The 473,501-nt window shown below is 47.4% G+C and overlaps 16 protein-coding genes and 5 long non-coding RNA genes across 59 annotated transcripts; 11 read left to right on the forward strand and 10 right to left on the reverse strand.

Annotated features, from left to right (window-relative positions):
- Window positions 1-1,101: 1,101 nt before the first annotated feature.
- TFEB (transcription factor EB) lies at window positions 1,102-56,465 on the reverse strand. Of its 7 annotated transcripts, XM_038554022.1 has the most exons (12): window positions 56,317-56,408; window positions 53,577-53,745; window positions 52,957-53,085; window positions 20,473-20,526; window positions 7,647-7,872; window positions 7,307-7,561; window positions 6,662-6,739; window positions 4,781-4,901; window positions 4,627-4,683; window positions 3,975-4,050; window positions 3,177-3,324; window positions 1,102-2,202 (listed from the first exon to the last, which is right to left on the reverse strand). In XM_038554022.1, the coding sequence occupies exons 5-12, from the start codon at window positions 7,848-7,850 to the stop codon at window positions 1,714-1,716; spliced, it is 1,428 nt and encodes a 475-aa protein (XP_038409950.1). In that variant the 5' UTR covers window positions 7,851-7,872; window positions 20,473-20,526; window positions 52,957-53,085; window positions 53,577-53,745; window positions 56,317-56,408; the 3' UTR covers window positions 1,102-1,713. The 7 variants fall into 7 exon arrangements, with proteins under 7 accessions (XP_038409950.1, XP_038409953.1, XP_038409948.1 ...); XM_038554025.1 differs by lacking the exon at window positions 20,473-20,526; XM_038554020.1 differs by lacking the exons at window positions 52,957-53,085; window positions 53,577-53,745 and having other exon boundaries at window positions 56,317-56,425.
- On the forward strand, window positions 48,289-56,753 carry LOC119876860 (basic proline-rich protein-like). Its single transcript, XM_038553372.1, has 2 exons — window positions 48,289-48,313; window positions 55,054-56,753. The coding sequence occupies exons 1-2, from the start codon at window positions 48,289-48,291 to the stop codon at window positions 56,751-56,753; spliced, it is 1,725 nt and encodes a 574-aa protein (XP_038409300.1).
- A 1,575-nt stretch (window positions 56,754-58,328) lies between these two features.
- On the reverse strand, window positions 58,329-67,478 carry PGC (progastricsin). The gene is given in 14 exon segments (XM_038553373.1): window positions 58,329-58,481; window positions 59,162-59,206; window positions 59,208-59,264; window positions 59,647-59,700; window positions 59,702-59,795; window positions 60,401-60,456; window positions 60,458-60,503; window positions 61,860-62,077; window positions 62,272-62,303; window positions 62,580-62,696; window positions 63,776-63,893; window positions 64,196-64,280; window positions 64,282-64,344; window positions 67,112-67,478. Coding segments are annotated over 14 exon segments (1,197 nt in total). The 5' UTR covers window positions 67,171-67,478.
- Window positions 67,479-90,306: 22,828 nt separating this feature from the next.
- Window positions 90,307-100,030, reverse strand: FRS3 (fibroblast growth factor receptor substrate 3). Of its 2 annotated transcripts, none has more exons than XM_038554030.1 (7): window positions 99,948-100,030; window positions 98,169-98,312; window positions 96,532-96,620; window positions 95,450-95,636; window positions 92,882-93,043; window positions 91,882-92,039; window positions 90,307-91,606 (listed from the first exon to the last, which is right to left on the reverse strand). In XM_038554030.1, exons 3-7 carry the CDS (start codon window positions 96,595-96,597, stop codon window positions 90,689-90,691), a joined length of 1,491 nt encoding a protein of 496 aa, XP_038409958.1. In that variant the 5' UTR covers window positions 96,598-96,620; window positions 98,169-98,312; window positions 99,948-100,030; the 3' UTR covers window positions 90,307-90,688. The 2 variants fall into 2 exon arrangements, with proteins under 2 accessions (XP_038409958.1, XP_038409959.1); XM_038554031.1 differs by lacking the exon at window positions 99,948-100,030 and adding an exon at window positions 98,609-98,797.
- PRICKLE4 (prickle planar cell polarity protein 4) lies at window positions 99,548-106,709 on the forward strand. 10 transcript variants are annotated; one of them, XM_038554038.1, is made up of 8 exons: window positions 100,470-100,541; window positions 101,591-101,716; window positions 102,670-102,813; window positions 103,292-103,399; window positions 104,046-104,183; window positions 104,442-104,645; window positions 105,200-105,404; window positions 105,882-106,694. In XM_038554038.1, the coding sequence occupies exons 3-8, from the start codon at window positions 102,682-102,684 to the stop codon at window positions 106,238-106,240; spliced, it is 1,146 nt and encodes a 381-aa protein (XP_038409966.1). In that variant the 5' UTR covers window positions 100,470-100,541; window positions 101,591-101,716; window positions 102,670-102,681; the 3' UTR covers window positions 106,241-106,694. The 10 variants fall into 10 exon arrangements, with proteins under 10 accessions (XP_038409969.1, XP_038409963.1, XP_038409967.1 ...); XM_038554037.1 differs by lacking the exon at window positions 100,470-100,541 and adding an exon at window positions 100,997-101,488; XM_038554041.1 differs by lacking the exons at window positions 100,470-100,541; window positions 101,591-101,716 and adding an exon at window positions 99,548-99,686 and having other exon boundaries at window positions 105,882-106,696.
- On the forward strand, window positions 106,702-117,529 carry TOMM6 (translocase of outer mitochondrial membrane 6). Of its 2 annotated transcripts, none has more exons than XM_038554046.1 (3): window positions 106,702-106,902; window positions 107,376-107,480; window positions 115,927-117,529. In XM_038554046.1, the coding sequence occupies exons 1-2, from the start codon at window positions 106,775-106,777 to the stop codon at window positions 107,470-107,472; spliced, it is 225 nt and encodes a 74-aa protein (XP_038409974.1). In that variant the 5' UTR covers window positions 106,702-106,774; the 3' UTR covers window positions 107,473-107,480; window positions 115,927-117,529. The 2 variants fall into 2 exon arrangements, with proteins under 2 accessions (XP_038409974.1, XP_038409973.1); XM_038554045.1 differs by lacking the exon at window positions 115,927-117,529 and adding an exon at window positions 107,709-108,029 and having other exon boundaries at window positions 106,708-106,902.
- Window positions 108,030-193,800, reverse strand: USP49 (ubiquitin specific peptidase 49). Of its 4 annotated transcripts, none has more exons than XR_005367689.1 (8): window positions 190,012-190,068; window positions 168,546-168,619; window positions 121,203-122,565; window positions 119,678-119,882; window positions 116,237-116,345; window positions 115,473-115,678; window positions 114,166-114,497; window positions 108,030-113,058 (listed from the first exon to the last, which is right to left on the reverse strand). XR_005367689.1 is itself a non-coding variant. In XM_038554029.1 (7 exons), the coding sequence occupies exons 3-7, from the start codon at window positions 122,535-122,537 to the stop codon at window positions 114,307-114,309; spliced, it is 2,046 nt and encodes a 681-aa protein (XP_038409957.1). In that variant the 5' UTR covers window positions 122,538-122,565; window positions 168,546-168,619; window positions 193,681-193,800; the 3' UTR covers window positions 113,064-114,306. The 4 variants fall into 4 exon arrangements, 2 of the variants coding, with proteins under 2 accessions (XP_038409957.1, XP_038409956.1); XR_005367690.1 differs by lacking the exon at window positions 108,030-113,058 and adding an exon at window positions 113,064-113,925; XM_038554029.1 differs by lacking the exons at window positions 108,030-113,058; window positions 190,012-190,068 and adding an exon at window positions 193,681-193,800 and having other exon boundaries at window positions 113,064-114,497.
- A 5,283-nt stretch (window positions 193,801-199,083) lies between these two features.
- LOC119874162 lies at window positions 199,084-210,004 on the forward strand. Of its 3 annotated transcripts, XR_005367695.1 has the most exons (6): window positions 199,084-199,381; window positions 199,606-199,655; window positions 201,078-201,452; window positions 205,566-206,668; window positions 206,886-206,959; window positions 209,854-210,004. It is a non-coding gene; the product is annotated as an uncharacterized LOC119874162 (long non-coding RNA). The 3 variants fall into 3 exon arrangements; XR_005367696.1 differs by lacking the exon at window positions 205,566-206,668 and having other exon boundaries at window positions 199,241-199,381; window positions 209,854-209,994; XR_005367694.1 differs by lacking the exons at window positions 205,566-206,668; window positions 206,886-206,959; window positions 209,854-210,004 and having other exon boundaries at window positions 199,113-199,381; window positions 201,078-201,555.
- On the reverse strand, window positions 203,857-214,402 carry MED20 (mediator complex subunit 20). The gene is made up of 4 exons (XM_038554044.1): window positions 214,250-214,402; window positions 211,341-211,495; window positions 206,165-206,418; window positions 203,857-204,499 (listed from the first exon to the last, which is right to left on the reverse strand). The coding sequence occupies exons 1-4, from the start codon at window positions 214,261-214,263 to the stop codon at window positions 204,284-204,286; spliced, it is 639 nt and encodes a 212-aa protein (XP_038409972.1). The 5' UTR covers window positions 214,264-214,402; the 3' UTR covers window positions 203,857-204,283.
- A 39-nt stretch (window positions 214,403-214,441) lies between these two features.
- BYSL (bystin like) lies at window positions 214,442-225,932 on the forward strand. Of its 2 annotated transcripts, XM_038554033.1 has the most exons (8): window positions 214,442-214,598; window positions 214,806-215,087; window positions 219,854-220,016; window positions 222,560-222,698; window positions 223,035-223,168; window positions 223,938-224,098; window positions 224,250-224,352; window positions 224,866-225,932. In XM_038554033.1, the coding sequence occupies exons 2-8, from the start codon at window positions 214,820-214,822 to the stop codon at window positions 225,209-225,211; spliced, it is 1,314 nt and encodes a 437-aa protein (XP_038409961.1). In that variant the 5' UTR covers window positions 214,442-214,598; window positions 214,806-214,819; the 3' UTR covers window positions 225,212-225,932. The 2 variants fall into 2 exon arrangements, with proteins under 2 accessions (XP_038409961.1, XP_038409960.1); XM_038554032.1 differs by having other exon boundaries at window positions 214,444-215,087.
- Window positions 225,933-227,398: 1,466 nt separating this feature from the next.
- On the reverse strand, window positions 227,399-322,006 carry CCND3 (cyclin D3). Of its 4 annotated transcripts, XM_038554049.1 has the most exons (6): window positions 321,579-321,835; window positions 291,269-291,382; window positions 232,925-233,140; window positions 229,818-229,977; window positions 229,124-229,260; window positions 227,399-228,598 (listed from the first exon to the last, which is right to left on the reverse strand). In XM_038554049.1, the coding sequence occupies exons 3-6, from the start codon at window positions 233,093-233,095 to the stop codon at window positions 228,431-228,433; spliced, it is 636 nt and encodes a 211-aa protein (XP_038409977.1). In that variant the 5' UTR covers window positions 233,096-233,140; window positions 291,269-291,382; window positions 321,579-321,835; the 3' UTR covers window positions 227,399-228,430. The 4 variants fall into 4 exon arrangements, with proteins under 4 accessions (XP_038409977.1, XP_038409976.1, XP_038409975.1 ...); XM_038554048.1 differs by lacking the exon at window positions 291,269-291,382 and having other exon boundaries at window positions 321,579-322,006; XM_038554047.1 differs by lacking the exons at window positions 291,269-291,382; window positions 321,579-321,835 and adding an exon at window positions 234,001-234,224.
- On the forward strand, window positions 303,026-308,848 carry LOC111098259. The gene is made up of 4 exons (XR_005367699.1): window positions 303,026-303,495; window positions 304,657-304,794; window positions 305,947-305,988; window positions 308,797-308,848. It is a non-coding gene; the product is annotated as an uncharacterized LOC111098259 (long non-coding RNA).
- Window positions 308,882-321,660, forward strand: LOC111098258. Its single transcript, XR_005367697.1, has 5 exons — window positions 308,882-308,945; window positions 309,032-309,120; window positions 309,768-309,934; window positions 313,711-313,794; window positions 320,480-321,660. It is a non-coding gene; the product is annotated as an uncharacterized LOC111098258 (long non-coding RNA).
- Window positions 322,007-322,968: 962 nt separating the features above from the next.
- TAF8 (TATA-box binding protein associated factor 8) lies at window positions 322,969-354,512 on the forward strand. Of its 9 annotated transcripts, none has more exons than XR_005367701.1 (10): window positions 322,969-323,030; window positions 323,814-323,970; window positions 327,959-328,057; window positions 328,407-328,469; window positions 329,501-329,625; window positions 334,192-334,339; window positions 335,867-336,009; window positions 337,833-337,945; window positions 338,460-338,629; window positions 342,732-342,866. XR_005367701.1 is itself a non-coding variant. In XM_038554052.1 (9 exons), exons 1-9 carry the CDS (start codon window positions 322,986-322,988, stop codon window positions 343,179-343,181), a joined length of 933 nt encoding a protein of 310 aa, XP_038409980.1. In that variant the 5' UTR covers window positions 322,969-322,985; the 3' UTR covers window positions 343,182-344,917. The 9 variants fall into 9 exon arrangements, 5 of the variants coding, with proteins under 5 accessions (XP_038409980.1, XP_038409982.1, XP_038409981.1 ...); XR_005367702.1 differs by lacking the exon at window positions 342,732-342,866 and adding an exon at window positions 340,821-340,931; XR_005367700.1 differs by lacking the exon at window positions 342,732-342,866 and adding an exon at window positions 338,834-339,058.
- An 11,651-nt stretch (window positions 354,513-366,163) lies between these two features.
- Window positions 366,164-399,174, reverse strand: C12H6orf132 (chromosome 12 C6orf132 homolog). The gene is made up of 5 exons (XM_038554056.1): window positions 398,975-399,174; window positions 387,889-387,995; window positions 373,932-374,007; window positions 368,640-371,670; window positions 366,164-368,024 (listed from the first exon to the last, which is right to left on the reverse strand). The coding sequence occupies exons 1-5, from the start codon at window positions 399,117-399,119 to the stop codon at window positions 367,907-367,909; spliced, it is 3,477 nt and encodes a 1,158-aa protein (XP_038409984.1). The 5' UTR covers window positions 399,120-399,174; the 3' UTR covers window positions 366,164-367,906.
- LOC119874163 lies at window positions 372,471-391,863 on the forward strand. Its single transcript, XR_005367704.1, has 3 exons — window positions 372,471-372,737; window positions 376,113-376,208; window positions 391,390-391,863. It is a non-coding gene; the product is annotated as an uncharacterized LOC119874163 (long non-coding RNA).
- Window positions 399,175-401,053: 1,879 nt separating the features above from the next.
- LOC119874164 lies at window positions 401,054-409,816 on the reverse strand. 2 transcript variants are annotated; one of them, XR_005367706.1, is made up of 5 exons: window positions 409,596-409,816; window positions 408,071-408,198; window positions 407,437-407,511; window positions 403,409-403,487; window positions 401,054-401,248 (listed from the first exon to the last, which is right to left on the reverse strand). It is a non-coding gene; the product is annotated as an uncharacterized LOC119874164 (long non-coding RNA). The 2 variants fall into 2 exon arrangements; XR_005367705.1 differs by lacking the exon at window positions 409,596-409,816 and having other exon boundaries at window positions 408,071-408,800.
- Window positions 409,802-415,666, forward strand: GUCA1ANB (GUCA1A neighbor). 2 transcript variants are annotated; one of them, XM_038554059.1, is made up of 2 exons: window positions 409,802-409,938; window positions 415,132-415,666. In XM_038554059.1, exons 1-2 carry the CDS (start codon window positions 409,930-409,932, stop codon window positions 415,459-415,461), a joined length of 339 nt encoding a protein of 112 aa, XP_038409987.1. In that variant the 5' UTR covers window positions 409,802-409,929; the 3' UTR covers window positions 415,462-415,666. The 2 variants fall into 2 exon arrangements, with proteins under 2 accessions (XP_038409987.1, XP_038409986.1); XM_038554058.1 differs by lacking the exon at window positions 409,802-409,938 and adding an exon at window positions 414,292-414,447.
- A 4,528-nt stretch (window positions 415,667-420,194) lies between these two features.
- Window positions 420,195-429,885, forward strand: GUCA1A (guanylate cyclase activator 1A). Its single transcript, XM_038554060.1, has 4 exons — window positions 420,195-422,767; window positions 428,095-428,244; window positions 428,771-428,864; window positions 429,130-429,885. The coding sequence occupies exons 1-4, from the start codon at window positions 422,567-422,569 to the stop codon at window positions 429,300-429,302; spliced, it is 618 nt and encodes a 205-aa protein (XP_038409988.1). The 5' UTR covers window positions 420,195-422,566; the 3' UTR covers window positions 429,303-429,885.
- Window positions 429,886-430,871: 986 nt separating this feature from the next.
- On the reverse strand, window positions 430,872-440,686 carry GUCA1B (guanylate cyclase activator 1B). 2 transcript variants are annotated; one of them, XM_038554061.1, is made up of 4 exons: window positions 440,356-440,686; window positions 434,125-434,274; window positions 432,795-432,915; window positions 430,872-432,076 (listed from the first exon to the last, which is right to left on the reverse strand). In XM_038554061.1, the coding sequence occupies exons 1-4, from the start codon at window positions 440,560-440,562 to the stop codon at window positions 431,949-431,951; spliced, it is 606 nt and encodes a 201-aa protein (XP_038409989.1). In that variant the 5' UTR covers window positions 440,563-440,686; the 3' UTR covers window positions 430,872-431,948. The 2 variants fall into 2 exon arrangements, with proteins under 2 accessions (XP_038409989.1, XP_038409990.1); XM_038554062.1 differs by lacking the exon at window positions 440,356-440,686 and adding an exon at window positions 436,231-438,009.
- Window positions 440,687-447,892: 7,206 nt separating this feature from the next.
- On the reverse strand, window positions 447,893-467,299 carry MRPS10 (mitochondrial ribosomal protein S10). 2 transcript variants are annotated; one of them, XM_038554063.1, is made up of 7 exons: window positions 467,204-467,299; window positions 455,395-455,459; window positions 455,234-455,306; window positions 453,168-453,304; window positions 451,605-451,713; window positions 450,030-450,119; window positions 447,893-449,573 (listed from the first exon to the last, which is right to left on the reverse strand). In XM_038554063.1, exons 1-7 carry the CDS (start codon window positions 467,249-467,251, stop codon window positions 449,490-449,492), a joined length of 606 nt encoding a protein of 201 aa, XP_038409991.1. In that variant the 5' UTR covers window positions 467,252-467,299; the 3' UTR covers window positions 447,893-449,489. The 2 variants fall into 2 exon arrangements, with proteins under 2 accessions (XP_038409991.1, XP_038409992.1); XM_038554064.1 differs by having other exon boundaries at window positions 455,234-455,303; window positions 467,204-467,294.
- Window positions 467,300-473,501: the final 6,202 nt, after the last annotated feature.

Below are 473,501 nucleotides of genomic sequence, written 5' to 3' on the forward strand. Positions count from 1 at the left end.
CACACCCGGCTCCCTTCCCTTCTCTCCCCTCACACGTTAATTGCTCCAATGTTGATTTGATCTCCAGTTCTGCACAGAGGAAATTGCCCTCTTAGCCATTTTCATCCTGGGATTCTTAATTTTTTTTAAATTAGGCCCCTTCGGCCTCTTAGGGCCCCGTGAGGGAAAAACCATTTTGGTCTCTGCCTGAAGACTGTGGGAAGAGTTGGAAGAGAACCAGACCCTGTCCTCCCTCCCCCAAGACCCCTGGGACTCAAGAGGCTGCCACTCTGCCCCTCTCCGCCCCAAGCCTACCTCCCCATCCTGGGTGAGGTCATAAAATCCCAGGGTCTCAGAGCAGAGGCGCATGGGGATTAGAAGCCCAGAGAGAGGAAAGGATTTGCAGAGGCCTCACTGCCAGACAGTGCCAGAGCAGGGGAATGGGGCCCTCATCCTTGCATCTACCCAGAATCTGGTACTCCTGCCTCCCCCCAAATTAGTTCAGTTGAGGTCCTCTTTCTCCAAGCCCAGAGGACTCAGCTCCTCAGTGCCTAGAGGGCCTGTCCTGCTAGGGCCGTCAAAGAGCAGAGGCGGCCAGCCCTGCCTCCACAGAGCTGCCTGCCCCACCTTCTTTCTCAAGCAGCTGTCAGCCCACCCAGGGAGGGAGAAAATTCAGGAGAGGCCACCACTAAAACAGGCGTCCAGGACCAGGAGAAATATGCACCCCCCACCCCGAGCCAGGGGTGCCCCAAAGCAGCCTCTAAGAACGGAAGACTTGGCTTCTGAGCAGCGGGGTCCCCGCACCACCCAGCGCAGCTGTCTCAGACCACAGCTGGAGGTGTGGAACCGCGTGGCTGCAGCGCCATCTTGTGGCCAGGAGGAGGGACAGTGACCCCCCTCAAGTACCCAAGGCCCCCAAGTCAGGCCACATCCCCAGCTTGCCATGAGGCAAGTCTGGGAGGTGGGGGGACCCAGTGACGGGCTTGTTCCTTCCTCTCTGTATCCCCCTACCCAGAGCCCCATCAAGGGTTTTTGAATTCCAAATCCGTAACCGTGTGCACTGGGTCAAACCCTCCCCCGTGTGTCAGCCCCAGACCACACCAAGGAGACTGGACAAGCGGGTACAAAGCACAGTGTTTACTAAAGGCACAAAGTGGGGAGCCTGGAGGGAGCTGCTTTTCCAGCAGTGACCCCGTGCTCTAACAGGAACCCGGCGCCCCCTCTTCCGGCCGCCCCCGCCCTCATACCACCTGGTAGAGAGCTGTTAGCACCAAAGGGGGGTGGGGGTGCCAGGCTGGAGGACAGACTTGTTGCCATCTGAGTCCCAGAAAGGCAGGCCTGGGCACCCCCTGGACCAGTCGCTGCCTCGGAGAAGGAACTTCCTGAACCCCCTGCTCTGGCGTGTCCTCCTTCACCAGCAGGGGTGGGGATCAGACCCAGATGACAACCCTCCCAGGACCTCTTCTTACCTCTAGCACCCCTGTCCCCTCCCTTCCCCTCATGGCTTCACCTCCAGGAGCTGGGCCGAAGGGCTCTTCTCCCCCAGCCCCTTCGGGAGGACTATCCCCGGGGAGTCCCGATCCCCACAGGCTGCCAAGCAGGCACTAAGTCCAGACAGGGGGCCAACAGGGAGGAGTGAGGCAGGGCAGTTGGCTACTTCACACACAAGTGCAGCCCGAAGGTGGGGAGGGACGTGGCCCCAGCCCCGGCCCGGCAGGGCAGCGGCAGTCAGGGTCACAGCACGTCGCCTTCCTCCATGCTGAAGCTGCTCCGACGGCTACTGGCCTTGGAGGCCTCGGGGGACATGGTGGAGAAGAGAGGGTCGGAGGCCAGGGGTAGCAGGGAGTCGTCCAGAAGCATGAGGTCCAGATCCTTCTTGGACAAGTTAGGGAATGGGGAGCCATGCTCGGGCCCCAGAGGCTCGGGGTAGCCTGGGGGCCCTTCATCGCCCCCGCCCCCAAAGCTCAGGCTGTGGCTGAAGTCCAGGTGGTGGAATGGGGACGGCGGCTGAGGTGGCTGGGCTGGCAGGGGCAGCGGGGCCTGGGGAGGCACCACCGGCAGGGGCTCGGGATCCGGGACCTCGGGCTCCAACAGCAGGGCCTCCCCGGGGCCCTCGTCACTAGGCAGCTCCTGCTTCACCACCTGCTGGGCCAGCTCAGCCATATTCACGCCTGATGGGGAGGTGGTGGGGAGGCCATGCACTCGAGCCTGCATCTCCAACTCCTGCAAGGTGGGGCAGAGAGGGCTGGGGCGCACACCCACGGGCACCAGCTGCCCTTGCCCCTCCCCTTGTGGCACCCCCGGACCACAGACTGGCTCAGCTGGAAGCAAGTATAGGGTAGCTCCAGAGTCTAGACCGGTGTTTTTTCAAACTACAAGTCACAACTCATTAGTGGCTTGTGAAACCACTGTAGTGAGTCTTGACCAGCTCACTCTCTATTTTTTTCTTCTTAAATTGAAATAGACTTGCCTAGACCGGACCAGAATAGAAATGATCAGAATGCACTGCCTCTATTAAGAAGGAGGGTTCTTTCATGAAACTTTGATTTTTCACTTGGAGTGTGGCTATGTGTGCTGGATTGTAATGTCAATTGTACTATCTCCTCTGAGAAATGGACGAATCAGAAGGCTGCCACCCACCCGCCCTTCGCAGGGACAACCAGCCTCAGATCCAAAGAAGGCAGAGACCCCGAGCACAGCCAGGACTACAACCTTGGGCTCCAGGTGGTAGGCAGGAGTCTCCCAAGCCTTGCTTGTCTCCAGTGGTGAGACTGGGCACTCGGCCACTTTCCAGATCTCTGCCTCCCTCCCCACCTCCCACCCTCGCAGTAGGTTCACACTTTCCCATCCCCTGAGGTGAGGTGTAGGCCTGTACTTGCACTGATCAGGGAAATGTGAGCAGAAGCCACAGGTGTCACCTTAAGAGCTACGCATGGCTTTAAGAGCCCACTCTAGATGGGCCTGTCACTTGGCCTGGGTCCCAGAATGAGGGCCTCACAGAACCTAACTGCTAGCTGGTATCTGTTGCTTAAAGTTGCTGGGGTTTGCCTGTTAGCCAACCAACCCGTCCTCCCTCTTCGTGGGCAATCATCCCCGTTCCCCCAATGTCAGAGGTGTAAGCACTGCCCCTGAGGTCAAGAGCCAGGCTGGGGTCGGGAGGCAGAGCTACCCAACCGGTCCAAGTGTGGGGGCCAGACCTGGATGCGGAGCAGGAGCTGCTTGTTGGTCATCTCCAGGCGCCGAGAGTGGCTCTCAAGCTCCCGGGACTTCTGCAGATCCTTCTGCATCCTCCGGATGTAATCAACAGAGGCTTTGAGGATGGTGCCCTTGTTCCAGCGAACGTCCCTGCAGGCCAGACAGCGTCAGGAGCGGCCAGGTATTTGCCAAGTGCTCCGCAGGTGGAAGCAAAACCCTGCTTTCATTCCAGAAGTCTATGCTGCACATCCCAACTTTGCCCGCAAACCTTAGACACGAACAACTCCCATCTGTGGAGGAGGCCAGGCTCCATCTGCACAGAACGGACCCCCTACTATGCCAGGTGACTTTGCTGCCACTACCCACCTCACTAACCCCATGGAAGCAAATAATTCAGAGCAGCCTCCTTCCCTAGGCCTTCCATTTCTGCCACCAGAACCCATCATATGTGTCCCCCACTCTCACTCCTCATGGCCCTGAACATCCCTCTGTGGTAGTCCCAGGCCCTTGCCATAGGTTCCTAGCATGACTCCTCCTCCAGGAAGCCCCCGCCCCAACCTCACTTCCGGGATTTTGCTCATCTGTCTCAAGCTGTTCTGATTTGGGTGGAGGGATCTTCTTTCCCCTAATAGATGATAAGCTTTTAGAAGGTAGTACCCAACCATGGGATTGTCTCCTCAGCCCTCTGGCAACCAGCGCAGGCCCAGGTCCGGTGCAGGAAATACAGGTGAGTCACCTGCCAACACTCCCCACCCCCCACAGCCCCAACCCTTCCCCCTTCCCTCCCGGAAACCACTCACAGGTCATTGGCCTTGGGGATCAGCATGCCCAGCTCCTTGATGCGGTCATTGATGTTGAACCTCCGCCTCCTTTCAACTAGAGGTAACAAGTCCCAGAGGGAGCAATTAGAAGGATGAGGACCCCTGTGGGGGAGAAGGGGCCCAGCCCAGGGAGGGATGCCTCGGCCCTTCTGGGAAGTAATGGGGGACTCACGGAAGGGGACTGTTATGGGAATGCGGGGCCAGAACAACCAAGGGGCTCTTAGAGGCAGAGTCACCTGGTCAGCTGGTAGCACAGCAAAGCTGCCAGGGGTAGCCGCGCCCGGCCACAGGGCTAGGACTCCTTCCCTACAGGCAATGATCTGATCCGATATGATAAACCCATTCATTCTGAAGTGTTGGGGATTCTGTGAATATTGCTCCCCCATCCCCTCCTAAAGAGGGGCTGAGGGCAGAGGGCAGTGCTGAACCCCCCCAAGTCCCACCCATGGAGGATGTAAGATCTCGAGTAGGGAAGCCTTCCTAGAACCCATGCAGGTCAGAGTGGCTTTTTTTTTTTTTTTTAAGTAAACTCTCCCTGCCAACCTTGGGGCTCAGATCAGAGAGGCTTTCTAGGCAGCCCAGATGAGAGCAAGGACAAGGGAGGCAGGGAGAAGGCGCCAGCGGGACTCACTTAGGTTGTGATTGTCCTTCTTCTGCCGCTCCTTGGCCAGGGCCCGGCTCTCAGCGTCTGGAGGTTGGGGGAGAAGGAGAGAGGAGCTGGGAGGGAGGCAGGAGAAAAGGGAGGACTTGGGAGTGGGGAGCACCGTGAGACAGGGAGGTGGTACCTGTAAGCTCTCGCTTCTGGGTCAGGTCAGCAGGGCAGGAGCTGCTGGTGACGCCCACCAGGGAGGCTGTGACCTGAGGGTCACCACTGTACACGTTCAGGTGGCTGCTAGACAGGGGCAACTGTGGGGTGAGGTGGGGAGAGGGACGCGGTGAGCACCCCCTCTCCATGGGCCCATCATCCGGGGGAAAGCCACTCCCAGGGACACCAAGGGGAAGCTGCACTGATGTCCCCCGGGGTCCTGCTTTCAGTTCTAAGGGGTCCACAGCCAGCACGAGGATGTCAAAATCCACACTGGGCCTCTCCAACCAGCAGCTCCACAGGAAAGTCTGTAGGCTTGGGAGCTCAATAAGGTGTGGCTCCTGCCCTCTGGGAGCAACCAACCAGCCTAGTGGCTGGAAGCCCTGCGGAGTGATTGCACCAGGCCTCAGCCCTGAGGGTGACAGATGAGGGGATTAAGTCCCAGGCATTAGGAAGCCCAGGGGAGAAGCACGTAATCTTATTCTGGAGTTTCTGGAAGGTTTCTGGAGGGTGTGGTATTTGAATTGAGCTCTGAGCAGAGAGGTGAAAAAACTCGACAGGCAGAGGGACAGCTGAGCAAAGATGCAGGGCAGGACAGAGCTGGACAGAGCTGGCTGTCACTGGCAGAAGCTCAAGCCGCAGAAGCGGACAGTGTGATGTGAGCAGGCTGGGAGATGCCACCAGACCCTGGGCTTCCAGATTGAACTTGCAAAGAGCCTGGCATGTTGTAATGGGCTGCCGGTGGGGGGGTTAAGCAGAAGCCTGGCAGGGAGAGATTTGAGCTCAGGAATGGTCACCCCAGCTCCTGCCATAGGAACACGCCGAGCAATCACAGGGCCAGAAGCCTAGTGGTACACGGGCATCCTATCAGATACATGGAAAGTGCTAGAGGGACCAAATACTTGTGCCTTCTGGACGTCTGCTCCTCCCCAGCCTTTGGTGCTCTGCTGGCAGCAGGTTTCAGACCCAACTGGCCCTGACCAGTCCCAGCTGAGCCATGGGGCAACGTTGCCAGGGCAGTGGGGCTTCCTACTGCAAGATTTGGGGGCTTCCCCTCATGGGTAGGAGCTGGGGCCACAGTCAGGGTAGTAGGCTCAGTCTCAAGTGGCAGACGTGAGCAGCTGAGGTTTACGGCCTTCCAAAAAGGGGCAGGCACACCTGCTCCGTGTGAGTATCTATCAGCCTATGCAGGGCTCGTTCCCATTTCCTGTGGCTAGACGGCATCACCCCCATTTTGCTTCTGGGAACACTGGGGTTCAGAACAATTAAGGGACTCACCAAGGCCAGAAGCTAGGCCTCTCTAGTCTAAGGCTGGCTCCTTCCCATCGGCTATCTCACCTCTGCCTGGGAGGCCCAGAGAACATTCACACTGCCAGGAGGCTGCTGGAGGGAGGGGACAGAGCCAGCCCCCCAGCACTTGTCCCTTGCGGTGAGGGACACAGGCCTGTCCCCCCTGGGTCCTAGGCTTTTTAGAGGAGGGAAGCCCCAGATCCCAGAAGAACTCATCAGCTCAAGGCCACCTACTCCCCTCCAGGAATGCTTTCCCTGCCTCCCCTCTGCTGAGGCCCAGCACCACTACCTCCTGCCCTTCCCCTAGCCACCCCTCCCCCAGGAAGCCTTCCCCAACTGCCCAGCCACCACTCCACACTGAAGCCCCATCATGCACGCAGCCTGAGCACGCCTCTGTGGATTCATAATTCTGCTCGGCCTTGGGCTTTGTCACAGAGGTGACTCTTATCTCTTCAGCAACATGGCTCTGCCCAGGTGAGGCCCCTGTCTCTGGTACCTTCCAGGCTCAAAGCCACTATAGAACCTCTCCCTCCTCCCTCTGACATGCCCACCCCACCCTGGCCAGCAGTACCGTGTTGGGCATCTGAGTTTCAGGATTGATGAAGCCCAGGACATCATCCAGACACATAATGTTGTCAATGACGTCAAACTGAAAGAGAAAAGTCCATCTGGGGAGGGCCCGCTAGGAGAAAAGCACGGAGAAAGGGCCCTGGGACAGACACTGACCTGAAGGGACCTTGGAGCCCACGTCACCTAACCTGCTAATCTCCGGGGGAAAGGAAAAAGGTCCAGAGAGAGTACGAGTTGTCCAGGTCCCACAGGCCCAAGGCCAAGGCTCTTCCCCAGAAGCCAAGTTGCCCAAGAAGATTGCTTTATATACTTTATCTCTGGACATGGCTGTGCAGGTGTGCTGGGCTTTCCTCTAGGACTCTCTCGTTTCTCCTAGCAGAGCTTTCAAAAGTAGGGATGAGGCTTTTCCCATGAGACTGGGGCTCCCTGAGGGCAGGGCTGTGTCTCCCCTCAGACTGGGGCTCCCTGGGGGCAGGGCTGTGTCTCCCCTCAGACTGGGGCTCCCTGGGGGCAGAGCTGTGTCTCCCTCAGACTGGGAGGTACTGTACCAGCAGCACCTTGCCTCTGCCGTCAGACTAGGAACCGCAGGAGCACAGCACCCAGCAGCCACTCTGCTCACGGCCACCACCGGCCACCCCTCACTTACCTCCCTCTCGGGGTTGGAGCCAATGTGCAGCATGGCCATGGGGCTGTTGGGAGCACTGTTGCCGGCGGAGGAGGACATCACATGTCCAGCCCGCACCCCTGGGGAGGCAGCAGGCAGGGGCTTCGGGGAGCCCTGCGCAGGGCTGATGTGGGCGGCAAACTTGTTCCCGTAGGTCTCGGACAGGTACTCTCGCACCTTCTGGTCCCGGGACTGCTGCAGGTGGTAGGAGGTGGGGTTCTCCAGGTAGGACTGCACCTGGGGCGGGGGGAGAAGGCAAGGGTTCTAGGGCTCCTAGAAGCAGGGCAGGCAGGGACAGGCTTTGCTTTAGGACAGGCCCTACCTTCAGGACCTCCCCGGGCACCGGTGGCGGAGACTGGAAGTGGACGGGGGTGTTGATGGCCGGGGTGGGCGGCCCGCCCAGCTGCTGCTGCTGCTGCTGCTGCATGTAATGCATGACAGCCTGCTGCTGCATGCGCTCCCGCTGCTCCTCCTGCTGCGCCTGCTCCCGCATGAGCTGCATGCGCAGCCCGATGCGCGATGCCATGGCGGCCACTGGCACGGGCTCCCTGCGGGCGAGGGGGGCAGGTGTGTGAGGGGCCAGTCCCCCCTAAAGCACTCAGTCTCAGGGAGGGGGCCAGGACTAAGGGACTGCACCCATTGTACAGGAGGACACACTGAGGCCCAGAAGGGAGAAGGGACCAAGGTCACCCAACAAGAGGGTGACAGAGGTGAGACTTGAACCCAGGGTTTCTGGTTCCTGGGCCAGAAGCGGAGACCATCTCTTCTTCGTTAACTGCAGCAGATCGGTCCCAGATAGTTGGAGTCAATCTTGACTCCTTGCTTTCTGTCAGGCCACATGGTGATCCTGGCAGATCTGACCTCAGATACAGCCCTGCCACCACCACCTCCCTGCCATCCATGCCTCCCAACCTGTAGCTTGCCTTATCTTAAGGAGCCCCCTAATGTTCAGACTTCTCCTTTCTTGCCCTACAACATTCTACTCGCAACTCAGTAATCAGAGGGATCCTATTAAATCTAAGTCAGATCCTGTCCCTCCCCCTGCTCAGAACTGTCAATGGCTCCCGTTTCACTTGGAGTAAAAGCCAAAGTCCTTACCCTAAAAGCCCTCTGTGATCCATCCTCACTGCATGGTCCCCTCTTGACCCCATCTCCCCACACTTTCTCTGTTGTTCCAAATGTTCCAGCCACACCCTCCAGCCTCCTGACACTCCCTTAAACACCGCAGGCAAGCTCGCACCTCAGGGCCTTTGCACTTGCTCCTCCCTCAGTCTGGGATGCCCCTCCTACCTGCCTCCCCAACACTCCCTTCTGTGTGTTTCCCCATTACTCTTATCACCATCTTAACTATTATGCATTTTTGCTAAGTTATTTCATTCACGGTCTATCTCTTTCTCACTAGGAATGCAAACTCCCCTGAGGGTAGGCATTTTGTCTGCTGTGCCTTCAGCCTTCAGCCCAGGGCCTGGGACGTGGTGGATGTTCTAGGAATGTGTGCAGGGAATGATTACTATTTACACATCAGGTACTGGCGACACAGCAGCAAGCTACCTATATTCACTGAGCTTGGGGAGTTACATTCCAGTGAGTGAGAAAAGCAAGTGCACAGGCCATTACAACCCTGTGCAGAGATGGTCGCTTCAGGGTACCTGGGCCTGCAAGGGTCCATGGAGGGCTCCCGCCACTTAGGATGTCAGCCCTGATTGTGCATGGGTTTCAGTGGGATGGGGGCCTAAGGCCCCAGGCCTAGTCTAGAAACTGGAGGAAAAGACAGAATGGGGCACCCGGGTGGCTCAGCGGTTTAGCGCCATCTTCAGCCCCGGGCCTGATCCTGGAGGCCGGGGATTGTGTCCCAAGGTGGGCTCCCTGCATGGGGCCTGCTTCTCCCTCTACCTGTGTCTCTGCCTCTCTCTCTCTCTGTGTGTCTCTCATGAATAAATAAATAAAATCTTAAAAAAAAAGAAAAAGGAAAAGACAGAATGAGTCCCGTAGCTGGGCCCCTTCTGTCCCTAGCTCACTGAGGGACGATGGCACATCCCTTCTCTTTGAGCCTCTCTGTCTCCCTATGCACAAAATGAAAGGTGCCTAAGGCTCCTCCCAGCTAAGAGACTCCCCGAGAGGTACAGAGCCCCCAGGATTCTGGGAGAGGGTCCCATCCTGGCGATATTACAAGAGGCCATATGACTTCATGGTTGAGCAAGAATTATGAAACAGGGCAGACATGGGCTTAAATCCCAGCTCTGCCACTTGTTGACTGTGTGACCTATGGCAAGTCACTTAACCTCTCTGAGCTTCAGCTTCCTCACTTGTAAACAATTTCTACATCAGAAGCTTGGTGAGCAGGGCAGCTGGATGGCTCAGTGGCTGAAAGTCTGCTTTTGGCTTGGGTCATGATCCCGGGGTCCTGGGATCGAGTCCTGCATCAGGCTCCTGACAAGGAACCTGCTTCTCCCTCTGCCTATGTCTCTGCCCCTCTCTGTGTGTCTCTCATGAATAAATAAATAAAATCTTAAAACAAAAAAAAGCAGCTTGGTGAGCATGTTAAGTGAAAACAATGTGTCTTGAACAGAGCGTAGCACTTGGTAGGCTGAATGGGTAAGTAAAGGATAAACACAAGTTTGGCAGGGTCAGCTGCTGTACAGACTGAAGGCCAGAGCTGCACCCCGAGATCCTAAGGATGAAACCCAGACCTCTGGGGGGTAGCAAAGGAAAGCAGCATAGCCTAATGCCAGACAGACATCAGACTAAGTCAGCATTAGTGGAAGGTACTGGCAAATATTCAGTGAAAACCAATGGATCATGGAAATAATAATAGTTTGCATCTATTTGAGCATTTACTGTGTGCTGGGCGCTGTTCCAAGCACTTTAACCTCAAACAGCCCCACGAGGCAGTTTTGGTTATTATTCGCCTGTTACAGCTAAAGAGAAACAGAGGCACAGGGAAGTTAAGTACCTGGTGACAGAGACAGAGCTGGAACTCACACCAGAGTGGCTCCCCAGCCCATGGGGGCAGTGGATGGGGGACGTGGTGACTGCTCTGTCTCCACACAGACCTGGGAAGGGGCTTGTCCCGGTTGCATGTCTGGTGGGCTCAGGACCACCAATGGGGCCCAAGCCACCTGACCCCAACCAGGGCTCCCTCTACCACCGCAGCTGCTGCCTTGCAAAGCTGGTCTGCACCATCCACCTCAGAGCTTTGAGCACTCAATGACCCCTACTCACCTTCCTTCCTCCCTTCTCTGCCCCCCAGGTCAGGAATGAGCGAAGGGGCTGCCTCAGCCCCAAGGGTCTCTCTGCCCAGCTCCCAACAGGACGGTCCCCAGGGAGAAAAGAGCAGATGCCCCCACCGCCCCCCTTCTCTGTTTCACACAGCTGTGGACTCCACCCGGTTCCTCTGCTCCTACAGAGACGTAGCCTGTCTTCACCTCCCCGCCCCCCTCCCACTGCAGCCGTGCAGACCTCATGGGCTCCGACCCCAGCCCACTGCCCTGCAGCTGCGTGCCCTGCACCCCTGCATGCTCACACATGCAGTGCCGGGGAGCCCATCCTTCTGGGAACAATCTGACTTCAGTTGATCCCCGCTGGGGGGAGAAGCACCGGACCTGGCAGTGCCAGCCAGAACGAGGAGGACCGGGGGGAGAACGAGCCCCTTGTTTCTCTGACAAAGGGCTGGGTGCCCGTCCCAGGCTGAGCCGGAGCTGCCTCTGCCACGGGAGAACCTGGGCTAAGCCCTGCTCAGCCTCCCACTGGCTGTGCCAGCCTCAGTTTGCTCATTTGTAAAACGGAAGCGGGAATCCCTGCCCAGCCACCCCGACCAGGGCTGCGTGAGCCTCCTGGGAGAGGGTATCAGAGAACTGTGACCGGCGAGGTGTCTGTGCCTTGAGAGGCGTTGATAGCCCGAGCCTGTCCGCCGTCCTCTGACAGAGGGTGGCCAGGTGGCACAGCACAGTGAGGCTGCCCCACCCTCACCCCGCTTGTCAAAGCTGTCACCCCAGCCGCAGAGCTGTTGCTCCCTTCACGTCTCAGCCTCCTCCCCTGGCCCTGCCTGGGGGGCTCTGTGAGATGAGTACAGGGCTAAGGGGGGGGAATCTGAGGGCAGGTGGGGTGACCCAGGAGAGACCCTGGGTGTGGGGACATTCCCTGCCCAGCCCTCAAGTACACCTGCTCACTCTCAACACCTGAGGGCCATTCCCAGCCTCCCCCAGTGCTCAGTCTGGTCAGGAAGAACTGGAAGGAGGGCCGTCCAAGGACCAAAGTGACCCTTGAGCCCTCCCCACCATCTGACCTCCAGGCCAACTGGGCCTGGCAAGGGTCCACCATTCATGCATTCGGTAACACCAGGAACCTCGAGTGCCTACTACGTGCGGACAGCAGGGCTAGCTGTTTCCCTGAAGAACCTTCTCCCCTGCCTCCACCCCTAGGTAACACCCTCCTCCTGAGGGGACAAGGGGATCTAACGCCCCAAAAAATTCCTACCTCTCCCCAGTCCTATAGGAAATGTAGCAGGGACTGAAGTTTCAGCCAAGACCATGGAAACTGACACTATCTGCACCCTCAAAACCCACTACCATCCCCCCCACCCCGCTGTTCACACAGAACCTCCCACCTGACTACCCCCTGCCCTAAGCTGAAGCTGGGTTCCAGCTTAGCTGTGACCAAAACAAGCTTCCCAATCCAACAGGTGCAGTTGAAGCCCTTCCCCACCTCACCCCCCACCCTGCTGTGCCCAAACTGGCTGGGTGGCTTTGGGGAAGCCACTCAACCTCTCTGTGCCTTGGTCTCCCCTTTGGTCAGATGGAACCAATAAGGGCACCTGCCTCTTGGGTTGGTGTGTGGAACTCCCTAGTGTGCCCTCAGGCATCTGAAAACAGACAGATGTTGGGCTCACCTCCAAAGCTGGGCACATCTCTGGTCAGGGCCAGGGCTGGTTTCATGTCAGCCTGTGGGGAGGCCTCCCTCATCAGCCACTTACACCTCAGTATGAACAGGCCCAGAAACAACCTTTCCTGAGGGAAGTTGTGGACGGGGAGGGGAAAGGTAGGGAGAAATCACTGGCCTCCATGAGAGACAGGCAAGGAGAGAGGATCCTCTGAAAGCATCAGAGGAAAGAAGATCTCAAAGATTGAGCACTGAGTGGGAAAAAAAAAAACTACAGAATGAAATGTACAGCCTAAGCCCATTTAAGACAGGAAATGGGTAAACCTAAACCTGTAGAACAGACTAGAAGGATCAGAAGTTTTCTTGAAGGCTTGCCCTGGGTCAGGGCTGGTCTATGTGCTTTCACATATTAACTCATCCACTCTTCACAACGCTACGAGGTGACTACTGTTATTGCCCTCAGTTTCCAGGGGGAAACTGAGGCATAGAGAACTGAAATAACTTGCCCAAGGTTGCACAGTTGATGAGTAGCAGAATGGACTTAAACCAGGCTGCCCCTCAAACTTCTACTCTGGGCTCTCCCAATACCCCCAACTGTTCAGAGTGGTTACCTGTGGTTTTGGGGGGTGGTAAACAGGGGTTCTTATAGTTTCTCATTCTTATTCTTTTTTAAAAAAAGATTTATTTATTTGAGAGGAGAGCGTGCATGTATACATGGGGCGGGGGGGTGGGGGTGGGAGGGCGGGGGACAGAAGGTGAGAGAGTATCCCAAGCAGACTCCACAGCAAGCACTGAGCCCAAGACAGGGCTCGATCTCACAACCCTGAGATCATGACTTGAGCCAAAACCAAGAGTGGGATGCTCAACCCACTGTACCCTTCATTCTTACTTTTGAAGCACTTAACTCTTTCAATGTGGATGTGTGCTGCTTGTGTGATTTTTTTTAAGGGTGCGGAAGGGCAGAGGGAGAGAGAATCTCAAGCAGGCTCTGTGCTCAGCATAGATGATGTGGGGCTCAATCTCACACACCCTGAGATCATGACAGGAGGCTAAATCAAGAGTAGGCCGCTTAACCGACAGAGCCACCCAGGTGCCCAGCATGATTCCTTTAATACAAGGTGAAAAGAAAGGGAGACAGCTTGCAAGGGTTTGTGAGGGCCCAACCTGCTTTCTGTCATACCCAAAAGTGGGGTTCCCTCAGTTTCACCTGGAGTCTGGCCCAAGCTTGCCCTCCTCAGTGTGATGATGATTGTTAAGTCAGCTGAGGACTCTGGGTGGGGACACTGAGTGGCCACCAGGGGGTCAGAAGTCACATGCCCATTGGAGCTGGAGGGCCAGGACGCAGGTCTGACTCGGTTGCCACTACAGCCCCAGACATGAGCCTTCAGAGGGAGCACAATCAAGCAGCACTCTTCAAATTGCTCTTAGCTGAGCCAGGACCCCTCAATTAATTGTGGGGCCTGAACTTCTCTGGATATTTTTCTGTCTTCTAGGTGATTCTTTAAAACTTAGAGCTGGGGGATCCCTGGGTGGCTCAGCGGTTTAGCACCTGCCTTTGGCCCACATCAGGCATCCCACATCCTGGGAATCCCAGGATCGAGTCCCACATCAGGCTCCCTGCATGGAGCCTGCTTCTCCCTCTGCCTGTGTCTCTGCCTCTCTCTCTGTCTCTCATGAATAAATAAATAAAATCTTAAAAAAACAAAAAAAAAAAACAACTTGGAGCTGGAAGGGATACCTGCATGGCTCAGTCAGTTAAGTTTCTGCCTCTTGATTTTGGCTCAGGTCTGATGTCGGGAGAGGGGGGTTGGGAGGTCTTGGGATCGAGCCCCGCATCGGGCTCCATGCTCAGAGCAGAGTCTGCTTGAGATTCCCTCTCCCTCCCTTTCTGCCCCTCCCCCACTCACTCGTGCTGTCTCTCAAATAAATAAATAAAACCTTAAAAAATAAGTAAAAATAAAACCTGGAGCAGGAAAGCAAAAAACATATACCCCATGATTCAGCAACTCCATTCCTAAGCATATGCCCAACAGAAAAGCATCCGTGTGCTCCTCAGACGACACACACTAGAACATTCATAGCAGCACTATGGATAGTGCCCAAGCCAGAAAGCGCCAGATGTCCATCCACAGGGAAATGGATAAGAAAGTTGTGGTACATCCACACACTGGAATGCTACTCAGCAGTGACAGTGAACCCTCTATTGCTACCCACAACACAGATGCCTCTTGAAATGAAAGGAGCCACAAAAACGCACACAGCACCATTGATGTACAGAATGTTCAAACAGGCAAAACGAACCTTCTGTTAAAAGTCAGGATCCTGGCGACCCTTGGGGGCAGTGCCTGAGAAGTGGCACAGGACAGCTTGCAGTGGGGGCATTAGGAATGCTCTGTAATTTGACTCAGGGTGGGTGACACAGGAGTGTCAAGTCTGTGAAAATGCTGGCAGCTGCTCGAAAGGTGTACACTTTGCTGTACGTGTGTTATACAGTCGTTAAAATTTACATATGAATGAGGGCAGACCTGAAATAATTTAAAAGAAGAACTGAACAAATGGCCCTCACCCCTGCCCAAGTGCGGCTCCGACTTTAAAATGCCATTGGTACCAGGCAACATCAACACCCTGCCCCAGGGTAGGGACAGCCTCTTTGGAAAGGCAATCTGGCAATATGTATCGAAGCCTGCGGAAGTCTCCACCAGCCCGAGGAGGCAATCCCACATGCAGCAAAGGCTTTTCTGCAACAAGATGCCCAGCATATTATATAGAGAGAAAAATGAAAAATAATCTCAATGTCCAACAATAGAACGGTTAAATAAATCATGTTGTGTTCCTCCTGGTGAAATGTTATGTTTACAGTTGGCAACCCGGGGATAGATGTCAAGTGACAACACGTAGAATGCAAAATTGTATAGAAGATCTGATCATTATGTATAAATACATGTAGAAAAACCTTTTGGGAGGAAATAGACAAAAATGTCAGACTTTTGATGATGCAATCATGAGTGTAATTTTTCCTCATTCTTTGGAATGTCGTTCTTTTTCTATAATGAAAATGGACATGTTTCTAATCAGAAAAATAAGTATTTTATACTAATAATTAACACCGATGGTGTGCTTACTACATGTGAGGTACGCTTAAAGCACTTTATTTAAATACCACAATTACTTCATGACATGAGTACCAGTACTGCCCCCTCCTTTACACATGAGGAAACAGGCACAGAGAGGTGGTCACATGCCGAGGGTCACACAGCTAAGGAGTGGTGAGACTGGTCTCTGGGATTTAGAGTTAAGCCCCTCCCCATCCTGCGCTTGGGGCAGGAGTGGCCACATTTTGTATTAGGGATTCTCACTGAAGAAGCCCCCTACGAATCAAAGGGTTTCAGCAGCCGATCTCTTTCAGCCAGCCTGGGGCCCGGGGCGCCTGGGACGATGGAATGGTCTAGAATCCCCAAAAGCAAGCAGAAAAAAACTCTGCCCTTCCTCAAAGGGCAGAGATAATTTCCTGTATTCCCAGAAAAACACATGTCTCGTGGCTGAAACAACAAAGGGTACAAGCCCAGCAGCCGGGATGCCTGTTTAAGCCATTTACTACGTTCTGTGCTTCTGTGGTCGGAAGAAGTTTCCTTACTGATTGGGGCTGTTATAAACTACCAGTCGTGTGGCAGCTGCCCAGTGGTGTCAGAAGGGAAATTAAACCAACCACTAAAGGAGGCCTCCTGAACGGGTCCTGAGGCTCCCAGAGGCAGAGGGAAGGACCCCGTGACCTTCTGGGTAAACTTCCAGCCTTGGGAAGGGAAGAGAGGGGGAGATTCCAGGACCTGGGTTTGTTTTGTCTTCCCTGAGCTCCCTCTGGCAGAGGCAGTGGCAAAGGAAGGCCTGATGAACTGAGAAACAGAACAAAAATGTACACACAATCCCCATGCCTTAGGCAGTAGCCATTTGAAATTACCAAGCTGGTCACGGGTCCTGGCAGGGGCTGGGGTGGGGGTGGGGGGCATCCACTGGCCTAGACCCAAAGAGAGCTGGGGTGGGGGTAGGGGAGGAGGTGGCATAAGATTCCCGGGAGCGGCAGTCTTGCATATAAGTCTCTGTAAGAACCTGGCATCAGAATGCTTGGGTTGGAGTCTCAGCTTCAGGCCTGACTGTCTCAGACTAGCCTCAGCTTTTCCATCAGTCAAGTGGGGTTTACCAGCTGGAGCCACCTCTCCCAGAACAGTTATGACCTAAGTTGGGATGCTGGGTATGGGAACCTCTGCAAGAGTGAAAACGTGGAGGGGGGAGAGATGGCACCACTTTGTCACTGTTTACTGTCCCATTGTCCATGACCACCTAGGGTATCCCTGGATCAGTCTCCTCTTACTGTTTCTCTTAAGTTTCCTTTAAGAAAAGGCACACACATACACACATGTGCACACACATGCACACACACACACCCATATCAAGGCCCTGGGCTTGGGCGAGCAGCCGAGTAGGAGCCCCAGCTTGTCTCTCTTGATAGGACAGGGCAGGAAGGCCTTGAGCAAAGCTTTTCCTACTGGGCACCCCCTTTGTTTCCTCCCAAAAGCCTTGAGTTTTTAGAAGATTTTCTTTTCCAAAGCTTGTACATCAGATAATTCACTGCAGTGCAATGGAAGAGGCAGGTGGGTCGTCAGGATCCTACCTCAGGGGTCTCAAGAGACCACAAGCAGGCAGAGCACTTGGCACAATGTCTGGCACACTGGAAATACTCCATGATTCAGGGGGTTTGTTATGCGGCCCAGGGGTTCCCTAGAGGTCATGAAAGGCAGCAGCGGGGCCCTCTGGCTACCTCTAATACCAAAAAAGAGCAAATGGAAATCACACTCACTGCCCTTGGTAAGTGTGCACTTTTGATTGGAAGGTACTTGGTACCCGGAGCAGAAAGGTGGTCAGTGGTATGTGCTTTTAATATGCACAGATTTAAAGGGTGTGGCTCAATGCATTTTGCAGGCATGCCCCCTGGGTCATGACCATCTAGATCAAAACGGGGTCCCTACAGGACCCTCCCCTAGAGGGTAGGAATGTCCAGTCTCACCTCCACCCCTTGGCTGAGTGTCACCTGACCTGGGACACATATACAGACGATCACATAGGCTGTGGGCCTCTGTATCTCCCATGGAACACAATCACTCTGCCAAATGGGACCATTCTTGGCACAGGCTAAACAATCCCGTTTGTGATAAATAAAGATTAGGAGACAGGCAGTGACTTAGAGGAGGAAGCAAAAGCTCCAAGAGGGGTCTGCACAGAGCACATCAGTGGCAGCATAGGAGAACTCGAACTCAGGCTTCACCCCATTCCGGCATGCAGAGCACCTGCGTTTAGAGGACCCACCGCGGGAGGCCGCAGGGAGCTGCGGGGCCACAGCCAGGGGAAAAGTGGAGGGCGGACAGGTGCTTGTTTTTAAATCTCTGAACACAGGCAGGAGGAAGGGAGGAGAGGAAGGAGAGGGGAGGCAAAGGGCAGCCACGGGAGCTCCTGGCCTGCTTAGCAGCCTCCAGGGCCCACAGCTCAGGCCCATCAGCCCCACGTCCCAGCTCACATCCCACAGGAAAGGGTGGGAGCTGGCGCCTCCTGGCTGGCCCGCCTGTTGGCCCTGGGGCAAAGCACGGCAATTGTGCAGCACATGGAGAGGCTTCAAAGCCAAAGCCAGACCAGAGAGGCGCCCATCCTGCCCCGGAGGGACCAGCTGGACCCTGGCGTGAGGCCTGCCCCAGGAAGACTGCCACTAGGCTTCGGGGGCAAGGGGTCATGCAGCTGAAGGAAGCATGGAGAAAAGAAACTAGAAAGGTCCTCGTCTACCCTCGTGATGTGTACAGATAGAGCCCAGCCACACATGAAGCCCCTCTGCCTGCCTGTCTCTCCTACACACACACACACACACACACACACACGTTGGCATATCCCCCACCCTGCCCCTCAGTGGGCAGCTGCCTTTCTGCTCTTTCCCTCACCTGCTTGCCCCCACCTCCCTGACACTTGGTCCACTTTAACATCCTGCCTGTGGCTGCACTGCTTTGTTCTCTAGTCGTTTCCTGGCCACCTACCAGTCTCCCCAGGTACAAGGAAACTTCTGAAGAAATCAGCTTTCTTCTGAACCTCCACCCCATCCCACCCATCAGAATTCCCGGAATGAGACTCAGGGCCCCAGAATGCTGCTTGTCCACTGACCCAACACATGCCCAGTTATCACCTGTTCCCTCTCCCAGCAAATATTCCTGAGTCCCTACTCTGGACAGGGCACTGAGCTAAGTATGTGACCTACATCAGAGCATGTGTCCCCCACAAACACCTCAGGGGACAAATAGCACCTCTGGCAGATGAGAAAACCCAGACCCAGAAAGGTTAAGTGACTTGTCCAAGGTCACAGTGCAGGAACACAGTGAGGCAGGCTTGCAAGCCCAAGTCTGTCTGTTGCATAACCATCACCAGCTCCTGCACAGATGAGGAAACCAGGGTCCTATAGGGAAGACCCCTATAGATGGATTGTTGTCCCCCTAAACTCCCAGCCCCGCCTCACTCCCCCATCCAGTCACCCTCAGTGAATCCTACAAATGGCTCCCAGGGAGGCCCCCAAATGCAGGTCAGACTCCACCTGCCGGCAGACAGTTCTCTTCTGCTCAACCGCCAAGACTGATGCATTGCCAGGGGCTCAGGAGATGAGAGATCTGGATCTCACAGAGGCAGATGCCCTGGGTCATGAGAGACCCTTGCAGGGACGGGGAAATTATATCAAGCTCGCTAGAGAGAAAAGTGATTACAGAGGTCTGACCTGGACTCCAGCAGGGGTGGGGAGGGGGTTCCCCAGATATGAAAAGGGCCTAAAGCGCAGGGAAGGGACTCAAGATGGGACTCCAAGTGGCCCAAGCCCCCACAGACCTCCCCCAGCCCATCCCAGCCAGCCCACCTCCCTCTCCCAGCCAAGGGAAAAGCAGCTGAGTTTTGGGGGATGCTAGGTCAGCCTGTACAGTCACTGATGGCCCTCACCAAGGAGGATGAGACCTGATAGTTCTGACCCTTGGGAATGAGTCTGTTCCCAAAGGGTTCCCTCAGATGCCTCCCCAAGGGCACAGTGGCATTAGAAGACCTGCATTTGGCTGTCCCACTGCCCAGTCGTGATCTCAGGCAGGTCGTGCCCCTCTCTGGGCCCTGGAAGCTGGTTGATAACATGAGAGGGCAGGACAGGATCCCTGGCAGGCCCCTTCCTGCTCTGTCTGGGCATGCTGAGCCTCCGGACAGCATGGATGCAGCCAAGGCCACGTGCCCGTGGAGCCAGCCTATGGGGCTGGGAGCAGGAGAGCCAGCTACTGCGCCCCGCGGTCACTTCTCTGCGGCCGCCCAACATGTGGGGACTCCATCCTTGCCGCCCCAGCCCCACACTGGCCTCCCCAGCCCCCCATGGCTTGGCCTACACATCGTAAATGAACTCCTGTTTGGCTTCCTTTGCAAGAGCTTAATCTGCCTCTGAATACTTTGAAAACAATTTCTTTATAACTTAAGTAACTGGATTTTGCTAAATAAAAGAAGACATGGAGGAGGGGAGGGGAAGGAAGGAAGGAGAAGCCTATGAGCATGACACCTACATTGAGCCCACAGAGGGGGCCTCTAGTCGCTCAGGTACAAGCCAACAGGTGTTCATTGTTACCGGTACTGAGCACTTACCATGTACCTGGCACTGCTCTGAGCTGGTGTATGTTACTGACTTAATCCTCAATGCAAGCTTACCCACCCACCTGTGAGGAAGCTGTAATACATCCCCCATGTCAGAGAGGGAACAACTGAGGCACAGAAGAGGCTGACGATTTGCCCAAGGTCACACAGCTGGTAGGCATGAGACCTGGGGTGCCTGGTCAGGACTCTGCACACCCAACCTCCCCTGGCCCAGGCTCCTGAGTGCAGGGAGCATGGCAGTATGCTAGGTGCCTGGGTGGAGAGTCTGTCCGGAAAGGGCCCACAGAGACAGGTCACAGCAAGCCCATTCATGGAAGGGGTCCGGGTAGGCAGGCGGGGCAAGATGCCAGCCTTACTTAGCTCTTATCCCTCCAGAACTATTCCCCCTTTGGTACCTGCTTCCCTCGGCCCCTGGGGCTGCTCCCTACAGCTTCCTGACAACTTCGTGCCATCTCCTCACCCACTCCCCTTGGCTGCAGCTCTCAGAGCTCTCTGGAAGACACTTGGGCTTAGCAGAAGGCTCACATGTCCTGAACACAGACAGACCAGAGTTCAAGTCTGGCTTTGCCACTTACCAGCCGTGTGACCCGGGACAGGAACTTAGTCTCTCAGAGCCTCAGTTTCCCCATCTGTAAAACAGGATGGTGATGATGCCACCTCTCTCAGAGTAGGCAAAGAGACCCAGGAGCCGAAGTGTGTGATGCTCCTGGCACCTAGGGGGTGGCCATGAGTGTTAGCTCCCTGGCTGGGTGAGCAGCATCAGTCTGGCCAGAGTTTAGCTACATCAGGGCCTTTTAAGCCCTCACCACTCAAAGCAGGATTCCCAGGCATCACATCCCCTGGGAGCTGGTTAGAAATGCAAGTTCTCAGGACATCCCAGACCTACTGAGTCAGAATCTGCATCTTAACATACATCTTAGAATATCTGTGGGTGCATTGAAGTCACTTGTAGCCCTCTGGGGGCTTGGTCACTTGGTTCCAAGCATGACAGTGGGTGAAGGGTAGAAAAAGACGGTGGGGAGGTGCAGGCCCCTGGTGCAGAGAGAAACACTTGAAGGGATGCCGGGGCTCTTCTGTGCCCCCACAGTGAACCTGAACAAACAGACTTGATTCTCAGGCCCAGAAGCCAAGGTGGAGGCAAGAACACAGGGTTCCAGGCTGTCTCTGCACTCAGTACTCACCTAGTGCTGGGGCTCTGGCCTATGCAGGAGGGGGACTAATCCAGGTCTATGGGGAAGCAGCCTGGAGGCCCATATGGTTACCAGTGGAAAAGTAATCCAGACAGGCTGAGTGAGACAGACACACACACACACACACACACACACTCACAGCATCCCCTACACACAGCATCGCACACTCATGCACACTTACCATCACATTCACGTGGCCCCAGGACTTGCCTGTCCAAAGAACAGCTCCAGCAGAGACCAGACAACTTTGAGGAGAGCGTGCACCTGCGCCCATATGCTGCGTGGTCCACAGGAGGCAGGGGGCATGTGCTGAAGCCCCCTGCAGCAGGCCTAGGACACCAATTTCTTTCCTCCTTACTGCTTTACCCTTGCTTTCACCTGCCGAAACCCCAAATCCATCTGAGCAACGAGAAACCCAAGTCCTACTCACCTAAGGTTGACATTTTAATTGGTCACAACCAACGTGCCTGCTGACCACCCTCCCTGCATGAAACCTACCACCCCAAGTTCCTGAGGGAATAAATGGCAGGGTGAGCTCTGATCTCAGGGTCCCCCCAGAGGCAGCAAGACACAGTGAAGGCTGTGCCCATCTCCCATGCACACACTCACACAGGACAACAGCAAAGCCCACCCCTTCTCAGACCACGTAACTTCAGGAGGGGCAGGGACCCCTGCACACCCTACGCACGGAGGGGCACAGCTCTCACCTCTACACCTCCGTGTCCAGTTCAGAAACACACACCCTCCCGACCTCTTTCACACCCCCTATACAGGACCGTCTACAGGCTCCAAAGAAACCCTAAAATGTGAAGCCAGGACCTCAAGCAGGCCTAGGATGCCCAAGAAAGAACCATAGATTAGAGGATCGGTTGGGGCTCCCGAAAGTATGTGATGTCATGGGTTCTGGAAAGGCCCTCTACCCCAAAATATCTCCTCTCTGGGTCCGGAAATCCCTCCCAACCCTCTCCGAGTCACTGCCGGGTGAGGCTGCCCCATGTCGCTCCCAGCTCCCAGCTCCGGAGAGGAGGACAGTTGGCTTCAGGGTGGTGAAAGATAGGAGGGGGAGGGCGCAGGCGGAGAGCCCTGCTGAAAGCCGACCATCATCTCCCCAGGGTGCCCTGGCTGTTCCTCTGAGCTCCTGCCGGGAGGGGGCACTCTGTCCCCCAACACCAGAAGGCAGACTCCCTAGAAGCCAGCACCTCTCAGCCAGGGAGGGGGTCCTCCAAGGGGAAGGACACTAAGCACCCCGCCCCACACATGCCAGAGGAAATCAAGTGCCAACCCGACTGTCCCCTTGAGGAAGGCGGAGTGCTGGTGACTGACCAGGAGGCGGTGGGAGCCCTGAGAGAAGAGGTGGGGGACGGGAGGGGAATTAACCAGGTTCCAAAATAGCACAGTCGGTTCTGCCTCGCTTCACCCCGCGCAGTGTCTGGCAGGTTCTGCTTTCGCTCTGACTCACGCCTGGTGGGGGCAGGACAGGGCGGCCGGCAGCGCGGACAGAGGCCACAGGACAGCCACAGGCCGACCTCCGCTCACTATACGTTGGTCCTCGTCCCTGCCCAGCCCCCCGCCCCGGAGCTTCTGGGGACATCCGTAGTGGCACAAAATCAGGGGTGCCCTTGCCTGGGTCCTGTCCCAGCCCTCACCCACCCCAGGGCCTCCACAGGGCTGGCTGCTGACCCAGACCCCAAACAGGGCAGCTGCCCAGGTACACTCCAGTTGGCACCTCCACCCCTTCTCCACCTGGCAAGACGGGAGAACTGCCCTGACGGGCAACCTCGCCCCTGGCAAGAGCAGTGGCCTCCACAGCAACGTTTCCACCTCAGCCCACCTACAGAGTGAGTGAGCTGCGGCACCTGCCCATCCCCGCCGCACACACAGCTACGAGAGGAACACCACTCTTACTCTCCAAATTCGCACAGCAGCTGGCCCACCTTTTGTTCCTGTCCTTAAACACAAAAAGCACCCTTCCCTTAGCTGGGCAGAGAGAGGAACCAGGCACCCTAGATTTTGTGCATGGTGGGTTGGCAGAGGAGCCTGTTACTCTGTTCTCCCCATTTCATGATCTCCCACCCACCGTGTCCTGCGGCCCCCCCAGGTCCCCATTACCACCACCACCCTGCCAACTACCACAGAGGTGAGATATGGGCAGCCACCTGTATCTGCCTTATACCTCTTCCTGGAACCAAAGTCCCTTAAGCTCCAACCTGAGCCACCAACAGAAAGCCTCATCATAAAGCCCACCTCTTGGTTCTGTACAAACCGTGTCTGTCCTCCTCTCAGCCCTCACACCAGCATGCCAGCCAGCCCCAAGAGCACAATCACCTTTCTATCCAAGTGGGGGAGGTGCATGATAGACGGGGAATGTCAGAGGTCTCAAGGTTGGCCAGTGCGGTGGACAAACTCCTGCTGCCCACCCTGGCACACGCACCCTGACCAAACCTGGAGGAGAAAGGCTGAGGGCGGCAGCTGGAGAGAGAAGTCAAAGGGAAAAGGAGCTGGCTTGCCCACCTGTAGCCTGATGCCCCACCAGGCCTGGCACCGGCCCCACGTCCCCCTCCTGCCCTCCCCCCACTCCCACACCTAAGGCCTTACCTACACACCACTTCCCTCTCTTAACTCTTCCCATGCCCTCAGCCCCATAAGGCTTGAGACTGCAATGTGGGTCTGCGGGTAGGAGCAGGAGTCAGCAGGAGGGGGCCCCTCTCCAGGAAGCAGACACAGAGCAGAGCCTTCACCAGGGACACAGGAGGGTACCCTTGAATGAAGTGACCCCCCCACACACACTTCATTGCCCCCACGAATTGCATCCTGTTCCTCATAGAGACACAGAGGGAGGGCACTAGAAGAAACCACGTGGCAGCCATGGGGCTAGTGGCCCCCAGAGGGGAAGAGGCAGGAGCACTGAGAGAAAGGAAAAGGAAGTCAGAAAAACCGCTAAAATCACAGTCTCAGGATGCTCAGGCTGGGAGGGGACTCGAAGATGGCTCCGGGCAATGTGCTACCCAGCACAGCACATCCGTCCCTCCCTCTAGGAGAGGATGCAGGACAGAGAAGTCCACTTGCCTCAGACGGGCCTGGAAATGGCTGCCGGTGTCTGGCAGAGGGGAAGGACCTCGTGTCTTCCCTTTCCTCTGCTCTGAGGGCCTGGAGGGATCCTAACAGCTTCCTCTTTTTATCCATATTACCTGGGACATAGTAGGAGCTCCTTAAGTATCTGTTGAACACAATGAATATGCAGTGGTGACTGGCTCCAGGGGGAAGGGTTGGCCCAGGGCAGCTGGGAGTGGCTGCTCCCTGGCCATGGAGAGAAAGGGAGCCGAGGAAATAGGGCTTGACCAGAGGCATACTCCAAGGGACCAGGCTGGACTGCCAGGCCTGAGTTCAGGGAGTGCAACTGAAGCTGTTGGGGCACCAGCTGCCAGCACCTGCCTTTGTGTCAGAGCCAGCAGGGGCAGCAGCCCGCTGTCCCCCAGCAGCCCTGAGCCTAGGCTGAGGGGCACTAGCAAAGAGACCCCCACCCCGACACTGGGTAACCCTAAGGCAGGGTCCACACGGGTTCCCAGCAAGCCTGCACCTCAGGGTGCCACAGCAGTCATCTACCCCTGAACACGCATGTTCTTGGCTTCCCTCCTTTCCCTGGTTCATTTACCTGGCCCACTGCCGGTCACTCCCAAGTAAACTACCTGGACTCACACTCTCATCTTAGCCAATGGGCCCTGAGGAGGCAGTCAGGCCCAGACACTGAGCAGCTAACTCTAAAGCCTAGAAAGGAAGGGCCGGAGTTGGAAGAGGGCTGGAGAAGCTAAGAGGCAGGTGTTTACAAACCCAGTCCCTGGGGGACACTGGGTACAACGGCGAAGCATGTGTATACCTAGAAATTGTCCACCTGTTAGAGGTAAGAGTGTCCTCAGAAGCAGAGCTTGTAAGATGGACAGAAGAAGCAAGGACATGCCAGGATTGCACATTATGTGGTGAAGAAGCCTCCATTCCAGGGGTGGTGATGGCCTCATGAGGTTGCTGGTGGCAAATGCCAAGAGAATTAGAGGTCCTGCATTGCCTCCCACCCCTAGGCTGCAATGAGGATAGAACTATCAGTCCAGCATTCCAGAACCTCAGCATGCCCATTCATTCGATAACATGGCTGTCACACTCCACACTAAGAACTAGGTGCTGAGGACATCAAGGAAGGCCACTTCAGCCCACACTAAGGACACATGTTTCGAAGCAGGTAGAGCGGAACATTCCAGATGTGTTGCTTATTGTCTGTGTGACCTTCAGCAGAGTGGCCATCTTGGAGAATTTCTGTAATGATTAAATGTGAAATTCCTAATATAGGTGTTCAATAAACATCTGACGAATAGGTGGATGCCTGCATGCATGGATTGCATGGATGGATGCATGGATAAAATGCATGGATGGATATAAGGGATGGATACATCTATGAAATAGTAGATAGATGCCTGAAGGGAGACGGAAAAGACACAATAGTTGTCTGCAGGCTGATTCCCATCTGAGTCCATATCTTTCTGCTAAATTGAGTAACAACATGAAGGCCCATCACTCGCTAATTCATCTGTTAGAGAAATCTGTATCTCTATCTATCAGGTTGACAAATGAAACGTAAGATCCTCCTCATGAGCCTTAGCCATGCTATTGGGGGTGGGTCATTCTCTGAAGGGGACAGTAAACTGTGTCAGGACAGGGGGCATCCTGGGGCATCTGGGTGACTCAGTGCTTGAATGTCTGCCTTTGGCTCAGGTCATGATCCTGGGGTCCTGGGATTGAGTCCTGTCTCGGGCTCCCCACGGGGAGCCTGCTTCTCCCTCTGCCTATGTCTCTGCCTCTCTGTGCCCCTCATGAATAAATAAATAAAATCTTAAAAAAAAAAAAAAAACGAGGGGGCATCCTCCTGGCTGAGTCTTCATCATGCCAGGTCCCTGTGAGGTCCCCACCAGGCCCGCAGCCCACTCCTCAAAGGCCCAACTTCACCCAAGCCCTACCCTAGGGAAGGCAGGTCAGGGGCTTGGGAGAGGGAGGGAGAGCCACACAAAGCAGGGCATGGGGAGCAGGCCAGGAAGCCAAGAACAGAGACTGGACATGTGGGAGGGGGTGAGCAGGAATCAGACCGATGAAGCTGAATTGCAGAGAGAAGGGTTTATTGTCTTTGGAGAAACAGAGAAAGAAAACAGCCCTGAGAGAACAAGAGAAACAAAATGGACTGAGCAATAAGGAAAAGTCGTACCCTGCTCCATCACCCCCCATGGTGCCCCACTGTCCGCCAGACCGAGTCCGCCAAACTCTCTACCAGGCCTCAAGGCACCTAGGACGCCCTCCCTACACAGCCCTGGGCCAAGCTGCTCCTTCTCCCCAACACAGTCTGGGCCTCCAGCTGCTCCCCTGCACTGTCCCCCTTCCACAGAGTGTCCAACCCCTGCTCGCGTCCAGGAGCCCATGGATGCGTCCACTTGGTTGGAGATGTGTTGGCTTGTTGGTGGGAACAGCATATATGCACAAACGGGGAAAGATGAGCCCCAGCAGAGGGAGACAAGGCTCTGGGGTAGGGTGGGAAGGGAGCTGGCTTCCATGTCCCCTTCCAATCTCTCTCTCCCCTACCTGTCCCCATGGCCTAGCTCTGGCCTTGCACAATCTTGTGGGCACTGGCCATTTTTAAGAGGGCTGAGCCACCACCAAAGGAGGGGAGCAGACCCTGTGTCCAGGACAACAGGGTACAAGGAGGGTGGGCCGAGAAAAAGGAGGATTTTCAGCTCTGCCCAGTCCCAGGGGTCAGAGTTCAGGGTGTAAAGGTGAGCCCAGAAAGTAAGAAATGGGACAGACCCCATGAGAGTGGTGTCTGGGCACCTGCCATCTTGCCCTGAGGGGCACGGCCATGAGGCAGAAGCAGGACCCCCATCAGAGCCTAGCCAGGCTGCCCCTCTGTAGGCTGCCTGGCCTCAGAGGTCCCTTCGGGCTGGGAAACCTGAGGAGATGGGGCAGCTCAGGACGGACTCTCAGAATAGAAGTAACTGGAAGCCTTGGCGCCCCGCCTGCAGGGGCATCTAGACTGGGGAAGGGGGGCTTTCCCACCAGTCTGTGGAGCATAAGGAAAGAGTGTGAGGGTCCAGGCTCCCGCCCTCACCACATCTCACCTCTACATTCCCGTGCTCTCCCAAGAAGCACAGGAGAGAGACAATGCAGGTGGAGCAGGGAAACTGAGGCACAGAGCTGCTTGCCAGCTCTGGAGGCCTGCTCTGCCCACTTAGCCTCCTACAACATCCTTGAAATTTAACTACCACACTTTTCACGAGCACATAGAGATTCTAGGCTCTAATGTTCCTGGGCCCCCTTTCACCCTGGGAACATAAACTTTCCAGAAGTGGCCTGCCACAAGTCCCCAACATTGGGCAGTGAAAAGCAGGCCTGCCTTTTCCTGACTCCTGACGTGGAAGTAAGTGGTGCAGAGCCCAGGCTCTGGCGGTAAGGCTCCCTGGGCTCAAACGTGAGCTCCACCGCTTGCTGGTGGTGTGACCTTGGAGAAGTCACCGATGCCTCTCAATGCCATGGTAACTGACATTAATGGGGGATAATGCTCTCTGCTTGTACCTCACACGTGATGACAGAAACCAATGTATTCATTTAGTTCCTCGAGTGGCTTAATGATCCTGGCCCCTCTACTCAGGACACACTTACCACTCTGATCACCAGTCCTCCTTCCTCCCCACCAGGGGCCCAATGGCTTGGGCCCTGGCAGGGGGGCTGAGGAACTGAGGAGCCACTGCTGTTGATAGAACTGGTGCCAGGCCCATGGCGGGCACAGAGCCCAGGCGTACAATGGGGCTGTGTGTACACCCAGCGTTACCCTGGAGCAGAACTGGGCAGGCCGGCATCTGGGGTTAGGCCAGGAATTCATTTCTCTGGAGAGGGCCTTCGCACCCCTCCTGGGCTGCACGGACAGCCCTGTTGGGGGGTGGGTAGGGAGGCAGGCACCACCCATTCCCTCAATGAACCCAGGCAGAGGAATGGGGACATGCTAAGTGCTGGACCCTGGGGAATTAGGGAGTCCCGGGTCCAGCTGCTCCACTGGGCTTCTTGCTTGTGAGGCATTTCAGACCCATTATGTAATTTGGGGCTCTGACCTCTGCTATGAGCAAAGGGAAGGTAGTCTGTGGGACCAGGAGAAGGGGCAAGAAAAGTTTGCTGTGACCCTCTCCCCCAGAAAGAGAGCCTTGATCCCACTGCCCACCCCCCTTCCATCTTGCTGGGGCCCTGGGCTCTGTACCAAGGCCCTGAGTGACCCAGGGGAGAGAAGCTGGCTCACTCCCCAGGGGAATGAGTCACTAGCAGGCTGCAGCTGGGATGGTAGGGACGGTGGGCAGGTGGAGCCTCTCCTCTTCCTTCCCTGGCAGGTCCTCTCCAGCTGGGAAACCACTGGGCTGGTGCAGGGTAATGACCACAGCATCCCAGCCTGGGCCTCCGCAGGCTACTTCCTCTGGTTTAGGGGATTACATAGTGCCACGAATTGAGGCCTGGATGCCCTCCCAGTCCCCACACTGACTCCTATAGCTGCAGGTGCGGACCGGCTCCCGAAACCCCCCTGAGAAGGTGTCAGACTGCAGATCAGGGCAGTCTCCTCCCCCTGAGGCCTGTGGAGGGGGAGCTCAGGCCTCTGGCCCGTTGTTGGAGGAAGGAAGGAAGCCAGGCCAACCTATACCTCGGGTTGTGGCCAAAATGCAGAGACCAAAGAGATCCTTTGCATGAAATCACTTTCCATTCTGCTCAGAGCCCTGGCAGCTCCCGGCAACGGGAGATAACTGCCCGTGCTCCCTCACTGCCTCCATTCACACACCCCCTCACACCCTGGCATGAACGCACAAACATGTGCCCTATGGGCAGCCACCCACACTCCCAGAAGGTCATGCACGAAAGTCACAGTGGCAGCTGCAACCCAGGGGACACAGTCAGATGCCCACCCTTCCTCTCACACCCACCCACAGGCCCCCACGTCCCCAGCTGAGCCCTAACTCCAGCACATCAGAGCCTGAGGGCCCCATTCAGAGCACTGCAGCATCCCAACTTTCACCTCAGGAGAACTTGAGGGGGCTCCTGCCTGGCTGGGAAGAGGGACCTTCCACAGCCAGGCTCACTTCATGGAGCCATATGAGCATGTGCATGTGTGTGTGCACACACACATGTGCCTGACCTGCCCTGAGAACAGAGACTGGCCACCAGAAGGGACCTTCTTTTTTTATTTTTTATTTTTAAAGATTTTATTTATTTATTCATGAGAGACACACAGAGAGGCAGAGACACAGGCAGAGGGAGAGGCAGGCTTCCTGTGGGGAGCCCGATACGGAACTCAATCCCTGGACCCCGGGATCACGACCTGTGCCTAAGGCAGATGCTCAACCGCTGAGCCACCCCAGCGTCCCCAGAAAGGACCTTCTGAAACTGAGCCCATCACCTTCATTTTACCAATGGTCAAGCTGGGACTCCGACTGAGGGAGTGTCTTTGTTCAAGTTTATGAGCAGGGCTGAGCCTAGACCCCAGGGCTGGGGCAGCTTCAGGCTGGTCAAACAAAGCAGAGGACAGGGAAGATGGAGTGACGGCAAGAAGGAAGACAAAGGGGTAGGGGAAGACCCGCCACCATAGGAGAGGTACTGTTTTTCTGGGATACTGCACTGGTACCATTTCATTCATTCTGAACTATTTCGTGAGCACCTAGGATGAGCCAGTGCTGTGGCAGCTGCCCGTCCCAGCTCTCACTCCCTCCTGCGAGATTTTGCTTCTGGGCTTGAGTGTTGTCTTCAAGGTACCTGTGTCCTGCAGGCAGCAAGGCCAGGGCAGCACTCACACCTGGTCCAGAGAAGCAGCCTGGCAGCCCCCTCTGTACCCCTACACCCCAGGAGCATCAGTGCCCGTGGCACTCAGGAACCCCCACCCCTGCACAGGTCACCTCCAAGAATCAATGCCCATCAGAGGACAAGAAGCCTGGGAAGTCACCCACCAGAGATCCCTGGGCTGTTTCTAGCAGCAGAACCCTGTTTTCAGATAAAATTTACCTAGAACCTTGATATGTAAAACAGGATGGTAAAGTAGCTCTTCCGGGATGGGGGAGGGCCAGAGCACCTGGCCTCCAACTGGGGGCCTCCCCACCCTGTGAGTTCAAACAGTCCCCAAATCACTCCCTGGGGTTTGGAGGAAGAGTTTCAAAACCAGCTTTCTCTGGTCTCTTTGCGTTACAGAAGCCCAGGGGAAGCCAGTAATGTGCACAGATCACACAGCGTAGGGAGAGGGCCACAGCCCCCTATCGCAAGGCTCCTGCCACCGGCTCCTCCCTGACTCCCAAGGCAATGGCACTACATCCCTCTCACAGGAAAGGGACACAGTAGCACCACCCCCCAAAAGTCTTCCGGATTCAGCTCCCACCGTGTTCCTGGCAAGAATTCTATGGCCTACAGTCTCCTGGGTGGCTCAGATGTTGAGCATCTGCCTTCAGCTCAGGTCATGATCCCCAGGTCCCCGGGATGAGTTCCACATCTGGCTCTCCACAGGGAGCCTGCTTCTCCCTCTGCCTGTGTCTCTGCCTCTCTCTCTCTCTGTGTCTCTCATGAATAAATAAATAAATTAATTAATTAAATAAATAAATAAATAATAAAATCTTAAAAAAAATTCTACGGCCTACTATCATCTCTATCTTGCAGGTAAAGAAATGGATGTTCACAAAGGCTAAGTGACTCACTCAACCTGTGAAGGGTAAAGCCCGCATTCCAACCCACCTGTATGCCCTCCACCCCTTACTGCAGCCCTACAGAAATCACGGCCATCACAATGCCTGGGTATAACCACTCCTTCTGAGCCCCATCCCTAGCTTCATCTCACTCAGAAAACTGAGAAGACCCCTGTCCAACTCCAATACACAAAGAGGACACACACAGAGCTTCTCATTAGTAATAATAACAAAAGTAGTAAGAATGCCACTACCTCCTCATATAGCACTTATTATTCATCACTTCCAAAGTTCTTATCTTAGTCCTCAAAACACTATACTCCCATCCTTATCCCACAGATAAGGAAACCGAGTTACAAAGAAGCTGATGAGTTGCCCAAGGTCACACAGCCAGGAAGCAGCAAAGCCAGGAGTGGATCCCAGGCCATCTGGCTGCACCCCTAACTACTGAGTTATACTCCTCCCCTATAATGGGGGCTATGACAAGGGCCCTAGCTTGGGGCTTGCCTCCTTCCTCTGAGGTCCCTCACTGCAGGAGTCAGAAGCCAACTGGAACCTTGGAGCCAGGGGCATGGGAAAGCCTACCTGATGAACACCGTTAGCTCATGCTGGAGGGGGCGTGCAGGGGGGGTGCCTGGAACACTCACCCCCCTTCCCCACCCCCACAGGAGCTGGAGCTGGAAGGATGAGATAGTGGCAGAGCAATCAAGGCCCACACACAAATAGGACACCTACTGCGTGCCTGGCTTCAACTTGTGACAGGTGCGGGAAGGAGAAGACTCTGTCCGCGCTCTCCTGCTAGTGGCTCCAGTCCCCAGCAATGCCCAAAGGGGTCGCCCCTGCCACCCACACCCCTTCAGTCCTGGCTGCACCAGATGTTGGAAACACATAGAAACAGGGCTAAAATTAGACCCTATAATGAGTCAGTGCTAATAACTCAGGCAAACAGCCCTCCGGGAGAGGACAGTCTGCCAGGGAGGCACCACCTCTTCCCACCTCCCACTGGGCCTGGTAAACCTCTCAGACTCTCCTTCAGAGCCCACGCCAGTCCACAGAGGGCCTAGGGGATCGATACCCTAACTGCTGGGATGACGGAGACAGGGACCTGCTTGCACACCCTCCCAGCCCACAGGCCAGGTGACCAGCCACCCTTGGTGAAAGGTGGGAGGTATCAAGGAGTGAGCAGGGCTGGAGAAGGCCATCCCACTCAAGGCACAGCCGGGCTGAGGCCCTGAGATGCTTGACCTTCTTTCCCCAACCCGAACACCGACTACCCCACAGGAAAGTAGGAAACGGTGCCCTGGCTCCCTCCCCTCCTGGCTCACCTGCCAAATGGGACCAGCCTACCTCATAGGTAGTTGGGGACCTGGGACCTGAGGGGGACAGCAGCACAGTCAAGGGCAGACAGCACGCGTAGGGGCTGAGACGGGATTTAGGGGTACCAACGTGCTAGATCCCACGGTCCCAGGGTCTCCCTCATTTTTCCCATGTGCTTCCCTCACTGCCCCCCCCCCCGCCCAGAAATGATAAGAATAGACTTGTCAGCATCTGTACATGAACCATTCACATATGGTGTCAGAGCCGAACCTCTGTCACTCCAGGTGATAAGCCAGAGGATGCGTTTCATGACAGTTGAGAAGACTGGGACTCAGAAAACCCAATTAACTGGCTGGGGCCCCCAGAGTGGGATGCAGCCTTATTGCCATCCATTAGCCGGTCAAGGAGCCCCCTGGAGCCTGTGTGCTGGGCATAGCCCCATCTCCCATCAATGAATGCCCAAAGGGAATAGGACACCCTCTAGTGCTGCTGGGGCCACTAGAGGGCCAGCAAAATGTGAGGAGCCTTCCAGAAGGGAGCATCACTACATACAACATTTCTCTGAGAAGAAAGGAGGAAGGAGTAGAAGGAGGGGATGTCCTGGGCAGAGCACATGAAGTCAGGAGCCCTGGCATCTAGTCCCAGCTTGCATGATCTGGGGAATCATTTCCTAGGCTTCACTCCAGGTCTGTTTTTCCATCTGGAAATTGAGCTTTGAAACCCAGGCCTTTGAGATACCCTGCAGTATATCACAACCACATATTGGAGGTACACAATAACTATCAGCATGTCAAAGGCTCAGAGAAGTCCTGCAGCAAAGAAAACCATTTTGCTTTTTTTTTTTTTTTTTTTTACTCCTACTATCCCATACCTGCTTGACCACCAAACCCTTCCACAGACACATCTGGGGAAACCCTGAAATAGGACTGGGGTTCCCTGGAGTAGATTTGGTGTCACCAATTCAAATGCCTATAAAGGACAGCAGGAAACATGAAAGCTTGAAGAAGGCCCAAACAAAATGCATCGGGGCTTTGCAGTTAGTGGCAAGCCCCCCCACCCCCAAATTCCTGGCAGCCCTGGGGATTCAAGGAGTTTAGCACTTCTGTTCAGAACTGACTCAGTGTTTTCATCCCAATTGATCCTCAACAATTCTGTTGAGAGGGACAAGAAACGGAAAGCAAAACATGTCACTTTGGCATATTGATCGTTTTGAATCAAAGTTACTAAAAAGACAGCAGGTACAAGGACACTCTGACCCTCCTTTGTGCCCCTGAGAGCAGGAAATAAATCTCCCATGTGAAAGGTACCCTTCCTGTACCAAGAGGTAGAGAGGCATCCTCATTACCAGGAATAGGGAATTCTGGGCCTAGAAGGTGGTATTAACAACCTTGTTACTTCTTTGCTAATGAGCTATCCCAAGCCCAAACCCCTGTTTTCTCAATTCCTCACAAATTTATTGTTTCTTTGTCTAAATGGTATAAAAGCTGCCTGCTTGGCCACTTCGTTGAGCCTCATATTTTGGGGGCTCCTGTATATACAAAATTAAAGTCGTTTTTCTCCTGCAAATCTATCTTATGTCAAGTTAATTATTAGACCAGCCAAAGAACCTAGAAGAGAAGAAGGGAAAAGTTTTCCTCCTCTATACTTTTGGTGTTCGACATGGAGCTTCTTTTCCCTGGCTGGACAATGCTCACATTGGGAGCAGCTGAGAGATTCTGGGACTACTTGTAGGAGCCAGCAGACAGCAGAAGGTAAAAATTCTTAATCATGTTGGTCTCCCAGATCTCGGCCTGCTGGGTCTGGTGAAAGTAAGAGTGGTAAGTCCTTTTCTTTTCTAATTTAGATTGGGAAGAGAAAATATTTGTGTAAACTAGTTCCTTGGGTATGGGGACTCTAGTAAAAATGTGTTATAAATACTTTTGTTTTCTATTGATCCTCTGACAACCAGAGATTGTCACTGTTTTCTTTTGTCTCTTTTGTGTTGTTTGTCATATGGGAGAGAAGCAGACATCTCCTTTCCTTTCATCTTATTCTATATCCCGAGAGCTTGGCTTTGTGACCAGTGGGAATATTCTCTCTAGTGTCCATAAGCAGAAAAGGGCATGTCCCGGCCTATGTCTGATGGCCAGTTGAATAGACAGGAGTTCTAAGAGACAAAGCCACAAGCAGCATTCTCTTTGTCTGACAATGACGACTCTCAGGAGAATCTGTCATAAGAGGTCCCAATCCATCAAGGGCCTTTGTCATCTCAATGTATGTGGTCTTGGTAGTGCTAAAGTCTCATTCTAATAGCACCCACCCAGAGTCACAAATTAGCAGGTCTGTAACTGGAGACATTCAATGTTCCTGTGAAAGACAGAGATGCCATTTTTACTATACCATTACTATCACCTATGATGACACAGGTGTTTGCTTTCTTAGACTAATGCTAGGTGAACTTCCTGGATCTCGTAAGGGCTGCATCCTTTACGCCCTCTTTAGGAACACCCCCCCACACACACACCCATGTCCATGGTTAACCAATTAAAAGGCTCTTTGGGTTGAATTGCCATTAAGGTTAATGTAAGATCCTCCTTAAAGATGACCATGGATTCTTTGAGTTGGACAAACTTCTATATTCACACACACAACCAAATTGAGACCTCTCATTCTAAATAACTGCCTCCTAAATAACTAACATTTATCCTAAATACCTGTACCTATGGAAAGATCAAATTAAAAAGAACATACAAGGGAATAGGGTGGCTAGCCTTAAGGACTTTTTCAACAAGATGAAATTACAAAGCCCGTTTGTCTCCACTTTGAGAAGATCCTACAGATTTTTTGTTTACATTTTATTTAAGTTCGATTTGCCAGCATATAGTATAACACCCAGTGCTCATCCTATCAAGTGCCCTCCTCAGTGCCCATCACCCAGTTACCCCCATCCTGCCCCCTGACCTCCCCTTCCCAACCGTTTGTTTCCCAGAGTTGGGAGTTTCTCATGGTTTGTCTCCATCTCTAATTTTTCCTACAGTTCCCCTCTTTTCTCTTATAATCCCTTTCACTATTTCTTATATTCCACGTATGAGTGAAACCATATGATGATTGTCCTTCTCCGATTGACTTATTTCACTCAGCACAATACCCTTCAGTTCCATCCACCTCGAAGCAAATGGTGGATCCTACCAAATTTAAAGAAGAATGAGAACCATTAGTGGTCATTCACAACCCCACTCAGGGACCTTGACTAGCTGCTAAGGAGCATTCTTTCCATCCATGATTATACTATAGTTATCAGACAAGCCAGATGGCCTCCCAGGGAAAAGCACCCCTCCCCTCCTTCACAGAGAAAACAGATGACTAGAAGTTCTCCCAGGCCTTCCTACAAATGATCAGGAAATGAATCAGCTGGAGGCCGATGTTCAGTAATAGGAACAATAATAGAGGCTTTCCCCTCTAAGGTGAATTGGTCCAAGAAGGCCTTTGTTAAACACTTTAGATAGATTTTTAGACACACTGTTTTAAAGCTTGAATCTCGAGGACGTAGAAATTTTCCCATCTCAGTTGAAAATTTCCCTGATATAAAGAAGCAAATTTAGTTGGATGGACAGGTCAGCCCCTTGATATTCAGGCTGCAATCCAGTCCTTGGGGAGCTGGAAATGACTCTTTGTCTTGCAGGCCTCTACAAAGCCAGAAATGTGGCTCCAGACACACTTCAAATCCCACCTATCTTTACCAATCCCCAAACCTCACTTAATCATCTCAAAATGCTTGTAGATATTGTAAAAGATCAGGACATTGGAAACAATTATCCTGCACTTAAGAAAAAGTAGGTAAAATTTAAATGGCAATTAATCTTGACCTCTGATAAGAGGCAAATATACCCCAAAACTCCTTGGAATAGACTTAGATACTTTCTCTGTGCCTTTGTGGTATCACACAAACTTGTTCCAACTGCCAGAAATAAAATTTGGATCCAACTGTTCTATGAACTTGTGATTTTCCTATCATTGCACCTGACTCCTGGCTAAAATTTTAGAACAATGGCTATAAAGTCTCTGTTTGTGTCTCTCTATATATTTACATGTGTCTATATGAATGCTGTAGATATATGATAATTTTTTACCACCAGATGCTCTTGCCAAAATTAATCTCTAAAAGAGCTCTATTGAGTTGGTGAAGAACAAGCACTTAGAAGGACAAAGTATACTAAAACTCAGAAATATGAAAACTAAGCCGAAAAACTTTTTTTTTAGTTCCACACTGATCTGGGATAATCTTTGGGAAATAAAAGCTTGTTAAAGCTTGTTGGTTTAATTAAAACAGACATGCCTTCAGAATTATGAACATTAATTATGATGCAAAGATACAACATTTATTCTACTAGGGTTTACTGCCCAAGTAAGGTTATGTTTTATGTTACAAAGTTTGTCAGTGAGAAAAGTAGCTAGGGATGATGTCTGATTTTGTCTATCATCTCATGAAGTTTTTGTGGGTAATTTAAACATACTGCTTAAAACAGGTAATTTAGATAGATGAATGGGATAAGAGGGTTTACGTAAACTTTTCAATAATAATTGTGTTTTATAGTACGTCTACTTAAAAATAGTTTCCCAGGGCGCCTGGGTGGCTCAGTTAAGTGTCTGCCTTTAGCTCACGACATGATCTCAGGGTTCTGGGATGGAGCCCTGCATCAGGCTCCCTGCTTAGTGGGGAGTCTGCTTCTCCCTCTGCCCTTCCCCGCTTGTGCTCTCTCTCTCTCTCTCAAATAAAGTCTTAAAAATAAATAAAAATAAATTTAAAAATTTAAAATAGTTTCCCAAATCTCTTAATAACTTCCATTATTAGTTTTGCTAAGTTAAATGATAGAAATTCATTGAATATCAATATGATTTACAAATAAGATAGAACATTAAACATTAATTACCAAATTTAACTTTTTTTTTAAGATTTTATTTATTCATGAGAGACACAGAGAGAGAGAGGCAGAGACATAGGCAGAGGGAGAAGCAGGCTCCCTGCAGGGAGCATGATGCAGGACTCGATCCCAAGACCCCAGGACACCACCTGAGCCGAAGGCAGATACTCAAACACTGAGCCACCTAGGTGCCCCCAAACATAAATTTATCTAACGTTGTCTTCCTATTGCAGAGGAACTAAAGATATTTGGGTCTGTTAAACACATCTTGGCCACATTAAAATACTATTTAAAAAGGCACATGCTTCTAGAAATTATAAAATGTATTTATAAACTTGCCAATTTATAGACTGCTGGTACTACATACAGTTCACCTTTATTTACTTGTTTTCACTATAAGATAAATTTTTAAGGGTTAAAATTTTTAATTAAGTATGTAATTACTACTAGAAATAGTAAGGGAAACAAGTCTATGCAAAAAAAAGTAGGGTGTGGTTTTTTTGGTTAGAAAACGTATGAGGTTTGAGGATACATTTTTTAAAAAGTTAAAGAGGAGAGAGAGAATTTTACCTTGTGTGACCAATCTGGCTAAAATCAAATTGTTATTATAAGGGTTTTTAAAAATAAGCTTTAATATCAATAGTTTGCCTATTATAAAACTAAAACTGCTAAAAGGACAGAGTTTTCTTGGACTATTGGTCTGTTCCTGATAAGAGATTATAAAAGGTCTTTTTTTTTCTTCCTTTTTTTTTTAAGACTTTTATGTTTTTCCCCCCTCTTTGCCCCTCCTTTTTTTTTTAACCATTTAAGTCTATCTTTATTATCAGTCCTTTGATTACTTAAGAAAACTGTCTAACTCAATATTAAGCTAAGTTTTGCTTAGAACCTTCTGTATTTCCCTTTAAAATCTTTTATTGTCATTTTGGTTAAATGGATAATTAAGTACTGTTTCATTATGATCTATGATCTTTTTAACAAGCATTCAAGTCTTTTTTAATATCATTTGACAAACTTCCCCCAAATCAAATTCTAAAGTCCTTTGGACCTCAAACTAACTTTGGGATTTTCCAGAGGGCTTCTGGAATATCTAGAAAGATTTGTTCTTTCTCCTTTTTTAAAACAAAAAAATAACAACAAAACTTAAAAGGTATTAGGAGGGCATTTTAAACTAATTAGACCTACTATGTTAAATCACATGGGAAGCACTGTCAAAGAAAGTTAATATTAAGTCTTCTTTATATTGTATTAGTAGAGGTATATGTTTTAAGTGTTGCAGAAATTGTATAGAAGTCCTAGATATCTGATATGTCCTAATATAATCTTATCCTTTGTAATTCTAGTTATTATCATAAAATGTATGTCACAGAAATAACCAAATATCCTCATCAATAACATGGTAATGGCCTCTCATCAGATCTTTAACCATAGGCATTTTTAAGTCTTTTGTCAGTTATACAAGTTCTTGTTTTACTCTGACACTTTTACAAGAGTGTTTTATCTTCAGAAAGATTCATGGAAAGGACTCCAACAAGTACTCTAGAATATGGGTTTCTGATAACTTTCAGATCATACCACTGAACTGGGTAAAAACTAACAGACCTCTAAGGAAAAACTGGATTCATAAAACTGTTAAAAGGTCAACATCAGCACAAATTAATTACATGAAACTGAATTAACTAATAAAGATGATTATAATTTTTATGACTTTTTTTGTATATTTTTTTATTGGAATTCCATTTGCCATGACTTTTAATTTAAAACATTGTTGGAAAAAAAAAATAAAAAAAAAATAAAAATAAAACATTGTTGGACTTCTAATATTCAATTTTTTCCAGATTTAAAAAAAAACAAAACTTTTTTTCTTAGGAAAACCATGACTTACAGCAATTTGGTAAATTATACCCTTGTAAGTAGAATTGAAACATTTACCTTTTACTCCATGCCTGATGCCTCCAGAATTTGTCGACTCTTAGTGAGTATTCTTATTTTCATGACACTATAGTTATTTACACAAAAGGGATCCTGAATTCTAGTTTCCTCCAATACTTGCTGACAACTCTCCAAACGGATGCTCTCAAATGTCCTTCTCCTTTTTTTTAAGATTTTATTCGTTCATTCATTCATTCATTCATTTATGAGAGACACAGAGAGGCAGAGACACAGGCAGAGGGAGAAGCAGGCTTCCTGCAGGGAGCCCAATGTAAGAATCAATCCTTTTTTTTTTTTTTAACTTTCAAGTCGCATTTTTTTTTTTAAGATTTTATTTATTTATTCATGAGAATACACAGAGAGGAGAGAGAGAGAGGCAGAGACACAGGCAGAGGGAGAAGCAGGCTCCATGCAGGGAGCCTGACATGGGACTGGATCCTGGGTCTCCAGAATCAGGCCCCAGGCTGTAGGCAGCGCTAAACCGCTGAGCCACCAGGGCTGCCCAAGAATCAATCCTAAGACCCCAGGATCACTCCCTGAGCCAAAGGCAGACATTTCAACCACTGAGCCACCCAGGTGGCTGTCCTTCCACTTTTAACAAAGAATAACTAAGAACTAAAGCTTCCCTTTGCCCTAAAGCCCTATGTGGTGTGAACAACTTGATAGAAATTTCAGAGGAATTGCCACAACCGCCTCTGTACAGGCAACCTTCATGCCTATTGTTGTAGTGGCCCCACAGAAAAGATCCCCAGAGACACAAACTGCAAACCAGGAAAATCTAACAGATTTCCCGTCTACCCTCACTCCTTCTGAAGATGCTTCCAGCCTGACATCTAGAAACCTTCTCAACTGGCTGCCTTCAAAACCCAGAAACTGGGATCACAGATTGCTCTGATCACTAACCTTTGTCTTTTCTTTCCATAAAAATGCCTTACTAAATACCTGATTTGTCACACAATATAGGCCTAACCTTAGGAGCCCAGATGCATCACCAGCTCCTAAAATGAAACATAGCTGTTTAACTGGACTGACATATTTTCAAGATTAATTCAATTAAATAATGGAGCTCGGCTTCTAGACTGTGAAATTTCTGGAAGTTTCACGGGTGAAAACAAAGGGGAACAAAATATGCCATCCAAAAGACACCACTTTGGCATATTGGTTATTTTGAATTAAAGTTACTTTAAGAGACAGCAGGTATAAGAAGGATATCTGACCCTCCACTATGCCCTGAGAGCAGGAAATAAATCTCCCACATGCAAGGTACCTCCCGTATCAGGAGGCAGAGAGACATCCTTACCACCAGGAATAGGGAATTCTGGGCCTAGGAGGCGGTATAAACAAACCTTGTTACTTCTTTGCTAATGAGCCACCCCAAGCCCAAACTCCTTTGTTTTGTCAATTCTTCACAAATTTATTGTTTCTTTGTCTAAATGGTGTCAGAACTCCCTGCTTTGGTCATTTCTTGGGGCTTCATATCTTTGGGGATCTTGTACATACAAAATTAAATGTTCTTCTATTAATCTGTATTATGTCAATTTCATTAGTAGGCCAGCCAAAGAATCTAGAAGGGAAGAAAGGAGAAGTTTTCCTCTCCTACACAAGGAAGGGATCAGTACCCTGTGTCACACAACTGGCCCAGGTCACCCAGCAGGTTATTGCTGCAGGCAGGAGAGATGATGAAGCAGATCATACCTATTGGGCCCTTATTATGGGCCGCAGGTCACCTGCATTATCTCCTGTAATTCTTACAACCACCTTTGAGTAAAGCACTGATATGATCCCCATCTCTCAGAGCGAGAAACTAATGGTCAAAGAGATTCAGTCACTTGTGTCCAAGGTCATACAGCTAGTCAGTGATACCACCCACATTTCAACCCCAGCAATCTGAATCCAGAACTCATGGCCTCAGCCCAGCTCTGCCACTAACTAGGCTAGTGACAGACTTCAACATTCTGGGCCTCAGTTTCCTCACCTATAAAAAAGGATAATGGAAGAGCTGTGTATTTAGTTACTGTGAAGATTAAATTTGCAAATGTATAAAAGTGCTTAACACTGTGTCCAAGAGCAGGTGCTCAGTATATGTGACCTATCATTAGATACCACATTCTACAGTGGGAGCTCACACCTGGGCTCTGGGCTCTGGGCACAGAAGGCTAGAAGTCACCCATGGCTTCCTGGAAATTGGCCTCTGCCAATCAGTCCCAGGGCCCTGCCCCCTCTGTCTGGCAACACTTTCAAGCTGGGCTTCCTAGGATGCCCGGTGTAGAGGAGGACTCTGGAAACTGGGGTTCCCAGACCCAGGTTTGACCTGGGTGTCATCCTTTGAGGCCCTAAAAGGCCACCTTCCCCTCAGAGCCAAGGATAGTCCCAGCTCACCATGGGTCACAGGCCTCTCCCCACCACTGCCCTATAGCCCTAAGTCACGGGATGGGGTGGGGGTGGGGGGCTCTCCAGCCAGGCAGCTGATGAGTTCATGACCTTTCCCAGCTCTCTCAGCCTTAGAAATGACAATGACTACTCACCGAGAGCCCTCTGAACGTCCTACAACCGGCTTATCCATATTAGGTCACAAGATTAGCATTACCAACCAGAAGGCTGGCTGCTCAGGGGTTAGTATGCCCACTTAACAGATGAAGAAACTGATGCCCCAACTGGCTCTGGGCAGAGATTTAAGTAATGGAAAAGCTTCTGGCCTCTGGTCCAGGGCTCAGGGCTGATCCAGGCTCCAGGCCAGATTCGCTGAAGCCAGCTGGGGCAGTAGAGGGGAGAAGGCTCAGGAGGCTCCCAAGGCCCAGGGAAAGGGAGGAAATGGCTAAGCCCTGGGCCCTAGGTCTTACTGAGTCACTGTAGATCCTGCAGGTCGTGGGGATGGGAGGAACATCAGTAATCCTGAGTCTTCTTCTACCCCTCCCCACCTCAGCCAGGGAAGATGGGCACAGCCTTTGCCCAGTGCCCTGGGATGACTCCCACCCATCCTCTCCTCTAGCTAGCATGGGCACTTCTGGCTAGGCCTGGCCCTGTAGCACTCTACCGATAGGGAGCACTCACTTCCCAAGATGGCTCTCTAGCTCCAGACCCCAAGTCAACCATTCATCCCAGGCATTGTCACCCCACACTGTCCCTATCCAATGCATGTCATCACCCAGAAAGCCTTCCCTGACCACCTCACCCTCTGCCTCTGCTGACCTCCCACAGGGCCCACTCACCCATATATGCCATGCCAAGAACTGGGCCCAGAATCCCCAGTCTGGCCCCCAGCATGTGGTGCTGGTCTTGCACTCAGTAGGTGTTCCCATAAACATTGCACAAGAGGGAGATAATCTCTAAGGAAGTGACCCCAAATATTTTGACCATGATCTATGGAAAAATATATTTTATTTGGCCCAGTGTACACACACACATATACAAATAGCACACATACACACACACACGAACCTGAAACAAATAAGTTGCACAAAACACTTGACTAATATCATGCAGTACACTTGGATATTCTCTCTATATCTTTTTTCATTGAAAAAAAAGAAAAATATTCATTGAGACCCATTCAGCTGCTTTCATGGCCAGAAATTAAGGCCCAGTTAGTGGCCTTGATCCACAGTTCAAATTCTAGCCCTCTAGGGAGATCTGTGTGGCTCAAACTCCCTGCCCAGCACATGACCTTCTGTACAACAGGTGCCTAGTAAAGGCATCCATTCGTCAGACACTCACTCTGGGCCAGGCCTGTGCTAAGCTCCTTACTATGGCATCTCATCTGATCTTCACCATCACCCTAAGAGGTAGGGACTCTTACTACCCCCATTTTGCACGTGAGGAAACTGAGGCCCAAAGTCACACACTACATGGTTCAGAGAGCACTGAAAGCCAGATCTGTCTGAATCTGGAGCCACATTCCTAACTCCTGCCCACACCACCCCACACTGGAGGGTCTTCAGCCCCTCTCTTGAGTCCACATCTGGCAGGGAGCTCAGCCAAGGAAGTTCACTCTAACTCCAACCACTAAAAAGCCATTCCCTATGGTCACTTGACTCTGTTAGTTGGCTACTTGACTGGAGACTAGCCCGGGGCCAAAGGCCTGAAAGCTAGCCCTCTTGCCTCCCCAGCAGTCCCTGCTCCCTCCTACCAACCCACCTCCAGCTGAACCCAGAAGAGGGGCTGGGATGGGGCGGCGGGTCCATCTCAGGGCTCTAGCGGACCATTCTGCTTTCCCTCCTCACTGATATAACTGCTCTGCGGCAAGTCACTCACTTCCCCTATGCCTCCGTGTCCCTGGCGATAAAATGGGGTGATGATAACACCCAGCCCACAGGGGGACTCTGAGCATTCAAGGGGCTGATGCAGGTCACACACTTGGCACAGCAGCTTCAATGAAGTAAGGCTTGAGAATTATAAGCTCTTATTATTATCATCCCCAGTGCCAACCAAATCCTTGCCATCAAAAATAATCACACGAACACCAGGCGGTTTTCTGCTATTTGCAAACATGCTTATATATCAGGAAAATCTTCACGTTTACACAGCGCTTACTTACTGGGTGCCAAGTGCTGCTCTGAGCACTCTACATGAACGAAGTCTTTTAATCTCCAGAATGAACCCACACAGTAGGTGCTAGAATCATCATCTCCATTTCACAGATGAGGACACTGAGGCATCAAGAGGCTAAACTTACCAGGATCACACAGGGGCAGAGTGGCAGGGCCAGGATTTGAACGCAGGGGGACTGGAGAAGTATCTGCTCCCAATCCCTGGGGTAATGAGGTATGTACTGTGGCCTGGCCAGTGCCAGGCTATGCATGTCATTACCTCCTCACCAGAGCCTCCAAACAAGCCTGGAGGTGTGGAGGTCAGGCAGGGAGTGCTTAGGTCAACTGCCCAGGGCAGGAGTAGGGCAGGAACCAGCTCTTCTGACTCCTGGTTTCCCTCACTGTCCACTATCCCCATTACCCACCCCTGAGACTGGCCAGGGACCCCTCCTCTGTGCCACCTGCTTCCCCAACCCTGACCCTGCTCAGAATCTTCCCAGCCCTCTTCAAAAGATACCCCAATGCCAGTGCAGCCCTTGGGGCCTCATCCCACTCACCTGCCTGCCCGAAAACAGGAGATACACCCAAACACACACACACACACACACACACACACACTCATAGTACCTGGGAAGTGGCAGTCCCCTGGAAGGAGCTGCCTGGAAAGCTCAGCTCCTTTGGGGGGCCAGAGCCCAGGGCCAGGCCCCTGCCCCGGTTCTAGGCCCAGTTTCCTCATTCTCCCCAGCACTGTTTCTCACCCAGCCCCCTGCACCTCGGCTCAGAGGAAGTTGCACAATCCCCTGGGAGCTGCAAGTGTGGCCGAGGATTACTCACAGAGCAGAGGGAACTGTACAGTCTCCCGGAAGGCTCCACACACCCACAAGACTACCCAACACAGACAGGCTCCTGTTCCATCTCACCCCGTCTCACCCCATCTCACCCACTCTGAGCTCCAAGACACCTATCATGCCCTCCTTCTTCCCAGACAGAGCCCCTGACAGCCCCACTCCCCACCTCGCTACCTACCCAGCCTTAGGGCACAAGCCATCCTACCCCCTGCACCAAGATGGAGAGGCACAGAGGCAAGAGTTTTCAGGAACCCTACTAGGTCCAATGCAGGCCTAATCCTAACCTACACACCCTCCCAGCCCCTCCTGGAGACATGTGTCCTCTTAGCCTGAAGCCCCATGATCCACCACCTTCCTGACCAACCATATCATCTGCTACCTTGGCCTTGGGCCTTCCCAGGGCCTCCAGACACCCAGTGCACGGTCCTCCTATATGGCCCACTTTGAAGTGGACCCCACAACCAAGATTACTCTAGGAAGTTTTGGGAAGATCTGAGCCACCACACAATTTTCACTTGTGACAAAATGTTCTTGCTACACATGTGATTTCAGAGGTTCCTCAGCCCCCAGATACTTCTCTAACAGCCTGTCAAACAGTGTTTCTTTCTGGTGCCTAAGGGATTCCCACCTCTGATAGCTAGTATTCCTTGTCAAGGAAGGCTGGTGATTTTTTTTTTTTTTTTTAAGATTTTACTTATTTATTCATGAGAGACAGAGAGAGGCAGAGATACAGGCAGAGGGAGAAGCAGGGAGCCCAATACAGGACTCAATCCCAGGACCCCAGGATCACAACCTAAGCCGAAGGCAGATGCTCAACCACTGAGCCACCCAGGCATCCCAAAAGGCTGGTGATTATTAAGCCATGTCAGTCACCAAACCTCAGGGTAGATGAGTTTACTAGGCCCTTTCATGAGAGTATGTTTCAAGAAGGGAGAACAGAGTAGAAATTTCAGACAGGCCATGACTCCTGGAGAAGGCCGGAAATGCCACTGAGGTAAAGTGCACCCCAGAACAGGATGATCAGAGAGGCCCTGGGAGCTCTGACCCAGACTCTGACCCAACCTTGGGCCCTCCCTGGGATAGGAATTCTGGAAGGACACAGTGGGTGAGGAGGAGACTGGCCTGGGGGTACAGAGCCCCCAGGAATGACCTCTGGCTTCTACCCCACACGGCCCAACCTTGCAATGAGGCCTCAGATAAAGAGTATGATAGGCATCTCTTATCGCCCCACACAACCTTGGACTCCCACCCGGGTAAGGACAAAGTCAGAAATGGTTTTACCTGGGCCCCAGGGTTCCCCAGAGAGCCCCTCACTTCTGCTGCCCTCATCAAAAGGCTGGGGCCCTCAGGGCAGTTTTCCCCCAAGCCCTGAGGCCTAGAATAGCAGGAACCAGGGCTGAGCTCACAGCTGGTCACCTGACACCTCCAGTTCAGTGGACTAGGAGCTTGGTCAAGGGGGAGGGGCTGGTACCACAAAGGAAATAAGGATGATGATGATGATGACGACTACGAGGAGCAGAGAGGCCCCTTTGCAGAGATGCTTCCCAAAGTGCCTACACAGGTACCCTCTCCCCAGTCCTGACGAGAGTCTCAGGAAAGGGAGGGGGAAACAACCCTCACTACCCTCACTGTCCCTGGGAGGGCACTGAGGCTTCAAGCACCGAAGTGACTTCCCCAAGGCCATGTAGCAAGCTCAAGGCAAATCTGTTTCTTGGCTCTGTTCCCAGATTGGAGTTTCTCAATCTCAACACTGACACTCAGGGCCAGATGATTCCTTGGGGCAGGGTTGGGGGGGAGGGGGGGCTCTCCTGAGCATTTTAAGATGTTTAGCAGCATCCCAGGCTTCTACCCTCCAAATGCCAGTAGCACTTCCTGAGTTGTGACAGCCAAAATTGTCATCAGACATTGCCAAATGTCCCCTGCGAGGCAAAATCACCACCAGTTGAGAACTACTGCCCTAGGAGACCTTGAAGGACAGGCACCTGCCAATTCTAAGTTGCATGGTACCTGCTGAGGGCTCTAGCCCTATATATAGCCTTCTCTCTCCTCTGCCAGATGTGCCGGGCAAGAGGGCCTGAAGGCACGAGAGTGTACTCTGTGGCCCTGGTACCCTCTGGCCAGAGGTTGCCCCATTGGGGGTCTCCTCTGAAGACCATCTTCCTACCTCCCAACCTGTAGCCCCTCCCTGGCATTTAATTTTATCATAGATTGTCAACAGTCTCTCAGCCCTTTTGACCGCACACTGCTAGGAGTACAAAATTTTGAGCATCCCAGGTATACACGCTTCTTTTCTCATAAATTGCTTATAAATACCAATGTATGAATATATCATGCAGGTCAGCAAACAACCACAAAAAGAGGTTTAAAAAATGGGAAGGGGAATACAAATTATGCCCAGGATGAAACACTGTTACACACTCACCAGCACAGCAGAAGTTCAACAGTCCAGCAACATCAAGTGTTGGCTAGAATATGGAGCAACAGGAACTCTCAGGTGCCACTGGTGAGGAATAAATTGGTATAACCACTTAACAAAATAGTTACTAAAGGTGGGGCACCTGGATGGCTCAGTTGGCTGAGTGTCCAACTCTTGATTTTGGCTTCGGTCATGATCTCGGGGTCGTGGTTTTGAGCCTCGGATCAGGCTCTGTGCTGAGCGTGGAGTCTACTTATCCTTCTCCCTCTCATATCCTGTGCTCTAGCAATTCCATTCAGGCTTATAGGCGCTCAGGAGAAACGTAGGCATCAATGCACCAGGCAACACAAACAAGGATATTCTTTACAGTGCTGTTCCCAGTAGCCAAGAAAGGAAAGTCACCCCATGTCCACAAGTTAGCAGGGTGGATACAAACATGGGAGCCAGTTCATACAGTGGGACGCTGTACACCGTGAAAATGAACACACAATAGCTACGCATAGTGACCTGGGTGCATCTCACAAATGAAATGTTGAGTGGAAAAAAACATGACATCAAAGGCCATGTTCAGTGTCATTCTAGCGGTATCAAATTCGGAATCAGGCAAAACTAAACTCTTTTGATAAAGATTGCAGACATCGGTGGTTCCGTGATAAGAAAAAGCAAGAACTGATTATCAGAAAGAGCAGGACTGTGGTTACCTCTGGGGGAGGGGGTTATGACAGAGGCAGGGTGCGTAAGCTGACCCTGGAGTGCAGGGCACATTCTGTTTCTTCATCTGGGTGGTGGTTACTGGGGGTTTACAATTACTTATTAGAGCATACATCCAAGTTCATGCTCTTATCAGCCATTATGGTGTATTTCACAATAAAAGGGGGAGAAAAGGGTGGGATATAAATAAATAGAAACAGAAGTTCTAATATTATCTCCTCACTCCTGGCTTTGAAAACCACTATAATTAGGCCCAACAAACTGGATGAGAATCTATAGTTAGTCCCAGGCCTGGAGTATCTGGCGATGCTTGGGGCTATCTGTGGAGGGGCACCCCCAGCTGGCCAGGGCTGGCTGCCCCTCAGCCCATCCCTCTATCACCACCTCTAGATGACCCTGCCACCGCTAGCCCCTGGCTACTCTAGGGCAGGGAGATGCATCAGGTTGGACACCTTCACACCCGTCTCACTCTCCCCAGGACCATCCATTCTTTCAGGCGCCAACAGCAGGACTCATGGGCTCACGCTGGGAAGGCACCCTCTGAAGATGGGAGGTGGAAAAAGAAGTAAAGAGGAGGGAGAGAAGGATAAGAGAGAGCAAGAAAGAGAGACATACATGCTTTGGGGGCCGATGTTCCAGATGCAGTGGAAGTAGCTGGAGGTTCAGAGGGAGGGGGCTGTGGGGTATAAAAGAAGGAGGGGAGGAAAGAAGGTACCGGCGGTGCGGGGAGCAGAATCATGACCCCAGATTCCAGGTCAAGTCCCAGGGTGCAGCAACAGGCAGGCCCAAGGAGATCTGAGTTAGGCCTAATTTAGCACACCCTCCATGGCCCAGGGCTTCCGAATGGCAGGTGGGTGGCCAGCCGCCTCCCAGTGGTCTCCCCCTGCACTCAGTAGCCTCTAGTCCTCCTGGAAGGAAGGACTCTGTCCAGGAGTGAAGCTTCCTGGGTCTGTAGAGGTGACTCCCAGGTAAGAGGATCCAGAGAACAATAGAGCTGCCCTTCTTGGGGCCCAGAGAGTGGGTAGGGCTGAGCTCCTATGCTGGCATGACTCTTTGGTAAAAACTCACTCTAGAACAAGGAAGAATGCTTTCCAGAGTGAAGGGCCAGGCTTAAACACATTTCCATTCATGTCTATGTAATTCTGTATTATCTTACACCAATCGGCCTCTCTCTGTCCTCTGTGGTTACCGAAATTCCTCACCAGGCTGTCAGCTTTAAGGGAGGAGCCGTGTTCTCATCCCCACCCACCCCACTTGGCTGGCACAGTGCTAGGAGCCCGAGAGGTACTCAATTCATGCCTGTTGACTCTAAGGGTGCTCCAGGCCATGGGGTGCTAGAAAGGCTCCCTCACGCTCCCCAGGCCCCAGTCCTCCACTGTCCAAAATATGGGGGTAGCAGCAGCTAGCTTCTAAGGCTCCCAGCCCCATAGCCCCAGCCTGCCAGCAGCAGAGCCAGCCAGCACCACGCCACAGGGGCAGCTGAGAGCACACCTGGCCAGAGACAGGAGGAGACAAGAGGCACCAGGGACTGGACAGGATAGTGTGTCACCTCCTGGCCACTCTGTACCTCTCAGGGACTGCAGGGGGGGGCTGGGGCAGGTGCTGTCCCCAAACCAATTATAAACAAGGCAGAGGACAGGCTGTGACTTCCCTTGGCAAACAGGAGAAAACAAACCAGAGCCCCACCCCACGGACCCACTGGTAGAACTGGGGCGGGGATGGGGCAGGGGGAGGGATGCTGCTGGCAAACTCTGTACAGGAAGGGACAAACTGTCAGCCCTAAACCAGAGTGAAGCTGGACCTGGATCCTGGGGAGAGTAGGGGGGGAGGGTGCGGGGGAGGCGGGCAGAGCCAGGGAAATCCTCCTTGTGCAGCTGTGTACCCATCCCTGAGTAGTAGATGGTGAAGCTGATACCCTGCCTGTGGGGCAGAGACCTATTGTGTCCTCATTTCTAGGTAATTGATGGGGGCTCAATTCACACGAGTTCCTTCACTCCACAAAGGTTTACTGAGCACCCACTGTGTACGAGGCTCTCTTCTGGGTGCTGGGGATACAGCCTCACACAAAACAGATCAGACCTCTGTGCTCAGGGTGCTGACGGTGGAGTGTTCCGTTCATCTGTGGACTGAATGGCTCAGTCACCAAGCTCATCCTGCCACCTCCCTGCAGGGCTGAGGGCCCTGCCACCGCCTCTTCTCACCTCTCTTCTGGGTTTGCTCCAACTCCTCCAGCTTCCAAGAAAGGATCCACCCCAAGGCTCAGGACCTCCTAGAAGATGATGGAGATACCCCTACATCCAATAGTGACTCCCCCTCTCCTCCGCAACATCTCCAGTCTGGGTGAGGAAGGCGAAGGGCACTGCTACTTTTCCTGCATGTTTTATCATTTTTGTTATTAGCAAGAAACACGATTCAAACAGTGATTCCATACCTGCCCACCACGGGGTAGGAAAGTAAAATAACAGTGTGGGTCTTTCTACGGCGTGAAGGGCCACTTTGGAGGACTCCCCCCACCCCACCCCACCCTACATCCCAGCAATGCCACTCTGGCTACAAGGACTTTGGCAGGAGTTTTAGACCCTGTCCCCTGTTCCCATGACTCTTGGGGACAGTGCTGTCCTTTCTCATCTACCTCATCCCACCTTACGCAAGCAGCAAATATTTCCTGAGCACCTGTCTTAGAGGGGGGTGCCGAGACCTCAAGGCTAGACAGTGGTCAGTTTAACAGGAGGTGGGGGCAGAGAGCCAGGGTGGGGAAGGGAGGCTGATTATATGCCAGGGATTGGCAGTCACCAGATGATTTCACAGTGGTCCCTGCCCCTGGGGACCTGGCTTCAGACAGGAGACAGGCCTAAGAGGTCCAAAGCAATCAGAGAGACCCAGAAGACAGAATGCTCTTGCCTGGGTAGCTGTGAAGCAGTGAGTTCTCCAAGTGTGGCCTGGGGACCAGCAGCATTAGCATCCCCCAAGAACACATCCAAAACACAAATTGCAGACCTACTGGGATTTGTAGACCTACTGATTCCAGACCTACTCAGTCAGAAGCCCTGAGGGTAAGGCCCTAGCAATCTGTTTGTTTGTTTGTTTGTTTGTTTTAAAGATTTTATTTATTCACGAGAGACACACAGAGAGAGGCAGAGACACAGGCAGAGGGAGAAGCAGGCTCCACGCAGGGAGCCCCATGAAGGACTCGATCCCAGGCGTCCTGGGATCCCATGAGCCACCCAGGCGTCCCACAATCTGTGTTTTAACAATTGTCTCCAGGAGATTCTGATGCCCACTCCACTGCCCTGGAGAAATGGCATTATAATCACTTGGGGAATTTTTGGCTTATTGATGCCTAGGCTCCTCCCTCAAGATTCAGATGCACTAGTATTTTTTTTTTTTTTAAATAAGCCCTACACCCAATGTGGGGCTTGAACTCGTGATCCCAACATCAAGAGTCACATGCTCTACCAAGTGAGCCAGCCAGGCACTCCGGATGTACCAGTATTTTTCAAGAGCTCCCCTGGTGATCATAATATCCAGCCAGAGCTACTGTCAAATGGAACAATCCTCTGGTCTCCCAGGAAGGTGTGCCTTGATGGACAGAGGATTTGGTTAGAGGGAAGGATACAAAGGAGGGGGTGCCAGCAGAAGGGATCAGCATGAACAAGGACTGGCAGGAGGAAATATGGGCCAGGGATTTCTGGAAAGTCTGCTGGAATTTTGGATGAATCCCCAAGGCATCACATTTTATCTTGGGGTCTCCACTGGATGGGGGTGGGGGTAGTCAGGCCTCCTTTCTCCTCATCCTTACGCCCACACCTAGGAGCCAAGAAGAAAAACCAGTGATGACTCTGCCTCGTGCTTCCGCCTCTCTCAGGTGCCCTCTGTTGTCACCCACTATCCATCATCCCACAGCAGAGCACTTCCTGGGTGTGCAGGAAATCCCAGGTCCTGCCCTGTTGCTGGGATACTACTGAAGCCAAGGGGTGATGTACCTCTGGTACAGGGTGGAGGAGGGGCAGACAGCAGAAGTGCTGGGGAAAGCCATGGGTCAGCGATGGGTAGTAAGTTGCCAGGCCAGATGCTAATCAAGGAATCCCCGCGGGCGGGGTGGACCAGGGGTGGTAGCGATGCTGCAAGCATTGGCAGGTTCTCTGTGCCATCCTGTTAAATGTAGAGACTGGGCTGGGTGTGGTCAACAGGGAACAGTGGGGCCTGTGGCCACAGAAGCTGCAAAGCCCCACAGAAGGCATTTCTCGAGGGTGTTAGGTGCCTGGGGGAGTCCTGTGGGCAACTCATAGGTCTTTTTTTCTTCGCTAGAGCTCTCTGTGCCCCTATGTCCTCACGTGGAAATGAGAAATAAAGAAATAAATGAGTTGTAAGAGTCAGTTATGATAACTAACATTTTTGAGCACAATACTATTCAAAGTCTTATACAGGCAGCATGCATCAACATATTTAGCCCAGATGGGGTGCTGGGTGGCTCAGTCAGTTAAGGCTCTGACTCTTGATTTCTGCTCAGGTCATGACCTCAGGGTCCCAGGATCAAGCCCCAAGTCAGGCTCCTCATTTAGCTTGGAGTCTGCTTGAGATTCTCTCTCCCTCTCCCTCTGTCCCTCCCCCTGCACGCTTTCTTTCTCTTTCTCTCTCTCAAATAAATGAATAAAAGCTTTAAAAACATTGTTTAGCCCTCTCTAGAGCACTATTAAGCAGGTGCTATCATAATCCTTGCTTTTTAGGTGTGCAAACGGTGGCACAGCAGGGTTAAGCAGCTTGCCCAGGGTCACACAGCTAGTAAGTGGCAGAGGCCAGATTCCAAGCCAAGCAGCCCGGCCCAGGAGCTCAGGCTGTCACCTATCTCAGGCTAGATGGCACTTCGCTCAGTGCTCAATCCATGCTGGCTAGGACTATGTCCCAAGAAAAACTAGTTGGTCGCACCATCAGGGCCAGCCTGGAGTTCCAGCTCTACGGATTAGACTTCAGCAGTGCTCCCTCCTAGCACACGTCCCTTTGGGAAGCCTCGCCCGTCCACCAGGTGCCTGTCGCCAGATATCAGTAGAAAGTTCACATTGGAGGAGACCCCACAGATGCTCTAGGTTCACAGACGCAGAAACAGAGCCTGAGACAGGCAGGGACCTGCTGCAGTACAGCCTGCAGTAAGAGGACTCCTGTGCTTTCTTAACCTTAGTCGCTGTTTATTCTCACTCAGGAGCTGCCACAGCCTTTTCCCCACATCTGAGTAAACAAGTGCCTAGTGAGGGCTGCACCATAGGTTAATGTGTGAGGTTTCCAAGGAGACCCAGGGAGCCTTGTCTGAACTCTTCTCCTCCCACCGCCAGTCAGGAGAGCTCTCACCAGAGGTCCTTTGGTCACCTGTGTCAGCAGCTCAGAACAGCAGCCGGGAGACAAGTGTGGTCTCCGGGCAGAGGCTTCAGCAAGTTCCCACCCCTGCTTGGAGCAGGAGACCCTGCATAGGGCAAAGGTGCCCAGACCATGGTTGCTCACCTTTTCAGAGAGAACTCCTGAGAAACCCAAGGTGGCCTTCTTTAGAGATTGAGAATATGGATTTTGGAGGCAGTTGGACCCAGGTTAGAATCCCTGTGACTTCCGGCAACCTGCTTAACTTCTCTGAATCTGTTGATGAAAATAATCATTGCTACTTCATTCTAAAGCGTAAATACATAATAAATGTTGGCAACTATTGTTTATAACTAAATTTTCTCATAATGTTCCATCATAATATAAAGAGACTAGATGAATATTCTATTAATATAATATCATGTTGGGGCGCCTGGGTGGCTCAGTGGTTGAGCATCTGCCTTTGGCTCAGGTCTGATTCTAGGGTTCTGGGATCGAGTCCCACATCGGGCTCCTCGCAGGGAGCCTGGCTCTCCGTCTGCCTGTGTCTCTGCCTCTCTCTGTGTGTCTCTCATGAATAAATAAATAAAATCTTTAAAATATACATATGTAAACAATATCGTGTTGTTATACTCTCCTAGACACTCACATACACAATTCATATATATACAGGTACCTAGATACCTATAATCTCATAACCACACATACAGACTCCCATCAATTACACACATGACACAGTGAAACACAGAGCAACACTATGGACTCACCATGTACCAGGCACTGCTCCACCCTGAATCCTCACAACAGCCTGGAAGGAGGGTACCTTTTTCTCTCTCTTTTTTCAGAGGAAGATATACACGTTATATGCGTATTCACTTGCTGCATCCTAGGATGTGGACACTTCTGGCAGCTCTGGAAATCCTGACCTCTCTCCTGCTGTATCAGAGGAGGTCAACCCAATTCCCACAGTCATCTCCAGGGCAGCCCCAAGCTGGGCCCCAAGTGCTGACTGCCCTCCATCCCTAGGACAAAGGCCCAACCTGGCTTTCATGCCAGCTGCGGTTGGGGAAACCCCTGCTGCCTGCTGCCTGCCGGCAGAAACCAAGTTGACTTTGAAAAGGAAGAGAGAGAAGCCAGGGGGTGGCTGGGCCACTCCCTGTGGGGGCAGGTGCTAAGTTACTCTATAAACTCCAGCTAATGATACAATTACAGCCATAAACAAAGCCCCAAGAGGGATCAGGGCCAGAAGCCAGACCCTCAAAGGACAGCCAGGCCTGAAGGGTGGGAGGCCCCTCCTACTTACTTTCCAGCTCTGAGGCTGAAAAGGGGCCTCCCCGGCAATGGGGGTGGGCACTGGGTATCCCCACCATCCCAGGCCCCTGGATAGGATCTTGCCTCTCCTGGCCCACCCTCTGCCCACCTCTGACTGTGAGTCACACTGGCCTCAGCCCTCAGAAGACCAGCTCGTTCTCCGTGGATTTAGTGCTCACCTGAGGGGATGTCCCCTGTCCTGTGCCCTGCACCACTTCCGTGGCACCCAGAACAGGATTCCCAACTGTCTGTACCTCACAGAGCTGAGCTGAGGGCAAAACAGCACTGCAGCTATTAACAGGCCTTGTAAATTGTAAGCAATATAGGCTCCCTTCCAGAGAAGCAGAGCAGAGTCTGCAAACAACCTTTCGTTTATGCTTTCTGGTTCCTCACTCTTCTACCCCAGCAGCTAAGGGGCAAGCAGAAAGAAGGGGGCAGAAAGAAACAGAGTGAACTGCTGTTTTTCCTACGGCTGGGGAAACTGAGGCATGGTACTAGCATACCAGCAAACTACCGCGTCGGGCTCTCCCCTTCCGCTGTGTCTAAGACTGGCCTTTATTGCTGGCATCTCTCCCCCAGACTGTTATCTGCCTGAGGGCAGGGCCTGGAGGCTGTCCCCCAGGCTGGACACAGAGAAGGCCTCAGAGCAAACAGGCTAAGGAGCCAGGAACTCCGTTCTGATCTGAGCCAACCGCATCTGGCCGCCCAAGAGGAAACCAGAGCTGCCTCTCCCCCCCCCCCCCCCCCCCCCCAAGAATTGCCAGGTCTTGGGCCAGTGGAATCTTGGATGGGGCGGGTACAGGGGCCTGAGCCCACATCTGAGAAGCATCCCAAGGGCCTGCACCGGCCTTGCCCTTCCTCCTCCGCTCCAGGGAGACCCCCCACTCAGGGTGGGGGCTGGGCGGTAACTGACACTTCCCCGCCGACGGGAAGCCAGAAAAGGCCTGCGCTCGAGTCGAGTCCAGAAGGCGTCCGCGCCGAGCGGTGCCCAGAACGGGCCGGAGAGAGTCCCGGCTGGCCTGGCCTGGGCTGGGGGAGGCCTCCGCGGGGAGCGGCCGCGGGGGAACGCGGGGAGCGCGTGCCGAGGAGCTCCGCCCCGGGCGCCCTCCCTCCCCCCGGGGCGCGAGGCTGGGGCGCGCCAGGCGGCTGCGGCGCGAACCTGCTGGCGCAAACTCGAGCGGCTCGGCTCGGGGCAGCCGAGCGTGAAGCCGGGGCCGGGGCCGGCCGGGGCCGAGGGGCGGGGACCGAGCTGGCGTCTGCCCGCCCGCCCGGAGCAGGGAAGTGCACGCGCTGCGCCCCCGCGGCCGACCCGGGTTCGGGAACTCGGGGACCGGACCCCGCTCGGACTTCGGGGGCGGGACCGCAAGGGGCTGGGCGGTGCCAACTCCCGGCGCAAGGGGAAGGGGGCGTGCTTTCCGGGATGCGGGACCGAGGGGGTGGGGGGCAGATGGCCGGGAGCCCAGGGGGCAGAAGGACGGGCGCGCGGAGGGGGAGCTCTAGGCTTGGGGTTCCCAGAGGTCGCGCAATACTGCAAAGGGGAGCAAAAGACTGAGCCCGGGGACCCGGGGGAGCCACGCGGGGAGAGGCAGGGGCGGGAAGGGAGGGAGGGAGGGAGGGCGCTGGCACCCGCCCCCACCGGCCGCCCAGCCCCGGGGCGTGGCGCCGCGCCGGCCCGCCCACTCCCGGGACCCTCAGGCCGGGCCTGGCCGGGCGGGACTCGGCCCCCGCACACCTCCCGGGCCTCGGGCGCCCTCCCCGTGCCGCCCGCCGCAGCCGCCTCCCGCGGAGAAGGAGGAGGCGCAGGGCCCGCACGTCCCTCAAACTTGCTGCGAGTTCACTCCCACGACTCCCGCCCTGGGCTCCCCGCTCCCGAGCCGGGAAGGCCCGTGCCCGCCCCGGCCCCTCCCGCCTGGTTACATAAGGTCGCCGAGAAGCCGCCCCCGGCCCGGCCCGGCCCGGCCCGCATGAGGGGCCGGAGCGGCTCCCGGGCTCCGCGGGCGGCGCCGCCCTGGCCCTGCGCCGAGCCCCGGGGCTGGACGGACGGCGGCGCGGGTGGCGGCGCGGCACACGCACTCCGCGGCCCGGCTGCAGCCCGCGCCCCCTCCACCCACCTGGCTCCCGCACCCGCGGCGGCGGGGGGGGCCGGGTCCGGCGCCCCGGGCCCTCCGAGCACCCCCTGCCCGCGGCCCCTCTCACCTAGCTCTGAAGGTCAGTCCGTCCGCCGCCTGTCCCCCGCGGCTCTGGCAACTTGTCCCAAGTTCAGGTGTCCGGCCGCGAGCTGCGCCCGCCGCCCCCTCCCGGACCCCTCCGGCTGCGCGCCCCTGAGGAGGCCCGCGCCGTCCGCCCTGCCCGCTGCCGTCGGCGCCGCTGCCGCCGCTCGCTGGGTCCAGCCCGCGGCCGCCGCCTCCGCTGTCACCGAGCCCCGCGCCCGGCGCCGGGCTCCCGCTGTCAATCCGCGCCCACTTCCCGCCGCGCCCGGCAGAGGGCAGCACACGCCCCCCACGGTCCGCCCCGCCCCGCCCCGCCCCGCCCCGCCCCGCCCCGCCCTGCTCCGCCCCTCGGGGCCTGCCGCGGCGCCCGCGGGGAAATGTAGTCCCTCCCGGCGGCTCTGCCGGGAACGCTGGGATTTGTAGTCCCACTCTGTGGGTCCCGGCCTGTGTGCAGGGAGGGACGGGGACTTGTTCCTCTGACTTGTTCCTATTCTTTCTGCCCCTTCTGCAAGTTTTTTTTTTTTTTTCCTCTTCTCACTCAGAGATGCCTTGAACTACAGCTCACTAGGATATGCTCCGGGGCCTCTCTGACCCCAAGGAGAGGCCAGCAGCACCCTATCTTTCCCAGATTCTTGGAAAGATGCGGGGTCCCCGTGGTGTGCCATTGCCATAGAAACTACTAAGTAGCAAACCTCAATTTCCCTCGTGTTCGGAGTGGAGTGCTAGACTTGGATCTTGTATTTCATTCCTGCCCCTGAGCATAAGAAGCAAAGTTGGGATCAGGGTGGAAGAAGTGTGTATAAGGAGCCTATAACCCTCCCATTATGGTTTTCCAGTAATACCCCGCCTCAAGCCTCATCAGTCCTAACTTGCTGGCCACCAGCCCCCTCTCCACCCTATGATGATGCCCAGAAGAAATTTTCACATCCTTCTCCCTGTTGGAAGTTACAGGGCTGAGCACCTTTCTCTGCTTGCTCCCCTTCCTCCTATCCCCCATACATGTTGCCCAAGGACTGTGGGTCTTTTACCCAGTGGCTCCTAAAAAGAATAGAATGAAGTCTAGAGGGCGAAAATATCTTATTTTGTTCACTTAGAGCAAGTGGGCTTGATCTCATGTGATTCAAGTAGTTTCCCTCTTATCCACAGGTGAGGGCCAGTCCTTCTTCAAATACAGACCTTGGGGCATAGGACTCTACGTGAAAATATGATCAGGTTCATTCAGCCCAGACCTCCTGGAGCCCTCCTGGAAATAGGTTTTGGTAGCATTATCCCCCTTCCAGAAGGACCCATGACTGTCACAAGTGCACAGGACCCATGACTGTCACAAGTGCACATAGGCATCTAGCATTTCTCAGAAGCTCCTAGTGCAAATTCAATCACAGGTGACAAAATGAAGGCCTAGGTATGGGAGGCATGGAAGCCCTCGTCACAGAGGTAGTAGACTTGCCTGGGGTGATTCTGCTGGTCATTCGGTCAATTAAGTGAGCAGAACATTTGGGGTTGTGGCGGTTGGGCCCCTTGGCCCCTCACAAAAGAATGTCCTGCCTCAGTGTCACTACCACTCTTTTCTCTCTCCAGAGAGAAGCTGTAGAGAGACTCCCAAGTCTGAAGGGTACAGGGCCCATCCCCAAGCCCTATGTTATGCCCCTTCTCTCTTAGAATCTCAATGATACCCTTCTCTGGCCCCCACAAGCCTCCCAGACTCTGAGGGAGAACAGGGTCCAGCAGAGGCACATCTGCCCCGACTCCCACTCTTCCCTCCTATTCCCTGTGACCAGGAGCTGCCTTACAGGCCACAACCACCTTCTAAAAACAACACGCTGGCCAACAAGGAGAATAACTATTTATTGTGACAGAAAGTCCAGAAGCCAGCAAAAGAAGACGGAATCCAGAGAAGCAGCACACAGGGAACCTCCTGCAGGGCGAGGGTAGGGTGGGGGTTGTGGGGAGGGATTGAGTCCAGAGGAAGAAGGAAGCCCAGGCCTCCAGGCGCTGAGTCTAGGCGGCAGTGGCGCAGCCCACCCTGCTGTTGCCAATGTCAAAGATGGAGTAGTAAGACCTGAGGAAGACAACCCCAAGAATCCACAGGGGCTGGCCACTGCTGGAGGGCAGGTAGGTGGCCTGGACCCCCAGGGCACAAATGCCATTTTCCTGCACAACACGGAAGGGCAGCGCTCATTCATTGGCTCCCACATGGACAGGGCACTGCTCAGCCCTGAGCACAAAGGCAGAAATGAGGGAGCCAGGTGTGCTCCCCTGGAGGCCCCCCAGGCTGACTGAGCCCCAGAGTAGGAGGGATTTCTGCAATGGGTAAATGCAGACCTCGGTGACCACCTGCAGCCTCCTCTCCCCGAGTTCCCACGCACTCCCTTTTGCTCCCGACGTGGAGCAGGTCAGCCTGCTGGCAAAGCCTTGAAGCCACACCAACTTGGCTTCCAACCTTAGCTTCACCCCGACTAGCCGTGTAGCCCTGTGTCAGTTTCTCAACCTCTCCAGACCTCCAAGGTTTCACTTGTAAAATAGAAATTAGCATCTCCCTCCTGGAATGTCCTGAAACTTCAGTGGGACAGTGTGGGCACAATGCTTCCCCAAGTGCTGACATGTCAGCGCTCAACAAACCAACCCAGTGCCTTTCTGCACCAATTAAGAATAGTGATCGATAATAGATGACACTCTTCTGTTTAACAGCCTCTTGCCAGAGTAGGGGTTTGGAGCCAGCAAGTGGAAAAAATAAAGCAGCGCTTGCAAGGAGCTAGGAAATGGTACATGATAAGGAGACCCAGCGGCTCCCAGGCCCCCCTCACACCCCAGTTGCGTCCCCACAGACTCACTGTGAAGAGGAAGGAGTGGTATGGCAGGGAGAAACGGACACGACTCCCTGATGAGGAAGGTCAAGGTGGGCAGGTTCTGGACGTTGTTACAGTCCACGATAAACTGCAGAGAGGAAGAGGGCCCAGGTGCCTCGAGGTCCACCCGAGCGGACCTACCAACCTCCTCACCTCAGCGCCCCGGGCCCTGCTGCCCTGCTTGGCCTCCCGTTCTGGTTAGTTTGCCTGGGAAGAGTTTAACCCGTTTCCTTGGAGGGGCCAAACCTCCAAGGAAATTCTGACCAGTCATGACCACCCCTTACCCCCTCAGCACAAGCCTCCACACCCCGGACTCAGTCTCCAGGCCTCCAGCCCAACACCCCCCCACCACCTCCAGGGCTTTGGGCAGCTGGAAGCACAGAGGCCAAGAGTGGGGCTACTCCCGGAAGAATCATAAATGCTTCCCAACAAACCTCTCCGAAAGAGGGGGATGCCTCCACCAGACACACCTGTCCATATTGGTCCGCCTGGGCCCCTATGGCCTGCAGAAGGGCACTCAGGTTACTGCTGGGGTACAGTGAGCAGAGATGTGCCTGTGTCCACAATGGCCTGGCAGCCCTGGGAGCACCAGCTGGTGGCACAGCCGCCAATGAGGAACCTGAATGGTGAGGAGAGGAGCGCCCTTAGCAACTCCAGCTCAGGGCATTTCGGAGGTGGGCTTTCCCGGCCTCTGAGGAATAAACAGCTTCAGCCACAGAATCAAGGTACACCTCAGGAAGGTCAGGACTCTGCAGAGGTCAATCCAGCCACCCCCCGGCTCAGTCTGTCCAAGGACACCTAAATGGCCATGGAATGTCTTTCTTAAAAGTTGCAAGGAAGGTTCTAGAAACACTGAAAGCCTGGGTCACTGAATGGTTGTAAGTACGTTGAGCACATTAATCCCCCCACATTCACCATAGTTTACAACCTGTAACACACAGTGTTGGACCACAGAGTCTATAATGTTTGAGATTCTAAGACCTGCCCCTATTATGTTGTCCCCACCTCACCCACTTCTTCAGGCTGAGGTGGGCCTTCAATCTCCAACAGAGGACATCTGTGGCTTTGTAAGGGCAGGCCTCAGGAGTCGCCTAGCCCGACCTCCTAGCGGTACCAACCTGTGTGTGTGTGTGTGTGTGTGTGTGCACGCGCGCGTGTGCATGCACGCACGCCATGAAAGGCCTCAAAGCCTGCCACTTCCTCACGTCCCCAGCACACACTCACTCCTCAATGCGAATCTGCCAGTAGTGCTCCTGGGTGACTGGGGCCCAGTAGATTGGTTCCCTTGTGCAGGCTGTGGTCCATCCCTCTGAATATGAGAACTGCTCTGTTCTGAGAGCTCCTATCTCTGCAGAAGGCAAAGGGAAGGGTGAGTCAGGGATGACTATAGAAAAGATTTCCGGTCCAGCAATCGCCTTCAGAGGGAAAGAGAGATCCTGCCCTGGCTGCAGGCTGAGGGTCCCTAGAGCATGAGTATGTCACCTACTCAGACTGGGGCTCCCTGGGGCAGGTCTGTGTCTCCCTCCCCCACCCACTGCAGACTGGGGCTCTCTGGGGGCAGGGCTGTGTCTCCCCTCAGACTGGGGATCCCTGGGGGCAGGGCTGTGTCTCCCTTCAGACCTCCTCCCTGAGGGAAGGAGTTCTGTCCCCCTTTCTCACTGCGGCTCCAAGCAGAGCCCCTTAGAATTCCCAGTGCCTCTGGTCTAGGTAATGCTGCCCTCAAGGCCCTGCCTCTGGGGAGGCTGCTGGTTGTGTGGCCCACACCCTGTCTCACACCCCTTCCTCTCTCCCGTTCACTTCTTGCTGCTAGTGTTGTGTGTCACTGGGAGTTTGACCCTGCACCCCGGTTGACATTTTTCTGCTGGGACTGGAGGGAGGTGGGGCCTTGGCCCAAGGGAGGGAAGAATAGTCCACCTCCTTTCAGCCTCCCCTGGTAGCCAAATCTGAGTGTGGAATTGGGCGGAGCTCTAGGGGCTAAACTCAAAATGAATTGTAACTGGAGGTAGAGACCAAGTCAGCAACATTAGGAACAGGGAAATATTGTTGAAAGTCACTCTAGTGATTAAGGCCGGATAGCAGATGCTGACTATCTCCAGAAGGTGTTTGGCTCACTGTGGAGAGGAAAGAAGGAAAGCCCATCATCCCAGGCCACACACCCCGCCCCCACCACCTGGCTCCCACACTAAATGGCTGCATTGCTTGTGTTTGTGGTGAGGAAAACACCTTCCTGGGGACAAATGATGAACCTTGACCGGAAGACTCTGGCACCTGGCTGGAACAATACATCAAAGGAGATGAGGCAGTAGATTTTTATACAAAAGAAGTGTCCGGGTAGAAAACATTTGCTCAGGAGGCAATGAGTGAACTGTGGCTCTGGGCAGGAGGTAAATCCCAGTGGTATTGAGAATCAGCAGCCACACTAAAGCTAAGTTCACCCAGATGAGGGAAAGATTCTAAACTGACCACGAAATACAAAGAAAAATCTGAGTGGGCTGGGGACAGACACAGGGATGATGGAAAAGTGGGTGGACAGGGGGACGGTTTAGAAGCCCAGGAGGAAAGTTCTGGACACAAGTAGTAGCTGGAGCCAAATGCCTGCTGGGAGGCCGCCAAACCCCAAAGCATTAAGCCCACCCATCCAGGGTCTGGGGAGGATGGAGGGAGTTGCCTGGGAGCTAAGGACCCCCGTGCAGTTTCTTACCTGCCCAGGTAGAAGCTGAAGACTTAACTGGAGAGGAGGCCTGCCTGCAGCATGCCCTGCAGGGCTGTGATGCTCCTGCCCTCTGCCAGGGCCCGGTAAGCCAAGTCCATGATGCCATCAAACCTGACCTAGAGGAAGTAGGGACTTGGCTCATGCTCACTGAGGCCGAACTGCTAGTTGGAGACCTGGATGCTCTGGACCTGGAAGGGACACACCCAGGCGGTGGGAGGTGACAAGTGTAACTCCACTCACCTTCCCACAACCCTCTCCACAAAGACCCTCAAGGTTCCCTCGTTCGTCCCTCCCTGATCCCTGCCCCTTGCCTTCTTGACACATCTTACAAGAGCCATGTTTTCTCTCAAGTGGCCTTTCCTAACTGCTGTAGCACCCTCACCTCCATCTTCCCCCCCATCCTGGCTTTAAGCTCTTTAACGAAAGGACCAGGTCATCTCATTCATCAGGGTGTCCTGGGTGCCTGGCCCACGAAGTGCTCAGCGAGGGCTGGTTGACTACCTGAAGGAGCGCTTGGCATACTCATGTCCTGGCCTGAACTTGGTAGAGCACTAAATGTTTTTCTGTATTTTCAGGGTCTCCTTGGAAGCTCCCATCAGACTCTGAGGCCTCGGAGGTTCCAACCCAGGTCAGAGCCCTGGGGACAGTTCCCACACCCTGAGGCAGGGAGCAGCCTGCAGCATGGTTCACCCTCAGTGTCATAGCCGTAGACTCCACTGAGGCTGCCGCTGCCATGCTGCGCAGAGAAGATCTGCCCATTGCTGGAGTAAGTCGAGGACATGTTGGGGTTGAAGTGGGGGTGACTGGCTACAGTGGGAAGGAGGATTTGCCAAGGCAGGCTGCAGGTGGAGGGCTGCCCACCCGATTTTTGGCCTGTACTCACATCCTGGAGCCTCGGCACCCCTGGCCACGCAGTCAGGGGATGCCTGGCTGAGGGGATTCCCAAGATGTGAAAACCCATGTGAGGTGGCCAGCCTTGGCCTCGAAGCCCCGTCTTACAGACTCTTGGTGGTCCTTTGACTGTGACCCTTGGTAGGCAGGTTGCTTAGAATCCCTCTCTGTTTCCCTGGCCCCCTGCAGATCATCTGGCACAAGGCAAGTGCCTAAAAATTACCATCAGCTTTAGGAGCAAATGAACCTCCAAGGCATCCCTGCATTCTCCCCCCACTTGCCCCATCAAGAACCTGGCCATGCCAGGACCTGAGACATGGCCTATGAGGGACTCTTTGGACAAGGAGTGTCAGGACCCAAACCCCAAAGCTCCGGCAGGGACCAGAGCAGCCTAAAGGAGGGGAGCATGGCCTGTATCCAAACACAACTGTAAGACAGGGACCAGTGTCTAGGAGATACTCTGTGAGAACTTAGTGAAGTGGGATGGAATAGAAAAAATGTTATAGACCTTGGTGGGACGGAATGGCATTGTCGGCAGGGAACAGAATGAGCAGAATGGAGTGGGATGGATGGAGCAAAAGGGGTGGGCTGGAGCGGGTGGAGGAACACGTGATGGTGAGGGGGAAGACAAAGAGACCACCCAGGTCCAGGGCCAGTCTCTTCCCTCTTTTTTTTTTTTTTTTAATTTTTATTTATTTATGATAGTCACACAGAGAGAGAGAGGCAGAGACACAGGCAGAGGGAGAAGCAGGCTCCATGCAGGGAGCCCGACGTGGGATTCGATCCCGGGTCTCCAGGATCGCGCCCCGGGCCAAAGGCAGGCGCTAAACCGCTGCGCCACCCAGGGATCCCTCTTCCCTCTGTCTTGCACATGCCCCTGACTCTCAGGATTGAAGCACCCAGGCCCCACAATCCCTGCCTCATTGGTTCCTTCCCCCGAGGCTATCAATGCCCTCCCCTTGCCAACCACTCTCCCTGGCAAGCCTTGCACTTACCACAGGCCCGGCTCTGGCACTGGACGGAGGGCACCCACAGGATGGAGGAGCCAGTATCAAAAAGGACCAGGAAGTTCTGCGATGGGGTCCCAATGCTGATTTCCCCAAGGTACATACTCTGGGGGGCCATGGGGCAGGCTATTACCTCTGGAGGGATACAGAGACCCTCAGGCCCAGAGCCTCCTCCATGGACAGAGCCCTTGCCCTACAATGCGATCCAGAGGCAGAGGCCCAAGCCTATCTTCCATCCTTGCCGAGAACACACAGACCTTCAGTCTGGGCTGGCAGGTAGAGAGAAGGGAGCAGGTCCCAGGGGCCAGGTGGGAGGGTACGGAGAGGATCGTGCGGCACCCCCAGGGACCAGCCTCATCAGCCTTTGGCACCGAGGAGAAAGAACCCCCACAGAGGGTCAGGACTCACATCCAGGTAGGCCAGGGGCTTGAAGACCACACTGAGGTTGCCAGAGTGGTACTTGTGGGCAGGGTCATTCTTGGGGTCCTCAAGAACTCCCCAGTAAGCCCTTCTCCTTCATGGGCTCACAGATGGACTCTAATTTCCTCAGGGGAACTCTGCAGACGGGCTGGTGTCAGGGCAGGGACTTCCCTCTTCCCGCCAGCATTGCTGATCGTCTGTCCCTCCTTCCCTCCCCACCGCTCCACCTCCAGCCTCGGGCCTCGGGCCCCCAGCCCTGGTGTCCCCTGTGCCTACCACCCTGTGTCTGTGCCTAGCTCCCTCTCACTCCTGCTCTGGCTCTGGCTCCATCCCTTTCTCTCTGTCTCCATGTCTCTTTCCCTGGCTCTGCCCTTCTGTCTCTTTCTCCCTCTGCCTCTCTCTTTCCCTCTCCTTCTCTTTCCTTCAAAGCTCTTCTCAAAACTTGTTCCAAGACTCAGAAAACAAATACGGTTTTCACCATGCATGCCCACGCCCCATCTCCAGGATGGGTCCCATCCTGCCCTGGCCCTCTGCTCTCAGACATCCCATAAATTCCTTCCCTGGAAGGGGAGGGGGGCTTCAGCCATCACCCATGGCAGGATATATGCATTGTCCTTATGTAAGCTCTACGTCCAATGGAGGGCTTGAACTCAGGACCCTGGGATCAAGGGTCATGTGCTCTACTGCGTCATCCAGCCAGGCAGCCCAGGATATATGCATTTTTTAAAAGATTTTATTTATTTGAGAGAGCGAGCACAGCAGGGGGAGGGGCAGAGGGAGAGGGAGAAGCAGGCTCCCCACTGAGCAGGGAGCCCGATGTGGGGCTCAACCTCAGGACTCTGGGATCATCACCTGAGCCAAAAGCAGACATTTAACCGACTGAGGCACCCAGGCACCCTGGATTTTTTTTTTTTTTTTTTTTTTTTTTTTACTTATTTAAGATAGTCACAGAGAGAGAGAGAGAGAGGCAGAGACACAGGCAGAGGGAGAAGCAGGCTCCATGCACCGGGAGCCCAACGTGGGATTCGATCCCGGGTCTCCAGGATCGCGCCCTGGGCCAAAGGCAGGCGCCAAACCGCTGCGCCACCCAGGGATCCCGCACCCTGGATTTTTAAGTAAGATTTCGGAGATGCAGAGTTCACCCCAATCCTCTCTTATGGTGGCCCTCAGGCACCTGGCCCTGGCTGAATGTGACACTGCATGGGTACAGGGGACAATGCTAGACCGGAACTCAGAAGACAGGGTCCTAGGTCTGCCCCTACTTCTCATGGTCTGGCCTGGGGCCAATCACTGCTCTTCTCTAGACACCAGGTGGTGTGGGGGTTGGCCTGGGTGGTCTGGAGCCCAGATCAGCTCTGGAACTGGAACTGAGGGGCTCTGGGTTTCTGCCTCTGTCACCCTTGTCTCCTCTTCCAAGACATGCTTGCTGCCATGGCCTAGGGGGTCCCTATGGCTCCACCAGGCTCATTCCAGACTCCAGAAGTCCTGCCTCTTTTCTTTTCCCATGTGATTCCCCATTCTCTCAGGGCCCCAAATTCTCCACTAAACCCGTTCACACTGAGCTGTGAAGACTGATGGCCGCTCGGGCTTGCCACCTCTACAGAATGTGCCTGTTACAAGCAGGTTTCTGAGAGGAGCCATGTCTTCAACTGGGGCATCAGTGTTCACGGGTGAGGCAGCAGGCAGGGTGCAGGCCAGGCGCCCTCCGGACATCCTGGGAGCCATGCCTCCTCGCTTCCTTTCTCCGGACACCCTAGCATGTAGACACTACGTTCCTGGTGTTTCTCCTTAGATCGCTGTGCCATGTGCTAAATAGATTGCGGCCTTAAGGGAATTTTTAGTGAATGCCTGCCCATCCAGAAATAATCGTTCCTTTCTGCGGGAGGAATGCACACTGGCTGTTGAGGGTCTGTTGGGACCAGTCACCCTGGCTCTGTCCCAGGTCCACCTTTTCTCCTCAGATGGGGAAGGAAGCGGCTGTGCTTTTCCTTTGCCTGGAAGTGCAACTGCCAGCGGAGTAAGTCTGCAGAAAGGCCTGTAGCCCATAGTTAACGATTATTGGGAACATACCAGGACACTTTGCTTAAGATAATGAAAATGAGGCTCAAGAGAGAAAGAAATGAATCAGCTTGCACAATCACAAGGTGTGATTTTATTTTTGCTAACAAAGATAGCATCACTGACACACATTGCTGAGATGTTTTGGAGAGCCAGAGTAGGAGAGGGAAGGACCACCCAGTCACAGGTGATGAAACAAACCAGACAGACCAGTGCCAGAAAGACAGGTCATTTGATCTTGAGGTTGACCCAGTCCCTGATCCTTCAGAAGAACCCACCACCTCGAGCCCCTCATCTCTGATTATCTCCCTTAAAAACCCTCCCTTAGGGGATCCCTGGGTGGCTCAGCAGTTTAGCACCTGCCTTTGGCCCAGGGCACGATCCTGGAGTCCCGGGATCAAGTCCCACGTCAGGCTCCCAGCATGGAGCCTGCTTCTCCCTCCTCCTGTGTCTCTGCCTCTCTCTCTCTCTCTTTCTCTCTCTCTGTCTATCATAAATAAATAAATAAATCTTAAAAAAAACAAAACAAAAAACCTCCCTTACAAGCATCAGGGAGTCTGGGACTTCTGAGCATTAGCTCCCCGTTCACCTGGGTAGTGCCACACCAATGAATGAGCCTGTCTTTCTGCACTGCAAGGCTCAGTGTCAGTATTTTTAACTGACTTGCAGGGCATCTGGTGGACAAACTCTCCTTTGGTTCAGTTAGACACTTTCTGAGGGCAAAGGCTGTAGCTCCTCCTACCTCTGAGTCCCCACCTTACACCTGCTCGGGGAGCCTTCCTCGCCCCAGCAGAAACTCCAGAGCAGAGACAGGTGGAGTGGCCCCTAGCCAGGCCCCAGACTCACTTGACCACTGCTGCCTCCAAGAGCTGGAGGCTGATCAAGGCCATCGCCATCCACTTCATGATGCTGGTTCCCAACTGGCCACAGAGGAAGAGCCCCTCCAAGTGGGGCTGTTGTGGAGTGAAGGCCGGAGCACTCCTGCCTTTATACCTCCAGGTTCTAGCCCAGTCCCTGCCTCCCTGCCCCAGGCAAAATCCTGACCTCAATCCCAGACGCACCTTGTGCTGCACAATCTCTTGTTTCCGTACGTTTTCCTTCTTGACAGTGGCCACAGAGGACCTTAGATCTTCTGCACTTCTTCATACATGCTGGGGGGCCAAGAAGTGTGAATAATAGGAGTTGCCATAAGATGCACCAATGAGGATTTCTCCTTGTCCAGGAACAGAGGCATGATGTGACATTTTGGGGTGAAGGCCAGAGTCAGGTCAACTGAGGGCATAGGACCTCCATACGCAGGTTTCTGATCCTTAGTACTATTGACATTTTGGAACATATGATTCCTTGCTGGGGGGCTGTTCTGTTCTATTTAGATGTTTAGCAGCATCCCTGGCCTCTACCCAGGGGATGCCACCAGCAGTCCGAATGTTGTGAACCAAAATATCTCAGGTTATTGCCACATGTCCCTTTAAGGGTTAAAGTTGTTGAGAATCATTGGTCTGTAGGTGACGCTTTCAGAGGTCTGACTCAAGTCCTGGATCCCAGCACCCCCCAGGACCCCATGGGATGCAGTTTGGGTGGCTGGGGATGATGGGGCCGGTACAGCAGATGATGGTAATACCATGTGGTAGTGAGAGGCTGCCAATGGTGGTAATGAAGGCTGTATCCTTAGCACTGAAGCCAGTGGTGGGGCTGGCGTGCCAATGGCTGAAGTCAGAGCTATATGCAGGAGCTTTGGAGGCTTCCACAGTCAAATGGGGTTCAAATTGGACAGATTGTCATCATAGTTCAGCAGGTGCTCGGGACACACCCATGATGTAAATCACACTGGCCTCTGGCTGTTCCACTTGTACAGGTCAGCAACTACAGGAGGCCTGGGGCAGGGGCAGGGGAGGAGGGGACATGCCAGACCTAGCCTCTCTTCCTTGTTGTCTCTCTTCTCCCAACCCATTGAGGCTCTGCCCCCATCTTTAATGTTCCTCAAATACCTGTTTCCCCCATTACTGTCTTCCAAACTCTCATGTGCCCCTGTCTCACCCCTAAGTCTGGTCAAACCCATGCCTCTCTCTCTTTTATCTCCCAGCCCTCCTTGCTTCCCAGCTATAAGTTTCTCTTGCCTGAGATGACCTGGAGCTGGCCAAATGCCCACAAGCCTGGCATAGGAGAGCTCCCAAGTTTGGGGTGAGTGGAAAAAGCCCCCAAGCTAAACCCATCTCTGCCACCTTGTACCGTACACTCAGCACCAAACACATTTATCATGCAGAAGGGGCTTGAGGGCCTGCAAACACCGATATAATCCAGCCACTGGGGGAGTTTCTCCTCTGGCCACCACCACCCACTATCCACCCAGAGTCCCAGAACCTCCCTTAGCCCTGGATGGGGGAGGAGACAGAGGGCACTAGAGGTCTTCCTAGGATTGGCACAGAATGGGATATACCCACTTGATTGTGTCTCAAAGCCAAAGCAGCCCCCATTCTTCCCTGCAGTCCCCAGGGACACATTTGACTCTGGGATGGTAGACAAGGGAGTGAGGGACTACATTCCCTGGAGCAAGGGCTCTGCAGATTTGGAAGGGCAGGCCAAAGAGAGGCATAGGGTCCTTGCAAGCTTAGCAAATCCTATGAATAGAGCAGAATCCATGGGATCCCCCAAATCTTGTGAGGCCTGCCAGACTCCCAGACAGGGCCTCCAGGGACCATTTCTTTATCTGGTAGGACCCTAGGAGTCTGACAGCTGCAAGGCTAGCCTACCTCAAACCCCAATGGCCCCACGTCTCTTCAGATCATCCCTGGCCCACTGCTTCAAGCCAGGGCTCCCTTCTTGGCTGCCAGGCCCAGGGGGTCTGCAACCCCACCTCCCCAACTTGAACTTCTGATAGCAACCAGTCTCCCCAGTGTCCTCAGACATTCTAAGTCTTCACCTGTCTCTGGCCTGACCCCCAAGACCCAGCCACTAATCGGTGGAAAGCCCACTTCTCTCGCATCTACCTATCCAAATTCTGTCCATCCTCAGTGCCTCTCCCAAATGTGGGGATGTGCAGTCTGAGGACACCTGAGATGTCATCTACAACCATCTCCTACAAAGGACACCCAGGGAGCCTGACCCACTGACTCTGCCCACATTCTCTTCTGCCCCTAAATGCTGCACCCCCTGCTGACCCTCTCCCCTTGGTGCTGGATCTCACACACTCTCAGATGGGTCTCCAGTTGTTTCCTGGGGTATGTTTGCCTCCCCCAAAGACTAGAAGCTCCCAGAGGACAGAGGCTGTAGCCTGGTCCAGAGCTCAGGAAATCCTGAACAGTAACAAAAGCCCATGGAATTGTTCTTAATCAGGGTGGCTTACCTCCCCCGCCTCATTATCCCAACACTATGATGTCCCCCTACATTCCAAAGGGATCTTCTCAAATCCAGCCTGAGATCACCTTATGCCAGTGGTCTCCCAGGAAAGAGGCATTTGCTCAACACCCTCTGGTCTCATTTCCTTCTGAGCACCACCTGCCTCCAAACTCATCATCAATGGCCACTTGTGCCTAAGTAAATAAAATTCCAGCGCATCACCCTTGTCTTGAGAACATGCTGAGTCTGGCCCCATCCTGTTTCCATGCTCAGCTTCCATCACTAACCTACACATGCTTTATCCTGTAACCACAGTGACCCCCTTGCTTTCATCCCTCCCAAGATGGCCTGGTATTTGCCACCCTCCACACCTTCATCCATGCTGTGCCCTCTATCTGGGACACCTTCTCAAGCATCTGCACCTGCAAAACCCCCGCCTCCTTCAAGACCCAGTCCAAATGCCACAAACCTTCCCTGCTGTGCCCACCTACACTCAGACTGACCCCGATTTTGGAGGACTTTGCCTTTTCTTCCCTTGCGGTATTTGTTTTATACAATCTTCTATCCCAGTGACTTGCCCCAATCTTACCACATATAACTAAAAGATGAGGTATCTTCCTGCACGTGGCTCTTTCAACAGCTCATTCATTTGTCAGAGTGTCTACAAAAGTCATGGATGCTGGGAATATCTTAGGAATAAGGCAAGGACCTAGGTTGCCCACTGCCACTGCTAATCCTTCCCCTGGAAGACATCACTAATCAGATGCATCACTCTTACCCATAGTGCTGAGCCAAGGCCTTAGGATCCTGCCCAATCTAGCTCTCCATGCAGCCATTCTTAATCATTCTTGAAATGAGAATCCCCAGGCCCTTTAATGGAGGGATTTATTGGGGTTTTCCTTTCAATCTGGATACTAAATTTCATTTAGCATCCCATACAATACTGCTTTTTAAAAATCAAAATATCTTGAAACCACAACTATTTTCACTGTTGTAAATTATCTTCATACTCTTACTGTACACACTTGGGTTTTAACATAGCTGTAATCAGTCCGTAAACACTGCTTCTGCTCTGCTCTTGTCACTAAGATTACTACAAACACATTTCCATGCATTAAGAAAAGCCACAATGGGGGCGCCTGAGTGGCTCAGTCAGTTAAGCATCTGCCTTGGGCTCAGATCATGACCCCAGAATCCTGGAATCGGCCCCCGCCACCCCCCCCACCCCTCAATGGGCTCCCTGGCTCTTTGGGGAGCCTGCTTCTCCCTCTCCCTCTACCTGCCGCTCCCCCTGCCTGTTCTGTCTCTGTCAAATAAATAAGATCTTTAAAAAAAGAAGAAAGAGAAGAAAAAGAAAAAGGAAGAAAGAAAGAAAAAAGCAAAGAAAGAAAGAAAGAAAGAAAGAAAGAAAGAAAGAAAGAAAGAAAGAAAGAAAGAAAGAAAGAAAGAAAGAAAAAGAGCAAGCCACACTCAGCATTTTTCAGAGTTGGAACAAAGAATCCTAAAATCTGTTATGGAATTAGAAAAGATCCTGGATAGCTGAAATAATATTGACAGAAAAAAAAAAAAACAAATTTGGAGGCATCACAATTCCAGACTTCAAGCTATATTACAAAGCTGTAATCATCACGACAGTAAGGTACTGGCAAAAAACAGATACATAGATCAATGGAACAGAACAGAGCTCCCCAGAATGGACCCTCAAATCTATGGTCAACTAACCTTTGACAAAGCAGGAAAGAATAGCTAATGGAGAAAAGATAGTCTCTTCAACAAGTGGTATTGGGAAAATTAGACAGCCATATGCAGAAGAATGAAACTGGACCACTTTCTTACACCACACACAAAAAATAAATTCAAAATGGATGAAAGCCCTACATGTGAGACATGAATCCATCAAAATCCTAGAGGAGAACACAGGCAGCAACCTCCTTGACCTTGGCCACAGCAACTTCTTGCAAGACATGTCTCCAAGGGCAAAGGAGACAAAAGCAAAAATGAACTATTGGGACTTCATCAGGATAAAAAGCTTTTGCACAGCAAAGGAAACAATCAACAAAACTAAAAGGCAACCTGTGGAATGGGAGAAGATACTTGCAAATGTCTTATCAGATAAAGAGCTAGTAACCAAAATCTATAAAGAACTTATCAAATTCAAAACCCAAAAAACAAAAAATCCGGTCAAGAAATAGACAGAAGACATGAAAAGACATTTCTCCAAAGAAGACATACAAATGGCCAACAGACACACGAAAAAAATGTTCAATATCACTCATTACCAAGTAATTACAAAACAAAACTACAATAAGACACCACCTTGCACCAGTCAGAATGGCTAAAATTAACAACTCAGGAAATAACAAATGTTGGCGAGGATGCAGAGAGGGGGCAACCCTCTTATACTGTTGGTAAGAAGGCAAGCTGATGTGGTCACTTTGAAAAACAGTATAGAGGTTCCTCAAAAGGTTAAAAATAAAACTACCCATGATGCAGCAATTGCACTACTAGGTACAATTATCCAAAGGATACAAACATTGTGATTCAAAGGGGCACTTCCACCCCCAATGTTTATAGCAGCAATGTCCATAATAGCCAAAAATATGGAAAGACCCCAAACATTCATCAACAGATGAATAAAGAGGATGTGGTACACACACACACACACACACACACACACACACATACACACACGCTATGGAATATTACTCAGCCATGAAAAAGAATGAAATCTTGCCATTTACAATGATGTGGATGGAACTAGGGAGTATTATGCTAAACAAAGTAAGTCAGCTGGAGAAAGACAAATACCATATGATTTCACTCATGTGGAATCTAAGAAACAAAACAGATGAACATAGGGCAAAGGAAGGAAAAGGAAATAAAATGAAAACAGAGAGGGAGACAAACCATAAGAGACTCTTAACTCTAGGGAGCAAACTGAGGGTCGTTGGAGGGGAGTGAGTGGGGGGATGGGATAACTGGGTGCTGGGCAGCATCACAGCACCTCCTCCTTAAGGAGGGCAGGTGATGTGATGAGCACTGGGTGCTATATGCAACTGATGAATCACTAAATTCTATCCCTGAAACTAATAATATGCTATATATTAACTAAATGGAATTTAAGTAAGGAATTAAAAAGGGGTGCCTGGTTGGCTCATTGCAGTGGTTGAGAATCCACCTTTGGCTCAGGTCGTGATCTGGGGGTCCTGGGATCGAGTCCCACATCGAGTTTCCCACAGGGAGCCTACTTCTCCCTCTGCCTGTGTCTCTGCCTCTCTCTGTGTGTCTCTCATGAATGAATAGATGGAATCTTTAGAAAAAGAAAGAAAGAAAGAAAGAATTTTTTAAAAAGTCACATTCTTCTATTCCTGAAACCAGTGTTGCACTCTGTGTTTACTAACTAGAACTTTAATAAAAATTTGGAAAAAGAAAAAAGAAAAGCCACATTCTTACTCAGTTTTGGTGGTTACACAGTGTGCTACCATTTCATAGCTAGGATCAGTTAGCCCTATTCATTTAGGTGAATTCCAATTTCTTATTCTTATTGATAGCCTGTGGGCCACAAATAATCATCCAGAAGAAGAGAGTAGTAATCTCCTTACTATCAGAGTCATTTGAGCAGAAGGCAAAAGAGCACCTTTTGAGGAATACTGATCCAGGGGTCTCCTGCAGCCAGTGGGAGATTGTGCCAAGGATCTGGGTCTATCTGTGTATTCGGTCCCATGAAATAAGCCCACACAGCTGAAAGACCTACCTCACTGCAGCTCTGGGGACAGGGGCTCTATAAGATTTGGGCAGCTGTCTAATGAAATGTACCTAGATCTGTAGCTGTTATCTTGGCTTTCTGGTGTTTTCCTTAAATTCTGTGTTTGTCTTATTCTTACACCAGGAGTTCAATCAAAACTACTAAAGACATACCTGACCTGAGATTTTTTTTTCCAAGTTCAAGAATGTATGCTTTGTAAAAAAAATTTTTACTTTTATATAATTTTCTACTTACAGAAAAGTGGCAAAGGTAGTACAGAGTATTCCCATATGCCTTCCGTCTAGAATCCCCTAATGTTAACATCTTACATCATGCCACATTGCAGGGTCGAAGCGAGGAAATTTACCCTGATAACCAGTCTATGGACCTTATTTGAATTTCACCAGCCTTCCCACTAATGTCCGTTTTCTGATTGAGGATTCGATCCGGGTTCCCCTGCTGTGTTTAGTTTCCGTGTTGGTCTCCTCCAGGCTCTGACTCCTCGCTTGTTGTCTTTTTTTTTTTTTTTTTTCTTGTTGTCTTTTGTGACCTTGCTACGTGTAAAGAGCGAGGTCGGTTATTTTCTGGAATGACCCTCCATGTTGGCTGTTCTGATTGTCCCAGGACAAGATTGAGGGCATGCCTTTGGGGGCAGAAACCACCGAAGTGACACACCCTTGTCGGTGCCTGATATCAGAGGACATGATATGGACGCGGCTCATTTCTGGGGATTTCTATTTATTTATTTATTTATTTATTTATTTATTTATTTATTTATTTATTTATTTATTTATTTATTATAGTCACACACACAGAGAGAGAGAGGCAGAGACACAGGCAGAGGGAGAAGCAGGCTCCATGCACCGGGAGCCCGACGTGGGATTCGATTCCGGGTCTCCAGGATCGCGCCCTGGGCCAAAGACGGGCGCCAAACCGCTGCGCCACCCAGGGATCTTTCTGGGGATTTCTACCAGGCTTCTCAACTGTACAGTTACCGTCTTTCCCCTGATAATAAATAAGTATCTTGTGGGAGACACTGTGAGACTCTGCAGGGGTCCTGTTTCTCAACAGAGTTCCACCCATTAACTTAGCATCCATTACTGGGTTTTGCCAGCAAACAGCCACGATGGTGGTGTTTGCCTTGGGGCTCTTCTAGTTCCATAAGTCCTGCTACATTTATCAGTTAGAATTCTCATGTGAGCAAGAACTGGGTTGAGGTTTTAAAGTGGACAATTCCTCACCTGCCAAAATATCCTATCATTGAAGGTATGCGGGACAGGGTATTTTGTATGTGTTTAATTGGGCAACCCTCACAACAATCCCACAAGTTAATTAATTTATCCCCATTCTACACAGGAGTCTGATTTATCCATCTATATCTCAAACAGCTGGAAATTGAGCTCCATGTGTACATGTGGAGAAATAGATGGACTGAAATAGATGCTTAACAGACTGGATGGCTCATAATCCCAGGATCCTGGGATAGAGCCCCACATTGGGCTCCTTGCTCAGCAGGGAGACTGCATCTCCCTGTCCCTCTGCCTGCCACTCTCCCTGCTTCTCCTTTCTCTTTCTGTCAAATAAATGAATAAAATCTTTTTTAAAAAAAATAGACAGACTGTTTTTCTCTCTGGTTTATTGATTAACATCCTTTTGCTCTCTGACCACAGCTTGCCTGTCTGGCTTATGTGGAAAGGGAGGGAGGGTGCATTGGATGGTGAGGGGCATGTGACACTGCAACCCAGCTGCAGGAAGGGGAAGGATGGGACAGGGCCTTGGGGTCAGCTAGAAGCCAGCATCCAAACACCACTACGACCTTCTGGCTTCTTCTCATTCCGGCTTTGCTTCCTCCCCTCACCCCCTCTGTCACCGTACACCGGCTTTCTCCATATTACCAACCACAGACAGCTGACTTTCACACTTCCAGAGAAAGAAGGAAACCAGGATTCCCTGAAGAACTCCTTGAATTTCTGACTCATTCCTGGACCAGCCAACTGAGGCCAGCAGCAGGGCCCTGAGAGAACCCAGAGGCTCCCTTGGGAAGCATATTGAAGAGTGTAGACAGAAGTCCCCCAGAAGAAGTAAGGGATGTGTCTGGGCAAATCTCAGAGATGTCCATGCACATCTATTTCTGATGACCTAGGGATCCACCTGCAAACTCTTCATCACCCCTCTTTGCACAAATTAATGTGATGGTCACATGTGACATGCAATTCACTTGAGAGAAGGCCAATCTCTACCATGTGTTGACCCCTAGGCCCCCACAATTCACTTAGCCTTTCTGAGCCTGAGTTTCCCTGACTGTGAGTGGGGGGTAACATCTGCCCCTGGGGATGCTGCAAGCATCCAGGAAGGCCAGGATTGTGAAAGTGCTAGCAGGGGGCAAGCCCCCAGGAATTCTCAGTGGAGTGGGAATCTCTCTCTTAACGGAGCAGGTCTGGAGGCAAGGCTAAAGACGAAAAGGAACCCAGGAGGGCTGAGAATGTTCTGTTTCTTGACCTGAGTTCCTCTTCTGAGGTCTTCCCAAGTCAATGAGTTATATACTCACGATGCATGTACCTTTCTGCATGCATGCTGGACTTCCATTCATGTTTTATAAAGTCACCATTTGAAAAGAAGGAAGGGGAGAAAGAGAAGGAAGAGAAGAAAGGAGACAGGACACCTGCACTCGGAGCACCCCTAAAATGAGGGAGGGAGGTGGTCCCTGCTCAGGGAGTTCCCAACTGATGGGGACCTGACAGGTTTACCTGTGCTACCACTGTCCCCAGCAGCACAGAAGGAAAGATGCCCTTAGGTAAGATAAGGAGCAAGAACTGTGGATTCTGTGCATAGCCATGTGTTAATTGTTATTTATTTATTTATTTATTTATTTATTTATTTATTTATTTTTCATGACATAGGAGTTTATTGTGAAAGTAAATTAAACATACAAACCTGTGGTATGCCTAGTGGTGGCAAAGGCAATCTGGTAGCTTAAGGCAAGTTTTGACGATGGATTTAGAAAAGATGTTGCAATGATGTAACTTTTCAAAATATAGATTATGGAAAAATATCAAATTACATCAATAACTTCATAAAAGTTTTCAAAGCCTGCATGCATGGAGTAAAGGACTCTTGATCTTAATGCTGGCATTAAGACAGACAGAAGCAGCGGCGTGCTGAATGATAAGAAAAATCGAGTATTTTACAGGATGGCAATATGAACATTTAATAACATTGGATATTAATAACTGGTAGAATGAAAGCCCCTAGCTAGAAGCAATAGAGGAAAATGTACCATCATCATCATGGTATTAAAAAAAAATTAAGTGCAGAAGTCAAAACCCAAGGGACTCTGGGATAAAAGTAACCTCAAAACACCATTTCAAGGGCCACCTAAAAGGCGATTCCCTCAGGGGAAATGAGGGCCCTGAATGTGTAAACATGTGAGCTGCACAACACCAATTACCAACTAAATTCATTCATAGATCCTTAGTTACACAAGATCAGCTTGATCTTTTATGATACGTTATTGTTTATAGCCATTGAAACACACTCCTTACCATGCATGACTTCAAATATGTGACAAATATTTTTATTCTGAGATACAGGCTATGTTTATGAATTATAAGACCTATACACAATGAAAGTCACACCTCCCTCATCAATTGTGTGTGTGTGTGTGTGTGTGTGTGTGTGTGTGTTTTAGATGCACTGACCTTATTTACCCAAGGAATACAAACATAGTGATCCTAAGGAGCACCTGCATCCCAGTGTTTATAGCAACAATGTCCACAGGAGCCCAACTATGGAAAGAGCTCAGATGTCCACCAAAGGATGAATGGATAAAGATGTGGTGTATATATATAATGGAATATTACTCAGCCATTGAAAAAATGAAATCTGATCATTTTCAATGACATGGGTAGAACTCGAGGAAATAAGTCAGCCAGAGAGACAATTATCATATGATCGCATTCATATGTGGAACTTAAGAAACAAAACAAGGAAGGGAAGGAAAAATAAGACAAAATCAGAGAGGGAGACAAACCAGAAGAGACTCCTAACCATAGGAAACAAGCTGAGGGTTGCTGGAGGGGAGGTGGATGGGGGGGTGGGGTAGCTGGAGGATGGGCAGTAAGGAGGGCGTGTGATGTAATGAGCACTGGGTGTTATATAAGACTGATGATGAATCACTGAACTGTACCTCTGAAACTAATAATGTTATTAACTATATGTTAATTAATTGAATCTAAATAAAATTAAATAAAAAAAATAAATCTGATGACCTTAGACTTTAGTTCCTTTTCTGAATTATTAATAATTAATAATTAATGTCAGTTTTTCACTCTTTAAAATAATGCCATTCTATTATGATAAAATACATTTTTGCAAAAATTCAGAAATGTAGTAACATTTAATGAATGTGACCATGAAAAATATTTGTAGAGAAGTGCCAAATGACTTAGCACTCTTTCCAGTCTTGTACGTAAAGAAAAAAGTTGCATTCGATTTGACAGTGAACCTATTTTTAAAATAGTCTCATACCAGTTCATTTCAAATAGTTCTATTAATAGTCCTTTTGGAAAATACCACACATATAACCTGTGAGTTTTTTCCCAGAACAACTAAGAAAATGTACCCTCTACACAGATGAACATTTTCTCTCTAATCTTTCATCACCCAGTACTATTTTTACAAAGGCAAACATTACAAAATACACATAAAAGCAGCTACCTTAAACATGATTTGAAGACAGTATTACTGTGGCAGCTGAATCATCAATATCTCCAGTTATTTTTTTTTAGGTTTATTTATTTATTAGAGAGAGAGAAAGACAGCACATGCACACAAGAGCATGCGGGTGGTTCAGAGGCACAGGGAGAGGGAGAGAGAATCTGAAGCCGACTCTGTGCTGAGCATGGAGTCCTAGGCAGGGCTCAATCTCTCAACCCTGAGATCATGACCTGAGCTGAAATCAAGAGTCCGACACTTAACCCACTGAGCCACCCAAGGCACCTCTTCAGTATCTCCAATCAAATATACTGTTTTATACATGAAGAAGCTCCACTATCCCTTTTCTGATTGACAAAAAGAAAAAAAAAAATCCCTGAATAAAACAGAAGCCAGCCTGAGACTTCTTTAGGCATTTCAGTCTATGGAGAATATCTCCACACAAATTCATGATTACAGAACAGAATGTAAAACAGATCTGGGTCAAGTTCAAGTTAACAGCAATTAAAAATGTTTATGTTTAAGGAGGAAAGAAAAAGGAGCCGATTATCAACACTTAAAAGGATACTGCAATTTTAACTACTATTAAACTTCATGTTAAAAGGCTATGGCAGGGGCGCCTGGGCGGCTCAGTCGGTTAAGCATCCAACTCTTGGTTTTGGCTCAAGTCATGATTTCAAGGTCTTGAGATCCAGCCCCAGGAAGGGCTCCACGCTGGGCCAGGATTCTGCTTAAGATTCGTCCTCTCCTTCTGCCTACTGCCCCCTATCCTCACACATGTTTTCTCTCTTCCTCTAAAAAAAATAAAATTAAATTTAACATCTGTAGCAGACAGCTCTACACTACTAGGTTTTTAGCTTACAAATAATGCAAACACATCAGCAGTTTTGAAATGCCATCGACTACAAAAACTCACAGACAAGTAACCAAGAATGGCTATCTAAGCTGAAACTGTGAAAAAATAAAAATAAAAAATAAAAAATAAAAAAATAAACTGAAACTGTGTAAACACATCTAAAATTCCAAAAATAATTAGAACAACTGATTTTGTGGGGGAAAAACCCTCTGATAAAAATTTTAATTTCTTGACTTTTTTTAAATGACACAAACTTTTAACTTAAAATGGAAGGGAAAACGAGCTTTACAAGTGAATAGTTTCAACTCACTAAAATCATGCCATCAAGTAAGCCTGCACAGAAAAAATTTTCAAACTACTGGTTACGTGTATACAAAATTAGAAGTGCAGGTATTATAATCACAGTGCAAATCCATGGCAGTTTGTGATGACTTGTTACTAACTAAGATTGAGGAATAGAGGGACACCTGGGTGGCTCCGCAGTTAAGCGGCTGCCTTCGGCCCAGGGTGTGATCCTGGAGTCCTGGGATCCAGTCCCACATCGGGCTCCCTGCATGGAGCCTGCTTCTCCCTCTCTCTCTCTCGCTCTCGCTCTCGCTCTCGCTCTCGCTCTCGCTCTCTGTGTCTCTCATGAATAAATAAATAAAACCTTAAAAAAAAAAAAAAGATTGAGGAATAGACCTCAGGTCCTATTCAGTGACAACAGTTTCTGGCCTTTTAATGACTATTCCCACCAACCAGAAACAATGGATATATGAAGATGGGTGAGTGCATCTGCCGTGGTACTACTTTACGAAATTGAAGGTCGTCACCACGACCTAAATTGGACCCTAAATAAACTAGGGTCTTGTGGTCTTCTTACCTCCACTTCCTCCCGATGGGGCCTGTCTGGTCTTCAAACCCACACCTCCTTCCCCAAGCCTCTTCAAAGGCCCATCGCACTAACGCATCCTTCTGCTGGGCTTGCTCCTCATCCAGGCAGCGCATACCACCCAGTCTCGGGACCTCAATCCAGCTTTTCCAGGTAACACAGACTCCGCTCAGAAGTGGGAGCCTTCACCTGCACCTTGCCTGCCTCTCCTTCTAAGTCCAGGGTCTGTCGCTGGCTGGAAAGCACTGGAGAGACACACTGGTTCCTGTGGCCACTAGAGCAATTTCCCAGTAGCTGTCAGGGCAGGCGTTCTGGAAGCACCAGGCCGATCCCTGCAGCACATGTACTTATTTTTTGCATTCTCAACTCAGCTTCCTGGAGAACTTGTTCTTGAGTTCTCAAACTTGCGTCTCTGGTCCAGGACGAGGCATGGCACCCTTCGCACCCCAAGGCCGTACTGCCTGGCTCAGGACTTGCCGGGTACCTGCTGGCCTGCTCCATGCTGACCAACTTGATTGTAATATATTTAGTGTAGATGCAACCCAGACACTCATGATTTCATAGACGCTGCAGGATAGGAAGGGCTCCTGAGAGAGTCAGGAAGCAAGAGAACTGCAGCCTGAAATCCTCGCCTCCTGAGCACCTGTCTCCTGGGCTGGGCACCTCGGAGAGGGGCAGAGTCCCCCAGGGCTGCGGTCTCTAAGGGTTAGATTTGTCCTCCTCCCCCACCCTCTGCTCACCCTGGACCCAATGGCAAGGGGCAGTCTGTCAGAGATAAAGTTCAGCCAGGAAGTCCAGCCTGTCCCTGCACCACCAAGGCCCTGCCCAGGGGCCGTCATATCCATTGGAGCATAGTCAGTTGTCATGCCAAGTGGGGGCTCCCCATCCAAGGCTCTGTCCACCCTGCCAACTCAATTCCTCTCAAACTGACCTGATACCCTTTTATTTGGACCCCAGCTGCCTGACTGTTCCCCAAAGCCAGAACCCACAGAGCTGCTTTATTTGGGGCATCCTAGTTCTCGACCCTGAGAAGTTGGGTTTCTCTGGAATGAGTGACAAATAGGGGCTCCCCTGCTTCTAGGAGACCTGGAGACCCAGACAGCACTGTGTCTCTCTGTGTCTGGCCAGAGAGATAGTCAGAGACAGTCTACACAGCAGCGGCCAGGCTCCCCCTGTTGTTGCCCACGGCAGACATGGAATAGAGACCCTCAGGAAGGCATCATCTGGGAGCTACAGGGGCCAACTGCCCTCCCAGGGCAGGTGCCTGGACTGGAACCCCATGAGGTAGATATTGCACTGACCTGGAGGGAAAGGAGTGAGGTGCTCAGCAGGCAAGTCTTGCTGCATTAAGGCAAGAACCTGAGCTCAGAAATCAAAGAAGCCTGGGTTCCTATCCCAACCCCCTCTGGCTGTGTGACACTGGGAAAACCACTTGACCTCTCTGAGCTTTGGTATCTGCATCCCTGGAGGGAGGGGGATAATGTGACCTACTGCTGCATTCTGCACCATGAATAGCTGGGCAGGTGAGAATGAGAAAGGAGTGGCTCTTGCAGGCAAAATAGCACCTGCAAAGCGCCCAAGGTAGACAGATGACTTGACGGAGCCGTGAGGTTGGACTATAGCAGTGAGACGGGCCTGCTGAGGGAGGCAGAGGCTCAACCACCAGAGCTAAGGCCTTGAGGTTTTTTTGACCACAGTTAGAAATGTATTTTACATCACTAGCTTATACACATACATATAATACATAGTGGAAACAAAAGCCTCACTGTTCTATACAAAGTTCTAGTCCATGGTATGTGTGTGCACCTGATTTTCCTGTTTTATTTCTTTTGAAAGTGCTTGTTCCAATCAACTAAACTGATTTCTAATGAGTTGTGAGCTGCAATTTGAGAAATATTGATGTATGTGGCATTGAGCACATGTACGCGTGCACAAGCACACTGTCTTGCACACTCAACTGTCATTCCACACAAGTGATTAATCACAGGTGTTTGGGGAGCAGGGTGGTGTTGCTTCCTTCCTCCGTGTCGCTGACGTTCGAGGCACAGAGGATGCTCACTGCACATTTGTTCATCAGGAGCAGGGTTGAAAGCTGGGAGAGAAGAGGAGCACAGCCCACCATACTTGGAGGCGTGAGGAACCTGAAGAGGACCCCATTACCCATCATGCCTCTTGCTTTGGCTTCAGCCCTTTCCCTGGGCAAATAGAATGGAGACCCCCACAGTAGTAAGTACCAAGTCTCAGGCTTAAGAAAAACTGAGTGATCATTTGTGGGAGAGGAGTGACTGCTCCTGGGACTGTTATCAGGATTTGGAGAGTAAATGCCCAAGGAGATTTCTTTATATATCTTCTGTCTGGACATGGCTTGGAGGTGTGCCGGCCTTCCCTGTAGGAGTCTCCTGTTACTCCCTAGCAGAGCTCTTAAACGTATGGATGAGGCTTCTCCTATGAGACTGGGGGTCCCTGAAGGCAGGGGTGTGTCTCCAATGGGGCTCCCTGAGGAAAGGAATTGTGTCCCGACCCTCTGACTGGGGGCATGTGAAGGGGTGCGTAACGTGGGCCAGGGCAGGGTCTGTATAGGATTACGGGGGGCAGAGGAATGGGAGAGACCTCAGGGAAAGGCTGCAAAGTAGCAGAGTGTGGGACCCTTAGGTCAAGCAGGCTGGGTGGGCTCAGGGGCCTAGTGTGTGACTGTGTTGGTACAAGGTGGCGCTAAGGCCCCAGGTGTCTTTATGTGGGACACTTGGGGCACAGCAAGGGCCTTACTTCAGGTTAAGATGACTTCAGAACCTCCCACTCTAGCTTCAGCTTTCCTCTTCCCTACAAGCCTGAAGTCCGATCTTAGAAGCTCTCCTACCCCGACTCACTTTGTGTGCAGACCTCCTCATGCAGAGGAACTTTTTGACCACTGTCTGGGGCCCATGGGCTGGCTCAGGGTACCACTCTTCATCTCAGGGTCGTGAGGTCAAGCCCCATGTTGGGCAAGGAGATGACTTTATTTTTTTATTTTTTTAAAAGATTTTATTTATTTGTTCATGAGAGATACAGAGAGAGGCAGAGAGGAGAAGCAGGCTCCTGCCAGGAGCCCGATGCAGAACTCGATCCCAGGACCCCAGGATCACGCCCTGAGCCAAAGGCAGATGCTCAACCGCTGAGCCCCCCAGGCGTCCCTGAAGAGATGAGTTTAAAAACAAATGCTATCCACCCCATTCGTTAGTGGATTGTGAGGTCAGCCCGGCAGATGCCCATGGGGGCTCTTCGCCTAATGCAGCTGTCTGGAACTGGATAGAGCAGAGTGCAGTTTAGGCAGCACAGCTCTGCAGGGCTTTGTATGTGCATGTGTGCGTGTACTGGTGTGTCCCAGCTCGCTGTGCAAAACGCTGAAAGGAGGGCAGCCCGGGTGGCTCAGTTGTTTAGTGCTGCCTTCAGCCCAGGGTGTGATCCTGGAGACCCGAGATCGAGTCCTGTGTCAGGCTCCCTGCATGGAGCCTGCTTCTCCCTCTGCCTGTGTCTCTGCCTCTCTCTCTCACTCTGTCTCTCGTGAATAAATAAATAAAATCTTAAAAAAAAAAAAAAAAAAACGCTGAAAGGAACCCACACTCACACTGTCCTGTCTGGATGTACAAGCACAAACATGCACATGCCCGGAGGCACCCCCTTGCACACAGGCACTCACATCCAGCCTTGGGCTGCGCACAGGGCCTGCTCCCCCATGGGGGCCCTGCGTCCCTCCAGTGCTCCCCGTGCAGGCACACCTTCCTCCTACCTGGGCAAGCAAGAAGAGCTCCCTGCAGTCCTCCTCTCTCCATCCCTCCTCCCTTTTCCCCCCTCTTCTCTTCCTCCCTACCATCCGGCCCCCTCCTCTTCTGCCCTCCATCCCTGTCCTCTCCCCTCCCCAAGGGAGCTGCCTCCTCTAAGGCCCCACTAAGCACCCACAGCCTGGGAACTCCTCTCAGCCCAGCTGAGACCCAGGAAAGCTCCTCTATGTGACTCTGTTTCCCAAGGCCAAAATGAGGACTAGTGGTCGGCCTTTACCACCGACATTTGACATCAAGCCAGCCAGTCCTACCTACCCTGTTCATTGACTACCCTGTGGGCATGCACGGCCTCAGTCTCTCTTGCCAGTGGGGCTGGGAACTTCCAGAGTCTCTCCCTGGCCCTTGACCAGCCTCCCCTTGAAGCCCTCAGGCCTGTCCAGAGGGGCTACGAACCGGTGCTCCTGCACCCTGTGTCTTCCTGAGACCCTGCTGGGAGCCGGCAGTGGGGAGCACAGCAGGTTAGAACAGGCTGCAGGAAGTTGTCTGAACCATGCTAGACTTAGCCATGCTCGGGTCTCCTTGGGTGAGGTTGTGGAGAGGCCTGGGGTTTGAGAATTGGGTGGTGAGGAGGGGAGTCCCAGGCTTGGGATATCCAAGACCAGAAAATTTAATCACAGAGCCTGGATAAAGAGTAGGAACTGGGATTGTTCCAAGAGTTCCAAACCCAGCATTGATAATGGGTCCAGGAAGCTCCATGTCTGGAGCTCTGGTTGGAGTCCCAGTCCAGATCCTGGCCGATCTAGTTTAGGTTCCAGAGAGGTCAGCCTGTGAGTGGCAGTGCAGCCTGCTAGGGCTCCTGGTGTGGAACATCTGGGTGAGGTAGGAGCCTGAGACCTGGCACAGGGAGCTGGGGACAGGTAGCCTCGGTAAGGCTCTCCCTCAGCAGGTATGGGCACCTCTCCCTGACACCTTGACACCCAAAGGGCTTGGATTCCCATGCCCACTACACAGGGACACTAAGACCTGGAATGGGAAGGGGGACCCAAAGGCCCAGGGTGTCCTCATGCACCCAGCAGTGATGGGGGAGACAAAGGATCCAGAGGCCTCCAACACTCCCTAGAGCTACCCTGATTGCTTTCCTGGCTGAACATCCCCTTTCCCAGATGCTGAGGGAGTCTGGAAGGGGTCTGGCTGGCCTTCCCTAGATCCTCCTCACCCTTCATGGTCTACCTTCTTTAGCAAGCTTCACCGGCTGTGATATAGGGATCTGGTCACTATGCTGTGACCATCCTAACAGATCTCAAACGGGGCTCTGTGCCTAGTACCCACTGGGCCCTCTATGCGCATTTTCTTATTAACACACAACATTATGAGGTAAACATTATTAGTTTTCCTCAATAGATGAGTGAACAGGTACCGAGAGGATGAGTGATCTGCCTGAGGTCACACAGCTTTCAAATGGCAGAGGCTTGCGTCCCCTACTCCTGTTTGTGTGAGCCTCACTTCCTCAACTGCCAGCTTCGGAGAGTTGAGGCTCTGTCAGGATTCAGCCCACACAATCTGGATTCTGGATCCTGGGCCCACTGTGTCCAGCATTTTCTTGGGATATCAAGACTGCTAGACTTGTAGGATTGTGCATCATGCCCTGCAGCTCAAGCCTGATATATCAATATATCGATCTACTCCTCAGGCTCCTTAGTCCCAGGGAAATGGAGCTCAGTAGGAAAGAGGTCAGAACCAACCCGTTGGGCCAGAGACACAAAGAGCCTCAAAGAACACCCGGAAACTCTTCCCCGTCCCCACCCAGCCCTGTGCCCCATGGCCTCCACTCTTCCCACCCAGGCTCCCATCTACTTCCAAGCCCTCCCGAGACTCTCCCCCACCCAAGCAGCACCCAGGCAAAAGGAGAGTTGCACTGCATCTCATTCCCTTCCCCAAAGGGTCAGTCTCCAGCTTCCCCACATCTTGCCCCAGCTGCATTCCTTCTTGGGCCTTTTCACTCAAGGGGCATTCTCACTGGGCCCAGAAAGCGAGGAAGGCAAGTGGCAGGAAGGCTTCCTGCCAACCACAGCAGGCATACTACAGCTTCTAGAAGGGCTAGGGTGAAGGACCCAGTGATGCAGCAAAACTTATGCTCTATGGCCCATAGAGAATCCCCTCCTGGACACTTCTTTCTGATGCCCCCAGCCCCCAGCCATGCTGTCCTGTCATCTCCGTGTTCATGGCAAGAGCTGGAGCCTCTAAATTCCAGGACAGACCCAACTACATCCAGAACCGTTATGTCAGAAAGAACCGTGTTCTGGTGAAAACATCTGCCATTTACTGAGCACTTACTATGGGCCAGCTGCCATGGTTCGTGCTTGGCAGACATTCTCTTATTTTGATCCTCACCACGATTTCATGAGAGAGAGATGTTATCATTCCTCTGTCACAGGTGAGGAAACCGAAGCACAGAGGAGTCCAGGTGTGAGTAAGTGGTGGCGCCAAGTTTCAAAGTTCAGCATCCTTGGAAGAGGGACAAGACAGCCACATGTGGATCTGTGGGCAGAATTAGGCCCTAATGAGAGGCATTTATGGACATCATAACACTGATTGGAGGGAGGACTTTTGAGACAGCCATCTCTCCCTCCTGGGAAGCATGTGAGCAAAGACCTGATAGACATCTCCAAGAATCCAGTCAAAAGGATCCTTGGATGGCTCTTAGCTCAGCTGAGCTACGAGATTGTATCCTGGACTCTGATTCCACAGATGCAGAGCCCCTGGGGCTCCCCGCAGGGCCCCCACCTCTGCCTCAGCTCTCCTTTCCCTTTAGCCTCCTCTCTGGAGTCCAAGGGTCCCTCATTATAAAAGTCCCTGCCTGGGCAGCCCCGGTGGTGCAGCAGTTTAGCGCCGCCTGCAGCCCGGGGTGTGATCCTGGAGACCTGGGATCGAGTCCCACATCGGGCTCCCTGCATGGAGCCTCCTTCTCCCTCTGCCTGTGTCTCTGCCTCTCTCTCTCTCTCTCTCTCTCTATGAATAAATAAATAAAATCTTAAAAAAAAAAAAAAAAGCCCCTGCCCCTGCGAGCATGATTCCCCTTTACGGTATTGGTCTGAGCGCACCCCAGAGCTCAGAGAAGCCCTAACCTGACCAGAGGAACCTTCCTGTGAGGCCGACACCTGTCAGGAGAGGGGGGCGGGGCCGGGGGGGTTGGGCCGGTTCCTGCGCGGCCCTCTACAGGCCCTCTACAGAACCGGAGCCGTTCGGAGACACTGCAGGAGCAAAGGGGCCCACCTAAGTGTTCTTCAATAGATGAATGGATAAGGAAAATGTGGTCTGCACAATGGAATATGATACAGCCATTAAAAAGATGCAATCCTGCCATTTGTGACAACATGGATGGGCCTAGAGGACATCACGCTTGGTGAACTAAGTCAGGCCGAGAAAGACAAATACCATACAGTTTCACTCATAAGTGGAATCTTAAAAAAGTGAATAAACAAACAAAAAGCGGAATGCGACCAGTAAATACAGAGAACAAATTGATGGTTGTCAGTGGGGAGTGGCTGGGGGTGGGGTGGCAAAAGGGGTGCAGGGGAGTGGGAGATACAGACTTCTGGTCATGGAGTGAATAAGTCACAGGGTTAAAAGGCACAGCTTAGGGATACCGTTGATGATAATGTAACAGCCACTTGACAGACGGCAGCTACACCTGCGAGCATGGAATAATGTAGAAACCTGTCAAATCACTAAGTTGTACACTGAAACTAATGTAACTTGTGGGTTAACTATACTCAAATTAAAAAAGAAAACTTAAAAAAAAAAAAAAGCAAAGGGGGCAGGCTCTGGGGGGAGCGCATTCACCTGTGCATCAGGCAAGGCCCCGGCTGGGAATTCACAAGGATTCCTGGGTAGAAGCCCTGGAATGTGGCCTCTGCAGGCCCAATCTTACAGGCCAGAGCTCCTGCCACTCTTTCTGCAGCCCACCCAAGGGCTCTAAGCCCCTTCGGGTCAGGTGTAAGCATGGAAAGACACACGCCTGGCATGCAGCCCGAGCTCAAGCCACTAATTACCTTCACGCCCTAAAGCAAGTCACTTTACCTCTTGGCCTGTTTCCTCCTCTGCACAGTGGTGATAACAATCCAGCCCAGCAAGCCCAGGAGAGATAAATGGTGGAGAGGGCCCTATGGAAAGCAGACAGTGTTTATACCATTGTAGACTGCTATTATTACCCAGGGGTGGGCTTGGGGAGGGCCCCTCCTGGTCTGACCTGAAATGTCACTCCCAGACAGGATGCTGGCTCCCATCCTTTCCTGAGGGCAGCCCAGGGGGGTGGGTAGGGCCTGTTTCTAAAGCAGGGAACTGAGCACTCAGCAAACATTCACTGATGTTGGTGAGGATCTTTGAAATGATTCCATCAGGACACCACACCCTGACATCAGTAGGGCAGGCTCCCTGAGGGAGCAGTGGTCGCCCTCCTGGGCCTCACTCCCACCCTCCACTTCCCGCCTGGAGATCCAGCTGTCTGCTCACACCCCATCCACCCCGCCACTGGGAAATTCCTGCAGTTGAACTCTTGGGGCAGAGGCAATGACCTGGGGAGGGGAGCAGGAAGGCTGGCAGCCACATTGGGCTAAATCTTCTGGAAGTCCCCAGGCTCCACAATTATGTGCCTAGAAGCTACTAGGACTTGGTCTGGGACTACCCCAGAGGAGGCTGGCCATCCCTTGCGCCTTTCAGCAGGGGTGCAGTAGTGGGCCTGGGGTCTTGGGAATGAGACATGTGACTTCCAGGAGTTTCTTCCTCTGGAACAGCTTTTATTTTTCAAAATATTTTATTTATTTACTCATGAGGGACACGGAGAGAGGCAGAGGGAGAAGCAGGCTCCCTGTGGGGAGCCCAATGTAGGACTCAATCTCAGGACCCCGGGATCATGACCTGAGCCAAAGGTAGATGCTCAACCACTGAGCCCCCCAGGCGCCCCATGGAACAGCTGGGTTGTTAGCTTGCCCACTGTCTACTTACCAAAGTCGTGTCATGTTCATCATCTCATTGGCTACTTTTCCCAGTCAGCTCCGTGTTTTCTAGGTACAAAAGCTGAGGCTGACTGGGAGTGAGCCGTTGCTCAAGGGACCATAGATAATAGCAGAGTCAGATTCAGAATCCCGTCTCTTGACTCAAGCATGGATCCCCTGCCATTGTCCATGAGGAGGGGCCCGAGCAGACCTGTGAGTCACTGGCATGGCCAGGGCCCCTAGGCCCGTCCCAGCATGGTTGTACCTTTCCCGTCGTGGGTCTCCTATTTGGAGAGACTAGCACTCCTGACTAGGAGCCCCCAAAGGAGGAGCAGGACTAGTGTGGGGAGGACAGGGAGAAAGCAGAGCGGAGTTGCCTGGATGGGCTGCAGAGAGGTCACCCCCTACTGCAGGGTGGAAACACTTCCCAGCCTGGAGCAGTCATCCCTCTGGCCCAGAGATCAGAAGGAGGTAGAAGGGTCTGGTGCCAGCTCTGCCACGGTAGCAGCTGCTGTACCCGGGGCCCCTACTGGGCCCCAGGTGAAGGGCTTCTCCCATCCTGCTGTGGCCAGTGCTCTCTTCACCCATTTCACTGACAAGAGAGTTACATCCAAGGGTGGAGAAATCTGGAAGATAGTCAGTTCGATCCCCACCCAGGGAGAGAGCAGTCCCGGAATTGAAGCCTGGGCAGTGTTGTTCTGGAGAGCAGGTGGGGAGGGAACAGGGTAGGCCTCACCTTGGCTGTTTTCCTTAGTCAGGAGGACAGGTGTGCTTGCTCCCCAGGGCAGGGAGCTGGGGCACAAACAATGACCGGAGACAAGGTTTGTCCCGGTCTTGGGCAAACCTTGCTCCCACTCCTCCCTGAGGCCCCCAGTGGCTTATCGCAGATGCTGGATTTCCTTTAAATTAACCATCCAGGGGGCTGAGATAGAAATGGAGTCTTGGAGGCAGGGAGGCCGGTGAGAGGGGGCGGCGGCAGCGGCCTCAAGATAAGTAAAGGGAGCTCCTGCAACAATGCACCAGGCAGGGGGTTTATGCAGTGCCGTGCAGGCCCCAGGCTTCCAGGCAGGTATCCAGATGTGGAGCCTCTGCCAGGGCTGGCCCCTGTGGTAGGGCAGAGGAACCCCAAAGTGTCCATTCCTGGGGAGCGGTTCTCTGGGAAAATAACTAAGCAAGCCTGATTAGTGGGTTATATATTACACTGTGTTTTTTCCTTTTGCTATTCCTGGGCTTTTAGCAAAGTCCTGTTTAAAGGTTCTAGCCTTGATCTAGCCATGCTGCGGGTGCCAAAGGAGGATCCAGGGTCCACCTCTGGGCCAAAGTGTTAAAGGAGATCAGTACCCCTAGGACCTGCCTAGTGGCAGAAGGGAAATCAGTAAGGGGTCCCAGAGAAGGTAAAGCTGGTACAGCCTCCACCCCCCGCTCCCCAACCCCTGCCTTCCCCCACCAACTCAGGAGGGTCAGGGTGTTCCCATTAAAGCAGATTTCCTTCCAGATCCCCTTTCTGCATCCAGGACTCAGCTATCCTGTCGCTTTCCTTTGGTAGCACATCCATCCCTGGCAACTTCAAGTTCTGGGACAGGGCTTCTTGGAGGAGAAAAAGAAATGGTCGCAGACCTGTCACAAAAGCCACAACCACCCCAAATTTCCCAGAATGAAGCCCCTCTGTCTACGAGGCCTCCCCTACTCCCAGCCAGAACCATGCCAGAAAAGACTCAGTAAGAATCTGACATCATTCGCCCAGCCAGAATTTAAAAATAATCATATTAATAATAAATATGTTAAATTACATTTAAAACAATAAATAGAAAAATAAACTGATAAATAAAATCAACAGGTACAAAATGTTTCAAAATTTCAACCAAAGAAAACACACAGACGACAGATAAGACAAATGGACGTAACGGGAGGGTGCTAGATGCATCGGAGGAACCCTTCACAGTTTACATCATGGCTCCCTCCTCGCCTGGTCACCCTTCCTCTCTCCCCAACTTGGAGACCAGGAGACTTAGTGGCTGGTGTCTTGGGGGAACCAGCCAGCAGAGGGAAGCATCTGGTTCCACCTCAGTGCCCTTCTGCAAAGCAGCCTGGAACCCGGGGTGTGGGTTCGGGGGACAGGAGCGTGAGGCGGAGCGGGAGGAAGGACGTCCCTACAGAGGCAAGTCGGTGCTGTTGTGCCGGGTTTTCCTGGCAGTGCCATCGTCTCGGGGCAGCGCCCTCTGCAGGTTGGACATGGCCACGGTCTTTTTGAGGTCAATCACGGCGTAGGAGTCTGAGCTGCGGGTGGGGTGGGTGGTGGGCGCGGGGGCACGGGGGGCCGAGGGGTTCTGGGGCCCCTTGGGGCGGTCTCCACCCCAGCCCTTCAGCTCCACCTGGATGTAGTTGAGCTGCCTGGGGGGCTCAGGGCCCGGCCGGCGGAAATCAAAGTTGAAGACTCTCGGGGAGCCTCGGCGGCGGCTCAGTGGCACAGGGAAACTGCCATGGCTACGGAGGGCAGCCCGGGCGCTGGTGGGCTTCTGGAGCGGGGTCTCGTCCTCCTCACCATCAGGGAAGCCGTTGGAGGACGGAGTGAGCCCATCCCTCGAGTCTCCGTCATCCCCAGCCTCCTCCCCCAGCCGCTGGGTGTGGCTCTCCCACACAGGGGGCAGGGAGGGCAGGTTTTCGTAGTGTAGCAGGGCTGCCCGGCGGTGGGCAAGGCCATTCCAGCCTGGCTCCTCCGTGCTCAGTCTCCAGCCCGCCCCTGGCCGCAGCCCCGCACTGACGTTCTCATAGGTGCACTTGGGCTGGGCCGGGCACTCAGAAGGGCCCTCGTTGTTGTTGTTGTGGTGGGGGGGGGTATCATGCAGGCTGGGGCAGAGGCCCTGGCACTTCATCATGTGCCGCCGAGCCGGGGTTGGGCCCAACACGAACTTCACCTGGCCCGGCTGCAAGAACACCTGGGGGTCACGGGGGTCGGGGGCCCGGACCTGTGGGGGAAAGGGCACCTGGCCCTCGGGCAGGGGCTGCAGGCAATGCCGGCTCCTGTGGTGGTCATCCTCACTGGCTGGCGTGTTGACATAGGTGTGGGACTGGGGGAAGGAGTCCAGGTGAAGCAGGAGAGCCCAAGGGCAGGGAGGAAGGAGAGAGCAGAAGGGACAGGGTAAGAGAAATATGGGGAAAAGAGCTGGAGTTTCCACCTCTTCCACATCCTCCAAACTTCCCAGGGAAGCTGCATCCCTTTTCTGGACAGTAAGGGACCCTATCAATTCTCTTCCCTGCCCATGATCCCTAGGAGGCGCCCTGTTTCCTGATGGCCCATCTCCACCCAGGCCAATGGGGAGGAGCAGGGCAGCTGCTTGCTCACCTGCTCATCAGGAGCAATGAGGGCATGAGTGGACTCTTCCCCAAGCGAGGGGTGTCGCAGGCTGCTTGTCGAAGGGCGCCGGGGTGCTGAGAATCTCGGGCCCTCTCCTGGGCAGCCAAGGAAGCCATTGGAGAAGCTGGAGACAGTGTAGCCTAGAGCTGGACACATAGGAGACAAGCCCATGTGGGCAGTGGGGGTCCTTACACCGCCTGACAACCACCTGCAGCTGAGCATGTGGCTTCCTGGGAGTCCTCCAACCTGAGGGGAAACATTCCCAGGGCCCCCAGGACGGTGGGCCCCATTTAACCGGCAGCCCCCCATCATCTTCCACCTCTCTGTTCTCTAATCCCACCCCCTCCCTCAAAGCTCATGGTGAGCCCCACGTCCCCCAGTCCAACCTCAGCTGAAACACTGAGGGTCACCTTGTCGTCATTGAACTGTCCCTTCAAGTCATTCTAGCTCTGCCAGTGAGCTCTGGGGAAACTCCCCAACATCAGAGGCTGCATTCTTCTATCTTCTACCCCCCCTCACCCCCTGCCGCAGGCCAGCCCACGAAGAGCAGAACACCGAGGAGGGGCTCAGTGTGGACCCACTGAATAAACCAGAGGAAGGTGTGGGAACCTCTCCAGAAAACAGGCATGGGCAAAGATGCCCACACCAAATCAGGAAAGGTAGATGGGTATGACCCAGTAGACAGAAAGAAGAAAGCAAACTAGCTCCAGACTGCTGTTGCTATGGAAACCCAGTGTCTTCCTGTCTGCTCCCGGACCATCCGTCATTACAAGGCCCAGAACGCCCCAGCCGCAGCTTGAGTCGCCTGATTGGCCCAGAAAAGGACTTACTTGTCCCCAAGAGTCATCGGATGTCGGGCAACTGTCCTGGCTGGGTGGCCCAGCCGTCCCCGCCTGCCTGCCTGCCTGACTTGTGCCTCCAGGCCTCGCATTGGCAGGGACTGGGCCTGTGTATACAATCATGGAGGCTGAGGATGGGGTCTCCTCACCATTGGGAGGCTGGGGGGCCCGAGGGAGGCCGAGCTCGGCCGGGTGGCTGTTGCGTGTGATGATGACCGGCTCTTCCATCACATTGATGCTGTTGCACTGCATCAGATCCTGAAGCAGGTTGAAAATTTCCTCGGCCCGGGAGCACTTGAAGGCGAATATCCCTGAAGGAAGAAAGGAAAAAAATGAGGCTCCTCTGACCATGTACCAACAGGCAAGGACCAAGGAGGTTGAAGAGACGCACAACACTCAGGGAATGCCTCTGAACTTGTCCCAGGCCTGGAGGGGGCGGAAGGGCCCCTCATCCCGAACACAAAGATCTGAGAGCTCAGGAAGGAACTGGGCCCACCTGTCCCTCCCCTCATCCATTACCACCATCTAGAGATCTATTACCTCACCTGTATTCCTCACAGCTCAGTCATGTGCACAGGTGAGGGGTACACAGGTAAGGGGAGAAGTCAACATCTGAGCAGAAAAGGATAGTATTGCCCCTCATCCAGTCTTGCTTTCTGTGGGTTCAGTTACCCCCAGGCACCTGGGGTCCAGAAGCAGATGAGCCTCCTTTTGATGTCAGAACATCAGTAGGAGCCTACCACTACCACACACTGCCTACATCATTCCCCTCACTTCCTCTCATCACGTGGGCATGTTATCCTCTCATGTCATCACAAGGGTGGTGTAGTACCGTAAGATACGTTGAGAGAGAACAGACCACGTTCATGTAACTTTTATTACAGGACATTGTTACAATTGTTTTACGTTGTTATTATTAGTTATTGTTGTTAATCTCTTACTGGGCCTCGTTTGCATATTAAACCTATTAAACTGTGTCACGGGCACACATGTATAGGAAAATACAGAATATATATGGGTTTGGTATTATCTGTGGTTTCAGGTACCCACTGGGGGTCTCCTCTGCTGGCAAGGTGGGGGCATTACTGTGTTAAATGAGTGACCACTTCACATGCTGCCCCCATCCTCCTCCACGTACCACCCTTTGCTCCTCAGAAAAAGAGGCTCTACCCAGGGCACCAACTCTTGGCTTGATGCACAACCATGTCCAAGCTCTTTGAGGCAGGAGAGTCTCTCCCTGTTCATTGTTCGTTCACTGTACTTAGTCCAGTACCCAGCCAGAGAGGGAATGTCTACTCTGTACAGGCCCCTGACTTCATGGAACTTAAACTCCGGTGCAGAAAGAAAGAAAGAATGGCAGACTCACTACAAGACACACGTGGCCAGGCAATCATTAGCTCTTCATTGGCTGCCCTATGGCCCTTCAGACCCCAATGCAGCACCTCAGAGTCCCAGGGACAGCAGGACTTGGCTGAGGGTGATTCAAGGGATCCAAAGGTACCCCTGGCGTGTTGGGCTTCTGCACACCCCATCCTGGCAACAGCAGGGCCCAAGGCTCAGGGGAGGCTACTTGGGGTCTATGCGCATGCATATATCCAGAACAGAGATCAATAAAACCCGGCTGACATATGAAAAATGAGATTTGCGGGAATGAGACAGCAAGGATAGAGAGGAAGTGATGGAAAAGGACTTTGCTGGCAAGATATACTAGGAGCCAGAAAAGCCTGGGAAAGCCTGGAGTTTGAGGAGAACTCGGTGTGGGGGCCTAGGGCAGCCCCTCTGGAATCCCAAGTGCAGATGAAACACATGACAAGAAGTCCCTTCCTGTCTTCTTTCTGTTCAGCCAACGTAAGCACCTCTGCTTCGGAAGCCCAAAGAGGAAGATGCATGGAGGGGAAGGCTCCCAGAACATCAGAGACTCACTGCTGTGGACAGTGGCCTCATCAGGGGAGCCTGTTCATCCCACCTCCCCAGTCCCCTCCCTAACCGCATCTAATGCAAGCCTGGCCTGGGTTCTTTCCAGAAACCCAGAGCTTGGGTCTGGGTCCTAAGAGATAAGCCCAGACGATGCTACTCCTTCAAAGAGCCATGACAGGCTCTAACCTTGACTTCATTGAAGGATCACCGTTCTCTGACCCTTGACTGCAGAGAGAAAGGGGAGGAAGGGAGAAAACATCACACTCCAGGCGACAGGAGACAAATATTAACCTCCGGGTGGTTACTCAGTACATCAGAGACCCGAGTCTGACCTTGCCAAGCCTAGCATTCCCAAGCCACGCAACCCCAAGGTAACTAGAGCCTCCAGCCTGACCCTTCGTTATTCACGGGCTCCAGGGTCTATGACCTGGGGGCTCAGAAGAAAATTTGTTTCTATATACCCTCAAACTAGGGTACAGAGGAAGGAGAAATCACTTGCTTACCCAGACAGGTTCTGGCCAGGGAGCACTGGCTGTCTCCCACGGGCTATGCAATAAATGCCCCCACAAAAGGACCCAGACTGGAATCCCAATGACTGAGCTGAAAGAGCACTGGCCTGGGAGTCCACTTAGTTTCTTTTGAACACGCTATGTGCTCTTGGCCATCACCCTTCCCTTCTCTGGGTAATATCCACCAGGTCAGCAGGCTTCCCCACGGCCCCCTGAGCTCTGACTTCCTGCCCCAGTACTTGCCCTGGGGCACAAACCCCTCTCCTGGTGTGCAGCAGGAGCCATACTCACCCTGGCCCGTCTGACACCGGCGGCCACTCTCAAAGGAGAAGAGGTTGGAGTCGTAGCCATAGCGCCGCAGGCAGAGGTAGGGCCAGCGGACAGCCTCACGCCGATGCAGGTGCAGGACCAGCTCACTCTGTGTCAGCTCCATGACTCCGGAGCCCAGCTCCACCCCCTCGTCATCCACATTTGTCACCTAGGGGGGCAGAGAACAGAAGGGTCAGGGGGGAGTTCAATGAGTATGCATAGCGGTCCCTGAGCCACTGGGAGGCAGGCCAATGCAGCGCTAGGGCTGGGGAGCCAAGGGGCTCTCTGGAATGCCACATGATCACCAGGAGACCAAGCGGATCCAGCAGTGCCACTGACCACTGCCCTTCGCTAGGCCTCGGCTTTGGCACTTGGGCAGTGAGGGGGGGGTGGTCAGTTGACCTCCTAGGTCAGATGGTTTGATGACCAAGGTTAGAGGACCTTGACGGTCCATGACCCCTGCCCAAGGACCAGATGCCAATGCATGACGTTTCAAGCTAAAATTTTAAGGCCCCTGAGAACAGAACACAGACCTCCTCCACCACTTCCCTAACTCTAGGACCTTGCCGAGGGCTCCCTCTTCTGGCAAGCAGGAGAACCTGTGCCTCAAAAGCTGGGTGTGAGGAGGGGACTCCCCTACAGGGAAGTGAGGTGGCAGGGGCCAGGGATGCCCGGGGCCACTGGGCCTGGCCTTAGCTTCCCAAAGCCACCAGCAAACGCTAATATAGGGCTTACCATGCATAATGCATATCTATGTATGTATACTAACTCACAAACACAGACTTGTTTTTTCCTCCAAAAAAATATATATGTAAAGCTATGAAGAGATACTGGTAGGAGTGGATGTTCCAAAGGCACGATGTTTGAATCCCAGTATTTCTTCATTCTCGGTAGGACATTCATGGTATAGGAGAGCCACGCAATGGGCAGCGGTCTGGGCCTCAAGTCTTAAGGAGCCACCACCTTGGCCTGTCACTTCACCTTCTCTAGGGAGGCAACGGCAACTTGACAGGTTGGCCCAGGAGCCATCCAGGGAGCCCAGGAGAGGAGGAGGTTGCGAGTACCTTGAACTTGGTTGGGTGGTTGTCTGGGACGCTGTCTCTGTTCAGGCAGCTGCAGCAGCTCCCCATGGTGTCAGAACAGCCAGGCCACCCTAGGGGAAAATGCAATGGACAAGGTAATCTAGGTCAGCTCTGGAAAGCCCCACTTTAGGGACTCTGACAGAACCACCTCGTTAAGATCACCTCCGCTTGGACATAGGAAGACTCTGTCCCTCCTCTAAGACACTCATATTCTCAATCCAGGGCCAGACATGTGTCAGATAAACATTAATTCAAGTTAGGATGTGTTAAAGATTAATGCTGACAGAGCAAAGGAAGAGAACTTCTCAGAGGTAACATCTGATCTGGACCCTGAGAAGTGAGGAGCATTCTGTATGAGATAATGCAAGCAATGGGAAGCCTGTAAAGCAGGAAAAGCATGGACAAAGAGGGAGGGGTGCCTAGGTGGTGAGATTGGTCAGTCGTCTGATGCCTGATTTTGGTTCAAGTCATGATCTCGAGGTTGTGGGATCAAGCCCCAGGTCAGGCCCCATGCTCAGCATGAGTCTGCTTGTGTCTCTATCTCTGCTCATCCCCTTGCTTGCATGCTCTCTCCCTCTCTTTTTTGAAAAGATGAATAGAATAGAATAGAAATAGAATAGAATAGAATAGAATAATAAAATAAAATAAATAATAAAATAAAACAAAATAAAATATAAAATAAAATAAAATTAAATAAAATTAAATTAAATTAAATTAAATAATATAAAAGGCAGGGAACCAGAAAAGTGATTTTCTTCAGAGGGAGCTGGATGCCAATCCAGAGCCTTCATGTGGATTCAGCAGAGAAACTGTAACTTGGGAGTCCCCGACACTTTGGTCTGGACCTTCCTCTTTTTCTTTTTTTTTCCCCTCTTTTCTACCTTACCCTTCCCACATCACTCAAATTCTTTTTTCTTCCCTCACCACCATCCCAAAATGGACTTCAAATTTATCTTTTTGATGTTCTCTTCTGTGAGGCATCACATCACAGTCAAGATACAGTAAGAAGACTAAATTCAAAACAGCACATTTTTTATAACCTTGATTATGCATTTCTTCCTTTAAAAAAAAAAAAAAACTCTGGGTTTGCTCCTCTTTGTCTAAAAAGGAGACCAGAGGCCTTAGTATCTGGCTTTTCCCTCCAGGATTATAGCACTTGGATTACATGTCACAACAGTTGGGCCTTTGTCTAGAATGGAGAGGAGACCGCCAAACTGGAGTGACCTTAGGGAGCAAACAAATGCACAGAACAGTCGCAACCAGAAGGGTTGCAACTTGATGCAAGAAATCAATTTATAAGGGATACCTGGGGAGCTCAGTCAGTTAAGCCTCCAACTCTTGATTTCAATTCAGGTCGTGATCTCAGGGTCATGAGATTGAGCCCCACATCAGGCTCTGCACTCAGCAGTCTGCTTGAGATTCTCTCTCCCTCTCCCTCTCCCTCACTAAATAAATATATCTTTAAATAAATATATCTTTGAAAAAATGAATCTGTAAGATCAGATATCCTTCAGGAACTCCCACTGAATGTGTAAAGCCCTGAACAATCCTGACTGATATCCCCCATTCCTCCCGACTTGGAAAACTCCAGAAGAGTGGCTCCTTTACACAGCTCTCACCTCACCCAGGCCATCGGGGAGCTGACCATGGGAGGGGCATGGGGAAGGACCCCCACTTTATTCCCCCTGTTCTTGGTGGGGCATCATGGCAAGTAGTCTGCAGAGAAGTCACCTGGATCCCTCTGGGACACACCTGGGGCTCACCTGGCACAGGAAACAAAGACCACAAGTTAGCGGAAACCTTCCATGCTCGCCCCCAATTGTTAATGAATTCACTTGCTGTCAATCCATCCCACCTGGATATCTGTTCCAGGTCCTGACAGGACACACAATGAAGAGAGTGAGTTCAAGGCCAAAGGGCCACAAATCCAAGCCCCCCAGGCCCTGAAAGGGAGCCACTACCCTAGTTGCAAGGAATCTGAAGTCGGAGACAGCCTTTTCAGTTGCCCCTAGAACCCATCTGAATCCTGTTACAACCAACACCAAAACCACCACCTTACCTTTGCAGAAAACTTTAACTCTACAGAGAGCTTTCTGAAAAGGACACTGTGATGTACTGGAAAGAATGCTGGCTTAAGATTCAGGAAACGAATGATCTAAGCTGGCACTAAGCATCTGGGAGACTCTGGCAAGACAATCCCCTACCTCCCACCTCAAGGCCTTAGTTTTCAAGGGAAACCTCTGTAAATGGCGAGGTTCTGGCTTAATTAACCTGAAAGCGGTTAAGTCCGTAGTAAAATGGTCACGAAAACGGGTATTTGCCCCTTCCAGGACAAGCTACGCTCCCTCCATCTGACATTTGGAAACTTGATAGATATTCTGTTCTCCAAGCTTTGTAACGCCTAAAATTTTAACATAAACGCTAACAATAAATCAAAATTTCAGGGATCCAGGGGATTCAGCCCCAGGTGGACATGTTGACAAGCCAGGGCCTTGGAGATCCTTGAAATCCCACCCTCCTGCTTTCCAAAAGCAATATCCTTTCCCAGGGGACCCTTGTGCTCTGCTTCCTCCTACAGCTTTCCCGGTAAAGGGACCCCCATCCCTCTGGTCTGGCTTATGCTCTGCAAGAAGGAAAAAGGCTGAGGGAGGTGTGCACAGCCTGAAGACAGGCAGCCGGGAAAATACTGAGGCTGGAGCCACCAACAGGGAGTCTGGGGGTGAAACCAAGAACTATAGGGTGCAAGATGGGGGAGGGTGTTGCACCTTTTTCTGTCCCCTTCGTTTGTCTTTAGGATATCAGAACGTATCATGACACTTCAGTGACGGGGGTGGGGTGGGGGGGGTGGTGGTTACAGTGGCTGGGACAGGTAGGGGCTCTGGTCCCCCAGAGGTGTGGATCGGAGGTGGGAGTGTCAGGGTGGGTTATGGGGACTCAAAATATAGGAGGGCTTGCGGAAACATGGGTAAGTTTTCTGCATTAAAGCGTGGTGCAAGGAGAACGGGGCGTATGCAGGATCAGGAACCGCAGCGCTCTGGAAGCATCTGGGGGGCATTCCGGAGAGTGGTGGCTCTGCGGGCGTGAACAGGAGAATTCGCAGGAGTGAGGGGGTTCCAAGGGCTCCAGGACAAGCCGAGGTGTGTCCGGGGTTGGGGGTGGGGTGGTTCTGGGGAATGAGCGACAGATTCGGGTGGCGGGGTTGTCAGGGAATTTCTACAGACACCGGGAAGCGATGGGGGAGGTCGGGGCCGCGCGCCGTCCCAGATCCCCGCCCCCAGCCCCGGGACTCCACCGCCCGCCCGCCCAGGGCTTCCTCGGGAGGGAGCGGAGGCTGTGGCGCGGCGCGGTGCGGCCTCGGTGGAACCGCCTCGTCCCCGCCCCGCCGCGCCCCGACTCACATCGCCCCGCGGCCCGGGCGGCGCCGGGCCCCGCTCCCGGGTCCCGCTGCAGCAGCCGCCGCCCGCCCGGAGCTAAGGCCTCCCCGCCCCGCCCCGCCCCGCGGCCGCGGGGTCGGAGGTCACCGGCAGCACCAACGAGACGCTGCGGGCGGGCGGACCCGATCGGGGGCGACCAGCGCGCAGCCTAGAAGGTCCCCTTGGAGGACTTTGCAGTCGGGAGCGGGGAGCATGCGCAGACGCCAGAGGGCGCTCCGGGCCAGCCGCGGAGCTAGCCCCACGGAGAGGGGCGGGGCGGGGCGGGGGCGGGGCCGAGAAGGGACCCAGAGATGGGACCGGAGGTTTCCACTCCCCGGATCAGAAGAGGGACCGGGGTCGGGGGAAGAGACAAAAAAGATAGGGGAAGGGCCTGAACGGCCTGCCTGCAGGGAGAAAGGCAAGATGAAGAATCCCTAAAGAGGGCTGGGGACCGGGGGAGGCAACTGAGAGGGGTGAGGAGAGGGGCGGGGCCGGAGGAGGGTCTGAGGGGACCTGCCGGCTCGGAGAGGCGCACGGTTCCGCCAATGACTGAAGACCCGGCCCGACGGCGGCTCCCAGGTGTCCGCCCCGTGCCCGCGGGGGCGCAGTGCCTTCGCGAGCCCCTGGGAGTGGGGAGGGGCAGTGGAGCCTGCACTCTCCACCCTGCGGTCCCCCAGATCCTGTCCTTCCGGCTGCAACTCCAGGCCCCGCGCCAGCTGCCCGCTCTTCCAGTCCGGGAGGGGCGGGCGGGGGCCGCGGGAGGCGAGGGAGAGGGCGGGCGGCGCTCCCGGGGCGGGCGGGGGCGGGCGCTGAGGCCTCAGGGTGGGGACTGGGCGGGGGGCCGGCCGGCGGGGTCCGTCCAGAGCTGCCCGGACGCCGGCGCGCAGCGAGGGTGAGACCCCGGCGGAGTCCCGTGCCCTCCCCTAAGCTCCCAGCACCCAGACTGGGAACCCCGGGGTTCCCGACTCCCGGGGACGTCCAAGAACAAGCCCTAGGAATCTGTCGAGGGGACACTTGGCAGGGCCGGGTACTTCTCTCTCTCGCTGTCCGCGGAAAACCTTCCCATCCTTTTACCTCCCTGGTCCCTAGGGCTGTGCAGGCTCTGCCCTCCAGGGCAGGGGCGGATTGGGAAGAGTGAACTCTTGAACCGGGTTGCACCTGCGCGGGGGCGGGAGACAGGGTTCAGCCCTGAGAAGGAGGGGGATTCTTGAAGAAATCCAGCTTGTTAGTAAGACCGGGTCCAGGGCTGAGTGGAGATGGGAGGATGGAAGGGTGAGGGGTGAGAGCTGACTTCTGAGCATTGTTTCTGTGCGGGGCAATTGCAGACAAACTAGAACCTGGAAGAGGGTGCAAATCCACCCTGAGGTCCCAGGTGGCTCCGAACCCTCTCCCAAGTGCCTCTTGCCGCCTGGATGGAGCAGGGGCAGTGCTGTCAGGGGAAGTGGCTACTCCTGGCCCTGAATGTGAACAGCCCATCCTGGCTGCTTTCCACAGGAAACATGACAGAACAGGAAGGAAGCAGATGGGTGTGGAAGCAGGGATGGGTGGCACAGGACGTCTGAAGGGGGTGGGAGGGCTGGGAACCAATATAACTGTTAAGAGTCCAAACCTTGTTCTCAACTCCACAGCTGAGTTTTATAGAGGCCTGGGATCTGGTGAGGACCTCCTGTGCCCTAGCTGCTGTCAAAATCCATCCTAGACCTCAAAGGCAACTTCTTCCTAGGACATCCCCCAGTTTTTTAGTGTGACCTTAGGCAAGTTAACCTCAGTTTGTTTCAGCTCTCAACTGGGATAACAGAAACTACCTGATAGGATTGTTTTAAGGATGCATTCTATTATGTAAAGTGCTATTTTGGTCCCTTGCACAGAGTAAACATTACAGAAAAGTTTGCTCTGGTTATTTTTCTCCTAGAGTGCCATATATACCTGCCTAGAGCTCTGGCCCTATTCAGTCTAGTCTCATCTCTCTCTTATCCACAGGAGTATGAGCTCCTTTTTTTTTTTTTTTTTTTTTTTGGAGTATGAGCTCCTTAAGGGCAGGGCCCATCTGTTTTCTACTTCAGTGGTCACCCTCACCCCCAAGATCCTGTGGTCCTGCTAAGGCTGGCCCCAAGGAGGGCCAAAGAGATGTGTTTAGAATTATTCAATAAAATGGGAAATTGCTGCTATAGGTAGAAGCCAAAAGCACACGGGATTTTCCTGTCCTTGAGCTTATAGACAAGATGAGGAACTGTCTTGAGCTTGCAGCTGGCAAAGTGGCCCTTGTGTTGGGAGCATGAGGATGCAGGTTCAGTGGAGTGTTCAGTGCACAATGATGAATGGTGGGAGTTGACACTGGGGAGGTGGGGAAGGGGCCAGTCTCCCAAAGGCTCATTAGAAAGGCAGAATGGCCTCTCCTTCCATTGTGGGCCTCCTCTTTCCTCCTTCCCAATCTTGGGACGACCCAGAATTTGAGCTTCAGAACTCTTGGGAGTTTCTGAAAGGCCTGGCCTCAAGATCTGGCTCAGCCACTTAGTAGCTGAGTGACTTTGGGCATTTATGCTCTGTGAGCCTCAGTGTAGTCATCTATAAAATGGGGACAGGAGAACCACCCACCTCATCTGGTCATTGGGAGGACAGAAGGAGACCATGCCTGCAAAGCACTTAGCCCTGCCTGGCACATCGTACATGAGGGACTGACAAATGGGAGTTCTTGTTTTCTGGACAGACTTTGTCACCAATGTCAGTGCCGAGCTCTGACTGGCCCCATCAAGGGGAGAGCCTCACCCCTCCAGAGCCAGGTCCACCAGCCAACTCAGACAGTGACCCAGGCCACCTGCCAGACAAGCACCCTGAGGAGACTTCTGCGCAGGTAGTAGGAGCCCTTCCCTTCCCTCTGAGGCCAACCTGCCTTCCATCCTACAGGCCTCCTCCCATTTCTACCACCCGCCTGGAAGGTAGCCTTTGAGCCCGATCTCCTGTGGTCCTTTTCTCTTTGCAGGAACCCCTGTCCCTACAGCCCCCTTGGGATGGGGGATGGGGACATGGGGGTTCGACTTTAAACTTATTCACATGAATACCCGTTCCCTCTCTTGGGGAGTCTGTGTTGTCAAAGCCAACTCCAGGCTTTGGCCCCAGACTAATTGATTTCAAGCATAAGAAAGGATGCCATTTGGGGGTGTGGGGCCTCCCCAGCCTGCTTCAATCAGACCACAAATGCAGGAGTGGATCAGCTGTCCTTGTCTTGATCTTGGAGGGGGGCACATGGTAATCATTCCAGATTGGGAGGAGGAGGGAGGAAAGAAGAGGAAGGCAAAACTAACCACCCCTCTCCTGCCACATCTCCTCAGGATCCCGAAGTTCTGAGCTTGGGGCTCCCTTGCCTGGACACAGACGGGGCCTCCATCTGGCCTGGGCTTCGGATCCTCCTGCAGCAGCTGCCTCCGCAGGACAGTGATGTGGGTCTCCCTCTCTCTGCCTCCCTCTTTTTACTGTGGGGCCAGACTCCAGAGGATAGGGAACTAGGACCCAGCTGTGCCGCTAACTGGGGAACTCATTCCCCTCCCCAGCCTGAGTTTCCAAGTCTTCACAATGGGTACAAAAGCATCTGCTCTGCCCACAATGCTTAGTTGAAGAGCAAATGAGAAAATGGACATGAACAACTTCGGAAACCAATAGTGGAATGTACAAATGTAGAGAGTATGGTTAAGTATTTATTGAGGCCCTAGTGTGTGCCCAGACAAAAGGCTTACACTTCAGCTAGGCGGGCAAGACCAGGGAACGTGGAATAAATCGGAAAAACAACAGAAAGTGACAGTGAGCTCCAGCTCCCTGGGGGTAAGGATCTAGATAAGTGGTGACAGGGCTTAGTGCTGTGGGCTGTCAGGACCTGAGTGGTGGCCATTCCCGGGGGCAGGTGAGACTGAGGTAGGCTTACTCCAGCTCTCTTCCCTCTCTCTGTGCCCTTCTGTGCCGTTGTCTTCTGCACCTCCAGAAGCTTCTACAACCTTCCTTTGACCCAGCAGCTAACTAAGCCTTCTCCCTCCAAACTCCAGCCTTGCCTGTTGGGGCTCTCCCAGTCTCAGTGGAGGCCTGTTTCTGCAGGAACGCTACTGCCTGGCCTTTGAAGAGGATGAGCTGGCCGAGCTGCGGCTCTTCTGTGCCCAGCGGAGGCGGGAGGCCCTGGGACAGGGGGTGGCCTGCCTGGTACTTTCCAATCTGGTGGAACACACCTGTGAGAAGGTATGTAGTGCGCCCCCCCCCCCCCCATTCCTCCTTGCCTTCTCACTTCTGTAGAAGGGCCTAGCTCCAGGGGCTCAGGTGGGGAAACAGGGGTTGGGGATTGACAGTTTGGCAAATTCCAAAAAGAGAGGCCACCTTTAGGGGTTCTCCGTGGAGCCTGCAGTGGAGGTGGGCCTGCCAGGGGGAACCGTTGGGTTGGGGTTAAGATGGAAGAGCCAGGAGGGAAGCCTCTGACCAGCCCAGCGCCTGACCCGGCAGTGCAGGGAGCCGCTGAGGCCAGGGGAGTACGGAGTGTTCGCAGCCCGGGCAGGAGAGAGGCGCCGCTGGCACCCGGCTTGCTTTGCCTGCCAGGCCTGTGGCCAGGCCCTGATAGACCTCATCTACTTCTACCACGACGGGCATCTCTACTGCGGCCGTCATCACGCAGAGCTGCTCCGGCCCCGCTGCCCGGCCTGTGACCAGGTACAGCCCCAAGAGGGCTGCTGGGAGGGGGCTGCCCAGGGTCCACCGCGGCGAGAGGTAAGGGGACACCTCTGCCGGTACCGCGGAGTGGAGGACTCCGAACCAGCCTGGGTCCTTTGTGTTCCCTGTGGCTCTGACTGGAATCCTGGGCATGGGGACCCGTCGCCTTGTGCCCTCCCCTGCCGCAAGCAAAGGCCCCCAGACTTTCTGGGACTCAGAGGATTTCTCCGGAGCAGGGACAGGCGTTCATCTCGGTTTGCCGGGTGCCCAGTGCTGTCCTGATCAGGCGAGGAACTGCCATAATGGGAGCCCAAGAGGCAGAGCGGAACCCTGGGTTGGGAGTCCCGGCGACCGGGGTCGCGCTTCTTCAGGCGGTGCCACCTGCTAGCGGGACCCCGGCTAGGCCAGTCAACCCTCCCTGCGCCCGAGTGGTTGAGTAGATCAAAGGGGATGTCGGTAGACGTGCTTTAGCGTTAACTGGGTAAAAGGCGTGGTTCTGGGTGGATGAATGAGTGAATGAATGAATGAACGGGCCGTTCTCCCCCCTCTCCCAGCTCATCTTCTCCCGGCGCTGCACTGAGGCCGAGGGGCGGCGCTGGCACGAGAACCACTTCTGCTGCCAGGACTGCGCCGGGCCCTTGGGCGGGGGGCGCTACGCCGTGCCGGGGGGCGGCCCCTGCTGCCCCCGCTGCTTTGAGCGTCGCTATTCGGCTGCCGGCTCCAGCCAGGCCCCGGCACTGGAAGGGAGGGCGTCCCCTGGTAAGGGAGGAGAAGGTGCAGATCCGGGGGGAAGGGGGCAGCGGCTTGGGCTGGGCCGAGGAGGGGATTCTCCCGGGCCGGGACCCTCGCCCCGGTCCCACGCCGTCCCGTCCCCCCACCGCACCCCCCAGACCCGAGCCTCGGGGCCCGCAGCTCTCACCGCGCGTCCCTGGCCGGAGCGCTTCCAGGGCCTCCCGAGCCCACCCCGCGCCACCGTCGGGGCTGCGGCGCGGGACTCACTGTCGGACTGGGGACGCGGCCGCCCTCTGCTGGGCGGCGGCGGGGACGCGCGGGGGCGGGGGGTGCCCGGGAGCGGCGTCGCGGCGGCGGCGGCGGCGGCGGCGGCGGCGCGCACGGCCCGGGGGCGGGGCGGGATAGAGGCCGGAGCCCCAGCTGGATCCGGCTTCTGGCGCCCTCCCCGCCCGGATCCGGGAGAGGGGCTCCCGGCTCTGAGACCCGCGTTTCTGGCCCGGCCAGCAACAGGGGAGGCGGGCCTCGACGGAGCGGAGGACGCCGCGGCCGTCTCCCGAGCAGCCCTTCCCGCCGCTGCCTCCCGCTTCGGCCCGGAGGCCCGGAGAGGGCCGCTTCCATCCAGCCCGGAGCAGGAAGATCGAGCTGGGGACCGGACGGAGGCACCCCAAGGGCAGGAACGGGGCCGGCTGGAGAAGCCGCTCGACGCCAGGGAGGACGCCCCCTGCCCCACCTGCTCCTCCTCTTCGGACTCGGAACCCGAAGGCTTTTTCTTAGGCCAGCGCCTTCCCGGTCCCTGGAAGTCCCCCGGAAGCCTCCAGGCTGGGGACAGCGACACCTCCAGGAGACACTGCGCCATTTGCTAGTGGCGCAGCCCGGGGAAGGGGAAGGGGCGCGTGATCGGTTTGGTGGGAGAGCGAGGATCTCCTCACCCTGTAAACATCCTAGATTGAACGCAGTCAGGGGCACCCCTGGGAGAGGCGGCCAGGTCACAAACTTGGAGTGCTCCTCTTAAGCCTGCGCATCCTAAGCCTTCAGACGGAGACTTTCTTGGGGGAACCCCACCCCGCAAAGTTACGCGTCCCCTGCTGAGCTAGCCCCTAGGCCCACCCCCACGGCTGGGGCGGCCCCGCCCCAGCATCTTCCTGAGCCAATGAAGGGAGCACGCAGAGACCACGTGTGGCCGTGCCTAGGCGGGCAAGCCGCAGGCCTGGAGGGAGCTCCCCGCCTCGCGGAGCTCGTGGACGCGCAGCCCGGGACCTCTCGCTCTCCCCCGGGCCGCGGCGCCCCCTGCCGGCCCGTCGCCGGCGGAAGTGCGAGGCCGGAAGTGGCGTGCTCTGCGGGCGCCGGCGCCTACGCGGTGCGTCGGGAGACGCCTTGCGGATCGTGAGGGTGCCGCTATGGCTTCCAGCGGGGTCGGCGTGAGCGCGGCCGGCGCGCCAAATGAAGCACCCGAAATTCCAGACAACGTGGGAGATTGGCTCCGGGGCGTCTACCGTTTCGCCACCGACAGGAACGACTTCCGGAGGTAACCGAGGCCCCGGGAGCTTGTCCCTTTCCGGCCCTCCGAGCCCCCTGCGCCCTGCCTGGCGCCTCTGCGTTGCTCTGGCTGAGCTTTGGAGCGGTCCTTGGCTGGGAGAGTTCCCGTGCGGCAGAAGCGATCTTTTGAGTTACTGGGCTATGTCTAGAGAATTCTCACCCTGACCAGGGGGACCCGGGAAAAAGGCGCCAACACAAACAGGCCTTTCGGCCCTAGGCGAGTGTTTAATTGTCCTTTGCATTTGATTCTGCTCCGTGGATACAGAAACGGACTCCAAGTAACCATGTAGTTCTTGGGCAACCTACCATTGTAAAGCTCTACGTTCTTGCAATTCTAAAAGCGTTTATGCCTCCGAAGCTTTTTCCAGGGCGGTGATGGCAAGTCTTTCCCCCCAGTATCCTTCCTTAACTAAAGACAAGTGAGTCAGGGACGACAGGGTTAATGAGATGTTCTTTTTCCAGGAACTTGATCCTCAATTTGGGACTTTTTGCTGCGGGAGTTTGGCTGGCTAGGAATTTGAGTGACATTGACCTAATGGCACCTCAGCCGGGGGTGTAGCCAAATAGGTAAGAACTTAACCTGAGCTCTGCGGGTCTGGGAGCTCCAGAGGTTGAGAGAAGCAATAATATTTGTCATCTATTCACAAAATACAGGAAGGAGATTTGATAGAAGTCCTTGGCTGTTCCTAGTTAAATGTGTTTACAGATGTTATGAGGAATTTTGAGTCTCTTACTAATTTTCCTCCAGTGCTTTTACATTTCTAATGCCACTGTTGTCCTGTTGTCTGATTGCAGACACATGGAACCCCCTGTGCTGTACTTGAACCTTCCAAAACTAGAGCCTCCAATTTATGACCGTCACAAGACTTAGCCCTCTTGGAAGTTGAAGCTTCAATCAGACCACCTTCCCTTCCCAATTGCTTCGTCTCCTTGAGCCCACTCAGAACTCCATTCTCTGGTCAGCAGTCAGGTTTCAGCCAAAGTGTTGTCCTCTGTTCTGTAAAGTTCTGTACATAGTTCCTAAGTTTCTGCAGGAGGTGATCTTTGCTCTTGTCCTGAGGAATAACCTAATGATATTTTAAGAAATATTTGGAATAAAGACGTATACAAAGACCATCATTTTATTCTTTTAATAAGAAACTTCAGCTTACAAAAACAAGGTGTAAAAAGTCAAGATTTACAAAAATCATAAAAACATGATTTTTATTTCACACTCAAGAGACATGAACGAGCCCCAAACATGAATTGTAACAGAGATGGTTTGCTTCATATTAAAAGGAAAAAAAAAAAAGAAAAAACCGTAGCCACTGTACACTGATGCCAACATAAGGTGAAACGTGATTTTTGAGGAATTTCCACTGTTGAGCAGAAGTAGGGGAAGAAGCCATTTGGTGTTGCATAGCATTTTACTGCACCAGGTGGGTTTTCCAGGCACCAGGGGGGCATTGTTGCTATAATCGAGTGGGATCTCTTGGGAGAAAGAGGGCAGTGATACGCAGGTGGAGGCAAGGTGAGTCAGCCTGGGCAGCGGGTACTAAGTGACACTGCTTGAGGAAGCTGTTTCCTTCACGAGGAAATAGATGTTCTCTGACCTGAAACTCACGGTAGTGCCACTGTCCCAAGAGTTGGGAGTTCTTTGGAAATGGAATATGTAAGGAACTGGCAGTGGAAAAGACTCATGTAGGCTCAGAAAGATGTGGAGAGAGACAGTTTTCCCCCTAGGCAATTTTGTTCTGGTTGTTTTATTCTAGGCATTTATTTTTTAAAAGTTTATTTATTGAGTCTTTCTACACCCAACATGGGGCTCCAACTCATGACCCTGAGATCAAGAGTTGCATGCTCTGACAGCTAGCCAGGAGCCCATCTATTAGGTATTTTTTAAAATCCTGCTTTTCCACGTCAAGTTTCCTATGGAAGGGATATGGGATTAAAGGGTATGAACTGGAAAGGATGGAGGGGTCAGTATGAATGCACCACAGTGGCCTAACCGGCATAAATCTCGTTAAGAAATCTTGAGAATCAGATTGTGTATGTTTTACAAAGTCCTGTTCTCTTACAGTCGTCAGGTAGGCTCCATCTGTTGGGGAGGAGGTTGAGCATGTGTGAATTCAGGCCTGTGGATGGCTTGCTTACCAAGAAGCCAAGACCCTGAAAGATTCTACGCTAGGACCACAGACGACTTGACAGGTCTTAACACCCATCTTACTAGGTGTTAGGATGAGAAATGGTCACACGCATGAGAGCAAAGCTTGGGTTTGAACCCTCCCCCATGGTGACCAGAAAGGAAACTTAAGCCACAGCATAAATTCTAAGCCCCTTCAGATCTGCATCAGACCACTGCTAAGATAATACAAGCATCTCCTGTTCTTCATAGGCATGAAACAGATCCTTGGTCTGCGGCCTGATCTACTCATAACTGTGAAGAGTTCTATTTTACAAAGTTTTTTAAGATTGAAAATAAAAATCCAGCAAATTAAGACATGGCAGCTTCCAAAGCATAATTTGTATTTCACTCAAAATTTTACGTTTTAGCTTCAAGGAATAGAATTTACTGTTAGTGGGTTTATAAAGCCGTAATACTGGCAAGGTAAAGTTTCATTTAAACTGGCTTAATTCCTCAGTGTTAAGAATTTAGCAAGTAAAGCTATCAAATCTACAATTTTCCCAAATTCTGATGAACAGTTATGAATTCCATAAATTGAAATGCTGGCCTTCACCATTCCAACACAACATTCTTCCCAAGCAAAGTCGGTTTCACATTTGTCATATGATTTTTAGCCCTGGCTGATTAACATAGCACTACAAAAATCTCAGATTACGTGGTTAGATTTTAAATGGAAACGTGCCAGCAGAAATAAGTATGGGAAGAGTCCACAAGAATGACCATTTGATCAATGCTGGAGTGGCTAGCTATAGTGTATTTAGAGCAATGTGTGGGTTGAAAGAATAAACACTGGTCAGTTGAAGCCCTAGACCAAGACAATGGTTAAATGTGAAAGATCTAAACTAAACTCACAGTCAGAAGGTGCTTTCAGCTTTAGTGCTGATTTTAAAAAGAATCTGAACCACCAGGGAGATGCATACTTACCCAGTAAAAAACTAAGTTACCATGGGAGATTTTGCTCCAAAAGTACAACCTCACCCAATTAATTAGGGCAGTAATTAGGCCGAAAGAACCAATTTTCAAATGTGCTTCAAGTGGTGAGCTTTTTAAACACCCTTTGGTGAAGTCTCACAAGCTCAATGGAAACCTTAAGATCAGAGTAAAAGGAACAGGCTATAAACAGCCCTGCAGGTGAGCAGACTGGGTCTTCTCCCCTTCCTCAGCCACTCAGCATCATCCCAGTCAGCACCTGCCAGGGGAAGAGGCTGGAGGGCTGGGGTAGGTTCTTTGAGCCTTCTCTTTTACATATTACACAGTGCACTGGCTTGCCTTATAATCTAAAGGTTCACATATTGGGGATTGTGTTCTACACTGCTTCCTGAAATTTTGTGCAAAAGAACTTCAGAACTAAGGAAGGTAATCCTTCAGGAGGAACCATTTTTGTTCGACTTCTATCCTAAGTTGTCCAGCATTAGGAAAAAAAGGCCCTTTCTGAACATTTGTGCTCTCCCAACCAGCTGGAAAAACAACTCTTCCACTCATAATATATAACCCGACAAGGGTATAGTATATGTTTGGGAAGAAGTAGCACTCCCAGCCTACCCGAAAAGGCCCAAGTTAATGTTTGGAACGTAAAAGAGGTGCTGAGACAGAACGGGGTATACAGTCTGCCTTGAAAAGCAGCCATTTGATGAATAGTCACAAATCCAAAGATTTTGGACATTACACAGTAAAATTTCAGAACCTGCTGGTAAGAATAATTATCTTTCACACATGAGATGAAATGCTTTTTAAAAGTCTTATATCAAATGTCCTTTACACTGTACAGACCCATTTGTCACCCAAAATGACAAGGAGGCATCTTTTCCCTTAATCTTTTCAATCCCATGCAAACCATAACTGGGTACAAGGCACCAAATGTTATGAATTGTATAAAATTAGTTCACAAAGCTTTATCAATAAGTAAAACAAACTCCCATCTCCCCCTCCCTGCCTGCCCACCCACATCCCACCCCCACAACCCAAGCAAGTTTTCATTCTGTACTACTGTCAACCTCTCTCAGGCTTATGCCCCACTGCCAGCCAATTCACTTCATCAGTTCTTGCACTTGGATGGAGCTATAAGCATAGCCAGAGTAGGGAACTCATACAATCATTGACTCTAGAAGCCTTGCCATTAAAAACAAAAATAAACTCTGCTATTGAGTCCATAGGACACATTAACACTTCTACAGTTTCTAATTTTATTCATGACATTTTAAGAGACATCTGGAAATTCTTTTCAGTGTGGCACTGCCCCCCTCAGAGGGCCCAAGAAGGGGCTGGATCAAAACTGGCAAGAGCTCTGCCCACCATTTAATAAGAGCTTCAGTTCCTGGCTGTTAAGGGCATTCCTAATTTTTTTTTTTTTTTTAAACTAGCATGGATGCTTATCTCAGAGGCAACCACAAGTATGAGGGTCAAACTAGACTGAGGTAAAAATCCTTTTTGAGGGCCAGGGTGCATTCATCTTGGCTGGCTACAGCAGAAAGTAAACACACCAGCCAACTACAAAGGGTTCCTGGAATGGGACACTAACTACTTGTCTGGGAGCAGCAGGCCCCATAAGGTTTAGTTAGGAGATCTTGGGTTTGATTTGGCAGCATCTAGTCAATGTCTACCTTGTTCTTATCTTCTTCTCTTTAGAATGTTTCAGTTTAAAGTAAGATGCAACTAAGAAATCCATCTACTTCCAATATGTAAATAAATTAAAGGCAAAGGGACACTTCCCTCACAACAGCCATTGGCTTATGCAGCAGGGAACTCTTTAATAAAAATCTCCATAAATACTAACTTCTCAACAGCGTCTAGTGCTGCTGCCTCTGGGTACCTGAGGTGTCTGTGACTGCAGGGGCACCTTCGAGAGTATGCAGCTCAGTGAGGACTCTGGTAGTGGTTTCTATTCCAACTTATTTTAAACAATTTTATTAGTTTGATACAGGGGTGCTCAGCTAAGTTAAGGGCTTATTTCATAAAGTCCTTAAATCTGCTTAATAATTCTTATAAATATTTGGTATAAAACTATCTTTAAAAATTAAATTTGAAGATCTTTTAATTTTTCATTAAATGTTCATTTTTCTTAAGTATTTCCCCCTGGACAGCCGGAGGGATGAAGTAGATGCTCTATTAGTTCTTTTCCATTTGTAAGTTCTCTTTTTCTAGAATAATAAATATAGCATTCAAAGACAGATGAGGCACAATTTGTATTTTCTTTTTTACTCTCCTTGGGTTTTGTTTTTTGTTTTTGTTGAGTTAATGAACTTTTCCATTGCTGCAAAAAGTCATCATCAATCCTGCCAACTTAAAAATGTGGATCTAGAGAGTACAGCTTTATATCAGAGCCTCTGGCAACATGGGCAGCTGTAACACTTTAAAACAGTGTCCAGGAGAGGGCGAGCCCAGGCCAAGCTTGTACAAAGAAGCCTGCAGTAGACCATATAAACCAAATAGCATAAAAAATGCCATACGCTATCGCTTCCAAATAAAAGCTAAGTATTACAGAAACCTCACAGTGTTGGAAAAAGCAAGTTTAATTTAAAATATAGTCACTCCCCCTTCTTTATCAGGGTGAGCCATTTTGTCTGAATTTCTTCCATGTCTCAGCGCTATCTGGCAGGTCCTATGGGAGAGTTCATCTCAAAAGAGGTCAACAGCACATGCTACAGATCTGATCTGGAAATGGGGCTCACCGAAACCCCTAAGCTATGACCCTCATTCTTACCCTCTCTTTTCCCAACATCCCACCCTCTCCCAAACTCCCTCCATATCTGCTTCCTTTGAGTGACAACAGTACTGCTACCTGAACTGAAACCTTAATATGAGACACTCAGCTTCATACTGATGGCTGAGGCAGGCTGCAGCAGCCCCTGCAGTGACAGTTCCGGTTGGCGTTTGCTGTTCCTGGTGAGTCTAACTGCAGGAGTGAGAAGGTAAATTCAGTGGTCTCTGATGGGGAGGAGGGTTTCCATCTGGGCAGTTTCATTCCACTTACAAACTTAACCGCTATAAAAAGAAAGATGTATTTTACTAGCACTTAAGTAAAGGACAGGGCACTCTTTTTTTTCCCCCCCTCCAATGGGCTGAATGCAGGTGGGTAAAGAAACAGGGATTATCAAATTGGGGAGGAAACAGGCCAGGGACAGCAGCAATGAACTGTTTGGACATCAGGGAGCAGATTCCTAAGCCCTAGGAAAGCAGAAGTTCCCAAACAAGAATGTTCTGGCCCTCCAGGTGCAAGAAAGAAGCTGCAGGCTAAGAAAAGCTGCACCCTGCACCAAGACAAGAACAGGTGATGGGCATTCAGATAAGACTGGGACTGCCAGGCATCCTTGCCTACCCTCAACTGAGTTCTGAGACAGCCTTGGACAACTGACCTAAAGACCAGTTTAAACCAAACCATGTGCTTGCCCTACACCTGAACCAGGGATATGCTACGGAACTGGGCAGCCAGAGATACCCTTAGGCTCAGCATGCAACAAAGAACAGGTCATCTGCCAGTTTATTGCTTCCCCATATGAACTGCTCCTTCTTCAGAATGAAGGGATGTTCATGCCAGTCTTAGATGATGTGGAATGATCAAATGATGGCACTAGCTAGCCAGGGAAGGTAGGAGACTTGAAAAACCTCCCATTTTGCATGGGGAAATTTGTTCTATGCATCTCATTCCGCTTTTCTACTGCTATCCCCTAAAAAAGGAAGTCTGCTAGTTTTCAACCCTTGAGGGTTACTTCCTTTGTGGGAACAAATCCTTATTATTCACCTCCTGCCTTGGAACCAATTCCATCCGGCAAGCTGCCAGCCCAGGCCCCTGCCCCCACCCCTTCACGTGCTGTGTCCAGGGCTGCTCACATCAGGAGGGTTCTTCTGGGGCTGCAAGGAGATCCTGATTAGTGGGGGGATCACATAATGGAAAGAAAACATGGCTGCTCTCCTGGCTGCATATGATCAATTTACCCCCTCTTTCCTCCACCCAGATCCTCTATATTCAGAAGCAACTGATGAAAGAATCTTCATAGAAGTTACTCCTTTTGATTTGTTTTATCAAAGGAGGGAATTCCCAATCCATTCAAAAGGAAGTGACTACAGATTTTAGGATAAGACATGAGTCACCTGGCTGGCACCTTCTGCTGTAGTCCCAGTGAGGCAAACTTAGTATTCTGTTCCTGCACTAAACCTTACTTCCTGTAAGAGGAAAGATGTATAAACACCAACAATTTAAAAGCAAGCCAGTCCTTGAAACATGCCTCCCATTCAGTGGAAGGGCCGTGGTCTGCCCTCATCGTTGTTGCTGGACTGCACCTGAGCTTGGAGTTGGGTTTCTGAAATTCTTGCATTGCCCTGAACTGTTCTTTGAGTGTAAAAAAGGATGTAGGCTTGAGTTTTGCACACTTCCTCGACACTGCATACATTCAGCTTTGAGTCATTGCAGTGGACCCAAAAACCTAGGAAAACCAAAGGAAAGAAAGAGAGAAAGTGACTACCCCACTTGTATTTCCAATTGGCAGGCAAAACCAGGAGATGAAGAAAGGGACAGAGGAGTTCTGTACAGAGCCAACCCCTGACTGGTGGTGCTGGTGGTGGGGTAAACAAACCAATAGATTTCCCTGTGACGGCTGGCTTCAACTCCACCCAAGCCCACCAAAATACTGCTTACAGTATCGACTGGCTGTAATTTCTGTCCTCATTTTATCCAGGCTTTTTCATTGCTTACTAGGGCCCTCTACAAAGGCAGCCTGAAGACGGGCTAAGAGATGGGAAGAGGAGGAGCACAGGTGAAATGTACATGGGGAGGAGTGATGAAGGGAAATTTAGAAGGAATAAAAAGTTATTCCACCCAGCTACCTTGAGGGGTAAGGGGTTCGTTATGAGAAACACAGCCGAAGCCCACCCTCCTCAGTGCAGTAGATGGGAGGCTCTGGTCTGGGATGCCCAGGACTGAAAGCTCCTTGGAAGGGGCCCTTGTATCCCCACACCTCCCACAGTAAGGGAGGGAGGTGGTAAGGACATAGAAAGTACTCGGGAAATGGCTTCAGCTCTATCGTGAGCTGGGGCTAGTGAGATTCATACAGTATCTCCATGAGATTATAAGAGTCATAGCATTTCTGCATAACTACGACGGAAATGGAGGTCTGTAGAAGTATTAAGAATCATGAGAAGCCTCAAACATTAACTGAGCATTATGTGCTAGGAACCGTGCTAAGTACTTTTACATGTGTCAGTTCCTGTCAATTCTTAGAACAATCTTATGTTGTCACTTGGTGTTATATCCAAAAATTGAATCCAACTTTCATAATTCTTTCCACTAGATTTTAATGTATGTAATATCCCCCTATAGATGACATAAAAGGAAAGTGATGGAATGTGGACAAACCAACCCTTTTCCGTGTCCCCCACCCCACAGAGTAAAGCGCACGCACCTCCCTCTGTGTTGTAGCAATAGGCTGTGTAGTGTCCTGAGCCAAACCCTTTCCCGTGATGCATGACCACTGCGGAGAGATCATAGGCAAAGGTCTCTTTGTCAAGAGAGGAGAGCATGTCCCTGCAGCAGTAAGGTTCCATGGTTAATACCTGGTCAAAGACGACATGGACCCCAATCTTCTCTCGATGATTACGGCCAGACCACCTAAAACAGGGATAGAAGTTTCTTATAGTAAAAAATGGCATATGCTATCCTAGGTAAAGGAAGGTAAAACAGGGAACCAAGAAAACGTAACCTTTCAGATTTGGCTTCTGCATCAATAAAACAGTGATCAGTGTCCACATGTATTTCCTGTGAACGTTCCGTGACGTACTTTGAAACTAGAAGTCCCTAAAACAAGCAGTTCAGGCGATAATCTTTTTGTAGTTTACTGCCTGCTCTTCTCTTCACAGACTATGTCATTCTCGGTTCTGAAGATGACTTTACATAAGCCCAGGTGAGGCTAGAGAATCTTCAAGCAACAGACACCCAGCGCGAGCTACCTGATGAAACAGGGCCATGAGAGCTGAAGCCCTGTCCTGGGCCCCCACGTTAACATGCCTTCCTGGGCGGGAAGCATGTCATCTCCATGGAACATGCAAGGTCTCTAGGGAACAGGCTTCCCTTTCCAACACCAAAGGAGACATCTGCCCTCACCAAAGCCTTTGAAGCAGCTATATCCCCAAGCTCACAACCACCTGGGAGGCCCCAGAGCAAGCTCACCTGAATCTTTTAAGGTGCAGCCGGAGGACCTGAGGTAGTCTGTAGATCATTAACTGCTTTCTAGCTTCACTCAGAACAAGGGGTTTGGGATTGGATTTTCGTCGTTTGCCTATATGGTTTGGGAAGGTATAAGACATAGATCGTGAGGAGTCTTGTTCTTTCCTAGCTATGGTGAGACGACTTGCCACCCAATATGCCCTCTCCTTATTTCTCAGTACTGGGACCTCAGTTTCATCTGGAGCAGTGCTGTGACCCTGTCAGACTCTATTTCTCAGCGGACCCCCCCCCCCAACCCCCCGTGCCTTCCTGGTGCGGCTACAGCTCTTTTGCCAGAGAGGAAAGAGATGATTGTGTGGGGGCACTCTTACGATGACTGCAACTGCTCTTCTTCGACCATGAGGTAACCTTGGGGATAGAAGCCTTGAACTAGTCAAGTTGAAAAATGGAAAGAGCCTGGATCCCCCAATGGCCGTGCAGATACTGTGCTAACCCCTGAATGTCCTTCAGACTTCTTTTATAAAACAGAAAAAAAACAAGAAACAAGAAACAAAAAACAAAACAAAAAACAAAAAAAACCCTGTATCTTATTTTAGTCATTATTATTTGAGTTAAACGAAAAACCAAACCTAATCCTGATATATCCATTTCTAAATTTTTGCATCAGTAGCCTCCAAAACTGGTATGGGTTTAGGGTGGTATATTCCTGATATCATGGATTTATTAATGGAATATACTGAAGGGTCACTGCAACAGCATGCATGCAGCATAGATGCACATTAGGGTTCTATGCCTATATATATGGGTTTATCACTTAAATTATGACACACCAGAATATAACTTTAAACATTTTTGTTTTCATCAGGTAGGCCTAATTCAATCTCCTGCTCACAGCTAGTTGTATGCTGTTCAAACTCTCAACCTCCGTTTCTTCTGTAAAATGGGGAATAAATCATATATTTCAGGCTTAGGAAAAAAGTAAGGTGGCACAGGATTACCAAAGGACAGGATATGTAAACAGATTTTTTTTCAGCATGAATTGTTTGTGGCATATACAAATATTTAGAAAAGAAACTGGCTTTATAGTTTTATGCTGTACCTAATTTTTGGATAAAAGCAGACTGCTGGACATGGAGGACCAGGTGGACAAAGGCTGGCCAAATTCATCCAGTCCAAAGAAGAACCAGTGCTCAGACTCTAATTTTGTTTCTAAAAATACCAAATTGTGAGAGGAAAGCATTTCTAAATTACATCAAATAAACAATGGAAATAAAGTTCTCTTAATTTCCATCAGAAGCCTTCTCTATACCCATTTACTAATGACTGCTTGATTATTAAATTAATTAGATTGGTGAATGGATGGGAATATAAAATTAGTGGTCCACTGTGATAATCATTGTCTTTGAGATATCATGGTCTCAGTGTCTGAAGAGCCTGCCATCTAAGTCCTGTCTATACCACTCATGAAAGGCAGCAAATCACAACCAGAGGATGCTTCACGGGGCTTCCTGTGACAATAGGATATGGAGCTGCTGGTTCTTATAATGGACTGCAGCAGAATGGGTGTGTCACAGAACCTTTTACTAGGCCTGGTGGTCATGATATGTGGGGGCATGAACAGAAAGAGAATTCAAAAGGAGTCCTGGCCTTATTTTACGTTCTAATTCACCAGCACATTTTTCAAAATTATTGCAGCACTGCCTAGGAACCCTGGCAGTGACTGCCACTCTCAGTAGAGGGAGTATGTGAGCTACCATGAAAACAATATAGAATCCGGCTTTTGTTTCCCTAAAATGAAATTCACAAAGAAAAAGAAATTACTGACTCTGTCTCCATTTGATTAAGGTGGCCACAAAGAGAGGGAGAAGACTGATAGTTTCAAAACTTCATAAGCAACAATAATGCATCCCATACCTTCACCACAGCTTTCCTTCCCTGCTATTATCTGAACTTGCCTAGAGAAATCCTGATCAATTGGCACACCTGGCAACCAGAAAAACAATCCTTTCTTGCAAAAATAAAAGTATTTCCTCCCTAATCTACCTTGTCTAAGAACGATGGACTTAAAGCTGTTAACATCCTCCCTTTTTTTTTTTTTTTTTAAAGATCATCAGGATTTTTTTTTTGGTTTAAATTTTTATTTATTTATGATAGTCACAGAGAGAGAGAGAGAGAGAGAGAGAGAGGCAGAGACACAGGCAGAGGGAGAAGCAGGCTCCATGCACCGGGAGCTCGACGTGGGATTTGATCCCGGGTCTCCAGGATCGCGCCCTGGGCCAAAGGCAGGCGCCAAACCGCTGCACCACCCAGGGATCCCTGTTAACATCCTTCTGTTCCTCACAAGTAAAAAGCTTTATGAATCACTACCTTAAAAAAAAAAAAAAAAAAAAAACTGCTGTAATAAGATAATATGAGTCACTACCTTTATATCTCAATAAGGAACAGGACAGGTGACTCTATAGTTACCCAAGTACAGCATTTCAACTTTTGTTTAAAAATGGCAGAATGATATCAAGCATGACTTTTGATTTTTTTTTTGTCCTGAGGCTCACTAGTTGAAAAGACCATAGACAAATATTTTAATAAGGGTCATCATAAGATTGTGGCTCTCAAAACTTAAAGTACAAACTATTTTATGGATGCAAACTGATTTCAAGATATCTACACAATCCATTAATCTTAGTTCCAAATCCTGATACGTCAAAAACCCAAACAGGAGCTTCAAGTATTTGCTGTGCTGGGTTAGCAAAAGCACTGAATGTTAGAGTGGCAAGACAGAAGAAGCTCTGAATAAGGTGCCTCTGTACCACATGGGGAGAGTTCCATTTTAAAATGAGAGCCATGACAGAGAAATACTTTCTTATGACCTTCCCCATGTGCATGACATGTGAAGACATGTGAAGAAACAAATGCATAAAGTAACCATGAAGCTGATGCACCTTATGACTTGCCTTCATGGTCTCGTACCAATCTATAGCATCGATTCTGACAGACTTGAAATCTACAAATTCAGTACAAGGCACAGGCTTCTGATACCGTAACCCTCAAAGAGTCTATGACACCTGACTTTAGATGAAATCAGGACTGTCAGATCCATGTTCATGAATTTAAATAGGACGCTTGTAGCACCATGTGGCTCAGTACTCATATTCTTAGAGCCCCTATTTCAGGATCCACACTTTCAAATGCCTCCCTAAATAACAGCTAATGTCAATCACAGCAGGAGTCAAAGGAAGCCCAACTCTTAGGTTTTGTTTTGTTTTTTAACATATGATGTCCACACACTTATTTTCAGAAAGATGGGAGAAAAAAAATCTTTAAAATATGCTTTAGAACCACTCAACATTATCAGTGTTACTTTTGACCAAAAGGGCAAAAGCAGCACTATAAACTGACATTCCATGTGAATGTTCCCCCCGCCCCCCCTCTTCCCCCAGCACTCACTGTTACACTGGTCACAAGCGTAGATTCTCCCTTCCAGAGCCTCTGTCTCTGTGAACTTAGCCAGCATCTCAGTGAGCAGGCACTCTGTCTGATTCAAAGGGACAAACCCCTTTTCTATGCAGTGATACCGTTCAGGGAATTCCAGGGACAGATCCCAAAAGGGCTCAATGGTATTGGATTTGTAATTGCATGATATACATGTGACCTAGAATGAACAGATTGATTTACAGGTTATATAATCATCATGCTTCCCACATACATTTTTGCTCAATTTATATAAAAAAAAAAAAAAACAAAAAAACCCCACCAAACATAACTTGCCAAAACTACGTTTATAGTTTAATTATAATATTAAAATATTAAATGTGACCTTAAGAGCATTAGAGATAGTACTATCAGTATATATTTCTAACTATGATGCTAGCTGGAACTGGAAAATCATACAGCACACAAGGATTATCACCTACCCTTTTCTCTCCCAAAGCATGCTCTACCATTCAGTGCTGTAGCAATACAGACTGGAAATTATCATGGGACCATTCTCGGATCAGTCTGAGATAGAGGATTGGCAGATTCCTGTCTGTTCTCTCATCCTTACTCCTTCCTTGTCCAGACTTTGTCACTTCTTCCCACTCCAACTTGCCCCTCTTTTTTGCCCTTGTCTCTGGCAGTATCCCTACACAGACCCCTGTATTCAAAGAGCCTCAAAGTACCTTATGATCAGACCTCCTCACCTACTGTCACCTTCCCAGATGCACCAGTGGTTCTTCTTGTGGACCCACAGTGGGTAGAGGAAATGCCCATAAATACTCCCCCTTTACACGCTATAAAACAAAACCTCTTCCCAATCCATTCATCATTCTTTTGAAACCCTAAATACTGAGACACAAACCTCAATAACATAATGTAGAGGTGCCCACGTTTTTAACTCTAATAATTCTTTCTGCACATTCTCACAAAGTTGTATCTATGAGTCTTTGCTTATGTCCCTACATGGCCTATGATCTAGTAAATGAGAGATAATGGGGAACAGAAGGGGGACTTGCTTAGGCCTTTAGCATCCTCCGAGCCACCTCCCTTCATTGTATGTAAAGAATGTTCTGGAAGGAAATAAGGCTCTTTCAAACTACTATGGAACTAGGGTTATAATAGACAAACTGTTCAACTTCCTAAAAATCGATCAAGGATGGCCTGCCAACAAGGGGTTCTTAATTTTAACAATGAGAATGTTATATTACCTATATCGTCACTGAGGGTTGAAGACATTCGCTGAAGATGACGCGATATGGCAAATTCAACCGGAAATCTGCCCAGAGGAGGCAAGTTCACCAACAAGGCCATTACAACGTACAGCACAGCGAAATGTACAATGGCCACCCTCCGATACGTGTCATCACAGCAAATGCTGGCTATCCTAGTTCGCCCAATGACCCCGGGGGGCATTCACGGGAAGCCCACTCCATCCAGCAAGTCTCCATGCGATGTGACCCTAGGCAGAGTCGGGAGCAGGGTGCGCCAACCTTACCTGACTGAGTAGCTGCCCGTGGAATATGGTGTTCACTACCTTTAAGACCTGTTTGGTGAGCTTCCTCTGGGAGAAGGGGATGAGGATCCGGCGCGTGGTGCCCTCAGACTCGAGCTCTTGCTGCACTTTGTGCAACAGCTCGCAGAGGAATTCCTGCGCGTCCTGCTGGTCGTAGCCACGGAAGGCGGGGATCAGGCTCCACACGGAGTGAAGCATGGCGAAGGGGGACACCAGGGCCCACTTCCCGGACCACATGACTCGGAAGAGGGTGTGCAGTTCGTGACAGAGGGAAATGTGCTTCGAGCTCGGCTCCTTGTTCTGTATGAGTTCTAGGCTCCTGCTGATGGAGGCCCCGCCGTTGAAGCAGAGGCCCTCGCGCTCGCACGCCTCGGCCCCGCCGCTCCTGGCCGACAGCTCCGCGGCCGAGGCGGCCGGCCTGCCCGAGAGCGGGGCCTTCCCGTTGGGGGCCTTGGGGAACAGCTGCTGGGTCTGGGAAGGGTCGAGGTACAGAAAACACTCGCGGAACTTCTGGAGGTGGCTGAGCACCTGCAGGATGGAGTTCATGTAGCAGGTGTTGCCCAGGTTGCGCAGGCCCGTGACGCCCGGCGCCATGGCGGGAGCGCGGCGCGGCGGCGGGCGGCCCCCGGCGGGCGCGCGCGGGGCGGCGGGGCGCGGGGCGGCGGCGCGGGGCGCGTGCAGCAGCAGGCGCGCGCTTTTGCGCGGAGGGGCGCTGGCCAGCTCCTCCAGCAGCCGCCGCTTCACCTCGCGCCGCCGCTGCCGCGCCGCCTCCTTCTTCCGCTCCAGCGCCTCCTCCCGCCGCCGCTGCTCCAGCTTCGCCTGGCCGCGGGAGCTCTTCTCGAACCACAGCCGCAGCGTCTTGGCCAGCAGGCGCTGGCGCCGGTACCACAGAGCCGTGAGCATCTGCGGCTGTCCCTGAGGAGCGCGCTGCGGCAGGACGGCGTCCTCGCCCGAGGCCATGGACCGCAGCGTCCGCCCGCGCCTCAGCGGCGGGTCCTGCTTCTGGCCCCTGACCGCCAGGAGGGAGCTCCTGAGCAGCTTCAGGTCCCCCTCCGGGTTATCGTTGAGCACGTAGTCCTTGCACAGGTAACAGAACACGTACAGGTCCCGGACCTCCATGGCCAGCGGGTGCCCAGTCTCCTCGAAGTGTTTCAGGGCGTGATCCTCGATGTAGCGGCCGCAGGCCACGTGGGAGCACTTGAGACAAGCCCACACGGACTCGGTGGTGGCGCACTCCCTGCAGCACCACTTCTGCGGGTTCAGGATGGAGTGGTCCTGGGCGAGCCGCAACCGCCCGACATGTTTGCATCTATCCATGTCTTATAGAAGGCTCCACTCTTTCAACCTGGCACGACAGAGCCCCCAGAAAGAGAGAGAGAGAGCTTTCAGCAAAATATTCTCGAAAAAGGCTTGCAACTGCCATTGTCAACTCAGTGTTCATTAGTTTTCAATTCAAAATTGGTTCCTTTGGAAGGAAGTTAAAAAAAAAAGAAAAATACTGGAGGGAGGGCTTAGCACCAAGTTGAATCTAAACATTTTCTAAGCTTGTATTGATTCTTGAATATCAGCTAATTTTTATGTGAGGCTGATTTGTATTCCTGAGGAAATGGCATTACTTTTAGTTCACATTGCACCCAACTGGCCACCAGGAGAAAGAAATTTGTAATCTGAATCATCTCTGAACTGATGATGTCCTGGAAGTGAAAGCCTCTACATCTCATACTGATCAAGATCCTAGTTGTATGCACAAAGGGACAGAGGCAAGGAAGAGACATGTTTCACATACCAGTAAGAGATGAAGACCTCCTCAAAAAGGCAACCCTAAGTTTCAATGTATTTCAAAGCAGAAATAACAGGATAAGATAAAGGTAAGAAAGGGAAAGTCCTCTATGGTACAAAGTATCATTTTAATTTTCTTGAGTCTAAAGAACCTCTCTAATAGTCTGTAAGCCTCAATCTAATTTTTTTTTTTTTTAAATAGGCTCTACGCCCTATGTGGTGTTCAAACTCAACCCCTAGATCAAGAGTCACAAGTTCTACCGACTGAACCAGCCAAGTGCCCCAATCTAAATAACACTTTATAGGTCTACTATGGTCTGAATGTTTGTGTAACCCCTTTCATATGCTAAAACATCAAACCCCCTTCCTGCCTCCTGAAGTGATGGTGGTAGGAGGCAAGGACTTTAGGAGATGGATTAGGTTGTGAATGGCTTGACCCTCATGGGATGAGCCTTCACGAATGAAATTTTTAATGCCCTTATAAAACTGCAGCAAAAAGCCAGTGTTACAGTCATGAACCATGAGTCCTTACCAGACATGGAATCTGGTGCCATGATCTTGGACTTCCCAGCCTCTGAACTGTGAAAAATGTTTCCTGTTTATAAGCCACCCAGTCTATGGTTATTTTTATTATAAGAGGAATTAAGACAATGTGAAAAGAACATGTACATCTTATAGAAAGGGTGGGAAAATGGTTACTTTCCTTACTGAAAGTATAGGTAAGTACAGAATTAGATCCGACTCTCAGGACAAATGGTGGAGTGGCTACTGGTTTAACCAAACTACCAAGCAAAAAGAAAAAAAAAGCAAATCTTGCAGACGAGATACATGAAAATGCTTTTTTAAGAAGTGGCAACATACTGAGTTTTGTTTTTTTTTTTTCTTTTTCTTCCTGTCTTCCTAACATTGCTTCTTCAGTATTGTTCTTCAGAAAAGACTAATGGGCAATTTATCCAAGGAGAAGAAGCTAGACAATTATTTCAAAAGAAAACTTTATTTGGAACCTTGAAAGTTTTTTTCTTTCCCAGTATCAATATTTGAAATTCCCTAAAGGTAGTCACTCTTATAAAGTGAACTTCCTTCACCCCCATTTCTTCTCCTCTTTCATTTCTGTGAGCAAATGAAATTCCATGATTATGGAGTCACTCCGAGAAGTTTTAGATCTAGTACACTCTGTGTAGTCCCTTCAGTTGGTTTTAAGATGACCTTTTTGGCCTGGTCCTATTGCCAAAACCCACAACTATATCACAGGACCAAGTCAGAGATCCTTCCCATTTTGTAATTGCCCATTCCAGATTGACAAAGGCCATTCCTAGATAAGAAACCCTTAAAATCATACAAAGGAAGCACCTTAGATTATTTTCAATCAAGTCAGAGCATGCTTTTCCTTGAGTTCTTTCAGGATTTAGTTTCTTCTACATTATTTTTTTAATTATTGATTTCTTACAAAGTGCTCTTTAAGTCACTTCTCTAGATGTATTTTTCCATTTCCTAACTAGATACGATCTTCAGAGAGAAGATCATGTGTTATATTTCTTTTTTTACTCCTTTGTAATTTTACAATTTGTGGGTGCTCAACTCTTCATGGTCAAAGGTATTGTCAGAATTACTTTCCCACAAAGTCCAGAATGGTACTGAAATAACTATTTCTGTTTATTTTTTATAGGGCACAAATTAAAACACACATACATTTAAAAAATGAGATGGTGAGTAAATGAATTTTCTTTTTGATACTCATTACCAATTAAGAGTTCAAGTTGGGTACACATGATGCTTACAACCAATTACTGGGGACACAAAAAAGTCAGTAATGGAAGAATGAAGAGGGGAAAATCAAGAGATTGGCAATTCCCAAGTTTCTCACTTATATGATACTTTTTAAAATGTAGTTCCTGAGCCACTTACCAGCATCATAATTCCCTAGGAAATTTGTAATATGTAACAGATTTCTGGTCACAACTCCAAACCTGATGAATGAGAGTCTGGGGAGGGGTCTCAAATCTCCATTTTAAATAAGCCCTACAGATTACTCACTTGTACATTAAAACCTTAGAACCACTACACCAATCCAGTAAATTATTTAGGGATGAAGATATCCTCATGGAAATCAAAGAGAGAATTCTCTTTCTCAAAATCTTCCACTTTGACTAACACTGTCCAATAGAACTTTCTGTAATGATGGAAATACAATTTATCTGTGCTGCCTAATACCATATTAACTAGCCTCATGTGCCTAGAGTATTTGAAATGTGGCTAGTGAGACTGAGGGACTGAACTTTTAATTTTATTTAATTCTAATTAATTTAAATAGTGGCTGCTTGTGGCTAGTGGCTGCAGTACTGGATAGCACAGGCTTAAATACACCAGGACATATGATCTTTAACTCACTTGGCTTTTGTTTTATTTCCTTCGAAAGATTTAGTATTCACTGAATTGTATCTGAATAGCTTCTTCTTAGGACTCAAAACTTGGCAAATCCCCATTTTAGCCAACAGGAGCTTGATATGTCTTCAGAAATTTAATTGTTACTGAGATCTTATCACATGAAACAGCACAGCTTCAAATCCTATAAAGAGAGTATCTCTGCGAACAGGAATACAATACCCAGAGCATTGATGTCTTGCAAAATCAACTCCTGTGCTAGAAAAAAATATGCTGGAACAACCAAAGCCAAAATAGAAAAACACTAAAAAACCATTCCACACCCTCTCCGTGGAGAGCTGTTAAATGGAAAGGGCATTCTGGAAATTCTTTCTTCCGATTTCATTTTCTGATCTATAAATCTGCTGATCACGCACATCTTTTCCTGCACAGCCCTTTTCCCATTACAAATCTGTCGTGGTGACTCACTAACCTGCCATATGGCAGAGTAAATCCATTCAGGAAAACACAGGGCTACTTTGCACCTCACCACAGTGATTTAAGCTAGGCAGACTAGCTTCTCTAGAGAAAAAACATTTCTGGATCATGAAATAGAAGCCACCCAAAAGTGACACAAAAGAAAAAAGCCACTTTAACCAACATACAAAATAAAGAATAAAGAGAACTCAACCCAGGTATACTCTGTTCAAGAAAGAAATTGTGTTTAATTTACCTCTCACACATACTCTAACTACTTTATTTAAGAAGAAGGCCTAACATCCACAGGCATAAAGGTTTCTATTTTACATTTTTCTGACATGTACATCCTTTCCTTTGTAATTCCCAAAGGTCACTATAGTCCTAACATTTCCACTTAAAACAGACATTACCCAGTATGACAGGCACCCAGTATCCAAGAGGTAAACTTGCAGTGTAACTGGCAAAGAACAAGTTGTGCCTTGATAGTTCTCCATCATTAAGTAGATCAGCAACTTTCAACAACTGTCATGCACATCCTGGATTGATCTGCATATGGGGTAAACTTGACAGCATATTAGCTTTTTGCTTCTTTAATTACCATATTTTAAAAATATGGATCAACTGGAGCTAAAAGACATAACCACTATTTAAAAGCATTCTACTATATTAATATAACTAATATAAAACTAAAAGGTAATGAGATCTTCAATTCATGCCTTTTGTTCTAGAAACTTCTAGATTTATCCCTATTTTTTTAAAAGTCTTTGTATGAGATGACTGAATATTAGAATCACTTTCAAAAATCTATAGTTTAAATACATGATTGTCTTTTAATTGGACTAGTCCAATTTTTTCTCATGTAGCAAATTTCTTAGCTGATCCTAAATGCGTAACTGCATCATCAGAATAAAACTTCTGGGGGAGAAATCAACAAAAAACAAATAGGAAAATAATAATCTCCTTTGGGGGAATTTCCATTTCTTCTGTCTTATCATCTTTTTCAGTTCTTAACTAGGGACAGTGGAATAATCCTGCCTGGTCTTGGTGAGACCAAGTGGCATAAATTCCAGCTTCAGAGAGAGTAGACACTATGGTAACATGCTGACAGCCTTCATTTACATAAAAGAATACTAATTACGTGGTATCATCAACATCTGCGATTCTGCTCACTGCCATATGCGACAGCGCAGGGTATTTTAACCCTTCAACTTACTAAGTGTACCCTAAATTGCATGTACCACAAAACTCGTAAAGATTGCTTGAAAAGGCACAGTGAATACATTTTTATAAACATTAAAAATGAATTTTATTTTCAGCTAACATTTTATTTCCAAGAGACATGGGAAAATAAAATTTAGTACCAACATACAATTAAGGAAAAATGAAAGATATAGTTAACCCAAAAGGGAATAATGCTATATCCTAGAGTATTATGCAGGGTTCTAAAAGGCTGTATTATAAATAGGATGAAACTAGCCTTCTGAATTTTGAGATGATGGCTAAAATAAAAAGATAAAAACAATAAATACAAAGTACAAAGTCGGAGCAGAGCCTGAGAGGGATGAGGTTAGTGCAAGAAAGTGTTCAGAAGCCCTTTGCTAAGGCAGTGCATGTGTGGGGATGTGGCTGAGTGGGTGGTATCCCTACATGCTGTCACCCTTCTTTACTCTCTCTGATTCTCCCTGAATGGGGTAGGGAGTGGGGGTTACCTATAGGTCAGAGCCTGGCTCAGGGACTCCCACGGAGGCAGAATTCTGAGAGACTTCAGAGGCTCCGACTAAATGTGTTCCTTGGCTCTCTGACCAGAGAGCTGGGAAGGATGAACAGTGAAAGAGCAGTGGCTCTTGGCCACATGTTATGGTATGCTGATGTGCTGGGTGTGCCTGAGCCCTGTGAGCTGTGTTATTGCTCACCTGGCCTCAGTAATCAAGTACTGGTGTTCAAGAATGAGTGTCTAATCGTGGGCAACAGCAGATTTAAGGCTATGCCTATGTGGTAATCTCTCTCTCACTTGTATTGGGACCTGACTTCTTCAGTTAAATAGGAATAGGATTCATCTAGGGAGCTCTGGACTGGGCCTACAGGTCTGCTTTGCCCAGGGCAGGGGCTGTGCCTGTGGCCCAGCAGGGAAATGACAAAGGCAGTACAACCATCAAGGAAAAAACAATCTGCTCTGTATCAAACACCAACTTCTCTGACCATATAGTAAGAGCTAGAGTTAGGTGTAAGCCCTCTGTTCCTTCAGTCTCTGCTCTCTTTTGTTCACCTTTCACTCCAGGTACACACATGCCCAAGTCTCTCCTGTCTAGACAAAGAAAGAGAGACATACAGAGAGATACACAGACACAGGTTTGCCCTGCCTCTAGATGATCACTGACACTGTTGTTAGGCTCATTTTCCTTCTTCTTACTTTATTTCTGGCAAGATAATGTGCAGCTGCATCTTCTTCACAGCTCACTCCTTAACACATTCATTTCATAGAAACTATTTTTGCAAAGGTCATTGGCAATTTCCTTATAGCTGAGTTCATTAGCCTGAATTTTAGGCTACTATTCTCTGGTTTTCTTCCTCTGTCTGAAAATACTTTCCCTGTTTTTATGTCTCTCTTTCTTAAAATGAAGGATTTTCTCAAAGTTTTGCCCTCTGCTCTCTTCTCAGTGATTTCACCTATTCCTAGAATACATAGTATCATTTCTATATTGTATTTTAATTTTTAGGAGTACTTTTTTAAAAGTATTAATATAGTTTATATACCATAAAATTCACTCATTTAAAATGTACAACTAGGGGCATGTGGGTGGCTAAGTCAGTTAAACATCTGACTCTTGGTTTTGGCTCAGGTCATGGTCTTGGGTCCTGAGATTGAGCCCTGAGAGTCAGGCTCCACACTCAGCAGGGAGTCTCCTTGGGATTTTCTCTTTCCCTCTTCCTCTCCCCTTTGTACACACACTCTCAAATAAATAAATAAAATCTAAAAAAAAAAAAAACCCATACAACTCGACAAGTTTTGGTATATTCAGAGTCCCACAAGTACTTCTGAGTATAAAATCTTCCTGCAGAGTCTCCACCTTAGGCTGAATTTTCACATTCTGATACCTGCATTATAGTATTTGCAAGATGAAGCTATTGAACATGTTCTGCACTTTTTGTTTGTTCGTTTGGTAGCTGAGATGACCATGGGCTGAGATATATACAGTTCCATCTAGGTCTCCAGGTGTTCAAGATACATAAGATGACTGATGGGGTTAGAGATGCCATCTGTGGAACAAAGCTAAGCTAGCTGGCCTTCTACAGATCTGGCTTTTTGATTGATTAGCCTAATACTCTTGCCACAGAGATCTGTGCCTAAAACTTAATCCCTTGTACAAGATGATAGTAGACTGGGTACAAGGTGGCCACAAAAGAGTGCTCCCAAGAAATTCTGAATCTACAGGGAACACACACACACACACATTTGCGTGTGCGCGTATGCGTACTCTTAATAATGTTATCTGTGACTCCACAGAGAAGTGGCAGCTAAGAGAGGATAACCAGGTTGGCTGTGCAAGCATTAAACAGGTCTAATTCAGAGCTACCTCCCAATGAGAGGGGACTATTTGCTACAACCTGATGTTGTTTTAGCAAAGGTCTACCTGACAAGCTAGTGTTAAATAAAGCAAGGTCCAAACTAAAGACTCCCACTTCTACTCCATTGCCATATGGAAAATTTCTATTGCTACCACTGAGAGAATCAGGGATATTAACCTTTAAAAATCTGACCACAGGAATCATGGTTTGTCCCTGCAGGATGCCTCCAAAATACTAGGTTCCCCACAGCAGCCAGGCAATCATCAAAAATGTATACATATGTCAAAGTATGTATGTGTGTGTGTGTGTGTGTGTGTATAATATATATATATGCCAAAACTTCTTGGATTATGCCCTTTAAGTATGTGCAGTTTATTGTATGTAAGTTACACCTTAGTGGAGCTATTAAAAATTACACTAACACACACCAGTGAACAATTTACCCCTAATGAAATAATGGATTGAGACAGCAGCTCCTTATACTACTAGGCAAAAGCTGGCAGGAAACTATCAGGAGTGGGTAGACTGACGACACCTGACCCCAATGATCAATTTTACACTAAAAGCAGGATAATCAGACACTACAAGTGACATGCTGATACAATATAATAAGGGGTTCACAGTAGCATAACCTATAAAGTACTCTGGCTGAAAGAACTGAACCTGAGTCCAGTGAGGCATTTGGATCTAACTACTAGGGTATGAGAAATGTGGGAAACAGAACATGCTATCACAAAGCTGCACTTAGCCAGATTACCAAATCATAGTGTGGCAAATGCTATAGGATCAATGATCTGGAGTCTTTATTTTTTTTTTAATTTTTATTTATTTATGATAGTCACACACACACACACACACACACACACACACACACACACACACACAGAGGCAGAGACACAGGCAGAGGGAGAAGCAGGCTCCATGCACCGGGAGCCCGACGTGGGATTCGATCCCGGGTCTCCAGGATCACGCCCTGGGCCAAAGGCAGGTGCCAAACCACTGCGCCACCCAGGGATCCCTGATCTGGAGTCTTTAACAGATAAATGGCATAAAGAAAAAAGGGGATGAGGAGATGGAACTACTATAGACTATATGAAACCTAAAGGCGTTATCAACTACATTCAACGTGTGATTCATATGTAATCCTGATTTGGACAAACCAACTATATAATAAGATATTTTTCAGATAACTGGAAAAAAATGTTTTAAAATATTGTCTGTCTCGACCTATATCAATATATATTTTTTAACAAGCTCATTGAGGTATAAGTGACATACAATAAACTGCATATGTTTAAAGTATACAATTTGATAAGTAAAACCACCACAATCAAAAGAATGAACACCTCTATCACCGCCAAAATTTCTTCATGCCTCTTTGTAATCCTTCCCTCTCCACCACAACTGGAGACATTTAAACACAGACTAAGTGTCGGAAAACATTTGGTATGGTAGCTATACTTTTTTAGTCTTTATATGTTAGAGACATCTCAAGTATTTATAGATAAAATATGATGATGTATGGAATTTGCTTTAAACTATTCTGGGGGGGGGACCAGCAGGAAGATAGATGAAACATTGTCAAAACATTCATAATTGTTGAAGCTGGTTGATGAGTATATGGAGCTCATTATACTATTCTCTTTATTTTAGGGTATGTTTATAAAGTTCTACAAAAATTGTTGTAAGCAAAAGGAAATCTTGATACAAACCTATCATAAATTAGAGAAGTTCTGAGACCTTTCTTCTCTATCATCATTTTACCATCATATCTAGTTTTACTTTGTTTTTTTTTTTTTCTAGTTTTACTTTGAAACACAACCTCCCCACTCCACATGAACATACCACATCAGTTTTTCTCAGCAGCATTGGTTCACAGAAGGTAGGTGACAAAATACCCTTTGGTCTGGGCCTCAAACATACCCTCCTTTAGGACCAGGTGGCAACTTCTTTGCAGGCCCTCCAAAGTTTCTTTTAGTTAACTTTACCAGAGTTTTGTCCATAAAAACTTCTGAGTATTTTTGTCTTTTGGGGTCACAAAGCCACTTTAGTCAGTCTGTTGAAATGCTCTTGCTTGGTCTAATGTTTTCTCTCTGAAACTGCTTCTCCTTTATTGAAAAAGAAAAACCTCTTTTTTCACAGTTCTCCTTCCTAATAACTGATAATGCAGGTATCAAGGTATCAAGGAGTTCATCTTGTACCTTCCTAAGTCTTACCGTGGTTCAGCAAACAGTAACATAAATCTCTGACCCTGGGCAAACACAGGTTACTCCCAGGCCACATGATGTTTGGCAAAGCAAATATAGCCACATGGATCCAATCCAATATTCACAAATATCAACCAACAGGTTGTTTTCCAGTTGAGACTTTGGAACAGTCTTCTCAGAGAAACAATGTTTTAAATAGCATGTGGCCCAGTGAAAGCCCATCATGTATCTACAGTATAGTACTAGAATACTAGCACTACCAGGATGGAAGCTAACTACCAAATGTATTATTTTGAGAAAATTAATTCAAAGTTTTAACTTGAAATGCCAAGAATTGCTCTCCCAGCTGCAGCCCAGGCAGTGAAATTGGGAAATCTCCCTCCTCCCACTTCCCCACGGCTGAAGAGGGCTTTCCACACATGGCCATTTGTATGGAAGACACATATATATGTTAGGAACTGCCTGTAGAGGGGAGAAAAAAAAGAACAATTTCTGTGAATGGAAAATAAATCTGACTAGAATTTACAAATGGACTGTCAGGATTAGATGCCAGTGTTGGTTATTTCAGTGGCTGTTCCAAGAAATGGGAACCTCCTCTTCCTAATGTCTTGTTTCTTAAAATGATAGCAGTATATTTAGTTCCATGCCTTTGCCATCAATACACCAAAGCACATCTTTCAGGACAAAGGCCCATCATATTTTGCATGAGCAGAGACACAATTTTTAAGCACTTTATTTCAAGAGCAAAGACGACAAATATCTAGAAAGAAGAGACCAAATACAAAGGGGTATTTGTTACATACATAGAAAAGGAGAAAACTGTAAGCTACAAAGAGAACACTACATTGAAGAATGCTTCAATGGAGAACAGATTAAATAAATTATAAATTGGCCATAGAACGGAAACCATCAGTTGTTTTTTGTTTTGCTTTGTTTTATAAAGAGGCAGACCTATTTGCACAACAATTCAAAATACAATATGTTAAAAAAAACAAAGGGGCAGAATGGTGTATATACCATCATGACTGTTAAAAAAATTATATACACACACAACCTCCCCCTCCCTCTCTGTTACATGTGTTAAGAGATTAAACACACACACCCTGTGGTGGCAAACTGGAGGTGGAGATGGAGAGGAGACTCAGTCATTAACTTTGTACCTTTTGGGAAAAAGAAATCATGTGTTATCAATTTTTAAAAAGGATATAGCACTGAGGAGACTGTTTCAACAGTCTTAAAAACTCAGGCATCAGCAAGATGACTGAAGATAAGCACAGAGCATCCATGGTTTATTATGTTTTCATTAGAAAAGAAGATATAGAGACAGGAAGTCGGATGATATTTACAGTATACGGAGAACCTACGGAATTATATTCTAGTAGCACTAATCATTGCACAGGGAAAGACTCCCACTCCCTCTCCATAAGCTTATGACTAGCAAAGTGCAGACCTCTTTAGCTTATTGCAGAGTGGCAATATAGCTGAGCTTCCATTGGTCAAGTGTCAATCATTTGAAATTTCGTATCAGCCAAGGTACCAAGGTAATTTCTACTCTACTTCCCTCAGGGCCACTACCAAAAATTGTCCAAAGAAGTGATTTCTGTAGGAAGACTCTTGCCTTTCCCAACTCTCAAGAGATCTTCCCTTCCTTCAAGGACCAGCTTCTCACATAATTCCCAGTTTACTGGTCAGCAAGCTATCTCTCTCAACACCTAATCAACCCCTCTGAAGGAGTATGAGTGTGAGAGTGTGCGTGCACTAGAGGGTGGTAAGGCAATTGGTTAAATGGTGGAGGACCCTCCTCCAGACCACTGCAAGTACAAAACCCACACCATAAGCCTCAGCTTGTCAAGTCTGTAAAATGGAGAGGCAATGCTATCTACTTCAAGGAAATGTTCTTGAGGGATGCTCAAATAAGATGGCCATTAACTGCACTCTGAAAGTGAATGCCTCTAAGTACTGGCTGACTTGGCCATCTTGTCACCTATCCCTGAAAACAGTTACTTTTGCTTCCACAGGGCCTACATAAAGTTGGGCTGGCTAAGTGAGCAGCTTATAGTAATTGGCTGTCTGATCTTGATTTTATCCAGATAGTTTTGTTTAATATGGCATTCATAATAAAATACCCTTAAACAAGAAATTAGATGATTATTTTGTATTAAAAATGAGAAAAATCACTATTTTTCCCAAGCAAATTAAATATTTTTTCTAATATTATTTATTTTTCTTAGGTCTTTAAGACCTTTAATAGCAACACAAAGCAAGGAAAGTAAAAGTCCAATTGAAATGTTAGAAACAAACCCATAGCACCATAAAATGCAGTTGGATGAAAGAAGCAGAATCAGTCTCTGCTCCCTCTCCAGTGGGGGTATGCCCATTGAATATTTACAGGTCCCACAGAATGTGCTGCATGGCAAAAATATAAAAGAGGCCTTCTTTCAAATAAGGCATAGAAGGCTTTTCAAAGACATGAACTGTGCATGAACCCTCATCTCTCGTATAAGAATAAAGCAGCAGTGCTTCTGGGAACTCAACTATAGTAAGCAGACAGGAGAAAAGAGAGCCAGTGCACACACCCAGGCAATGAACCTCATGTAGTTTAAATCCCACAAATCCCAGCCACCTCTGCTCTTATTTTAAAGAAACCAACCCTTCTACCCTGCCAATGAGTCTCACTTTTTGGATTAAGACAATGACATCTTCATTAAAGGCAAATATAGAATATTATAAGGAAACACACAAAGCCAATCAATGATTAACAGCTAAATGCAGATTAAATTACCATAGCAGGAAGTGGAAAGCAGAGCTCTGAAGGACAGGGTGTTATGTAGATAGAGTGAGGAAGAAACTAAAGAGGGAGAGAAAGTCTGAAACCCCACAGAAGGAAAGACTTGAGTCTTAAGGGGTAATGGACATCAAGAAGGGATGGTCCTAAACAAAATATATGAGAACACAAAAAATAAGCTTCACAACTTCACTATTTTTTTCCCCAGCAACTCTCCCATGTTGCCTGTGGTCACTGTGCTGAACATTGTACATACCACCAAATTACATCAGAGATATATAATGAAATAAAGAATGTATGTAATTCATTAGCTCAATACATATGAATAACTAGAAAAGTAATTATTCTAAAGTTAAACCTTTCATTTCTGAACATGTGTTGTCTGAGTCTGACTTCTTAGTAAATTAGTAAAATTTAGTTAAATTTCAGTTAGTTATTTTTTAATTTTTCCTATTTTTTAGGGAGGAGGGATGGGGGAGAAAATCTTTTTTAAAAAGATTTTATTTATTTATTTATTTGACAAAGAGAATGGAGAGAGAGCATTAGCATGGGGAGCAGCAGGGAGAGGGAGAAGCAGGTTCCTCACAGAGCAGGGAGCCCGATGTGGGGCGCAATCTCAGGACCCTGAGCTGAAGGCAGGTGCTTAACTGGCTTGAGCTACCCAGGCACCCCAGGAGACAGAGAATCTTAAGCAGGTTCTATGCCCAGAAGGCAACATGGGGTTCAATCTTACAACCCTGAGATTGCAATCTGAGCTAAAATCAAGAATTGGACACTTAACCAACTTAGTCACCCAGGTCTTCCTTCAGTTTGTTATTTTTAAGTTAATAGCCACTAGCTGGCTATAACCCAAGGGTAAATAAAGTGCCCATCAAACCACCTTATTCACCTATACCAAACTTAATCAAAACATATATATTATTACTATACCTACTCACAATGAGAACCTACCTGAACAAATTAAGAACTAAACTGCTTTGAAGGAACTATTTTTTAATTTTTTTAATTAATTTTAAAAATTTTATTTAAATTCAGTTTGCCAACATATAGTATAACACCAATGCTCATTGAAGGACTACTGATTAAAAATATCTAATATTGGCAGAAGCAAAATAATAAATGTTACATATCCAAAAGACCAATCAACAGACCTCTAAGAGACCATTTAATGCATTACTAATTCCAATTAAGAGTCCAGCTTATGAGTCTGCTGGTAGAGAAAATATATCACAAAGGTCCAAATATGCCCTGGACCTTAAGAGGAAGGAGGGCAGGACCATCAAGGTGTTGGTGTCATTGAGTAGGTTCAGGAAATAAAAAAAAAAAAAAAAAAAAAGGAAATAAGGAACTTTTGGGGCACCTGGGTGGCACAATTGGTTAAGCGTCCAACTTTTGGTTTTAGCTCAGGTCAGGTTTGTGAAATTGAGCCCCGCATTGGGTTCTGCGCTCAGAGTGGAGTCAGCTTGAGACTATCTCCCTCTCCCTCTCTGCACCCACCTTCAAGTAAATAAATCTTTAAAAAAAAGGAATAAGGAACTTTGTGTTCTCACATGATAATGATATCAAATATCTCCAAAACAGTAAACAAGGATTTATCTTCTGAGATTGAAATTAGAGGAAAAAAAGTAGTAAACATAATAATGCATCCGTTAAAAATACCAAAACCCTGAGATCTGAGTGACTGCAGAGTTCTGGGTCTCCCAATCCAATCAAAGTGACCCACATATAACCTTAGAGGTTATATGACTGTCCTGGACATATAAGCCTAAACCTGACCATAGACTAGAGGCCACAGGCAAGAGAGAGCATCCTCAGAGTAATAATTAAAGTGTTCTTTCTACATGGGGAACAAGTCCCCAGTCTGTAAATACAACTACTTGAGCCTGGTGGTATCAAATGAGGGCCAGATACCATTCGTCACCAAAACTATTCAACAAGACTTCCTTTGCATTAATTCCTTGCACAGAAAACTAAAATTGATTTTTCCATGCAGCCTGCCATCAGGGAGAAAATGTAATGACCACCAAGTTATAGTATGCTTCACAGTTATATTTGTCACTGTAAATGAATCTTCTAATCATTTTGACTACACAAGTCAGTTCCTAAGAAACTGGACATCCTAACGTGTTCCCACAAAATTGAGGTTCTGAACCTTTAGAGTTAAGGTCTAAACCCTAGTTATGAGTTCACCAAGGTAATGCCATCTGCAAGGGCCAGTAAGAAGCTAGCTAACTAGCTAGGGGTAGTTCTCTATCTAGGATCCCTCCAAGTAGAACATAGTTGGACAAAATTTGGCTAGGGCCAGATACTTTCTAGTATTTTTATAATTAACTTGCATTATAATTAACTGAACTATCATTTGCTGGACATTACTATATCCAGGCACTGTTCCAAAACTTAATGCGCGTCTAGTCTTCCTGACAACCTGATGAAGTAAGTGATTTTAAACTCATTTTTAAAAGAATATAAGGGCTCACAGAGAGGTAAAGAAACCTTTCCAAGGTCACACTGCTGGTATATGGCTAAGCAGTGAGACAGATACCAAAGCTGGCTCTTAACCAAATATGACTGCTACTGTCAGAAGTTTAGATTTTTACAATCTAATGTGACATATCTCATTTAGTTATCATTTGCTTGATTAGTAGCCTAATGTTGAACATCTTTTCAAATAATTATTAAACATTTTGTTTTCTCTTTTGTGAACTGACAAAACATACATTCACCACTTACCTAGCATTCACATAAGAACTTACCAGAACCAGTAAGAACTAAACTGTCTTGAAGGTGCTATCAACAGAAATATATCCACTATTGGCAGCAACAAAGTAATAAGCATTATAAATTCCAAGAAATCAACTAACCTTTGCCTACTTTTGGATCTGGTTGTTTGTCTTTTCTTTATGAAAGGAGTTCTTTATATATTCTGGATATAAGACTTCTGCTGATTAGATGCATTGTAAATATCCTCTCTCAGTCTGATGCTGGTCTTTTGTTTTAAATAAGATTTAGTTAATGCAAACATATGAGGGCATTCCGGATGGCTTGGCGGTTTAGCGCCACCTTCAGCCCAGGGCGTGATCCTGGGGACCAGGATCAAGTCCCACATCAGGCTCCCTGCATGGAACCTGCTTCTCCCTCTGCCTCTGTCTGTGCCTTTCTCATGAATAAATAAATAAAAATCTTAAAAAAAAATGCAAACATATGATGCAATTTAGGATTTTGTATTTTATGAAATCCTTTCTTTACTCAAGATAATAAAGACATTCTCTTTATAGTATCTTCTCAGTTTTAAAGTTTTACATTTGGATTATTAAAATACCTCTGGACAGCCTGCTTCTCCCTTTCCCTCTGCTTGTGCTTTCTCTCTCCCAAATACATAAACAAATCTTTTTAAAAAAGTAAATAACGGGATGCCTGGGTGGCTTAGTGGTTGAATGCCTGCCTTCGGCTCAGGGCATGATCCTGGAGTTCCGGGATTGAGTCCCACATTGGGCTCCCTGCATGGAGCCTGCTTTTCTCTCTGCCTGTGTCTCTGTCTCTCTCTGTGTGTATGTCTCATGAATAAATAAATACAATCTTTTTTAAAAAAAAAAAGTAAATAAAATACGTCTGGATTTATGTTCCTATTCTGTTCAGTAGACTTATCAGACTAGTCCCTTACCAAGACCACACTATTCTGATTACTACAGAGGCAAGTTCTGCAAATCTTGCTGTTCTATACTGCCCCCTTCAAGGATTCTTTTTCAGTGTAGCCTTAGCCATTTTTGCCTCTTTACCATATGAAATTTAGGATAAGCTTGCAAAATCATTTTTTTTAAATCCTTTTGAATTTTTGATTGGTATTCCCTTGAATCAAAACCTTATTTGGGGAGGGGCATCTGGCTGGCTCAGTCAGAATAGCATGTGTGACTCCTGATCTCGGGGTCATGAGTTCAAGCCCCATTTGGGTATAGAGATTTAATAAGTAAAACTTGAAAAAATTTAAAAACTAAAATGAGGGCAGCCCGGGTGGCTCAGCGGTTTAGTGCCTGCCTTTGGCCCAGGGCGTGATTCTGGATACCCGGGATCGAATCCCATGTTGGGCTCCCTGCATGAAGCCTGCTTCTCCCTCTGCCTGTGTCTCTGCCCCTCTCTCTCTCTCTCATGAATAAATAAATAAAATCTTAAAAAAAAAAATGAAATAAAATAAAACCTTATTTGGGGAAAATTAACTTCCTTATGATAGCAAGTCTTTCGATCCATGAACATGGTACTCTCTGTTTATTCAGGTCTTACAATATGTTTACTACACAAGACTAACATATTTCTTATTTAGATACTTCCCAGATATGCTACAGTTTTTTATGGCTATGTGAATAGGATCTTTTTAAAAATATGCATTTAATAAACAGCTATTGCTAGCTAATGTACAGGAATGTGGCTAACATTTGTATTAGGTTGAATCATATGAAATGACTGATATTTGACCATTTTTATCGACAAATAATGTTACTTTCATATGGTTCAACCACGAAATTGCTGAACTTCTATTAGCTCTAATAATTTGTCAATTTTCTTGAATTTTCTATGAATAACCACATTTTCAAATACAGACAGCTTTGTCCTCTCTTTACTATCTATATCTTTTATTTCTTTTTCTTGTTTTTGGCATTCGCCAGGAACTCCAGTTTATTACTAAATAGAAAGATGATAGTAGGTACCATGCCCTGTTTCTATCATTAGAAGGAATGGGTCCACAGTTTTAGTATTAAGTATGATATCTATCATAGGGAGTTTTGCTTAACTTTGGGTTAAGGAAGTTCCCTTTTATTTCTAGTTTGGTGAAAAGGAAATTTTAATCAGACTAAATATTAAACTTCATCTAATATTTTCTTCTGAAATTAAGAAAATTATATGACCATACCTTCTTAAAAATTAATTTGTTGGATTATGTCTGTGGTGGATTTTCTGATATTGAACCATCCTTGCATACAATGATAAACCATTTGGTCATAATGTTTTATTTTGCATTTTAATATAATGATACATTTTTTTAAAGATTTTATTCATTTATTCATGAGACAGAGAGAGAGAGAGAGAGAAAGAGAGAGGCAGGGACACAGGGAGAGGGAGAAGCAGGCTCCATATAAAGAGTCCGACATGGGACTTGATCCGGGACTTCAGGATCACGCCCTGGTCTGAAGGTAGGCACCAAACCACTGAGCCACCCAGGGATCCACTATAATGATATTTAATCTGTTAATATTTCATTTAGAATTTTCACATCCATATTCAGAAATGTGATTAGTTTTTCATTTTCTTCTATTACCCTTCTCTGTTTTTATAACAAAATTACTCTAACCTCAAAAAATGAGATGGGTAGCTTTACTTCTTTATCTCTTCTCTGAAACAGTTTAATTCCTCCATGGTTTATCTGTTCCATGAAGGTCTAGTAAAACTTACCTGTACAGCTGTCTCTTCTTGGCACTTTTTAGGACTGTTTTTGTGGTGGATATAGCTAAGTTCAAAGCAAGACTCATTATTTCCTCCCAGTGATCACAGGTCTTCAAACTTTGGGGAAGTCTGTCTCGGTAATCCAGTGTCTATTTTTACCCCTGCAGAAAATCTTTGTTTTATACTTTCAAAAGTATTCAAGTAAATAGTAAGTTCATGGTAGAAAAGAGATAACAGTAAACAGATCTGCAAGCAATTAATATTTTTGAAAGCAGTATACACACCAGTGCTAGCTAGCCAGGAGATTCTAATACACTGATACTACTTTTAAAGGCCAACTGACCTTCAGAGTATAACAGGAAACTCCAAACAGTAACCTATATTATGGCTACAAAAAGTGATGCTAGTATTTTTGAAGTAAACTGATTATTCCCCTTCACCACTATCCCTTCTGAATCCACTAGCCTTCCAAAATCCAGATTAACATTAACCATTGCTCCAAACAACAAAAACCCACAACTACCACGTTTAACAGCTTGCCACTATCTGTATGATAAAGTCCAAGTCCCTTAGCCAGAATTTTATAAGTATTTCAAACAATCTGACCCCAAGGTAGCTTCTAATATTATCTCAAACCCTTTCTTTGTATGCAAACAACCAGTCAGACTGGTCTGCTCACCATTTACTCAGAATCCTGGTAATACTCACTTCCTTGGAATACTATCCTGTCTGCTCTATACTTAGCTTTTTCCTGACAACGTCACTGCATACTGAATCTCTCCGTCAAAGAACACCTCTCATTGCCCACAACCTCAGCTGTTTATCTAGTTTCCTAACCATACTCCAAGATTCTTAAGGCAAAGAATGCACCACTTTTTACCACTTCTTACCCACAACTCTTCATATAAAGAAAAACTAAGAACTTGATCCTAAATCTTCCCTGGGCATCTTTTACTCATGTTAGTTGCTTGTCTCTTTAATCCTAGGTAGAACTCCATCACTTTGACAGATAAGCTGAACTGTTCTCTACTACACAGAGATGATTATCTTTTGAAGTTCTATGATAACTGCTCACATCACTGATTCTTCCTAGTTCTAGTTCCTTTGCAGAACATTTTATAGGACTGTCACACTTTTATCACTACATATGTATGTACTGGTAAATGCCTACATCTTAAACAAAATTGGGTACATGCTGTCAAAAAAGTCCACTGTTTAAAAAGAGCTTTCTAGACAGTTCACATATACTGCATATTTCTTGCAAGAGAGAAAACAAGCACAGTAAGAATGTCCTTTTTTTTTTTTTAAATTTTATTTATTCATGAGAGACAGAGAGAGAGGCAGAGACATAGGCAGAGGGAGAAACAGGCTTCATGCAGGGAGCCCGACATGGGACTTGATCCCGGGTCTCCAGAATCAGGCCCTTGGGCTGAAGGTGGCGCTAAACTGCTGAGCCACCCAGGCTGCCCCAAGAATGTCATTTTTGATAGCTCCCAACAAAGTGACATATTTGAAAGAAGTTAGTTTCTTTCACCTAGAAACTCACTGCTATTACAGGGACTGTGTTGTTCACAGATACCAGCTTCCTGAAAGGGCATTTCTGGCAACAAATATTTTATCACTACAAATTAATTCAGTTAATACATATTATTGGGATTCCACCTGGGATGTACCAAGAAATATGCTTTAGGCACAGAAAACAGTCAAAACAGGATTAGCAACATTATAAAATATTAATTAACTCAAATGATGGACTATTCTGATGTCTTAGAACACTAGAATAAACATAATTCAATATTTTTAATTCTTTTTGATTAAAGATCATGTGGTACTTCTAGTCACCTTTCCTTTTTTTTTTTTCTTTTTAAGGATTTTATTTATTTATTCATGAGAGACACCGAGAGATAGAGAGGCAGAGACACAGGCAGAGGGAGAAGCAGGCTCCATGCAGGGAACCTGACTCAATCCTGGGGCCCCAGGATCACGCCCTGGGCTGAAGGCAGACGCTCAACCTCTGAGCCACCCAAGCATCCCTAGTCACCTTTTCTGACACTCTTTTTTTAAGGGAAAGGGGTTGGAGGTTCCTTTGACTTGAAGTCTAGTTAATGAAAAATTCAGATCTATGTTTAGGGAGGTAAATTTGTTTATTGAAGATGTTTCCTTATTAATTCTTATAGCTGAAATAAATGATTAATAACTTAAGAGTTACAAAAGGTGATAAAATGCTTAAGCACCAATGTACAACACTGCTCTAAAGGTTGTTCCATACTCTAACAATATAAGGTTTTAGAAAGTGACTCCAGTTTGAAATGTGGAAAGAAGTATAAAAAATTCCACATGAAAAACATAGCAAGGCTTGTCTCTCATTTTTTCTCATTGGTTTGACTGAGAATTTCCTTATACCTGCCATACATCACAGGTGAGAATCTGGGCTCAAATAAGACAGATGTGGACAAGATTATCAAAGTATGGGTTTAAGGAAAATAAGAAACAGTAGCAGGACTTCTATATACTACTAGGGGCCAAGTGATAAAGAGTAGGCTAACAGTTAAACTGGAAAACATTTATTAACCTGGTCCAAAACTGCAGTGTCTGATTTCAAAACGGTCTTGGAAGTGTCTCCTAAAAACCTATTGTAGAATTGTACCTTCTTCACAAAACACTGTCAGTGATGTAAAATGAGACAAGACTAGAAAAGTATGTTAGCAGGTATACTAACATATTAACAAACAGGGATTTATTTTTGTTCCAAAGATTTTATTTAATTGAGAGAGAAAGAGAGCTAGAATGGGAGTGAGGGAGAGAGGCAGAGGGAGAAGGAGAAGCAGACTTCCCTCTGGGCAGGGAACCCAACATGGGGTTCCATCCCAGGACCCTGGGATCATGACCCGAGCTGAAGGCAGATGTTTAACTGAGCCACCCAGGTGCCCCAACAAACAGGGCTTTAAAGTCAAATGCTCACATGTTTGAATAGCTAAAAATACTGAAACACACATGCCCATCACTAGGAAGACATCAATGTGGGCAACTAAAAGAAATATGTCTTATCTTAAAGTCTTCATGAGTTTCTCTGTAGAATAGGGCATTCTTAGATTTTCCATGTCTTTGAGATGTCTGGCCCTTTGAGTCCCAAATTTATAACTATCTACTTCATTCCTGCTTTACCTTTACCTCACTCTAACATAACATCAAATACTATACAAGAAGGCTCCCAGGCTATTGACAAAATGTGAACAATGATTATATGATAGTAACAATAGTAATTATTAAGATACACCAAGGATCAAGTATTTTTCACAACTCTTCTGGGCCCGAAACAGCAATATACCATTATTCCCATTTGATATATCCTTATATATCGAAGGCTTGTGTGTACACAGGCTTATAAAGGCTTATATCCTTGTATACAAGGATATCCTTATATATCCTGAGGCTTTCTTATATGTTAAATAACTTCGTTAAGAACATATAGTTAGAAAAGAATTCAACCAGGATTCAAAAGTAGTACTGCCTATCTTCAAGTTTTGTAACATCTGACTGTATCCAAGATATAGGAAGGAAAAAAGGTAATGCAACAGTAGTGATAGGCAGAGGGTGGCAAGGGAAAGAAGTGGTGGCTATTCTTGGGGAGGTGCACCATTCTGAGACCAAACCACCACTAAAATCTTCGATCTAAGTCTTTACCCACCATCAAGGGCGCAATCCTTAGGTTGGAGCACACAGCTTACCACAGGATTGCTATGTCTTACACTTACTTGGTATCTCCCAGAGTGGCAAAGGCTTAGCAGTACCTTATGGATGAGCTGATGAATAGATGGAAGGAGACAAACACATATTTAGAATGCAAAGGAGGTTTTAGCCAGGTCAGAGAAATGCTTGTGCCATTAACATGTCCATTACAGGGATGCCTGGGTGGCCCAGTGGTTGAGCATTTGCCTTTGGCTCAAGTTGTAATCCCGGGGTCCTGGGATTGAGTCCCACATCAGGCTCCCCACAGGGAGCCTGCTTCACCCTCTGCCTCTGTCTCTGCCTTTCTGTGTCTCTCATGAATAAATAATATCTTTTAAAAAAATGTCCATTACATGATTGTGAAGCACAGTCATGAAAGCCAACTTGACTGCAATTTATTTTTGCTAGGTTATTCACGTGTGGAAAATGGCAGGCATTAGGATATACACACAACTATTGTTTTAAGAATCAGAGAATGCAAGTTAACAAAATATAGGAAGAGTTTACAAAATGATATAAATTGAACAGGTAGGAAGCAAATTAACAAAAGTAGACAGGAAGTGACAGGCAGCTGAGAAAGAAGGTTTTTTGGCTCATAGAGAACACTAAGTCTGTCTTTATAAAACAGTACCCAAAAGACCTGAAATAAGACACCTTGACCAGCAGATATGCAGTTTTTCCTGTTAAAATCAAACAAAACCACTTCCATTCTCTGATCTCCCCATTTCCATGATGAGTAGTACCATCACTTTCCCATATATCTAGGGTTGAAAAGTTCTGTCTCATCAAGGATACCTTCCTTTCTCTTTACATTCTATGCACTCACATTAATAAGCCAAACACCCATAATTTAAAAATGCTCCATCATGATGGTGGAAGTAATGTCTACCCAATCTACTCAAAAAGCCCTTCCCAAAAGTAAATGCTCCAAAAATGTCCACAGCACCTTAATATTTTCCGCTTAACATTTAAGACTTTAACCACCTGACCCCTCTATTTCTGATACTATTTCTGAGTATCTTCGTAGGCTTCCTCCAATGTAGACAAATTAAACTATTCATTGCCTCCCAAACATACTAACACACCTTTGCCTTCTCACCTTTGCTTATACTGTACTCCTCCTCTAGGAAAGGTCTCTATACTCTTTTCTGTTCATTTATTCATTCAGTAAATAATTTGAATAACTATTAGGTATTCTGTTGGCCCTGGAAACATAGTGAAAAAAGGCACGTCCTTGTCTTCAGGGAGCTTACCACCTACAGAGGCTTATTATTCTAGGTTCAAGATTTATGTCCTGGGCAGCCCGGGTAGCTCAGAGGTTTAGCGCCACCTTCAGTCCAGGGCCTAATTCTGGAGACCTGGGATCGAGTCCCACATCCGGGTCCCTGCATGGAGCCTGCTTCTCCCTCTGCCTATGTCTCTGCCTCTCTCTCTCCCTGTGTCTTTCTCATGAATAAATAAATAAAATCTTTAAAAAAAAAAGATTTATGTACTTATGAAGTCCTACTCTAGGTTCCTATTGCATTTTTAGCTGAGCACTTATTACAGTCTACCAAATACAGGTACTTTTAATTTATAAATCTTGTATTGGCCAGAATATCTATCAATTACTTTAGGGCAGCTTCTATTTCTTCATATTACTAATGCAAAGCAAGACACCTTTAAAATAAAAAGAGGGAATGGAGGGAATGATATCAGCAAAACAGGAGACTAGGAAGTTACAGGCCCTCATTCCTCAACAGAGAAACTGAGTTCATAACATATGGATCAGAACACCTAGGTGAGAATTCCAGAGACCAACTGAGAAGCTATAACATCCAAGTCATTGTAAAACCAGGAGATTTCAGCAAAAGGGGAAGAGAAATTTGTTGTATTCACGTGCCCATTCATATCCCTCTCTCTACACAGCAGAGCATGGAACAACTATGAGGAAAGATCCTCAACAAGGACTCCTTTCTCTGGGCCAAAATAAGAGTGGACAATGCACCCAACATTCTGGCTCATCTGAGGGTTCCCTGAATGAGAGATTTCTGTCTCACCAGACACAGCACTGACCAAACTGGAGTCAGAGTTTGGGAGCCATTGAAAAGACAGAGGTAAATGGTTATGTTTGAGGTACAGTTCTGTAGGCAGACATTAGGGGGAGCAAGAAATCAGAAAAGGTTTCAGGGATCCTAGAACCAGCTGCACTAATTGGTGAAGGTCCTTCCCTACACAAATCTAGTACACAAAGACTGAGATAGGTGGTTGTTTTATCAAATGTTAAAATCTCAGTAAAAAATTACAAGGCAGACAAAGAAAAAGTGAAACGCCCCAACAAAAGGCCATTAAACAAACTGTAGAAACAAACTCTAAACAGATGCACATCTATGAACTACTTGATGAAAAATTTATAATAACTCATAAAGATGTTCAATGAGGAGGTATCTGGGTAGCTCAGTTGGTGAAGTGTTCAACTCTTGATTTTGGCTCAGGTCATGATCTCAGGGTTTTGAGACTGAGCCCCATTGTCAGGCTTCTGGCTGGATGTGGAGCCTGCTTAAGATTCTCTCTCTCTCCTCCTCCTCCTCCCTCTGCCCTCCACTCCTGCTCTCTCTCTCTCTCTCAAAAAAAAAAAAATGTTCAATGAGCTAAAAGAGAAAACAGACAACTAAATGAACTCAGAACAATAATGCATAAAAAAAAAAAGGAATATCAAAGAGATGGAAACTATGAAAAACAGAAATTCTAGGGTACCTGTGTGGCTAAGTCAGTTAAGGGTCTGCCTTCAGCTCAGGTCATGATCCTAGGGTCCTGGGATTGAGCCCTCCCTGCTCAGCATGGAGCCTGTTTCTCCCTCTCCCTCTGCCTGCCACTCCCCCTGCTTGGTGCTCACTCTCTAATAAATAAATAAAATCTTAAAAAACAAAACAAAAACCAAATTCTGGAGCTGAGGGGGTGCCTGGGTGACCCAGTCATTAAGCAGCTGACTTTAGCTCAGGTCATGATCTCAAGATCCTGGAATCAAGCCCTGTACTGGGCTTCCCACTCAGCAGGGAATCTGCTTATCCCTCTCCCTCTCTCTCTGCCCCTCCCCAGTTTGCGCTCTAATAAATAAAATCTTTTTTTTTTTTTTTAAATCTTTTTTTTTTAATGAATAAAATCTTTACAAAAATTTAAAAAAAGAAATCCTGGAGCTGAAAAATATAATAACTGAATTGAAAGAAGTCATTAGTGGGGTTTAACAGCAGATGTGATAAAGCAGAAGAAAAAATCAGCAAACCTGCATAGGTCATTTGAAATTAAGTCAGAGACACAAGAAAGAAAAAAGAATGAAGAAAAGTGAAGAGAGACTTAGGGACTTATAGGACACTATTAAGAGGACCAACGTAAACATTATGGAATCTCAGAAAGAACAGAGAAAGAGAAAAAGGTAGAGAGCATATTTGAAGAAATAATGGCTGAAAACATCACAAATCTGAGGAAAGATATGGACATATCTTCAAAAAGTACAAAAGATTCCAACTAAGATAAATCCAAGGAGAACCACAGCAAGATACATCACATTGTTCAAAACAACAAAAGAAAATCTATTTGTGGGAATCCCTGGGTGGCTCAGCGGTTTGGTGCCTGCCTTTGGCCCAGGGCGTGATCCTAGGGTCCCAGGATCGAGTCCCACGTCGGGCTCCCTGTATGGAGCCTGCCTCTCCCTCTGCCTGTGTCTCTGCCTCTCTCTTTCTATGTCTATCATAAATAAATAAAATATTTAAAAAAAGAAAATCTATTTGTCACATACAAGTGAGCTTCCATATGATTGATTAACAATGATTTCTCAGCAGAAACTTTGTAGGCTAAAAGAGAATGAGAGGCTATATTCAAAGTGTTGAAAGAAAAAAAAAATCTGTCAACCAAACATACAGCAAGATTATCCTTCAAAAATAAAGGTGTAATTAAGACTCTCAGATAAGAAAAGCTGAGGGAAAGAGTTCATTACCACTAGTCCTGCTCTACAAGAAATGCTAAATGGAATCCTTAGAAAGAAAAAGGTAACAGACGATAACACAAAAACATATAAAAATATAAAGTTCTCCAGTAGAAGTAAATACATGGACAAATATAGTAACCTGTACTACAGTAATTTTTGGTGGATAGAATTTAAATGATAAAAACATTTAAAAACTCTATCAATTTGTTAGTGGGTATCCAATATATGAGGATGTAATTTCTAACATCAATAACAAAGTATGGGGATGCCTGGGTGCCTTAGTCAGTTAAGTGTCCAACTCTTGATCTCAGCTCAGGTCTTGTCCTGGGGGTTGTGAGTTCAGGCCCTGTGCAGGGCACCACCTGGCTGGGCATGGATACTACTTAAAAACGAAAAACATAAAGTGTGGGGAGCTATAGAGAAGTAGAGCTTCTGTATGCAGTTGATGTTATCAGTTTAAAAAGAATGCTATAGCTTTGAGATGTTTTATGTAATTGTAACGGTAACCACAAAGACAATATAAAATATACACAAAAGGAAATGAAATAGGAATAAAAACATCAATACAAAAAATCAACAAAACACAAAGAAGGTAATAAGAAAGGAAATGAGGTACAAAAAAACTCTCTAGGACCTACAGAAAGCATTAAAAAAAGGGCAATAGTGAGTCCTTTATTATCATAATTATGTTCAGTGTGAATGGATTAAACTACCCAAAATCAAAAGACTCCCTGTTTTTAGGCAATCTGTGTTTAAAGATTTTCGAAACCTTAAAAAACAGGATCTAACTATATGCTGTCTACAAGAGATTCACTTTAGATCTAAGAACACACAGAGACTGAAAGAACAAAGGAAGGGGAAAAAATTTCATGTAAATGACAACCAAAAGAGAACAGGGGCTGTTATACTAATATCAGACAGAATAAACTTTAAATCAAAAACTGTTACCAAGAGGCTGGCTGGCTGGCTCCGTTTGAAGAGCATGCGACTCTTGATCTCGAGGTGGTATGAGTCCCATGTGGGACATAGAGATTACTCAAATAAATAAAATAAAATAAATAAAATAAATAATAAAATAAAATAAAATAAAATAAAATAAAATAAAATAAAATAAAATAAAATAAAATAAAATAAAATAAAAACAAGAGACAAAGAAGGACATTATAAATGACAAAAAGGAAAAGTCAATTCACCAAGATTTAGCAATTATAAACATTTACGCACCAAACCTCAGACTCCTAAATATATGAAGCAAATTTTGACAGACTGACTGTAATACAACAGACAGCAACACAATGAGATGCTTCAACACTCCACTTTCAATAATGAATAGAACAACCAAAGAGAAGATCAGTAGGGAAATAGAGAACTTGAACATTATAAACCAACTGAACCTAACAGACAAAATACACTCTACCCAACAATAGAATATACATTCTTCTCAAGTGCACATGGAACATTCTCTAAGAATAAAATCCATGTCAAGCCACAAAACGAGTCTTTACAAATTCAAGAAGACTGGAATTATGCAAAGTATCCTTTCCAACACAATGAAATAAAACTAGAAGTCAATAACACAAAGGAAATTGGAAAATCTTCAAATATGTGGAAATTAAACAGCGCACTCCTAAATAACCAAGCGGTCAAAGAAGTCACAAGGGAACTTAGAAAATACCTTGAGACAAATGAAAGTGAAAAAACAACATAACACAACTATGGGATCCAGTGAAAACAGTGCTTTTAAAAGTAAAGTTTATGGGCGGCCCTGGTGGCTCAGCGGTTTGGCGCCGCCTTCAGCCCAGGGAGTGATCCCGGAGACCTGGGATCGAATCCCACATCAGGCTCCTGGTGCATGGAGCCTGTTTCTCCCTCTGCCTATGTCTCTGCCTCTCTCTCTCTCTCTGTGACTATCATAAATAAATAAAAATTAAAAAAAAAACAAAAAAACAAAAACAGAACAGGAAAAGGAAAGTAAATGAAACTAAGAGTAGGTTTTTTGAAAAGATCAACAAAACTGACAAACCCTTACATAGACTAATTAGGAAAAAAAGAGAAGACTCAGATAATTAAAATCGGAAATGAAAGGGAAAATTACAGCCAACTCCACAGAAATAAGAAAGATTTTAAGAGATTACTATAAACTACATACCAACAAATTGGATAACTTCAAAGAAATGGATACATTATTTTTTTTTAAGATTTTATTTATTTATTCACGAGAGACACAGAGAGAGAGGCAGAGACACAGGCAGAGGGAGAAGTAGGCTCCATGCAGGGAGCCTGACGTGGGACTTGATCCGGGATCTCCAGGATCACACCCCAGGCTACAGGTGGCACTAAACCGCTGCGCCACCGGGGCTGCCCTGGATACATTATTAAAAACACAATCTAGCAATCTACACAAGACTGAATCATGAAGAAATAGAAAATCTGAAAAGACTGATAACCAGTAAGGAAATTGAATCTGAAATAAAAATCCTCCCAATGGAATATAGTCAATGGTATTGTTGGTTGTTTTTTAACATTCTTTTCTTTTTTAAAATATTTTATTCATTTATTTGAGAGGGAGAGCACAAGTGAGGGGGTGGGGAGAGGGAGAAGCAGGCTCCTGACTGAGCAGGGTGTCCAATGTGAGGCTGGATCCCGGGCCCTAAGATCATGACCTGAGATGAAGGCAAACACTTAAATGAGCCACCCAGGTGCACCTAGTCAATGGTATTGTAATAGCATTGTATGGTAACAGGTGGTAGCTACACTTGTGTGAGAACAGCATAACTTACAGACTTGTTGAATCACTATGCTGTATACCTAAACTGATGTAATATTGTATGCCAACTATACATCAATAAAAACAAACAACCTCCCAAAACAGAAAAGCCCAAGACCAAATAGTTTTATTGGAATAGACACAAATACATGAGAAGACATATCATATTCATTAGAAAACAATATTGTTAAGATGTCCACACTACCCAAAGTGATCTACAGATTCAACAAAATCCTTATCAAAACCCAATGGCATTTTTGGCAGAAATATCATCCTAAAATTCATATGGAATCAAGGAACTCCAGAAAACCAAAATGATTTTCAAAAAGAACAAAGTTGGAGGATTCATACTTTCTCATTTCAAACTGTTACAAAGCTTCAGTAATCAAAACAGTGTCGTACTGTCATAAAGACAAATAGACCAACAGATTAGGACTGAGAGCCCAGAAATAAACCCTTGTTTTATGGTCAAATGATCTTTGACAAGGATGCTAAGATCACTCCATGAGGAAAGGATAGTCTCTTCAACAAATGATACTGGGAAAACTGGATATCCATGGGCAAAGGAATGAAGTTAGATCTTTATCTTATACCACAGACAAAAATTAACTCAAAATGGATTAAAGACCTAAAACTATACCACTCCTAGTATATAGGGGAAAAGCTTCATAGCATTGGACTTGGAAATGATTTCTTAGATATGACACCAAAAGCACAGGCAACAAAAGCAAAAATAGACAAACATACAAGTTTGAATACATCAAACTTAAAAATTTTGTGCATCAAAGGATACAATCAGCAGAGTGAAAAAACCTACAGAATGAGAAAAATACTTGCAAATCACATATTTGATTAGGGATATGTCAGGCTATATAAGAACTCCTACGATTCAACAACAAAAAATCAAATAACCCAACTGCAAAATGGGCAAAGTATTTGGATAGATATTTCTCCAAAGATGATATATACAAATAAATGGCTAACAAGAATCTGAAAAGACACTCAACATCACTAATCAGAGGAATGTCCACTGACAGATGTATAGATAAACTATAGTATATACACACAATGGAATATTAGCCTCATAAAGGAAGATATTCTAACACATGCTATGATATGGACTAATCTTGAGGATTAAGGCTAAGTGAGATAAGCCAGTCACAAAAAAGACAAATACTGTATGATTCCATCTAAAGGATCTATCAAAGTCATAGAAACAGAAAGCATAATGGTGGTTACCAGGTGTTAGGGAAAGAGTGAAAAGAGGAGTTGTTGCTTACTGGGTACAAAGTTTTAGATCTGCAAGATGAAAAAATTCTGAAGATCTGTTTCACAACAATGCAAATATGCCTCACACTAACGAAATATACACTTAAAAATGGTTAAGATGGTAAATTTCATATATTTTTTACCTCATAAAAAAACAAAATAAAAAAGCATTATAATATTTGTTCAACACAAATAAGACTCATGACTTCAGAGTTTACAATCTCATATGGAAGATAAGGAACAAACACATAAAACCTAGATAGGTAAAGGCATCCCAGGTTGCCAACACAAACACCAAAAACTTACTAAGAAGCAGGATAAATACTAGTATTACCTGAACATGCTTCTAATTAATACGATCAAAACATCATTTGGGAAATCACTCTACTCCAAGGTAATTTTTCTTCTAAACCATTAGGATCTACACTTACCAGTTCAGATGAATGAATTCCCCAACTACTAATCTTCAGACCAATAATCTCTTTGGCTAGGGTAAAATTGCTATTTGCTTTGTTCTTAGGAAACTGTTATTAGTAGATTATATCTCACAGCATTCTTGGTGTTAAATGCCCTTTTTTTAATGCCCTTTTTGTAATGGTAATGATAACAGATGGTAGTTTGGGTTGGTGTGTTGGTGTGTGTGTGTGTGCATGCACATGCAGATGTGTATTTTACAGATCTGTGAAATTTTTAAAATCTGAGAACCACTGTTTTAGATAAAGTTCTCTTAATACAAAGCTTTGGAGAGCCTTTTAACCTTATGACTCTGACTCTAAAATGTTATAGTTAGAGAAATAGGCTTCTTATAGTAATTGCCAGCATGGGTATTGGGTCTTATGCTATTGTTTTCTTTTGGAGAGTACTATTCTTTATTAAAAGTACTTTTATTATTTCATTTTCTGCTTCCCATAACTCTGAAAAAATAGTTTGGTAGATATTTTTCACGTGGCATGTATAAATAGAGAGGCAATATAACATAATGCTGAAAGGTCAGGCCAAGTTGCCTGGGTGGGAATTCAAGCTCTGTCCTTATTAGTTATCTATGGCCTTGGGCAAATCATCTCTTTGGGTCTTAATTTCCTTATCCATAATATGAGAACAATAATAGTTTCTACTTCGTAGGGTTTTTCTAAGGATTAAATGAGTTAATATGTAAAATGCCTGGCACAGAGTTAGAACTCTAGAAATGGCTGTCAACATAGAGAGTAATCCTGTGACTTGCTCCAGATCACAAGCTGACGCTGCCAACCAAGTGTGGACTATGACTAGCCTGCTCTCTACTAAGATCTTTCACTCGATTCCCACATACTCCCTTTTCCCTTTGGCCAAATATTATAAAGGTAATGCAGAGGTATTTTGGGGCAAATTATTATTCTGGGCTCTTATTAGTTACCTCTTCAAGTAGAATCCAACTAGTTTGTCCCTCAAAATCTGATCCTGCCATTTTACTGCTATAAGTTTGTTTACAATTTAAAACTATCTTCATTCTGACCCCTTTTTGCCTGCATAAATTGAAGCTTGACACACTTAAGGCTTTAAGAACTTGTAATATTAATAAGCTCCCCCACTTTCAGTAGCCTCTCTCTCAAGCATGCTTTCTAAAATTCTCTGCTTTGCATTCCTAAGTAGCTGGTGTGTGATGAGCTGAACAGAGATAATTCAAGCAGAATAGGAAAAAGAAACACTTTGAAGACACACTAACGCAAAACTTCAAATGATATAGCACCGCTGGGAACTCAGAAAAATCATAGTGACAGATCAACCTAGGGAGCATGGATGAGCACCTGGAATATTTCTTTCTGAAGAGAGGAGAGCAGGTGCAAATTGTGCTAAACTTAGTACATCGAGTATGCAGCTATGAATCCCTGACCAGTATGGGCAGCTGGTGGGGACCCTCTAAGGAGATGGCAATGACTGGTCAGTGGTTGTCATCTTCAGCTACAAAAGCTAAAGTGTGGCTCCCTACATCTGCATCCTTCAACTGGTTATTTATTTCAGTGCTAAAATAATGGTTGGCCTTGAAGCATATTTACCCATTTGCATAAAAAATAAAAACAGAATCATATACAAAGGGAAAATACATAATGGGCTTAATAAAATTTATATTGACATCTGACAGGTTCTCTCTTTTCAATCCTCTTTGTACCTTAGTGAAGAAAAGTCTCTTAGAAATCTGAGAACCCTACTTAGGTAAGTGTTTTTAAAGTCTAGAAGTGAGAATTTTTGTTTTTTTCTCTGAGTAGCCACTTTGCCTCCATAGGGCCATGTGCTTCAAAAGTAGATGACCTCAGCATTATCCAGAGGTGGGCCCTGAGAAGTGTCAGCCCATTTGTGCATGGTACTCCCTGGCAATCCATGGTCACTAGGCCAGCAGCAGGCATGTGGCCAATGCTTGCCAATCAAATTTAATGGAAGAGCATAATGCACACGTAGAGTAGAAGTATCATCTTAGTGTGGCCATCTATTGGTCATCTCTCTCACATTAGTTGAGATTTTCCTGGGGCTTTTTTTGTAGGCTAAATAATTTTATATTCTACCCTAAACATTTTCAATATTGTGAGACTCTGCATCTTGTTTATACCCTATGGAAAATGTTGATATTTTTACTTTAGCAGCCTGGTTGGATTCTGGTCCCAAGTTCCAACCAACCTTCTGCAGTGTATGACTTAAATGTCATTTCCACATTCAAAGCCTTTGCAAAGCTATTCAGATATATCTGGCAGGAGCGCAACCCAGTGGCCAGTCTAGAACCTAGACAGGAATTCTCATAGCTCAATACTCAAAAGTCGGCTGTTTGGGAATAGCTTCATGCATGTGACAATTGGGGGTGTGCCCAGGAGATCACAAACAACCTTATGGGGTTACTTTCCTGTGCTCCTCCCTCTCCACTGTCTTCTAGGTACCTCTCAGGCTCTTGGAGCTCCCCTTTACTGTCTTGCAGCCAGAAATCTGGGGCTTTTGTTATCTCATTCTACCACATAATTTGGGAGCTGGGCAGCAGAAAAACAGAGAAAGGAAAAAAGTAATGGGAGTTCACCCCACATTTTTAGGTCTATAGCTTCTCCAAATGGAGAGAAAGGTTCCCCTCCCTTAGAATTTTAGGCATCTGTAAGCCCCTGTTGCTGACATGGCCAGCACCAACACAAGATTTCCTGGGGGTTGGGGCACAAGAGAATGATAGAAAAACTTTTAAAGGGGGCAGTTTCTACCATTCTCTCTTAGCGCTAGGAGTCTCCTTTTCCACTTGAGTCAGAACTAGAGGGTTTATCCTAGCACCCAATTCCAGGTTTGGGCTGCACCAAGTCCAGGCAGGGGACATGAGAAATAAAAAGGGAAACTCCCAGCTGGATGGTGGTTAATTCAAATCCTGGTCTTCTCTAATCTACCTGCTACTGCTGATTTCTCAGAGTCCTTGAGTTGCTATTCAATGTGTTCTACCCAAGTTTTTAGCTGCATTCAGCGGGAGAGACTGGGTGGATATACGGGATGGAGTGTATATACTAGTGGAGTGTTATATAAAAATCACATTTTCTCATAAAATAATAGAAAATCCTTAATTCCACAAATATTTTTTTATATGAGGTTCAAGTAAGCTTTGAAGTTAGGAAAAAATAAAGCAGGGGCACCTGGGTGGTTCAGTTGGTTAAGTGTCTGCCTTCAGTTCAGGTCATGATCTCAGGGTACCGGGATCAAGTCCCGGGATCAAGTCACGGGTCAGGCTTCCTGCTCCCTCTGCCCCTCCCCACTGCTTGTGCTTTCTTTCTCTCTTGCTCTCAAATAAATAAAATCTTAAAAACAAACAAACAAAAAAGAAAGTAACTTGGCTTAAAGAAAAATATTAAGTAACTACAAATTTTACCTATGTGTGACAAAAATCATGACAGTGGTATACAAATGTCATAAGTTTAAGTAATGCTGTTCTACAGGATAGAAGCCACTGTATTTTTTGTAAAGATTTTATTTATTTATTTGAGAGAAAGTGCATGTGGGCACATGCCTGCACGCACAAGCAGGGAGGGTGGAGTGGGGAGCAGGCTCACTGCTGAGCAGGGAGCTGGACACGGGGCTTGATCCCAGGACCCTGGGATCATAAACCTCAGTCAAGGCAGATGCTGAACGAACTACTCCACCCAAGTGCCCCAGAAGCCACTGTATATAGTTCTCTTTATTTAACAGTATTACTAATTTAAATTATGAATTAATATAAAATCAACTACACATGAACCTGCTTATACTATTTGCTTTCTGTTAACTGACCCTATAGTTGTTTCTTTCTGGCTATTATAGTCTACAGAATACTGGGAAAGAACAAGGTTGTACAGGCACCTACAAACAAAGCCTTCCTCAGGAAGATGGGTCTGAGCGACTTGGAAAGAAGGACAGAAGTAGAAGGGAGTGTTCCACACAGATTACACAGCACATGAAAATTCCACAGATTTAGAAGTTATCCTCATCTTTGAGAAGTCTGCCTCCCTTAGCCTAAAGCTTAAGGAACTCTCCCCATGATACCTTCTTCACATCCAATATTATCACATGCCTACCTGTGAGCCTGGATTTCCTTTGTCCACCATATTAGATTTTGAAGTCCTTGAGACCTGGCACAATGACCATGTCATTGTCCTCTTTGTCATCCAGGCACCGAATGGAGACTTATGCAGATCATCAGTAAATGAGGATTTAATGGATGGATGCATTTCCTAAAACCATGCTTAGTACAGACACAAAATCATAATGACTTATCTCTCAGTAGAAGCAGCTGCAATACCACTGAATTAGGTTAATGTCAACTAGGAATTTAGCAGAGATCTTAAAGCCTGCAAAGAAGAGCAAAATGCAAATGGGATGTGTGTGCGTCTGTGTATATAGGATGTGGTAATGTGTTGGGGGCAGTTTGCAGTATCCTAAGGGCTCCATCCATATCTAGCCTAGCCCTGCTGCTGTTACTCAGACATTCTCCTGGCTGCTGAGCAGTCAAGTCTGTCCCTAATTGGAGAACTACCAAAACCAAAGGAAAATCCATTGTATGGTGAGAGACTTTTTCCCTTCATAATGGATGTAATCAATATTACCTCTTCCCCAATGTTGTAATAAAAAAAGAGATTTGCATGATAATAGGTATCTAAGCTTATCTGCTCCAGCTGCTTTATTCTCTTAAATGAAGTCAAAATATTCATGTTACAAGATCACTATGTTCCCTCTCCCCTTCCTCCTTTCCACTACCCATATCCAGTCAATCCCCAAATCCTACTGATTCTTCCATTTGAATCTTGACTCTATTTCATCACAACTTCACAATGACCAATAAGCCTATCTCTCTGGCCCAGCTCCCATTATTCTCTCACTCACATATTTCTCTTTAACCATTGGCCCCCTCACTGTTCCTCCAACATACCTGGTACTCTCTGATCCCAAGACATGTACAATACTATTTCTGCTACTTCAAATGCTCTTCCCTCAGATATCCACATAGCTTGCTTCCTTACTTCATTCTAGTACATGCTCAAATGTTGCCTTCTTGGTGAAGCTTTCATTGGTCACTCAAAAAAAAAAAAAATTGTTCCCCACACGATACTCCCCTATTCTCATCCCTCTTCCTGATGTATCCTTCTCCCAGGCAATTATTACCGGGTAGGCACTGTGTGTGTGTGTGTGTGTATTTATTTATTGTCTTTCTCCCCACTGGAGTGTAAGCTCCATGAGTGCAGGGAGTTCTGTCTATTTTAGTCACTGCTGACTCCCAAGTGCCTGGAACAGCACATACCAAGAAACAGGTGCTTAGTAAGTATTTTCTGAAAGAATGAACAAGACTACTTCCATCTCTAATGCCTCTAACCTAATTCAAACCACTGTCGGTTCTAGCTCACAGTACTGCCACTGCTTTTTAATAAGCCTTCCTGCCTTCAGCCTGAAACCTAACTATGTTACCCTTGCTGCTTTGGGGATAAAGCCCAACCTCACTATGGCTCATTAAATCTCTGGTCCTGCACCTCTCTAGCCCAACCCAATTTCCTCACACCACAGCTATGCTCCCATAATTCTAAATTATTTTTAGGTCCCCTATGGAACAGCTTACTATCACTTCTAGGCCTTTCCACAAGCTGCTCCCTCCCCTATAATGTTTTCATCATTCCCCTGGATACTCACTCTTTCTTTGGTCTGCCGCTTACTTATCCTTCCTCCAGGAAACCTCCCACTCTCTTAAGACTGAGTTAGGGGAACCTTTTGTGTGCTCTGGAGCACACACATGTGCCTCTCGCTACTCAGCATCTCCATCCATGTTGCACTGCGATTGCCTGTTTGATGGACTATATCACAACTATAATCAACATGAGACGGACATGGTACCACGAACATAGCAGATACTTAATAAACTTTGTTGAATGAAAGACTGAATAAATGAACAAACAACTTTCTAATCTAGTCTTCTCCTTGGCAAATTATTAGTAGTCATATCTGAGATTCCTTTTACATACACTCAAGAGGGAGAAAAATATCCAGAAGAAAACTGAAAAACTAAAAGTAACTTTTTTCTAAAATATTTTTTATTTTTTCATTTGAGAGTAAAAGTGAACAAGAACACAAGCAGAGAGCAGCCCGGGTGGCTCAGTGGTTTAGCGCCGCTTTTGGCCCAGGGTGTAATCCTGGAGACCCGGGATCAAGTCCCACATTGGGCTCCTTGCATGGAGCCTGCTTCTTCCTCTGCTTGTGTCTGTGCCTCTCTCTCTCTCTCTCTGTATGTGTGTCTCTCATGAATAAATAAAATCTTAAAAAAAAAAAAAAAAAAAGAAGAAGAAGAAGAAGAAGACAAGCAGAGGGGAGGGTCAGGGAGAGAGGAAGAAGCAGACCCCAAACTGAGCAAGGAGCCAGACACAGGGCTTGATCCCAGGATCTTGGGTTCATGACCCAAGCCGAAGGCAGATGTTCAACCAACTGAGCCATCCAGGCACCCCAAAAGTAACTTTTTAATTGGGGTTTAAAAAAACATAATGATCCAACTGATCAAATAGAAAACTTTATACCATGATAAAAGGGTTCAAAGATAAACTGGCACACCAACGGTGTGCTGCAGCAACAGCTACAGACAATATAAAAATTTAGAAAGTATTTAAAATAACCCATATCCAAAAATTATATACTTAGGATACTTAATATATTGGCCACTAGCTAATAGTTCCATTTATGGAAGACTCTTACGAATTAGTGGGCCTAGGCAATCATCATCAGTGGCTACTGATATCACACACCAAAAAGATAACCAGCCTAGGCGGCTCAGTCAGTTGAGCATCTGTCTCTTGGTTTCAGCTCAGATCATGATCTCAGGGTCATGTTATTGAGCTCCCACACTGGTCTCCGTGTCCAGCAGGGAGTCTGCTTGAGATTCTCTCCCTCTCTGTCTGCCCCTCTCTCAGCTTGCACTCTCTAATAAATAAATCTTAAAAAAAAAAAAAAGACAACCAGACATTATGTACTTCGTGATGGAAATATATACTGACACTCACTAAGAATTCTTCCTGAAATGGAAGAATCACTGGGTGATATGCTATATGTCGGCAAATTGAGCTCCAATTTAAAAAAAAAAAAAAAAAAAAAGGCAGCCCGGGTGGCTAAGTGGTTTAGTGCCTGCCTTTGGCCCAGGGCCTGATCCTGGAGTCCCAGGATCGAGTCCCGCGTCGGGCTCCCTGCATGAAACCTGCTTCTCCCTCTGCCTGTGTCTGTGTGTGTGTGTGTGTCTCATTAACAAATAAATAAAATCTTAAAAAAAGAAAAAAAAAGAATTCTTCCTGAAAAATAGAACATGAATCTAATTTGTCTCTGGATTTAACTACTCATTTACAGACAACACAGTAAACAATCTAATAATAGTTAACTAACACTGGGATACAGTCATCAATATTTAGGCTGAAGGAAATTTGACAGGACAAATGACCCAAATAGGACAAAGAGGTTTCAAAGAGGGGCACCTGGGTGGCTTGGCTGTGTAAGCGTCTGCCTCTGGCTCAGGTCATGATCCCAGGGTCCTGGGATTGAGCCCCAAATCAGGGCTCCCCGCTTAGTGAGGAGTCTGCTTCTCCCACTCCCTCCCCTTGCGTGTGCATGCACAAGCACCCTCTCTCGTGCATGCTAATAAATAAAATCTTTTAAAAAAGATGTTTCAAAGAAAAAGAGCGGATGGAAGCAAGAAAGAGTGATACTATCAGCTAACTGCAATGTTTGAACTTTATTTAGATCCTGATCAAATGAGCAAACTATTTTAAAAAATGAAATAATTGGGGAGATTTGTACACTGACTAATGTATTTGGTGATATCAAGGAATTACTGTCAATATTTACATGCATGATAATTATTGTGGTAATGTTTATAAAAAATAATTCTTAACTTTTATTTTTTCAAATATATTCATGAGAGACCCAGAGTGCGTGCGAGAGAGGCAGAGACAAAGGCAGAGGGAGAAGCAGGCTCCACGCAGGGAGCCCAATGCAGAACTCGATCCCGGATCTCGTCTCCAGGATCACAGCCTGCGCCAAAGGCAGCGCTAAACCACTGAGCCACCCAGGTTGCCCTAATTCTTATCTTTTAGAGGCACATAAAAAACTATTTATAGATGAAATCATATGATGTCTAGGATTTGTTTCAAAAGAACCCAGGAGTAGGGTAAGGAAGAGGGAAGGGGTATAGATAAAGTTTGAAATTTTCTTTCTTTTTTTTTTTAAAGATTTTATCCACTTATTTGACAGAGAGCGAGAGAGAGAGTGTGAGAGTGTGCAAGCACACTCAGGGGGGGAGCGGCAGAGGGAGAGGGAAAAACAGGCTCCCCACTGAATAGGATCCTAAGACCTGATCATTACCTGAGCTGAAGGCAGATGCTTAACCAACTGAGCCACCCAGGCACCCAAAGTTTGAAATTTTCTATAATAATTTTGTTTTAATTATGGAAAGCAAGGTTCATTATAATTTTTTGTTTCTTAGGTAGGCTCCATGCCTAGCACTGAGCCCAGCACGGCACCTGAACCCATGACCCTGAAATCAATACCTGAGCTGAGATCAAGAGCTGGATGCCCAACCAGCTGAGCCACCCAGGCATCCCAGGGTTCATTATAAGTTTAGCAAAGGAGGGGCACGAGGCTGGCTCAGTCAGTAGAGCCTGTGATTCTTGATCTTGGGGTGGGGAGTTCAAGCCTATGTTCAGGGTAGAGTTTGCTTAAAAAAAAAAAAAAGTTTAGCAAAGGACAACTGGACAACTGGAGTCCTGTTTTTTCCTATTAATTTTATACACTTGAAAAAATAAAACTAAGATGTGTAGAGAATATAAAACTGCAAGAGTACAGCTCTCCCTCTGCTTTCTGTCCCTGGTTGCCTCTCTAGAGGTAACTACTGTTAACTGAGTATCCTTCTGCAGCACATTTCCAGAATATTTTATGCTTTTAGAAACATGTTTGACTTTATCATACACATTATTCTACATTTAAAAAAATATATTATTTATTTGAGCGAGAGAGAAAGAGCACAAGTGGAAGGGGGGCTGGGCTCCCCACTGAGCAGGGAACCCTGTGCAGGGCTCCATCCCATGACCCTAAGATGACCGGAGCTGAAGGCAGACATTTAACCAACTGAGCCACCCAGGCACCTCTACATCTTTCTTTTCTTCTCTTTTCTTTTCTTCTCTTTTCTTTTCTTTTTTTTTAACTTTAAGATACCTTGGAGGTTTTCCCATACATCTAGCTTTATCTCACTCTTTTTTAAAGACTATATACCATGTTCTATGACATGGACGGCCTAATTCATTTAACTAACTCCTCTACAAATGAAGAATTATGCTATTTTCAAACAATGTGCCACGTGTACTCTTTGACATCTATCATGACACACTTATGCAAGTGTCTATGAGATAATTTACAGAAGATGAATTGCTGTGACAAGGAATACATACATTTAAATTTTATTTCTTTTTTAAAGATTTTATTTATTTATTTATTCATGAGAGACAGAGAGAGGCAGAGACCCAGGCAGAGGGAGAAGCAGGCTCCCTGCGGGGAGCCCCAAGTGGGACTCAATCCCAGGACTCCAGGATCATGACCTGAGCTGAAAGGCAGATGCTCAACCATTGAACCACCAAAGGCTGCACTGATTTACACTCCTTCCCTCACCTCCCAGTAGCAATATTTGAGAATTCATGTTTCCCCAGTACAGGATTGACACATCTTTAAATAATTTTCCATCTCACATTTGAAAAATTATACACACACACACACACACACACACACACACATATTTTGTGTGCCTTTAATTATGGTGACTATCAATGTTTTTTTTCTCTTTATCTGAACTGTCCATTCATGTCTTTTACATTCGGTTCCTGGTCTTTAAGAATTGATTTGTAAAAACACTTTCTGTGCTGATGAAATCAGAGTACTTGGTTCCAAAAAGTAAAAAAAAATGGCCTTCAAATTACAGATATAAAAATACTAAAGAGTAGCTCAAAAATACGGGTACCTATTAAGAAATCATGTGACTGAATGAAGTCAGCTTTCTGTAATAGTGTATGGTATTATTATAGGACATTCAGAGAAATGCCAAAAAACAAAGAAAGGAATACAGAAAACATGTCAGATGTTTGTATTTCCAAGAAACCAAGACATTCACATGTAATGTTGTTCAAATTTACTAATATCCCCTTGTGCTTCTTCCCACCTTACCTCAGTACTAGATATGGCACCCCTATTCACCTGACTTGAAAACTTGACATTCTCTTTAACTCCTTCATCATGTCACAGTCAAGGTGGTTACCAAAGTCTACTAATCACATTCAGAAACCAGAGTACAAGGCGCAGGGCTAAGTTCTTTGTTATAGCAGCTCATTTAAGAGAATGGATTCAGGGCAACCTGGGTGGCTCAGCAGTTTAGCGCCGCCTTCAGGCCCAGGGTGTGATCCTGGGGACCCAGGATCGAGTCCCACACATTAGGCTCCCTGCATGGAGCCTGCTTCTCCCTCCACCTGTGTCTCTGCCTCTCTCTCTCTCTCTGTTTCTCATGAATGAATAAAATCTTTAAAAAAAAAAAAAAAAAAAAGAATGGATTCAAATGCCACCTCCCCACGCCCTCTCCCCCCCCCCCCCCCACACACACGCTTGCACATACACAGGTGTGCGCATGTGCACACGCGTTTCTTAAACCTAATTACCTTCCTCATTGCTATTGCTCTCTCCCCCCAAATCTAGGCCCTTAACGCTGTGGGCCATTCATTACACCTTTAAGTGCTAATTGATCTTGATGACTCCTATCTTTTTAGAACTACTATATACCCTAAATATTATCATAGTATTAAGCAAAAGCAGCATTTTCATCCTATACTGTATACCCCTGCTCAAAAATCCACAATAGTTGGGGTGCCTAGTTGGCTCAGTTGGCAAAGCATGGGACTCTTGATCTTAGGGTCATAAGTTCAAGCAGAGCTTACATTAAAATATATATATATATATCCACAATGGTCATCTATCTAATATCTTAGAGATAGCTGATACACAGAAAGCTCATTTGTTTTAAAAGACTATCTCAAACCCACCATTACCTTTTACTGGGCCTGTAACTTTAAATTTGTTCCCAGAATCATTAAAATGAGGTATGATATTTATATGCCTTAGAATGGATGTGCTGATCGTATGAAATAGTTTATGTCATAGTGCCTAGCATATAGAAAGTACTCAAAAAATAATAGGTGAATAGCACTAATGTGAATGAATAGTCTAAACTCAATAGAACTTGAAGGGATTTTTTTAAAGGATTTTATTTATTTACTTGAGAGGGTGAGCAAAAGAGAGAGAGAGAGAGAGCATGAGCAGGGGGAAGGGGACGGAGAGAGAAAAGCAGACTCCCCACTGAGCAGGGAGCCCAACCTGGGGGGTCAATCCTAGAAGCCTGAGATCATGACCTGAGCCAAAGACAGATGCTTAACTGACTGAGCCACCCAGTGCCCCTGAAGGGATTTTTAAATTAGAGAAAAGACCAAGTGTCTAGCAAGTCCTAGGATGCTGTATGTACTCGATAATACATGTTAAAACCTCGGCTTCCAGTAAAATATGGCAGAATGAATACACATTTATCTCCTTTCCTCTCAAAATCCCAGTAAAATCAGTATATAAAGGGTAATAAAGGCCATCAATTCATAAAGACAAACAGTGGGAGATAATAAAATAGTACATGAGAAGTATCGAAATTTTGGAATCTGGAAAGCAAACAGAGGAATGGGAAGTGTAATATACAAGAGCATGCTAAAATTTAAATGCTGCTCACACCAGGGTGAAATAAGCAAGCAAGTTGGTTAGAACTTCAGAACCAGGAAAGGCCTGGAAATTAGAGGCTCCACATACCTCTGAAGGTAGAGGTAAGGAGTGGGATTTAAGGGATTACTAAAAAAAAAAGGTTGGTTGGACACTGTTGAAAGGACCCCTCCGTTTACCCCACCTCTGCCCTGAGCAGCAGACTATGTCTTACCTGCTGGCAAAAGACAGGATTTTATTTGAGCCCTAGACAGTCTGGTCTTTGGAACACCAGGCACAGCTGGAAACTGGGTGCCTGGCAGGTAGCAGTGCTGAAGAGACAACAGCTGTTTGGTGTATTCTGATTAAAAAGCTCCTTTAACACCTTCAATAAAAGGAAGGTCACAATGCCGCCCAATTAAAAAAAAAAAAAAAAAAGGAGCTTCTATTAAAGCGTATCTTAAAAATTAAAATAATCTTTAGAGATAATTTTTGGTCATTCACATTTTGAATGTCAGTTTCTTTTTCCATTAATATTCTAATGGTATTCCCAATCGTCTGCAGTTGGAAATGACTGAAGTTAGTGATATGATAGACGTCCAGCCGGTGAGCAGGAGTCTGATGGCCGCATTAGTTAACCTTCAAGTCATTATTAAGTGACTCAATCTAATGAGCCAAGTAATCTCTTTCTGTACAAAAGTCTATTAAACAAATTACAGGGTCTTGGGAGCAACGCACAGGGCAAGGAAAATCTCATGCATGTATGGACATTTTTCTTCAAATAATGAAGAATAAATAGAATAAATTTAACATCAGTTGGTATTTAATTTTTTTAAGTTAAGGTTCTTAACAAAAATGGCACTAACTTGAAAACAAAATAAGATTAAAACAGCCACAATAAGGGTGAACTAGATAGGCTAGTGTTTCATATATGATTTGAAAAATTCCAAACCATTTGGTACTTCTTTTAAATAATAATAATAATAATAATAATAATAATAATAATAATAATTTTAAAACATCACAAAATGTCAAGCAGTTTCCACTTTATCCTCAGCAGTCAGTCACTGAGAAATATCAGTCAGTGCTCAAGACACAGAGGCTTGAGCATCACAGCGTCTATTGCCAACTCTGAAATGTTCTGGAAAGGGAGGTGTGACTACAGCAAAGGATTCCAGAGCTGGAATGGCAGCTTCATGAGGACAGAAGTGTTTTTGTTTTTATTTTGCTTACTGACTTACTTCCAGCCCCTAGAACTTGTCTGCAACATAGATGCTCAGCACAACCAAACAGCTATCCTGTAAGGTCCTTTTGGTCCTCCTAAAGTAGGGAGCAACCAACACAAAGAACACTCCAAATATGGCACATATCAGTGAGATCACTGGAAAGGTTGGATGGTATTCCTACTTAAAGTGAAGCCCTCCTTTTTCCAGATTTCCAGAGCTTCCATAATCTGGAATATACCCCCCAGCACAATTATGAAAAAATAGCATAAGTCTCACTTCTCTAGGCTAGGAGACATAGCTTCAGCCTATACCCCCCAGCACAATTATGAAAAAAGAGCATAAGTCTCACTTCTCTAGGCTAGGAGACATAGCTTCAGCCTATCAGGATGTCCCTAGAATGTACACGGAGGTGTTGTGTGGTAGGCACTGCTTGTGACCATTCACAATCCACTCAATTACTAGACAGGAGCACCATGACCTTCTGGCCCAGACTGGGGTCACCGTTACATTCTAACATAGAAACAAACCTTAGTACTTCTCACTGAAAATCTAGAGAAGAGTGGTCTTATTTTACATTTCTGCAAATCTTTTCAATGTCTGAATTAAGGAAAACAGCCAGATTCTCCTATCTATTTCTGTATTCAATTGGTTACACACCACGCAGCTTTTGGAAAACTCCACTATAGACTTGCAAGCAAGTAATGTTTTAGTATTATTATGAACATAGCTTTGACTCCTGAAAGAGTCTCAGGGGGCCCTAGACCACTCCTTAAGACACTGTTGTAAAAGAGATGTATGCTAAAAGCTGTAACTTTGATCAACAATTAGAAGGGATTCTCAAACAGGAAATGGGTGTTAAGATGGAGAGGAAAAAGGAAAACATGCTGACCATATATGGCCACACTTTATTCTTTTTTTTTTTTTTAAGATTTTATTTATTTATTCATGAGAGAGACAGGGAGAAGCAGGCTCCCTGTGGGGAGCCCAATGCAGGACTCAATCCCAGGACCTTAGGATAATGACCTGAGCCAAAGGCAGATGCTCAACCACTGAGCCACCCAGGTGCCCCTGTATTTGTTATTGTAAATGTTGCTTATCCTTTGTACTTTACCATATTTCAACGGAGAATGAATTGCTATGTGAAGAAAAGAAAAGCCAACGATTCTGATAAAATATAGCCCAGAATGAAAACCATGTATTAGAATTCTTTCCAGTTCCTAGACAAATGTCGATTGTTAATGTACACTGACTTTTTAGACCATTACTTCTAAGTGACATGCTAATTATAAGATCCATAAGTCACCTCTCTCCTGCCCTTCCTTTCCTTGCATAACTTTCTTCTGTCATTCAAATATTATTTAACAGGACAAAAGAACAATTTCCAATCACTAATCAGTTCCAAACTGCTGCACAGCTCAATCTTTCTGAGAGCCCATTTCTACAAATAGCAGCTAACTGGCAATCTACAAATCAACTCATTCTAATCCCTTTTAAACATACATACATATTAATATTAGTCCTTTGCTAGGTGCAAGTGATTTTCTAACTACTACAAATGATTCATAAAGAAGCAAAACAGCTGTATTCATTTAAGGATGGTCCAAGACAAATAATTACTTATGGATAATCATCTCATATTGTCATTTTCCCATACTTAAGAAGATACATGATTTCAAATTTTCCTTCCCACAGGCAAGCAAAATCAGATTAGTTATGGTGACTTGTTCAGGAAATATTTGGTTTTATCATCTTATTTAAATTTACACCCACCTTAACAAACTTTATATGAGTTTTACTAACTAGGCCAGCAGTTATAGGCTCTGGAAAAGAGGATCTAGGTTTGAATCTGAAATCTGCCACTTGCAATTTTGACTTTGGGCAAATTACTTAATCTGTGCCTCAGCTTCCTCAACTTTTAAAATGAAGATTAATATCAGTATCTGCCTTGTAAGTAGATGATGGGATTACATGAGATAATGAATAAGTGGGTAAAACACTTCAAAAAGTGCCTGCCACATAAAAAGTATTCAGTAAATGTTAACTTCTATTTTTATATATTAGTCTTCTAAGATAGTCACAGCAGACAGAATAGTTCATAATAATCTAATAAAGTTCCAGGACAATATAGGAGGAAAATATTAAGAAGAGATGACTATCTTAATGTCCTTCCTTCTTAAAAATAGGTAATTGTCTGCACTACCTAAAAAGTGCTGACAAGTCATGGAAAAGACACCAAAGACATTTTCATAATTATTACAATTCTGTGAAACAAGAGAGAAGAAATTTAAAGAAGACTTTTCTGTCAACATAGACTGAAGGAATCGTAACAAAATTTGACATATCTATCTAGAAACAAGAGAATCATGCAACCTGCTTTAACACAGATACTTCTATGGGCAAGATAAAATTATCACAGCCAGAAGGTAGTTCATGCATATCTGTAAGCATCATACACACCACGACATACGCAGTAAGAGCTGAAGGTGTGTAACTGTTCTCACACATAGCCTAGCAGCAGACTCTGAAAGAATTGAAGCTTAAAGCCAGAAAGAAAATTTTCATGAAAAAATTTAAAATTCTTGCCTCTAGGGCTGACCTTCTACAAGATGACTTACCTCCTGTACTGAATCAGAAAAAGATTAATCTATAGAGGGCTAGCACATAAAAATGCTAACTAGAATACATAACAAAATTATAGCTAACATTTACTCAACACTTACTATGTTCCAGGCATTATTCCAAGTTTTTTAGATGTATTATCCAACTAATCCTCAACATCACGATGAGACAGGAATTTTACGGTCCCCACTTACACCCAAGAATTAAGTTTGTTAAGAAATTAAGTTGCCCAAATATCAAGTTAATGATGGCTAGTCAAAAACAGTACAGCTTCTAATCCCAAGTTTTGAATCATTAGGCAAAGAAGAAGGTTGCACAAATACATATCATACACTTACATACCCTGGGAAGGGGCTAAGACTTAGGTAGAGGGTTTGGTTATCTATAATGTTTGAATTATTGACAATAAAAATGTATGGACTTGTAGCATTAAAACATTTTATATCTCATTAATTTAATCACACATTCTATCAGACCTTCTGTGGAATTCCATGGACACAACCTGCTCTTGCCTAAACAAGCAGGACTGCCACCATAAGCCTAACATCACAGCAGCTGGTAGTATTTGGAAAAAGAGAATCCAACCACCAAAGCTTCAAGACCTACCCTAGACTTGTTTTAATATGTGCCTGATCTCCAGATCCTACCTTTATCTTCAAATATGGCTGTGTCCTCTCTTAGTTTAAGTTAACTCATAGAACTGAGAAATTCACAACAGTATGAAGGAAGAATGTGGTAAAAGTTCAGAAGGGGAATAAGACAAATATAGTAACTGATCATTCACATGAAGGGTATACCAACCTTGGCCACTTGCTACAAATTGGCCATACATAACACTATTAAGAATAATTTTCATTAACCTTTTTTTATAGTTTTATTCTTACCCATTAAACAAGTTTTTTCCATCTTCTTCCATATTATTCCACTGCCATTGATTAGGTTTCCTCTTCTCTATTACCTATAGGGGAAACAATCCATAAGGTTGAGCTAATATACAGCAAGAAAAAAGCAATTTCATGAATTTTATTTATAAATTCAAAAAAAGGGTCAGTACCTAGGACATGCAGCTACCTGGAGTTTAAGCTTAAAAGCTCTATGAAACCTCTATTAATTTCAGGAGTAATGACTTCAATAATTGTGATAGTGATCTTGAAAAATGGGAAATTATAATTATAATTATAATTATAATTATAATTCAGCTTAATTCTGACAACTATTAATAAGACTCCATATGTCCAAATATTTGCCATCTCAGTTCCACTTACATCATTTAAACTACTGCAATATACTTTGGGGGAGGGGTAGAATTACAGATACATAAAACAAATCACTATAGTAGGAACAAACGAAAATGGAACATCCTTTAAATGGTCATTAAAAATAAAGTCCCTAGCAAGCAAATTTCAATCTTACCTCCTAGGGAAACTTGCTGAATTCTCATGTTTCTGGTGTCATGAAAGGCAAGAGTACAGGATGCAGAGTAACAAAGACCAGTTATCATCATGGTGTCCACTTACTAGCACAAGATCTTATGCAAATTTCTTATTTGTCTGAGATTGTTTTCTAATATACTTCAGGGCACTGGTAAAAGGACTAAGAATGTAGGTAAAATGCTAGGTCATGGGACGCCTGGGTGTCTCAGAGGTTAAGCATCTACCTTCAGCTCAGGGTGTGATCCTGGAGTCTCCGGGATCAAGTCCCACATCAAGCTTCCTGTATAGAGCCTGCTTCTCCCTCTGCCTGTGTCTCTGCCTCTCTCTGTGTGTCTCTCATGAATAAATAAATTAAAAATCTTAAAAAAAAAATGCTAGGTAATTGCCTAGCACAGAGCTAATGATCAACAAAGGTTTAGCAACTTTCTTTTATCTTTCTATCTTTAGTTTAGAGCAATGTTCAGGGCTTGAGAGGATAAAGCCCATTCTTGAAAAACTTCCTCACCTTATTCTGTCAAAGAATAACAATAACAATGATGATGATGATAATAGCTGCTGATGGCATTTACATGGTTTTAAATGTGTGCCAGACACTCATCTAAGCACTCTCACATATACTCATTCACTTCGTACAACTGAGTTAGTTATTATCTTTATTCCCATTTCACAGACAGTGAAACTAAAGCACAAATAAGTTCCATGGTTATTAAGTGGCAGAGCTAGAATTCAAAAGCAGGCTTCTGCTCTGAAGGAACATTAGCGCCAAGGACTAACATCAAAGTGACAGAAGGAATGCCTTTCCTTAAAGAGCTCTCTAATATTAATGTATGTAGTTAACATACATTAATACATAGGGAATGTTCAGATGGCTCACCAAGTAGAATAGATTCATATTTTAGGTAATTAAGGTTATCTAAATATTGGTATAAAATAAATGTAACTAAATATTAAATATAACTAGGATTCAACATAGTTAATGTATTTTAAAATATAGTTTATGTGTTATATATCTTTTTTTAAAAAAGATTTTATTTATTTATTCATGAAAGACACAGAGAGAGAGAGAGAGAGCAGAGACATAGGCAGAGGGAGAAGCAGGCTCCATGCAGGAAGCCTGATGTGGGACTCGATTCCAGAACTCCAGGATCATGCCCTGGGCCAAAGCTAGGCACTCAACCGCTGAGCCACCCAGTCATCCAAATGTTTTATATATCTCAAAGTATTTTAAGTATATATTTTATATTATTTTTCAAGTTTATTTTTTTTAATTTTTTATTTATTTATTTATGATAGTCACAGAGAGAGAGAGAGAGAGAGAGAGAGCGCGCGCGAGAGAGAGGCAGAGACATAGGCAGAGGGAGAAGCAGGCTCCATGCACCGGGAGCCCGATGTGGGATTCAATCCTTGGGTCTCCAGGATCGCGCCCTGGGCCAAAGGCAGGCGCCAAACTGCTACGCCACCCAGGGATCCCTATTTTTCAAGTTTAAAAAGTTGATCACAAGAATATCAATACATTTATTTAATTTTTTAAAAAGATTTTTTTAGAGAGAGAGAGTAAGAGAGAGCACAAGATGGGGGAGGGGTAGAGGTAAAGGGAGAAATGAACTACCTGCTAAAAGGGCAACACGACTGGGCTTGATCCCAGGACTCTGGGATCATGACCTGAGCAGAAAGCAGATGAACCAACTGAGCCACTCAGACACTAATCAGTCATATCTAATGAGAGTAAAAAATAGGCCAAAGCCTTGGATGACACAAAAGTAAACTTACACAATAAGAAAAAAAATTTTACATCCATCCACCACTAAATAAAGAAATCTCATGTAAAATTCTTCTAAGAAGACCACAATTAAATGTCTTATATGCTAAATTAGGAAGTCCAGCACAGGCTGGCAGGAAGAGAGAAAGCTAGGTGTCAGTAAACCTGGGTTTCAGTCCATACTCTGCCACTGAAGAGTTTTGTGATCTTCAGGCCCACTCAAATTTGAAATTCCAAAATTTGTACACACCACCCATATTTACCCAGAGTAAATAATTATGTAGAAAGAAAACATGTAACACTCTACATTTCAGAGTACAGTATGGAGAACATGAACAAAAAGGATCAAAAAAATAAAAAATAAAAAGAATAAAATAAAAAAAAAGGATCAAGGTCTGCTGACTTTAATGTTCTAAGTTATTAGTTGCCATGGGTTTTTAACAATGACCAGTGGTGGGAACCCTGGGTGGCACAGCGGTTTGGCGCCTGCCTTTGGCCCAGGGCGCGATCCTGGAGACCCGGGATCGAGTCCCACATCAGGCTCCTGGTGCATGGAGCCTGCTTCTCCCTCTGCCTATGTCTCTGCCTCTCTCTCTCTCTCTGTGACTATCATAAATAATTTTTTAAAAAATTAAAAAAAACAATGACCAGTGGTTTAAGTTCAAATTTAGGACCTCTGCACAGAAACTGCAAAACAGATTTATGATTTTCTGTGAAACACAAAGGGTGCTAGGATTGTACTGACACACTCTGACCATGGTTCAGAATAATCTAAGTGGTAAAATATAAGTTCACTTGCCAAATGAACTCATTTCTTATAACTTGTTTATTAAAATCCTTTTTCATCATTAAACAGAAATGTGGTCCATGGATTTATGAAGCTGTGTTATACAGTGTACACAGAATGTCAACCTAGACTATGAGCTTCCTGAGAACAGGTTGTTTCTCATTCATTCTAGAGTCCTACTCACTTAATATATATTGTTGGTTGAATGAATTATTGATAGAGGACCTCTTCTTTTAAAATGACCTTTATCTCAAATTTTAATTCTTGAGCAATATGATAATATTTACAAAGTATTTTCTTTTTTTTTTAAGATTTTATTTATTTATTCAAGAGAGACACAGAGAGAGAGAGGCAGAGACATAGGCAGAGGGAGAAGCAGGCTCTTGATGTGGGGCTTGATCCCAGAACCCTGGGATCACATCCTGAGCCAAATGCAGACGCTCAACCACTGAGCCACCCAGGTACCCCTACAAAGTATTTTCAATTAAATATTTCACATGGCAAGGGCGTCTGGGTGGCTCAGTCAGTTAAGCATCAGACTTTTGATTTTGGCTCGGGTCATGATCCCAGGGTTGTGATAACAAGCCCTGCACTGGGTTCCATGCTCAGGGATAGCATGAAATAGCTGCATAAGATTCTCTCCCTCTCCCTTCTGCCCCTCACACACTCTCTCTCAAATAGATACTCTTTAAAAAAAAAAAAAAAAAAAAAAGCAAACCCCTCAAAACCCAAAAACTTCACATGGCATTCACCACTATAAACTGTAATTTTTTTCATCTCTCCACATGTACATGTTTGTTGTAGAACAGAACACTTTCACATTGTTTCCAAAATAAAAACAAACTAGGACCAATACAATGATGTGTAAAAGATCCACAGCCTCAGACTAAAAGATGGTCATGCCCCACATTAGAAATTTTCTTCCCTAAATGCCTGTGTGGTTAAAATAAAAAAGTTTTAGGGGTGTCTGAGTAGCTCAGTCAGTTAAGTAATATGTACTCTTGATTTTGGCTCAAGTCATGATCTCAGGGTCCTGGGATCGAGCCCCAAGTGTAGAGCTCCATGCTCAACATGGAATCTGCTTGGGATTCTTTCCTTCCTCCTATCCCTCCCCCACTCATACTCACATGTGTGTGTGTGCTCTCAATGTCTCTCTCTCGCAAATAAACAAAAAGTTTTAAATAAAAATTTTAGAAATCCATCTGCCTTGATTGGCTTTCTGTATCTAATAAGATATTAGATGGGTCTCTTTACTTATAAGGGGCATAAGAACACGGGAGAGTGCTAGAGTCAGATTTAGAATCATAAGGCTTGAGTTTGAGCGTCACTTATTAGCAGTGTAACCTTGGGCAACTCACTAATGTCCTGGGATCTCTACCTTCCTACTTGTAAGTGGATATAACATCAGCTCTACTCCCTTCCAAGGATGCTGCATAGATCAAATAAAATGTGTGTGCAATGCATTGTAAACTGACAAGAGCTACACATGGGTTAGCTCTTCTTTCTTTGCTACTAAAAATAGCAAAGACTTATTGAGAAGAGACTGATATTTGAACATTCCAGGGGTTTGGGGGAGCATGCTAGGATTCAAGAACCTGACCTTTCCTGTGGAGCTAAAGAATCCTAAAATGTGTTTGGTAACTGCATCTTTATTTTAGTTAAATAACACCCTGGTCTTAACTAACAGCTTATAGGGATTAAAGAGCATAAGCTCTTAGCCACACTGGGAATATCTTCTCACAAAAATTAAAATGACTTAAAAGCAATAGCAGATATACTTGCATTCTCCCCAATCATCCAAGATAAATATATGCAAACAAAAGCAATACCAAATCCCATTTAGTTTGTAGAGCAGCAGTGGCAGCCACGAAAATGGCCTTCCATACAGCATGCACCAGAATTGCTATTCCATCACTGTGCTTAAATCTAATCCTGCTTTTCTACACCCCACATATAACAAAAATCATTAATTGGTAGAGCTCAGTCTGTAGCATACATCCAAATCATTTTAAAAACATTAGTTGTCATTACCAAGAATATTTTTAAAAATACTATACAACAATTTTGTCAGCACAGAGTGGCAATTTTAATGGGAAGAGAACATTTATGAAAATTTATTATACTCCTACTAGATACCATGCTAAGTGAGGTGTTTTCACATATATTTGCTCAGTTAATTCTCACAATGAGGTGGGTGCCAGGGGCACTTTATGAATGAAAGATAGATACTTGAATCAGTTGTTAAATGACTGGTCCAGGACCACACAGGAAAAAAACAGCAACACTTAGGCCCAAGATAACTGCTTTGATTAGTGCAATTCCAGTAACTCAATACCATTGGCAAAGAACAAAGCTTTGTGCCAAGAAGGGACTGAGCTGTAAATCTGCACTCCTTTTTTTTTTTTTTTAATCTGTACTCCTATAGAAACAGTTTCTGATTTTAAAATTTAAACATAATGACTTAAAAATAAAAAATAAAAAAATAAACATAATGACTTATCACTGAAGGCTGGCTCAGTCAGTAGAGCATGTGACTCTTGATTCTGGGGTCATGAGTTGAAGCCCCACACTGGGTGTAGAGACTACTTAAAAAGGAAAAAGAAGAAAGTAAGAATCACAGCTCTTTAATTAAAAATTAAAGCTAACCTACATATCACTATTCACTATACTATAAACATAAAGTGATACTGTTGATTTTCCCTGAAATTCCTATTAAAAAACTGATATTTATAAAATGAACATTTTAGAAGGGCTCTAAAATAGACAACACTAAAGATACGATAAGGTTTAGATCAATTGATGGGCTCTTTATCTGTGCCAAGCAATGAGATGTTAGGAGTATTTGGACAAGAACCAAAACCCTATAGAGCTTTCCAATGGAACAGTTCTAGCAGAAACAATACAGAGCTTGATGGCTCTGTTATCTGGTTAGAGTATTTTAAGATACAAAATAAACCCAGATCTGAAAAATATAAGGTTGTATCAAATTATAAAACAATACCCTAATTAGATGTTGTGGTTAAGAGAGCAGGTTTATTTTATTTTATTAAGATTTTATTTATTTATTCATGAGAGGCAGAGACACAGGCAGAGGGAGAAGCAGGTTCCACTCAGGGAGCCTGATGTGGGACTCGATCCCGGGTCTCCAGGATCACGCCCTGGGCCAAAGGCAGGCGCTAAACCGCTGAGCCACCCAGGGATCCCAAGAGAGCAGGTTTAGACATCAGGTTGGCTGGATCAGAATCTCAGTAGGACCCAATTCCTAGCCTGGGTTCAGTTTCCTCACCTATATCATACAGCTGCTGGGGAGTTATAATGTGGAAAGTGCTCAGAAGAGTCAATGGCATCATCTATTATTTTTCTAGTATTACCTTGTGTAAAAAATAAAGCACATATGTCAAAAGACTGAAGGCCTCTCATTTTAAGCTAATCCATTTCCAAGTTCAGAATTTAAAACATAATAAAAAGAAGCAAAATCCTAACTTTCATGATAACAGTCAGGATGGCGGTTAATCTGGTGTTGGGTGTAAGGGAGGATCACACAGGGAACTTTTACACTTAGAGGATGGTTATCCTGGCTTTTGTTTCACTTATCTTTAAAATGTACATATGTTTAGGGGGACCTAGCTGGCTCAGTTGATAGTTGATAGAGCATGTGACACTTGATCTCAGGGTTGTGAGTCTGAGCCCCACAATGAGTGTAGAGATTACTTAAAAATAAAATCTTAAAAAATAAAATAAAGTGTACATGTTTTAAAATATATTTCACAGGAAAAAAAATTAGAAAAAAATAAAAGTTAAACTATTTCCAAAGTATAATGAGAAAGCACTGTTTAACCGGAGAAGAGGGGAAGAGGAAAAAAAGCAAAAAATGAAATCAATGCTCTATCATTTAAAGTGTTCTATGTTACGTTAGATTATGTATGCAGCAGCTTAGCTCAGTTATGGAAATATTTCTATTGAACTCCATTCAATCCTACAAGACGGTTTTCTTTGTGGGCTACTTCTAAAAAAGTTGTCATTGACTCACTGGGGGCACCTCTTTATAATCATGAAACCTGGAGGTTGTAAGGAATCTCAGAGAACTTCCCTTACAACATATTCACTTTCCACATAAGGGAACATTAGACCCCTGAGCTCCCAAGCAACAGGCTTTCCCTCATTCTGCTCCCAGCTGTTACTGCTAGCCACCAAGGTGACACAAAGGAAGGGGCAGAGCCCATTCTTTCAATTGCTCTGAAATAGTGACTAGAGAAAAAGGTGAATTTATACCAACCATCAGGTATCTGTTTAAGACTTAATATGCACCCCCCACCCAGATGCTAGCACCAACAGAGGAGCCCGGTACCTCAGTCAGAGAAGGCATTCCATAAATACATGTGTAAGTAAATTTGGTCAAAAGTACAATGTAGGGGGTCTGCCCCCAAAGATTTTAGACAGAAATGAAAATCACCAAAGAATTCTATGCCAAGATATAATGAATCTGGCAGTGTGCTGTGGGCAAATGTACCACATACAGAATATAGGAGGGAATGGGGAAATAAGACAAAGATTTATGTCCCAGGGTGCCACAGGCAGTTGGTTAAGCATCTGCCTCTGGCTAGAGTCATGATCTAGAGGTCCTGGGATCAAGCCCCACACTGGACTCCCTACACAGCAAGGAGTCTGCTTCTCCTTCTCCCTCTGTCCCTCATCCCTGCTCATGCTGTCTCTCTTACTCTGCTCTCTCACCCAAATAAATAAATAAAAATCTTAAAAAAAAATTTATGTCCCATGGGTAAAATGGAGGAAGAGGTCTTAGAGGAGAAGCACTGAGAACTGAGTTTTGCAAAGTTGGTAAGAAAGCACCCTAGGATTTCTCCAAAGAAACCTGATGATATTTTTACAACACCTGCTTCCCTTTTCCACATTACTTTCAAATTTTAACAGGCATCCTGATTTGTTTTAAATTATTTCACCCAGGGCAGCCCCGGTGGCTCAGTGGTTTAGCGCTGCCTTCAGCCCGGGGTGTGATCCTGGAGTCCCAGGATCAAGTCCTGCATCGGGCTCCCTGCATGGAGCCTGCTTCTCCCTCTGCCTGTGTCTCTGCCTCTGTGTGTGTGTGTGTGTGTGTGTGTGTGTGTGTGTGTGTGTGTCTCATGAATAAATAAATAAAATCTTAAAAAAAACATTACTTCACCTGCTATAATTATATTCAGGAAAGCATTGCCACCTTTCTCCTCTAAGAACTTTTGGAACCCACTGAGAATGGAATAATAGGAAGAAAAAAAAAACCTTTTAAATGCTTACTATAAATTCTTCAAAACAGAAACATCTTTAAGTGGTAAAATGCACATTTTCTCAAGTGTGAAGTTCAACAACAACAAAAAAAAAAACTGGACCCTAAAAATTAACAGAAAGAAAAAAAATCTCCTACACTCATGACTGCAAACTTAAAGCATACACAGGATATTTGGGTATATAAGCAATGGATAAAGGGCTTCTATTTCCAGTTACTTTAGTGGGACAATATAGAACCATAGTGGTAAGGAAAAGACAACTGGAGTACAGACTCAGTTCTAGTCTAGATAGATGAGAAAACATAAATAGACCACTTCTGCACTCTGGGTCTCTTTCCACATCCATAAAAGAACATTTAAGTTACTTAGTGATCTACAGTTCTGTTATTCTATCTGTAAAGTTCCTGATTTTTTTTTTTGAAGATTTTATTCATCCGTTCGACAAAGAGAGAGAGAGAGTGCACACAAGAAGGGGAGCCACAGGCAGAGGGAGAGGGAGAAGCAGGCTCCCCATTGAGCAAGGAGTAGGAAGTGGGGCTTGATTCCAGGAACCTGGAACCATGACCTAAGCCAAAGGCAGAAGATTAACTAACTGAGCCACCCAGGTACTCTACTCGTATCTGTGAAGTTCCCAAAGCCACTCAGACGTCATTCTTCTATAGCAAAGTACATGTTAGGCATTAATCCTGAGGATAGCAAACCACAAAATAAACTTTGTTATCCAGAAATCTGCACTGTAGCAAAATCTTGCAATTGCCACAAGCCATTCACCTATTAAGTCTTGTACTGAACCAGGGCACTAGAGAATAAATTTAGATTTTCAGTGAAACATGATGCACTGAACATTTACATTTGCCTCTCTGCTCTCTCTATAATTCCATTGAAACAGGAATAAAAACAAGATCTACAAGGACAAAGAATAGGAGAGGAAAAAACTACAACAAAGTTTGTGGAAGCTGGAAACAGACTGTATTTTTTATTTAGAGCATAAGAGCACGTTAAGGGGAACCCCGGATCAAATTGAATTGTGCTAGAATACACCAGTGAAGCACAGAATACCTCTGAATGTGGGGATAGCAGGCAGGGATGAAAAAGGAGTACAGAATGAAAGTTCTGCCCCAAGATTTCAACCCTGACTCCAAGCAACCATTGGTCAGGGGATGAGAAGCCTACTTTGCAAACTAGAGAGACCCTGGACTCAAACACAACTAGGGGCATGCCTAGTAGTCTAAAATTTAAAAAAATGGGGATTATGGGAAAGTTGATATCCTAAAAGGCTGATAGCCCCTGCTCTTTCCCCACTCAGACTCCCAAATGTTGCAACCAGGGGTGTAAACTAATGATGGGAGCATTCTCTCTAGGGAAGAACTTGGCCAACAGAAAAATACTTATAAATATCGGCTGCTAGAAGTGAGCTCTTAATTACCTTATAATGAATAATACCACCAGCCAACTTTTAGAAGCCTTCACTCCAGCAAATCCAGCTTTCAGCTTCTCAAGTGGTTCATTATAAAACATGAGTAAGACAGCCAAGGCTATACATTTAAGGAAATCCCCTAAATGAAAAACCAAAAGAAATGATCAAGTAAAGGTATTTTAAGGAAACAGATGGTACTGGAGGCTGAAGAAAAAAATGTAATTACAATTAACATACTCAGAAAAGAAATTTTCCACCCATGAAACAAAAATATACTATTAAAAAGCAACATTCAGAGGGGCACCTGGCTGGCTCAATTGGTGGAGTGTGCGACTCTTAATCTTGGAGTCATGAATTTGTGCCCCCACACTGGGCGAAGAGATTGCAAAAAAATAAAATCCTTTTTTAAAGATTTTTATTGGGACACCTCGGTGGTTCAGTGGGTAAGCTCTGCCTTCGGCTCAGGGCATGATCCTGGAGTCCCAGGATCGAGTCCCACATCGGGCTCCCCACATGGAGCCTGCTTCTCTCTCTCTGCCTGTGTCTCTCTGCCTTTCTCTCTCTGTGCCTCTCATGAGTAAATAAATAAAATCTTTTTTAAAAATTAAAAAAATAAAGATTTTTATTTATTTATTTGAGAGAGAGAGAAAAAAAAAATGCACGCATAGAGGAGGAAGGAGAAGGACAGGCAGACTGCACTGAGCACAGAGCCCAACATGGGGCTTGATCTCAGAACTCTGAGATCATGACTCGACCTGAAATCAAGAGTCAGACGCTCAACCGACTGCGCCACCCCAGGCACCCCTAAAATCTAAAATCTTAAAAAAAAAAAAAAGCAACATTTAAAAAAAACTGGAAATTGAAAGTATGATAGCAGAAACACAGAACTAATTGGAAGAGTCTGAAGATGAAGTTCAAGACATACTCCAGAAAGAGACAAAAAAATGGAAATAGAAAAGATGGCGGTAAAGTAAAGGACCCATCACCATACATTCCATACCAAAGAGAGTTCAGGAGGGAAAGGAAAGGAAAACTGAGGGCAAGGGAGAGACGGGGGAGGTTGGTTAGAATTTAAGAATTCAACAAAATCTCTCAGAACTGAAAAATCTACATTTGTAAATTGAATAGGGCCCCAGTGTGCCCTGCTCAACACAAGGCTCACAATGAGGCAGATTATCATAAAATTTCAGAACATCAGAGGCATCCTAAACCACCTCGAACCAAGGAGGGGAAAGAAAAAAAAAAAAAAAAAGAGAATATCATCAGACTTTTCATTAGCAACAACAGAAGCTAAAAATCAATAAAGCAATTCCTGCTAAACTCAGAAAATTATTCTATATTCTATTCCCAGATAAACTATGAACCAAGTATGAGAGAAAAGGAAGATACTTTCATACATGCAGATTCTCAAATTTACATCCTATGCAGCTTGCTCTTAGGAACCTTAGGGAAGAATTGCTTAAAAATAAACACTGAAGAGGGAAGACAAAGGGTCCCAACATAGGGAGATGAAGGAAATATCTATGTTATACAGTAAGATAGATCCAAGAATGAGAGCTGTGCAGGTCTAGAGAACAAGTTATACAGACTTTTAAAAAGAGCAGCATAAGCCCTACTGCCTACAAGTGTGGCATTAAATACCAAAAGAAACAGCTGGAAGAATAGAAAATGGAGGTCCCTGTAGAGGCCAAATGTTGGGGGAAGGAAAAGCAGGTAGGGTACTTTTTATTTAGCATTGATAAATGTTAAATTTTAAAAGATTCTTGAAAAGGTTAAAAAGAATGTTTTAAAATCACATCTAAAATCATGGTTTTCCAAGCAAGATTTCTGAAGGAAAAAGAAAATAATAAAAAATGTACTTTTCAAGGCAGTGTAAAATCAAATTATTTGGAAAAAACACACTACACCTTTGCATAGAGTATGGCTTTGTTTGAAAACAAGAGCAGGAAATAATATTTTGCTGATACTTAACTCAAAAGTCATAACCAGAAAAAAAAAAGGAAAAATTTAAATATATTACAGTATTATTGGGGAAAGTTCACAGTTTATAGCTATATCAATCATTTCACAAATTAAAATTCCTTTTTCACACAGTCAAGCAGTTTTTTTTTTTAAAGATTTTATTTATTTATTCATGAGAGAGAGAGAGGCAGAGACATAGGCAGAGGGAGAAGCAGGCTCCATGCAGGGAGCCGGAAGTGGGACTCGATCCCGGGACTCCAGGATCACGCCCTGTCCCAAAGGCAGGCACTAAACCGCTGAGCCACCCAGGGATCCCCAGTCAAGCAGATTTTAAACCAAACTCAAAAGAATAACTTGACTGCAACATATTTTGGTAAGAAATGAAAATGCTTAAGACACTACTGTTTCCTCAGAAAAGCACAAATACTGCAGATTTGTCGAAACAAGTCAACATTTTGTTTCAGAGACATTTATCCTTTCTGAAGACAGAAAGAAATAGTAGTGGGATTCACCAGCGAATCTGAAACTGCTGCCCAGCTTTCTCTAAGACTCTAAGAAATGGCATCTCAGCAAATATGCTCTTCTCTAGAAATCCCCAAATACTATAAAAATATATTTTTTTAAGGTTTTATTTATTTATTCATGAGAGACCCAGAAAAAGGCAGAGACAAAGACACAGGGACAATCAGGCTCCTCACAGGGAGCCCAATGCAAAATTTGTTTTTTTTTTTGTTTTTTTTTTGTTTTTTATTATTTATTTATTTATTATAGTCACAGAGAGAGAGAGGGGCAGAGACACAGGCAGAGGGAGAAGCAGGCTCCATGCACCGGGAGCCCGACGTGGGATTCGATCCCGGGTCTCCAGGATCGCGCCCTGGGCCAAAGGCAGGCGCCAAACCGCTGCGCCACCCAGGGATCCCCCAATGCAAAATTTGATCCCGGGACCCCCGGATCAAGTCCTGAGCCAAAGACAGACCCTCAACTGCTGAGCCACCCAGGTGTCCCAGGAGTCTGCGACTCTTGATCTTGGGGTTGAGTTCAAGCTCCACATGATATGTAGAGATTACTTAAATAAATAAAACTTAAAAATAAATATATGTTCATTTCACTCTCTTGGAATCAAGAAGAAAACAAGCTATTGTATAAAGTATCATTTTCTTCCTTTTTTTGAAGTTCGAGAAAATATATTAATATCCTGCAAAATATAATGCAAAACCAAAAACTCCTCCAGCTTTAAAAAATAATAAAATGCCCAGATCTATTCTTTAAGCAAATTAAATTAGCAAGACAGCAGAAAAAGTCTGCACTGCAAAAGTCTACACTGTAAGAAAAAATTTTATAACAATGTATGCTGACTTATTGTGGTGATCATTTCACATTATATACAAACAGCAAATCATGTTATACACCTGAAATTAACATAGTGTTAGATGTCAATTATACTTCAGTAAAAAGAAAAATTTAATACTATGTTTATTCTTTCATGCTTATTTCACAGAAGGGAAACAGTTAACTAAAATATGAGAAATGGGACGCAACTTGCTAATATCAAGTATTGAGAATATGAAGCCTGTAAGGTGTATACACTCGGCAGCCTGATAGTACTTATGCTACAATGCCACTCCTGAGTCTGTACCCCAAAGAAATTCTCAGACATGCCCATAATGAACACAAACAAGACTGTTATTGGTAGCATTGTTTATGGTAGCCTAGGCACCCATCACTATGGGAATGGACGTACACCGTGGAATAGCATGTTGCAGGTAGAAGCAATTAGTTAAATGTATATCCAAAACCATTCATAGATCTTAATGCCAAGTGAATAAAGTAAAACCAGAGTAAGAGCTATAGCATTGTTTTTCAAAGATTTTAAGTAATCTCTACACCCAACATAGGGCTCAAATTCAGAACCCCTAGATCAAGAGTCACATGCTCCACCAACTGAGCCAGCCAGGTGCCCCAGAGCTATAGCATTTTTACAGGGATAATTCTATAGCCAAATTCTGCAATAGTGTAATGTCATGAACAGTTTTGGAATTAAAGATAAGTATACCAAAAAAATCACTAAACATTTTAGAAAGATACATCTAGAATCAAGGATATACATCGAACACATTAGACAGGGTGCCTGTGGTGTAGGAGAGGAAAATAGGCATGGAAATGGGGGCTGAACAGAAGGCCTTTATACATCAATGCTAGACTGTGTCCAAATCACAGGGTATAAAGTTCAAAATCAAAATAATATTTTTTATTCATGCACATGTTAATTTATTCAATAAAAATTTACTGAAGACTTCTTAATGACAAGTACTGTGCTTAAATATAAACTTTCATTGTTATTTCTACTGAAGGTTTTTTATTTTAAAACCTCAAAAAGGGGCAGCCTTGGTGGCTCAGCGATTTAGTGCTGCCTTCAGCCCAGGGCCTGATCCTGGAGAACCAGGATCGAGTCCCACATCGAGCTCCCTGCGTGGAGCCTGCTTCTCCCTCTGCCTGTGTCTCTGCCTCTCTCTCTGTGTCTCTCATGAATAAATAAATAAAATCTTTAAAAAATAAAATAAAACCTCAAAAAGATACACATTTTACGATACATTTTAACTGGAAGTAGAAAAGAAAAGTAATTACAAAGACTTCATATACTATAAAGCGAGAAATTTATCATTCTTAAAATAGTTTTAGCAATTTTTCCCATCAGGACACCTGGATGGCTCAGGGGTTAAGCATCGACCTTTGTTTGGCTCAGGTTGTGATCCTGGAGTCCTGGGATTGAGTCCCACATCAGGCTCCCCACAAGAAGCCTGCTTCTCCCTCTGCCTATGTCTCTGCCTCTCTCATGAATAAAAAAAATAAAACCTTAAAACACACACACAAATATAAATATACCTTCAAATTCTTTGAATGACGAACTTAAATGAAAGGTTGAAATACAGAATGAACCCTGAACTGAAGTCCTACCAAATTACTTTGTCACATCTCAATCCACAAGTCAAACATCTTTTCTTGCGGGTTGCAGTGGCGAAACAATTTCTTTTTGGAGAAGAAATTTTTTCTACTTTATTTGTTCTATGTAATTTTCCCTAAGATATTTCAACTGCTCAGGAACACTTCTTGCCAGATTTCTGTTTTCTAAAAGAATTCACAAGCAGACTGTTGGCTGCCAACGTAGGTGTTGTAGCTAATATGCTCATTACACTGCACTGCTAACAAAAACTGATGAACACATTCAGTGCAAAGTGACATATCTCTTCCACATCCCATGGGCACAGAAAATGTTTTCCCCCAAAATTACCTGTTCCCCTCATTTTTTAAACAAACCTCAAAAGGTAACTAGTATACAAGACAATATTGGTAAACAAAACCAACAGCAACTTGTAGGCCATCATATGTCCCAAGGTCTAAAAATTACATAACCCCCTTCAGTATTTCAGATTTAGATACTAAGAATTAATACATGAGGCACGCCTAGGTGGCTCAGTGATTGAGTGTCTGTCTGCTTAGGCTGAGGGAGTGATCCCAGGCTCGGGGATCGAGTCCCATATCGGGCTTCCTGATATGGAGTCTACTTTTTCCTCAATGTCTCTGTCTCTCTGTGTCTCTCATGAATAAATAAATAAAGTATTTTTAAAAATAAGAGTTAATAGATGGGAGGTGAAAAATAGAAATGGTTGGTCCAACAATCAGTACTGCTAGAAACACAAAAGCTACATGGTCTGTCAGAGGAGTCAGCAGAATCATCATCATACACAGTAAAAGACAAAATGTTAATTTATCAGGCTTACAAAAGATAATATATTTTCATTTAATAATACTAATAATGGACAATTACTATATGTCAGTTACTGTTCCAAATATCTTATATGCGTTATTTAATTTAGTCCTCACAAGAACCCAATGGTACCCCAGGTACTATTATCATCTCCATTTTCTAGATCATTTTTCACGTCAAATTCAGGCTCTTTATCATTGCCTTTAAAACCTCCACTGAATGGTTTCAATTTTCATTGTATCCCTTTTCTGCCATTCCAGTCCTCATTTATAACTCAAAAACTTGACTGATATATATCATATGAATAAAGCAGTTCTCTTCTCTGGTCAGCTTCCTTCTTCTCCCTTTCTACTACAGAAGATAACCCTGTAGAGATGGTCTCAGTTAACCCATTCCTCACATGCTTATTGACAGTAAACACTGTAGAAGTGTATATAAAGGAAAAAGTGAATACCTCCCCCCAAAAAAGGGAACACATCAATAACACTCCTTATATTTTACAAAAACAGAAATATTTTATACATATTGTTCCGTAACATTTTTTAAAAATACGTAATTTAAAAAATAAAGAAGTATTTTAACAGGGAGGGGTATATGGTTGGCTCAGCTGGAAGAGCACATACGTGACTCTTAATCTTGGAATCATGAGTTTGAGCCCCATGCTGGGCACAGAGATTACTTAAACAAATAAGAGCTGCTAGGTATATTTAAAAACAAATAAGTAAAATAAACTTTAACAGTGGCTATCTTTCTACATCAGCAAAGAGAGATCCACTGCATTTCTAACAGCTTAATGGTGGTTCCACTGTGTGGAAATGTCACGTCATTTTTTTTTCCTGTAACAAACAATGCTACAAAGAAAAACTCTGTACTCCTAGTTTTCATGCAAGTATATGAATATATCCATAGGACAGATTTCTAGGAGTGGAATTGCTGGGTCACAGGGCAAATACATTTTAGATTCCAATAGACACTGCCAAATTTACCTCCAAGAAAATTTACATTCCCATCAACAGTATGTGAGAGTTCCAACTACCTCATATCCTTAGCCTCTACTGGCTACCATCATCTTTCAATCTGATAGGTAAAAAGTGGCAATTATGTTTTATTTCATATTTATTTAAATGATTAGGATTACTGAATTGATAGCTTAAGTTGATTTTGAATTATTATTATTTGTAGGCTAAGCTGAACTGCCCATGGAGGAAAAAAAATTCAAAAAGCATATTAACAGGATAATTGGGGAAACTGGTAGGTAATATTTAACCAATCCAGGATTTTAGCATGGAGTAGACAATGATGCCAATCACAAATGAGTTTGGTCTCTTCCTTAACATACTCACCATTCACTTGAAATACAGTTATGAGTTCTTCAAGCTATGTCATGTATTTTAGAAATGTTCTTTTAAAAGAGTATATTTAATTCCATAGTCATGTATTCACTTTGTCATCTTTACTAACTCGTAACATTCCTCTGTTTGGTGCCTATTTCAGTGATATTTTGCTTTATATGAAATGTTGCTTATTAATCTGACCTTTGACCTCTTTTGGATGGTAAAGCACAAGAATATAATCAGTGTGTGGCCATGAACATCCAATATAATTAAGAAAACTGACATAGGTAGCTATATTAGAACACAGAAAGAGGAGAATAAGAGAAGTAGATGTTAGCAATGACCATCCATAGGGATGTTCTGGGCATTTTAGATTACGAAAAAAATAAACACTATAAAGCCCCCAACGTACTCTATAAATGCTTACATAAATGTGATGTCTTCTGTTCATAAATGCTGATTCACTGTCAAAGGCTAGATGCTTATGATTATAATGCTATTTAGCAATGATGGCTGAAATGAGCTATTCACACATTTTCTTACCTAATTTTCTTTGTGGCCACGTCTATGTAACAATTTTTGTCAAGGAGACTCTAATTAGCTCTAACAGGGACTCTGACCTTATTATCCTAACAAATTAGTATTCATAACTACAAAAATAAGTACTACAAATTATCTAGCATTCTAGAATGGTTTTGGTTCAAAACTGATATATCAGTAAACCCCTCTCTACCATTCCTTTGATTGTCAATTAAAATTTATATTCTTCATAGAACAAACTGACACTTAAGACTTTATCTCGGGACACCTGGGTGGCCCAGCGGTTGAGTGTCTGCCTTTGGCTCAGATCATGATCCTGGACTCCCGGGATCGAGTCCCGCATCGGACTCCCTGCATGGAGCCTGCTTCTCCCTCTGCCTGTGTCTGCCTCTCTCTCTCATTGTCTCTCGTAAATAAATAAATAAATCTTAAGATTAAAAAAAAAAAAAAAAGACTTTATCTCAAAGTCAAAAGCTCTGGCTACTCTAATATGTCCACATGGCCAATCCATGTGAACACATGATAGATACTAAACATCATCCTTCCCATGTCAGAGGCTGGCAGAAGGAGATAGAGCAGGGGGCAGGAAAGAGCAGAATACCAACATGACGAGGTGCTAAAGCCATGCTATAAATTATCTTTTGGTCACTCATGGCTGCATTTTAAAAAAAGCTGATAAAAAGGCAGGACCTATCCATCCTTTGGAGGAATACAAGTATTGTATGAAAGCATCTTCATAACTCACTAACAACAGAGCTGTGCTCCCAACCCTCACATAACTTGCCCAATGAGTGAAGAATTGCTAGGTTATAAAGGCAACAACAAGAAGCTCAATAAGAAGCTCTATATGCTGACAATGGGAGGGAGCAATGAAGACTGGTTCCCTGGGCTCTAAACTCTGACAGACTGCCCTGCTAATCCTTCCCAAATCCCACAATGTTGGGGTGGGGGTGGGGGACAGAACAGAAAACAATCCAAAATTGAATCAAGGACAGTAGCTCTGGATTACAGGAGGTTATAACATTCCTATTTGAATGGGGGTTGGGTGGGCAGCAAGGCTGTCACAGGGCATATACAAAAGCCTGTATGTTTATAAAAACACAATACAAAAATAAATTTTATTCCTGATCCCTTTGATGTGGTAACCAACATCTGCCCCCAATCATTTGCCAGCCCAGGCTGCATGGAAGGCACAGAGTAGCAGGCATTTTCACACAGTGAGGCTGGAAGAGATGCTACTAGAGTGTAAATTACTAATTAGCTCAATAGAAGACAAAGAGAGAAAATACCTGTCACAGAATGCTGTTTACAACTTGACATATAATAAAAACAACCCTGAAAATTTCAGAAGAGTGTCTTACTTTTCAGACTTCTATTAACATGTAAATGGCAAAAGAATAGTATTATAGTGTTTAAAAACTGCCCATGCCTCAGAAACAATAATGCATGACTAGAAAGAATGCTTTCCAAATAATTTATAATTTTCTCATCCTTATGAAAGCTAAGTGTTTTTAATTATTACAATCAGCTTTAACAAGGAGCTATATTTCATAGCTTTGGGGTGGGGGGAAGCCCTCAAGTGCTGTATTTTACATACATCAGAATACAGCTAATAGTCCTTTTACTGAAATTGAACAGGCCTCATTCTGCAGGTCATGCTTTTATGAAATGGACTGGTTACCATTTTAATAAAGATTGAGGATGAGCTGGAAGTTAGTAGCGGGATGGGGTCAATTAAATCTCCTTATATGGTGACAATTAAAGACTCCCAAAATTTAGGTTTATTTTGGGGGAAGGATATTTATATTCATTCCCCTACCATAAGGTAAACCTAATTTGTATTAATTGCAACCTTAGGTTCTTACGGAAGTACATTTTACACTTAGATCACTTCCAGCTCCTTGATGCTATAGAAGGATCTTCAATATCTATATTTCACCTAAATATGTCTCAGTTACAGTGATGAACAGGACTGTGGCTCCTGTTTTCACATAATAATCACCCATATGGGGCACCTGGGTGGCTCAGTCCATTAAGCATCTGCCTTTGGCTCAGGTCATGATTTTGGTATCCTAGAATCAAGCCCCATGTCTGGCTCCTCACTCAGCAAAGAGTCTGCTTGTCTCTCTCCCTCTGTACCTCTCCCTGCTCGTGCTCTCTCTCAAATAAAGAAAAACTTAAAAACTAACAAACAAATCATCACCCATACATCATTACCAGGTATCATATCCTGAAGACTCCCGTGTGTATGAACACACCATGCCAGATGCTAAGAAGGTCCCCAACAGAGGTGTACACCATGACATGGTTTTGCTGATGAGGGAGGGACCTACAAACTTGTCATTCACAGGTAAAAGAATGTTTTTCAGAATCCAGTGAAGAAAAGAAAGCATATGACCCCCAAATCCACTTTCAATCCAATCTTGAGATTTCTTTGCATCACAACATTTTTACAAAAATCAAACATGCCAACTTGCTTATACATTCAAAACACTCTTCCCTTTTCTTTTCAAAATTAGGCCTTCCTATCCACTTGTTTTCAAACTTACTTGAAAAATACTCAAGTAAAAGAAAATGATAAAGCAAATGGGGCAAAATGAAAAACTGGTGAATTTGAATAAGGGTACAGAGAAGTTCTATACCATCTTTGCTACTTTTCCATAAGCTTGAAACATCCTAAGAATATCAAATGTCACACATACACAAGCATTAACAAAAGCTCTCTCTCACAGGGTTGTTGAGAGTTTCAAACATTTCACAAACTTAGTTCATGGTGGGCAATTAGTAAATGCTAATTATTAGGTATTTTAAAAAATGAGTGGATCAACTATAACAAATGAACCACTCTGGTGAGGGAGTGTTGATAACGGGGGAGGCTGGTTGTGCATGTAAGGGGACTATGGGAAATTTCTGCACCTTCCACTCAGTTTTGCTGTGAATCTACGGCTGCTCTAAAAGAAAAAAAATAAGTCTTAATAAAAAAAAAAGAGTAGACCAATTTATTTAACCAAATTAAAGCATCCATAAATATACTTAGTTTATTATTTACACAAACACATAAAGAGAAGACAATAAAAAACCAGGGGGAGTCTCAACAGACTCTCCTTGCTTATGGATTTCTGCACTGAAACTGGAGTTCCATTTTCCTGACAACAATGTTCCTGGACAACAATCTCTCAACTGTAAGCCTATATGGTTTGTAACAAGCCCTTTTTTACATGAAAAAAAATAGGGAGGCAACCATTTATCTGCAATGCATTTAGTCATTTTATTAGTTTGGGGTTGTTTTATTCTATGAATGTAATTCTGTAATGAAAAAAATAGGGGCATGTAAGAACCCTGATATAATCTTTGCATTAGACATAGCCCTTATGGTGTTTGTCCCAGGTTCCTCATCTAGAAAGCAACTGAGGAAAGGTTTATAACAAAACCACAGGGATAATCTAAAGATTGGCAAACAGGACAGGTTAAGGAATAAAATAAACCAGCACTGTTTAATCTGGAGAAGAGCATGGTGATGGATCAGGTCATGACAGTCAAGCAGGAGTAATACCAGAGCACGGACTGCTTGCAAAATGCCAAGGTTCAAATCCTATCCTCACCACTTCCTAGAATTCTACAAGTTTAAAAAGGAGGGCGGGGGGGGGGGGGGGGGTCTGAGTGTATCCTTGAGTGAGGGGAAATCATTTAATCCCAAGGAGGCTTTATTTCAGTAAAGTAAAATGGGAACAGGAGCAGCACCAACCTCTTAGGGTTGCTGCTAGGAGTAAATAAATTCTAATCTGCAAAGCACTTACAACAGTGGCTGGCATAAAAGCATATGGGTGGGGAGCTACTACTATTAAGTTTATGAAGAACTAGGATTTTAATACTATAGTAAGCAAATATTTTTACTCAAAAATGAAGAATGAGGCAACACAAAACACATATAAATACAGCATTACATGTACGGTGGTTAGAGAGAAAGTAGACTGTCCTAATAGAGAAAATAATTACATACCAGAAAAGACTATCTGCAAAGGTTGCCACATTATCTCTGATGATTTTTGAAAACAGGATAAATTTTTATCTACCTGGGATGATTTAAGTGGGATATTGACTGAAGTTGCAGGACAAACTAGAGGTCTTCTCAAGGTCTCTTCCCATCCAAAGAATCTATGATTAACCAGAAAAACATTTAGGTATGTACCAACTACTCGTTCAAATCTGAATATGCAAATTAAGTGTATTGCTTAGCAAATAAGATTATAACCAAAATAAAGTTCAATTGAGTAGAATTCACCTGATGAACAAATGAAAACAAAGCTCACATTTATTGATGAATAAATGGAGTCCTTATTGATGAATAGTATTATTTGAACCAAAAGATTACCTATTTTCAGCTTTAGAAATATCAACTGAGAAATAACCATTCCCAATGAGAATCAGTGATTTAGCACACTATTGCAGCATATAGAAAAGACAGGACCCAAATGGATTCTTTCCTACGGCTGACCTTAGAGTTTATATTTCCTTCTTCATCAACATCACATAAGTCTAAAATTATTTATATAAAGACATCAAGTATAAAACAACTATAATATAAAAATGGGGGATCCCTGGGTGGCGCAGCGGTTTGGCGCCTGCCTTTGGCCCAGGGCGCGATCCTGGAGACCCGGGATCGAATCCCACGTCGGGCTCCCTGCATGGAGCCTGCTTCTCCCTCTGCCTGTGTCTCTGCCTCTCTCTCTCTCTCTGTGTGACTATCATGAATAAATAAATAAAATCTTTAAAAAAAAAAAAAAAAAAAAATGGCAAAACCATAAACAGAATACAAATTGTTAATAATACCAAACATATCGAGACAGCAAGGGAATATGCACAAACATCCAACAGAAACAGGTGCCCCATTCCAAGTTACTCTTAAGATTGAAAGTTAACATTTCAGACTAATCCTCTTCAAATTTAGCAGCAAAAACAGTAATTTCTAAAAATCTTGTATTAGGGCAGCCCGGTTGGCTCAGTGGTTTAGCACCGCCTTCAGCACAGGGTGTGATCTTGGAGACCGGGGATGGAGTCCCACATGAGGCTCCCTGCATGGAGCCTGCCTGCTTCTGCCTCTGCCTCTCTCTCTCTCTCTGTGTCTCTCATGAATAAATAAATAAAATATTAAAAAAATAAAAGTAAATAAAAATAAAAATCTTGTATTAAATTACAAAATCAATGTAGTCACCTTGAACACTTGCTTAAGAGAATCCAGACAGATTTTAGATTCTGAATTATTGACATATATTAACAACCATTTTTTCTGATATCTACTAATCAAAATATAATTTTGCTGTTACAAATGCCATCATTTTTGCTGTTTATACAAACACCCATAAAACAGTGGCAATACAAAATTTACACAACTTTGAAAAAAAGTTATCTTTGTGTATCTGAATGTACCCTAAAATAACCTCAAATAAGATTCTCAAGATCAGTTTGCATTTTTTTCCTTAAGTAAATTATAGCTATCCTTTGACACTATCAAATAAAAAGTAATAATCATTCACATTCTTAGCTAAATATAAAAGCTGCAGAATAAAAATCATCAAACCAAAATAGTAAGAATAATCTAAATTTTGTACCAAATTTCTCATCCTCCTTTTAATTTCCATGCCTTAAAAGTCAAAAGCTTCTAGGAAATGAATATTAATATGGCCTTCTTTATTCACAACTACAAAACAGAAGAGGCAGTGGAAATGTCCAGGCATTGCATTATTGTATAGAGGCTTTTTCATGATAAAAGTTACTCATATATTCATTACGTAACCTAAAAAAGAAGTCCCACTCTAAAATTCTCCTACAAATCTCTTTATTCCATTTAGTTAAATGCGTGAGTTACCTACTATAGTGTGAAATGTCCCACATAAAGCTAAAGGCAGCTTAGAAACTCAAAGCCCTCACAGTCCTGATTTAAATCTCTTCTCCAGCAAACTTCCCGGTTGGTTATTTGCCTTCTTCTGAAATGATTTCTCAATATTCTCCAGCCATCAAAAAACAATTAGGCCGAAATATGGTTGATTAATCAAAACAAAAAGATGTTCATCTTTTTCTATCTCAACAACAGTGGGCTCTCCACTGAAAATGAAATGCTGTGGATAAAACACTCTACCCAGTGCTGTTAGGTACACCCTGCTACAACACAACACTATCACACTACACAGGCGGAGCCACACTGCAAATAAATAAAACCTGTATTCCCATTATCACAACACTAGCAAAACACAGAGGTTTCCAACACTGAGTTGACACTTCATCATTCACAGAAGAACAAAATCAAATCAAAATGGGTCTCATCTTTTCAAAGTGGACATGGAAGTCGAATTAAAAGCAATGAAAGGTGGAAAACAGATTTAAGATGTCTTTAAGAGAAAAGGAGGTTTCTGGAATTTCCTACTTTTGTGGACAAAAGGACCCACAGTTTCAACACACTTACAGTTCTCTTCTCAACAAAGAATTCCTTTCCTGCACAACACTCCCCCTCCCCAATCTCCACTCTTACTTTTCAGCGTTTACTCCTATCTCTAGGTCTCTTTTCACTCACCATGGTTCCTCCTCTTCTGCACCAAAGGCTCCCTACACTTGATCCTTCACTATAGTGTCTGTGCCCTGACCCATGCAGACCTTCTGGAGCATCTCCCCATAACACGCACATTTGATTCTCACTCCTGTAGAGTCTAGCCCAGTTCTTCATCCAGCAGGACTTCTCCAGCTTCCCTTAACCCTGTTCTCTTCCCTAACACTCCATCTCATCCTTTAATTCCCAGGGCCCATCTCTTCCTTGCTCCTCTCACCATCCCCTTTCAGCCCTGTCTCTCCACCTCACTGTTTTTACCTTGGATCTGGCTGAACCTCGTCAATTAACACAATTCCCCAGTGACCCTGTCCCAGACCGCCATCACTTCTTTACACCCTCTTTTCAGCTTGTCTGGTCTCAGAATTGTCCTATAAATGCCCCACCTCTCATCTGTTTCCTTTCATCCTTCCACTACGCTTATTCCTAACTCCACCTGGTCCTCATCCAGTGTCTAATTCACCCTCCCTCACTTTAAAGAATTTACACCCATCGCCCACCCACTAACCCATACCTTCCTCAGAACCTCTCGATTCCCACACCACCGCGGGTCCTAGTCCTTCAGCTCATCTCGCTCTGCACTAGTTCACACCCTTGTCACGTCTGGCTCTTAATCACCCTCTCTCCTCTACTCCCAACTATCACCCCAGCTCTGCCCCTCCTTGCCTTCCACTTCCAACTCTTACCCCAGCATGCTAACCCTGCTACTATCCCCCTAGAAAGCTCTGGTCCTCAAACCCCTGCTCTTACACCTAACCCCAGCCTTGGTCTTCCTAACCTCATTCCCGGCCGGCTTCCTAGACACCCACCCTGGGTTTTGCCTCCTTCCTACCTCCTTGGCTGGCTTTTTCTCACTCCTCCTCTCCCTGCCTTCTAACCCTTTTCCCCCTGATTCCTCATCTCATTCTTAGACCCGTTTCCCCCCGCAGCTCCTAAGCCTTCCTTCCCTTCTCCTCTCAAGGCCCCCCCCCCAACCTAGTCGTCGCCCACCCCGCCAAAATAAAGCCCCGGCGCGCCCCGACAGCCGGCTCTCGCCTCCGCCGGCCCCCGCCCCGGGCGCCCCCAGCCCGCCGGCGCCGCGGTCCCGCCCCCTGCCGCCGCTCCTCCCGCCCGCGAGGCGCGCGCCGCCTTTGTCGCCCCTCACCCGGTGTATGAGGATTTGGCTTCTTTAAAGGGGAGGGCCACTGTGCCGGAGACTCCTGTCCCCGCCTCCGCGTCTTAGAATGGGCTCCCTGGCCGTCGCGTCCTCCCCGGTCCTCGTCCCCCCCCCCCCTGGAGCTACCCCCTTGGCTGCCTCCCCACCTCCTCCGCCCCCTCCCCGACCCCCCTCTATTTACCGCCATCATCAGCACGCGCGAGCTGTCACCAGGGCGCGAGACAACCGAACCCGGCCCCGCCCCCTGCCCGCCCATTGGCCCGCCCGCCGGAGCCCCGCCCCCAGGGCCCCGCATTGCGCCAACGGCGCAGCGCTCGGCCCCGACCCCGGCACAGCCAGCCTCTCCGAGGGTTCGCGCCACGGGCGCAAAGTTTAGGGTTAGCCACAAACGTGCGGCCGATTTGAGCCTGGCGTAAGGGGCGGCGGCGTAGAGAGGCGTCGTGAATCGCGGGTCGAAGTTTGGTTGAAGCACAGGAGAGTAAATAAGGAGGTTTCCAGACAAAGAGACTCTTAAAGGTACAGAGTCTTAAGGCCGTCCCTCCTCCTTAAAGGGCCAGACTCTCCGAGCCCATCTCCGCCCCCTTCTCCCCAGCACTTCAGCCCGCGCGGAACAGTGAAGGAATTCTCCATTAGTTCTCCGCACACTTTTTGGAGCTCCTTTAACATCTTTCCCCACTGCCAAGTGGAAGAGCTTTTCTCACTATCCTATGTTTTCGTTTTGTTCCGTTAAGAGACTTATTGTTAACTTGCGTCGGTCCGAAAGCAGCCGCCTCCGAACCCTGAGGTTTCCCGAGGCAGCAGCGTTTGCGAAAGTTACTATTGGCTACCAGACGGGTGAGCACGTGTCTGACTTTTGCCACTGAAGACCCAGGAGGGACCCAGCTGTTTGATGTAAATCTCCCACCCCACCCTCCCACAAGGAAGAGGTTCACAGCCAAAAACTTAAGAAGTTCAGATTGTAGGGATAGAGACCACAGGGAAACAACAGCGGCTATTTCTACTAGTCTGTTCTGCCCCAGAAAAGGCTTCCTCCAGAGGCTGCATTGTTCTAACATAACTCGCGGGAGGTGACGCTACCCTCCAAATTACAAATAACAGGCCAACACTGTTACATCACCCAATCACATGGCTAAAGCAGGTAAAGGCTTACATGTTAATGGACAAGTTAAAGACATAAACATATGGCTTAACAGCTACACTGGCTCAAAGCTACACACTTGTCAGTATGAAATAGAGAAGCACAAAAGCTAAAGAACAACAAAATTATAAGGGAGAAACAGTAAGTGCATCTGTAAGCATGCACCTACAATGCCTGCAGCCAAGCGTACTTAAGTGTGAAAACATGTCTAAAGGTAATTAACCTGGACATTTTAAAGAGGTTTGATGATGGAAGGAAAGGACCTGGAGATTGATTTGGTGAGGGTCTGCCATGTGGTTCAAGAGCTCAAAGTAAGATCTAAAATTTAGCGTTCCTTTTGTTGCCTATCATCTTTAATTCTTTTAAAAATCTTATATTTTAACTCCTTTAAGATTTTAATTTATTCTTGAGAGATAGAGAGGCAGAGACAGAGACACAGGCAAAAGCAGGCTCCATGCAGGGAGCCCAATGTGGGACTCGATCCTGGGTCTCTAGGATCAGGCCCCGGGCGGAAGGCGGCGCTAAACCGGCGCTAAACCGCTGAGCCACCCGCGCTGCCCATTTTTTTTTTAAAGATTTTATTTATTTATTCATGAGAGATACAAAGAGAAAGAGAGAGGCAGAGACACAGGCAGAGGGAGAAGCAGGCTCCATGCAGGGAGCCCGACGTGGGACTCGATCCCCGGTCTCCAGGATCACGCCCGGGGCTGAAGGCATTGCTAAACCTCTGAGCCAACCGGGCTGCCCCATTTTAACTCCTTTATTAGCAGTTTTCTCCCCTGACTCCCCAAAGCCCCTCCAAAATTAAATTTAAGAGATTAAAGACTGTATCTTATTCAATGTTAATTCTTTAGCAAAGCGCCTGATATGTAGTAAGAGCCACTTAAGACTTCTGAAGAAAGAGGTGTTCTCAGAATAGCAATCTAGGGAGAAAAGATTCTCAGTACCTTGAGTATGTATTGGATCAGTGGTTCTCAAAGTGTGTCCTGTGGAGCCCTGACACTTTCACAAGGTCCTGAGATCAAAACTATTTTAATAATAATAGGACATTATTTGCCTTTGTCACTGTGATGACATTTGCACTGATGATACAAAAGTAACAATGGATAAAATTACTGCTGCCTTAGTATATATCAAGGCAATTGATCAATGTACTCTTCACTGCCACTCATTCATAGGAAAAAATAACACTTGTTTCACGGTAGAAGTCTTTGATGAAATACTAAAAATTATGTTTTATATAAGTACCCATCTTTTCAATACTATTCGACGTGGTTAAATGGATGTATGAATAAAGCACTTATGTTCCTTACCTAAGTACCATCTTTTTCTTGAGGAAAAGCACTTGTGCAATGTCTCCACATTTTGAGCTGAATTAGCAACTTTCTTCATGGAATACCATTTTTACTTGAAAGAACAGCTAACAGATAAACTATATTTTGTCAGCTTTGGGTGTCTGACATATTTTCTCAAAGATAAAGTGAGCCTGACAGCACTTGTTAGCAACAATTAAACTCAAGCTCTCAAGCAAAACTTCGAATTTTTACAAACCTGTATGTGCCACTGTGAATGTAATAACTTCCCAGGGCTTTTCTGATGAGATTAGTGGTGATATTAACAAATATGATTTTTTAATCTTGTAAAAGAAATGTGTCAACACCTAAAAGATCTGCAATGTTTTCCCAACCAATGCATGATGCTTCAAAATCAGGTATCAGTGGGCAGCCCAGGTGGCTCAGCCGTTTAGTGCCGCCTTCAGCCCAGGGCGTGATCCTGGACACCCGGGATCGAGTCTCATATCGGGCTCCCTGCATGAAGCCTGCTTCTCCCTCTGCCTGTGTCTCTGCCTCTTTCTCTCTCTGTGTCTCTCATGAATAAATAAAATCTCAAAAAAGAAAAAAAGAAGTATATGTTAAAAAAAAATGAGGTATCAGTAAAAGATCCCTTCAAAGTACAAAATAGGGATCCCTGGGTGGCGCAGCGGTTTAGCGCCTGCCTTTGGCCCAGGGCGCGATCCTGGAGACCCAGGATCGAATCTCACGTCGGGCTCCCGGTGCATGGAGCCTGCTTCTCCCTCTGCCTGTGTCTCTGCCTCTCTCTCTCTCTGTGACTATCATAAGTAAATAAATAAAAATTAAAAAAAAAATTAAAAAAAAAAAACAAAGTACAAAATAAACCAATGAGTATTATTATATAACAGAGTACAAAAAGTTTACTGATAGAATTTGAGATTCCACATTGCAACTAACAGAGTTGTAATGTAGTATCAAAGAATATCCACAATTATGTGAAAAGATTAATATACTCCTCGCCTTTTCCAACTACACATCTGTGAGGTTGGATTCACATTATTCAACCAAAATGACAAATTTTAATAGACTAAATGCAGAAGCAGATACAAGAATCCATTGTCTTCAATTACGCCAGGCATTCAAGAGATTTGCAAAGATACAAAACAATACCATTCGTGTAAGTTTTTTTGCTTGAAAAAGTTATTTTTTCATTAAAATATTCATATTAACATGTGATGAATTTATCTTTAAATGAATACTTTCTTTTTTCCCATAACTTTTAATAAGTCAAATATAGATATAACCTACAGAAACAAAACCTCTTTGGAACTTAAAAGCATCAAAGAGTCCTGAGACTAAAGGGTTTGAGAATTGTGTATTAGATGGAAGCAGAAATAAAAGACTATTTTATTTTAAGATTTTATTCATTTATTCATGAGAGACAGAGACAGAGGCAGAGACATAGGCAGAGGGAGAAGCAGGCTCCCTGCGGGGAGCTCAATGAAGGACCGACCAGAGGACCCAACAGGACACAGGGATGAATCAATTACGACCTAAGACAACAGGACACAGGGATGAATCAATTACGACCTAAGACAAAGGCATCCCTAAAAAGACTATTTTAGATCATTTAAATGAGAAGGCTATGCAAAAAGGCTGTAGTGTAGTTTCAGAATTAAGAGCTTCAGTGGTTTATCAACAAGAAATGGAAAACAGAATCAGAAACACTGAGCTTGGGATGCCTGAGTGGCTCAGAGGTTGAGCATCTGCCTTTGGCTCAGGTCGTGATCCTGGGGTCCTGGGATCAAGTCCCCTGCAGGAAGCCTGCTTCTCCCTCTGCCTGTGTCTCTGCCTCTCTCTGTGTGTCTCTCATGAATAAATAAATAAGTAATCTTAAAAAAAAAAAAGCAAAACAAAACACTGAGTCTCCCTTAAAGATAAAACTGGTAACAAGTGTAATCACAATACACATGGCACCACACAAATATAGTTCAGAGACAGGCACAACTAAGGCCTAAGAGGTGAAGGGATACAGGGATGGGTATGTTCCACAAAGAAGACAGAGTTAATTCTACCCCAACCTTTTTTTTTTTTTTTTTTTTTTTTTAAACAGAGCCTCTTTCCTTTCTGGTTGTAGAAAAACAAGTAAAATCTTTTCACTGTGAATAAATATTAAAAACAGAGTTCCATGCTCCAGAGATGGGTCAAATAACTATGCTCACTGATCGGGTTACAAAAAAAATATACCTTTGCTACGTATACCTTCTTGGGACCCTCTCTCACTGCTCATTCTCTATTACAATAACATTCTTTCCACTGGGGGAGAATTTTAACCTGCCACCAAGCAGTATGACCCTATAACTAACTCCCTTTTTTCTTTAAAGGTTTTATTATTTTTTTAAAGGTTTTAAGTAGTCTCTATACCCAACATGGGGCTCAAACTCACAACCCCAAGATCAAGAGTGGCATGCTCTTCCAACTGAGCCAGCCAGGTACTCCTATAACATCCCAGCTTAAACATCCTAACCAAACACCACTACCTTCAGCACCATCAAAAAGCAAGAGCAGAGAGGGCATCCCCTTGCCTACAAAGCTTTTGACATCTATTCTCCCTTGAGTCCGTCAACAAGCCTATGAAGCATGCAAAGTGGGTACCATTATTCTCACTTTATATGAGACCCAGAAAGGCCAACTTGACTGAAGTCACCTGACAAGTTCAGTACAGTACTACAGCCAGCACCTAGCCACCTATCTCCTAAAAGCAATAGCTGCCTTGGAATACCTGTCACCTCTATGTCCCTAGCTTTGCCCTTCCTACATGACAGATTTCCAATATTGAATTCTGCCTTTGGGACAATCTAGGATATATAAATGTGTTCCCTAAATTCTCTCTTTTAAAGCCTCCAAAGAAATTTCAGCAAAATTCATGCCATTCATTCATGCCCTGATGGGGCAGGAATGGGATGGCAAATAAAGCAGAGAATACAAGAGAATTAGGAACCTTTGCCTCAGAGTTCCAAAAAAATTTGTTTTAACTTGCTAACTTTATCACAGAGGCAAGGAACTACTTCTTGGCCTCATCAATGACATCATTCTGAATGATGAAAATATACTTATTATGTCAAGTTCCATTATGACAGCATAATTATCAGATCCTACAGAATGTGGACTGTGTAATAACGGAAGAGTAACTCCAAGAGTAACCAAGAAAGCTATAAAGATTCTTCATACATTATTTACTTTTACCCATTTCTAAAAGGTTGTGTGGGGATCCCTGGGTGGCGCAGCGGTTTGGCGCCTGCCTTTGGCCCAGGGCGGGATCCTGGAGACCCAGGATCGAATCCCACATCAGGCTCCCAGTGCATGGAGCCTGCTTCTCCCTCTGCCTGTGTCTCTGCCTCTCTCTCTCTCTCTCTCTGTGACTATCATAAATAAATAAAAATTAAAAAAAAAATAAAAAATAAAAAAAAAATAAAATAAAAGGTTGTGTGCACGGATGTGTAGAGACAAAAGAAGGGAAAACCAATAGAAAGGTAAGAGCAGGAAAATAGTCCCACTTGCCAGAAACTGACCGAAAGGTCTGGAGGACTATGAAATGAAGGAGGAAAAACCCCGGATAAGACCTTAGAGGAGGAGTCTAAGTGGCAGGGGGAAGGTCTCACAATACACAAGTAGAACATTATTTCACGTCTGCTTTTTTTTTTTTTTTTTTTTTTTTTTAATGGACCTGGAGCTCAGGTTCAGGTGTCTTTTTTTTTTTTTTTTTTTTTTAAGTTTTTTACTTATGATAGTCACAGAGAGAGAGAGAGAGGCAGAGACACAGGCAGAGGGAGAAGCAGGCTCCATGCACCAGGAGCCCGATGTGGGATTCGATCCCGGGTCTCCAGGATCGCGTCCTGGGCCAAAGGCAGGCGCCAAACCACTGCGCCACCCAGGGATCCCTCACGTCTGCTTTATCTTTGCCTTCCTGCTGTTTCCCTTCAGGATCTGTTCTTTTAGAGACCCTTTTTTAGATCACAGATCTTTGAGATACTCTAATAAACCCTATAAATCCTATTCCCCCAAAACTAAACATACACATACAAAACCATGTCTGATTCCAAGGCACCTTAGGCCTCTTGGGGCTCCCCTCAGAGGTTAGGCGGCTCTAAGTTAGAACCACTACTTTACAGTCATCATCTGCTCATACTCCAGCAACTAACCAGACTCTCTCATTAAGCACAATACAGTCTCCATAATCTGGGAGGGAATAGACAGGTATGTTGTCAGATATGTTGTCTTGTTTTGTGTTTGTTTCAGTTACTGAGAAAAGATGAAATACACAGGGGGAAGAGATTTCCCTAGATGAGGCCAAGTCAAGACTGCATGACCTCTGGGATGGATAATGTAGAGATCTCAGTCTTGAATCATGGTCAAACGAGGTGACCTAAAGCCCAAGAGACTGATTTTATAATGTTCTACACAATGGCAGAGACTCACCTTGGGGGGAGAGTCCATCCGCAAGAAGAGACTGCTCAAAGTCCAAAGACACCAACCCCAGGGAGAGGACCAAACTTGTAATACAACTAGTTTCAGCCATGCCACGTGGCACTTGTGACTGGGCCTGCAGCCCAGTCCAAAGACACCAACCCCAAGGAGAGGACCAAACTTGTAATACAACTAGTTTCAGCCATGCCACGCGGCACTTGTGACTGGGCCTGCAGCCCAAGGAGCCCAGACAGCTCTAAGATACAGAGCAGATGGCTATAGAGAGGGAAAAACAATATTGGGAATTATAGGTATGAGCCTGGAGACAGTGAGGCCATACATCAGTCGTGCCTGGCTCCAGATCTACTGTATTCACATCTTCAAAATGTTCAGGCTATTGCCCTTCCTATGTTCTCAGAGTCTCAATTCCTGACACCTGGAGGGCATGCATAGGTGGGAATTTCTAACTGCTCTCCTTTACCACCCAGGATTTGACAAGAAAAATTTCACTACCTCATCCTGAAGCCTCATGAACGGAACACTTGGACACTGGGTTGGGGAAGACCTGGTGGTGGAAAGGAATGGTGATGGTGAGTCTTTCAGTATTTCTTCAGTGGAACAGGGACACCAACAGACAGCAGGGGAAATGTGACTGACCATTTGATACTCAAGATCTGAGGCAAGCAAGCAGGAGGCAGCCTGAGAAGGAGTCCAGAGAATCACAACAGCACAGGAGATAAGGAAAGAACAGCCAGAGAAGGAACCACTGATGGATAAAAGTGATGGACCAGACACAAGTGGAACATAGGGTTCCCCAAATCCCAGCATTTGCCTTCTGCCATCACAGATTTTGTCATTTGCAGGTATCACTTGTCAAATAATTTGAATAGTTCTTATAAATGGACTCTTTCTTAAAAACTTACCCTCATCCTAAGGAATAAAGTGCTAGTTCTGCTTTTTCCTAATATACATTAGAATAAGATGTAAGTATTAATATAAGTTTTCCACATCCCACCTAAAATCACCTGGCACCACACAGAGGCCCAGGTTGCCAGGGGTCCTGAGCCTGAAATTTGGTCCCATCTCTAGCCTCATCTCTTAGCATGACCTCTGTGGGAGCCCACAGCTGCCCCCCCATCTCCTAGTTAAAGGAAAACTAGATGAGTCCTACAGCTGCCCTGCATAGCTTTGAGTGTTTACATTGGCAGATTTCCATGTGGTTCTGGCAAAGGTACCCACCAAGGTGACATGTTGGCACAGTCTTAGAAATTTTCCAGTTACTACTCTTTTGGGGGTGGCTACAGATGGAGACAGGGGTAAGGCATCTGCAAGCAAAAGAAGGAGATGTAGGAAGACAAGTCTAGTATAGAAGAAAAAACATCAGATTTAAACCAAAACATATGGCATCTCTATGAACTAGCCGAGTTTAAGTTTACATTTATAAAATGAGGATCAGTTTGCCTTTTTTTCCTTAAATTTATACCAAAGCTCCTAAACTTTCATCCAACCTGAACTTTCAAAAATCATATAGTGATAATCCTAAACTACTCTTGAAAGTCCCATTCAGGCTTGCATACAAAAGCTAGATGACATCTGGACCCTTCCCACTAGTTACCAGTTTAGTTTTGGCAACTTCACTAGTAGAGCCATATTTGCTAAATGAAGAAATGTATTGCATTACCTGCCTTTTTTAGTGATAAACTTTTTTTAGTTGATGCAAAAGGCAAAGACGGACACAAGTACCCAAGTGACAGTTCATAAAGTTTGATCTGGTACTCACTGGACTTAAAACTGATTAAATGTATGCTCGAAATAAGGGAAAAAGAACAAAAGTGAAGAATACTGGAAATGTATGAACCAAAATTGTGTCTAAAAGGCAAACTATAGTTAGTAAGTTTATACTATTCATTCGTTTTTAGAAAACAGAGTCTCTCCCTAAAATGCATACATCTAGAGTCATATTTACCATGCTCAACCTCTGTATATTTTCAAGAATACATTATATTCAAAATGCTGTCTCATCTCACAAAATATATGAGGTAGCCTACGGAAAAATACAAACAGATAAAGCTGGACAAGAGCAAATATAAATCTGAAAGCCAAAAACTATGCATTTTATTGTGTGTAAATGACATCTAAAACACACCTCAGTTAAAAAAGCAAAAATAGGAAAAAGAGCCAAACAAAAAAGCCAGGGACAAAAAATGCAGCCAGCAGGTCCTGCAGTTATAAAGTTAAACTGAGCTTCCCGCCAGCCAAAGCTACAAGGGAAACATGACTGCCTCCTGATTCTTGTTGCAGAGGCTTTAGATCTGGGTACCTTCAGTGAGGGACAACATTGTAGTATGTACATTAACATGTTTCCTAAGACCATCCCTGCCTGTATATATCAATGTTAGCACAACTGAACATTTCTACAGCAGGAGTCAGGTGGGCAGGCAATGTAAGTCCAATGAGCAGCAAGGAGGCTTAAATGAGATTAGGACAAAGAGCTCAAGAAGCCATGAACCCTTAAGCAAGAGGTGCAGAACTGACTGCCCAGTGTGAAGAAGCCAGCTAAACTCACAAGTGGCTCTGGCATCTATCCTAGCCCAATTGATTCACAAAGAGCTTCATTACAGGGGTTACTCTGCAAAATAACCACCAAGGGCCCACCTGGGCACATCCATTGAGCTTCATGCAGCAGAGGGGGCCTCCACATCCATTTTCTCCTTCATTTTTTAGTCACAGAAGCCCCTGAGTTTTAACTGGACACGTGGCTACCCAAGTAAGAGGCTATATGTCCGAATGTCCCTTTCAGCAAAGTGTAGCCACGCTGATAGGAGAGATTCCAGGTCATACCCTTTAAAAAGAAACTGCTTTACTCTCTAGACATGGGGCTGATGAGTCTGCTTTGACCTTGTGGGCAAGATCAACACCCTAAGGTTGGCTGAACAAGATAAAAAGAAACTGAGGTCCTGGTGACCGTGTACAGTTAAACCTGCCCCAGACCACCTGATTACGTCTGTACTATTAGAAGAGAGAATAAACTTCTACTAGGAGCCATTATGATTTAGGTCCTCTTTGTAATAACAGCTTAGCATGTGGCTTAACCTCATTCACAACAGAATGGAAGGATGCCAGAGGGAGACTCCAAAGGAGTCCAGCAACACCCTAGAAAGGTTAATTCACAATTCATTTCAGCAAACAGGTCAGGAAATGATAGCCATCACACCAAGTTATGCCTCTTACTCCTTCTCCAAGAAAGGCCCAGCTGCATCCCTGGAGTAGAGGAAAAGGCCTTTATTATAGCCCAGCCCAGCCCAACCCGTCCACTGCGGACCTAGGCCAAATCCTTGATATTTGGGAGACAAAGACTGCTTTCCCCACCAACACTAGGCAGGGACAGCCCTGTCCTACCTTTTCCCCTAAAGCAGGAAAGCTCCACACTTCTCCACTCTTCATAATTACCATTCTTGAGAACAGGCCAAGTCCAGTAAGGCAGACGTAGGGTGAAGCAGCTGCCGGGGGGGCTGTGTGTGAGGGTCAGGGGAAGGGAGTCCAGAGCCCCAGAACAAAAGTCACAGCTGGGAAGAGGGAGAGAAGCCTCCATGTCTGCCCTGGGTTTCTGGAGTCCAGGGACCTCAGGGTGCAGCACCTGCTCCTTCTATGCAGTCCCCCTGGTGACAGAGCTGGTCTGGGCAGCTGCCAGTCACTAACGAATCCCAGCCACCGGCACCTGCTGCTGCTTGCGGATCTTATTGAAGAGTTCCATGTATTGGACCATGGTATCTGCTGGGCCGTAGACAGCATCATGTCTGTTCCCAAACACTGCTGGGGCTCCTGGCGTGTGGCTGCCTAAAAAACTCTGCAAGAACTCGAGCAGTAGGCTCCAGCAGTCGCTAGCTACCACACAGGGGCCATACTCCACCTAGGGCCAAAAGAACATAGAACAAGGGTGAGTGAGGCAAGGACAAGGTCTTCTGCTTCTCTTATACCTCTTACCCCCTGCTCCTAAATTCTCCAGCCCCAAACCAAAGACAAACACCTTTTAACACAGTGTTGCTCCACAGGAAATACTCAACCCAAACACCTGGGATTCCATATACCCAGCATTATTCCCTTTAGGCATCTCTGGCATTCTCATCTCATCTTAGGAGTTATCAACCTACAGCCCAACCCACAAGACCAAAAGTCCCCTTTTGATACAGGCCCCTTTTGATGATCTCAGAACTGTATAGTCCCTACTATGCTGCATTAAGATCGAAGGAGAGCTAGAAAAAGTCTGAGAGAGAAAATGAAGAATGAGAGAAAAGTAAGGATGTGTGTTTGTGTGTGTGTGTGACCAGAGAGAAAAGTAGACACTAAGTCTCTTTAAGACCAAACATTACCCCCAAGATAGACCCCACCTAACTCTAAGAAGTAATTTCCCAACCCATGTGGCAGGGGCCAAAGGAGATACACCTTAGACTTTCTCATTCCTTTTTCCTAGTTTTTCACTGGAGGGATGGCAAGAAAAATAACTAGTAACCATAAGGAGAAACAAGTAAAAAAGAGCTGGGATGTATCTGTACTAAAAAAGCTAGAAATGTGAAGGATAAGCAGACAGTGGGTTCCCAGTGGGACTCAGCTAATGCAAGGTATATCACAAGCCAAAAGAAGTCAGGAAACTTTGGTCCCAGAGGTCACTGGAGTTTCAGAGCAGTAATCACTACTAAGGCCCTTTTCTCCACCTGGAATGCTTTGTGGGCCTCATCTATTCCCACATCTCTACATTATAAATCCCTCTTTACATGCTACTCCTGCAGAAAGCATCCCAATCCCCAAAGTCAGCAGTGCTCTCATTGGCCCAAATTCCCAAAGCAATTTGTGCCTGGGAATGCCTTAAAAATTAACTTAAAAAACAGTCGGTGTGTTTCAGATTCACTCATTTTCTCAATCACACATTTTCAAAAAGCAGGCCCTATAGCTTACTAATTTTTTTTCTCCTCACACAGAGCTGGGCACATAGCAGACTGAGGAATTTCACTGGTTCCAAAGCCAGCTACTGCCACACTCCCTCTTTGCGGTCTCCAACATATACCTCAGAGATGGAATCACCACACAAACTTCTTTCCACCATGAAAGAAAGTTGACAGCATATCAAAAGGAAAGGCTCATCTCTGCTACAGAACCTTTGAGACCTATCTTAAAGTATACCATGGAGAGGGGTGTAGTTACATGATTTAGGGCCCACCACCCAAAAGTTACCTGTACACTGTCTCCCCCTGGTTTGCTCCAGTCCTTGTGACAGGTGACCAGTTCCTCCACATCACAATCAACCTGTCTCCCTTGGCTATCCCTTCCCTCCTCCAGCAAGCCAGCCTTCCTAAGCTTTCTGCCACTGCAACCCCAGCTTCCCACTCTCACCCTGGGCCAGAGCCCGAAGGACTAAAGAAAGGATAAAAGATGCAGAGACAGAGAAGCACAGATGCTCTGGGGACAGGATCAGGAAGGCATCAACAGCGGTTTGCACTCAGAGGGACGTGGAAATCCACCAATCCCTCTGCTGAGCAGCCCTTCAGCATATACTGCTCCTTTTCCCCCAAGGTCTTACCTCTACAGAGATGCCTCGGGCACTGGGCCCCATGGTGACTGTGCCCACCTTCACTAGGAAATCACAGTACTGGTAACGGGTACCCCGGGTCTCAATCTTGCTGGCCTTGGCACTCTGGAAAAAGCCCTTGAGCTTCACCATGAGCACATCGAAGTTGGTGTCGGCAATAAGGCAAGGGCCATTCTCAAAAAGGGCGAAGCAGCTCAAAGGGTACTCTGAGTTGTGCATCACGTACATCAGTTTCCCGGCCTGACCTACAGGGACAGAGAGCCTATCAGCATCAGGATCTTTGTTGGCAAGCCTCGGAATAGTCAAATGCATGGAACAGGGCCAGATGGCAATCTGCCACTACCTCAGCCATCTTGGAGGGCAATGGAGGGTAATCCCCTCACCAACAGTCTGTTCCACAAAGAGGAAGGAAGAAGAGCAGTGGGCAAGGCAGTATGTGGTAAAAGCTCATTCCCCAGGAAATATGAGGAGCATAAGGGAACTTCCATAGCACTGGTAAGTTTAGTTCTTGAATGATGGGCTCCACAGATGGGTGCTTAATGATGACAATCAATCACCCACAGAGACTTCCCATAGTCTTCTGTATAATCCTATGTTATGTAATAAGGAAAATAAGAAGTAATATTAAAAGCATTTGAGTATACAAAAATGAAGCAAATGCTCTCTTCTCTGTCCTTCCCTTTCTCCTTTGGCCTCCTTCCTGATATAAAAGAAGAGGCCCCACAGAAGCAGCAAAGGGGAGTATCTGAGCTTGAGGCTGGAAAGGAAGGCCAGAGTGAAGCTATGGTAAGACTTATTTTCCATGCCTCAAGAAGTCTGGACTTTACCCTGAAGGTAATGATGAACCCCTGGAGTGCTATAAGGCATCAGCTGACTTGGGAAGCAATCAGCACTTTCACAGAAAGAACTCAGGATCTGGAATCAGAAGGTCTCATTTCAAGCCCCATCCAATCTTTCCAGTCTCTGAGAAATGAGTTTTCTCATTGATTACTACTAGAGATTTACTGCAAGAAGGAAAGCTACATATATTTGGTTAACTGAGAAATAGAAAGCAAGATCCCCTGTTTATACACTGTAAGAATTAATGGATACACTACCACAATCCCAAGTATTCATGAAGACTTAGCTATAAAGTATTTACTAAGTACTTAATCATCCCAAACATCGTGCTAGGGTTTAAGAGGCATGCAAGTAGAAGACTTAGTACCTGACCTCAGGAAACTGACACTCTCATTAGAGACAATAAGACAATAAAAAACTATTAAGGAGATAGTAAGACCAAAACGCTTATGTGGGATAGACCAGAAATCTTTTTGGAAGGAAGAAAAGACCAGAGCAGGAAAGGATCAAAGTGTGCAAGAGTCAATAGGAAAAACTTTCGTGGAGAAAATAGCACCTGAACTATGATACAAAGAGAAGGTAGGGTTTGGCCACATAGAAAAGGAAAGATATTCTAGGCAAGAATGAGAGCTTAACAGTGGAAACGAGATGGGGCAGAGAGACCTTTACATAGGCCTCCACTCTGCTGCTACTTCCAGAACTCAACAGGCTCTGCACCAACCTTTCTCCACATCCCTCCTGACCACTTGTGCCAATGGGTACCTTTTACCTCCTGCTAAACCCAGAGCAAAACATTTCAACCCTGAAAAACAAACAACCCAAAGCTGATCTATCATTCATTCTGTTCTTGTGCAAACTCACTGTAATTACCGAATTCATACTACAGGAGTCTGCAGGTGCTCTTACTGTCTTGAAAACATTTTGAAAGTCAACTAAGGTTTTTTTAATGAAGAAGGCACTGTCAACTGTTTGTAGACAACAGTATTTTTAAAATCACAATGAAGTATCTTTGTATCAGCACAAACTTTTTTTTTAAGATTTTATTTATTTATTCATGAGAAACACACACACACAGAGAGGCAGAGACACAGGCAGACAGAGAAGCAGGCTCCACGCAGGGAGTACGACGTGGGACTTGATCCCAGGTCCCCAGGATCATGCCCTGGGCTGAAGGCGGCGCTAAACCGCTGAGCCACCTGGGCTGTCTGTATCAGCACAAACTTGTGAAGCAAGCAAAACCAGTGTTACTGTGCCCCTTTGACAGAGGAAGAAAATGAAGCCAGTAAGTCTGGACCAGCAACAGCAGCACTACCACCACCACCTGGGAACTTGTTGAAATGCAAATTATCTGCCCCAGCCCATACTTACTGAGTGGAAAACTGTGAGAGGGGCCAAGCAATCTGTTAATGAGCACTCTGGTGATGATAATGCTGGTCCCTATGAAACTTGTGATCTAAAGCAAGGAGCCAGCAAGGAGCAGAACTGGAACTCCAATATAGGCCTTCTGCCCTCAAGTTTATTGCTCCTTCCATTCCACCCCACTATCTGCCACAAATATGTCCTCTCCCCGACTAGACTGTAACTCCTTAAAAATTAAAGGTCAGAATAGGAAAACATGGCTCTACAATAGATAGTTTCATAAACATGGTATGCCATCGTCTATCTATGCACAAATGTTTTGTTTTCCAGATGATTTTGGAACTGTTATCTGTTTTTTATCCCACCTTCTTATTGAAGAAGGCAAAACTACCAGTAACAGTGTCATTTTAGGGATCCCTGGATGGCTCGGCAGTTTGGTGCCTGCCTTCGGCCCAAGGCGTGATCTTGGGGTCCCGGGATTGAGTCCCGCATTGGGTTCCCTGCATGGAGCCTGCTTCTCCCTCTGCCTGTGTCTCTGCCTCTCTCTCTCTCTCTCTCTCTGTCTCTCATGAATAAATAAACAAAATCTTTAAAAAAAAAAAAAGAAAGAAAAAAAGTTCATCATTTTACTGATGATGAACCTCAGAACTCATATTTATTACTTACTATACAACACAACCTCAGTTCTAAGTGCTTTGCACATAGTAACTAATTAATTAGCACAATAACACTAAGGGATCAGTACTATGATATTTTCATTTTACAAATGACAGAACTGGGGATGCCTGGGTGGCTCAGCAGTTGACCATCTGCCTTTGGCTCAGGGCGTGATCCCGGGACCTGGTAAGCCTGCTTCTCCCTCTGCCTGTGTCTCTGCCTCTCTCTCTGTGTCTCTCATGAATAAATAAATAAAATTTTAAAAACAAACAAACAAATGACAGAACTGTCGTGGAAAGATACAGAAACAGAGCCCATAGCAAATAGTTTCATTAGAGGGGATTTAATACAGGGAATGAAATACCAAGGTTGGAGAAACCAAAAAAAAAAACAAATGGTGAAACCACCCAAATATTAGCAGCAGAGCAAGCTACTACCATCCGTAAAGCTGGAAGGAAAAAGAGAGGATGTACTGCCATTAGAGCCAGACACAAGGGCCAAACAGCAGGAGCTAACACCAAGGAAGAGACATAGTCATAGCCAGAGACACCACCCAAAGCAGGAGAGATCCTGTACTCTCCCTGTCTTCAGTCCTCTAACCTTTACCAGTGCCCTCACTGGCCAAGAGTGACTAAAAGGGAGCCTGGCAAATGTCTGCAGGAGAGGTCTGGGGAATGGATTTATGGGGAAACGGGCAAATGACTGGCATAGAAACAGTCACAGGTTATGGGACTTCCCTAAGTTGCAGTTGGTATGTGACCAGAACTTAGTTCTCTGGTTCCATGATCTAGATTCCTAATCACTGTGCTTTGGAAATGTCCTAGGTCAAGTTACTGCAGAGCCAAGACTAAGAGAATCCAAGTTCCTAACTCCTATACAAAGGTTCTCTAACACAGGAAACAACAGATGTTGGCAAGAATGCAGAGAAAGGGATCTCTGGGTGGCGCAGCGGTTTGGCGCCTGCCTTTGGCCCAGGGCGCGATCCCGGAGACCCGGGATCGAATCCAACATCGGGCTCCCGGTGCATGGAGCCTGCTTCTCCCTCTGCCTGTGTCTCTGCCTCTCTCTCTCTCTCTCTGTGACTATCATAAATAAATAAAAATTAAAAAAAAAAAAATGCAGAGAAAGGGGATCCCTTTACACTGTTGGTGGGAATGTATACTGGTGCAGCCATTCTGGAAAGCCATATGGAATTTTCTCAAAAATTTAAAGAAAGAAACTACCGTACACCCAGCAATTGCACTATAGGTATTTATCCAAAGGATACAAAAATACAGAGTAAAAGTGGGAACATACATCCTGTTGTTTTTAGTAGCATTATCAACAATAGCTAAATTATGGAAAGAGCCCAAATTTCCATCGACCGATGCATAGATAAAAAAGATGTGTTGTGCAAACACACATAGAGAATGGAATATTACTTGGCTATCAAAAAGAATGAAATCTTGCCACTTGCAACAACATGAATGGGGTGCATACACGTACACACAGAGTGGAGTATTACTCGATCATCAAAAAGAATGAACTGTTGCCACTTGCAACAACACAGAGTGTATTATGCTAAATGAAATAAATCAGAGAAAGACAAATACCAATATGATTTCACTCATACATACAATTTAAAAAACAAAACAACTGAATGTATGGGAGAGGAAAAAAGAGAGAGAAGCTAAAGCATAAGAGACTTAACAAGAAAACAAACTGAGGATTGATGGAGGGAGGTGGGTGGGATCTAAATGGGTGACAGGAATTAAGGAAGACCGTTGTTATGGCGAGCACCTGGGATTATATTTAAGTGACAAATCACTAACTTCTAAAACCAATATGACACTTAATGTTAACTAACTAGAATTTTAATAAAAGTTTAAAGAAAAAAAAAAAAGATTCTTTGCCTCCCTACCATCACCACCACCATCCACAGCCCATCTTAATATATCAAAAAAAAAAGTTGATTCAATGGTCAAGGTCATGTCAATGAGGTATCTAAGGCTGCTGGCTAGGTGTGGGAATCAGACTTCCTGCAGAAAGTTCTAAAAACTCTAATGTTATGAAAGAATCATACACTTCTGAGCCTACAAGGAGCCTCTCCCAAACTTAAGAGTGCATGAAAAGATCACCAAGGGAGTTGGTTGAAGTATAATTATGAAGCCTGTAGCACCAGTCAAAGGATCAGGATTTAATGGATTCGGAAACATCTGCCACATGTTCAAGAATGCCACGCTTAGGAAATGAGCATAAAGATTTCAATGAATATGAATGTCAATCAACTGCAAGTGAGGGTCCAGTCACCCTGCAGACCCATCTCACAGACCTTGGCTGCCAAGAGTGGAGGCAGCTGTATGGTAGGTTTCACAATCCACACAAAATGTTCCTTGCTTCTCTGCCCCAAGCATCTCCAATTTCCGAGTAAGGAGCTCCACCGTCTGCTGGACACTCTTGCCCTCGGCCACAGGCATCTGGGATACACTGAAAGGGAAAAGACCAAATCATAAGTATTCAGAGGCATATGCACACTCATTGAGCCAATCATTCACACACAGAATCACAGCTCCTCAGGGCCAGGAGTTATCTTAGAGACCATGTATCCTGAACGTCTCTCTCATTTTAAAGATGAGGAAATAAGAGGCTCACAGTTCCTAACAGCTCCACTAAGAACTAGAACACAGGTCTCAGGACACTCCTACCAACTTAGTGAACTTCCTATCACAGCAGCATTTTCCAACCAGGACACGTGTGCCAACATTCAAGCAGTTTTAGGTGGCACACAGAGTAATCCATAACACTGATGTCCTTTGCAATTCCTTCAGTTCTGCCTAAATTAGGAAAATCTGTTTGAGGTTAGTATGTTTTTACCAATTCTCTAACATTTTGAAGGTGTGTTGTCCAGTACAGTAGCCACAAACCACATGTGGCTATTTACACTTAAACTAATAAAACAAGTTAAATTAAAACTTCAACTGCTCAGCTGCACTACCCCATTTCAAAGGCTCAATAGCCACATGTGACCAGAGGCTAGTATATTGGACAGTGATGTTATGGAACATTTCCGCCAATATGGAAAATTCTATTCAACAGCCCTAGGATCAAAGAGAAAGCAAGCCTCAAGTCTGTAATCTTTAGGAGTCAGAGGCAACGATATGTACAAAAATAAAATCAAAACAATGAGATAAAAATGTTATTTCCAAGATTCCTTCTATGGTAAGTGAAACCGACCTCCCCTTAAGAGTAGTAGGTAACGGGCAGCCCGGGTGGCTCGGCAGTTTAGCACTGCCTTCAACCCGAGACCTGATCCGGACACCTGGGATCGAGTCCCGAGTCGGGCTCCCTACATGGAGCCTGCTTCTCCCTCTGTGTCTCTGCCTCTCTCTCTCTCTCTCTCTCTTTCTCTGTCTCTCATGAATAAATAAAATCTTAAAAAAAAAAAATAGTAGTAGGTAACAATCATTAAGCACCAACCACGTGCCAGGCAGTGTCCAAAAGGCCTTTAGACAAATAAACTATTTGGATCCTCACAACGGCCCTAGAAGATGACTATTATTTATCTCCTTGTAATAAGTAAGGAAACTGAAGAACAAAGAGGTTGAGTAACTTGCACAAAGTCACATAGCTTGGTGTGGTATAGCCAAGATTCAAAGCCAGGCATGCTGGTTCCATGTCTGTGTTCTTATTCACTATACTAGATTGCTTCCCTAAACAAGTAGTTGCCGGTTAAAATGCTTCTAAGAAAACTAAACAGATTCAAAAAAAAAAAAATTCATAAATACTTCAGGTGGTACACTTAACTAAACAAAAACCATACATATTACTGAATTCTCAAAGACATTACTTTATGATCAATCAACCACAGAGGGAGGGAGGAAAGGAGGGACTACTGCTGTTGCTAAAAATTGTCCCTACTCTCCATCAGAAGATGAACTCAGAAGCAATGGATAACGTGCCTTTACTGACAAACATAAGAGAATATCTAAACTGACGTTACACGGGTCCGAAATACCAGGAGTGTGATATACTTGCTAAGGGTCCCAACAGACTGAGGGCCCATTCCATCTTTCTGTCTTCTGCTGAAAGAACAGGGGCTTTCAGGTTCCAAGCCTCTATGCTGCAAGCTTTTCCTTCCAACCCTCATACACTCCCTTACACTAGAAAACTTAGAAAAGGCTTAAAATATCCATTGCAGAAAACACAGGTGCAGTAACCGACAAGCCTACAAGAACCTGAGCTATCAGAAAGACTAGCTCCAGGGATCCCTGGGTGGTGCAGCAGTTTAGCGCCTGCCTTTGGCCCAGGGTGCAATCCTGGAGACCCAGGATCGAATCCCACGTCGGGCTCCCCGCATGGAGCCTGCTTCTCCCTCTGCCTATGTCTCTCTGCCTCTCTCTGCCTCTCTCTCTCTCTCTCTCTCTGTGTGTGTGTGTGACTATCATAAATAAATTAAAATTTTTTTTTAAAAAAAGAGTGGTTCCCACAGGCTCCAGCCCTAACTAGAAACGTGCTAATACTTACCGGTACTCAAAACAAAACAATCCCTAAAATCTAGCATTTTCTCCAAGAGCATTAGGCCCATACCTTTCTCTGCCACCCCACTTATATCATGTTGAGAGATTAAAAGTCCATAGTAATTAGTTACACCAACCATACAATTAAACATAGTAGGAAACGAATTCTGAAGAGGTGACGTGCCTAAACCCCAATCTACCTCCCAACAGCTGCTGCTGCTTATTTTTTTTTTTTTTTTCCCTCTAGACCGAAAATCTTAAGACGGCCGCACCAGAACCAGACACGGGCCGGTCTAACTGCATTAAGTGGCTGTAGGGAGGGGCAGGAGAAAATCTTTAAAAAAAGACGGTTTCCTCGTTGCCTATCCTTTACCTCCTCTAGCTACGCCTGTAGATTGGGTCCTAGTTCGGGCATCCTTAATTTCCACCTCGGGCAGCCCTATGGCCTCCTGGGAAGGAGGAACACAACCACTGATGGGCTCCTGGGACAAAACCTTTCACCTGCCGCCTTTCAGGACGAAGGGAAGTGTCTCCGAGCAAACAAGCGCGGAGAATCTGCAGCCCTCGCAGCGTCTCCATCACCCACACGTTCCGAAGATATCTTATCTTCATCAGCTCATGGGGGACCGCGGTCCCTGGTCCCGGCCCTCCTCCCGGTACACTCCGGGCTCCGGGGCCCTTCCCGACCCCGAGCGCCGCCCAAAAAAGTCCCCTGCGGGCCTACCAAGTCACTCCCATGGTATCGGGCCAGGAGGATGGCAGGAACAAACAATCGGATCACAGTAGTCTCTGGCCGCCCACACTAAGTGAAGACCCCTAACGAAAGCTTCGGCCGAGGGAGGTGCTCCGGAAATGACGCAAAAGGAGAGCGTCCAGTCGACGCGCCCACGAGGAACAGGGGCAGGTCTAGGCATCTCCTCGGTGACGCCTCCAGTGACGTCACTACCCAACTCTGGCCCCGGCTTTGCAGCTAGGCAAGTCCACGTTTGGCTGGGAACAGAGGTCCTCGATCTATGAAAGTAGAAAACCACCGCTCGGACTGCCACCACTTGCAGAAGCCAGCGTTAGAAGCAGTGAGTTCATTCGGGGACCGGCTGGCTCCAGGCCCCGCTCTTACGGGGTGTGGCGGCGCTGATGGCCTTCCCGGCCTCCGGACGCCGGGAGGCGCTGTGAGCTCCGCGGGGGCCTCTTGGGAGCTGGGACTTCACGGCGCAAGTGCGCTCAAGGCTTTTTTTTTTTTTTTTCCTCGTCTGTACCCCACGTGTAAACCTTTCTGGCAGAGTTCTGGAAAAAAATGCCCAAATTCAAGCCGGCTCGCGGAGCTGCAGGCCAGGAAAAACATGCGCCGCTGGCTGAGCAAATCCTGGCTGGGGACGCGGCGCGGGCAGGGCCCCGGGAGAAGCGGCGGGGTCGTGGGACCAGAGAGGAGGACGAAGAGTATGTGGGGCCCCGGCTGACCCGACGGATTTTGCAGCAAGCGCGGCAGCAACAGGAGGAACTCGAGACCGAGCATGGGACTGGGAACAAGGCCGCAGCCCCGCGCGAGCGCACCACGCGTCTGGGTAAGTGGGGGAGGGGGGTGCCAGGAAGAGGGTGGTTAGTTTTGGAGGGAGGGGGAAGTAGATAGACGGCCAAAAGGTTCTGCCAGGGGAATCCTTTGGAATAAAAAAAGTGAAATTGAATAAGGAGTCCGCATCACACCCTTGCAAAGGTGATGAAATGGGAGACCCAGCCCTGGAATAGATTCAGGGTGGTCAGAGCTCTCTATGCCCACTTGTTGCTTTAGATGCTTGCGTCTAGGCAGTCTCTAAGTTAGACCAACAAGAAGTTAATTGGTCACACTATTGAGCACTCCTAACGTTTATCCATCTGTTCTGTACATTCTTGTAGGTTGTCTAGTCCGTACTTTGCACTGTGCTAGGTAGGAGTTTAGATGGTTTTGAGTAAAAAAGGAAGCAAGATAGCCATGACCCTGACTTCAAGATCTTACAGTCTAACCTGAGAGACAATTAAATTGACGATTCGAATAATACATTTCATGATGAAAGTATAGTTTTGGGACACCTGGGTGTCTCAGTGGTTGAGCATCTGCCTTGGGCTCTGGGCAGGATCGCGGGGTCCTGGGATGGAGTCCCGCGTCGGGATCCCAGCGGGGAGCCTGCTTCTCCCTCTGCCTATGCCTCTGCCTCTCTCTGTGTGTTTCTTGTAAATAAATAAATGAAAATCTTTTTTTTTTTTTTTAAGTATAGTTTCATCTTAAAACAAGAGCATTAGTTTTGGGGGTCAGGGTTCCTAGGTTACATGACTTTGGTGCTGAAAACTAGTGGAGAGAGAGCTCTAAGCAGAATGAACGATATTGTTTAGGTGCTATAAAGAGGGAGAGAGACTAATAAAAAGATGGTCTTTTTTTTTTTTAATTTTTTAGGGTGTAAGTGTTGACCTCCGGGTCACTTAATACATTTCTCAGGTCACATCTTTCATTTGTCCTGAGAGCAGTGTTTGACACAATTAAACACTGGCCTCCTGGGTTCGGTATCTTTACTTGGCTTCTGAGCCATCCCATTCCTGTTTTAGTACTTCTTCACCTCTCAGCATCTTTTGCTGGCTCTTTTGTCCCCAGCCTTTTATCATTGATATGCCACAAGTTTGGTTCTTGGACCTCTTCTTTTCATATCTCTTCTCTGGTGCTGTCATCCATTTCACGGTTTAAGTACCATCTATTTGGTAACTGTTCCCACCCTTGTATTCTTGCCCTGATCTCTTCCATGAAAATCAGATTCTTCTATTTTAGCTGCCTTTTTGACATCCCCAATTTGAAATCTAATAGACGTCTTAAATTTATTTTTTTTAAGATTTTATTTATTTTTTCATAAAAGACACAGAGAGAAGGCAGAGACATAGGCAGAGGGAGAAGCCGGCTCCTCACAGGGAGCCCGATGCCGGACTTGATCCCAGAACTCTGGGATCCCTCCCTGAGCTGAAGGCAAACGCTCAACCGCTGAGCCACCCAGGCGTCCCAAGAGATCTCAAATTTAATGTGTCCAAAACAGAAATCCTGATCTTCTCGCCAAACCTGCTCCTCCCACTATCAGCTCAGTTAATAGGATGCTATCCTTCCATTTGATCAAGGCAAGCCTTGGATTTCTTTCTTATTCCACATTTGATATGTTAGGAAATCTTGTTGACTCGTATCTTCAAAATAGATCAGAGTCGGGCAGCCCGGGTGGCTCAGTGATTTAGCACCGCTTTCAGCCCAGGGCCTGATCCTGGAGACCCGGGATCGAGTCCCACGTCAGGCTCCCTGCATGGAGCCTGCTTCTCTCTCTGCCTGTGTCTCTCTCTCTCTCTCTCTCTCTCTCTCTCTCTCTCATGAATGAATGAATGAATGAATGAATGAATAAATAAATAAATAAATAAATAAATAAATAAATAAATAAATAAATAAATCAGAGTCAGACCACATCTCATCACCTTGGAACACAGTCCTATTTGAACCACCATAATCTCTCACCTGGATTATTTTTAGTAGCTTCCTAATTAGCATACAGTCACCCTTACAGTCCACTCACAATAATTGGATGACTTAAAAGACCTCCATGATCTGCCCCTGTTGCCAATCTGACCTCCTCTACTACTTTCCCCTTACTCTCTTCATCCATACAGGCTTTATTTTTCCTTAAACATACTAACTTAGGGCTTTTGTCCTGGTTATTCCTTCTGTTTTCTTACCCATGTAGGCTTATTCTCTTGATTGTTCACCATCTCAGAGAGGCCTGCCCTGGTCACTTCATTGAAAATGGAAATACACGGGGCACCTTGGTTAAGCACCTACCTCATTTGGCTAAGCACCTACCTTCGGCTCATGTCATGATCTCGGAGTTCTGGGGCTGAGACCCATGTTGGGCTTCCTGCTCAGTGGGGAGGCTGCTTCTTCCTCTCCCTCTGTGTGTGCACATGTGTGTGCGCATGCATGCGCTCTCTCTCAAATAAATAATCTTAAAAAAAAGAAAAAGGAAATTCTCAGGGTCCTGGGGTTGAGTCCAGTGTCAGGTTCTGCACTCAGCAGGGAGTCTGCTTGTTTCTCTCCCTCTCTCTCTATTTCTCTCTCTCTTCCTCCCCACCCCCCGGCCAAATAAAATTTTTGAAGAAAAAAAGGGAAAGAAATACACCTTACCTCTGTTTCTACACTCCTGACTTCTCAACTCTGTTCTTTTTTCATAGCACTTGTCTTCTTTTAATACTTATTATTATCTATCATTCCTGTTCAAACGTAAGCTCTGTAGGTTTCTCTTTTACTTATTTTTTAAATATTTTATTTAGAGAGAGAGGCAGAGACATTGGCAGAGAGAGAACCAGGCCCCTGAGGGGCACCTGATATGGGACTCAGTCCCAGGACCCTGGGATCACGACCTGAGCCAAAGGCGGATGCTCAACCACTGAACCACCCAGGTGCCCCAAGTTGCCTTTTATACTAATTTTTTTCAACACTTGGAACAATGCCTCACATATAATAGGCTCTCATTGTTCGCTGAATGAATGGGCTAATAGTAGTAAGGTAGGTAGAAGTTAAATCTACAAAAGATTTGGAGGCTATGTTTAGGATTTAAAGCTGTCCTAAAGACAGCAGGGGGCTATTGCAGAATATGGAGACCAGTTAGGGGATTGTTGAATACAGGCAAGCAATGCCCCTGATCTAGGCATAGGCAGAACTATGAAGGATTTGAGAGATAGTCTGAGGTAGAATTCAATAGGACATGGTAATTGATTGTGTAATTGGGGTGTGGGCAGGGGGCGAGGGCAGGCCTACCAGGTTCTGGCTCAGTATTTGGTGATGGTAGTGCCATTTACTTAGATCTGAAACACAGTGAGTAGTATAGACCTAGAAGGAAAAGAGTGAGTTCAGTTGATGACAGGTGAGGTTTTAATTGCCTGTGGCTCATCCAGGAGGTGCTCTACAGGAGGGAGCTAGAGTAAAGGGAAATATACCTACAAGCACAGATTTGGGGTTTGTTAGCATGTAGACACAAAACATCTGGCACATCCCCTCCCCCATTTAGCTTTTATCACACACTGCCTCTTTTCTTAATGAGCTGTTCATGTGTAACATTTCTTTCTGTTCGGATATTACATCCCTTCCCAGATGCCCAACCACCTATAGCTTTCCAATAACCAGTTATAAAAATGGGTTGTTCCAGGGGTGCCCGGGTGGCTCAGTCGTTAAGCATCTGACTTTGGCTCAGTTCATGATCCCAGGGTCCTGGAATCCAGCCTCCTGCCTCATGGCAGGGTCTGTGCTCAGCAGGGAGTCTGCTTCTCCCTTTCCCTCTGCCTCTGCCCCTGCCCTTGGTCCTGTTAGTGCAGACATATGCACAGTCTATCTCCAATAAGTTAGTTCTTTTTAAAAAGAGGGGTTTGTTCATTAAAATCTGAACTGCATTGCCTGACCTCAAGCCCTCCACAATCTGGCTTTACTTTGACCATCTAGCCTTATTTCTTGCTACTGCCTATCAGATGCTCTTGTAACCAAGCCTTCCTGGCAGTGTTGTTACCCATGTCTGGAGCACACTCCTCCAGCTCTTGTACTCCCTGTCCAGAGTCTAACCATCCTCTGTTGTTATTACCTTTTACGTACCTGTGGTATACACTGCCTTTACCTTTTATTTTGGCATTTAATGAAGCCCTACAATGTTCATAGAGCAAAAAAAAGTGAAGAATGTACAGTCTAAACTCAGACTACCTGCCTCAGGCAGGTTACTTAACTTTCCTATGCTTAGGAGTCCCTACCTGAAACTGGATAGAAGTAGCTACTTGGGATCCCTGGGTGGCGCAGCGGTTTGGCGCCTGCCTTTGGCCCAGGGCGCGATCCTGGAGACCCAGGATCGAATCCCACATCGGGCTCCCGGTGCATGGAGCCTGCTTCTCCCTCTGCCTGTGTCTCTGCCTCTCTCTCTCTCTGTAACTATCATAAATAAATAAAAATTAAAAAAAAAAAAAGAAGTAGCTACTTGTTGGCATTATGAAAATTAGGTACAGTGTTTAGAACAGCTCCTGCTATATAACTGAGTCTAGGGTGTTAACGATTGACTACTCATTGGCATCACTATCTCCTTGGCTCATATTTGTACACTTTGTCTCTCAAGCAAGATTGGGACCAGGAAGCCCCTGGGAACTGGAAGACAGTGGGTGCATCCGTGCTTCCACTGCCCCCATCTCTATCTGTTATAAGCACATGTGAGGTCTGTATTTTACATGATGGGTAAAGTTGAATTGACCTCTACATCCCTCCCCAACTCCCTGCCTTGCTCATCTGTTTTATCCTCTCTTCTAGGTCCAGGAGTCCCGCAGGACGGATCAGATGACGAGGATGAGGATTGGCCCACCCTGGAGAAGGCTGCCACAATGACGGGGGCAGGCCATCACACAGAAGTTGTTGTGGATGCTGAGGATGAGCGGGCCATTGAGATGTTCATGAACAAGAACCCTCCTGCCAGGTAGGGCTAGCATGGCCTAGGGATTGGGATGTCAGGTCCGGGTGCAGTTTTCTATAAGGAGGCACATGCCCTGCCAGTTTTGGTTCCCTGCCTTTGGGAAGGGCCCTGAGCATAGCTGATTGTGGGGAACCAACTTGGCAAAACTGGCCCCTCCTCAGAATGACCCCAACTTCCTGCCCACCTGTCCACTTGTTATAGAACTGCTCAGACTGGCTGGGGAAACAGCTACAGGGTCTTTTTTCATGATGCCTCAGGGCGATCCATCCTATTCCATTTGGTTTTGTTATGCTCAGTTTTCTCAGTGCTAAGTTCGATTTCCTTGGCCAGATCTCTTTCACACTCTCAGCTTCATATCAGCTAGGGTTTCTCATCCTCAGCACTACTGGCACTTTGAGCTGGATAAAACTCTTTTTTGTCGAGTCTGTCCTGTGCAGTGAGAGGTATTTGGCAGCATACCTAACTTCTCACTAGCCACCAGTAGTGACCTTTTTCCCCAATCTTGATAACCAAAAAATGTCTCCAGGTATCGCCAAATGTTCCCTGATGGGCAGACTCACCCTTGTTTAGGAGCACAGTTTATTGCCCTGTATCCTAAATGGCAGCTCCAAACAGGTGGGCATTGAAGCTCCTACACGCAAACTCTTTAAGCTGGTAGATTCTGATCCAGGGGAGGGAGGTCTAGAATAAAGACCTTCAACTAGTTCATACTGACCCTGTGATATTTATATGATACTCTTCTTAGTTCTTAGGCTTTTATTTTTTTATTTTATTTTTTTTTAATTTTTATTTATTTATGATAGTCACAGAGAGAGAAAGAGAGAGAGGCAGAGACATAGGCAGAGGGAGAAGCAGGCTCCATGCACCGGGAGCCTGATGTGGGATTCGATCCCGGGTCTCCAGGATCGCGCCCTGGGCCAAAGGCAGGCGCCAAACCGCTGCGCCACCCAGGGATCCCAGTTCTTAGGCTTTTAGGAGCTAAATGCATCTCTCGTTGCTGATAGTATTGAGAAAAGACACAGAAGCTGAAGGATAAGTTCTGTGGTCACTGAGAACACAGTGAGGAAATGAGCCAGTTTCCCACACTGATGCCCAGCAGCTAAAGTAGACGTCACAAAGTGTGTACTTGGGCTGTATGCTTCTCCTGGCAGAGGGCCCTTGGTTCTCAGCACCTCCAAACTCCTTTGTAATATAGTATTCTGACATGATTGGCAGGATGATTTTATTGCTTGGAGCTGCCAAAACAGGGATTCTTGATAGTCCTGAGAAATGACAGCTGGCAACTTCTGAAAGCAAACCAGACCCATGTGAACTCAGCAGTCAGGGGCCCATGTAGTTGGGGGCACATTATAGTGTATTGTCAAGTACTTGGATTTCAGGCTGAAAGACCAGGGTTTGACTCTCTCCTTACTTGAGAGCTCTGAGACCCTGGGTGAGTTATTGACGTCTCTGGATATCAGTTCCTATGTCTGAATAAGGGCAATAATGACACCTCTATGAGATGTTGTACAGCCTATATGAGATAATCTGGAAAATCCTGCTTCAATGCCTACTGTTGAGAAAATAGCCATTTTTTTAAATTTTTTTTTTTTATTTATGATAGTCACACAGAGAGAAAGAGAGAGGCAGAGACATAGGCAGAGGGAGAAGCAGGCTCCATGCACCGGGAGCCCGACGTGGGATTTAATCCCGGGTCTCCAGGATCACGCTCTGGGCCAAAGGCAGGCGCTAAACTGCTGCACCACCCGGGATCCCGAAAATAGCCATTTTAGATATGCCTTAGCAGCCTCTGAAGACATCATTCTACCAAAGCCCAATGTGACAATAATTCTAAACCATCCTGATAAGGTTATGTTTGATATGCTCTGTGCAAGGAAACTGAGAAAAATATTATTAATCTTAGAAATCTTTCCATAAATTTCAAAAAGTGAAATTGGGGGGAAGTTTGTGTCATAGTCTCTCCTTAATGGCCCCAGTTGCTTGAAATCTTGGAAAATAACAGAGATGTGTCTGGCATTCTAGAGAGGCCAGATCAGGACTTTGTAATAGGAGATCCCTTAGCATGTTGCCAGCACTCGATAGATGTGTTTGAAATAGGCAATGCTTACTGTACACTTGCTGTGTACTAAGAGTTCTAAGTAACATGCAAACATTAACTCCTGTAATCCTTGTGCTGACGTTATGAGTTAGGCACTGTTACTGTCCCGGTCTCACAGATAAGGAAACTGAGACATAGAGAGGCCAAGTATGCCCAGGGTCATACAGGGAGAGGAAGAGCCAAGATCTGAACCCAGGCTGACTGACTTCAGAGTCCAGGCCCTCCACCTCCACACAGCTATCAGCTTTGTCCCAAAATGAATGACTTTTGGGTCCTCACACTGCTCAGGATTCTGTGGTGGGTGGTAGGGCTCAGGAAAACTGGGGCCACACATCCCAGCGGGATCACAAGTGTATTAGAGCTCATGAGGGACTGTGCAGGAAGTCTAGAGCTTCCCAGACTGACCACCGCCCTCTCCCCTTCCCTCCCACACCTCCTCTACTCTTAGGCGTACCCTGGCTGACATCATCATGGAGAAGCTAACCGAAAAGCAGACGGAAGTCGAGATGGTTATGTCAGAGGTGTCAGGCTTTCCTATGCCCCAGCTGGACCCCCGGGTCCTAGAGGTCTACAGAGGGGTCCGGGAGGTAAGAGCTGAGAGGAGAGCCGTGATCAAATACCCTCCCAGGGGCTGTGGGCTCCACCTAAGGCTTTGTGTTCCCTCACAAATGAGGCAGAGTGGCCAAAAGCAAACTTAAAAGATACCTGCTCTGCCACTCAGGGACTTGGTAGCCTTGGGTAAGGTTCCTTAACTCTAGTCTTGGTTTCCCTATCTGGAAAACAAGGGCATAAAAGCACATCCTAACAGGGTTGTGGTGAGGATTAAGTGAGCTAATCTGTGAAAACCAACCACATGAGGACATGGCATGCGGCACATGGCTTGTGTGTCATGGGCAGCGATGACTCAGCGCCCTCATCCCCAGGTGTTATCGAAGTACCGCAGTGGGAAACTGCCCAAGGCCTTCAAGATCATCCCTGCGCTCTCCAACTGGGAGCAAATCCTGTACATCACAGAGCCTGAGGCCTGGACTGCAGCCGCCATGTACCAAGCCACGAGGTAGAAGAGGGGGGTTAGGGCGGCCTGGGGTCTGTAGGTGGCAGTGGGGGTGGAGGTGCAGCTTTCTCTGCTACTGTCATTACATCTTTGCCTTGCCCCAGAGCTCTAGCTTGTGTTTCTGTACATCACGGTTTTCCCAGCTTTCCTGTTTCATGTTTCGGAGCCAGGACTTGGTTGAGACTCTGCTGTGATGAGTTTTCAGAAGTGGGGCTTAGAACTACTGGGGGACAACCCCTGGTGTATCAGAGGGGCCTCTGAAGTCTGTGGCTCCCCAGGCACACTTGGGTCCCTCGTGACAGCAAGGTAAAGAAAATCTATGTCAGGGAAGAAAGGTGAAGAGCAGAGAGCTCTGGCTTTCCCAAAGACAAAGCGCTCCCTTTGTTTGGATACATCTTGTAGCCCCTCCTGAGCCCTCCCTAATCTGTGTCTGCACACAGCTTACTCCTACTCACCCCTCAGATCTCTTATGTGCACCATCCACAGTGATTATTTAAAGTGCCAGCTCCAGGTGGTTCAGTCAGTTAGGTGTCTTATCTTTGGCTCAAGTCATGATCCCAGGGCCCTGGGATTAAGCCCCAAGTCAGGCTCCCTGCTTAGCAGGGGAGTCTGCTGCTCCCTTTCCCTCTGCCCTTCCTCCCTGCTTGTGCATGTACTGTCTTTCAAATAAAGTTTTTAAATCTTTAAAAAAAAAGTAATAAAGTGCCAGCTCCTGGCTACCAAGTGACCAGGGATCTCCCTCCGTATTCTACCCCCCTACCCCCAAACCTAGGATTTTCGCCTCTAACCTCAAGGAACGCATGGCTCAGCGCTTCTACAACCTTGTCCTGCTCCCCCGGGTACGAGATGACATCGCTGAATACAAACGACTCAACTTCCACCTCTACATGGCACTCAAGAAGGCCCTGTTCAAGCCTGGAGCCTGGTTTAAAGGTGGGAACTGAGAGGGAGGGGCCGGAGCTCCTGCAGGTGAAAGCAGCAAGCCTGACTTGGGAGATGACTGTCTCGGGTAGGTGGGGAACCTGCTCTAGCTCCTTTCTCTCACCCTAGACTCAAAAATGACTGCCTCTCTGACCCTCCCCAGGGATCCTGATCCCCCTGTGTGAGTCTGGCACCTGTACCCTCCGCGAAGCCATCATCGTGGGTAGCATCATCACCAAATGCTCCATCCCTGTGTTGCACTCCAGGTAATGTTGGTGAGGATGGAGAACAGTCAGCAGATACCCAGATAGGAGTATCCCAGGGTGGGGGCTGGGAGTGGACAGAGTGGGGAAGGACCTAGGAATAGCCCTGGGTCTGTGGCTTGTTTAAGCTTCTGAGCATGTCGCTACTCCACTAGAATGGAAGTTCCCCCCCAAACAGGAGCCCGGTGCCTGGCACATGGCAGGTGCTCAGTAAGGAGTTGAATGAATGAATGGAGAACATGAGAAGAAAGTTTGTTAGGGGTGGAGATCTTCAGATGCTTAAATATATTCTAGCCAGATACTGAGATGAGCAACTGAGTGAGAGGTAGGGGTTTGGTGTGAATCCGCAGAGACCTAACAGGCTGAGGGTGGGTGTAAGATCAGGTAGGTGAGAAGAAGGCCTGAGATGGCCCCCTTAGGAATAGTACAGGGCGGGGGCCAGGAGAGGAGGAAAGGGACAGGGCAGAGCAGATCTTCCCTCCAGCGTCCCCCCCACCACTAACCCTTCCCCACCAGTGCAGCCATGCTGAAAATTGCTGAGATGGAATACAGCGGTGCCAACAGCATCTTCCTGCGACTGTTGCTGGATAAGAAGTATGCGCTGCCCTACCGGGTGCTAGATGCTCTGGTCTTCCACTTCCTGGGCTTCCGGACAGAGAGGCGTGAACTGCCTGTGCTCTGGCACCAGTGCCTCCTGACTTTGGTCCAGCGCTACAAGGCAGACCTGGCCACAGATCAGAAAGACGCCCTCTTGGAACTGCTCCGACTGCAGCCGCATCCGCAGCTGTCCCCCGAGATCAGGCGTGAGCTCCAGGGCGCAGTCCCCCGAGATGTAGAAGATGTTCCTCTCGCCATGGAGTGAGGAAAGTTACTTGTCCTGGTCTGAAGGGCATGGGGGGCTGGTCACCAGGATTCCCTGTTGGTGGCACTGAGCTCTTAACAACTGAAGTCTCAGATCAGGACAGTCAGTGAGAGGGGTCACAGGCATCTGTGACTCCTGTCCCTGACAGGGAGGACTGAGAGTCTGCTGGCTCCCTGTTCATTCTAGGTCTTCATCCCTGCTCAGTTCTGAGACCTGACTTGAGAGGCCACACTCCAGTGTTACCACTCCCTGGCTGGGGCTTGGAATAGGTTCTTTCTCTCAGGCTGTTGTGTCAAGTCACTGGGATGTGGATAAATACCAAAGGCAGATATTTATTGAACTTCTGGTGTTTTGATATGATCGGTGGAGTTATTTTTGCTTTCCCTCTTTAGCTGGAGAGAAGTTCTTCCCTATTCCTGTCTAGGACTGGATTCTTTGTAGTTTATAGAGGATACGCCCCCTCCACCTCCTGATTCTAGAAGTTTGGATCTAGAAGCAGAGGCTATTTTGGGGGAATGCCAGCGACCAGGGGGCTGTTCAAAAGATGGTCCTTTCTCAGCTATGGACAAAGTCCCCAGAGAAAACTGGAGCTATAGAAGCAAGAGAGATCAGAGAATAATAAGATCAGGCCCTGAAACAAGTAGATCCAGAGTCACCACTGGACAGGTTCTCTAACTTTCTTGGCTAATTAAAGCTTTAGACCAGAGGTTGGCAAACCAGAGTCATGCTAGTTTTCTTATGGCCCATGAGCTAATCGTGCTTTTTACGTTTTTTAAATGGTTGAGGTAAAAATTTAACAGCATGGTGTGATAGGTGAAAATTACATGAAATTCAAATTTCAGTGTCCATAAGCAAAGTGTTGGGACACAACCCTGCCTATCCATTTGTTTTTTATGGCTGCTTTCATGCCACAGCAGCAAAGTTGAGTACAGTTGGACCTTGAAGGGTACAGTGGTTAGGGGCACCAACTCCCTCATATAGCCAAAAATCTGCATATAACTTGACTCCCCAAACATAACTACCAATAGCCTATGCCTACTGTTGACTGGAAGCCTTACTAATAACATAAACAGTCAATTAACACATTTTATACAATATATGTCCTATATACAATATTCCTACAATAAAGTAAGCCAGAGAAAATGTTAAGGAAATTTTAGGAGAAAATACATTTACAGTACTATATCAATACTGTAAGTTTATGTATCTTTTTTAAAAGATTTTATTTTTTACTTATCTATTTTTAAGATTTTATTTATTTATTTATTCATGATAGACACAAAGAGGAGAGAGAAAGAGAGGACACAGGCAGAGGAAGAAGTAGGCTCCCTGCAGGGAGCCCAATGTGAGACTCAATCCTGGGTCTCCAAGATCACGCCCTGGGCCGAAGGCGGTGCTAAACCACTGAGCCACCTGGGCTGCCCAGTTTATGTATCTATTGGAAAAAAAATGTGAGTATAAGTGGGCCTGTACAGTTCAAACCCACGTTATTCAAGGGTCAGCTATACAATTCTTTTAGAACCCTTCTTACTTGATTCCCGTGAATTCATTTTCCAAGCCAGTTAATATATCTGGAGAAAAACTGATCTAGAATTTCACATTTATCTGCAGTTTTGTCTTTGAGAAACACTGCGTAAAAACTGCCCAGCTAAGTCAAGCCAGGTACTACGGACTGCACAGGCCTCAAACACCAGAGCTACCTCAGTTTACCTTATATAGGGAACCACACCCACACCTGGTGTCACCTGCCTTCCACAGTTCTCCAACCTCTGCTTCTATACACACATTTCAGGTCTTTTTCAAGATAGAAGGCCATATTGTATATGTTTCTTAACCATTTCAAGTAAAAACTAGGCTCTCCATTTCATTTCCTTCTTTAAAAAAAAAAATGTGTCACTCATTAAGTTTTTGAGTATTATGCCTCAAGCCTGTTTTCCCATGAGCCCTTTGGTTTTTTATTGTGCAATTTTGCATGGTGCAGTGAGTTTCAGGAATGCATACATCCCATTGTAATGCAGAACTGACTATATCTGGGGCAGAAACCAAATGGCCCACAGAGCCTAAAGTATTTAATACCTTTACAGAAATGGCTTGTGATGACCTTTGACTTCTGCCCTGCTTACACCGTGCATTCTGGGAATAGCTTTTCCCCCATACCACCATCCAACCGAAGAAGCCAAAGCCAGATTTATTCCAGAATTTTTATTAAGGTAGTAGCATGATGGTCCTGGGCCACCAGCCTGGACCTTGTGGCCTTAGGAAAGACCTGTGTCAACAGGGCTTGCCTCTCTCTCCAGACAGGGGCTCAGTCACCTCCAGTTTATCCCTGCTCTGTCCTGTACCCCTGGAGGATGGGGCAGAGGGCCAGAGGGAGAGGAGGGCATGGCCCCACCCCAGGCTATAGCAGCTCCTTGGCCACAAAGATCCTCTAGCCAGTAGCAGAGGGGAGGGATGCAGCAACCACCAGGGTTACCATTTGTGGGGTAGCCGGGCCCCACTACACCCTCTTACAGTTGTCCTCAAAACAATTAATAAATTAAAACCACCTCTTCCTTAAGCACTGACCCCCCTCAATCACACAGGAGAAGCTGAGCGGAAAGCAAAGCAAGGAGGAATTGGTTGGTTCCACCCCTCTGACCAAGGCCTGGGCCCTCCCTCTAGGAGCAGCTGTGAGCATGGATTTATACAGGGACCCCCACAAAGTGTGTCAGGAGGAGCTGTCCAGACTGTTTCCTTCACACGTCTATCAGAATATCTGAAACTCCTTCAGAAAGGCCCTAATCCAAATGCAATAACCCTGGAAGGTGCGACACCTTTACAAGGCACTGGGGGCATGTTGGCATCTGAGAACAGGAGAGCCCCAGAGATGAGGGGGCTCAAAAAGGAATGCTGGCACATGTTAAAACAATTCACCTACTTCAATTTCATTTCTGACCAGCCTGGCCCACCGCCAGCTAGGATCAGGAAAGAGGGGAGCTGGTCAGATGCAGAGAGAAAAGGCGGAGCCTGACCAGCCACGCAAACATGACCAGCCAGGCCCCCTAGTGCACACTGCAAGGATAGGTAGGGCCTGACCCCTTCAGCTTTGCAAGGGGCAGATAGGAAGGAGCCCCCTCAGGTCTCAGATGTGGCGTGGTTCATTCCTACAGGCAGGGGGGTGGGGGCAGCATTTGTCCCCTCCTCTGCTGCCAGGGGCCACAGGAGGGGGCCTCTCCAAGGCTACAGGTGGATGGCTGTGACATCTGTGGGAGTGCTGGTCTGGCTGGGCCCCTGGCTACTGGAGCCCCTGGGGGCTTTGGGCGCCGGGCTGGGCGAGGTCTGGGCGGCTTCTCTGAGGCTCTCCCTGAGCGCAGCTTCAATCTGCTCCTGACAGGCCCGCAGGCAGTCCTGCAAACACGGGGGTGGAGGTGGGGGTAGGGGATGGTAAGGAGTGACTGCTGGGTAGGATGGCAGAAGGTCCCCTTTGGGACTGAGGGCTCACTTCCCACCCCCACAGCATCTGGCCACAGGTGTGGAGGAAGGACACCTTCCAGCACACAGGGAAGTCTGGGGAGGTTAAGCCACAGCCCAGCCCCAGGAATCAGCCTTTAGTTCTAAGAAACTGGCAAGAGGATGTGGCAAGGGGGTGTGAGAGCAGCCCTGCATGTGACAGCAGATCCTCCACCCCACCCCTGCACACCATTTGGCAGGAAAAGGGCACCCAGGGACAGTGCCCTTCAGCCCACCCAAGTCACCTGCTCTTCTCCAGACCAAGGCAGGAGATAAAAGGCCACAGAAGCCCCAAGGGCGGGGCACCTGAAACCAGGAGCAGGGACTAGGTTAGGGATGCATGCCTCCCTCTGCTGGAGGCTCCGGGAATAGCACTGCTTCAGGAACTGCTCACAGGCTGCAGCCCAGGGGCCCCACACTCACCACCTCAGTGCCTGTGATCCCTGCCAGCAGCTCCGTCAGCTCATCCCCAGATGTGGAACAAGCACCCAGGCCTTGCACTGCAGCCCCAATGCTGCCTGTGGCGATCATGGATGGCGGGTACATGGCAAAGGTGTAATCTTGGAAGGAGGGAGAGGGAATCATGAGAGAAAGGCTTAGCGTGGACTTCCTATTGCTCAGAAAGTGCCAGGCAGCTGGAATAGAGCAGGGGGCATACTGAGAACTCCCTGCAGTGAGCTCTGGAGGAGCAGCAAGGGAGAGAGGCAGGAAAGGGCCTCTCCTAGAGAGGGCCAGGGTGGACCACAAACTTCCACAGGTCCTCAGGCCCAGGGTGGTTGGGAAGTGAGCCAAGCCAGGGACCGAGGAGTGAATGAGTCTTCCTGGCAAGAAAATAAAACCAGGGTCAGAAAGCCCTCGGTTCTGCTCCCAGCTTAATCACTGTGAGACCGTGAGCAAGTCCTTTCTCTAAGCCACCTACATAATGGGGGGTCTGTCAAATCCCATACAACTCTGATTATGTTCTGCTGCCTTTTCTGCACCCCCTCATCTCAGAGGGGATATTTTGAGAAGAGTCTAACCCAAATTTTGAAAGGAATCTAACTCAAAATCTAGTTACATGCCACCCTTCCAAGTCCTTGGATTTTCTTCACTTGCCAAAAGTGTGCGGGGCTCTTACCTGTGGCACAGAGGGCCAAAAAGGTCTGGGCATGTTTTTTGACCAGGGCTTGTCGGTCCTGGGGCAGAGAGAGCCGGTGCAGAATCAGAGCCAGGAAATCATGGGCAATCACAGCTGCCAGGTCCCACTTGAGCTTCCCCAGGACCAGCACCTCCCAGTCCTAGAGGTTGGGAAAGAGGGTGGCGTCAGTGGCTGAGGAGGGAAGGGAAGGGAGTAAAGCAGAAGTCTCACGGAAGGAAACCCACCAGACTTGAAGGTCAAGCCCCCAGTTCTGCTTCTGGATTTAAAGACTGGTGCTGTGACATGAGGAGTCCAGAGCACAGAAAAACTGGGGGTGTCTGCTTTGGGCATCTACTGCTTATTTACAAAGTATCAGAACTACACATTTGATATAAACTGTCCTTTTCAATCCCGTTTGGTTATCTTCCGGGGGCCAACAATCCAGGTCTTCTCCTGACTTCACACAGAGCTCTGGGCACTTCTCCAGCCAGAGTTGAAAATAAAAACCACCAGCAGCATCATCACCTTGAGCCTCCTCTGGGGTGAAGCAGAAAGACTCTTCGTAATCCCAAGGATTTGTGAAAGGGGAGACCATAGCCTCTCCAGTTCTGCATCCCTGCCAAGGCCACACCCCTTGAAGAAACCGGAATGAACATGAGGCCCCACCTCCTGTGACACAGCCACTGAACCAAGCCTGAGGTTCCTCAAAGGGGGAGGTTGCCCAACCCAACCCACATCCCGTTGGTGGGACACTGGGGGTGGGCCTGAGATGTAGCACCCCACTCCACCCCCTTTACCTGGAACCATAGTGGCTAGTGTCATTTAAGTCTCAGGAAGCAAAGTGGATGCCAAGCCAGACAGGATGGGTCCAGATGATCCCTGAGGGACCAAACTCTATCTCCAATGGCTCATGGCCCACACCTACATAGCACTGCTAGGTCCTGGAGGGAGGCTAGGAGCCCCACCCCAATCCACGCATCTGGGGTTCCTAGTCCTGGCCCCTTTTCTGAGTTAACACATATGAGGATTTCTTCATTGTTTTATCTCAGGAAGGAACTCATGGGTTTGGCCCCTTACTGAGGCAGAATGGCAACCCCGCCCCGCTTCTTCCAGGTCCCTAGTCACAGCTGTCCCTCTCTTGGCCCCCACCTAGGTGTCATCTTCCCAAATCAGCCCCAAGCCCCTCACAGGGCCCTACAGAAAAGAGCCTGGCCTGGAGCCAAAAGAAGTTGGACAGAGAAGCCAGCATTCTAGTCATGCTTGTCCCAGTGCCTCAACTTGTAAGAAGTGAACAGAAAGCACCTTGCCTCCAAAGAAACATCTGGAAGGCAACCTGGAGTGGAGGCATGGGGTCCCATGTGAGGAAAGGTAGCCACCCAACCCTGTGTCCAGGCAACTCCTGAAAATCTTAGCCCTCACCTGGTGGAGGACATACCCCTGGGAGCGATTAGCGGCAGTGGCTGGCGGCTTCCACATCTGTAGGCTTTAAGGCCACCGGGGCTAGCCTAGAGGACCCGGAGGCTCCTCATGTGCCTCAGTGCAATGCTTCCCTCCTCTGGGCCTCAACCTCCTCTGCTAAACAAGGATTTGGACTGACTAGAGTTCTCTGCAGTCCCTTCCAACTCTGACCTTCCAGGAAGGCATCTGCACACTCCACCCCCCAGCTCACGCAGAGGGAGTGGAGGAAGAGTCCTTGTGGCCTGTTCTAAAAAAACTCCCCTCGCACAAAGGCACACACACCATGCCAGTCTTTTCACAAAAAGGAAGTCCCCTTCTACCTTCCAGCCCAAACCCTCCAAAAACATCTTGCTCACTGGCCCTGGAAACCGGCTCCACCTTCAGACTTGCCAAAAACTACCAGATTCATCACAAAGAGCTGTGGGGCCTCCCGGAGTTCCCAACTCTGGCCTCCTACTCCCATCTCTGAGAGCTACTTGGCAGGAAGAGGAATCCTGTTCCTCGACAAGCAGCAGTCGGGGGCCCCAGTACCCTGGCTTCCCGGCCAGCCAATCACAGCAAACTGCATGCTGCCCTCCTCCCCAGGAGATGGGGCCCAGAGACTCCTCTCAGGGTCAGGAGAAGACTTGGCTGGCCACAGAGCAAGGTGGAGGAAGGTGCCAGCTCACCCATCCTCTCCCCCAGGCCCCTCAGGCCCCCCAGGAGGTGATCTGCCTGCCCTAAATAACCTCTCCCAGACCCAAGCAGCTCCCCCACCCTCCTCTCCAGGCTCAATGGGGAAAGAGAGCCTTGACTCTCTTGCCTGCCCCGGGAAGAGCCCAGCCCAGGTTCCCAGCAAGAGGCCTGGGGAGCCACTTCCCAAACCACAGGAGTGACAGCAGCTCCCCACAGGGTTATGAAAGACCTCAGGGCAGAGTGGCTGGGCCAGGGGAGGGGGCGGCATTATCACATCGGAAGCAGCTGCAGCCTGGCTCCCTGTCGCTCCCTCAGCTCTGGCCTTTGGCTAAGGGGGAAAGGGAGAGGGGACTCCAGCAGGCCTGAAGCAGCTGCTCAAGTTCCTCAGAACGAGGACATGGAAGGAGCTCTGTCTTCTGGGATACAAAAGGAAAGAAACAAGGTGGGATGACAACTCCTCAGCCCTTCCTGAGAGCAAACGGCCTGACTTTAAGCCTGACTTTAATCGGCTCTGGCTCTGGGAGGCTTTTCAATCACAAAGTCCACACTGCGGCAAAGAGTCAACCAAGGCAGCCCCCACCCCCACATGAAACACATTCCACTCCCCCACTCCAGTGGGGGTGTGCAGGCATGTCTTTTTGCTGCCAATAAATAACTCATGGTGGCTGTGTAAACCCAGAGGCAAAGTACTAGTGAGTATAGACATGCAGTTTGACTTGTTGCTATCTGGGGGAAAGACCAGGAAGGAATGGCACCCCCTGGAGGTCAGAAGGGGATTCGATTGGTGCTGGCAGCTCCAGCTCAGGCTGGGGAGCTACCCTGACTGTCCCACCCTGACAGTGCCCCACCTTTGGTCCAAAAAAAATAAGCTTCTGCTACCCTCCCCAGGGCAGAAAAGCTTTTGAGGTCTTGGTTTTCCTTTTCCTGGTAAGTGAGGCGGTACTGAGTCGGGGTGGGGAGAGTCATGCACGCACCCGCAGCTGGCGGGGAGAGACAGAGTGGTCGGTGTAGATGCACAGTTTTTCGATGGTCAGGGGCGTAGTCTCGCGCAGCTTGGAGGCCAGCAGCATGCAGACCGCACCCAGGAGCTGCAACTGCGCCTTTCGGGTGGGGACGCAGGACAAGTAGCGATCCAGGTAGTTCATGGCCAGGGGGAAGACTTCCTCCTCGCAGCGCTGCTCCTCACAGACCTGGGGGAGGGCGCACAGTCACTTCTGGGGCGAGGGCATGGGAAACGCTGCCGCACTAAAAGGGGAGAGGGGTGGCGCTGAAAGGGAAGTGGAATGGGGAGCAAAAAAAATGGGAGGGGGGATAAGTGTGCCTTCAGTGACAAGGACTAAGAGACGGAGGAGGATGCGCCTTTCCCCCAAGGTGACGCCCCCCCCCCACTTCCTCTGAGTTGCCGGCCTCCTTTCCCCCTCCCCCGGGGGGTGGGGGGATACGCCAGATACGCCAGAGGCTCCCTTCCTTAAGGATTCCAAACTGGGACGGCCCTCCCCCGTGGCGAGAAGGGGGCCGGGGAAACGGAAAAGTCAGCCCCGGTAGCCAGCGGACTGGGACCTTACCCCCATTACAACCACCCACGGCACACACCCAAAGGGAAGGGAGGAGACTCCCGCCGCCGCCTCCCGCACTTTTCATTTCCCCGACTGCCGGAACCGCGCGCGCGCCACCCCCACCGCGCTCCCCGCCCGAGCCCCGCGACCGACGCAGGCACCGGCTCTGGGCGGGGGCGGCCGAGCCCAGGCTCCTCCGGGCGCGCGCTCCGGAGCCCGAGCGGGGGAGGGCAGGGCAGCGGGGGGAGCGCGCCCCCCGGGAGGCTCAGTGACGGTGCCGAGCGATCGGCAATCAGAGTCAGGGCTGGGGAAGGGACGCGACGGCGCGGGGGCGGCCGGCCGGCCAGGGCGCCCGGGCGAATGGCCAGGCCCCGCGGGGCTGAGCCACCAAAGCATCTTGCTGATCGCTCTTGGGACCAGGATGTCCCGACAGGGCGGCCCGGGGGATGTCCGGAGCCGGGCGGTGAGGGAGGGGAGACCCTTCCGGGCGATACCTCCAGCATCCAGTACGCCAGCATCTTCCGCATGTGCGGCTTGATCTCCCTCTGCACACACTGGAAGTAGGAGGCGCGGGGCACGTAACGCTCCTCCAGGCGGAGCAAGCTCTGCAGGACACGCTGGTCCCCGAGCAGCCGCGGGTCCGGCCCGGCCCGGGGCGCGTGCCGGGTGCCCTCGCAGCACAGCAGCTCCATGATCGGGCAGCGCGCGGGCGGGCTGGCGGGAGGCAGGCGGCGGCGGCCGGAGAGCGCGGGGCGCGGGGCGCGGGGCGCGGGTCTGGCGCTGGCGCTGGCGCTGGCACTGCGCGCGGAGCCCCAGCCCGCCCGCGCCGGCGCGCGCGCCGCTTCCCTGACAGGCGCCCCGCCCCTCGCGACGATGTAGCAACCGTGGAATGCTCGGGCGGCGCGGCGCGGCGCGGGGCGGGGCCGCCGGAGCCCCGGACGGAAAGGGCTGGCGGGCCGCCCCCCCCCCCCCCCCCGGCGGCCGCATTGGTCGGCAGGGCGCGGGCCGGCCGGCTTCCGGGCGCTCCCGGGCCTCCTGACCGCCCGCCCGAGAGCCGCTCCTAGGAGGCGGGCCTCTTCCCCAGCGGCTCGGCCCTCCCCCGCTGGCTTCTCGGGCTCTAGCCGCCCGGGAAAGAACCTTCTTCCAGGGGGTTATTCATTCATCCGTCGGACCCCGCTCGGCCCTCCTAGCGCTCTGGGGGAGTGGGAATACGGCCATTCATGAGCCGGCCGCTTCCTGACGCAGCTGATCCGAGCGCTCGGCGTGGAACCGCTTCCCCGACGATCCCGAAAACCCCACGGGCCGGGTAGTCCCCTCACTTGGCGGATGGCGAGGCTGGAGCCCAGCAGCTGGAGCCCAGCTGAGCGTGGCAATCACACATGGCCTGTGGCCCCGCGAGCACCGGGAAGCTGAACCTGGCCCCAGAACCCTCACCGCCTTCCACCCCCACACCCGCGACCCGGCGACACTGGCACTGCGGGGGCTGCCCCATCCCAGACACTTAGCACCTCTGTAGGATCCCTGGTGACCCCTGTGCCCGTGGGGCGAGGCTTGGTCTAAATCTGCCTATTGCAGTAAGACAGCAGGGGGGAAGCCATGGATTCAAGGCCTCCTCACCTTGTCATTAGTTTGGCTGTGTGGCCTCGGACAAGCCCTGAAGTTGGCCTTAGTTTCTGTTGGAGGAAAACACGGGCGGAGAAAATAGATCCTCTGTGAAGGAGTTCCTTGCTCAGACTCTCAAATCCTCCCGTTGCCATTTCTTCTACTTCCCACACTTTGGGTTGTTTCGCTGTTTTCCCCCAAAGCTGGATTCTATGTGGCCAAGAGGCAGACCACAGGAATCCCCCGTTAGGCCCCGAATGGGAGAAGGCCTGAGGGATCCCTCTGCCTCTCCTGGGGTCCTCCCCAGGAAGGAGCCGCTGAAAGCAGTGAGTTGTTAGAGAAAGGACAGTTACAGAAGAAGCAAGTTTTATGCTAAGCATGTTCTTGATGAATTGTTCTTTTTTTTTTTTTTTTTACGTTTTTTTATTTCTTTTTAAATAATCTCTACCGCCCCGGGTGTGGACCTCAAACTCACGACCCCAAGCTCTAGAGTCACAAGCTCTTCTGACAGAGCCAGCCTCAGCACCCCTGTTCTTTCTTATATAATACATTTTACTGTCATCTTCATACCATAGGAATATTCATTGTAGAAAACCTAAGACAATACGTATAAGCCACAAAAAAGGAAATAACTATCCACAATTTTACCACCCAGAAACAACCCTTTAAAATGTCAATGTTTATCTTTCTAAAGTTGTTCTATGAATAAACACTAATTTTTAGGAATAAGATAGCAATCTGTTTTGTAAGCTTTCTTTTTCCCACTAAAAAAAAAATGCTGTTAATACTTTTTCCATGTCATGAAATATTCTACATTTTTAATGGCTACATAGTATATGCCTTTGGTGAATTTATCATAATATATTTTGCCAAAGATGTATTGTTGGAAATTTAAGTTCTTTCTAGTTCTTCCCTGCTAGAAATAATACTGTAAAATATTTTTGTCATAATATCTTTGTGCACGCTCAGGATTATTTCTAGAAGTGAATTAATTTCTAGAAGTGGAATTTCTCAATGTAAGGTTATGAAACATTCTAAGGCTTTTGATACAGTTCTTATTACCAAATTTCCCCTATAAGAAGCTGAACCATCTAATGAGCAAACATTAGACAACTTGAAAAAACAAACAAAACACACTACCAACTAGAGGCATGAAAATGTTATACCGTAATTATATATACTTTTAATTCAAGGGCACTTGTATCAACATGTATGTGTGCCATGTGCCTTGTCTGATCTTGTAAGTCCTTTATTGCTGTCTTCAAAAATACAAACATGCAGTTTCTTTAGCTAACCATTGCAATGCACTCTTTCGTTAAAGAGAACACTAAATTTATAATTATGAAGATCAGGTATGAACTTACGGGGAGGCAAAGATGCTGAAGGCTTTTAGGGTGCAAGAGGACTAAAAAAAATTGTAGATTTTGAAGTACAGAACCAGAAATTAGATCTGTCCTGAAGGAAGGTGTCTCATTACTTTCAGAATTGTTGAATAGGGGACGCCTGGGTGGCTCAGCCCTTGAGCATCTGCCTTTGGCTCAGGACGGGATTGAGTCCCACATGGGGCTCCTGCATGGAGCCTGCTTCTCCTCCCTCTGCCTACGTCTCTGCTTCTCTTATGTCTCTCATGAATTAATAAATAAAATCTTAAAAAAAAAAAAGACTTATTGGGTAGGACTGTGGAGATAACAAAACTCTATCTTTGATGAGAAAGTAAATCACCATTATTTCTTATCTTAAAATCTGCTCCAGTCTTATTGAGGTATAATGTAATGTTACTTTAATGTAGACAACACGACTATTTGATATATGTAGATGTGGCATAATGACTACCACAATAAGTTTACATCACCTCACAGAGTAACAATTTCTCCTCTTCTGATGAGAACTTTTAAGATCTGCTCTCTTAGCAACCTACAAATATACAATCCAGTAGTTAATTGTAGTCACCATGTTATGCATTATATCTTCAGGATTTATCTACCTTTTAGCTAAATATTTGTACCTTTGACCACCTTCACCATTTCCTACCCTCTGCACCTTCACACCCCCTGCCTCTGACCACCAACAATCTGTTTTCTGTACCTGACTTTGGTTTTTTTAGATTCTACATGTAAGTGAGATTATATAGTACTTGTCTATCCCAGTCTGACTTATTTCACTTAACATAATGCTCTCAGGAAAAAAACAAAAAACAAAAAAAAAAACATAATGCTCTCAGGGTCTCTCAATGTTGTCATAAATGGCAAAAAATTTTTTTCTTTTTTAATGGCTGAGTAATCTTTATATATATATATATATATATATATATATGCATGCCACATTTTCTTTATAGAGAAAAAACTGGACAGATGAAAAGTGGAATATTAGTAATAATATTCTGACATATTATTAGACATCTACATATCTTATATAAATAAAAATGAATTATCTATTCATGTGCTTTGACCATTCTTTTTTTATTTTATTTATCTGAGAAAGAGAGAGAGAGCACAAGTGGAGAGGAGAGGGAAAATAAGGCTACCTGTGAGCAGGGAGTCGAATGCAGGGCTCAAGCCCAGAACCCTGGGATCACAACCTAAACTGAAGGTAGATGCTTCATGACTGAACCACCCAAAAGTCCCTGCCTGTTCTTTTAAAGGAATATTTTTCTTATTTATAAGTGCTCATTACATTTGAAGGATATTAACCCCTATTCATACTTTTTCTTTGTTATATATTTAAAAAAAATTTAGTTCATTGTTTGCCTTTCATTTTTGGTTCATGGAAGATTTTTTTTTTAAGATTTTATTTATTTATTCACAAGAGACACAGAGAGAGGCAGAGACACAGAGGGAGAAGCAGGCTCATCGCAGGCAGCCCAATGTGGGACTCAATCCTGCAACCGGGATCATGCCCTGAGCCAAAGGCAGATGCTCAGCCGCTGAGGCACCCAGATGTCCCGGAAGATTTTTTTTTTTTTAACAAACAAACGGTTTTTTATTTTACATAGCCTTACCTACTGAAATTTTCTATAATGACTTCTGCCCTTGAATCATGCTTGCCCACCTTAAAATTACATAAGCATTACTAGAAAATGTAGGGAATATTTACAGATGAAGTTTTTATCACCTAGGGAACTTATTGAATATACAGTTTTCAGAGCTTTTCATTCCTCAAGTCTATCATGAGGCCCCCAAAATCTGCATTTTCAAGAGTATATAAAGTTTTTTTTAAAGATTTTATTTATTTATTCATGAGAGACACACACAGAGACAGAGAGGCAGAGACACAGGCAGAGGGAGAAGCAGGCTTCATGCAGGGAGCCCGACTTGGGACTTGATCCTAGGTCTCCAGGATCACACCCTGGGCTGAAGGCAGCGCTAAACCGCTGAGCCACCAGGGCTGCCTTTTTTTTTTTTTTTTTTTTAAGATTTTATTTATTTATTCAAGAGAACACACACAGAGAGGCAGAGACAGAGGCAGAGGGAGAAGTAGGCTCCTCACATGGAGCCTGATGCAGGACTCGATCCCCAAACCACGGAATGACACCCAAAATGGAAGGCAGACCTCAGCTGCTGATCCACCCAGGCATCCCCCCACTTTTTTTTTTTAAGATTTTATTTATTGGGATCCCTGGGTGGCGCAGCGGTTTGGCGCCTGCCTTTGGCCCGGGGCGCGGTCCTGGATATCCGGGTTCGAGTCCCACGTTGGGCTCCCGGTGCATGGAGCCTGCTTCTCCCTCTGCCTGTGTCTCTGCCTCTCTCTCTCTACACTGTGTGCCTATCCTAAATAAATAAAAGTTAAAAAAAAATTAAAAAAAAAAAAAAGATTTTATTTATTTATTTGAGAAAGAGAGAGAGAGAGCACACCGTCACAAGCAAGGGAAGGGACGGGGGGGGGGGGGGGGGGGGGGGGGGGGGGGGGGGGGGGGGGGGAGGGAGAAGTAGGCTCTCCACCCAATAGGGAGCCTGACTTCGGGCTCCATCCCAGAACTCTGGGATCATGACCTGAGCCAAAGGCAGATGCCTACCCTACGGAGCCACCCAGGCACCCCAAACCATACCCTTTTTAATGCTATACTGCTTCTTCTTAAGTAGGGTCTGTGTCCTATACACCTGTGTCTCCTCTGCAAGACCTACCACTGTGCTGTGACCACCAGCAATATCAGTCCTTCATGGAGGGCTCACTGCATCCCAGGCACTGAATGTGCTTGATAGGTATTAAACCATCTCATTGGCTCAGTGGTTGAGCGTCTGCCTTTGGCTCAGGGAGTGATCCCAGGGTCGTGGGATGGAGTCCCACATCGGGCTCCCCGCAGGGAGCCTGCCTCTCCCTCTGCATGTGTCTCTGCCTCTCTCTCTGTCTCTCATGAATAAATAAATAAAATCTTAAAAAAAATAAAAAAAATAAACCATCTCATTTTCACAACAACTTAATGAGAAGTATACTATTATTTTACATAATATATTCCATTTTACATAAAAGGAAACTAATACTCAGAGTAGCTAAATAATTTGCCCAAGGTCACACAGGAAGTCAGTGGTACCAGCAGGATTCAGTCCGGTAATCTGACTGCAGAGTTCCTGCTCTTAACTAATTCATTCTTCTGCCTCTTAATCCTTGTTCCATGAGTGTCTGTTGATTTATTAGTTGTTGATTTATTGAGGAAGAGGCACACAGAAAGTTCCCAGTCCTGGAAGGTAGGGTGGGAACCTGTACCCTGAGAAAGGGAATTCCTGGTGAACAGGGCGTTTTGAGGGATACCTTTGCCTCACCCCTGGCTGGGACTGCCATGCTCAGGGCTGAGTCATCCTGAACCTCCAGGGCCAAGAAACCAGTCAGCTACCTGCCAGGCTGTCTGTCCTGTAAGGAGGCAGGTGAGCTCAGTGCAGGGCCAGGTCAGAGCTGACTCTAGAATGTTGACTGATCCAGCCTGGGCACTTCCCCAGTCAGCTCTACCTCAAAGGAATAGGGGGCTCACCTTGTTTTGTCTAAGAACAAAAACACACACCAAATAAATAAATAAATAAATAAATAAACAAACAAACAAACAAAACAAAACAGAGCGCTGACCCAGGCCAATATGGGAGGAGTTTCTGCCCAGGTGCACTCAATTAGAAAAAGTTGCTCAAGGAAACGGCAAGTTAGAGGAGGGGCAGGAATGGAATGCCACAGGCCAGATGAAAATCCCCAAGAAGGAAGCATTACAATGCCTTCTTCCTCTTCTGTCTTTTCCCACTCCTCCTCCTCTTCGACACTGACACTGACACGTCCCCACCTGGGAACTGAGGGGGTGAGCAAAGTGATGGGGGAGACCGAGCTCCATTCCCTTCCCTACCTTCCCCTGCTTCCTCCCACTCCATTCCCACCCTACCTGTCTCCCTGTCTCCATTCTTTTTTCTTTTTCTTTAAGATTTTATTATTTATTCATGAGAGAAGCAGAGAGAGAGAGAGAGAGAGAGAGAGAGGCAGAGACACAGGCAGAGGGAGAAGCAGGCTCCCTGCAGGGAGCCTGATATGGGATTCGATCCTGGGACTCCATCCTAGGACTCCAGGATCACGCCCTGGGCTGAAGGCAGGTGCCCAACCGCTGAGCCACCAGGACTGCCCTCCCTGTCTCCATTCTGTGGCTCTATTTGTACCTTCAAACCCATTGAGAGGACAGGTAGAGGCAAGGCAGGTTTGAGGCGGGGAAAAGCTCTGGAGTCTGGCTGCTGGAGTGTAAAGCCTGGCTGCAGGTTTTATGACTCTGAGGGAGTTACTGTAACCTCTTTCCTCATTTGTCCAATGAGGCTACTACTTAGCCTATGTTGGGGTTCTGAGGATAAAACAGGCAGAAAACATCTCACCCTGGCCTAGCACAGGGCAAGCCCTCAATGGTGGAAGTTTCTGGGGGAACCTGGGTGGCTCAGTCAGTTAAGCATCTGCCTTTGGCTCAGGTCAGGATCCCAGGGTCTTGGGATGGAGCCCAGCAGCCCAGCATCAGGCTCCCTGCTCAGCAGGGAATCTGCTTCTCCCTCTCTTTGTGCCCCTTCCCCTGCTAATGGGCACTCTCTCTCTCTCTCCTCTCTCAAATAAAGAAAATCTTTTTTAAGAAGTTGGTAGTTTCTGTTGTCATCGTTATTATTGCCTCTCTCAAGGTGTACCCTTTCTTTTGTGAACATGCACCCCTCAGAGAAAAGCAAAAGTCTGAGCAGCGGAAGCCCCCCTCCTGGGGAGGCAGCTCTAGCAAACTTCTGTGATCCAGCCCATGATGTGAAGCGTGTGGTCAGGGGTGGGTGGTGAACAATGCAGGGCCTGGGGCCACAGGGCTCCACACTCCCCATCCCTGGCTGTGTGACTGTGGGCAAGTTATACCACCTGTCTGTGCCTCAGTTTCCTTTTCTGAAAATGAGGGTAATAATAGTACCTCCCCTGCAGAGTGGTTGTGAGGCTAAAATGGGCTCTTTTGTGTAAAATACACAGAACAGTGCCTCACATACAGTACGCCATTAAAAAAAAAGTTGTGACTGCAGGAGTTAAAGACACAAACTTCTTCAGGTGTATGGAGTATTTATGATAACAAATATAATCCAATGGCTATGGAGGCACCTGTAAAATAAAGCACACAGGGGATTCCTCTAGAGTGGTGGTGAAGGTTTGGCAAATTCTTTGCCTCAGAGAGGGTAATGAAGACAGTGATCCACTCAATGAAACAATCCACTACACTACATGTGGTCTGAGAGATGGGGGAGGGAAAAAAGTTAAAATAAACATGGTCTGATACACCATTATTGGATTTCCTCATTTTCTGAGAACTGAAGGGAACCTATCTGTGAATCTCGTTTTCCCCCAACTTTTTTTTTTTTTTTTAAGATTTTATTTATTTATTCATGAGAGACTCAGAGAGAGGCAGAGACAAAGACAGAGGCAGGCTCCCTGTGAGGAGCCCGATGCAGAACTCCATCCCAGGACCCTGGGACCACAACCTGAGCCAAAGGCAGACGCTCAAGCACTGAGCCACCTAGGCATCCCTTCCCCCAACTTTCTAGTTGGAAATATTTCAAACCTACTGAAAAAACTGCAAGAATAGTAATGCCCTTCACCTAAATCCATGTGTGTTTTGTTGAACCATGTGAGACCTAATTACAAACATCATGACTCCTTACCCCTAAATATTTCAGCCTGTGTCTCCTAAGAATCCAACAGTCTCCCACATAACCACAAAACAATGACCACAATCGGAAAATTTACACTAACACAATACCATAAATAATCTATATACAAAGTTCCCCAGTTATTCCACCAGGATGTTTTTGTAGGTTTTTTTCCTTCTCAACCCAAGATCCCATCAAGGATCATGCATGCGTTGTTACTCTAACTCTTAACTCTTTTATTCTAGAGCAGTCCCTGACCCTTCTTTTAAAAGTCTTTGATAGGGCAGCCCTGGTGGCTCAGTGGTTTAGTGCCACCTGCAGCCGAGGGCGCCCTGGATCGAGTCCCACGTTGGGCTCTCTGCATGGAGCCTGCTTCTCCCTTTGCCTGTGTCTCTGCCTCTCTCTCTCTCTCTGCATCTCTATGAATAAATAAATAAAATATTTAAAAATAAATAAAGTCTTCGATAACACTGGTGTTTTTGAAAGTCAATTGCTTTACAGGGGGTGCTCCAATTTAGATTTGTCTGATTGTTTTCTCCTGATTATGTAAAGATTAAATATTTTTGGTAGAGATATTACACAGGTAGTGTTGTGTCTAAATGTACGTTTTAGGGGATCCCTGGGTGGCTCAGCGGTTTGGTACCTGCCTTCAGCTCAGGACATGATCCTGGAATCACAGTATCGAGTCCCACATCAGGCTCCCTGCATGGAGCCTGCTTCTCCCTCTGCCTGTGTCTCTGCCTGTGTCTCTGCCTCTCTCTCTCTCTCTCTCTCTCTGTGTCTCATAAATAAATAATAAAATAAAATACATGTACGTTTTAGGGGCACCTGGGTGGCTCAATCAGTTAAGCGTACAAGTCTTGAGTTCAAATCCTGTGTTGGACTCCATGTTGGGTATGGAGCGCACTTTAAGTAAGTAAATAAGTGTATATTTTTTAAAGATTTTATTTATTCATGAGAGACACAGAGAGAGACAGAGACACCGGCAGAGGAAGAGGCAGGCTCCACACACGGAGCCTAATGTGGGACTCGATCCCGGCACCCCGGGATCGCATCCTGGGATCGCATCCTGGGATCGCACCCCAGGATCACACCTCCAGCCAAAGGCAAACACTCAACTGCTGAGCCACCCAGGCATCCCAATAAGTGTATATTTTATAGAGGAAAAATCAAGCATTAAACCAAACTGAACATAATTTTATCATTTCTTCAAGGATTCGGGAGACATCTCAGGGTATACAGTTTCAGGCCACACTTTTGAGCATCTGTTGTATAATATCTCAAATCAGTAATCTTCAGAAGTATTTCTCCATTCCTCAGTAAAAACTGAGTATATCGTTTCTATATAGAATACTTAATTTATAAATGATGTCTATACCTGCTACTCTACTGTATCATGCACACTTTGGAACATATTAAGAAATTTTAAAGGGTAGGACAAAAATACAAAGAAGAGAATTTTTCACATTTTCTTCCCACTCCACAGCAAAAAGTCTTACACCTGGAGTTCACCGGTATTCACTTTACCAGCCCCTAGACAGGTCTCACTATTGATCAAGAAACTCCTTGCCAGGGCAGCCCTCGTGACGCAGTGGTTTAGTGCTGCAGGGTGTGATCCTGGAGACCCCAGATCGAGTCCCACATCGAGCTCCTTGCATGGATCCTGCTTCTCCCTCTGCCTGTGTCTCTGTCTCTCTCTGTGTGTGTCTCTCATGAATAAATAAAATCTTTAAAAAAAAAAAAAAGAAAGAAAGAAACTCCTTGCCAAGGTGCCTGGCTGGCTCAGTGGGTACAGCATATGACTCTCAATCTCAAGGCTGTGAGTTCGAGCTCCACATTGGGTATAAGAGATTGGTTAAAAATAAAATCTTAAAAAAAAAAAAAGAAAGAAAGAAAGAAAGAAAGAAAGAAAGAAAGAAAGAAAGAAAGAAAGAAAGAAAGAAAGAAAGAAAGAAAGAAAGAAAAGAAAGGGCCACCCGGGTGGCTCAGCAATTTAGCGCCACCGTCACCTCAGGGTATGATCCTAGAGACCCAGGACTGAGTCCCACGTCAGGCTCCCTGCATGGAGCCTGCTTCTCCCTCTGCCTGTGTCTCTGACCCTCTGTCTCTCTCTCTCTCTCTCTCAGTGTGTCTCTCATGAATAAATAAATAAAATCTTTAAAAAAAAAAATCTCAACCCAGGAGTGCCTGGCCAGTTCATTCAGTAGAGCGTGCAACTCTTGATTTCAGGATTTTAAGTTGGAGTCCCATGTTGGGTGTAGAGATTACTTTAAAAAAAAAAATCTTTTAAAAAAGAAATATCAACACAGCACTGCAGGCAGTACTACCAAATCAGAGAAATCAGAGCTGGCATGTGAGTTAACCTGTCCTCTGTTTCTGTTTCACGTAGGAGATTGCCTTCTTGGCTGCTCCATGTGATTGTCCAATAGGCACCTTTATTTTATTTTTTTTTATTTATGATAGTCACAGAGAGAGAGAGAGAGAGGCAGAGACATAGGCAGAGGGAGAAGCAGGCTCCATGCACCGGGAGCCCGACATGGGACTCGATCCCGGGTCTCCAGGATTGCGCCCTGGGCCAAAGGCAGGCGCTAAACCGCTGTGCCACCCGGGGTTCCCCAATAGGCACCTTTAAATTCAACTTCCCCAAAGCGGAGATCCTAATATTTTCCCTGCTCCAAACCTGCTTCTCCCACAGGCTTTCCCCCATCAGCAAATGGCAACACCATCTTTCCAAAACAAGGCCAAAGCACTTGGTGTCATTCCTGACTCCTGTCTTTCAGATCCCACATCCATCCATCAGCAGAGCAGAGATGTTCTGCTTTTATTTTTTTTTATTTTTTTTAAAGATTTATTTATTTGTGATAGACATAGAGAGAGAGAGAGGCAGAGACACAGGAGGAGGGAGAAGCAGGCTCCATGCCAGGAGCCCAACGCAGGACTCGATCCTGGGACTCAAGGATCACGCCCTGGGCCAAAGGAAGGCGCCAAACCGCTGAGCTACCCAGGGATCCCCGATGTTCTGCTTTTAAAATATTTCCAGAATCCTCCCTCTTCTCTCCTCCTCCTCTGCTACCTCCCTGGTCTAAATTCAGTTCTTCCTTGTCCTTATTGGTCTCCCACATCCACCTCATTACACGTTTCTGGTTGATTCTATGCCCCGAATGACATCTCCAATCCTCCCCTTTCCTCTATTTCCAAGGCCACCACCCTGGCATAGTCGCATCACCTGGCTCACAGTTGCTATAGCCTCCTAGTGAGTATCCCTGATCCACTCTTGCTCCCTCCAGTCATGTCTCAACACAGCAGCACTCTAGTGGCCCTTCCATTCACTCCCAGTGACCCGCCAAAGTCCTCACGATCATTACAAGACCCTGCACGATCTGCTCCCATCCCGTTTCCCACTACTCTCTCATCCACTCAGCTATTTCTAGAACAGACACTACGTGTGTCACTAACATCCTATACCCACCTGCTCCTTCATCACCCCACCCCAAAGCAGAATGGTGCCTGGTTCACAGTAGGTGTCCAAAAGAACTTTCTTGAATAAATAAACGAATGAATAAAACAATCTAGATGTAAGAAAAATGCCAGCACGAGCCACATGATGGACAGCAAGTTGTTCTTGGTAAGGAAGCTGCTGGAAAGGGCTGAGGCTGGGCACAGGGACAGCTCACGTCCCACTCAAAGCTGGGAGGTACCGCTTAGCTCCAGCCTTTTGCTGCACTGTGGTAATGAGTGCTGCTGTACAGTCCCTTTGTTTTCAAAGCACACATAATGTGGTAGGGATTGGATCTGAGGGGTGGGGAGCAGTTTGCAATCTCTCACACATAAATTGCTTGTGAAAAGAAACCTCAGGTACTAGCCTGAACCTGTTTAGTCTCTCCTTATCATAGAATTAGAGCACAGGCTATCTATGTACATATTTGCTTTTTCTCCCTCCTTCTGGCGATCTGGATTCTAAATAAGTGAAGCTTTCCTGTCTTATAACTCTTTCTGAGATAGGGCACCTGGGTGGCTCAGAGGCTTAAGTGTCTGCTTTCAGCACAAGTCATGATTCCAGGGTCCTGGGATAGAGTTCCATATTGGACTCCCTACTCAGCTGGGAGTCTGCTTTTCCTTCTCCCTGTTTCCCTCCCCTTGCTCATGTGCTCTCTCTCTCTCTCAAATAAATAAGAAAACCTTTAAAAAAGAGAAAGAATGGGCAGCCCATGTGGCTCTCTCAAATAAATAAGAAAACCTTTAAAAAAGAGAAAGAATGGGCAGCCCATGTGGCTCAGTGGTTTAGCTCAGTGGTTTAGCTTTCAGCCCAGGGAACAATCCTGGAGACCCGGGATCGAGTCCCACATCGGGCTCCCTGCATGGAGCCTGCTTCTCCCTCTGCCTGTGTCTCTGCCTCTCTCTCTCTCTCTATCTCTCGTGAATAAATAAAATCTTTAAAAAAAAAGAATATTCTACGACATTTCTCATATATATATATATATATATATATATATATATATATTTCATTTATTTATTTGAGAGAGAGCATGAGAAAGAGAGACAGAGAGGGCCAAGGAGTGGGGAGGGGTAGAAGGAGAGGGAGAAGCAGACTCCTGTTGAACAGGGAGCACCATCCAGGGCTCTATCCCAGGACCTTACGATCATGACCTGAGCAGAAGGCAGACACTTAACTGACTGAGCTACCCAGGTGCTCCAAGATGTCCTAGAATATTCTGGAACTGAGTCAGAAATGAGAAGCTTCCACTTTAAGAGTTTCCAGTTGAAAGTGGATAACTATGATGATCCTGCATCATGGAGAAATCTTGGATGTCATTCAGACAGAAGACTTTTATAGGGGTATTTGCAACACCCATTAGAGGCAGGCAGGGTGCTTTATGTGATAGAAAGGATGGGCTGCATTGGGAGTGGTGGGGGTTGGTGGTCATGGACACCTGATTTCCAGGAGACGCCTGTGGTGAAAGAGGCAGGCTATAGGAGCTAAGAGAATAAGTGGGGTATAAGAAGGGAGAAGAAAGGAGGAGTGTGTCTCAACTGTGGGGTAACCACCCACCATAGCACACTACAGAATTTAAGGTAGTAATAGTAATAATGATGATGATGATGATGATGATGATGATGATGATGCTTGCTAAGCACTTTCTTTTAGCCAGGCACTGAAAGCTTTACCACATTTGCTCTATGAGGAATAGGTGCTGTCAAATATCCTCCTATGATGGACTCAAGAGAGACACACAGAAATTGGTATCACCAACACAGCAGATGGCTCCCTTAATTTGGGCTCCCTGGAAGCAGACTCTGAGACAAAGATTCCTGGGAAGTAATTTACCTGAGAGATGGTCCCAGGAAGCACCCAAAAGGAATGGGGGAAATGAGATGGGAAAGGGAAGGAAGGCAGTAAAGAGTGCATGATTGGCTGAGTTACCACTGTGGACAAACAGAGCTCATTTCTGCTGGAGGTAAGGAAAGGGCTTGCCTGGAAGTCACTGCACGGAAAGGTGAGAGGTGAGAGGCAAGGGAGTGGAGACACCTGTCCACCAACTCCCAACAGCCAGAGTCCTTGAGGGCTGCTGGGGATGGAGGGAAGGTCCTGGAATTAATTACATAGCACTTCCCTCCTGTGGGAGGGCACAGTGGACTGGGACAGAGCTATCAGGCAGTCATAGAGCTGGCACTCCAAAGTAGGGCTGGTGCACTCTGCAGCGGTGAGTGCCATGGGCAGCTGGGTGGATCCCGACTGCATGTGCCCCATTGGCAGAGCTGGGATTTGAGCCCAGGCAGGAGCTGGAGCATGAGTTCTAGGCCTACATAAATATTTTTAATGTTTTGTGCTCATTTTAAAGTAGTGTGTGTTGGGGCTCCTGGGTGGCTCAGCGGTTTAGTGCCTGCCTTCAGCATGATCCTGGGGTCCTGGGATCGAGTCCTACATCGGGCTCCCCATGGGGAGCCTGCTTCTCCCTTTGCATGTGTCTCTGTGTCTCTCATAAATAAATAAAATATATTTAAAAAAATAAAGTAGTGTGTGTGTGCATGCGTGCATGTAAATATTAGAGCACCAAACCTAAGACTTTATCAAGTTTCCTTTTATTTATTTATATTTTTAAGATTTTATTCATTTAGGGATGCCTGAGTGGCTCAGTGGTTGAGTTTCTGCCTTCAGCTTAGGTCATGATCCTGGGGTCCCAGAATAGAGTCCCACATCGGGCTCCTGCATGGAGTCTGCTTCTCCCTCTGCCTATGTCTCTGCCTCTTTCTCTCTGTGTCTCATGAATAAATAAATAAATCTTTAAAAAAATAGATTTTATTCATCTATTTGACAGAGAACACAAACGGGGGGGGGGGGGAGGCAGAGGGAGAGGGAGAAGTAGGGTCCTCACTGAGCAGGGAGCCCAATGTGGGGCTCGATCTCAGGACAGGACCCCAGGATCACAGCCTGAATGCAGACACCTAACTGACTGAGACACCCACGTGCCCCATTTTTTCTTTTTTTTAATTTAAAGATTTCATTTATTTATTTAGTAGAGAGCATGAGTGGGAGGGAGGGGCAGAGGAAGAGGGAGAAGCAGACTCCCCACTGAGCAGGGAGCCAGCCCTGGGGCTCAATCCCAGGACCCTGAGATCATGACCCCCGAGCTGAAGGCAGACACCCAACTGACTGAACCACCCAAGCGCCCCTCAAGTTTTCATTTAAAATAAAATTTATGTAACAAAAAACTTTAAAAAATCACAAGTAGGGCAGCCCTGGTGGCTCAGCGGTTCAGCGCCGCCTTCAGCCCAGGGCCTGATCCTGGAGACCTGGGATCAAGTCCCACGTCAGGCTCCGTGCATGGAGCCTGCTTCTCCCTCTGCCTGTGTCTCTGCCTCTCTCTGTGTCTCTCATGAATAAATAAATAAAATCTTAAAAAAAAAATCACAAGTAGACAATGGCAGAAGGGGGCACATGGATGTGGCGGTTCTGAGACAGTTGAGAACTCACAGAAGAGGAGTGAGAAAACAGAACTTTGACTGTGAAGACCTCCACTTGAGTCCAGGACCTGGCTCTGTTCTGACAACACACCTGGAACCAGGCGAGCACTTCAACTCCAGAAGCCTATTTCCAGGCTATGAAACACGATAACAACACAAACTGCTTAGAGGGGGATTCTAAGACCAGGGAGATCATGCACCAGTTAAAAAGCACTAAGGAGGGCATCTGGCTGGCTCAGTCAGAAGAACATGTGACTCTTGATCTCAAGGTAGTAAGTTCGAGACCCACATTGGGTGTAGAGATTACTTACATAAATAAACACCAAAAAAAGCACTAAGGGGGCACCTGGGTGGCTCAGCCGTTGAGAATCTGCTTTCGGCTCAGGGCATGATCCCAGGATCCTGGGATTGAGTCCCACACCAGGCTTCCCACAGGGAGCCTGCTTCTCCCTCTGCCTATGTCTCTGCCTCTCTCTATCTCTCATGAATAAATAAATAAAGTCTTAAAAAAAAAACACTAAGTAAACTGAAGTAGTAGGCAAATCTAAGGGGTTAATTCCAAGGAATCCTGTAGAGAATGCACAGGGATGGGGATTCTTACTTCACCCCTCCTGTGTGACCCAAAAGTTCCCACCATCATCCTTCCAACTTCTTCCTTGCAAACAGTCCAGATTTTGATGAGGTGTCAGGTCGTCATGTGTTTCAGAGGAGGCTAGACACTCATCTCAGAGGTTGAATCTCAAATTAATCCAAACCAAATCACGATAATCCCACAATTGGTTTATTGGCTAGAAATTCTAGCCAATAAGGTGTGAAGTAAGTCTGCTGAGGGGCTTCAATAAATGGGGTACAAGAGAAAAATAATTCATTTCTGCCCTGTGTCAGAATGGAGTAAGATATGCTAATATTGGGCATCTAGGTGGCTCAGTGGTTGAGCCTTTGGCTCAGGTCTCGATCCTAGGGTCCTGGGTTCAAGTCCCGCATTGGGCTCCCTGTGGAGAGCCTGCTTCTCCCTCTGCCTATGTCTCTGCCTCTCATGAATGAATAAATAATTTTTTTAAAAGATGCTAATATTTATTGTAAGCTTGCCATGTGCAAAGCACCAGTCTATGAGTTAAAAACAAACAAAACCCCTCACTCAAAGGGACGCCTGGGTGGCTCAGCGCTTGAGCGCCTGCCTTTGGCCCAGGGCGCGATCCTGGAGTCCCAGGATCGAGTCCCACGTCTGGCTCCTGCATGGAGCCTGCCTCTTTCTGCCTATGTCTCTGCGCTCGCGCTCTCTCTCCTTGTCTCTCATAAATAAATAAAAATTAAAAAAAAAACCCTCATTCATTTAATCCATGTAATATTAAACTTTTGCGGTAAAAATACTATTACCATCCTATTTTCCAGAGAGTTAATTAAGTAATTACCCAGTGTCATATAGTTATGGGATTTGGAACCATGTTCAGCTGCAAAACCCACCCTCTTTTTTTTTTTATTTTTTAAAGATTTTATTTATTTATTCATGAGAGACAGAGAGAGAGAGGCAGACACAGGCAGAGGGAGAAGCAGGCTCCATGCAAGGAGCCCGACGTGGGACTGGATCCCGGGTCTCCAGGATCACACCCTGGGCCGAACGAACGCTAAACTGCTGAGCCACCCGGGCTGCCCAAAACCCACCCTCTTAATCACTGTGTTGTGATGCCTGGAGCTACTGCAGCCATCTTGCAGTAAGAGACCTAGCTGACACCTGACAATGATACAGCTACAAGTTCAGAATAAATTTCTCTCCCGATAATGCTGCTGAACTGCTGAATTAACCAATCCTGAGACATCTACTCCTGGACTTTTTGTGATGTATGAGGTATTAGATTTTCCTTATTGTTTAAATTAATTTCTCAAATAAAAGCTCCTTTCTCTACTATCACCCACATCGTGGGACAACCTTCAATAGTAAACAGGCAAAGAGTTCTACCGAAAATTCAAGAAAGAAGCAATATGAATATTACCTAAAGTCTTTCAGAAAATACAAAAAGAGGGTTGTCTTCTCAACTTTTTTTGATTCCAAAACCAAACCAAACAGGAAGAGTATGAGAAAAGAAAACTATGCTCATGAATGCAAAGTCCAACAGCAAGATATTAGCAAACTGATTCCTGCAATATATAAAAGGATACTATGTTATGATTATGTTGACCGTATGCCAAAAATGTTCAGTTAGTTCCTTTTTTAAATCTATGTAATTTATCACACTAAAAGATTAAAGGGTAAAAAAAAAAAACCCATATGATCACATCAACAAATACCCCAAAAAGTATTAAATAAAATTCAACACCCGTTCATAGCAAAAAGAGAACTCTTGGCAAAGCAGGGATAGACAAGAACTTCCTTAGTCTGATATAGGACATCTACTAAAACTCTAAACATCCTGTCTCATAGTGATACATTAATAGTAAAGCAGGCAAAATGCCAAACATCCAGGCCAGTGGGAGAACTTCAAGGGCAAAGGCTGGGAAAGACCCAGAAGTGCCAGTTCCTCCTCCATGTTCAACCTGTCCAGTCCTTTCCTGTTCCCGGTGTTTTCATGATGGTGTAAACCATCATCTTTCCACCTTTCTCTCAACTGGTATATTTTTTAAATTTTTATTTATTTTTTTATTACAGAGAGATGGAGATAGCACATGTGCAGGTGACTGAGTGGGAGGAAGGGCAGAGGGAAAGAATCTTCAAGCAGATCCCCCTCCCCCAGCATGGAGCCGCACATGGGCTCCATCCCACAACCCTGAGATCAGGGCCCGAGCTGAAACCACGAGACGGAGGCTCAACTGACTGAACCACCCAGACGCCCTTTAACTGGTACATTTTTGTTTCTTCAAAGGTTTTATTTATTGGGCGACTGGGTGGCTTGGTTGGTTATAATCCCCGGGGTCCTGGAATCCAGTCCAGCATCAGGCTCCCAGCTCAGCAGAGAGCCTGCTTCTCCCTTTTCTGCTCCCCCTGCTATGTTCTCTCTCTCTCTCCCTCTGTCAAATAAATAAGTAAATAAATAGATCTTTTGGGCAGCCCGGGTGGCTCAGTGGTTTAGCGCCGCCTTCAGCCCAGGGTGTGATCCTGGAGACCCGGGATCGAGTCCCACGTTGGGCTCCCTGCATGGAGCCTGCTTCTCTCTCTGCTTGTGTCTCTGCCTCTCTCCTCTCTGTGTATTCTCATGAATAAATAAATAAAATCTTTTAAAAAAATAGATCCTTTAAAAAAACAAATAAAACCTTTTTATTTATTTATTTGACAGAGAGAGAGAGAGTACCATCTTTCTTTTGAGTCCTCAGATTTTAAACTCTGGTGCCATCTTGAATTTCTTTCTTTGGTTTCCGACATCTACTCAGTTAGCTGGGCCAAGGAAACCACCGCTGAAACTAAGGTCCCACTTTTCCTATCCTTCCAGTGGGCTTTTAGCCAATTTCTCAAAACTTGCCACCAAAGCAGACCCTTTGCGGCAGAGAAGAGAGAATGCATCTCTCTGAGGAATCTGGTAGCATAATCCCAAATTGCCTTCTGCAAACCTGAAATTTATTTGAAGTCTAACATTCTGCCTTAGAAATTTATATATATTTAAGATCCTGGTACATAATATAACCATAACTGTTGTAATATAAAAGTAATGGCGCCTGGGTGGTTCAGTGGTTGAGGTTGTGATCCCGGGGTCCTGGAATCTAGTCCCGCATCAGGCTCCCCACAGGGAGCCTGCTTCTCCTTCTGCCTATGTCTCTGCTTTTCTGTGTCTCTCATGAATAAATAAAATCTATAATAATAATAATAATGGTTTAAGTTACTTATGGTTATGGAAAATTGAATTCCAAAGAAGCCACGTATACAGCAAGACTGGCAGGAGTTTCAAACCCTCTTTTGAAGGGTTGGGCTTACATAGTATTGCAAAAGCCTCCCCGAGAGCCTCTCTGTCTTCACACTGCTTCCAGATAGATCCAGATCAATGGCCCAGAGCCATCAGATTAATCTCTCATAGACACTCCTTTCATCTCCTGTCCAAGGACCTGCTTATCGGGTCAAATTTAAAAGTCAACCAGCCTGGCTTTTTAAGTTCTCCTTCAAGAGGCCCCAACTACCCTATCCAATTTTATCTCAGCCAGAGCACTCCAGTCCACCTCAAGGCCTTATCACCCACCACTGGCATTTTGCCCCTTTCTCCAAATCCAGTTCTCTCCTTCAAGGCCTAGCTCCTGCGCCACCAATTCCATGAAGCTTCCAGGGCTGTAGGACTGAACAATATTAGATATTTAGAGCTAGAAGAATCAATGACGGAAAGAGAGAGGAGCTGACTTGCCCAAGGGCACATAGCCAGTTAAGGGTCCTTTTATATTATTTTCCTTGTTTCCTGTTGAAAAACAGGAACACTGTTTTTTAAAACAGTGTTTTAAAAACACTGGAAACTCTTGAGGGTAGGTACTACATCCTTTCATTCCCAAATTTGGTTATCCTGCTGTAGGTGTGCCACATAAAGCTGTGTGCACTTTGGTTCCAGACTCCCTCCCTGTTCAGGCAATCCCCCTGCTTAGAAGGGGTCTTTCTTCCACTTTCTGTCGGCCCATTTAAATACAGTTTCAGGAACGCCTGGGTGGCTCAGCGGTTGAGCGCCTGCCTTCAGCTCAGGGCATAATCCTGGGGTCCCGGGATCCAGTGCGACATCGGGCTCTCTGCATGGAGCCTGCTTCTCCCTCTGCCTGTGTCTGCCTCTCTCTCTCTCTCTCTGTCTCTCATGAATAAATAAATAAAATCTTTTTAAAAATAAATAAATAAATCCAATTTCAGGGGCACCTGGGTGGCTCAGTGATTGAGCATCTGCTTTTGGCTCAGGTTGTAGTCCCAGGGTCCTGGGATCAGGCCCCGCATCCGGCTCCCCACAGGGAGCCTGATTCTCCCTCTGCCTTTGTCTCTGTGTTTCTCATGAATAAATAAAATCTTTTAAAAAAAATCCAGTTTCAGATTCCTCTAATTGCCGGTTACTTTTCCCTTTTAAAACTGTCATTAGTGGGATCCCTGGGTGGCGCAGCGGTTTGGCGCCTGCCTTTGGCCCAGGGCAAGATCCTGGAGACCCGGGATCGAATCCCACATCAGGCTCCCGGTGCATGGAGCCTGCTTCTCCCTCTGCCTGTGTCTCTGCCTCTCTCTCTCTCTCTCTGTGACTATCATAAATAAATAAATTAAAAAAAATAAAAATAAAAAAAATAAAAAAAATAAAACTGTCATTAGTAAAAATATATATATAAATATATATAAACATATATAATATATATATAAATCAATAATATAAAATAATAATATAAAATAAAGTTGTCATTTGTGTTGTTACCATACTGAACAACAAAAAAAGTATTTTTATTTTTTTATTTTTTCTTTAAAAAATGTATTTTTAGAAAAGATTCACACTTCTTCCAAACTCACACATCCAGATCAAGTGGCTCATTCTTTTTTTCTCTTTTTACATTCCCTCCAGGAGAGTTTGTATCATTCATTCTCATTCATTCATTTATTCCACAGATCTTTACTAAGACCCTACATACGACATGCCAAGATACTCCTGAACTATACAAATATAAGACAGTTCTTTTCTCTTATTAAAGAGAACACAATCTCCTGGGGGAAATAAAATGTGCTTTGCTTTCCTTCTTAATAATTTACCTTTGCTTGATTCTTTAATTGACTCAAGTATGGGGGTTTTTGGCCTTTGACTCATCGTGTGGCCAGAAAGTTCCCTGAAATCAGGAATTGAATCTTCTCACTTTTTTGGGGTATGTAGGTAGAGTTCAAATGTTCCAGTTACTACTGATTGTCCTGGTATAATTATTAATGGTGTACTCCTTTACCATCAAAAGTGTTCCAGTTTGGAATAACAAGTGTTGGTGAGGATGTGAAAAAGCTAGAGCCCTCAGAACTGATGGGAATGTTAAATGGTGCAGCTTCTTTGGAAAATGGTTTGGCAGTGCCTCAAAAATGTTAAACATAGAGTTACCATCTAACTTCGCAATTCCACCCCGACTACGTACATATGCAAGAAAAATAAAAACATATGTCCACACAAAAACTTGCATACAGATGTCAGAGCATCATTATTACTCATAATAGCCAAAAAGTGGAAATGATCCAAATGCCTGTCAACACGTGAACAAACACATTGAAGATAATGTGGTATATCCATACAATGGAATATCACTCAGTCATTCACACGAAGAAAGGGGGTCCTGATGCACGCTGCAGCATGAATGAACCCTGAAGCATGATGGTAAGTGAAAGAAGCCAACCACAAAAGACCACAGTTCATATGCTTCCATTTATATGAAGTGTTCAGAATAGGCAAATCTAAAGAGACAGAAAATAGATTAGTGGTCGCCTGGGGCTGGGGTGGTGATTGTAACGGGGAGTGACCACTAATGGGTACTGAGTTTCTTTTTGGGGTGATAAAAATGTTCTAAAATGAGATTATGGTGATGACTCCGCAGCTCTGTAAATATACCAAAAAGAACAGAGAAACTGTATGCTTTATAAAGATGAATTCTATGATGTGAAATTTAGGTCTTAGTAAGACTTTTTTATAATTTTATTTTTTCATTTTTAAGTAGGCTCTATGCCCAACATGGGACTTGAACTCATGGCCCAGCCAGGAGTTCCTCAATAAAACTTTTTTTTTAAGTATCCCAATTTGGATAATAAGTTCTATGATTGCCTCCTACCTAGGGAGGCCTTACTGTCAGTAATTGAGAGCAGAGGGACTTTTGAGTTAGACAGGCCTGAATCTATCACTCACTTGTGTGACCTGGGGGAAGTTATCTGGTTTTTTTAATCTGCAAAACAGGGCAGTCATGCCTACCTCAGATGCTTGTTGTAATGTAAGATGATAATGCACGAAATGTGCTGGGAGCCCCTCAACTCCATATGCAAAGTGTTCAGCTTTATATTTGCAAAAGTCTAATACAGGATGAATGGATGGATGGATGGATGGATGGATGGATGGATGGATGGATGGACGGATAGACAGGCAGATGGATGGGCCAATGGGTGGGCCAAACCTGAAGCAACTCAAGATTCAGAGAGCAGGTTATACCCATTCAGTAAAACAAGATGTTCTCTTAAAAAGGAACTCAAGGATAAGTGGACCAAGTTCATCACAGTCATCCGTTCTGCTTAGCCATTCAGCCCCCTCATTAGTGTTCTGAGCCGCCACAGTGTACAAAACCCTAACTGAGCTTCCTGGAGCATTATGGCAGAGAAGTCAGGATCCCCACTTTCAGGAGATTTCCCTCAACAATGGGAGCCTAGACATGTGTGGAAGAAGAAAACAGCCCACACCAGACCACGTCAACAAACCCAGGCTGACCAGAGGCACTCTTGGCCTCTGAGTGGCTCTGAGCAGACAACCCAGAACAGGTCAATCGTGTGTTCCCCTGAGATGTGGCCTCCATCACCTCCCATCAGCTGCTGAGGTATGTCAAAAGGTCCCAGAGATGCCTTAACCAAAACACTCCTCCTCAGCTCCTTCCTTGGCTCCTCTTCCTCCAACAGCTTCAAGAACTGTAAACATCTTCCAGAGCTTAAGCCAGGGCGCTTCTCTTCTCACACATACATCAGAGACCCCCCCACACACACACACCTCTTCCTTCAGCCTCAGCCTTCATGCTTCTTCAGTTCTTTTTTTTTTTTTTTTTTTTTGCTTTTTTTTGCTTCTTCAGTTCTAACCTCCATCCCAAACTCCCAGCCTTCACCCCCACCTAGATATCACACTGATGCTTCAAACTCAAGGTGCTCAAAACCTGTTCCCTCTCCTCCTCTCCTTTGTTTGTTTGTTCCCTCCTCCTTTGTATCATCTGTCAGTTAACTGTGATCCACTGAGTCACCCAAGCTAAAAACGCTGACATTATTCTTTCTCAGTGCCTCTTGCTCCAAGTTTCTATGTCAACCTGTAAACAGACCCTGTCACCAAAATGTCTCTGGAATCTGGCCCCTCCACTCAACAGTCAGACACTCCCACCCCACATTTGGACTGCTGCAATCCTCTTCCTTCCCACTGGTCTCTCTCCCTCCATGTACCTCCCCAACCCCTGCTCCCCACTACTGTCCAAGCATTCTTTCAAAAACATCAGGAATGCACATGTGCATTTGCTTCTTAAAACCTTAAAATCCCTACAACTACCAAGATAAAATCCAGATCACTTATCTGAAATGGACATGCAAAGGCTGCCATTAAAAAAAAAAAAAAGAAAAGAAAAAGGCTGCTGCCATGATCTACCCTAAATTCTCCCTCTCCTGCCTTATCTCCCCTCCCTCCACAAACACATCCTCCGCATACTTCTACTCCAGATGCACTAAATGGTCCAGCACTGATGCTTCTGGGAAGCTCACATACTTCCTTCTACCTAAATTCCCCAACCACACCTCTCTTGCGATGCTGCAGTGTCCTTTAAGATCAGCTCAGATACCACCTCGGCAAAGACACATGCCTCAGACTCTCCTGTTGATGTTTGAAGCGAGGGGCAGGGCGGGGGGGGGGGGGGGGGGGGGGGGGGGGGGCGCGGGTTGGTGGATTGGGCAGGTACAGCAGTTGCCCACAGAGCCTGCTCTGACTACTGACCAGGGAGGGGGAATTTGCTGTGGTGAAGTCACCATATTTCAGGGTCTGGTCCTCAGCTTTGCAGAGAAACTGTGCTTTTGGAGACTGCCTGAAGAGTAGATACAGTCTAATTGTCTCCAATGAAGGCCACAGAAACAGATACACACAAGAGCCAAACAGAGCCACCAAGTGAACCTGAATACCAAGCCAGCCAGTATCAGCCCATGCTTTCCTCGACACAGAAGTCCAACCAGAGGATTGTGTGGTGAACACAGAGCCAGCCTGCCCTCACTCAGCCAAGGCATCCACTGTGTCCCGCAAAAGACAGTGTAGAGTAATGGTTCAGTCAATAGTTACAGGGTGTGGGTTTGCAACCCAGCTCTTCCACTTACTCTGTGACTCAGATTAATCTACCTAGACTCTTGGCTTCCTCATCTGTCAAATGGAGCTAATGATCCTTTTTGCCCTGGCTATTCCCTCTGCCTGCACCACTCTTCCCCTGCATACCCACATAGCTCCTTCTCCTTCTTCCCTCAGATCTCTGCTCAATTTTCACCTCTTCAGAGAGGGTTTTCCTGACCTTCCTAGATAAAAAGAGAAATCCCTCCCCTCATTTCTAGCACTGCCCATGCTGCGTGCCCTGCCATATCCCCAGTGCCCGGACCAGAGCTTAGCCACCCATGTAAGTACAGCAGAATGGATGAATGAAGCATGCCTACCCCATAGAGTTGTGAGGATATGAAGTGTTTAGGACTGGGCTTGGCCCACACCAAAGATGCATAGATGTTAAACCTTATTAGGAGAGCCTCCTGCTGAGAGAGCTGTCACATACCAGGCATCAAGAGATGCCCAAAAGGTGTTGAGGGCTCAAGGGGCTCAGTCTTGTTAGAAAGACGGATGGAAGCCTCGGGAACTTAGTGATGCTGCAGCAAGACATGAGAACCTGGCATACTTGAGGTGTGGTTTGGCACTGCCAACAGGGAGGGTGCAAGACAGGATGGTGCCAGGAAGGGGGGGCGGGACAGGAAGGTAGGGCCTGTGGCCACAGCAGAATTTCAGTTGTGCCCTAAAGGCACTGGAGAGCTATTAAAGGGTTTTCATCTGGACCAGAACCTGAGTACATAAGCATTTGGAGTTTGGGGAAGAGGTAAGCAGAGAAAGCAGTTAAGAGGTTCTTGCAATCACCTTGGGGTACATGGTTGGCTCAGAAGAGCAGGGGACTCTTGATCTCAGAGTAGTGAGTCTGAGCTCTACATTGGGTTTAGAGATCACTTAAAAATAAATAAAACATTAAAAAAAAAAAGTGCTTGCAATAACCTAATGAGAAATTCCAAGGGTGGCTTCTGAAAATAGAAGAAATGCAGGAAACAGAATCACTGGAACTCAGTGGCCATGTGGATGGTAGTGGAGGTGCAGTCCAGGATGACCCTAGGGACTCTGGCTTTGGCCTGAATTGGACGGAATCTGATTAGGACTCTAAGTGAAAGAACAGATTTAGGGGAAAAGATTCTTTATTTCACATGTTGCTTTTGAAGTGCCCACAAAGCCCTTTGCCAGCTGGACATAATAAATAGGTGCTATTCATAGAGTTCTTACTGAGTGCTTGAAATGCCTGTCTGTTTTCGTCCTCACAACAATCATGTACGGTAGACATTAGTAATCCCATTTTGCAGATAAAGACACGGAGGCTAAAAAACAATGTAAAGAAATTTCTAAGGTCCACAGCCAGCAAGCTCCCCAGTTCGGATGTGCGCTCCAGTGCTCTGGCAACACTTTCCCCTCTCATGTGGGGTATTGCGCCTCTGAAGTTCTCAGCACAGGCAGTCCAGTCGTGGCCTGGATGCTGCAACCTGGGGAATGTGGAGAGTGGAAGAAGAAAACACCCTCATTTAAGGGGCAGGTGGAGAAGGAGGAGCCAAGGAAGGAAACAACAGTTGGAGAGGTCAGCAGAGAACCGAGGGAAACCCAGGGAAAGAGCTGCAGCCAGGTCACAATACCACCGTCAGGGGTCAGTGGGGCCTAAGACCCTTCCCTCAGCCCCCAGAGGGTCAGACCAAAGGGCCCAAGCGCCCTCCCACCTCCACTGACCTCCACTGATGCATTCTTTACTTAGATATGCTAACAGAAGCCACAGGTGAAAGTTGAGCCTTCCTTGGCTCACTCTGGGAGCCTTTGTGTCTCTTTAAATCACTTTGCATATCTTTGCTCTGACCTATCATGTATTGATTTTATAATTGACATCAGAGGGAACAATCTTAATTTCAATTTCTGGGAGGTTTCTTCCAGGCTGACCTCCAGTGGTGTGGAATGTGGCACAATATATTCAGGCCTTAGACTCAGACCTAGTTTAAACAAAGGCTCGGTTGTGTGACCTTAGCCAAATTACTCAAACCTCAGTGTTCTTACCTATAGAATGGGGATGATAGAAGCTGCCTTGTAGGGGAGGTTATAAAGGGGAGAGAAGAGTACCCACCAGTTTATAGAAATGTGCTGTGTCATGATTCGGTTATCTCAGCATACTGTTGGACTTCATTCCTCATTACCTGGTGAGATTCTTAAGAATTCCAGTGCCCGGGATGCCTGGGTGGCTTTGGCATCTGCCTTGGGCTCAGGGCGTGATCCCAGGGTCCTGGGATCGAGTCCTACATCGGGCTCCCCATGGGGAGCCTGCTTCTCCCTCTACCTGTGTCTCTGCCTCTCTCTCTCTCTCTCTCTCTGTGTGTGTGTGTCTCTCATGAATCAATAAATAAATTTTTAAAAAAATTCTGATGCCCTCATTCCACTCCCAGGCTTAGACATCAGAATTTCTAGGTGTGGGACCTGGGTACTGTATGTTTGTCCCCGCCAGTGATTCTGAAATGGATCCAGAGTTGAGAACTACTAGCCAGCTCCTAGCCAAGAACTACTGTCTCCTTCCCCTGTGGTCTGGAGATCTTCATACTGAATTTATCAGCCTATCAGTAAATCACCTCTTAGCAGCAGATGTATCTATCCCATGATTGGAAATTATCAGAGGGCCACCCTCCTCCTAGATGAAATGTGGTTATTCCCAAATCAACGCTACTGACTCATGCCCCATTGAGCATTAAAATAATCTCATTTTCAGAGAACAACCCAGAGCTTTTTAATTTATTAATTTATTCACTCATTTGCAGTTGCCCCCTTAAACTCTCTAAAGCATGAATAACTGGGAATCCATGCAAATTCAGGGGTGAGGCTAGAACCAATGGAAAGAGAAGTTCAGCACAAGATCACCCAGGTCTCCAGGCATTAATAACTACTCCATAATGAATTACAAGAACAGTTATATAGTGACTACTCTGTGCCTGGCATTGCCCTAAGTGCTTTACACAGATTAATCATTTTAATCCTCAAATGTACTGTTATCCCCACTCCACAGAAGAAGAAAGGTGACATGACTTGCCCAAAGTGACACAAATGTAAGAAGCATTTGAACTCAAACAATCTTGGGTCCAGGATCAGGATTAGTGATGTAACATAAGCTAAGGAGATGGGCTGAACGGGCCCCTGGTGGCCCAGAACCAGAGACCAGGGAAGAAGGCCTGAAGGCCTGATGCTGTCCCCAGGCCTGGGGAGGAGTCAGGAGGAGGGGCCGAGCCCCAGAGAAACCAGACTAGGGGGTCAGGGCTGACCCCAAGCCCAAACCGAAGGCTTCCTGGATTCCCTGGCAGAGGAATGAGCAACATGAAAGGGAAATTCCTCCAGGAAAAGAAAACATTTTTGAGGGTTGTGTTTTTTGTTTTTTTGGGTTTTTTTGTCTCATCTCTGATTTCAAACCCATGGTTTCTTTGCTGAGTCATGGAGGACATTATGAAAAGGGTGAGGCAGCGTAGGAGTGTCACCTCCCTACTCCCAGGGAGGGCTGGGGGCTTCTGCAGCCCAGCTCCCTGCCTCTGGAAGGTTGATGTCAGACAGCTCCAGTTCTAGACAGAGTTCACCAAGAAGCAAATTCTACTGTTCGTCTTCCTGAGTCTCTTCAATGAATAAATAAGAACATTAATGAATGCCTGAATGATAATCAAGTAAAGAAAGGATTCAAGAAACATTTACTGATCCCCTTACTGAAGACTTTGGAATCAGACAGCCCTGGGTTGGGTTCCCAGTTTCTGCCACCTATGACCTTAAGCAAGTGACAGAGCCTTAGTTTCTTCATCTATAAATGGGGATACTGGGGCGCCTGGCTGGCTCAGTCAGTAGGGGACGTGACTCGATCTTGGGGCCATGGGTTCGAGTCCCATATTGGGCATAGAAATTACATACATACATAAATACATACATACATACATATATACATACATACATAAAATGGGGATATTTGTTTCAGCCTACAGGCTTGAAGTGAGGGCCAAATGAGGTAAAGAGAGGCAAAGCATGTAGTGTGTATTCCATAAGTGGTGCCTCTTGGGTGCCTGGCACTGTGAAGGGCCAGAAATCCAAGAAGAAGACAATTCAACCCTGTAGGAGTTTGTAGTCTGGTGGGAGGGGAAGAGGGATATAATGAATCCACACAATGGGTGACCGCCAGAAACTAGAAGAGAGGCCAGTTCCTGGGACACCTGGGTGGCTCAGTCCGTTAAGCATCTGCCTTCAACTCAGGATGGAGCCTCGCATCAGGCTCTGTGCTCAATGTGGAGTCTGCTTCTCCCTCTTCCTCAGCACCCTCAACCTCTTGCTCATACTCTCTCTCAAATAAATAAAAACTTTAAAAAGAAAGAGAGAGGCCAGTTCCTAAGGCTAAGGACACAGAGAGGAAAAAGACAGCTGCCAAGCCTGGAAGGACACATCAAGAAGTTCCAGCTCAAGTGTCTGGTCCAGGGCTTCTCCGATAATCACCTGCAACTCTGAAAATGCAGATTCCTAGTCACCAGTCGTGGGTAGGGCCCAAGATTATGCATTTGTCTTCTTTCCCTCCTTCCCTTCTTTCTTCCCATTCTTCCTTCCTTTCTTCCTTCCTTCCTTCCTTCCTTCCTTCCTTCCTTCCTTCCTTCCTTCCTTCCTTCCTTCCTCTTTCCTTCCTCTCCAGGCCCAATGTGGAGCTTGAACTCAAGACCCTAAGATTAAGAGTCACAAGTTCTACCAACTGAGCCAGCCAGGCACCCCCACTTGCTCCTACCCCCCGATTATGCACTTCGAACCAGCTCCCGCAGCAGTTGCCAGACCAGGGGTCACACTTTGAGTCCACAGGGAGGCTGTTCTCACTCACACACTTTTCTATTATTCTTTGTATCCATTTTAGGGCAACCTGCTCAAAGTGACTTGCAGAACCTGTTAACTAGGCAGTTACCAGAGCTCATCCCCAGATCTTGGAATCAGGCTCAGATACACCCTGCGGACTCTAATGCCCACTAAGGTTCATATCCTTGAAGGTGGTTATTTATTTGCTGCCTCCAGCCTTCCTCTTTCCAGGCCAAATCATCCAAATGCTTCAAATGTTTTCACATCCGGTATTTTGTAATGAATTCCCTTGAAAAGGTCATAGACTTGTGAGAAAGGACTTTAATTATGAGTCTTTCAGTAACATAACCATCCTCATTCCATCTTAAGGGGTGGGAGACGGGAGGCTGGACTAGAAAAGATGAGAGAATTTTTTGCCGATTTAACCCAAGATACTGATAATAAAGATAACATTTAGCGGACATAAAATTGAGTAAGAAGTATCACCAATTCAAAGATTATTTTAGATGAATCACTGCAGCAGAAAACATGAAATGCCCTAAAATCTTACAGAAGAAACTTTGATGGAGGCTTTTCCAAAACTGACAATTATCCTATTATTTATATGACATTACCAATAATGACTTGTGAAGCTGAAATAAACTTTTCTAGACTATCAATAATTTTTAAAAAAAGGAAAAAAAAAACTTCCAATCAACCTCACTAGAGAAACACTGAGGTATCCTTTTTATTTTCTCCAAGGAAAAGATTACAAAATCATTGTCATAGTGGAATACAACCAAAGAGGATGTAGCCAGAAGATGCAGTAAAAAGGTGTTAGAGGAGAGCATCAGGCAGTTATCACAAATATTATGTTATTTTTCTGGAGTTTGTAATGTTTGTGATGTTTGGGCTTTGGCATTTTTTTCTAGTACGTTGTGATTTCATTGCAAAATCAGATAAATATCCACTCTTGTTATCTGTAATATTAATATGTGAGTATGTATTACTTTCCTTAAAGAGGACTTCCAAAATTGCATAAGCTTTACACCCAACCAAATCTGAATCTAACCTGGGTAGACGGGGAAGCAATCTGGGGTCAGACCTGGGCTTAAGTTCACAGGTCCACCGCTTGCTGGCTGTGTGCGGTGTGGCCCTTGACAAGTTACTTAACTTCCCTGAACTTCAGTCTTCTCCTTTATCTAAAATGGGATGGTAATATCTATCTTGCAGACTTGTCCAAGGATTAAATAAGATACCACATGTAAAAGTGGCTATTATGTGGCCCATCTCAATGACCTTGTGGCAAAGAGACAATTGAGACAGTGAGAGGTTCATTCAAGGTCACACAGCTGAGGATAGGTACTTTAGGAAGAATCTGGATTTCCAGTTTATATTTACAATTTCCCTTTCCCTATCTCCCACCCTTTGAAGACAGGAAGTGAAAAGCATCCTGTATTATCTTGAGCCCACCCCCACTCTTCACCAAAGAGAGGTCACAGAGCCCTTTGCCTCCATGTGGGGATGTGCAATGAGCACCCCTCTGACAGTGCCTTTGGGAAATAATGAATCAGATGAAATTAAGAAATACTTGGCCTTTTGTTGAAATCACATATTTGGTTACCAGTTTTGTGTTCTCCTTTTTCTACCAACTCAAACAACCCCAAGATTCTTGTCTTCTTTCCACAGACTTATGCCAGTTTCTTTATAAGCATTGCCTCATTTCATTCTCACAGTGGCCCCATGTGATAAGAAGTTGTAACTCTCACTTCCTAGATGAAGAAACTGAGTCTCAGGGATGGATGTGAATCCTGGTCTGTCCATGTCAGAGCCCAGACTCTCTCTCTTTCTCTCTCTCTTTATGAGAGCGAGAGTGAGAGAGCCCAAGTGGCAGTAGGGGTGTGGGTAGGGGAGAGGCAGAGGGAGAAGTAGGCTCCTTGCTGAGCAGGGAGCCCAATGCAGGCTCCATCCCAAGACCCCAGGATCATGATTTGAGCTGAAGGCAGATGTTTAACCAACTGAGCCACCCAGGCACCCCCGGAGTCCAGTCTCTTAATCACTACACCATGCTGCCTTCCTGCCAATTGCCCGACTTGTATTTTTCTGTACAGTGGAATTAGGATTTAGGTGTATGCTAGAATAGAGAGAGGAAAATCAGGGGATTCTTGTGGTTCCCTATCTCCATGAACCCTAGTGATGTCCAGCCATACTGAACTACTCCTTTTTCTCTATATCTGCCCTATTGGCATATGCTTTTGCTCCCAATCTCCAGAAGAGAGTAGAGCTAAGAGCTGTTTGCCATTCAAGGAGTCACAGGGTGGGCATCAGAAGATCTTGGTTCCAATCTGGTTGGGCCACCATCTTGCTCTTATTCAACTCCATTGATCTCTCTAGACCTCACCTGACACGCTTTTTTTTTTTTTTTTTTTTTTTTGGACACACTTTAAATAAAAGGTAGAAAAAGGCTGCCGGGGTGGCTCAGTCAGTTGTGTCTGCCTTCGGCTCAGGTCATGATCTCAGGGTCCTGGGATCAAGCCCACATCAGGCTCTCTGTTCAGCAGGGAGTCTGCTTCTCCTTCTCCCTCTGCTGCTCCCTCTGCTTGTGCTGGCTATCTCTGTGTCTCTCTCAAATATATAAATAAAAATATTAAAAAAAAAAAAAGGTACAAGAGAAATACTTCCAGGATCTTTGCAGTTCTAACATCCTCTCAGGGAACTCATCCCATAAACACATGTGCAGGTAATTGGACATGTTCCTGTTGTTTTGCTGAAGATCCCCCCTTCCCCCTCAGAACTAGAGGGTCCTCTTTCTATAGTGCATCATGAAAGCTGCATGATGTGGCCACAGAGGTTAGATAATTCTGGGTCTGAATCCCGGCTCCACCAATCCCTGGCTACATGGCCTTGGTCAAGCTCTTAACTCCAGGAAGCTTCCTTTCCTTCCTCTGTACGATGACAATTTCTTAATGGTCCCCATTCCATTAAGCTGTGAGGATAGAAGAGGTGAGGCCTGGAAAGGACTCACTACATCATGGTGATGACTCATTTTATGGAGGCCATTATTGTCATCATGGTGTATGAGATGCTCAGGCCTCCTTGTCCATTTTCGATCTGGGACATAGGAACCAAAAGGGGAACTTCAATGGGAGATGGAGTTGGAAAGGGCTGAAAGAGCAAGGGACATGGGATGGACAGATGGTGTGACTCCGGACGGCCACACATGGCTGATCTGGGGAAGAAAACGGCTCACCCTCTGCCCAGCCCCACCCATGTGTATCTGGGCAATGTCAATGAGACACTTGGCTGGAAAATGCAAGAGAACACAAAAATATCCAAAGTGGGAATTACAGATATTTCTGAAATGCATCCCCAATTTTCTATCTCAGCAGGCAATGCCAAATCCCTGGGCTGAAGCACAGGGTCTGTTCTTTCCTTCTCTCCACACTGGCACCATTCCTAATCAGAATTTCATTCCCCATTCAAGCAGTCAACTCAAAGCCTCCAATTCTTCCAGCATCTGAGAGCTCAGCCCATCTGCTCTAAATCCTTGAAAAGAAACAAATAAACTGATAAACCAAACAACATTCCTACCATTTCTCTCTCTTTAAAAAAGACCAAAAAACAAAACAAAACAAAAAAAACCTTGGCAATTATTTATAATAGGGACAAAATGGAAACAACCTAATTGTCCAACAATAGAGAATTCATCAAATAAACCGTAACCTCATAATAGATTATACTATAATAGGGGAATATACTATAACACAAAACTGTACTACATTATATGTAATAATATTGCCCAATACTGTTGAATATTACAGGCAACCATGGATGTAGAATTGAATGGTGATTACTGGTGTGAACCCCGGAGGTGGACTGACCTGGGTTTGACTCCCAGGTCCACCACATACCAGTTGTGTCACTTTGACCATTCTCTCTCTGCCTTAGGTGTGCACTGGAAAAAATGACAATAATAGTAAAATGAGCTCTGAGTCAGACTATCTGCCTGGTTTAAATCCTGGTTCTGTGTCACTTTCTAATAGTTGTACAATCTTGGACCAGTTAATGAAGTCTTCAGTTCCTTGGTTTCTTCATCTATAAATAGGATCTACCACCCCGTGGGTTTTGGGGTTAGCTAATATGAGACTGTCACCCACCACTCTCATGCCACCTCTCACCCAAGTGGTTGCTAAATATAAACCCGCATCCAAGTTGCCTAGAACACATCACCTTGAGAAAGAACACCTTAGCTACTCCAGATGTGCATCATCAACCTATATCCAGCCCATGTGGGCTCCATGGTAGGGATTTCTGTCATGGGCAAGAACTAGTCAAGCAGGCACTAGCCCTCTCCCCTCTAACAGGAGCAGCTGGAGGGTGCTGGGGCTCACTTTAGCCCGGTGGAAAAAAAAACAGTCTGAGCTCAGGGTATGGTGAGCCACGTGATGGTGTGCACTGCCCTTGAGCTCTACTAGAAACTCACCGGCCGTGTGCAGAGGGGCTCCTGATGGAGGGTCCCAAGTGCCCCAGTTACCACTCAACAACAACCCGACTTAGCCAGGGTCACAGAGAGGCAGCCACCTGTTGAACCACAGCACAGCTCAGTTCCCATCTTAGTTCTTCCTCTGGGTAAACCCTGGCACTATTATCAATTTTACCCTCCAAGGAGGGGGTGGGGTAGCCAACCTGCTATTTCTCTTGAGCCTAACTGTCAATTTCCCACGGTTCTTGACTTCCAACAGAACTAGGGTAATTCATATGGCACACACGGTCACACTCTACAGAGTTCATACACACAGGATCCCATTTGAACACGATGGTCATCATTCACACACGTATAACGCTCAAACATGTTAGAATGTGTTTTCTCCCCCACTAACTGACTTCATCTTCACAAGAACCTTGGGAGCTGAAGTGGAGGAGCTCCAGCGAGAGGATGGTAAGGCCAATGGAGGTACAGGATGTTGCCCTGGAAAGTAAGTTCCAAGGCCACAAGGGGGGCATGACCTCAGCGAGGGCCAGGCTTCTGAGGCTCTGAAATATGACCTGCCAACATGTCCAGGGTGGGGGGCGGCCTCCACTCCTGGGGGGAAGCTCAAGGTAACCAGTACCCCAAGAGAGAGGTACACCCCACACAGCCAAGCCTAAACCAACAGTGGGAGACACAGCCACTGAGTGGAAAGGACAGAAGCACCTGGGGCCTCTGGCCGGCACATTCTCTCTTTGTAGGCGAGGGACTGGGAGGTGGTGACTGGGAGAAGTGACTTCTTCCACAAAAGGGAAAATCACTAGGCCAAGTCAGGCCCTACTGAGTTGCCTACTCAGCAACCTTGGGCTTTTTTTTTTTTTTTTTTTTTTTTTTTTAAAGTATCCAGAGCTCATGGACCTTTCTTTGTAACTATGTTAGGTTTTGGTCCAGTGACAATCAGGCCTCATGGTTTGGAAGCCATTCTCTTTAAGGTAACTCTGCACACTTCTGTATCCATTCTGTTTTGATCTCATGGTCTACCTCTCAGAGCCTGCTTTTTCTCTGCAGCTCTGGGCAGAGGTGAGGGAAGGAGGGAGAGATGCATGTTGGTGGCTGTTAGATGGCACTATTATCCTCATTTTATATGTGAGGAAGTTTGATAACAAAACTGTCCTTTGTATATGAAGGATGTCAGCCTCTACACTCCTTGGGGTGGAGATCCTGGTGGACTGACCTCTGTAACACCTCCTGGCCCTGAGGTATGGAGCACAGAGCCTCCCAACCAGGAGCCTTCAGGGTACAACCAGGAGCCTTCAGGGTACAACCAAGAGCCTTCAGGGTATAACCAGGAGCCTTCATGGTACATTTGCAAGTTGGAATACAAGGATGAGTGAAGCTGCTGTTTGCTCGAGGCCACAGGGCAGCTGTCCCTCACACTGGCTGGCTGCCAAGAGAGTATATTGGAAGAATTCTATAATAGAGTAGTGGCGGAGCTGGGCAGAACCATTCACATCTTTATCCAGTCCCTCACCTAAAAGCTCGCATTTGCAGAATGACTCACTGAGTTGAGGGGGTCCAACCGGTGGCCCCAAAATGAGAGAATCTAAGGGTCAGAAGGGTATTCAAAGGCACCTACTTCAGCCTAACCAAATTATTCACTTTCCCCACAACCCTAGTTCCCAGAAATTTACATTTCAAAGACCAATAAAATTTCCCCCAAAATTTTGGAGACCAAAAAGTAAGACTATTGCCAAGTAAGGTTATTAGGGAAAAAACCTCTGGTCTATATATACCAAATTTCATAAAACAAAGAATACCTGAACACCAAACCCTTTGAGGGCTCAGAATAAAGGACAGTACTTTTTTTAAAAATCTAATCTTTATTATTATTTTTTTCCTGTTTTATTTATTTTTAAATTTAAATTCAATTAATTAACATACAGTGTATTATTAGTTTCAGAGGTAGGGTTCAGCGATTCGTCAGTCTTATATAACATCCAGTGCTCATAACATCCTGTGTTCTCCCTTAATGCCCATCGCCCAGTCACCTCATCCCCCCCCACATCTCTCCCCTCCAGTAACCTTCAGTTTGTTTCCTATGATTCAGAGTCTCTTATGGTTTGTCTAATCTTTATTATTAGGATGATGATTTTTTGTAAACCCTACACCCAACATAGGGCTCAAACTTACAACCCCAAGATCAAGAGATCACGTGCTGCACCAACTGAACCAGCCAGGCACCCCTAAAGGATAGTACTTTTAATGAAATGAACTGAGTCACACAGAAAAACCCAGTACGTCCTCTGATGAAAACTGGTTTGGAATCACAGCCCTGTACCAGCCCCAACGATCTGTGCAGCACTTGTAAAAACTTCCTCAGTGTTGGGAGCTCACCATTTGAGGACAGCCCATCTTAGCTTCAAGAAAAACTCTTAACTACTAAGATAGGCAGAGACACAGGTAAGAGGGAGAAGTAGGCTCCCTGTGAGGAGCCTGATGTGGGATTAGATCCCGGGACCCCAGAATCACGACCTGAGCCAAAGGCAGACGCTCAACCACTGAGCCACCCAGGTGCCCCCCCTAAGATTTTTTTAATATATAAATATATTCTTATAAAAAATTGATCTGTTAGGGATAATGTTTCAGTACCCTTCATCCCTTCACTCCACTCCACTGCATTTTTTTTTTTTTAGATTTTATTTATTTGACAGAGGAAGGGCGAGAGCACAAGCAGAGAGAGTGGCAGGCCGAGGGAGAGGGAGAAGCAGGCTCCCCGCTGAGCAGGGACCTCGATGTGGGGGCTCGATCCCAGGATCCTGAGATCATGACCTGAGCCAAACACAGAGACACTTAACCGACTGAACCACCCAGGTGCCCCTCCACTGCATATTCTGCAACCACCTTCAGCACCAGTTCCACTGAGGCCAGGTGATTGGTAAGAATAATTGCTAAAACGTGGAGGGTCTATGGGCTGAGCACTGCTCTAAGTGGTTAATATGTAGTCACTCAGTTACTTCCTAGAACAACCTCATGGGGTAGGTATAATTATTATTCCTGTTTACAGATTTTTAGAAAGTGCAAAGACTAATTTGTCCAAGTACATGGCCGAGTTCATATTCTAACTCCAGGGGCCTGGCTCCAGAGCCTCCCCTCTTAACTATCACACTTGTTGTATAGTAAGGCTTCCTTATACATCCAATTCAAAGGCAAGAAATATATCCACCACCCTTCTCCCTTGGTCCCAACTTCTTCCATTTCCCCTGGATTGCTGCAGTAAATCCCACCCATATCTCTGCCTCCACTCCTGCACCTCATGTATTCTTCCCTCCTTTCTTGCATACATTTATTTAGTTATTTACTTACTTATTTATTATGTTGGCTCCATGTCTAGGGTGGAGCCTGATGCGGGGCTGGAACTCACGACCCTGGGATGGGATCAAGACCTGAGTTGAGGGGATCCCTGGGTGGCTCAGCGGTTTAGTGCCTGCCTTTGGCCCAGGGCGCGATCCTGGAGTCTCAGGATCGAGTCCCACGTTAGGCTCTCTGCATGGAGCCTGCTTTTCCCTCTGCCTGTCTCTGCCTCCTCTCTCTGTGTGTGTCTCATGAATAAATAAATAAAATGTTTTTTTAAAAAAAGAGTCCGACCCTTAATTCCGATGCGTAACTGACTGAGCCACCCAGGCGCCCCTTGCACACATTTAAATTGCTGGTTTAAGTTTATTCTCATCAGAAAAGTAGTTACGCTCAGTTAAAGAAAATTTGACAAATACAGACTAGCAGAAAAAATAAAAAGCAAAGAGAATCCAGTCTTATTCACAGTCCTACAAAACACCAAAAACCATCCCTATGAACATTTTAATAGTATCCCTTCCAGCCTCTCTTTTTTAATACATGAAGACTTTTTATCCATACGTGAGAATTTTTTTTTTTTTAACTTGGGTATAATCACTCAACATCTAAAAATTTAGTGAAGGACGCCTGGGTGGCTCAGTGAGTGGCTGAGCGCCGCCTTTGGCTCAGGGCATGGTCCCAGGATCCCGGATGGAGTCCCGCATCGGGCTCCTGCACGGAGCCCGCTTCTCCCTCTGACTATGTCTTTGCCTCTCTCTGTCTCTCATGAATAAATAGATAAATCTTTAAAAAATAAAAATAAAAGTTTTGTGAAAACTATCTCATGGGCATTTTTCACATTATTAAACATACAATTGCTATTGTAAAGTTAAGCTCTGATCGTATTAATTATTTTTCAAAAATTTCCAAAGCTCCTTCCATTCCTATCATATAAATTTCAAATTAGTTAGTTTGGCATTCCAGGCCCTCTATAATCTACTGTAGTGTTTTGTTTGTTTTATGGTTTTATTTTTAAGCAATCCCTACAACCCATTGTGGGTCTTGAACTCACAACCCCAAGATAAAGAGTTGCACACTCTACCGACTGAATCAGCCGGGCACCTCTACTGTGGTGTGTTTTCTCTCCCATTGTTCCATATTCTGGCACCTACTCTAACACATACACTTAGCACATGGAGTCTCCCCAGCTTGAACACTTCCTACACACATCTCTTGGGCCTTTGCTGACACATGTTCTAGATTTTATTATTATTATTTATTTTTATTTTTTTTTAAAGATTTTATTTATTTATTCATTCATGAAAGACAAACAGAGAGAGGCAGAGACACAGGCAGAGGGAGAAGCAGTCTCCATGCGGGGAGCCCGATGTGGGACTCGATCCCAGGACCCCGGGATCACACCCTGAGCCAAAGGCAGGCGCTAAACCGCTGAGCTACCCAGGGATCCCTTTATTTATTTATTTATTTATTTATTTATTTATTTATCGTTCTAGATTTTATTTTATTTTTTTTAATTTTTATTTATTTATGAGAGACAGGAGAGAGAGCACGAGCACAGAGACATAGAGAGAAAGAGGCAGGCTCCATGCAGGAGCCGGATGTGGGACTCGATCCTGGGACTCCAGGATCATGCCCTGGGCCAAAGGCAGGCAGGCGCTCAACCGCTGAGCCACCCAGGCGTCCCACATTCTAGATTTTAAAGGACACATAAATTTTGATTGGTCTATGCTTAAACTGAACTCTTCTCTCACTCCCAAATCTATTTCCAACACCCCCCACCCTCCCCCTACCCCAGGCTCCATCATCATTGGCTCAGGGCAAATACCTTGGAGTTATTTATGACTCCTTTTTTCCCTCACCTGACCCACATTCAACACGTGACCTACATTCAATCATCAACAACTTCAATAGACTTTGCTTTGGAATAGCTATCTTGAACCCAAACACTTCAGCATCTCAAATTCAAATCGCCTGTATTTTTCACCCATAGCCTATATCTGGACCTCCCTGCTTTTCACTCTGGCCTCCAAGCACACTGCTTCCATTGCAGGAGCCAAAGCATCCTTTTTTAAATTATTATTTTATTTATTTACCTGAGAGAGAGAGAAAGCGCACATGCAGGGGGAGCAGTAGGCAGAGGGAGCTGGAGAAGCCAACTCCCCACTGAGCAGGGAGCCTGAGGCAGGGCTCAGTCCCAGGACTCTGGGATCATAACCTGAGATGAGGGCAGATGTTTAACTGCCTGAGCCACCCTGCACCCCTCTTTCTACTTTTTTAAATGTGGCTACTAGACTCTTTAAAATTATATACGCACTTTGCATTGCATTTCTATTCAACAAAGCTGTGCTAGACCACTGGTTCTCCACCCTGGCTGCACATCAGACTCACCTAAGGAACTTCAAAAATACCAGTGCCTGGGCTCCATCTCCATAGATTCTGATTCATTGGCTTGGAGCATAGGTGGCCAAGGCATTGGGATTTTTATTTTATTATTATTATTTTTTATTTTATTTATTTATGAGAGAGAGAGAGAGAGGCAGAGACACAGGCAGAGGGAGAAGCAGGCTCCATGCAGGGAGCCCGACAAAGGACTCGATCCCCGGTCTCCAGGATCACACCCTGGGCCAAAGGCAGGCGCTAAACCACTGAGCCACCGGGGCTGCCCGGCATTAGGATTTTTAAAAAGCTCCCCCAGCCATGACTGAGAACTACCATGGCTACCATGGCTCTAGACTTTCCTACATCTCCTCATTCAGGTCTCAACTCTAATGTCACTACCTCAGAAAGGCCTTCTCTGACCAGCCCAATAAAAATGGCACGATTGGGGTCCTGGGGGGCTCAGTTGGTTAAGCATCAGACTCTAGGTTTCAGCTCAGGTAATGATCTCAGGGTGGTGGGATTGGGCTCTGTGCTCAGTGAGGAGTCTGCCTGGGATTATCTCTCCCTCTGCCCCTCCCCCTACTCTCAGGGTTGCTCTCTTAAATAAACAAACAAACAAGCAAATAAATAAATAAAATCTTTTTTTTAAGTGGCACCAACATGTCCAGGCATTCACATTCTATGCTCGCATGCTGCTTTATCTTTCTTCATAATTCTTTTACTGTCAGACATGACATTACATACTCATTTGTTCATACACTTGTGGTCTGACCTGCTCCCCATCAGACTGTAAGCTCTCCAAGGGCAGAAAGTGTGCCTCATCCCTGAAATACATTCAGCATCTACAACAATAAAGAGTGAGCAGAAGCTCAATAATATTTGCTAAAATAAATGAATGTTCAAGCCATAGACCCATGAAGCTGAGGGTGCCAACTGCGGGTAGTAGCCACCAGCCATCAACCTGGCCACACTTCAGCAAGTCACCTGCAACAATGGCCATGTGATGTGCTGGGCATCACCTAACTTTATTTTCTCTCCTTCCCTACCACCTCCCTCCCTGTATAAATCTGATAGGTTTCTGGAAGACAGTTGGACTATAAGTACCAAACACTTAAAAAATATTCATATTCTTCTAGGAATCTAGTCTAAGGAAGCCAGAGAAGGTTACAAATAATTACATATACTTGGACAATCATCCTAAAATTATACAGAATTTTTATTAAATATTTTTATTTATTTGAGAGTGAATGTGAGTAAAAGAGCATGAGCAGAGGGGCAGAGAGAGAAGGAGAAGCAGGTTCCCTGCTGAGCAGGGAGCCCAAGTCAGGCTCAATCCCAGGACCCTGGGATCATGATCTGAGCTGAAGACAGACATTTAACTGACTGAGCCAGCCAGGTGCCCCCAAAACTTTTAAAGATATGGAGAGGGATGCCTCGGTGGCTCGGCAGTTGGGCATCTGCCTTTGGCCGGGGGTGTGATTCCCGGAGTGCCAGGATCGAGTCCCACGTTGGGCTTCCTGCATGGAACCTGCTTCTCCCTCTGCCTATATCTGCCTTTTTCTGTGTATGTGTCTCTCATGAATAAATAAATAAATAAAATCCTTAAAAAAAATAAAGATATAAAGAAACACTCACTATATTAAGTCAGAAGGGAAAAAAAAAGAAGAAAACAAATTGAGTAGAGAAAAATGGTTAATATGGTTAAAAACAAAAACCAACCAACCAACCAACCTGGCTAAAGAAGATGATTCCTACTACCTTAAAAAGTCACTGTATGGTTGTGTGGGGCAGTGGGGGAAGCAGAGACATGTTCTGTCTCTTGATCTGGTGTTTTATGCTTGTCACATAACACCTATGATTTGTCCTCTTGTTTTATGCCCAGAGAGAAATTTTCTTTTTAAAAAAATTGTAATTAATTTCTACACCCAATGTGGGTCTCGAACTCACAGCCTTGTGATAAGGAGTTACATGCTCTACTGACCGAGATACCTAGGAATTCCTGGAGAGAAATTTTCCAAAACATTACTATTGGTCATCTCTACAGAGTGGAATTATGGGTGATTTAAATTTTTTTCTAAATGTTCTGTATTTTCTAAAATAATATGCTGTAGGGCAGCCCTTGGTGGCTCAGCGGTTTAGCGCGGCCTTCAGCCTGGGCCGTGATCCAGGAGACCCGTGATCCTGGAGACCCGAGATCCAGGAGACCCATGATCCTGGAAACCCGAGATTGAGTCCCAAGTAAGGCTCCCTGCATGGAGCCTGCTTCTCCCTCTGCCTGTGTCTCTGCCTCTCTTTCTCTGTCTCTCATGGATAAATAAATAAAATATTTAAAAATAATAATAAAATAAAATAACATGCTGCATTTCTATATTTAGAAAAAAGTGAAAAAACTGTACACCTCACTCCTATTAGAAATGATCATGCCTTCTTACAGGTTTTTTTACAAAGCAATTTATTAATGGGTATCGAGGCCTTTAAAAATATTCAAACCTTGGATTGGGCAGCCCAGGTGGCTCAGCGGTTTAGCACTGCCTTCAGCCCAGGGTGTGATCATGGAGACCCGGGATCGAGTCCTGCATCTGGCTCCCTGCATGGAGCCTGCTTGTGTCTCTGCCTCTCTCTCTCTGTGTCTCTCATGAATAAATAAATAAAATCTTAAAAAAAAATTCAAACCAAGAATAGAAAATGTTTGGAAAAAATCCACAGCAAACCATTAACAGTGAACACTTCTGTGGAGCCTGTCTAGGGAAAGCGATGTTAGGAAACTTTTTTTTTACTTGGTATTTTTTTGTATAGTTTAACTTATTTAACAATGAGCATGTGCTACTTTTAGAATCATACCACACACGCACACACACACACACACACACACACTAAACCCTTGACTAGTAATCCTATCTCTAAAAATCTATTCTTTAAAAAGAAATTACTAATAGATAATCTGTGTAGGCCTCTATCTATTAAAGAAATTGAATCAATAACTAATAACTTTCCAAAGCAGAAAACACCAGGCCCAGATGGGTTTGCTGGCAAATTCTACCAAACATCTAAGGAAAAAATTATTATTATTCTCTAGAATCTCAGGACATAGAAGCAGAAAGAATACATCCCAACTATTCTATGAGACCAGCATTACACTAATACCAAAGCCAGACAAAAACATTACAAGAAAAGAAAACTACAGACCAAATCTCTCATGAATATAGATGCAAAAATCCTCCACAAAATATCAACAAATTGAATCCAATAATGTATAAAAATTATACACCATGACCAGGTGAGATTTCTCCTAGGTATGCAAGGCTGGTTTAACATTCAAAAACCAATTAATATAATCCATCATATCAATAGGCTAAAGAAGAAAAGTCACATGATATTAACAGATGCAGAAAAAGCATTTGGCAAAATCCAACACCCATTCATGAATGAAATAGAGGGGGTACTTCTGCAACCTGATAAAGAGCAGCTACCTAAAAACTATAACTAATATCATATTTAATGATGAGAAACTCAGTTTTCCCACTAAGATGAGGAACAAGATAAGGATGTCCCTTCTTGCCACTGTTCTCAATATTGTACTGGAAGTTCTAGTAATACAATAAGACAAGGAAAGGAAATAAAAGATACAAAGATTGGGAAGGAAGAAACAAAACCGTATTTGTTCACAGATGACATGACTACCTATATGGAAAATTTGAAAGAATCAACAACAACAAAAAGTCCTGGAATTAATAAGCAATTGTGGCACTGTTGCACGATACAATATTAATATACAAAGTGAATCACTTTCCTATATACTAGCAAGTGGAGCAAGTGTAATCTGAAATTACCATTTACAGTATTCACTTTGGCAGCACACATACTGAAATTACCATTTACATTAGCAGCCCCCTAAAAATGAAATATTTATTTATTTTTAAAAATCTTTAAAAAAATGAATCTAGATATAGACCTATATTCTTCACAAAAACTAACTCAAAATGGATCATAGACCTAAATATAAAACTCAAAACTATAACTCCTGGAAGATAACATAGGAAGACCCCTAAATGACCTTGGATAAGGTCATGACTTTGTAGAGGGAACACCCAAGGTGTGATCTATAAAAGAAATTATTAAAAATTTAATTTATACAAAAAATTTAATTTATACATATACATAAAATTATAATTATACATATAATTAATAAGCTGGACTTCATTAAAATTAAAAACTTCTGGGGTGCCTGGGCACTCAGTCAGTTAAGCATCTGCCTTTGGCTCAGGTCATGATCCCAGGGCTCTGGGTTTATGCCTCAAGTTGGGGGTCCCTGCTCAGCAGAGAGTTTGCTTCTCCCTCCCCCAGCTCATGCTCTCTCTCTCTCTCAAATAAATAAATAAAATCTTTTAAAAAATTAAAAATTTCTGGTCTATAAAAGACAACGTCAAGAGAATGAGGAGACATGGGCTATGGATTATGATAGAATATTTGCAAAAGATACATCTGATAAAGGATTGCTGTCCAAAATATATAAATTAATAAAGCTCAACAATATGAAAATTAATCTAATTTAAAATTGGGGAAAAATCCTGAACAGACACCTCACCAAAGAATATATGGGTATGGCAGATAAGTGTATGAAAGATACTCAACATCATATGTCATCAGGGAAATGAAAAAAAAATATTTAAAGATTTTATTCATTTATTCGTGAGAGACACATAGAGAGAAAGGCACAGGCAGAGGGAGAAGCAGGCTCCCTTCGAGGAGCCCGATTCGGGATTCAATCCTGGGACCCCGGGACCACACCCTGAGCCGAAGGCAAACGCTCAACAGCTGAGCCACCCAGGCATCCCAGGAAATGAAAATTAAAACAAAGATAGGATATCACTTGTATAGGAATAACCTCACAGTTCTCCTATATGTTTATCCTTTACTGTCACATGCCTACCATACTCACAATGCTTCTGACACCAAGCAATTCTGCAACATCGGCTGGGTGTCCTGTAATTTACCTCAATTCTCACACTATCTACTTGGAGATAGTGTCAGATCCCACAGGTTAAGAGCTCACTTCCACAAGACTTCCTTCTACTTCAGATGCCAATCACAAGTAGTAGGTCCCAGGTTATCCAGAACTCTGTCCAGTTGTCTACAGGTCAGAGATTCCTGTGACCTCCTCTTTGGATTTTTTTTTTTCCTCTGTATTAATTTGCTAGTTCACAGATCTCAGGAATACAGTTACTTACGTTTACCAGTTTATTAAAGGATATGATAAAAGATACAGATGACCAGCCAGATGAAGAGGGTCCCAAGCTCTGTCCCTGTGGAACTGGGGTGTATAGCCCTCCTGGCTCGTGGATGTGTTTACCCACCTGGAAACTCCCCAAACCTCATGCTATTGGGATTTTTCTGGAGGCTTCCTCATGAAGGCATTAATTATTCCATTCTGGAGAAAGGAAGGACAGAGCTGAAAATTCCAAGCTTTTAGTCATGGTCTTTCTAGAGACCAGGCCCACCCAGAGGCTATTCAGGAACCGGACCGGACCGGAGTCACCTTATTAGAACAAAAGATACTCTATCACCCAGGAAATTCCAGGGGACTTAAGATCCCTATGTCAGGAACCTGGGTCAAAGATCAAATACCAGAACAAAAGATGCTCCTAGTGTTCTTATCACAGGAAATTAGAGAGGTTTAGGAGCTATGTGCCAGGAACCAGGGGCAGAGACCAACATACTCTTTTTTCTGTTATTTCACACCACTACACACCTATCAGAATGGTCAGTAATCCAGAACACTGACAACACCAAATGCTGATGGTGAGGGGGAGCAATAGGAAATCTCGTTTGTTGCTGGTGAGAATGCCAAATGGTAGAGACACTCTGAAGACAGTTTGGCAGTTTTTACAAAATTAATTACACTCTTACCATAATTCTAGCAATTGTGCTCCTTGGCACAAATGAACTGAATGAACTAAACTGAAAATACATCTACACAAAAAACCTGTGTGTGGGCATTCACAGCAGCTTTATTTATAATTGCAAAAACCTGGAAGAAAGTAAGATGCCCTTCAGTTGGTGAATGGATAAACTATACTTCAACCAGACAATGGAATATCATCCAGTGCTTTAAAAAAAAAAAAAAAAAAAAAGGCTATCAAGCCATGACAAGACATGGAGGAAACTTAGTTGCATATTACTAAGTGAAAGAAGCCAATATGAAAAGGTGACATGTTATACAAATTAAACTACTTGACATTCTGGAAAATGCAAAATTATGGAACGAGTAAAAAGATCAGCAGTTGCCAGGGTCTGATGGGGAAGGACTGACAAATATCTGGAGCACAGAGGACTTGTAGGGCAGTGAAAATATGATACCGCAGTGGTGGATACATGTCATTATACATTTATCCAAACCCATAAAATGTGTAACACCAAGGGTGAATCTTGATGTAAACCATGACTTTTGGGTGATAATGATAATTATAGGACCATGATCAGAACAAATGTGACATCCCTTTGGCGCAGGATGTCAATAGTAGGGTTGACAGTGGGAGGCTGTGCATGTGGAGGGACAGGGAGTGTATGAGAATTCTCTGTACTTTTTGCTCAGTTTTTCTCTGAACCTAAAAAAGAAGTTTATCAATTAAAAAAATACTTATGCATAGGAATATACAAAGGGTTATGTATAGGGCAACTGGGTGATTCAGTTGATTGGGCGGCTGACTGGATTTCAGCTTGGGTCAAGATCTCAGGGTCGTGGAATCAAAGCCGTGTCCAGCTCTGAGCTCAGTGTGGTCTGCTTGGGATTCTCTCTCTCTCCCTTTCCCTCTGCCCCTCTCCCTGCTCGTGCTCGCTCTTATGCTCTCTCTCTTTCTCTCAAATAAATCTTTAAAAAAAAAAAAAGGTTATTTATGATAGCATAAATGTGTAAACAGGGCAGCCCCGGTGGCTCAGCAGTTTAGTGCCTGCTTTCAGCCCAGGGTGTGATCCTGGAGGCTCGGGATCGAGTCCCACGTCGGGCTCCCTGCGTGGAGCCTGCTTCTCCCTCTGCCTGTGTCTTTGCCCCTCCCCCTCCGTGTCTGTCATGAATAAATAAATAAAATCTTAAAAAAAAGAGAGAAAAGTCTTCTCTAAAAAAAAAATGTGTAAACAATCTTACATTTCAAGGGCAGGGAAATGGTTATGTGAATTATGTCCCACAGCCAATCAGTTCTATCTGTGCAGCATTTATAATAAGCAGGGAAAATGTTGAGAAATTGAAAAAAGCAAAGATATATAATTGTATGAATGGAATGATAAAATTATGTATTGCAAAAAACCTAGGAGGGTAAAATACTGAAATTTTGGCAGTGAGTTGTCTTTGAGTTTTAAATTTTGCTTTTACAAATGTGTATCCTTTTTATTGTAAAACTTATGATAAAAACTTAAAAATAGTGGCACCTGGGTAGCTCAGTTGCTTAAGTTGCTCATTTGTCTTTGGCTCAGGCCATGATCCCAGGGTTCTGGGATGGAGCCCCACCTTGGGCTCCCTGCTCAGCAGGAAGCCTGCTTCTCCCTCTGCCTCTGTCTGTTGGTGCTTTCTCTCTCTGTCAAATAAATAAATAAAATCTTTAAAAAAAAAAAACTTAAAAAATACAGAAATGGATAGCAAACAGAAATCACTCATAACCCCATTATCTGCCAGTAACAGAGAGGTCACCTTCACATGTGAGAGAGTGGATGATTTTCTTTTCTGTGTTCTATTATTTGTAGATTTTCTATTATTAGTAGAAAATTAAATATGCTTTGTTTTTATTTAAGATTTTATTTTTAAGTAATTTCTATACCCAACATTGGGCTCAAGCACACAACCTGGAGACCAAGAGTCACAAGTTCTTCCAGCTGAGCCAGTGAGGTGCCCCTCTTTAAAATAATATTCCAGGGCACCTGGGTGGCTCAGTCGGTTAAGCATCTAATTTTTGGTTTTGGCTTGGGTCATGATCTTGGGTCCTGAGATTGAGCTCTGCTTTGGGCTCTGTACTCAGAGCAGAGTCTGTTTTTGTCTCTCTCTCTTTCTCTCTGCTCCTCTCCCTGCTCTTTGTTTCTCTCTGGAATAAATAAATAAAATCTTAAAAAAAAAAAAAATCCTTGTCAGGGCCGTGCCTGGGTGGCTCAGTGGCTGAGCATATGCCTTCAGCTCAGGTCATGATCCCAGGGTCCTGGGATCAAGTCCCCCATCAGGCTCTCCACAGGGAGCCTGCTTCTCCCTCTGCCTATGTCTCTGCCTCTCTCTCTCTCTCTCTCTCTCATGAAAAATAAATAAAATCTTAAAAAAGAAAAATCTGGGATGCCTGGGTGGCTGAGCTGTTCAGCACCTGCCTTCAGCTCAGGTAGTGATCCCGGAATTCGAGATCAAGTCCCACATCAGGCTCCCTGCAAGGAACCTGCTTCTCCCTCTACCTGTGTCTCTGCCTCTCTCTCTCTCTCTCTCTCTCTCTGTGTGTGTGTATCTCTCATGAATAAATAAATAAATCGTAAAAAAAAAAAAAATCCTTGGAAGGGCACCTGGCCGGCTCATTTCATGGAGCCTGCAACTCTCAATCTTGGAGTTGTAAGTTTGAGCCCCACATGTGGCATGGTGCTCACCTAAAACTTAAAAAAAAAATTTTAATAAATAAATAGATAAAAATAATCCTCTTCAGACATCATTTCTAAGGCCTCTCCATGGAATATTTCAAATCCTCCAGTTTGAATGGATCTCTCATTCCTATCTACACTCTAATTTGTGTCTATATTAGTTCAGGATATAGTTTATTCTGTATGCTTATTAATTGTGTTTTTGCATTTCCTTCTCTCCTTGCAGGCAGAGACAAGTCTTACCCTTTCTATATCCTAGCTTTGTATCTAGAAATTTACTGATTAAGGGATCCCTGGGTGGCGCAGCGGTTTGGCGCCTGCCTTTGGCCCAGGGCGCGATCCTGGAGACCCAGGATCGAATCCCACGTCAGGCTCCCGGTGCATGGAGCCTGCTTCTCCCTCTGCCTGTGTCTCTGCCTCTCTCTCTCTCTCTCTCTCTGTGACTATCATAAATAAATAAAATTTAAAAAAAAAAAAAAAAAAAGAAATTTACTGATTAAATGTTCCTGCCATGTTTCCTGTTACGTCCCTGCCCGTACATTCATGTGCCCTCTCTCCAGCCAACACAGTGGATGCTCAGAGAATCTATCTTCTTTTAGGGGAGCTTGATGGCCTAAATCTCTCCCAGCTTCCTAGCTTGAATGTTGCTCCATCTCTCCCTCCCACATACCAGGACACAAAGGGCGGGGCACTTTCTCCAGAAGGGCCCCAGTCATAATGCACCTTTGTGTGAAGCAACAACCTTTGCACTGGCTCTTATTAGTATTTTCAGAGAAATTCGTTTATCAGATTAACTAGTTGGCACTGACATGAAGAATCTGACCCTGGGACAGAGATATAAGCAAACTAAGGTGGGGTGGTGAGCGCGTGGCAGAGCAAAGATCTGGCTGGTGGGGAACAGTATGACTGTTCTGGGGTAGAGGAGGCCGACTGGGGGCAAGACAGGTAAGGGGGCAGGGATTAGGTTGGGGCAGCCCAGACTTAGGAGGCCATTAAAATCAATTTTCACTTACTTTACCAAAGCACTTAGAGCCACAGCGTGAGCTGAAAACCAGGAGCAGCAGGAAAATCTGGCCAGACACCAAGAACAGCCTCAGTCTATCATTTTAGGATTTCAGATGATCACTTCTTTCCTGTCCCCAAGAATGGCAATATCTAATTACATGGCACTTACGTGGTGCCCCTGGTCTACCCTTTTTATTATATTAAGTTGATCAATCTATAAACCAGAGGAGATAAGTATTATTAATATTATGTGACAGATGAGGAAACTGGCATAAAAAGATTAAGTAACTTGCCCAAGTTCCCACAGCCAGATGGGGACAATCTAAAATGTGGGATCCATCAGAACCTGTGCTCCAAGTGCTAAGAGGGCACAATGAGATCCTCCCTTCCAGGATTAGGCCCCCAGGGCCTCTCTGCTCTACCCTTTCACTTTTCCTTTCTGGTGCTACAGAAGGAAGCAAAAGGGCTGGAAAGCCTATAGCACTAAGGCAGTGCTATACTTGGTAGTTTAGAGGTGACTAATAAACAAGCTTTTTTTTTTAAAAAAAAAAAAAAAAAAAGGAGATCCTCCCACCCCTGGTTGTGTAGTATTCAAAAGCTCCCTCTGTCTATCAGCCCACCCAACTGCTGAATTAAATTTAGCCTTGCAGGGGATCCCCGGGTGGCTCAGCAGTTTAGCGCTTGCCTTCGGCCCAGGGCGTGATCCTGGAGACCAGGGATCGAATCTCATGTCAGGCTCCCCGCATGGAGCCTGCTTCTCCCTCTGCCTGTGTCCCTGCCTCTTTCTTTCTCTGTCTCTCTCATGAATAAATAAACAAAACCTTTAAAAAAAAATTTAGCCTTGCAAATAACCTCTAAGCAACTCCTGGAGTGGATAGGAGTTCAGGCATTTAAAAAATACTTATTGTAGGGAAGTCTGGGTGGCTCAGTCAATTAAGCATTCCACTCTTGGTTTCAGCTCAGGTCATGATCTCAGGGTCCTGGGATTGCTCCTTACCTAGCAGGGAATCTGCTTCCCCCTCCTTCCTCTGCCCCTCCCTCCGCTCTTGCAATGTCTCTCTCTCTCTCTCTCTCTCTCTCAAATAAATAAATAATATTTATTGTATACCTGCTAGGTGTCAAGCACTGGTCTAAATGCCAAAATAAATTTTTTTGGCTAAAAGGATTATCACAGTAAGCAAGATGGCAGAAAAATGTAAGGGTCTTCTCAAGCAGGGATGGAACACATGGGACTACTAAGGTGACTCCTCTCTGCGCCATGGCTCAGGTCTTTCCAAGAGCAGGCATGGGGATGCCCGGGTGATTCAGTCAGTGACGCCTCTGCCTTCAGCTCAGGTCATGATCCCAGGATCCTGAGATTGAGCCTGCATCGGACTTCCGCTGAGCAGGGGGTCTGCTTCTCCCTCTCCCTCTGCCCTCCCTCCCCTCTCACACTCTCTCTCTCAAATAAAGAAATAGAATCTTGAAAAAAAAAAAAAAAAGGAGCAGCCATAGATACAAGTCGAGAGTAGCTGAAGTCAAAGATGTCTCCAAGGCAGAAAATGCTTAATAGGGCTTTCAGGGGATCCCTGGGTGGCGCAGCGGTTTAGCGCCTGTCTTTGGCCCAGGGCGCGATCCTGGAGACCCGGGATCGAATCCCACATCAGGCTCCCGGTGCGTGGAGCCCGCTTCTCCCTCTGCCTATGTCTCTGCCTCTCTCTCTCTCTCTCTCTCTCTCTCTCTGTGACTATCATAAATAAATAAAAATTTTAAAAAAATAGGGGGCTTTCAGGTCTCAAATACTATGTCACCACAAGATGTTAAGAGCCCTGGATTCCTGGATCACTGCTTGGAGGTCATGAAGTGAAAAAAGCTGTCTGATTTCGTGTACCGTTGTTGCAATAAAGTCTGTTGTGTTGGGAGAATGAAAGTTCTGAGATGTTTGGTGAAGCTGGGGTTAATGGGCTTCCCTTAGTCTGGGAAGCTTTCCCCAAACTTGTCACCCTCCTCTCCACAGGGTTCATCTCTTCTGTAAGGTCTCCTGAAGCCCTTTGTTTGAATTTCTACAATGGCACTTCTAGTGGATGTTTTAGGGTCAATCTTCTCTTGAGTGGTGAGCTCCTTAAGGGTAGGACTTAATATAAGACCATCACTCGGGTGTTCAAGAAACTGAGATGATTTGGTGAAGAGGAAGGAAGAACAATGTAGTTTTGGATAGACCATCTAAACCGATGGTAAGATACCTGAGTGTCCCTACTCCACTAGCATTTTAAATAAAGGGCTTTGAGCTCAGTAAGATGTTAGAGGGGATTTGGGCCATCAGAAAAGTCTCAACAGGGATGCCTAGGTGGCTCAGCGGTTGACCATCTGCCTTTGGCTCAGGTCGTGATCCCCGGGGTCCTGTGATCGAGTCCCGCATCAGGCTCCCCATGGGGAGCCTGCTTCTCCCTCTGCCTGTGTCTCTGCCTCTCTCTGTGTCTCACATGAATAAATAAATAAAATCTTTAAGAAAAAAAGTGTCAACATTGAGAACTTTAATAGCAGAAGAGATCCTATAGATCAAGATCATGATAGCCAGCCACTGTGCCGAGCTCTTTTCATCATTTTTTAAAAAATTTTTTAGACACAGAGAGAGAGGTGGGGGAGAGGCAGAGTACTAGGGAGAGAGAGAGGGGGAGAGAGAGAGAGAGAGAGAGAGAGAGAGAATCCCAAGCAGACTACCCACTGAGCATGGAGCCCCATGCAGGGTTCGATCTCACAACCCCAAGAACATGACCTGAGCAGAAACCAAGGGTCGGACGCTTAACTGATTGAGCCACTCAGGCACCCCTCATCATTATTTTAGTCCATTCTCAGAGCAACCCCAGGAAGTAGTGATTATTACTGCAACTTCAAAGACAAGGAAGCTGAGACTCAGGTTATATATGGTAACATCCTGGTAAGTTGAGGAGCTAGAACTCAGATAAAAGCAAGACCAATACAATAAACATAATCATAAAGACATTGAGTTATTTTTTTTTAATACTTGGGATGCCCCAGGTAATTTAGTACTTTTTTTAAAAGTAAATTCTATGCCCAACATGGGGCTTGAACTCCTGACTCCAACATCAAGGAGTCACATGTTCATCCGAATGAGCCGGTTGGGCATCCCAATTTAGTACTTTCATATGCTTACATCTTGCAACCATCCTATGAAACAGTATCTACAAATGCAAAAGTATAGTTCTACTGATCAGCTAAGCTCTTAACCATAACTATGGCTTTAAGTAAGCTTTTGGGGACATTCACTATTAAAGGGCTAGAAAGATAATAATTTGCAAAAACACTTTTATAGTTTGCAAAATGATTTCACGTATCTTTTATCATTTGATTCCCACAAGGTAGTGAAGGGGGATGGGCAAGGCAAGTGGAGTTTTTTGTTGTTTTTTTAAAGATTCTTATTTATGAGAGACACAGAGAGAGAGGCAAAGACATAGGGAGAGGGAGAAGCCGGCTCCCCATGGGGAGCCTGATGCAGGACTCGATCCCAGGACCCCAGGATCACAACCTGAATCAAAGGCAGATGCTAAACCACTGAGCCACCCAGGTGCCCCAAGGCAAGGGTTTTGATACCCAATTGAAAGATGAGGAACCTAAGACTCCAGGATACAATCAAGATTCGAATGGAGGTCTTTGACTTCTAATGCAGGCCCCATTAAAAGCACAGGTAGAAAAGAAGCAATACATAGAAAGGGTGAAAATTAAATGATGGAAATAATATAATACTAACTGAAAGAAGTTTATGCCAAATATTAACATGGGATAAAACAGATGCTAGGCAAAAAGCATTATAAAAGATAGTTATCATATGATGATTCAAAAATGTGCTACAGGGAACCCTGGGTGGCGCAGCGGTTTAGCGCCTGCCTTTGGCCCAGGGCGCGATCCTGGAGACCCGGGATCGAATCCCACGTCGGGCTCCCGGTGCATGGAGCCTGCTTCTCCCTCTGCCTATGTCTGTCTGTCTGTCTGTCTCTCTCTCTCTGTGTGTGACTATCATAAATAAATAAAAATTTTTAAAAAAAGATATAAAAATGTGCTACAATAATAATTTGTTTGTTAGAACAATATAATAATTCTAAATCGGTATATCCCAAATAAGAAAAGCTTCAAAATGCATAAAGCTAAATTTGACAAAACTATAAGGAGAAATTGATAAATCCACATTGGGGCAAGAGAGTTTTAATACATCTTTTAAAATAATTGATAGATCAAGGAGTGCCTGGGTGGCTTGGTCGGTTAAAGGTCTGCTTTTGGCTCAGGTCATGACCCCAGGTCCTGGGATCCAGGCCCACATTGAGGTCCCTGCTCAGTGTGGAGCCTGCTTCTCCTTCTGCCTCTGCCCCTCCCCTGCTTGTGCTCTTGCACGCTCTCTCTCTGAAATGAAAAAAAAAAAAATATTTTAAAACACAAAATAAAAAATAAAAAGATAATATATCATGTGACAATTCAGTATATTACAGAAATACAACAAAATTTAACATAAAAATATTAATGTAATTTATAGCATTCCAATGAAGGAAGAAAACCCACAGCATCATTTCAATAGATGTAGAAAAAGCATTTGATAAAATTCAATTCCTATTAAAAAGCGTTTACCAAAAACCTACAGCATTATTATTAGTAGGGAACTCTAAGAATCACTTGTTCCAGGGGATGGAGGGATGGGCAAAATGAATGAAGGGGAGTAGGAGATACAGGATTCCAGTCACAGAATGAAAAGCCACATAAATAAATACAGTCATTGGTATTGTAACAGCAATGTATGGTGTCAGATGGTAGCTACACGTGTGGTGAGCATGGCATAACCTAATAAACCTGTTGAATCACCATGTTGTACATTTGAAATTAATGTAACACTGTGTGTCAACTATATTTCAATTAAGAAAAATAGGGGGTAACTGGCTGGCTCAGTTGGAAGAGCATGTGACTCCTGACCTCAGCATCCTGAGGTTGAGCCCCACATTGGGTGTAGAGTTTACTAAAAAAAAAAACTTAAAAAAAGTTTTATGTATTTATTTGAGAGAGTGAGAGAGGAAGAGCACAAGCGGGGGAGGGCAGAAAGAGAAGCAAACTTCCCACTGAGCAAAGAGCCTGAGCCAAAGGCAGACGCTTAACTGATTGAGCTACCCGAGCTACCCAGGCGCCCAATAAGTAAACTTAAAAAAAAAAAAAAAAAAAAAGTAGCATTTCCTTCAAACTCAGGAACAAGTCAAAGAAGTCAGCTGTTCCTCCTTCTAATTGACTACATTGGAGCAACAGCAGAAAGCAAAGAAAAATAAATTCAAGGTATAGAATTAGAAAGAAACAACGTAATTATTAATAGATGATGTGATTGGACAGAATCCGTTCAAGTCCTTAAACTACTAAAATTAGTTATAAGAACGATCAACAAAACTGAGTATGTCAGTAGTGTTTATTGGAGGGATGGGACCAAAAGGGGGACACAGGAAGTGTCCATGGAATTACTGATGTTGTATGTAAATTGTAAGGTGGGTATTACAGGTTTAGTTTTATTACGCTGCTTTATAATTTATACATATATGTGTATATGTATTTATATTCATTTGTGCCATATTCAGTATTCATATTCATAATTCAATTTAAGTTTAAATAAAATGTCTCTCTACTTTCTATGTTACATGTGCTTTTCTATTCTTTTACAAGGCAGGGGCACCTGGGAGGCTCAGGGAGTGGTTAAGCATCTGCCTTTGGCTCAGGGCGTGATCCTGGAGTCCTGGGATCGAGTCCCATATCAGGCTCCCCATGGGGAGCCTGCTTCTCCTTCTGCCTATCTCTCTGTGCCGCTCATGAATGAATGAATACATAAATAAATAAATAATCTTTATTCTTTTACAAGACACATATAAAAATGTCTGTATTTGGAAGAAAAAAATGATTAAAGAAAGAAAAAAAGAAAAGCCAATGAATAGAGGCTAGATGTTTTTTTGTTTTGTTTTGTTTTTGTTTTTGTTTTTGTTTTGTTTTGTTTTGTTTGTTTTTTGCTAGATGGGTTTGATGGATGGGCTGCTGGGTGACAAGGAGGGTCGTTAACAAGGCTAAGCCCAATTAACGTCAGGACAAGGGCTTAGTCAAGGACTGAGAAGAGCCTGGGAGATTGGTGGTGGTGGGGGGCACTGGTAGCAGTGACCTTTAAGAGGGCAGTTTTTATAGGCTGGCAGGAGGCGGGGCCCAAAAGCAGAGGGTTAAATCATGAATGAATAAATAGCAAAAAACTGGAAACCACCCAAAGGCCTAACAATCGGGGCCTGGTTAAACAACCATAGCACCATTCATAGAAGAAATGATGCTGTGTCCACACACAGACGGGCTTACAAAATTAGGTGACGTAAAACATTTCAGGACACAAGATAGCATTTGTGCCGATCACAATCATGAAAGGACACGCGTGTGCAGCGAGGAGCAGATAGGATTGGACAAGACCAAGTCATGTTTGCGGATGCTGTTCTAAGGTTAGGGGATTTTTTTCTTCTTTTTTGGAATGCTGGCAATCAACAAACGAAAACATGTAATGTTTCTTTAAAATCCAAAAAATGGCTGTTGAAGGGATGGACGCAGCCAGTGAAGGCCACTCAGTGGAGAAATCTGCCAGTGCCAGGAAGAAATGGGATGGCAAAGCAGCTGGGGGAGTGTGGAGGGCTTTGGGCAGCAGCTGGTGGGGGGAGGAGAGGGAGAGGCGGTTTCCTTTACTGCCTGTATTTCTTTTTTTAATTAAAATATTAATAATCTTCCTTTTCAACGGATTCGGTCTAGAAGGGTGCGTGTGTGCACGTGTGCGTGTGCTTGTGTGTGTGTGTGTGTGTGGTAAGCGAGCCCTCAGCCCCAGCCCTACGCCCCACTGTTAACAGTCGAATGTAGCTTTCCGGAGCTGTACCATTTTCTATTATATGCAGCTCACTGGTTTTTAATTACTGAGTGAGATAGGCTTTCTCACATAGAGCATTAGAGGGACTTAAATGGGGGAAATGTCCCATCCTCCAGAGTTAACTTCTGTTGGAAAGTGTCCTTCCAGATTTTTTTGTCTGAGTGCCTGTAAATGCCTGCATGTGTATTCGCATATAGTTTTATGGCTGGTTGTTTTTACAAAAGCGAGAACATTTTCTACCCGTAGTTGAGTGGTTTCACTCTACAATATGTCATGATGGATCACTCCCAAGTCACCACATAGAGATTAACCTCATGCTTGGATAGCTGCCTAATATCCCACAGCATACAGATGAAAGGTAAGCTTCAGAGAACACAGGGGCATCGCTTGCCCTACGATTGGCAGGGAAGGAGATCCAGAGACAAAAGATTCAAGATGGCAGGAGGCATTGCTTGGAGGCAGACTGGTCCAGGGAGTCAGAAGAAAGCAGACAGAGAGATCTTTTTTCTGCCCTCTCCTCTTAAGCCAGAGTCCCATCCAAATCTAGCTCAACACACAGAACTGCAGGGGGGAGGATTATGATTTGAGCCTGAGTGATAAAGCCACCACTGAGGGAGAACTTCCTTGAGTGACATGTTCTTCCCCCAGTGGTGGCTAAGCTGAGCCTACTTATCAGAAATCTTAAGGGGAGCCCCAGAATAGCAGTTCTGTAAGTGTAGTTAGTCCCTGAGCCCAGAAGCAGCATCGACTGGGGAGCAAGCCAGATGGGCAAATTCTCGGGCCCTTGGTCCTACCCAATCAGAATCTCTGGGAGTGAGTTTTAGCCATCCCAGTTCAAGGGACCCTCTAGGAGATGCAGATGTAGGGAAGGCAACTTTGAATACATTTGTTCTAGAATGTGGCTTTGAGTTTGACCTGCCCCACCCCAGTCTAGGAGATGGCAGAGAAGTCAGCCGAGAAGAGGATGGGTTGGCCAACTTCACAGTTGGTCTTCTTTGAGTTTAGAGGCTGTAGGCACAGTCAGCAAGCAACTCTAGGTAGTCCCTGGAACTGCCCTTCCCTCCCTATGACACCACCTCCATCGCACCACCTCCTCTTCTGGGAGGGTGGCAGTGCAACCCATTGCTTCCCACTTTCCCTTAACTGTGTCCCCTCCCAGGCTAAGTAACCCCACCCCTGGGGCACTGCCCTTGGAGGAATGGAGGACAGAGGAGGCAGAGAGGAGAGCAGCCTTGAAAGTTGGGGAGGAAATGGGATGTGGCTTCAGTGTGGCTGGGTTGGGGGAGGGAGTTGGAGGGAGAAGAGAAAGGAAGAGGAAGAATGTCCTCATTTCACCAGCTGCTTCTGCCCGCACCTGTTCAGCGGAGGCCTGAGGAAGGTCACCAGTAAATGAAACACAGCCCCACCCAGTCTACAGGGGCCCCTTCCCACACCGTCGTGGGGCCCGGGTTAACTGACAGGAAAACTGTGAATGGGTTCAGGTGGCTGAAATGAGGGGCGAGGGGAAACAGCTGGTCTCCTCCGGGGGTAGAGCAACTGTCTTCTATCACCCCCAGGCTCTGAGTTTGGGGCAAGGGGTGGAAGGGTGGGGCAGGTGGGTACCAGGTCTGAGACTGCAGATCTCCCTCAGAAGCTGAATGGAACATCACTGCAGAGCAGGAAGTCTCCGTACAAGCAGGCCACGCCCCACTAGAGCAGGTTCCCTGGTGTGAAGCCCTACAACATTCCACAAAGGTCTTCAGTTACTCCATGAGCAATAACCTTCATTAAAAAACAAAATTGAGGGGCGTCGGGGTGGCTCAGTGGTTGAGTGTCTGCCTTTGGCTCAGGTCGTGATCCCAGGGCCCTGGGATTGAGTTCCGAATTGGGCTCCTAAGGGGGAGCCTGCTTCTCCCTCTGCGTATGTCTCTGTTTCTCTCAGAATAAATAAATAAAATCTTTAAAAAACAAAATTGACTTTATTTGTAGAGCAGTTTCAGGTTCACTTAGAAAAAGTGAGCTGTGAAAAGTGACAGGAAATTTTAAAAGTTTCCCCTTGGTCTGCCCCCCAGAGAAACACACAGTAGCAGTTATCCAAGCATTCAATTGGTCAATCAGTCAATCGATCATTTTATACACATCCCAGGAGGGTTTTTTTTTTTAATTAATTAATTAATTAATTTTTTTTATAGCTATTTTCATTTATTTATTTATGATAGTCACAAAGAGAGAGAGAGAGGCAGAGACACAGGCAGAGGGAGAAGCAGGCTCCATGCACCGGGAGCCTGACATGGGATTCGATCCTGGGTCTCCAGGATCATGCCCTGGGCCAAAGGCAGGCGCCAAACCGCTGCGCCACCCAGGGATCCCAAATTTATTTATTTATGATAGTCACACACACAGAGAGAGAGAGAGGCAGAGACATAGGCAGAGGGAGAAGCAGGCTCCATGCACCGGAAGCCCGACGTGGGATTCGATCCCGGGTCTCCAGGATCGCGCCCTGGGCCAAAGGCAGGCGCTAAACTGCTGCGCCACCCAGGGATCCCCCAGGACGGTTTTTGACAGCAATTCTCAAACTTATTAAGAATCACTAGGAAGAGGGTGCGCCTGGGTGGCTCAGTGGTTGAGTGTCTGCCTTCGGATTGAGTCGTGATCTTGGGGTCCTGGGATCGAGTCCCACATCGGGCTCCCCACGGGGGGCTTGCTTCTCCCTCTGCCTATGTCTCTGCCTCTGAGTGTCTCTCATGAATAAATAAATAAAATCTTAAAAAAAAAAAAGAATCACCAGGAAGTTTATTAACGAGGCAGGCTCTGGGTCTCCCAACCAGAGATTCTGATTCAGGAGGTCTGGAGGGAGACGCCGGTAATGTATTTTTTATTATTTTTTGACATACTCCACAGGCGATGTTGATATATTTGACACACTGGGCCCTATGATGAGAAGAATTGGTGTAGGGTAGAGGGCCAGAGGCTCTGGTGGGAAGTGAGGAAGTGGTGAACATAAAAACCTGAATACTCCTGCCCAACAAAAAAACAAAAGCCCCAATCCCATTCCCCAGCCCCCACCTTGAGAACTGATGACACAGCATATGGATCAATGTAAACTGAGGCAGTGGGCAATGATGGGTGTTCACAGGCCCTGAAAATGTCAGAGAGGACCAGACCATGAGAATGCTCATGGTACTGAGATCCATCCCTTCTAGAGCAACCAGAAAAGACTCAGAGTGAGGAGGAAATAAGCCAGGAACATGTCTGAGAATTTTTTGTTGTGAGGCTTGAGTAAATTAAAGTTTCTGTGCCTCCATTTCCTCACCTGTAAAATGGGGCTCACGATGGTCCTTCCTAGGTAACATTAAAAGAACACTATATGTAAAGAGTTTAGAGCAGTACCTGGTACTGCTCTGGTACATAATAAGCACTAGGTAAATGAAAGTTGTCACTGTTAGCACAAAGAAGGGCCCCAATTGGCAGAGAGGAGTGGAGAGGGCCAGAAGAAAGCCTTGCATCTAGGAGAATGCAAGCATCCTCTTGAGGATGATTAGTGTGGTTTGAACAGAGGGGTCATGGATAAGGATATGGAGGATTAGATTGGAAAGATGAGGCAGGGGTGTTGAATTATGGCCCCCAACATGATATGTTGAAGTTCTAACTCCTAGTATCTCAGAATGTTACCTTATTTGGAAATAGATTGTTGCAGATCTAATTAACATGAAGTCCTATGTGAGTAGGATAGGTCCTTAACCCAATATGACTGGTGTCTTTATAAGAAAAGACACAGAAGAAAATGGACACTTAAAGATAGAGGCAGATCAGAGTGACAGAGCTAAAAGTCAAGGAACACCTTGGGATACCGGAAGATAAAAGAAATAGGAAGGATCCTCTTCTAAAGACTTTGGAGGGACACAGTCTGCTGACACCTTCATTTTGGACTTCTGGTCTCCAGAACTGTGAAAGAGTACATTCCTGTTGTTTTAAGTCACTCAGTCTGTGGTCCTTTGTTATGGCTGCCCTAGGAAATGAATATTGGGGGTGTTTGCATTCCATGTGACAAGCAGCATGGAGCCACACTGTGGCATCTTCAACAGGGAAATTAGTCTTGATGAATAAACCAAAGAAACTTGGACTCATCAAAACCTGCTCCCAGTCTTGGCTCATTTTTTTTTAAAGCCTTTGCTTAAAAGTCCTTTGCCCAAGCGTCAAAAATGTTGGATGTCATGAAAAGACAAAGAAAAATTAAGGAGCCATTTTAGGCTAAAGGAAACCTACAGAGACATGATAACTGAATATAACCCATGATCTGGATCTTTGTTTTTTTTGTTTGTTTGTTTTTGTTTTGTTTTGTTTGGGCTATAAAGCATATACCATTAGGACAACTGCAATGTAAGAATGAGGTCTATAGATCCAAGCATCGTGTCAATGTTAATTTCCTGGGTTTTATCAATCTATTGGGGTTATGGAAGAGAAGACCTTATTTTAGGAGACACACCAAACTATTTAGAAGTGAAGGGATATAATGTCTGTAACATATTCAAATAATGTATATATATATGAATGTACATATATATGAATGATAGATTGATAAAGCAAATGTGATGAAATGTTAACATTGGGAAATCTGGGTGAAGACTATATGAGGATTTTTGCATAATTCTTGCAACTTTTCTCTATCTGAAATTGTCAAAAGGTGAAAGGAAAGAAGTCTGTCGACTAACCCCCTGAAGTCTCTAGAGTCTAAATCTGGACACTGAGCAAATGTGATCAGAGAAAGACTTCTGAGAACTTCTGATTTCTACATGTTGGGATTCTACTTATGCCTTTGGTGGTTATGGGCTATTAAAATGTGGTTAATTAATGTGGAATTCTCTACAATACAAGTTATTTGCAAAAATTACCTGGGACTGGAAGGAGCCATACATATGAAATCCGGCTTCTATCAGATTCATTATATCCTCATTAATATCCTGAGACAGGTGAATGCAGGCTCTTTTTAAACACATTTGGAAATAGAAATCTTATCCCCTCTCACAGCCCATTCCATTACTGGTCAGTTTTGACCATTAGACAATTTCTCAACCTACTGAGCTGGAACCTCCCTTCCTGACACAGGATAATATACAAGTTCCGGTGTGTCACTGTCCTTCAAGAATGTAAATGTAATATTCCAGGTCCAGCCTGACAAACAGAAGGCAGAGAGTGCTTGCTGGGTATTCTGTTCACATAGCGTCAAATGGAATTAGGCTTTTTCAAGACTGAATTACACAGTTGACTCATAATTAACTTAGACTCAACTCCAACCACAGTTTTCTCTTATGAACCACGGTTAACAGCTATTGGTTATCACCACCCAACATCACATTATGTATCTGAGTGTGCTCAGGGTCAGGCTCTACCTCTAAATGTAAATTTCATAAAGGCAGGGACTTCGTCTTGTTCTGACTCCCCAGCACCTACAAGTCCAGGCCCATTGTAGACATTCATTTTTTTTTAAGATTATTAATTTTAGAGGGGGAGAGTCCTAAGCAGATTCCACACTGAGTGCAGAGCCTGACAGGGGGCTTGATCTCACAACCCTAAGATCATGACTCAAGCCCAGCTGCCTACCACCCCACTCTGATCATAGGCATTCAATAAATATATGCTGAATAGGGATGCCTGGGTAGCTCAGTTGGTTAAGCATCTGCCTTCGGCTTGTATCACGATCCTAGAGTCCAGGATCAAGCCCCATGTTGGCTCCCTGCTCAGTGGGGAGTCTGCTTCTCCCCCTCCCTCTGCCCCTCCCTGCTTGTGTTCTCTCTCTCTCTCAAATGAATAAATAAAATCTTTAAAAAAAAAATATATATATATATATGGTGACTAAATGAATTCAGCATATCTATAAAATACAAACCATATATCATTTATCTTGTACTTGTATAATATTTTTTTAAAGATTTTATTTATTTATTCATGAGAGACACAGAGAGGGAGAGGCAGAGACACAGGCAGAGGGAGAAGCAGGCTCCATGCAGGGAGCTCGATGTGGGACTCAATCCCGGGACTCCAGGATCACGCCCCAGGGCCAAAGGCAGGCGCCAAACCGCTGAGCCACCCAGGGATCCCTCATTTGTATTTTCTCCTTCATATTTTCCAAAGTTTCTACAATAAGCAAGTATTTCTTGTATAGGAAGAAGAATTCCAATATATGAATATTTATTGTCCTTGCTGTTATACTACTATCTCGACTACATACATCCTCATCAAGGCAGTGAGAACACAGATGACACCTTCCTAAAATTGACCTTGTCCTCAGAAAGTTTCCATTCTAGGAGTACCCAGGTGGCTCAGCTGGTTAGGCATTTGCATCAGCTTGGGTTGTGATCTCGAGGTTCTGGGACTGAGCCCAGCATCCCTGCATCAGGCTCCACACTCAGCAGGGAGTCTGCTTCTCCCTCTGCCCCTCCCCCTACTTGTGCGCACATTTTCAAATAAAAAAGAGAAAATCTTTTTTTTTTTAAGAGAAAATCTTAAAAACAAAAGTTTCCACTCTAGTTAATATCAATAACAAATACATACACACATTCACTTTAATCCTAAAACAACTCTGTGAGGAAGTCACCATGATCACCTTTATATTATAGATGAAGAAACAGGCTCAAGGAGGTAAAACTACCTTGTTCAAGGTCACTTATCTGAGCCAGGTCACAGATCTGAGCCTGGATTTTAATGCAGGCACTACCAGAATGGACACTCTCAATCACTCCACCATGCTCTAGAAACTCAAACTAGCAGCTTCCCAGGGATGATGACACAGAATGAGTAGGGGTGAGGGCTATGATGAGAAAGATGCCTGATACACAGTACTTCATTCCATTCTCGAAACTACACTGGGAAAGACATGTTCTTTTTTTTTTTTTTAAGATTTTTATTTATTCATGAGAGAGAGAGAGAGAAGCAGAGACATGGGAAGAGGGAGAAGCAGGCTCCATGCAGGGAGCCTGATGTGGGACTGGATCCCGGGACACCAGGATCATGCCCTGGGGCGAAGGCAGGTGCTAAACCGCTGAGCCACCCAGGGATCCCCATGTTCTTTTCATCTCCCTGCTATAAATGAGGAAAGTGAGACTCAGACAGGTGCTTGGACCTCTGCTGTGATGCTTTAGGCTTACTAAACCCTTTGCCCTCCAGTTTTTTCTGCTACAACCATGGTGATAATAATAGTTGTTACCTCACTGACTGTTGGAAAGTGAGAAAACAATAGATTCAAATAGAACAACAGATTCAAAACTCTTATCATCGTGCCTAGCATACGTTAAATGCTTAGAAAATATTAGTTACTGCTAGTATGATTCTTTTTTTAAAGATTTTCTCCATTTATTTATTCATAGGAGACAGAGAGAGAGGCAGAGACATAGGCAGAGGGAGAAGTAGGCTCTCTGCGGGGAGCTGGATGTGGGACTGGGACTCCAGGACCCAGGGATCACGCCCTGAGCCAAAAGCAGATGCTCAGCCACTGAGCCACCCAGGCATCTCTAGTATGATTTTTGATTCCAGAGTTCACACTCTTTCAACTGCAAAAGGCTGACCTGCTAAGTGAACAAAGGAGACAGATTAATTCTAAGTGATGCCATCAGGACATTTTTGATGAATGAATGGACTCACAGGGGAGGTGCCATCCGAAGGAGCCTTTCACTAGGTGGAGGGGGGTGGGGGCATGCCTTGAAGCACAAAAGGGCCCGTCTGGGCTCTCTCCTGCTCTGCGGCCTGCTCCTCTCCAGCAGCTCTCGGCCTCCGGCCTCCGTTCCCCACCAAGGCCTTCCGGTTCTCCCGCCCCCTCTGCCCTGCCCCCTCTGCCCTGGGTGCCTTGTCTCAGCTGTTTCCTTAATCAGGGCCCCACAGCTCCGTAGCAGGGGGTGGGAGCCCCTGCCCCTGGGATGGCCCCTGATAAACAGCTGGAGCCCTAGGTCGCTGAATGTGTCATCTCCAAAGGAAAAGCAGAAACAAACCACCAGAGCCAGGGCTGGGTTGGGGTGGGGGTGGGGGGCAGTGTTGGTAAGTCCCATTGCACCAGGGGCCCCTCCATTCTGTCCCAGCCTCTACATTTGGGGGCTCCTGCTCCTTCTTCAAGATTCGAGGTAACAGTGTCTTCTCCCCACAAAGCCTTCCTTGACTGAGCCCTTGCCCCCCTACCCCCTTGCAAGCTTCCATTGCATGCAGCACAGCATCCACCCCTGCTGTTTATTACATTAAGTGGAAACTGCCAGCCTTTGGGGGCTCAACCAGCCTGGGAGTTCTAGAAGGAAAGCATTTTGTCTCATGGGCATAGCCCATGGCTTAGGAAACACTGTGAAAATCCTGCCAACAATTAAGTAAAATACAGGAGAATGATTACGCAGGCATTGAAAAAGAAATGTATTGACAGAAAAGTCTTTTTGGTAAAATGTTATGTAGGTAGAAGTGAAAGCCGAGGGATTTTTTAATTTTTAAAAAATAATAGGGGATCCCTGGGTGGCTCAGTGGTTTAGCGCCTGCCTTCGGCCCAGGGTGTGATCCTGGAGTCCTGAGATCAAGTCCCACATCGGGCTCCCAGCATGGAGCCTGCTTCTCCCTCTGCCTGTGTCTCTGCCTCTGTGTGTGTGTCTCTCTCTCATGAATAAATCAATAAAATCTTTAAAAAAATTTTTTTTAAATAATAGTTACCATTTTATATTTTAGCTGTAAGATGTTCATTTGAGGGGCAAGTTTCAAAGTTTCATTTGACTTTAGAGATCTAAGGATAATGCATTTTTCCTTTAGTTTTATATCTGCAAAGCAAAACAAAAAAGGTATCTCTCACTACTTTTAAAAACATTTTAACTGGAGGGGTACCTGGGTGGCTCATTTGGTTAGGTGTCTGACTTCAGCTCAGGCCATGATCTTGGAATCCTGGGATGGAGCCCACCTGGGGCTTCACAGTTAGCAAGGAGTCTGTTTTTCCTCTGCCTCCCCCACCCCATTTGTGTGCGCTCTCTCTCTTTCTCAAAGAAATAAAATCTTAAAAAACATATTTTAACTAAGGCACCTAGGTGGCTCAGCAGTTGAGTGTTTGCCTTTGGCTCAGGTCGCGATCAAGTCCTACATCGGGCTCCCGCAGGGAGTCTGCTTCTCCCTCTGCCTGTGTCTCTGCCTTTCTCTCTGTGTCTCTCATGAATAAATAAATAAAATCTTAAATAAAATAAAATGTACAGTCCAGATTTTCAGGCAAAGGACTCCAGATTTCTAGGTAGTTGTTAAACTACAGTATAACTGGATTATGTGTTACTGGTATAAATTTGTTTTGTAGAATGTCAGATATTTAAGTATATTTACATAGTATAAAAAAATGTTATGTAAAAAAAAGAGAAATGCAACACTGGGCATGCAAAATGGCCCTAATTTTGTAAAAATAAAAATGATTACACATAAACAACATTCTATGGCCTGGTTTTAAAAGAATACACCTATGAGTGTGCATGCACAGAAAAAATTATTTCAGGACACACACCATCTCCTAACACTGGTTTTCCATGGGGGGAAAATTTAGAGAGTGGGGTGGAATTTGCACCTTTACTTCTTCTTCTTCCTGTCTATAATGTGTTTTTAAAATAAGTGTAAGAATTAAATATAAAAGTTACCTATTTAATGAGCTGTTTACATAACTGCATGACAATTATGGGAAGGAAACACACAGAACGTAAAAACCAGCTGTCTTCGAGCAGCAAAAACTAGAAACAATTTTTCTAACTTTTCCAGTTTTCTCTATTGTCCAACTTTCCTATATTGAGCAAGTATTCATTTTAACATTGTTTCAAAACTTTAATTAATTAATTGATTTATTCATTCATTCATTTATTAAGACCCTGTCCACAGATGTGGATGGATCAAGCCTCTATCCACAGTGCCCTCTCCAGATCTGGATGCCTGAGAGGTGGTGGGAGACTGGAGCAAAAATTACTGGCTCTGGTCAAGAGGATCGTGGCTTCTGGCCACACGCTGACCTCTGCCTTCCTCTGCCCCCAACTACACCCATTTACCTCCAAAGACTGCCCAGCTCTCCCGGAATCCTCCCCTCACCTCCAGCCTTCCTGACTGGCCCTTGCTTCAGAATGCCCACAGCATAGTGTCTGTATTCCAAGACTTCATACTTGCAGTCTTCTATCCTGTTTCCCCCACTCATTTGTTGGACTCGCATTTATGGAGAGAGTATCAGCAGTGACAGGCACTGCTGGAGAACAAGCATGGGAGCCCAAAGGTGTCCGGCAGAGAACGGTCATCCTTCATACAGGCTGAGTGGAAGAGGGTGGAAGAAGGCGACAAAAAAGCAGAGCTTGTCCTCTAGAAAGGACTAGAAGCTGCACCCACATATAACATCCACTAGGACAAGCTACCCAGGAGGTGGGCTTTGTGGGCAGGAGCGGCCAAGTGGATTTTTTTAAAGATTTTATGGATTTTTTCATGAGAGACACAGAGAGAGAGAGAAAGGCAGAGACATAGGCAGAGGAAGAAGCAGGCTTCCTGTAGGGAGGCCGATTTGGGACTTGATCTCAGGACCCTGGGATCATGCCCTGAGCCAAAGGCAGATGCTCAACCACACTGAGCCACCCAGCGGTCCCAGGCAAGTGGATTTAAACTGAGTCTTGAAGAATGGCTACATTTGGACAGACAGGGTGGACAGGAGGAGGCTAAGGGGTATTTCAGGAAGGAAGGGCAGCAAGAGCAAAGTGATAAAAGCAGGAGCACCACAGGAAGGGTCAGGTACTCTTAGTGGCAGGAACTGGGTTATAAAGGTTGATCGTGGGTCAAGGGGCTAGAAAGGTGGATTGAGCCCAGATGCTAAGAGAACTAGAGCACCATGATAGGTTGAACCTGATTTCACAGACCCTGGGAAGCCTCTGCTGGTCTTTTTTTAAAAAGTTTATTTATTTATTTGAAAGAGAGAGTGCATAAGTGGGGGGGTGGGGGGTGGGGGGCGCAGAGGGAGAAGGAAAAGCAGACACCCTGCTGAGCAGGGAGCCAGACTCAGGGCTCCATCCCAGGACCCCAAGATCATGACCTGAGCCAAAGGCACACTGAGCCACCAAGGTGCCCCTCTCTGCTGCTGGTCTTTGAGCAATGGTGCTGTGGAAATGCACAGTGATCCAGGTGGGGGCTCCTGAAGGTCTAGCACAGGCAGGCGGCCACAGGATTAGGGAAGCGGCCCAGGGAGGAAACAGCAAACCTTGTTCCCAGGTGTGCAGTGCATCCTTAAAGGAAGAAACTCACTTGCACTGAGCGTTGACCATGAGCATGTCATTATTCTACCAACTTCAATCCTCCAAACAGTCCTGTGAGATGAGATCATGTGATCCCAGTTTAACGTGCCCGTGGTCACCTTGCTCATAAGCAGCCCGAGCCATTGGAATACCTAAGCCAAAGCACCCTTTCTCCATCTCATTTTCTTTTATAGGTATCTTTTATAGTCACCAGCAACTAGCACTGTATGGTTCAGTACACACTAGAATGAGTGGGTGAAGAAATGAAGGAACAAATGATCGGATCCCAGGGTGGCAAAGAAAGCTTCTGGGCACATATAAAAAGGGTGGAGGTGGGGAAGAGTAAATGGAAAATAAAACAATCGTTTTGTTACCACTTCCTCTGGGGCTGGGTCTCGGTTTTTAACAGCGTGCAGCAGGCACATACAGTCTGGCACACGCGCACACACACAGACACACAAAGAGCTATTTATTTACTTCCTTTGTGAGGGGTAAATAAAGATCAGGTCAAAACAGGCCCCCCCAAACTGCCAGGGGGTCTTCCCCAGGTGTTGATGCAGCACTTGGCTGAGAAAAGTCACAGGTGGCCGCCTGTACGCATGTGTGGGCCTCACTCACCAGTGAGGCCTCACGTGCAGTGGGGAAGTAGGAGAGGGGGTGGGGGAAGAAGTGCTTTCTCTCTCCTCCTCCAGTGCAGGCCAGGGCAGCCAAAGGCACCCACCTGCCCAAAAGAGTCAACGATGGTACAGCATGGATGCTGGCCGAGAGCTGGTGCAGGGTGTGGGCACAGGCGATGGATCCTCAAGGGGCTGAACATTGCAGAGAGTGGCTGACTGCTGGGCAGCGGGTACACACCCACTCATGTGGAGGTACAGTCGATCCTCATTATTCATGAATTTTGCGTTCGCGTATTTGCCTACTCACTAAAATGTATTTGTAGCTCCCAAATCGATACTCATGTCGCTTTTACGGCCATTTGCAGATATGCACAGAGCCATGAAAAATTTGGGTCACCTGACACTCATGCTCTTAGCTGAGGTCACACAAAGCACCCTCTGCCTTCTTGTTTCAGCTCCCATGCTGTAAAAAGGTATTCTTCACAGTCTATTGAGGCTACCTTGTCTACATTTTTTTGCCCTCTTGTTGGTTTTACTGTTGAAAATGGCTCCCCAGGCTTCAAGCTGATGTATGATCTAAAGATTCTTAGCACAAGAAGGCTGTGATGTGTCACAGAAAACACGTGTGTTGGATCAACTTTGTTCAGACATGCGTTATAGTACCACTGGCCAGGAGTTCAATGTTAATGAATCAGCAATATATTTTAAGTAAGTTGTCTTTAAACAGAAACACACATAAAACAAGGTATTATATCAACCGGTTGATGAAAACATTGTGATCAGAGGCTCAAAGGAACCTAACCCTGTATTCTCCTAGGAGCGATGGCTCAGTATTCACTAAATCAGTGTTCACAGCAACTTTATAGAACTTGAATAATGAGAATCACCGTGAGTAATGAGAATCGACATTTCAATACTATAATAATTGGGCAACCTTATTTTTGGGTTCCTGTAGGTGCCAGTTGATATCTTCTCTATCTACCACCTACCATCTACGAACACCTGTTAAGTACAAAATCCTACACTAAAAGCCAAAAATATGGAATGTGGACAGGGCCACTGCCCTCTCAGTGACCACAGAGATAAGGGCCTATGACTCAGAGGGTTTTATTTAATTGGCCTACGTCCCTGGGTTTATTTGTTTTTAAAAATATTTTATTTATTTATTTGAGAGAGAGAGTGCACTTGCACATGCACACAAGTTGGAGGAAGGGCGGAGGGATAGGGAGAGAGAGAATCTTAGGTAGACTCTGTGTTGGGTGTGGAGCCCATTGCAGGACTCGATCCAGCGACCCTCAGATCATTACCTGAGCCAAAATCAAGAGTTGGATGTTTAACTGACTAAGCCACCCAGGCACCCTGCAGATCCCTGGGTTTATATACCAGTGGGACCTGGAACCTGAAATTTCTGTCAATGTTTTCATCATAATGACAAACACCTGGATCATAATAATAGCTGAACACTTGCTATGTGTTGGGCACTGTTCTACCGACTGAGACAGCCGGTGCCCCATCAGGCGCTGTTCTAAGTACTATGTGTACAGCAAGCCTCCTAAGGACTCTGTGAGGAAGGTACTAGTGTTATCCTCATCTCACAGACAGAGACACTGAGGCACAGTAGAGAGTTAAAAACTCATCCGGGCTACACAGTTGCTGGGTGGTACAGACAGAGTGGTTTACACCACTGCCAGTGACAAGAAAAGCAAGACGATAGACTGCGTCCTGTGAGGATCTCAGCCCTCCCCCGATGAAGGGGACTCTGATGGGTCCCTCTCCTCTGCCATGCCACTGGCATTGTTCAGTAGCAAGAGAGTAAGCAGTGACCCTGGGAGGCCACTCAGTTTCCAGACAGGAGCAAGCAGGGCCTGAACTAGGCCAGGACTCGGGGAACAAAAGGTTGGAGGAGGGGACCAGAGAAGAGATCTCCCTGAGGCTCAGATGAGAAGTCACAAAGCTCACCATCTGAGAAAACGCAGATTCCACACCGGTATGTGAGAGAGAAGTGAAACCGCAACTCCAATGCTGCTCACCCCCTCCCCACCGGCACTCCACCCCCTGCCCCAGTCCACAGCGCGCCCTGCTGCCCCAAGATGGCAGGCATCTGCTCCAAGGCCAAGGCCTGCCCCATGCTTCCATGGGCTCCCATTGGACCTTCTGAGCTCTGAGCCACAAAGATGGCTCTCTTAGAGCTGTGATAGCCTAGTCTGTCCTCAGTGGGGGCCAGGGAAAATTGAGGGCTTAAAAGCTCCATGAGGTAAGGAACTGTGTTTGCCTTGTTCTTTTCTCTCTTGCCCACACTGAGTACAGTGCCTGGTGCATCCATGGTAGGTGCTCAATAAACAGACACTGAATGGGTGGGTGGGTGGATGAACGAGTACCGGACCCAGGAGACTGCCTGCTGGCATCAAGCCACCAGGAGATTCATATGATTTTTGACAAAGCTTGACCTCCTGTTCCAACTTTGCTCACTTTCCATCTGTCGCTGAGACTGAGGCTGGCCCTGAGCGCGCTGGAACTGTGTGTGTCTCTTACCCTCTCAATGTCTCCACTTCCTGATGCTCGAGATAATTATTACCTCACTGAGGTATGAGGATATGACCCTCCTCTACCCCTTCTGAGAACAGAAGGGCCCCCCATAGGGAGGAATATGGTGCTCTTCACCCTGACCCTACAGTGCTAATGGGACAAGGGCTCCGTAATGACTTCCAAGGGGCTTTTGGTCAGGTCGACAGAGACTCGAATCCTCTACCTTTGATCAGAGATGAGATGGTCCAGGACACAGCACAGTAGCCAAGAAGGTGCCAGCCCCTCTGCCTTGCGCCTCACCCAGAAAGAAGTCCATCTGCAAACATTTCTCTTAGAGGTTCCCCACAGAAAGCCATCCTCACCATGTGACGTCAGCTCTCTTGATCCCTGCCCTTCTCAATCTACTGACAAACGTTGTTAATTGCCACACTCCTTCCCAGAATCCAGTTCCCATCCTGTACATTTCACACTAGAATCCCTGGTATATATGATTCCCAAACTCTCTTGCAGCTCAGTGTGGTGGGTGACCAACTTTTGGCTACAAGGATAGGTGACCTGTCAGTTTTAGGTCATGTCCTGAAAAGGACAGCAGTACCTCTCCTTTGCCCTCTCTCCCCACCAGCAAGGTCTTAGATCCTGGCCCCAGGAGATACGGTGGTGATCTGTCTTCAACATCCCGGGGTCTGGAGAAGCAACATCATGGAAAGAGCTTGGATCCTCAACACTGACAAGAGTTCAGATCACCCACCCAGACTTGCATGTGAGAAATTTCCATTTTATTTAAGCTCCCGATTTTAGGGAGGAGGAAATCTGTTACAGCACTCTAGTGCCTACCTCCCTGCCAATGCCTATCCCAGTCCATTCCTCGGTGCCAGGATTCAGATGGGTACAAGGTGTGCGACGGGCCTTCCTCCTCATGCATTCAGCCCCAATCACCTAACTCCATGAGGTCTGCTTTCCCAAGTGCCAGAGAGGGCCTTCCAGGTAGATGAGACACCCCAGACCCTGACTCAGTTAATATAAAATGGAGGCAGCAGGTGAATGTCTCCCTCCCTCAGAATATACAATGTCTTCTTCCCTCAAACTGACCACTTCTCAAACTATTTATTGACTTTGCTAGAAAAGGCTCTTCCACACTCAGGGAACCGCCATACCTGGTCAGACCAATCCCGTCCTACGACGAAGATGGTGAGGAAGAGCTGGATATTGCTGGGGCTTTGGATCTGAGCCCAAGTGTCCTCTTTCCCACTTATCAGCCCTGTAACCCTAGACAATCTCTCCGCCTCTCTAGGCCTTGGTGGGAGAATAATCACTGTTTACAGGTTTGTGGAGGGAATTCAAGGTCATATACCTCTCAAGTCCCTGGTGGCACACCTGGCACATCGTAGGTGCTCACTAAGCTGTCGCTGTTATCATGGAAGTGAGCATGGGTATATTGAGGACAGAGGCGGAGGAGAGCCCTGACCCACCTCCCCCGTGAAGGGTGGCAGGGAAAAGGAAGGGGGAGAAAGCAGGGCTGAGCAGGGAGACAGCGGAGGGCACAGCTGTGCTGTCTATCAGCTGCCTCCAGCCTACACAATCCCTGTGCCCATCTCACCCGTCCCCACCCACACTTCTGCCTGGGTTGGCCACCCTCACCGCCGCTACCATTGTCCCCACACTGTCAGCTGCTGTTTCTTGCCTCATTTTCCTTCCTGCCCCTGATAGGGCAAAAAAGGGGATGGGAAGCAGCTGCCTTGCCCAGCAACCTCCCTACCCTATAGGCTGGGACGGCCGGCGGCGGGTGGTTCAGAGCCCAGGCTTTACTGACAGACAGGCTGGGTTCCTTCCCCCGCTCTGGTCCTTAAGAGCTGGTGACCTCAGCAAGTTATGAGGCTTGTCTAATCCCTCAATTTCCTTGTCTGCACAATAGGGATAATCCGGCTGCTGAGAGGAAGGCATGAGACCACGCATGGTGAGCACTTGGCAACGTGCCTGGCAGGCAGCAAGTGGCTGATATGTCAGCTCCGATCGGGGCTGGCTTCGTGGGCATGTGGCCTATGCAGTCACACGGAGCCCCATGCTCGGAAGGGCCCCCGCTTGGTTCAATGCTCTATGTCACCATCCTCAAAGTCTAAATACTTTTTTTTTTTAAAGATTTTATTTATTTATTCATGAGAGACACACACACACACACAGAGGCAGAGACACAGGTAGAGGGAGAAGCAGGCTCCACGCAGGGAGCCCAATGCAGGACTCGATCCCAGTACCCTGGGATTGAGCTCTGAGCTGAAGGCAGATGCTCAACTGCTGAGTCACCCAGGTGCCCCTAAATACTTTTTTTAAAGTAAGCTCTATGCTCTATGTGGGGCTCAAACTCACGGCCCCAAGATCAAGTCGCATGCTCTACCAACTGAGCCAGTCAGTCGCTCCAAAACTCTTAAGAATTTTTGAACAAGGGGCTCTGCTAATTATGTAGTCAGTTCTGGCTATTACAGCATGTACTTAGAGTCTGCTGGCTGTGAAAGCAGGGAGGGGCTCAGCAGTCTGCAGGAGATGTGGGGGCACTGGAGGGCCCTGGGGACCCAGGAGAGACATTGAAGCACAGTGATGAACAACCCTGCCAGGTCGCCAGCAGTTAGTGTGAGGGGTAGTGAGGCTCCCGTACACTCTCGCTGGGTGCTGGGGCAGATGAGAGTGCCCTCTCCTCAGACAGCCAGGCCAACAGGCGGCCTCTGGAGCCCACCATTACCTTCCTCTTGCCACCATCCCCCCACCAAGGGTGAAGATGCCCAACATACCTCAGTGCCAACACCCGCCCATGTCCCTGGCTTTGATACGCTATATGCCCAGGTCATGATCAAACTCAGGAGCACGGGAGTTATGTCCAGAATCTCTACATGTGTGGGCTGTAAAAGTCCTATGTGATGGGAACCAGTGCTGCCCTGAAGCCCCTCAGTGTCTGGGTCCGGCTGAGTCCTGCTGTTCAGGCAGGGACTGGTACGGGAGTGACATAAAGGAATGTGTTAATTACTACTCTAGGTGGCCCAGCCCCAGGAAATAGAAAATATCTGCTCCTTCTATCTTCTTGATTTAAAATCCCAGGCTGGCATGTTTGGAAAGTAGTCTGGGGTGTCTGAGGCAGGGACTTGCAACTCTCAAGAGACATGGGGGCTCCTGAGAGCTGGGGGCTCCCCTAACATGATGCTAAGAAATGACCTCCTGGAGCTGCCATAACCCACGTAAGGGAGGCACATCTTATACCTGCTGACCATCTCCCCTTCTGGATCTGAGACCCCAGAGGGCGGGACCCAGCACAGTGAGGGCTGACCAGATGTTTGCAGACCTGGCCATTAGGACCACTGCACACCCTCCTCCCCATCCACCCCACATGGCCCCAGATCCTGCCTCAGCTTCCCCAGGCTCACCACCACAGCCCAGCTCTCTTCTGTTCCTGGGTCCACGTGTGAGTCTGAGGGTGGCCGAGTCTGGCAGGTGGGGCTGGGCCCTGGATGAGGCCCCTCTGCATCCGCCTCCGGCCACCTGTCCTGAATACTCACTCCCTTCCAGACAGCTGGAGAACAGCTTCTGGTAGGGGGGTGCGGGTGTGGGAAGGTTCTAAGGGAGCTAAGCCAAGGCTGAGGGGAGGCCCTTCTAGCTGATGGGGATGCTGAGTGTGCACTCATGGGGGTGGGGTGGGGGAAGGCACTTGGGAGAAGTGGGAATTGGGGGTGGGATCAGAGAATGGAATGTGGAGTTCATTCTCCTGGGGGCACAGCTGTTGCATATTCCTTATCTTAGGGCTCAATCCAGACTCCACCTCCTTCGCTGTTGCTGAGCTGGGGAAGGCAGATCTTGTGGGATACAGTCCTGCTCCCTGTGCTCACTACCTTAGGTTCCCACTGCTCCAAGCTGCTCAGATGGACAAGGAAAAATCAGGCCCCCCCAAGGAAATGCCAGCCCCACACTTCACTCTGTGCCCATCCACGGGTAACTGGAGCTTGAAAATGTGTCATCTAACGTTAAGATCCTCCCACAACTGCCATGACGACTTGAGTTAGCCACCCCAGAGTTGCCTCGGTATTTCAGTATTACTGGTGCCACAGGACTCAAAGGGTCAGCAGATAAGGCTGCTTTAGTCAGAACATGAGGCAGCGGTCATTCCCCAGGCCTCACCAGGATCTCCCCTGGGTTGTCACACCATATTCCTCATGCCAACTCTATACTTGGCATCTACTGGCTCCAAGGAGATACTACAAGAATAAGACTGATTTTTTAAAAGAGATTTTATTTATTAATTTGAGAGAGAGAGAGAGAGAGAGAACGTGCAGAAGCAGGGGGAAGAGGGAGAAACAGGCTCTTCACAGAGCCTGATTCGGGGCTTGATCCCAGGCCCCAGGGGTCATGACCTGAGCCAAAGGCAGACGCTTAACCAACTGAGCCACCCAAGAGCCCAATAAGACTGATTTTCTATATACTTATGGAAATACGACTCATGACCATAACATTGTTCATGTTATTACAGAACCAGAACATTTGGAAAAAAGGGGGAAAGTAGGGGGAAAAAAAACACACACAGTTCTACTGCCCCTAAAAACTACCAGTGCTAACACTTTAGTATATTTTCTTCCAGTCTCTTCTGTGTGTGTGTGTAAAATATATAGTTGCGATATATCATATGTAGAATTTTACATCCTGTTATCCTCCACATTACTGTATAAGTTTTCGTGGTATTACATATTTTTGCAATTGACTTTTTTTAAAAAAGATTTATTTATTTTAGAGAGAGAGAGTATGTGCGTGCACACATGGAGAGAAGCAGAGGGAGAATGAGAGAAAAACTTAAGCAGATTCCATGCTGAGCACAGAGCACAACATGGGGCTGGATCTCACAACCCTGAAATCATGACCTGAGCAAAAATCAAGAATCAGGTGCTTAATTGACTGAGCTACCCAGGCACCCTTGTGATTGAGTGTGCACGCTATTTTTAATGGCTATCTAATATTCTCTTTAATAGATACACCAGACTTTGCTTAATCATGCTCCATTGTGAGGCAAACTGCTTTCTGAAGGGAGAGTTTACCATGTGACAAGGCCACCAGCAGGGTAAGAAGATGCCCATTTAGGTCCACTATTGTGCAAGGACATACTCACTGTTAGACATTTTTTTTTTAAGATTTTATTTATTTGAGAGAGCGAGAGAGAGAGAGCACACGCACATGAGTGGCAGGGAAGAGCAGAGGGAGAAGGAGAAGGAGACTCCCAGCTGAGCAAGGGGCCTGATGCAGGACTTGATCCCAGGACTCGGGAATCATGACCTGAGCCAAAGGCACACCCTTAACGGACTGAGCCACGTAGGTGCCCCACAGACATCTTTTTTGTGAACAAGCCATGACACCTTTTGTAGACTCCTGTGGCTGTCAAGTATCCAGTCTTCTTTCCTACAGCACTACCGCTTCCTTTCGGGGGCATTTCCTCTTCCCTAGTACAAATCCAGGAGCCAGCCTGCCTACCTGCACCAGACACCAGAGGGGCTGGCCCATCCATTCCCACCCTGCCTGGCCAGGCATTGGTGACCGCTCAGTTGCTGGCATCTTCCTGCAGGGCCCTCTGCCCAGCCCTCAGGCACTTTATCAGTTTCTGTCCATTCCCAAACCTAGTCTTCCAGCTTGTTTGGCAAGTCTGAGTTCCCAGCCTTCTTCTAATAAATTCCTTTTGCCTCATACTGGACAATCTATTTCTGTTGCTTACAGAACTGTGAGAATACTAAGGGATACCTCGCCCACTTCATGTTTTTCCAATTGCAAGTCAGGACGCTTTACTGGATCATGAAGTCTTGAAGCTAATCACGACCAGCATTTAAAAAAAAAAAAAAATTAAACAACAGAATAAAATCTTGAAAGTACATATCTGGAGTAGGGTAAGTACTGCTTAATGGAACTTGTTTTATATACATATCCATGTGTGCTTGTATGTGTGGATATAAAATGGGTTAAAATGAAAACATTTCTAGGTTTGAAAAACATTGCCCTTATTGAACTTGGGTTACTTGAGAACAAAGAATGGAGCAATCTCTCCTAGATGTTTTTATATTTCTCCCCACATCTTTAGAACTCAGGAAAGCATACTCCCTTGCCAACAGCGTGGTATATTTCAAGGGTCCACCCACTATTTTCTCTCTCTTCATAGCTTGGTGTCTCCTCTTACCCTTTACTTAGTGATGCTTAACAGTAATGGATGTCTTTCCCTCTTGGTCTTTAAATTTCTCTTTAAGGGCACCACTATGCTACTAGCCACACAGGCTGAAACATTCTGGGGTGGCCCCGACTACTCTCATACACTCACTTACTGTGGGCACCCACTGTAGCCTAGTCGGAGAGAAGGAGGCACGTAAGCAGCAAACTATAACATACCTCATCTTAGAAGTATGCCAGGTGCCTGGCGGGGGAAGGGCAGAGCAATTTCACAGGGCAGATGATTATTCATACCTTCCTACCAAATAATTACTAAGTTCTGCTGCTTTTACCTTCAAAATATTTTGCCAAATCACCCCCCTTGTTTCCATTTCCATTGGCCTCACCCTAGTTTCAATCCTTGTTAGATTTTGTGTAGACTTTCTCTTGCCAGCTCTGTTCTACTGCTGCCCTAGAAGTTATCTTGAAACAATCTGATCATGGCACTTCCATGCTCAAAAGCTTTCAGTGGCCCCCTATTACCTACCAAAAAAGTCCAAATTCCCCAACCCAACGCTGTTGATTTGGCTTCTTCACTATTGCTCTATGTTCTACTAGGGCCACAGGTTTTGTTTTGTTTTAAAGACTTTATTTATTTTTTCATGAGAGACACAGAGAGAGAGGCAGAGACACAGGCAGAGGGAGAAGCAGGCTCCCTGCAGGAGCCAGACACGGGACTCAATCCCAGGACATCGGGATCATGGCCTGAGCCAAAGGCAATCACTGAGCCACCTAGGTGTCCCAAGGCCGCAGGTTTTAAACCAGTCCACAAGTTCTTCCTTTCCAACTACGTATCTGTCTGAGGCCAGATTTTCTTCATGTACATCAACCCAAACAACACCCTGCAATAGATTAAAGCAGAAACAGACATGATAATCTGGCTGTCTTCTACTAAGCCAGGCATTAAAGAGATTTGTAAAAAAGGTAAAACAAAGCCACAGTGCTCACTACTTTTTGATCATTTTTTTAATCATTTAATAATAGTTATTATTTTATTAAAAATACGATGCTATGTTAACACACAATACTTTTTTACAGTTCCTCTAAAGAGATTCATATTCTTTAAATTTTGCATTTAAAATTAGAAGTTAGGGGATCCCTGGGTGGCGCAGCGGTTTGGCGCCTGCCTTTGGCCCAGGGCATGATCCTGGAGACCCGGGATCGAATCCCACGTCAGGCTCCCGGTGCGTGGAGCCTGCTTCTCCCTCTGCCTGTGTCTCTGCCTCTCTCTCTCTGTGACTATCATAAATAAAAATTTAAAAAAAAATTAGAAGTTAGGGAAGCCCAGGTGGCTCAGTGGTTTAGTGCCACCTTCAGCCCAGGGTGTGGTCCTGGAGACCTGGGATCGAGTCCTGCGTCAGGCTCCCTGCAGGGAGCCTGCTTCTCCCTCCGCCTGTGTCTCTGCCTCTCTCTCTGCATGTATCTCGTGAACAAATAAATCAAAAATCTTTAAAAAAAATTAAAGTTAGATGGGGCGCCTAGGTGTCTCAGTGGTTGAGCATCTGCCTTTGGCTCCCCGAAAGGAGCCTGCTTCTCCCTCTGCCTGCGTCTCTGCCCCTCTCTCTGTGTCTCTCATGAATAAATAAAGACATGAATTCATGTCTCTCATGAATAAATAAATCTCTAAAAAAATGAGAATAAAATAAATTAAAAGTTAAATGTCAATAGTCACAACCTTCAAAGACAAAAACTCGTTGGGATCCACAATAATTTTTTTTAAAGATTTTATTTATTTATTCACGATAGACATAGAGAGGCAGAGACACAGGCAGAGGGAGAAGCAGGTTCCATGCAGGGAGCCTGACATGGGACTCAATCCCGGGCCTTCAGGATCGCGCCCTGGGCCAAAGGCAGGCGCGCTAAACCGCTGAGCTACCCAGGGATCCCCGATCCACAGTTATTTTTTAAGGGTGGAATACCCTAGCCCTTTTCCTTCACTCATGTCTTAACCTCTCTGCTAGAGGTGTGTCTGTGTATGCTTTTGTGTGTGTGTGTGTTTTAAGATTTTATTTATTTATTTAGAGAGAAAGAGAAGGTGGGGCAGCGGTGGAAGAGGCAGAAGGAGATAGAAAATCCCAAGCAGACTCCCCGTTGAGCACAGAGCTGGATTCAGGGCTTGATCCCATAACCCTGAGATCATGACCTGAGCTGAAACTAAGGGTCAGATACTCAGCTGACTGAGCCACCCAGGCACCCTTGGAGTTTTTAAGCCATTAAAAAAACATGAAGTGGTATATTAAAAATAATTATTGTTATAAAAATAATTATAGAAATAGTCATTAATTATTTTAGAAAGAAGCAATAATGATATAAAGAGTAAGCCTAATGTCATAGAAATAGGAATCGAAAACCGATTTCTACAGTGCAGTTTTCAGTAAAAACAAAAAATGAAAATTCAGGTGTTTAGAAAAGTAAAAAAATATATATAAAAGCTATCACCATTTAAAATTGCTCAGGAAAAAAAAATTTGCTCAGGGGATCCCTGAGTGGCTCAGTGGTTTAGTGCCTGCCTTCAGCCCAGGGCGTGATCCTGGAGTCCCAGGATCGACTCCCACATCAGGCTTCCTGCATGGAGCCTGCTTCTCCCTCTGCCCCCCACCCCCCGCCCCATGAATAAATAAATTAAAATTTTTAAAAAGATGTTAAAAAATAGGGATCCCTGGGTGGCGCAGCGGTCCGGCGCCTGCCTTTGGCCCAGGGCGCGATCCTGGAGACCCGGGATCGAAACCCACGTCGGGCTCCCGGTGCATGGAGCCTGCTTCTCCCTCTGCCTGTGTCTCTGCCTCATTCTCTCTCTCTCTCTGTGACTATCACAAATAAATAAAAATTAAAAAAAAAAATTAAAAAAAAGATGTTAAAAAATAATAAAATAAAATTGCTCCTGGGGCGCCTGGCTGGCTCAGCAACTCTTAAACTTGGGGTCATGGGTTCAAGTCCAATGTTAGGTGTAGATATTACTAAAAAATTCTTGAAAATAAAATAAAATTGCTCCTAAATAATTTCTCCTTAAGTCCACTTCTCTTTTCTCAAATGGCATCTTTGATAAGAAATTCCTGGTTAATCCATCCAAAAGCAAGTGCACCTTCCCCCAGATTCCCCCAGCTCTACCACTTAAACCCTTCCTCTGGCCCAGGGAGCCCACGAGAGCCCATGAGAGAATGCATATTGAATTCCTAAATGTGCCCATTTAACTATCACAAACTCAATTATGTTCACTGGAGGAGACACTAATCAACCACAGAAACTTAGATATTATTTATACAGTGTGGTATAACTCTAGCACAAACATCATGTTTAACCAAGGACTTGGCCATCTGTTCCGATGACAACGGGCCATCTTGGAGATTCTCTGAAATGGGGGAGAAAGCTCAAACTATGCATCTTATGTTCTATGAGCAATTTAATAAGTAAACTTAGAGTGATTCTGAGACGGATTTTGTTTCTCCACTGATCTTGAACCCAGCACCGCAGAAAATGTGACTCTGCTGTAAATGAGCAATGGACAAGACCTCTGTGCCTTACAGATGTTGTTGGAGGAATACACCAGGTGAGTGAGCCCAGGATCCAGACCTATGCAGCCCTGTCCTCTGGACAAGGTATGTGGCATGCTTCCTGGGCCAGGGCTGCTCCTTCTTTCTGGGTAGGGTATCTTGGGTGAAGTGTGCAGGTCCAGTGTTAGGACTCTGCTTAACTGCCAACTCCAGAGATGTACCCTCAGCCACTGCAACCCTACTAAAGCCTGAGTCTGGGGGAGAGAAAGGAAAAGAAAAGGACTTGAAGGGCTGGAGGAAAAACTTGTGTGCACCATCACCGCAAATGGGGCGGCTGTGGTCTGGCTGATTCATCCAGGGCTCCCGAGATAGGTCAGGGCCCCAGCCCCACCTAGCAGAGCTCATATCACCACCTCCCACTCCTGCTTCCTGGGTCTTGCATGACACCTGACCTGCCTGCTGGGGCAGGGCTGGGCCATCCTGGCTCCCTCCCTTCCTTGCTTGGCATAGGAGACAACCCTGAAGCTCCCACTAGGAGGATGGAGGCGGCTCTGGGCTTTCCTGGGGCAGTTGTACCCACACCATCATCACTCCTCACAGACGTGCACACACACAGATTCACCATCACACACAGAGGCAGTTTGGGGATCTACCAGCCTGCTCTATGTGTCTCAATGCTGTATTTAGGACAGTGCATCAACAGAACCTGGGGGCATCTCACACTCCCCCTGGTGGGTGGGCACACACACGCACAAGCATACGCAACGTGCAGGAAAAGTCTGACTCAGGTCAGAGCTCTTTCAGCCCCCAGGCTCTCAGGACTGACTAGCAATATGACCTTGGGCAAGTTACTTAATCTCTGTGCCTCAGTTTCTTCACCAGTAAAATAAAGGAACCTTGCAGGATTCTTGGGAAGAACAGAGGAGAAATGAGTTAAAAACATGTATATTTATTATAAACTTATCTGCAAATGGTGCATACTGTACGGAGGCGCTCACAACAGGGCCTGGCTATGGAACTATTGTGCAAAAGATATGCTATCACAATCTCCAACATGTTTACTGCCATGTGCCTGGGAAGAAATGAGGGTTCAGAGAAATCCACACAAGATTCCCAAAAGGAATGCCAAAAATGACTCCCAGAAGCTGTGTCAGAGGAAAGGCAGGGAAGAAGCAGGACTTTCTGAGGATGACCCAGGAGGCCTTAAGCTCACATCCAGGGGTAGTAAAGAGAGGGGTTTTTTGAGTTAGAACCCAAGAGGCTGGTCCTAAGCCAAAAAAGACTATTTCTTTGGAGACACAGAGATCCGAGAGAAAAATTCAGCCTGGTCCTAGAGGTGGATTCAAGTAAATTCCAAGAGAAGACAGAGGCTGCCTCCAGAACCAGCAGGTACCAGATGACTGGAGGGAAAAAGGGAGAGGGCTTGGGAAAAACTAGAATGTTCCACACCCTGGCCTATGCTCAGCTCCCCAGTCCATCTGAGAGTCTATAACCCCAAGATCCTCTCTCACTGTGATGAAAATAGATTGCACATGTGAACAGCCTCCAAGTCTGTGGTTCTGCAATAGATACTGTTTAAAGAAAAGGGAATGGAGCTGGAAGGAAGGGGAAACACAGACTTGACTCTCGGGGGCCTGGTGTTGGGAGGAAGCAAGCCTCCCTCCCCTTCATAATCCCAAATCAGCCTGCGACAGCCACTTGCTAGAGAGGAATAAACTCTCCCCTGGGTCTTATCCAGACTGGATTCCTCAGCCCCCAGGAGTAAGCTTAGGAAAGAGTGTTGGAAGGATAGATGCCTTCCTGGGGACAGGCAGCCCAGGGCCCTCTGTGCCCCCATCCTCCCCGCCCCGACCGGCCCCCCCTTCCAGAGCCTCCAACACTTCCAGCTGGAGCCTAAGCTGGAGGCCGAGGTCTGCATGTGAGGCCCTGCTCCTGCTTCCTTTCCCAGAACTCAGGGCCCCCAGGGGAAGGGCAGGAGGAGCAGCCTGGAGGGAAGAGAACAGAGGACAGGAGGGAGGGCGAGTTGGAGCACTCGAAGCTGGGGCCCGAACTGGGAGTTTCTGGGACAGTCCCAATTTCAAGTATTTTGTCCAACTGTCTGACCACAGGCCAGAACTCATGGGCTGGTATTTATTTTAGACAAAAGGACGAAACGGAGTCATAGGTAGGATGGTAAGGAAAGAAACCAGGGTTGCCTCTTGGTTCGGGGAAGGCCCCCGTGCCCACTCCAAGCAGCTCTGGCTGGAAGACGGTTAGGACCATGACAGGACAGTGGAGGCATTGCTTCTAAGGACTCATGACCCGTTTGGCACTTGGCAGGGCTTTGTGTGCATGAATCTCATGCACCTCGTACAGAGGGTGGACTCTGAAGCCTCAGCCCCTTCCTCTGTGTAACCACATTGTGCCTTGGTGTCCTTGTCTGTGAAGACATAACAACAGTGCCTCCCTTGCGAGAATGCTGTGAGGACAGAAAAGATAACACTTGTTTTACAGTAAGCATTCAAGGAAGATCGGCCCTGACTAATCTCCACAATGACCCGGTGAGGTAGGGACTACTTACACCCACTTGACAGGTGAGGAAACTCAGTTTCACACAAGCAGGAAGGAACCAAGCTAGGACTCAAACCAGAGTGGTTTGTCTACTGGGCATCGGCTCTCTTGACCACTCCATGAGAGAAAGCATGAATTAGTGGTTTTATGTGCAGACTCTACAGCCAAACAGCCAAGTCCGACTTCCAGCTCAGCCACTGACCAGCTGTGTGAAAGGAAGCTAGCTGCTTAACCCTTGGTGCTTTGGTTTGCTCATCCTGGAGATCTGGGATCGAGTCCCATGTCGGCTCCCTGCACGGAGCCTGCTTCTCCCTCTGCCTGTGTCTCAGCCTCTCTCTCTCTCTCCGTGTCTCTCATGAATAAATAAAATCTTAAAAAAAAAAAAAAAGAAGAAGAAGAAGAAGTAAACACGAGTTAGGAAATGTCTGGAGCACAGTTAGGGCCGCTTTCTCGGGCCTGCCTTCCAGGGCGCCCTCTGGTGGTCTGGCTTGTAACCGCACCCTCCTTCCTGCTCTTGTTGGGCCTTGCCCGTCCATGGTGGGGCCTCTGCAGCTCCTCACACTTCTTTTTTTAAAGATTTTATTTATTTATTCATGAGAGATACACAGAGAGAGGCAGAGACACAGGCAGAGGGAGAAGCAGGCTCCCAGCGGGGAGCCCGATGTGGGATGCAATCCCAGAACCCTGGGATCATGACCTGAGCCAAGGCAGATGCTCAACCACTGAGCCACCCAGGCGACCTGCTCCACACCCTTCTAAGGGTCTTGATGGGGCACCAAGCAACCCCTCTCCTACCCCTCACTCCGAGACAATGCTTGGGCCTCTGCTGTCTCACCTCAGGAGTGGCTGTCTCGGGGGAACTTCAACCAGGGTAGGAGAAGTGCCCGCTGAGGGCAAAGGAGCTGCAGGTTTTGAGGGCCCTCAATGGAGATGACACGGTATTATGTGTCATGCCTTCGAAGGGTACGAAAGGCCATGCCTACAAGGGCTGCTGGTCTGGCCCTCTGCTCCCAATACACCGGGCCTTCTGTCTCAAGGGCAAAGGAAGGTCAGGGATGGGGAAAAGAGAGTGTGGGTGGGAGGGGCCCCAGCGGGAAGGAGGGGCCCCAGGGTCTGGGACCTAAGAGATCATTTTATGGCGGTTGTACTTGGTCAAAAGTGGCTCCCTGAGCTCTGGTGTAGATAGCTGGGGATGGGTGGGGCAGGGGCCCCATGAAACCGGCTGGCAGCTGAACGACCAGATGGTGCTCTCCACCCAATCCTGCAGTCCCGGGGCAACACACTGGGCAACAGCCCCACCTGGTGGACAGACGAGGATCGCTATGGGCCGGGGAGCACAAGGAGCAATGGGATGACCCGGAAAGGGGAAACAGGTGAATAATCACATGGGACGGTTTAGAGGTGGAAGGGGCTTTGAGGTCTTTCAACGAGCAGAAGCCCCTCCTAAGCATGTGCTCTAGACTCCCTTAGACGAAGAATTCACTTCTTCAGACGGGGATTAGGCAACCGTTTGTTAGAAAGTTCTCATGCTATTTCGGAGATCTGCCCCCCACCGGTCTGTCCCCTGGCCCCCTATCTGGCCCACTTCGTGTGGGCTTCCAAAAGCAACCTTCCAAACATTTGAACACAGCTATAATATCCTTCCTAAATCTTCTCCCCATTTGCTTCAACTGTTTGGAGTTTGACGCCCCTTGTTCACCCACTGCTTTTCTCCACTTGATCCTTTTCTAATATATTAAGTTCCAAGGAATCCTTTCCAATTCTCTACATAAGCCACCCCAACCCTAGCAACATCATTTTAAAAACATCTTTGGATCTCAACCTCCTACTCTTCAGGATCTAATATGATATAATACTGTTTGGGCCTGATCTATGTTAATGCTCTGATTTGGGGGCTAATTTAAATTGTCAAGAGCACAGGCTCTGAAGTCAAATTCACCAGTGTTCAAATCTGGGCTCTGCCACTTACTAGCTGTGTGACTTCAGGTAAGTTTATTAGCCTTTCTGGGTTTGTTTCCCTATCTATAAATTGGAGATGGGGGTATTCACAACCGGGCATTGTGAGTATCAGATGAGATAAGGCAAGTGAAACACTTAGGACAGCTCCTGGCAGCATCAGTCAGCTCCTAAGTGACCATTATAAATTATAAGCACATTCTTCTGAGTTTCAGGCAAGAGGGGGTGCTTTGAGGGAGAGGAGAAAAGAAGACCTTCTGGAGTTAACTGGCCTTTCCCAAGCAGTGTGAATGCCAGGTGAAATCCAATAAAAGGGTACCTAGCTCTGGTCTCATTTCCAGTGGTGTCTCAGGACAGCCAGGTCACCCTCCCCACCCCCACCCCAACCACCATCACTGTAATGGGGCAGGTCTTGACAGCTCTTTGAAACTCAGAGGGTTTAAAATTTAAATGTCTTTGAGGGTAAGAAAAACACACCAAAATAAACATACCTCCTGCTGAACGGAGAAAGGGAAACTTGGCAGGCACCCCAGAACTTTCCCCACCCCCAGCCCTCCCTAAACTTCCTCTTGTGGTTTCTCAAGAGCACAACCTGTTCTCCCCAGCCAAGAAAACGCCTGGGGCAGGGGGCTGGGGCAAGCCAAGGGTTCCACCCCACCCCACCCTATGACAAGGGAGGAAAGTATGTGTGGCAGAAAGGTGGCCTGGAGGTCTATTTAGTTCAGAATTTCACAACCGGCTTACCTGTTATCTTGGTGTGGCCACCCTCTAAACCCTCAACTGCCAGCATCAACACCCATCCCTCCCCCAACCTATGCCTCTCTCTCAAAGACAGATGCATGGAGGTGATTTGACCGCAGGCAGAGGGGGACCGCTCCAGGCCTCCCCAGATCTGTGCAGAGGACTCTTGTGAAAAAACCTAGAATTTCAGGAAGGTAATGGAAAAGTGGCTGGAATCCCGGGAACCTCTGCCCTGTGGCCTGGCTCACATCAGGGGCAAGGGCCCAGCCTGCCTGGAGGGATGGAGTCAGAGACACACATGCAGCTTTGGGATGCAGCAGCTGTGGGCAAGAGAGGTGAACATCTTAAGATGGTTTCCACTACTGGACCATCTTCCTTACTCAGCTACCAGGTTGGACTGTTCCTCTTGGAATCTAAAATATGAAAGTCTCTGCTATTCCTAAAGATTCCCACCAAATGAGGTGTCTTAGTCTCACACATTCCCGGATTCTGGCACATTACAACCATGTTGCCTTCTTTCTTGCAACCTTAGTTTGTTCCTCTTGATGAGTGAGGCTTATTCAAGAAAACACACTAATACACACACAGCCTGAAGGGAAGGATATAACTCAGTGCAGTCCCTACAAGCTTACTCAAGACCTGTTGAGGCTCCATGTAAACCGTTACCAGCACCCACACTCAGCTAAAAGGTTTCTCTCCTCTCTACTACCCAAGACACAGGACCTTTTGGAAACTCCTAAGTCCCTAACTCAAGTGGACATTCTACATGGTCAATCAGAGAAGCAGGGTAGTCTAGTGATCAAGAACAGGGCCTCCCAGGTCAAGTGCCCTGGGTTTCAATCTCAGCTCTGCCATTTATTTCTGGTGTACTCTTTAGAAAAATAACTTAACGCCTCTGTGCCTAGGTTTTCCCGTCTATACAATGGAGATGATCCTAGTGCTGACCTCATAGGACTTAGGGAAGGTTTTTTTTTTAGATTTTATTTATTTATTTAAGATATTATTTATTTATTTGACAGGGAGAGAGCACAAGCGGAGGGAGCAGCAGGCAGAGGGAGAAGGAGAAATAGGTTCCGCATGGAGCAGGGAGCCAGATGTGGGGTTCAATCCTAGGACTCTGGGATCATGACCTAAGCCAAAGGCAGAAGCTTAACTGACTGAGCTACTCAGGTGCCCCACTTACGGAGGTTAAATGAGACACTATACCCCAAACATTTAGAACAGTGCCTGACAGTACTATATAAGCATTAGCTGGTATTCTGAACCCTTGAGGGAAGGAAGGAAAAAAGAGGAAGCACTAAAGACCAAGGTAGTCATGGCCTCAAGGACTAGGATCTTGCTGGAATTCTCAGAGATACCTTTGATTGGAAATTCCAGGCAGAGTAGAAGCTCTGACTTGTTTATGTCCCCAACATCTAGCCTGTGCAGGAGATATAGCCATAGCTAATGGATGGTGAATAAATTCATCTAATGTTGTATCAATCATCTCTCCAGGGAGCCGAGGAATTGAAAAAGCAGAAGATTCTGCAGGAACACAATGAGAGATCTAGTTGTCTTCACCTATGTCTGGTCCCCAAGAGAACCGAGGAGGGTGGCATTGAGAAAACAGTGGAAACAGTCTTAAGGCCCAAGGATGAGGAATGGGTACCCCAACATTGTGTGGATGGTCACATAACCCTCAAGTGGACTCCCAGCTGCATGCAGCTGTGAATTTTTGGATTCTTAGGGACCAGCCCAGAAACTTGCCTTTCCCTGAATTTATCCTGCTCATTCCCCCCTCTTCTTCATGCCTAGATAGTAGGTTAAAGAGAGCAGGAAGGCTATCTGGGTCCTCAATGTATTCCAATGCCAACCCCACAGTCAGGGTTCAGTACAGGTCTGCAGAATGAACAAGTGGCCCCCAAAGTCCTACCACTTCTCTGCCTGGTGACTATCCATCACCTAGAATCCAACTCCAAAGTCCTCTTCTCTCCTGAGTCTTCCTCGCCAGCCCAACTTGGTGCTTTATGTCTGTTGTTTTCTGTGACCCACACCAGTGGTAGTTGAATAACATCATCGTACCCTCAGCATCCCATAAATCCCAGACACATAGTAGGTGCTCAATGTTTGCAGATGAAATCATTATGCTCCCTTAGTAACAACAACCAATTTCTTCAGTTACTCTTCTTGGCAGTACATTAAAAGATGCAGAAGAGGCTTGTGTGCACATCAGACACCACAGGGACACTGAGGCGTCCCTTCTTCCAGGCGCTTCCTCTGACCTAATCCTTCTGCCCACATCGGTTCTGCCTTCCTACTCACCTCCCATTGCTATCTCTGAGGTATGAAGAACGACGACAACCCAGGGAGGCCACTGGGCTTCTGGGTCAGCTGGGAGAGGGGCTGTGGGGACAGGGCTCAGGGCTTTGGGGGCGTCTCTGCTCTTCACCTACGTGCAAAAGTGAGCCAAGCTTTAGGGGACAATGGGGAGGTGATGAGGACGCAGTGACCCCCTTAACCGACCCCCTTCCGACCCTACCCCGGGCGTCCAGCCTGAGCTTGGAGGCACCCCAGCGAAGGGTGGAGAGGCTGACACCCCAGCCATCAAGCCTACCTCCAGAGCAGGTGAGCCCCCCGGAGCACCGACTGTGGCCTCATCGTCCCGCCGCCTCGGACTTGCCTCTGGGGAGGGGGGCGTCGCCACCGCCTCGAGCCGAGCCGAGGGGCGTGCGCTCCTCCTCCGGGCGCCCCAACACAAACAGTCTCCACCCCCGCAGGCGCCGCGTGTTTACAAAGTCCGCGCCGCGCCGCGGATCCCGAGTTTAAAGCTGGGCAGGAAGTGGGGAAGAGGGGGCGGGGGAGACAAAGGGGCTGGGTGCTCGGCGCCGCTAGTGTGGGCCCCGACTCCTCCCCCGGCCGCCCGCGGTTGGCCCCGCAGACCCCGGCCCACGTGCCCGGGCGAGGGGGCGGGGCACGCCCCGGGCTCAGGTGCGCCTGCGGGGCCCGGGCCGCGCGGGTTCCCAGAGTCTGGCCCGCGGGGCGCTCGCCAGGCGATCGCGCGTCGCGCAGGAAATAAACAACTTCAGGTGCTGGGTCTTGACCTCCGGCTCTGCTTCTGGCACGTGCCCGAGATCCTCTGCGGGTATTAGCTTATTTTCTTCTCTAGCAATCCCACCCCTGTTCCACACACACACAAAGGAAACTGAGGCACAGTGCGGTTAGGTAACGTGCCCGAAGCCTCACAGCCTGCGATGTTAGGATTCAAACCCGGCGTGCGCGCCCTCCCAGGCACCCGCAAACGGAACTGAAGGAGGGGCAGTGGGGGTCCCCGGTCCCGGCAAGGAGAACCCCCGTCCAGGGCGGCTGATGAGCGAGTGAGACGCAGAAAACCACAGGCACCGCGGGGTCGCAACGCCTCGGGACTGAGGCGGGCCCCGGACAGCTTCTTGCCGCCCGCGCACATCGCTGCGGATCGAGGGCGAGAAGGCAGCGGGATGCAGCGGAAGACCTGGGCTAGCGGGTCTAGGCTCGAGGGGCAGGTGGACGTTGGCGGGCTGCGGGGCCGGTGCGCGCAGAGTAAGGTTTCCCAAAATTACTCGCTCAGGATAATCACCTGCAGAGCTTCACAACACAGAGTCCCAGGCCCCGTCCCCAGAGAGGGAGTCCCTGGGACCGAGCGGGACGCAGCCAAAGGTGTTGCTAACAACAGGCAAGTTTGGAGCGCCCCAGGGATGTGCTCTGCGGGAGAAACGATCTCCTCTAGAAACAGGTGCGAAACCCGAGGGCGCATCTTCCTAGCCGATTCCGAGGCACACCGGGGCCCCAAGAACCTACCACTCACTGTAGGTCACGTGAGCCGGGATCCTCAAACACCGCCGCCCCCCCCCCGCCCCCCGCAACCCGCCTGGGCTTAGGAGAGCTCCGAGGGGTGCGCGCCGCCCCGCCCCCTCCCCGCCCCTCCCCGCTCGGCGACTACAAGTCCCATCCTGCCCTGCGCTCGCGCACAGTACGCCAGAGCAAGATGGCCGACACGGCGGCCACTGCCGGGGCCGGTGGCTCCGGAACGGTAAGGGCGGGAGGCGCGGGGCGGAAGCCGAGAGAGCCTGGGCATTCTGCAACTTCCCCCTAGTGTGGGCAACAAGCTCGCAGCCAGGAATCCAGCCCCACCATGAGCTCCGGGTGGAGGAGCGTCTTTCAGGCCGTAAATGCCCCCCTCCTCGGGACTTGGCTGCGGCCTCCTGAGTTGGCGGACCGGTGTACTGATTGGCTCCTCCGCTGTTGGGGGTTGGGAACCCGGAACACCTCCTGATTGGCTCGGGGAGACCGGCTTCGCCTTCTTATTGGCCAGCCTGAGTTAGGAGGGATTCCCGTTTCAGAATAATTTAGCTTTCCTACTTTTCTGAGCGGTTGCCCTTTGCCTTCCTATGCCCAGCATCGTGTGGTGCTGTTTTAATTTTTCTTTGTAGTGACAGAGTGTGGAGATGCGAGGAACAAGAGAAAGGCCTTTTTTTTTTTAATTTTTTCTGGGAAATGGATGTGAATTCAATCCTATCATGCATGTTTTTTCAGCTATATATTTTGATAATCTGCTAAAAAAGTAAGAAAACTTATTAGAATCTTAAGTTTTAGGTAGCTCCTTAGGATTTAGAACCCCTTGGGTACTCGATGATTACTCAGTTGGCCAGGATTTATAAATCTTAACACCAGGGGCTACCGTATTTTATTAAGCACTGATAAATACATATTTAGCGAAAGAACTTTTGCTTGCCATTGACGATATGTGAACTGTTGGATTGCATTCTTGTCCTGTGGGTGAATTAATTTTTTTTAATGGGGTGCTGATTCGCAGAGATCAGGAAGTAAACAATCCACTAACCCTGCTGATAACTACCATCTGGCCCGGAGGCGAACCCTTCAAGTGGTCGTGAGCTCCTTGTTGACAGAGGCAGGGTTCGAGAGTGCTGAAAAAGCATCCGTGGAAACATTGACAGAGATGCTGCAGAGCTGTAAGTACCAGGAAACAATAGCTCCTTTTCGAGTCAACCAAACATCTGTGCTGTGTCTTGCACTCTGATAGTGTTAAAGATAGGAAAAAGAACAGCATAGTAAAGTGACTTTCAGGCTTTAGAATCAGATGGACGTGGGTGTAAGTCATCGCTCTGCCACTTAATAGCTTGAACAAGTTGCTAAACCTCCTGAACCTCAATTTCCTTATTTGTGAAGTAGGACAATAATTTGTATCTCCTGGAGTTGTGAGGATAAGTGAGGTGCATGTGTAAGACACTTGATATTAGGAACCTGGTAACCTCTTGATGGTTTATAAGTGCTGTTGTTGCTGCTTGTTCTCTATATTCCAGGAAGTTATAGTTTTGTTGCAGAGTCATGATCAAGTCCCATGAATAGATGCTATATATTGGATAATCAAATGCTATAGTATGTGATACAAAGAGGGAGAGTAAATAAGTTTTATAGAACGGAAAAAAAAATGCTTAAGAGGAAACACATTGAGTTGGAGAAGCCTAGAATGGTCTCACACAGGCTTTTCTGCATATACAGTGTATTTCCCTGCTTGGGTTTTATTAGTGGTGGTGGCAGTGGCAGCATGGCAGGGTGGTGGAAAGTAGAATGGGATGAGAGATGGGCTTACTTAACTTGTCTTTTGAGGGATCAACACAAATCAAAGTGAGAGAAAGCTTTAGGCAGGGGGGAGATTAACTGCAATGCAGGCCAAATAAAGAATTGACTGACTCAGTGGGGACCTCTGGAGCACCTGTACTTCAGAGTACACCACATCAGGCTGAAAGGGCCTTGCATTTGTACTCAGTTCTTGATCGGACACTCGATGTGGGCTGCCCCAGGAAGGACGTGGTCTGAGGTGAGGTGGCTCTCTGCAGCTGGTGTTTGGAACTTTTATTTTTTTATTTTTTATTATTATTATTTTTTGTTTGGAACTTTTAAATACCAAATGTTTTCCTAAAGCAATGATCTCAAATGTTTTGATCTTAGAACCTATTTAGACTCTTTTTTTTTTTTTTTTTAGACTCTTAAATATTGAGGATCCTGAGGAGTTTTGTCTACATGGGCTTTATATAGAGCGATTTTTGCCACATTAGAAAATAAAATTGAAAAAAAAAAAAAAAGAAAGAAAGAAAAGAAAATTGAGGACAGCCCGTGTGGCTCAGCAGTTTAGTGCCGCCTTCAGCCCAGGGCCTGATCCTGGGGACCTAGGATCGAGTCCCACATTGGGCTCCCTGCATGGAGCTTGCTTCTCCCTCTGCCTATGTCTCTGCCTCTCTCTCTGTGTGTGTGTCTCTCATGAATAAATAAATAAAATCTTTAAAAAAAAGAAAAAGAAAATTGAAAAAAATTAAATATAAACATATATGAGTCCACATTCTATTATCCCTCAGAGCCATGATATCATCATAGCCCATGTAACCTCTGGAAAACTACATGAGACAATGAGTTAAAAAGTCAAAGAATGTCTTCACTTAATTATAAACATAGTTTTGGTCTGTGGACTCTGGAAAGGATCTCAGGGCTGCCTGAGGACTCCCAGGCCCCACTTTGAGAACTTTTGTCCTCAAAGAACGGACTAATAGTTCCCAACAGAATTCAGTTTTTGAAAAATTCTTGGAATTCAGAGTTTAAAGATCCTCATGATTAAGGCAATTATTTCTGATACCACTGGACAAAAGGCCTTTTTTCTCTCAGAAGAAATAGTTGCCACCAAGCGGGATGGAGCTGAGATAGTTGTGTTGGAAAGCTGTGAATATTGAAACTAAAAGGCTTGAAAATGGCATAAAAGTCTGCCACTCCAAGGCACCTAAGTGGTTCAGAGGTTGAGCATCAACTTTTGGCTCAGGTCGTGATCCCAGGATCCTGGGATCAAGTCCCACATCGTGCTACCCACAGGGAGCCTGCTTCTCCCTCTGCCTGTGTCTCTGCCTTTCTCTGTGTCTCTCATGAATAAATAAATAAACAAAATCTTTAAAAAAAAAAAAAAAGTGCCACTTCATTCCAAGGAATACCAAGGATAGATGGCTTAGGCTGAGGTCTTGCTCAGGCTTGAGCAGCTCCATGTTGTTAAGAGCTCTGGGTATCAAAGTTTTAGGATTTGTGTTAGTTATAAGCATGAGGCAGAGTTTTTGTGCTTATTGCCTACAGTCGCTTGGTTTCTAGGGACTCCAATCTTAAACTGGGTTCAGAGCAAAGTCTCTGAATACTATTTTCTACATTTCTTATACATGTCCTTTGAAATCCTAGGACCTACTAAGAAAAGAAAGAAAAAAGCCAAATGGGTGAAGATACTTTAACTGACACTTGGCTTATTTCTAAGACATTCTATACCAGGATTCTAATTAAATTTTTCCCACAGTAAACAGATGCTGCCCACCATTTTCCTGTATGGGAGCCAGTACTAGTGACTTGCCCAGGGTAGCAACGAGTTGATGGTGGGTCTTGGTGAGTTGGTGGTGGGTCTTCAGTTTGACACCCTTCCCTCTCAGTCACCACTTGCTCTTAACTTCTGAACCATTAGGGCCTCTAGAGCAGGAGATCCTTACATTTGGGGGCTCCTTTTGCGTCTGGTGAAATCTGTGGACCTATCCTCAGAAAAACGCTTTTCTGTATGTAAAATTCAGCAGTTTCAGAGCTTCATACCTCCTCTTTCCCTGAAGAACTTTTTTTTTTTTTTTTAAGATTTTATTTATTCATTCATGAGAGACAGAGACAGAGAGAGAGGCAGAAGGAGAAGCAGGCTCCATGCAGGGAGCCCGATGCGGGACTCGATCCTAGGACCCCAGGATCACGCCCCAGGCCGAAAGCAGGCGCCAGACCGCTGAGCCACCCAAGGATCCCCTACCTGAAGAACTTTGGCAAAACTTTTTTTTAAAGATTTTATTCTTAACTAATCTCTACTCCCAACATGGGGCTTGAACTTAGAACCCCCGGATCAAGAATCGCATGTTCCACCTGCTGAACCATCCAGGCACCCCAATAACTTTTTTTAAAAAGATATTTATTTATTCATGAGAGACACAGAGAGAGAGGCAGAGACAAAGGCAGAGGGAAAAGCAGGCTCCATGCAGGGAGCCCAATGTGGGAGTCAATCCCGGGACTCCAGGATCACGCCCTGGGCCAAAGGCAGGCGCTAAACCACTGAGCCACCCAGGGATCACACACACACCCCAATAACTCTTACATAGGAGTTCGGCTTCAGGCCGAAGAAACAAAAACTTGTTCAGTGGCATTAAATACAGTCACAATATTTTTCTTTTAAAGATTTTATTTATTTGACAGAGAGCATAAGCAGGGGAAGCAGCAGAGGGAGAGGGAGAAGCAGGCTTTCAGCTGAGCAGGGAGCTTGATGCGGGCTTGATCCTAGGACCTTGGGATCAGGACCTGAGCTGAAAGCAGACATTTAACTGACTGACCCATCTAGGTGCCCCTATATTCACAATATTGAATACTGTTAATAGTAGCCATTTCCAGAACTTTTTCTTCATCTAAACAGAAACACTGTATCCATAATGCTAATTCTCCATCCACCACCACCACCCCCCCAAGCTCCTAGTAACCTCTAATCCACTTTTTGTCCCTATCAATTTTCTTTTTTCTTGGTGCCTGAAATATAAGTGGCATCTGAAAATATTTGACTTTCTGTGGCTGACTTATTTCACTTGGGGTAACATTTTCAAAGTTTGTCCCTGTTGTAGCCTGTATCAGAATTTCATTCCTTTTGAAGGCTGGATCACATTCCATCGTATGTGCAGACCACATTTTGTTTAGCCATTCATCTGTTGATGAGCACTGGCTTGTTCCCACCTTTGCTATTGTGAATAATACTGCAGTGAACATTGGTGTGCAATGATCTGTTTTCAGTTCACTTGGGTATATTTCTAGGAGCAGAATTGCTGGCTCTTACGTTAATAATTCTATACTTTGCTCTTTGGGAACTGAGAATAAGACATTATGCCTTTGACCCTTTTCTAGACATTTCAGAAATTGGGAGGAGTGCCAAGTCCTACTGTGAGCACACAGCCAGGACACAGCCCACACTGTCAGATATCGTGGTCACACTTGTCGAGATGGGTGAGTACACCCCCAGTTTCCAAACCTCTGGTGTGGCTAAAGTGGAGTTCTGAGAGAAAGAATAGTCTCCAAGAGTCAGCCACATCCACTGAATGTTCTTGAGTTCCCTTGTGAGTCTCCAGGTTTGCTTTTAGCTGGAGAGAGGGTTCCCTGAAAGGGGGCTCCTCTGAACCCATTGAAGAGACCTCCTACTTTCCTGTTGGGGGATTGATTCTGCTGGAGCTGCTTTTGAGTGGCAGCAGAGCCCTCGAGCTGGGGGTTCAAACTCTTTAGCTGCAGTATTACTCCCCACTCCGTGTTTGATTGCCAGTTGTCTGGGCAGTGTGATTCTTGCTCTCCTGTTTCTTAGGTTTCAATGTGGACACTCTCCCTGCTTATGCAAAGCGGTCTCAGAGGATGGTCATCACTGCCCGTAAGTGACTTTGAACTGAGGCAACTAAGTAAGCACTCAACTAATAGTTGTGGGATGAATGCACATTGAATAGGGCTGGGATGGGTTTGTAGCTCCTTCCCATTGTGGGCTACCTGCAATATGATCTTCATTTAGGTTAATAGGATGGGGGTGTGAAGTTTAGTTACCAGAGAGGTAACCCATGTCTGAGGTATTGCTGTGGCTCCTGTGCTTCAGTCCCAGAAGAGGACTGTTTGAAAAATGTGAAAGGCCTCAGTCTTCAGTCAAGTAACCTATGGCCTGTAGGTCTAATGTGGCCTACTGCCTGTTTATGTAAATAACATTTTATTGGAACACAGCCATATTTACCTGTTATCCATGGTGGCTTTCATGTTATAATGGCAGAGTTAAGTGGTTGTGACAGACTGTATAGCTGGCAAAACCTGAAATATTTACTCTGTCCCTTGACACAAAAAGTTTGATGACCTCTGCCTTTGATAAACTGAGGCCATAAACTTGACTTGGGAGTACCTAGTTGTTGCTTGTAGGACCTTGGGGAGAATATACTAGATTTTTTTCTCAGCACTCTTTTCACGCTGGCACCTTTTTAAGAAATTCTCTCGGGGTAGCATTGGAAAGGGCTATTTTTAATCCCTCCTTATTTCCCTTAGCCCACACTGACCTACCCTGCCTCGCTCAGTGTTTGTCATCTGGGTTCTGTGGAAAAAAAGACTACTAGCCCACTCAATTTCCTTAGCTCCTTGGCATGCTCCCCTATGTAGTTACCTTGTCACAGCCCCCCATTCACCTACCTGAGAAGCATGCAGGCAGATGGTGGTATGTGGTACTGGCCCCCTAGGTCATCCAACAGGGCCGAGCATTACAGGATGACCTCCTCAGGTCCTCAAACCATTAAAGGATCTTTATTGATAGAAATACAAAGTGCTTGTACAGAGAACATGGAGGTCTGGCATTTACTTCAAGGAAAGGAGGGAAGGGGTAGAGACCCACAGCCTTGGATGTAGGAGTAACAGGTTGTAACTCTGTTGCAGCTCCAGTGACCAACCAGCCGGTGACCCCCAAGGCCCTCACTGCTGGCCAGAACCGACCCCACCCGCCACACATCCCCAGCCACTTCCCTGAGTTCCCTGACCCCCACACCTATATCAAAACTCCGGTGAGTGATGGGGCCACACTGGGGGCTGTGAGTAATGCAAAAGTATTCAGTTCCTACCAACTGTCAGACTCGAGTCCAAAAGTTTGTTGGTAAAAGAGTGGTTCAGAACTCAGAATTTCTGTCCTCATTGATACACAATCTGGTAGAGGAGGCTTATGTTTTCCATGGTTCAGATGTATTCTCGGTTTGCCAGACTAGCAGTTTCACCTTCCCTGGGGAAGATGTGGTGTGCCCAGGGGTTTTCCACACTTCCTTTGTCCTCCCCTCCACCCCATGTACTGGTGCAAATGTGGCCATCAGGCAGGCTGTTGGGGCAAGTCCTCTAGGACATTTGTGCATACCTCAGGAATAGATGGTCACCCACCATTGCAACACAGCCATTGTCCTTGACCAGTGGGCTCTGTGTTAGTGTCCTAGGGCTGCCTGCTGTAACAAAGTGCTACAAACTAGGTGGCCTCGAACAACAGAAATGTACTGAATAAACAAATAATCTTTAAAAAGGTTATATTTATTTGGGAGAGAGAGTGAAAGAGAGAGAGCACAAGTGAAGGAAAGGAACAGAGGGAAAGGGAAAAGCAGAATCATCACTAAGCAGGGAGCCCGATGTGTGTCTCAATCCTGGGAGTCTGGGATCATGACCTGAGCCAAAGGCAGATGCTTAGCTGACTGAGCTGCCCAGGCACCCTTTGTAAAACTTTTCTATTACATTTCCAGATTCTTGAAGGTCAAACAATTGTCTTTTTCTTTTTTTTTAAGATTTTATTTATTTATTCATGAGAGACACAGAGAGAAGCAGAGACATAGGCAGAGGGAGAAGCAGGCTCCCTGCAGGGAGCCCGATGTGAGACTCGATTCCGGGACTCCGGGATCATGCCCTGAGCTGAAGGCAGATGCTCAACCACTGAGCCACCCAGGCATCTCAAACAGTTGTCCTAAAAATAATTATAAGATCTTGCATTTTAATGTTTTTGACAAGTATAAATCCAATCCACCTAAATTCACAATCACCTAAATTTTTTATTTGGGTAAGATTTTTTTTTTTTTTTTAAAGATTTTATTTATTTATTCATGATAGTCACACAGAGAGAGACAGAGAGGCAGAGACACAGGCAGAGGGAGAAGCAGGCTTCATGCTGGGAGCCCGACGTGGGATTCGATCCCGGGTCTCCAGGATCGCGCCCCGGGCCAAAGGCAGGCGCCAAACCGCTGCGCCACCCAGGGATCCCTGGGTAAGATTTTAATTAGCAATAATCATGCTCAGATAAACCCCATTGGCTACGATACTGCCACTGTGCAAAGCTTATTTGGAAAAGATTTTAAACATGTCTGAAAATCCTGTTTCTGTGTTTAAGTATAGATAGGGGAACTTACATTTAGGTGACACATTTGAATTAACATTAAAAACAGTGGGAATATTTCCAAATATTTCCAATACCTCTTTTTTTTTTTTTTTTAGTAAACTTTAAAAAAAATCACAAACACACAGAAAAGCACGATAATAAGTGTACAGTTTGATGATTTTTTTTCTAAGTGTACATATACATTGAACTAGCACCCAGAGCTAAAAAACAAAAGAAAAACAAAAAGCCATGGGGGCACCTGGCTGGCTCAGTTGGTGGAGGATGTGACTTTTACTTTTTTTTAAATGACTCATACGTGGAGTGCAAAGAATAACAACTTATTTTTTTAAGATTTTATTTATTTGTTTAAAAGAGAGAAACCGGGCAGCCCTGGTGGCCTAGTGGTTTAGTGCTGCCTTCGGCCCAGGGCCTGATCCTGGGGATCCGGGATTGAGTCCCACGTCAGGCTCCTTGCATGGACCCTGTTCTCCCTCTGCCTGTGTCTCTGCCGCTCTCTCTCTCTCTCTCTCTCATTAGTAAATAAATTTAAAAAATAAAAAGAGAGAAACCACAAATGGGGGAGGGGCAGAAGGAGAAGCAGATTCCCCACCAAGCAGGGAGCTGATGCAGGGCTCAATCCCAGGACCCGAAGATACTTAACCAACTGAACCACCCTGGCACCCTGAGGATGTGACTTTTGATCCCAGAGTTGTAAGTTCAAGCCACACGTTGGGTGCAGAGATTGCTTAAAAATAAAATCTTTAGGGGATCCCTGGGTGGCTCAGTGGTTCAGTGCCTGTCTTTGGCCCAGGGCATGATCCTGGAGTCCTGGGATCGAGTCCTGCATCAGGCTCCCGACATGGAGCCTGCTTCTCTCTCTCTCTTTTTCTCTCTCTCCATCTATCTATCTGTCTATCATGAACAAATAAATAAAATCTTTAAAAAAAAAAAATAAATAAATAAAATAAAATAAAATAAAATAAAATCTTTAGGGATCCCTGGGTGGCTCAGCGGTTGAGCATCTCCCTTCAGCCCAGGGCATGATCCTGGGGACCTGGGATCGAGTCCCACATTGGGCTCCCTGCATGGAGCCTGCTTCTCCCTCTGCCTGTGTCTCTGCCCCCCTCTCTCTCTCTGTCTCTCATGAATAAATAAATAAAATCTTTAAAAAATAATAATAATAAAATCTTTAAAAAACACCACTACCATCATAAACTAGCATTCCTAAAGGTGCCTATTCCCCTTCAGTGACTAGCTCCCAAAGGCAATCTAATTTTTATCACCATAAATTCTTTTGTCTATTGTTGTATTTTGTATAAACTATGTGGCTTCTCTCACTCAACATTATTTTTGATATTCCTCCATGTTGCTGCATGTAGTTGAAGTTTATTCAACATATATATAATCTTTTGGCATTTGAGCTAATCTAGGTTTTGGCCTACACAAATGGCACTGCTGTGAACATTCTAGCTTAGGTTAAACCATGGGAACTACAATTTTTGTAAATCAACAACTGTCAGATACTCACAATTATATACATATGGTTCAACCCATTAATGTCTTTTAGTGCACATATGTTTGCATTCTGTTGAACATATACCCAGGAGTGGGATGGCTGGGCCATCGGGGATGCATGTGTTTAGCTTTAGTAGATACTGCCAAGTGGTTCCAGTGCTGCTTTCAAAAATCTAGTTTCGGGCAGCCCCTGTGGCTTAGCAGGGCAGCCCCCGTGGCTTAGCAGTTTAGCGCCGCCTTCAGCCCAGGGCATGATCCTGGAGACCCAGGATTGAATCCCATGTGGGGCTTTCTGCATGGAGCCTGCTTCTCCGTCTGCCTGTATCTATGTGTCTCTCTCTGTCTCTCATGAATAACTACATAAAATCTTCAAAAAAAAAAAAATCTAGTTTCTGTATCATGAAGAGTAGTTGCTTTTTTGGTCATGTTTAAAATGTCAGTTTACCGGGATCCCTGGGTGGCGCAGCGGTTTGGCGCCTGCCTTTGGCCCAGGGCGCAATCCTGGAGACTCGGGATCGAATCCCACGTCGGGCTCCCGGTGCATGGAGCCTGCTTCTCCCTCTGCCTGTGTCTCTGCCTCTCTCTCTCTGTGTGACTATCATAAATAAATAAAAATTAAAAAAATAAAAAATAAAAAAATGTCAGTTTACCGTTACAGTTTAAAATGTTGTAGCTAAGTTCTCATCCTCATGAGATCTCGGTTCTCTTACACTCCATGACGTGATTGCTGAAGAGCTCATAATTAGGAGCCAGAGGAGTGTCAGCCCACCATTTTCTTTTTATTTTTTTTTATTTTTTTTTATTTTTTATTTTTTATTTATTTATGATAGTCACACACACACAGAGAGAGAGAGAGAGGCAGAGACACAGGCAGAGGGAGAAGCAGGCTCCATGCACCGGGAGCCCGACGTGGGATTCGATCCCGGGTCTCCAGGATCGCGCCCTGGGCCAAAGGCAGGCGCCAAACCGCTGCGCCACCCAGGGATCCCAGCCCACCATTTTCTTGTTCAACTTGCTTTTACATTAATATCCTCAGTCTGTGTTTCTTGGAGGGACTCCTTTGGGACAGCGTATCCACTTTGCAAAAGTTGGGTTTAAGAAAGCAAGCTGAAGGCACCTGGGTGGTTCAGTGGTTGAGCATCTGCCTTTGACTCAGGTCGAGTCCCACATCAGGCTCCCCGTAGGGATCGAATCCCACATCAGGCTCCCCATAGGGAGCCTGCTTCTCCCTCTGCCTATGTCTCTGCCTCTCTCTGTGGCCCTCATGAATAAATAAATAAAATCTTTAAAAAAAAAAGAAAAGAAAAGGAAAGAAAAGAAAGCAAGCTGATACTTAAGCAGCCGCTCACATACTGCAGGATGTCACATTACACCGGTGGAATTGGGTGCCCCCTGTCAAGGCTTTCCTGGGTCGGAGTGGAGGATTCCCACTCTTCCTTTGGGGTGCATTTCTTATGCCTGAGACCAGCTGTCCCAGAAATTACCTGAAGGCCAGGGGCAATCACTATAGTAAATGTCTGTGCCTTTCTTAACTTTTAACTTAAAAATAAATATTAGTGATAGTTACATAATTTTCTTTCTGCCTTTCCACTGCTCTTGGGGATCTCGGCTCCAGATAATGTCAGTGGGTCATTGAGAGGGTGAAAGGACATCGCAACAGCAAGAATGATCCATTGGTATTACTCTAGTGTTTCTGCTGTTCTCCTTACAGACATACCGCGAGCCTGTGTCAGACTACCAGGTCCTGCGAGAGAAGGCTGCATCCCAGAGACGAGATGTGGAGCGTGCGCTCACCCGCTTTATGGCGAAAACAGGCGAGACCCAGAGTCTTTTCAAAGACGACGTCAGCACGTTTCCATGTGAGAATCTCTCCCCTCGGTGTACCCTGCCTTGTCATTTGAAATAATTGCACTATCTTCCCTTTTAGTATGGTAGGAAGAAATGAAAGCTCTGTCCTTGTCTTGGGGCAGCTTATTCTTGACATTTCTGGCTCCTTTTCCCAGGTCTTCAGGCCTTGTCCCTAACTGGTGACTGTAAAATGTTATAGCCTCTCTTGGGATTGGCTGTTTGAGATTGAGGTTCAGCTACCTTGAGGATGACTGACCCTGGGCGGTAGAAGTGGCAGCCCTGGTAGTAGGAGGGCAGGGCAGTTACAGAACACCCCCCAGTCTTTGCCTTTCATGATGTCCTTTCACAGGTTCTATGTCACTGAATTTCTCATCTCAGTGGCACCATTTCACAGCATGCCCACATTGCTTCATCTCCGTAGGCCTCAGTTTTTTCAGATGTGAGTGAGAGAGATTGGTTTGGGTGACTGATTCAGTCAGCCGGGCCCTATTGAGTGCTCATGTGTGCCTGGGCCTGGAGTAAGAGCTACTAACAGTTCATAAGTGTCAGACACTGTACTAATCACACCCCTTATCCTCTCGTGAACCTATGAGTTAGGAACTGTTACCACCACCATTAGCTGAGGCTTTTAGAGAAAAGAAACGAAGTCATTTGCTCCAAGTCACACAGCTGGTAGATAGAATTTGGCTTAGCTCTTTCTGAATGAATACAGGACCCTACATCAGAGCCTTAGCAAAAATAATCTCAGTGTCTCCTGCTAATCACATTTTGCTATAGAAATATATGTAGATGATTTCTTTCTTTTAATTTTTTTTAAGATTTTATTTATTTGACAGAGAGAGAGAACAAGCACAAGCAGGGGGAGGGGCAGAGGGAGAAGCAGGCTCCCCGCTGAGCAGGGAGCCCCATGCTGGGCTTAATCCAGGACCCTGGGATCAGGATAGCCACTTGACCGACTGAGCCACCTGGGTGCCCCTGGTTTTTTGTTTTATTAATAATTTTTTCTCTTAATCCGTGCTTTTTGGAAGAACTGGAATGCTTACTCACCTGAAGTGCCCTCTGGTTCGGTGGATATATAACTTGCATCCAGAGAGTTCTCAGGTGCAGTTTTTGGACTTCAGTCCTTTAGGCTGAAGAGATCAATATCCGAGCTCAAGAAATGAGGCTGAGAGGGATCTAGGATCACTAAGCTGATACTCTGTGAGGATTCAGCCCCAGTTATGAGTTTAGTTATACTTGTAAAAGTGGGCTCTGAGGTCGGATTGCCTAAATTGAGATGCCACTCTGCCAGTTTCTTTGTGCTTGACGAGGCTGCTCCATGCCTGGGTCCTCATCTGTAAGATGGGGCTGGCAGTTGTACTTAATAGGGTGGAGGCAAGGATTACAGATAGCATGTAGGATGTCACGTGACCTTGATTGAGTGTTGAGAGCGCGTCACCATGACTGTCGTTCGTTGCTGCTCACGACTCTGTTGTAAGGCTGTTGGGCAGCTGCAAGGACGCTATGACTGGAATGGTGCCTCTCTTCCAACTTCCCAGTGATCGCTGCCAGGCCTTTCACCATCCCCTACCTGACAGCACTTCTCCCGTCGGAGCTGGAGATGCAACAGATGGAAGAGACGGATTCCTCGGAGCAGGATGAGCAGACAGACACAGAGAACCTCCCTCTTCATATCAGCACGGTGGGTCCTGCCTTCTGCCTGCTTCACAGTACCCCCAAAACTCACCCCTGCTGCCCTCAGCCTGTCACCCTGTGAAGTAGACACCACCTACCCTGGGTCTCTGGGCTTGCATGACGGGCTCATGATGATCCAAGTGTGACATGATCTCTTGGGTGAGAGACAAGTCCATGTCCTGGGGCTTCATTCATCCATTCACCAAGTATCAAACAAGTATCTGCTGGAGCCAGGCAATTTCGAGTACTGGGGAATTAGTAGGAGACAAAATAGACAAAACTTCCTGCCCTTGTGTCACTACGGAAAAATGATAAATTAGGAGATAGGAAGTAATATGGGTATGAGAGAATGTGGTACTAGATAGGGTGACTGAGAAGGTGACATTTGAGGGAAGACCTGAAGGGAACAAGGTTTGTACATATCTGGGAGGAGAGCATTCCTTGCAGAGGGCATAGGAGATGCAGAGGCCCTGAGGTGGGAGCTGTTGTAGTAAAGGACAGCAAAGCTCCCAAGGTGACATGAACATCTTAAAGGCCATATTAAACATGACGGCTTTTTCTCAGTAAGGTGGGAGCTATTGGGAATTCTGAGCAGAGGAAGGTTGGGATCTGATATAGGTTTATTGACAAGGTCAGTCGAGTTGAGAGTAGACTGCAGAAGGTAAGGGCAGAAGCAGGAGCAGAGACATCTTAGGAGGCTCTGCAGTAAACTGAGGGTGTAGAAGCGAAGACAATGAAATGTGGCCAGATAGATAATTTGGTCAGATTTTACACTATTTTCAAAGCAGAGCCAAGCAGTGGTGTGGGTGTGAGATATGAGAGAGAGAGAGAGAGCCAAAGAGGAATGCCAGGCATTTTGCCTGAACAACAGGAAAGGTGGAGTTGCCTTCAGCCAAGATAGGGAACCCCTGGGTGGGCCAGGTGGATGGTGGAGGGGCAGGAGTTCCCGTTAAACAGGGAAGCCTGAGATGCTTATTAGACATCCAGGTGGTGGTGGTGTCAGGTGGAGAGATGCATATATGAGTTGGAGTTTGAGGAGCCATTAGGGCTAAAGATGCAACTTAGGGAGTCACCAATATGTCAATCATGTTTAAAACCATGAGATGGGGTGAGCGCCTTGGGAGTGGGTAAGGATAAAAAGGAGAAGAGGAATTGGGCTTCATAAGTATAGACTTGTGCTGTTACAGTAGGCACATGTGTCCATTTAAACTGAAATTAGGGGTGCCCGGCAGGCTCAGTTGGTGGAATATGGGACTCTTGATCTCGGCTATGAATTCAAGACCCATGTTGGGTGTAGAGATTACTTAAAAATAAAATCTTAAAAAGAAATTTAAAAAATAAACTAATATAATTGAGATAAAACGAAAAATTCTTAGTTTCTTTTTTTTTAAAGATTTATTTTTATTTATTTATTTGTTTGTTTGTTTATTTATTTATTTTAGACAGAGAGAGAGAGGCAGAGACACAGGAGGAGGGAGAAGCAGGCTCCATGCCGGGAGCCTGACATGGGACTCGATCCCGGGACTCCAAGATCGCGCCCTGGGCCAAAGGCAGGCGCTAAACCACTGAGCCACCCAGGGATCCCCAAATTCTTAGTTTCATAGTCACACCATCCACTTTTCAGATAGCTACCTATGGCTAGTGGCTACCATATGGAGCAGTGCAGATGTGAATACATGCCATTGCAGAAAGTTCTGTTGGGCAGCGCTCCTATTGACAATTGTTTCAAGGAATTTTGCTGTAAAGGGAAGGAGAAAAATGAAGTGGTGGCCAAAGAGGGGACGTTAAGGCGTTAAGAGAGGCGTTTTTATTTTTGTTTGTTTCTTTAAGATAAAAGAAATAACAGGATGTCAGTATGCTGATGGGAATGATCTGGTAGAGAGGAAAAGAGGATGCAGGAGAGAAAGAAACATTTTGGATTGATGGTCTTTGGTAGGTGAGAGGTAAGGGATCTAGGGGACAGGGCATGGTGGAGGGGTTGGCCTTGTTATGGGCATTTCATTCCCAGGGGAGGAGATAGAGTGCGCGGGCACAGGGATAGCGGTGGGTGAGATGTGCCCTTCATAACTCGTGGATGTTCTCATCTGGTTATCAATGGGTTGTACTCAGCACATACAAGTATAAGACCCCACTCTTGTTCCTGCATCATTGTGAGAAAGTGCCAAGTACAGCCACAGAACTGTGAGACACTCAGATGCCTTTAAGGCCTGCAGGGCCCTATGGTCCACTTACCATATTCATCCATCCTTTAAGACCAGCCCTGGCTTTGAAGCAAAGGATGCCTTGGTGGTTTTAGTTGAACCAAGCATTCTGCATGTTCTCCAAGGTCCATGCAGCAGGTGGCAGCCAGCAGCCCCAGTATGGGGGTGGAAAGTTGCCTCTGCTGTCTTTTATTATTTGCCGACAGGCCTCCTTGCTTGAACACAGATTTCTTTAATGTTGGATTATTCCTTTCAGAATTAGGGCTGGAAGCCCATTGCTTTACCTAAAGCAGAGGAACTTGTTATTCTACACTTCCGTGTTGGACTCAGTTAATTTGGTGTGAGATATGGTGATTGGGTCATGGACTAAGATGAGGTTCACCTTATGAAAAGGAGGACTCTTCTAAGCAAAACTACCATCCCTTTGTAAGTACCAAGTAGCTAAATGGCCTGCAGATGTGTTACCTGACACCCCAGGTGATGACCCAGGCGAGGTCGCCGTGAATGAACCCAGGCTGCAGGACCTTGGAGCCGCCAGTGGGGCTCCAGGGCACTGAGAAGCCAAGCCAGACTGCAAAGAGTAGGAATACCCGACCCTCAGAGTCACGCTGGCCTGGCTCTGCTTTCCAGATAACGTGACCGGGCTTGCAGACCCTAACATCTGAATCTGTGTCCTCACGAATAACAAGCAAGAATAGGAACAGCTAACCCAGCAACAGACATCAGGTGCCTGGCAGCTCCTGGCACCCATTGTATGCTCCCCTCCCCCAGCCTCCCACCGTTTTAGGCTGTATGACCACCTGCTTTTCTATTAAAAGTAAATAAATAAATAAATATAAAAAGACCTCAAGCAAAGGATTCTAGCAACACTTGATATACAATTGATTGGATTTATTTGTATTATTCTGTTTGAATGACAAATAGAATCCTGTTTCAGAATTTACCGTGTAGAAAGAAATGTATGGCCAAAAGTCTTTATCCCTTCCTTGTTCCCTGTCATCCACTTTCCCTCCTACAAAGCCACCAGGATCACCAGTCTCATGTATCCTTCTAAAGATGCAATTTCCTCATTTTTAACACAAATAGCAAATCACAGACCACTCTCCCTTTGTTTTCCTTTATTGATATATCTTGGTGAGCATTCCGTATGTAGAGGTCAGAAGCTTCTTTAGCCCTCCTTATGGTTTCATCGTGTTCCACTGTATGGATATAACTGTGGAATGTAACTATAATACGTAAACCACAATATAGACATTTGTCTTTTCTATGTATGCTTTACAGATGTCATTACAGTGAATTAAACAGCAGGTACTTTAAATTATTCTTCCACTTAGCAGTGGCAGCATGTCTTTCAAGGACTGTTGCTAGGTGGTTACTTTGTTTAACCTGGTTCCTGTTTCTCCATCTACTTGAACATATAAAGGGGCTATTCATTTTGAATTAGCGTATAAGAGCATTTTTTTCCCCTTGTGTATTTGCACTAGCTGCCTCCTGCAGACAATAGCAGTCTAAACTTTTGTTCTTTTATGAACAAAGGACCATTCATTTACTCAGCCAGTATTGATTCAGTCCCTGTATGTGCCAGATACTGTTCTGAGTGCTTGGGATACCTCGGTGAACAGAGCAAACGAAACATCTGCCTTTTGGAAGCCTGTGTGTCGGCAGTAGGGGAACACCAATAAATGTGATATGTAAATAAATCATTCACAGTACATTAAAGATGCAGATGCTATTGTCGGGGCAAGGGGACCGGGCAGGACAAGATCCAGGGTAAAAGATGGAAGTTTCGGTTTTAAATAGGGTGGTCAGGGTAGATATCACGGAGAAGGAGACATTTGACAAGAGACTTGAAGAAAGTGAGCAAGTGAGCCATGTGGCTATGTGGGGAAGAGCGTTCTGGAAAGGGACAGCCAGTGCAGAGGCCCTGAGGAACAACACAGAGGTGAGTCGGGCCATGGTGGAGGGCAGCAGGGGAAGAGAGGCAGAGGGCGGGTTAGATCGGACCCTGCAGGCAGCTTTTGGAAACTGGCTTGTAATGGGGTGAGATGGGTGTCAGGGGAGAGTGTGGAACAGCAGAGGGACCAGGACTAGGGGGGAGGCCTGCTGGCTGCTGCGGTAGTCTTAACAAGAGATCCGGTGGGTCCAGCAGGGTGCCTGCACTCGAGAGAGTGGAGGTGCTCAGATCCTACCTATACTTTGAAAGTCAGGCCAAGAAGTTATCCTAACAGTTTGGATGTAGGAGGTCTGAGAAAGAAAAGCCAGGAGGACGCTTTGTCTTAAAAAGCTGGAAGGTTAGAGATGGCGCTCAGGGGCTAGGCTGGAGTTCAGTTTCTGGCACAGAGCTTTGAAGCGCCTCCTGGATGCCAGGTGGAGATGTGGAGTGAGCAGGTGGCGGTGCAGGTGGCAGTGCGAGCCTGGGGGTCAGGAGAGAGGTGAGGGCGGAGGGGTGCACACGGTCAGTGTAGAGAAACAGTGTTGGACACTGTGAGATGCTGCAGTCACCCCAGGGTACGTGGGGCTCACCAGAGCTCACCCCAGGAGCTCCCGACAGACTTTTAGAAGCAAGTCTCAGTTAGTTTGGTACTTTACTTTTATCCACTCCTATCCCTATGTCAAGGCTGCCTGTCCCTGAAAGAGGCAAGCAAGTGACAACATTTCCAGCTCTACTTGGGAGAAGAGAAGCTGTTGTCCGATGACTCGGGACCCACATCCTGGCCCTGTGAGACAAGTGAGCCGAGTGGAGGGAGCCTAGTGCCCTCCGGCAGAGGTTCCAGGGCTGGCCTTTCTGTGCCCCTGGTTGGCCCTTCCATCCTTATTATCTCAGGAAACACTTCAGGCATGGTTGAAATGAGCTTTCAGCGACTGCAAGACAGGGAGCTTCCAGTAGAGAAAGGACAATAGGGGAGCAGGCGGTGAGTTACTAAATAAGCCATTAAGAACTTCAGAAAGATTGGGAGCCAGATATCCCAGGCAGGTCCGATCATGGTCAGACCCCGTGCCTGGCATGAGCAAGGTTGACCTTGGGGCACTTGTTTTCAAGAGAGCCTCTTTAGAAAGTCCACAACAACCCTAGATCACGTTGTGATCCCACTGAATCAGGTTTTGGGGAGGCAAAGCACAGGGACCCTGGATGGAGCTGGGTTTGGAGGGAGAACAGAATTGGTGGGGCGGGGATGGGCGTGCAGCAGAATCTGAAGGGTTTCTTGAAGCTCTCTAAGCCTGAGACTGGAGTCCCTGTCCTAGGCCTGCCATCCCTGTGGGAGAACCTGTCATTCATGTCATCCAATCACAGTATCCTCTACCCTGCTGTCTTTTGACCACAGAATCTCCTGGTTGAGGTCCGGTCCTCTTTTGCCTCAGTTAAGGAATGGGAATCTCAGTGACCAGTCACCAGGGGGCGCAGCCCAGACAGCTTCTTCTGGTCACTTCTAGTCCTTCAAGCCTGGCCTGAGCTTCTGGGTCAGGTCCTTGATGTGATTTTTCTCCACCTTACCCTGCAGCTTCTGCTCATTTTAAAGAACTTGGAAAATGGAAGAGAGTATAATAAGAATCAATCACGCATATTCCCAGAATCTGTTTTTAATATTTCAACCTATTTTTACTATGTGTACACACTTTATAGTTAAAAAATGTTTTAATCGAGATCATGTTGAATATATATAAACCTATAAACTTTTCTTCCAAATCACTTTCCTCAAAAAGCAAACTGGAAGAGCTGACCCACAGGTCACAGATGGGGATTATCATTGGCATTCCTGTGTTGGCACCTTCATGCTGTCTTTGCCCTGGTGGGAATCCTCAGGGCTCAAGAAATGTCTGGCGTCTGTTGCAATATGATCATTGGTACCTGTTGCAGGTACCAGATATTTGAGAATCTGGGGGAGATCAATTATGATTTGCATTCAGTTTGGTCCAGGAGATGCCCTGTGCACATGATTTGTTCTGGCCCTGTGTCCTGCAAAACATCATGGGTCACTTCTCTTTTTCTTTATCTTCCTATAGGCTGGGTTTCCTCCTTGAGGATCTAAATGTTCGTCCCTGACTCCCTGCCCCTGCCAGGGCTCTATTCTAACTCATGCCCTTGCCTTTTCAGGAGTTTCACAGTTTGGTGATCTCTGTTCCCCCGTGTCCAAGCTGTTGGTCTCATTTACCTCTGATAGCTGGCCCCTGCTCATTTCTTTGGACAGAGATAGATACATTAGAAAGAAAATGGTCTCTAGGCTTCTAATTTCTTTTTTTTTTTTTAATTTTTATTTATTTATGATAGAGAGAGAGAGAGAGAGAGGCGCAGAGACACAGGCAGAGGGAGAAGCAGGCTCCATGCACCAGGAGCCCGACGTGGGATTCGATCCCGGGTCTCCAGGATCGCGCCCTGGGCCAAAGGCAGGCGCCAAACCGCTGCGCCACCCAGGGATCCCTAGGCTTCTAATTTCTTGACGAAAGGGATGCTAATAGTAGTTCTTATTATGGGCATGATCTCTTTCCTTATGCCATTGGTATTTTGCTTTATTTCGGGTTTTGCTCAAAGGATGATTCTGGAGCCGAGAAGGAGAACACCTCTGTCCTGCAGCAGAACCCCTCCTTATCAGGAAGCCGGAACGGGGAAGAGACCGTCATTGATAACCCCTATCTGCGACCTGTGAAGAAACCCAAGATTCGCAGGAAGAAGTGAGTTGGAGGCTGGGTGCGGAGAGGCTTCTCTGGCCAACTGATGTGGTCTTTTCTGCTCCCTGGCAAAAAAGAGAGGCTCCCCAGTGGGTCTGAGCCTTGGGGAAAGCTCCTCTTTTCCTTTTCCCTCTCCTCACTCATCCCCTATATATACCTCTTGTTGGAAAGAAGTTGAGTGTCCTGCGGCCTGGGGACCAGCCCTCACCACCCTAGAGCTCCCTAGAGTCCCCCTCTAGGGAGAAGGAGAGCAGGTGGGGCCCCCACCAGGCAGGCTCCATGGATTCCTCTTCTTTCTAGGTCCCTCTCGTGAGCCGAGAAAGAAGCCTGCCTTGTACAGAGACGCAGACACCACTCTCCTGGGGGCAGTTAAAGCCACTGGAGGGAAGCAGAGAGGGTGGCCTCCTCATGGTCAAGCTAAGGCAGCAGGGTGCGACTGAGCATGATTTTGATAGCAAACTCCATATGAAGATTACCTGTTTTCACTGGATATTTGGGTGGAGGAAGGCATGATGGTAACGATCAGACTTTGTTAATCAACCTGGTGAAACTGTGGGGCACAGGAGCAGCCAGTACTTCCGTTGTGTCAGGACTTTATTTCCTTGAACCCTAGAAGACAGGTCTGCACAGATGATGTTAAACACAGAGAAGAGTGACACTTAAGGGCAGCACTGACTCTGTCATCAGCACTTGTAGGGTAGCGTGCTCTCCTGAGGGATTTATCCCTGACTGTCCTGTCCCTCTGTGGGATGTATGCTTGGGAACTGCCAACTAAGTCCTGCCTCATCCCAGGAAAAGAAGTTTTCTTGGACAAGAGCCTAAATCAGTGGATATTTGATACTGTGACTTGTAGAGGAATCACCAATTTTAAACAACAGGAAGAAGATTTGATGGTGGGGAGTGGGGGTGGAAAATGAGATTTTGAGGGATGGGCCTGGCCATTCTGCCAAAAGTCCATTGCGGACAGAAGGCCATGGTCCTACCTTATGGTGCAAGTGGGCTGGGAAGAGCCTGCAGGCCAAGCCAGGGTGTTCTTCTGGAAGCAGGTCTGAATCTGTTCCACCTCTTTTCCTCTCTGGGGAGAGAAGACTTCATCCTGATGTACCCTACAAAACAAAAACAAAAACAACAACAAAAAAAACCCAAATGTTAAGGAAGATGTTGGGTAAGTTGATCCCCTTTGGCTGGTCTCCAAAGGAAGAGATTTAAAAACCCAAGTCCAAAGAAGAAAAATGCCTGTGATTCCTGGAAGTTCACACAGGATAAACAAGTTGTTCCCTGGGTTAGTGTCCTCAGGGCCATACTGAACTTTCCTGATGCTCTGCTTCCAGAGTCCTCTTCTCATCTTCCATGCTGTTGGTGACTGAAAACTTGAAAAACTTGACAGCGGGTTCCATGTTCCTCTGGCCTCACAGTTGCTCTAGGGCCCTCAATCCCATTGCCTGAAGGCAAAGAGCCACTCCTCAGTCCCTGAGGCATGCCCGGGAGATGTTTGAGTTCTCCAGCTACGGAGCGTTTTTTCAGGTTTGTAGTGGCCTGAAACCCTCCTACTGGACTGGAGTCAGAGTGGGCCTTTGCTGAGTTTGTGATCCGGCTCCTGGCAGTTCTTGGCCAGCTGAGTTTACAGGCCCAGGTTTGAACCCTGGCAGATCCAGGGCTGAGACCTTTCCAGTTTGCTCTTCTCTGCTCTCGGAGCAGCCACCCCAGTCAGCACATCTGCTGTTCCTCTTTCACCACTACTGTCCAAAAGCAGCACCTGCCCAATGCCACGATGCTGAGGGGAGAGGTGGGTTTGGGACAGAGCTGCCACTTGGGCTGTTGAGTAATTCTGGATGAGAGCCCCAGGGAGATGATTAGAAAGGTTGAAAGGCTGACCTGACTATTGTTGTGTAAAAACTGTGCATAATTTTCAACGTATATTTATAAATTTATATTTTTTATAACTTTGGGAGACTTCTCAGAGGGAAAAAGTAGTAAACAGAGCCAGATTTAAGAATGCGATTTATGAGCTCTCAATAAAAGATCATAATAAAAACTTTGCAAATGAAACAGAATGATGTACTTTTTTTTTTTTTTTAATTTATTTATTTATGATAGAGAGAGAGAGAGAGAGGCAGAGACACAGGCAGAGGGAGAAGCAGGCTCCATGCACCGGGAGCCCGATGTGGGATTCGATCCTGGGTCTCCAGGATCGCGCCCTGGGCCAAAGGCAGGCGCTATACCACTGCGCCACCCAGGGATCCCCAAATGATGTACTTTGAACTTAATTTGTATTCAGAAGTCACAAGAATGAATAAGACTGCAGACAGATAAAAGTTTAGTCCTTCTGTTGGACTAAGTATCCCTGGGAACTATATGAAACTTTCTACACTGGAAATTTTCAAATACAGAATGAGAAAGTATGTGTTTTCCTTGTATATCCTTCACCCCAGCTTCAACACTGAGCAACATCTTTTTAATTCTGTTTCATCGATTTCTCCCACTTTTTTTCCTTTATTTTTTTCTTCCTGGAGTTTTTGGGTTTTTTAAGATTTTATATATTTGAGAGAGAGAGAGCACGAGTTGAGTGGGGGTGGGGGGCTCAATCTCATGACCCTGAGATCACAATCTGTTCAGAAACAGAGTCAGAGAACCGTTAACCAACTGAGCCACCCACATGCCTCTCTTCCTGGGGCTTTAAAGTAAAACCAAGACTGTGTCATTTAGTCTGTAAATAGGTCATCCTACATCTTTCTCTGAGAGACCTTTTTTTTTCTTTCTAATTTTGAAATTACAGATTGACAGGATGTTGCCCCCCCCCAAAAAAAAAGTCCCATGTACCTTTGGCCCAGGGTCCCCCAGCGGTAGCATCTTGTATAACAGATGCAGTGTCAAACCCAGGAGACTGGCATCGGTACAACCCACAGAGCTTACTTGGATTCACCTTGTCCTCTGTGTGTGCACAGTTCTGTACAGTTTCGTCATGTGTGGATTCATGTAACAACTGCCACAATCAAGATAAAGAACATTTCTATCACTGCCAGCACCTTCCTCGTACTGTCCATAATCTCCGGCAGCCACTCTTCTGTTCTCCATCTTTATAATTGTATTTACAGATTGTTAATTGAAATGGGGGCACCTGGCTGGCTCAGCTGCTGGAGCATGCAACGCTTGATCTCAAGGGTCATGAGTTCGAGCCCCATGTTAGACATAGAGTTTACTTTAAAAAAAAAAAAAGATTGTTAATATAAATGGAATCAAAATTAGAACCTTACAAAGTTGGTTTTTTTCACTCAGCATGAGTAAGAGCCATCCAAGGTTGTGTGTCGGTAGTTCCTTTGGGTTTTTTGGCTGAGTCATATTTCATGGTATGGATGTACCACAGTGTGTTTACCCATTCACACTCTGAGGAACCTCGAGGCTGTTTTCAGTTTTGGCCTCTCATGAATAAAGCGGCTATGCACATTTGTGTATCAGTTTTTATGTAAACATAACTTTCGTTTCTCTGCAATTCACATCCAAGAATGTGATTTCTGGGCCCTCTGTTAACTGCAGGTTTAATGTTAAGAGGGAATCTCTTTCCCAGAGTAGCTGTACCATCTTCATTCCTGCTAGCAATGTATGAGTAATCCAGTTTCCTCACATCCTCACCAATATTTGGTATTACTATTTTTGGTTGCTTTAGCCATTCTGACAGATGTGCAATAATAATATCTCATTGTGACTTTAACTTGTATTTTTCTAATGGTGAGATGTGCTTATTTGCTATCTGGTGGAATCCATTGGAGTCTTTTGCCCATTTTCTCACTGGATTGTTTCTTTGTTCTGAGATTTCTTTACTCTAGATACAAGAACTCTGTCAGGTGTGTGGTTTACAGACACGCCTCCCCACTCCGCAGCTTATCCTCGTGTTGTCTCCATGGGATCTTCGGCAGAGCAAAAAGATTTTAATTTTGAAGACCGATTTATCAGTGTTTTCTTTTCTGGGTATTTTTAGTGTCAGATCTAAAAACTCTTCACCCAGCCCTGGCTCCCCAAAAGTCTTTTTCTGTTTGTTTGGTAACATGTTTATAAATTTATGTTTTAATCCTTAATCTATTTTGAGTACATTTTTATTTAAGATGTGAGTTTTTTTTTTTTTTTTTTTTGAAAACCAATAATTTATCAAAACGCAGCGTGTGTATGCAGGGGAGGGTGTCGCGATGTCGCGACAGGGCAGCAGTGGGCAGGCGCACAGGGAGGGGACGGTGCCTGGATGGTGGGTGCAGCTTGCCGCAGGCGGGCCGTGCACGCAGGGAGGCTACACAATTCTTCCCGCACCGCAGGTGGTTGTAGAGCGACAGCACATAGGTGAAGACGCACTTGGGGTCGGGCTTCTTGCCCATGATCATCATGTCCTCCACCTCCACCAGGGGCACCGCTGAGTTCACCGCTTTTGCCTGTAAATGTCCAATTGATCCAGCTCCTTTTGTTGAAAAGCTGCTTTTCCTTCACTGAATTACATTTGTACCTTTGTCAAGACTTAGTTTTTTGTGCTGTGGGGGCAGATTTATGTGGGTTGATAGCTTTCTTTTTTTAACATAACCACCATGTCAATATCATACTTAACAAATGAACAGAGATTTCATTTGTATCCCTTAATATCCAGTTCATATTCAGATTTTTCCAGTTGTCCCAAACATGTTTGTTTTTAATAGTTGGCTTGCTAGGGCAGCCCCGGTGGCTCGGCGGTTTAGCGCCGCCTTCAGCCCAGGCATGATCCTGGAGACCCAGGATCGAGTCCCACGTCGGGCTCCCTGCATGGAGCCTGCTCCTCCCTTGGCCTGTGTCTCTGCCTCTCTCTCTCTCTGTGTGTGTCTCTCATGAATAAATAAATAAATAAAATCTTTAAAAAAAAATAGTTGGCTTGCTAGAATCAAGATCAAAATAAGATCCACACACTTAGGAGCAGTGTTCATGGCTCCTAAGTGTACCACAGTCCCTCTGCTAATTACTGATGAGCACATCCCTTCCTCAACCTCACCTCCGAGGTCGGTAGACCCCAGTCTGGCCTCTGGGGGCTCCTCTGTTTCTGACCAAGGGGAAGTTAAATGGTAGCCAGTGAAAACTAAGAAACCAGGAATGAAATGGCCTGGTCTTCTCGGGAAACAGTGTAAAAGGAACTGACATTCTTGAGCTTTGTTTTTCTAGAATCCTGAAGTTGCTCTAAGAGGGCCATGTGGTTCATTAGTACAAAGATTGCTGACATTTGTATTTATGGCCACACAACTGACCAGCTGTGAAATCTTAGGCACATCCCTAAACTACCAAACAGTTTCTATAAAATGGGATAATGATGGTTTAATGAGAACTGTAACTGTAGCATATTACAATGTTATTCCATTGCCAGGCTTTTCTTTTTTCTGTTGCTTTATTTTTTTTAAATTTCCTTCTGAAGCTTTATTTTTTTTAAAGATTTTATTTATTTATTCATAGACAGAGAGAGGCAGAGACACAGGGAGACGGAGAAGCAGGCTCCTTGCAGGGAGCCCGATGTGGGACTTGATCTCAGGACCCGGGATCATGACCTGAGCCAAAGACAGATGCTCAACCAGTGAGCCACCCAGGTGCCCCAGTATTAGTTTTGTATGTAATTTTTAAAGCAACAGAAAAGGGCAGCCCCGGTGGCACAGTGGTTTGGCGCCGCCTGCAGCCTGGGGTGTGATCCTGGAGACCCGGATCAAGTCCCACATTGGGCTTCCTGCATGGAGCCTGCTTCTCCCTCTGCCTGTGCCTCTGCCTCTGCCTCTCTCTGTGTCTCTAGTGAATAAATAGATAAAATCTTAAAAAACAAAACTAATACTAATTGATAACCCTTGTCAATCACTGTTTTACATGTATTGACTCATTTACTCCTCACAGTTATCTCAATAGTAGATTTTCTTACTGCCCCCTCCCCGTTTCCAGTTGAGAACGAGGAGGCCCAGGGAGCTCAATGGCTTACTGTAGTCCACATGGCCCGCTGAGTCCTGGAGCTGTAGTCTGCACCCAGCATTCTCCCTCCGAGCTCGTGCTTTTTACCTTTTGTGTTGCTTCACAACCATACTTGCCTCTGTTCCTTCCTCAAATGCACTGTGTGCTACTGTGTGCAAAGTGATTCCTATAACACACCCACGCTGTCATTGGCCTGTGGATGGGAGGAAAAGGGGTTAGAAATAGAACCAGTGACACAGAGAGGGTGATGGGGAGGTAGACTGAGGCTGCTAGTCACAGTTCTTGTCCATTCCTTGATGAAATAGATAGGGACAAAATTATTTGTGAAGGATTTCGAAATATGATTCTGTAGCAGATCATAAAGGAGACTAAGGATTTCCTGGTACGAGGAGAGTGGGGATCTTGTCGGGGGAAATGCCTGTGGCCCCTTTCACTATCCTGTGGAAGCCCTGGTAATAATGGGCTGGAACAACTTTTGGGTTGATCTAAGGTGGTATTTCTACTGGATTAAATGGTCTGTTCCAATAGGAGTTGGCTGTAGAGTCCCCCAAAGTCCCCAAAACATAGGGGTTTAAGACAGAAACATATGCCTTCTATGAAAGTCTGAGTAGGTGGTCTAGGCTGGCTTGGTGGCCTGATGGTGTCAAGTGCCTTATGACATGGCTCCTTCATCGCCTCACCCGCTGCTCACATCCATGTGATGGCAGGTGACTGCCACCCTATCCACTGGGTCCGCATTCCAGCCCAGGGGAAGGAGGAGAGGGGAGGCATATGTAAAGGAGATCTCAAGCCCCAGGAGCTGCCCCATCCCAGCCAATGGCTCCACCAAACTGCAAGGGAAGTGAGGAAATGTGGGTTTCGCTGAGTGTCTAGGTAAAATTTGGCAGCTATGTCACCATGGAAAGACCAAGAGAATGGATTTGGAGGACAACTGGCAGTCTGCCACAAATGAGGTTGAGGGCATGTGCCCAGGAATGCCTTGGTGGGACAGGCAGCAAACCCTACCTGAACACGGAAGCCACCCAACTTGGCACCCCTGGCTCTCCCAGCCAGGGCCAGAGGCCAACAGGCAGGTGCTCCTCTAGGATGGGGCCCTCAGTGGAATCCAACCCAGCCTTTGCCTCCCATGTGTGACTTTGTTGGCTGCCCCTTCCTTCAGAGTCAGTCCTTGGCTTTTACATTGCTCTCCTTTCCTTGCTATCCTACTTCTTGGCTTCCCTTGTCTTTGCTGGCTCCTCCCCCTGACCCACCCAGCTAAGGATGGTCTCAAACACTGCTCTGCTTGTTTAAGAAGTAGGCTCATCTGCTCCTCCACTTGCGGCCAGTACCTCCCCGGGAGTCCTCAGCGTCTGTCTCTCTCTAGCTTGCTCTCCACTGAGCTGTCTGGCTATACTAGCAATGCAACACAGATCAGGTCTGACTCTGTCCTCCCAAACTGTGTCTGCTCCCCAGCTTTCCCACTTTAGAAGGGAGTTAGAAACAGGCCAAGAGGGGCACCTGGGTGGCTTGGCAAATGAGGATCTGCCTTCGGCTCAGGGCATGATCCTGGGGTCCTGGGTTTGAGTCCCACATCAGGCTACCTTCATGGAGCCTGCTTCTCCCTCTGCCTGTGTCTCTGCCTCTCTCTGTGTCTCTCATAAATAAATAAAATCTTAAAAAATGGAAAAGAAAGGAAGGAAGGAAGAAAGAATGAACGAAAGAGGCCAGTGCGGCTGGCCCTGGAGCACTTGCGTTGGGCCACGGTGGCAGGCCTCATCCTCCCAGCCTCCTCCCCACCCCACCCCTACTCCAAGCAGGCTAATCGCTGCGGGGTCTCCGTCCTTCCCCTGCCTCTGGTCGGTCACTGAATTCTAACCCCCCTTCCCCCTGCAAGCCTGATGCTGCAGCTCCCTGCTGTCCCATCATCCTACAAGCCCTTTCCCTCCCCACCAGGCGCCCCATAGTTCTTCACTACTGCTCCTTACCCCAAGCCAAACCTGCCTGAACCTGCCGGGACCTGCCTGACCTGGCTTCCTGGGTCCTCTGCCACTTCACGGTTCCCTTTGGATGACGCCATTCTCTCATTTATTCAGTGAATGTGGATGTAGCACCCCCGTGTATGCCAAGCGTTACACCAGGCCTCCAGGGTAGCACAGTGGCCAAGACGGACATGGCCCCTGCTCCCCGGGGGGTGCAATTCCAGTGGGAAGAAAACCAAACCAAGAAAGCATCAGAGGTTGTGGAGAAATGTGAAGATGATGGCAACAGGGACATTTTGCCATGAGGAGGAGGCTATTCTCGTCACTGCTGCATCCTGGGCTGCCTTCTTTTTTTTTTTTTTTTAAGATTTTATTTATTCATGGGAGACACAGAGAGAGAGAGGCAGAGACACAGGCAGAGGGAGAAGCAGACTCCCCGTGGGGAGCTGGATGTGGGACTCGATCCCGGGACCCCAGGATCACACCCTGAGCAGAAGGCAGGCACCCAACCACTGAGCCACCCAGGCATCCCCATCCTAGGCTCTTCTTTTGTGCACAACCTCCCGAAATCTTGTCTGTCCTTCCAGCCTCTATATCTCCTCTCCACATTATACTGATCCTTCCTTTCCTCATCCAGTCATTCAACAAATGTTAACTGAGTACAACGTGCAGGCGCTGAGCCAGATGTTGGGACACAGCACAGAGTATAGTAAAGTCATTGCCTTCTTTGACCTTATGGTCCAGCTGTGGGAGAGACAGCTCACAAACAATGACCCAGAATGTTGGGTGGTCGAGCGGGGTCCTGAAAGGAAAGTGATAGGCTGCTTTGCATAATTTAAAGATTTATTTATTTATTTGAGAGAGATAAGGGGGGGGACACACATGCCTGGGGGGTAGGGGCAGAAGCAGAGGAAGAGAAAGAATCTCAAGTAGGGGGGATCTCTGGGTGGCTCAATGGTTTAGCGCCTGCCTTCAGCCCAAGCGGTGATCCTGGAGTCCAGGATCGAGTCCCGTGTCGGGCTCCCTGCATGGAGCCTGGTTCTCCCTCCGCCTGTATCTCTGCCTCTCTCTCTGTCTCTCATGAATAAATTAAAAAAAAAAAAAAAAAGAATCTCAAGCAGACTCTATGCTGAGCTCAGAGCCCACCATGGGGCTCGATCTCATGACCCACGAGATCATGACCTGAGTCAAAACCAAAGGGTCAGAGGCATAAATGACTAAGCCACCCTGGTGCCCCTGCTTTGGGTAATTTAAGGAAAATTTAATAAAGGGATTACCTCCAACAGTGCTGTAGGGGATAGGAGCATGCGAGGGTGGTATGCTGCCTGAGGGAGCAACAGGGAGGGAGGGAGGGATTACCAGAACCTGGAGAGAGAGGCCTGTGTGGGTGCCTTCTGCCAAGAGCTGAGGCCTCCATCACTGAGGTGCCCAGCCACACAGCAGGAAGGAGCCAGCAGGGGAATTAATACCCAGACCTCAGGCTCCTGCTCCTGCTTGTGCTCTGCTGAGTGGAAGCTGGAAGCCAGAGGGTGAGCCTCCCAGGGCACAGCACCGGGTGCGGGTGGGAGTGATTGGATCTGGAGGTGCAGATGAGAGGGGCCAGGTGCCACAGGGGTTGCTATTTTATTTTGTTTTATTTTTTTAAGATTGTATTCATTTATTTGAGAGAGAGCATGAGCAGGGGGAGGGTTAGGGTGGGGAAGGAGAGAGGGCCCAAGAGGGGAGAGGGAGAAGCAGACTCCCTCCTGAGCACAGAGCCAGACACAGGGCTCCATCCCAAAACCCTGAGATCATGACCTGAACTGAAGGCAAACGCTTAACCGACTGAGCCACCCACAGTGCCCCAAAGGGGTTGCTATTTTAAAAAGCATAGGGAAGGAAAGCTGTCTTTGAGCAGGGTCCTGAATGCATCGACGAGGCCAGCGGAGTGGAAAAGCATTGCAGGAAGACGGAAAAGCAACCACTGTGTGCCTGGGGAAGACAGGAGAGGGGTCAGGGAGGAGCAGGGGGCCACACTTCACAAAGCCTTCCGGGCCTGAGTAAAGCGCTTTGGGTGTTACTTAGAGGTGAGTAACAAGGGAGTGTCAGGGATCTTTCTGGCCACTGGGTGGTGTCTCGGCTAGAGGGGCAGGAGACTACTTGTCTGCAGTTAGTTTCATGAAGTCTGACATTGAGCAAACGTGAACCAACCAGGACAACTGGCACCCCCCAAACTGGAGAGAATGTTAGTTCTGGCTCCGAGAGCACCAGCCGGGCCTCTGGGCCTCTCCCTGCTGGGAAGAGAGAAGAAAGCAACATGCAGTAACTCCCTTCCCCCCAGGCGATCCCTCGTAGCCAGGGAGACAAATAAACACAAGAACCTGTGTAACACCACGTACCTAGACAGAGGAGCAAGTGTCAGGAGAGGGTTGGACTTGAGGACTGAAGACTGGCCTGAATGGGGTGGGTTTGGCGAGTGAAGCTTCTGGAAGAGGTAAGGGACTGGGGAGAGCTGGGGTGGCCTGAAAGAAGGTGGGAGGTCAGGTGACCCAGCCTCAGAGGACTCTGGTGCTCAGGTGCCCACCATCCCCAAGGCCCCCACCTACCCCTGCACGGCCCCCGAGGCTCCTGTGACTCTCCTGGAACATCTTTGGAGGCCAGTGTGGTGTCAACTGTAACCAGCCTTCTCCCTCGTAAATCTGGCAGAGGTCCCTTCCGTGGCATTGGTCCTCAGGTTGCACCCCAGCTAGGCAGGTTGGGTTTGGGAACATATCTTCCAGCTCTACACCAGTATTGCCCCAAGAAAGGGGCCATTTGAACTGGGGGGGTCTGGGATCAGAAGGGGCTCGGCTCCAGCTCATTCAACCAGGCGAGTTCCTGATGATCAGCGAGGCTTTTCGGTAGTCGGGGTCAGGAGCCTCAAAGGCCCTAAGTAGTACCTGTGCCCTGGCTGTAACAGGAGCGACCTGAGCCTTAGCAGTTATCCGCCGGCATGAAAGAGCCCTGGGGTCCCCAATTCTTTTTTTTGAGATTTTATTTATTTATTCATGAGAGATACAGAGAGAGAGGCAGAGACACAGGCAGAGGGAGAAGCAGGCTCCGCGCAGGGAGCCAGATGTGGGACTCGATCCTGGGTCTCCAGGATCATGCCCTGAGCTGAAGGCAGCTCTAAACTGCTGAGCCACCCGGGCTGCCTGAGGTCCCCAATTCTAATTTGATTTCTTTAGATCTTTGTGGTGCATCCACTTAGGAATTTTCCTCAGCCACTGATGGTGGGTCTATCATTCTTCTGTTTTACTCAGGCTCATACTGAGACATGTTTTTAATTCTCTGCATGTGAGGCAGCCCAGTGTCCAGGTGCAAGTGGGGGCAGCCGGCCCGAGGGTAAAGATTTCCCATGGACATGTCGCTTCTGGAACACATTCAAGGTACTTCTCTTGGAGCGAGCGGCTGATCCTCATCTCCATTTTATTACCAGCTTTTCCTTCTTTACTAAAAAGTTATCTTATTTAATTTTGAATAGATAATATTTGTCCACAGTATAAGTAATTTCAAAAATGGAGAAAGATGAAAGTGGTGACTAAGCAGCTCCTTCTTTCCGTGTTTCCCAGACTCCTGGGTCTCGTCTACCGGGTATGATACCGGTATGATAGTAGCAATATTATCTTACATGCTCTTCCAGAAATAGTCTGTGTTTCGAAGGCAAGTGCTTATATATACTCTCTCCTCTTTTTACATAGTAGTAGATACCATATAAACTATCCGTGCTTTCTCCCCTCTTCTCAGTGTGCCATTTGGCAATGGTTCTACGTAAGTAATAAAAAGTTGCTTCCTTCTGTTCCTTGGCTGCATGGTGTTCCATAGTGTGGCCCTACCACTAACTTACTCAGCCAGCTCCTGGGCTATGGACATGTAGGTAGTTTCCAGGCTTCTATGACCACGCATGGAGGCAGCAAACACACTTGTGCACATGTCACTTTGCCATGCGTGCCCACTAACCGTGGACCAGTGTCCCCAGATGTCTCACTAGTCGTGGCAATGATTTACACTCTCACCCCAGTGTCTGCTGAGTACACTTCCACCTCCTGTGTCTCGAAACTTGTCGGAGGCTCACCAGCCTGAGAGGTAGAAAATGGTACCTTGCCGTGGTTTGGCCTGAGTGAGTGGAGAGTCTTTTCCTGTTCATTGTATCGTGGCAAGCAAGCGTGTGGGTGGGTATCAGCGGGAACTGGGGACTTGAGCACCATGTGGAGTGATGGTGCCCCTCAGAGGGGCACCTCAGACAATCACAAACTCCTTCTGGGCTGAGACTTTAGGAAGAGCATCTCAGGGATGGTGACGTGTGAGCTGGCCCTTGAAGGTGACCAAGTCAAGCAAAGGACAGACGGGACTTTTTTTTTTTTAATATTTTATTTGTTTTTTGAGAGAGATCATGAGCAGGAGGGAAGGGCAGAGGGAGAAGCGAACTCCCCACTGAGCTGGATGTGGGGCTTGATCTCAAGATCAGGACCTGAGCCAAAGGCAGATGCTTAACCGACTGAGCCACCCAGGTGCCCCAGAAGGGACATTCTAGGCAAAGAGAACAGAGACCACAGTAGGTGAGGGGGACACGGGGCTGCCCATGGAAACGAAGATTAAAGTTGGACCCTAAAATCCTCATTGGCCTCACCAGGGAGTTTCTGTTTTGTTGCTGTAAGGGTCAGGGGGCCAGTGAGAAACCAAGATGTATTTTGGAACAAATCCATTGGCAGAGCACCTGCTCTACACCAGACACCACACTAAGCACTTCACATAGATTTCCTGTGTGCATCTCCCAGTGGCCTGATGAGGTGGTACCATTATCACCCCCGTGGACACACGGCTCATCTCATTCATAGTGCTATCATTCTCGCTGCTTCATGCTGCTTAACAGAAGAGGACACAGAGGCTCAAAGGTTTAAAAAAGTGTGTGAGGTCCCCAAACTATTGAATGGCTAAATGGACTTCAAGCCCTGCTTCCTCCTGGCCACTGCCTGCCACCTCCAGAGTCACCAGTTGGGCCATTTCTTGGCTGAGTGGGGCCCGAAGGGGACAAGAGCCCTCACAGGGAGTAGAGGCAGCTGCAGGAGGCAAGGCCCCCTCCCGACATGCATCCTGTGATACCAGTGCCTGAGGCATTTTCCAAGCGAGCACTGTGCGCATCAAGCAAACGCAGACATGCGTTTTTCCCTTTTTTACACAGGTGTTAGCCTACTACATCCATTTTCCTGCATTTGTTTCTTTCCCCATTAATATCTCTTAGAATTCATTCCATACTGGTTCATAAAGAGCATCCTTATTTGTTTTTATGACTGCAGAGTGTTCCATTGTGTGTCTTATTCTAATTTATTATCATTTATTTAGAGAAACTGAGGATATTTCCAACAATGATGCAATGACATGATGTCATTTTGCTTGGATATCTGTAAGCCAGCTTCCTAGGAGTGGAATTCTCAGCCCACAATATATATTTCACATTTTGATTGCTATTGCCAAATGCCCTCCATTGGGGTGGTATCATTTTAGCCTCCCTCTGGGGAAAAAGAGCCTGTTTCCCTACACCCTTGTCAAAACAATTTGTGATCAAAGTTTTAATCTTTTGCCAACCTAAGTGAAAAATGGTGTTTTAGAATAGCTTTAGTTTGCATTTCTGTTATGACTGAGGTAAATTTTTCCGTGGTGGATTTTGAAATACAGTGTTCCCAGCACAGCATCCCTGCTGAGGAGGGACCCCAAATGTTCTCTGGAACACAGCTTTCTCCACTGTCCCTGAGCAACTGTGGGCACATGCCAGTCATTTCAATTCAATTGTCCTGGCGTGCATGCCCAGGAGCAGAGTGAAACTTGGCATTCTCAGAGAGGGGTGTATTCCATATAAATCATCCTAGTGGCAGCCCCCATATGCATTATTTCTCTCCAATGCCAGGAGCTATCCTTTTCCTTGACCATCATCCCCGGAAAATTCAAATAGGATTAGCAAAGCAGTGTTCCTTCTCCCTTCCCCCATGTTTCTGGGCCAGGTACATTCTGGAGAATGATTAGACATTCTAGGCTCCCAGGTGCTCCCAAGTTGGCCAGTCTCCAGGAAAACAAAAAGGTTAAATAAGACATACATGTAAGGAAGCCCAAGTTTTGTACTCCTTCCAACACTTGCTGGTGTGGGATGCCGTCCCCACAAGCTTGTCAGAGATAGCGGTACCTGGGCCTGGTCCCTCTCTTGAGGCCCCAGGTGACAGGGCCAGCTGCTGCGCTCTGGAGAGTCTTTCAGCCAACCCAGAGGACATGGACCCCGTCCTCAAGGAGCCCTAGGCTAGTCCTGCCTTGTCCTCTGAAGTACTTAGTTCATTTTATCAGAGGCCCAAATGAACTGGGTCTCAAGATCTCCCCTGAAGTCTTCTTCTGGCTTCATGGAATGTTCTGGGAACTCTGGGATCTTGTCAGGGAGTATGTCCCAGCTTGTATGAGAGAGGCCTGCATCCTTCCTGAGCTCTCAGAAGGACTCAGGAACGCTGTCCCCAGTAGCTCTCCTTGCAGGGCAGGGCCATCTCCAACTCATCCACCTGGACCCCTCCCACCCCATCAACCCCAGCTCTACTCTCCCTTCCCTTCCAAGTTCTCTCTACCTCGAAATAATTTTATATGATTTTTAAATAATAATGGCAACAGCATATAGTTCCTTTTAAAAAAATATCTATTTATTTGAGAGAGAGAGAGAGAGGCCGAGGGAGAGAGAGTTTTTTTTTTATTTATTTTTATTTATTTATGATAGTCACAGAGAGAGAGAGAGAGAGAGAGAGAGAGAGGCAGAGACATAGGCAGAGGGAGAAGCAGGCTCCATGCCGGGAGCCCGACGTGGGATTCGATCCCGGGTCTCCAGGATCGCACCCTGGGCCAAAGGCAGGCGCTAAACCGCTGCGCCACCCAGGGATCCCGAGAGAGAGTTTTAAGTCTTAAGTAGACTCCACACTGAGCATGGAGCCCGATGTGGGGTGTGATCTTATGACCCTAAGATCACGTCCCTGAGATCACGACTTGAACCGAAACCAAGAGTCTGATACTTAACCCACTGTGCCACCCAGGTGCCCCAACATATACTTCTACAATATTTAACATGTGCCAGGTACTATTTAAATGTTTATATTAAATGATAAATGGACATAGTACAAAATTCAAAAGGTAGAAAAAGATGCACAGTAAAAACTAAGCCTTCCTCTTCATGCTGTTTCTTCCTCCACCCCATCCCCCACTCCAGAAATCACCACCAATCCCTGTCTCCTGTGTGTCCCTTCAGAGCTCCTCTATGGATATATAAGCACACAGGTATATATGTTCTCTCGTCACTGTCACACAGACGGTGGCCTAAAAAACGCCACCTTCTGTACCTTTGGCTTTTCTGGTTAATTTTTCCAGGTTTGCTTTTCACTGCCCTCAGAGTCTTACCCTCCTTCCCATCTCTAAATGCAGTGCGCTGTGATGGGGTGGAATGGTGACTGGCTTTGAGACCGGCAGGTCTTCGGTCAGTCCTGGGCCCCTCTGCTCAACTAGCTGCAAGTGACTGAATCACGTGCTTCTCACTTTTCTCACCTGCAAAGTGGGCTGATACCTCAAAGGTGTTACTGAGAGAGAAGGGGGAGGGAGAGAGAGGTGTGATATTAGAGATGATACGTGTGACACTCACGCTTATACCAGCATTATCCCCAGTTTCCTCCCGGCACCCCTGGATTGCTGATTGTGGCCAGGGTCTGGGTTATGGAGCAAGGGCACATCCCCACATCCCAAGGGAAGGTGACAGAAAGTGCAAAGGCTCTGGGGCAGGAGTGGCCTTAGCATGTTAAGGAGTACAGTGTGACCAGCATGGACAGATAAGGGGCAAAGTGGCAGAAGAAAGGTCAGAGGTGAAGAACGAGTGGATCATGGGGGGCCCTCATGGGAGGGAAAGGGCGAGTCTCCAGGGCACTCAGGTCCCTGTCTTCTCACTACTCATATACCCTCTTGATTCTCCAGTTTCCTTATCTGTCAAATGGGGATAGTACTGGTTCTTCAAGGATTGCAAAGTAGGACATTTGCCCTCCAAACCCTCTCCAAACATCACGCTCAATCAAGTACCTCTGGCCACCTTCACCAGAGCCTACTCTCAAGTAGCCATCATGCTGGGACTTCTAGGAGACCAGATTTTAACGTAGATTGCAGGGTTTCTCAGTCTGACATTTTGGGCTGGACTGGGGGTGGGGGAGGCTTCCCTCTGTGTTGTAAGACTTGGGTAGCATCCCTGACTTCCATCTACTAAATGTCTGTAGGATACCCCAAGGTCTGACAACCAAAAGTGTCCAGACATTGCCGAATGTCCCCTGGGGAACAAAACTCCTCCCAGATGAAAACAGCTGAGCTAAAATTAAGCACCAAGTCTGTGCATGTTCAGGCATCAGCAAGAGGCTAGTGAAAAGGATTGGGGGCAACAGAGATTTTTTTTCCCTGTCACATCAGAATGTGTCTTCAGCCATTCCCTTTGTTTGATTTCCCAGAGGCTAGATTACAGAAATGTTCTGGAAGACAGTGTTATGTAACACTTGGGAGTCTAATCCTGGCAATGCCACTTGCTAGCTCTGTGACATTGGGCAAGTTACTTTGCCTTTCTGTTCCTGTTTCTCATCCATAAACTGAGGATAGCAAAGTACCTACCTCCTGAGGCTGTTGGGAGGATCCCATGACATAATAGTGTAAATGCTTAGAACAGTACGGAAGGAGTCCTCGCAGGCCAGGTTCCCTGGGAAACGGAGATTCTGTGTGCAGGGAGTTTCTCCGGGGAGTGCCTTCAGGATGCACAGCCAGTGGGGGAGGGGTGGGGCAGAGGAAGGGGCTGGGCTGCCTGAGGCTGCTGCACCAGGCCATCAGAAGCCCTGCAGCTAAGCTGGCCCTTCAGAGTTGTCCTGAGCTGGGGCCTGGGATGCCCCATCGGTGAATGTGGGCTGCCCCCAGAGAGCAAAGGTGGCTTTATGGTGGAGAGGACAGTCCCCAGGGAAGGACTCAGCTGAGCGGAACTTCAGTTCTGAAAGGGGAAGGGGGCAGGGCCGAGAGCGCCTGTTGGCCAGTATTGTGAGATTAGATTTAAGTAGAAATAAAATGTTTTTATTTTTATTTTTTTAAGATTTTATTTATTCATGAGAGACACACAGAGAGAGGCAGAGACACAGGCAGAGGGAGAAGCAGGCTCCCTGCGAGGAACCCCATGTGGGTCTCGATCCTGGGACCCCGGGATCATGACCTGAGCCAAAGGCAGACGCTCAACCACTGAGCCCCACAGGCGTCCAAAGCTAAAGTACTTTTAAAACACCCCGGACTTCGGAGGAATTGCTCCCAGCCCCACAGTGCCCCATGGCCCTCTCCTAGTACCTGTGTATCCCTAGCCAGCTCTCTCTCTTATTGCCCTCCTGGAGGGAGAGGGGCACACAGAATCCAGAGAGGCGTGGCCACCTGCCCCAGCAGGAGACAGCGGCAAGGTCACCTGGCCTGTAGTACTTGCGATTCTTCTTTGGTGTGTTGGGAATGGTACTGCCTACCCCGAGTGAGGAGACAGGATTAAATGGGATAACACATGGCAGTTCTCAAGGCATGGTCCCTGGGCCATCATGACTAGCAGCCCCATTGGGGAACTTGCTGGAAATGTGAATTCTCAGGCCCCATCCCAAATCCACTGAGTCAAGAGCTCTGGGAACAGTGTTTTGACAAGTCCTTCAGTGCTACTGATGCACGCTCAAGTTTGAGAGCGACTGGTGTACCAGACAGTACTTGGCTCTGAGCCTGGATCCTGGAAGGAGCCACGTCAATCTCAGTTGAATCTGAATCTGGACTCGGTACACCTGCCAGGCTTGAGGTCGCCTGTGAGCAGAGTGCCACCTGCTGGTGACAGCCGGCCTGTGTCTGTGCACACATAAGGATCACACAGGGATTCAGGGCTACTACACCCACCGGCAAGGAAAGCAGAGCTGGACACCAGGGCCAACTACCTGGATGTCTGCTCCTCCCTCCCCTCCACTCTCCCTGGAGAAATCAGGTTAGAGTGAATGTCAAGGGCAGCTTTCAAGGGCCCAGAAAAGTCACCAAAAGATAGCAGCAGTGAGTGTGTTTGAGTCAGTGATAGCAAGTACTCCTCACCACGGGTTTAAGTGTCGGATACACTGAAGGGAAAACAAACAGACGGCAGCCCTCCTTCCTCTGCTCCACTTATGCACGTGCTCCCACTGGAGTCACTGAGCTGGGGACAGCTTTGATGACTGGTCATAGGCCACAAGAGGGGCCACCCATAGTGTCCCATGTGGCCACCTGCTCTGTTGGCTACCCAGCTCTCCTGGGTGGGAGAACTTTGTATTTTCCTGCTTTTTATTCCAGCTGTGTGTGTGTGTGCGCGCGCGCGCACATGCATGTCTCCTGAACTGGATCGTGATCCTTTTGCTTGGTTCTTTGGCTTGTACTGAGCAGCATCCCCCCAGCAGTATTGAATGGAATTGATGAGGCTTTGTGCTCACCTTAAGTATTTGGAACAAATGCTGAAAAGTTTTGAGCCAAAACATGGAAAGATCACAGAGAGAACAGAAGAGAGAAAGAACACACACAGGAGCCTACCAAACCCTGTTTGTAGTGGCTCAGAAAATAAACTAGAGAACAACAGGATAGCAGGAGATACACCTCTGCAATGAGGAAAGGTAAAAGCAATCTGGAGGCTCAGTCTGTGGAAGACAAGACTGAAGAAATTCAATTTTCTTTTCTTTAAAATTTTTATTTATTTATTAGACACACACACACACACACACAAACACAGAGGCAGAGAGAGAAGCAGACTCCATGCAGGGAGCCGGACGTGGAACTCGATCCCGGGTCTCCAGGATCACATCCTGGGCTGAAGGCGGCGCTAAATCGCTGAGCCACCCGGGCTGCCCAGAAATTTAATTTTCAAGAAGGCAGAGGGAGCATCTGGCAAAGGGTGCTGGCTGTGGCCAGCTTCTGAGAGGAGTGCTAGGGGTCGTGATCCTAACACTGACGTGGAAGAGACTGAGACAGTGAGTCTGGTGCGTCTGTGTTCTCTGCGCTTCGATCTCTCCTGGGCCCTGAAGACCCCACGCAGGCTGTTGAAGGAGCAAGTCTGACCACTGTAAGGCTTCCCTCCTGAGGGAGGACTCTCCAGGGGGGAGGGCTGGAGAACGGGTGCTGTTCCTTCTCATTCTCCAGCCCACGTTGGGCAGAACCTTTCTCCTCGATCCCCGTTCCATAGGTGGGATAGGCTGTGGCTCCAGACAACATTGCTGGAGACTAAAGGATGTCGGAAGAGTAGACAGAGCGAGAGCCTTCTGGATGGTTGGAGCTGGCAGCTCTAGGAGGCTGGCTCACTCGCAGGGCACAGGGGCCCTGACCTGATAGGAGGGCTGCCTGCCACCCCGCATGCTGGCCCTTTGTAAGGACAGGAACAGCCTCACCTGGTAGCCACCTCCTGGCCTTCCTGTCTCCACTTAGAGGGTGGCGTGTCTTACCTCACCAGGCAGGAGCCACTCCAATGCACCCTGACACCTTCGGAATGAAACCCAAGAGACTCCATCTCTAAAAACCATGATTTTGTGCCACCCGAGAACCTCAGCATTGGGTCAGGTTACACACATCTTAGAAATAAGACAGTTGTGTCATCACTAGTCCATGGGAGACATGATTTTTGCTCTCGAGGAACCTAAATAGTGCTTGACAGTGTTTAATTAAATACTAACTTGTGGGATCCCTGGGTGGCGCAGCGGTTTAGCGCCTGCCTTTGGCCCAGGGCGCGATCCTGGAGACCCGGGATCAAATCCCACGTCGGGCTCCCGGTGCAGGAGCCTGCTTCTCCCTCTGCCTATGTCTCTGCCTCTCTCTCTCTCTCTCTCTGTGTGACTATCATAAATAAATAAAACTTAAAAAAAATAAAAAATAAATACTAACTTGTATTCATTCAACAAACACACATTTAGGGCCGCTGCTAGTGCCAGGAGCAGCACCAGATGCTGGAGATACTAGGATAATGAATAAGACCAGTATTCCTTGCCTTGTGGAACTTATCAGCTGCAGGGGGAGGGAGATGTGGAACAAGTAATACCGATGTGAGGGGGCCAGGGGACCCCAGGAGCCTTTAGCAGGAACGAATGTAACTGAGGGGGTGAGAGATGTCTGGGGGACCCCAGGAGCCTTTAGCAGGAACCAATGTGACTGAGGGGGTGAGAGTTGTCTGAGCAGAGCCTGCAGGGTGAGGAAGAGCCGGGCAAGGGAAGTCGGTGCAGAGGCGTGGAGGGAGGCGTTTCTGAGCAGCAGGGGCCTGGGGAGGGCTTCCTGCAGGAGCTCTGAGTTCAGCTGGGCCTTGAAGCAGCGAGGCAGGTAGCAGTATTTAGGGATGGCACAACCATGGGCCTGGGTGCTCCAGTCTCAAAACTGTAAAAAGGAAGTAAGGGAAAAAGAGTTCCTTTTGGAGAGGTCCAACTTGAGTAGCTGGCCAGGCATCCACCTGGGAATGTTCAGGGGGCACTTCCACATTAGAAACATGGACCTCTGGTGCAGAGGGGTTCAGTTTTCCAAAGAAGAAACTATAGAGAAGGAGACTGGAAGCCAAGGTCCAGGTGCTGAAACACCTGGGTGGAAGAAGGGAGCCAGCCTAGAAGACAGAAGCCCGTAAGAACACGTTCTGTAGAAGCTCAGAGAACGGTTCTCCAGGAGGGAAAGGAGTGGCTTCTCCGTGCCAGACGAAGCTTCTAGGTCCCCAGAAATTGGCAGGGGAGCACAGGATAATTCACGTAAATGAGTGAGCATTCAGAATGCATTGTCTTAGTCCCTACCCTTCTCCCAGAACTTCACCTTCTCTCACCTTCCTGCTAAAAGTATCCCCAGAGGCCCCAACACCAGATCTACAGCAGATGGCCATCCCTGCGGCTTCGGAGGGAGGAGGCCCAGGTTCTCTGCCTGGTGTCAGTGGCCACCTGACCTGGACAGCTAATCATGGGACGCCAGCATTGCCTTTGAGTGGCAATGAAGGAGGCCATGGGCTGCTGCGGGTAGGCAGGTGGGATGAGCAGGCTAGGGCAGGCCTGCCTGACTGCTCGGCACTGAGGTAGCCTCCCTCCCACACCGGCTGTCCCAAGTCACTGCCATCCTTCACTTCCCACAGAAGGGAGTGCAAGGCTCACTGGGAGCGAGAGAAGCCTCTCCCCTATGTAACAGCTATGCTCCATCGAGGAGGATAGGGCTTTCACGTACCGCTGACTGCAGGCCCCAGGCTTCCAGCACAGCCTGCCCTGGGCGCTGCCTCGCTGCTGCTTTGGACCCGGCCTGGCCTCACAGGAGAGGTGGCGTTCTGGCCACTGGGGCTTGAGCCACACCCAGGGAGCCGCTGGGAGATTCCAGAAACCAAGGTGTAGCCAGCCTGATCCAGGAACACATGCCACCCAAGCCAATTAAACTTTTCTGGCACCAGAGTACCTGCACACACACACCCCCCCCCTTAGGCCCCCAACCCATGCTCTGCTAGAAAGATATAAAGTTTGGGAAGAATGGGTGAGTGGATACAGCTAGAAGGGAGGCAGTTGTAATGAGGTTTGCAGTTTGGAGGCAGGTGGGCTATTCTGAGCAACTCACTTTTCTTCCTAGAACTTTAAGCTTCCCACCAACAAAATGGAATTAGGCCACCTGGTTTCGGAGGATTGTCGTGAATAAACAGAGAACCAGTGAGCTTTCCAAACTGTCAAGGTCAAGTGTTGCTGGTTTCCATGACCAATGTCGCATCGAGAATTTTCTTCTTCCTTTTCTTTTCTTTTTTTTATATTTTATTTACTTATTCATGAAAGACACACACAGAGAGGCAGAAACATAGGCAGAGGGAGAAGCAGGCTTCTGGAAGCTTCTGGAAGCCTGATACGGGACTCGATCCCAAGATCCTGACCTGAGCTGAAGGCAGATGCTCAAATACTGAGCCACCCAGATGCCCCGCATTGAGAATTTTCAACGTGAAGTCCATGGAGCCCTATTTGGAGGGAATTTATAGACTGCCTGAAATAATGTGTAAAAATGCATGTAGGGGGCATCTCTCTGGGGTGAGGATGTGTAGCTCTCAGTAGTTTTTAAATTTTATTTATCTATTTATTTTTTTCTCTCCCCCATCAGCAGCTTTTTAAAGAGGTCTGGGACCCTACAAGTGTAAGACCCACACACAGCACAAGTCTGTCCCTGTCACATTTCAGATGAGTTACTGGAGACCCATGATTGCACAGCTTGTCAGAGGCACTTGCTCAGGTGGGACCCCGGCCTCCCACCCTCCACTGCTCCCTACGGCTCCTTCCATGTCAGATGAGGGGAGGAAAAAGTTAGGGAGATCAGGAAGGGGTGAGTAGTCAAGAGGCAGAGCCCCGTGTCCTACTGGGAGTCAGGAGCCTGTCCTCTGCGTTACCAGGATAAGGGGAGGGGAGAAGTGTGAAGCCCCAGGCTAGGGAAGGCCCAGGAGGCCCCTCCTGGAAGCACAAGCTGCTGAATAAGTGAGTCATCCTCCTGGTCTCCCTCCCCTTCCCTGCCCCTTAGAAGACTCAGAGGAGGAAATAAAACTGTCTCCTTGACACTGTCTTGAGATGACCTCTCTGCTTCTCAGATTCCTCTTCTGGAAAAGTTAAAGATACCATGTCAAAGCTTTACGGAAACCTGTGAAAGGCCCCATGTAACTTAAGGTAGTCATAAGCCAAAAATGCAATTTATTGAGCAACTACTGAACAGCCACTGGCTGGATGCTTTGATGGAACTGGCATAAATGTTGCCACTTCAACAGGCCTTCTCTGACCATCTGGTTCAAATAATCCTCTCCTCTCCCCCACCCTCCAGTAATTCTCACGCTCCCTGTTTCTTTCCTTCCCATCACTTACTATAACGCATGTTCTTTTTCTGAGTGTTCTTTTTCTCCCCTCTCTCCTCCACTAGACTTGCCATGAGCAGGAGTCATGTATGTCCATATTAACACACAGCCTACCACCAGTCATCCCTCAAATACTTGTTTGTTTGTTTGTTTGTTTTTTTCAAATACTTGTTAATGACCACATGCCTGCCTCTGATCTTCACAGCAGCCTTATTAGGGAGGGATTATTTTCATGCCCACTATACAGAAGAAGAAACTGAGGTTCAGAGAGTCAAAGAGACTCGCTTAAGGACACAGTTTGCTATCACCTGACTTTAGCTCTGCTTTTTCCCCTTGAAGGACTTAAAGACCGAGAGAACCTAAGGGTCAGAAGTGGAAGTGTGGGTCCAGCAAAGTGGCTCACGGGTTTAGCCACCACCCTGTGCTCAGCCTTCCCCAGCCGAGCTCTTCCAACCTCTCATTCACCCCAAAGGAGCTCCGAGTCATCAATCCACAGCCACAGAGCTGAGGCCAGTCCAAACTGGCCTGTTTATTTTCCAAGCCAAGTGACAGCCAGTCCTTCCCCTCCCTCCAGAGCTATATACAGCTGGGAGTCCACACCCCACTCCTCTTGAACCTTATATAGCAGATAAATTAGCGAACTCTTTTATAAAACATTGTACAGGGAAAATACATACATATACATAGGGCCAGTGCTAGTGTTGGGGTGGAGTTCGCTTCTTGAACACAGGTAACCAGATCCTGCCCCATCAGGGTACTTAGCACTCTCCTTCCCTGAAATGGCTCACCTGCTGTCCCCACAACCTGGTACGGTGTGTGGCTGGTTACCTCGAGTCATAAAGGTTCAACATCTTGCCCCCAAAAGGCACTGCTTCCTGGCTGCTCCTACCACCCTGCTCCTCAGGTGGGCCCCTCCCTGCCCTTCCTCCTTACCGAGGCAGCCTGCCTCAGCCTGGTCCCAGGAATTAGGCCCATCAAAGCCCGAAGACAGGGAAGACAGATAGAGGACTATTGTCTCCTGGTATGTGTGGGGAACATATATCATCCAAACTAGGGCTTCTTTTGAAAGTGGATGGGGGTCTAAGTCACTGGAAAACAGGCATGAACCCACACTGCCTGGGCAAAGGACAAATGGTCATCCTACTGATTGGTCTCCCCTGATCTGAACAAGCCCAGTCCTCCCACTCTAGACTTCCCAAAACGCACTCCCCATTGCAGCAAACACCCCTTGGATCTCAGTGCCCATCTCCACCAGCTCTCTCTGCCTTCAAACATCCCTACTATGCATTTTAAAGCCTCAATAATACTGGGGACCTGTAGTGTTGGGATTGGGAAGGGTGGTTGGGTTTGATGCCACCACCAAATCCCAAATGGGTTCTGGCTATGTTAGACCTTTGGTATCAAGCCCCCACACCCTCTGGCTCGTTGCACCCAATCCCCAAAATCATGGCTGCTTGGATCTGAGAAGGAAAACAAGGCTTTATCCTCTGTCTTCCAATCCCACACTGGCCAAGTCTTCTTTCCCTAGGCTTCCTGGCAGCTAAGGTAGCTAAGAATCAGGGCCAGAGCCAATGAGTCCCCCAGCCCCCCAACCTCACCCTTGGCCAATGCAAAGAACGCTGTCCCAGTACCTTCTCCACATGTTGTATGTGAACATTCCTAATCCCATCTCAATATGGCTTCTATGCTAGGGACTCCAGGAATCACCTCTTGGGGTGGCAAATGGCGGGCTGGCTAAAGAGATCAATCTATAGTGCCCTGCACCTCTACCCAGATGGAGCTGGGCCTCAGCCCTCTGGGGGCACCAGACCAACAATCACAGTCATGGAGATGGATTCCCATTCAGTTAGAGCCCTGCCCCTTGCTTCTAGAACTTGCCCGTGGGCCACGCTTAGAAAACTGCTCTAAGTAAGTCTTGCTAAAGTTAACAGTCCCAGGTAGGGAAAACTCAGGCTCCAGGCCCTTAAAAGTTCCTCCCACCTTCCCAGGCCCATCCCAACGTGCAGACAGTCCACAGCCACACCAGCGCTTTGGGAAACAGAAGCCCACTCTTGACCTTTCCACTGTTTCTCACTCATCATCTGCCTGTATTTGGGTAACAAAGACTCCTCCATGTTTAAGTCAGGGTGCCTAACACCTGCCTCCTCCCTCCCACCCCCACAAAAAAAAAAAAAAAAAACGAGTGCCCAGATCTGACCCCCTCGGAGTAGAGCTGAGAACACCACCCTGGGCTCAGGATGGGGGTTTCCGGTGGTTCCCAGAGTACACGTAGGAGATGGGATGGCGGGTCCCAGGCCTCACGGTGAACGTGTTAATGGGGCTTCCGTAGTGGGGGGTGCCGTGGGGAGACCTGGGATGGGGCAGAAGCAGGAGAGAGGTGAGGTTAATATTTGCAGCCAGTTCACCAATAGCCCTCCCATCTCCCTCAGGGCACAAGTGGAAAAGATACGGGCGGAGCACTGTGGTATCTGCCCAGCAAGCCGGTGTGGACAGGGTGGGACCCCAGTCAACCAGTATTGTTTCAGCAGACCCAGGGCTCCTCCTCCCGTCTGGGCTTGGCTGGCCACAGAATAGGGCCTAATACCCTGCTGCTCTGGATCCTTCTCTGGATGGATGGGAAATCCCCATTCGCAAGGACCATTCAGATCCCCCTGCAGACACCACAGCACTCTTAGCCTGAAGCCCTGAGTCTCTAGAGCGTGGGAAAGAGAGCGCAGAAAGAGGGGGGGCTGGTGGAGAAAGCAGGAGGGTGGGGAAAGAGGGTAAGGGAGATGGTGGGAAATAAGGAAGCGGGTTCTGGAAGCGCCAACAGAGCCCTTTGGAGGTAACGCGCCTCGCGTGCCTCCTCTGCCCAGGGAGCGGGAGGAGAGAAAACCCAGAGACTGTCCCCGCGGGGGGCCCGGCCCGGCGGGCTCCTCTGCCCCGCCCCCCCCCCCCCGCGTTCCTCGCCCCGCCCCCTGCTCACCTGCCGGCCGCGGGCCCGAGCCGGTAGTCGCCTCCGCCTCCGCCGCCGCCGGTCGCCTTGAACTTGGCCTCGCCGCGGGCCGCGCCCTCCGCCGACAGCCTCCGCGCGTGCAGGCCTCCGGGGGGCGCGCGGACGCGCCGCAGGTCGGGGCCCCCGGGCGGCCCGAAGCAGCTGGGGGAGCTGAGGCTGCGGCCGGGGCCGCCGCGGGGCTGTCCGGGGCTGCGGGGGGGCTCCCCCACGTACAGGCGCTTCTTGATGAGCGACCCGCCCCCGCCCCCGCCCCCGCCCGGGCCGCGCTCCGGGCCCCCCGCGAGGCGCGAGAAGCCGCGAGGCGCCCAGGCCTGCTCCACGGCCGCGAAGGTGTTCCGGGGAGGGGACGCCCGGCGCCCCAGGTGCGGGGGGGCCGGGGCCGGGGCCGGGGCCGGGGGCTCGGGGTCGTTGCTGAACTCGGGCGGCGGCGGGATGACCTCAAAGTGGAACTCCCCGCCCTCGTCGTCGTCGTCGTCGTCGTCCCTCTTGCAGGAAGGAGAAGGAGGGGACGAGAAGGATTTGGGCAGCAGGCGGCCCTGGGACAGGTTGGAGGACGCCGGCCTCTCCCGGGCCGCGGGGGCCTGGGGCTCTGCCTTTGTCGCGTTGTGCCTGAGGCTTGGCTCCCTGGCCTCGGGGGCTCCTCGGGGCTGCGGCTTCCACTGACTGAGTCCGGCGGCCAGCTGGGGGTCCTTCTCCGCCTCCTTGGGTAGCTTGGGGACCACGGTGAAAGAGTTGGGCTGGCCCTCCGTGTGGAAGATGCTGTCCGAGCCTGCTTGGGGCTGGCTGCTGTGGTCACGGAGGCTCCCTGGCAGGGCGGACCGGCCCAGGGCAAGGCCTCCCGGCCGCCCCTTCTGCGCCCTCTGCCTGGCTGCGAGGAGCAGAGCCATCGGGGAGCCTGGCTGCACCAGCTCCCCGGTCACCGGATGTCTGAGGACGTCATCTGCAGGCTGGGCTGAGGCGGGGGTGTTGGCTGGCTGCCGCTGGGGCTCCTTCACCTCCGCAGGGTCTCCCGACCCTACAGCTGAACCTGTGGCCGGCGGTGCCAACCCCATAACAGCCTCTTCTCTGGGGCTTCTCTGGTTGCGATGGAGCTTGTAGAGAAATGTCACCTCTTCTCCGCCAGGGGATCTCTTTGGTGGGAGGGCTGGAGATGGGTGGGTTCCCAGCATAGGAGGCTTACTGGCCTCTGTGGGGTGCCCTCCTGCCTCTATCTGGAGAGGCTCCGTAAGTTCTTGAGGTTTCAGCTTCTCCCACTGACCACCTGGGACTAGGTTCTTCTCTATCAGCTGGGATGATGTGGTGGGTACCGCTGTGGCTGCGGATGGGAGGGCAGGCCCAGGCGTGGCCTTGGGTGGTGCGGCTGGTCCAGGCGTGGGCTTGGGTGGTGCGGCTGGTCCAGGCGTGGGCTTGGGTGGTAAGGCTGGCCCAGGTGTGGCCTTGGACTGAAGTGGTGTGGTTGGCAGAGGGGTGGTGGATTGCGGTGGCAAATTCTTGGCCACAGGCTTAGAGAATTTCCCATTATCACCCCTGTTTTCAAAGATTCTTCCCCCTTCCAGCCGAGGTTTGGGAGGCAGAGACCCGATGCTGGGCTTGGCTTCCTTCTCTGCTGATGAGGAGAGCCGGGCCTCCAGCTCACTCCGGATCTGCCGGACACTGGGAGTCAGGGAGTCTTGGGGGATGTAGTCCACGGGGGGGAGGGTCAGGCTGGTGGCAGCCCCCTTCTCTGGCAGGCTGCAGGGACTCTTCTCAGGAGCGCTTGGGAGGACCTCCTTCTCTGGCAGGCTTGGAGGAACCTCCTTCTCTGGCAGGCTGGGGCCGTTCTTGCCCTCCTTCTCCTGAAAGGCCGCTGTTGGGCCTGCCTTGTGACTGAGGGGTCGGTCCTCCCTCCTGGAGCCACAGAGATAGGCCGCGAGCTCACTCCGAAGCTTTTCCATCTGGCTGGGATCCCGCCAGTCCACAGGCGCTGAGGAGGCCGTGTCCTCTGGGCTGGGGGGGTTAGGTTTGGGTTTGGGAGCAGGGGAGCTGGGTTTGCGGCTTTTTATGAACCCAGAAGGTAGAGGAGCTGCCTTCTGAGCAGAAGGTAAAGGAGGGGCAGCTGGGGGCAGTGGCGGTGCTGGGGGAGGTTGCGGGGGTGCAGGAGGTGGGAGGGGAGGGGCCGGTGGTGGAGTCTCTGCATGTTCCTTCGTCCAGGACTGGGCCTGGCCCAGCCTGGGGCTGCCTGGGGCTGCAGCATGCTGCTCCCCTGGGTGGTCTGGCTCAGGGGCCCTGTTCGGGTAGACCTGGGACGCGGGGCGGATGTGGAAGGTGGGAGGCAGTGGGAGTCGATTGGGGGCTTTCTTGGTGGCCACTTCTTCCTCTGGAGGAGTTCCCTGTGCTTCCTGAGCTGGGATGGATGAAGTCCTGACTGGGGTTGGGGGAGGCACTTTGAGTGAGCGGGGGAAAGTAAGGTGGGAGTCCGGCTTAGGTCCCAGAAGGCTCCCCTTTGGCTCAGCTGGGCTCGGCGGGGGGCTGGTTCGGGGGGTCTCTGTCAGCCTGCCATTCAGTGCTACCTCCGATTTCCACTTGGTGACACCCCCAGCGGGGAAGAGGTGAGTCCCTGTTGTATGAGGAGATGCTGGGGGTGCTGGGGCTGGCAAAGGGGGTGGGGGTGGGGCTACAGAGGCCAAGGGTGGGGCAGGAGGAATGAAGTCCGGAGGGGTAGGTGTGGATGGGGAGGAAAGGGTGGAGAGGGGGGCTGGGACCCCTAATACTGGGGGCGGAGGTGGGGCCATGCTGGGTGGGGGTGGGGGTTCCAGCAGCAGGGGAGGCGGTGGGGGAGCCATGGGAGGTGGAGGTGGAGGTGGTGGGGACTCCTCTCGAGGTTGCCAAGTGTCTGGGGGTGGCCCCGGGGCTGGGCCTGGGGGCGGTGGGGGGATGAGTGGGTCCTGCCCATAATGCCCAGGTCTTAGGTCACCCACAGAGCTGTACAGTCGGAGGTTGCCGTTGACTAGTGAGCTGGTACCTGAAAGAAGGGAGAAGCAAAGAAGAGGACACAGTGAAGCAACCAGCCTGGCCCATCTCTGTGTGCACAGGGTAGGGCGGCGCCCAAGAGAATAACTGGCCAGTTTCATGCCTTTCCTCCTGACCTGGAGGGATGTCTCCAGTCTCCTGAGCTGTGCTGGGAGTGAGCCTCTCCCTTCTGGGGCGGGGGGGCTGACTATGCTGGGCACAGCCTCTGGAGCCCGGACTGAATATTCTGTTTGCTTCACTCTTCTCTGCCCTGCTGTGTGCCAGGACTCCCTTATTCTCTGCCTACAGAGGGATTGAGCCGATGGGAGCTGCTGGCAGATCAGAGGGTGGGGGCAGAGAGGCCAGGGCATCGATCCTCGGCTGCCTTCTTGATGGGCCCATAGTTAGCAAGGGCTGCTCTTCCATCAACTTAGCCACTGTCCCACAGCTCAGATACAGGAGTAGCTCCCTACTGCTCCTTCGGCCTCTCGGGGTATCACCATCCTCTTCAGTCCTCAAACTCTGTTCACACTCTTGTATATCATCCCTTTATTAAATGCTTTGGTGATGCCCTTTGAGTGTGCCAGTTGTTTCTTACAGGGGCCCTAGCTGATACAAAGCCAGAAAGGCTGGGGTTCAAATCCCAGCTCTCCCACTTAACCCAATGCGTGACCTTGGACACACCAATTAACCTTTCTGAGCCTCTGTTTTGTCATCTACAAAATGAGCATGACGTCAGTGCTTACCACATAAAGCCGTGGTGAGGATTCGTAAGAGAATTCATGTAAATACACATAAAGGGCTTATCATGGTGCTAGGCCCAGAGTGGGCACTTCATGAACAGTGACCACTTTGATTCCTACCACCTGCACTTAACTTTTCAGACTGTCAGATGGGGAAAATGAGGGGGAAAATGAGAAGTCGTGGATCAGGGGCAGGCTCCAGGAGACCTTCTCAGTAGGAAGTTTGGGTGAAAGATGCGCAGGAGGGAGCAATATACACAAGCAACTCCAAAGATTCCAGCTTCCCACCTCACAGAGAGCTCCTGGATCAGCTTCTGGACTATGAGATGGAATGAGGGTATGTAGAAAGAAGGTGACCTGAACTACCCAGGCACTAGAGAGATGCCAGCACCCCTGGCCCCAACAGCTCGCACCCCTCCCTTCTTGGGGCTGGGCCCCAGCGCCTCGACTCTGCAGAGTCTGCAGACCACAGGGATGCCCTGGTTACTCCTGCCAGGTGCCCCTTGCTTCGCCTCCTCTCAGTTTCTAGCACAGAGCATGACAAACCTTGGGAACGTGCTGCTCTGAAGGCTCCTCCCAGCTGTCTGACTTCAAGACAAAAGACATACTGAGGGTGGGGAGGAGAAAAAACTAACATTCATTAAGCACGTGTTAGGAGCTGTGACACAGCAGTGAAAACAAAACAAAAATAGTCAAAATACTGGCCCCCCTGGAGGTTACATTTTAATGGGACAATGAGACACACAGCAAACATAACACATCAGTAAACTATTACCACGTTAGATGATGAGTACTAGGTGAAAAACACCCAGGAGGAGCGCTGGGGATACGATTTGAATAGAGTGGTCAGAGAAGAAGCCTCACTGAGAAGGTGACATCTGAGCAGAGGGGCAGTGAGGGAGGGAGAGAGCTGTCCCTAGGTACAGGGGAAGAGCAGCCGAGGCACAGCGAATGGCAGTGCAAAGACCTTCGGGTGGAAAGGCGCCTGGTGTTGAAAGGCAACAAGGAGACCAGGACAGCAGACAGTGTGAGACAGAGAAAGAAAGCAGGAGGTGAGGCCAGGGGAGGCCGGATTCTGGAAGTCCCAGCAAGAACCTTTTCTTTGCGCGACACGGGAAGTCACTGACAGGTTTTGAGCAGAGCGTGACAAGAAGTGACTAATGTCCCATCCCATACTTCATTCACTCTCTAGAACTGGAATTGTCTTGGCTGTGGCTCATTTGCAGATACAGAGGTGCAAGGTGTTAAGTGATTCACCCAAGGAAGCAGAGCTAATGTGTGGGGGGAGCTGGGACCCAAAGCCAGGTCTGTCTGACTCCGGGGGTTCTTTCCCTCCGATTCATGCTGCCCTTGGCCCTCATCATCCTTCCCCTACTGGAAGTGGACCTTAGTCAACCTTGGCTCTCTTCAACTCCCACCCACTGCAGCCAGTAGCCAAAAGGCCAAGGGACTCCAGCTTTATCCCCAGGTGGGGAGGTGGGCCAGAGGAGGAAAGAAAGACAGACAAGCCCCCTGCCCAGGGTCCTCTTACCTGTCAATTCTTTGTCTGCAAAGTCTCCTGGGACAGAGGGGGTGGGCACAGCCAGTCCATGGTTTTCCTGGGCATTCTGAATGAGGGCAGAGAGGGAATAGAGAAAGACAATTCTTAACTTGCTGCTCTGAGAGGTCATTTTACTGCTCAAAAATCAGTAGCATTGGGAAGGGTTCTATAGCTTTGTGAATATACTAAAATATAAAAGGGCTAATTTAAAAGGATGAATTTTAGGGTGCCTGGGTGGTTCAGTTGGTTGAGCGTCTGACTCTTGATTTCGGCTCAGGTCATGATTTCAGGGTGATGAGATAGAGCTCCAGGCTGGGCGTGGAGCCTGTTTCAGGTTCTCTTTCTCCCTGTCCCTCTGCCCCAGCTCTACCCCTCAAATAAATAAATAAACCCTTAAAAGAGTGGATTTAGTATACAGGTGAGTCTTGTGTGTTTCTGTTTAGACACTGTATTTTTAATTTAAAAAAATACTTTATTTACTTGAGAGAAAGAGAGAGAGAGAATAAGCAGGGGGAGCAGCAGAGGGAGAGGGAGAAACAGGCAACCTGCTGAGAAGGGAACCAATGTGGGGTCCGATCCCTGGACCCTGGGATCATGACCTAGGCCAAAGGCAGATGACCAAAAACAGAGCCACCCAGGCACCCCTAAAGACACCTTAATCGATAATATTCTTTACTCGATGACATTGAACCCATGGTCAATAGCACTATAACTCAAGCCTGAACAAAGCTTATCTAACATACATATTTTTTCCGTAAGGTTCATCAAAGCTTTTTGTACTTAGGGATGTTAGCACATGAGCACTATGCTTGAGGCCCATTTTAAACAGTGAAATCACCAACAAAAAGTGAATAAACACACACACAAAAAAACCCCATGGCACTAAAGTGCAATTTATATACAGTATAAGAGCTGAAGCACGAAGGCAAAGTGTCCTGTTTGATCTCAGCTGGGACCATGTGCATCAGGTAACGTAAAATTTTCACAGCTCTACACAGGTCCAAAGTGTCTGGAGTATTGCTTTGGATTCACAAATAAATATTTGCAAGTAGGCGAATTTGCAAATAACCAAATCCGCAAATAATGAGTCAACTGCCTATGAATTAGATCCCAATTAAAACAAAACAAATCTGCCTTGCTCCCCCATGTATGTCCACAAATTAAAAGCCAAATTCTTCAACCTGGACTCCTGTTCACTCTTGGTTTTCATTAGGTATTTCCAGAAAAATAAATAAATTAAAAGTAGTGACCTAGAATATTTATAGGACTGCAGATGCCCTTCTGATCTTAAGCCTAACAGTGCATAATATGTTTACACAGCTGTCCGTTTGTACTTACTATTTTGCATTCTATTTTTTTTCCAAATACACATTTCCATACATCAACAAAATCCACACACCTGTGTTTTGAAGTGATGTGGAGCATTTTTTTTTAATTTTTTATTCATTTATGATAGTCACAGAGAGAGAGCGAGAGAGAGAGGCAGAGAGAGAAGCAGGCTCCATGCACCGGGAGCCTGATGTGGGATTCGATCCCGATTTCTCCAGGATCGCGCCCTGGGCCAAAGGCAGGCGCCAAACCGCTGCGCCACCCAGGGATCCCAATGTGGAGCATTTTATGGTAGCTTTCAAAGTCCTCGATACCCTGGCCTCATACTTCCCAGCCAGGTTTTATTTCCCACTCAAGCTGATAGACCCATCCCGCATCCTAGTCTGACCACTTCCCTTCCAACTATCAATTTCCACTATCCTTCCAACTCATACATGGAGTTCATGTTCATTTCTGAGGCTGGGTGTTGGTCAGGCTGTGCCCCTCTTCCCGCCCTCTATTTTTAGCAATAATATCCCTTGCTCTATTGGCTGGCTTTGGAACCAGACTACTTGGATTTGAATTCCAGATCTGCCACCTACTGTGCCAGTTGCCTAAGCTCTCTGTGTCTCTGCCTGTGAGGTGGTGATAAAAATAGAATTTACCTCTTCTAGGGCAGTCGTGAGGCTAAATGACACAATACACAAAAAGTACTTCACTCCTGGCATGTAGTGAAAGCCAGTTAAGTGTGAGCTCAATAAACGTTATTACTAGGAGCCCTCTCTGACTTGATGCTCTTCAGAGTAGCCCACAGCCAAGCTCCTCAAAGGAAGATATTTATTTGCTCTCTCGATATTCCCCTAGTTCCTCCAATGAGATGTGGTTGACCTTGGAGCCCAGGGACTATGTCCTATGCGGAACCCCCACTCAAGCTGATAGACCCATCCTGCTAGACACACAGTAAGCTATATTGTTATTGTTACTCACTGATGGGCTGATGGTGCTAACTCACTTTCTGGGCTTAATGGCCTAATGGCTTCATATATAAGTTGGGGGATTCAAGACAGGTGTTTTGAAAATATCCATGAGACTCTGGGTTACCAAGGGCAAACTCTGAATTACTCTTTGGCCAGTTGGGGCAACAAACCACTCATCTTCATGTTCTCAAAGAATTCTGAAGCTGGAGTAGCCACGAGGCATCATTCTTCTCCTCTTAGTAATGTTTCCCTGCCCCTACCTGATTCACATGGCCAACACACACTTGTTCTTCATGTCTCTCAAACCCAGAGATCTGGATGGGGGGAGGGCAGCCTATCTAAGGAGTGTCTCCCAAGACATTCTGAGATGCAACACACACTGATTGTCTAATAAACCTTCATCAAGTATATACCCTCTGATTTTGATGAGGTGGAGGCCAGACCTTTAGAATCCATGGTTGAGACTTCTGTTTCCTCTTTTGAACATAATTGGAAAATAAAAGGACATTGGGACTCAGCATAGAAAGTCTCCGATTCCATGCATGCTCTGAATTTTGCCACGAGTGTGATCTTCCTTGGATGAGCAGTGGTGGCGGTGTTGTTAAACCATCACTCACATACCTACAGTGTGCCAGCACTGAGAGCTTTACCTGTGTTGTCTCAGATCCCTTAACAGAGCCAGGGTGCAAACCTAGGCCTCCCAACTCACCTTTTCTACAAATCACCCGTTTTTCTTCACTTACAAAATGGGGCTAATATTTCCTACTTTGTAGGGCATTATGAGGATTAAACGAGATGATATTCCTAACCCAGGAAACCAGTGTTAGTTGAAGGGTTGTGTCTTCCAATCGTCTCTCCCGCAAAGGTGAAAAAATTGTGAATGATCAAAGCTAAGCTGCCTGGAATCCTAGAAGCACCTTCTGGATCACCTTAGATGCTTAGGTATAATTATGTGTGGAAGAAGGAGACGGACAGACTTTATGGGCCGGAGGTACAACTGCCCATCCCACCCTTTGATCTTCAAGAACTCTGCAAACACATTAGACTCTCAAGACCACAGATTGGAAGTCTGTCTCATGAGCGGCTCTGGAGCAACCGTGCAGGCAGAGGTCAAACTTTTCAGGTTCTCCTTCCAGACATGGGGGTCCCAGAACACTCCCACCATCTCGCTGCACTGCTTGAGGTGCTGTGGCTCTCCACTGTTCACCACCCTTGGCGCAGGTCCCAAAGTCTAGCCTCATCTCAGGAGCTCCCAGTACTGAAGTGAACTAACCTTGCATCCCCAAGTCCCAGCTGGCCCCTCCCCTGCCCACACAGCCCTAGCAGCTAGCTCACTTAGCTGTCCCTTCCACCGCTGTGCGTCCCGCCAAGGCAAATACAAATTCATTTTAACTTTCATCCTAGAAAAACAGACCCAGAAGATGAGAGCCCCTCACTTATCAGGGTAGACTCGAGGCTGGCTTGGATGGTGCCATGTTTTAGTGGGCAAATGCACAGATGTAGACAGCGTCCACCTCCATGAGTGCTGAATTCCCTGACCTGCCTTCTTTAGCCTCAAAGAACTGAGGAAAAGCCTCCTTCAGAAGGGGGCTTGCAGGTGGCCTCTAAATGCAATGTTTGATCCTCAAATGGATCCTGGGATGTGTGCCATGAAGAACATTAATGGGATAATTGGCAATATCAATATAAATGTGCATTAGGTAAAAGTATCGTATCAGTATTAAATTCCTGAATTCAGTAATTGTGCAGGAAATGTCTCTGTTCTTAGGTTACACACATAGAAGTATTTAGCAATAGAGGGATGTAGTGTCTCAGCTTACTCTTCAATGGTTCAGGAAGAAACAATGTGTCTGTATCAAGGATGGAGGAAGCAAATAAAGCAAATGTGATGAATGTGGGTGAAGGCTCTAGAGCATTCTTTGCACTAGTCCTGTAACTTTTCTGCACATTAGGATTGGTTGAAAGAAAAAATTACATGATGCCACTGAATTATACATTTTAAAATGGTTGCAATGGCAACTTTTATGTGTATTTTTTAAAAGACTTTATTTATTTATTTGACAGAGAGATAGAGCACAAGCAGGGGGAATGGCAGAGGGAGAAGGAGAAGCAGGCTCCCTGCTCAGCAGCGAGCCTGATGTGGGGGCTGGATACCAGGATTCTGGGTTCATACCTGAGCCAAAGGCAGACACCCAGCTGACTGAGAGTCACCCAGGCACCCCTATGCTATGTGTATCTTAAAATTAAAAAAAAAAAAGTTAAAATGTAAGATAAAGACCATCCAAAAAGAAGGTGCTTCCCACGTCGGGCTCCCTGCATGCAGCCTGCTTCTCTCTCTGCCTGTGTCTCTACCTGTGTCTCTGCCTCTCTCTGTATCTCTCATGAATAAATAAACAAAATCTTTAAAAAAAAAAAAAAGTGCTGAGAGAGCCTCAGAGCTTCTCCACTCCCGGGACATCAGCACCTCACACCATCCTTCTCCCCCACCGCCCCCATCTCCAGTACTCCCAGTCTCGGCTGTCATAATGGAAGTTGCTGATTTCCTAGCACTTACTCTGTGCCAGGTGCTCTTCCAGTGTTTTCTACCTCTTAACTCATTTGCTTTCCACAACAATCTGATGAGATAGATGCTCCTCCCTTTTTATAGCGACCTCCCTTTTACGGAAAAGGAAACTGAGGCACAGAGAGGCTAGGTGGCTTGCCCAAAGACCCACAATTAGTTATATACCCCCCTATCGTTCTGGGCATACAGTCATCACCCAGCTTGTCACCGGATTCTGCTCATCCCTTCTTCAGTCCTTCCTTACCCAGACAAACTACTGTCATTGTCTCCAGATACTTCTCTGGCCTCTGCCTCACTCTATTCTTTAAACCAGATGCCAGCATGTTCTTTCTGAAATGCATCTCAACACAGGTCACTTCCTGCTCAGAAAGCTTCCACTGGTCCAGAAGATGAAATTCAAGCACCTTCACACGGCATTCGAGAACTTTCATAAGCTGTCCCCTCTGCAGCTCCTGCCATCTTCTCCCAGCCTCTCCGCAAACCCTGGGCTCTCATCAGCGGTTCTCATCTTTTTCCCACTCCAGTGTACGTGGGGACCTGACTCCCTCCCGAGCCAGTGGGCTCCTTGCCGCAGGGATCCTCAGGAAGCCAGAGACACCACCCTCTCCAGAGCCTTCACCACCCTCTGAAGAGGTTCTGTGGGTGGGTGAATAGCTTGAGAAAGCCCCTAGGTCATTTGGCCACACCTCCCTCGCCCCACATGTTGAGAACCACTGCAGCTGCTTGGGATTCATTCCCGTATCTTCTCGGGTCTCCACAGCCTTGCTCTTGCTCTGACTCTGCCTGAGATGCTCTTCTTTGCCAGGAAAACCCCTAGTTATCCTTTAAACCCCAGAATAAATGTCCCTTACCCATGAAGCCCTCCTTGGCAACTCCAGCCAGAGTTAATTTCTCTACCCTGTGTGCTCATCACCCTGTGTGCGTTATGACCAGAGCTGACATTTCTCAGGTGCCTACTCGGTGCTGGGCGCCATCGTGAGTGCTTGACGTGTAGCAACCCAGTAAGTCATAGTGACCCTAAGAGGAAGGTTGTTTGTATTTTTTAGATGAGGACTCTGAGGCACAGAGAGTGAGGAACATTGCTCACAGTCGCACAGCTAGTAAGTGGCCGGGTCAGAATTGGAAGGTCAGAGCCAATTTTGCCACCACAATAGTGCCCCCATGCTGCACGGAACCTATCATAGGTGAGTGGAGTCTGCTGCCCAGCCCAGCCTCCTTGTGGGTCGGATGACAGCTAATTCTTTGTTTATGCTTGGCACAGAATGGACAACGCAACTAGTGTGTTAAGTGAATGAGCTCTTGGCTGAGTGACTGAGAGGAAGAAAGAACACAGGAGAGCTGGAAAGCCTGTGTTCTGGAGCCACCCTACCACCAATGAACTGGGAGCACAGTCACTTCTCCCTCTTGGCCTCCCTGCCTCTTCTGCAACCGCTGGCTAAGGATCACTTTAACCATGGTGCCCTGTGAGGCCAGGCCCTCCAGGTGTCCTGCCAGTGACCCCGCTCACCCTATGCCTTGTGGGGTGGCCTGGGCACTCCGCGGCCAGGCCTCCATGACGGAGGTAGGACAGACATTCCAGATGGTTGTCTGTCTCCTGGGAGGGGAAGAGGCAGGTGGGGAAGAGGAGTTGCCGAAACTGCTTTTCCAGGGGCCACGGGGTGAGGCCAAGCGGGCAGGGCTGGGCTTCAGGTCACTGCTAACCTCAGACAAGGGGCTTTGACGGGGGCAGTCAGTCAAGGAGCTGGCCATGTGCCATCCTGGGCACGCTGGTGCTGAGAAAATGACAGAGCCTGTGCCCCTGGTGCGCTGCTGACAGCAGCTGGCATGCGCCTCCAACAGACTCGGGGGACAGGGGGGTGTGGCCCTTTGAGGCAGGCAGCCCACCTTGACAGAGGCCCACATTGACCTGTGCGTGGAGAAACCAACCGAGAGAGAGGGACGCCTGGGTGGCTCAGCGGTTGAACGCCTGCCTTCGGCTCAGGGTGTGACCCTGGAGACCCAGGATCGAGTCTGCATCAGGCTCCCTTCAGGGAGCCTGCTTCTCCTTCTGCCTGTGTCTCTGCCTCTCTCTCTCTGTGTCTCTCACGAATAAATAAATAAAATCTTAAAAAAGAAAGAAACCAACCGAGAACAAGCGAGTGAGCCTCTGAGCACCCCGCCCCGGCCCGCCGTGCCCCTCCCTGCTGCAGAGCTTTCCCCGCGGGTGCCTGGGGCAGAGTCCAGCCCTGGCGCTGCCAGGTGGGGCACTCCACCTGAAACTGGGCCTCAGCCCCAACCTGTCCCAACACCCGGACAACGCCTAGAAGCTAAGATCATTGATCACCTCACTCTGTTCACACAGGGTGCAAGCCAGCTCCCTGGCTCAGCCAAGCAGCTTTTTACAAACCATCACAGCCTAGTATATTGGAAAATTGTCCAGAAATGATTAGTTGCTAGGGAGGACGGGAGTGGAGGCAATTCCAAGAATATTTATATTTATTTTCTTCCTTATATGTGTCTCTAGTTTGCAGTTCTTAACAATGAACTCCTGTTTCCTTCATAATTAAAAAACCCCAATATAATAGTTATTAAAAAAAAAAAAAAACATGAACTTGGGGGACCTGGCTGTCTCAGCTGATAGAACACGCAACTCTTGATCTTAAGGACATGGGTTCAAGCCCCACATCGGGCCTAATTAAACAAAACAAGACAAAACAAAAATATAACATGAACTTTGGAGTCAGACAAACCAAGCTGGGCAGTCTTAATTTAACTCCACCGTCTCAAAGGAATCAAAGACTGTATCTGACACGAGGTCGGTGCTCAATAAGTGTGCGCCTCTCTTGCTTTCTGAGGCTGTTTTCTCATTTGTAAAATGAGGATGATCCCGTTTCCCTTAAGTTAGGAGAAGTTACCACATGCCTAAAGAGATCCTGCAGAGTTAGCTAGCACTCGAGAAAGGTCATTTCCCCTGGGGCTCTCCTTCCTCGGGTCTTAACACAGCTCAGTGGCCCAAGAACTTGGAGACTTGGTTCCGTGGCACAGCCTCCAGCTTGTTGTGTCTGGCTGAATCTGAAGAGACAGATGCTTCCCTGTGGTCAGGGTCATGTCACATAAAATCCCTGCCCTTTGACTGTAAACATTCCAGAGTTAAGAAAGAGGAAAGATAGAAAATACCTACTATTTGAGGGTAGGTTATCTTCCCCCGTAAAGTTTTAGGGGATCAGAGACCCACCAAAGGCTCAGCGGAACATAACTCATTTCTACCAATGGCTCCAGCTTACCTTATTGGCCTCCTCATGCCTGGGATACATACATCCTCATATCTGGGATTCCTCAAAATCCAGCCAAGCCCCAAGGGTGGGTCACCAGGGGCTGGGCCAATGGGCAACACATGGTTGACCTTGGGCGTAGGCCAAGTCTGAGTCTTAGCCACATATTGTGGAATGCAAGCCTCCTCATCAGATTGCTCCTGGAGCTTGGCTGGGGCACCTCAGAATGGGGTGTGGAGATGCAGGAGGAAAATGACCCTGAGTCAGACTTAGAGTTGGCCATGATTGGGGGAAACCACTGTAGGCTGCAGGAGCAGGGAGGGTGGAACCCTAGAGTGACAGTCACAAGGAAACTCCTCCAAAGTGCCAAGCTGGGTGAAGCCCAGCTAGGTGTTGCTTGGCTTTGAAGAGTGTGAAGGTAGGGGGTGCTGGCCAGGGGCAGAAGGGCAATTGTGCATTCTCCACAGAGCAGCTTCTCTGAAATGGGGAGCTAGTGAGCATTTTATAAAAGAACTTCAGGGATCCCTGGGTGGCACAGCGGTTTAGCGCCTGCCTTTGGCCCAGGGCATGATCCTGGAGACCCAGGATCGAATCCCACGTTGGGCTCCCGGTGCATGGAGCCTGCTTCTCCCTCTGCCTATGTCTCTGCCTCTCTCTCTCTCTCTCTCTCTCTCTCTCTCTCTGTGTGACTATCATAAATAAATTTTAAAAAAATAAAATAAAAATTAAAAAAAGAACTTCATTTCTTCCTCCACCTTGGCCTCTACCTTGTCACAGCTCCAACTCCCTCCGGGGGGTCAGAGAAGAATCTCTACTAACAAGGCCATCTTCCTCTGAACCTACGTGCTGTCTCAAACTGCTCTTGGACGCAGGGCCCTTCCCCTGGCTCTGTGCTAGGAAGGCCCTGCTTTGGTTCCCTACATAGTGAAGAGTCTATGGGATCAAGGGGACATTCCCTTGGAGCTCATACCACTCCCTTTTTTACCTTGCTCTGGGCCCCAAGACCCTTAGAATCCCCCACTTAAATGACCCTGAGCCCACTTTTAGAACTTTCCCAGTTAAATCTCCTGAGTTCAGCCCAAGTTAGGGGTATGCATATCCCTGAGCCCAGAGTATGGCCAACGGGGTGCTGTCTGCGGATAGGATAAAGCTGTAGAGGTTGAGAGTGAGGCCCTTGATCACTGTGAGGGTAGGAGCCAGGTGGGTAGAGGAGGCAGTGGGCTACCATGGGGATGGGAGGCTCCATGTGCTCCATGTGCACTTCATCTTGTTACAGGCCCCTGACACCCACCCCCACAAACACACAGTGCTCCCTCACCCCACAACCCTTCCAGCTAATGTCAGCTACACAAATCAGGCAGGCATAATGGCTGCCCTGCTTGGCTCATCTCAAGAAGCTCAAACACAACCCCAAAGGGCAGCGTGGACCTTGAGTTCAGAGCTGAGTTGAAAGCGGGTGGAGCAGAAACCAGAAATCCCACTGACTTGGAGCTTCAGGCACAGAGGAATAGAGGGAGGGATCCAGAACAGATGGAGTTTCCTGCCCCCAGCCCAGCCTTACACCTCCCCAGGCACAGCCAGGCCTGCCTGACTCATTGGGTGGGGTGACCCAGGGAGCTCTCATCGCCTGGGGCTCCCCTAGGGACCTGTCCAGCCAGTTTCCCTATATTTGCCACATTGGCATTTAATTTTTAATTCCTTAAATGCGTCACCCTGGGGACGGTTTGATTCAGACCAGAGGATGGTAAGAAAGAGCCTCAGAGAGAAGTAAGCACAAGCTTCCCACTACTGGCTGTCCTATCAGCTAAGCTCTAGAAAACGTGTGCAAGCTCTGGCTCGAGCTCTGGGCCTGGCCTCCCCTTGGGGGTAGCAGTAAGTGGAGAGAAAGGACCCTTCCTCCACTCAGCCCAGGCCCACGGTGGTATGGACAAGGACCGGTTTGGGAGGAAACCTGGGCTCTGGTCCCGCCTCTGCCTCTGTTGAGCTGTGTAACCTGGGCCCTCCCCTCCCTGGGCCTCGGTTTTCTCATCCTCATGAGTGCCAAGGTCCTCACCTATTCTGAAGTTTGGTGATTCCCATCCAGGTCCTCTGAGCTCTCGGAACAGGAAGTAGGGTGGCTGGAACACTGCCCTTTACGGCAGTGGAAACAGAGCTCAAGCAGTGATCCGTGTGTTGTGAGGGGCCTGGCTTCTGTGGGAGGGGGGGCTCCTGCTTCTCCATTATGAGTTACTTAACACAGAAAGTCACAGCTGGGGAGACCCCGAAGGACCATCTGGTGTAACCCCATTGATGGGTGAGGAGCCAGGGGCCCGGGGAGAGGTAGGGCTTGGCCCTCAGCCACTGCAGCGGCAGAGCCCAGACTGGTTCCAGCTACTCGAGGATCAGTTGGGTCCCATCCCAGTCACTGAGGGATCCAGGGGTACTTTCCAACACTGGCCTTTGGCTGCTGGCTGCCTGAGAAAGTATTTCTTAGTTCTCTGCCCTCCTACTGCAAATAGAGTGAGGAAGCTCCAGGAAGCAGTCAGAAGCATCTGCCCTCGCCCTTCCCTTTCCCAAGAGCATCCTCTTGCTCTCCCTTCTTGCCCCCCGTCCCTTTGCAGGGCAAGTGCTGACAGGAAGGGTGTGTTCAGGTGGTGGCCAGGTGCACGCAGAGCTCGAGGAAGAGCATGGGCCTTGCCGGGCCTATCACCTGGTTTCTCAGACACGGCTGTCTTGTGCCGCCCCTGCCCCAGGGAAGCCTGGCCTAGGAGGTACCCTCTGCGTATGGGAAGGGCCAGGGAGGGGCGAAGCCTGCCTGGCTAGGACAATGTCAGGCAGGGCTTGGGCACTGACCCAGCTCCCCACCCACCTTAACTTGGTTGGGCTGTGGGGGCGGGTGTGTGTGTATCTATGTGTGAACCCACACCCACATGGAGCTGTGTCCTCCTGCTTCTCATTCTCCCAGCCTCCTGCCGCTGCTGGAAGAAAGCAAAGGACCTGGCCCAGAGCCTAAGGGAGAGGAGTCAGATTACCCTCAGCCTAGGAGCAGGTGATAAAGTAGACTCTTGTGAGCTGAATCAGGAGCACAGGGATGTCCCCAGGATGCAAGCCATCAGGCCAAGTGTTCCTAATCTAAAGGTGCATCATAAATGGGCTGCCAGGGGCCTGAAAGGGGCCTCTGCTGAAATTGTAAGCAACATTGCATAGATGTGGCCCACAGCCTCATCAAAGTATCAAAAGGGTCTATAACCCCAAAGAGGCAAGAGACCCTGGTGTCCAGAGGCCCCAGCTGCTGGACAGGGGTTCAGAGGGGCAGACAAGAGAGATGCAGGTGATTCTGCAGGTAGGCACTGGGAGGGAAGAAAAGAGCTTCTAGGTTGTGGGTAGAGGGGAGAATAGGATGGCCTGAATAGAACTAGGACCCTGGAGTCTGGCTGTGGGGCTCCAAATCCCCACTCTGCCACTTTCGAGCTGTGCGACCGTAAGCAAGTTACTTTCCCATTCTGTGCTCCAATTTCTCCATCTGGAAAATGGGAAGTACTAACAGCACCTTTCTGATAATGTGACTCTGTCGACTCTGTTCACACATCGGAGGCACTTGGAATGGTGGCCGACACACAGTAAGTGCTCCATATGCATTAGCCAGGGTCCCATGGCCCGGCCACTGGATGGGACCTTACAAGCTGCAAGGTGGTTTGCCAGGGAAAAGCCCCCATCTCCTGACTGGCTTGGAGGCTTGCCTGGAGGACTGGCCCCCAGAAGGCTGTCTTGGATCTCCAGGCCTGACCAGCCGGCCAAGCCCACTCCAGTGTCTTCTCCCCACTCTCCCCCAAACCCCACCACCAGCCTTCGGTATGGGTCTGCTGCTGCCCAGGATCTGCCCTGGAGGGACCAAACAAGAAGAGGGGAGGGCAGAAAGGCTGGGACAAGCCAAGCCCTAATCACTGAAGAGACCCAAGTGGGAAGGTGGTCTAGTCAGAATAAACTCAGCTGCATTGTATTAACCCTTTAACGGCTAGAATCATTCAAAGGGCAACAGCCATTTATTTCAATATTTTGACAACCAGAACAGGTGATAGGTGGGTCAGCTCTGGGCTCATACCACTGTAATTCTGAGTATGTGTCTCGGGGGTAGGTGAGGGGAGGGAATCTAATTCACCTTTACCAATAGAAAATTTCAAAATGATTTTATCTGCATTTATGGGGGCAATGACCCCTGTAACACTTATGCATCTCTGGATGTTAAGGGCTGACTCATTTGCTTTATTCCTTTTTGTTGGTGGTGTCGTACTTTCTATATTTATCTATCATGTTCACAAGTTGCTTTTATTTATTAATTTTTTGAGAGAGAGAGTGCAAGGGAGAAGGGGAGGGGCAGAGGGAAAGGGAAAGAGAGAGAGAATCTTAAGCAGATTCCACACCCAGCACAGACCTCAAGGAGGGCCTCGATCCCACAACCCTGAGATCATGACCTACGCCAAAATCAAGAGTCAGACGCTTAATCAACTGAGCCACCACAAGTTGCTTTTATAAGCAGAAAATAAATTAACGTTGTATTCCCAGAAGACAGGGGGTTCAGCCCTCCACATGGGGCTTTGGGGATGCAGCAAGGAGAATATAAGACTTAGTCTCTCCCATCTAGAATCTCAGGGTCTGGTTAGTGAGATTGGACAAACCAAAAAAATGTTTAAAAATCAGGTGTTGGAGAGGGAGGTGGTTATGCTCAGCAGGGCTAGCCATCGTCAGTCTAGGTGACACGAATCCTCAAGGACACCAGTGATAATATTATCCCAACCAGGGATCAGGCCTGCCAGATAGGAGTGAACCTAGAAATTAGACTCTAGACATGGCCTGTCCAGTACAGTAGAAGCCACCAGCCACAGTGAAATGTCCCTCATCAGAAGAGGGATGTATAGTTGTATGACACATCAGATTTCAAAGACTCCGTAGGAAAAAAAGAATATAAAACATCTCAGTAGTACTTTTTAACATCAATTTAATGTTGAAATGATGATCTTTTGAATATTTTGGATTAAGCAAAATATATCATTAAAATGAATCTTGTCTATTTCTTTTTACTTTCAGTGTAGCTACCAGGAAATCTGAAATGACAATGACAATGAGGCTTGCATTGTAGTTCTATTGGACAGGGCTGGTCTACACTGTCCCAGCAAAGCCAGGAACTCGTAGCACGGTCAACAGAACCAGTCAGAGAGCAGTTCTTTTGAGTCTGTCTCCCTTGCCAAAAAGCAAAAGCTCAACCATGCCTCCAGAGGGGAGTTTTTGGTTTCCTTTAGTTTCAGACCCACAAAGAATTCTGTCCCGAATGCCCTTCTCCCAGGGGTCATTGCTGTTTGTCCTTCAAGACAGCTCAGATGTTACCTCTTCCAGGAAGCCCTCCTGACTCACCCCCGTGGCTGGATTGGCTGCCTGTGCTCTGAGCTATGTTCCGACAGTCTGCTGACTTGCTCCTGTCCTTCCTTGAGAGCCTCAGTGCTGGCTCGGCCGTCTCTGAATGCCTGCACCCAATGCAAGGCCTGGCACGGAAGGCAGCGATCAGTGCTCGCAGAACACAGATACGAATCCTGCTGAGCTAGAGGTACCCATCGCTGTGTGGCCTCTGCACTCAAGTTCCCCATAAGCTCTCCTTGGGCTTCAGTGCGGAGGACCTGACACCCCTAATCTCAGCCTTCCTGCCAGGAGTCTCAGCCACGCCTCCTCCCAGGAGGCACCCTGGGTTGGCACCAGGAAGGAAGGGAATGAACAGAGGGTGAGGCCGATGTCCGCTGGGGCAGGGGCACGTTCTCTGCGGCGGCTAAGGTGGCCCACCCAGAGCGGCCCTGCAGGCCCCAGCGCAGAACCGTACTCACCAGTGGAAGGAAGGTCAGGAGGGGCCGGACTCTGGGCCGAGCTTTCAGTGTGGCTGTTCCTGACTCACTCACGGAGTCAAACCGATTGTCTCCAGCATAGATCCCACCTGGAGGAGACAAGTGCGGGAGCCCATGAGTCCATCGCCCTGTGGTTCCCAGGGAGGAGCCAGGGCCTGCGGCTGGCCTGTCTGACTCAGCTCAGTGCCTCTTACACAAGATCCTGTCAACGGGGTGGCTGCGAGTGGGGCCCACTGCCGCAGGGACCCCAGGGGGCTGGTCCTCGGGGCCTCTCCCAGCTCTCCCAGGGGCATGTTCCTCCTCGTCCCTCTATACAGCTCCTGAGTCTACACTTCTACAAGCCGCCCCTCCTTTTGGGGGCCCTGGGAGTGTGGCCAGTGTCCCAGCTAAGGCTTATCTCACAGGGCGAGGGAGGCATACAGGGTGGCTTTTCTCTCCAGTGTTTGACTTGCTAATCTGGAACAAGCAGAGCAGATGAGGTCACCTGCTGCCCCAGTGGCCCAGCACCCACCTTCTGAACGCTTCTAACTCAAGATTTCCTGAGTCCCGCAAACCATCAATGGTTGTGAGCATGGATCCATTCGTTGCACCCTTGAGGGCAGAGCAAGAAGAGCGAGACGGTAGGGTCTCTGTGACCTAGTACAAGTCCCAACTCGGCTAACTACCAATAGTATTGTTTAAGCTCTCTGGGCCTCAGTTTTCCTATCTGTACAATGGGAGCGATGTTAGTGCCATCCTCATAGGACTGTTATGAGGAGTTAGTGTGGTCTACACGTGGTAAGTGCTCAACAGAAGCGGTCCCTTCCCCTATAGGAAGGTGATACAAAGAGCTTTTTCTTCCTCTAGTTACTGAGTCTGTGTTCTGGGCTGTTTCCACAGCAGTGGAGAGAGCATGAGAAGCTATTCACATTTTCTCAACCAATCTTCCTCATGACCCTTAATGCTCATCGATAAGGATTTCACAGCCTGTCTCAGGCTCACACTGTCACCTCCTAGAAGCAGGGGTCACTGTGGGCCTCCTATTACAGTCACAAGCAAGAAGGGTTTTCACTCATTTAACAGGGCATGAGGGACTTTTTCTTCCTCTATAGCCAAAGGGGAAAGAGAAGAAAGGTCAAAATTCCAATTATCCAGAATCCTCTAACTGGAATATTGAACAAATCATGACTACTTTTCTCTTGGCACATGAGTTCAGGAGCAAACTGCAAGAAAGCTAAAAGGTTTATTCAAGAGAGACTGGGCTTATCAGGGAAGTCCTGAGATCAGAATACATTCACCCCAAATTCCCATGCCTGCCACCACAGCCCTCTCTCTGCGTGAACATCTGGGTTTTGAATGTGATATAAAGGCTCTCAGGAACACCAACTGGATGCAGAGCCCTTTGTGTGCTGCCCCACCAGGGAGAGAGTGGCTGGAACATTGAAGATTCTCCACCTCCCAAAAGGGACCAAAATGATGAGTTCTCTGTGTGTGCCTCAGTTCCCAGTAACTCCGGTTGCCAGCAGTGCCTTGCCCAGCTCACTCCAGGAAGACATGGTTGCCCAGTCCCTACCAGGCTCTGTCCCTGAGGCCAGAGATCAAGATGCCAGGGGGCAGGTGGGGGAGGAGACAGGAAGCACAAGAGTACACAGATTTGGCTCAAGCAGAAACCACAAAACTAGAGTTCATGGGAAAACCAAACAGCTACTGCTAAGCCCACCTGATTCTCTCTGGCTTCTAAAAGTTTGAGTGTTGGCACCAGGATCTCCTTGGGATGTTCCCTAGTAGTGCTGTGTGGACACCAAAGTCCTAAATCCGACGTGCAGGATATGGCTGCTGGGTCCTTAACAGGACTGGGAGGTAAGGTGGGATTAACACAGAGATAGCAAGAGAGGCATGCTCCCAGGCTGACCTTTTCTCTAAGCATTTCATCTCTGCACTAGTGTTGGGGTCTACGCAGCCTCCTTTCTACATCTGGATTGTCAGGGTATTGATGGCTGGTATTACTGTGTGCCTCGGAGCTTTAGAAGGGAGCAACCTGGCAAGGGAATCACTGGAATAGTAGTAATAATATAATAGTAGGTAAAACTTATTGAGCAATTTTAATGGGCCAGGCACTGTTCTAAGCATCTTACACATTATTAATTCACTTAATTTTCGAAAGCAGTTCCATGCAATTGGTATAGTCATCATCCCCATTTTACAGATGAGGAAACTGGAGCACAGAGGTCTAATAACATGCCCAAAGCCTCAGGTGAAGCCGGGGTTTCTGCTCCAGGACTGATTTCTGAACCACTACATGCACTGCTTCCAGAGTAGAGAATCCTAATCGTGCCACGAACGGGATGTGGATGGGAGGATGGGGTGTGATGGGCAGGGGGCCGTTTGAGGGTAAGAGTCTTGGCTGTAAGCCCTGGAGCAGCTCTGGGGAGGGATAGGAGGTGAAGCTTGCCCCTGGCTGGGGCAGAGCCAAATCTGACCACCACGCAGGCACAAATGCTCCTAGCACCTCACAGATTCCATGGTTCTAACTACCTGGTAGATTCCATGACTCAACCCTGGCTGGGAGGCACTGTTGTGTTGGTTTGTGGTTGTTGTCAGCAGGGGAACCCTTTCTAAAAATACAGTGGAACCGATCAGAGGCGAGTGGCTGTGCTTGAGGCAGGGGAGGAAGGCCCAGGTGGCTCCATCCCCACTAGGGCACTTCTTGGAAATCCAGTTCAATCCCCCAGTTCTAAGACGTGAGCCTGGGGTCAGGGGTCAGGGCAGGAAGTGTGGTGACAGAGTTGGAGTGGTGTGATGTGAAAAAGAGATTCCCCCCACCACTGCTGGCTTTGAAGTTGGGAGGGGCCATGAGCCAAGGAGCGCTGGTGGCCTCTAGAAGCTGGAAAGGCTGAGAAAACCGATTTCCTCTACAACCTCCAAGAAAGAACCGAATCTTGCAGACACTTTAATGTTACCCCCATGGGATCAGATGTCAGACGTCTGACTGACAGAACTTGATAATAAATGTCTGTTGCTTTGAGAAAACACCCAAACAAAAGAGAGGTGTGGCTAGAATCTTCCAGACTTTCTCTGGGCCCCTTGTACCTGGGCTCAGTTCCTGACTGGTAAAGGCATACCAGCAGGTGAGACCGGAGGGGCCACCACCATGAGCTAGGTCCTCCATGGGTTCAAGGTCAGGGCTGGGCTTTCTAAGCTTCAAGAGCGAGGTCCAAAGGAAACAGAAAGACAATAGAGTCCAACTATGGGGCTTTTCCTATGGAAGTAAATGAACCTGGCTCCAATCACATGATCTGGGATGCTAGAATGGGCCTTCCTGAGAAGCAGCCCTCTCCTCAATTGACGAGGTAAAGGACGGCCAGGCCACCTCTTGACAAAGAGGAGGTGGGACAACTCACCTTCTGAGGACACATTGAACCTGCTCAATAAGAAAAGATGCCATCCTGTGTCTTGTCTACCCCCAAACCTGGAAATTCCCTCTGTGTCTGTCTTTTTACTCAGTCTCTTGCCCACTGGAAGAGTCCTTGGAGATCTCAGAGGTCTCGAGCTTGCCACACAGCCCAGAGGGACACCCGAGGAACATTCCAGCAGGATCCAGAAAGAAGGAACATGGAGAGAGCCACCATAGACTCAGAAGCTTCCAGAGAAAGAAGGTATCTTCAGGAAACCCCTAGAGCAATTCCAGCAGCTAGGAAGCCTTGGGAGATCCTAGGAGCAGGGTCTGAGCAGAGCCCAAGCCCCAGGTGGACCACAGCCCTGTCAAGATACAAACAAGCCTCCCTGCCTGGCAAACTCATCTAAAAGGAACCCAGTGGTAAAGGAGGTGGAAATTCGGATCTGCCTGCATATACCCAAACCTGATCATTAAAACAACCCCAGCTTGCCCCCAAATGAAATCCTCTTTCTGACAGGCCTGTGTGCAGGATTCCTTTGCATTTGGGTACACTTCTCTCACATAAATTGGCAGGAAACAAAGGCAGCTTTTCATTTACACTTCCTCAAGGGTCTGAGTTCACATCAGTATCACCTAATTTCTGGAAACCTGGTTCAAAAAGAACTCTTGGTGGCCACACCTGTTTCAGCAGGAAGGCTTCCCCTCAGACATCAGCTGAGGATGGCAGCTCCCCTCCTCTACAGCCTCACTTAGGAGAACATCACCCTGCCGTTGGCTTGAGGGGTATCTGTGTTGAGGCTGGGGCTGCGCGGGTCCTGAGGAGGTCAAAGCAAGGCAAGGAGACAGCCAGGAGGCCACAGCTCCCAGCTCCTCAGCTGGGAGGGGAGGTAGGATGGGGCAGGGCCCAGCTGAATGTGGTTCAAGCCCCTGCCCCATCCCTTCATTAACTGTAGGGCCTTGGGCATGTCACTAGGTCTCTCGGAGGTTGCTCCTCATCTTTGTAACTGTGAACGATGATCCCCACTGGGTGGGCTGGGGGGTGGGGGGCTAAGTGAGAGATACGGTGTACAGCAGGTAAGCACAGTGCCTAGCAGGTAATTTCTGCTCAATGATTGAGTGGGCTGCTTATCATCATCACCACCATTCTCATCCTTGTGTCCCTCTGCTCCACCTTAGCTTGCCCAGCAAGGGTTTGGCTCTGAGCTTGAATCACAGTAAATTAAGAGTAAGTAGCTATAGCCGTGGGTGAGAGCCACGGGGAAGTGGGTGGGCCCTTTGGTCTGCTGTCGGGGAGAACTCTGAATCTGGACATTTGGGGCTGCTCTTTGCAGATGGGAAGACAGAGGCCCAGAGTGGGTGGGGCTGGCTTTCAAGGTCGCAGAGCAGCTGTGGTGCCAGGACCCAAACCGGGTGCCTGAGTTGTAGTGCTGGGCTCCGGGACATGATGCAGTGCTTTACATATGGCACATGGCTCGCTGCCTCTCCCCAGACTGGTTCTCTTGGTGTGTGTGTGCGTGTGTGTGTGTGTAAGTGCAGGGGGGTGCGGTGGCCTGCTTTGGGGAAGCTGAGGGCTGGGCACAGCTGCTGCCTCCCTTCCAGCCCACTCTTTCTCTCCTTCTTGCCAAAGGGAGCAGCATCTCACTGGGTCTTTGGCATTTCTTTTCTCCCAGAGATCAGAGTCGAAAGCCTGGAAAAATGCTCTTCCTAGCCCAGCCTCAAAGCAGCCACAGATCTCCATGGAGGCTGAGGCTTGGGACCTTCATTTAGCTCTTTTCCCAAATCCTAAGCAGGTGCAAACGAGAGAGAAAACTAATAATAAAAATGCAAATGAAAAAAAAATGCAAACGTCTAACATCTATTAAGCATGTCTTATGAGCTTGGCAGGATTCTAAGTGATCTCTACATTCCCATTCACAAACCCTGGGGGAGGCAAGCTTATTATTCCCATTTTGCAGATGAAGAAGCCAAGGTTCAGAGAAGTTAGGTCTCCTGCCTGAGGTTCCCCAGCTCAGCTGGTGAGTGAAAGGAGCCAGGATTCAAGTCAAGGCAGCCTGACTCTAGAACCCCTCTGGTCACAGCCAGCATGCAGGGAAATAATGCAGAGACCTGGCATCTCTCCTCTCCATCTCCTGGTTTTCCAGAGACTCAAAATGGGGTGCCTCCTAGAAGAAACAAATAGACCTAAGAATCAGATCTGGGGTCACACCGAGACTCCCTCATGTGTTGCCTGAGGATTTCTGAGCATTTGGTGGGGCTTGTTTGGGGCTTGGTTGCCCCACCTGTCAAACCGGGATCATTACTCCTATGTTGCAGGAAGCCTCCCAAAATCAGTGGAGAGAAAGGAGCTGGCAGGGACAAGAGGAGGGCTGGAGTGGGGGTGTGAGGCCCCAAATTGCCAGAAGCCCCCAAATGGCCCCAAGCACTGGCCCCAGGTCTAATCCCAGAGGCTTAGGAGGGGTGAGTCTGTAGCTGAGCGAGTTTGATGCCTTGACGCAGAATAACCCAGAACCCCTCAACAAGACCCCCTATCTTTACCCCACTGAGGTGGAGCATCCAATCCTTGGTCACTAAGGAGCCCCAGCCTTTCAGGGAAGCAGCAGATGGGCCCCACAAATGTAACCCGCAAATGACGTTAATGAGGCCCTTCCTTGCTAATTAACAGGTCCACATGACAGGAACCTGAAAAGGCCAGTCTGTCCCAGCAAGCCCCAGCAGGCCTGACCCAGGCACCAGAGAGAGGCCTTTGTCCAAGGGCAGAGGGGACGCTGAAGGTTGGGCTGGGCTGGAGCAGGAAGCCACAGGTTGGGGGGAGGGGAGAGGCCTGGGGGCGGGGCCTGGAGAGGGCCTCTCTTCAGACCCCACCCCCGCCTCCTAGTTAGGACACCTTACTCAGAGAGTGCTCTGCAGACCTGCCCAAGGACTTCACCTGGGGACTGGCTGGAAATGCAAGTCCCCCATCCCGAACCTACTGCATCAGTATCTGATCTTGACAAGGCCCCAGGCGGCTGGATGCACATCAATATTTGAGCTGCCCCTGGGCCGAAATGACTGTGTCTTTTCACCTATCTGAGCCTTTTGAATCTGTTTCCTCAATTGAGAAAACACATGTAGTTTCTAGCATGGTGCCTGGTTCAGTAAATAACTGATAATAATAACGATGATCTTATTGTTATTGTCACTCATTTATTGGCTGGGAGGGAAGGGGCACCCGGTAGCCGGTCTGCTGTGGTCAAGGGAGAGCCTGGCTTTCCGGGGTTGAGCCACAGGGACGAGAGGAGCTTACATAATGGGTGTGCATGTGCGCACTGACCTGCCAGCAAACTGCAGCACGCCTCCAGGGGACAGGAGTAAACAACAGTCTCCTTCACACCCCCACAAGGTACACAGGTCAGCTTTCGGGAGGCCGGTGCCAGCCTGACCCAGGCAGGAAATATGTGCCCAGCTCCAGGGATTCACGGCTTCCTACCTTTTCATCTGGCCAGAGACACAAGGCCAGGGGACCCCAGGAGCAGGGATGCCAGAACCAGCAGCCAGCCCTAGGGAGCATCAGGGTTCTCCTGATCAGGGGCTGGCTGCAGTCCCTGCACATTTATTTAGATCTGCAGAAGTTCCAGGAGGAAAGAGAATAGCCATACCACATCCAGGGAAGGAAACCCCACAAATCTCAAGTCTCCCTGTACAAAAGAATCACCCGAGAGCTGGTGAAAACTCCAGACCCTAGGCCCTCGCCCAGTGATTCTGACATTGTGTGCCTGAGTGAGACCCCAGGAATCTACATTTTTAACAAGTGTCCTATGTGGTTATGACAAAAGCAACTTACATTTGGAGGAACAAGGCAAGAGATATAGGACAACCCACTGCTGGGGTAGGGTGGAGTGGCAGGGGATAGAGAAGGTCGGGTAATTAATCCAAGGAGTCCAGAAAGAGAGATAGCCCTGTTTCTGGCAGCTGCAGCCCAACCCTCATCAAGGAATTTGCAAAGATTCACATCTCTGCGGTCTCAAGCACTTAGCAAACAATCGAGGGGCCTTTTAACATCTCTCTGTGGGCTGGGGGGAGGCTGGAGACTTAATTAAAATTGCATTTGCATTAAGTGAAGCTCTCCTAATAGTTATTAGAATACTTGTCAAGGAAATTGTTTAAAGAAAAACATACTCGTCACCACCGTCACCTGACTGTTTGCATTTTACCCACTGCACCAGCCTACCCTTATGCAAACAGACTTTTACATGGTTGTAGCCACAGTTACTCCTTAATTCCCATACACACCTCCACATCAATTTTCCCCTCTGTTCCACTGCCTGTTCTCTAGGGCCAAATACCACCAGCACCTCAGAGAATGTTACAGACTCCAGGACCCTATGGAATACTAATCTCAACCCCTCTGAGACCTTAGGATGGTCCCAGTTTCCTCTGGTCTACAGCAGCGTTAGGAATTGATGACAAGGGCAGGAAGTGCTCAGAGTCAAAATGGCTTGGACATAATAAATCATACAGTAGTCATCCCTTTTTTTTTTCTTCCTGTAAAGGCCCACCTAGTAAATATTTTTGGCTTTGTGAGCCATACGGTCTCTGTTGTGGCTACTCAGCAATGCCACCGTAGCATGAAAGCAGCCACAGACCATATGTAAATGCTGGGCATGACTGGTTGTTTTAATAAAACTTTATTTATGATAATAGGCCATGGGCCAGATTTGAGCCACGGCTATAATTTGCCAATTCCTGCTCTTAGGGCTTTTCTTTTTAAGAGTCTTCAAACCCCTGCCATGTACGAACCTCAGGCAGCCATTCTGTAGACAGTCTAGACGCTATCCCCATTTCACAGAAGAAAAAAACTGAGGCCCAGGCAGTGGCTAGCCTTTACTCTATAGACAGAGGCAGGTCTGGTACCTCCATCCCATCGCAGAATCTCCAACATTGGCCCCTCCTGTCCCCACTCCAAGCACACGCCCTGTTCAACAGGGAAGAAGACCTGGGCTACACCCACTGGCACCCCTGGGAAACACCCCGGAAACACTGGGAGCCATCCTGCTGGGTGCACGTTGTTTTCCACCCCCTATGTGCAGGGTGCAACCAGGCTGAGTCAGCTGGAGGCCCAACCCTGCCCTGGGAATGGGAGGAACTGGCCCTGGGGCTCCAGCCCTGCCCCAGCTGGTGAAGGCTGCAGCTGGCCAGAGGTGACAGGACACGATGCTTTCACTTCTCTCACCAGAGGGACTGATCCCCACCAGCAGCCTGATTAGTGCAGGCAAAAATATAGAGAAGGGTCTCTGGCATTTTTAAGGTCTCCCCTCAGGAAAGGAATGTGTGTGTGTGTGTGTGTGTGTGTATGTGTGTGTGTGCGCGTGCGCGTGTGTTGGGAGAGGGGTGGCAGGAAACACGTTCTCAAGCAGGTGTCCCTCAAGTCAAATTCACCCTTGAATCGCCTCCCAGTAAGTTAATGCAGCAAGCTGGCTAAGAGTGTGGTCTCTGGAGCCTGGCTGCGGGGTTCAAATATCAGCTCTGCCTCAAGAGGGAAATTTTGGGGGTACTGGAAGTGTTCTCAAACCGAATTGTATGGCTGCACAACTCACGGAGTCTACCAATAATCAATGAATTGTATTCTTAAGAAAATCCTGGCTTGGCCATATAAAGCTGTGTGATCTTGGGCATGTTACTTACCCTCCCTCTGCCTCAGTCTTCCCATCTGACCAACAGGAATTATAGTACCTGCATCATCAACTACAACGGGATTGCTAGGGGATCCCTGGGTGGCTCAGCGGGTTAGCGCCCCCTTCAGCCTAGGGCGTGATCCTGGAGTCCCAGGATGGAGTCCTGCATCGGGCTCCCGGGCTCCCGGGCTCCCTGCATGGAGCCTGCTTCTCCCTCTGCCTGCGTCTCTGCCTCTCTCTCTCTCTCTCTCTGTCTCTCATGAATAAATAAATAAAATCTTTAAAAAAAAACACAAAACAAACAAAAGGATTGATAGATGAGGGTTCAACAAGTCAACAACATAAGGACTTTGGAACGGTATCTTGCACCTAACAAGGGGTCAGCAAGCATTTGCTACATGGGCGGGGAGAGGTGTTGGAGCTTCAGAGTCAGACTTGGCAACACACATGTACTAGTAAGTTCCTAAACTGTGCCTCCAAACTGCTCTGCCCCTCCTCGCCTTTGTTCCTGCTGTTTGCTCTGCAAAATGCTGGATGCCCTTCCGTCTCAGCTCGAACGCTAGTTCCTTTTTTTTTTTTTTTTGAAAGATTCTATTTATTCATGAGAGACAGAGAGAGAGAGAGAGAGAGGCAGAGACACAGGCAGGGGGAGAAGCAGGTTCCATGCAGGGAGCTCCCCATGTGGGACTTGATCCCGGGTCTCCAAGGACCAGGTGCTGGGCTGAAGGCGACGCTAAATTGCTGAGCCACCGGGCTGCCCTCAAATGCTAGTTCCAATCACAAGTCATCTCTCTTCTCTGCTCCTTATGCACTTCGTTTTTTTTTTAATTTTTTTTATTATTATTTATTTATGATAGGCACACAGTGAGAGAGAGAGGCAGAGACACAGGCAGAGGGAGAAGCAGGCTCCAATGACCGGAGCCCGACGTGGGACTCAATCCCGGGTCTCCAGGGTCGCGCCCTGGGCCAAAGGCAGGCGCTAAACCGCTGCGCCACCCAGGGATCCCTGCACTTCATTTTTTATAGCAAAGGCTCAGAACGGTCTAAATGGCATATGGTTAGCTCTGTTCCCCCACTGGCCTGAGATCCTTGGGCCAGGGAGAGGTGATATCTTGCTTGTCCTGCTCCTGTCCAGGTGACTTGTGTCCCATCTATGACAACCCAGGTGCTGAACTGAATCCAACAGCAGGGGCTGAGCTATATACCACCCTCTTGTGGGTCATGGTACAGTGGCCATAGAGGTCAGTGAAGATGATGGGGTGACCACGAAGGTAGGTGAGCTAAAACAGTGATGGGCGAATTAAGTGAATTGCTGTCCCCATCCAGCCGGTTTCCCTCAGTTATAGAGGGTACAAATCGCAAAAAGATGCAGTGATCAGGTGACCCAGAGCCAGGACCCAGGGCTGGGCTGGCACCGTGATCCCGGATGCCTGCAGAGGCATACCAGCCTGCCTCAAGGGTCCAAGGGCGGCTACGGGTCAGGAGGGACTTCCTTGTCCCATCTTGGGCTCCTGCGTCTCGGCCTATTGACAACCCAGGCCCCACGCTGAGCTGGCATGAGCCTGTGACCCCAGTGAGCCACTCCATGTCTTGCACCGACTGCTGTCTGGCCAGCAGTGGCTTCCGTTGGCTTTTCCCGGGCCTCCCGGTGCAGAGCCAAGCGTGCCAGCGCCCAGATCGCAGCCCCCTCTCTGTGCCTATGATCTGGGCCAGGAGAGGAAGGGAGCGGGGCAGACAGGGTGAGGGCTGCAGGGACAGCCCCTAGTCCTCGACTGGGGGCAGGAGACACTACGGACCCGCGGTGCAGCCGGCGGAGGGGGGCGCGTCGCCCAGCCCGGGAAGCCCTGCGGACCACGAGGAGTCGGACCTCATCTGCACGGAGGAGGGAGAGTGCCGAGCCCGGGGCTCCCCTCCCGGCGGCGCCTCGGCGGCGGGGCGGCAGGTTGCGACGTGTTCCTGCCCCGCCGCTCGGGGCCGCGCCTCCCGCCTCGCGCCTCGCGCCTCCCGCCTCCCCGAGGCCGCCGCGGCCGCCCGCGCTCACCCAGCTCGCGGCTCCCCTCCTCCGGGGCCTCCCGGGTGAAGATCCAGGGGGGGTTGGTGGCGTAGAGGGAGGTGCCCGCGGGGTTGGCGTGCTTCCTGCCGAAGAGTTTGCTAAAGGTGCCCTGCACCGTCTGGCTCTTCTTCATGCTGCCGCCGGCCGCGCGGCGCCCCGGGAAGGAGCCCCCCGCCGCCGGCCCGGCCCGGGCCCGGCCCCAGCTCCGCACCGGCTCCCCGGGCCTCTAGCGGGCCATGCCGCCCCGGCCCGGCCGGCTCCCCGCCGCGCGCCCCGGCGACAGGTGCTGCGGGCGCCGCCGCTCGCCGGGAAATGCGAGCTACCTGGGCAGGTAAGAGGCTGCGGCCGAGGCCGGCCCCGCCCCGCCCCGCCGCACCCCCCCCCCCCCCCCGGCCGCATTCCTGCCCGCCTCCTTCTACAACAGGCCATTGTTGGCACGGCCGGTGGGCTGGGGACCTCGCCCGCCCCCCACGCCCCGCCTGGAAGTCGAGCCCCGGCCTCCCCCGGGCCCTCGGGGCCTCCTGCCCGCCCCGCCCCGCCCCGCCCCGCTTCTCCCGGGGCCGGGGAGGACGCGGCCGGTTCCCGACTTGCGAGGAGGTTCGAGGCCGGGTCGATATGCGCGCTCGGGACCAGGCTGGGGACGCCGCAGGGTTCTCCGCGCCCCCAAAACTGTGGGCCGCGAGCCTTCCGTGGGTGATAAGGAAGTGCCCACTGGAAAAAAAAAGAAAAAGAAAAAGAAAAAGGAGGAAAAGCAATAAAGGAGTATCCCCACCGGATGGCAAAGGTGGAAAACAGCCGCGGTGAGAGAGCTCCAAAGAGAACCGTACGATGGGATGACTAAATCTTGGCATTTTTTGTACATCAAATTCCCTTTTCTTTTTGAGAAGTCAAGTGAATATAATTTTTAGAAACCCAAGGTGAGCCGGGTGCACCTGGATCCAGTTCCCTTCCCAGGGAGAGGAGCTGTGGCCCTCAAAAGTGCTCGGAGAAAAAAAAAAAAACAAAAACAAAAAAAAAGTGCTCGGAGAACAATCCTAGCTGAGGTGGGCTGGTTCCTCCTAGGGAGGGTCCTGGGGGGTTGATGACTGGGTGGCCCCGTGCTAGGTGCTGAGAGTAGGGGACTAGCCAGGCCAAGGCGGTGGATTTCCATGCTTCCTGGAGGCAAGAGTGGATGGCTGCGTGGGGGTGCCAGTCACAGGCGACAGAGTGCTTCCTCTGAGCCTCCCACCCCAACCCAGACAGTTGCAGTTGTCCAGCTCTTTGTACTAAAGGCAGTTGATTCCCCTTCAACTTTTCATTCTGAAACATTTGAAAGACTAGTAAAATGACCACCTGTACACCTTTCTCCTGGATGGTCAACACATCACCACATTTGCTCAGGTGCCCTCTCTCTCTACATGCACACACCTACACGCGCCTTTTTATTTTTCCATGTTCATCTTGCTGAAGATGGAAACTTGTAGATATCCTGGCCCATCTCCCCATGCATACCAATACTTCAATATCCATTGCTAATAATAAGGATATTCTTCTAAATGACCACAATACAGTTACCACAATGAAGTATGAAAAATTTCCCAATTATCTCCCAAATGTAATTTTCATTTATTTTTTTTGTCCAATCCACACTCCAGCCAAGATTCACACATTGCATTTGCTTGTCATGTGCCTTTACATATTTAGTACCATTGCCTACTTTTGTTTTTCATGACAGTGACATTTTTTAAAAGTCCCCTTTACTTGCTCCAGGTTAAGGGACAGGATGAGTTGGGCTTTTAGGGCTTGTGGCTATGAGGTCATTATTTTCTCAGCAGGAGGGAAGAGACTGAGGAACCGATGGGCTAGGGGTGGGGTGGGGACAGGAGCATCTTTAGAAACACTTGTGTTCCCCAGATGTTCTTGGTTGGAGACATGCCTGTGGTCAACCATGTCTTACCCCACCCACTACCATGGCACTCTTGGAACCTATTGCCATTCATTCAAGGAGTAGTTGTGGAGGCTCTCCCAATTGCCTGGTTCTGGGTTGAGGGTTTGGGGGTACATGGGAATATAAGCGAATTACAGAAGTTTTATTTCTACCATGGAGGATCTTGAGGTCTCATTAGGGAGATGGATTTAATGATTCAAGATGGCAGGCCACGATGACTAAGTTCAGAATAGTCATTGGTGTCACTCATTACACATAGCAGGAATTCAGAGGCGGGGAAGTCAACATGGGCTGGAGAAGTCCAGGAAGGCTTCTTGGGAGAATTGAGACTTGAGCTGGCCCATGAAAGATGACAAGGATGTTAATAGAGAAGGGAAGGAGCTGTTCTAGCATATGCACATACCCATACCATCCATCCCTCCAACCTCCTACTTCTGCATCATGGTTCCTCCTACCGTCCACACAGGGAAGGCACAAGGGAAACCCAGATGCCCCATCATGCCCTGGACATCATCATAACCTGCCCAAGGGCTCTAGACACTCAGGCATGATACAGAGGCTTCCTTCCTGGAGACCTTGGAGGCTTGAAGTGCTCCCATTTAGGGTAGCTCCTGGGCTCTTCTACTCTGGACCACCCCCAAGCAGAGCCACTGAGGAGGAGCTCCATTTATATGCAACATCCACTACACACTTAGTATTCTGGAGAACTGTTCTGTGCCAGCTGTGGGCTGCAAAGGATCCAGAGAAATCAAAGACATGGCATCAAAGTTCAAGTTGCTTTCATCTATTTGGAGACACACACACACACACACACACACACACACATGATTAGGGGAAGTAATGGGGAGGAGAAGACAAGGGGGACAGAGGTTCAGAGGGGCAGCAGTCAGGGTAAGCTGGAGCATCTGGGGAGGGCACGCAGGAGGCTCAGCATGGTGGAAGCTGGGAACTGCGGGGTGAGAAGGAAGTCACGACAAGGTTGGCCAGGGTATCCTGGGCTTAAAAACACCAGTGGGTAAGATTGGAAACAGCCTAAATTGTCCATCGGGAGATGACTGTTTAAATAAATTACAGCACATCCACACAATGGAATAATAATGCAACTCAAAAGAAGAATGAGTCAACTGACTGTGTCCAGTTATCTCCAAGATAAACTGATAAACTGTTGACAAAACGGTGTGTGTAGTTTGCTACTATTGGGGCAGGATAAGTAGGTTCTTATTTGCCTGTTTGTATTGGCACAGAAGAACTTTGGAGAGATGCATAAGAAACTGATAGAAGTGGTTACTGGGAGTGGAGATGGAGGGAACTGGGCAAATGGGATAGAAGTGGGCGGGAGAGGGATCCCTGGGTGGCTCAGCGGTTTGGCGCCTGCCTTTGGCCCAGGGTGCGATCCTGGAGACCCGGGATCGAATCCCAGCTTCCAGTGCATGGAGCCTGCTTCTCCCTCTGCCTATGTCTCTGCCCCTCTCTCTCTCTCTCTCTCTGTGTGTGTGACTATCATAAAATAAAAAAAAAAAAAAGAAGTGGGAGAATTTTGAGCCTAAAATGCTTTTTTTTTTCTTTAAGATTTTATTTATTTATTCATGAAAGACACACACACACACACACACACACACACACACAGAGAAGCAGACTCCATGCAGGGAGCCTGATGTGGGACTTGCTCCTGGGACTCCAGGATCACACCCTGGGCCAAAGAAAGGCAGGCACTCAACAGCTGAGCCACCCAGGTATCCCGCTTTTTTCATTTTCCAACCATGTAAATATATTTGATGTTTAAAATTAAAGAAAAAGTGTGTCAGCCACACTTCAATTAAAAATAAAGAAAAATAAATAGGGGCATCTGGCTGGCTGGCTCAGTCAGTTAAGCAGCTGCCTTCAGCTCTGGGTCTACAATCCCAGGGTCCTGGGATCAAGCCCCATGTCCCGATCCCTGCCCAGCAGGGAGTCTGCTTCTCCCTCTCCCTCTATCCCTCCCTCCCCTTGCTCACGCTCTGTCTCTCTCTCAAATAAATAAAATATTTTTTAAAAAATAAAGAAAAATTTAAAAAAATAAAATAAAAAAATAAAAAAGAAATAAAGAAAAATTAAAAAGAAATAAGTAGGCAGGAGAGTCTAGAAGTATGGTCTGTAACCCAGAAGCATCTGTATCACCTGAGATCTTACTAGAACTATAGAACCTACTAGAACTGTAGAAACCCTCTCCCTGACATTGAGCAACCTCTCTGGGCCTCAGTTTGTTTGTCTGTCAAACAGGCTATTAATTTAAGGTTGTCATGAGATGCAGTGAGCTGATGGATTAAGGTGCCCAACAAAGGATCTGTGTTTTAACAAGGTCCCCAGGTGACTCAGGAGCTTGTGAAGGTTTGAGGATCTGTGGCCTAGAATCAGTGGTTACCAGGAGGAGGCACTGGTGACTGGTAACAGCTGGGGGGTTTTGTGTATTTGCTTTTTTAAGTAATCTCTACACCCAACGTGGGGCTCGAACTTACCACCCTGAGATCACGCGTGGCACGCTCCGCTGACAGAGCCAGCCATGCCCTCCAACAGCTGTATTTTGAAGATGTTCATCTAGTAGCGGATGAAGGACAATGGGAAGAAATGTAGGCTGAGGGGCTAAGTCAAGCTGCTCGATTGATCTGTTAATTGGTTAGTTAGTTAATTAATACAAGCAGTTGTAGGGGGCCATGGGGGGCAGGACTAGTCTGCTGGTGGTAGCAACAGAGCCAAGCTTTTCTGTGGGACATTTCTTAGGGAGGAAGGAAGGTGTTGATGGACAGTTTGCACACAGGGGAAGTAAAAAATGCTCTGATGTGCTCGCTTCGGCAGCACATCTACTAAAAAATGCTCTGAGCCTGTTTCCTCGTCTGCAGTGGGGGAGCAAGAGTGGCCCTCATAGTGTTGTCAGGAAGATGCAGTAAGATCATGGGTGTGAAGTGCCAGCACAGGGCCTGGTGCCCGCAGGCCACCCCCCCTCTGAAGCATTTGTTCATTTCTCTGCCCTGTTGACTCCCTTGCTTTCTGGGGGTGTTTTGGCTGGGATTGGGGGAGGAGAGGGAATCCGTGTGATCGTGAACAGCAGAAGGCCATCGGGCTGCAGAGTCTGGATGTCAAGGTTCTTTCTGCCCATCCCCCCACTTCACCCGGATTTCAGTCGCCCATTGGCAGGGGCTGCGTGGGGGGCAGTCTCTGGAAAGCCTGGGTTCAACAGGGGGCACTCCCTCTCCACCAGTCCAGCTCCCAGCAACACCTCAACCTGCTCCCCTGGTAAAAGAAACAGCCCAATAACAGGCTCTCCTAGAAACAGCCAAAGCCCAATCCTGTAATTAAATCTTGGTTCAGCAATTACTTAGTAACAAGAGCCGACTTTACTGGCCGCTTCTGGACTGTGGGGTGAAATTGGGGCCCAGACACTATAGTCTTCCCAGAGACTCGGCTCGGACTTTGTCAGATTTATGGCTTTCCCTACATCCAATGAAGCCAAGCACTCCTGGCTGAGAGAGTGCACTCCCAGTAGGAGAAGTGCAGGCCTGAGAGGTCCTGAGGTTCCCCTTCACCCCCACCTGGGTGACCCTGCAGGGACAAAGGTCAGCACTCCCAATTCCCACTTGCTACTGAGCTATGGATCATCTGGTCCAGCCTCTTGTTCCAGGCTGGAGACACCTTTTGCCAGAACAGCCCCTGAAACTTTCCTTTGGCCTCTGGTGGGGGGGTGGGCTCCGTCCCCTGACTTCTGCATTCCTCTGGCCAGGTGGGTGCCAGGAGATGAGGTCAGGCTAAGAAGAAGTCCAGCTCGCGGGAGGCAGAGGGAGACTCCCACATCCTGAGAGCGGGCTCAGAGAAAGTCATTACCTGGTGCCCAAGAGTGTGGAGATCAAGCACAGCCCTGGGTGGGGGAGTGGTATGTTGCGGGGTGCTGGGGAGAGACACATTTCCCTTGGTAACTAACCATGGGCTCTGCCCAGAGGACCATGCCAGAGTGGGAAGGATCCTTGCTGGGAAATAGGTTTGAATCCTGACTCTGCTGTTTAGCAAGGGTGTGGCCGTGGCCGAGCTACCACCTGAGTGTGTCAGTTTGTTCATCTGAAAAACAGGGGCTATTATGTGAGGTTATTATGAGATTCAACAAGATAGTGGGTCAAGGCATCTGAGAGGCTGACTCATGGTAGGTACCTAGAGGCTGCATGCTCCTGCCCCTGTTCCCAGTCCGACTTTGGGTGCAGAGGGGCTACCCGGGGAACAGCAAAGAGAACAGTAGCCCCGACAGGCTGGAAGAGGGCAGTGACAATTCAACAAAAGAACCTCAAGAAGGAAAGTTCCACTGGGGCCCAGGACACGGGGTGGGGCGGACGTCTGCAAGATCGCCTTGAAGCCCAGGCAAAAACATTCCATCATAAAACACGTCCTGAAATTTGAAATCACGTGTGTGTGCACATGCGCACTTAAAAAAATAAATAAAAGGTTGCTAAGTACAAAAAGCAAAAAACAAAACTCCATGTAGATTGTGACTACAGATATATAAACTGTATTTGTAAATGGCCAGGGATTGGAAAGGAACAGAACCATGGAGAAGATTCAGCTGGAATGCCAGGACTACATGTGGGGTTTTTTGTTTTGTTGTTGTTGTTTTTTTTAAGATTTTATTTATTTGTTCATGAGAGACAGAGAGAGAGAGAGAGAGAGGCAGAGACACAGGCAGAGGGAGAAGCAGGCTCCATGCAGGGAGCCCGACGTGGGACTCGATCCCAGGTCTCCAGGATCACGCCCTGGGCGGAAGGCGGCGCTAAACCGCTGAGCCACCTGGGCTGCCCTGTTTTTCGTTTTGTTTTGTTTTGTTTTGTTTTGTTCACTTTTTAGTAATGTGCTCTGCTGGTAGGTCATTTGTTTTAACTGAAAAGTCCATAGATAAGAAAGAACACAATTTAACATGGGATGCATTTTATTTTTATTTTTATTTTTTGCATTTTCTTTTAAAGAGTACTAGAAGGGAGAACCTGGAGATGCATATTCTAGAGCCACTTCCACCACTAACCTCCTGTGAGACCATGGAGCTATCCTGAGCCTCAGTTTCTCCATCTGTACAATGGGAGGGTGGGATTCAGTACTCACTCGGGTGTGGTTTCATGTCTGAGTAAAATGCTCATTGGCTGGCAGAGCAGGAGCAGAACAACAAATAAGGCTGTCTGGCACCTTCTGTGTGAGGAGGTGACTCTGGCTCCCAGGAGAGAGTGACAGCTGGGTTGTAGTAAGCATTGCCTGGGACACCAGGACCTGTGTGCAGGCTGTGGGAGCTTCAAACGTTCTGGATTAGTCCATACCCTCCAGGAATCAGCACAGCCCCACATACTTCTCACGGGCTCTGCAGAACAGCCCTTGAGCTGGGACTTTGAGCCCTGGGTGCCTTTCTCTGTGAGCCAACCTGGGTCTGGCTTACCTCCACCTCTCCCTGAGATCTGGAAGGAACAGCCACTGAGCATCTCTTCTGTGTCAGGAGTGGGGCCGAGTGGATTGCATGTATAACCCACTGCCATCATCAGCGCCACAAGGGACGGGACAATATACTCCTCATATGGGTGGAGAAAAGACTTTAAGTGATGTTTACTCCTAGTCTGTGACAAATCAATTCTGCTCTTAGGAATATGCCCCCAGAGAAATCATAGAGGGCCAAGGAGGTGATATCAGTGCAGTGTTGTCTGTGGGGATGGGGAGTTGGAGGCCCCCGGGTAGGGGGGTCTGGGAGGAGCAGAGACATAAAATGTGGTGGATGCACTGCATCGACTACATCACGATCAGAAGCGAGGAACCAGATGCTGGTAACAGCAACACAGATGGATCTTAGAAATCAGTAGGGAGCCATCAAAGTAAACAGAATGAGGTCTAAAACACAGCATGCCACTTATGTAAATGAAAACTGCCTGCATGCAAAACAAGAATACATATATTTTGTAAGAATATATGAACAAGAAGATGCTCATTAAGTACATTAGAATGGTTGCCTCCGGCGGGGGTGGGTGGGGAATGTGGTTGGAGACTGGAGATGAAGGGGGAAAATTAGTGCAAGAGAGGAGTCCTTTGTAGACCAGGGGTGGTAATGCACCATGCACAAGGTGTATGAATAACTCAGCCCTCTGTACTTGAAGTCCGGCAAAGGAAAAACAAATAGGATCAGAGAGGCCAAGTAATTTGCCCAAACCGCACTGCAGGTGAGGAGAGGTGGAAAGACTGTCCAAATCACCAGGCCTATATAGAGCAGGGCGGTAGCAGGGCACTTTGGCAGCAGAGAGGCAGGAGGGGTGGCTGTGTGTGGCAAGGTGTGTGGGGGTACCTGGTGAGTTTCCTGTGCTCCAGTTCAGCCCACTGAGGAGTACAGGTCAGTCCTTACCCTCCAGGAACTTTGATGATGAATAAAATGAGATGATGCTTGGAGTGTGGCAAAGAAGTCAGAGAAAGGTGGTCTTCCAGGAGGCAAGACTAAGTCGGTATCATCTGGGGTTTAGAAATAATAACTCCTCGCACCTACCTTGCAGCAGGCACTGCTCTAAGCTCATGGTGGTGAGGTGGGTGGTGTGTGCACAACAAGCCTTCCAGGTGGATTCTGTTATCAGATTAGGAATTGAGGCAGAGACAGGTTAAGTGATTTAGGCAAGTCATGTAGCTGAGAAGTGGCAGTGCTGGGATTTGAACCTAGGCAGAGGGGGTCCAGAGGTCATGATCTTTTTTTTTTTTTTAAGATTGATTGACTGATTGATTTGAGAAAGAGAGGGAGAGAGGAGGGACAGAGGGAATGAAGCAGACTCCCCTCTGAGTGTGGGGCCCAATGTGGAGCTCGATGCAGGCAGGGCTCTTTCTCACAACCCTGAGACCATGACCTGAGCCGAAACCAAGAGTCAGATGCTTAACCTACTGAGCCACCCAGGTGCTCCCAGAGGCCACGATCTTAAACCATCCCATGATTTACAAATGAAATAAGACAGATCTGGTTTGACTGGCCAGGCTTTGCTAAAGGAGGTCTCCCCAGCCATGTCCTGTCTTGAGGTCCCCACGAAGAGGGTGGCATAGCCCGGGCTGGAGATGCTCCTGCCAGGGTCCAGGCCTATGGTCAGTCATGGGGGAGGGGTTCCTACGTGAAGTCCTCAGGATGAAATTCAACTCACCTTCCTTCAAATGTTCAAGATGGAGAGACCCAACATCCTCATGGTGCACATATAGAAGCTGAGGCCCAGAAAGGTGGTGGGACTTGTCTCTGATTACCAGGCAACCAGCCCAGCACCTCCCTCTTTGGCTGAGACAAAGTGTGGAGGGGGCTAAGTTGTGGTGATCTGCTCACCAAACCCCTGCCGGTCCCCTGGGCTCCTTCCTGATAGCTTCAGGCCCCGGGCTGGAGCCAGGCCACTTTCCTCGGAGCTGGCAATGCTGGCCACATCTGCCACAATACCGTGTCCCCACTTCCTTCCCTCTCAAGCAAGATAGCATCACCTCAGAGCCTTAGAAATCCCTGATCAGAAGCTCTGGGAAGGGAAGCCCTGATTGCCACACACACACACACACACACACCCCGCCAGGAGCCTCCCCTCCTGGGCCCTCCCACCCTCTCAGAAATTAGGGGTCATTACCATCAGGGTGTGAGATCTGAGCAGTGCACAAGTCATCAACACCCCAACTCCAATCTGCCACAGGGCCCCAAAGTCCACCCCGTAACCCACAGTCAGTGCTGACACAGTGCCAGGAAGGAAACAAGCCCTTGCCCAGCCCAAGCCATTGTGGCAGAGGGCAGGAAGTCACTGGCTTGTTCTATCTCCTTCCCTGGGTCCTATCCCTTCGTCCCCTTTGAAACCCAGGTCCCTCCCATATGTGGGATTTCTGACCCATTCCTAGAAGGTGCCTATCAAGTCTGGTGTTGGGCATGGGTCTGGTTCTTGAAGATGGGGATGGGATGGCCCATTCAGCCACCTACCCATCAATCCAGTTACCTGCTCATACATAATAATAGCTAATACTTACCAAGTGCTTACTCTGTGCCAGGCCCCATCCTGAGTCCTCTGCCCATCCCTAGCAGGTAGAGACCTGTAGTCTACCCATTTTACAGATGAACAGACTGTCAAATACTATCTACAGAGAAGTCAACTACTTGCCGGAGGTCATACAACTAGTAAAATGGTAGAGCCAATTTCAAGCTCGAGGAGCCTGACTCTTGGGCCTGCTATCCTGTCTCTACAGCACAACCACCCAGCATGTTAGCCATTTACTGGCCATCTATCTATCCATTCACCCCCAGGCACCCTGCCCAGCCTCCTGTCCACAGAACAGCATAGGTAGAGGCTTGGAGTGGAAAGAGCAGGGTGTGTTTAAGAAATTAGCTACTGCATAGAGTGAGGGGAAACATAGCAAGAGATGAGGCTAAAAAGGTGAGCAGGTCTCAAATCAGGGGCGTCTGGGCATCCACAGTCTATCTACCTACAAACTTATCCTCCTGCCCATCCACTTTCCCACTCCTCTGTCTGTCCATGCATCCAGCCGTCCCTTCCTCCCTCCCTCCATCATTTCTGCAATGTGGAAGGCAGAGAGAGAGAGAGGGAGACAGAAGGAGAATGGAGAGTTGACTGGGGACATTTCCTCCCTGCTGGTAATTTCTTATGACATGTTGGGGCGCTGGGGGAACATTAGGACTTCTGAAGTTACCTGAGTAACTGGGATCACTTCCTCCTCTCTCTACTCACTCTACTACCCACAAGTCACAGGTCCTGAGAGATTGCGAAAAGAGGGCATCGCAGGGGTCAGGGAAAATGTCAAGGTTAAAAGATCCTTCCAGGCCTTGCGATTTTAGCCCCCAGCCCTGCCTCTGTGTCTCCTTAGGAAGACAGAATTGTGCTGTCAAAGAGGCATCACAATGCCCCTGCCACGCAAATTCTCCCCACCCCAGCACTCCCAGTACTTCCCAAGAGTCCCTGGGAGACCCCGGAGCCCCTGACCACCAGAAACTCCATCTCACCGACAAGAGAGGCCCTGGTCAAGGATGTCCCAGGTGGGATGACATCACAGGGTTGCATCAGGGCAGCCCAAGGCCATAAGAAGCCTGATGGGCAGGAAAGTGTATGAAGGCCCAAGCCTGTGTGGCTGGGAGCTGAGGGCCTCTTATAAAAAACTTGGTTGCCAGCCCACCTCAACCCAACTCTTATTCCCCTACAGTGGAGCCCCTGCTGTCTCCCCAGGGGAGGGGGCAGGAAGGCGGCCACCATCTCTACCCCCTGGTGTTCCTCTGCCCCTTCACTTCCCCAGACACTTCCTGGATGGTCAGTGCGCATTTCCCCTTCTAGGCAAACTTGGTGACAAGTAGCAATGATAGCTAAAGTTTACTGAATGCTCAAGAGATCTAGGCTCTTTATCCAGTATATCTCATTAAATCCTCATGGTGACCCTATGAGGTAGATACTGTAGTTGTGCCCACTTTAGAGGTGGGAAAACTGAGATACAGAATATTTTAAATTCTTGAAAGATCGGCCACCTAGTGCGAGTGGCAGAGCTTGAATTTGAACTCCACGCCACAATGCTACACGGCCTCACAAACGAGGAAGCTAAGGCCCTCGCTTGGCCTCCTCATCTGCTCCCTTCCCAGCCCCTCTGCCCACTGCCGGCCAACCGGCTCTCACCAAGGTTCTGCTGAGCGTGTTTGAAACCTACAGGGGTAACTGCTGGATGAGGCTGATGATAATTACTATTTGCATTTTGCTCGCACAGTTCCCACACTCACTGCCCCCCCATGGCATGCTGGTGAAGGAGACAGCCTCATTATCCTCATCTTGCCAACATGGCAACCAAAGCTCAAGGAGGTTCTGAGCTTTGCCCAAGGCTGCCTGACCTGTAAGGCCAGTGAGGCCCTGAGCTCAGACCTTCACACTCCAAAGCCCAGGCACATTCCACAGGGCCAGGTGCCCTGGGAGGCCTCATCCGCTGCCTCACCCAGTGCCATTTGCATTTCAAGAGGGCACAAGGCCTTCTCCCCAAGAGTGAGGTGCTAATGGTGGAATGTCAGGCTCTGGGTAGGCTAGAGGATGTACCTGTGGGCCGGAGGTATTTGTGAGAGGGCAGTGTCTTCCCAGACCTGCACAAAAACCCTATATGAGGTCTTCTGGCTCTACTTAGAAAGCTTCACTCTTGAGTCACCCTCTTCCCCATTGTAGATCTTGGTAGAAGGGACAGATGCATAGATTTGTGTACCTAAAATGCCTTGGGAGGGTCTGGCTGCGGGGCAGGGCTCATAAAGGGAGAGGTCTCTTCTTTTGGCTCTGCTGGAAATGCAGATAAAAATAGGGTAGTGGGAGGGTACCTGGGTGGCTCAGTGGCTGAGCGTCTGCCTTTGGCTCAGGGTATGATCCTGGGGTCCTGGGATTGAGTCCCACCTCAGGCTCTCTGCAGGAAGCCTGCTTCTCCCTCTGTGTCTCTGCCTCTCTCTCTGTGTCTCTCATGAGTAAATAAATAAAATCTTTTAAGAAAATAGGGTAGTGGGATTTGGAAAGGAGGGTAGGGGCAGGTTAGACCCTTTACCTGCCCTTTAGACTTCCTCGCTCCCTGGAATGGGAGGCTTAAGTGCACACTGCGGGAAGCAGGTAGGAGTTAGAGGTGTTCCTCAAAGCTCTAAAGCAGGCTCCTCAGCCTGGGCACCGATGACATTGTGTGCTGATAATTCCTTACTGGACGGCTGTCCTGGCACCATAAGATGGATATTTATTTATTTACTTATCTATTTGTCTATTTTTAAATATTTTTATTTATTTATCATGACAGACACAGAGAGAAAGAGGTAGAGACACAGGGAGAGGGAGAAGCAGGCTCCATGCAGGGAGCCTGATGTGGGACTCGATCCTGGGTCTCCAGGATCATGCCCTGGGCCGAAGGCAGGCACTAAATAGCTGAGCCACCCAGGCGTCCCACCATACGATATTTAGCGGTATCCCTGGCCTCTACCCACTGGATGCCAGTAGCATCCCCACTGTGACAATCAGAAGTGTCTCCTGGCATTGCCAAATGTTTTCCTGGAGAGAAAAACACCCCAGGTTGTGAACCACTTCTCTAAAGTCACACACGTGCACCCTCCACAGCCCCCCACCTCCCGTGCTCTTGACAGGAGAACCCGAGAGGGGAGGAGATGGTTCAATGAAACCAGACTTGGAAAGTATGCATTCAGGCCCCGCCCTCTCCCTAGAGCTGGCCCTGCTGGGCCCTGGGCTGGCATGGGGTGTTCTCAGCCCTCTGATGTTAGTCACCTGGAGCCCAGCTGGGCCCTCAGAAAGGGCAGGGCAAGACTGGATTGCCTGGGCTTCCTCTTCCTCCTCCCCTTCCTCCTCCCAGGTATCTTATTCCTCCTCCCGGGACTGTCCCTTTGCCCCAGTTTCTATGAGGGCCTCATCCCTGAATGTGCTGGAGGCACTGGGTGCCCCCCTCCCCAGGACCCCAGATGTTGCAGTAGCAGCCACTGAGGCATAGCTGACAGGTGGACCCAAGACAGGAGGGTCCCGGACACCAGCCTCAGAGCCTGAGAAGCAGAGTCCAAATGGCCAAGGCTGAAGGGAGGAGGCCCTGCGGGTCCTCACCTCCACAGCCATGGGAGTATCATGGCCCTTCTGTAGTATCAAAAGGACCAGAGCCCCACATTCTCAGAAACCTACTTAATATACCAAACGTCCTGCAATGTCCAGAACTGCCCCACAACAAAGAATTATCAGCACACAGCATCCGTGGTGCTGGGGGCAGGAAGCCCTGCTCTACAGGGCTTCCTATTTCTATTTATATTAGTCTTACTTGCACGCCCAGGGCCTGGCATGTAAGAGGAATAGTTTTGAATGAATGAATGACTGAACGAAGCAAATAATGTCATATCCCCAGCTCTGCCAAGAGATGGTCATGCCAAAATCCAGCATTCAGTGTCCCTGCCAAACTGGGAGGCCTGGCTGCCTTTCCCTTCAGCTGCTGCCCTGCTGCCCACCGCCACGAGGAAACGAGGGCAGAGATGAATTGGATGAATTGGCAGCCCCAGTCCCACTCCCAGTGCAGTGGCCGTGGTCTGCATCATGGGGGAGAGGATGTGGGCCTTAGGGTCAGCCAGCCCTGGGTTCAGTCCCAGCCTGGTTCTTTACCGGCCACCTGGCCCTAAACGTGTGACTAACCCCTTACTACAGTTTTCTCAACTATAACTAGGACTAGTAATACTATCTTCCTTAAAGGGTAATGTGAGGATTAGAGGAGATAATCTCTGTAAAGAGTTTGATGTGCTCGCAGCAGGTGGTGAAGAACCCCTGCTGATAACGCTGTCAGAGCTCATTTCTGATGTTACCCCTCGGTGTGTAAACTGCACCCCACCCCCAGCACCACTGAGCCCCAGAGAGTCTGGGAAGGCTGCTGAACACTTGTTCGCCCCTGTCTCCAGCTGGGCTGTGGGCCGGCATGGGGGTCAGCCCCAGGGACACAGAGGTGAACAGGGTGAGGTCCTGAACATGGGGAGCAGTTGACAGGCCATTGGAACATTGGTGTGAGCCTGGAAGGACCAGGATTTGGGGTTGGGGTGAGGCAAGCACAGAGCCCAGGGCAGCAAGATGTAAAGTAGCTTTCAGGGGGCCCTGGCTCCTCCTTACAATGCTCACTTGCCCTTGTCCCTGCCTGGCAAAGGACCGCACAGCCAGAAAGGAGGGCCTGCAGGCAGAGAGGAGGGTGAGACGGGGCAGGGGCTGCAGTACCGGAGGCTTCCTGGAGGAGATGTCCAGAGGGTTGCTGGCTTGGAAGGATAGGAAGAATTTTGAAAGGCACAGCAGACAACACACGCGTTCCTGGGTAGGAATCAGAGCCTGCTTGGGAGGAAAGCCCTGGGCAGGTTTGAGTTGGGCAAGTAGTTTGAAATCAAATGCAAAGGAGTGTGCATTATCTCTTGAGTGCCAGGGATTTCCTCTGTAAGATGGCAGGGGTTCAACTTGCAGCAACTCTGTAGGTAGGGTTCCCTCCCGTTTCCCTGCCGGGGCAGGGGCAGGGTTGGAGGGCCATGAGGCTGGGCAGAGTGGGAATGGGTTCCCCTCACAGCAGTAGCCTGGAGGAGCAGGAGAGGGCCAGCCCGACACCCAGGCATCTCATCCTTTGGGTTGTACCGTCATGTCTGTGAAGAATCCCAGTAAGATGGGCATCCGATACCTGGGAGATGGTGTGGGGGGGCTCAAGGGTGAACCAAACAATTCGATCATGGGGCAGTCTTGAGAGTGGCAACAGAGAAGTAAATAAATGTCACTAAATGTGGCCAGTGGGGCACTGGGGTGTCTTCGGGGAGTAGACCTCTGTGCCTAAACAACCGAGAGCGGTGATTGTGAAGAGCTGGCATTGTCACTCTGTAACAATGAGAGGTGTTCTAAAATGGAATGGACTGGCTGGTTGGAAGGGGAACTGCCCCTTAGTAGATTCCAGTTCAATTGGACCAACATTTATTGAGTGCTCACTAAATGCCTTGTTCTGGAGTAAAACAAGGAACAGGACTTTGGAGGCCATTATGTCAAGGGTAAGGGTGAGAATGCACTGCCCTTAAGGAGCTTAAGGCTGAAAGGGGAAAGAGACTCTCCCTGATGGATGAGGGGAGCAGTAGGGGAGGGCTTGCTGGGCTGGGGGAACCGCCTGAGCAAAGGCCCTGAGGCCTGGAAGGACAAGGTGCCACCAGGGGTGATAGGCAGGCAGGCAAGTGCACAGGGTGACGGGAGCCCTGTCCCTAAAGCTCTTGCCTTCCAGGCCAGGGGTCCTAGAGATTTCTGTTCTAGGCAGCAGAGAGCCAAAGACGCTTTGAGGAGAAGAGCTATGTGGTCTGGACATTGGTGTGCAGAGGCCCAGGCTGGAGAGGCCCTGCAGGAGACAGGATGGAGGCCTGGCGGGAGCCAGGGCCAGTTGGGAGCCCCGTGGAGGACACTGACAGACAGCTGGACACGGGGCAGAGGGGAGAGGGGTGAGGGGTTGAGGACGAGCCTGGCTCCCAGCCTCTGAGAAGCAGGCTGAGGTCTGCACTGGAGGGGGTGGGTCAGGGGGCCCTGAGGGTCACCCCGCTCCTGGAGGTGTCTGGCCACCAGAGCTGTCTTGGGGGTGGCTCTGGAAGCTTCTGACCAGTGGCACCTGCCCCCTCACTCCCACCCTTGGCCTTAGCAGTGCAAGCCCCAGAGTCTGATGCCTCAGCTCTCTCCTTCTCCCCACCCCCCAGGACTCAAAGAAACCCTCAGGACCCAGCCGGGAGCCCAAGACACTGTCAAGCAAAAAGGAGAAGTCTCCACGGCCTCCCCTGTCCCGGTCGTGGAAACAGGACCGCGAGCAGACCCTGGCGGCAGCCTATGTGCCCGTGGTGGTAGACCCGAGGGGACAGAGCCTGGAGAAGCTCAGGTTCGGCTTCTACACCTCCCAGTACTCCAACTCCCTGAACCCCTTCTACACCTTGCAGAAGCCCACCTGCGGCTACCTGTACCGGAGGGACACTGACCACACCCGCAAGTGCTTCGACGTGCCTCCTGCCAACCTGGTCTTGTGGCGTACCTAGGCCTCTGCCAGTCAGAAGGCCCCCCACCAGCTACACCCCGACCCCCCCGCAACCCTGGGTCCCGGGGAGAACGGCGGCTTGCTCCCGGGGAAGCAAGGGCTAAGACAGCTGTGCCCGGGCTAAGACAGCTGTGCCGTGCCCACTGTCATCAAAGGCAAAGGGAGGTCTCTGTTCTCGGCAGCAATTAAAGTTTGTCCTTCCTTTCCCTGGCATCTGAATGGGTGGCTGTGGGTGGGTAAACTGAGGCCGCAGGGGGGCGTTTTACGATAGGTTAAGTCCAGAGAGGCCGGAAGACTGGGAAATGAAGCGATAGTTTATGAAACAATGAGACAGAGGAAGCTCTCAAAGGAGCGAGAGGGGTCCTGACAGGGTTGCCAACGTGGGCCTCCACCGACAGTCTTTTATTTAGAACTGACAGGGAACTGTGGCCTTATCATTCCTGGGATGTCTTGGTTTGAATAAGGACTGGTGATAACATTTTTTTTTTTTAAGATTTTACTTATTCATGAGAGACACACAGAAAATCCTGGATTCTCTACTGTGAGGGACCTCTAGGGGGGCTCACATCCTTCTTCCCTACTCACCATCTTCTTTTCAGAGAATGGCATCCAGGGAGGCCTGTGCACTTGCTAGATGGCCTGCCTATCACCCCTGGTGGCACCTTGTCCTTCCAGGCCTCAGGGCCTTTGCTCAGGCGGTTCCCCCAGCCCAGCAAGCCCTCCCCTACTGCTCCCCTCATCCATCAGGGAGAGTCTCTTTCCCCTTTCAGCCTTAAGCTCCTTAAGGGCAGTGCATTCTCACCCTTACCCTTGACGCTCAGCCAGTGAGTCACTCAGGCGTCCCTGGTGATAATATCTTTAATGGCTTCCTTCTTTTAGGGTCTGGCTATTCTTTCTGGTCACAGGTGACTGTCACAAAAAAAGACCCCCACACACACATCTAGGGCAGTATGGTCTGCTTTGTTCCCTTATCTGTGGTTTCCTGACACCTCATCATTTTGGGGATTTCTGTGAGGCTGATCCCGCAGGCCCCTACCTACCTCTCCCTACCCAGCCCCACCAGTCCCTTACTCAAAAAGACTTGATTCTCGGTCCCCTCTCCCCAAGAGAGGCCTCAACACCCCTCCAGAGCCTGAGTCCCGAGCAAAGCTGGTGCTGGCCACACCCTCCCCATAAGCCAAGGTTGGCAACCCCTCCAAAGTCAAGAGAGAGGGAAGTCACCTGAATGCGATTCCACATTGGTGCAGCTGCCGGCCCCCATCCCCCCCCCCCCCCCCCCCCCCCCCCCCGCAGCCCTCATTTTACATCAAACTGCCTCTTCTGACTTGGAGTTCGTTGGTGGGCGGGTGGATTTCCCATCTTGTCTTCTCTCCTCTGGTCCAGAAGAGCCATGAAGGCAGAGGGCCCCTGACGCGGTGCCGGTGCCGGGTGGCCTGAGTGAGTCCCTGGCCACTGCCACCTAGAGGCAGATCCAGCGGTGTGCTGGAGCCAGCTCCCATGGGCCTGAGGGGGAGGACTGGGGGCATCTCTCAACTCCACAGCCAGTGACTTCATGTTGGTGACCTCTGAAGCCAGCAGCAGAGGCCTGCAAACTGGGGTTTCTTTTTTTCTAGACAGCCTGTCGTTAACTCTTTGCCAGCACACCACTGGGTGAATCCATTTCTAGGAGTCCCAGCTCATTCTAGGTGGGGAGATGCATTCAATGGAGCATCCTTTTGGAGCATAAGAGTTTGGGGCTGGGATGGGATGGAGGGACAGGATTCTGGAGATCCAGACATGCATCAAGGCCCCAGGCCTCCCTGGATGCCATTCTCTGAAAAGAAGATGGTGAGTAGGGAAGAAGGATGTGAGCCCCCCTAGAGGTCCCTCACAGTAGAGAGTCCAGGATTTTCTGTTTGTTGTTGGTAGGCGCACTCTCTCTCTCAAAAGTCAGAGGCTTTCCTCAAGTGCCTGGCAATCCTCGGCGGGAAGCCGGCCACTTGGCTTCTGTACCAGGTCTCTCCTGCCCAGTTATCGGTATTTGCGGAGCAGCAGGGGAAGGAGCCTGGGGTCTCTTCGTATGCAGACTTGCCCTTAACTCCCAGCTTCTAGAGCGACCCTTCTCTCTACTCCAGCCTCTCCAGTCCAAAGCTCCAGAATGATCTCCAGCCAGGGGCGAGAGATGGATGCCCAGAGATGTCCATCCTGCTGCCTTGCAGAAGGCATCTGGGGAACCCTTTGCTCCTTCCACAGGCTTTCCACTTGTCCTCCTATTTCTGCTCCACTCCGTCCTGCACCCCAGCTTCCAGGGCACCTCTGCACCCACTCTGAGCCTGCAGAGCCCTGTGCCAGGTGTAGGTGCTGTGTCCCTACCAACCTCCACATCCTCCTGTTCTCTGAAAGTGTTTGGGTTTCGACTTCCTGAGCGCTGAGATCCATCTGCCTTCTGTTGTCCAACATTTTATTAGAATCTCTCACCTGCTGTCTTCTCTCCCTTTGTCTCTGTGGGTTGGTAGGTTTAAACATTTTATTGCCATTTTAGTTGATTTTGAAAAGCAGAGAAAAATTCAAGTTTTTGGTCTCGGTGTAACTAAAAGTTATATATCCACTCAACCACCCAGGAGACCCTTGCTGAGTCCCCGAAGGTGGAGTCTTTAGGTTGCAAAGATGAACTGGAACCATGTCTGCCCTCCCCACCGGAGAACCTGCTGGGGTGTGATGGGGGCCCAGCATTTTCACTCCAGCTGGGATACCTTCTCCTCTCCACTGGGAGTGGTCTCCCCCTTGAGGTTCACCTTGGTAGTGCAGCCTTGATGGAAGCTTCGGGGACCTTTCAAAGAAGCTGGCCCAGGTCCCCATCGGTGTGGGTGGGATAGTTTTAGAAGGCAAAGACCGGGTGCTTAGAGCTCTGCTCTGTTTCTGTGGAGGTGGAGAGTGGGGGACAGGATCAGTCAGGCCCTCCCATCTCTTAGCTCGGCTTCCACCTCCGCACACCTGCCCCCCACACTCCCTCTCCTTGGCACCATTCGGCCAGGTGTCTCCTCTCACCTGCTATGGCACCTGTCCCAGGAGGGATTCCTGTAGACAAAGCAGCCTGGGGAAGCCACCAGGCCTCTCTACTGTGTCCACCGCATAAGCTGTCCACCCTGCCCCTCTGTACCTCTCTTGTGTGTCCACCTCTTCTTGCAGGCCTCGGTATGGATCCCAACCCTCCTGACTTGGTAACCGTGTCTGGGAGAATGGAGAGTGGGATAGAGAGAGGCCACAGGAGAGGGAAAAGCTGGGCTCTGGGATTGGGAAGCTGGCGGACTTCTTTCCCACCTTGGGACAGAGAAAAGGGGTGAGGAGCTCCCCATCCAAAGGTTTTGAGACCCCTGTCACTGGAATTGTTTCTGCAGAAGGGCCACAGGGAAGACGTTGGAGTAGGAGCCCTAGGGCTTTCCCCCCACCCCCACCTGGGCCTTCCTCAGAGATTTAAGGGTTTAGGTTAAAAGCATGGTGGTGAGATGGAAAACTTTGGTACCACCACTTCAAATTTCTGTGAACCTCAATGATTTTCTTTCTTTCTTTCTTTCTTTCTTTCTTTCTTTCTTTCTTTCTTTCTTTCTTTCTTCTTTCTTTCTTTCTTTCTTTCTTTCTATTTATTTATTTATTTATTTATTTATTTATTTATTTATTTATTTATTTATGAGAGACACACAGAGAGAGGCAGAGACACAGGCAGAGGGAGAAGCCGGCTACCTGCAGGGAGCCTGATGCGGGACTCGACCCCAGGACCCTGGGATCGCGCCCTGAACTGAAGGCAGATGCACAACCTCTGAGCCACCCAGACATCACTCAGGATGATTTTTCTGTCCCCTGTTCCTCTTGTGTCACGTGGAAATAATCCCACCTCACAGGGCCATTGTAAGCCTATTCCGAAAGCTTAGCTCGGCACCCTGGACACAGGAGCCGTTGGTTGGTAGCTCCATCCTACTTCAGCCTTTAATTCCTCCTTCCATCGTGAGTGCACGCACTCACTCACTCAATGTTTTCCTGCGCTCGAGCCCCTGTCAGGTGTCACCCTCCAAAGGTAACGGAGGAGTGTTGCCTGAGGGGAGTGTTTGCAGAGAAGTGGGCATAGCTCAGGGACTGGTGACCTGCTCGGGGAGTGGCCACAGGTGGAAGCCCTTCTGACTCCCGAGCCTGAGTGGTGGAGGGAGGCAGCTCTGTCCCAGGAGCCCAGAGAGGGAGCTTTCGTAGGAGCTGTGGTTGAGGTAGAAGAAAACAACCAGGGCCCAAACTGGGACCCAGTAGGGAGGGCGGGGAACAAATACCCAGCCTTTTCTCTCCTACTGGTCTCCTTCCACGGCTTCCCAGTGGATGAATTCCCAGAGGGCAGAGGAGCCCCAGTGATCCCCATCCACAGGAGTCAGCCCCCTGGGGCTCAGGGCACGCAGCCTCTACCCGGAGTTCCTGAAGACAGGCTGACAATATTTTTTTGTATTTTATTTTATTTATTTATTTTTTTTTTAAAGATTTTATTTATTTATTCATAGACACAGAGAGAGAGAGAGAGAGAGGCAGAGACACAGGCAGAAGGAGAAGCAGGCTCCATGCAGGGAGCCCGATGTGGGACTCGATCCCGGGTCTCCAGGATCACACCCCAGGCTGCAGGCGGCGCCAAACCGCTGCGCCACCAGGGCTGCCCTGTATTTTATTTTTTAAACGATTTTATATCTTTATTCATGAGAGACACAGAAAAAGAGGCAGAGACATAGGCAGAGGGAGAAGCAGGCTCCCTGCAGGGAGCCTGATGCGGGACTCGATCCCAGGACCCCAGGATCACGACCTGAAGGCAGACGCTCAACCGCTGAGCCCCCCAGGCATCCCGACAGGCTGACAATGAACAGCTGCTTATAATTCGAGAAATAAATGAGCACCATGTATGTTATTGTAGAAGTATGAATGTTGTCACACATGTGAAGGTGACTTCTGTGACTTCCACCTTCTGCTGTTCCTGCCTTTGCACAGTCCTCCTCCTCTGAGTGTGGGGGACACCCGTGACTCGCTGCTAACCCACAGAACGTGGCAAAGGTAATGGGTTGGCGTTGCCTTGCTTAGTTATGTTATATAAGCTTCAGTTGTAGCAGACTGGAGAGAGATTCTTCTTGCTGGCTCAATGAAATAAGTGGCCACATTGAGGAGTCCATGTAGCAAGGAACTTTGGACTGCTTCTAGAAACTGCAGGCAGCCTCTAGGACCTGAGAGTGGCCTCTAGACTGTATCCAGCAAGAAGCCAGGGCCCTCTGTCCTATAGCCAGGAAATGAATTCAGCCAACAACCTGAATGATGTGGAATTGGATTCTTCCCCAGTCAAGCCTCCGGATGCCAACACGGTCCAAATGACACCACAGCCCCTTGAGACCTGGGGCAGAGGACCCAGTGAAGCTATGCTCAGACTCCTGGCCCCCAGTGACCACGGGATAATAAATGTGTAGAGTTGGAAGCTACTGACCTTGTGGTAATGTTCGAGCAGCATAGAAAGCTCATATAACACATAAGCAAACTGTCAGTGCACTGAGGTCAGAAAACTGAATTCTGCAGAGGGGGGGGCATGTTTGTGCTCTGGAGGGAGGGTGGGGAGGATGTAAATAGGGAGTGATGGAAAGATGAGCTGTTCCCTCATCCTTGAGGCTTTCAGTCCAAACCCCGAACCCGAGAGGACTCCATGGACAAAGACGCCAGCCTGGGCCCCAGGTCCACTGCCTCCAGCCCCATATCCAAGACACACCCCAGACAGCTTGATGGAAGAGGGCAGGCCCCAGCGGCCTGCATTCATCACTCTGCCTAGTGCGCCCTGCATTCATCACTTTAGGCAGAGGAGAGGCAAAGCCGTCCTGTTTGGTTTCTTTTTCAAAAATAGCTATCCTCTGTTTTTGTGAGCAACATGCGTTTACTAGAAACCATTTAAAAATACAGATAATTCTTAAAAAGCAAAGATTAAAATTTCACTGGTGATGTCATGACCCAGAGATGAGCCCTGTTAACATTTTGACTGCTTCCTTCTAGTTACAAGTATCATGAATACAACAGTGCTGTGTGATAGGGACAACCCTCATCACAGATGGGCCCCTAAGATTGGCCTGGGAACTTTCTGGGAGAGGCAGTAGCAGCTTACCATGCACCTGCATGCTGTCACCTTCACACACACACACACACACACACACACGTCCCCTAGTCCACTAGGCACGCATTCATTGTCCCCTATCCCTATGCCCCTGGCAGGCGGTGGTATCAAGTGTGGAATCAAATGGAAGGTTGAATTCAGGCCTTTCAGGATGAGAAAGATTCAGTCCCTAGGAATGTAAGAGTGTAGTCAGAAGAGGACCAGTGAGTGTGTGTACATGGCCATGTGTACTTGTACAGTGTTAGGTAGGAGGACTTTTCCCCCTGGCTGCTCAGGACTCTGTCTCGGAAGCCCACAAACTGCATCACTCAGGTGCTCTCATATATTAACTATCCGTGGTGTGACTGGAACCCCTTAATTGTGATGGCCAAGTGCAGTGCACAGCCTTGACAACTGTACACAGCAGCCCTGTCAGGAGCCCACAGTAGGGCCAGCTGTTGAAGAGGAACCAGCTCTATCTCCTATGTACCTCAATTCCACGTCGGAGGACAGGGACCAAAAACACTAAGAACGCACTCAAAAACAGAAGGGAATGGAGGTAACAGGATCAGAACAACCACTGCCTGGTAAGAAGGGATAAGGAGATTGCAAAATGGGTAAGAAAATCCTCTCACCTATCAGCTCAAGGCTGTAATCCTGGGCCTCTGCTTCCCTAAGCTTTGTTCTATTTTCACTCCTCTTTCCTAGGAGCGGTTCCCATTGGCTGCAAGGGTTTAGTGGGGACTTAACACTGGTTCTCTGGCATCTCCTGGTTTGCACGTCCCCCCATCACCTTTGTCCCTCTGCTCACCTCCTCCCCGCATTTCCTTGCGCCGTCAGACCCTCTTTGCTCAGCTCTGGAGGACTCTGGCCTGTGAGCGAGGAGGACCCAGCGCTAGAAGGCCCAGCACCCCGTGTGCAGCGGCTGCGAGAACAGGACCCGTCCGCCTCGGGCCCCAGCCACCCGCAGGCCCGGGAGATGGGCAATGTAATGGACGGCAAGTCGGTGGAGGAGCTGAGCAGCACCGAGTGCCACCAGTGGTACAAGAAGTTCATGACCGAGTGCCCCTCGGGCCAGCTCACCCTCTACGAGTTCCGCCAGTTTTTCGGCCTCAAGAACCTGAGCCCGTCTGCCAGCCAGTATGTGGAGCAGATGTTCGAGACCTTTGACTTCAACAAAGTGAGCAGAGGCCTGGGTGGAGGGGGGCGCTGGAGGGTCCCCCCGGGAGGCACGGCCTGCACAGGCTGCGGGGAGCAGGTGCCAGGACGTGGTGTCTGCCGGAGGAGGAAGCGTGCCTCTGTGTAGCTGGGGCTACGTTAGGGAGTCAATTGACCTAATATTCACTGAGCACCTACTGTGAGTCAGGCACTAGGGGTTCAGAGGTGAACCAGACCCCTCTGTGCCCTCACTTGCCAGCGGAAGATAGAGCGGTCTGCAGGTTCGTGTACCCAGGAGCCCAGTCTAACGGCTTCCCCTGCCTCTTGCACACACATGTCTTGGTTTACTCCAGAACAAGGGCAAACACTTACGAGACAGTCACCGAGCACCCTACTAAGTGGCAGGTGCTGCACCTGGTGCTTTTGCCCAGACCCTTAGGTGCTCACAGGGTGGAGGAGGAGAAGGAGGAGTGGAGCGGAGAGAGCAGGGTGAGAAGCCTCCATTTCCTGGTGGCCTGGCACAGGCAGGCCCTTCTTATGTGGCTCGTCCCTGATGCTCTGTGGTCACTTCTGATGCTCTGGTGACAGGCGAGGCTGCCTGGTCGCTGGGACGTCCAGGTTCCTCCCAACTCCAAAGTGTCCAGTGACCTCAGCTCACCTTCTCTCAAGTGGGTCTGAAGGTCTGCACAGTGGTCAAGTTGTACTCTCCCTGTGCAATCACCGGGACACTGGGTGAGGACCTCCTGGTTAGCTAGAGGCTGCACAAGGAGCTGGGCACAGTGAGTTTTCATCAGCTGGGTGGCCTTGTGCCCAGCATCTCCCCCATCCTCAGCTCAGTACCCACATCTGCCATGGATGTTGAGAGTATGAGTTAAGATGTGTGTTGGTTTCAAGAGCAAATTTTCCATTTATTTGGAGCAATTGAGTCAAGATGCAGTAGTAGAAGGACCCAAGTCTCTGAACCAGTCTCCCCACCCCCCCCACCCCCCCCCCCGCTGGCGCTCACTTGAAGCACAGGATGTGGCAATGCTCTACCGTGAGTCCACCTCCAGCCAGGGAGAGGCTGCCCAGAGCCTTCCTGGCCCCCCTCGCTGCCCAGAGGTCCAAACACCACTGTGCCCAGGGCTTCTAAGGATAGCTGGGGCTCAGAGGCTATTTAAAACTCACTAATATTTAGGGTCAAGGGCCAAAGCAGATTATGGGCTTTGGGTCCCAAGCTCAAGGGCAGCATCCTGGTGCTCACTGGCTTTCCTGGAGGAGCTGTGGGGGAACAGAATACTGGAGCCTGTGGCATGGAGACCAGAAAGGATGGTTATCTCTCTGCTGGAGCCCCCAGTGCTCCAGAAGAAGGAATAACTCCTGAACAGGAGGAGGAAAGTCAATGGTTGAGCCTCAACATCTTACACCCCAACACACCGAAATATCTCAGCTTCTCATCTGCTAGGGAAACCTTTGGGGTCAAGACACATCTCCAGAAGGACCCCCTACAGTCACATGTCTGACTCCAGGGAGGGACAACCCACCAACCCTGCATTTGCAGGCACCACCTCTATTGTCCCAAACCTGACCTCTTTGATTACACCACACACGCCTTCACCTTAGGGCCTTTGTCACACCCGGGATCCTCTTCCTCCAGAATTCTGCTTGGCTCACACCTTCCCCTGCTATAAGTCTCCATCCCACTGACACCTGCCCAGATGTCCTGGTTGAAACCCTGTTTAACTGGGGCTAGCCCCTGCCCCTGCACTTCTGGTCCCATCATCCCACTCCAGAGCAGGTCTCATCTTCTAAGACATGATACCAAATAACACTTTGACACTATTTGTTTTCTGTCTCCCTTGCTGGAATGTGAGCTCCACAAGGGCAGAGATTTTTTCATCTGTCCAGTTCAGTCCTGTATCTTCAGCACCTAGAACAGTGCCTGGACCATCGTAGGTGGTACTTAACAAGTATTTGTTATATGAGTGAATGAACATGTGAGAAATCATGAGTTCTATGGGCGGATTATGTGTTTTATAGTACACATTAATTTAAATGCATCATTGGGAACCCTGGGTGGCTCAGCAGTTGAGTGTCTGCCTTCAGCTCAGGTCATGATCCCGGGATCCTGGATCGAGTCCCACATGGGATCCCTGCAGGAAACCTGCTTTTCTGTCTGCCTATGTGTCTACCTCTCTGTGTGTCTCTCATTTTTATTAAAAAATAAAATTTTTTAAATATTTATTTATTTTCTAAAGATTTTATTTATTTATTCACGAGAGACAGAGAGAGAGAGAGAGGCAGAGACACACGCAGAGGGTGAAGCAGGCTCCATGCAGGGAGCCTGACATTGGACTTGATCCTGGGTCTCCAGGATCACACCCTGGGCTGTAGGCGGCACTAAACCGCTGCACCACCAGGGCTGCCCAATTTTTTAAAAATTTAAATACATCACTACTAAAATGAAGAGCATCTTTGTGACCTTTCAAGGGCCTCATCTATACCAATGGTATAAATCACACTTGGGACAATGTTGCCTTCTACCCATTGTCCTGAGCACAGAGCAGTGGAGCACATGGGCTAAGACACGGGACACCCAAATGGGAAACTTTTTTTTTTTTTTTAAGATTTTATTTATTTATTCATGAGAGACACCGGGAGAGAGGCAGAGACACAGGCAGAGGGAGAAGCGGGCTCCATGCAGGGAGCCCGATGCGGAACTCGATCCCAGGACCCCGGGATCATGCCCTGAGCCCAAGGCAGATGCTCAACCACTGAGCCCCCCAGGTGCCCTCCAAATGGGGAGTCAAACAGGGCTGTGCAAATGATGGCCTGTGGGCCTGTTTTTACAAATGACGTTTCATTAGAACAAACCCCACTCCCGTGTTTACACATCGCCCAAACTGAAATATTTGCTGTGTGGCCCTTTGCAGAAAAAGTCTGCAACCCCTGAGTGAGCAGGCAAGTAGGATCCTAGGGGACTGTGCTGGACGGGCAGGGCTGGGGGTGCAGCAGCGTGAGCGCTGAGTGTGGCGGGGAGGGGGGCCGGAGGAGGAGGTAAGCATGTGCTTTGCTTGCTTCAAAGTTTTGCCTGGGCTTGGCCATGCCTGGCACTCGCACAGGTGCACACAAATTGATGTAAATCTTCACTTCTGCGTCTGAGCGCCAGGTAGGATTTAGGAGACCTGGTTTCTAGCCAAGGCTTGCTCGTTCGTTGGTTGTGGGATCTAAGTCCTCTCAACTTCAGCTTTCCTCTGAAAATGGGGACAAAAATCCCACCTCCCAGGGGGTGTGATTAAATGAGGAAAGCATATCATTACTGAATCTAACCCGTCCCACAGTCTTGAAAAGTGGGCACTGTCATTCCCCACTGTCCAGCTGAGGAACCGAGACCCAGAGATACCCCCTGACTTACCCAAGGTCACACCTCTCCTAGGACGTCAATTAGCTCTTCCTGGTGCGAGAGCCCCCTACTTTTCCATTGCCCCTTTTTAGCCTTTTTTTTTTTAATTATAAAAGTAATTTTGAAAAAAAAGTAATTTTGTACAGCTCGCTGTAAACATTTCCCACAATAGACAAAAAAAGTGAAAAGCACAAGTGTCCTCGCCCTATGTTTTTGTCCCGTTTCCTCTTGCCCAGGGAAAACCTCCTTGATTGTTTCTCTTGCTTCTCTGAGCATTGTGGCATGGGGGGGCCTTGCTCTATTCTGAGGACAACCCGGGCCTGGATTGGGCAAGGATGGAATGAGCTAAGGCGTACGTGAAAGCCTATGAACACAGGGAAGCACCACGCGAAGGTTCACTATGATCATGACACCCACTGTGGGGCTGCGGCTCATCAAGGCCTCACCTGAGGCCCAGGGCTGGGACAGCCCAATCTCAGAGGCCATCCTTCCCAGCGTCTGACACATCTTTAATAACCGAGCTCCAGCCCCTGCTTGCATACTTTCAGTGGCAGGGAGCTCATTACTACATAAGGCTGGCAAATCTCCCTGTCAGAGGTCTTTTTTCTGACCCCAGATGTGCCTCTGGGTAACTTCCTGGTCCCAGGACCAGGGTCATGAGTAAGTGGAGGAACAGGAGCCGGACTCCAAGTTCACACACTCTGAGTCCAGTGCTCCTTACCTTAGCCTCTCTGCACAACACAGGCTTCCCTCCATGAGCTTCCCTTGGCTTGGGGGCCAGATGAGCAGAGGCAGGCCTCTGTTCTCGGTTTCCCTGACCCCACTGGTGGGGCTGGCAGGGGTGAACAGGGGGTCAGCCTGTGACATTTGGGGGACCCCGGAGAAATACCCCACAGGCAGGTCCAGTGCCACTCTCTCCCATGGTCAACCCCTTTCCCAGGAAGCCTCCCCAAGCCTCTTCTCTGGCCTTTGCCCCGGCAGAGTTGTGTGTTCTTGGTCTGTGACTCCATCCTGTCCTGTCTAGGTGTGTTGTCGTTGCATTACGTCGTGATGGCACAGTGGTCTCATTATAAAAATGAGCACAGGAAGTGTAGTGACAGTAATAGCTAACATTTCCTGAGGGCTGGCTGTATGCAAGGCAATGTTGAGTGCTTTAGATCCAGAAACTCACTTAATGGGGCGTCTGGGTGGCTCAGTGGCTGAGCGGCTGCCTTCGGCCCAGGTCGTGATCCTGAGATCCTGGGATCCTGAGATCCCAGGTTGGGGTCCTGGGATCGAATCCCACCTTGGGCTCCCTGCATGGTGCCTGCTTCTCCCTCTGTCTGTGTCTTTACCTCTCTCTCATGAATAAATAAATAAAATCTTAAAAAAAAAAAAAGAAATTCACTTAATCCCACCACAATCCCACAGAGGTAGGTACTATCATAACTAGTATAGATGAGGAGATTGAGACATCGAGTCCTTTGCCCCAGACCCCACAGCTCTGAGAGGGTGAAGGCAGGATTCAAACCTGTGCCCCAACACCGCATTCCCACCAGGACCGGGTCCATACCCTACTGAAATCTGAAGCCACTCTCAGGGGCGTAGCAGTTGTTCAGCAGAGTTGGAGGAATGGGAAGGAGAAGGGTGCTCCCTGCCTCCCCATCTACCTCCTGCCCTCTCCGCAGCTGGGAAAAGCATGCCTTTCCCCAGCAGTGGGGTTTCAGTTCCTCTTCCCCCACCTGCACACCTTTTCGCAACAGGAAGGGCTCCAGTTTGAGAATCACCTGGGAGCAGCCAGTGCCCGCAGGCACCAAAATACCAGTGAAGGGAGAGCACCACCTTTCAGCCTGGGGCCAATGGGGCGCCGGGCGGGCAGCCCGGGCTGGACACAACGCTGGGGGGCTGGGGGGCGGCTCCGGGCAGGAAGGCTCAGCCTGTGGCGCGGCCTCTGGGAGCGGCTCACGGCGGCCGCGCCTCTCGCCCAGGACGGCTACATCGACTTCATGGAGTACGTGGCGGCGCTCAGCCTGGTCCTCAAGGGGAAGGTGGAACAGAAGCTGCGCTGGTACTTCAAGCTCTACGACGTCGATGGCAACGGATGCATCGACCGCGATGAGCTGCTCACCATCATCCGGGTAACTGCAGGTGCAGAGGGCCGACAGCCCGAGGGCCAGGGCGGGGCGGGTGGGCAGGGTGGGTCTTCAGCAGGCGAACTGCGATCTCAGGAGGGGACAGGATTGGGACCCAGGGTGAGTCCGGGGCAGGGGTAGGGGGAGGCAGCTGCAAGACCTGGGCCTCCCGCCATCCTGTCTTGGGGGCTTTTTCTTTTTCTTTTCTCTCTTCTTCTTCTTCTTCTTTTTTTTTTTTTAAGATTTTATTCATTCATTCATTCATTCATTCATTCGTTCATTCATTCATGAGAGACACACAGAGAGAGGCAGAGACACAGGCAGAGGGAGAAGCAGGCTCCCTGCAGGGAGGCTGATGCGGGACTCCACCCCAGGACCCCGGGCAGACGCTCAACCACTGAGCCACCTGGGTGCCCCAGGCCTGTTTTCTCACCTGTACGGACACAAGCCCTTGCACCCCAGCACGGTCTCCAGTGCCCACTCGGTGGCTCAGGCACCAGCTAGGAAGGCTCCTCTCACTTCTTCTCCCCAGGCCATCCGAGCCATTAACCCCTGCAGCGACTCAACCATGAGTGCCGAAGAGTTCACCAATACGGTGTTCTCCAAGATCGATGTCAACGGGGATGGTGAGGAGGCGGAGATGGGGGCTGCCAGGGGTGGGGCAGGAGGGGAGGAGGAGGCACAAAGGGGCTCTGCCCTCGGCCCCAGGAGTTGGATTTTAGGGACCTCCAGACCAGACTTTGGTCCCTGGCTCCTTTGCCTGCTACCCGCTCAGTCTTGGCTCTGAGCCCCCCATGTAAGACTCCAGCTCGCCCCCCGCCCCCACGATCCCACCAAGGAGATGGGAGGGAACACCCTCCCTGCCCTGACTCCCTTTTCTCTCTGTCCCAGGGGAACTCTCCCTGGAGGAGTTCATTGAGGGCGTCCAGAAGGACCAGATGCTCCTGGACACGCTGACACGGAGCCTGGACCTCACCCGTATCGTGAGAAGGCTCCAGAACGGGGAGCAAGAGGAGGAAGGGGCGGAGGGGGCAGGCGGTGGGGGCACTGAGGCAGCTGGCTGAGCCCACTGCCAGTGTCCTTCTGTACTGGGGAGGGGATGTGTGTTGGTGCCTGGGGTCGTCATTGTAATACTAGATCCAGTCTACTGAACTGAAAGGCACAGTCGCCTCTTTGGGGTGCACGGCCGGGGCAGAAGGGCAGGGGTGGGAGTCCAGAAGGATGGTTCCTGAACCCTGTGCTTGACTCAGCTGGTGGTGACTGCTCCCTGCTGGGGACCCCCAGAGCCCTTCCCTGGCTTCTCCCGGCTTCTCCCAGCTTTCCGTACTGAGCTTCTCCAGTCCCACTCTTTCTTAGGCCAGGAGGCTCTGTCGCAGAACTGGGCTTTCATGGACTCTGACGGAATCCTATAGATCGGGGGGCTGCAGCTTCCATCTGGGCGTTTTGATCACACACTCAACCTGCACCCAGCACCCTGGAGCCTACTTCTGTGGTGCGTTGATTTGTTCCTCCCTTCCACAAAGCATTTATCGAACACCTCCTTTGTATTAATGCTAGATATTGGACATGCCAAAAAGAGGATAGTTCTTATCCGTAAGGAACTAACAGGCTAAGCATCATTATAATAAAATATGCTAAGAGAAGCTATGGTACTGGACAAAGTCCTCATTTATCCAGAGGAAATCGGTCTTTATGCAGAAGTGACTGCACAGCACCTGTACTTCCGCTACTGGCCCTGCAGTGGCCTGTGGTGCCATGTGGTTTCCCACAGCTCTGTGACTCGTTGCCTGTGGCGAGCGTCCTGGCCATCCCTGGTCTAACCTAAATCCCTCTTGCTGCAGTGACACCTGACACCAGTTGGGAAGTGGGACAGGCTATTGGAGGGGGTGGGCATTCCCATTCTTTGCACACCCCAACTTTAGGAATACCTGTCCAAGAACTTGGGGAGAGACACAGGCCGAAGTCGTAGTGATCATTTTTTCAAAGATGCTCCTTCTTCTGGGGTTTGAGTCATCACTTCGGCTGGGTGTGGGGAAGTACAAGGAGTGAATAAAAATCCAAGGGTAGGAGAGAGAAAATAAGGGGCAAGAGGAATGAAGCCTCAGCTGGCAGAGAGCCCCTTCCTCACCCCAAGGGGTGGGGTGGGGACAAGAGGGTCCTACCCATCACCGGGACCACCCTAGACCAGGAAGGCAGCCAGGGCCTGAGCACAGACATGGTGGGAAGGTGGAGGTCAGTGCCAGGAACAGCCAGGGAAAAACATGGTTGACATTTCTTCTCCTTCTCTTGGTGGCTGCCTCTTGGGAAATCCTGAAGGTGGGAGGTGGGAGGGTATTTGAACAGAATTAGGACATTTCCCCAAAGTCAAGGCACATACCACCTTCATGACTTGGGGACAGATCTATGTCCCACCTGGGTTAATTATTTTTCAATCAGCTGTTTTTTACCTAAGATTTGTTTTAAAAATTCTTTTTCAAGATTTAATTTATTTTAGAGAGCAAGTGAGCATAAACAGGGAGGAAGGTCGGAGGGAAAGAGAGAAGCAGGCTCCTCACTGAGCAGGGAGCCTAACATGTGGCTTGATCCCAGGACCCCGGGATAATGACCTGAGCCAAACGCTGACGCTCAACCACTGAGCCACTTGGGTGCCCCCCTAAAATTTATTTCTGAAGGAAACTTTATACATTAATATCATGCCTGTGAAACTGCAGTTCAGTAGGTGAGTTTTATTTTTCATCCATCAACATAAAAACATATCTATTCAAATGAGTTCCTGTTCTGAGTTCCTCACCCCACCCCCTACCCCCGCCAACTTTAGCCAGAATGACTCCCTTTATTTGAAATCTAGTTTGTACATTGAGGTTGCACACAAAGTTTGTATGACAAAGTAATTCCACATTTAAACATAATAATCAGAAAACTGCCTGTTTTGTCCAACTTGCTCACTGTGCAGGTAAGATCATTGAGGTTAGGGAGAGAGAGAAAGGGCCATCTTGGGTCCATACCAGCTGGAGGCAAAGCCTGGCCTAGAACAAGTTCTCCCCAGAGACAGAGAAAGGTCTCCTGTCCTTCAGGGAGACTCAACCGGCTTGTGGCTGGGAATCCCGGCAGGCAGGTCCATGGGGTGGGGGTTAGAAAGGCCGGTGTGGGAGGAGGGGTAGGAAGGTGGGGAGGAGGGTGGTGTCAGGGTGTGGGCTGGCAGCAGGGGCTGGGGGAGCAGCACCAGGGCAGAGCTGAAACAGCTCCTTTAAGCACAGCCGGGAAGACGGGAGCCTTCCGTACTGGCTGCAATTTTCCCTTGCGGACAGACTTCCAGCCCCCTGCCTTCTAGCAGGCTGCCTCACACTGTGTGGGCAGTCTCATTGCCAGTTTGATCTGTGGGACCCCTCCATCCCTCGGTCTTCCCCTGCTTCCAGCTATGAACCATGCAGGAAATTGTGGATGCCCCACAACCACCCAGCCAAAGCATTTTTTCCCCAGAAGCCTCTGGCAGGAGAGAAGAAGCCATTTCCCTTCACCACGCCAGTAACTCCTCCCAGGGGACTGTGTCCTGCTGGCCACTTCAGACCAAAACCCCCCTATCCAACCCCTTTCATAGTGGGTGCCAGATGAGAGTGAGCATCAGTAGGCTGGGCCTGGCACCCTCTCACTATTCTGGAAACCTGGCGAGCATGGAGTCTTGGAGGGGCCTGTGGACTAGTCCAGACTCCTCAGAACATGGCACTTCTCCGCCTCTGCTGGGAGATCCAGCCACCGGGATTCACATCCATCTGCAGCATCTTCATCACCCACTTGTCGCGGCGGGCGCCTTCAATGAATTCATTCAGGGAGAGCTGACCTGAGCAAGGGGTGGGAAATAGTGTGGGAGCATGGAAGAAATGGGGTGGGGGCAAGAGGAGAGGCCTCTCCTAGCGGGGGCATCCTCTAATGCTAGCCTACACCTCTTACACAAATGAGCCTGCAGTCTCAGGGCCTAAGCCTGGGGCTTGTCAATTCTCCCATTCTCCAGAAGTCTCCTGGAACCTTCCAGGGTTTCAGGGACTTGCTTTGCAAATAAATTTAAGTTCACTTTGGCCCAGGGGTACCTTACAAATGTTCCTGAGGGCTCTTCTGGGAGTGTTCCCAGCTTGCTCCCTCCCTCCACAGCCTTGGGGCTGGTGCATCAAGCTACAGGGAAGAGAGCCTCAGTAGCCTTCCCTATGCCCATCTCTCAAATATATTGCCCCATTTACTCCTCGAAATCATTATTATCCCCATTTTCCAGATGAGAAAACTGAGTCCAGACTGAGTGGTGAAATGGTTTGCCTGACTCAAAAGCCCCTACTCTTTCACTGTGCCTGCCTGGCCTCCATCAGCAGCTCCAGTAGGAGCTTAAATCATTCTTAGGGACATCCTGTGCCAGGGACACTCCTGTTATTTTATGTCCTCCTCTCTGTACCCAGCTCACAGCTGAGGATGACAGTTGCTGGCAGGTGGAGGGCCTTGCCCAGGGTCACACGGCCAGAAAGTGGGGGTGCTGTGGAGTGGGCAGTCCCCTATCTCCGCTCCCCCATTACCATCTCCGTTCTCATCCACCAGAAGGAAGATCCTGTCTACCACCTCCTCAGGTGTGAGCAGTTGTCCTTGCTGCTCAGACTCCATCTCCACCCTGCAGGCTTTCTTCAGCTTGTAGATCGCCTGAGGAAAGAAACCAAGCTGCAGCCACAATCTTGTGGCCCCCAGGGCCTCCTTGCCCAGCAAAGAGTCTGGGACACGGTGGGCCCCACCGACCACGGCCAGCCCCAACACCTTCCTGGGATGGATGAGCTTGGGCAAGTCACAGAACTGCCCTAAGGCCACTTCTATATCTGTGTCATGGATGGACCATGGCCACCTGAGAGCACAGTTCTAGGGAGGAACAGGCTGACCCAGGTCAGGGGTCAGAAGTCAGTTGGCAGGACTTTTCCCTCCTTGTTTATTCTTGCTAATCATCTATCAGCCTGGTTAGTCCTTCAAAGAACCAGATCTTGGTTTTGTTGACTTCTCTTCTCCGTGCGCTTGTTTTTCTATTTCATTAGTTTCTGCCTTATAGTATTTCCCTTCTTCTATTCTCTGGGTTTAATTTATTCTTCATTTTTCTAATTTCTTGAGATGACTTCTATAATCATTTATTTCCTGCCTCTCACTTCCAGCACATGCACTCTAAGGCTACAGAAAGGCTCTGTAAGCCCAGCCTTGGCTACAGTCCCCAGTTTGGTTACGTTACATCTGTAGTATCACTCAGTTCAAAACACTTGGCACGTGTATGTGTGTGATATAATTTGTACGATTTCTGGAATATTTGGGAGTATATTGCCTTATTTCCAAACAGATGGGGATCTTTTAGATATCTTTTTTTTTTTAAGATTTTATTTATTTATACATAAGAGACACAGAGAGAGAGAGGCAGAGACACAGGCAGAGGGAGAAGTAGGCTCCCTGAAGGGAGCCCGATGTGGGACTCGATCCCCAGTCTCCAGGATCAGGCCCTGGGCTTAAGGCGGTGCTAAACCGCTGAGCCACCTGGGCTGCCCTCTTTTAGATATCTTTAAAAAAATATTTTATTTGCTTATTTGAGAGAGAGAGAGACAGAGAGAGAGGGAGGGAGGGAGGGAGGGAGAATGAGCAGAGGGAGAAGCAGACTCCCTGCAGTGAGATTGATGTGGGACTCGACCCAGGACCCCGGGATCATGACCTGAGCTACAGGCAGATGCTCAACCTACTGAGCCATCCAGGTGCCTCTATCATTTTGTAATTGATCTCTAGCTTAATTCTGACTGTGGTCAGAAAGCACCCTCTGAATGATTCCAGTGCTGCCCCTTACAGCCCCAGGGGCCCCCACTCCAGGGGCCAGGGGCAGCCACTCACCTCCACAATGTCAAGCAGCTCCAGCCGGTCGATGCAGCCATTGCGGTCCTTGTCATAGATCTTAAAGGTCCACTTGAGCTTGTGCTCCAGGGTGCCCCTCAGCACAAGGTTCAGGGCTGCCACATACTCCAGGAAGTCAATGGTGTTGTCCTGTAGGAGGGGAGCGGCAGCTGTGAGGCCCCTCCCGCCTTCCCTGGAGCAGAGCTATGGGCCTGATTCTGGGCCATCCATCCCTAAGAACTCAGGGCTTTGAGCCTGGCCATCCTCATGGCCTCTCTGGCTTTGCTCATGGCTGTTCCTCACCCTAGCACCGTTGCCTGGTCTGGAATCAGCCAATCCAACCCGACCTTCCAGGCCTAGCTCAAGGGGCCCCTCCTCCAGGAAGCCTTCCTTCTCCCACCCCTTCGGCTACAGCGGTCTCTCGCTCCCTCTTCTAGCATTCCAGCATCTGTACTCTATTCTGCACAGTCTGGGTCTTACTCTGGTGTCACTTAGCCGTTTTGCACGTATGTCTCATTGTCCAGCTGTATTATATACCTGGAGAAAAGAGGGGTTTGCTTTGCCTTTGTCTCTCCTTTGTCCTCAGCCCAGCGCCACCTCTGTGCAGAGTCAGGGTCTCATAAATATTTACGAATCAATGAATAAATGATTGGTTTAATTTGAATTTGGGATACAGGCAGTTCTGGAAGATTAGGAAGCAGCGCTCACCCTAAAAATGTCCTTTATCCTTTCACTCACTCTGAGCCCGAGGAAGGCAGGCAGGCAGGGGCTCTGGCTCCCTCACATCTAGGCCCTGGTGAACATTAGCCTCCCTGAAGGACAGGCCTCCTCCACCCCACCCAGGAAGGGGTAGGGGAGATGGAACCTAGGGGCTGACTGCCCAGAGGGAGAAGGAGACAGAGTCCACCTCTGTGGGGAGACTCCGATCAGGTAACCAAAACTCTTAATAAGAATGTGACAATGAGGGACGTCTGGGTGGCTCAGTGGTTGAGCATCTGCCTTCAGCTCAGGTGGTGATCCTGGGGTCCTGAGATGGAGTCCTGCATCGGGATCCCCGCAGGGAGCCTGTTTCTCCCTCTGCCTGTCTCTGCCTCTGTGTGTCTCATGAATAAATAAAATCTTTTTTTTTTTTAAATAAAATCTTAAAAAAAAAAAAATGTGACAGTGATTCCAAAAGCAATAAACCAGAGGCAGAGGGAACATTCACTTCTTGTTCTTCTACACCAAGTTGGAGGTGAGAGGCTGGCAGCCATGGTGCCTACAGGGGGCTAATCAGGCTGAGCTTCACCCAGCATTCCCACCTATAGGCACTCCTGTCTTGTAAGGGTGGGGACCTCAAGGCTCTGAAGCCAGAACCTGACTCATTGCTCCCTCAGGAGTGGCTGGCATGCACAGGGCTTTGTAGTGGGAAATGACACTGCTGGCCTAGAGCACCCCTGTTCCACTGGGTCATATGCTTGGGAGCCCCACACCCGGATCATGGGGTACTTGAGTGAGCAAGGTGTGAGCAACAGAATACGACAGAAAATGAGGTAAATAGCAAAAAGCCTATGGAAAAACCAAGAAGGAAACAAGACAGGCCTGCTTCTCCCTCTGCCTGTGTCTCTGCCTCTCTCATGAATAAATAAATCTTTAAAAAAACAAAAAGACAAAAAAAAAATAAGAGTAGAAAAATGTATCCAAAATGGCTGGTAGGCACCATCTATATCACATTTGTCAACTCCCTCAGGTTTGTTATACCCACTTTATGGATGAGGAAGCTGAGGCTCAAAGGTCAAATAGGTTGCCCAAGGAAAACCCACCTAGGAAGTGGCAGAGCCTTTCAAGCTATAAGACTTCTCTAGTTCAAGTTGGAGAACTTTCCTTCTCTCCTCAAGGTCTACTACTGTCTGAAAAATGAGCCTCCGTATCTAGCACCACGGAGAGAAGAACAAAAAAAACAAAACCACCAACAAATCCTTACCCTCCAGATCTATAGATTCTCCCACATTCTATGTCTAGAACATTCTGTTCTCACAACATCCTCCCTCCGCCTGAGGGTACCACAAAGAGCCCTTGGCTCCCGTGAGGCACACTGTAGAGCAACCCTTCCTGAGGAGACCTCACCTGTAAGGTTGCTTCATCCTTCACGAGTCCTGGAAAGCTCCGAGCTGGGACTAATCTCATCCCCTGTGCTAGGCCTTCAGCCCTCATCAGCTTCAATTACTCACAGAGGCAATGGGAAGATGATGGAAATGCCTGTCGACTAGAGAGCAGGAGCAGAAGTGACAGGCGTGTGAGCTGCTCTGTGGGATTATCTGCCCCACTTCTCCCAGAACTAGCTGCATATGCGCACCAACCCTGACCCTACAGCAGGTTACATAAGGATCCCAGACGACATTTGATTTCTCCCTCTCCTTTCTTCCATCCCAGTGAGTCAAAGGCCAACTGCTAGAGACAAGGGTGTTACAAGAAAGAGGAACTTTCAGAGGCAGGCGCTGACCTCCTTGCCTCCTCCAAACCCCCATTTCCACCCCAGCCCCCCGCAGAATTGACATGTGAGCTAGGTCTATGAACTCTTGATCTTATTTGCCTCACAATGTTCAGCCCAATTGCCCAGAAATGAGACTCACTCATGGAAAGATGGTGCCAATGCAGGGAGGGAAATGAGTATGGGTTTGGAGACAGAGACTATGTGGTGAAAGAAAAGAAGAAAGTTCCTGATAGAGGAACTTAACACACGTGTAGGGAAGCTCTTTCTTCATTGTAGGATTCCAATGAATAAACAAGGAACTGATGGTAGAATTAGAAAATTATCGATGGATGCCAAGCCTAGCAGAGGAAAATCTGTGGAGTCACAGAATAGTTACTTAGTCTCAAAGTATCTCCCTATAAGATGCTTGTTAATTATAAAGGAAAAATGGTAACTCTACAGTGGAGAAACCTGGCAGACACCATGCAACCAAATGACAGAAGTTAACCACCCAGCAATGGGACAGACCAACATCACGTGCCCCTGACAGGAAGCCCTGAAAAGGCACATGACATCATGTCTGGGACATCGACGCCAGAAATGGAAAACCTGAAGCTAATCACAAAACTACACTGAACAAACCCAAATTATGAGACATTCTACAAAATTAATTGCCTTGCAATCTTCAAAAATGTCAGGGTCAAAAAAGACAAAGAAAAGCTGAGACTAAAGATTCTGAGTTAAAGGGATGCCTGGGTGGCTCAGCAGTTGAGAGTCTACCTTTGGCTCAGGTCATGATCCTGGAGTCCCGGGATCGAGTCCCACATCAGGCTCCCTGCAGGGAGCCTGCTTCTCCCTCTCCCTGTGTCTCTGCCTCTCTGTCTCTCTCATGAATAAATTTAAAAAATAAAGATTCAGAATTAAAGACTGAAAAGACAGGACAAGTAAATGCAATGTGATTAGACTAAAAAAAGAAAAAAAAGAAAGCAGGCAATCTTTTAAGAGGAAAGCACGGGCACACACATGGAGGGGAGCTGACTCCATGTCCAGCACGGAGCCTGACACAGGGCTTGATCTCTTGACCCTGGGATCATGACCTGAGCCGAAACCAAGAGTTGGGTGCTTGATCAACTGAACCACCCAAGAGTCCCTGAATTTTCTGATTTTGATCTTTGTATTAGGTTATTTAAGAGAATGTCCTTGTTCTTAGGAAAAGCACACTGAAATGTGTGGTAAAAGGGCATGATGTCTCCAGCTTTCTCTAAAAGAGAGGGACACACACTGATAAAGCAAATGGGGTAAAATGTGAACAACTGGATAAAGGATAAACTGTACATAAGAGTCACTTATACTATTCTTTCAACTTGGTATAAGAAAAAAGTAATCAATGTCTATCTTGTGCTAATTTTTAAGAAGAGATGAGGTATAAGAGGTACAGCTATATTATGCCCACAAGCTTGACAATCAATCCCTTTTGGATCTTGAATTGTTATTATACTGAGTTTTCATTTTTATTTTATTTTATTTTTTTTTAATTTTTATTTATTTATGATAGTCACAGAGAGAGAGAGAGAGAGGCAGAGACACAGGCAGAGGGAGAAGCAGGCTCCATGCACCGGGAGCCTGATGTGGGATTCGATCCTGGGTCTCCAGGATCGCGCCCTGGGCCAAAGGCAGGCGCCAAACCGCTGCGCCACCCAGGGATCCCTGAGTTTTCATTTTTAAATTTTTAATTTATTTTTAAAAAAGATTTTATTTACTTATTTGACAGACAGAGCGAGAGAGAGCACGCGCATGCACAAGCAGTGGGAGAAGCAGGAGAGGGAGAAGCAGACTCCCCACTGAGCAGAGAGCCCAACAAGGGACTCAATCCCAGGACCCTGGGATCAATGGTCTGAGCCAAAGGCAGACACTTAACTGACTGAACCACTCAGGTGCCCCACTGTACTGAATTTTTAGATGAATATGGGAAGATTGATATATTTATAATAGTAAGTCTTGTCACATTTGACCTTTTTTTTTTTTTTTTTTTAATCATTTCTCCAGATGCCTGGGTGGTTTAGTGGTTAAGCGTCTGCTTTCGGCTCAGGTCGTGATCCCAGGATCCTGGAATGGAGTCCTACATTGGGCTCCCTGCATGGAGCCTGCTTCTCCCTGTGCCCTTGTCTCTGCCTCTCTCTCTGTGTGTCTCTCATGAATAAGTAAATAAAATCTTAAAAAAACAAACAAAACATTTTCTCTTTCTCAAAAAACAAACAAACAAACAAACAAACAAAAAAAACCCCAAAAAACCCACAAAAACCCAAACCAACAAAACCCAAACCAAACTGCCTTCTAAGCAGGTACACTTGTCTGGGATTCAGGACCCTTCTGTATATGATCTTGGGTAAATCAGTTCACTTCTTTTTGTTCTGGTTGTTTTGTCATTTAATTTGGATAATTAAGTGGGCTATGGTGGGCTTGGAGGGGAGGGAGCAGAAGAGGAGCTTGGCAAAGTCTGAAGGCTCACTCTGTGCCCTGCGAGGGAGTTCACAGGGATCATCCTTAGAGGTTTCTGGTGCCCTGAGGACTCTGAGCCCACCCTCCCATCCCACCCCCCACAAAGGTGCGGAGGAGGAGATGTGCGCTAATGGTCCCTGGACAAGGTCAGACCTGAAGAGCACTGATTCAGCCTGGAGAGTGAAGCTTGCCACTCCACACCTGGAGAAGTGGAGTATAGAGGCTTTCTCCAGATCAGTTATCTATATCCAACACCCTTCCCTCAATTTTGGGGGGCCGAAATAGGTACTTGAGGCAATTTTAATGATTTAAAGGACCTTGGAGGCACTGGATGGATGACCTTACATAATGAAGGGGTTTCCATTTCTAAATTCATTTCTAAATTCGTACATACAAAAACATAGTATCTTCTCAGCTGCAGGAGCCATTGGGGGGCTTAAAGAAACCCCATGGTTATATGATTTCACAAGATCTTCTATGGCTTGGAGACATGGAAGGGAGTTTTGCATAGTCCATCCCGTGGCCGCATCAGCACAGGAGTCCCCCTGCAGCTGCCCCAAGATGCTGGGTGGGAAGACCTGATTGGTCTTAATTCCAAAGCCCCCAGTGAGGCGGAGCTCAGGGTCTAGGCCAAGATAGCTCATCCCTTTGGGACAGCTCTTTAGCTCCTTATCTTTAAAGTGACAGGGGCTCTAGAAGGTATGAAAAGGGATCCCTGGGTGGCGCAGCGGTTTGGCGCCTGCCTTTGGCCCAGGGCGCGATCCTGGAGACCCGGGATCGAATCCCACGTCGGGCTCCCGGTGCATGAAGTCTGCTTCTCCCTCTGCCTGTGTCTCTGCCTCTCTCTCTCTCTCTCTGTGTGTGACTATCATAAATAAATAAAGAAAAAAAAATTAAAAAAAAAAAAGAAGGTATGAAAAGCTGAGTCCCGAGGCTGTAGAGCCTTGGCCAAAAATACACAAATCGAGGATTGACCTGTTTGCCCTTCTGCCCAGCCTACTTTTGGCTCTCAGCAGGGGAAGACTAGGTGTTCAGGAAGAGCAGGGAGACGGGGAGAGAGGGTGAGACAGAGAGGAGGGAAGGAAAGATGGGAAGGGACAGAATAATGGAAAGAGAGGAGTCTGGGAGAAAGAGAGAGAAAAGGTGAGCAGGGAATGGAGAGAAAAGAGCCAGAGGACCAGGGACTGGGGGCTCCCTCCCACCAGCGATGCTCCTTCAGCTCCATAGGGAATGAGCCAGCAGGACTAGCCAGGCGTCCTCCCTTCTAAGTGCCTCCTTACCCCATTCTTGTCGAAGGCTCGGAACATGCCCTCTACATACTGGGTGGCCTCCTCATTGCCCGTGACCTTGAAGAAACGCTTAAACTCGTGCATGAAGAGAGAGCCGCTGGGGCACTCCACCACGAACTTCTTGTACCACTCCTGGAGCTCAGCCACGTCCATCTCGCCGGCCGCCTCCGCCTCCTCCCAGCTGAACTGCTGCCCCATCCTGGCCTGGAGCAATGTCAAGGAGCAAGGGTCCGCACCTCCTCTGGGCTGCTGTGGATGATGCCTTAGGCCTGCAGTCACTTCCTGCCTCCCCTCTACTTAGCCAGTCTCCTCACCATCTACTGGCAACTGAACAGGACAGGCAGGGTAGGGGGCAGGTGGCAGGGGGGTGGGGGGCGGGACCAGGCCAGCTAAGCGCCCTAAGATCATTAGAAGATTCCTCTGGAAGGTCTGACCTCCAGTCAGCTAAGCTCCCCCAGCCTCACCCCTCCCCTTCAGTCTCGACAACCATGCAACTAAGCCTCCCCAGCAGATCCTGAAGGGGAAGGCCAGGAAACTGACACGCTACCATCTCACACATGCCCCCTATTCCTTTAGTTGGACACCATGCGGGAGACACAGACTCCAAAGTCCAGAGAGGGAGCAAGACCAACTCCTAGCCCAACAAATAGAAGCGGCTGGCGATCTGGGCCTCACTCCTCCACCTGGTCCAACGAGAATCAGCAGAATCTATGATGTGACTTAGGCCCAGCAAGTCACACCCTTGAGTCTTGGAAATGTTCCATTTTCCAATTTAAAGTACAAATGCTTCCCTCCAACACTCTTCACCCAAGACCGAGAGACAGGGCTGTGGCTACTTTCTCTCCTAAGCATGAATACTTGAGAAGGATCTGGGCGAGTGGCTTGAACTCTGAGGCTCTTGCTTTTTTACACTGAATGCCCTGCAAATTTATTTTTTAATCAATGATATATTTGTGCTTATTTTAAGGTAATATTAAAATGATATCTTCAAGGGACACCTGGGTGGCTCAGAGGATGAGCATCTGCCTTCGGCTTCGGTTGTGATCCTGGGTCCTGGGATCGAGTCCCGCATCAAGCTTCTCCCGCTGCCTATGTCTCTGCCTCTCTCTGTCTCTCACGAATAAATAAATAAAATCTTTTAAAAAAATGAAACCAATCTGATGCACTTTTCTAGGTTTTAGGAGCAACCGTTCCAGTGAGTCTTACAATCTCAGGTAACACTGCCTGTCTTCTGTTGGCTCTACGTTCAAGTGTTGTATAAGCCTCCAGGCCTGACCCCTGCTCTCACATATCTCCCTGCCTCCATACATCCCTAATCTCTTGAAGTTCTAAGTTCTTGCCATTCCTGAAGTAGGAACCCCACCTTCTATCATCCATTCAAGCACTCATGGATTTTTTTCTCCCACATCCCACATCCGTAGGGGTCAAGAGAGTAGGGTCAGTTACTTCTCTGCTCCTAATTGTTGCCTCCACTTTTTCTCTTTTCTGCCTCAAAAATGCTAGTCCCTTTGAAGCCATTTCTAACTCAATCCATTTGCCATCATTCACTGGTGGCTTCACCACTCTCTCTCAGAGCACCAGCTTGGTAACTTCCACAGCCAGGTAGAGAGCGGATCTATCCCACACTCTGCCTTTGGAGGTCCCCAACCTCCTTTGTTCCAGAGAACTTTTCTTCCACCCAACCCTGGCGTCCCATTCACTGTGGCCTCTTGGACTAGCAGCTATGGCATCCGGGAGCTTGTTAGAAATGCCAAGTCTCGGGCCCCACCTCTCCTGATGAACCAAAAACCCTGGAGATGGGCATAGCAGTGTGTTTGAACAAGTCCTCCGCACACTTCCAATGTATGCTGAAGTTTGGGTACCACCACTGCAGGTCTTGCAATCACACATTTCTAAACCACCTCTGAAATATTCACTTCTAGCTCACTCCCTAACACCTTCACCCACTAGTGCACCAGCCTGAGACCTGCAACCTGCTCATCTGTTATTTTTTTTTAATTTTATTTATCTATTCATAGAGACACAGAGAGAGAGAGAAAGTGGGGGGAGAGAGGCAGACACAGGCAGAGGGAGAAGCAGGCTCCACGCAGGGAGCTCGACGCGGAACTCGATCCCGGGTCTCCAGGATCACACCCCGGGCTGCAGGCGGCGCTAAACTGCTACGCCACCGGGGCTGTCCTCATCTGTTTTTAAATATATCATTTCACTTGCTTTCCTTCTTATCCGCACCCCAGCACTCTGCCATAACCTTGACCTTTGTGCCTCTCTCTCCAACTACTCAGTTGGTAACACCTGACCCTGGCTAAAAGCCACTAAGCAGTCACTAACAGCTCACCTGCACCCAGGAGGCAACAGTATTACATGCTCCTGCCTGCTAATGTCACTCTGCTCCTCCTGAGATTACTTTTCCACAAGCTGCCTGCCCTCAAACCTTCCATGCACTCCCATGTTCAGCGGCTGGCCTTGTCACAAACTTTGCTTCACAGAGAAACGGGTGCATCAGATGACTACTTCATCTTCACGGGAGACGTCGCTGCACCGTCCACGTTCTCTGCCCCCTTCCTGGGTCAATGGAGGCAGTGTCTCTTTCCTCCTCCACCTGTCCACTGCTCTGCTAGGTCTCCTCTTTCTCTAGCTACCCAAGCACTTCAATCTCAAAATTATTCCCTTTCTCTTCTGCATCCTTGGTTTATCGTCCTCTATTGGATCATTCCTGCCTGCGGACCGCCTTAATATCACCTTTATTAAAATGAAACAAAAGTCCTTCCTTAACTCCACATTCAGGATCCCATTATGGGATCCTTCCAATGGGCCCATACACTCATACACTTTTGTCTTCATGGGTTATAAGAGAAATATTAAGTAAATAAATGTTAAATAAATAAATATTAAGAATATTTTATCACTCATTGGTCTGCAGATGAACATAATCCAGCCTGGACTCTTTTTTATTATTTCTTCTGATTTTGAATGAAATTAGACATTTAAAAGAAATTTAAAATCCTGCAGGCCCTAGGCATTGTGCACCAACTGCATCCTATTGGCTCTTCCAGCTACGGTCTTAATATTCGTTCCTCTTATAACAAAACACTTTGTGGAAGACATTATTTTCCAAAAACGGCACAGCAACAGATTGGGTCTCACTCGTTCCTCCCATCAAGGGGAAGAATTTATTTCTCCTTCTCTTCAACCTGGATGGAACTTTGTGGCTACTCGTTGAAGAGAATAGGCAAAAGTCACTTGCAAGGCTCAGCCATCAAAGGTGATAGGGCTTCCGCCTGGCTCTCTCTCAGAGCTTGCCCTAGGAGCCTAGCACTGTATTGTGGGAAGGCAAGAGCACCTGCAGGGGTTCTGGCTAGCAGCCAGCCTCAATCACTGAGTGTCAGATGAGTGACTCTGCAGATGCCTCTAGCCCTCATGTTCTAGCTACTGCAGCTGATAACAAATGGAGTGTTGTCCCCACAGAACTGTGACGGAGCTGCAATTTGTGTGCAAAGTGTCACTGAAGCTACTAAGTGTTGGGTGTTTTAAGGTAGCAATGGATAACCGAACATTCTCAAAACTGTTTTGCAGCCTCTTATTCACTCAGCTTACTCCAGTTGGATGCTCATCCTTGTCACTGCACGGAGAGGTGGCCACCACTGACCCACTTTTCTTAATCTGCCAACAGATTTATCCCAGTCCCACCAATGAGTTCTTTCCTCAAACACTCCAGGTTTCAAGAACCCACATTCTTCTGACTTCACTCTAACCTCACTGACTGCTCATCTCCTTTTCAGCACCTCCTCCTGTTGAACAAATCTCTTCATGCTTGAGGCACCCAGGCTTGTCACTGGTACACTTCTCACCTTCCCATATTGCCCCCCAGGTGAGCTCACTCACCCCTACTTTACATACCATTGGTAGGCTGATAGCTTCCAAATATGTAACTTCAGCCCGAACTTCTCCTTAGAATGCCAGATTTATGAACCCAGTTGCCTATCAGACTCTATACTCATTGCAAATGTGGCAAAGCCAAAACCAGACTCCTGATTTCCTCCCTAGATCCCTCCTCAAGCCTTTTCCACCTCAGTAATAGCATTACCATGTATCTAGTTGCTTAGGTCAAAAACTAGGAGACATTCTTCACTCTTCTCTTAGATATCACTTCAACCTACCAGTAGGCCATTGCATCAGTTCCACCTCCAAACTATATTCTGAGTCCAACCAATTCTCATCATCGCCCATGACTGCATCTCTTGTCCAGGCCATATGCTCACACCTGGTCCCCTGCAGTAGGTCCTAACAGGTGTTTCTGCCCCCTTTTACATACAGTCCATACCCAGCAGCCAGAGTAGTGTGTTGTAAAGCATAAATCTGATCTGTCACTCTCCTGCTCCAAACCTTCCTTTGGCTTCCAATTCACATCCAGAATTTAAATCCATGCTCCTTTCCACAGTCATGATGTATTACCCAATCTAGCCTTTGCCTACTCTTCACGTTCCTCTGCCCTCGTACCCGGACACACCGAACTCATGGGGCCCTCACCATTGATTGTTCCTGCTGCTTGGGTTGTTCTTTCCCAAGAAAGAACATGGCTGTCTTCTTGACACTCTTCCCTCCTCAGAGAGAAACTTCCCAACCACAACTCAAGTAGCCACTCAAGTAATTCTGACACTTCTGTTCGCTTCACAAAGCATAATTGAATCTTATTCTTTCTCCTCTTATTGTGTCTTCTCCACCAGAGTCTAAGATCCCTGAGGAGAGGACTTCACCATATACACTGAATGCCCAGTGTCCAACACAGTACTTGGCACACACAAAAATTCAATTTTATTGAGTAACTGAGCAAAGTGCTCAGCAGTCAGGGCTGAATGAATGTGAGCTGTTGCTCCTTAATTTTATTAGTATTTTATGTATTTATTTGACAGAGTGAGAGCGCACAAACAGGGGAGTGGCAGGCAGGCAGAGGGAGAGGGAGAAGCAGGCTGTTACTCCTTAAATTTTACAGAACTCCCTTAATTCCTTTGAATTAAGGAATTCAACCCTCCTGCCTGGGTTAGCAGGCAGCTGTGGAAGAGAAATGGCAATGTTATTTTAGAACTGGGAGAGGCCCTGAAGATCATATAGCCCTGCAGCTCCTATGGCTCTGTACCATGAGCATTTTAACTGGCTGGGTGTGAACATGGTGTCATCCCTATCTCTTCATGTTTATTGATATTTAAGCAACACTGAGTCGTCACTAAAAGTACGGCACCCATGCTCAAGTTAACTAAATGAATCAAATATAACTTGATTTAGCCTCTGGCCAAGGAGTCTAAAATTCAATTGGCTTTTTTCATGTGGGTCAGTTGCCCATGACCTGCCCTTAAATACCGCTGAGCTGCTGAGGTATAAATATATCATTTTAAAGAGGATTAGGAGTTACACAAAGAAGTGATAGCTGGAAGTGAGTAACAATAGCAAGGATTTAAGGAGGGCAGCATTAGGAATTGAGCAGGGATTTGCAAAGAGAACCCTGGGGATCGCAGGTGGTCAGCCATAAGCCTGGCTCTAGTAGTAAAGAAATGTTTGAGAGCAATAAGCCAGAGTCTGCTGAGCCCTGTAGGGCCTGGCCTGAAGCCCTACTGTAAATCCTCTCCATGCCAGTTGTTCTCTTGACCCAGAGGGTTCCCCTTGCCGAAGCCTCAACTTTCCTGTTGCCCCCTTGGCCACTTAGGACCGGTGTCAGCCCTGAGACCACAGGGATTGCACTGTGTATTGTGCTTGCCTTTATTCATACACATTTATATCTTTTATTCTTTAGAGGTTTTCCCCCTAGTCAATCTCCTTACTACTATTTTTTTTTCAAGTTGTCTCCATGCCCAGCATGGAGCCCAGTGTGGAGTTTGAACTCACGACCTGGAGATCAAGACCTGAGCTAAGATCAAGAGTCAGATGCTCGGATGCTAACTGAATGAGCCACTCAGGTGCCCCCAATCTCTCTACTTCTAAGCTTTACAGAAATGAGGACATTTTGATAATGTATAAGGGGAAATAAATCTGGGTTTTAGGTTTGAATATTCTGCATTTAATATGTGGACAGCTTGAGTACTTCCTAGCCTTTAGGCTGTCCCTGTCTTTAACTGGAACTCACACTAATCAGTGTCACCTTTTTTGTCTCAGCTTTATCTGGAAACTGGAGGGGTGATTGAGTGGGCTTGTTGTAACTTGGTTTTCTCTCCTGTAAAATGGAGGTAATAATTGTAACGATTTTATTGGGTTGTTATGAAGATTAAGTAAGATAGCATCTGTAAATGACTATGTAAAATGCTTGGCATAATGGATGGTGGTGATTATAATAAGTATGTTATGTGTTTTCTCATCTAAATTGAACTACGCATCAACTTCAGTAAGTAAATAAGACTTCGCAGCCACTCTAAGTGTTGTCCTCACCTCGGAAACACTCCGAGGTCCTTTCCAGCTATTTTTTAAACAGTACATACAGCACACAAGCATCTGGAGCATCACCAGATTCTTACTATCATCCTGTAATAGCTATTATATACTGGATGTCTATTATCTGCCTGGTATGATGTGAGGTGCTTCTAAGCGATCTAACACTCCAAACTTAATAGATAGGTATTGTTTCCTACGTTTTACTAATGAGTAAACTGAGGGTTAAGTAGCCTACCCAAGTTTAAAGCAGTTGGGGGACTGAACTCTTCTTATCTGACTCAGGCCTGTCTCCCAAGTCTGTGTTTTCTCTACTCTACTACTCATTAATGTTGTGGTAAAACTAAATAATATACTATAGTAAAGGGGCAATGGTGGCTTTCACAAGTAGGAATGTTAGGAAATTAGACTACTGCAGATGCTTAACCAACTCAGCCACTCAGGTAACCCCTGAGTACTCTAGTATTTTCTAAGTAATAAGAGGTTACCTGACTAAGCTCCAAGAGGGCAGAGACTGCTTTTGGATGGATTGCTATTGTATACCCAGTTCCTAGCTCAGTGCCCCAGTAAACATGTTCAGTAATATTTTGATTTTGACTTGAATGAATAAAATAGTAATACCCATTTAAAAAAAAAAAAAAAAAGGAAATTAGACTACTGGCTTAAAATAATTGCTGTATATATTTGCTGTGGTATGTTCAGAGGCCAAAAGAACATGTAAGTGATTTGCTTTGAAAACATCAAAACTAGGCCCTGAATGAGTTTGAGCTGTGGCAATAGGAATAAAAATATATATCTCAGATCCAAGAAAGCAACAATGAACCCAGGGCTACACCTCAGTAAAAAAAACAAAAACAACAACAACAACAACAAAAACCACCTCACTTCCTACCTGCTTTGTGGTTCATTTCATCTGGTCCTTTTCTCTCATTACTTCCCTTCCCACATGGACAAGAGGTGGTAGTTGGGTATTAATTCTAATCTTCAGAATATGCATTTTTCTTGGGAGATCCAATTGAAAAAAGCCAGCAGGATGAAGAAATTATCTTGTTTATATCAGGAAGTAGGCTTCAACTATGCCAAATACTTTTGTCAAAGAAATAAATACCACTAGTTTTTGTTGTGAATGTAGTTTATTTGTATATTTACCTTAAAACAAGATATTAACATGTAGTGCTAAGTAATCTGGTTTAATGTGAAAACAACTCAAAGTAGATGCCCCTTTAAAAGAGCTCACATGGAGAGTCAATGGAGGCAAGTTTGCATAAATCATCTTATGATATGGTGATTAATATTGTTTGTAAAGAAAAAAAGCTTAGATGTAGATCTGTATTCAAGGAATTATTTCTTTTAAAGTAAAAATGGTCACTGATGGCCGCTTTGCTAGATATAGTTCCATTATATCGCTCTTGTTTTATTGACTAGTTCTTAATCCCGAGGCTTATACCTGGGATAAGTGTGCTTTAGGCATTTGTGAATGAACTGAATGAGGTCATGGGGCACAAGGCTATAACTCTTTTCTTGTTAATGACAGTACTGTAAGTCTGATGCACAAGCAGTATGCATTCAAAACACTGATACCTGATAGTAGGTCAGGGAAAAGAGAACCGGGACTCCGACTCCAGTTTATGGGGGGAAAAAATGAGAAGGCATAACTACCCCACAGATGAAGAAACCACAAAAGACATGGATACGATTGTGCTGTAAAAAGGAAATGAATCGCTCCCTGGCGGTTGATGCATTGGCAGTTTCAGCACACTGCAGCCTTGCCTCTTTCGGGGCCTTCACTCCGATTTAATTTCATGGAAAAGTAGCCATCTCCAAACAAAAAGAATGCTATTTACCAAAAGAAAGAGGCCTTATAATGTGGGACTTAATAAGGAAAAATATTTATCTGTGCCCTGCACAGTTTTCAAAAGCCATTACTTCCATTCAATGTTTGGTATTTTCTGCAGTGCTGGTTACAGAACAAAAGAAAAGCTTCCTGAATGAATGAATCACAGGATATAAAAGGTGATACAGTAATTTCTCGAGAGCTCAAATTCCTTAACAGTGATCCTTCTAGGCAACCTGGTAAGTAAGGGTTTGGGCAACAAAGAGTTCAGTGCATGCCGCAAACGTGCATGATCTGCTGCAGCACAGTGTATTAGTTTTCAAGAATGTCATGCTTAAATGAGGTAAAACTGGAGGTTACCATCCCCCAACTAGCATTTCCCAGCTTGCACTGAGGTAAATATGAAGAACTTTAACTGTTCAGTGTTAAATGAACCAAAATAACCGAAGGTTCCTTCCAGGTACCTCAAAAGAGAAAATGTGCGTAAGGAGTATTTCAAACATTCACGTTCAGATGAATGAAATGATACAAATTAAAATCAGTGCAAACTAGTAATTGACCAATAACAGAATAACAAAATATAGACTCGATTCTTTTTACAGATGGTAGTCAAAGTGTTTTGCTCACATTTGTTAAAATCAGACCTGAAATGATGATGTGTATAGAACAGGTACAGTGGTTTTTCACTATAGTCCAGTGTGTCATTAAAGTTCCACCCCTTGCTTTGAGCTGATCAGGGCATGTGGTAGGCTCATGTGGGCTCAAGAGAGCAGTCAGGTAGACTCACAGTCATCCCAACTGGAAGCCTTTCTATCTCAACATACATGTCCGACCCACCCTCGGGTCAAATGCCAGCACCAGTGGACTTGCTGAGACGTTAGGACTTGCCTTCTGCTTTTTCTTCTGGTACCATTTCCCAGACTGGCTCCTTGATGTGTTCTGGTAACCGTTCTAATTTTGTCTAAAAAGAGAAAAACAAAACTATGACATAATATGGACTTAGCTGAACTCTTTAGCCACAAATTGGACTTACTAATTTTGTTTCCCAAGTCCTCTTGTCTTCTTTGTTCCTTTTACCCCTCTCATCTTTGTGCAGGACTCATAAAACACTCTCACTCAGCCTATTTGATCCTCAGTGATCTCCAGGGACTGCCAATTAATGTGGACCCTATGTCTAGACAACCACTAAGAGGGAGGGAGTCTCCAGAGGCGGCTTGGGGAGGATGTAGGCCGCAGTGGCAGGATTCTGCTGGATTGCCACCGCTGCAAAGGGAGGCAGAGACCCCAACCACTGTGGCAACTCCACCTCTACTTCCACTACATGCCCTCCCCTCCACTCAGTGGACTAGGACAGGGCTGCAAAGTATCAAAACAATGCAGATCTCTCTCCAATGGGATACAGAAATTCAAGTCATACCTTTGTCACTTCCATGGCAACTCCTTCAGGTAAGTTTCGCTGAATATATTCCAAATAGACATTTGCTGTACTTCCAGTTAGATGTTCTAACTGAAATTTCAAACATGAAATTGGTTCAGGATATGCTATTAAAGCAGAAATTTTGAGTTTTTTTTTTAATAAAGTGGTACAGCCTTTTCTTCCTCTATGAAATCTTACACAGAATTCTTTTTTTTTTTGAGAGAGAGTGTGCATGCATGCAGGTAGGGGTGGGAGAGGCAGAAGAGAGAGAGAACCCCCAAGTAGGCTCCAGGTCCAGCGTGCAGCCCAACTAAGGCTTGATCTCATAACCCTGAGAGCATGACCTGAACTGAAATTAAAAGAGTCAGACGCTTAACTGACTGAGCCACCTAGACACCCTCAGAATTCCAATTTATTTATTTTTTCTTTTAAGATTATTTATTTATTTATTTATTTATTTACACAGAGAGACAGAGGCAGAGACACAGGCAGAGGAAGAAGCAGGCTCCATGCTGGGAGCCCGATGCAGGACTCGATCCTGGGACTCCAGGATCATGCCCTGGGCCAAAGGCAGGCACCAAACCACCCAGGGATTCCCCAAAATTCCAATTTAAAAGGAAAATACCATGGCATCCAGGTGGCTCAGGTTAAGTATCCAGGTTAAGTATCTGACTTTGGCTCAGGTTATGATCTTGGGGTACTGGGGTCGAGCCACACGTCAGGCTTCACACTCAGAAGGGAGTTTGTCCCTCTGCCCCCTTCCTCCCCACTTGTGCTCTCCCTCTCTCAAATACATACATACATATATACATACATACATACATCTTTAAAAAAGAAAGAAAGAAAAGGAAGAAAATACAGATCTGGTTGACTGGAAGGTGGGCACATGGCCCAGAACACCTTAAAACCAGGGCTCTTTGAACCCAGCTGGTAAGCATGATTTTAAAGCAGTACACCTGCATTCATTTTAATAACATTTACTAATCATTTACTATGTAATGGGAGCATTCTAAGGGCTTTTGATAAATATCTCATTTAATCCTCACACTAACCTTAACGAGATGGGTACCACTGTTATTCTCATCCCACAGATGAAGGAATTGAGGTGCAGATCACATAGCTGGTACATGCCAGTACTTGGACCTGTCTGACCCCAGAACCCTTGCTCTCCTTAACCACAAGACTGTGTTGACTCTAGTGGATGCACAAACGAATAATGAAAAACTTTAATGTTTCCCATTGTGGACATGGAAAGCCCTGTTAGTGTGCAAAAAGAATCACTAGAACTATGTAAAAAGTTAACTAGAATTTTTAAAATTTAAGCAAAATTGTTCCAAGGCTTTATTATTGTATGCAAATTAGTCACCATAATCTTCATTGCTGAGTTAAGTATGAACTGCTCTAAAGGATGGCTTTACTTGATTCTGAGCTCCTGTCACTTACCTTCTCTTCTCTACAGCTATCAGCATCATGGGCTGACAGGAAGTCCACCCAGTTGACATTAAAGGAAAGTTACAATGTGCTAGTGTGAAACTGGACATTTCAAAAATGTTTGGGTGTCTGAAATGAACTCACCTCTAAACATCTGTAAAGTGTTCTCATTTCATACTGAACTCTGTGCTTCTTGAAAATATGTACTGATTTGAGAAGAGTAAATCGTTCTATTTTCCTTGGAGGTTCGTGTCTAAAAAAACAACGGGCAAAACAGCATACTTAAGCTAAGTGGTGTTAAAACCTGAGTCACTGATATCAAAGCACTATTCCACAATTTTATAGGTCAGGCTTAAACTCAATTATAGGCATTACCTACCATTTACAGACTTCCATTTGCCAAGACTGTCATGTATTAACAGCTGCTGTCATAAAGCTCAGGCCAAAATAAACACCATAGACAGTAATGGGAACAAATATTCCACAGACCCAAAAATGAGCCCTGGCAGGTAAGGGCACATGCATACGCCTTTGGTTTTTACCCCCTGAAGTCCTTTTTTGACCAAATACATGAACTGTGAAGAGCAGCACCAATGTGTTACTGTGTGTGTTGTTTTAGGGAAATGTACAAATGTATCAATAACCACAAAAGGCTCTAGGAAAGGTGTGCATTCCTTCTGTTTTTAAGTCAAGACTGGCAAAGCCCCAAATGGGCCTTGTTCAGCATCAGAAGGAGCAGGTGACAAGACAAAAGAGGTGCGGAAGGCTCCCCTTTATCCACAGTTTTGCTTTCAGAAGTTTCAGTTGCCTGTGGTCAACCACGGTCCAGAAGCTGGTAACTCCTTCTGAGAGTCAGAAGGTCAATAGCAGCCTAACACAACATCCCAGTGCCCACTAATTCCCCTCACTTCAGCTCATCACCTGGCATTTTATCATCAGACATCATGCCAAGGGTGAGTACAGCACCAGAAGAGATTTTGCGGGGGGGGGGGGGGGGACGACGACACATTCACATAACTTTATTACAGTACACTGTTGCAACTGTTCTATTTCAGGACTAGTTACTGTGCCTAATTTATAAATCACTTCATCAAAATAAATAAACAAACAAACAAATAAATAAATCACTTCATCATAGGTATATATGTATAAGAGAAAACAGTACATGGAGGGTTCAGTACCACCCACCGTCTCGGGCATTTGCTGGGGGTCTTGGAAGTATCCTCCACGGATAAGGAGGAGGTTACAATAGTTATATTTGACCCACCAGAGATTTTTAGGGCCGCATGAAGCTCACCTTGTTCCTGTATGAAATGATTGGGTGAGTGATGTTTCTGAAGGCAGTTTTGAAACTCTGGCTATATCAGACAAAGATCAGCAGATCCAAGTTGTCTAAAAGGATTGCTTGTTCACCTAATTCACCACCCTGCCCTATGGAGAGTCCAGACGTGAGGACTTCTTAGGTTTCCTTATGTCTATACAGTTGCTAAATAAAAGATTTCCTTTATTTACCTTGTCCACTCATTCTAGTATTTAAAAATTTTCGTAGATAGGAATCCTGATTAGGATGATATGACAAATCTAAACTCTACCCACCATGAGTTTCTATGGTATTTTAAGAGCTCAGACCTAGCTGGGATCAGTACATTTTCCTGGTTGACCATTTTCCAGCCCCTAATAGGTCAGATTAGGAAAGATCATACTTACACTTTAATAGAGATACCAAGTTCTTTTGCAGCAAGCACGGCAAAATATTCATAACTGTCCAATACAGCCTTATCATGGCCTTTTACTAAAACTGACAGGCGCTTATATAATGTATCTGGTTCATCAGAAATGGTTATCTACAATTTTAAAATCAAAAAGAAAAGTTTCAGTTGTGCTTCCTCTAATATTTATAATTTGAAAATTTCATATATTATCCTCGAACAATTTCAGAGTTTCCTAATAAATGGAGAGAAAAATGCTGAGTAACATCTTAGTACTGTTAGCTTAATTTTCTAGGAACTAGGACATTCAGATCTCCACAATGACTCTTACAATCTGTTAAAATATAGTTTAAACCAAAAAGACTTTCAAGCAACTACAAAATCACTAAAGGAACCTTTAACTTCATAGTTATTGAACCCCAAATATATAATGGGAAAGGATTTTTGGATCTAGTCAGGTCAGAAGATTTGGACTGGGAATTAAACTTCCACTTCCAGCTGAATGACAACAGGCAAGTCAGAGAATTTCACTGCACTGCAGTTTGCTCATATATAAAATAGGATCATACCTATACTAGAGCTCACAGCATCATCACTCACAGCATCTCTGTAGGGAACTAATAAGTACACACAGATTAAAGTGCTTATAAATTATAAAAAACATTATTATACAAAGGCAAGCTGTTGCCATTCTTATTTTTTATTAGGTTTTATTCATGTGTGTTTTGCCTGCCCTAATAGAAAAATTACTCATTTCTAATTAAAATGTTATGGCAGTGACTGTATATTTAGCTTCTACCTCTTCCACTCTAATTCTTAAAGATCTTAGGAATAATGGGTTTGACATTTCTGACTTTCTTCCAAGAGGTGAATTATATTCACCTTCATTCATTCATTAGACCAATAATTTATCTTACTAATCCAATGATTCAGGGTTAAATTACTTCACTCCTGAAAGGAGATCTACTTAATAACCAGGAAGCTAGTTAGACATTTATTCTCAATTACCCCAAAGAAGGTTGCTGGAAGAATACACTGATATCCTGTATAATAACTTGGGGAACAAGCGAGTGGTAATACAGCCCTAAGATGTGTTTTGACTAGTCCATACAGGGTTTTAAAGATAGTATCAATCTGTCATGACATGAAAAATCAAGAGATCTTGAACAAAAATTTGGATTTAGTTTAGCTTGGAAAATTTAAGACCAGGTGACATCACTAGGTCTAATTTCCCAGATGGTAACATGGGGCTAGAGTAAGGAGCAGCTGTCTCACTTAGAGCCACCCCACCACCTTTCCTCCAGGCCTGGCCCATGCAAACATTTGACTTGGAGACCCAGAGTTTATTATATGTACTGTCATGGAAATATATCCAGTATGTATTCAGTGAAAAAAAATCAAAAGAGCAGCACATTATGTAAAATACAATTCCATTTTGGTGTGCATGTGCACAGATGAGATGATTACACACAAATATCTAGAAGTCATTCCAAACTGTTAAAAGGGATTATTTTGGGGAGGTAGAACGGAAAAGATTCAGAATTTGTAAGGATTGTTTAAACCACAAATTTACACAAAAACTGGGTTGACTGAATCATGGTTTTCACTAAAAGGAAACAAGGTTACACAGATTTTCTACTTCTAGATTTTCTTTGCTTGTGGTAATGTTCTTCCTCACTGTGAACAGTCTGGGCCCAGGCCCAATGCCTTAAAATGAAAATAAAGACCTGAAGCCTACAAAAAAATTTTCTGTAACATAGTATCAAATATTCTGCATCATTAATTCTGACCACTCTTCACACTGTGCTGAACGAAAGCAAAAGTCTGCTTATTCCCACAGTTATCAGTTATTTGGGCTAAATAATCGATTCTTTGATTCTCTGAGAGATAATGCAAGCACCCAAGGACATTAGAGAGTACTTTACTTAGGCACACTGTGTACTTGTCGGCATTCCAGGACAAAATATTTTTATTCATAAAGTGTCTGGGAAACAATCCCAAATGAAATGATGAGAAAAGTTTATTGCTACTATAGCTCCTTACAAAGAAATAGGGAATACATACCGTAGGCTTAGTCAAATCCTTGGGAATATCAACATGTAGGCTTGAAAACTGTACCCATTTCATGCTGGTACTGCTATGTACGGAAACAAAGAAAAACCTAAGTGAAACAGCACAAAAGCCCGTTTCTTTATTCAATTTAGCACATCCAATTATATACTTACAGGAGAAAGCCACCATTTCTGGCTGTACTGCTCTTAGAACTATTTATAGAAAAATTCCTTGAACCCTAGAAAAAGGGAGGAGCATGTGTTAGAATTAAAGTCAATCCTCAAACATTCATAGTTTCCACTAAAAAAAAAAAAAAAAAATCAAAAGATGTACAATGCTTCAAATTAAGGGCCATCTCATTATTTCAGATGAAGATACTAGGGTAATTAAAATGCCAGATTAGATTTCATTTAAAAACAAGAGGACAATGACAGAGTTGATAATCAAAACAGAGTTTCAAAATACTAGAGAATTTGAGCTTTATTTTTATTATTTTTTTATTTTTTGAGAATTTGAGCTTTAAAGCTCAGGAGTAAAAACTCTTTTAAAATGCCATTTATACAGCCACACACAAGTAATTCTCACAGTAAAAGAACACCTATGATTTAAATATACACAGGCATCAAGTAAAAAAAAAGAAGTGACTTTATTTTCCCATTAGATTTTGATAGACTAAATGTACTTCAATACATATCTTGCCTGAATATTTCCGAGCAATAAATGTCTCTTTATAATTTATTAAGAGTTGGAATAAGAATTCTAAAGAACCGTTTTTAAGCTTTCATACATCTTTTCTAGCATAGGTTTCTTGGATTGGCTGGGATAGCTTAGCTTATAAACAAACTGAAAATACACAGTGAAACGGATATCCAGCTTACACCACCACTATACCTCATACTCCCACCAATCTAGCCTTTCCAAATTCTTTATTGTCAACTCCCCCTGGTGGACAAAATTTCTGGTTGTAGGAGACTTACGGTACTACATGTAATAATGGATTTTGCCATTTGTTTTTCCCTTGAGCTTTCTTTTTTTTTTTTTTAAGTCAAAATTTTAATTTTATTCATTCAAAATTTTCATTATGTAAAGATAACACGGAAAAGGGAAATCTCAATTCAGGGGCAAAAGAAGGCCTTTTTGAGGAAAATGTGGGCCTGGAATTAAGGGCCAATAGCAAATAAGTGCTAGACAGTGCAGTTCGGGAAGGAGACAGTGCAGTTATCCTTTTCAAGCAATAGAATCAAAATTTATTACATTGGTTAATCTCCCTTGAGCTTTCTTGAGATTTAAAAATGTGACCTGAGAGGGGTGCCTGGGTGGCACAGCTGGTTGTGTCTGTGTCTGTCTCTTGGTTTTGGCTCGGGTCATAATCTCGTGGTCCTGATCGTGAGATCCAGCCCTGTGTGGGGCTGTGTATTCAGCAGGGAGCCAGCTTGAGACTTTCTCTCCTTCTCTCCCTCTGCCTCTCCATACTACACTCGCTCGATCTCTCTCTCTCTCAAATAAATAAATCTATTTAAAAAAAAAGTAACCCGAGACTCAGGTATAGTATACTTAAGATCCTTAAAAGTACTTAGAAGATGAAAATAACACGTTAGTACAAGTAAAACAAAACAACTGAGGGTCACCTGGGTATGTTTTAAAAGCCTATTCTTAGCTAATTGTCCTGTCCCCCCCTTCTGCACCCAAGATGGATGCAAACCAAAACTTTCACATTCTCCCTTGTATGAATGGAGAAAAACAAAGGAAAGGAAATCAGGCACAATATGAAGTAGTAGGAGATAAGTGCCATTTCCCCACACACCATCACAGAAGAAACTACTTCCCTGCACGTACACCATAGACCCCACAATCTGATGTGCAAAAGGACCACAGGTCTGAGTGCCTGGGTAGCTCAGTTAAGTGTCCAACTCTTGATTTGTTTTCCCTCTTTCCCTCTCTCTCTCAAAACAAAAACAAAACACAGGGCAGCCTGGGTGGCTCAGCGGTTTAGGGCCACCTTCGGCCCAGGGCATGATCCTGGAGTCCCCGGATCCCCCAGTATAAAAACTTCTGCTTTTAAAAGTTAGAACCTGGGATGCCTGGATCTCTGTCTCTCTCATGAATAAACAAATAAAATCTCAAAAAAAAAAAAAAAAGAGTTCTTAAGTTGTTTTTGTTTTGAAGGGATGGAGCTGAGTCTGGGGAGTCTGGGTGTGCTTTAGTAGCTCAGAAATTCAACCTGTACCACCAGCTGACTTTTCTTTAAGAACACTGGTTCTCAAAGTATGGTCTAAGGATCTGAGGGGGCCATATTTCAGGAGGCCTGGGAGATTAAAACTATTTTCATAATAATAGCCGTTATTTGTAATTTTTCCACTCTCATTCTCAACCATGTACAGTGAAGTTTTATAGAGGCTGCATGCTATGTGATACAGCAACAGACTGCAGAAGCAGATATGAGAATCCAACTGCCCTCTATTAAGCCAGACATTATAGAGTATGAAAACTAATAAGGGGAAATCTTATCAGAGTAGAGTAGGGAGGCTGAAGGGGGAGCCATACTACTGAATGTCGATTATAGAAATTGTCAATTAAAGGCCCCAACAGGAAAAGATGTTCCCTGAGTCTTCTACAAGAAATTGACTACCTCTTGCAACTCAGCCAATGAAAAGCCATCACTCTCAACTCCTGCTTTTCTCCAGTGGACTTTCATTCAAAACCCCTCCTAACTTCTTCCCTTTTCCCCAGGAAATGTTTCTCTTCTTTGTTTATGGGACTTGAGATAGCTTTCATGTCCCAAACTGCAATTCTGTGTCATTCCCAAATAAACCAATTTTTACGGGTAAAATAGCTTTCTTTCTTTTTTTTTAAATAGCTTTCATCTTAAAGGTTAACATTATTTGATGATCAGAAGGGGGATGCAGGGACTCCTGGGTGGCTCAGTGGCTGAGCGTCTACCTTTGGCTCAGGGCGTGATCCCAGAGACCTGGGATCGAGTCCCACATCGGGCTCCCTGCATGGAGCCTGCTTCTCCCTCTGCCTGTGTCTCTGTGTGTCTCTCATGAATAAATAAATAAAATCTTTTAAAAAAAAAGAAAGGGATGCAGAAATGACCCCCAATAACTTCGAAGCTGGTGAGCAAAAAGGTGCCAGGGCCCACAGAGCCAATTAAGCTCACTGCTCTCTTACAAACCCTGGAGTTGGAGGCTAAGTTTCTCCTGGACTGTGATCTCTACTCTGTGTTCTGAGCTCTCCAGGCTTTATTTAGGATCTGTCTTAAGGCTTTGTCCTTTCAGAGTACTTGTCTGACCTTTGATCTGACTCCTTTTTGGAACCAGGTGGTTCCTGTTGGAACTGTGCCTATTTGAAACTGTGTTAGTTTTGGTCTACCTCCTTCCCAGAACTGGGCTGTTCCCACTAGTTCTCTGCTGGCCTTTGGTCTGATTCCTTTGGAACCAGGATGTTCCTGTTGAAACTGTGCTGTTCAGGAATTTTCTTTTTTTACTCTAGAGAAAAATTTCTAAGGAACAGGATCTCAGTCATTAAAATGCCTTGAGGGCAGCTCCCCTTCTGGAACACTAGTGGCTTTATGTTTAAACATCATGGTTCTCCCTCATGCCCATGTCTGACTAAATGAGCTGACTTAATCAAAAAGTAATTTAGAACTTCAACGGCCAATGAAGGGGAACTTCTGACTTCCTTAAAACTAAACCAGGCAGCCATGTCTCTAAAATTGTCAAACCTGAATGAGATGTCTATTTTGACTGTATCTTAAAATCTTCCAAACATTACCAAGGAATCTAAAACTGCCTCTCTGCAAGATACAATTTCTAAACTGAGACGAAGACAAAAAGACTCTTAAGGTCTGAGACCCCCACCCTTCCCAGGAGTGTGGCAGCCACTTTATGCTCAGGCCCCACCGGTGGTGCTATCACCCTCCTTCCCATTCTGCCGCTTCCATCCCCTCTACACCTTCAACCTCCCCATTCTAATTCTCTCACCAAACTTCCTTTTGTATCTGAACCTCGCCCTGCTTCCTCTTCTACTGAACCTATAAAAACCTGCCCCTTTAAAGTTAAATCTTTACAGCTTCACACAGCAGCATCATAGCCAATGAGGTTTACCCGAGGTGCGATTATTGCTAATTAGTCTTTTTTTTTTTCAAGATTTTAAAAACTTTTTGAGAGAGAGAGAGAATCTTAAGCAGACTCCCCACTGAGCACAGAGCCCGATGCAGGGCTTGCAGGGCTCGATCTCATATCTCCAAAATCATGACGGGCACGGAAATCAAGTTGGGACGCCTGACTGAGCCATCCATGTGCCCCTACAGTTAAATCTTCTGAGGATCAAAATAACCCCTAAATTTCTTATGTTCCCTGGAATGATGCTGAATTGACAGCCATAGTTAAAGTTTCCTATAGTGACTGAGAACCCCCATAGGTTTGCTGAAGCATCTCACATATTCAAACTTACCAACCTGGTTTCTCAGATTTTTTAGCAATTAGTCCACATGCATGTTGGTGAGGGCCAGGCCAAATACTGGCTATAGCTAGCCTGAAGGGAATACCTTGAAAGGAGTTTAGAGAAAAAGATCTCTAACTTTTTTTTTTTTTTTAAAGATTTTATTTATTTATTCATGAGAGAGAGAGAGAGAGAGGCAGAGACACAGGCAGAGGGAGAAGCAGGCTCCATGCAGGAAGCCTGATTGGGACTCGATCCTGGGACTCCAGGATCATGCCCTGAGCCGAAGGCAGGCACCAAACTGCTGAGCCACCCAGGGATCCCAAATCTCTAACTTTTGGCAAGATACTAGAACATTCACTGGAAATCTCCTCCAAACAATTACAGTAGCTTTTTCTAAGCCTGTTGATGGGAACAAAATTCAGTCTTGCAGACAAAAGCCTGATGAACTTTTTCCTATTATAACTGATTTCAGATTGTTTTCAAAGAAAATTCTGGTCTCCCTTTTGATGCTGAATCTATCAGGGTAGCATTTAACTATGTTTTTTTTTTTAATATTTTATTTATTCATTTATGAGAGACATACAGAGAGAGGCAGAGACACAGGCAGAGGGAGAAGCAGGCTCCCTGCAGGGAGCCCGACGCAGGACTCGATCCCTGGTCTCCAGGATCAGGCCCTGGGCCGAAGGCGGCACTAAACCACTGAGCCACCAGGGCTGCCCTTAAACTATGCTTCTTAATGGGCTGAATGGGGCTAACTCAGTTAAAAAAAAAAAAACCAGGATGGAGTGGGAAACTGTCCACTCCTGATTTAATTTGGCAAACCAGCTTGCTAGTACTCTAGGGGAGTCACTTAAAAGAAAGACCATTACAATTCTTAATTTTTCTTCTTCTTTTTTTTAAAAGTAGGCTCAATGTCCAGTGGGGAGCTCAATGCAATGTGGAGCCCAATGCAATGTGGAGCCCAATGAACTTATAACCCTGAAATCAAGACCTGAGCTGAGATCAAGAGTTGGACACTGAACCAACTGAGCCACCTAGGTGCTCCAAAATTTTTAATTTTCAACTCTAATAAATGAAGGCCCTTAAACAAACCCCAAAACTTGTTTCTGCTATTATTGTAAAGAGCCAGGACACTGGAAGAAAGATTGTTACCATCTGAAATGTTCAAGGTGCCTTCACTGCTCTACAGCCAGCCTTTCCAATGTCCTCATCCCCACAACAGGGCTTCAAGGAACTATAGGGGCTCTTCCCAAACCTCCCTCATACTTGGCTCAGACTTTCTCTTCCTTATTGTCTGCCTGTTTTTTTAAAGATTTTATTTACTTATTCATGAGAGATGCAGAGAGAGAGAGAGACAGAGAGAGATACAGGCAGAGGAAGAAGCAGGCTCTCCTCAGGGAGCCCAACGCAGGACTTGATCCCAGACCCAGGGATCATGTCCTGTGCCGAAGGCAAATGCTCAACCACTAAGCCACCCAGATGTCCCTCTCTGTCCTTCTTGACACCAGAACTTCACTCTTGGTGCTTCCCTTTGCTCTAGGCCCTTTGGGAGAGACATACCCTTTTGTCCTTAGTTCCTCTGCTCCTATTCATTTGTTAGGCTGAGATTTTCTTTTTTTTCTTTCTTTTTTTTTTTTTTAGAAATACATCATGCTAGAATTTTTTTCTCCACAGAGATGGAAATGATTCTAGAATTTGACAGTAGTAATCAAAATGGCCAACCAGGGGGATTCAAAGACCTTTTGACATCTTATTTTCTCCATGTCTGACAGCATTGCAACTGCATCTGGGGACACTGTCAGTCCCTATTGGGACAAATCCTCTTTCTGGACAAAATCTTCAACTGATCAGCAGAATCCATAATGCACTTCCCATCAAGATTCAAATAGATCTCTCAAAATCTCTCCCCAGAGCGCCTGGGTGGCTCAGTGGGATTGAGCCTGCATCAGGATCCCTGCAGGGAGCCTGCTTCTCCCTCTGCCTATGTCTCTGCCTCTCTGTCTCTTATAAATAAATGAATAAAATCTTTAAAAAAACAAAAAACATGGGACACCTGGGTGGCTCAGTGGCTGAGCATCTGCCTTTGGCTCGGGGTATGATCCCAACGTCCTGGAATCGAGTCCCACATTGGGCTCCCCACAGGGAGCCTGCTTCTCCCTCTGTCTGTGTCTTTGCCTCTCTCTCTCTGTCTCTCATGAATAAATAAAACCTAAAAAAATAATAAAGTTAAAAAAATAAACAAACAAAAAACACCTCTCCCCAGATTTAATGAATACCCTATTGAGGCCCTGCAAGGCATCAAGCCTGTAACAGAAGATTACAAAGTTCAGGGTTTCATTATCCCCTGCACTAGTCTGAGTAATACGCCTATTTTTCCTGTGAGAAAACTCAATGGCCAACAATGGAGGCTTGTCCAGGGCCTCTAAACAATGTAATTGTTATCCCCTGGCACCCTGTTGTTTCTATCCCCCTTTGTTGATGACATCCATTCCCACCGAAAGCAAGTTTTTCACTGTAATTGACCTACAGAGTTTATTTTTTAGTATTCCAGTTGGTAAGGATAGCCAATATCTTTTTTCTTCCATTTGGGAGAGATGCAAAGACACCTGGACAGTTAAGAGTTGCACAGAGTCCTTACTTTTCACCAAACAGATCTGGATGACAGAAAGTTTTCTGCAGCCTCTACTTTGTTATAACAAAGATGATTTGCTTTTCTGCTGTCCTTCTCAAATCTCTTCTCAGTAAGATAGCATCTACCTATTAAAGCTTTTGGCCTTAAAAGAACACAAAGGCTCCAAAGAAAAAAACTGCAGTTTGCTCAAATTCAGGTTTGACAGTTAAAGTGCCTAACCTCAGAACAAGGACTACATTTGGATCTAAGTAGGACTTTTGCCATCTTGAACTTTCCAAACCTCAAAAAAAGTGCCAATTATGAGGTTTTCTCGAACTGGCTGGCTACTGTCAAAATTGGATTTGAAATCTCTTTTATGGCTCAAGCTCTATATGCTTTACTAATAAAAGAAAAATGACAAATCCAATCCTATTATTTGGAAAAACTAAGAAGACAATGCTTTGGGGACTTTAAAGAAAAGCCTAATAAAGCCCCTGCCCTCAGACATCCTAATTACCAACTTCTCTTTTTATTCTGTATGGGGAGGGAGAGGGAATACCCTTGGGAGTACTTACCCCAAAACATGGGGTTCATGATGGACCTATAGGGTACTGTGCCCAATAACCAGACCCTTGTACAGGGGGATATTACCCTAGCCTCTGAGCCATTCTTGCCCCTGGACATAGTTAAGGCCACTGAAGAAATAATTATGGGATCTCCTTTAACTGTCCTTGAATTTTAGCTAAGGATAAAGCTGCAAATTTATACCAACGGTCAGTATGCCTTTAGGGTAGCTCATGCCTTTGGAATGTTAGTAAGCAGTCAAGAAGTTTCCTAATCTCCAATGGGGATAAAATTTAAAACATCTCCTGTATCCAAAATTTATTCGATACCATACTTTGGCTGGCTGCTCTGTTATTAAGGTACCCAGGCATTCCAGACTCAACTCCCTGGGCACCAAAGGAAATCATCTCACTACTATTTCCAACAAAAATGCTGCTTTCAAAGAAATCAACAGCCAAACCTCTGTCATGGTTCAAAGGGATGTTCCCCCAAATGATAATTTGGAAAAATTAACCAGAGATACCCAAAAATTGGCCCCAGAGAGGGAAAAACAATATTGGAAATACAGTTAATTGTTGGCTCTCTAAAAAGAGACCTGTGGTTTGGATCAAATAACAATCTGGCCTTACCAGAAATTCTAACATTCCCACTACTTAACACTGTGCATGTACTAAGCCATTGGTCTACTGACAAAATGAATGTCATGAACAAATATTCATGGGGAGACATTAATAAGGCTGCAAAAGGTGTCTACCTCACTCATCTCACCTATCCAAAGTACAATGCAGAGAAACCTGTTTGTGTGAATTTCATACAGCTCCCCCACCCCATGGATATAAATGTTTTAGTCATGGTTTCTACCATTCTCACTGAACTATAAGCTTTCCCTTGTAGACAGGTGACTGTTTCTTCTGTGGCTAAAATTCTGGTTTATTCCTACCAGGGGAAACCCCTCTTGCACTTCATGGTAATTGGGGAACCCATGTTACCAGTCTGGTGCTTTGACAAGTCTGTGCTGTTTGGCCTGTTACTGTGTGTGTATTCAATCCTCAGGGTTAACCTCACTAATGGTACTATTAAGACTCAATTGGTAAATCTGCAGACTCTCCAAATATCTTAGCCGAAAGCACTGCCGTTGGTCCTTCTGAATCTCAGATCCACCCACTCTGGAACTCGGACTCTCGCCCTTTGAGCAGTCACAAGATGCTCAATGCACCTGGCCCCTGTTTCCCTGGCCCGTGATTGACAAAAGGAGATAGATCTCACATCTTAAAGACCTAATTACTTCTATTAAAAACAACCACGCTTTGGTAGAGCAATCTCTCCACAGTTCACTCCCGGAGACAGGCCTTAACTATCACACCAGCACACTTTGCAACCTGGAGATTCCATCTATTGAAAAAGATACGTCCAGAAAGACTCTGTTTAACCTCTCTGGAAGGGACCTCATCAGCTACTGCTAACCAACCCCTGTGCTGCCAAACTCCAAGAGACAGACTAGACTCCAGGGTTCACATGACACATCTTAAAAAAAAGCAACAGGGATTCCTGGGTGGCGCAGCGGTTTGGCGCCTGCCTTTGGCCCGGGGCGTGATCCTGGAGACTCGGGATCGAATCCCACGTCGGGCTCCTGGCATGGAGCCTGCTTCTCCCTCTGCCTGTGTCTCTGCCTCTCTCTCTCTATCATAAATAAATAAAAACATTAAAAAAAAAAAAGGCAACAAATCCTGACTACACCATCTGATGACCTAAAAGTAAAGATTTCCCAGAACTGAAGTAGATGACATCTGAAGAGACAGCTTTTTCAAGATGTCCAGCCCAGGCCTGTATACCTTTTCCTCACTGTTTACTTCTATTTTCTCTCTTGTGCAAAGAAAGTGCCCTTGTCTTCATTTCCCAAACCCTGTGAAAGAGGGAAACCTCTTCCTCTGATTATGGCTTTGGAAAACAGCCTCATCATGATCCTGTGACAAATTAACCTTTCATCGCTTGTTCTGAAGGGTGAGAAGGTTTAGCAGTCACAAGTCTCCTTTTTCATCTGGACTATTAACTGACTCTGGCGTTTTATCTAAATTCATGGTCCTGAATTGGCAACCTTATGTGCTGTATTATTGGATTATATTTGGCTCCAAGCAGTTCTTTTGAGATAATACTGTTTTCATACATCTTTGACATCTTGCTGTTTTTATAATAAGTTCATTAGCTATTAGCTTCACCTTTATGTCTATATTGTATTTTCCCAAATGCACTCAGTTAATTCTTTCCATGTGTTCTTGCAGTATTCACTATTTTGTCTCATGGCTACTTTAAACAGGTACTTCCAGGAGGCATACATGACCACAGATTTGCCTCTGCAGGGGGAACTTTCCGTCCCTTGGCTGGAGTGCCAATAAATATTTCAGTTTGCTATCTTCAGACTTACAGTACTGGTTTAGAACCATCTAACAATTTGGAATTGTTATGTTACTTCTTTTGTTTTGTACAATTGAGTTTTGTACATAGCCTGTCAAACTTTTGTAAAAATGATATAACCAATAGAGATGCTCTCCAATGCTTACAAGCTTGATGATGTCGTGATAGATGGAAATGCCTGAACATTCCCCCTGCCACCCCTCATTACTTGAATGTGACCTCAGTAGGTTTCCAATCTGTGCTTTCCCTCAGACCTAAGACATGGCAAGCAGGAAAAATCCTTCCTGGCACTGAGGGACGCAACCACTAAACATGGAAACCTGACTCTCAATCAGCAATGTTTCTGATGAAAAAAAAATTTTTTTTAAGATTTATTTATTCAAGAGAGAGACACACACAGAGGCAGAGACATAGGCAGAGGGAGAAGCAGGCTCCTCACAGGGAGCCTGATGCGGGACTTGATCCCAGGACCCAGGATCATGACCTGGGCCAAAGGCAGATGCTCAACCACTGAGCCAGTCACCCAGGTGCCTGTGAAGAAAAAATCTTAATCAAAAGAAGAGGTGGGCAGCCCGGTGGCTCAGCGGTTTGGCCCCTTCAGCCCAGGGCGTGATCCTGGGGACCTGGGATCGAGTCCCATGGGACTCCCTGCATGGAGCCTGCTTCTCCCTCTGCCTCTCTAATAAATAAATAAAATCTTAAAAAAAAAAAAAGGAATAAGAAGAGATAAAAATAAAGGGAAACCTCACTCAAGTAGAGTTGGGAGGCTAAAAGAGGGACCCACACTACTTAACATCAATTACAGGAAGAATTGCCAATTACAGGTCTCAACAGAAGAATCAACAGGAAAGAATGATCAATCACAGGCCCCAACAGGAAAATATGTATACATCTTGCATCTTCTACAAGAAACTGACTACCCTTGCAATTCTGGGAAGGAGCAATCATCATCACCCTGAACTCTTGCTTTTCTCCAATGGACTTCCATTCAAAACAGCCCCTCCTAACTTCCTCCTTTCTAAAATAATATGCCTCTCCTTTGGGGGTATCCGTGTGGTTTTGCCATACCTTGCATGTCCCAAATTGCAACTGTCATTCCCAGATAATCTAACTTGTGCTGGTAAAGTAACTTTTATTTTTAAGGTTAGCAGATCTACAAAACAAAAACAAACAAAAACAAAAACAAAAACAAAGAAAACCAAACAACAACAACAAAAAAAACATAAAACTGCCGCTCTTATCGCGGTTTTGAAAAATTTAAGTCATTTTCCCGTAAAATGTTAATTAACATGGAGTTGATTTTATTTTTAAGTGAATAAGCATTGAGATTCTCAGTTTGGTTTTCTGATATGCTAAATACCCATAGCTAAAACCCACAAGAACAAAAAGCTCTTTGGAGTCCTCAACCAGTTTCAGAGAGTTAAGAGGGTACCGAGGCCAAGTAATTTGAGAACCACTGCTCAAAGTCTTGCTTGGTCTCCGAAGAACGGCACGGAGGATCCTTAACCCATTCCTATGACTTCAGCTACTCCCATCTAATCTCAGAACCCCCGGATATCAGAAAAGCATCCCACTTTGGTTCCATAAAGAAGATCTTGTAGCTGAGATTAGCTCAGCCCCTAATCTTACCGAGGTAATCCTTCTCTGACCTTCCGTTTATTTCGCAAATCTGAAAGCAGCGCTTTGGAATACATGTTGTTCAACATTCTTTCTAGCTCTAACATGCTACGATTCATCTTGTTCCCGTCTTTGCCCTCTTATGTTTTATTCCACGAGAGAATTTGAAATAATAAGACTGGCCCCTTTCTCGCCACCTTCCGGCAAACAACACGCCAGGATGCGGAGTAAATATCGGGAGAAAATTCCAGATGGCCGGCACGACACCTGGCACTCAGAATTCGTGGCTGCTGTCCTGTCAGCCGGCTTAGCACCCCCAGCCCGCCAGGTACCTGCCACAGACGCCGGCACATGGAGCCCAGCGCTGCCCGCGCCGCCATCTTGCCGTCTCGGCCTCCCAAGACCGCTTCCGGGGTCACAGCCGCGGCCTCCGACCATAGAGTTCCGCATAAGGAGAGAGTGTAGCCTAGAGTTCCGGCGCAGAAATAACCATAGAGACTTGATTCTACGCTTTTTGAGGGTGGGAGTGAGAGCACAGCCCGTAGGGCCGGTGGCCTGGCCGGTGCCGGGTCCTGAAAACATTGCTTCAGCCCCGTCTCCATAGTTACCAAGTTCCTTTTTTTTTTGTTGGAGGCACCGTAACACATGCTTTGAAAAATGTACATAGTTGATATATTGGCAGCAGTTATTTCTGGGTAGTGGATTATCAGTGGTTGATTTATTTTCCTATTTCTGTATTTTTTTTTTTTTTTTAAACAGAGTTTGTATTTCATTAGAAGGAAAAGTACCAGGGGTGCCAGGCTGGCTCAGTCAGTGGAGCATGTGACTCTTGATCTCAGGGTAGTGAATTTGAACCCCACCTTGGGTGTACAGATTACTTAAAATCTTAAAGAAAAAAAAAAAAAAAAAAAGGAAAAGTTTCATTGCAATGAGTCTAGATCTCAACCCTTTACCTCATTTCAATAGCCTTGCGATGTTCCTTCACCCTACATTCCTTCCCCCACAGCATTTGACGTTTTTGTGCTCCCACCATCCTGTACACCACTGTCCTACAGATCTTCCTAAGTCTTCCTTTCCTTATGTTACTCTAGTATTTCAGAATTTATCATTCCTGCCACTACCCAGTACCATAGACCAAAAAGTCTTAGAACCAAAAAATGTCTGGTTATTAATGTCCACCATAATTTAGTTCCAACTAAAAAGGCTTTTAACCGAGGTTTTCTATGATAAAAATCTCTTCCATTTATACAATCCTCTAAAGCTTTCTTTTCCCCAGGTGCTTTCCATAGATGCAATTCATCATAATGGAAAACTCTAGACTTAAAACTGGGAGATCTGGGTTTGCAACTTAGCTGAATGACTGTGAGCAGGTTACTTGCCCACTCTGAGCCTCAATTTCTCATATACCAACTATGATAACATAGTTCCCACTTCAAATAGTTACTGCACAGAATAAATGAGACGCTGAGGTGTGATGCTTCGGTATGATGCCCAGCACATAACGCACATAACGATGCAAGGTAAATGTCATCCACTATTTGTAACATAAAGTTGCTTTTGGGGCGCCTGGGTGGTAGTAGTCAGTTGAATGTCCTTTTGGTTTCTGCTCAGGTTGAGATCTAAAGTTTGTGAGATTGAGCCCTGCGTCAGGCTCTGCATTTGGTAAGGAGTCCACTGGAAACTCTCTCCCCCTGCTCCTCCCCCAATAAATAAACAAACAAATAAACATACATACATCTTTTTTTAGGGGCGCTTGGGTGGCTTAGTCAGTTGGGCATCTGCCTTCAGCTCAGTTCATGATCCCAGGGTCCTGGGATGGAGCTCCGTGTTCGGCTCCCTGCTTCTCTCTCTCCCTCTGCTACTCTCCCCACTTGTGCTCTCTCTCTACCAAATAAATAAATAAAATCTTTAAAAAAAAAACTTTTTAAGAAAATGGCTTCTACCACATCTGTCTTGCAAGATCGTTGAACAGATTCAAAATAAAAAGATCAAGTTTATGAGAACATTTTGTACCATCTAAGTAAAGTACTATGCAAGTATATTCCCCCTCCACCCCACAAGTAGGTATCACTGACCCTACTTTATAGGCAAGCATGATTTTCCCAGCATCACTCAGACTGATGAGGATAGGAACAGAAACCAGTTTTGGGGGTCCCTCAGACTAGCCTCATTTCACTAGAACTCCATTCATGTGGGAGTATGACAGAGAAGCACAGTCTCTTTTTTTTTTTAAGACTTTATTTATTTATACATGAGAGACACACAGAGAGAGGCAGAGACACAGACAGAGGGAGAAGCAGGCTCCCTGCTTCTGCAGGAGCCCGATGCTGGACTCAATCTCAGGACCTCGGGATCATGCCCTGAGCCGAAAGTAGATGCTCAACCATGGAGCCACCCAGGCGTCCCGCACAGTCTGTTTCTATACCACAGTGTATAAACACCGCGCCTTACCTAAGCACCTCTACTATCCTTGACTGTGCCCCACATTGGCAGGCTGCCCACTGCCCTTTTCAGAGCTAGGTTCCCTCTCTGAATTGTGACATTCAAAGTTGGCTGGTCTCTCCCTGCTAATAGGGTTCTCCAGCAGCTCTCCAACTCTGTTGTTGCTTCTGAAGTTTGCATCAGTTCCTCTATGGCACTTCCATGACAGCTTTTCAGTCTGCCTTCTGCCTCCTTTGATTAGTCTCTGCTGGGTGAGTGTTCCACAGCCACAATAAGGTGACATCCACCAATGTTATACCTAATTTGATCCTCACAGGAAGACACAGATTTTACCTAATTTTATAGGTGAGGACACTGAGGCTCAGAGATGATAGGACTCACTCAATGGCATATGAATTAGTTACTGCTGAACCAATAATCAACTTCAAAATCCTAGCTCAGTATCTTTTCTACCCCTGCAGTGGATTACCACTGACTCTGTGATGAGGTCCAGTTCAACTTAAGTCTCTGTGGGTTTGAGGAATAGGGATCCCCACTCCTCCACCTCCCTGCAAGAGAGAAAAGGGCTTTTTTTTTTTAAAGACACGTGGCCTGAACTACTCTTGGAACTGGAAGAGTGGGTTCAAAGCAACCTTAGGGACTAGATTCTCTCTCTATTTTTGAGGCTAAACATGGTCTCTATTGGTGGGCTCTCTCTGCTTACAAATAGTTTCTACTCCCCCAGAACTCTGCCCTGAGCATGACCATGACTTGTTGCCTCTGGCTCACTCAGTTTCTCTACTCATACTCTCAAATATGGAGATTTGATTTGGTTCCCTCATTTGGTTCCCAATATAGCTTGGCCATATTGCATGTTACCATGCAGCCTATAAGCCTAATAGTGAGGGTCAGGTGCCAGCCCAGGTTCAGTTAACTGAGGGTGAAGGGGAGACTCATTGTCAGGGCAAACTCAGGTCTTGCGAGCAGTAGAGCCATAGATGGGGTTCTTTGCCATGGTGTGTAGGCAAGGACAGCGTTCTGCAGCTTGACCCAGCCATTATGGGCCTCTTCCCTCCTACCTAAACTTTCAAACATCTGACTTACTGTAGATGAGTAGGAGGCCAAATGATTCTAGACAGCTGATGCAAGTACACCTTGCTTTATATTCAGGAAGAATGAAAGTATGTGAGTCATATATTTTATCTTATATTTTGATTGCACCAGCTGTTCTTCTTTTTTTTTAGCTGTTCTGTTTTAAAGGGCAGCCCTTTTCACTTGATTGTGATGGTTTCACAGGTACATACTTATCTCCAAAGATACAACTCATCAAGTTGTGTATGTTAATATGTATAGCTTTTTATATGTCAATCATATCTCAATGAAGTGATTTTTTTAAAATGCCAATTACTGCTAAAAAAAATAAAGTTACGCAAGCAGAGGAAGTAATGACCAATAACAGCTCAAAGCAAGCATCAGTGTGGTAAGGGTATGTGTGTTGGAATGCAAAACAAGCCTGTACGGCTGCTCTGGCCTTTATAAGTCAAACAGAAACATTGAACACTTACCTTGGGGTAGGGGGTGGGGTGGTGAGGACAGCGCTTTTCAAAAATCATCTTTAATTTTTAATTTTTAAAGATTTTATTTATTTATTCGTGAGAGACACACACAGAGGCTGACTCATAGGCAGAGGGAGAAGCAGGCTCCATTCAGGGAGCCTGATTCAGGACTTGATCCCAGGACCCCGGGATCACACCCTGAGCCGAAGACAGAAGCTCAACTGCTGAGCCATCCAGGCGTCCCAAAAAATCATCTTTTATATAAAGGAAATAATCAGCACTTTGGCTCTTTTATACAGGGATGTCTGTAATCCAAAGATCATTGTGGTTCACTTAGAAACATATTATTTGATTTCTTAATGCACCTTCTTAGTTGTATTTTGCTTTTGTCAACATTAAAACCCATCCTCGGTCCTAGAGCACACTTCAGCTGGCTGGCTATGGCTGAGGAAGGTAGACTGGGAGTCTGAAATTCAGAATCGACTTTAGGTAAACTCAAGGGGCTTTATTTACATACATACACACACACCAATAAGGATATCTGGAAGAGTAGAGGAAATTAATAACCAATTTATTTATGTTACTATTATTTATAATTAACCAATTTAACAGATCGTTGCTGAGCACCCGATATACATTGCTGGGGGAGGCAGAGGTGGTATGGGGGTTGATTATTAATAAAACATGACCTTTGCTCTTCCCAGTGGTGGAATTAGATCAAGTCCCAGGCCCCTCCTATGTTCTTTCTAAGTATTAAATTGGAAGGAAGGAACATTTGTCATCTTTATATACTCTCTTCCTCCATGTATAATACAGTGTGGAATAATGTCTTAGACTCAGGGCTCATGAGTACTGAATGAATAAATAAAAACATAGGAAAATGTCTTCAGATTGCACATGTGAGCCTCTACAACACTGGCTAAAAGCACACTGCTTCTAGAGGAGTAGCTATTTTATTTATTTATTTATTTATTTATTTATTTATTTATTTATGATTTTATTTATTCATGAAAGACACAGAAAGAGAGGCAGAGACACAGCAGAGGGAAGAAAAGCAGGCTCCATGCAGGGAGCCCGATGTGGGATTCAATCCCGGGAACCCGGGATCACGCCCTGAGCCAAAGGCAGGCGCTCAACCGCTGAGCCACCCAGGAGTCCCTAGCTATTTTATTTATACAGAACTTTCTAAAACTGATGGCTAAATATGAAAGTAAAAAACCTCCAAAAGAACCTAGATCAAGGTCTTAAACAGGTATGCTCCACATAAAGCAAATTTTGTAGAAAACCCAGAATTTATGCTTTCTCCTAATTTTTTTTTAAGATTTTATTTATTTATTCATGAGAGACACAGAGAGAGAGAGGCAGAGACACAGGCAGAGGGAGAAGCAGGCTCCACGCAGGGAGCCCGATGCAGGACTCAATCCCGAGTCTCCAGGATCACACCCTGGGCTGAAGGCAGACGCTCAACCACTGAGCCATCCAGGCATCCCTCTCCTAAATTTTTAAAGATTTATTTTTATTTATTTATTTTTTTAAAAGATTTATTTATTGGGGCGCCTGGATGGCACCTCAAGTTTGTCTTTAATCATTAAAAAGTAAACACACTCTAGAATTCGGAAATCCAGACTAGCAATGCACGTACACCAGGGTGGACGGGAATTTGTGGCGAGTTTGCTGTGAGCTACCCGTGCGGGATACTGAGTCCTCCTAAGCTGGAGTCCGGGCAGTATAGTGTAGAGGCCACCAACCCGCCAAGGGGCTCATCCTCTCTTCAGAGCAGAAATGTTATGTCCTGGCTCCAGGAGGTGTGTAGGGGGCGCTTGAATGAGCCATTAATCTCTTCGGCAGACCTCTAAACTGGCCTATAGAAACCAACAGGTAAACTAGCATTCGTCCAGCATTGAGAAGCCACTTCAGTGGCTAGAAAGAAGGAATGTGTAAGCCAAATGAAACTCAAAAAAGGTAACAGTTTATTTTCCGAGCAGCTGACGCAGTATTGAATCAGGTTTTCACAAGTAAATAGGACAGTGTCTATCTGGTTACATCTCTGTTCCATGAATATCTATCTATAGGAACTGTAATAAATTTCTGAGGAGGCTAATGATTGGAAACTCTTAAGTAAAATTCTTCTGGCTCCTTTCTGAAAAAAGGATTGTGAGAACTTAAAAAAAAATGCTTTTCACTCAGGGGGAAAACCAACCTAGAATGCCTAAGTTTTGTTTTGAAGGAATGCACCTTTTTAGGACAAGTCTATAAAACATCTTTATTTGTTTGTTACATAGGATGTTTAAATATAACTTTGCTTTCAAGCTTCAAACTTTTTTTTTAAACCCCTGGTAAAATAGGACTTTTGGTTCACCTTAACAAAAACTGACCTAGGAAGAAACATTTTTAGCAAAATGTATTATAAAATTCACTAGAAAATACTGTCCTCTTTTTGCCAAAATGTTACATAAAATCCTTATTAAAAATACACACGTTACAAAAGAAAAAATTATGAAGATGCTAATACATAGTGCTTTGGATATGGACCAAGGGACCTGCATTCCGGGGAAAATACAGTTAAGTACACTAAATATTATGATGTCAACTTATAATAGTGCAAACCTGAATAAATTACATCCTGAAATGGGAAGGCATGCAAGTCATTTGC

The sequence above is a fragment of the Canis lupus genome, chromosome 12 (genome assembly GCF_011100685.1).
Source record: "Canis lupus familiaris isolate Mischka breed German Shepherd chromosome 12, alternate assembly UU_Cfam_GSD_1.0, whole genome shotgun sequence".
Classification (NCBI taxonomy): Eukaryota; Metazoa; Chordata; class Mammalia; order Carnivora; family Canidae; genus Canis; species Canis lupus.

What these genes read in the sequence shown, in the direction of transcription:
- TOMM6 (XM_038554046.1), top strand. Translation starts at nt 106,775, where the DNA reads ATGGCTTCCAGCGGGGTCGGCGTGAGCGCGGCCGGCGCGCCAAATGAA. An exon ending in GACAGGAACGACTTCCGGAG is followed by an intron (nt 106,903 to 107,375) that starts GTAACCGAGGCC and finishes TTCTTTTTCCAG; the next exon opens with GAACTTGATCCTCAATTTGG.
- USP49 (XM_038554029.1), bottom strand. Translation starts at nt 122,537, where the DNA reads ATGGATAGATGCAAACATGTCGGGCGGTTGCGGCTCGCCCAGGACCAC. An exon ending in ACGGGCAGCTACTCAGTCAG is followed by an intron (nt 119,883 to 121,202) that starts GTAAGGTTGGCG and finishes TGTTCATTCTAG; the next exon opens with GTCACATGTATATCATGCAA. An exon ending in TTGCTACAACACAGAGGGAG is followed by an intron (nt 114,498 to 115,472) that starts GTGCGTGCGCTT and finishes TGGTTTTCCTAG; the next exon opens with GTTTTTGGGTCCACTGCAAT.
- GUCA1B (XM_038554061.1), bottom strand. Translation starts at nt 440,562, where the DNA reads ATGGGGCAGCAGTTCAGCTGGGAGGAGGCGGAGGCGGCCGGCGAGATG. An exon ending in GAGCCTTCGACAAGAATGGG is followed by an intron (nt 434,275 to 440,355) that starts GTAAGGAGGCAC and finishes CCCCTCCTACAG; the next exon opens with GACAACACCATTGACTTCCT. An exon ending in GGTGGATGAGAACGGAGATG is followed by an intron (nt 432,077 to 432,794) that starts GTAATGGGGGAG and finishes CCCCTTGCTCAG; the next exon opens with GTCAGCTCTCCCTGAATGAA.
- FRS3 (XM_038554030.1), bottom strand. Translation starts at nt 96,597, where the DNA reads ATGGGGAGCTGCTGCAGCTGCCTGAACAGAGACAGCGTCCCAGACAAC. An exon ending in CCGGTGTCAGACGGGCCAGG is followed by an intron (nt 93,044 to 95,449) that starts GTGAGTATGGCT and finishes TTCTTCCTTCAG; the next exon opens with GGATATTCGCCTTCAAGTGC. An exon ending in TCATTGCTCCTGATGAGCAG is followed by an intron (nt 91,607 to 91,881) that starts GTGAGCAAGCAG and finishes TCCTTCCCCCAG; the next exon opens with TCCCACACCTATGTCAACAC.
- BYSL (XM_038554033.1), top strand. Translation starts at nt 214,820, where the DNA reads ATGCCCAAATTCAAGCCGGCTCGCGGAGCTGCAGGCCAGGAAAAACAT. An exon ending in CGAGCGCACCACGCGTCTGG is followed by an intron (nt 215,088 to 219,853) that starts GTAAGTGGGGGA and finishes CCTCTCTTCTAG; the next exon opens with GTCCAGGAGTCCCGCAGGAC. An exon ending in GCCTGGAGCCTGGTTTAAAG is followed by an intron (nt 224,099 to 224,249) that starts GTGGGAACTGAG and finishes GACCCTCCCCAG; the next exon opens with GGATCCTGATCCCCCTGTGT.
- C12H6orf132 (XM_038554056.1), bottom strand. Translation starts at nt 399,119, where the DNA reads ATGAAGAAGAGCCAGACGGTGCAGGGCACCTTTAGCAAACTCTTCGGC. An exon ending in GGAGGGGAGCCGCGAGCTGG is followed by an intron (nt 387,996 to 398,974) that starts GTGAGCGCGGGC and finishes TGTCTCCTCCAG; the next exon opens with GTGGGATCTATGCTGGAGAC. An exon ending in CTCGGGCCCGCGGCCGGCAG is followed by an intron (nt 368,025 to 368,639) that starts GTGAGCAGGGGG and finishes GCCCCATCCCAG; the next exon opens with GTCTCCCCACGGCACCCCCC.
- MED20 (XM_038554044.1), bottom strand. An exon ending in CTCCACTCTTGGCAGCCAAG is followed by an intron (nt 206,419 to 211,340) that starts GTCTGTGAGATG and finishes CTGTCCCTGTAG; the next exon opens with GTCAGGCCGGGAAACTGATG. An exon ending in CCCGAGGCATCTCTGTAGAG is followed by an intron (nt 204,500 to 206,164) that starts GTAAGACCTTGG and finishes TTTTGGCCCTAG; the next exon opens with GTGGAGTATGGCCCCTGTGT.
- GUCA1A (XM_038554060.1), top strand. Translation starts at nt 422,567, where the DNA reads ATGGGCAATGTAATGGACGGCAAGTCGGTGGAGGAGCTGAGCAGCACC. An exon ending in AGCTGCTCACCATCATCCGG is followed by an intron (nt 428,245 to 428,770) that starts GTAACTGCAGGT and finishes TCTTCTCCCCAG; the next exon opens with GCCATCCGAGCCATTAACCC. An exon ending in GATCGATGTCAACGGGGATG is followed by an intron (nt 428,865 to 429,129) that starts GTGAGGAGGCGG and finishes TCTCTGTCCCAG; the next exon opens with GGGAACTCTCCCTGGAGGAG.
- CCND3 (XM_038554047.1), bottom strand. Translation starts at nt 234,198, where the DNA reads ATGGAGCTGCTGTGCTGCGAGGGCACCCGGCACGCGCCCCGGGCCGGG. An exon ending in TCTCTCCCCGCCAGCTGCGG is followed by an intron (nt 229,978 to 232,924) that starts GTGCGTGCATGA and finishes CCCAACCTCTAG; the next exon opens with GACTGGGAGGTGCTGGTCCT. An exon ending in TTTGGCCCTCTGTGCCACAG is followed by an intron (nt 229,261 to 229,817) that starts GTAAGAGCCCCG and finishes CCTCCTTCCAAG; the next exon opens with ATTACACCTTTGCCATGTAC.
- MRPS10 (XM_038554063.1), bottom strand. Translation starts at nt 467,251, where the DNA reads ATGGCGGCGCGGGCAGCGCTGGGCTCCATGTGCCGGCGTCTGTGGCAG. An exon ending in TGTGCCGGCGTCTGTGGCAG is followed by an intron (nt 455,460 to 467,203) that starts GTACCTGGCGGG and finishes CCCTTTTTCTAG; the next exon opens with GGTTCAAGGAATTTTTCTAT. An exon ending in CTTGGTATCTCTATTAAAGT is followed by an intron (nt 451,714 to 453,167) that starts GTAAGTATGATC and finishes TTGTTTTTTTAG; the next exon opens with ACACGAACCTCCAAGGAAAA.
- TAF8 (XM_038554051.1), top strand. Translation starts at nt 322,986, where the DNA reads ATGGCCGACACGGCGGCCACTGCCGGGGCCGGTGGCTCCGGAACG. An exon ending in CGACGTCAGCACGTTTCCAT is followed by an intron (nt 334,340 to 335,866) that starts GTGAGAATCTCT and finishes CCAACTTCCCAG; the next exon opens with TGATCGCTGCCAGGCCTTTC. An exon ending in TCCCTCTTCATATCAGCACG is followed by an intron (nt 336,010 to 337,444) that starts GTGGGTCCTGCC and finishes TATTTATTTTAG; the next exon opens with ACAGAGAGAGAGAGGCAGAG.
- TFEB (XM_038554027.1), bottom strand. Translation starts at nt 7,850, where the DNA reads ATGGCATCGCGCATCGGGCTGCGCATGCAGCTCATGCGGGAGCAGGCG. An exon ending in TGCCCGGGGAGGTCCTGAAG is followed by an intron (nt 7,562 to 7,646) that starts GTAGGGCCTGTC and finishes CCCCCGCCCCAG; the next exon opens with GTGCAGTCCTACCTGGAGAA. An exon ending in AGCTCCTGCTCCGCATCCAG is followed by an intron (nt 2,203 to 3,176) that starts GTCTGGCCCCCA and finishes CCCACCTTGCAG; the next exon opens with GAGTTGGAGATGCAGGCTCG.
- PRICKLE4 (XM_038554041.1), top strand. Translation starts at nt 102,682, where the DNA reads ATGTCAGTGCCGAGCTCTGACTGGCCCCATCAAGGGGAGAGCCTCACC. An exon ending in TGCCTCCGCAGGACAGTGAT is followed by an intron (nt 103,400 to 104,045) that starts GTGGGTCTCCCT and finishes CTGTTTCTGCAG; the next exon opens with GAACGCTACTGCCTGGCCTT. An exon ending in TGGAACACACCTGTGAGAAG is followed by an intron (nt 104,184 to 104,441) that starts GTATGTAGTGCG and finishes CTGACCCGGCAG; the next exon opens with TGCAGGGAGCCGCTGAGGCC.
- LOC119876860 (XM_038553372.1), top strand. Translation starts at nt 48,289, where the DNA reads ATGGCCCAGGGCTTCCGAATGGCAG. An exon ending in CCAGGGCTTCCGAATGGCAG is followed by an intron (nt 48,314 to 55,053) that starts GTGGGTGGCCAG and finishes GCCGACGGGAAG; the next exon opens with CCAGAAAAGGCCTGCGCTCG.